Source organism: Carassius auratus, chromosome 30 (genome assembly GCF_003368295.1).
Source record: "Carassius auratus strain Wakin chromosome 30, ASM336829v1, whole genome shotgun sequence".
Classification (NCBI taxonomy): Eukaryota; Metazoa; Chordata; class Actinopteri; order Cypriniformes; family Cyprinidae; genus Carassius; species Carassius auratus.
In genome coordinates, this window is record NC_039272.1 from 18,182,917 (window position 1) to 18,737,364 (window position 554,448).

Here is a 554,448-nt window from a genome sequence, read left to right on the forward strand (position 1 = left end):
ATTCTATTTGTAGATGGCACATCCATTTTCCTGACCAGTTCCTTGTTCTCAGGTCAGGGCCACTAAAAGCCACAGACACTATTTTATCATAGCTCCTGGCCCACTGTTTTTGCCCACTGTGAAGCTGGAGTGAGTGAATCATCCTCTCAGTCTGTCAAGAGAAATAGTGTTAGGAAGGCACAAACTGGCAGAGAAACCATTATTGCTCCAGCGGATCCTACATCGCCCCCATTTTCCCATCGACTGAGGCGTCCCGCCCACAGACCACACTCTCTCTTAGCTGTCTTATTAGACTTGATCTAATCCTCAGCTGTAATGATAGCTTTAAGGCAGGGTCAGGGGGTTGTGCTAGATTTCCGTTGCACTTGAAGTTTGTCTTCATAAGATGATGCTTTTTTATGTAAAGCATTTATGTCATTTCCCCAGAGCAGTGCTTGAGGACTCAACAGGAATAGGGACTCTCCAGATCATAGATCCCCATTCAGTGGATTTGGAGTTACAACCTTATTTTACTAATCAAGATCTTTAGTCACTAAGCTACAAAAAACAATTGAAATAATTGAATTGAAATAAAAAAACACTATGTTTTTTTAAGGATAGTCAAGCTTATAAATAAACAGTCGACTGACCCTTTTAACTGCAGAGCAGGACTACAGCCTACATATTGAGCAATATAATTTCTCTTGAGTAGTACATACTATATCCTATACAGTCTCTGGCTGCCATCATGGCTGGATTGTATAACTATTTATGTGGGTGTAAGGCATCTTTATGTGAATATATATGCACACCAGGAGAAGAGTTTGCTTTTATCCTCATGTTGAATGTGAGTAAGAAAGGCTGTTTAGTGTTAAGCTCCAGAAATACATAAAACCTTCTGAATGTCAGAGAGCTGCAAAATGGCCAGAAATAGTTTGACATAATAATTGAGCTAAAGCAATATAATTCACTAAATAATATTATATATTTCGACCCAAAGCCTTGTCAGCTTCTAGCTGGCTGTGCATGGGCGGCAGCAATTGAAGCCACTCGATGCACACCATTTGGTGAGCGTGTCAAAAAGCTCTCGCCGCCCTGCTCCCATTGCTGCTGCATGAAAGGCACATTGAAAAGGAAATAGAATATTCTAAGACTGAGTTTGTGTATTTCTGATCTTTCAGAGTGGGAGTGAGAGACAGAGAGATGTGATTGTGTCTAGCGTCACAAGGTGTGTGTTCTAAGCGCAGTGGGCCAGATGTTTAAGCAGATTTGGGGATCTGAAAGCCAGTGAGGAGGAAACATTTAACAGCCTTCCCCCTTGCAACTGTACAGCCTCACCCTGTCTTCACTTATCTTTATTCATTTCCTTTGGACGTATGTGTCTGTTTGGATTCATCTCAATATTATTTCAGTAAATAATTTTTTGTCTTCAGATCCACTCATTGTAATCCCATGTGTGTAGAAGCATGTGTCTAAATCTTTGTGTTGATCAGGTGTCTGTTCCCATATCCCAGGTTTCCATTTCTCACTTTCCATTTCCTTCTGCTGCAGTAGATTTCTGTAGCATCATAGATCATTCATCAAGTCGTGGCATGTTTTATTCATCCGGCCCCCTCTTTCCTTCCACTTTCTTTCACTATCAAAACACTCACCAAAGATGGCTAGGCCCAAATTACCCCAGATGAAAAATTAAACTTTTAAGTGGAGAAGGCTGTTAAATCACAGGCTCCTTTTTTTCAATATGATGTCATTTGTAATTTTACCTTCCTCCCACTTAACTTTTATTTTTCATCTTTCAGACGGTTTCTGCCCTCTTTCTCTCATGCTAATCTCTTTTTTCTTGGAAGTTTTCTACTTTCACATATGTTTCACATCTTATTTTACATGACCAAAGGTTTTTTTTTTTTTTTTTTTTACAAACTATGTTGTAAGCTGGATGAGAGGCATTGATATTGTGTTGTTTCTTTCAGGAGTAGGATTGTTTTGATGTCTTTTAAACAATCTGTGTCTGGGTAAATGATTTAAAATAACAGTGTAGGTTTACAGTCTGGTCCATATATATTTGAACACTGACACAATTCTCATAATTTTGGCTCTGTATGCCACCAGTACAGTATTAAAATGAAACAATCAAGAGGAAATTGAAGTGCATTCTTTAAGCTTTAATTTAAGGAACCGAAACTCATGGAAATCACCAAAGATTGTGTTTCCTCCTTTGTAATGCTTCGCAAGGCCTTTGCTGTAGCTGACTTCAGTTGTTGTGTGTTTGTGGGTCTTTCTGCCTTAAGTTTTGTTTTCAGCAAGTGACATTCATGCTCATTCTGGCTGAGATCAGGAGATTGACTTGGCCATTGCTTTTCAAATTAAAGGACTGTTTTTTGCTCATGTAACATGCAATGGGTAACTATGCTTACTCAGGGGTGGCAAATTACTTTCAGGTCAAATCTAGTTTCAACAGCACCATCTTTCAAAACAGCGTCTTGCAAGATTGTTGTTAAGCCTCTTGTTAAGATCTGACTGACATGATCAGGGATCAGTAAGTCTTCCTTATAGATATGCAGCGCTGCATTTGCTACCCAGTGTTTGGTTCAACAGTTTAAAGCAGTTATTTTCCAGATACTTTTTACATAATTTAGTTTTCACTCTCTCTACAACCAACCCACAACAAAATGACTTAGAAGAAATTAATTAAAAAGTCATAATCATTAAACAAGTAAAATTATAATGTAATAATAATGAATATAAAATAATCTAAATTTGTATATATAGATGGAATGGGGAAAAAAGGGGTGTGTTAACATGGTTCAATAAACTATTGTACCAAAATATCAAGGAAAAACTCACATAGCATTATCCCACTGACTGTTTTTAAAGATATTTTGATTTGGTAAAACCACTTGTCTATAGTCTTTGTTCGCCCCACACACACCTGCCTGCACGTACAGCACCTCAGCAGGCCATATTGAGCGATGCGCTCCACATACAGAGCACTGTGATTTGCTCTGGGGTTAACTATGCTGTGGCTCTCTCAGTAAAAACACAAGTAGATCTTGTCCTCCTTTCCAGTGACCCAGAAATCAATAGAATACAGCAGCATGGGATTCTCATTCTGCCAGGTGGCTTAGAAAGTGCGTGTGTGTGCTTTTCATTCTTCTGAGTCCTCTTATGCTGTTACTATCTTTTAAGGTCTTATCTTTCGTATCATTATGGCTGAACCATTGACACTAAAAAAAGTATGAATCTCCATGTATGTGAGCATACGTGCTTCCACTCTAAAACAAATATACTGTTTGGCTGCTCATGGGATGGGGGAGGTACATTATGAATGAGATTTATCTAGCTACTTGATTATCCTCTTAAATTATTAATGGATTCTGCTGCTTCCCTTTGGCTTCCACCCCCCTCGATCTCCCTAGACTCTCTCTCTCTTTGTTCCTCACTGTTATGGCCACAGAGAGGTTTATATGAGCTCTGTGTGTGTGTGTAGAGAAATGGGAGAAGGTCCGAACACTAAGTAGATCATACTGGGTTAGTTATCACCTAGAGATATGCATAAGTACTTGACTTTACTGTTGAAGTGGTTGTGTCACACCATACTACTATATGTTGCCAATGTTAAGCACAAACTCTTGCATTTTACAAAAAACAATTCCCAAGTGTGATCCACAGGCACCCTTATTAATTTGATTTGAGTTTGTTTTGTCTTTGTTTTCCTTCGTTGACTGGTACAGTATATGGGTTTTGGAACAGCACATACCAGGAACTGCCTCTGTTTGGATTCCTCATCATACCTTGTCTGACCACAAGATCAACTTAGACAAATACCTGGATACAGCAGACATTGTCAGTGTTAGTTTGTCTTATCTGATTTAAATACTTGAGGCTGTGGTTTCCGGATCCTAATCAGGGCACAGCTTCTAGTGGCGTTTTTATTTTTTCATGATGGTAGATGTAAAGAGATATTTCCATGGCTTTCATAGTAGGCTATAAAAAATTATGCTTTAATGTTTGTGCTAATGTGTATATATATGTGAGGCAGAGCCAATAGTAATATAGTTGTGATATAAAATGGATCAAACACTGTTCTCTTGAGTCATAGTGGGGCACTTTTTACAACTTTGTAGTACTATGCAAACTCTATGAGCTACAATAGACTCCCATGGCAGTAAAATAATAATACTAGGAGAAAACAAACACTGTATGTGGGCAATTCACCTTCTGTTAGCAACATAATGTTCTTTGTTGGTCATGGGGTGTTTTATTTGGTGATTAGATATGACTTGGGCTCCCCATCACAGTCCCTTGTGTTTTGACGAGAACTGAAGCACTGTGTCCCATTGTATTATTGTCTAGGAAGGTACACTGCTGTATTTTCATAACTTGATAAGTTACCAGCTCTATGTGACCTGAGTTCTCTCTCTAAAAAGGATAGCATGTGGAAATCTTTACTTTGATCCAGGCGTATTGAAGATAGCTCAGAATCTGTTTTCTTTGTAGCACTTCATAATGCTAACAGCACCTTTTGTCTTAAGCAGAAGTATAGTAGAAATTATAGGACTTTCACAAATTGCCTTTTTGGGCAACAATCGTTATTTCCGAGAGCTTTTTTTTTTTTGACTGCAGTGCAAAGAAAAAAATACAGGACAGAAGTTTCTGCGTATCAGTGAATGTAGAGTACAGTCAAAAGACCATTATCTCTATATAGCTATAGCCCTAATTAATATTCATGAGGCCAATAAGGTGTATGATACACTCCCAAAGCACACACAAACACAGTTTTTTATATTGAGTCTGTGTCAAAGTGTACATAACAAAGAATGGTAATGATGATTTGGTTCTGTTATCTGGAGCTTGGTGTCAATGCATCTGTTCTCTTCCAGGAGCTGGCAGATTTGCGGCACGTCCACTCCAAGGTTAAAAAACAGTACCAGGAGAAGATGGCCGAGCTGGCACATGCCAACCGGCGTGTGGAGCAGCACGAGACGGAAGTGAAGAAGCTCCGACTGAGGGTGGAGGAACTAAAGAAAGAGCTGGGCCAGGCTGAAGATGAGGTGAACCGAGGCATTCACTCAAAATGATGTTCATCAATGCTTTGAGTGTGTTCTGTTGTTTGTTGTTGTACTTTTATTCAAATCTAATACAGGCCTCAAAAACTAAAGTTTTTCAATCTAATACAGGGCTCAGTATTTTTTTAACCATAGTTTATTATATTATATTATATTATATTATATTATATTATATTATATTATATTATATTATATTATATTATATTATATTATATAGTTTATTTTAATATTTAATATTTAAAGTGATTCGTTTTTAAAAAATTTAAAATTATATAGATATAGATATAAAATAAGCTTTGCAAATGATAGCACACAGTTATTTGATTTCATAATTTTCAGCCAATTCTTCCTGTCTCTTTGGACAGTCAGAAGTTCACAGTTCACATATGTGATCATCAGCTAGATAAGATTTGGATTAGTGACATAGAATCAGTTAGTGCTGGGTGATATAACGGTTCACAAGGGAAACCGGTTTAAGTTATGCACACGGTATGAATTTGACTAGTGGTTAGAGAACTATTAATAACTAGGCTAATAAACCAACGCTAATGAGGAACGCAAAGAGAAGAAGATAGTGTGAAAGTCAGAGCAAGATTACTGTTCACCGCGTGCAAAATATTAGAAGGTCCTAAATGCTGAATTGGGGTGGGGGTTTTATATTAATTTATATCTGAGGGAAACTGATTTTCTTCAGAAAAGTTAAGATGTTTTTTCCTTTTCATCTTACCTCCATATAATGCCCATCTGCTGTTTCTGTTTCGTGCAGATACGTTTTAATAAGCATATATTCACAAAGTGATGGTCAGACCATTGTTTTTTCTTTTAAGTTTTGAGATTATACAATCTAATTTACATAAAAAACTGCTCATATTATAATGTTGCATGTTTTTTTTGTGTTTTTTTTTGTGATCTGCTTACAGTTTCATGTAATCTGATTCATATAAAGGCACAGTAAGTGACAAACTATGAAACTACCAGAATCCTAAAGAAACCATGATATAGATTTTTGGTCAAACCTCCCAGCACTATGATCAATGAGTGTAAGCTATAGTGAAGACACAGCAGCGTCAAATGGCTCTTTCACACTAGACAAGGTCTGCTTATCATCCTTAATTTTGATCCCCAAAATATGTGTTTGTTTCAGTTGGATGAGGCTCATAATCAGACCAGAAAGCTACAGAGGTCCTTGGATGAGCAGGTGGAGCAGACAGAGAACCTACAAGTTCAGCTAGAGCATCTACAATCCAGGTAACCAGATAAATACATGCGCACCCAAGGACTCGGCAGTCTCTCTTTAAACGGTGCGATATGTTTGAGAATAGTGTTCAGTTCAGATCTCTTTTGATCAGTAATGAATACAGGATAAGCTTTTCTGTTATCATGAATAAGATGGCAGGTTTATAGTGTAAACTGTCAACGATTCTCTCAGCCTTTTTTCTCTTTCAGTCTCGCTCTCTCATTATTCTGCCTGCATTCAGGCTTGTACCTACCCACAGCCAATCCCAGACTGCCTGGCTGTGGGTTACCGTAGTAACAGGGAGACTTGAAGCAGTGTTGTGGGCTCAGCTCCCCCCACAGTGACAGGCATGGAGGTGTTTACAGGGACTTTGATGGAAAGCTTCTAATGATGAAGACATTCACACGGCATAATTCCTCCAGTTCACACATGTGAGGATACATATGATTAAATTATGAGATTGTCGTGAAGACACAAGTCATTTATCTGAAATATGCAGCCTTGCAGATTTTTTGTTCTTCACATTGGATTTGTGCAAAGTTATCTTTCCTTTATGGGTGTAGGAAGAGATGTCAGTTGGATTCTGTCCAGACTGTTGAGTAGAAAATAACTGACTTTGTGAGATACAATGTAATTGTAATGTAGAGGTGCTTGCCTGTGCATGATATTAAGGTGTTTGGGTGGGCCTTTAGATCATTGCTATCTGGTTTACTAGGGCATTATGTGTGGTCACTTACTGGTACGTCTTAAAAGAGCTTACCCCCATGTCTCTGTGATGTTCTTGTCTTTGTATATGAATATGTCCTTTTGTCAGTAAAAGAAATGTACCATTGATTTTATTGTCTGCCAGATGAAATGCTAATCCTGAATTGGGATTTTTTTCTAAACAGTTAAATTATAAATGTACTTGTACTTTTAAGTATGGAGGAATATTCACTGCAATTTTCAAAAGGAACTGCAAATAGTATTTTTCAATTGCGTTTCTGTGTGTTGATGTGTAAATTGCAATCTAATTGCAGTTGCAAATCTCACATTACCGTTTGAATTTTTCTCTTTCTTGTACGCACAATAACTGGCACATTTCAAATGAAAAAGCAAAGTCCATTTGCAACTGTATTTCCCATATCTTACGAGTTATGAGCCTGCCATATTATTAGCAATATTAATTACCACATTAGATTTTTCAATCTCTCTGCGCCATGCATGTAACCTGCCAAAACTCAAATGGAATCGCAATTCCTTTTGCATTTGCATTTCTACACGGAAAGCTGTCAATCAGTGTGAGGGGAGGGACTGTACTATTGGTGTGTTTGAATTAGGATGTGACGTCACTCAAAGAACGACCATGCTGAATGGTTTGGTCATTGGCGGTAATCGTTAAAGTCTCCACTAAAGGTAGCTGCTAATCAGTTCATGCCTGTCAACAAACAGACAACCTTCTTGGCACAATACACAATTTTGTCTTTTTTACCCCAAATGCAGTGATTATCCCCTGCTAACAGTGGGAGCAACAATAGTTCAGTATTACTCAAACACTTTTCACCTGTCTCAACATCTCTCACTGTTTGATGCAAGTGAGTAAACAGACCATGCGATTGACCATATGCACAGAGATCTATTTACAACTTCCGGATAAAGATAAGCCAGCTAGTAATCTTCTGGTGAAGCTCATTTTATATGTGCTATATATAGGTAGAGACTCTCCTCTCCTGCCTCATTCTTATCAGAAGCTCAGAAACCAAATAATTGCAACCCTGTAAATAATGATAGCACAATAAATGTACAGTTTCATGTCATTAAACAACGTATAATTTTATATGCAGTGTCTGGTAATCCCAGGAAAGTACCCAGACACGTAAATGTACATTTAAATGCTGACAAATAAACACTATCGTAACTGTTAAGGCAGTTAGGGGAATCTCTTAAACAAAATCTTAATGGTATTCTCGATAATAAATATCTTACTTTCAGGATTTTCAGGCCTAGGATTTTTCATGTCTTGCTTTTTTGATTTATTATAAAATAAATATTATTTAAAAAAAATTGTACTTTTTCGGACTGAATTATAAAGTATAGCAAGTGCAGGAAGTCACAAAGTCACTTCTCATTTATAAAAAATAAATGAATAAAGCCAGACAGCAGCTTATAATGCTGAATTATTTAAATACCTTAAATAAATAAGCTGGTGTAACAATTAAATAATGCACTCAATTTTTTGAAATGTTCAGATTTCATTTTCATTTTAATATTTCGCATTTGTCATTCCTGAAATTGTATACGTGGACGTTTGGTCCTCTTAGAGAAAACTTTTCTCCAAATTATGATTGGATTATGTAGAAAAACCGAACAAAGGGCTGTAACAGAAATGAGTCGAACCAGACAAATTAAAGAGTCTATCAAAGCGATGTTTGAAACACGAGAGCCGAATTCTTCAAGAAGTCATAAATCAGTTCTAGTGCCACAAGAACCAAGCAAGATGACCAACCAACTTGTTCACACAACAGCTTTCAACATTAACACCACTGGAACAATTATTTACAATTTCAATTCAAAGAAGAGAAATTTGGTGCCAAATGTGTTGTTCGTAATGGAAATGCAACGCTGGACATCACATGTAAACCCATGTTTCCCCCCTAAGGGGGGGAAGGGCTTTAAACCTCTGTCTTCACAGAACATCCCTTTGTCGGAGAATGGCAAAGAAACTTCTTTTGTACAGATATATGGACCAGAATGAACTCAAAAACACTTAAAAATGAATCAGTCCATCGCTTCACTCCATATTCATTTATGTGTAACCCACACATTTGACTATCATGTTATAATCACTTATTGTGTATGTTTTTTTTTATAACTATGGCATAGCTTAACGATTTGTAATTGTGTTTGGTATGTCTGTGATCCAATCTGCTTGCTTGAATTAGTTCAGACAATAATTTATTTGTCCCATGTATCGTATTCGTGTTATAGGAATCATGTCCAAAATTAGACCCTGCCAGAGCAAGAAAATTTGGACCACATGCTTGGTAAGATAAACAAATGATTTATGATACCCCCGAGCCAAGACAATATCTGATTGGTCAAGACAACATTTGAGGTGTGGCCAACAGGCCACTTTAAATACTTTGGACACCATGAAATCTTGGTTTTAGTCGGCTTTTAGTCTGCTTTTTAGTCTCTGCTATTAGTCATGCCTGCTCTTAGCTTTTAGCTTGTAGCTTTGCTACCTAGCTTTAGCTTTTAGCTTCTAGCCATGCTGTGTAGTCGTCATTGTTCTTTGAGCGCGGTTCTGCGTGCTTCAGCCTGCACGCCTGCTGCTACTTAGCCACGATGAGAAGGAACACAACCTAGTCTCGTCAAACTTTATTTCTTTTCTTTTCCGTTTGAGAAACTCATCTTTCCCTAACTTTTGATCTTCCTGCAACTTGTATGAATGTGTGAGTGTATGCGTTTGTGTTAGATTAGTTTATATGTCTTAGATTTATCTAATAAAGCCTTATTCATATTGAAAAGAGAAGTATCTTGTGTTTTGTGCTTACAAGTTAATGTCTTAAACTGCAGATCTTGTTACTGTGCTAATTGATAGTGTTTCACTATAGTTTGGATATTAGTATCCAGCGCAGATTATATGTTAAACGGTTCGTTCACTGAATCGCAGGGCGTCTAAGTGACCAGCCGTGAAACAGTGATTCTGTTCAAATTCCCTTTAAAATCTTAAATGATTCCCTTTGAGCTAAATTGACCTGTTTCCCTTACAGGGCGCTCCCCTTAAGGAGAGTACAGTTGACAGGAAAGGACTGAGCTAGCTTATATCAAACCAGGAAGTAATCGTGCATATGATCAATTCTACAATTATTACAGTACATTTTATTCCTTTCTTTCAATCTGTAATGGTACGGAAGTACCACAGTAGTGGTAACGTTGAACAGTCCCTCCAGGATTTCACGATTATTTTGGTATTTTTTGTTTTTTTTCTCCGATCAAAATTACTAAAATGAAAAAAATTTGTTGCGGGTTTTCTCAAAATTTGCAGTAGTTCTTATTGTTTTGCAGTGAAAATATACCCAAACTAGTAACGCAGATTCATTCAGCTTTCATTTTGTTTATCCAATGTAGATCTTGTAAATCGGTCCTGATGAGAACGCAAGGCCTTTTTTGATTGCATGCGCATTGCGATGACGTCACGGGGTGCTTCTAAGCCCAAATTATGCAGAAATTTTGTGACAATTACGAACATGTGCAATCTTTTGCGAAAATTGAGGAGTTTGCGATAAATTCAGCGATAGACTGGTTGAAGGCGAGCGACTGTAGTGCTTTAGTTCGTTTATAGCCTAAGTTTAGAAAATACTTAAGTCGTCTTTTTAAATTCTTATTTGATGTTTACATAGTCTTTTTACTTTTTAGATGTACTTAAGCTTAGGGATTTGAAAAAAAAAAAAAAAACTACCGTATTTTCCGGACTATAAGTCACACTTTTTTTCATAGTTTGGCTGGTCCTGTGACTTATAGTCAGGTGCGACTTATTTATCAAAATTAATTTATAGTCAGGTGCGACTTATAGTCCGAAAAATACGGTAACCCCAAGTTTGAGCAATAACAATTCTATTCATATTCTGTTTGCTCAAAAACTTGTAGCACTCTGCTGGGAATAAAGGTTGCTCACTATGCTGTCAGCAAGTCCCATACATCACAGTGAAAGTGAAGGAGTTGAAGAAAGGCTGTAAGAACAATCAGACCGCCCCTCTGAGAGTTGGGCCAGGGTTCAGCACTATCGGAACAGGCCATGGGTGGAGAGGGCGACAGATGGAGCTGAGCGCTTGTCCAAGTTGTCATGGAGACAGAGGATGGTCTAGAGGCTGATTTGGAGTAAGGGTTTGTCAAGGTGACAGGAGAAGGCTGGAAATGACAGTATTAAGGAACTGATAGCGCTTCAGTCGCTGAGTTGACTTGGAGTTCATACCCGCCGTATCTGATGCCACAGGAAGTTCTGAGTCGCATCTTTTCCCAGCTGGCTCTGACTCTGCCCAGTTTATGCCCTGGAGCCAGAATACCATGAAGAACAATATCTGCCGTGGACATAGTGGACACGCAGAAGAGGATCAGATCTCATGATTGAGGTTGGCTCCTCTAACAGGGTGAACTCACCCGGCGTCCTGCTCGCAGCAGCTCTGTCTGTCTGTTAGTCTCGCAGCATGAGATGGCAGCTCTGCTCAGCCCACCGGCAGCATCATTTGGCACCCCCACTGTGCCTATTTGCTTCTTTCTTCATTGGAAAACTGTGAACTCACAGTCTCTGATCTGGTTCACTCGTTGTTGTTCTCTCAACTCGTTGTTGTTGTCGCCCTTGTTCTAATTCTCTCTTTTTATTCATGGATCTTTCTCTCTCACTCTCTCTAGATAGTAATTGACTGTATGTCCTTCAGTCTATAATCATAAACGTGGTGCGTAAATCGATGATAGCAGACAATGCTCCGAAGCACTACAGAAAGTGGAGTAGCCTGCCAGGTCTGCATGCACACCCAGTCGTGTCACTTATGCCATATGTGTTAAACTTTTTGTTGCCTGTGTATGTTGTTTGTTACCCTTGTGGTCCGTTTGGAGTTTGAAATACCACAGGTCTCTTCAAGTAGCTTAAACAATGTTCATTACTTAGTGAGAGTTCATTTGTAAATGCTAATTCTGTTATCATTTACTAACCCTAATGTCATTCTAATTAAAAATCCTTTTTTCTGTGGAACACAAAAGATATGTTATTAGCCAAACGGATTCAGTGACCACTGATTTGACCATTTGTATAAGAAAAAACAAAAACAGTGAGAAATTTCTTAGAATATCTTATTTTATGTTCCACAGAAGTCGTACAGGTTTGTAATGACATGAGGGTAAGCAAAATGATGACAGAATTTTCAGTTTTGGGTGACCTGTCGCTTTAACATTGCAGTATGAGGTTGATCTCTTATGGCTTTTCTTATGGCTGGTAGTAAATTTAAACTTTACTGTAGGCCCGGTTTCACAGACAGGGCTTAGACTAAAACAGGATTAGGCCATAGTTCAATTAAGACATTTAAGTAATTTTAATTAACATGCTTTAGGAAAAACCATTACTGGTGTGCATCTTGAGACAAAACAAAGGCATATTTTCAGTTGAAACAGCTCGGATTTACATTTAATCTGGGACTAGGTTTATGTCTTGTCAAGTCAAGTCAAATCACCTTTATTTATATAGCGCTTTAAACAAAAAAGATTGCGTGAAAGCAACTGAACAACATTAATTAGGAAAATATTTTGTCTTTAAAGCAAAATGACAGTTAAAGGCAGTTCATCATTGAATTCAGCGATGTAATCATCTCAGTTCAGTTTAAATAGTATCTGTGAAATTGTTTGCAATCAAGTCAATGATATCGCTATAAATGAAGTGTTTGTCTGTGAAACCAGGGGATAATGTGAAATAAAGCATTCCCCATGAATTTTTTTTTTTACATAAAATTTGTTATGTATATTAAGAAAAAAATTAATATACTTAGATTTATATAGTTACAATACCCTCCTGCCATTAGTCTGTGGATTTCTTTTAATGCATTTTTCTATTGTTTTGGTGATGTAAAACTGACTAAAAGAGAGAGTGTCACTTCTCAGAATAAGTCAACTTTCTGAAATGTGCATGTCCACTTTGATACAATAAAAAGGTACAATAATATATGCCCATTCGGTTTTAATTAGGTCATTAAATTCAACATGAAATGGCCTTTATGAACCATTTTACATCAATAATGTGAAGTATTTTCTGGTGAAATGGGACGTGAAAAAAAAAAAAGGTGCCGCTTAACTGCAATAAAGTGGTATATATTAGGTATTAAGATGGAAACTTTTGAAAGACAAATTGGTTTGATAAAGTTAGTTGCAATTTACAGTGGTAACAAGGAAGTATTTAAAGAAAAGAAATGGGGTCAAATTTAATTTTGTGTAAAATAATGTTTTTCTAAAGTACAATTAATATTTTTGACATGTACAGTGTGTACATGTAGCAGCATGTGAGAGTTAAGCAGGGTTTGTTAACATCACAGAGGTCAGGGGTGGGATACAGATGAAAGCGTGTGTGTGTGATAGTGTTAATTCTCTGTAAAGCACTTTGTAGACCTGATAGCTTGAAAGCTCTGAGGAATGTGCCAGATATGGTTCTCTGTGGAGGAATGAGCTAGACGGAGGCATGGTGATGGGGCTTTGCGTGAGAGCGATCTGATCTAGAGACCTGATGGTATGCTTCTGTGCGGCTTTAATGTAGCTCACCAGTTGTGTTCTTATCGGAGTTTCCAGACATTAAAAGGCAAGCTCTTAAAGCACACCTCCACTGACTGACAGGCAACTCATCAGCTCTGTGAGGGAATGTATTTCTGCATTATTATGTACTAGCATGTGGGGGAGGAGAAGAGGGAGATATATTAATAAATATATCAAACAAAGGATAATGAAAATGTCTTTGGTGTAGAAGGGGATTATCATGCATGTGACATTGGTGTCGTGATTTCACGGTTGGTGTGTCTGATTGACATGTTCTTTATTGGACATGTCTCAGTGCCAGTAACGTCGGGGTAGAACAAGTACATAGCCGCTTAACCATTGGTCACTTTGGGTTTCCTTTGGTTAGGAAGTGCAGAAGTCAACTCCATACTCTAATCATGGTGTAGCATTTTACAGGATAGATAATATCATGCCAGAGGGTCTAAATTTATTCTTTGGTCCATGATAAAATTGAAAAATAATTCACATTTATATATATATATATTAGTCACATGGCATTTCCATCTCTGGCAATGAGCTTTGAAAAAACACAATAATAAAAAAATGACAGAAGAATATGTATATTTCATTTCTAAATTTTAAATAATTATCTCCATGTTGTTTGTCCCTCAGCCAAATGCTAAAATATTCATGGACTGTCAGATGAAGCCTGAAGACATGAGTCAGTGTGTGGGCTCAACAAAAAATCTTTTTTGTTTCGCTGTTTGTGTGTGTGTCTGTATTTATGATCTCTAGTGTAAATTGCAGCCTTGTTAAGCTTTGGACTCAAAAGCTTTAGCCTCTGTGAGTGAGGCCCTGTGGTCAAAACAGTGCAATGTGTAATTTAGCAGTGTTTAGTGTTTCCTGGCAGTAGGTCCCTCTTCTGTGGAGGATCCTGGGCCCTTATATGCACTTATTTGCCCCTGAGAGACAAGAAGCTTTTCATCTGTTCAGTTATGCAAACGCTAATAATATAGTGAGTCATCGGCTGTTCAAAGACAAGAGGAGGGGTTTTTCTCTCCCTTCTTTTCTAGCATCAACCTCTTGTGCTTTTTCTGTAGTTTTTGTTGTTGTGATTGTTTTACCATTCCTATTTAAACTGCCAGCACTTCAATAGCCAGGAAATGTTTTACTGACACAAAAGAATAGAGACACAAAGCAGAATGAGAGAGACTGAAAGAAAAAGGATGGGCATGAAAAAAATCGAAGGAACGGAAAGGGTGTTGTCATTAAGAACGGTGTGTACCGATGACCAGCTGTTTGTGTTCGCCGTTTTAATACCCTCAAATATTCCGATATCTTGTGAATCATTGTGAAAACAAAGATGTATCCTATTCAATTTCCCACTGGTTACTCATTCCTAGGCCTTTAGCATTTGCACAGATAAAGAGAGCAACTCTGTTTTAACATTACATATGAAGATTTTGCCAGTGTTTGTTTTCTCTTGCAGCATTGACTTCAGCAAGCTAAACTGATGCATTGTATTTATCTATTAGCATGTATTAATATTGTTTGTCAGTGGTTGTCATGCCAGCAGTGATGGAGGATGTAGTTACTTTGATTCCCAGAACTCCAGCTGTTTCTGATTTCTTGTTCCTGTTCTAATAGATGTAACCAAGAATCAGCCAAAATCTTTCATTGTTTAGAATTACTTTAAGTTCTTAAGCTGCATTTAAAATGTATGAACTGTATTAAAAGAAATAATCTAATATGAAATCAACAGTGACAAATGATGCTAGACTTTTTCTGCTCTCTGCTATCATTCTTTTTTTGTGTGTGTAACTTTTGTGAAATTGACTTGACATTTAAGTGTGGCTTAGGTCCACAATCCACATATATACTTTTTGATGGTTTCTCATTTTTTATCTCTTTCCTTTTCCCTTTTCCCTTTTTTTCTTTATTTCCATATTATTTATTTGTTTATTTATGTCTATTTTTGGGGTAAGGCTAAGGCGTCAGCAGAATCCGGGCCTCTTTGGCAAGATGAGGACATCAGCTTCATCCCGTTTTGTGCCAGAGGACGCAGACGCCCCCCCTAGCGACCCAGATGAAGATGAGGAAGAAGAACTGCAGCTCCAGATCCCCTAAACTGTTCGCTTCAGACCTGGGAATGTACGAAAGACTCAAAGATCGCACCCAAACATTTCACCTTCCCCTTCATTTCATCTCTCAGCTGAATACATAAGAGGACTCACACTTCACAACCTTCGACAGACAGATAAACACAATGATTTTTCAGTAGTTTGAAGGGCCAATACAGTGCTTTAAACTAAAATCTGCTTGTATCTCCACCACTTTTATTGCTGGTTATAGTCCAAAATGGCACATAGATGATCAATATAAAGATACACATGGTTCATAGACCATTGTTAGACCAAGTTATTGAAAACCTATTACCTTTGAGGGTCATATGAGCACTAAAAAGCCCCTTTGATGCTCCTAGAATGCACATGGTATTATGGTAAGCGTACAGATGCATTTGAACACAGTTCAAGCCTGAAAAAAGCCAATTGTAACTTGTTCAAGTTTTTAAACCATGATATACCCTGGAAATAAATTAACAAGGTCTGGACACATCACATTATCTGATCTGCAAAAGCACCCATGCGTCCACACAGTACCTTTGTGTTTCTGCTTCATGTACTGTTTACATGCGTGTTCCATGCCTCCTCTTTTTTTTAATTGCCTGCATTATAATTTTTTCTTGTCACCCTTTCATTTCAATTGTTCCCTTTTGCTCTTCCCATTCATTTAGATTTCTTATTTAATCTTTTGTCAACCCTCCCACACACCCCCATCCCTTAATGCCAACTCCCATCAATATTCAAAACAACCCATTCAGAACATGATGATTATGTTTCCTGTGTCTGGGGAACATTTCATTTCTGCTGGGTTGTTAATGAAGAGGCAGACAACTGCTTTGTTTTTTGACAGTAGTTCTGTTTTAATTGTCCCAAAGTTTTTTCTTGGTGACCACATAAATGTGTTTCTGTCTTTGCAGTGGAGGTCTTGTTTTATATAGGTAGTGGGGTGGGGTGTGTGTGTGTGTGTGGGGGGGGGGGGTTCATGGGTAGTTTGTGAACGAACAGGTTGGTATCTTATTAAGTATATACAAGAATAATTACTTTCCCTTTTTGCATTTCAACCCGTTGAAAGGGACCAGTGCATTTAAGAAATGTTCTGTTAAACAGATTTTAAAGCAATATTAAACTGTCTACATCTGCAATGGGGACCAATATTGACTCCTCTTCAACTGGGACATGTGTTCTGGTCATATTAAAGTATTTATCAGATGTTTGTTTGTTTTTACTTAAGTGGCCTGTATTACAGTTTTTGTATTTGTATTTTACCTCTATAAATGTTAAGTGTATATACAGTAAATATTGGCTGTGTGACTGTTATTTAGTGTCAAATGTGTGTGATTTAATCAACATTGAGTTTGATTGTGTGTAAAGCAGAACATAAAGGAAGTTTGTCAAAAAAAAAAAAAAAAAACATTCTGCAAATCTCAGAAGATATTTCAAATAAAGGTTTTGTACATATAATCTAAGTCAGTGGTGTTCAAAACATCTTTCAATGTATGGACATAACATCAAGATATTCTTTAAAATATATTTTGTGTTTCACAAATGCATACATGTTTGGAACAACATAGTGAATAAATGACAGTTTTTCCATTTTACTTTAAAGTCACCATTAAATTAAAATAAACTATTACTTTTTATGCAATATTGCTGTGTTTTGTTTTTTCAAAAATGTTTTATGGAATATTGCAATTTATTATGCATCTATGCCCAATTAAAAAAAATATATATATATATGTCCTTGTCGTTAATCAAAAACCCTCACATGAGATTAGAAATTGGCAATCAATCCAACCAACTCCAAATGTACGTATATATATATATTTATATATATTTATATTTGTTTGTTTGTTTGTTTGAAAAGACACCTCATAACACTAAAGAAAAGACAATCATGATTTTGTTTCTAAAATCTCACAGCTGACTGCACCTTTCTAGGGATGCTTGCCTCTTGGTGACATCTTCATAATAACAATCTCTTAAAAGCATTCTCATACACTTCGAGAATGTGTGCCGTGTTCACAATGATAATTAATTACAATGCAGGCAGTGTTATGCTTCAATTGGTCTTCTTTCAGACATGACCCCAGGACAGTTATCTTTCTTTACATGTCTCCGTGTTCTTCGTGGTTTGTAATGTGTTGATTTAGCTTAGCTTAGCTGGTTATTGTTGAGAGGATTCAGATCCTTCAGTCCAACCTCACGCCAGTTTCGTCAGCTTTTTAAGTGGTTTATTCAGGAGAACATGATTTATAATAGCTGAGCAGACTCCAAACAAATTTATTTTTACTTTGCAGAAGACATTTACACACTGCTGTTTGCAGATGCAGTCAGAAGGTCAATGCGCCAGTGCACTGAAGCATAACGTGCCAGAAACCAAAGTCCCTAGAGACCTGTTATTTTGTGTGTTTAAATATATGTTTAAACTGCATCAGGTTGTGTTCTGCTTCAATGGATATTTTGGCTATTACTGAGGCTTTGAGCAACTTCCTGGGCCATTATAATGATGATAGTGCAGAGACCGAGCAACTCTAGCATCCAATGGCCAACATGATGTACCTCTTCATATATTTTATTCCCTATTTTCCCTTTTCTTACCTTGTTTAACTTCTAAAATCTTCACTTAAGCTCATTTCCAGTAACTCTCTGTCTCCTCCACCCATGTATGACGGATGCTGACAGAGTCTTTCCGTGCCACTGAAGGAGAAGAGACGAGGTGTTAACTTTTTTGCTACCTAATGTAGTGTGTCCTCAGTTCTACCTGCACTTATGGTTAATGTAGCAAGTCATAATCTGAAGCAGGCATAGACTAAAATAACATCCTTACTCCTTCCCGGCTCCTTTAACGGCCTCCAATTATCCACATCTCAAACCTGTCGAGGAATAAGCGCTTCTGTGGAAGCACACTTCAATATTGACATCTGGAGACCTTGAGTGTGACAGCTCAGAAGTGTGCATGCGACGAGAACGGTATGGTAATATCTATAGAGATGAACAAGGTTTCCCCACCTAGAGTTTAGAACATACTTATAGTTCTGCTTTACCACATTGACACTTAGTATACACTGTCAGCAGGCTGTGGAGGGAACTGTGCTGAATGTCATGAAATACAGCTTTATAGTACATAAGCTGTCTGTCTAGCTCTGCCCTCCTCCATGTAATGTTTGGTCATACTGCTTACATGTAATTACCAGAATTAAGAAAATGACAATCTTTTTAAATTTATATTTTAATGCATCTTTTCTGAAGAAAATGTGAGTGGTGCTTGGGATACTCACTCCTGCATTGCTGAGGTAGTGGCTAGCGTACTGCTATGTGGTTGCTAAGGTATTCTGAGAGTTTATGCAGTTGCTAGGTGGTTCCTTAATCACACAAGTCCCCACCCCTTATATTATTCTTATGGGATTCTTCTCCTACAATACAAGTCTGTGAGATTTTTTGTTCAGGTGAAAATTGCAAGTCTGAAAAGAAATACCACACCTCTCCTCGACAACTCTGAGGTATCTTTCATGACTATAGTAATGGCTAATTTACTCAACCTCATGTTGTTCAACCCTTTATGACTTTTTGAGAAATGTCTCAGTCAAAACTACCTGAGCAAACTGTGAAAATGACAAGTTAGACCTTAAAAATGTGTTATGCCTTTAAGATGCATGCAGATTTACCACCCACAGAAAGTGTTAAATGTCACCATTTGTCCTTTCCGTGACAGTTCTTATATTAGCTGGTATCATCCCCGGTGAGACGGCACACCTATGGTGAAATCCAGATGTTGTGTCTTGAAGGCAGCATGTTAACTTACACCCATGACTCATTCACAGGATCATTTCAAGAAGGTGTAAGAGTGTTTACATCATAAAGGTCACACATCAGGGCCGTGAATATATTAAAGCCATCTGTGTTTAAAAGCCAGTGGACTCTAGTGCATTTAAAGAGACAGGAACCTAAAAGTATTTGCAGTGTGACTTAATAGTCAACAATTATTAACTTCAGTTAAATTGTCAAGTTAGAAGACAGTATGTTTTAGTAATAAAAATCATTAACATTTATATAACCCAGTAAATGATCATGCCACTATTACAGTATATACTAAACTAAATAGCAACACTGCTGTTTGTCAGTAGCATAGGTTCATCTGATTTCAAGGTAAGTTCTCGCTCACTTCTTAAACACCCCAACTCCAGCCTCTCCCTCACATATTGTACTGGAAAATCATTCAGATGGCCTTTTCTTTCATGTAGCAGTGGAAAGTCTGATTCATTCAGAGCATCAGTTTGGACTTTGCCCTCTGTGTATTGGAAAGTATGATTCATTCAAGCCAGCATCATTCAGACAGTTCAAGAAAATACATATTTAACAAAACTGATCAACCTATTCAAGTCAAGATACTATAAACTGAATTTTGACTTGATTAGGGTGCTTTTATAATTATTTACTATAACTGCACCCGTCCAAATTTGACACTGAGATCATACATTCAAACCCTCTAATTTCTTTTGTACTAAATAATAAATTGTTTAATTTAGAAAAAGTAATTTAATAATCCGTTTGATTTATTTTTTCATTTATAAACACTATATTAAAAAATGAACTTGAGTTTTTCTTCTCAACACTGGTCAACACCGGTTAGTGAAAAAAAAAAAAAAACATGGTGTTGTTCTATATTTAATCTAAGAAGTAATTTAGAATGTGCAAAAGATCGACTAAATTAAACCACTGGACATGGGCACAAAAAGCTGCGATTCCATCAGTTTGATTAAAAAATGGATTAATTTTTCCAATTAAAAGGAACCGCTCTTAATTACTGATGCTATAGGTGAATACAAGCTCAGAGTGCTGCTATTGTTCTAGGATGCTAATGAGAAAAAGCACATTCAGATTGCCGAATTGCTTACAAGCCAAGAAGATTAGAGCTAGTAATTAAACTCTTGTCCTCCATATTAGGCAGTTGAGTCCAAACAGCTTTAAACTGTTTTGTGGAGTCCTTCACGATTGCAATTATGGTTCCATCACTCATTTTATTTTGGGAAAGATAGTCTGTTCCTTTTTTGATGAACAAAAAATATTTCTCTATAATGTCTGCCCCATGTACTGAGAGAGACGAGCTGAAACAAGTGAACATGACAGGCTCATCAGCTGGAATCTCCATCATGACTCTAACGGTGAGTTGTGCTGTCAATTTCAAATGACGCACCTGATGCCAACCTTGACAGGCCGGAGAAATCTAAAATAAACAGTTGTTTCACAGACGTCAGGAATTGTGTCCCCCATCTCTTAGTTAAATTCCCTTCTCTCCCTTAACTATCGCAGAGCTGTCTTTCAGAGCGAAGACATTTGACAACAGAGAGACACTTTGTTAACTTCCACCAGTGCAGACATTATTTCCTCCATATCTCTTCCCAGCACGCCACGAGAGTTAAGAGATAGCATAGCACCAAGTCTGTGGGAGAAAGAGCGAATTAGATAACAGATTCTCAAATATTACTTGCTTGTAAAGCAGAAAGTCTTTTGATATTCATCTCACGGTCAGCTGTCATTTCAGAATACATGTCTCTGGAGGCTGGTTGGTGTGGGCAGAGTATATCTACCGCTTGTTTAGCTTGTTTTATATAATGGCGGTTCTCAGGTATCTGTGGTGTATCTGTCATTCTATTACAGCGGCAGCCACACAAGCAATCATGAGAGATAATGGGCAGGATGCTAATAATCCTTACCTTGTTTGCTGAAGTTGTCTGGCCAAGCCACAGATTTGCCACACATTGTTGCTTTAGGCAAACTATAGGAAATGTTAATGGTTAATGCATGAATTCTGTATTTATCTTACGGTATGCTCCTCAAACGTAAAAGCCTTCAAATATATACTTTATGTAAAAAAAATTTGTAAATTGTATGGATGTTTTAAATTACATTAAATTAATTAAAAGTTAACAAAGATATTTATAGAGTTACAAATATTTATATTTCAAAGAAGCACGGATCTTTTTACCTTTCCGCTTTTCCATTACAAGAATACATTTTTAAACTTTACATTTTCAAGCATTTTGACTTAAAATGAAACATTTTACATTTTCAAAAGTAGATATTCTAATAGGAAAGTTGTTTTTATCTGTGATAATATTTCACAATACTGTTTCACAATGTTCAATTCTTGGTGAACATTAACGACTTTTTCAAAACATTAAATTATCCCCAAATATTAGAAAAGCAATGTGTGTTTTGTTAAGATAAGTAGCATTATTATTTTTATTCCTTGATATAACTGCTTTGCATCTCTCTCTTATTATTTTAACATAACATATTTGCATAAATTCCACACAACAAAATAATAGCAAAAATATTTGCCTAAAAGTTTTAAGTACACGTTTTTGTGAATTTGAGTCCTTCAGTCATCCTGTGCTAAGCTTTGAGACTTTCTTAGATATCATTTTTTTGTAAAAAGAACATTATATCGATGGCATATACTGTATAGACAGAACTAACCTAACCATTCAGATAAATGGGCACCTTTTAATCTTAAAGGGCACCTAATATGCAAAATACACTTTCACATGCAATTTGAACATAAATGTGAATTGGCAGTGTTTGTACACAACCACCCTATAATGATAAAAATCCATCCACTTCTTTTTTTTCATCCCCATAAATCATAAGCAGTGTCTCAGAAAAAGCTGTTTACAGAATCTGTACAAAGTGATGTCACTTTGCACATGCCCCGCCCAATACTGCTAAAACTGTCATATTAGCAGAGACCCCGTCCTGAGTGATTGTTCATCTTCATGCTAGAGCATTTAAATGCAGCATTCAAATAAGAAATGTCTTCTTATTAGAGATACGGCAGTTATTCAGTCAAAATCAGTGAGTGATTTTCTGTTTTTATTTTATTGTTTGACTTACTGTATATTAACAGCATAGACAGCACTGGGTAATGTATATATGCTGCTGACCTAATTGAACATGATTACTTTCCCAGCTGTCTACTTTTACAGACATAATCAACTGTGTTTGTGTGTTTTAGAAATAAAATTGTGTGTATTTGATAGTTTAAGCGCAATAAGACATGAAAGAGAACTTAGTTTAATACTCCCATGCTGTGTGACAGCCAATTTCTGTGTGCATGATTCGGATATGTGTGCTCAGAAAGCCATATATCAAAAGTTTAAACTGATATGGCTTTAAACACATGCAAATAAGACATGATAATCAAAACTAAACAGATGTTTTGTTTTAGCAGAGTATCCGGGGCAGAAGCCTATTCTGGAAAAGGAGGGGGGAACAACAGCTAATTTGGATATAAAGATACATGAATCAAAACACCATGTTTTTGCTTCCAATCAAAATCAGCATTTTCAAAATGTTATATTAATGATCTGTGGGGTATTTTGTGCTGAAACCTCACAGATACATTCTGGGGACACCTGAGACGTATATTATATCTTGTAAAAAGGGGCATAATATGTGCCCTTTAATATTTCCTAATGCTGGTCTTAAATCAAGACACATCAGCATAAATGTACTCTATTCTGTACAAACCAGATCTGACTGCACAGTAGTTGTGCTAGATAAGAACTAGCATAGCAGTATAATCCGTGCCAAAAGGTTTCTTCCGTAACCTATCCACAAGCTAGCTACATTCAGGTGGGACAAAAAAATAAATTAAATAAATTAAATAAACGCTGGTTCTTGTTTCACGTCAAATGCAATTTTTGTCAACAGCAGGAGTTTGTGTTGAAACACTGTTCTAGCTGAGAGGACCTGAAGCCATCTTCTGTGCCTTTAAGCCCTTAAGCTCTCTACAAGTCCTCAGGCATTTGTATGTAGTGCAGGTTTCTTGATGTTTAGAGCCTAGCATAACCTGAGCGATGATGTTTGAAATGATAGGTTCTGTCACTTAGATGTCTGGAGGTTTGGCACCCTCATGGTATGCAGCATGCTCTTTATTAAATATGGCTGACATTTGCATCACACATGCAAGCTGCGTCCAGTACGTTTCAGTCTCCATGATGAGCGGAAGCACTCACTTCCAGTAATGATCATGCATGCTTTCAGCAGCATATCATGTGGAGATACCAGTCAGACTGTAGGGAATTGTAAACAGCTGTAAGAACACAACTCTCTTCAGTGGACCTCATCCACTCACCAAAGCTGCTAATGAGTTAACCATGGCAACCACACTGCTGAGATTATTTCAGAATGACAGTAAAACGAAGACAGCTATTAGGTGTGTTTGTTAATTTTCCCCGTCTGCAAAACCAGTTGTCTGATCTCCATGGTGATAATTGCAGGCCGTGTCACCTGACACCTGGTCATTACAGCCCGTGTGGTGCTTGGCACGGTATCGCATTCAATATTGAAGTGACAGAAGATGAGTGTTACCTCTCCCGCTCCCCACCACGCAGCATTAATGACAGCTTTACTGGTTCATTAGGAATTCTATAACCTGTGCAAGGTAATGGAGTCTAATGGAATACAATCACAGCTCTCTGCAGCTGTAATGAAATCTAACCTCTTGGTGCATGAAGATGCATCGTGACCTTGATACTGTAATTGAAAACAGCTGATACAGATGGAAAAACAGACAGAATTGGAAACAAATGAAGAGTATGTATACAGTTAAAAATTGCTGAGAAAACAATGCAACCTGATGAATTTAGATTTTTTTTTTTTAGATTTACTTTCTGGGGCTTCAAAATCTTGACTCCCTTTCACTGTCTTTATAAGACATTTTTTAATAAAGTTCCTAATATGTTCATCTGAAAGAAGTCATTTACATGGCTTGGGGGTGAGTAACTCTTGGGGTAATTTTCATTTTTGGTTGAACTATCCCTTTGAAAGTATAGTTCAACTCAAAAAATGAAATTTCTGTCATAATTTCTACACCTTCATGTCATTCTAAACTTAAGACTCTGGTTATTCTTTGAAACACAAATTAAAACAGATTTATGAAACCAGAAAGGTTTCTGTCCCTCTATTGAAAGACCAGAAAACTAAAATCTTGAAGATCCGAAAGGATTATAAAAGCATTGTAAAATGAATCCACATGAATTGAGCCGTTTAATCCAAGTCTTGTGAAAAGAGATGTGATGTGTTCACTGTCTTTGTTTGGATTTATTATAAATATAAACCTAAATTATCTAGCTAATCTGTTCATCACAAGCATTCATATCTTTTAACAAGACTTGGACTCTTTATTCATATGGATTCATAATGCATTGCATGCTGGGAACTGTTCACACAACTGCATTATTTTTGTCTTCTTATAGTTGTGGCTCAGAAGGTCTCATGAAATGGAAAATATGCACAGTACAGTAGTTACTTTTAACAGTGTGCAGTGTGAGCATGAGAGAACATCTCTCATATTAAAAGAAATTAAAAAGGTATATGAAGACATGCAGGTTTGCTATTTTTGTATGCATTTTTGCCTTGGCTTAATCATTTCACGCTGCCTTCCATTCTCTCTATTGACTACTCCTGAGGACTGGGTGAAAATGACAAGTGGAGCTGCTGGAAAGTGACTGGTTGTGGAGTGGCTCTGAGTGTCCATTTAGAGACTGTGTTTGAGAAAATACACTGCAGCCCTTAAGAAAGTTTTATGTTTTTTTTTCCTCCCAGGAAAAGCCATGCATTTCATTTCTTAACTTCCCAACACATTTAGGGGAACCAAAATGCAGTTTGCCAATATAAAGAAAGTTCAAAAGAAAAGTTATTGCTCGCAGTAGATGTGATCCTTCAGTGGTTATAAAGGACCCTTTCCATCACTATTGTTTCTGTGAGTGAACTTAAAATTCAATAAGGGAATTTTTAAAATCTCTTTCAGATTTATGATCTGAGATTCATGTCATATTCTGCCTGACAGATAATTAAACTCTATCAGAAGCTAATGAGAGAATCTATTCTGCCTTTCTTGGTTGTCGCTGCCTTGCCATCTGTTATATGAAAATGAATGAAATATTAGATGAAATAAATGCAATTCAAATTGTTTCTTATTGCTGGCTTAGGCTTATCTGGCCCAAAGAAAATGAAGAAAAAAATGCATCTGTTTCTGTGTTTACATCTAATTTGCACATTAAATGGGCAAGCAAATGGGAGGCAATGCTAATGAAGTTGTACAACTGTTTCTAAGCTCTGACTAAGAGGTGGGATTTTGTACTTGTGTATATGTAACTGAGCGATAATTGTGTTTGTGTACAATATGACAACATTCTCTATGCCTCATTCACAGTGACACTGCCAAATAAACTGATAAAATAAACACCAATGTTTTCTTTTTTATAAGTATTTGGTAACAGCAGTGTGATTGCTGTAAAATTAAAATCACTAAACAGAAGTGTTATATTAACAAGCTCGAAATGGCAAAGAATATGATAACCAAAAAACTTTTTAAATACGTTTTTACAGTCCTGCCCTATTATGTAAACAATGTTTTGTTCTATTCACGTGATCTCACCAAAAATAAATGGGTTTAGTCTTAGATGTGGGCTGGCTTTGAGTCAGTAAATAAAAGTGGCAAAAAGCCCAACAATAAAATTTGAAAAAAGCTCATTTGTGAACTTGACCGTCTAATAACAGCTTGCAGGCACACACTCTAATTAAACATTAGAAATTCTGTTTCTCATTACTGTGGTCAGCTTTGACTATTGCATCTAAATTCTGTTCTGTGAGGATCTAGACATGTAACTGCGCTGGCAGAAAATCAGCGTAGAGTCTGATACCATCCGCTGTGTCTCTGTCGTGTTGTTCAACTCAAGCAGTCTCATGAGAATCTGGGTGGATTATAAATAAATACAGGCTCCATATTACTGGGATTTTAGAGCACTTCTAAACCACATATCATTGTGCTTACTCTGAGTAGGCTGTAGCGAGGCCTGCTCCCTGTGTTTTAATGGGTTATGACAGGCCGGTCTGCAGTGGATTACAGGCTGTTTTTATTTTGTGATCATCCCTGTTGTGCTCCAAGCTTTGAAAGCAAATTTTGCATTTTCATTACACTCAGAAATGGATTTTTGCTGCATGCTCAATTTAGTTAATTAAAATGAATTCTTGAACATTTCTGCCACAGCTTAAATTAGAGCATGCAATCAACTAAATTTGTAAAACTGACGTTTAATCAATTTGTATTGCATGGGACTGCGTGAATTATTTTCTTTTTTATTGGCCATAACTGAATATGCAAGATCCAGGCAGACGCAGACATGTTGGAAAACATTTAGTCATTATTTCTTTTATATATTAATAAGCATAGGTAGTCCACATATACAATTTGTGGTAGCGTGTACTGTGCAGGTGAAGTGTTTCGAACCTTTGCATTGCATTTTGCATCTTTATAATAAAAAATGCAAAGTCACATAATTTTTTTTTATCATTATAAAATAACTTCAGAATGAATAATAATAATTAATGCATCATTGAAAAATAATTGACAAAGAACAGGACACTATGGTCGAAAAGGTTTAATTTAATTGCATGGAAAAGTGTTCATTGGGTGTGTTTATTTCTTAAAAATAAGATGCTTCAAAAATTGGCCTATTTTGAATTTCAAGGAGAAAAATATCTCATGAGCCTGACACATTTAAGGAGATATTTTCTTTAGGACTAATTGTGAGCTCACGATTTCTTTGAGCGCCGAACATTTAGGCCTTCAAAAAGTATTGTAAACAATCAACTGGAACATGCAACTGCAGAGAAAAGAGAAGTCATTAAAGCACAGAGATGAGATAGAACCAAGTTTTTAACTGGCAGGGGTCCAAGGGAGTTGCTCATGTCGTGAATCAGAGCTGTCAGAACTGGTCCCTCTAAACCAGCAGTGCTTGAAATCGATGCATAATTAAATATAAAACTCACGTCTTTTGTGAAGCCAAAAAGTCCTGCATATATACCGGGGAATTACAGCAGGGGAAAAAAACAAGTCCTTTTCCCTCTGCTTTTTGTGAGTGAAAAGAACAAACTGGAAATTAAATAGAAATGCAATGAATTGGAATGCACAGAAGGACAGAGTTAGATAGAAAGATAGAAATGGAGAACTTTGCTTTGCGTGGGGTGTTTGAAGTGGACGAAATGATTAAATTATGCAGTCTATTCTCCTGCACACTGACCACGCTGAAAGATGGCAGAAGGCCACGTCAAGAGAACCATTTGCCAGTTGCCACGCAAATAAAAATGGAAGTGCAGCTCTGCATCTCAGATAAAAGCACACTGAAATTGTGCAGAGGGCCCTTAAACATCTGGCACTACCCTGAATGACAGAGAAGAAGGTTGAGTGAAATCCTCTAAGTGAACGTTGAATTTAAAAGTAAATAAAAATACTCACTGGACATGCAAAGGTACAAAGCTAAGCTAGACTTATATCTTCATCTGCATTTTGCATCTATTTGTTCTGCTTTTTAATTCACTGATATTATTTCCTGTCACGTCCTATTGAAATAAGGATATATTATGCACAGGAAAATCTAAGGGGATTCAAAAAAATCCAATTTGTGGTTGGTGAGGTTAGTCACATTACTGATATTTGGTTTCATCTTGTGGTAACAGTCATGGAAACTGACACTCGAATGTAAGCCTGAGTATGTCTCTAGAGCTGCGGCTGTTGAATACTGCCCTCAGTACATGCTTTTGATTTTCCAGAGAGAAAAGCACAAATTCTAGAAATGCATGAGATGAGAGGGTAAGGAAGACCGTGGCTTAATGTTCCACAAAACAATCTAAGAAGGACATATAATATGATTTTTGAGCATGCTCTCGCTTAGCACACACATCTGTTGCCCATTTGATCATAATTGTGTTGGAGAGCACTTTTTCCCCAGTGCTGATGCCAAATGCCAAAATATACACAATGAAGGATGAAGAGAAGATGATGGGACAGAGGCAGCAGGGCTGACGAGCGAAATGAGCGAGTGGGAGTTTATACTGAACCCAGTGAGTTTGCTATCTAAATGGCTCTTTTCATTCCAGTTATTGTGGATTTATTAATGTGGCTGTCTTGTATCTGTGTCGCATGTGTTTAGAGGTGTTGTGAGGTTCTGACAACTGTTTTACTTTCCGCTAAATGTTCTCCTCTCTATCTCTCTTTCTCTCTTTCATGTGAAGTGGTTCATTCTAGTTAGTTGGTTCATCCTCTCTCTCATGTATAGCACTGGAAAGTGAGAAAGAAGACTTAAGACCGTTTATTCACTAGAATGAATCAGTTCAAAAACCATCTTCATTCTGATTAATTCTAGTGAATCGGTAAAAAAAAAAAAAAATTTGATTCACCAATTCAGGCTTCTTTACTTTGTTAAGCCCGATATGATTTTGAACTGTAAAATTTGTTGTATTAAGTATAAATTTTATTAAAAGGTTTTATTAAAATATACTGCCTTCGGAGTAGTTATGTAGTTGTTTTTGAAGGCTGTTTGATTGTGTAGTTTACCTTTAGCTATAGCTTAACAAGCAACACTTTGTATAATGCTGTAAGTCTACACTGCGCACTATTGTAATGTCTAATTTCTATAACTCTGATTTACCCACGTTCATTCTGCTCTCAAACAGACAACGTAGGATTTGTGGAACCAGCTTGTCAGGTTTAATAAATTGTATTGTGTCTTTGGGAGGGATGCTGTCTTTGCCCTTCTGAGATGATTTAGGCTCCAGACCTCAAAGTAAATATTTCTTTCTCCCTCGTGCCTTTGTACCTTTTCAAATATGAAATGACTCTATAAGACTGTCATTAGAGATGGAATCATAACCATGTATTATTAGATGAGGAACATTTCTTATTGTCTAAAGAATTATCACAAAAAACCTTTGTTAACTGAAGAAATATTACTGGTTATATCATGCTGTTTATTTTTCTTTACACTTTTGTTCAGATGAAACAGCATCTTGAATGTTCCAGGTTCAATGAAAGTTGCGATCTATCGACAGTATCTGTGGCATAATGGCAGTTACCACAGAAAACTATTTTGACTTGCCTTTAAGTCATATAAATATGGTAACAGCAACAGTTACAGTAAGGATGAAAGGATTTAATCTGGTCATTGAACACATGAGTCTGGTTTGTCCTAAGGTTTCTTCTCCATTCTGTCACCAATGGAGTTTTGGTTCCTTGCCGCTGTAGCTTCTGGCTTGTTTAGTTGGGGACACTTCATTTCCAGCGATTTGGTTGACTTGATTGCACAGATACTATTTAAACTGAACTGAGCTGGATGATGACATCATTCAATGATGAACTGCCTTTTTGCTTTATTGACACACTATTTTCCTATTTAATGCTGTTCAGTTGCTTTGTTACAATATAATATATTGTTAAAACCGCTATATAAATAGAGGTAACTTGACCTGACATGGAAGTAGTGCAGGATTTACAGTATGTGTCCACTGTAATGAGAGATTTATGCTCAATCTCAATCTGTTTAAAAAAGAAAAAAAAAAGCTGGAAAAAAGCAAGTTTCATTTTCATCTGCCCAAAGCAAAGATATAGTGTCAAGAATTTAATTCACTTCTGTTAAGCCAGTCAATCTAGTCACAACAAAAGCATCCAAACTGCAAATTTGAAATCTGAATGAAATATGGTAGAAAAGTAATATGAACCCACTATTATATACATACACACACACTCACATATATATATATATACTTCCGGGTCTTTCATATAGGAAGTTTAATGGTGATGACATGAAGTCTTGCAACGCAACAGAGGTGTAGTTCATTTATAGCCTACGTTTAGCTTTTTATTTCTGTCGATTGTATTTGAGCCTCAAAATTCATGAAAATTGTATTTATTTGTGAAGATTATCATGATGAATAAAACATTTAAGAATAATTTTGTTGGTCACAGAACATATTGTTCACAATAATACAAAAGCCAATTAAAAAATCCCATTGGGTTTTGTAGAGGAGATCTTGCTAACTCATGCTTTGGGTTACAAAAATACATGATTCCTGCAGTACTCTATTTGGCAGATTTGGAAATGTTCAGGATAGACGTCAGCCAGTATCTCAGAGTGATTGGCTGAGGCATGACAGTTCTCTGACATTTGCATAAAGTTGAGTTTTTCTCGACCTTATATGCCCTCAGTGCGCCTGATCTCCTCAGATCCACTTACTCTTGCAGTTGGAGAAAAATGACACAAAATTGTGAAAAATTTACCAATCAAGTGGCACTTATTAAGTTTGTCTTTGTCTGAAGACTAAAATCTGCATAAAAGTTTCCAATTGCAGTTTTAGTTTTTTTTTGTGAGCGATTTTGACTGATGCCCCTGTTAGTCCACTGACCTTCATCATGACAGCTCTTCTCTGTCTTCTCTCTCAGACTTACTCTCTCTCTGTGGACCTGTTAACCAGGCCCGAACTGCGTATAGGCTGATGCTGGGGAGCCACAGCACACAGGCTTTGTTTCATATTAATCACATGCTGTGCCTGGGGTGCAGTTATTCTATCCACACAACAGCACCCGGCGCTATGCTCTACCCGGCCTGACACAACCCCACAACAAGTTGCCAATCACTGACAGAGATTGAGAGAGCGCGAAAGAGGGAGAGAGAAGGAGTGAGAAGGAGTAGATGACAGGCTGATGCACTCCCTTGGCTCATGTTGCAGAGATATGAAGGCTGTCTGTTTCGAATAATAATAGAAATCAGCAGAAGAAGCGAGAGTGCCGGCACACTGATAGGAGGTACAGGGAGATGAATGAGAGTTGCCTTCAGTGCAGGACATTCTTCAGTGATAGTTTAGCCATTCAGGTGTAAAGAAGAAGTTTTTATCCATCTCGTTTAGGATTTGAGAGTTTTTAAAAGGGTTTTGGCAGGGAAAAGGTGGTTCAGGATAAACATGACGATCTGAAGTCAGAGAAGGGGACAGCTGGTCATTGGTAGACATGCTGTTGGACTGTGTCCATGCAGAAGGGGACAGAGACAGCTGGGGGCTAGTAATAATGATCTGCTGTGGAATCATTATTTTGGACTGTGGAGATGGAGCAAAGGGAACGGCACAGTGGTGACAGAACACATGTAGAGAGGCAATTACATTATTTCCAAAACTTCTCTGCAGAAAACAGATTTGCCATTCTGCACTTACACTCTCTAAGATTAATGAACTATAAAAATGCACCATACAAATGACTTGCCATTATCATATTTAAAGCTGAATATTACTAAAGGACAAATAGACATTGTACTTTGTGTGGAAAAATATGAACTATGAGTTAAAAGTTGCAGTTAAAAATTAAAGTATTTTTTAAAAGTCAGATCAGATACTGCAAATGTGCCCTTTAAAGTGTTTTTAAAAATTCTTCTGAATATAGAAAGCTGGAGATTTCTGCAAATGTGTAATTTTCTCCAGACAGGGCAGCCTGTGGTAAGAGGTGTTAAGAAAACAAATCGTGGCCAGAATCGAATTTTCTGCTGGTAAAATAAAATTGTGCACCCCTCTGCATGCATGTGAAAGTGTGAATTTGAATCTTTGTGTGAATGTTGCTCTCTTTGTGGAGAACAGCAGTTTGCTTTTAATGAGAGAGAAGGACGAGAGAGGAAGAGGAAGATTCAGTGCCAGAATCTTGCATGGCAGCCAAAAGGGCTTTACTCTAATTCATTCAGCTACAGGAGTTGCTTTCTTTTTTTACTACTTCCATCCATCATGCGCACAGATAATAGATGCTCTTATTATCACTGTGAAATGTGCTATCTCGCTACAAGATTACCTCGCTGAGACAATGCCAAGATACAATAAATACATCATAAATATCCAATTTGAGCTCGGTTCTCGAGACAGTTTGCATATCGCTCAGCTGGCTTTAGGTGCACCTCATCCCATCAGTTCTGAACAGCACGCCAACTGATATGGCAACATTAACCATCTGGCGAAAAATGAGGAAAGAATTCTCACCTAATTTATCAAGCAGCGGGGATGTTTTTCTCCCCATTGATCCACTTGTATTCTTCCTTCATTTGCATTGGAGCTGTTTGCAATGTTTTCTCCCTCTACTCCGAATGGTAATTTAGGAGAATTATTCCAGCAATTATTGTTAGCAAAAAACATCCTCAATTCTTTTGAATTATCATGAATATAAATCCAAAAACATCCTATCTCCATGCACAAATACTTAAATTTTGCCAGTGGGAACCTGCTTCCCTGAGCTCAAATTTATTGATTGTTCTGAAAGGTTTATGGATAATGAATCCTGTAAAAAATTTGTTGCTTTGGTTGTGGATGTGGGTGTACTGTCTGTGTGTTGTTTGTTTATCTGTTTCCTCTTTAGAATTCATGCACAGTGAGTGTTCCATAACACACCAGCAGTAAAACATGTTTAGAATGAAATTAACACATTTGCATCACATGCAACTTGCAGTTTTTTTCCCTACTTAATATGTAGCACACTTGCAAATTCATTTTAATTTGATTTCCACTTCTCTCATGTGGAAGCTTTATCTATGCGGTGACATCAGGGGAACTATTGAAACATATATTAATATAAACATATAAAGGATCTCTATTTGAAAGGGGTTTATTGAGTTACTAAATTGAGAATGCCTTTAAAATGAGTTCAGTTCTTGAATTTGAGGCAGCAAACAGGATGCAGGATTGCAATTTTTATGTAAAATAAACTGAAAAGAGATTTATATGACTGTAATTTTAACTAGAATGCATCTTCCTGTCATTCCAATTCTGCATCCTGTGGGTCTGATCGATTCCATTCAAATTCACAATGATGAAACCAAGGGAGCCAGTTCTTACATTTTACCTTTTGCTCAACACTGATTTGAAGACATAAAAACTAATTTCCTGTTTCATTGAAATACTTTTTGTATTTCTTTCTTTCCTTTTTTTCCTCTCTATTCTCCTTCTACAGTAACAGTGCGAAGGCAGAAAAAAACCTAAATGAAGAGACCCTGCTGTTGTTGCAGTTCTCTGAGCTCGACAGCTTATTTTGTTCACAACTATGGATTTAAGAAAATTCCTTGTAAAAATCACTCCCCTGATGTGCCTCTGTTTTTTAATGAGGTCATAAATTGCAAGCCGCTCTGCTTTATGGTGATTATTATTTCAAATTTGTACGCTTGTGTTCAGGTTTTTATTTTCTTCTTGATAATGTCGAGTGCTGAAATCGGAGGCTCCAAGTTGCGAGGCTTGAGAAAGAATTGGGCTTGGACCAGTAAACAGTACATTAGGACTGCTGTGACTGATGGCATAATTAGCAGTGACATGAAAATTTATGACTGACTGCATCTATTGTACTCCTATAAAAGGTTGTAAAAATTATGACATGCTAAAGGCAATGAAAAGAGACATTTGTTGTGGTAAAATATCTATTTTGAGGAGATTACAGAGCCAGAAGAAAGGCTGTGATAAAGATTATGTGGAATTGGTGTCTGAGGCTTCAAGGTATGATGCGAACAAGATATGATTATAGGAAGATCTCCAGAGATCAGGGCATTGATTTTTCTTCTTGAACCCGTCTAGCTTTGGTCAGCCATATCAAAAGAGCACCGGTTCTTCAATCAAAGTCTATTTGTTCAATGTTTATGGAATATGTAGGAGAATTTTATTTTATTATTTTTTTTTTAGAGTGCTCATCTTCCGACAATCTCATCTGCACAATCACTTCAGTCAGCTGTTGAGTTCGATCAATGTATAGAATGCATTTTATTTGACTTTTTTTTTGTGATTTGTCCTCAATAAAATTCATGAAGAAATGTATTCATGTGTCTGAATTCACGTACACATCAGGCACACTGTGATGACAGGTATGAAGCGGATTCAGGAGAACTGGGCTGGCAGAGCTGTGTGAAATGAGGAGTCAGTGATATTTTTTCCAGACATGTGGTTCAGGCTTTCAGAAGCTGCCATATGGCCACGATTACACTCATTTATGAAACGTCTCACACTGGATGCTTTTAGACTGCTGCTGTGTCTCCTAAGTGTTTGTCCTCTGCACTCAATTAAACTAGAGAGGGCTGTGCATGTGAGTTTGTGCAGTACAGAGAGAGAGAAAAACACAGAGGCGTGTGGGGTTATGTAAAAATGCATTATTATGTAAAAATAGTGTATATTTACAGCCAATCTCTGTACTAACTCTGACAATACAAATTTATTGTTTACAGAGTATGATGACATTTACGGTTTTGACTTTAGTTAGACAACATAGTTAATCATTTTAATATCCTTTCATTTGCAACAATCTTACAGAATTTAGCAAGGTTATTTCAAATAATTTCTACTTTTGACATCTGTCAGTATGACATGAAAATTCACCCTAATTTCTAAACACTGGATATGTTATTGAGCAACACAAAACATGCTTATTTAGTTTTTTACTGTTTGGTTCTCAGAATTCTTAATCAAAATGTCATAACTCACTCTTCTGGTGAAATTACAGATTCTTTCTAGTGACCTTTGCAAGACTTCTCCAGTAATTGAATCTGCTGAAACCCTGCTTCTTACATTCGACTGGAGTCTCCCATGCAGTTCTGCCTCCATCCACTCAACAACTGATGGTCTGAACCACCACCACCTTACATTTTTCTTTTTCAGTAGTCTGTTTCACTCAGATGTACGTCACAACTTTGTCACATCTTTTAAGACTTTGCATAAATGCTACAAGTAAAAGCACTTTACACTGCAGCATGAAGCATTATATCGTGGTGACCAGGGCGTCACAAATGGGGACAACATGATTATAAGAAGGCACCATAACAAATGATGTGCAATGGGCCCAGAATCCCCAGCAATTCCACTGATGGTGACCCTTATTTTGTAGTTGTAACCCTACCAAAATAAGCAACATAAACCATTAATACTGTATATTTTTAAAACTTATGCTGCTCATTCTTAATTTCATTAAAAAAAGTCAGCTGTGAGAGTATAAAACTTTAAACCTTAGAACATAAGCATTATGTGGATTTATGATCCAGCGAACTGAGGAAAACATGTCTTCAGACTTTAAATAGTTGCACAAATGGTATCTGCAATTTGTCTCTGTGTGTGTGAATAAATGCAAGTGCATGCGGGCATGAGCCGCTGCTTGTCATCACTTGCCCTCATGTCTGCCTCTTGTCCCCTGCTGTCTCCCTCTGTCAACGTTATCACACACTCTTATCAGTGTGGCGGCACCATTTTTCTGAACAAATTCTGGCCCTCCTGCACCTCCCCCTTTCATGGTCCTGCATTCTCAATCACCTTTCATTTACATGCTCGTCCTTTGAAATAGAATAAGCAATGTATGAGTTTTACATACGTTTTTAAGCTGTTGGATCCAGGTTGAATTCTTATTGCATTTCTGGCCAATATGATAAGCTAATAATTATTTTCATGTTATTTTATGAATAAATTGCCAGTATTTTAATGATCTGTTATTTTGTAAACTACAAATAAAATAAAATAAAAATCAGAAATTACTCATAAAATTATGCAAGTGAATTTATTGTTATAATCTACAGTAATACCTTTAGGTATTCATTCTGAAATTTGTATATATATATATATATATATATATATATATATATATATATATATATATATATATATATATGTTTGTGTGTGTGTGATATTTAGCATTGCATGCACCAGTGAATGAACTGTGGTGTGCAAACATCTGCGGTGTGTAAACAGTTGATAAAAACATCACAATAATACACAAGTAATCCACATGAGTCCAGTCCATCAAATGTCATCTTGTGAAGTTAAAAGCTGTATGTTTGTTGTAAATAAATCCAATACAATATTTTTTACTTGCTTTTGGCAAAAATACCTGCCCATAATCCATTAAAATGCTTCCAGGCAGAAAAAGTACATACCCTGTTGTCCTCTCACATCAAAATCCACTGACATATTTGTTTAGAACTGTTTTGGACTGTTTCTACTTGTAAACTGTGCTTGATTTCTCTCCTTATTCAGACAAGATTACTTCTTCGCTGGACAAAGCAATATTACGAACTTCAGACCTGATTAATGCAAAGTTCAAAGATTTGTCTGATATGTGACTAACATTAATGCTTGTGCAATTTTTTCTTTCTTCAACAACGGTTGTTTGCCAGCGTGACAAGCCAAGAAATGTAACTTGACAACCTGACTCTTTTGCTAGTTGCTATAATAGCGGTTTATGCCACATGCTGGTGCGTAATCCTCCGCTGTCATTCTTCTCTACCGCTTTGCTGTGCATCACTTTTCCTGCCTCTGTTACCATGAGAACCGAAGACAGAGCTGAAATTTTAGCTGTCACCATTCTGAGATAACCCCAAGTGGTCCATATGCATGTCCCACTTCAAACCAGCCGGGGGCAATCAATTTTGACATCAAAACTTAATATGACATGAGATTAGAGTATAAATGTTTAATGCATCTTCTTAATAACTAAGATCTGTTAGCTTCAACATCACCAAAAATCAGTTCAGAAACTGTTTTCTCAAACGTTAACTCTAAAAGCCTCATTTCTAAAAACACTGATCATCTTTCGTTGTGAGTGATGATGATGACGTATCTTGCGTTGAAACTCCGACATCAGCAATAGAAGACTCACTCGAATCCTCCCACCAAAAATCCATCATTTGAAATCCTCTATTGCAACGTGTGAGAATTCACACAGACAACACATACATATTTCAAATTCATATCCAGATAATATTTTGCTACCTAGAATAATTGCACTAATCTTTTGGATACAGATAAAAGCAGTATAATGTCAACATTCACACTGATTGCTTTTACTAGCATTTGAATAGTATATTTGAGATTTTTGTTGACACATCAGTAAATAGCATCCCTCTCAGGCATCAGGTTTTACGTGCATTGCTCAAGGGCACACGGGTGGTAGTCTCGGCCTCAGTCTGACCATTTACTGACCATCTGATGCACATTGCACATAAAACTGGAATACACTTTTTCAGCCTTGTAAACTCTTATCTGATTGTCCTTAGGCAATTTCAAAGAATAAAGGCACACTTATAATCAGTCTACCTGAAAACAAAGTTGTTTAATCTGGCTGATACACTATGCTTTTGATGATACAATAATGTCTGGTTTTGCCTGGCATCAAATATTAAAGTTAATTGCAGTTATTTTTCCACATACATATCTCCCAGGGTTATTAGTTAACTAAAACAAAAATGAAAAGCATAAAAATAAAAATATATAAACATCAAAAGATTACCTTTTTTATTTAGTTTTTTACATTTTTACATTTAAATTTTTTAAACGTATCTGTGATACGAAAATAACGTTAAAAAGGCTTTATAGGGGGGGAAAATCTCTACAATCACAGTTAAGTCACAGCCTGGTCTCTCAACATTTTATGTATCAATAAACTGAATGAACTAGGGCTAATAAATTTGACCGACCAAGAAAGCTTAGAAATAAAGCTCTAAAATTAAGACTAATAAATCATGCAATTATTAAATGATTCTAAGCGAAGACAACTTCCTGACGTCAGATTCCGATAAATAAAACGCGCGTTTTAAATGCACGCTCGTTATTTTGGGGCGCTCTTCTTTGACGCACTACGGTAAAGGGTGGACTTTTGTTGTCTGCTGGAGCTGGAGACAGACAGCTGAGAGTGAAACAGCCGTGTGTGTGAGAGTGTGTGTGTGTTTAGTGCTTGATATTCAGAAGCGCTGCACGGCGTCTCGTCCAGAAACCCAAGACGACAACCAAGAAGCGTCACTTGGATTACTGTCAGCAGGTCCAAAGCCCGAACACATTTGTTTTTTTCCAAGAAAACTGTTAGGGCAAAGACAAAAAAAAAAACATCGCATTTTCACCTTTTAAAAGCAGCAGTCTTCTCGGAAGGGGCCGCACCTTCAGCTGAACATCATCCAGGTAGGTTTATGAAAGTTCATGAGCTGTATCGAGGCCAAGACCATTGCACCAGTCGCCCCAACAAAATGCGAGAGTTAGAAAGGGGTCGTTTAAAATTGTGTTGTTTTAATGTGCGATTATATTGTACATCATTCACTCATTTGATCAACTTTTTGTGCAGCAGCATCCCACACGGTATGGTTATTTAAACAGCTGCATTGTCTGAAGTGAGTGTGTTTGAAGTGAAGGATATAACGTTAGTTTAGTTGAGAAATGCATCTTCAGACTCCGTATTTCTATTAAGCTGTTGTATGCTGGATTGGTTCATTCAGATGCTTATATGACTAGCCCTTGACGTTTACATGTGCTTATGCTCAGGACGTTAAATTAAAATTCTGTGTTTGTTCTATGCATTGCATAGCTTATTATGCATTGTTCCTACTTATTATACTTGGTTTTATTAAAAACAGTATTTTTATTTATTTATTTAGTTTATTTAATTATTTTTACACGGCCATAAAATACTTGATTCTAATTGGTCAATGCGTCATTGAGCAGTCCAATGCTTTTTCTGTATTTATATGCATATTTTATATTCCCTTCCAACAGAGAAGTGTTCTACAGTACTATATATATATATATATATATATATATATATATATATATATATATATATATATATATATATAATATACCAGTATTATAAATATTTTCATTGTTATATTTTTAATAATGTTGGATAATGATTGTGGTAATTTTCTGTTGTACATATTTTTATTATATGTGTTGTATTGTATTGCATTGTAAGACAAATCTCTTCAAAAAGGACAATGAAGTATAATCGACTAACTAATTAACTGATGAACTGGCTATTTCACCATTACCCATGGCAAAATACTGGCCCTAGTTTCCTATCACAATATTAAAACAAAAGTTACAACAGTTAATTTACGCCAAAAACGCTAGCTACTACTATATCCTATAATAATGGCCTCAAATTACTGTTAATATGTTTCTATATAAGCTACATGTAAAGCTTTTCAGTCATAAATAAGATCAGAAGTCCTGAATGAGAAGAACTAGAAGAGAGAAAACATATAATATGTCACCTAGCTAACCAGTCTGTATTAGAAGTAACTTGAAGATTAATGATATGTTTATTAATATTGTTGCAGTGTTGATCTTCTTGCTAGGCTAATTGTTTCCTCTGTTGTGATGGGTCACTTGACAGGCATTCATAAATTATTTTCTAGGGTCATATTCAAGTAGCCCAACTCAACTTACCTTCAATGGCTAAGTCAGTGTCTGAATTTATTCTCTTAATTCAGTTCACTCCTTGCTGAAATTGTGAACTCAACCACAATATACTATATAGAGATCAGTGAATGATTTCAGACACCGTTTATGCCACTCAGTATAGAGAGTTGCATTTTGGATTTCAGAGGCGTTTTCCAGGTTGGCTTAGCTGACTCATCTGAAGCCTAAAAAAAGCTGTCTAGGTAGACAGATCAGTAGATTTTGAGACGTAACCAGAGGCAAAACAAAGACCTCTGTTCCTGGATATGTTCCCACTTACTGTCCTAATTTTCACATGAATGTCTAAGTATGGAAAATAATTGCCTTGCACCTTGTCTTGTGGGCAATTAATTAAATTGAAACAGTGTCTTTTGAATGTGCTGCATGCTGATAAAGGACAGCGTTTAATCTGAGCCTTATCTCTCTGAGCATAAACAGCTTCACTAAAGCTCATAATAAATTAGTCTGCAAATCCTCCACGGCTGTAGAGAACACAGAAAGTAAAAAAAATCATCTTATCGGTCAATGTGATAGCTTATTACTGCGATGGTGTTATCATAGGTAAAATGTTTTCGAGCACAATAAAGATTAAGGTGGATAAACGCCTATTAACCTATAACCCCTTCACACTGAACCCGACTCTGCTGATTTAATGCTTGATTGAGATTGAATGAAGCTCATTAGATAAATGTCAGTCCTGTCACTGGAGTCAACTGAAGAGGTTGCCCTTCTTTTAACCTTTGTTTGCAGTATTTTCAGTCTAGCATTTTCCAACAGAAACATTAATATGCTATAATCGTATTTAGAAATGACATTAGTAAGCAGTCAAACCATGTTTGCATAAGACAGCAAGTATTAGAATTAGCACTTTATTTCAGTATATGAGGTCTGGCAGAACCTCATAATAAATCTGACATGATGAGTTGGACATTCAGTCTGTCAAGCACTCGGTTTTAGCTAAACCGGTTTGCCTTCCATCCTTTTCTTAATTTGTGTCTCCTACACATCCTTAAAGCTGTAACAGTGAATTTTAGCATTGAAGTGGGGGTGGATGTCTCTCTAAGTAAGTCTGTGCTCTTGTCCTGCTGACCTAGGCTTTCTCCAGTATAATCCAACTCATGTAATTAAACACAATATGATTAGTGGGCAGAACAGATACTGTTGCTGTGGAGGTGCACACACACACACACACACTGTATATGTGGTGGAATTTAATACTTGCCTCTTTGGCAGTGTGAGTGTGTTTGCATACGTGTGCATGCATAAGAGCATTTCCACTGGCAGTTCGTTGATGGCTTTCAAAGTATTCAGTCTCTGTGCATAGGCATCAATACACATGCCATGACTAGAGAGATCGGCGCCATCCAAAAGAGAGTATGCTATATGACCTGACCAGAAGCTGCTAAAAAAGACATAACAGGACAAGATTCCAGTCAAGAGAGATGAATAGCCTTGGAAGTACTGGCAGTCAATTTCCAGTGGTTTTGTAATGGGGTCTATTACAATGCTCTTTACATACTAGTAAACTTTTTTTGTGGGTTTTGTAGCATGCATAGTCACCTGAGTCATAGATGTTATCCAAACATCTGTCCTTGTGTGTGTGCGTGTGTGTGCACTTCTGCATTTTGTCTGAAGGTTGCAGTTGACAGCGGAGCAGTGTGGGAGTCGGCTGGTTTTGGTCGGCTGGCTCACAGTCTGAAAGAGAGAAAGAGAGAGAGAGATGAACGCTCTGTAATTAGCACCCGCGGCTGCATGCTGCATTCCACCTCTGTAAATTACAGAGTGGCCTGCCTGCACTGCCAGACCCAGCAAACCTGCCTGTGTGAGTGTATCCAGACCCCCCTCTTCCCCTCCCTCGGCCTCACGCACATGCAAAGCGACGACTTTACCTGCTAGCAACAGACTTTGCCTTCTCTTCCAGTTCACTTCCACTTTGTTTGTTTCTGCGCTGCAGTAATTGGCGGTGGTGGATGCTCTGTCTCTCCGGGGCTCGGCCTGCATTGATTTGTTTGGATTTCTGCACCCCTCCCCAGAGCTTTGGTGTTCATACGCGCCACAGACTCCCTACACTGCTGTCTGTCATGTCTGAGCGGCATATTTAAAGAGTTCGGTGTTTATCCAACTGCATCTACACTGAAATGCACAGTATTTCCATGACACAGTGTTTTTTTTAAATTAAAAATTGAAGCATTGGGATTTGAAAATATGCTTTGTTTTGAGGGGTTTAACAGGGATTGTGTGTGTAAAGGTGTCAAAATGTGCTACAGAGGTTTGAGACTGCAAAGAGGTCTACGCTCTGAGCTTATGAGTGGGTTTAGACTGGGCTATAACCAACACAGACGTTGAGGACAAGCAATAATCAGATATGGTCATATCTTATATTATTTTTATTTTATTTTTTTGTACAGCACACCAGCATAACAAAAAAGTGCAAGCAGCTTATAATGTATTATTTGAACAATGTTTATTACGAATTAACTGTTAAATGGCCAACAGTAATGATGCACAACTTTATTGTGTGTATGTAAAATGTAGCTTTTAATGTTATTCATAATCAAATGAGATAAAAACAAACATTAACAGATGTTTTTGGCATATTTTGCATACAGGTAAGAGTGAATGTGTGCATATTTTAAAATAAATGATTATTTTCATAAAAAAGACATGGTTACAGTGTTGGGTTTAGATGTGAATTTTTGAAGTGTGGACTTGAGTTTTTGGTGTTTGTGAAAATATATCTGAGGGCGAGAGCTGTGTTTTTGAGGGTGGGTGTGTAGGTAACGATCATGTGTCATCTGTGCTGATGGATGGGACAGAGTAAATGGCTGTGACCCTGACAGAGGACCCAGCTGAGGGACCAAATGAGCTTGGTGACATTGTATATGTTTTTTGAGGGTGTGTGTGTTTCTGTGCCTGTCTGAGAACAGCACACCATACAGGACAAGTGGCGTATTTCTTCTGTATTGTGACGCACATCTGTGTGAAACCAATAATTTGTGCTGTATGGACTGTTGATTGGTTAGAGGCAGTCAGGCAGATCTAAATGCGAGCTTGCAGACGATTGTACGAAAGGGGCGGAGTTTAATCAGACAAAATAATTGAAGTCCCCAAACAGTCTGCCGTTTCACTGGAAGATTGATTTTGGACATTTTGATTAAGAATTGCGAGGTCAAAAAGAAGCACATGCAAAGATGAATGAATCACAATAAGATGAATAGCATGCATTTAAAAATAAATTGGGTGAATCATCACTTCATGCCAGAAAAAACTCTTCTTACTATGCAGCTACAGTAACACACTCTGATTTAAGGTAACATGCTGGTTGAAGTGTGGATTTATATATCCAAGAACATATACTGATTCTCTATACATCCAGCTGTACAGTACATTATATAGTGCTTCTGTAGTGGTTGTCTATACTGTTCTGTACGTCCATCTAAATATAGTGCTTCTGTATTGCATGTATATCCAGTTTGAATATTGTGCTTTTATAGTGCATGTCTATATGTTCCATCTGAGTATAGTGCTTCTATAAAGCTTTCATATTGTTATTTCTCTACGGTCTCATCAGCTGACTCTGCTGAAGAGGATTTGCCGAACTGCAGTTTCCTGTTTATGTCAGTTCTTCCTGTGGTATAAGTTCTGTCTTGCTGTCTGGTTAGTTAATGCATAAAGAGACAGCTAATGATAAACAGTGATGTCTGAAGATGTCATCACAGTCTCTTCCCGATTGGATGGATTCTTGAATTGGCTGGATTGCACCTGCCAAGATTCATCAGACAATGGTAAATGTGACCACGCCTTAAGTGTGGGATTTTATTTTATTTTTTGTCTGCCAGGTGAAAATTGTCAGTTTTATTTTAAAGTTAAGCACACTCTACTTAACAAGCCTCATGATTTGAGATGTTCCAAAAGTTTATAACTTTATTCAAACTCTTTTTGCGCAATAGTTATAATGAAGTTTACCTTGGAAAGGATGACTAATCATAATTTTAAGCATGCAAGAAGCATGCAGTGAATAAAGTGAGCCGATCTTAAAGTAATGTGTTTTACCACTGGTGCACAAGTTCATGACCCATGCTTTTGAAAAGCACTCCCTATGCTGGAGCTGACATTGAGAGTGGAAGGCTCTACATTATAAGTTCAGCTCTTCTGCCAGGCCTGCTGCTGAGAAGGCCCCCTGAGAGCCCCACAGCAGTTAGGAGACATCAGACAACATCCATAATTTATGACAGAGATAGAGATGCGGCTTGCGGCTTGTTTTTGTGTCTAAGTTGTGCCCTCGTGCACTCACTCTGTAACAAATGAGTAGTGAACGCATTTCCTCCTGCTGTCTTTCTCTCTATCTTCCTCTCTCTTTCCCCTGGTTCCCCTGTTCTGCTGCATCCCATAAATCAGCTGGGAAGTCATGAGACCAGAATATGAAATTAGGCCATCTTTTTTTTTTCCACAGATTTTTTAACTTTATGTAAGTGAAGTAATGATGGGTCATGGTAAAACTCCAGCAATAGGTCGGGGATTCATTTATGGATTTGCCCCAGTTAACCCATTCTACCTCATTTTTTAATAATCATGATCTCTCTTTAGTCATCTATTTTTTTTTTTTTTTTTCAGTCAAAAAATGTATTTGAGCACAGTAAAATAAGCCTAAAATATGCTTTGCTGTCTAGCATAAATTTAATTTAATCTATTTTTGTGGGCTACCTGGTAAATAGATTCAGATTTAATTGTTTATTTATTTAATAAAATAGATTTTAAAAAGATGATATATTGCATTTTCTTTTTAAAATGGTTAAATATTTTTTGTGTAAATTTTTTATTTATTTATATGCACAAATATAAAAATTAAATTTGAAAAAACAAGAAATATTCCCTCTATTATTTTTTATACAAACATTTTAATATATGTAAATGTTTGAGGGCACACTGAATCATTGAATTCTTCTTGATTCATAACTGTTTGAACTTTTACAGAATTTTGCTACTTAGTTTTATAGAGGGAAGATTTTTTGGAAAATTGATGACCAAATAATAAGTGCATAAAAATAATTTAATTGTGCACAGTGTTTCTTAATAGCACAAATTGCATATATTTTGAGTATTCAGGATATTATAGTCTTATTGGTATGTGACAGCTGCAGGTTCAGATAAAGCTATAGAACTGAGATGTTATCAGCACTCATAGGCTTTACAAACAAAGCTAAATGATGAGCATGTAAATGTCTCCTCCTTGAATCTTTTGACACATTGATTTATAACAAAGTATTGCACATTGTTGTGGTTTTTCTCTGAGGCATGTGTCACATCAGCCTGCCATAAAGAGAGAAAAACTTCAAAGCCAAAAGCTCTAGAATGCTGACGTGACTATTCTTCCAAGTTCTGACATCCTCCCTCAGCCTGTTTCTGTATCTCACGATCTGTCTGTGTCTCATTTCTGCTTCCTTCATCTTCTCCATCTCTTTCTCTGTTCACCCTCAGTCATGCGAGGCTGTCAGGGCACATCTGTATGAGACAGAGAGCGAACAAGAACAAGAGAAAGAAAAACTGTTTGAGCAATATAGAAATTCTTGGAAAACATGACTAATTTGTTGCAAGACTCATCAAATCTACCTGAAAAAAGGAACAAATTGTTACTTTAAGAGAAATCAGCATCCATTTCATACAGCCACTAAACCATTTACAAAAAAATACCATTTGGTTTTCTGGAGATGATAATTCCACTTGGACATTTGGACCAAAGAGTAATGAAAATTCATTCAATATGATTTTTGTAATAACTGATTACGCTTGTTCTTCCTTCAAGTGGCATTATTGGGTAACATTTTAAAAGATATTGCATTTTAGATATAAAAAAATTACTTTTGGCTAATGTAAGCACTTTTAAGCCTATGAAGTGGTGCAATAATATAAATGTCTTATTATATCCCTATTACTTTTTCTGTTTAAGGATGAGAATCACTGATATGCAATGATTCAAATTCTTCATTCATGAAATAAAGTTATCATAAAAAACAAGTTGACATACTTTGGCAGTTTCTAGTTTGGCAGCACTTAAACATGATGCCGTGGTGCCAAGAATGGCAAAAAAAAAAAAGAAAAAAAGTGTTTTCAATTTTGACTGTTGAACTGCACCAAGGAATAAGTTGTTAGATTGAGGTGTTTTTCAGGGTGTTTGGCTGATGCTTTGTGAGAGTGAAACCAGCCGTTGACTCATCAGCGGTGTCTCTGCAGTCTCACAAAGTGCCCTACAAACCTCTGCCTTCACTCTTCCTCCCTGTAGAGCCGACAAATTAGGGTAATTCTTCCTTTAGGCCTAGTTAACTAAAATGTCCCATGGAATTTGCTATCTGAGCTGATCTGCCAGCTGAAAACTGGTAAGTTTTCCATGACTTATTCATAGCTTGATCATAAATACACAACTAGTAGAAGCACTGAATCTAGACTCCATTGTGTCTCAACTGTCAAAGCAAATGCTCACCAGAGATGAGAAAAGGAAGCGACAGAGACTTCAGACAGACTACCTCAGCTCCACAGGAGTTAGATGGCCTAGCCAAGTGCCTGCTTTGTGTGACAACAATGCTGGGGATTTGGATCCATCTGAAATATGCTTTCTCTCTCTCTCCCTGTTTCTCTGTCTGCAAGCCCATCTCATTGTCACTTCTTTGTTCGTTCATCTCATGCTGTTTGTGAGATGACGTGATAAATTCTAGGCTGTTATAACACCTTAATTTGCTCCATCATTAGTCCTTTCCAATAGGAATAGGCTAAACCACAGGAAGTGAAGATGGTTCTTTGTGTCTGAAATGCAGCCATGAGAGTGAGATTAAGAAATGGGGCATAGATAAAAGATTGCCTAACAGCAAATGAGAAAATTGTGAGGTATTGTTCTTTCTTGTTCTTCACGTAAAATGACATTTTATTGACGTAGGTACATTGGAGCTTAATTCAGTTGCTATCAGATTACAGGAGGTTCTGATATTTAATGCCCATGTATAATCAACTCTTCCCACAGTTCCAAAACCTCTAAAAACGTATGCGTAAACCTGAATATGCACCTTCATGTTGGTTTAACTGTAGCACTAGGATTACTTTTACTGTGGTATGGTAGCAATTTGTACAATGAAACAGAAAAATTTATGTTTGGAGGTTGGCGTGAAGCAGAAAAGATTAAAGTCAGGTTAGATGGCCTGGCCAAACAAGATCTGTCATAATGTTTCTTTCTTACAAAACACAGCGGCTGCTTTTACACTTTCTCATCTTTATCTCCAATGTGTATACACTGGAGTTGGAGGGTAGGAAGACCGGGACTGGCCCTCACTTTATTGAAACGTCTCTCTGCTCTGAAGAATTAAAAATGCTTAAATGTGGTTAATGGTTCCCAGACATAAAAAAGCCCCATAAAGTTAAAAACCAATAAATGTCTCTCAGATGATAGCAAACTACGCCTTTTCTTCCTCTCCTTTCATGCCTGAGGCAATTTTATGAATTATAAATGTTTTTATTTGTTGTTGTTCAGCAGCAGCATTAGGGAGATTTGGAAGTGTGTACGTGTAAGGGTGTGTGTGTTTGTCCCATTTATTGGAGGCTGTCTTGGGTAAGAGAGACACTTGAAGTCCGATGGGCTTTGGACTCATAGAGTGGCTCTGCACAGTGTCGGAAACCAGACAGCCACTCAAGATAGACGTGTGAGCCTTTTCTTTTTCACTCAATAAGTGGAATTCGACTGAATGAGATTCAAAAACTTCACTTTATCCCAACCACTCACGCTGAAGGTCGCGCTATTTATTTATATTTTTTTCCTGCCTCTCACGAACTCAAGAAATCCAACTTAAATTGGCATGTTGTGAAACTTTTCAACAATTTATAAAGAAGTTTAACAAAAGTATAATATTTAGAGGCTATGAATAGTTTTATTTTTTTCTGAACTTCTGTTTTAACTATTTAAGTCCTAATAAAATTATTTATTCATTCATTTGTTTTATTTATTTTAAAAGTACATTCCACAGTGCAATGCTAATATTTCTGTCACAATTTCAAGCTAAACTGAACTTTTTGACAGGTTGAAATGTAAGTCACTTTGGATAAAAGCATCTGCCATGTGCATACATGGGAAAAAATCAAATTAAAAACAGCTGATCAAAAAAATTTCAAGAAAATGTTTGAATTGTGGCCAAAGATAATGTGGAAATCATTGATTAGTCATTTTAACATTTGGCCTTAAAAATGCATTCATTTTGATTTATGTCAGTGAAGTCAATCATTAGCCTATAGTCAACGACAATGCATTTTGCAGTTAAATTTGTCAAAAAATGTGTCACCCACAATGTTTTAAGTTAGGTTAAATTTAGTTCAGTATTGAATCATGTATCTCAAGACCCCTGCATTCTGTTCCACATGTTGTTCCAGACCATCTAAATTTGAATCCTTGGTGAACGGTATTTTGTGTGGTGATTGGACTCACAAATACATGAAGGTGATGCTTCAAGCTCCAGTGGCTCCAATGTAGGAAAATTCCTTGTATCAGAACTTGCAAATAAGCCATAAGGCATAAGTAATTAAATTTTATGGCATTATTTTTTTTGTTTAATAGTAATAACACACTATATTAATGCTTTAAATGGACCGCGCTAACTGAAATGAGACAAGGCAATAAAACTGTAACAGAGAGGCTGAGGCTGATCCTCCAAATATAACCGTACTTCTCAATCATGCAAAGTTTGGCAGTGTGCATGCCTGGAAACTCACCAAAGCTTAAAATCCACTTCAGAGTACCTAACCTTTGCATTATTTTCCATATACCGAAGCAAGAGAATCCATTCTTTTTTATTATTCATTTCTTACATCAAATTCTGATTATTATCTTGTCAGAAACAAGTGCATGAACAAGCATAAGTGTCTGTATGTAATAAATCTTCTTTGCTTTAAACGGTGTGTATTTGCATACTTGCGTGTTTTGTTTGCTTTATCTCTGTCAATCTGGTAAAAGGACTGGAGACAAAGTGTCGCGTCAGGCTGTAGGAGGGGTGCTGAAACCAGTTGTCTGTGTTTATAGCTGCTCTGTTATCTGTGATAGATTGAGGCTTGCAGACATCATGTCTCATCTGCCTGCACTTTCTAGTTCTGGGGGTCTGTGTGCATCTGTGTGTTTGCATGTGGAATGGTTCTTAGGACTTTGTGGAGTAAAGCCAAAAATTTTCCACAAGAGGTCAAAATCAGGGCAAAGCCTATAAACTAGAGTGAGGCGTCTTCATTCTGTTCCTCCAGCCGTCTATTCCCTTTTTCCTCTTCTTATTCATTTTTTTTTATTTCAAGCCCATGTTTGTGTATTGTTTGGCCCTTTCCTGCCTCTTCTCAAGAAGAGTGGCTCTACTCCACGTGATTTCAGAAAGGCTGTTTCTTCCATCTCATTTCACTGAATAGTGGTATGTTGATGATGTTTCAACATGAGTGCTTTGACGTCTCTGTGGTTTCTGATGATTGCTTGTTGAAGGAGGCTACTAAATGATAAAAAAAAAAATAATTATGCGGTTGAACAATTTTTTTTTTTCCAGTGGTATGATACAATATTATGAGAGCTGATATAATGCAAATACAAAGTACTTTTTAAAAGCTTGTTTGATGTTTTCACAAAAAAAATTGCATACTAATCTCACTGGGTTATAATGAAGTGTTAATAATAAGATAAGAAAAATAAAATGTTTAAAAAATATGTTTTTTAATCTAACAATGCACAATGTTGTATGTCCATCAAAAAAAACAAGTAAATAAAAAGTATTTAAATTAATTTTTTTTAAAGGGGTCATGATCTACCTCTGTTTTATTTTTGTTATACGATGTCCATTTATGCACAATGTTATAAATATTAGATTTAGAAGTAATAAGGTATTTTCCACATAAACAAAGAGCCAAGTTCTTACTGACACAGTCTGGAATTAAAAAATTAAGTTCATCCAATATTTCCTAACGTTGGGATCAGAAGGAAGGCAATGTGTCAACTTGTCTTCAGGAGCCATGTTTATTGTTTGGTTCTGCATAAATAGGTGGGCGGGGTATACAGACAATACCCGGGTTTCCTTCCAAAGTTGCGAATGTAACTTATGCACAAAACTGGAATATTGCATAAAACATTAGCGAACAAGCACCATTTCCATCCAACGTGTCAAAGAGAATAACATCATCTATTTCTGATAAACTGGTATAAATCACTAAGAAAAGTAGGAGAATATAATAATTTTCATATATAATAGATTACTTGCGCCTCAGAGCAAGCAGACGAAACACAATGAATGGGAATGCAGTCGCGTAACACATTTCTGAGAGGCATTTATACAGATATAGTTTGACAGACTTTACTTGTGCTTTTCCAAAAGACCATAACAACATTTTAGATGCTGTGGAATGAGATCTGTCCGCTGGTTAGTCAGGTTTTGCCATCCCATAGTGCAAAGTCACATGCCTTTTTTTTGATGCGCTTCGAGGAATTTATTTAGAAAATGCACTTCCATCTCCCATCATTCACATCAACCCTTTTTCACACAAGTCAAAAACCACCTCAAGCAACCATACATTTTTTGGCGAAATTAAGGGAATCTCATGCAGTACTTCAAAATGCGCTTTCAAATAGTGTGATGGAAACATAACTAGACTGGACAATTTTGATAATTAGTTTCATGTTCTGGACAATATTAAAAATGCGTACTATTTTTACTGTAAAAAAAAAATATGGGAAACTGCTGATTTTGATAAGAATACTGCAATTGCTGAGAATAATGAAGTGCTTTCAATAAACAGTGCACTTAAAGAAAATCTGCATTTAAAGTCTGTGCTGTAATCTAGTTTGTGTTAGATGAAAGGAAAATTATTTTGAAAATCCCCAAATAACTTAAAATGATTAGATATTAATATCAGCTTAAAAATGTCCAATAAAAAATTACAAATAATTTTTTTAGTTTTTTACTTTTTGTTTTATTCAATTGTGATAATCTTAAACGAACTAATGAAACATATTGGTCTGTCAGTGTGGACCCTGGGAAATCAGTAGACCACCCACTGTCATGTAAATTAATGTTCATGTCAACCTTAATTGCTCTCATTCACTTATGTATGTGGCAGTGTGTATTAACACTTGTGTGTGGGTGGTGTGTTTAGCTTTGTTGGTCCTGATGATGTTGTGCTTTTTTTGGCATTCCTAGAGGAGGAGTAAAACTAAGCAAGAGGTGGAATAAAAAAGAAGAATAGACTTATTTTCAGTTTCAGAATCTGATAGAGCTTTATTGGCCAAGGGAGATCCTAAACTCTGATTTACAGGAGCTCTGCGCACTTAAATATGTATGAGAAAATACATTACAAGACCAAACAGCTAAATAGGGAAAAAAGAATTAGATGTAGAGATGTGGTGTAGTGTTTTTGTTTAGTTGTAAAGTTGTATCCATTTAAGTTTGCCATACCCTCTGCTCTCTCTCTCTCTCTCTCTCTCTCAGTTGCCCACTGATAAATACCTGTGTTCATTCCATTGCTAATAGACACCCTAGTGGATGTAGGGTCAGATAGCCTCTAGTGCAATGTGTAGTGTATTAATTAAAGCTGCCATTTGACCTCGTCTGGACCCAGCGGAGTTGCTTGAGCCTCAAGCATTGATTCAACTTACAGATGATTGGCTATGAACTGAAGCTTTGCAAATCTCACATTGCTTAGCCAAGAATTTCCACGATAGCAAATAAATAATAAATTCGTCAAGAATCTTTTTTTTATTTTTTTTCAGTCCTCCTTAACTGAATAGGTAATTTTGCATGTCATTGTGGCAGAGCCTGAAAGGACACCATGGGCCCATAATTGGATGTGATATGTGAATTGTATGGCGGGTTTTATTTGAGATACGACAGCTGGATTAAGGGGATAAGAAGGACAGAATGATGGCAAGACAGAGGTAGAGGGAGACTGGGACATGTCCTTGCACCCTACTAAAACAGTCAGATGACAGCAAAGCCCTTTAATTCAGTGTGAAATTAGGTTCGAGTATAGATGTATGCGTTGGATTTTATGTCCTTAATTAGAATGTATGTACACACTTTCCGTCACAGTAGGGATTTTCCATTGACTTCTGATGTTCTTATATTGGAGCTAATGATATTATGGATCCATTTTCATTTACATTTTCATTAAGAGATTATTTAGTATATTTATGAAGCCACTTTTCCCATGGGAGCTGTTGGCCGGTCTCCATTATGAAGGTGATTTCAGATTTTGCTTTCCTTGTGGGGACATTTGGCAGACAAAAGCTGACCCACACACCAGGAGAGCCAGGAGAGATCTGTGTGGAGGCGGTTTGCACAGTTGCAGCACCACAGGAGAGGAAATTCAATCGTCCAATCATGAAGCCAGCTGAGCCCCCACTGTGTCTTACTTCAGCCCCATCCCTCCCACCCCTGCTTTCCCCTCTTTTTCCTTTACCTGGTAGTAGGGGTCATGTCACATGCACTGGGTAACCTCAACCGTGCTGACAATGTGAACGAACGAAGAAAAAAGTATATTCAATAGAAATCCACCGTCCTTGAACGATAAATGAATGACAAGCTCCACAAAAGAGCGAGAACTCACTACCTTTCTTAAATTCTTGAATTCAACTCTTTATCTCGCTCAGCCATTTTTCCTCTATACTCGTTATTGCTCTTGGTAAATTCAGTTTGTTGAAATGTATTTCCAACTGTGTTGTTCTCTGGCTCCTGATGCTCTTTTTGCGTGACATGAATAGAAGAGTTCTGTATTCTGTTGGTAAGTCACTTCTTAAAGAGACAGCAGAAGCAATATTAACTTGAATGGAATTAGACAATTTCAACTCTCTCTCCTCTTTCACTTTACCACTCTTAATTTCTTTCTTTATCTTTCATTTGCTGGTGGAGTATTGCAAAGCGGAGTGTTGTAAAACCCAGATCTTTCTTTCCTCTTCTGTAGGAAGGCTCTGATATAAAAAATGTTGTTGATCCCAATAAAGGCAATAATTATTTTAATTTATTGGCTGATTAAAGATAAGTGGACAATTTTACAATTGCGAACCTGTACCATTTCATTTAAATAATTAAAAAAAGCTGAAATCAGACATTTTAAAGGGGACACACTGCAGGCAAAAACACTGTTTTTTCAAGCACCTGTCAATTTTGGGCTTTTTGGCTTTTCATAAAGTGCTCTTTCAAACTAGTGGAAGGAAAACATCCAAAATACACTGTTAAGTGTTTCTTATATAGCACTTTATCTGTTTGTGTCAATAGATTTCAATTACAATACATATTTTTAAAAGCCGTTTTCTCAAAGTGAGTTTTTTCTCCAACACTAAGCCATAAATCTCCACTTCAGTGGCACTCACACACACCAAACTTGACATTTTTATTCCTGTCTATATTCTGAAGGTTTTTACAGAGGGATTTGTTCATATTTATTTTCCTTGATCATATACAACATTTTATCCCCTTCCCCCCCAAATTGTGAAAATGTTGTTTTCTGCCTGTTCAAAGTATTTTCTGAATTATGGAGTGACAAAAGGAGATACCCAGAATTCCCTCTGTAAACAAATTTGACTCTACTATGTCAAAAAAAGTAACACAAATTTTGAAACTGACTTCATCCAGTGTTCAGATTTTTGTAATAGACATTTTTGCAAATTAGCAAACATTTAATTAAATAATGCCTCATTTGCATATTTGAACATACAATTTTAGAAAACTTGTAATACAAATGTTTTTTGCTATAATAAATGTAATCAATCAGCTGGGTAAGTAAGGTGATAACTATTAGTTTTTAAACTATTCACCTGCAGTGTCTTAATTTAAAAGTAAATGAATCCTTCACGACCTTATGTGAAAAATATAATTTATTTTGAGATTTGCCAAAGATTGCAATGTGTGGATAGATTAATGTTTTGAAAGATTAAAATAGAGGAACAGCTATTTGTCACCTTTTGTTGTACTTGGCTTGCATTCACCATTCTACGTTGTTCGATTTTCAAGAGTGTTTTCAATTAATTCCTGATCAATTCTTTTAATTAACAATAGAGAGTGAGGGTCAATGTCAGTAACAATCTTTGCTTTGCTGTGTTATTGCCAATGCAGTCATTAAGTCCTGCCTGACCCTTTTGTACTTGGCTGAATTGATTTCATAATGCTTTTGTTTTCACAGAAAGGGATGCTATGTTCTTATAATGGTTTTGATACTAACAAGCAATGTACTCATTTCTTAATTTTATTTTGGCAATTTGCATTACTAAATAATTTATGATGATGTTTTTTCTAGACCTGCAAAAATACAAAAAAGAGCTGTTTAATGCTGTTGAATATTTGATGATGAAAAAAAAAAAAAAAACACAAGGGAAAGTGTCACTGGCACATTTTCTCATTTCTCTTTTTCTTATTAGTCTTTCCACCATATACATTTTTAATTAGGCTGTAAGGTTCTGCTGTTTTGAAATTATGCTTTTTCAAAATACAATACTCAAGCAAATACAATATGATTTATGGCAGGTATAATTCTGAGGGAATATCATATTAGGGGGTTTATTTCAAGTACGGCTGGGTCTGTTGCCAATAGCTTATCAAGATCCCAAACACAACTGATTATAGACATCTTCATGTATATTCACTTACAGGGAGTGACTGAACAGAACTAGGGGCCTTTCTTGTGCCAGGTTTTCGATGTTATAATGCGTCGTGGTACATTGTGGTTTGCATCCATTTGCATTCTTCTCTATTCATGTTCATAGGGGAAAATATTTATTTGATCCCCTGCTGATTTTGTAAGTTTACCCACCTACAAAAAAAAAAAAAAAAAAAATGAAGGGTCTGTCATTTTTATGGTAGGTTTATTTTAACGTATAGAGACAGAATACCAACCAAAAAATCCTGAAAAATCCTGAAATTTATTTGCATTTCAGTGAGTGAAATAAGTATTTGAACCCCAAGCAAAACATGACTTAGTACTTGGTGCAGAAACCCTTGTTGGCAAGCACAGAGGTAAGATGGTTTTTTGTAGTTGGTCACCAGGTTTGCACACATCTCAGGAGGGATTTTGATCCCCTCCTCTTTACAGATCCTCTCTAAATCCTTAAGGTTTCTTGGCTGTTGTTTGGCAACTGAAGTTTCAGCACCCTCCACAGATTTTCTATAGGATTGAGGTCTGGAGACCGGCTAGGTCCCTCCATGACCTTAATGTTCTGCTTCTTGAGCCACTACTTTGTTGCCTTGGAGGTTTGTTTTGGGTCATTGTAATTCATGAAACTTATCCATGACCCATCTTAAGTGTTCTGGCTGAGGAAAGGAGGTTCTCGTCCAGGATTTTACAGTACATGGCTCCATCCATTTGCCCCTCAATGCAGTGAAGTCGTCCTGTACCCTTAGCTGAAAAACTGCCCCAAAGCATAATGTTTCCGTCTCCGTGCTTGACTGTAGGGATGGTGTTCTTGGGGTCAAAGTTTTCGTTTTCTCTCCCTCCAAACACAGTGAGTTGAATTAATGCCAAAGAGTTCAATTTTGGTCTCATCTGACCACAGCACCTTCTCTGAATCATTATATGTTCTCTGGCAGACTTTAAACGGGAATGGAATGGAAGATACAGATTGTGGACAGGTGTCTTATACATCTAACGAGCTGACATCATCAGTAACTTCTTAAAGTGACAGGACTAATCTGTGTTCACATGGGCACATAACCAATCTGTGGGAGACAGAATTCTTGCTGGCTGGTAGGGAATCAAATACTTATTTCACTCACTGAAATGCAGATCAACCTCTAACCTTTATATAATGTGTTTTTCTTTATTTTTTTGGTTTGTATTTTGTCTAGGGCTGTGCAAAAAATTGAAGGCGATTTTCCTGCGCATCTCATCAGTATAGATGCTCCTGTAATTAGAAGTATATCTCCAGCACGTGCGCTCAGATCAGGGTTGCCAGGTTTCCACAACAAATCATGCCCAGTTGCTTCTTAAAACCAGTCCAAAACTAGCCCAATAGCATTTTCAAGAGGTTCCCCGATAAAAATTGCTTCCCGGGGTTAAAATATAATTTTTTTTGTAAGGGTTGCCTTGGTAAAATTCTTATTTTAGGGGCTAAATATCACGTTATTGGTATTTGGGTTGCTTCAAACCGCGGACATGAAAAACAATCGCAAACTTGGCAACACTAGTTCAGGTGGAGCGGCAGTAACTACACAGAGCCTTAGTCTACCGACAACTAACACAAAATCGTTTTCAAAATCGACAAAGAATCGCCTGCAATTTTAACATCGATTTTGTGAAGATTGTCAGTGAATTACGGCTCGGTGTAGTAAATGCCAACCAGTGTTGCCAAGTCTCTGGTTGTTTTTCATGTCCGCGGGTCGAAGCGACCACAATACAAATAACGTGATATTTAGCCCCTAAAATGCGAATTTTACCAAGGCAGACCTGCTAAAAAAACATATATTTTAACCCCGTGAAGAAATTTTTATCAGGGATCCTCCTGGATGCTCGATTGGGCTAGTTTTGGACTAGCTTTGAGAAGCAACTGGGCAGGATTTGTTGTGAAAACCTGGCAACCCTGATCCGAACGCACGTGCTGGAGATATACTTCTAATTACAGGAGCGTCTTTACTGATGAGATGTGCATGAAAATCGCATTTGATTTTTTTGCACAGCCCTAATTTTGTCTCTATCTATTAAAATAAACTCACCATAAAATTACATACTCTTAATTTATTTGTTAGTGGGCAAACTTACAAAATCAGCAGGAGATCAAATAAGTATTTTCCCCACTGTATTGCATGTCAGCTGCTGGTCACCCTAGGTGTTCTGCACCACTGTCTGCCCTCGGTAAGCTGAAATGGACCAGCGTGTCCTATTGGGCTTTCAGACAACCTTCTCACTGAGTTGATGCTTTTCAGATATTGTGCCTCTTCACTGGAGCCTGATGAGAATACAATGTCTCCCTGTCAGGAAGGGATATTATGTGATCGCATGATAGAATAGGAGGATGAAAGGTTAAAGAATAACAAGGTTTGTTTTAGACCAGTGGCGTGTGGAAGCCCCTGTCTGGTTTTTGTGTGTTTGTGTTTATTTTTTATATATAAGAACTCCGTTCCATTTTACATTTACTTGCAGTTAACAGTGTTTTTTTTATCCGTACTTTGTTGTTGCCCCTTGTCACATTCATGCCACTTTATAGGACCTCTGTGAAACCACAATGATCTTAAGGGAGGCAAAAGAGATGGTGCCTTCCTCTGAAACTTTATCTGCTTATGTGGAGACTAGTAAGTGTTACTTCACAAAAATGACACTTTATACACTTTGCACACATTTTTATGTTTTGTTTTTATGTTAGTACTGCCAGTTGTTACTACTACTATTATTATTATTATTTTGTATTTATCTGTTTATTTAATTGAAAAAACATGCCTGAAAATTTGCAGGCAAAAAAGGACATGCTTTATTGTCAATAGTACACAGTGGTACACATGTCACACAGAAGTCACTTGTCAATTCAATTTCAACAAAATGTTTACTTTATTGTCATTGTACATAAGTACAGCAAAGTTCTGTCTGCTGAGTCTGTTACAAACTAAACAAATGAAGAACAACAACTTAAATTGACCAAATAACAGCCAATAGTTACCACAAAATATAGTGCAAATATGTCATTCAAAAAACTTGTGTACTTTTATGCAATATAGTAAGACATGACAGCATAATTTATAACAAAATAAGAAATAGAAGTGTACTAGTACAAAAAAAAAAATCTTACTATATAATCTTACTATAAATCTTACTATATTGTATAAAAGTCCACAAGTTTTTTGGAGGATGGAGAAAGATTGTGTTCTTCTTTCATCACAATATGTGGTTTTATTAACAAAGTTCGGGAGAAGCACGATCAGATAATCATCCAATTTGGCACAGGTGCATCTCGTTTAGCTAATCATCTTAAATAGCACGCAAGTGTATATATATCCAGTCTTCCTACCTCCTGTCCCACGACAGTTTTTCGGCAACCCTCCTCCACCCCAACTCCTCACTTCTAATCTATTTATCCCAAATTAGGGATAGGGGGAGTTATTTGGGTTCAGGCTATGCTCCGGGCCCGGACCCCTCCCCCAGGACAGCACGCCAAAATATGCCTACTATTTGCCTTCAGATTAGATGTAAGGGTGAACTCGTGAAATTACATTTGGGGGAAAAAAAGAATTTTTGGGGAATTTCTATTAATTTACAATAATCATTTTTGAATGGATGTTAAAGGAGGATGCCAAGTGATATCGAAGACACTGTGAAAAAACTGATTGGCAATTAAAAGAAATCCCCAAAAAATCCACCATAATTTTGTTCAATTGTAATACTGTGATGAAAGAAAAGTAAATTTTATTCCATCCTCTAAAAAAGGTTTGGACTTAATAAAACATAAATGACAAATATAAGTGATGACGAATTAAGAAATAAAAGTGTACTAGTAAAAGTCACCCACACGATGATGAACCAGTAATGCGTCTACATACTGTTTATTTTTGTAACAGTAAAAAGAGATGCATTGTTATTGTATTACAGTCAGTTTTATTTTAGTAAATGTGGCAAATCCACAAATCTGTTGCAATATGTACTTGAACAAATCCTTTGCAAAAAACCTGATAGTTTGGATTAATATATTTTGCCTGACAAAATTCACCAAAAGTGCACCAAACCTTTAGAATGTTCGCCAAGAAAAATGGATTAATGCTTTGTTTGCTTTGTTCTCTGAAAATATGTGCGTGTGTGTGCGCATGTTTTTTTTTTGTTTTGTTTTTTTGTATGCGAGCATGTGCATGCGTGTGAGTGTGTGCGGCGCGCACCATTCTGCTCTTATGTTCAGGCCAATATAGGTGGCCCCTGAAATACACACAATTGCAAACAATGACCTTTCTTTCTGTTGCACCATCTCTCTGTCTCTGTCTTACCCTCAAGCACACTTAGTATTTCACTGTCCACTCTACTGGCCTCCTCGCGGCCTTGCCTGTATGAGTCACTGCAGCACTCTTTCAATTTTCAGTTCACTTTCTCCTCTGATGGGCTCCAGCTGTGAGGGTTCATCAAAACTGACAATCAGTACACCTCTGCGCCTCCTGTTCACTTTCTTTTCTTATTTACTACTCTTCCAGGAGAAGTTTTGCCAACTATGACCACGACCATGAAATCAACCACCCACAATGACTTCTTGTCAAAGCCGTATGTTAGGGGCACCCAAAGTATTAGTCAAGTCAAGTCACCTTTATTATATAGCACTTTTAACAATACAGATTGTGTCAAAGCAAGGGTACAGCATTAAATAGAACAACAGTGTGTCAGTAATGCAAAAAGGCAGTTCATCATTGAACGATAATAAACACCTCTGTTTTTTCTGAATTTAGCAGTAAGAAATTACTCATCATCAAGGTTTTTATATTGACTATGAATAGATACCAATAACAGACAAAATTGACTGTCGTGGCAGGGTAGGACAGAAATTCGATTTACATGGAAGAGATAACTTTTATTGCTTGACGCTTTAACACTTCACGGCTAGTTAGGAGACTGTGTTATGGCAGTATCATAGTACTTCGAAGTGAATGAGCAACTCTCAGCTTGTATTGATAGTCTTGAAAAGATTCATCCCTTGCTAATAGAAATATGACCAGACCAGGACTTTACAATGTAATTTCTCCTAAGTATCTCTCATTATTGTTTCTGTCATTCTCAAGATCGCTGTTTGTATCAAGATTAAAGATAAGTGGACATTTAAAGCATGTACTCCATTTTAACTTTATTTTTTAAGAAATATGACTCATTCCTACTATGTAGTACCTATAAATTCTTTAACTATTAAAAATGAAATATGTTTGTGTGTAATCAGGCACATACATGTATTTATTGCTTCATTATTTACACAATAGCAAGACAATTAACTGGATAGAAAGTAAGTCATTGCTTATATAGGAATGAATGACTAGTAATCTTTTGTTGTTGTTGTTTTGTTTATAACCAAAATATTGTTAATTTGTGACATTGTCATTTAGAAAACGAAATAATTTATTCCAAAATTGTGGACTTATGAAATATAGTAACACACAATGATGAGTAGTTCACAAATTCCATCAGTGCTTTTATGTACTTATTATTTTTTGAAACAATAAAAGAGATTGTATAATTGTGCCATTTGCATTACTGTACAGTTGTCACCCTCACCATTGAAGGCACATTTTGTTTAATTTAATGATTTTTCTCCTGATCTGAGCTTAACAATATTGGATCTGCTGTGTAGGAAGTTTTTGTTGTCATGGTTACAATGAATAACACCGCAGTTTTTATCCCCACTTCGTCAAAAATGTGTTCGGAAAACCTAACTTCATATTTCCAAATGGGACCTAAACCCATAACAATGTGGTGTAACTGGCCAATTCTCAGGGATTAGGAAGACTTGGCGACAAGGCATGGCAAGCCTATCATTAGCCAGGCATTCAACAGAGACGTGTTTGTCTGCCGCTTGCTCTCTGCTCTCTGTCAATACCCGTACTTGACGGTGAAAACAGATGTTCTTCTTCCATTCCTCCTCCCACGTTGAGTGTCACCTGCGTCTTAACAAGCTGTTTGTCGCTGGTGCTGCAGGGGGCTGGGTGGGATATTCTGGTGTCTGTATTCATTAGCTGCCTCTGAGTCTTGTTCACACCTGGATTCTTAGTCACACTGTTTCTCCCTGCGACAAACAAGAGAAGAGAAGAGAAGAGAAGTGAAGCCTCAGCACAGGCAGGGACAGGGCTTCTCGGCTAATTTCGGTCTTGGCAATCTCAAGATAGAAGTGTTTGGCAAAGATTGCCAACACAGAGGAGACCTCAAGTTCATCCAAATCCGATTACTTGGAATTTACATCCTTAACAGTTACAGCTGCCTACTCACTGGCTATGATTGCGTGCATGTGTGTGCTTAAATATTGTGTGTACATATACAAAAAAATATATATATTTGAATAATGTTTTAAAATTAAAAGTAATAGGTTATGTGTGCTTACTGTATATACACCACCATTCAAAGGTTCCAGGATTGTCATGGTTTTGGTTTAGTTTGTTTAATTTTGGTCAAATTAATGAATTACATTCAATTTTTAGTCCGTAAGATTTCTTTATGGTTTTGGGGAGAAAAAAAAGTGTCTTAACTATACTCACCAAGGCTGCATTTATTTTGTTAAATTACTGTAAAAACTAATACTTTAAAATACAGTAAAACAAGAACAATTTCAAATGTAATTACAGTGTAAAATGTTTTCTATTTTTATATATTTTAAAACGTAAATTAATTTATTCCTTTGTAAAAGCTGAATTTTCAGTCTTCAGTGTCACATGACCCTTCGGAAATCATCCTGTTGTGCTGATCTGGTGTTCTAAAAACATGATTATCATTCTGAAAACAGTTGTGCTGTTTGTATAGACCATGATACATTTTTTTCTGTATTTTTTGATGTATAGAAAGTTGAAAAAATGTTCTTTATTTGAAATTGAAATCTTTTGTATTGTTATGAATATCTTTTCTTTATGGCATTTAGACCATGTATCTTTAGGTTCATATATTTAATGTTATTAAATATTTTAAAGAAAATAATTCACAGTTACTTGCCATTTTTATTCTATTTTATGCCTTTTCACTGCAAATGACCTAATCCTTAACAATTCAGCATATGGCTATATACTCAGTTGAATATACCCATTCATCATACAGCAGAAGGCTCTTAGCAGCTCTTATATTAAATTGTTACTTTATAGCACTAACTTTGTGCATGATTTGTGTCTTTTGCCTCCTGCTGAACAGCAGTAATCATGATAGACTACATGCACAAATATACAAGTCACAGTGCTTAGAACATCTGCCGTCAAAATAAATTTGAATGTTAATTCAAAATTAAGCATAATGACCTCTCCAATGTATTCTGGGGCATTAAAGGTGACTGATTCTTACTATCTGTTGTAAATCAGGTAAAAACATTTAAATAAAAAGCATCATGAAGCACTTGATATACATTTAGCTCTGTTTTTAAACTCGCCTTGAATATTTATGACTGCTGACACTTAAAGTCTAGATTTTCAGGCTGTTGTGATTTGTTTTGATCTTTCATTATGAGGTTCTATTGAGGTCCTCTCAAAACTGCTTTTTTCACCGTTCATATCCTCCTTCAACTGTTCTTGTTCTCCCTTTTATCTTTATTTCTCCATTCACTCTTCTGACAAGGGCTTTTGAAGCTGGGTCATGAGAGCACATAATAATGGCATTATGATTCACTGATCTTCTACTGGAGCAAATGGCCCCTCCTTCCCTGAGCGAGCCACTTTTTAAAACCAACAGCGCCGACGACGATTAGCCTGGCTCTGTCCTGGCTAATGAGCTCCTTGTTAAAGTTTAATGTCTGTGTTCCACTGCAGTCAAGAATTTTAAGCACCGGCTCCGGCTCTCTTCTGGGGAAGTGTGCCACTTTGGGGTGTTGTTCCAGAGCATGCTGATGATGCTGTTCATTTTGCGCGTACAACCATGTCCCAGTTCTTTGGCCTGAGGGCCGGAGCTTAGAGGATTATTATGAATGCTTAGAAACTTTTCATCTCAAACTGTGTGTTTAGCACATTATGCCTCTATTACTTATATTGAGTCGGCGGTTCTTTGTTTTTCTTTTAAAGTGAGGTTTTGTAAAGGCTTACAAGATTGGATATGTAGGTAAGATTTCTCGGTCTGATATTTTGGGATGGTTCACTCAAAAATCAAAATCCTGTCATAATTCAGTCTAATATATAAAATTATATTCTGAAGACTCTTTCTGCTGTTTGCTTATACAATTAATGGCATCTAAGCACCATTGCATAGCTTTCATTTAATGGGTGAACTTTCTCTTTAAGGACTGTTCACCTTAACAGTCTGCTACTCTGTTCAATCTCTTTCATTCTCCACAAAACGAGGCTTGAGCTATTTAGTGCGGAAATAATGTTTTCAGTCAGAGTGGATTTTAATGAAGGCCATTATGACATTTGAAGCAGCCGTTGGGTAGAAATATGTCATATGGAACTGTAATGTTTATTTAATTTTCACTAAAAAATGTCTAATAAGAAAAGTATATTCTCATAGAAGGGTGGGTACAGCATTCTTATAAATAAGATATGTTCCTTTTTCTCATCTCTCAGTGATCATGCAGGATTGAGGAGACTGAATCCTGATGGTGAACCTGGTCTCAAGATCTACATGATATTCTGGACGTGAAGGTCCACAAAAGCTGCAGAGCAGACGAGATCAAGGAAGACTGGAAGACAAGCGAAGAAGTGAACGAAGGAAGGAAGGGGTTGGTTGGACTGGGTGAAGGGGGAAACCGAAGGGCTGGATGCAAGCCTTTATTCATTCTAGAAGTTCCCAGGTTCCTCAGAGATGGCCTCCAACTTCAACGACATTGTCAAGCAGGGCTATGTCCGCATGCGGAGCAGGAAACTGGGGGTGAGTACTGCAGTAATGAATTGCTTTTAGTGCACTTGATGGGCAGCTTGGTCTTATGCTGGTTTACATGTATTGTCATTGACACTTCAGTTCCAGGATTGTCATGGTTTTGTTTTTAAATTAATTTTTTAAGTTGGTCAGTTTAAGTTTAATTTTGTTAAATTAATGAATTTAAGTAGTTTTCTACTTTTCTACTAAATTAGTTTTCTAGTTTCGGGTTATTTCATTTTTATATTCCTTTTCCAGTTTAGATTATTAAATTTGTTAGTAATTAATGTAGCATTTGCTAATAACTTTCACAAATAATAATAATTATTATTATTATTTAATTAATTATGGAATTTTGAAGTAGAAACACTGATGTGGTATTTTGTTGTAAAATACTCCAGTACAGGTGCATCTCAAAAAATTAAAATGTTGTGGAAAAGTTAATTTATTTCAGTAAATCAACTCAAATTGTGAAACTCGTGTATTAAATGAATTCATTGCACACAGACTGAAGTAGTTTAAGTCTTTGGTTCTTTTAATTGTGATGATTTTGGCTCACATTTAACAAAAACCCACCAATTTACAACAATCTCAACAAATTAGAATACTTAATAAGACCAATAATAAAAATAAAAAAAAACATTTTTAATGAATTGTTGGCCTTCTGGAAAGCATGTTCATTTACTGTACATGTACTCAATACTTGGTAAGGGCTCCTTTTGCTTTAATCACTGCCTCTATTCAGCGTGGCATGGAGGTAATCAGTTTGTGGCACTGCTGAGGTGGTATGGATCCCAGGTTTCTTTGACATTGGTCTTCAGCTCATCTTCATTGTTTGGTCTCTTGTCTCTCAATTTCCTCTTGACAATAGCCCATAGATTCTCTGAGGTTCCGGTCTGGTGAGTTTGCTGGCCAGTCAAGCGCACCAACACCATGGTCATTTAACCAACTTTTGGTGTTTTTGGCAGTGTGGGCAGGTGCCAAATCCTGCTGGAAAATAAAATAGCATCTTCAAAAAAGCTGGTCAGCAGAAGGAAGCATGAAGTGCTCCAAAATGTCTTGGTAAATGGGTGCAGTGACTTTGGCTTTCAAAAAACACAATTGATCAACACTGGCAGATGACATTGCACCCCAAATCATCACAGACTGTGGAAACTTAACACTTGACATCAAGAAACTTGGGCTATGAGCTTCTTCACCCTTCCTCCAGACTCTAGGAACTTGGTTTTCAAATGAAATGCAAAACTTGCTCTCATCTGAAAAGAGGATTTTGGACCACTCGGCAACCGTTCAAATTCACTCAAATTCTTGAATTGATTTTGCTTGACAATGCTCATAAGGCTGCGGTTCTCTCAGTTGGTTGTGCATCTTTTTCTTCCACAGTTTTTCCTTACACCCAACTTTCTGTTAACATGCTTGGATACAGCACTCTGTGAACCAGCTTCTTTGGCAATGAATGTTTGTGCGGCTTACCCTCCTTGTGAAGGGTCTCAGTAATTGTCTTCTGGAGATCAGATCAGCAGTCTTAAAAGAACCAAAGACTTTAACTACTTCAGTCTGTTTGCACTGATTTTATTTAATACACAAGTTTCACAATTTGAGTTGAATTACTGAAATTTACTTTTCTATGACATTATTATTTATTGAGATGTACCTGCAATCTTTGTTCCATTCTATTACATTTTTTCCCTTTTTTAGTATTTTTATTTAGTGTTATTATAGACAATATATAAAAAAATATTTTAGTTTAGTTTTTCACAGTTATATATTTAATTTATTTTTAATTTCAGTTAATGAAAATATTTTCCTTTTTTTTTTCTTAGTTTCTGTTAATGATAATAATACTGGAGCCAAGCATTATATCAATTTGTGTCAGATAACATTTACTTTAACAGAGTGTGATTGGCAAGACAAATGACAGCATTTATGTATGTAGCATCAAGAACATCCAAGTATTATTCATGTTGTTTAACATTTCATTCAGATCAGACTAGACATTTTAAACAACATATATTGCCTCCATTTTGCTGGATAATTGTATGTTTTTGAAAAGATTGAGCAAATTATTCCCTTGGAAGAGCCTCGTGAAGCAGTAATGGTGCAGGACGTGGGGGGACTACATTCATACTACTAATTTAACCTCATCTCTGGCCCAGAGACCTTATTACAGCTTAACAATCGTCCTCTGACAGGAGATTCAATCTCACAGGCTCTGAGAGCATCTCCTCTGCTGCCCCTGTTAGTTGTACTTAAATATCCCTTTGAAAATAAAATAAAATAAAAATTTCTTTACTTTCTTTTTGTCATTATACTTGTCATTTTTCATTAGCATGTTTGTCTTTGTTTTATTTGCATTACAATCACTTTCCATTACTTGTTTTCCTGCTCCACATATGCTTTTATGATTACAAGCATATGCTTTTAAACTATTTCACTGCTGAAATCAATCTTGATCAGCCAGCTGCATTGATGTTTCGAAATGTCTAAGAAGTTCCAATATTACCATGTCTAGTGACTTTCTGAGTGCCTCTCGAGCTCATGCACAGGTCGATGGCTGAATTATGTAGTCAGCAGGATTGTGGTTACTGTGGCAGCAGCGGGGTTGTGACACATGGTCCCCCTGGGGAACGCAGTGCTAAATAATCTAAGAGGAGTTCATATTTTCCCATTTTCCCTTCCTCTTTATTTCTCCTCTTCCTTAATTTTCTCATTTCTCTCTCTTCTTGTTCCTTTTTCATTAACACATCTGGTGTCTGTATGTGTGCTTGTCTTTGTCTCTCTACTTTGCTCTGCTGTGCTGTGCAAACTCAAAATAGGCACCGTTTCTCTGTCATTGTTTAACAAATGGCTTCCCTAATTGTAAGTCAATTTTCTTCGTCTATTTAATATTATGCTAGTGCACGTAATCCAAGCACAATATCGTAAATCCCCGCTTATGCACAGCTAATACTATTTACATCCATGCTGCTGCCTCTGCTCTGATTTGGCAGAAGCAGTGAGTGCGTGGCGGCATTTGCATTTGTGTCAGAGCTATGACATAGCCCTATCCTTCTCTCTCTTGCTTTTTCTGGATGTAGAGGAACTAGCCTCCACAGATTGGAAGAAAGATTGTGTTCTAACTAATCCATTTTCATTGGCTAAAAGCTCCCACATTACAGCATTTTCATTGTATTATCCATCTGAGAGTTGTATTGACTGCGGGTGGTAAATATTTTGCAAGACTTTGACCACCCAGGTTTATTTAGCAATTGCTGTGTTTATTAAAGAAGGGTTTGGTCAATGAGATCTTAGTCATATTTGACTTTGGTTGTAACTTTCTCTCAGACCTGTAGCTTAGACTGACTACATACATGACGCACATTTGATTAATCGTGCAGCCCTACTTGATACCAAGTTGGTACCACAGGAAAAAAATAGCTACAATACTTAAACATTTCGTCTTTTATTTAACAGTACAAAAACACAACAGTGGCACTTGGCCTTCAAATAATATACACATACAAGGATGTACTCGTGCACACACACCAGTGTTTCCCCTAGGTTTACGGCTTGGCGTTTTGTTTTGTTTTTGACTCCTTTTTAATGGTAAAATTATATTTTATTAATCAAAAAGCATGTCTAAAATAATTTAAATCATGAAATTGAAAGATCAATTTATTAAAAGTTTAACAATATTACATTTATGGCCCTATTAAATGTTTTTTTCCAACCTTATATTTTATTGTTACCAAATTCTGTTTTAGCATGTCTAATTATTTGAAAGCATAAAAACAAGTTTCAGTTATTCTTACAATAGCCTTATGATTATTTTTGCTCAGAAAACTATTAGGGGTTAACTCATGTATCTTTTAGATCCAAGGCCATTACCGATTATTACAGATCTAAGTCCGATAACCGATATTTTGAACCAATGTATGATGTAAAAATGAATGTCAAAATTAAGAATAACAAGGGCTCTGACCAAAAAGTTATTTTGAAGGTGCATTGTGTAATTTTTAATGGCATCTAGCGGTGAGGTTGCGAATTGCAATCAATGGCTCAGTCACCTTTTCACCCCTCCCTTTAGAGAAGCTACAGTGGCCGACACAGGTAAAGATATCGTCGGTAAAAACAGCAGAGAGCAATGAGACTTTCTTTTTCAAAGGTAAATCAAGGAATTATATTTACTTATTCAATAAATCAGTGTTATTGTGAATGTTAATGTACTTGTACAGAATTGTGTCAGTGTTTTATTCTCAAAAACTACAACGTGACTGTACAAACATGGTGGCGACTTCCATGTAAGGTGACCCGCGGTGTATGTAGATAGAAATAGCTCAATCTAAGGTAATAAAAACATATTGCTTAATTGAGAAAGGTCTTTATACACCTCTGAAAACATAGTTATATATGTTATATTGCATTTCTGTAAATAGACTGTTGTAAATATTATACATTGCACCTTTAAATGTTTTTCAATTATTTTATCAGCAAAGCAGTTTAAAAAATGACTATGATAACGTAATAATATAATATCATATAAATGATAACGTAATAATATAATAATGCTTAATATCGGCACCGATAATTGGTCAACCCCTAGAAGCTATCCCTTGAAGTCATATGGTATTTCAATAACAAAAATAAATTTGCAGTATTGGTGGTATGGAATTGTGGAACTTAATAACTACCATGGATAATATTAAAGTTAATGGAACTCTGCTGAAGGGCTGTGAAAATGTATATTTATAAATATTTATAGCTTTTATATAGTTTCCACAGAAATATTAAGCAGCACAGCTGTTTTCAACGCTTGCTAATGTTCAGCTTTGCCTTCACAGCAATAAATAGCATTTTAAAATGTATTGAAATAGTGTTATTTTAAATTCTAACGAAATATTTATTAGTCGCCATAACATGAAATTAATTGTCATATTTAGACGTAGCTCGTAGCTGTCGAACTGTAGAAATGTGGTGCTATCAAGGCCAGGTCATGGGTTCAATTCCCAATTTATAAAATGTATACCTTCACTATGATGCTAGTCACTTACAGAAGCCTACATGTAAATGTAATCATTGGCATGTCGGATAGAATTTAATGTTGTTGCATCAAATTATTATGGTTAATTGTACACTGTGGTGCCACCTGCTTTCTATGCCTTCATACATGTTGCCATCAAGCAGTTGGGCGATTCTCGTAAGAGTCTCTCCTTTCGTCACACCCTTCCTCTTTATGATCTCTTCTTCACCTCCCTCGCCAAGCTCCCTGTGCACCTCTAGGGATGCTAATTAGCCAGACTGTATGCCTCTCTATCTCTCGCTCCCTTTCTCACTGTCTATCTCTGCGGTCCACTTAGGGACCAAGAGCTCCAATCAGACTAATCAGAGTGCTGTTTAGCATTCTGCTCGGGTTCCGGCAGCCCCGTACCGCCGGCCTCGCTGCTATGCTGGAATTACCCTAATTGCTCTTCAGCCACTGCCAGCCCTTTTGAGTGGATTTGCAATCGTAAGCAGCCCAACACCAGGCATCACAATTACGAAACAACCCAAGACATTAGATGGGGAGGGTGTTGGTCGATGCAGACTATAAAGGCCAAAAATCTAATGGACATACATTGCAATACTATTTTTGCTATGCATCTTTGAGGGACAAAGCAAAGATCTAAAGCTACAGTGACGCAGTAGTTCTGTGACATAGACAGAAACTGAATTTTAGAACAGTTTCAGAAAATCCCCAACAGGTTTCAGTGGACACAGTCAGTAAGCTGCCGTTTTAAATTTAGTCTTGCCAGAGAGGAAGTGGTTTAATTTTAGCTTTAAGCATAGCAACTGTTGTTACAATGGTGTCATTATTCCTTTGACCATCCTAGGATGCCAGACTGAGTTCTGTCACATCTCAGGGGAAGAGCAGATGAGAGATGAACAGCTGACAAAAAATTCAGATATGGATTCATACCAGGGCAAACAGACTCATTACAGGCTTATTATCTTGTGTAATGTTGGCACATTCTGCCTCTGTTTTATCTCCCCCTTTTTTTTTTCAATAAGTAAAGCTTTTCAGTGATTCAGTTTAATCTCTGAATATTCCTTGTGCCTTCATAAGCTGTTATTGTTTCCTTCCCTCTCTTCCTCCTTCTTCTTCTCTTATATTAAGCTGCAGTAAGCACTTGAGATAAGTGTTTTTGAGTCCTCCATGCATTATTCCACCAACACATTTGCATTGACTGCTATGATGATTTATTCTCCATGGAGAGGTTTGAGGGTTACAGCATGTTTTCATAGAAACCAAACAATATAATGGTAACTTCCCATTTTCATACAAAGGACCAATATAGTGTGAAAAGTTTGACCCTGAAACTAAATTTGCATGGTTACCATGGTTTCTGTCAAAAAATAACATCATTACTTCAGTTATTGTTAATAATTGAGCAAAATGACATCCAAAATCACACTGTTATTGTAGTCGTGTTAATATTCAGTAATGTGGTATGATTTAGAGAGTTATTTATTGCTTACATACAGCAGCTAAAAGCAATAAATTAATGTCAGTTACCATGGCCATATTTGCTTTGTCAATAATAATAGATCCAAAAGAACCAAAGCAGAATTAGAATTACAACAAACACCATACAAACTGCAGTGCATTTAAACTAAATTTTAGTCTCTTATGCTCACCAAGGCTGCATTTGTTTGATCAACAATACAGTAAAAAAAGCTATATTGTGAAATATTATAAAGTAATTGTTTACTATTTTAATATACTATTAATCAGCATATTTCCAAAGGATCCTGCAGATTCCTACAGAAATCATTCTATAATGCTGATTTACTTCTCAAGAAACATTTTTTTCTTATTATTATAAAAGTTGTGCTGCTTACTATTTTTATGGAAACTGATATTTTTTGTGGGAAAAAGTGACAGTAAACACAGTGACTATTTAAAAAATGCTGCTGTTCCTATAACCTCCATATTCATTATTTTAATGCATCCTTGTTAAATTGAATAATTTATCAAAACATTCTTACTCACCAACTTTGGAACAGTAGTGTAGGAACTCCATCAAACAGTTCACTTGTTTCATTTAAACTACTTTTTGATGACAGTGGTGGCTTATACAAAGTTACATGTTAACAGTTAAATTGCTATCCAAGTTCAGTTTAACTGTATAAACTACACAGTTTCAATGGAAATCATATTTATCACATACTTCTTTAGAAAGGAAGTGATACCACGATGGATCGTATTTGGTTTGTGTATATGCATATGTAGCTGTGTATTAATGTTGCTCTGACAGATATACAAACAGTAAAGCAACAGTGAGAAAGGGCACCTCTCACCCACACACACACACACACACACACACACTCAGTCATTGTTCTCTGCTGATGCTGTTGCACAGTCTGTTTACAGAGGATTAGTTGAACCTCGGGGGACAATATGATGCAAACAAGGGATCAATCTTTTACTTGCTGTGAATGGAAAACCATGCAGCTAACTTTCTCCTTTTCTCCATAATACTGGTCCAAGCATTCGAGTGGCAATGACGTTGAGGTCAGCTTAGATGATAAAAACAAAAGCTCATCAGCTCAGTTCAGCTTTCTATCAGTCATCTCAGCAGGAAACCCGACACGCTGTAAGTTGCATGAAACTTCCAAAGGTATGATTTTTATCTTTGGACTCCTTTTAGTACAAATCAGCTATTGATGTGTTCATTCACAGGCAATGTGGTTAAAAGCGTGTGGACTCACTTGTTAAACCTCTCTGTCGTATTTGAGGTGCAATGCAGGCCTGTCTGATGACTAATGCCATGTTTATGACTTTATTTTAAAACACTGTCGGACCGCCAGGGAATCTGACGAGAATCTAAACACGTTGACTTTAATTCTCTCTAAAGGCACGAAAAGACAAAGGAAGTGGTAAAGCTGAGCTGCCGAACCTATACATGATGCTGTTCTAAAGGGTCATAATGGTTGTTGAATAGATGATGTAGAAATAATGTTGCTCAGAACAATTTCCAGTGATGATAGAGAGCGGGACGGGCCTTGGACTGGCTGGAGCACTTGCCTAAATGGACGGGGGTTACCGTGGCAACTGTAGGATGTGTCGTTGAAGGACATCAGAGGTACAAACAGAAAATAGCTTTTATGGCCGAAGGGTCAATTGAGGGAGAGAGAATGTTTACAAAAGATAAAGACCGATCACAACTGCTGTAGGTTTAATTAGAAGCTTTCCTATTGTGCAAATAGCATATTTATCCAGCAGAATGACTTGTTTTTGCTTTGGAAAGAAATGTTCTTCTAAACCAGTATTTTTCATTTTTACCCTTTTATATATTTGCAGTGAAGCGTAGGTTGCTGTGCCACACACAGCACAATAAAATATTATATCCAGTCTCTCAGTGCAGAACAAGCAGACACAAAAATGTCAAATCAATGACTAAATCAAATGTTTGTTTTGGTTTAACTAGAATAGATATTTAAGAATGTCCTGTCAATTGCTATATTGTACTAGTGTTTTATTTTATTTTTATTTATACTATCATGCAAAAGTTTGTGGTTATTTTATTTAATGATTTTTCCTTTCATTAAATCGATTGTGACAGTAAATGCATTTTTAGTGTAATGTTGCAAAAGATTAAATAAATGCTGCACTTTTGAACTTTCTATTCATCAAAGAATACAAAAATAAATGGTTTCTACAGAAATATTAAGCAGCACAACATAAATGATACGTTACTTGTATCCTGAAAGAGAGGTTTTTTTTTTTTTTTTTTTTTATCAAATATATGCAGCCTTGGGGAATATAATAGACATAATGTATGTATACATACATACATACATACATACATACATACATACATACATACATACATACATACATGCATGCATATAAAGAACTTTTTTTTTTAAACATACAAACCTTTTGAACAGTAGTGTATATGTTTTAGTTGATATTTAATTGTACAAGATAATTTCCCATATTTTTACATTTAGATTATGTTTGCATTTATCTAACCCACTGAAATGTTATATTTAACAACATTAATCATTTAATAACACTGGTCAATGTAATCTTAAGCAAATGGAATATCCATTTTTCATGCAGTTCACTGTTCTGATGCTTAAATCCAACTTTAATTTTCCATGTTTTTTAGTTATTTAGATCAAATAATGTTGATATTAGTAGTGTTAGCATTAATCTTCTGGGGTTTTTTTCTCTCTGCCGTTATAAACTGATAGGCTTATCAGTGCATTCCTATTTTATACCATGTTGTAAAGCCTAAAAGTTACTTAACAGTTATCCAATTGATTTACTCACTAAGACCAATTTCTACTTCTGGTGAGTGTTATTTTTGGAGCCCGTGTGATTATGTGCACATGTGTTTCAGATCTATCGGCGCTGCTGGCTGGTGTTTAAGAAGTCGTCCAGTAAAGGACCTCGCAGACTGGAAAAGTACCCTGATGAGAAGTCGGCCTACATCAGAGCCTGTCCTAAGGTAAACTTCTCAATGAGGTCTAATCTAAGCCCTGAAAATGTCACGGGAGAAATGAAACATTCAAGGAAAACATTCAAGTGTCACTTTAGTTCTCCAATTATACTAACAGCCACGCAGAGCACATTCATACTGCGAGAGCTGGCGGGCGAGATTACGAGACCGGTAGTGTGTAAACAGATCATTTCTTGAATAAAAGTATCCACGCACAGACTCTCACGATTAGCTCTAACTTTGCTGACTCACAGGCCTACGCTTTCTGTGTGTTTATCGCTCTCATTTGCCTTTCTTTACTGCACTCTGCTGCTCCCACAACCCGCTGTAGACCGTGAAAGATAAATTAGATGATTAAGAGAGCACAAGTGCCTTTCCAAATGATGCAAATGAAGCATTTCTGAATAACTAGGCTCTGTCACTACTTCTGAGTTGCATTGGTTTCCTTTTCCACACAGGTGACAGAGATTAGTAATGTGAAGAACATCACAAGATTGCCTCGTGACACAAAACGGCAAGCTGTGGCCATCGTCTTTACAGATGACACCTCTCGAACCTTCACCTGTGACTCAGGTACATCATCTTTCACTAATGCTTGTTGTGCTGCCCCAGCTTTCATTCTTGATATTAGCACTTGGGTCTATGCAGTCTGATGATGTGCTGCTCTTGCGAACCACATGTCCTAGTGTATGTTTTCATTGAAAGAACGTGTATTCATTGACACCATTAAATCTTCCTGTTCTCACAGAGCTGGAGGCTGAAGAATGGTTCAAGACCTTGTCTATCGAGTGCCTGGGGACGCGTCTTAATGACATCAGTCTTGGAGAACCAGACCTCCTGGCCGCTGGAGTTCAGTGTGAACACACAGGTACAGTAAGATACTAAAGCCATCTGTACTAGTGCTTACCTATGAGCTGGATTCCTGGAGCTTGTTTTATATGATGAGTACGGCTTTAGATTTGTTGCATACTTTAGTGACAACACGGATGCAATTAGTTTAATCTAAACTGTAGAATATGTGCGGTTACATTTACATAAAAACAGCTGGGGTTGCCAGAAATGCATTGTGAAAATATTATGACCGTGTTCAGGAATATTGATGCCTGTATATTTTACAATTTACAACTGTATATTTCATTAAGTGATATGATGCACTGATCTACTTGAACATCCAAAATTGCCCTTTTAACTTTAAAACGTTCTGATTACCTTCATAAAAATACAGGGGTTAAACAGAAAGTCACATGATGACATAGTACATTGTAATCAGTCTATCCATAAACATGGATAAACCATGACACTGAATTGGATTATTTGTGATTTGGACCACAAAAACATGGGTATATTTGTAGCAATAGCCAACTATACGTTGTATGGGTCAAAATTATAAATTTTTCTTTTTATGCCAAAAAACATAAAGATGTTAAGTAAAGATCATGTTCAGTTAAGATATTTTGTAAATGTACTACTGTAAATATATCCAATATCTATAATGTATTCGAAGTCCAGGACTCCATTTGGACAACTTCAAAGGCGGTTTTCCTCTGTTTTTTTTTGTTTTTTTTTACCCTCAGATTTCAGATATCTGCCAAATATTGTCCTATCCTAACAAACCATACATCAGTGGAAAGCTTATTTATTCAGCTTTCAGATTGTATAAATCTCAATTTCAAAACCCTTTAAAAATTTACCCTTTATAACCTTAAGGTTTTGTGGCCCAGGGTCACATTTATGTCAGATATAATTATCTGTGATGTCTCACACAGGGACTGTGTGCTTTCACTATTTTTCATCATAAATTATACAGTAAATGTATCATTTAAATTTGCAGAAACAAAGCATTTGTCAGTATTTTACAGTAAAATTTTACAGAAAGTGATGCTAAACCATTTGGTTTTTCACCATATATCTAAACATAACATACACTTAACCTGTTAACAGATTCTTACTGTAGCATTTAGATTTTTTCTACATGTTTTCATAGTGTAGTGACTTAACTGTTAACCAAATACCTGTTTTTCACAATCAGTTTCTTGTGTGTTTTTTATCTTACAGAGCGCTTTAACGTGTTCCTGTTGCCCTGCCCTAATCTTGACATCTACGGGGAGTGTATGATGCAGATCACGCATGAAAACATCTACCTGTGGGACATTCACAACCCACGCACCAAGCTAGTCACCTGGCCGCTTTGCTCGCTTAGACGCTATGGACGGGATGCTACACGCTTCACCTTCGAGGCTGGCAGGTAAAACATGTTTAAGATAGAAGATTGTGACATGTTTATTCAATTCAGTCTGGTCATATGTATGTAAGAGAAACATGGATGCAGAGGGAGGGAGCCATTGACCTGTGGACCTCCTAAAAGGATTTATTGAGTGGATTACAAGGAGATCAGTGGAAGATTATGTGTTCTTATCTCCCTCACTGCTTTGATCAAATAATAAAAGTAGATTCACATCGCCAGCTGGATGCCCTCTGAGAGAGAAGATGAGAGCGACTTAGAGAGAAGTTTGAGTCTGATGTAACACTGCCCCCTAGTGGTTAATGTAACATAACACACAAAGCATGTGGAGCATATGGGATCTTTCTTTGCGGTTCAACATTTATTCATCATATGTTGTTTGGTGTTTTGTTAGGATGTGTGACAGTGGGGAGGGCCTGTACACTTTCCAGACACGAGAAGGAGAGCAGATCTACCAAAGGGTTCATTCTTCCACTCTAGCTATAGCTGAGCAACATAAGAGAGTCCTCATGGAAATGGAAAAAAACAGCAAGGTAACCAAAGCATGCAGTGGGTTCAAAAGCCTGAGGCCAGATTGAAAATCTAATTTAAAACAAGAAAAAGACAAAGTTTTGACACATTTAAAACGAAGACATTTAAAAAAATGGTCTTCTCAATTTCTATCTAGGTCATTAAGGAATTATGTGACACTGGCCTTGTGAAAGTAATTCCTTTGTGCAAAATACTTTTTTTGGAACAGTCTCAAAATGATTCAACTTTTTAATGCATTTTTTATGGTTATGATATACACTACAGTTCATATTTATTCATAGCCTTTATTTGATGACAAATAAAGTAAAGACATAAAATAAGTGTTTTCTATTATAATACATTAAAAAAATGTATTTATTCCTGTCGTGGGAAAGCTGAATTTTCAGCAACAATCAGTGTCGCACGATCCTTTAAATAACATTAAACAGAAAATAGCATTTTATCACAGTTGAAGCCAGTTCATATTTTTATGGAAACAGTGCTATTTTTTTAAACTATTTTATGAATCCAAAATGAAAAAGAATATTGTTTATTTGAGAAAAAAAAATTACATGTCACTATGTAAATCTCCCCTATCATACATTTTTTATTAATTTAATGCATCCTTGATCAATACAAGTTTTTTTTTTTACACGTACTAACCCCATTCTTTTGAATGATAATTTAATTTGTAATGACATTGTTTATGCTAAATAAAAACATCATGACTCAAGGTCTCAGTACATATATGCCCACACACACACACAGTGCTTATTAAAACAAAGCTCGAGAGATTCCAGGGCAAATCAACTGATTTTCTTGTCATACAATTTTCAAAACAAGAACCAAAGCCTTAATTTTGTTTTATTATAACCCTAATTGAAATTCTTTCCCATCTCTCTTCTTCTATCTCTCCCCAGCTTTTATCTAAGGGTTCAGAGGGGACGTCCTACCCCTGCACCCCAACAGCAATCTTACCACGAAGTGCTTTCTGGCACCACATCACCGGATCACAGGCTGGAGTAGACACTGCCAGCGCTGAGACTGAACTGTGTATAGGTGAGCTCTATGTATTTTTAAAAGCCACATTAACTGATTTTTGTTATAGTTGCAAGTAGCACTTCCAGGAAATATGCCGATATCACAATATTAAACTCTTTATCAACAACCTTGTGACATGTAGTCTTCTATGATGCAACATAAAAGAACTGACTAAATTCATTGTTTTAAGAAAAGTGACAAACATACGGACAACACCTATTCATCAAATCCACTCAATGCAGATGATTCAAATGTTTACATAGTTACATTTTAATTAATTGCAGTTTAAAAGCACATAAGCATTCAAAGGCTGTAGTATTGTTGTTTTGGAAACAAGACCTCAGACCTTCCCATTAACACCTCTCGTCCTCATTCAGGTGACATCTACGGTGATACTCAACCAGGAGTGGACACTGACTTCTTCTCGAAACACCTTCCTCCAGAACGACACTCAAACCTTCCTGTGGGCCACAGCTGCCCCCAACCCCCAACACACTACCCCACATACCCCAGCGAGTGAGCGGCATTTAGCAGCGATGAATCCTTCCAGTTTTCGCCTCTTGACCTCCCTCCACACTGCACTCTGCCCTACGTTTTTCCATCAGCTCTTCTTCAGCAAGGGGAAGATCCATGCTGCCATGCTGCCTCAGTTCCCCCTGAGCCTTCCAGCGACGCTGAGGGCACTTTCTGTGGAATGAGGGAATGCACTGTGATAGGAGCAGGGCTCTCAGACCATTAAACAGACATGAGAGATGCTGGAACTGACTCAGTTGCCTTCACAGTGCAATATGGTCACTCTTGCTGGGTTTCTGTGGAAGTAGAGACTGTACACTGTAGGTTCTTCTCAATAGATTCTCTTACTCTAACTCGAATCTCATGCACGCTCTTCAACCCTATGCATGCCCCCCAAGGTAAACGGTTTATCCACAGAGGGGTTTTTTAGACTCCTGTAGAAGCCCCAACACAAGAGTGTGTCCAACAAACCACAGCGGCCCGGAGGAAGGTCTGCCAGAGTTTCATCTTAAACAGTTCTGCTCTTCAGTTTGAGTAATCCAGAGCGTCTGGAAGACTTCACAAGCCCGGAGGACTTTGAGGAACCAGGAGCACTTTCTGAAAGTGGCATTTCGTATGGTTATGCGTGGTTGTTTCTCCTTTTCCCCTTTCTTTAAAGTGACTTAAATGGACAGTTCTGATGTACAAAACTGTCTGTCCAGTCTCTGTGTCATTTAATGAAGAAAGCCATTAGGACAGAGGCGGGGGTTAGACTCGCTCATGTGCTTTGTGCTGTTGTTGATCTTTTCAGAGAGACTGATTCACCGTTTTATCTGGAAGATGTCATGAGGGTCAAGATTATGATTATACCCAGCTGAGATGGTCTAAGGAATTATTTATTTATTTATTAAAGTTTACCAACAAAGCACAAGACAAATTGCAGCGTTTCCTTTAGCAGCTCAGCAAATCTGTATGTAAAAGGGTTTATGCTAGCACTGTAAAAGAGGAGAAAAACATCTTGAATAAGGTGGCAGGCCTCACACGAGACATGTTTCTAGTTTTGCTTGTCAACTATTTCCAGTAATTTCCATGAAATGAAGGGTATCATTATTGCTTTTATTTCTCAGCAGACATTTGTATTATGCGGCTGCATCATGTGTTCAATCTGTTCCTGTGTTTCTCAAGCTGTAACTCTCGATTTAAGCCTCTATACAGTATGTTGGAGCAGTTCATGCACATGTGTATAATGAGCTGGGTTGCTCATTGTAGTTTGATTAATCTGATCGACCGGCAAGGTTAATCTGGTTAACCAGGACAGTCCTGCTGGTTAAACTTTTTCAGCGGGGCCCTAATCGTTTACCCATCACTTCCTGTACTCTCTCTACTATCCATATAAACACAAGTGTCATAAAGGCCAAAAACAAAATAAACACACTGTAATATGTCTGGCATAGAGTTAATTTGGTTGGAATGTCCGATTGAGCTACAATTCTGAAGGTTGACTACTTGTTGCTTTATTCATTTTATACATGCATAGTCATTCAGTGCTGGAATTTATGAACAAACTTCATGTGCATATCTTTCAAAGGGCTTGAGCTCATCTGGTTGTCATGGCTGATAAAAAGAAAGTAGTTTTCTTACAGACAGTTTTAAAGTAGTTTTTAGCAGTATATATTTCAACAGCTCTTTAAAGATAAGCACCTTTTATTTAAACTTTACTTTTTTTTTTAATCTTACTTTAAAAAAAAAAAAAAAATGAATCACTCTGTAGCCAAAATATTCCCACATAAATGAATGTACACTGCCATTTAAAAAAAAAGTATACTTTTAGCTGGGATTTATGAAATTGATCTTATGTGACCGCAAAACTAAAAATTCAGCTTTTCCATCATTAAGTTATATTTTAGAAATTTGAAATAGAAACAGTAGTAATATTTAAACCGTTGTAATATTTCACCATATTACTCTTTTTGATGTATTATTGATCAAATAAATGCATCCTTGGTGAGGATGAGACTTGTTTAAAAAATAGTAACAGTAACAAGTCTTACTGACCCCAAACTTTTGACTTTAGTAGTGTATGAAGTGATCTTTTCCTCTATGTCCTGGTTTTGCAGATTGCACATTTGTTTTTATCAATTGCTTTGAAGTTCTTTTGATTAAAAATATATAGAAAAACTAAGAGTTTGTGTAGGCTGTTGCTAGGTAAAAAACTAATAACGCACACCAGTAATAGATCAAAAAACACATCCTTCCATATAATTTATTTTTCTTCCACCCCTTACTTAGGGGTTTGCAGGAGATTGAAGATCAATAGTAATTCAGCATTCATGTAATCTCCCCGAAACGAGTTCTATATTTGTACATAAACCAGCCTGCAAGTCCATGGAGAGATTCTGCATCTGAAACTATCACTTATTGACATTGTGCTCAACCATACAATCAGTTTAAGTTATCAGTGGATGAGTTCATGAGTGAAGAAGTGCTGAAAAGTTGTTTTACTAAACAAATTTCAGTGCTCTGTATTCCCTGTAAAACATGCTGTGTTGGAGGCTTTGCCAGTTCCTCAGCGGTTCAGTTTCCATGAGTAGGAACCCTTTGCATGAGTTTTAATTGCTAAATGACGTGTGTTCTGTAGTATTTGTGGTAAAATATTTTGCAGTTTTTTTTTTCTCAATAAAACAAAGTTTTTTATAAAATTGCATGTAATAATTATCTTTTTTATTATGATGTACACTGATCTTTTGTTTCTTCATCTTGAATTGTAAATCACAGATGTAATTTATGTAATGAAATATTACGTTTCATACACAGCCAAGTTAACCATTTTACCAGCCACTCACCATTATTCATTCTTGTAATCCAGAGTTATCCTAATTTTATTTCAGGACATTTAGCTGACTTTTACTCTTAGTACTCTCCCACATTAACTAACACGCAGAACCCATGGAGGATGGAGGAAATTAACATTAAGAACTCCTCTCTTTCTTTGTAATGTTGTTTCTTCATCAGTTTCTGCCAACCATAGCAGCCCACAGCCTCCGAGTCAGGTAAAACACTTCCTTTGTTCTTTCTTACCTGCAAGATCATTATTTAGTTCTTAGATGTTTTGTTTTTGTCTGTGTATTCATGCATCTAGAGTTATTTTTTTATTTTTTTGAAAATTATCTAACCTTTTTATAGTTCCAAACAAACAACAATCCAGATTTATAATAACCAGATTCTTTATAAAAGATTTTTATCTAAAAAATAATAATAATAAAATCAAAAAAAATTATACTTTTTATTCTATTCCATTGCAGATTTTGGCAAGTAGATGTTGCATTTTACAATCAGCACTGAGTTTGATTTTTAAAGCAGTATTATTGATTAATTTGATAAAGCTATTGAAGAGACCCATACAGTTTCAAGTATTTTCTACTGCTGGTTAGTAGATTACTGACAGTACAGACGGAAATCTATATAACATACAATTAAGGTATATGTGTCCTAATAAGCATATAATAATACATTTAATAGTGCTATATGCACTGATATATAACTGATGTGCACCCGAGGTGTTGATGTGGCAACGACGTGAATTAGTAGTCAATTATTTTGCTTATACAGTACTATACGGTCAGTTACCACACCTGGAGACACTGTTCAAATGTTGTATTTCAAGACATTTGTCAGCTTTTGTCCATAAAATGCTTTTGTGTGTAGGATTAATTTCCTATGTATCTCATCCCACAACTCCCACACAAATTCAAAAAAGTCATTTTAGACTTGAGCTGTTGATAACAGCCTAATGCAGTTATGAGAAAGAGAGAACAGCATCTGTCTCTCAACAGAGGTGGGGAATGTTATTACATCACTAGTGAGAAATGACAAGTAACTTTTAAGTTGCTAAAATATTTTTTGTTTTTATCTTGTTTTTTACTATATTTATTTGGTTGATCAGGGTATTTTGGGGGTTTGGTCTTTTGGTGTTGTAGGCTGGAAAACTTTTTAAATAACCTACTTTAGCCATGTGTTTCCCTAAAAATAATTTTACACCTTAGAATTTCCATCAGCCATTCAGAGATTCAAGCATTTAACAGATCCATAGTATAATCAAGTGTGCCCAAATAATTTATGTAATTTGTTATATCATGATCTTACAACAGAAAATGTACATTAATAAAGCCAATTACATGGATTTTGAATCAAAATCTGCTTTGTTTTGATTTCAGTTTGAACGTCCCAAGCTCAGTTCACAGAACATGGCCAACCCTGAAACCTCAACCAACGTGACATTCCAGCTGGAAGTAAACTATTTTGCTTTGTTTCTGGAGAAATTAAATTGGACATCTCTAAAGACAGCTCTCTGTGCATCTTCATCTGAAATGGTGGTTATCTGGATTATTTTCTCCATTGATTTTGTTGTCATGTGTCTGGTACTCTATGGCTTGTGTTGTCTGCTTAGATCTAACCAAGCTGTCCCTTTATTCGTCATAAATCTATTTGTTTGTGATATCATCCAGATTTGTGTCAAGCCTGTTTTGAATTTTTGCACATTGATTGAGCAAAAAAAATCAATTTTGTTGGTATTTCATGTTTATATCCTGAGCATACTGGTTAACATTGGCTTCATGGTCTGTATCTCCATGGAAAGATACATAATGATCAAATACCCTGTTTGGTACCGACTTCATCATTCATGTAAGAACTTAGTTCTAATAAGCGTGTTAGTTTGGGCAACAATCTGTGGATTTATGGTGATTGATGTGATTATTGCATTTAAAGTGGATGTGGAACTTGCATTTCTTCTAAATGTAATTATGTTTTTTGTACCTTATCCACTGGTTGTGTTTTGCTTTGTGGGTTCATGGAAGGTACTGTCTCATTCGGTCGCAGTCACCCCTGATGAAAGAAAGAGGATTTTGATGATTCTGGCTCTTGTACTTTTCAATTACACTGTGTTGTTTCTACCAAGCATGGTACAAAACTTAATTTTTGCAATATCATTTAAGCATGGAATAAGTAGTTATTATGATTCTTTACATTCAGTGTCAGGAATCATGATGTATTTGAATCCACTCGCTGACTCTTTGCTGTATGTTTTCATAAGGAAGGATGCTCATAGAATGCTTCGATTTTTGTGTTGTAAGAAGCTACATGAAAATTGGGTGTAGCTCTTCAATTCAGCAGTTCTTATGTTAATTTCAATCCCCCTTAACACAGTGTGTATAATGTTTCATTTGTGTCAAGTATCAAAAGCATTACAGGAAACAATTTACTGCATTTAACCACTGATCATTACTCACATTTGAAATATAACAACATTTCTGTCAATCACTGTGAGCATAATTAAGTTTCAAGAAATGCTAGCCAAATATTAGTCTGATTGCATGATGATATGATACAAATGCAGAGCTCATGCTGGATGGATCTGGTTGAGTGTCAGAGGATCCTCCCTCTCTGTTGTTTCTTCTTCAGTTACTCTCAACCATAATCAACCAGCAGCAGCTGCTCATTGTCAGGTAAACCTGTTTCTTTTGCTTTTTATGTTTGTACAGTCTCTGTGCATTGTCTAGGGAATTATTTATCAGATCCAGAAAATTATTTTTATTATGTACTTAGTGTATGAAGATGTTACAATCAGATTATGCAATGATTTTACTTTCTATATAAATGTAAATAAAGAAATGTGTGTTTTAAATGTATAAACAGGGATGGGTTAAATGGAGAGCACAAATTCCAAGTGTAGCATTACTGTACTTGACCACCTCATGTCACTTGAACAGACTAACCTGCAAGAAATTAAATTTGTTATACTGTCTGTTTTGTGGAATTGAATGATTCTACTATGAGTGTAGCAAAATCTGCATTTCAGCTCAGTAGAAGTGTCACTTTCACAAAAACTTTCACAGAAACTAAGGTATGTTTGAGCATGTAAATGATAAGTTTAATTAGCAGTTTACATTTAATTTTCTTAATCTTGCTCATAAGGTTTGTGTGTGTGTGTGTGTGTGTGTGTTTAAAGAAGCTCCTCTAATCTGTTTCACAACTGGTCTTTTTTTCCTGGGGCCTGGGGCCCATTACAGGAAAGGCAGCATCCAATACATTCAAGTCCTGAGTCTCTGGGGTGTTAACAGATATGACCATGCCCTGAGTCTACAGCTTTTGACCAAACAACAGATAAAGCCATGTTCTGAACCTCCAGTCTGTGAAGAAAGATGTACAAAGTCGTCATCTAATGAGCCAACCACAGATAAAGCATATCCTGGGTCTCCAGATTGTAGACCAGTGTTGCCAGATTAGAAATGTATGTTGCTGGAAGCTCAAACTTATCATATTTGGAAGGTAATTATCTTACAAGAGTCAGACGTACAGAATACAGCTATTTATCTAAACCACAATGATAACTAGGCATACCGTGTCTACATTGGACGCGAGCAGTGCAACAAAATACTAATGAATCGACAGCCTATCTGCTAATCTTCAGTATGTTTTACATTAAACAGTACTTTTGGATTGAACTAATTTTAGAGTTAACCACAAAAATAAAAAAATAAAAAAAATGTTTTATAAGAGAAGTCACTGTACTTTTTGTGACAGGTGTGATTCAGCTTATGGCACTTCTCATTAATTTCTATGGGATCCATATTCAGCAAATGAGTGTCGCACAACTCTAACATCAAGGCTGTAATGTGACTGGTTATTAAGGGATATGTGATCCAAGTTAGCCGTTATGCTTTCTGCAATAGTAAGTAATACAGACCCTCTCATCTCCTATAGTAAGACAATCTCTGGAATACATTACTCACAGATGGACGCTGCTGTGATTTAGGTCAAAACACATAAATACTCAGTACATATCAAACTATCTGTAGGATGAGACAAAGCAATATGACCATGTAGTGAAAACAGTCACTCACAATTGTATTGTGACTTTACTATTGGATCCAATCTAGTTGAACCATGCCTTTTTTGTAAACTAGTCTGTAGTAAAATTAAATATAAAAGGACCAAGTTTTTACTGACAGGGTCTGGAACCTAACCTAATCTTTCCTTATGTTGGGATGAAAAGGAAAGCAACACAAAAACAGTTTTTTTCAGCATCTTGGTGCACAGCGCCCTGTTGACTTCAGAGCCATCTTTATCATTTAGCTTCTGTGTTTGCCTCTGTTGTAAACAGAGTGTGTGAATCGGTGGGTAGGGGCAAAAATCTCCTTCCGTAGAGGCGGTGCTTATCCACACTATTACTTCATTGAGAAGAACATTCCAAAAGCTGTTGTTTTGGAAGACTTCAATAAAAGCTTTGTTTAGATTTTGAGTTCTGAAACTTACAGGATGTTTTTATATATTTTATAATTACCTCTTATGTGTCAAAAGATCAAGGGAATTTTTGATTTCTCAGTTCATGGCCCCTTTAAATTGATCTAATGTGACAGTAAAGCTAAAAATCCAACTTCGCCATCCCACAAATTAATTGCATTTTAAAATATATTAAAATACAAAACAGTTATTTTAAATTGTGTTAATATTTCACAATATTACTCTTTTTACTGCATTTTTTATCAAATAAATCCATCCTTTATTAGGATAGGAGACATCTTTGAAAAACATTAAACAAATCTTATCAACCCCAAATTTTGAGTAGTGTATGGAGTGATATGTACCTCAATGTCCCTGTTTTACAGATTGCACAGGGTTTCTTTTTTAATCATTTGCTTTACAGCACTATCCATTAAAGATATTATAGAAATAATAATATATGCATCAAAAGTACATCATCAGTACCCCCAAAGATGTACACAGATCTTGTTTCTTTATATTAAACTGTCACAGACGTAATTCCATACAAAGCCAAGTTCACCATTTTAACAACCACTCACCATTATCTATTTTTATAATCCAGAGTTATCATAATTTAATTTCAGGACATTTAGCCGACAATTACTCTTAGTACTCTCCCACATTAGCTAAAATGAAAAACCCATGGAGGATGTTAGGCAACTGGAGGCAAATAAGCATTAAGAACCCTTCCCTTCTCTGTAATGCTGTGTATTCATCAGTTCCATTTTAGTCAGTCACTCTCGACGTCATGTCAGTGACCGACAAACTGGGACATATCACTTCGATAGACCAATCTACTTTGAGTGTAAATTGGACAAGCCAATGCACAGTGGCATGCAATTATTGCATTCAGCTGCAGCTGATTACAGCGTGAGTATAAAAAGGCAGCAGGTGCAATACATACCTGTGTGGCGAGTGGGGCGGGGCTGAGAGACGTGGGAACAAGGAGTGAGGCCGGCGGAATGATTGGGAAATAAGCGACACCTGCGCCCCACCGCCGGTCTCGAGTCCCACGTAGGAGATGGAAGGATCTAAAACTGGAGCGACGATAGTGAAGGATGAGAGAGGACCAGGCCTGGGCCTTATTTTATGTTTTGGTTTTTATTTGAGCGCATCAGTCATCCGTGAGGGGCTGGAGCGCTGTTTTTATTGTTTTGTGATTATTAAAGTTTCATTTTGATTGTGCGCCGGTTCCCGCCTCCTTCTTCCCGATGAATATGGAGATTTTATTATTACAACTAGCTTTTCACTTCGGAGCTGAGTGACAACATTCGTTCTGCCCCATCCAGTGTCTTCAAGTGAGCTACGAATTCAAAGCGCACTTGGAAGCTTCTGGTGTTGGTGGCAAGGCACTTCAGTGGCAGTCATTTTGTGTTGAGCGGGTTGTGTACTTCAGGTTGCACTACCCCCCTTTTGTGTTGCAAGCAGATCCCCTGTGCATCTCCACACTTAAAGAGCATTTCCCTGAAAAAGCCATCCATTGCCCTGTGCTGGTTCTCAGTACCCCCCACCCCCGGTGCCTTTCTTCCCGGAAGTGCATGAGGAGCTTACCATGTTGAGCCGGGCATAGGCAGGCCACCCCGCCTGTCCAGGCGCCTGTCAAAACTGACAGCAAGCAGAAGAGCAAGCAGCCCTAAGACAGGTGACCCAGAGATGGACGAACCTGCTCTTCAGGAGATGGCTTTACCAAGATTCTCGACAAAAGAGCAGTTTGTACTATTCCTAGGTCCCAGGAGGGCATGGAGAGTTGCGAACGGCACAACAACGGACCTCACTCATCCTCATCCTTCACCACCTGAAAGCAGCAGGCAGTTTGAGACAAATGCCAAACTCACGCATCTTCTACCAAACTGTGGAACCAGGTAAGCATTTCACCACACACTCATACCCCTCTCCGGTACCCTCACAAGCCGCCTGAGTTGGAACCCTGTGTTCCACCTCGCTGCCCCACTGCAGGTTCGGCGGTGGTTCCACTGGTCCTGCTTCCACAGTATCTGGGTGCCAGGAAGGATGGTGCTTCCGCAGTGTCCATGTTCCAAGTGGAATGGGTATTATCCATATTATCCAGTATTATCCATTCTCACTGAGTGGGTAGTGCTTCAACAATGGTGAATAGAACTACATGTGGCTAGCCCAAGCCTACACTAAAAAGGGGTGTAGGTCCTTGCACAGGAGACTGGGAGGTGCAGCATACATGGCGCTTTGGTAGGGAATTCCAATTCGCCGGTCACTGGCTCAGCTCCTCAACAAAAACCTGGTATGCAGTGCACCTACTGCCTGCTTATACTCATGCTGTGATCAGCAGCAGCTGGATGCAATAATTATATGCCAATGTGCATTGTTTAGTTTACACTCAAAATAGATTGGTCTATCGAAGCAATATACCAATTCATCGGTCACCGACGTGACGTCTCCATTTCCTTCATCAGGGAACGAGGGTTAACATACATGACCAAGACGTTACTGCCAACCATAGCCTACAGCCTCTGTGTCAGGTAAAACCTATTTTTTTTTTTTTGGTTATTTATTCACTGTGAGCTCATTATTCATGTCTTAGATGTTTTGTTTTTGTCTTCATATTCATACATCTTGTGTTAAGGTTTTGCTGTTGTTGAAAATGTATCTAACAAACAACAAACCAGATTTTAATTATATAAATTATTTGTTATATAATTGAATGCATGAAATATTTCATTTTTATTCTATTCCATTGCAGATTTTGGTAAGCAATTAAATTTTGCTTTGAATTTTATTAAACTCTAAACTGTTTATTGAAGAGAACCATACATATTCACATTTTGTGTTGCTTTTCAAGTATTATTTTATACTGCTGGCTAGTGGATTATTTTCTAAAGGCAATTAAACAAATTCTTGTGTTTCAGGTTGAGAAGTATCACAAAAACTGACAGGACAGACAGAAATCTAAATCACAACATACAATTAAGGTTTGCTTAATATGTGTGTTGTAAAGTTTTTTTTTTATATTTAATTTCCAAGTGATTCACTGTTGATTGATTGATTGATTGATTTAGGTTATTCCGTTTTTTGCCTTTTTTGACAAAATATTAAATTAAAATAAATAAATAAAATAAAACCCTCCCTGCAATAATGTGAAAAGGCATAACATATATTTATACGCTCTAAAAACCTGCAAAAAAATTACTGAAAAAATGCAGTGCATGTAGTGCCACATGCCTTAGATTTTTGGCAAAAAGTAAAAATATTATAATAATGAAGCATATCTAATTATTATATCATGAGAGTACAGTACAACATTATATTTACATGAATATAGCCATGTACATGAGTTTTGAATCAAAAACAGATATGTTTCCATTTCAGTTTAAACATCCAGATCCCAGTCCACAGAACATGGCCAACCCTGAAACTTCAACCAATCTGACATTCCAGTTGGAAGTAAGCAATTTAGCTTGGATACCAGAGAAAATAAATTTCACATCTTTGAGAAAAGTTGCCTGTGCATCTTCATCTGAAATGGTGGTTATCTGGATTATTTTCTCCATTGAGTTTGTTGTCATGTGTCTGGTACTCTATGGCTTGTGTTGTCTGCTTAGATCTAACCAAGCTGTCCCTTTATTCGTCATAAATCTATTTGTTTGTGATATCATCCAGATTTGTGTCAAGCCTGTTCTGCATTTGTGTACACTGAATGTACCAAAAAATATACTCTTTTTTGTATTTTATGTGTATTTCTTGAGCATACTAGTTAACATTGGCTTCATGGTCTGTATCTCCATGGAAAGATACATAATGATCAAATACCCTGTTTGGTACCGACTTCATCATTCATGTAAGAACTTAGTTCTAATAAGCGTGTTAGTTTGGGCAACAATCTGTGGATTTATGGTGGTTAATGTGATTATTGCATTTAAAGTGGATGTGGAACTTGCATTTCTTCTAAGTGTAATAATTTTTTTGTTACCTTATCCACTGGTTGTGTTTTGCTTTGTGGGTTCGTGGAAGGTACTGTCTCATTCGGTCGCAGTCACCCCTGATGAAAGAAAGAGGATTTTGATGATTCTGGCTCTTGTACTTTTCAATTACACTGTGTTGTTTCTACCAAGCATTGTACAAAACATCCTTTTTGCAGTATCATTTAAGCTTGGAATAAGTAGTTATTATGATTCTTTACATTCAGTGTCAGGAATCATGATGTATTTGAATCCACTCGCTGACTCTTTGCTGTATGTTTTCATAAGGAAGGATGCTCATAGAATGCTTCGATTTTTGTGTTGTAAGAAGCTACATGAAAATCGGGTGTAGCTCTTCAATTCAGCAGTTCTTATGTTAATTTCAATCCCCCTTAACACAGTGTGTATAATGTTTCATTTCTGTCAATTTATTGCATTTATTGCATTTATTGCATTATTGCATTTAACCACTAATCATTACTCACATTTGAAATATAACAACATTTCTGTCAATCACTGTGAGCATAATTAAGTTTCAAGAAATGCTAGCCAAATATTAGTCTGATTGCATGATGATATGATACAAATGCAGAGCTCATGCTGGATGGATCTGGTTGAGTGTCAGAGGATCCTCCCTCTCTGTTGTTTCTTCTTCAGTTACTCTCAACCATAATCAACCAGCAGCAGCTGCTCATTGTCAGGTAAACCTGTTTCTTTTGCTTTTTATGTTTGTACAGTCTCTGTGCATTGTCTAGGGAATTATTCATCTGATTCATACTACTTTTATTTTGAATTTATTGAAAATGTTATCAGATTATGCTAATAATTTTCTTTGTGTTGTAAATGTGTATATAAATAGCCATCAAGAATTTCCAATTTTTGTGGAAATGATTGATTCTACTATGAGATAAACTACTATAAACTATCATGTATTTCAGCTCAATTTGAAGTGTCACTTTCACAAAAACTCATATGACAAATAATCACCACACAATCCAAGGTATGTTTGGATATATTTCTATTGGGCTATATAAATGTACATTGTATGTTTAATTAGCAATTTACTTTGTGTTTTTTTTTTTTTATTCCTGCTCATAATTGTATGTGTTTTTTTGTGTTTGTCTAATCTTATTTTATCTAATCTATTTCACAAGTATCCATATATTGTATCAGTAAAACTATTATCGAAATTGATTTTTCATCTTAAATACCTACACAAAGCTTCCTTTTGAAATCTGCAGATTCATGGACTAGACATTTCCATCATTATGTCTCTTTCTGCCATTAACAATTAAATGAAATGCTATAGCTGAAGATAATGTTTGTGGACTTCAAATGGCATACATCTGTGGACTGGTGATAAATATTCATCATTCTTTTCGCAACAAAAATTCTAATAGGAACCAGAAATTGTTTGGTTACCAACATTCTTCAAAATATCTTCTTTGTGTTCATCAGAAGAAAGAAATAAACATTTGAAACTATGATAACAGAACAAAAAAAAAATTGCTTATTTAAAAAAAAAATTAGTTTTTGTCATCGTCTGACCATCCAGAGTCCATCCAAGACACAGCGAATGGTTTATACTGGAAGGTCAATCAATAGGACACTCCAGCTGGAAATCTGAAGTGGAAATTTTTGGAAAAAATACTTTGCGGATCCACAGTTCAATCTTTGGTTATATGGATTATTTTCTCCGTTGAGTCTTCTCATGTCTTTGGCATTCTATGGATTGTGCTGTCTGATCAGACCTAACCATACTGTTCCCCTATTTGTCATAAACCTCTTTATTGCTGATTTCATAAAGATTTCATACAGCCTGTTCTGCATTTGTGTACACTGAATGTACCAAAAAAATACTTAGCTCTGATATGCTTATTGGTTTGGGCAATACAAAGTGGAATTATTGTGACTGATGTGATTTTTGCACTTAAAGGGAAAGTGGGACATGCCTTTATCTTAAGTCTATTTGTTTTATTGATGCCTTATCCATTGGTTGTGTTTTCCTTTGTGGGTTCATGGAAGGCACTGTCTAATTCGGTCGCAATAACCCATAATGAACAGAAGAGGATTTTGAGGATTCTGGCCCTAGTTCTTTTCAATTACACTGTTTTGTTCCTGCCAAGCATTTTCCTCTGAGCTTGGTCTAAGACTTCATGGTTATTTAGTCACAGTGTCAGGAATCTTAGTGTATTTAAATCCACTCTCTGCCTCTTTGCTGTGTGTTTTCTTAAGGATGGATGCTAATAGCATGTTCCGATGCATGTGTTGTGAGAAGCTACATGTAAATAAGACACAGACAGAAAACTCATCCAATTGTTTATCTAGGAGGACTGAAGTGCAAATCAGCATCCAAACATAGAGAAACCACTGAGTTACAATATTAGTTTGATTAATCAGTAGTTTTGTTCACTTCTAATAAGGATTTACATTTTTTTCAGTCAAAAATGTATATGTTAAAATTGCATGTAAAAATGTATTTAAATGGTATTCTTACACCGGGGCGGTTCTAGGATTTAGTTAGGGGACTTAGCCCTCAGAGAGACCATTAGATACAAAGCCCACTTAAAAAGGGTTGAGAATTGACCCTGTTAGCCTATACATTGAAAATTATTGAATGATATTGAGTAGAAATAGATAGGCTAATGCACTGGCATATTAAGCCTACTAGCACCCATCATTCATTTAGAGTCGTTTAAATATGACATAATTAATAGTTAATTATTAATTAATATAATAATTAATTAATAATTAATAAGAAGAACAGAATATTTATAAAGAATAGCTTTGTCTTCTGCAAATGTTCGGTTTACACTTTTATATAATGTACACATTGTATCCTTAACCCACAACTCTATTGTTATAAAATCAATTGTGAATTTCTATTCCACTCAATTTATCTTCAAAGCTGATTAAATTTCGGGTTTACAACCTGATATTCGGTTAGTGTTTTCTTTGGAAGCGGGCCTATTTTTTCTGCACTAACAAACTGCAATAAAATTAGCTGTAGTTTATTATAGTACATTGCTGCAAATGCTACATATAGTACAGTAGTTTCCCCAAAATAATTTCCTCGGGTTTCTCTTGTTGTAGACTATTTTAAACCCATAAGTAGGTGTTTCAGCACAGGCGGTCAACGGCTTCTGTAGGATTCGATGACTGCCAGCTGCCAGCAGAAGATCGCCTCTTGAGAAGCGCGCTCACGCGTCCGGTCTCTATGGAAACTAAGCAAACTTCAGACAAGCACTGTTAGCACCCATTGGGCTAAGTTAACTGTTGGTCGGTGGTCCAAAATCATTGCAAAATGCAGACAAAAATAAACGTATCCGCAACACTGAACGCGGAGGAAGGAACAAGGGCTGAATCTGAAGAAAAAGACACGAGTGAAGGTGCTGTGTCTATTAGTCAAGGTAACGTAAAGTCTACATTCAAAGGCCATCAGCAAAATAACAGCCTTAAAACAACTAAAACAGGACCAAAAGGCTTGTCAGGCGTTAACGTTAATCATTTCTGGGATATTATCCTAATTCAGTTTTTTCTTGGTTATATCCTGCTGTTTTATTCAAAATAACAATGACTCGGACTGTAACTACATTTTGGGTGTCGCGACATTAAGTTATTTTGTGACATAGCCTAAAAGTAGCATGTTTGTAACATAGTAATAATAACCATTTACATTTTAAATATTAAAAAAATCTATTATCTCTTTCCAACTGTTTATACAGCCATGTTACTGTGTCATTTGCTGTTCTTTAAAATGTTGAAAACAATAAATATTTCATGAAGGGTAAGTGCCTCCTTATACTGATCATTTTTTTGAAAAAAGGAAAAAAAGCTTACTTAAATTTTTTTTTTTCATGTCTGATTTTGTAACCTTTTTTTGGAAAATGCCCAATAGTATTAAAATGTCTTTCAAAGGCCAGGATTCTCAGAGTGCAGCTGCTGATGGGACAAAGGTTAACGCTGACACAACAGAAACCAAAGCATCAGAGATAAGCACAATGCATTCAGGTCCCAGGTAATAAAATAAGCATTTTTAAAATACCTGTATGAAATTTGCTTGGGAAAACATGTTGTTACATAACATATGTTGATTTTTTTTTTTTTTCTTTTTAAATCTTCTAAGAATTACCAAACAGTTTTTAAGGGAGCACTGCAAGCAAAACAAACTGTATGTGACACCAAGGCTGAATGACACACTTTATCTTCACTATAAAGGTTTGTAATTTCAGATTTTTTTGAAAGACTGTTTTAAAATTGCATCTTTATGTTATTTTCTTTTCAGCTCTTTATGTGAAGTTGTTACTTCTGCATTGTAGGTTTTTCTTGTATTGAGGGTTTAGAGGAATATACTGGCCTGCGCTGCCTATGGCTGGAATGCAATGGCATTCGCAAGATTGAGAATCTGGAGAATCAGACAGAGCTTCGCTGTCTTTTCCTCCATCAGAATCTAATTCATACTCTGGAAAACCTGGAACCACTCAGCAAGCTTTGCACCCTCAATGTCTCAAACAATTATATCAAGGTCATTGAGAACATATGTGAGTACTTGCACACACAAATAAAAATGGCACAGCATAATGTATTGTTAACAACTGTTCCCTGTATTGAATTGTTCCCTGTTCCTCAATATAGCTTAAAGTCATTTATCATTTGTTTTTCAGCCTGCTTGAGTGAGCTGTCAACGCTGCAGATCTCCCATAACTCACTGGAGAATGTGTGTGACATGGAGGAGCTATCAAGCTGTCTATCCATCAGTGTTCTTGATCTGTCTCACAACCGCATCAGAGATCCAGCCCTCATCTGTGTTCTAGAGAGAATGCCTGACTTGGTAAAAACTGTGTATCTTTTTCCTCGTATACATGATCAGTGATACTTACTTCTGGATGTGGACTGAACTGCTAGAAGTTCATTCATGTTTATTTGAATTTGCCAGCGGGTTTTAAATCTAATGGGTAATGAGGTCATCAAAAAAATCCCAAACTACAGGAAGACTTTGATTGTGCATCTCAAGCAGCTGACCTATCTAGATGACCGGCCTGTGTTTCCAAAAGACAGGTTAGCTACATCGTTTTCTGTGCTAAAGTCCCATAACATTAATTGTCTGACGACCCCCATGGTCAGTAAGGGATAGTCTTTGTTTCTAGTTCATCTAGAAGCAGTCTTTTACTGAAGTTTGCATTAATTCACAGAGCATGTGCAGAGGCATGGGCAGCTGGTGGTTTGGAAGGTGAGCGAAAAGAAAGAGAAATGTGGGAAACGAGAGAGAGAAGGAAGGTCCAGGAGAGTTTGGATGCATTGACTGCTATCAAGGAGAACGCACTGAGACAACGGCAGGCTCGAAAGCTTTTGGAGAAAGGCAAACACACAATCTGTTCACATATTAACTATCGTACAAAAGTTTGGGGACACTGAGATTTAAAAAGAATTATTTAAACTTTTATTCAGCAAAGATGCAGTAAATTGATCAAGAATTTTATTTTTAATTTGATTGTTACAAAAGATTTATATCTTAAATAAATGCTTTTAAACTCTATAGTCATCAAAAAATCCTGAAAACAATATGACCAGTTTCTACAAAATATTACGGAGCACAACTGTTTTCAACATTGATAGGAGTAAATCACAGGACTAAATAACATAATAAAAAAATGCATTTAAATTATATAATTTGAACTGCAACAATATTTCACAATATTAATGTTCTTACTGTATTGTTGATCAAATAAATTGTGGGCATAAGAGACGTCTTACAAAAAAATGACCAACCCCAAACCTTTAAACATTAGTGTATACACACACTCGTATTTTCTCACGTCCTTCTGATATATATCATCATGAAAACATTATGGTTTACCCTTATGAATCATAGAGCCTCCAAGTCCTGTTGCTGAGGATCAGAGCCATCAAGACGAAACATCAGAAACTTCAGGGAGTGACTCTTCAAAAACAGAGCAAGAACAAACTGATCCATCAGATTCAGAGATGGATTACACTTCCAAATCTGCATCTGATGAGGAACAGATTATCCAAACAACACTTGATCAAAATCATTCTGACCAGTCAAATCCAGAGAGACAGCAGACAGTTTCAGAACAGATTCTCCATCCATCATTTGACCTGAAACAGACTGGCGAATCAACCTGGGGATTGAAGACTGAAGAGGAGAAGTACCAGAAAATGAGTGTTCCCACAAAACTATCACAGTCACCTCAGAGCGGTTTAGTCTCAGTTACGGGTCCTGGAGCTCTCGTCACTGAACTAATCTCTGAGGATGATATAGAGTCTATCACCCTGTCAGATGAACCAGCGTTAACAATTGATGTGAGTACTTACACCACTGTTCACCTAAATATAACTTCAATTTGCTTTTACAATGGATATAATTTCCCTGCACTGTATACTTGATTTATATAGAAACTTTGTATAATATTTCACTGCAAATAACATTTTTGATGCTCCTGATTTCTCCCTAGGATCTTCCAGACCTTGACGATGAAGACAAAAGCCTTATATTCCCAACAATGTCACAGGTAACTATTTCAATGACCTAAAACTAAAACCATTAAAATATGAATAAATACTATAACAGTATCTCAGTGATACTAAAATAACTCTTGGTGAAAAAGCCAAATATTTAATTATAACATGATGACATTTTCTAAGTTGTGATGGAACACTGTTATAATTTGATGGCAAAGTTGTGGAGATTTACATGTTAAATTTTTCAGAGTGTGATCCGTCCAAAGATTCAGGTCATCTCTGGTGATGACACGGAATCAGAAGCTGTTACAAGTTTGTATCACTGGCCTCAGTCAGATTCTGTGGCCACTGATCAATCTCAGCTGCTTATTAATGTCTCCACTAAGAGAACCTCAGTCAAGCAGCAGAGTCCTGCCTTCTCTAGTCAAGTAGAAGCAGGGGATGACTTCCCAAAGCCAAAGGAAAACAGAAAGACTGTTCTGATTGAAGAACTGGACTGAGTTTTATTGGTTGAACAAATGGATGAAACTTGGATATGCATTTCAAACCTTGGATATGTATTTAAAGGGATAGTTTACCCCAAAATTTAAATTCTGTCATTAATTACTCAGCCTCATGACCTTCCAAACCTGTCAGACCTTCATTCATCTTCGGAACACAAATTAAGATATTTTTGATGAAATCCGAGAGCTCTCTGACCCTGCAAAGACAGCAATGCAACTGAAATGTTTCCAGGCCCAGAAACATAGTAAGGACACAAGTAAACTTGTCCATGTGATGTAAGTGGTTCAACTATAATTTTACAAAGCTACGAGAATACTTTTTGTGCACAAGGAAAACAATAATAACTTTATTCAACAATTCTTCTCCCCCGAGTTACCATCTTCCACCATTATAGAGAGTATCATGACGAGTATCCCGACAGAAGAACTGTTGGATAAAGTCATTATTTTTGTTTTCTTTGCCAACGAAAGGTATTCTTGTATTCTTGTAGCTTTGTAAAATTACAGTTGAACCACCGACATCACATGGACTATTTTACTGATGTCCTTGCTGCGTTTCTGGACCTGGGAACATTTCATTAGTATTTCTGTCTATGGAGGGTCAGAAAGCTCTTGGATTTCATCGGAAATATCTTAATTTGTGTTCCAAAGATGAAGGAAGGTCTTACGGGTTTGGAACAACAATAATAAGAGATAGAATTTTTATTTTGGGGGGAACTATCCCTTTAAATTTGATGTCTACCTGATTTAATAAAAATGTTTTTAACTTTAAATTACCAAATCATATTAATCGTTTAATAAGAAATACAACAACTATGTAATTTTGCTTGGAATTTTATTGCAGATATTATAAATGTATTTTGCAAATACTTCAAGACACTTGTATATCATTTATACATAACATTTATATATAACTTATATATAACAATATATAATTTATTTATATAATTATATATAATTATGATTTGAATCTACAGATGTTAAATCCTGTACCAATCCATTAGATCTGAGTACAGAACATCACTGATTTATTTGTCATAATTGTTAAACAAGCAAATACATGTGTCTTGAATATCTTACCAAAGAGCTTACATATTAAATTAGACATGAAATTAAATCAAATATACCAAGATAAAGAGTCTACGCAGAGACATGTATGTGCTTGTAGCACTGTCACGTGCATCAGTTCAGCTATGTTACATGAATAGGTTACATCCAAAGCAGCAGGAGAAGAGAGAAGCACATCAGCAGCTCTTTACTGACTGAGTGGCTGACAGAACGAGCGAGTCCTTTGAGTGTTTCCTGGTTGCTTTGATCAGCGCTGGGAACCAGAGGTGTGGTTGCAGTCGCAGCTTCAGTACGACTGGCACACATGTCGTAGAGGTTACCAGCAAACGCTGTTTTCCTGGACTCCGCTCTCAAAGATTCCCAAATTTCTGCTGCATCACCTCGGCATCCTGACAAAACACCACTCACGCACACCTGGAAAGCATCCCATGACCTACAGATGTGGGAAGTGCAATGTATTGAGATAAAAAAGTTTTATTCGGTGGAGGGTGTATTTGTGTGTGAACGTGGCTCACTTGCAAATGGAGTTGATGTCCTGTGGGTTATCAGCTTTGGAGCTCACACTGTCACCCAGAGTGACCAGACATTCAGCAAAGCCCCTGTATACAGAACTACATGGAGGTGTTACTGCTGCACTCAGCACAGAAGAACAGAGACCTGAGAGGGGGAAAAAATGAAGCAGAAAGACCTTTATCGCCTGATATGTTTACACACAAGATTTTGCTTTGGTGGCAGGAGCTCCCAGTTCAGAACAAAGAACTGACATGGTGCATTCGGCAATTTGGCAATAAAATCGGATATAACACATTAATAATCCTATTTAAAAAGACAAGAAATACAAATATAGTAACAGTATTAAATATTAGACTCCTGATTGCAAATACACGTTTTAATTTTAATTTGCAAAAAGCATAAACTGACAGAACTGTTAGCTGACATGTCTTCTGGAACTCTGATAAGACCACATACTCTGTATGTGCTGCTAACATTTTATTGTATTGTCTGTGTGTGTCTATTTCACTTCACTGTTAGATGCTGTGGAACATCACATGGATTAATCTAGGGATTAGAGCCAGGGCAAAAATGACATTTAATCTGGCTGCAGAACAGCTCGAAAAGACAAATCTCCGCCATGTCTTTTCCATTTTCCATCTCTAACCACATCTATCTTTATTTAAAAAGAGAAATATAAAGGATATTACTCATACATTAAGTAGTTTAGGAACATTACCTACAGCAACATCAGCCATTTCTGAGCCTCAAAACTTGTCTTTCTTTTTGGACGCTACTTTTATGGTTTGTGTAGCATACTATACCCTATAACCATGGCCACTAATTCACATCTATTCAAGAATTTGAAAAGCACACACAATATGATGAGACAAACTATGATATTACATACACAAACAAAAGTTTGAATATAAAAACCTTTACTCACTGAGGCAGAATAAAATGAACAGCAGCAGATGCATTCCGTTGAACAGCCAGATTTTGAAACTGAAGACCACACGCACTGGAGCACCTTACGTTTACACTTTAACACACAATCATGTACAAATAATCCAAACCTTCTTGAGGTCCAATTCACCTTCCTGTTTCAGAAAAGAACTGCAACTTTGAAGCCAACTGTTGAGGCTGATGGATAAACAGGGGCTGTGACATCTGATTATTAAAAAGGGGGAAAACTGTGGGATTAAAGATTATTTCCGGCTACACTGTTCATCATGTCAGAAAAGAAGTTTATACCTCCTATGACAAGGTTCTATATGGCTTAGAGTATTGGCTGTCTCTCTGTCTCTGTCACTCACTCACCCTCTGTCACACTCACACACAATATACAAACAGATGGAAAAATCCCAGTAAGACTGTCATTTTAATTCCAGCATGCTACTTTCTAATACACACACACATTGGACAAGCCTCTGTCTGATTGACAGGCTTGGATTATGTCATTGCGTAAATCTAAAGGGAGAGGAGAATAAAGGATTACTCTCTCTTATATAAAGCCATTACTATCAAATCCTCTCTCATTTTCCCTGACACTGAATCTGTAATTATTTTCACTATTATCAGTTGACATTTCCAAACATTCATTTTACCATTAATTGTTGTAATCTAGTGAAAGTTTTGTTTGCACAAGGTCTGTGCTGCACACAGAGATCTCATTATTATCAGTCTGTCTGGAGTGACACGAAAAAAGATAACGAACTGAGACAGACTTAATCCAGAAGAACTGTGGCAATGTCTCCAAGATGCTTCAAGAGACCTATCTGCAAAGCTACCTGAGAAATTATGCGCAAGTGCACCGAAGACAAAAGCTGCTTTAAACACAAAGGATGGTCACACCAAAATGTTATTTCATTTAGTTAATAGAGGTTAATTGATAAAGAAAACTGATTTATGACATTATTTTTTGACAGCGTCCTAATTTTGAGTGCCTAAAACTTTTAACAGTACTGTAGCTTTGCAGGTAGGTTTCTTGAAGCATCTTGGAGACATTTCCACAGTTCTCCTGGATTGAATCTGTCTCAGTTTGTTCTGTTTCTTCATGTCATTCCAGATACACTGATGATGATGAGATCAAATCTCTGTGTGCTGCACTGGCTGTTGTCAGACAAAAATCTCACCGGATTATTACAATTAATGCAGTTAATGGCAAAATGAATTTTTGGAAATGTAAACTGATATTTCCTACTGACACTACAGCAAAATATAGAAATAACTTGACTTAGCACCATTTTTACTGGTGAAAAATTCTAGTGTTCTAATCATTTTAGCCACCACTGTAATACAATAATAGTAATTGGGTACATTGCAACAGACAGCCAAGTACCATGATATTAATCTAATTTCATCACTGTACAAAGGTAAAGAAAAGCTATAGTGATTTTTTTTATTCTGTTGTCCTATTAACCTATATAACAACACTGCATACCAAATTTGTATTATAGCCAACTGTAGACCTAAAGATTCCCATAATTAAAATCATGAAATAACAAATGTAACATGAATTATGAATTATGTTAACTGTTTGAAAGGCATTAATCTTTTCACCAACAGAAAAAAAAACTACCATTAGGTGGGAGTAAGAAACAGCGCAAGAGTCAGCGGAAGTGACGCAGTTTGTATGGCTGTGGGCTGTCATGGATGAAGTCAGTTCACGGTTCACCGGCGCGTCGTCGCGGTGGTCCAGCGGGGCTCTCCGCCGTGCAGTCCGACACTATAGAGGGTCTGACAAAGCTGGACGATCTGGAGCGAGTGTATGTGCCGAAGAGGTGAAGATTTATTAGTGGAGACACAGTGTCTCTGTGAGCTGGACTACTAGTAAGGCTAGATAAACGCTTGTCAGCTGTGTTAATTTGTTGATTTTATATATATATATATATATATATATATATATATACACACACACACACACACACACATATATACACACTAGCTTGTGCCTGAACTAAGAGATTGTGTGCATGTTGATTATGCATTGGCATAAACTGTTTCCAGATGCACCCTGACACCTGACAGGCGGAAGTGCAGATGGAGTTGAGCGCTCTTATGGGACAGCAGAATAACATAGAAACAAAGATGCTCACCTTGAAGAGGATGGGGTGAGTGTGTATGTGTTTGACACTTAACATATACCTTTAAACTGAGAAAAATAAAATGAAGTGGGCTAATAAATTGTGTTTTTGTGTGTTCCTCAGACCCAACTTGCAGCTGATCGAGGGAGATGCAGTGCAGCTGTCTGGCATGATCAGCTTCACATGCAGTCTGGCAGAGAACGTGAGCAGCAAAGTCAGACAGCTGGACCTCACTAAGGTGCCCAACCTACACATTGGTACGATACGTACACTCTGTCAGAATGACAGTTTGACAGCTTCCACTCAAGCTTTGCACCTGGGTCTGTTTCAGAAAAGACTGTACCAAGCAATTCAGAGGGCAGATGATATTCTAGATCTGAAGTTCTGCACAGATGGTGTTCAGACAGCCCTGCGTAACCAGGACTATGAGCAGGCTGCGGCCCACATTTATCGCTATCTTTCTCTTGACCAGTCAGTGATTGAGCTAAGCAAGCAGGGTGGAGAGGGTGAGTCCTTTTGTGGTTTTCTAGCAACAAGTATTATCACTGAAGCTATTGAATAGAAATATTTATAATTTTCAAATATTTATGCGTATGACAAGGGTGCTTGGTTTTAGAAATTGAATAAATGATATGGATATTTTTGCTTAACAGTTAAGAGTTTATATTTCAATAACCATGTATTTTTATTTTTATTTGAAATGCAAATATTTATTTGACTGGTGAAATCAGTTGAAAAAGCTTTGGTTTAGTTACTTGGGTTCTAAAATTTTAAAGTTGTGTCTTTTGCTTACTTTTCTTTCAGTTGGCCAGTAAGGCAAAGGAGAACTTACTCCTGGCTTTTGGCTCTGATCTTGGCGAGCGCAGGGCACCGGTCATTTTTGCTGACACACTCACACTGCTTCTTGAAGGTAAGAGCATGACTGTTTAACTTGCCAATATTTATTATGTTTAAACAAATCGAGATCAACCAGCCTTTGTCTGTAACTGTTAGGTATTGCACGCATTGTTGAAACCCATCAGCCCATAGTGGAAACATACTATGGACCAGGCCGACTGCACACACTCCTGGCACACCTTCAAAAAGAGTGTGATAAACAGGCTCAGAAAATAGTGGACAAATTAATCCAACAGAGAGATTATAACAATAAGGTGTGTGTAGTGTCTATACTGTATGTTGCATTAGTGTGTTTATGTACTATACTTAATGTCTGCAACGTGAATAAAGTGTACTTTGATGTCATTATGCACTTGTTTCACTATAGTTTCAGGTTATCCAGAGCAGCATGATGAGGGGCATGGCTACAGAAAAGATTGAACCCAGGTGCGGTTTGTGTTAGAATTGTTTATCTGTGTATCCTGTGAATACATGGGTAGTGCTGTCAAACAATTAATCGCATCCAAAATAAAAGTTTTCGTTTACATAATATGTGTGTGTATATACTGTGTACAGTATATTTATTAGGTATATATAAATACTCATGCATGAATGTATGTATTTAAGAAAAATATGTTAGGTTTATATATAAAATATTTATGTATAATATAAATTATATGAATATAAATATATCCATGTAAATGTTTTCAAAATATATGCTGTATGTGTGTGTATTTATATATACATAATAAATATACACAGTGCACACATATATAATGTAATCACATTCCAATTTTTATTTTGAATGCGATTAATTGTTTGACAGCACTTACGTGGTGTTTTATTTGTTGTCATATGTTTAATCTAGAGACCCGGATCCCGTGTTATGTGAGGTTACCTTAATGAACTCGAGAGCCGAGCTTTACTTTCGATTCTTGAGGCGGCGTATAGTGGCTGACTTTGAGGTTGCAGATGCAATGGCAGATGAAACTATTATACAAGGTAACACCCAGCTTTTTATGGGATATGAAACTACTCTATGAAACAAAATTCTGCTGCGAGTGCATGTCATGAATTTAATTAGCCTCCGTGTATTTTGTTTCTGGTGTTGGTTTGAAGAGTTATTGTAGTGGTGGTTGAAGATTCAGAGAATTTAGTGAAACCGTTGTTGTTAAATATCTAATCATTCGCTATACCCTTTGGATCTCTTTCTTTGTGTGCAGAGAGGCGTTAGTATGTAAGCTCTGAGCTGGATATCCAGTCAGTGCTCTGCAGGACCTGCAGCGTGGGGTCAGCAGTGCCGTCAGTCTGACGCAGAGCAGCCTACAGCATGGCAAGATAACAAATCTGACACAAACGCTTGGGATTGAGAGCCAGGAGCAGGCAAAGAGCGCCTACTTGGTCAGCACCAAGACTTTCTCTCTGACACGAACTTAAACACACAGTTTGAATTTATGATGTCATGTTTTCACTTGTTTTCGTGTACCTAGTTGTCACTAAAGCACACTCCTGTGTGTCATCTGTCATGTTTGTTTCTAAGGTGGCTCTCAATAATGTGGAGGTTTGCAGTGAGAATATCAGCACCCTGAAAAAGAATCTAGAGGTCTGTGTGATCTGACTTTGATTTTGTTTTTCAAGTCAACCACCAAATGCAACTATCCTATATCTCAAAATATAGGACTATTTTCCATGGAACACAAAAAAAGAGGAATTTTAAAATCTTTTCCATGTAGTTAATGCAGATATAATTTTATAAGCCTCATTAACATATCGTAAAAGCAGTCCAAAAAACTAACTTTTTGAGATACGATGAATTGTTTTCTTTCTTTCCATCTTAGAGTGATTGTGTCAAGTTGTTCAGTCAGGGGGCGGGCTCAGATCATGCAAAGGCTAAGATAGACAGCTGTGTATCTGATTTGGTCAACACCTCCGGCAAATTCAAGGACCTCCTCCAGGTCAGTGAAAAACTGTTCAAAAGTTTGGGGCTGCATTTATTTGATCAAAAATGCAGTAAAACTTAAAAACTACTTTCTATTTTTATATGTATAAAGATTTAAATTATTTAATATATTGCTGTTTTATGATATTTTCATTGTCATATAATCCTTCAGAAATCATTCTAAAATTATGATTTGTTGCTCAAGAAACATTTCTTACTATTATCAGTGTTGAAAACTAGGTTGAAAAAAGGTATGCTGCTCAATATTTTTGAAAATTGTAAAACATTTTTATCGATAATGTTTGATGAAAATTAGGTTTAAAAGAGCAGCATAATTTAATAATATTTCAATTCTACGCTCACACACATACATACAGTGAGTAAAATAAGTATTGAACACATTTTTTTTTTGTAGATTAGAGTTAACAGAAGACTGTTTGTGTGGAAGAATGGGCCAAAATCACAACTGAGCAATGTATGCAACTAGTTTCTCCTTACAGGAGGCATCTTATAGATGTCATTTAAAGCAAGGATTTTGTACAAAGTATTAAATAAATTTCAGTAAGCATGTTCAATACTTTTTCCCTGGGTCATTACATTTTATTACACAAAACTTCATTTCTGAACTTATTTGTATTGTTTTCTTTGTATGAATGGATTACTTGGGTTGTTACCAACATCTGGTGAAAATTTCATGTCAACAGCACCTTTATAGATATATTTACTGAGGAAAATGGTGATGGGTTCAATACTTATTTTACTCTCTCTGTGTGTGTGTGTGTGTTAATGTATAAAATTGCACCAAACAGTTGAATGTCTGTGCATGTCATGTTTTGTAGATAGGTAAAATTGTTTGTATTAATGGTTTATGTATGTACAGGAGGGTTTACAGGAGCTTAATAACACCTCTATCAGGCCACAAGTAAAACCCTGGATCAGCAGCTTCCTGTCCGTCTCACACAATATTGAAGAGGTAGGATATGATAACATTGCAATATCTATTACTACTACTGATAAAGTGTAAATAAAACACTTGCACTTGAGTTGACAGTGCTAGAAATACTAAGAACATTTATGATGTTATATTCTGTATATTATGAATCTTTTTGAGGATGTTGTGTTGTTGTTTTTTTAGGAAGAGTTCAGTGAGTATGAAGCCAATGATCCTTGGGTTCAGCAACTCATTGTCCAGTTGGAGCAGCTCATGGATGAGTTTAAGGTATATTCATTTTAATCCACTTGACACATGCTCACACAAACCCATTCTAAAGATGCTTTTCTGTAGGTGGGCCTGTCACCTGTCATTTACGATACTCTAAGTAGCCTGATGACCAGCCTCATAGCCATGGAGATGGAGAAGACGGTGTTCAAATGCACCTTCAGCAGGATGAGATGTAAACCTGTCCTGCACAAGTAAACAGACACACAATTGCTTCAAATTACAGACATCCTAACTGTCCTCTCCATCCTGGTTCGCAGCTTGGTGGATTACAGTTTGATAAGGAGCTGCGCGCTTTGGTTGTCTACTTCTCCTCGGTCACCTCCTGGACCATCCGGGATAAATTTGCTCGACTCACACAGATGGCAACTATTCTCAATTTAGAACGAGTATGTGGCTTTTTGACTGCCAATTAAAATGTTAATCACTGAAAACTGTGTTCAAACTGGTCCATGAGTATAAGACCGGTGTTTTTCTTCCTTTAGGTGTCTGAGATCCTGGATTATTGGGGACCCAACTCTGGGCCTTTGACTTGGCGTCTGACCCCTGCAGAGGTTCGTCAAGTCTTGGCTCTAAGGGTAGATTTCCGCAGCGAGGACATTAAAAGATTACGACTCTAACAGAGATTAACAAAAACACTTTCCACTTGAGGCTTTTATGCATAGAAATTGTGTTGAATGGAGGTGTGTTATGTCTGAACATATGTATGTATATATATATATATATATATATATATATATATATAAAAACAGTATACAAATGTAATAAATGTTCTACCAGCCAACATTGTGAAATCAACTAGTCCTTCAGCGGTTTTGAATTTTAGACTTTTGTAAATACTTTCGCTCTTCATACAATTAAAGGGCAATATCATTTATTTTTTTTGATAAATACTGGAAAGGTGGGTTAATTTTAAAGATGTTTTACTGAAGACAATTAAAATGACATTTCCTAGAATAAATGTGATGCCACAAGGCTTCAAACAGAAAAGAAACATCTTTTATAGTGCACAATATACTCAGAACTTGTGTGGTAAAGAATCTTACAAAAGAGATACCGAACTAAATCGGTTTAAATGCAATACCACCAAAACAGTCCCATAAATTATAATTAATAAGCAGTTTACTTCAAACCAATCATCTTTTCTAACTGAATTAATCTGCATGTAAAGAATCGGTTCATCTGGACCAGAAGCTCCAATCTGATGCACTGAAATATTAAAAACAAAGAAAGAACCCAAATAATAAGCAGTTGTTTACACACTTTTGAAGCAGTCTCTGTCTGCACTTCATGGTTATGAAGTGTGGCAGTATGCAGATACTGGGTCTGCCGCTTTCAACACACATACAGCACAAACGTGTATCATCATTAAATATAAAATGAGAAGGATGCTGAACTCATCTCAGTCCCCGTGCAGCGCTGCGCCGGACAGCTCGAGCATACAAGATGAACTCATGCATCTGCGCTTTATCACACAAACACAGCCTATCTAGCACTTCTGAGTCCTGGAGGAAGCTTAAATGAGAACTACGATGATACTTAATTGTCGATCGCCGACAGTGCTTTGCGTCTTTAGTCCGTCGTTTCTCCGCGTCGTTCGTCAGAGTTTCCTCTTGATGATGCTGTTGGTGGAGATCAGACGGTCCCGCTCCCGGAGCTCCTCCTGCAGCCGTGCCTCGCTGACCCGCAGCTTTTGGATGGTGTTCTTCATCTCCTTCATTTTGACCTCCATCAGCGCGATGATGTCCCGCTGCTCGTTCAGCTTCCGCAGAAGTTCAGCGGACGTTGTGCCGGTGGTGAGCGAGTACGAGTGGTCCACCCCGCACAGCACGAGATCGGCCACGGGGCAAGACGCGCTGCCTCCGGTCAGGTTTCCGCTGGATCCCGGCACCACTGCAGCGAGGCAGGAGCCGTCTCCCGAAGGTGTGAGGTCCACGGGGGTGATGTACTGGCCATTCTGACCTATCTGCACCACGGTGATGTTCTGGGAGTCCCCCTTTTCCTCCACTGGCGCTGACTCGTCGGCGGTGGAAACGACGTTTGTGATGATGGGCACGACCTCGGAGACCTTCCTGCTCCTTCCTCGCCTGCTCTTTCTCTCGTTCACCCCGCGCAGAGGGAAAAGCGTAGGGACGCGAATGGTGTAGGTTTTCCTGCCGCCGGGAAAGTGGACGCTGCAAACTCGGTGTCCGGTGGTGGGCTGGAAAGCGTTGAAGCAGCCGCTCACCCCGGCCCGCGAAATGTTCTTCAGCCATAGCTCTCGCTGAGTGGGGTCCTTCGGAAAGGTGTAGAACCGCAGATCGCGATCCCGGTGCGAGTTGTTGTAGCATCCGGGCACGCAGCACGTGAAGCCGGGCATGATAGTGAAAAAGATCCACCAGTATAACTGCTGTCTATTGGAAGTTTTCTTAATTTTGTTTTGTTTGGTTGCTTTGCGTGCTGTTATCCAGACCAGCGGCCTACAAGCGGAACTACACGTCCCACAATACTTACGACTTCCTGTTTTGGTTTCAAATGCTGGTAGACAGACTCGCGTCTGCGCAGATGTGCATATAAAACAAATATAGGAATACGTATAACATTTACTAAAAAATACACAATACGTAATACGTAAATAAAAGCGTTATTATGACAGACTGTTTCCTTTAACATCTATATCACTGGTTAGAGTGTGTTAATCTTTATAATGTCTAGTTTACTGTTTGGACAATTACAGTGATTATTGAACAAGAATCTGCAATATTTGATTAAAACAAACAAAAATGTTAAAAGAATGCATTGTTTAGGAAAGCTGCAGGCATTACATCACAAGTAGCAGCATGAGCAACTGAGAATAGATAGCTACAAATAAGAATAATAGAATTTCATTTATTAATAGCCCTTCATGACCAATAATAGCTATTTATTATGCAGCCTACTTGCAGCATAGAAAGAGAGAGAGAGAGAGAGAGTCATTGAAAGGAAACGATCAAAGCCACAAAGGGAAATTGTGGATCAAGCTTACAACATGTCCATAAGATCTAGCCGTTCTGTTTTTCCTTAAATTATGGATGCATTTGCCACAAGTCTGTTATTAGTAATTAATAAATGCTTACAAACTGGTACTGTTGGGCAGCACGATAAATCACATGCACTATTGAAGTCTTTCAATCAGGTTTTAAAGATCTACATAGCACTGAATCGGCCCTGTTAAGAGTTTTAAATGACACATTTCTCATAACAGATTCAGGGAAACCCATGGCTCTTTTCCTCTTAGAGTTAATCGCTGCATTTGAATGTTGTCTACCACAACATTCTTCTGTCATGCCTGGAGTCTTGTGACTTATTTGTCAAATAGGTGTTTTACTGTTCAGATGGCATTGTGTTTCTACTGACATTCCCCTTGGTTGTGTGTATAGATTGCCTAAACGAACTTAAGCTATGGCTTTCAAGCAGTTTATTATGCCTAAATGAAAACAAATCAGAAATTATTTTGTTTGGTCCTATATAGGGGAATGTTGCTTTTAGTTTTGATCTTGGCTTCCTCATTCCATATAATAGTGTGTTAGGAACTTGGGCATTTTATTTAAATCCAGTTTAATATTTGATAAACAGATTTCAAGTCATGTTACCAACTTCGCCTTTTCAGTAAAGTTAAGGCCTTTCTATCTAGAAAAAAATCTTGAAACAGCTATCCATGCCTTTATAACATCTCAGCTTGATTATTGTAACTCTTTGTATTTTGTTTTTTCTCAGTGTTCAATTTCTCGTCTTCAGTTCGTCCAGAATGCAGTCGCTACACAGCTCGAAGGGAAGTGAAAATATGATCATATTAATCCTATTTTAAAGTTCCGTTCCGACATGGCTTCCTGTTAAGTATAGGATTGATTATAAAATCTTATTATTTGTTTACAAAGCCCTCAATCACCTGGCTCCTCAATACATTACTGATTTGCTGCTTCTGTATACCCTTTTAGAACCTTTGATCTTGTGAGCTTGGCCTTTCCTCATAATAGGAATAGCCTTCCTCTGTTTATTAGACATGCCTCTTCTATTAGTATTTTTAAATATTATTAAAGATATATTCACCTTCGCTTATAACACTCCTTAGTATGTTTCTTGTTTTATTTTATTTTTACTGTACCCTGATGATCTTATTTGTCTTTTGATTCCCTTTTACTTTTATTTTATTTGTGTTTTATTCTTTGTTAAAGCACTTTGGTCAACCTAGGTTGTGTTTAAATGTGCTCTATAAATAAACGTTGTTGTTGTTGTTGAGAGTCCAAAGCATCTGGTCAATCTAGGTCACTTATCTTCATGATAAGCTCAGAACACTATGTAAATATGTGCCTATGATAAAGAAGTCTTTTCAAGGAATAGTTCACCTAAAAATTCTGTCATCATTTGCTCTCCCTCAACAGAAGTTTCTCTCTTCTGTTGAACAGGACACTCTTGAAAAATACGGTAGATTTTTAATCTCAGTCAGTCTCTTCCTGGCTAAATAAAGGTAACGAACACAAAATAACTAATTTTAAAGAATGTTGGTGGTAACCAAACAGTTGCTGGAAGCCATTGACTTCCATAATGTTTTTTCCTCCTCCATAATATGCAAGTAAATGGCTACAGGCAACTGTTTTGTGTTCTTTATGTCTACATTAACTATTTTATTTTTCTATTTATTTTCACAGGTTTTTTTTTTTTAGCCATATTATATTACCACAATGTTAGGAAGTCTAAATATGGTTTAAATTCTGTTTTTTGTAATTTTCTACACATGGTAGAAATAATGTTTTTTCCCTGGGAGTCACAATTCTGAAGAATATGATGACCTATTTTACCACGACTGAATTCATGGAATGTGCTGCTAAACTGTTTGTTCAATGATATGGGCGTGACAGATAAACCGACGGTTCGCGCATGCGCACATAATCAGACGTCTCGCTTTAGAAATCATCCCACACAGCAATGGAAAGGAAGCACAGCAACAGCAGTATTGTTAAGTTACACAAAAACCGTACCGTGATTTCAAGACGGCCGAAGAATGCCCCGTAAGTCGAGTGGGTGGGAGGCGTGACGGGTTTGTCCTGTTTTTCCTCGTGCTGTTGAGATGACATGAGAGCAGAGCCCTGACTAAAGTCAAGCAGAAAGGGAGGGAGGTGTCCACCATCCTCTGGCCATCATCATTCTCCACAGCAGCCCCGGCGCCATCGCATCCCACGGCTTTGTTTTGTGGTAAGTTAACAGCCCATATGAAACTAACAGAGCCGTTGAAAAATGAACCAATAACCGAGCCAGAAGCCACCGATTTGACACGAGCAAACGAGAGTAACGTTATTTGTGCGGTTGAAATACACCGGTCTCGGCTACGTTAAGCCACAACGTTATGTATCTGCTACGAGGCATGCTAACTATGAAAGAGTTTCAAGTTTGATCATGTGTAATTTTTTTTTTTAATTATATAAAACACATGAAATATATTTAAAAGCTAAACGTTTAAACCGGGTTAACGTTACCCTAACCGCCCTACATCCGCGGGTTAGCGCGAGGAAGTGATGCTAATGTTAGTGCGCCTCTGGGATGGGTCACAAAATTGATATAGTTTACGTTTCTTTATTAAAAACAACATAATTCCTTAAGTTCATTTCTTCTTTTTCAATTATTTAGGAATGTTCGTGATCTAGAAATAGATTTACTACCTGAATACTACTAGAATAGTTTGCAAATTAAGACTAGCCCTACTAGGAACTACCTTGTGTTTAGTACACAGAGGAAATACAAACATGCTTCTCATTTGCCTTGGCTGGGCAGGTGCACAGCTTTTGGGATGTAAATTATTGCAAAACAGCTGGTATTTCAGCAACGCCCTTGCTTGTATCTGACAATCTGACAGCTGTCACTCGAGCCACTGATAACAGTGCTTTATCTCTATTGTGTATTGATCGTGATAGCCTGAAGTGGCCCTGAGGTTAATTTTAACTTGGAGCTTGGTGTCGACATGTTTGCAGCTACATGCACTGTATCTAGAGATTATGTTGCATACATGTGCAAATGTCAGTGTCAGTAAACTTTGATGTATCTTTCTCTTTTCACAGGCAAGCATCTGCGTCAAAAGAGATTACAGCAGTGTGGAATGAGACAGAGTTGATTGTAAGTAAGAATAATGTTGCCGGGCGTGGGTGTATTTGGAACCGGGCAGACGGTACGTGTCTTAGTGCCATTGCTCCAAAAGGAAGGCTTCCCTGTTCAGGCTGTTTGGGGCCGTACACAAGAGGAAGCAGAGTCACTAGCCAGCGAGCTGGACATCCCCTTTTCCACCAACAAGACAGATGATGTGTTGTTACATCCAGAAGTCCATCTTGTCTGCATATTGACACCTCCTCCACACACACGTCAAATTGCAGTAAAAGCACTAGGTGAGACTTATTTTCTTTTGCTTCTTATCTTGATTGTCCATGTCGTCTCAGGGGATTAGGTTGGGTTCCTTCCTGGACTCAACTAGAGTGTTTACTGTGCTACTGTTTACTTAACAACTTGGCACAAGCCGCAGTGGGCTTTTTTTCCCCTGCTGATCAAATGTTGCATTCTTAGATCACTGAACCCCTCAGCACAGTTGAGATTATGTTGATAAAGCACTTGCTTCAAGCAGAAACTTGTCAGGCAAACAACATTTGCAGTTTGATCGTCATTTGTCATTTTCTTCTCTTTTCTCATTCTCTGTAGGTATAGGTAAAAATGTGATCAGCGAGCAGGCAGCTACACTGACAGATGCCTGTAAGATGGTGACAGCGGCAAGATATTATCCACAGCTTATGAGTATCATGGGAAATTCCTTGCGCTTCTTGCCCGCATTTGTCCAAATGAAGCGCCTGCTAGGAGAGGGTTATTGTGGGAACTTGCAGGTATTGGAATTTCACCAAAAAAATTAAAAATAAAAACGTTACATTCAACAGGAATACATTCAATTGAAAACTTGGGGTCAGTAAGATGGTTTTTGAATTAAATTAATACTTTTATTCATCAACGATGCTGTAAATAGTTCTTATATGGTGATTTTTAACAGAATTTATTTGAAAGAAAAATCTTGGGATCGTGTGACACTGAAGACTAAAATACTGCAAAAAATGTCCCGTCTAAGCAATAAAAAACTGATTATTTTTAATTGTAATAATCTTTTACAGTATTACTGTTTTTACTGGTTTTGATCAAATAAATGCAGTCTTGGCAAGCATGAGACTTGTAAAAAGAGTGTAAAAAAAAGTCCCTGGTAGTGTATATAATGATATTTATAATGTTAAGATTAAATATAATCCTACAAACCTAACTCTTTCAAACACTGATAATAATAATAAATGTTTCTAGACCACCAAATCAGCACATTAGAATAATTTCTGAAGGATCATGTAACACTGAAAATTTAACTAACATACAATATTTAAAAAATAGTAGATAAAAACGTCTTGTATCCAGTATTGGCTAAAAGGATTTGCTAAATTATTAAAATATATTACAATGATATTTAATAACAGTTAAAATGGTAAAAATATTTCACAAGGTTACTGTTTTCAAATAAACACAGCTTTGGTAATACTACTTGCAAAACATTAAACAATCTTTTAAAATTTTATATAAGGTCAACTATTTAGATATTTTTGTTGGACTTAGTTTAGTGAATAAATAATAATAATGTGAGCCATTCTTAAAATACTAACCCTCTTAACTTCTCTTTATTAGGGCATATGTTACCTTATTACATAACTTAGACTGCTCAAAATATGAACTCCTTCAGTAAATATTTTTTTTCTCTCCTTTTCAAAGGTATGTGAAGCACGTGTTTATGGAGGCTCGCTGCTCAGCCAGTCATATGGATGGGCATGGGAGGAGCTGATGGGGGGAGGTGGCCTGCACACAGTTGGCTCCTGCATCATTGACCTCCTGAGCCACCTCACGGGACGTCGGGCTGTGCGTGTGCATGGAATGCTCCGGACTTTCGTACATCAAGGTGGCCCAGCGGGAGGGATTCGTTCTGTGACTGCAGATGACTACGCTTGCTTTCAGCTGCTGATGAATGGAGGAGTGGTTTGCAGCGTGACATTAAACTTTAATCTACCAGGCACAGATGTGCATGAGATCATGCTTGTGGGGTCATCAGGACGACTTGTTGCTCGAGGAACAGAGCTCTACGGCCAACGGGCCAGCATGCAAGTAGAGGAGCGTCTTTTGAGCGATGGGGGAGAAGCTGTAGGGCCATCTGTCAGGGGACTGAACAGCATGGTGACTCAACTCAGACTTTCGTTTCAGACACAAGAGGACAGGCGCTCTTGGGTCCGGCATCCTGTTTCCATGGCAGCCTCCTTCGAGGATGGGCTGTATGTACAGACGGTTGTAGATGCTATCAAACGGTCAAATCGCACTGGAGAGTGGGAGTCAGTGGAGGTCAAGATTCAGGATGTTGACTCGAACCACAACCACAGAACCCTGTCAAACTAACAAAACACACAGTTACATTCTATATATGCTAGCCTATTAACACCATTCACTTTCTTTTACAACAAAACAACCATGCTTTAATTTTAAACATATAGATGAGTGGTTACCAACCATGTTCCTGGAGGAACATGCATCTCTCCTTTGTCTGACACTCATTTCAGGTCTTGGAGTCTGTACTAAGCTGATGGTCTGAATTAAGGAGACATGAAAACATTCAGTGTTTGGGGGCCCCCAGGAACATGGTTAAAAACCACTCATATAGATCATTTGACAAAGTTTTCGCATACTATCTGAAAGTTTTAAGATGGGTCACTTGTGCAAAACACTGGAAAATGCATCACTGGATAGGAATTGTGGTTTCAGGGTTGTCTTGTTGGTTTTTTTACTGTAACAAAAAAAGATGTGCAAAGCTTAGCTGTGAAAAAAACATTTCTGTGCTTTTCCTATTTTATGTGATCTTTTGAGTTTAAATTTGAGTCAAGGGATGTTTAAATGTAAGCCTATTAAGTTTTATATTTTATTTGAGTAGTGAAGATAAGCTTGTGATCTGCTGAGGTTTTTTTTCTTCTTCTGTATATATGTGTGAGAGAGAGAGTTTTAAGAGCACTGATAAACTTATGCAGGACACTAGATATCATTTACTGTAATATACCTGTTGTGACTTATTGCCTGATGTCCAGTGCATTGGACATGTTAACGGTTCAACTAAGCTGCACAAGTTTCTTGAATTACATTTTTTATTGCAGAATTTGTGTCTGTGCACTGTTAATGATGGGTTGATGCGTGGATGGTGTTTTTATTATTTGTTATGAGTTTAAAAATACATATTTAAATTTAATTTAATATTTTTAAATCCCTACTGAATAACAACATATTTACCTTGTTTTGTCCTTTTTGCTGGCATTCTAATGGGGCGCTAAAGGCTCGTGTCTAGATGGTAACCCTCGTTTGAAGATTTACATCCCAGTATACCTTCTGTCCATATATATATATATATATATAATCTTTTTTTTGTGTGCAAATTTTAGAAAATCACAAAACTAGGAGGATTCTGGGGATATGTGAAGCTTATGTACACTTTAATTTAATGTTTTGTGCTAAAGATTCAATAAACCTCAAAACAATTTTTTTTTACATTCTACACAAACCAAACACCTTTCCTATGAAATTAGTATTTGTGTGACGTCTAGTTCTATTTTTACTATAAACATTACAGCATGTATTAGTTCAGTCACAGACAATTCAGTAAACAGTAAATTAACATAATTGTTACTATTACAATTAAAATAGGCAACAAAGTTAACAGACACTAGCTAGACTTAAGACAGTAACTCAAAACAGACAGCCTACAATTTAACAATGTTGACGAAAGGGTACACCCTACTAAAAAAAATATATATATATATATATATATATATATATATATATATATATATAATGCTACATATACAAAACAAAACGATATAGTATTGTGTCTCCCTCACATTTTTCCTCAGTGACTGGTAGTGAGCAGAGCATCAGAACCAACGCGCATGCGCGAGAAGTGAACGCAAAGAAGGTTACCCTTACTGCGAGCAGACAGTCAGTATTCAAAGTCGACTACTTCGAAAATGGCGGCACGAAAACGAAGTATAGTCTGGTCATTTTTCCAAGCTGAAGATGACAGAAGAGTGCTGTGTCTTCTCTGTATGAAGACGGTTTTGTATTTTGGTCATACAACAAACATGCTTCGCCACTTACGGACGAAACACCCCTCTGATTTTTCCTCGCTCGACAAAAGGAAGCCTGCGACTGATGCGGTCTCCAAACGCAGCGACAGCGGCTGCGTGGAAGGTATGAATCGTTCAGTTACTGCATTGTAACGTTAGTGTTCACATTCATGTACAGTGTCACGATGTTTAACTACATCGATGCGTCTATTAGACAGCTGTCTGGAAATGACGCCGCACATCTTTGATTGGTGATGTTTCCCTCCATTTTGGCCTATGCACGTGCTTAAACTCAACATATGCGAGTCCAAAGGCAATATAAAAAGGCGCGTTGTCGTTCAAAACAGCGCTTGTTGTGATTGCGAGATTCAGTATCGACTCCTCCGTAAGAACGGGCTCGTTTTTACAGAGTCTTTATTCAGAGGGACAAGGGTTTTGTTTAGGCCAGGGTTTTGGGTGGATGTCGCAACGACGCCATGTTGTTTTCTTGAAACAATTGTCTACTGCGTCGACCGTTTACAAAAGGCTAATTCTGCGTATTGACAGGATCTCAAACGAATTTCCCCGACCTGAGTTGATTCGGTTCGACTCGTTCAGTCAAACGAATGAATCTTTTGAATCGTGTCGCTGATTTGGATCACTAATATACTGCGCTCTGACTGAGGGAGCCTCCCGCCCCCTCCTGTCCGAAATAAACCGGACAGAAGACCTCCAACCGTAACGACCCCGTTCTGTATGTAGCATCAAATCATGTATTATATACGACCGATCTATGATTAGTGAATTGTACATAATGGCTGTGGTTTTATACAATCTGAATTGTATCGAGCTTTATTTGATCCGAAATTGTCACGTGATGCACCGTATGTCACATCCCCGGATGGGCGCGATTTTTCAAAAATTCTAAAACTAGTGGGTGATGTGTTGAAGCTAAGATTATTTGTTGATGTGCCTAGTTTAATATCAACCTAAATTATAAAACGTATAGAAATAGACAGAGGAATAGGAACGGGTATGAAGTGCAGCACCTGATGATCATGTCAGTTGTGCTCCGCTTCCATATCCAATTCTTCCATATTCTTTCGTTGCTTGGCAACATTCTGTTCTGTCGTCATCTAACTTTAGCGCGGAATATATTTTTGTGAACCTCAAAAGACCAGTTTGTATTTTTAAACAAAGCGGTTTACATTTAGCATTATCTATTGCATATGTACTCATTTCTTTTATATTTCTGTTTGACTTTAGCTTGGGATAATAAAATTTTTTACCATTTGATTGTCTTTTAGTAATACAAATTAAATACAGGTTATTACAAGTGTTATTTTATTTGGTTTACTGTCTGTAATTCAGTCTGTCCTTATGCATTCTACAAACACAAGGAACAAGCTTTTAAAGAGAGTGTCACAGGTTCAGTTAAAGTGCCGTTAACCAATATTCCGTGCATTAAAATTTTCCTCCTTGTTTTCTCTATCAAGTTACAGTGTTGATGGATGAGCAGCAGGTAGAGGTGGAGTCCGTGGGTGAAGATGGTGAAATGGATGGAGCCATCAAAGGGATCCTCCGAGCTGCGGCAGGGGAAGGGACAACTGTAGCCGAGGTGGCTGTGGAGGAAGGTGAGGGGCCTGTTGATGAAGGGGATGGGAAAGTGATACAAGAGGATGACAACCCAGCTAATACTCGCAAGTGGAGCTCCGTGTGGGTGCACTATCGAAAGCTTGGCCAGGAGCCTCGAGCCCTGTGCTTGCTCTGCATGGAGAAGATCCAGCACCGGAGTAGCACAAGTAACCTTATCAGACATCTACAACATAAGCATCCCAATGAGTTCGCACAGCTCGAGGATCACCCACAAAAGCGGCCTAACAAACGCAAATCTGAAGATCCAAGCCGCCTTGCCTCCTCTCCCACATTAGCAAGTGGGACTCCAACTAGATCACACATTGTGTCGCCAAAACGCGATGTTCGTACACCTTGCAGTACCAGCCTAGACAGATTTTCAGGTATAGTTTGCTTTTACCTCTTCTCAATGTTCTTGTTTAACGTTTTGTGTGAAAAGGATGTTAAGACACTGCTTTTATAATTTTAAATATATATTATTATAGTTAATTAGAACTTAAACTTTACAAAAAAAAAGAAATATTAATTGTATCAAAACAATATCAACTTAAAATATGTATAAAACTTATTTCAGTTGTTATTGCCCAGGAAAAAATTTAGATTTTTTTGGTTTAACATGATGCACTAAAGCAGGCTAATTAAAATGTATGAAAACTATACAGACATTATACATATATTTATTTAAAAAAAATATATATATAACACAAAAATACCAAAACTTCATAGTTTTCTTCAAAATATTCAAAATATTAATATCACAATGATATTAATTACTAGGGATGCACTGGTACTAAATTTCTCCACCAATACCCAACTGTACAGAATGAATACCAATTACTACCAGTAATTTGGTTTTCTTAAGGGGGAAAAAATCTCTTCTTGCTAATGGTCTAAACTACCGTATACAAGGGACCCTATAATTTGGAACATTATCAGCATTTTATAGGCTAAAACTGTCAACAGAGCCCATTGTATTCAACTGCTTTTTATTTTAAAATATGAATCTCACTCAAATGTTTCTATGCAACTCAATTGCACATAAGGTACATTTATTCAAAGTATATTCAAACATGTATGTATAATTAACAGTAAATAAGCTGCCCATTTTTTTGTAGCTAACAAACTAACCGAACACTAGATAAGTCCTGAGTTAACTGCACCATTAAAGGGATCATCTGATTCCCATTTTCCACAAGTTGATATGAATCTTTAGGGTCTTATTGAACAGTCTATAACATGGTAATGTAAAACAACACCCTTTTTACCCTGTAAAAACCTGATGTACATAATGACATATTGTGTTCCATGTCCCTTTAAATGCTGGCCCGCCCCGCTTCCGTGGGGTAGCGCACTATTCTCATGAGACTGTAAACTTTAGGCGCATTCATCGTGAAACCTGCTAACATTATTATCAAATTATTAGGAAAGGATTCATAAAAAAAAAAAAAAAACTTATACTCCCTACTTCTGTTGGTGGGTGAAGCTGGATCAAGAATGATTTGCGTGAATAGACAAATTTAGGTAGATCAGGGGCACATTCCCTTCAGAAACAAAAGTAATCCTCTAGGTCTTCAGCAGCTCAGATGTCGGGAGCAAATGAAGACGGCAATATTCATTATAACATCCAACAACAAAGCACCTCGTTCACTTAGGAGACATTCTTGTCTACTTCGCTCTGGGATCAAAACAATGGCGGACTGTCTACTGCTCACTCAGGGCGGCTCTAAGGTAAAACACCAGTGTCAATCATCAATGGTGGGAGCTAACAATCGTTGGCTAAACGTCGAATGCATATTGGACACAAAAGTGGAAACACCTCAAGAGTGTCGAAGTAGTCATTGGATTGGTTGAATTCTACAGGATTTCCGTGAGACGTATATGTCGAGTGTTTTAATGTTTCGCCTGGAAATAAAAATGCTGTGGTGCCAAACCCCTCAAGAAAGAAGAAAGCCATAGTGTTTACAGCTGTGATGACGAGGGCTTATCAGGATCAAATAAAGGCTGGATATTCAAAAGCATGTCAAATATTTAAAGTTTGTGGCATAGAATCTTTAAAATGCGTCCGAGAGTTTTACTCATCGATCTGTTATTGTGGTGACATTCCCACGCCTCAAAACGTGACGCTGAATGAGACAAAACGTAATTGGTTGTTTGACATGTTGATCAAACCGCCTATGGGTGGGGCTTGGCCAATGAAAGCTGCCATAGATTCCAGTCTGAAGGACTGTCTATGCGAGACTAGGGTCTCTTTGACCTCACACAGACAAAAATCTGAAATCAGCTTGATTTGAGAAAGGAAAGGGGTTATCATTTATCAAGCACAAAGCTCCTTTTGGTTGTTCTTTGATTATGCTTCCGTGCCAATATTTAAGACTTTAATTTTTTTCGTCCTTTAGGTGCCAAGTGGTCTGAGGGTGTGCGTATATTGGAAAGAGAGCGGGAGCTGACGGAGGCGTTGAGGCGTGTCCAGCAGGAAGAGGGGCGGAGCATACAACTGCAGAAGGAGTTGCTGCAGCAGTTCCGTGAAATGGATGCTGAGCGCCGAGTGCTTCAGAACCAGAAATGTGAACAAGAGCAGGAGCACGCAAGATTGCGGAAGGAAAAAGAAGACCTCCAGAAGGAGAAGGATGAACTCCAGAGTGAAAAAGAGGAGCTGCAGAAGGAGAGAGAGGAGATTCAGAAAGAAAAGGAGGAGCTGGAGAAGCAGAAACAAGAACTGGACTCTTGGAAAACTTCTCATGCGCAGGGACAGACCTCTGGATTTTACAATTGTTGATATACTTCAGTATGTCTGTTTCACAAGGAAACAAGGATTTCCTTTTTATGGAAATAGTTATTTCTTTACCCTTTTTATTTTTAAAAGATTGATTTGGATTGGGGGATTGGGGTTGTGGGAGTGGGGGAAATGCCTGGGTTGTTGTATTTTGTTTAGCTAAATGAAAGTTTACCTTAACCTAATGAGATTTCAAACACGTACATGCATGCAAATTATAGATAACCTGCCATTAAAATAGAGAATCGTAATAAGACCTTTCATGTCAGATATCTAGCTAATCAGTTTCATTGAATCTACTCACGCTGTACATATAATATATATAGTGTTAACACAAAAAAGTTCATGTTCGTTCCATTGTTTCAAAACTGACCAGTGTGTGAATGTCTTTAAGTGATTTTGTACATTTCTGCACTGGGAATAAAAAGAAAACTTTAAGCAAATGAGTCATTTGTGCCATTTGTGTTATTCCTGGCGTAGAGTTGACAACCTATCACATAAATCTCACATTACATTTTTAAAGTCGATAGTATTGGTTAATGTAAGGGCTGGCAAGGTAGTTGCAGCGTTTTATATTTATTGTGATGAGAAATTTAAATTAACTTGATTTTTACTCACATTTGCAGGGCTTGTAACGTTTGGCTGCAGAAAAAATATAACTTTCGAGTACAGGAGTTCGCCTACCAATGGTATGAGAGGAGCACAGCTTTCACTCTTAACTAGACTAACATTACTGGCCAATTATATAAACATGAGAGGCGCATAATAGTATCCGATTACAGAGTCGCAGACCTGATGAATGGAGAAGCGCGACAAAAAGCTGCGAGGCGCAATGGTCAAAGATGTCCATCTAGCCCTTATTTATATGATATGCCATGTATTGTACATCGCGATTTTAAAATAAAAGTTTCTGCATGTGGCCAAATATTACAATTAAAATAAAAACAGATTTAGACATTGTTTAATCATGCTGTGAAACATGGCGCCCTCTGCAGGTATTTGTTTTAATACGTGTACTTAAAGTACATAAAGTTTGTTATGTTCATATTATGTATAGATATATTAAATTATACATTTTATATCTATTTATTTATTTATTTCACAAAAAAGTAACAGTGTACATCAACATTCGTGATTGTGAATGTACCCAAATTAACCCAAAGGCTAGTTCCCTTTGCCAGAAGTTATTAGGCCAAGAAAACTAGAGGGGGAAAAAAATTAAGAAACAATAACACTGAAATTCAACAAAAATGTAAACAACAAAATATACAGTCTGACAAACAAAATGTATTAAAAGAATTAAAACAAAGAGCCTCTTATTAACATATACTGTAGAACTATAGCATGTGTATTAGACCAACTTCTCAGACAATAATTACATTTACATTTAGTCATTTAGCAGATGCTTTTATGCAAAGTGACTTACAAATGAGGACATTGGAAGCAATCAAAAACAAGAAAAGAGCAATGATATATAAGTGCTTTAACAAGTCTCAGTTGGCTTAAACGCAGAACACGTAGCAAGGGCTATTAAATAATATAATAAATAAAAAGAAAACAGATAGAATAGAAAAAGAATAGAGCAAACTAGTGTTAGAGGTCTTTTTTTAATAAGTGTAAGATAAATTAAAAGAAAATGGATAGAATAAAAAAAGTTTAGAAAGGTAGTTCGATTTTTTTTATTTTTATTATTGAATAAGAATAGCAAGTGCTAAAGTTAGAGGTTCAAATAAAGAGGGAAGAGATTCTTGAAGATAGCTAAGGACTCAGCTGCTGGGATTGAGTTGGGCAGGTCATTCCAGCAGGAGGGAACATTTAATTTAAAAGTCCGTAAAAGTGACTTTGTGCTTCTTTGTGAAGGCACAATCAAGCAAAGTTCGCTTGCAGAACGCAAGCTGCTAGAGGGCACATTAGTATGGAATAATTAATTTAGGTAAAGCGGTGCAGAGCCATGGGCCAGGCCCAGTGGTGGTTTTGTATGCAAACATCAATGCCTTGAATTTTATGCGAACAGCTATTGGTAGCCAGTGTAAACTGATAAACAGAGGTGTGACGTGTATTCTTTTCAGCTCATTAAAAATTAATCTTGCTGCCGCGTTCTGGATTAATTGTAAAGGTTTGATTGAACTGGCTGGAAGACCTGCCAAGAGAGCATTGCAATAGTCCAGCCTGGACAGAACAAGAGCTTGAACAAGGAGTTGTGCAGCATGTTCCGAAAGAAAGGGCCTGATATAATGTTGAATAAAGCAAATCTGCAGGACCGGACCATTTTAGCAATGTGGTCTGAGAAAGTTAGCTGATCATCAATCACAACTCCAAGGTTTCTGGCTGTTTTTGAAGGAGTTATGGATGATGTGCCCAACTTGATGCTGAAATTGTGATGAAACGATGGGTTTGCCGGAACCACGAGCAGTTCTGTCTTGGCAAGGTTGAGTTGAATGTGATGCTCCTTCATCCAGTAAGTAAATGTCTGTTAGACAAGCTGAGATGTGAGCAGCTACCGTCGGATCATCAGGATGGAATGAGAGGTAGAGTTGAGTGTCATCAGCATAGCAATGGTATGAAAAGCCATGTTTCTGAATGACTGAATCTAATGATGCCATGTAGACAGAGAAGAGAAGTGGTCCAAGAACTGAGCCCTGAGGCACACCAGTAGTTAGATTTTGCGACTTGGACACCTTCTCCAAGATACTTACCTATCTGATAGGTAAAACTCATACTAAAGCCTGGTTTTCACTTATGTCAGTTTGTTACTAAAAATATCAGATTACTCAATTGTCAAAATAATCAGTAGATTACTTGATTACCAAAAGAATCACTAGTTACAACCCTAGATTAGTTTAAATATTTCTAAATAGAAAATGCATTGTTTTATCTTTTGTAATTAAAATACATATTTTGTCATTGAAAATTTCTTAAAAATAGTATTAAAATATTATCACATTCTAGTGAACCAAACATCTATATTTTGTCTCATCCTATATATATTGTCACACCCCTAGAGCAGTGATATAGCACATACTTTTCCAATATGATACAGCTTTCATTCTTCAGGTCAACCATACATTCATGAAAAAAAACAGTTTGAATAAAGCAAACAATAACTTTGCCATAGTATCCTTTCAAATGTTAAAGCTGTCACAGCCATACTGTCATAACCCTGTTTGTACATTTTACATTTTGGAGAAAAATATGAACCTCCAAAAATAATTGTTTTTTCATTTGAATATTTCTTTGTATTTTTTTCAGTTTTCAGTTTAGCATCAATATGTTATGCATTTTCAAACCAGATTCAATAGTCATAGCTTATGAAGAAACATGAAAGCAATTTGTACACTTGCTCGTCTTGCACATGCTGTCACAGTAAACAACGCATTTTGGGCCTCGTCACCTGCCGTAATACGTCAGCTGCAAATGATCACGTGACTCGCGTCAATTGCAGCGCTTCGGTCGCGACAGTCCGTAAGATATCTGTTGAAGGCTGGTTCCGCAGTCATAACATTTGGAAATATCGTTGGAGGAGCTTTTCCTCCGGTCCTGACCGGTCCTAATCAAAGAAGCTGACAGAGCTTTCATTCGGACCCCCGTTGCCTCTTTTAAAATGCTTATTGACAAAACAGTAATCCAAATTCTTTTTGTAGTCGATTCTGCTGGAGACTCCTCACAATCTGCACTGAATCGCCCTCCTTTGTACTCGACACGGCGAAAGACTTTGAGTAGCACAGCCGAGCAATCTTTAGGTGAGTCTAAGGGTGTGTCTAGTCTTAAAACAAATTATTTTTTAGGAATGCTAGAATTTGTGAAAAAGATGATTGCTAAATTTCAGATTAGAAGGCTTTGGCATCTTCTCGAAAATGAAAAGCTTCCCCTCTGGTTAAAGAAGAGGAAGAAGTGTCCCAGACAACATTGGCTTTAATAACTCAAACCCCAGGCAGACACACTGTACTGTAAAACACTAGACATTATATTTAAAAAATAGCTTGCTTTATTATAGCTGAAGGTAATTAGATGCTCCTGTTGTTTTGAATAGATATCAAGAAAAGTTATTACATATAGAAAAATTCTTCTAAATACAAATCAGCAGTGTTGTGACATTGAATGCTGAAGGATTTTATGTGGAAACCTCTGCTTTGTTTCAGATAAGAAGTCACTGAAATCTCCACGAAAAGGAAAGGCATCCCCCCGCATTAAAGAACAAGAGGAGGTGAAACAAACTTTTCCGGTTACATTTCAAACTCCAGGTAAGATATTGTGTACTGGGAAACTATATTGGTTTCAAATTTAGATGTGGTATCTTTTTTTCAGCTATAGATAATTAAAGCAGATTTTACTGCTCAGTCATATAGTTAATTTGCAAAAAATGACCAAATCATTACAAATGCAATAATTTTTACACCTATTTACAAATAAATACATATTTAGGAGATTTTTAATAATGTGCCCTGAAATGTTTTGAGTGCTGCTTTGTTTCAGATAAGACATCTACGATGTCCCCTCGAAAACACAAAGCTTCCCCCCAGGTTAAAGATGAGGATGCGAAACAAACATCTTCAATTATTCAAAGCCCGAGTAAGGTGCACTTCATAAAGAACAGGCTGCTCAACATATATAGAAAATAATGATTCGTGACATCTAAAAATGATTGCATCACATTTCTTTATTTTGATTCATACTAAATGGCAAAAATAGCTAAATGTTATTTTGTGGGTTTTTAGCCAAATGCAAAGCTAGGAAGCGAGTGTGTGCCGTTGAGCCTGTCCCAGAGGGTACAGTGGTTTGTGACCAGTCCAGCAAAAAGTGGAAGCTGGTTGAACTTCTGTGGCAAACTGAATTAGATCTGACATATGCAGGTGAGGCGCATGTCCACAACCATCATATCTTTGATTAATAAGATGAGTGGATGCATCCATCTGTGCACTTCATCATTTTATTATTTATGTGTCAGACGTTAAGGTAATAATAACAGTATTCCATTAAAGGTGGCTTATGAATCTAAATTTTGTCAACCTAATCTAGTCTGCCAGGCCAATCAGCATGCAGACTCAAATGATTGCAAGTATATGTTGCGACTGGTGAGTGCTGTTTTTACACAATGTATTGTGTCTGTGTACAGGTGTTTGGGAAGAAGGTCTTGATGACTTTGTGTTCTTTTTCTCAGGGGGCTAAAGAGGGACACCTGTTTAATGAGCAGAACTTTCATCTGAGAGCAGCCAAACCTGATGCTGGTCAATTGTTTTAGCACTTGTAATGGGTACATAAAGACCCAGTTTAGTGCAACTACAGGCTTATAACCACAACTTTCTTTTTCTTTGTCAATAGTGGAGAAATGGTTGAAATTGCACAAATTGGACTTCCTTGGGATTCCATCCTGTGTAGGGTTCGGTCTTCATGAAGCATACAGGTATGTGGGTTTATATCCTGATGTTTGGAAACTTTTATAGACTATTAGACACTTCTGCTCAAATGTTTGGGCTAAAAAATATAATTTTTAAAGAAATAATACTTTTATTCAGCAAAGATTCAGAAAAATGTAATTAAAGACATAAATTTCATATGATGTTGCTTTTTATACTTGTTATTCATCAAAGAATCCTGAAAATATGTATGCAAAGTATTTGTTTTTGAAAGTGAAAGTGATTTTGTTCTTTTTTGGTATGGCACAATCAAGCGACATTCACTTGCAGAACGCAAGCTAGTGGGCACATATGTCTGAAGTAATGAATTTAGATAAATAGGTGCAGAGCCATGGGCCAGGGCCAGTGGTGGTTTTGTATGCAAACATTAATGCCTTGAATTTTATGCGAGCAGCTATGGTAGCCAGTGTTAACTGATAAACAGAGGTGTAACCTGTATTCTCCTCCGCTCATTAAAAATGAATCTTGCTGTTGCGTTCTGGATTAATTGTAAAGGTTTGATAGAACTGGCTGAAAGACCTGCCAAGAGAGCATTGCAATAGTCCAGCCTGGACAGAACAAGAGCTTGAACAAGGAGTTGTGCAGCACGTTCCTAAAGAAAGGGCCTGATCTTCTTAATGTTGAATAAATCAAATCTGCAGGATTCTCACAGCTATCTGATCATCAATCATAACTCCATGGTTTCTGGCTAATTTCGAAGGAGTAATGGTGGATGTGCCTAACTGGATACATAGTAGTCTATAGTCAATAAATTGTGAGAAAAGGCTCAAGACATTCAAGATAAGACGTTACTGTCAGATAAGTAAATAATTATACTGACATAAGAAAAATGTCAATATATTGTATATTTATAATAGTCTTATAGCCAACAGTAATACATTTTGCAATTGGGAAATGGTGAAATGTATTTACATACATTTTTTCCCCATCACACCTGTAATAATGTTATGCTTTGTGATTGTGAACACTGATATCTTTGATCATTGATTTGCATTTAACTGATTTTCATAACCATGCATCATGAGCACCACAATCTAATATTAATCATATTCACTTCCCTGCAGGTTTTTAGTTTTTCCTAGCATGGGTCATACTCTACAGACAGTCATGGATGAAGGGAATGATACTCTGTCTGAGAAAGCTGTGCTCCAGCTTGCATTGCGACTAGTGAGTGTACTATTAAAAGATGTTCAGATTTAGCCATGTCGTTCTCTATGAAAGCCCTGTATATAAAGTGTGTGTGTGTGTGTGTGTGTGTTTTGTAGTTGGATGCACTGGAATTCATCCATGAGAAGGAATATGCCCATGCTGACATCCATGCTGGAAATATTTACATCAACGCTGACAGCCACACAGAGGTCAATAATCATGTCCCTTATGAACTGAACACATATACTCTATACATTACTTAAGTTTTAAAGCGTTTGTTTGTTTGTTTGTTTGTTTGGTAGGTTTTCTTGTCAGGCTTTGGCCTTGCATTTAGGTTTTGCCCTGGTGGAAATCATGTGGAGTACAGACAGGGTAGCCGCACCGCACACCAGGGTAACATCAACTTCATCAGCGTGGACTCTCACAAGGGAGCTGGTGAGCATCACTTGATCAATGCATTACTTACTTTATCCATGTAAGAAAGCAAGTCTAATTTGCATGTGTATGAATGTTTTGCAGGTCCCTCTCGTCGTAGTGACCTGCAGTCTCTGGGTTACTGTATGCTGTACTGGATGACAGGCTCACTACCCTGGAGTCAGCTCTCTCATACAAGCTCGGCCATTGCTGCAGAGAAGGAGAGGTCAGTAAAACCACAAAAAACATCTTCATCAGTTGCATAAACTGCTTTAACAAGCCTTATATGTTAGTCATCAAATTCTTTTATAAGACTGGTCACAACTTGAAGTCAGTTACATAAGAAGGTAAATTTGAATCCAGAAATCAAGACTGATTACCCCTTGGCTAAATGCTATGTGGTCGGACTAGTTCTTGTAACACAGTAACATAATATAATAATAACATATACTTACGACCAGGAATAGTGTGGTATAGTTGTTACAGCTTCAAGAAATAAACTTCTGCGGTGGGCAAAATGTTTTGTTTACAGAGTGTTTGATACTAAGGACCCCTAAATATAAAGGACCACCTTGTTAAAATATCAAGTCAAGTTTAGCTTTATTGTCATTCCGCTACATGTGTGGACATACAGAGGAACTAAATGTCGTGTCTCACAGGACCACAGTGCTACATAAATACAGACATACAACAATGAAGTAAAACAGTATGAACCTATACACAACTAACCTACTGACAGATTTTGAATATGAATATACTATATATAAATGTTTACCTATACATTAGGGCTGAAATTATTCCTCGAGTAACTCGATTACAAAAAATGATCGAGGCAAATTCCTCTGCCTTGAAGCCTCTTTTAATTTATTTTAAATCTCACGTCAGGTTATTTGGCAATGTTTTTTTTTTAATGTGACACAACACGTTTACGTCACCCACAAAGCGGAAGGAGACACAAGCGCTGCGTCCGAAGAGTCAGCAGTGTTTTGATTTGAGGGTACGTGCAAACGTAAGGAGAACTTTGTGGTGTGTGTCCATTGCAAGATAGAGCTGGCATACACAAGTAGGACCCTATGATTTCCGCGATCCAGAAAACGCGGAGGGAGCACATGAAAGCACATGAAGCTTGCGGTGAATTCAGCGTCTGCTGTCTCTCTAAATAAGGACGTGAACACATGAACAACATCTCCAGAACTGCTCTGACAGTCACTTCATGAGCATTTGACCGTTTGATTTGAGTAAAACTAGCGTCACATCACATACACAGAACTGTAAAGGTACGCCAATCCGTCAAAATAAAAGTCCGGTTAAAGACTGTTGTTCAGCAGAATATACATAGCCTACTAAGTGACTTTTTTTTTTTTTAATCACACAACATTTCTTCCATGTTTTATTTTTTATAGTAAATACCCTTTGTTTACCAGAAAGTTAATTAAATTTTCAATAATTAAAAGAAATTAAATTAAAAGCATTTTATGTGTTTAATGTGCATCTCAGAAAATGCTTTATTTAAAACCCCAACTGAATGGCACTTAAATGCACTTAATTCATCTGTCAACTTTATTGTCGTTGTTCACAGTGCAAGTACAGACAGATTATCAATGGATAATAATTAAATGTTTATTTTTGATGTATGCATTGCATTCTATGCATTTAAAAAATAAAATAAAATAAAAAATAATAAAAAAGGAAACTTAGTTGTTCATTTTAAGAGACCCAGGAGTCTTATTTTCTATTGCATAATTAATATTGCACTTTAAGCAAAAACACATTTTATCCAATTACTCGATTAATCAAATTTTTGGTAGAATACTCGATTAGTAAAATATTCGATAGCTACAGCCCTACTATACATAGACTGAAAAAGAAAGAAATAGAGACTAAACGAATGCTTCACATAGTATTGTACATGTGCAAAGAGAAACATCGTAAGTCATACAGCTGGCTGGGGAACAGTGCAAGATGATTTGTAGTGCATGAGCATGTAAAAATTATGTACATATAGCAGTGTGTGTGAAAAGTGTCTAGTGTGTGTAGAGGAGAATCGAACAAAATTATTTGAATTGCACAAAAGAAGGAATGTTTCATGTTTTTTTGTGATGTGGACAAGTTGGGGGGGGGGGGGGGGGTTGGGAGGTGGAGAAGTGAGATGGTTCATGTTACAGGAGGTAGTGGGTTTGTGTTGGGTTTCAGAGGCAGGCTGGGTGATTTGAGTTCAGGGCTCTCAAAGCCTAGGGGAAAAAGCTGTTGAGCAGTCTGCTGGAGCGGGCTCTGATGCTCCGGTACCGTCTTACTGATGGCAAGAGCTTGAAGAGACTGTGGGAGGGATTGGTGGGGTCCTTCACGATACTGTTGGCTTTGCTGGAGAATCGTGTAAAGAAAATATTCAGGATGGAGGGGAGAGGGGCACTGATGATATTTGCAGCTGTGTTCACCGTCAGTGTTTGAGGGTCTTGCGGTCTGCTGCACTACAGTTCCTGTACCAGAGAGTGATGCAGCTGGTTAGCATGCTCTCTATGGTGCCCCTGTATAATCTGGTGAGGATAAGTGGAGGGAGAATTTCAACCGGTGGAGAAAGTGTAGGTGCTGTTGTCTTCTTAGAGAGTGACATGTTGTTGGTGGTCCAGGTGAGATCCTTTGTGATGTGCACCCCCAAGAATTTAGTGCTGCTGACTCTCCCCAGTCAAGCTGTTGATGGTCAGTTGGGGTTGGTCAACGGAGTTTCTCCTGAAGACCAATATAAAGGGAACTTTATATTTTAAGGCTTGTTAATACTTTGTGAGAAAAATGTTATTTAAAAAAAAAAAACACCTTGAATAAAATTAGATTTATAAAGTTAAAATGAAAGAATAATATCTGAAAAAAGGTAAAAATTTTAATTGAATACATTAAGACAATAGTTTATAAAACAGATAATTGTAAACATTTTTTGCATCTTTAAAATTTTCTGTGGACCCCTAGTTCCCCCTTTGGGGTCCATCTTGGAGTCCAATTTAACGAGAGCAGAACATAATCTATAAAGGATTTTTTTACAAAAAAATTTTTTGTTTAAAGAAATATCTACTACTTTTTCCTAAAAAAAAAATATTTCATTTCCACCCTAGCTTGTGTACTGCATCTATTGCTTGCTTTTCTAACTTGCTTTTTGCAGTGCTGCAGATATTGTTGGCTCTTGTATGATAAATTGCTTGTGATGTGCCTCATTAATAAGCATCTTATTAATTAAGAAATTAAGGTTGCTAGTACACCATGAGCCATTAGCTTTCACTGGGTTTTGAAAAAGCCCTTTAGTCCTGAAGAATCGTCCCTTTATTGAGTGTACTTTTAATTCGTTTAACAAGTGACTGCTGTCTGACTGCGTGCGTCATCATACCATATGCACTTAGAATCATAAAGGAACATCGCTACTGTATGTACAATTTTCAAGAATTAAAACATACCACTTTCCAAAGGCAAGGCTACACTTATGTGCTTTTATGTTGATATGTTTTCTGCCTGCCTACAGGTATATTTCTGATATCGCTGGACTTTTGAGTGGCCATTACAAACAGAAGAAAGCTTCAGGTGAGCATGCTTCTTTCTATCCTCAATTCATATGCTAGTGAAGATGCGTATGTAATGTTTGTTTTGTTTTTTCAATTTAGGTGCTTTACAAAAATACCTGTCTAATGTGATGAGCCTGCAGTATACTGAGAAACCAGATTACACACTTCTGAAAGCTGGGCTTCATGAGAGCTTACAGAAGATGGGTGGGAGTCTGAATGAATCCCTGCATTTGTAGGGTAACACACATTCAAGTATTTACATGACTACTCCTATATATTGTCTGCATATGATAGGTAACATAGTCCTCCAGTTTCATTCTCATGTACAGTATTGTTCAAAATAATAGCAGTACAATGTGACTAACCAGAATAATCAAGGTTTTTAGTATATTTTTTATTGCTACGTGGCAAACAAGTTACCAGTAGGTTCAGTAGATTCTCAGAAAACAAACAAGACCCAGCATTCATGATATGCACGCTCTTAAGGCTGTGCAATTGGGCAATTAGTTGAAAGGGGTGTGTTCAAAAAAATAGCAGTGTCTACCTTTGACTGTACAAACTCAAAACTATTTTGTACAAACATTTTTTTTTTCTGGGATTTAGCAATCCTGTGAATCACTAAACTAATATTTAGTTGTATGACCACAGTTTTTTAAAACTGCTTGACATCTGTGTGGCATGGAGTCAACCAACTTGTGGCACCTCTCAGCTGTTATTCCACTCCATGATTCTTTAACAACATTCCACAATTCATTCACATTTCTTGGTTTTGCTTCAGAAACAACATTTTTGATATCACCCCACAAGTTCTCAATTAGATTAAGGTCTGGAGATTGGGCTGGCCACTCCATAACATTAATTTTGTTGGTTTGGAACCAAGACTTTGCCCGTTTACTAGTGTGTTTTGGGTCATTGTCTTGTTGAAACAACCATTTCAAGGGCATGTCCTCTTCAGCATAGGGCAACATGACCTCTTCAAGTATTTTAACATATGCAAACTGATCCATGATCCCTGGTATGCGATAAATAGGCCCAACACCATAGTAGGAGAAACATGCCCATATCATGATGCTTGCACCTCCATGCTTCACTGTCTTCACTGTGTACTGTGGCTTGAATTCAGAGTTTGGGGGTCGTCTCACAAACTGCCTGTGGCCCTTGGACCCAAAAAGAACAATTTTACTCTCATCAGTCCACAAAATGTTCCTCCATTTCTCTTTAGGCCAGTTGATGTGTTCTTTGGCAAATTGTAACCTCTTCTGCACATGCCTTTTTTTTAACAGAGGGGCTTTGCGGGGGATTCTTGAAAATAGATTAGCTTCACACAGACGTCTTCTAACTGTCACAGTACTTACAGGTAACTCCAGACTGTCTTTGATCATCCTGGAGGTGATCATTGGCTGAGCCTTTGCCATTCTGGTTATTCTTCTATCCATTTTGATGGTTGTCTTCCGTTTTCTTCCACGTCTCTCTGGTTTTGCTCTCCATTTTAAGGCATTGGAGATCATTTTAGCTGAACAGCCTATCATTTTTTGCACCTCTTTATAGGTTTTCCCCTCTCTAATCAACTTTTTAATCAAAGTACGCTGTTCTTCTGAACAATGTCTTGAACAACCCATTTTCCTCAGCTTTCAAATGCATGTTCAACAAGTGTTGGCTTCATCCTTAAATAGGGGCCACCTGATTCACACCTGTTTCTTCACAAAATTGATGACCTCAGTGATTGAATGCCACACTGCTATTTTTTTGAACACACCCCTTTCAACTAATTCAACTAATTGCCCAATTGCACAGCCTTAAGAGCGTGCATATCATGAATGCTGGGTCTCATTTGTTTTCTGAGAATCTACTGAACCTACTGGTAACTTGTTTGCCACGTAGCAATAAAAAAATATACGAAAAACCTTGATTATTCTGGTTAGTCACATTGTACTGCTATTATTTTGAACAATACTGTATTTAATACAAAAATAACAAGGTAGCTGTAAGAAATAAATTGTTCATGAGCAACTTAAGTCGTCAACTTGTATTCATGATCATGCTGACAATGTCAATATGAATTGAATTGAATACGTGAATTCTCAGTCTCACTTGTTTCTTTTTTTTAATTACAGGTGAAACCATACTGACAAGAGTTGACAGGTGTGGAATGTGGATTTAATGGTCTTATGGAATGTTTCAGAAAGCTTTAATGTTTTACAAGCAACTTTTATTACAGTTTTTACAATGATATTGCTGTGTGCGTGTTTTCTCTCATAGGTCGAGTTTTAATCACTGTGATTTATTAGTAGTAGTTGTTGTTTTTTAAATAAGAAAACAATGTTTATTTGTAAGGATGACTTTTTTTTTAATACAAATCATTTCTCCCCATTACATTTCATGCGATCAGTGAAGGTAAAGGTTTTGTTTTAGGTTTACACTTTTGGCAAGAGCATGTTCATGTTATAAAGGTTATTATTTTTAGTATTTTACGCTTTTAAAAGTTGTATTGTACCTTACTAAAAATAATAAAAAAACAGTACCCAAAAATGTTTTTTGATGATCAATGCTACCGTAAGGGGGCATCAACGATTCACATGTATGTGATTGTAACGGAACTTAAATCGCCAGGTGTTGTCTTCTACACGGAATATATCATAAATGTTCAATACGAAGACTTTGATGAGCTTGTTTATAGTTTTTACACTAGTGGACAGTAACAGCTAAGTTGCACACCATGAATCAACAAAAAATAAAAGCGTCGACGAATGGCTGAGCTGGAGCAGTGGACCGAGAAACTCATCCAAAATAGCGGCCAAAGCCAGTGTGAAACGACTATAAAAGACAGCGTTGTCGGGGTAAGTAGTAGTAGTAAAGGTGTGTGTGATAATAATCTATGTAGAGTAGCGCGGGTGTGTGATATCAGCCTCGCGGTGGATGGAGCACACAGATGTCTGTATGCGGTTCTTGTCCGAGGGGAGCGCTGTCTTCCCCGCGGTGCTGAGCGACGTCGCGCGGGAGCGTCTGCTGGAGTGAGGGACCGATTAAACCTCTGTTATGACACCACTCACTACACACCTGAGCCCCTGTTTATCTAACTCATCTGCGTAATCGAGCCCAGTGAAAATCGTGCTGAAATAAGCACAATCTAGTTGTTACAAGGGCTCTGATCTTCTGCTTTGAAGCAAGTGTTGCCTTGAATTTTGAACTCGCATGAGTGAATTTCAGAGAACACTACTTTCAGTTCTAGTGTAATGACAGTAATTCAATCAAACTCAAAATGACAAGAGTTTTGTCCTTCGTTTCTTCAGCTTGGAGGAGATGGAGTGTTTTACAGCCTTGCACAATGCTAAAGTAAATGTACTGAAGTTAGACATGAACCCTGATTTGGTATGTTATGTTTGCAATTTTTTCATCCCAGCCTCTCAACATTTTTCATTTTAGGGCTGATGCATTACTAATCGAAAAAAAAAAAAGTCATACCATGTAAGTAGACATCGGATAGTCAGAGCAAGGTCACCCTGATAAATTGTGCAGAAGTATGACATAGTGTTTTACTACAGTGGCGTTAAACGTTAATATTGTGCCCTCAAGATGCCAAAATGTTAAAATATTTTTTGTTGATTTTCAGAGTTCTATTTTAATTTAACTTAATTCTTTGTGGGGGAGATTATAAAGCATTTAGCTGAATACTGCTTCATGGCAGTATTTCTGGTTGAAAAGTTTCATATATTTTCGTTTAACAGTTTTTAGGCTTGTCTAGAAAACTCATGTAAATTAATCTTTAAATGTAACTTATTAATCAGTCTTAAATCACAGTTGTGTTTCAGGCTTTTAGGAGTCGTGCCTCATCGTCTCACCTCTTTTTTCCATATAATTCCATGTTCCAAGTTACTTCCTGTCTACTCTGTAGTATAATATTTAAAAGTAAAAAAGTGCACACAAAAAAAAGCGTTGAATATAATTTTTAAAAAAATATATTTTATTGGGTAGAAATTGTGATTTTTAAAATATTTTTTTAAATTCTCCTTTTTAATTCCTCAGCTTGATAGAACTACTGCCTCGGGGAGTTGAAAAACACTGTTAAGGTGAAGTTCTGCAGGTTAAGTGTAGTAATTTTAGTGGAAATATGCCTAGCTGGGAATTCAGTGGTTTCAAACTGGTCACACAGATTCGCCATATTGACCAACAGATACCTTCTTCGTTAAAAAATGACTTCTCTGTGCACTGTGCTTCATCCACCACTACACTATTGACGATAGACCATTTTGCTTGCAGAATTTTGCTTGTTTAAGTACATGTATGTTTTGTTTGCATTTTTTTCCAGGCACCTTGCCAGTTTTATTTGAAAGTCAATCAAATGAACATCATAGCATTGCCTCAAAGCCCCCCCCCCCCCCCACCCCCAGCTGGCAAGTCATTGATCTCTCTACTAAGCATGTAAAGTGATGTTTCCTAATCACACTAAATCAATCAGTAAGATATCAGATCATAAGGTCATGGAGGTGCATTGACCTTATTTGTAGTTTGTGTGAACACGTACATCACACTGAACTTCGTGTTTTTAAGATGATGTGTTGAACAGTTAGTATTAGTTGTATTGCTCTCTGTCAGATCCCGCAGGGAGGGTTCAGTTAGTTCAGCCTCTGGTTAGGGTCACACACACTCTTTCTCTTTGTGTTTATTTGAATAGCTTGCATGTACACACACACCTCTTGCACTGAGTGCTTGTAATTTGAATTCGTAATGTCATTTATAAGGCAAAGACACAGAAATGATGAGGATATGTGTTAAATATGTACCTAATTTCCCAGGGGTCTCACTCTCTGTTGGACGTGTGGCGCAATGACATTATAATAAATATTCTGAATGATGCAACAGAGAAAATAACCATGTCTGCAACATATTGTCCTAGTGTGGCGACACCTACTCACTGAGAGAGGCTTCACTGGAGGGTAAAGCTGCTTCCTTGGAAACTTAAAGGCACCAGCTGTTGACCAGATAAATTATTATTGCGAATGGGTGTGTTTTTTCCAGGGACAGGAGCAGTTCATTGTCCCTGTGCCTTTTCTTCTCATCCCGGAGGAACAGAGGGAGCTGATGACAGCTGATCCCAGTACTGTCTGCTGTCTTAATTAATTGCTTTTTTTCATGACAACCCTTTGGGCATTCAACCAGATTTCAACGTGCATGTGGCGCACTGTGCATATGTGTTTTTGTCTCATGTATGTCAGTGCGTGCAAGTGCAGACAGTGAGAGAGAGACGCCAAATGACTTGGCCCGCCCCCTGAAGAATCACATCCAACCAGCGCGTCAAGTGCAAACCAAACAATGGCCACTCTGGACGCTCTAAGTGGCTCATGTCCAGATGAAGGACATGAAGGTGAGATTTTACAAAAGAAGGTCAGTGCTGTTCCAAGTAGATTATGTGTTATTAAACCCATCCCTCCATCTCCCAGAGGTTTTGTGTGGAATAGGGAGATGTCTGGGGATGGAGAGAGCCCATGGGATATGTTCACAGAAGAGCCGGCTCTATTAGGTAGACATACTACCGCAGACTGAAATGGTTATTTCCTGTTTATGCATATATTTATTACAATAACAGGGCGTAATTGTAATTGTGCACTAAGAATTTCAATAAGATTTGTGCTGATACAGACCCAGAACAAGAAAGTCAATCTCTTTTTTAAAGGAAGTCTCTGAATTGCCTGTAGCAACAAGCACCCAAGCACAGTTCTCAAAGCAGATCTCTGGAGGGGAGTCAGTGGACGACATTACACTCAATCAGAGACCGAAAGTCCATCCCACTCGAGCGAAAAGTCTTTCAGAGACCCCAGTCAGGAGCAAGACAAAGAACGTGCTCTGAGTCGTCCCTCGTGGCTCATCCGTAATACAGCCCCACCCTCTGCCCTTAGCGTCTCCACCCACCGGGCCAAAGCCCTTGGCGTCTCCACCCACTAAAGCCAGGAAAGTGAGTGTAAATGATGTTAATGATATTTTTCTTTGTCCGAGCTGGGCAGTGTGGCTCATTTGCGTAATATATGATTAATGCTTTCTGTGGGATTAACCAAATGAAAACTATATATAGTTCTAATCTATTTGTGTATTGCATCAGAAATGTAGCTACATTGTCCCAGCTTCCCTGTTGCAGGTGCACTCAGATGGAACGCCTTTTTCCTGTTTGTATCATCCACAGCCTCAGGTTGCCACAGCCCTTGGCCATTTCCAGTGAGTATGATGTGTTCCCCACTGACACATGCTGATTAAAACATGCTTGTAATGTGATGGCCAATGATCTAAGAAGTTTCACAGTTTTTTTCTTGTACTTACACAATACCAGTAAAAATATTTGATTATATATATATATATATATATATATATATATATATATATATATATATATTACTGACTCTCAACCTTCCACAAAAATATTAAGCAGCAACTGTTTTCAACTTGGATAATAATGACAATTTGTCCAGAACAGCAAATCAGCATATTAGAATGGTTTCTGAAGGATCATGTGACCCTGAAGAGCGCAAATTCAGCTTTGCATCACAGGAATAAATTACATTTAAATGTATATCAGAATAGAACATAGTTATTTTAAATTGCAATAACATTTCACAATCTGAATGCATAAGAGACTCAAAAACATTTAAAAATCTTACTGACCCTAAAATCTTGAATGGTAGAAAGAATGCGTATTTTACTGTATTTTTTAATAGTAATTTTTTTTAACAAAAAACAAAAACAAAATATTTGGTATGTATATATATATATATATATATATATATATATATATATATATATATATATATATATATATATATATATAATACATAGTATTTATTTGATATATAATTAATATTTATGTGTATAATATATATATATTTTTTTTTTCAGAGTTTAAGCATACACATTCACATCAAAAGTAGTTTAAGATTGAAGATTGTGTGAAACAGATTTGACTACTAGTGTACCTATAATAAAGCTTTCTAGGTTTGAAATCTGAAATACAGATTAGCATCAGAAAAATAAGAGCAGAGTGTTAGCTAGACGGTGGACATAAGTGTGTAACATCAGCGGTCCAGTATGAAGAGTAAAACCAAATCCCCTGGGAATGAAGCCATCATCTTTCAAGCTAACCACAGTAACCTACACCCCTCATATCCAAGATCTATGTATTGCATGTTGCTGGTTTCTACCTATGAGTGTGTGTGTGTGTGTGTGTGTGTGTGCATCTGTCTAGAATCCCAGGGCGTCTGATACAGTGAGAGTGTGGTATCTGGGGATTTTTTGACTGTGCAGATGTCAGCGCTGAAGCTGGTCCATAAACCATTATCTTAAATTACATGATGTTAGTTTTTTTGTTGTTTTTGTACAAAAGTGTGTGTGTGTGTGTGTGTGTGTGTGTGTGTATATATATATATATATATATATATATATATATATATATATATATATATATATATAATATCTTAGCGTTAGATGCTGCTGTCTTAAGTGTAACTTAATTGCACTGTGTAAATTGTAATAAATGTTAATATTCAAATACTATGACCTGTGTCACAATTTGTATAATTTAAACACAATTTTACTTCTGTAACCATATTTATCTCTTTTAAGCCATGGTATTAATGCTTTTTACCAGACAGAAAATTTGATTTATCACAAAGAAATAACTGACAGTAGGCACATTGGCAAAATATCTAGGTGTCAAATTTCTAAATTAAACAGAGTGAAGATGGAAATTTAAAATATATATATAAAAAAAATATTTTATTTAAATTTTAAAAATACTTTTGTTACAAAAGGCTTTTATTTTGAATAAATGCTGTTCCTTTTTAACTTTAAATTTATAAAAAAAACCTTGAAAAAAGTATCCTAGCTTCCAGATCTCTCTCTCTACCACCTATATATACAGCTGCATCTTAATATATTAGAATGTCATGGAAGACAATCATCGACACCCTTCACAAGGAGGGTAGGCCGCACAAATATTAATTGGCAACGAAGCTGGTTCACAGAGTGCTGTATCCAAGCATGTTAACAGAAAGTTGAGTGGAAGGAAAAAGTGTGGAAGAAAAAGATGCACAACCAACTGAGAGAACCGCAGCCTTATGAGGATTGTCAAGCAAAATCAATTCAAGAATTTGAGTGAACTTCAAAAGGAATGGACTGAGACTGGGATCAAGGCATCTATACATTTTTACCAAGAAATCTTTGTCCACTTCATGCTTCCTTCTGCTGACCAGCTTTTTGTAGATGCTGATTTTATTTTCCAGCAGGATTTGGCACCTGCCCACACTGCCAATAGCCCCAAAAGTTGGTTAAATGACCATGGTGTTGGTGTGCTTGATTGGCCAGCAAACGCACCAGACCTGAACCCCAGAGAGAATATATGGTGTATTTTCAAGAGTAAGATGAGAAACAAGAGACCAAAGAATACAGATGAGCTGAAGGCCACTGTCAAAGAAACCTGGGATCCATACCACCTCAGCAGTGCCACAAACTGAACACCTCCATGCCACGCCGAATTGAGGCAGTAATTAAAGCAAAAGGAGCCCCTACTAAATATTGAGTACAGTAAATGAACATACTTTTTCCAGAAGGCCAATGATTCATAATTTTTTTTTTTCATTGATCTTATTAAGTATTCTAATTTGTTGAGATTGTGAATTTGCTGGTTTTTGTTAAATGTGAGCCAAAATCTTCACAATTAAAAGAACCAAAGACTTAAACTACTTCAGTCTGTGTGCAATGAATTCATTTATTTAATAAAATATAAACCATTATTTTATTTTGTAATAACATTTTGCAAGATTACTGTTTTTTCTGTATTTTCTATCAAATAAATTCTGCCTTCATGAGCATCAAAGACTAATCTAAAAAAACATTACAAGTCTAACTGATCCCAAACTTTTGACCGGTAGTGTATATGTTGTTGTTGTTGTTGTTGTTTTGGACAGAGTATTTGATCAGAATACGATTTCAAAACGTTTTCAGAGAAACTATTCCACAGCTGACCTGGAGGGGCAGTCACGATCCAAAAGCGCCTCTGACTGAATCCGCACGAAGAAGATCCCGGAAAGTGAAAACAAAAGTCCCCCAGGGTTTATTCCCTCATGGTCTTGTTATGCCAGCTAAAAAACGACAAAATGCTTCCGAAACGGGTAAAAAGAATAAGAAAGAGAAACGAGATGAACTCGCCGTGATTAATTTGGATTTTATGGATGAATCTGTCCAGAAAGGCATGAGAGACGCATGGCAGAGGAAAGAGAGCTACACTAATGGTATGTTTGTCCACCCACGTGACACAGTGAGTTCAACAGTCTTTTATACAGTAACTGTTGACTTTCTCAGAATCTATTTGCTTTTTAAAAATGAAGCATCCTGGTCTGTGTATTTGTCATGTCTGTGAATCCCTGCTGTCTCTGTGCTCAGGTGATATCCACCTGGACTGTGAGCCCTTCCCTCACTGTCAGATCACTGGTTTCCTGCAGAGTCAGAGCTTTGTGGAAAGTCTGCAAGCAGAGCTCCTGCAGCTGAATTTCAACAGCAAGTCAAATGATCTGTACAAGTTTCAACAGGTATCAGTCTGAATTATTGGTATATATTATGACGAAGTGAAAACCAAGTCCTGAATTCTGTTTCTCCTGCAGTCAGATGATCTAAGAGAGAGAAAAGAACATCATATCTCACAAATAAGGTGCACCAGAGTTTAAATGAGCTTTTGCATGAAAGATTCTGTCATTGTTTTGCTCACGGACGTACTGTTTGTTGGGATCTCAGGTCTGTGATTTTCGGGGAGTTTCGTGTCTGGTTGTCAGAAGTGTTGCAGGTGGATCTAGAGGCAACTGTCGATATATCCTGTGCAAAGTACGAGCATACAGGTAAACCACCTGACCGCTTCTCGACCAGTCACTGGGGAGATGCTCGGCAGCTGGTGTACTCTCAGTGGGTTTCCTGATCTCTCTCGCTGCTCTTTGTGCAGATGTTTTGCTGTGTCACGATGATGAGCTGGAGGGACGAAGAGTTGCGTTCATCCTCTATCTGGTTCCTCCCTGGGAGGTGAAAGATGGAGGGACACTGGATCTGTTCGGCACTGATGGTGTGAGATACAAGAGCATAAATAGTGTCATTTTACCCACAAAACATGTCTTATTAAGTTTAAAATAAGTTAGATCATGCCGTTTACGTCAACATGAAACAGCCGAAACATTATATTCAGAAATCATATTTTTATGTACGATTATACAATATGTATTAAGGAATCATACACAAGGACCATGCATGAATATATTTAATTGTTGGTTTAATTAATAATTGGGTATTTTTCACAGAACACTGTCAGCCTGTGAGTGTTGTCAAGTCTCTGCTTCCTTGCTGGAACTCTCTGGTGTTTTTTGAAGTGTCCCCCGTCTCCTTTCATCAGGTAGTTAGAAAAAGTGTTGTTTTGTATTATTTTTATACTATTATTTCTACAATTTATAGTATTTCTTAATATTTTGAATTAGCTTTTTTTGATTTTCGTTTCCTTTACAGTTTTCATAGTTTTTGTTATGTGCTATTAGCTTTTATATTTTTTTTGTCAATTTAGTGCCTCAGCAAGGTAACGTTTCAGATTTTTGTTCAAGTTTGTGTTTTTCACCTGATTCAGTTAAATATGATTTTGAACTGTTTTAGTTTAGTCCACCCTATAATAACAATTCTATCATAATTTGTATGTCATTAAAAACCTGAATTTCTTCTGTGGAACACAAAAGAAGATATTTTCAAGAATATTGGTACCTAATCAGTTTCGGTTCCCGTTGATCTCCATTGTATGAAAAAAAAAAAAAACATACAGTGGAAGTCAATGGTAACTGAATCTGTTTGGTTATCAACATTGTTCAAAATATTTTTTTAGTTATTGTAGGCCACGTATGTTGGATTTGTTCTACAATAAATAAACACATTCTTTAAAATATCTTCATTTGTGTCTTTTTAACAATCCCAACACTGGTCAGAAGGATTGGTTCTCCATTCATCAGTGATTTTTTTCAGTCTGTTTTAATGAACTAAACTGCAGTCGTGACTCTCTTAGGTGGCAGAGGTTCTTTCTGAGGAGAAGTGCCGTTTATCTCTGAGTGGCTGGTTTCATGGCCCTTCTCTACCAAGACCCTCACGCTACATTGAAGCCCCAGTTCCCCGTCACACTCATATCCCCAGAGATGTAAGTCAAGTTAGCATTATAGAACGTTTTTGCCAAAACTCCGCCTGCATCTTCTCAGTTTGTTACAGGAGAGTTTGCTGTTTGAGTGGGTGAATGAGATGTACCTGGATCCTCGCTATCAGGCTCGGGTACAGCAGGAATTCGAAGAGAGTTCTGAGATTTGCTTGCCTAGTTTCTTACAGGTTGGTCATCGTCATCATTGTTTTTAATCACACAAAAATGTTCAGTCATGTTTAATGTATAGTAATACATATACAAATGTACATCTGGGTTTGGGGATGCACGCTCATGAGCAAAACACATTTGCACATGCTTAAGAATTGTATAAATTACCTGTAAAATAAACTCTGCCAGACGATGCTTTTATAAGGCCCTTTTAGTCTGTGCTGTTGTGGAGGTCCATGTATAATTGATGCAAAGGAGAAATTCCTGTAGATGTGAAATTTAGTGACATGTCCCATGACTACACTAGAGGCATGCAGTCAGAGAGTGAGTTTTAAATAATTAAGTGTCTAAGTTACTTATTTATATTTTTCCACATGTAAGACATTTGCAGACTCTGCATGCAAGAATATGCTTATATTGTGCTATATGTACAATACACAAATAGAGCTAAATTACAGGCAATGAATATGCAAAAACAGTTTTTTTGTGTGTGCATTAGCATAACATTTAACAATTAAGCTCAATTTGTGAACTTTAGAATTTTTCAATCTTAATTCATATTAATTTCTTCAATTATATTTTATTATATATTAAGTCATTATGACATTTAAATTCAGTATTGCATATATTGTCAAAATTCATGCTATTGATCCATGCATCCATTTTATTTATTTTTTACAAATTGTTTTGACCTCATCATTTTTTAGTGAAATGCCTAAACTCCAGAATGGCCGATTTCTCTTCTCCAATCATTTAGTCTAAGTAAATCCCGCCCCTTTATTATGACCATATGCATATGCATTCAGATCTGCCTGTAATTCGACCAGCAACTGGATGTGACCTAACGCGTTAACTGATGTTAAAGAATTTAACCTTGTTGTAAAGTGTATTTGTGTTAATAAATTCCTCCCTTTATCAGCCATATCACCCTGCAGCCCAAGACTGCTTGTCCATTGAAGCTAAACAGGGTTGAGCCTGGTCAGTCCCTGGATGGCAGACCTCCTGGGAACACTAGGTTGCTATTGGAAAAGGTGTTAGTGAGACCAGCAGGGGGTGCTCACCCTGTGGTCTGTGTGGGTGCTAACGCCCCTGTATAGTGACAGGGACACTATACTGTAAAAAGCACCGTCCTTCGAATGAGACGTTAAACCGAGGTCCTGACTGGTCATTAAAAATCCCATGGCACTTCTTGTTAAAGAGTTAGGGGTGTAACTCTTTGGGTGTACAGCAATACATAAAGCGCTATATAAATGCCTCATTCATTCATCAGAAACTATTACATACTGTATTTGTACACACAAGTATCTATAATGCTGATATCCTGAATTCTGCCATTTAACTGTCAGGAAGAGAAACTGAGGCTGGTGCGCAGTGCACTGCAGTCGTCCGAAATCCAGTGGAGGAGGAAGGGGCCACCCAATAAGAGGTGAGAACCAAACCAGCCGTCTCTTGTTTGATAATATTTAAACTATTACTCTCTTCCTGTCTGCATGTTTTGTTTTCTGGTGTGTTTCATGTGATTTGTTTCTCTGCCCGTCACTGTGTTTAGGTGTTATGGCTGTGTAGATATGCAGAGCGTCCCATCTTGTGTACAGGAGTGCTGGGAACTCCTCTCCTCGGAGTCATTCTTTATCCTCTTATCCAACCTGACTGGTCTCCGTCTGCATTATCTGTGCGGCGATGAGGATGAGAGCGAGAACGAAGATGGAAAGAGTGAGACCGAAAACGGAGGTGGAGAGGGAAATACACAAGCATCAGCATCCAATACTGATGCTTCATCAACTGAGAAAAAAGACAAAGGTAATCAGCGTGTATATTTTTTTAATGATTTTTATATCTACAATAATTTTAATTGTGTATTCTTGCAGGACCTCCTACTTGTGTAGGAGAACTGCGTCGCTGGACGCATGGCGACTATACATTGTTACATGATTCTGTCAAAAGAGAGTATGCATTGGATCTACAGCTTCACATGGGCTGTGCAGGTATGATATCTGACATTTACATTGATTTAATTTTGATTGAGGGACAAAGGATTGAAAAAAAAGTGCAAGAGCATATTAAGAGTCAAACATCAGCCTCTTTTTTTTTTTCTCTGTCAGGGTGGAAGTCTGAGTTTGGGGGATTTACATCCTATATTGCACATGATGAAGATGAGGAGGTAGGTGATGGTTTGTTTTCATTTAATGACTTCTTTTATTATAACACATGCACACATGGCAGACTAGTGCACATTATTTATTTTGTTGACACTGTGTTTTTTTCTGTAGCTTCTGACAGTGTATCCTGAAGATAACTCCCTCTCTCTGGTCTACAGAGACAAAGACACCCTCAAGTTCATCAAGCATATCAATAATAGCAGCTCCAGCCAACTTTCTTCCCAGAATACCCCAGCATTCTATGACTTCTCTTTTAATTACTATGAATGATGAGAGAAAATCAAAAGTTTGATAGAATTCCTGACTGTGATTATACCAAAGCAGATGCATTGGCTATACATTTCTTAACATTTTGATCTCAGTATACACAAACAGAAATAAGTTTGAACTTTTTATTTTTGAATTTGCAAGTTTTACTCCCAACTACAAAAATCCAGTGTTAAGTGTGATGCTCGGAATGAAATGTAATCATTTGATTGTTAAAAGCGCATCTGTGCTAGGATGTCAATAAATGTTAATAATTAACACATGAACATTGACATTTGTGTTCATCTGAAGCCCACTGTGTTATACCAGATTTATAACAAGCGTTAAACACCAAATTAAGTCTGAGAACATCAGTGAAAGTGATCATTACTCAACCTCATGTCATTCTGAAACTGTATGCATGCATGCACACATATATATATATATATATAGGGTGTGTGTAACCTGTATGCGTTTCTTTATTCTTTTGAGCAAGAAATATTTGGTGATATTTTGAGAAACATTTCTCTCTCTCTCCATACAGTGGAAGTCCATTCCTGACACTTGCGCTTAAAATTACTTATTTTGTGTTCTGTAAAGACATGAGGCTGAGTAATTATTGAAAAAATAATCTTTTAGATTTAAGTGATTTCAAGTGAGATATATTTGAAGTTTAATGAATATCAGAACATCTTAGTATTTGGTTTGTCTCCCTTTTGCCTTAGTGATATCAGAATTTGAGCTGCATGAACTAAACCTGATGAGCACCTTCTCCAGCATCATTTCAGAATGATCCAAAGAGCATCTTCTGGTTAAATGGAAACAAGAACATCTGACCGTCTGTAAAAGTATTTCGCTTAATCACTCAGTGTCACAAATGTAGTTATTTGATTAGACTTAAAATAGGGCAAGAGCACTTGAGAGCATTACTGCAGTTTATTGGAGGTCCATGGGTGAGGCTCTTTATGTGTCTTGAGTGTGAATCTGCAGAGATTAGGACAGTTTGTTAAGAATGCTGTTATTACTTCCTGCGAGACCACACAATAACAGTGAACCTCTTGGAGCTTGACGCACTGCTTTGCTAAGGCTATCAACTCAGAGTTAAGTTCAGGAGATGGGACAGTCTGCAGCTCCAGAACCTCTAGCGTGTTTGCATAACTCTGCCTGACTATCCGAACCTCATCCAACAGCAAAGTCCAAGTGAGCAGCCGAAGACATCGGACAGGGATGCTGGGCTGCAGAACCCCTGGAACGTGCAATTCAGGGAGGGTGTGGTCCAGCTCAAGTTCCACCCAGAGACGCGGGTGTCTCAGTTTTAACTCTAACCATATCTGGTCACAGAGAGGCACGGTGTATTTGAGCGAACGTTCGCAACGGAGCTCTAGTTTCTTTAGTGCTGCTCGTTCAGGCAACATGAGATCTTTAAAGACGTCTTGTGAGAGACTGGCCTGGAAAACTCCAAGAACGCTGAGCGACTGACAGCTTTTCAGCACTTGGCTCAGAGTTTCAGCGTTGACGCCACACACCAGAGAGTGATTGTTGATGTAAAGCCTTTGCAGAGCAGGGCAAAGCATGGCTACACTCCTGACGAAGGAGTCGCTGAGGGTGAAAGGTACACCCTTTAGGTCAAGCACAGTTAGGGACGACCCGTTCGTCAGTATGTCCACTAAGCCTTGCTGCAGGTCCTGACCAGCATAAAAGAGAGGTGTGTTCCCCTCACAACAGATGGAAAGTCCTTCCAGCCGCCCGTCACCGCTGGCAACTGCCTGCCGCAGCACCCACAGTGCTGTTTTGCGATTGGCTGGATCGGTCAGACACATTCTCAGTTTCAAATTTCTGACCAGTGGCAGAAGAGCAGAATATCTGTCAGGGACACTGGTTTCAGACTCACACCTAAGACGAGAGATAAAATAAACAGTGCTGTTATGTATTAACTAAGGTACAAGTGACAATTTTATGACAATGTAGCAGTTTATGGTTCAAAGTCTTTACTAATGACGTGCTTTTATCAAGGTTCCTAATCAGCATGGAACCTTTGGTCAAATATGGAGCCATGGAGAAGAAAACGAGGAAGAAGAAAATCACACAGGAGAGTCTTTATTAACTAAAATTTTCTCCTAGACAGCAATGAGATTATAACGAGTAATTGAGAGCTAATGGAGACTTTTAAAGTATCTTGCTTCTCCAAGGTTTTTAAACCCCAGAAATCTCACACCTGTTCTAAAATTTTCATAAGATCTCAACAATGTCTCAAACTGAGCTCAGAATGACCAACATATCAGTTTGCTATCAAAAAGATTAAAAAAAAAAAAAACATATTAATGTAATAAATTATTAAACTTTCGTTATAACATAAAAGTCAGTAGATTTATTACTACTGTATCATGTACTCTTATTATTTCTCCTGGGAATTTTTAGGAGAAACATGTGAGACAGAGTTAATATTTGCACGCAGTTTAATTGAGATCTCCATTAAGCCTCCTGAGATGTGAAAGAGCAAGATCTAAGTAACAAAACAATCCTCTGGGAGGGTTTCCTTATATGAGACGGATATAAGACAAACCAACAGCTCTTACCTGACTTCAGTATCTTTCCATGAGCTTGGATGTGTCATGATATTAGACCAAGCCTTACTAACAGCAAATGCATTGCATTTGTCCTGTAAAGGCAGGAAGGAAAAAATATGTGCAAGGATCTCTTCTGGCAGATCCATTCCAAATCAGCCCTTTACCTCCTGTCAGCCGCGGTACATTAAAATTAAAAGATGTTTTAACCGAAAATCTCTTAATCGAGCACAGTTCGTGATGACTCTGCTCTCTGTATTTCTGTCAGACTTCTGATGGGGGAAAAAACATATACGTTCTCAAACTTCAGTACTTCCTCCTGCGTTACGAGTTCCGTTGTTAAACCCAGCGATGAAAACAGATGTGGAGCGTTGAGCCAATCAACATACAATGCGCGAATCTTTCAACCAATCAGATTGTTGAACATATCAGTGGGTGTGTCTTAGTGGCCAAGACGGCGCTTCGACACCTCGAAAGTTTTTTTCGTGTAAGTTTGCAGGCCTGTTTAGACTTCCTTATCATTCAGACAAAGTCCACCAAATCGTTGTGTAAGTAACATGTAATATATATAACAAAGCGCAGGTTTCATGTTCGCTATCGTGTGAATTGAAGGCAAGCAGAGTATAGCGTTATGTCAAACTTTTGTTCACGAGAGAATTAAAATGTGACTTGTGTCACATTTTACATGAGACTTGTGTGAGCGAGCGTGTGTATGTTTCATCCACTGACCTTTTAAAATGTAAAACGTTGTAACTGTAAATGTAACTGTTTTAAACGCGAGGCACCATACTAACTTACCTGTGAACATGTGCATCGCATATTTAACAAGCACTAACGTCTGACCCCATTTCTGTAGCAGTATCGACCAACAAGCTCACAGTCTTACAAGGAAGTGGTTAGATCTTGAAACACACAAAACAATTATGTATTGTTGTGTCAGTCTTAAAAAACCTTAATGAACTCTCATTTGCCTTCACAATGTCTTTGTTTTGTTGTTTTAAAACGTGGTGTAATTTGTTTGTTCACACTCACAGGATTGAGACAGGAATCTTGATCAGAAGATGGACAGTATAGACACAAAGGTACGTTGTGTTTACCTTATTTGTCGATCCAGATGTTGTTGTAAGTGAATTAACATTGTGTGTATGATTTTATCTTCGTCTGCAGAGGTTATGTGACAGCAACGGCCATGATGGTGCATTTTCAGGGTGTGCTGTACTCTTCTTAGGGTGTAGCAGTCCAACACACAACCTTTTATCACTTTACAAAGATGGACAAGGGAAATTTACCCTGTTCAAAGTTATTAAACTCACCCTTATAGGTAAGCGTTGATAGAAGTGTCCACCAAGTAAATATCAAGTGTACAGAAACTAAAAGAGTATGGTGTTTTAGATATACAGTAGATTTATATGTTTTAGTGTTTTGTAATCGATACCGTTTGATCCAGATTCTGTTGGTGGACTGGAAGGGTATGAGATCCTGAAGCTGCATGATGCTGATCCTTTCCTTGGGGTGGAACTTAAATTCATGGCCATGCCTCCCTGTCAGCGATTCCTGGAGAGCTATGCATGTGGTTCGCTTGCTCAGTTTCTGTCCCAGCATGCCTCACGTCTTCTCACTATTCCTGATGGGGCTGTCATGGAAACACAAATCAAAGCCGGGATACATACATTGGACCAAAGCCTTCAAGATGTAGAGATGTGTCTGGAGCACATACGTCAATCGCAGGTATGTGTGTTTGTTTATGCCGATACGACTGCCAGGATAGCGTTGTACTGTTCTGTAGTTTTAGGAGCAGCTGATTGCACAGGACGGAAGTAAATCACAGTTCACTGCTGCTTAACAGAGGCAGTTTTATGATTTTTGTTCTGACCTTAAAGTTTACAATGATTCATATTTAGGCAAAGTTTATATTTAGGCCAAAAGGTAATTGGTGTAAATGGTGCTGGGAATTTCCTGAATCAAGAGAGCCTCAGATATTGCTAGTAAGTAATAAGAAATGTTAATTGAGGATTTTCTTGACACATTTTCATCTCTGAGAAGATAAGGTGATTTGATCACATAAGCATGTCTCAGACTGCTGCCTAAATGTTTTCTATACAAAATGCAAATGCTGTAACATATGTACTAGGGCTGCACAATTAATAAAAAATAAAATCGCCAAGGCAATGAATCACGATTAGGCAGAAGCTGTGATTGTCATTTGTATCTTTCAGTGAAGTACAGTTCTGTGATCATCAGTAAATGTTCATCCGAAAGCCAAAGGGTGCTCTCGCACTGAAAATCCAAATATGCCCCTAAGAAGAAATCCAGGAAATGCCTATTGCTGCAGCTGAATAAGCAGAAAATTTAACTGCTTTCATTGATTCAGCATGACTAATAAACTTACGACTACATCAATATGGTTTATCATATTAATGAGTTCTTATTATTATTATAATTTTCATCATCTATATTCATCTATAATTAAATGCTAATAGACATAGCCATTATCACTGCTTAGAATATAATGAATTATTGTGTGCCTTAATTATTCTGTTTAAGAAGCCATGTCATCTCACATTATGAAGTGAGTTTGGAGTAAAAACATGTTATTAAATGTGGTATTTTCACGTGCTTTCAAATGGAGCAGCATTTACTACACAGAGCAGTAATTCACTGAGAAGATACGCAAAAAGCTGTCATTATCGCGAATGATTTATTCGATTTCATAATCCTAAAATTATATAATCTATGATAATGAATGGGATTTTGCATAGCTTGTCAGATAACTATGGCTCTATGTAGTAAATGCTGCTCTATCTGAAAACAGGTGATGGAGATTTACTGCTGATCACAGAACCGACTTTACTAACAAAATGTGTATGACAATCGCGCTTAATCAAATTCGATTAATCGTGCAGCCCTTATGTGTACTGTTCTGAAACCTTATTATTTTACTTTTCTAGTAGATTATATGTGGTGTCTGCAGAAACTATGAAATGTCTGCAAATTTCAAATTAATGCAACAGTATTATAGTGCCAGGTGTCAATGATGAAAGCAAATAAACACAAGTCATTTTACAAGAAATAATACAGGGTGAATAGAAAATGTAGCTATTAGACTAATATGCTTTCTAAATTGATGGTTTAATGCTCTTGGCGGCCAAAATTCACTGCAGTGTTTTTTTTGAGGATGAGTGGATGTCACACATCTGTCATGCCTGTTGGCATTTGTTGGCAACTTCTTCAAAGCTTTATTTGTGCCGTAGAGTTGGATGCATTGACTTTTTTTTACTTTCCATTTTTCTGCCTTTTAAAAGTCAGTAGGCCTGTTTGGTTTGTATTAGGGATGCACCGAAATGAAAATTCTTGGCCGAAAACCAAGGCCGAAAACCGAAACCGAAACACCGAAAGAAATTATGTCAATTATTAGTACCATTGCATTTATTGCTATGACCGTGTACTAACTTTACTAAAATTAAGACATTGCAATTGCATAAATTAATATTAAAGTTTCAAAGATAATTACAATTACATAACTTATTTAAAAAAAAAAAAAACATAAAAATACATAATTACAAATGATGCAAATATTTATTAAGCACATTGCAACAATGCACAGTATAAAATAAAATTCAAACTAAAAATTTATCCCACTCATGTGTATATTTAATAATAATGTACAGGCCTACTGGCTTGCAGAAAGGTTTTAAAATGAACAGTTCTCTCATAAAAACAAAGTGCATTTAGGTGAAGTGCATTTGAAATTTTTCTATGTAGGACTAGAAAGTGCATCACTTCTCCAGTATAGGCAAGAGGGTTGTCACTTCTGGGGATGGGGACTTCAGACAGTTAACCATCTAGCTGTTGAGCAGTTGAGCTTGTCATCTGCCTGACATTTGAGAAATATTTGAGAGAGTGTATTTAAATAGGGCCAGGGCATAAATAAACATTTTTATCAAATTAAAGCAGAAATCTAGCAGAAATATGGCTACAATCTGATATTATGTATGTATGTTTGTGTGTGTGTGTGTGTATATATAGTAGCCTAAGAACAAAATAGCCAACGTATTATTATTATTTGAGGCACTTTCTTGCAGAATTCCACTGAACATATCAGACAACGATGGTGCATGCCACTCATCTGGTGCAGAGACCAGTCTTTTTTTCTGCGCTCTGATCAGTCTCCTGCGCTTGGCGCTTCTCCGTCTCCACACGGGTTCTCCGCATACAGCGCGGCCTGGATCATTTCTTGTGCGTGCTGCCTTATTTCCGTATCCAAGTAACGTTAATGGTCTTTATAACGCGGATCAAGCACATTCGCGATGAAGTGCAGAGGATCCGAAAAGATCTCAGTGAGACGTGTGCTAACAGACTCTATAAGACTGTATTTAATCTCTTTGTTAGGGGACGCTTTAGTGCTGCGAATAAAGGAATAGGAAGAGAGAGAATGTTCTCACTGGTGTTAAGTGAATGTCGCGTGGAGCTCGTTGTCTGCGCTATGCAGGTGCACGTGCAGGTCGCGGTTTCTGTTTGCGTCATCACAACATTTCGGCCGTGTTGTTTCGGTGATAAAAGTCTATCGGCCGAAAACCAAAAAGGCCATTTTCGGCCGAAAATTTTCGGTGGCCGAAATTTCGGTGCATCCCTAGTTTGTATACTTTCTCTCTATGATTATATGGTCGCAATTTTATAATTTGCATTTAACCCCTTTTTCCCTGCTGTCTGCAGCCTTGTCAAGACAGAACTATGAATCCATATTCATTTTTACGTTTGCAGAGTCAGAGATGTGAAAACCATTCTTTTGCTTTCAGTTCCTTTAGGTGCACTTGTAAGTAAACATTTGGCAAAAATAATAATTCACTAAGGTTTTGTCAAACCTTTTCCTTCCCTATTTTACATTTTTCTGATGTAAAATCAGGAATGCTTGCTGTCGGACTGAGAATTGAGATCTGTCGGGATTCTCATTAAGTTGGTTTGAAAAAGCCATCTTACTGATATTGTATTTAAACGTATTCTTCTTCTTCTGACCATTTGAAAAGTATCTTATCCTTGAGCTTTAAAGCTACTCTGATCAGACCTTCAGACTGTTCTGACTCTGGTTGCTATATCTGTTCTAACTGATCCAACTTATGGTTTTCCTAAAAATGACGATCAAACCTTGGAAAAACCCCATAGACTTTCACTAAACAGTCTTGGGTGATCTAAACATTCCATCAAACTGTAAAAATTCAAATTTAAACACAGACTCAATTAAACTGCCATTCTATGTACTATTTCTAAGCCTTTTAAACTCATTCAAACTCATTTCATATATCTATCTATATACATTGGGTACGGAAAGTAGACTTTTGCTAAACATTGCTAGACATTTGCTAAAATCATTTGTTCATTTTTTTTCCTCATTATTGTACACACAGCACCCCATATTGACAGAAAAACACAGAATGGTTCATATTTTTGCTGATTTATTAATAAAGAAAAAAATGAAATATCACATGGTCCTAAGTATTCAGACCCTTTGCTGTGACACTCATATATATGTAACTCAGGTGCTGTCCATTTCTTCTGATTATCCTTGAGATGGTTCTACAACTTAATTTGAGTCTAGCTGTGTTTGATTACTGTATACTGATTGGACTTGATTAGGGAAGCCACACACCTGTCTGTATAAGACCTTACAGCTCACAGTGAATGTCAGAGCAAATGAGAATCATGAGGTCAGAGGAACTGCCTGAAGAGCTCAGAGACAGAATTGTGGCAAGGCAGGGATCTGGCCAAGGTTACAAAATAATTTCTGTTGCACTTAAGGTTCCTAAGAGAACAGTGGCCTCCATAATCCTTAAATGGAAGATGTTTGGGATGACCAGAACCCTTCCTAGAGCTGGCCGTCTGGCCAAACTGAGCTATCGGGGGAGAAGAGCCTTGGTGAGAGAGGTAAAGAAGAACCCAAAGATCACTGCAAGGAGAAATGGCAGAGGATCCCCAAATCCAGTTGTGAAAAACTTGTTGCATCTTTCCCAAAAAGACTGTGTATCAAAAGGGAACTTCTACTAAATACTTAGCAAAGGGTCTGAATACTTAGGACCATGTGATATTTCAGTTTTTCATTTTTAATAAATCTGCAAAAATGTCAACCATTCTGTGTTTTTCTGTCCATATGGGGTGCTGTATGTACGTTAATGAGAAAAAAAATGAGCAAATGGCTGCAATATAACAAAGGGTAAAAATTTAAGGGGGTCTGAATACTTTCCGTACCTATCTATCTATCTGTCTATATTTAAATATATCTTAAACCGCATAACCACTCTCTAGCAACCATGGGTATCCTAGCAACCGTATAGCAACACCTTAGCAACCACCCCTAAAAACCCCATAGCAACACCTTAGCAACCACCCGGGAACCCTAGCAACACCCTAGTACCTGCCCCAGGTACCCTAGCAACTAGCCAGGGTACCCTAGCAACTGCAAAGCAACACCCTAACAGCCACCCTGAGTATCCTAGCAACACCTTAGCATCTGCCCTAGTAACCACAGCGGGAACCCTAGCAACCCTCATGTTGTTCTTAAATTATAATCTTCCAGGTAAGAAAATGTTTAGTGCTTAAATTGCTGTGCTTAGAATACCTATGCATTGCATCAAATGCACTGTTTAATCATGCAAGCAACATGCTTATTCATGTTATGTCATTTTATTAACATGGTAAGTCATGTTAACAACCTTCTAATGAATGCTACTCTGAGCACCTAAGTCTTTTTCAAGCCAACATAAAGTTTGTCTACAAACTTTACTCATCTAGTTAAACATTTGTAACCTTCTTATGCCAAAACTAGTCAGGTCAGAAGACCTCTGACCTCTTGCATATTCCTGCTATAAAGCCATCCTTCTGTGTCCTGATGTCATTATGAACATTGTGTCTGCAAATGTAGAAGTACAGGTGTCACGTGAAGCAGTCTGATGCATCAGTCTTAATGAAAACAGTGAGAGGATATCTCATTATTGTGAGACTCCCAGTGAAATTAACACCATTTGAGAAAACTGTAAAAGGGATATAGTTCACCCAAAAATGACAATTCTGACATTAATTAGCCTACTCACCCTCATGTCGTTCCAATTCTGTAAGTCTTTCATCCTTGGAACACAAGTTAAGATATTTTTGATGAAATCCGAGAGCTTTCTGACCCTCCATAGACAGCAATGCAACTACCACATTCAAGGCCCAGAAGAATGTAGCCTGTTCATTATCATAAAATATTTTAACATTGTTAAAACAGTCCATGTGACATCAGTGTCACATGAGGGCGAGTAATTTATTTCAGACTCGTAATTTTTGTGTGAACTAGCCCTTTAAATCTCTTTTTTAAATAAACAGCTGCAGGATGTACCTTACCTTCTATGAATGTAACAATATATTTCAGGTGTTTTAAATACACAGCTGTTTATTTAATGAATGGCTGTTTTGTAGCCTGTGCGTTTGCGAGATGATGAAGTCACGCAGTTGGAGCAGCAGCTGCAGAACAGCTTTGGTCCTCCCAGTCAACCGCCGCAGGAGCTGCCCAGGAACTGCTTTCTGTTTCAGAAAAGAGTTTTTGGTAAGTTTTAACTATTTAAATGTATGTGATGATGCCATTTGCATTTGAATTTCTTTTATCACGGACTAGTTTTCGCCTTTGATGTTTGTCTCCTCCTTCCCTGTGCTCTCAGACGATAGGCCTTTGACTTCAGCAGACCAGCAGAGGTTTGCTGCTCATGTGGGACGGGATTGGAAACGAGTGGGACGGGCTTTACAAAAGAACTGCCGTGCCCTAAAAGGCCCTGCTATCGACAATCTCGCCTATGAGTATGAGAGGGAAGGGCTTTATGAACAGGCCTATCAACTGCTTGGACGTTTCATCCAATCAGAGGGCAGGAGTGCCAAACTGAGCCGTCTTATCAGTGCACTTGAGGAGACAAAACTGACAAGCATTGGAGAGATCATGCTGGGCATCCAGCCACGAGATTGAGACTGTACGAGAATGAATGAGTGATGTGTATGTGTTCTTTTTGTACATGTGTGATTGTTTCCAGGATATATAGCTAAACTTGAAGAGTGTGCACTCTCATTTTTGGGAAATGTTTTTTTTCATCATGACCTTATCATTTCTATCTGTCTCTTACTTGAAATTTCACAATCACTTGTCGTCTGCCCAGAATGAAATAAATTTCAAATAAAGAGTTTTTCATGCATATTTCATGCGTAACTCAAGATTTGTCCTCCACATTGTCCTGTCTGCATTTTATCAGGTCAGGAAAAGTTGCATCTCAGAGCCGTTATGCGCATAAGAGCAACAAACTGTAGATGCTAAAAACAGCATCACTTTAACTTCCAGATCTTGAGTGCGTTTTTAAACCGTGAATTGCCCTTCACATGGAAGGGAGCAGTGTTATTGTTGGAAGGCACTTAGTGTAGCAGGACTACTGCTACAGCACAGCTAATATGGACTGACTCTTAATCGGCACATTACATGAAATCACTCAAACTGCTTTCTAGTCCAAAAGCTTAATCTGATTATAAAACCGGTCCACTGAGTATAGGTCACCTATATTGATCTAATTTTTTTAAAAGAAACTAGAAAGGATAAATATGACATGAGGCAGTATTAAAGAATCCTAGTTGAATTCTAGTAATCCTAGTATTGCTTTTAGAAATTAAATCCTGAAATCAATATTTGGATGTTCTATAAATAAGCACCAACCCACGTTACTGTAGCATATTACTATCAAACATTTGGAGAAAAGATTGTGGATTCCCTGTTTATTTATTTATTTTTTCTGATGTTTTTTGATCTGAGAAAAAGGTGTGGTGAAATGACTTGGTAAAATAATAAGTTGAAAAAAAAATTAAAACAGGAAAAAAAAAAAAAAACATCTGGTTCTGATTTTGTTCTAATATGCTATAAGATGCTATTATTCTAAGATATTAATTTTAGCTTAATGGTGTCTATTGAGGGTGGTCAGATTAATGAAATGGATGAGGCCTTTCTCCATTAAAGCATTACTCAGACCTGCCATTAAAGTATTACACGGTTAAGAGATCACATTCATTGAAGTTATGGGTATTTGGAAGCTCCTAGTCATTTTCTAGAGTGAAATGTTAACTGTTTAACTTACACTTTTTATTTATTTATCAAGAAATGTAAAGATATCCTTGATTATAGTTAAAAACGCTACACACATATGATTAGGTAATGATATTTCAACATATTGTGACATTATGAAGGAGGGTCTGTGATTTTGCCTCCACCCTGGTTATAAACATAAAAGCATATTAAGCAGGCAGTGTGGCTCGATATTGCTCTTGATCTTAGTAAAGTAATCCATCAGAGTGACCTGTGTGTGTGTCACTGGTGTGTTCAGAAAGTGTTCAGAGTCCTGTGCAGTTAGGGCTGGGCTTGGCATGAAATCAAAGCTGAAGTTATGCATTAAATTTTCCCCTCCCCTTGGTCACATTTCAAAGAATCAGTTAGATATTTATCTTTACCTAGAAGTATATGCATTTATTTATTTGTATATGCACAATAACCCTTTTGTGTCACAAACATTTACAATATTTTTCTGTGCAAACATTGACATTCGGGCCGACAACAGAAAGCCAGAGGAATAACACTAAGCATAAAATGATGATGTATGCAAATGCATTTATATTAAAATCTTGAGTGATGACATCCTAAGATCTCTAGAGATTTACACTAGATTTATAAACTCACTCAGTGATCTCCTTTTTCAAAGCATCTCACCCATATGACAGTTGCTGAAGCACAAACTCTTAAAGCATTATTATGTGTGGCTATCTAAAATCCAGCAGCAGAACATCTGGCTCATATGCCAGCGGTTAGGCATTAGAGAAATCCACAGGAATCTTTTAGAGCTGTAAGATTGGGAGATTGTAGTGGAGAATATTTCTATTATATATTAGTGTATCTGTGCTCCATTACTGCAGTTTTTTATTTTAAACCCCTACTAATGTTAAAGATGTTCATGTAACTTGGCTGGTAGAGCATGGGACATGGACAGGGTTGTCATTTCCAAGGGTCAAACATATTTAAATGTTTACCTTGAAAGCATTTGAAGTTGTTTCAAAGCATCTTTTAATTGCATAAATATGAATGTAATATTTAAAAGCATCACTGCACAAATGAGACTTGGAGAATAACAGTGAATAAATTGGAGACATTTTTTCATCTCTCCTTCACACACATATAATAAAATACTGATAAAAATCAATAAAATGTATAGCCAAAAGGAGCCAACACAAACAATGAACTATGGATGCTTATTTTTTCAGCTGAATTAAAAAAAGGAATTGTGAGTTTTATCTCAAAATTCTTACTTTATACATTCAAACTTTGTGTGCGCAATTGCAATTTAACTTTTTTCCTTCTTAATTCTGAGTTTACATCAAGACTTTTTTTTTCTTCTTGGAATTACATTTTTCAATTCAGTTTGATATCATTTTATGTCTAAAAAAAAGTGAAATATGTAAACTAGAACTGCAAGAGGAAAAAGTTGTGCCCATTTTGTGAGGAAAAAAATGAATTAATTTATTTTTATTCAATGGTAGACATAGGCTTCCATAATGCACAGGCCAAAAGCTAAAAGTTGGTCTGCAATAGCGTTTGTGAGTGAAAAAAAGAGAGAAACTGCTCTCCTAATCAAATTAGAGGACTGGAACATTTCCAACCTTTGCTGAATATCTGAATTTTAAGAAACAAACGAAAATGCTGCACACTACCAATACTTGCAAAACTATCAAAACTGCTTTTGATACTTCTCCAAGTATTGGTAGAGTGCAGGATTTTCTTTTTTTCCTGCAGGTGTGCGATGATTATTGTTAAATGAAACATTTGAAATTGAAACATTTTGTATGGCTCCACAAAATAGGCCTGCAGTAATACAACAAAACACATATATATAAATAAATTTTAAAAGAGCAGAACATATCCATATGGGACATATCCAATACTTCAGCAAATAAACCAAACAACCTCAGAGATATAGCCTAGCTATATTTCGGCTGCCACAAAAACAGATGTTCGCGAGCCCTGCTCCTCGTGTGACGTCAGCGCGATGAGAGGGGTCGCCCCTCGCGCATTAGGAGGGAACTACAGGCAGAGATGAGCTTGTGCCGCCGCCCAATAGACACCCTCGAAACAGAGCGCGAGCAGGAGCAGCAACCTCCTCCAAATCAAGAGGCCGGAGTGCAAGCCTGTACCTGACCTCAATTTGGCGTGGATGCTTAAGCAACAATCGGCAGACTGAGCCAGCGAGAGAGTGTGGGACAGAGACGGATATTTGGGATACAGCTGTCGCGCGTCCCGACTCTCGGTCTTGCAATGGGATGCACGTTAAGTGCAGAGGAGCGCGCGGCTCTGGATCGGAGCAGAGCGATCGAGAAAAACCTCAAGGAAGACGGAATAAGCGCATCCAAAGATGTCAAATTACTGCTGCTGGGTAAGTCGTCCCAGAGATAAGGATGCTGCGTACGTGTGTGTGTGTGTGTGTGAGAGAGAGACAGCACTGACACAGCCTGTGTCTCCGCAGGCGGAGGGGAGTCGGGGAAGAGCACCATCGTCAAACAGATGAAGTAAGTGCGGGCTTTTAACATACTCCGTGATTGTGTGCCTTTTCTTTTCGGTTCAGTCGTGTTTCTAAACGGTTGGAGATTGGGAAGTGTTTGTGTCGCGCTGTTCAGTGTGTGCTAGTGCTGAAACAAGCACACCCCAAGAGACAGAGCTGAGTGTGTGTGTGTGTGTGTGTTGGTAGCATGTGTGCAGTGTACCTCGCCGCTGTGTCTGCTGGTTTGGGCTCGGAGTTCCTTAATGTTTCACATTTTTGTCATGTGCTGTGCATTTAATCTGATCAGCATTTGTGTGTTGTGCCATGTTATGCATCAAGGACTTGTGTTCATTTTGTCCTCTGACGGTGTGTGCTTGAGAGAGTGTGAGTGTGTGTGTGAGGCATCAGAATCTTTCTCTATATTAATCTTAATGGGTGGCTTTTAGTGCCTGATCCCTGCAGTCTCGTTTAGCCTTATCCACCCATTAAACGGATTTACCAGGACTATGCCACCTAACCTTACATTTTAATAACTATTTGCAACTCTTATGGCAATTTTGACCAGCTGTGTTGTATTATTAAATATAATTGTACAGATCCGCCGGCATCATGGCGGTTTTTGTAATTCAAAGCACACACAACTATATCTCAGACTTAGGATATATTTTAAGCTTTTAAATACACTCTTACTAGTTACACTTTAACTTTTTTATTGCTGTTATACAGTTATTGTATAGTTACAGTTTAACTTTTGGTTTTAAATATTAAGGTGACCAGCAACTTGGGCTATGTAACCTGTAGAAGCACAAGACTGATTGTTGCATAATCTCTAATCAAACTACTTCTGCAACCACATATTCCAGCCATATACATATATGAACACACATAATTTCAGTCCTGTTGTGTTTGAATAGTGCGTGTGTTTCTATAATGGCTATTCTCTGTCGTGTGTATTCGTCAGGATTATCCATGAAGATGGTTTCTCTGGAGACGACGTAAAGCAGTTTAAACCTGTGGTCTATAGCAACACCATTCAGAGTCTTGCCACCATCTTAAAAGCAATGGAAACTCTTGGTATAGAGTATGCAGACAAGGCCAGAACTGTATGTATATCACATGCACACACTCTTCTCAACTGATTATGAGATAATGAAGTCCAAGTGTGAATTTCTTAAATATTCAAAATCAAGTACATTTTTATTGTTTTTTTCCTGGAACATCTGTAAATTATGTTATGGTATATATCATTATATGTATTACTTTTGTTCAAACATCTTAATACTTAATAATATAATAGCATTGATACAACAATACAAGGAGAAGAAAACAACAGGGCAGTGTGCCTACTGTTTAGCTTGTTTTGATTTGCAGTGTTCTTTAATGTTTGCATTAGATTTTCCTGGTGATTGAACTCACCTTCCATTTCCCAAATCCCACTTCCCAGAGGATGCACTGAGCTACACTGACACCTAGTGCATTAGTTAGGGAATATCATTGTGATCGCCCATGCGATGAACATTAAGTGGGTGTCATTCTGTACTTATATGCATTTAATAGAATGTTTGTAACATTTGGCGTGTGATTATAGGCAGATGCTAAGATGGTATTTGATGTGGTCAGTCGTATGGAAGACACAGAGCCATATTCAACAGAACTGCTGACTGCCATGATCCATCTGTGGGCTGATGCTGGAACTCAAGCTTGCTTTAGCCGCTCACGAGAGTATCAGCTCAACGACTCTGCCCAATAGTAAGTCCCACTGTTAAACACACATGAGATGATGCAACGAGCATGTCACTGTCAGGTGTAATGCTACACACCCCACGTATCATAATACATTAAAAAAACACACAGAGTGTTCTTTGTTTCAGTTACCTAGACTGTTTGCAGCGCATTGGATCTCCTGATTACCTCCCCACTGAACAGGATATTCTTCGAACCCGAGTCAAAACCACTGGCATCGTTGAGACCCATTTTTCCTTCAAGAACCTTAACTTTAGGTATCTAGTGAATAGTTATGTTTCGTGAGTTAAATGCATTATTAATTGGGAACTCAAAAGTGAGAATTTTTCCAGGCCTCTAAAAGCGTGTTATTATACCTTATCAAACTCTATATGTTGGCATTATATAAGCAAATATATATAGCTGAATCTAAACCGGGTTCATCTTTTAAATTATCAACACATATGTGACCTTGGGCCACAAAACCAGTTTTTCAAAATCTTAATAAATATGCTTTCCACTGATATATGATATGGTTTGTTAGGATAGGACAATATGTGTTCGAGATACAACTATTTGAAAATCTGGAATCTGAGGCTTCAAAAAAAATAAAAAAAATAAATTATATATATATATATATATATAGAGAGAGAGAGAGAGAGAGAGAGAGGAAATCGCCTTTAAAGTTGTTCTTAGTAATGCATATTACTAATCAAAAATTAAGTTTTGATATATTTACCGTAGGAAATGTACAAAATATATTAATGGAACGTGATCTTTACTTAATATCCTAATGATTTTTGGCATAAAAGAAAAATCAACAATTTTGACCCATAGAATGTATTATTGGCTATTGATACAAATATACCCCAGTGACTGAAGAATGGTTTTGTGGTCCAGGGTCACATATCGTCAAATCACCCAGCTCTAAAGTTGCTCAGTGTAAATTTGAAGAATTATTAGTATGAAGCTCCTTTGAAACCGTGTTTATTGTAAAAAGCACAATATAAATCTGACTTGATTTAATTAGTTTTTTCATAAATTTAGAAGAAAAAAAAATATTACTGGGAATATCTGTTGAATAAAAAGGAACTCGGATGTTAAATAGCAGAAATAAAAACAAAGATCTCTATAATCTGCATGAGTTTTTAAGTAATTGTCATAAGGAATTGGAAAACCATTCCTTTTAATTCACTGTATCCGTGCAAGTCAGATATCTTTGGTCGACCTATTTTGATGACCTAACATGCATTGTGTTTCTTGTGTTTGTGCACACATGCATGTACATGGCTTTGCATGTGTCCTGAAAGTGTGTGATGTTTCGTCCCCAGGCTGTTTGATGTGGGGGGACAGAGATCAGAGAGGAAAAAATGGATTCACTGCTTTGAGGATGTGACAGCCATTATCTTCTGTGTGGCAATGAGTGGATATGACCAAATGCTCCATGAAGACGAAACCACGGTGAACTACTACACCTAGACTTACACCTGGTCATTTAGACCGATTGTACATTCACGACATTACAACACTCTGTGGTAAATCAGTTCAAAAATGCACTGTTGTATATTTCGATCTTTTCATTTGCTATTTTTTTTTCTAAAACAATCCATTGGCGGTCAACCTGAAGTTGATCTGAATCAGCAAAAAGTATATATAAATTTAATATATACATTTTTATACACACATTTATGTAGAGATTTACAATGGTAAATATATGTATATTCTAAATTAGTTGATGTGTTATAAATTATTTTTCAATTAAATTTTACACACACATTTATAAAAAAACATTTGTACATATATGTATATTCTAAATATAATATATAATATTATATAAAGTAATATAGATTTAACAAGCTAGCAGAGTTTAAATGCTCATGGTAATAATGCAGTTTAAAAAAATACAAATGATTGATTTGAATACTTTCTCTCTCTTCTCTGCAGAACCGTATGCATGAGTCTCTGATGCTCTTTGACTCTATATGTAACAATAAGTTCTTTGTTGACACGTCCATCATCCTTTTCCTTAATAAGAAGGACCTTTTTGGAGAAAAGATTGTGAAATCTCCACTGAATATCTGCTTCCCAGAATACACAGGTACAGTAGCTTTGCACACATGTATATAAGAAATTCACAGATATAAAAGGGCTCAAAAAACTCAATTTCTTCATCTTTCCTGTAGGCCCAAATACATTCGAAGCGGCGGCTGCATATATACAGACTCAGTTTGAAAGTAAGAATCGCTCCCCTAACAAAGAGATCTACTGTCACCTGACCTGCGCTACAGACACAGGAAACATCCAAGTGGTCTTTGATGCTGTCACTGACATCATCATCGCCAATAACCTGCGTGGTTGTGGTCTCTACTGAGCTCCGACTCCGACAAATGCTAACAAGTGACTGAACTGACACCCCTGTAACTATAGCCAAGGCACTTCCCTTTTTCATTTCACTCTGTCAGGTTTATGTTCAGAACATTTAGCCCTTATTTTCCTTTGTAGTTGTCAGTACATTTTGCTGGAGTAAATAACATATGGGTGTGCATGTATAGTGTAAAGATGAGCATTTGGCCGGGCATAGATGCTTTAAGCATGAGTGCATGTGTGTGAGTGTAAGTCACAACGAGTGAGAGTGTTTGTCAGGTGATAACTCACAGAGGTTCTCTGCTGTGTAAGAGACTTCCAAGTGCTGGCATGATCCTAATCTAAAATGATCTCAAAAACCTGAGAAGGATCACTGACTCTTACAGGCTTAAAATAAAAAAAAATATTGAAGGACTGAGAGCAAGATATATGATGAATCATTTAGAAGAGCTGATTGTCATTTCAGAAACTAAATGTTGTCCAGGGGCAGCTCTTAAAGCCAAAATTGTTGACGACCTGGCATCGCCCCCCTCTTTGGGACTGCTCATGCACTGGCTTCTGGCTGTGACATAAAATGCCTTTCAGCGAATGAAGCCTCTTACAAAGTGTGATGTTGACAACATTCTCACTCAACATGAGCACAAATAGTTCTAAATCTTTTCAGTTGTTGTTTTTTTTGTATAAATGACTCTGTAGTTTATTTATTTATATAACTATAAGTGCATGTATTTACATATTTTGTATGGCCCCACACTTTGTGCACCCTATCAGTGACGGGCAATAAAATTAAAACGAACTAGCTTACAGACTTTAGATGATTAAAAGCATAAATATTAAGACAGTAATTCAGATTTATATATAACTGAATTACTGAACATATGAACTATTGCTTCTTTTTAACTCACTCTCTTTAACTGATGACATAATGACGTGTGAGAGTGTGTACAGATGCGTGTTTGATGCATGCACATTCTTTATTCAACCATGACCCATTACTTAACTCAGATTTCTTTTCCTCTTTTTCTGCTGTGGATGGATTTTTTTGTTTTGTTTGGTGCACTGAATGTCCTCTTTCCTCCCTTGGGGTAATACTGCACTGTAACTGCTGGGTTTAGTCTTCTGACCGACCAATGATATGTTTACATTAAAAAAGAAAACACTTTAGCACCAACTACTGGCTGTGTACTGATTTATCCCTCTTTTTTAGCATGGTTAGTCTACAGTAGTTTAACCTGCAGTTATCAAGAACTGGGCTGCTTATATGATGGCAGTAGTTATATAAATACATCAAATAAGATCAGGGGGAAAGATAAGAATAATGCAAGGCTTTTTTATTATGTTTGCTTGATGCCCACATAATATGGAAAGCCGTTGTAACATTTAATCTATAAGCCATACTAGTATCTTTTTTCATGTTACTAGTACTTGTTTTTATAGATATTAGTATCTTTTCCATTAAGTACTAGTGCGTATTCTTTAGCTATTAGTGTTTTTTGTAAAGTTACAAGTACTTATTCATTAGATACTAGTACTAAATCATTAGATACTAGTACTTATTCATTAGCACTACTGGGAACGTTACTTTAAAAAAGTAATTATAGTTACTCACTACTTGTTCCAAAAAGTAACTGAGTTAGTAACTGAATTACTCTATAATAAAAGTAACCCGTTACCAGGGAAAGTAACTATTTGCGTTACTGTAAAAAAAAGAAAAAGAAAAAAAAGGTTGCTATATGTCAGAATTTTTTTTTTTTTTTTTTTTTTCACAAGCCAGTTGAAATGAGTAGAACAGACAGGTGTTCGTACATAGCTTTCGATATTTATTGCACGTCAACAGACAGCTAGAGTTTTATCCTGCAATTCAAGTATTATCTTTGTAAGAAGTGTTTTTGGCCACTAGCTTTGTAGATGCGTGTCACACATTACATGTACACATTACATGCACGTTCTTGCCTTTGACCACAATGAATTTGACGTAGTGCTTATATCTCCACCTTGAAAATGCCAACTTTTCATCGGATTGCTCCTGACTCGCCATTTCTGCTGCTGCTGCGAATCTCTGTGTAGCTGTTGCGTGTGTGTGTGTGTGTTTGTCGCTGCTGGCGCTGCCGCGTGTGCCGGCATGTGTGTAAAAACACTGGCTCTGATTGGCTACCATGAAACACATGACTCTGCCTTAGCCAATCATAATCGCTTATCTCGTTATTAACCCACCTGCTAGTGCTCACTCGCTGTGTGAGGCAGGGGTGCATTCGGATTGCATAGTTTATTAAATCAATGCATAGTAACGCACCACATTTAACGTTCAGTAACGTTAACGGCGTTGTAACGACGGGAAAAGTAATTAGTTAGATTACCCCGTTACTGAAAAAATAACGTCGTTACCTAATGCCGTTCTTTTAAACGCTGTTATTCCAAACACTGTTCATTAGATACTAGTACTTATTTATTAGGTACTAGTATTTATCAATTAGTTACTAGTACTTATTTATTAGGTACTAGTATTTATCAATTAGATACTAGTACTTATTTATTAGGTACTAGTATTTATCAATTAGATACTAGTACTTATTTATTAGGTACTAGTATTTATCAATTAGTTACTAGTACTTATTTATTAGGTACTAGTATTTATCAATTAGATACTAGTACTTATTTATTAGGTACTAGTATTTATCAATTAGATACTAGTACTTATTTATTAGGTACTAGTATTTATCAATTAGTTACTAGTACTTATTTATTAGGTACTAGTATTTATCAATTAGATACTAGTACTTATTTATTAGGTACTAGTATTTATCAATTAGTTACTAGTACTTATTTATTAGGTACTAGTATTTATCAATTAGTTATTAGTACTTATTTATTAGGTACTAGTATTTATCAATTAGTTACTAGTACTTATTTATTAGGTACTAGTATTTATCAATTAGTTACTAGTACTTATTTATTAGGTACTAGTATTTATCAATTAGATACTAGTACTTATTTATTAGGTACTAGTATTTATTAATTAGATACTAGTACTTATTGATTAAATACTAGTACTTATTATTAGATACTAGTACTTATTTATTAGGTACTAGTATTTATCAATTAGATACTAGTACTTATTATTAGGTACTAGTATTTATCAATTAGATACTAGTACTTATTGATTAAATACTAGTACTTATTATTAGATACTAGTACTTATTTATTAGATACAAGCGCAATGTTGGGGGTTTGATTCCCCGGGAACACATGATAGATAAAAATTGATAGCCTAAATGCACTGTAAGTCACTTTGGACAAAAGCATTTGCTAAATGCATTAATTTAATTTAATTTAATTTTAGTACCTTATGAATAACTACTAGTATCGATTAATAAGTATTAGTATCTAATGAATACTTACTAGAAATATTTATATAGATACTAGTTACTACTGCAATAATTACTAGTTAGAAATTAAAAGACGATAACAAAAACAGAATAACAACGAGTCCCCGTTCGTTTGGAGATATCTTCAACCTCATATAGAACTAGTGAAAATGCATTTGGAGATATCTTAATTTAAACAGATCATTACATAAATATGAGTACCTCTCCACCGTCCAATCCGAGTCCACATGGTAATACAATACGCAGAATAAATTTGCATGAGGATTGCATTTTAAACTTTATTCTTATAAAATTATGCGAGATGGTTTGAAGATCAGAGATAAAATCATATATTGTCACAATCATTGTTTATTTCCATCATGTAAAATGTCTTTCTGCATGTTATTCAGCTACATCTAAAGCGAAAGCTGAATTTCCTGGAACTTCAACAGTGAGTCTCACTTGTGGAGTTTCTGCCCAAGGGTGCCCTCCGGTGACGTATGAATTAAAAATAAATTCATTGAGTACATATTATTGCTTACAAAACCCTAATTTGAGTTTAAAAAAACTAAAATAATTACAAACTTTGAGGTAAAATTTGCAATTCTTTATGTTCTTCTACAGGGTAAAGAAGTGTGCTTTTTTTTGCAGCTATATTTATCATTAGATTTATTCTTATATACTCTGTTTTGTATATTATAGTGAAACAGTGCTATTACAAAAGTAGCATTCCTTATTTTGTTTAGTGTTTTTATTTAGAAATAAAAACCATAATCATTATTATTTTCACTTATATATATATAAATTGGTCCAAATTATGCTGGTGTTTTATTATTATTTTTTGTGCTTGTGTACAAATAATTGTTTCTTTTCTATTTGGTTTTCTCAAAAAAGTACATCCATCTCCTTGTTTCAGTTTCCTGTTTAATCTCTCTCCTATGTGTTGCTGGCTCATTAATATTCAACATACAATTACCATGCTGGACAGAAATGCAAATTTAAAAAGTACTAGTATATATTAAGTTTAGGATATGTCTGGTCTAAAAAGTTACTAGTACATAATGAGTAAGTACAAGTACTTAATGGAAAAGATACTAGTATCTAAAAAATAAGTTTACTAGTATGGCTTATAGATTAAATGTTACCTTGGCTTGCCATACACATAAAACTCAAATGAGTGAGATCTCAAGTTCATCCATCAGCGCGCTCACACGTATGACGTTCCCACGTGATTGTGACGCACAAACGAGTGATTCCATTTGCTTGTACCAGACAGATTTTTCCACGAAAGCATCATACGTTCGTTGGAATTAAGGTGACAATATGGACCAGTGTGACAGTTCTAAATGTAAGTTTATAAACCAAATATATGCAGTCTGAGTAATTTTAGCAAGAGAATACTGTGACTCGCGGCAAATGTAAGACCATCTGTCTGTGTTGTAGCTGGATCTTGCGACTGCGGGCAAAACTGCAAATGCACCGACTGCAAGTGCGCACATACCAAGAAAAGTGAGTCGAATAATTAACATCACTTCACCCAGAACTCCACAGAATGAAATCATTTCCCTCTTTTCGACCCGTTAGGTAGCGGCAGTTGTCCATCTGTATGCAGTAAGGACAAGAAGGGCTGCGAGAGCGCGTGCAAGGACAAGGAGAAATCGTGCGACACACACTGCTGCAAATGATATGTGCTGTGTTCCTTTAATAATAAAACATACAATTCTGTCGTGTACTCCCGCATTTGTTGTGGTTATTAATTAAATCTAAAGGATATAGTTTTGTTATACTATAAGTATACCAGTCATAATTAGCTCGGGTATATTTGAATCAATATATACACTGGTCAAACATTGGCTACATGGGTTAAAATTGTCGATGTTTCTTTTATGCCACAAATCATTAGGATTTTAAGTAAGATCATGCTCCATTAAGATATTTTGTAAATTTCCAACTGTAAATATATAAAAACTATTTTTTTGATTAGTAGTACGAGTTGCTAAGAACTTAATTTGGACAACTTTAAAGGAGATTTTCTCAGTATTTAGATTTGTATTTATTTTTTGCATCGCCAGATTACAGATTTTCAAATAGTTGTATCTCAGACAAATATTGTCCTATCCTAACAAACCATATATCAATCAATGGAAAGCGTATTTGTTCAGCTTTCATTGTGTATATGGTTGTGTGGTCCAGGGTCACATATGAGTGTATTGGGTATCGAGACATCACAAAGACAACCTGGAAACATTTTTCATATTTAAAGTTATTATCACTTATTATTATTATATCAAAGTAATTTTGTTATATCACATTATCAAACCAAAGTTATATGAGCTAAAAAAATAAATAGCTTCATATAGTTGGTTACAAAAATGTAGCAAACATTGGTTATAAATGTAGCAAACAGCTAATTCTTAAGTGATAACGTTTTACGTAAGATACTGAACAATGATTACAAAAATATTTGCGTTAATATTGAGATCCTTTCCAATCAAGAGCAAGTCTCTGCAAGAAAGTACAGATCAGGTGTTTAGATCATGATACCTGATTGGCTGATGTCATAGTGATGGTAGGTTTAGGGGTGGGGATCAATTTGATTGCATGCTTTAGAAACACCCAGCAGTTTGTAAACACCCACAAGGTCATAAACGCCCACTTTTGCTCTGACGAGCCAATGATATTAGCGCACACACTTGTCATGCAGAAAGAGACGTTGTCAAAAGACCGACGTGTTTATATTTAATTTGTTTACACGATTGTGAATTGTGTAGTGGACGTTTATCAAGCTTGAGTGTGTAGCAATTTCTATATGCCCTTTCTAGCAGGAAACAGCGAACCGCAACAGTATTCTTAATGTTGTTATATCATAGCAGCCATCACCCGTCTTTGTCAGCGGAAGTAGTTTTGTGTTGTTCTCCCATGTCCCAGTTAAGAGAATGACTCATATGAATTAAAAGGTATGAGAAGCTCTTTTATCGTTTTTCTTTTTTAGTTATACCGTGCTATCATGAGAATGAATGTGATATAGTGTAACAGACTGTGCCGGGGTCATTGACCGAGCACATGACGGTCAGTATGTTTGGATTTGGGCGCCTCTCCGCCGAGTTGAAAGTAGCCATCGCATCGGGAGTTGTTTTTTTCTCTATTCTTATATCCAGAACATTACTCTCAGAGCGGGTAAACAAAAACACTCGCGCTTCGTTGTTTCGGGTTCAGTTTCTCCTCTTCATCAACTCCCTGCTGCTCATCGGCTCTCTCTACATTTGGAAACGCGTGGTGCGACGGCTGTGCGGAGCCAGGGGTGCATCTTCTGTCCCGCAGAGATGTTGGCATCTTCTTGTCCTGCTGTTTCTTACTCTGGTGCACGGGAGCTACCTATGCATGTTTTTCCTCGTGGACACTGAACCACACTGGTTATCATTGCTGAGTTTCTCCTGTCTGGGCATTTATGTCATCCTACTGTTCTTCCTGTTTGTTTTTGGCTGCCTTACCCGCCTTCGCAGGCTTCTCTCCCGCAGCCGAGGAGGAGGAGGAGAGGATGCTGTCGCGAGCGGATCAGTCAGTCATATAGTGCTGGCGATGATATTAACCGCAATACTGGCAGTGTATGGGTTGGTAAATGCAGCCCAGCCTCCACGAGTAGTTGAGGTGGAGATCCCAGTAGAGAAGCTCCCCGAGTCTTTGAACGGGCTCAGGTTGGTGCTTCTGTCCGACATACATCTGGGACCTACAGTAGGCCGCTCCAAACTGCAGCGCATTGTTACTATGGTGAATGAGCTGAACCCAGGTAATTACAATTATATGGTGTCTGTGTAATCTTTAAACAGGTAAACAAATATCACACCAATTTTATTTTATATCACAACCTTTTCTCTCCCTCGTGTGTCATTTCAAACCTGTGTGACTGTCTTCTGTTGAACCTAAAATATATTTAAGAGTGTTTATAATCAACTCGATCCATTCCTGTTTACTTCCATTGTATTAAAAAAATATCTAAATATCTTTGTTCGACAGACCAAACTGAGTGTTAAAGGTTTGTAACTACATGCAAATGATGCCAGAATTTTTTTTAACCTGTAATTGTCATTGAATTTTCCTCCTTGTGTATGTTGCTGTAGATGTGGTGGTGATTGTCGGTGATCTGACTGACTCTCAGGTGACTCGACTGAGGAGCGCTGCAGAACCACTGGGTCAGATGAAGGCTCAACTGGGCTCCTATTTTGCTACAGGTCTGTCTTAGAAGCTGTTTGATACATGATGTTTTATTAAAGGGGCCATCGGATGCCCATTTTCCACAAGTTGATATGATTCTTTAAGGTCTTAATGAAAAGTCTATAACACACTTTGGTTAAAATTTCAGTAGTGTTTAACAACACCCTCTGTACTTACAACTATTCCCATCCTAACCTGTGGGAGGTACGCTGTGTTTGTGCAAAAATGCCGAGCTCGGAGCCTTCCCCTCGAACAGCACGCCAATTACACAAAAACTTTACTCTGTTTATAATATGTAAGTGTGAACTAGTGAAAAGGATGTAAATGAACATTTTGTGCACATTCATTATTGTGTGACTTTCAGGCAATCATGACTACTACACTGCTGATGTTGAAGGCTGGTTTGAGCTCTTGCACTCAATGGGGATTCATGCTCTTCATAACAGCCATGCAAAAGTGTTCCGTCCTGAACAAACACAAGACTGGATTTGCCTTGCTGGCATTGATGACCTTGAGGCCCGCATGCTACGGTCAGTCCACAGTGAGGATATTGTCAGGCTCAGTTGAACACGTACAAATCTGATGCATATTATGTGCTGTGTACTAGGCTCATATTCATGGTGTTGCTTTGTTTAAAGATACCCTGGCCATGGTATGGATGTTGAGAAAGCTCTCAGTGGCTGCAGCGCAGAGAGTCCCATTATTCTTCTTGCACATCAGCCTCATGCTGCCAAACAGGCCCTCCAGCAACGGCCAGACATCAGTCTGGTACTCTCAGGTATGTAAATATCAATCTCTTTTAGATTCTTTGGTGGTTTGAAGAGTGAAAATGTAGGAGTATGCTGCTGAAGCTTAATTTCTGTCCTCTCCTGGACTCAAAATGCAATTTCTCATTTGTGTAGGTCACACACACGCTGGTCAGCTGTTCCCCCTCACCATCCTGGCATTCCTGATGAATCCATTTTTCTGTGGACTCTACCGTGTCTCTGAACACACTATGGTCTACGTCACCCCTGGAACCGGTCATTATGGCATTCCAATGAGAATTGCAAGTCGTTCAGAAATTACAAACATTATATTGAAACGTGCTTGAGAGCCTCACACTGTGTAGTGCAGGGATCGAACACCCAATCGCATCCATACATGTTAATTACCTCATTTCCCTGCATGCTGTCTCACAGTTATACATGTATTATATTGTAATGTTTGCATAATTATGCGCGGTATCAGTCAAATATACTAGTTTCCAATACAATTAGCTTGAACAATCTTACAACAGGTCTGTTTTACTATTGAAAATGAGACACATTTTACACTTTTAGTTGTCATCTATTTTCTTAATGTAGTATTGTAAATTGTTTGCCAAAACATGCTAAAAATCCAAGCACTTTAAAATTCACATTTCCAAAAGTGCCATTTTTTTTAATTACTAATGTAGTATGTAAATTTGTGTAAATTTACAATAATGTTACATTGTAAATTAAAAATAATGTAAATTTGTACTGTTTTACTCAGGCCCCTTTCATCAGTTAATTACAATCAAAATTAATTCAGTGCACTGTTTCGACTGTCACATTTGTGTGAGTCAATCAGGGACTTCAAGTTTTGATTAAAAGGTTATTACTATACCAAATTACCAGTCTCAAAATGCATCTTTTCTAAAAATGCCATGTGAGCTGCATGTTGTTTTATAAATTGTGGCTCTGGACCAATTCAATTCAAGTTTATTTGTATAGCGCTTTTTACAATACGAATCGTAAAAAAGCAACTTTACAGAAAATTATGTTTCTACAATATTTAATAGATGCTTATGGTGGTGACTAAAACTAATCATAAGTAGCATGGATATATTTGTAGCAATAGCCAATAATAAATTCTGTGGGCCAAAATGAAATATATATATATATATATATATATATATATATAATGCTCAAAATCATTAGGATATTAAGTAATGTTCCTTGAAGATATTTTGTACATTTCCCAGTGAAAATATATCAAAACTTAATTTCTGATCAGTAATATGAATTACTAAGAACTGAATTCTGACAACTTTAAAGGCGATATTCTAAATTTTTTGCCGCCTCAGATTCCAGATATTCAAATTGTTGTATCTTAGCCAAATATTGTCTTATACTAACAAATCATACATCAATGGAAAGTTAATTTATTCAGCGTTCAGCTGATGCAATAAAACCCTTGACTGGTTTTGTGGTCCAGGGTCACATATTTGCAACCATACCTTCTGCATAAGCAGTAAACAACACTTTTGGAATTAAGAGTAATAGAAAATATATTTGCAACTTCAGATGAGTTTTTTATTAGTGCTACGCTGTTGCACTTTTAAGTGTAGAAAGCATGATAAACAATGCACATAAACAATATTCACTCATATTTTCCTCAAAACAAAACTTGAGGACTGTGGCAAGTAAAAGTATATTTTTCGGGTGGAGGAGCTTTCTTCTTGACAGCCCGCGTCACAGCTTGCTGTAGCACCGGATAGAGTTTGTGACAGCCATCCATGCAGGTTCTCACAGCATCGGCCAGTGTGTCTTCCCGCATCTCTCCGTCCGCGTTCAGACCAGACACTTGATTCAGATTGGGAAGCAGAGCCACGGTGACACATCCCTGGTTCTCCCCGTAACCCTCCTGCCAGCTCCCACACTCCTCTGAGTATGAAGGGTCAACGAGACACGTGTTTCCATTCTGCCGCAGCGTACAACCCAGCACCACATCATACATCTCAATACCGCCATCCGCCAGGGCCATGGAGGCGCATGTCACCGCGTGCGCGAGGATCGAGCCGTCGTTCTCCAGAACCATGACATTAACCTCGATCTGAGAGCGCGGGTATCTGTGTAGGCAAACCCCTGGCTGCAAGCTCTCCAGTAGAGTCTGGGACAGATCTCTTTCCTCACTGCCTTGGATCCAGGCACCCCGCTTCGAACATGAAAACGGCGCGAGCCTAAAGTCGCAAACAAGGCGTCCGGATTTCATGTCTGTTTCGTCCTTGCGTTCAATTTCTCTCGGCCCGTACACCGAGCATATAATCTTGGTGTTTCCAGCCTCGAGGTAAGCGGAGCCCTTAGCCTGGCTAATCAGCCCGCATCGCGCAAACATCGGCCGCACCTCTCCGTTCCCCCGGACGCCTTGCCTGCTGCTGGCCTTGGGAGCTTTGTCTGGAGAAAGAAAGAAAAGCGGGGACTGCGATTCCTCCGGTCCACGGATACGTTTTGTGTCAACAGGCATTTTCTATAAACCCACGTGTTTACGGGAGCATTACTTCTCTGATGCAAAACTGTTCAAGTCTTACTCGAGGAATCAAATGCGACAGGAGACAGCTAGTTACGCTCTAGCGCCATCTGTCGGAGAGGCGTGACGTGACACTCAGCGGGAAATCGAGGTATGTTGGTTCAACCCTCAGTTATACTTTTCTGCGTATTATTCACATTTTTATAAGCTACAAAATATAATGTTTATTCAGACCATATGAATGCATAGCCTATATGCAGAGGTGTATAAAGTACCTGAAAGCCGTACTCAAGTAAAAGTACAAATATCTTTTACCAGAAAATTACTTTGGTAGAAGTTGAAGTCACCATTTAAAATATTACTTGAGTAAAAGTATTAATCTATGTGATTTTTTTTGTGTACTTAAGTACAAAATGTATTTTTTTAATATCTTAAACATTAAACATACTTAAGTATTGAAAGTAAAAGTAAATGCTTAATGGAAAATAAGCAAATAAATTGTCCATGCACAGCTTGAGTAGCAAGATTTTGTTAGGTTTGAATTTTCCATTTCATTTCATTCCATTTTGCATTTTTGGGAATGAATAAGAAGCACTTTATCTGGTTCTTAGTGTCTTTCATTCCAACATAAGAAAACATTTCTGTAATCTGTGTTCATGTGGCTCAGTGGTAGAGCATTGCGTTAGCAGCGCAAATTGTGGGTTCAATTCCCAGGGAACACTTTAGATTAAAAAAATGTTAGCCTGAATGCACTGTAAGTCACTTTGGATAAAAGTGTCTGCTAAATGTATTAATTGTAATTGTAAAACAACTTTTAGGTTTATGTTTATGTATCTCAGAGGGGACATGGATGCATTTAAACTGCATATACAGGTGTATAAATAATGTTTTAACATAAAACCCTGAATACTGATATTTGAAATTGTTTAAAACATGAAAAAATATTCGAAATGTGAAATTAAAACCGCCGGTAGATGGCAACATGTGACTGGAGTGACTGGAGTGAGTCATTGAGAATAAACCAATTAATTCAAACGGCCGATTCATTCAGAAACAAAGCATCGACTGCAAAAAAAAAAAAAAAAAAAAAAAAAAAAAAAAGTCATTGCTTTTCTGAACTATTAAATGATTATTAAATGTGTTCATGCCATTACCGTGTGTACTTGTTAAAAACAGTAGGTACTCTTTGCGTGATATAGATTAAAAACGATGTTAAATTATATAAATATAAAAAGCGTTCAGAGGGATTTTTGCACTCTACAATTTAGAATGCCTGAATTTTTGAGTAAGGGAGAGCGGGGTCGAAAGTAACAAAGCGATTTTCTCCGAGCCCATTACTACATTTGCATGCCAAGCTATGACAGCATGTTCAACACGCAACCCTTCACAGAGCTGAGAAATATCACGTGATTTCGTCATCTTTTTCCGCAGTTACGTCCGTAAAACTGTTTTCGACAACAAAAAGTAAATTATTGAAGCGGTAATATTTTTTAATTAGTTGTTTTGTTTTTCTTGTTTCATGTGTCACATTAATGATCAATCTACAGGTTAGTTAGTGCTTTAACACATCCTAAAGTTTGCATTATCAAAGTTTTTTAGTATAAAAGTAAATCAGGTTTAAATGTCAGGAGTTTCTGGAGGGACGAAGAAACAGTTGTTACTTTTGTCCCACTACAGTGACAAGTATTTATTTTGTTCCGGTACATGCTATTCTGTGAATTTCTGTGTCATGCATCATTTATTAAAATGTTAATGTCATATTACACCAAAAGAATATATTTGAGTCCGAGTGAGGTTCCGAAAGACAAACATAGGTATGGTTTTATCCAGATGTTTATGAGAGGGCGTTTCTGTACCTAGAGGAACATCTGGGCAGCTCCTACCTCACATTTACCTTAGTTATGTTTAGGTTTTAGCCATATCTTACACCTCCACCTATGAATTTGCAGTGTTTCCAGATGTTTTAATGCACATTTTCAATTTATGCATAAAAACAACTGGATGGAAACATGAATAGGCCCACTGTTACATTATGTTTAGAATTTATATTATGCTAATATAATTTAATTATTATATTGTTAATTCAAATGAATTTTTTTTATATAAAAATACACTGAAAAAAAACAAATCAAGTTTTTACAGTGGGGTTTTGAGACATTTGATGAAACTTAAATTTAAAATAAAAATCTAAAAATGTAATCTAATATTTTTTTTGCAAAAATAAATGTCAAAATATGTTTGCAGTTACATATTAACAAGGCCATAGTCGGGTTTACTTAATAAAAATAAGAGTAACAGAAACAAATCTAGCTTATATTGTTGTGTTACTTTTGACCCACCTGTGTGTTACATTCGTCCCAACCGATGGGGTCGAAAGTAACAATGTGCAACTTATGTTCAAAGTGAAATTATACTTAAGTCTTTCTACATTTCTACAAAATACCACCTGGTATTGTTAGACCACACTTATGAGTTACTGACCACAGCAGAAATATATCTCTGTCTACAACGTTATCTTTTAAAATTATGTTTTTCTGAAAAATTGTACTTTCGCCCCTGCTCTCCCCTAGCCTGTTAACTATGGAATAAAATCCCTTTCAAAAATAATCGTACGTAATTCAAAACATTTGTGTGTAATTTTAATATACCCGTGCGTAATTTAAAACTATTGTACGTAATTCTGTTTTTTGTCAGAGTTGGATTCCAAAATCTACGGCCACGACAGTTTACAGATACGCGATTTTGTGTGTTTTTTAGAGTACAACTCTAAAATGTACGACTGTGACAGTTTACAGACACGGCGCTTTTTTTCACAATAGCTCTGTTACACACACGACATGCGAAATTACGACCACGAAATGCAGTGTGCGAAACGGCTGTCAAAAATACGTCATCAAGGTCACAGGCATTACTATCCGAGGGAAGATGAATCGATTCAACGAAGTGCGCTTGCGCCCCACCAAAGTTTTAAACCACTGACGCCGAAATGGCGGATCAGCAGCCAAGCGCTCACACCTCGTCTCAGGTAAGTTAATTATTATGTTGGCTTGGCAACAAGCCAACATACTGTTATGCTATTTAAACTTCTTCTTCTTTTTTTTCTTATTATTATTTTTCTGACAGAAATTCTGAACGCTACTCCTCCTAGGGCTTTAAAGCCACAAGCCCCAAACTCGGCAGACACCTGCGGGATAGAGCGGTGCTGGTTGCTATATCTTTTCAGACTGATCAGACTTAAAGTTTTTTTTTTTATTAATTTTTAAATGTCAAATACATTACCCATAGACTTACATTAACTGAGAAAAAATGCGCCCCTAGTTGCAATACCCAAAATTAAGGGAGGAGTCAGAAAGACGAGAGAAGAATCATTCATTCTTATTTAAGACCTTTTAAAACGTCGATTGCACGCAATTCACACGTTAGAACACACCAAGAGCTAAAATCAGATGTTTCTGAACTGTTTAAAGTAATAACATGATATATTCGCGGCAGCGCGACTGCCCGCGAGCTTGCCATGTATTTCTCTGAACACTTGAAGAGAATTTACAGCCTGTCACATTAAAACACTGCAGCGAAACGGCACAAAACAATTAGAAGAATATATTATACACATGAAAATGAGTGTTTATATGTGATTGTGAGATTTTATCTGTCAGGCTGAACCTCACATCAATTGTTATCCATCGTCACAACATGGTAAAGTCATTTATATATATTTTTTAAGAGCTTCTTAAAATAAATATTCCTGCGAATGCACACAATCCACCAATTAGAACACACTAAGAGAAAAATCCGGGGGTTTTTGAGCCGTGTATGTGCGCAAAATGCAATATTTGACATCGCGAAGGGAAAAAAAATCACATGACAGCCGCGTTTCGGGGCGAGATCGGACAAATAAATAGGCTACACATTTCATTCACACTGACAAGCTAAACCAACATATGTTATTATTACCGGGTCAGATCTCATTTATAAATTATGTCTCTGGCCAAAGAACAGCGAGAAAGACGAGAGAGAAAAGAGCGCTTCATCCGCATTTTTAAGCGCTTCCAAAAATAATATCACAGCGAATTGCACTAATCCACCCATTAGAACACAACAAGAGCAGAATTCAGGTGTTTTTGAACTGTTTATGTGTGCAAAATGAAATATAATTTGACAGCATGATACAGCTTATGAATACTTGATTTCTGGGCAGAGAGCAGTCAGAAAGACTAGAGAATAATCACGGCTGCTCAGCTCAGGCTGTCTCCACGGAGCTCGCAACGAGCGAATTTATTCTTATTTAAGACCTTTTGTAATTAAATTATATCGGCGATTGCACGCAATCCACACATTAGAACACACCAATAGCTGAATTCAGATGTTTCTGAACTGTTTAAAGTAATAACATGATATATTCGCGGCAGCGCGACTGCCCGCGAGCTCGCCATGTATTTCTCTGAACAAGTCTAAATAGATAATTCACAGCCTTTCACATTAAAACCCTGCAGCGAAACGGCACAAAACAATTAGAAGAATATATTATACACATGAAAATGAGTGTTTATATGTGCTTGTGAGATTTTATCTGTCAGGCTGAAGTTCTGAACGTCACATCAATTGCTATCCATCGTCACAACATGATAAAGTCATTTATATATATTTTTAAGAGCTTCTTAAAATATTAATGCACACAATCCACTCATTAGAACAAAACAAGAGCACAATCCAGGTGTTTGTTGAGCCGTGCAAAACGAAATATCATTTGACATCGAGGGGAAAAAAGTAACTGTAACTCCATGAATACTCAACGAAGAGACAGAGATATATCTATAGAAAGCTTGACATGTCTACTTCTAAACCAAACAAGTGCTGCCGAACAAATTTTCTGTGATAAAGTAATCCATATCAAAACAACGCAATGTCCTTTTTTCACGTCTCAAGTGTGGAAGGCCAAGAGGGTCAAATACACGTGAATTTTAACGTGTCTCTGTAAAGGGTCTACTTTTTTTGGATACAAACATAATAACAACAAAACTTTGGGCACTTATAAAATAAAGATAACAAACAAGGTGTGCTGTCTGCAGCCTTGGTCTGCGCTGATCTTCATTTACAAACACGTCATTAAAATGAACTGTAACTCCATGAATACTCAACGAAGAGACATGAGAGATATATCTATAGAAAGCTTGACATGTCTACTTTTCTAAACAAGTGCTCCCGAACAAATATTCTGTGATAAAGTAATCCATATCAAAACAAAGCGATGTCCTTTTTTTCACGTCTCCTTTCATTATATCTAATGTGTATGGAAGGCCAACAGGGTCAAATACACGTGAATTTTAACGTGTCAACAACACGTTAAATACGTGTATTTCATGCGTAGACAACACGTATTTAATATTATTTATTTATCGGCGCTGCACAACATGGTAAAGTAATTTATATATTTTTTAAAGAGCTTCTTAAAATACTATATTACTCCAATGTTATACCCAATATTATTTAACGTGTTAAATAGTGTTGTTTACAAGTGAAAAATCAGCGGGTATTTAAAATGTATTTCACGTGAAATACACTGAAGTACACCTTAAAAATCTGTTTGAAAAGGTCAATGTCATTGGCTGCTGAGGACTTGGGTCAAACCACTTCTGTGAGCTTAGTGGTTGGGGTGTACCATTCATAGACAGGCAACCACCATTTAACATGCTATAGATCAGCTTATTCAGCCTTATTATTTAGTCTTTTTTCTTTTCTGTTTTGTATAGCCTATAGAAATAATATATTTAAGTTTCAGTTTTATGAAATATTTATTTTATAATAAATAGTAATTAAAATGTTGTGGTGATAGTATAAAGTTTATAAAAGTTACAGTATTTTGTAATGAAACATGACTTTTTGTTAAGCTCTTGACTCACCGAAGTATACTATATATAGTGTCCCTTCTTTAATTTTTCAATAATGTATGATAATTTAAAATATGTTGTCAGTACTATTAAAATAAGATTAAATTGAATGGTATTTAGGAGATTATGGTTTTTGCATGACTTATTTCACATTCAACTAGACAACCCTGTCGTAGCTGTTATCATAGCCTAGGCTTTTTATTAAAAAAGAAAAAAGCAAGGGACCATGGAAAAAGACTGTTGCAGGTGTATTTTTTATGGTATTATTATTTTATTTTTTTTGCAGCAGGGCAACTCAAGAATGTTGGGCACACAAGTACTGTGGCTCTTTTGCCCCATGGCCAAGATGGCCAAGCCAACATCAAAGTTAGTTCACTAACTTTTAATTCTAGTTATTATTATTATTTTTTAATCTGACATATTTAAGCAGGGGTCATCAAACTTGTTCCAGGCGGTCATGAGGTCGTAGCTAAACTCTGAAGGACACGGGCCCTCCAGGACCGAACTTGACGACCCCTGTGTTTAAGGGTTAACGTTAGTTATAACTAATAACAGAGAGTATCAATATTACAGAGATAGTAATCGTTTTTAACATGGACAAATGGTGCATAGTCTAATTAAATATGTGCTAATTTGCATAAATACCACAACAGATCTAAACATTGGGTCTAGCCAGGTGAAAATGTCTTGTTAAATTTTGTTGACAAATAACAGTAAAATACTTAATATTAAGATCTGAGTGGAACCCATTTAAGTTAGGCTACCAATGAGCATTAATACAGAGAGGCAGGAAGAAGTACTTTGGTTCCTACTTAGGCTGGATCTTTTATTAATTTTTAAGAGATTATATGTGGGGCTGTTTCTGGGGGACGAGTCTGAGGCAAGAACATGAGACAATAGTAAGGAGAATGCAGAAGACAAAAGGTAGGCAAAATAAAAAGTAAATTTCCAGAAACAGTCCCACGGACCAAACTAATAAAGGCTGGTTTCTAAAGTACTTCTTCCTGCCTCTCTGTATTAATGCTCATGGGTAGCCTAAACTGGTTCCATTCAGACCTTAATATTAAGTATTTTACTGTTATCAACAAGATCGAACAAGACATTTTCACCTGGTTATACCCAATGTTTAGATCTGTTGTGGTATTTATGCAAATTAGCACATAAATACAGAAAGAAATGACTGTGTAAGTTAAATTGATTTTAAACCATTGATTTATCTCTATCAACATAATCACACACAATATTGTAGTAACAAGATGTTGTAATCTTTATCTGCTGGAAAATGACAATCAGTCAAGTTTGTGTTTTAAGCACATCTGACACATCCCTACAACTGAAATGTAAAGCAGAACGTGCTCCACTTGCAGGTTATTGTAGAATATGTAAGCACACTGCCATATGCATAATTTATTTTTGCACTGTTAATCAATTTTACATTTTCACTTAGTGCAGGTTAATGTAAGGAAGATAATGTACTACAGATATTTAAATCCTTTTTGTATGTACTCCACTTCTTCACTGCCTGACCATCATCTTAATGTTTATGCAGTTCAATGTTTTTATTATTTTTTATATCTAAAGCACCTTGTTCAGTAAGTATTTAGATGTTTTTCATATCTGTCACGGTCTAAGCATGATCTGTTTCTGTTGTTCTGATGAAGGAAACTTCTGTTGGGGAGGATTCAATGTCTGTTGAGGCACATGTGAATGTGCTACAAAGTGAAACACATCCAGACACATGGACTGTCAAAGACCACATGACAGGAACATTCTCCTGGAGACGCTGAGAAAGCACGGAAGGAATGTCTGAGGAGGATGTACTCAAAAAATACACATACTTCAGGACACCTACTGGAGTGAGTATATTAAATAAATAAAAAAACTCATCAACTGTAAAATATCTTGTTTCAAATCTTTTCAGGTAATATTCTTCTGTACCTTTTTAGCCCATCTGTTAAAAATGTAAAGCAATAGTTTTAGAAAACAATGTAAGATTTATCAGTCTAGACAAGAACATGAAATGCATCGTATATTGTGAAGCTTATACATTAGCTTCTGATTGTTTCTGCAGTTCTGCAGTGTATGTAGCTCCACTGTCTGAGCCAAAGAGGATGCAACAGAATCTGATGAATCTGAAAAGTGTTTTCTTTTTTTCTCTTTATTTTTGTTATTGTTGTTATTATGTTATTATTCTTTTTATTTATTTTATGAAAGGGGGACCCGTCTACACCTTTCCTACCATACACCTGATGGATACTGACTGTAAAATGGCAATCACAGGAGGAGGGCTCAGTGTGGTGACAGAGACTTGTTATAGCTCTTATATGTCATTGCTCTTTTTGTTTTTTGATTGCTTCAACTCTGTCCTCATTTGTAAGTCGATTTGAACAAAAGCATCTACTAAATGAATAAATGTAAATATTAGTATAACCTGTGGTATAGATGAGTGCCAGTCAACTTATTGCTTATTCAAATCTTTTAGAAACCATGCACAGGAAGCATATGTACTTTTGTTACTCAGTGAATAGTCAGTAGTACAGTTGTATTATAATATAATGGAGAAGGGTCTGGTTGCAGACTCACTCTCAGACACTTGCGCTTCTATTTTTTATTGGATATTTTATTCTACTTATTGGTTACTTCTTGTTTGAATCTCTCAACATTTGTTTTTCTCTTGGATCTATCTATCTATCTATCTATCTATCTATCTATCTTTTTACTTGAATTGGTGACTGAAACTGAAAGCTAAATAAATGGTTTAGTGGATAAAGCTGTGTCTGTTTGCTTAATTGGTTAATGTCACTTAAAACAAGGTTACTAAACTCTTCTGACTAATTTTTAAATTTATTAGTGTTTTTTTTTTTTTTTTACTAATTTTTCTCTATCAGGCAAAACCTAGTTTTCTAGTGTAACACTTTACAATAAAGTTTAATTTGTTGACTGATGTATTAACTAACATTAACTATGAATAAAGCATTTGATACAGTATTTATTAAACTTTGTTAGTTTATAAAAATACAGCTGTACGTTGTTTGTTCTTCTTAGTTCACTAATGTTAACAAATACAGCTGACTTTAAATGACTTTAACTTAAGAACATCAAGTGCGACTAACCATCAAAAATGATTGTAATCTGTTTTTGATTATTGATAAACTAAGACCTAAAAGTGCGGTGGTGATTACGTCAGTAAGCCGTTTTGAAGGTACTTTCGAAAGTAATTTAAAATAATATTATTTACATCATTAACGCTGTTTTTACATTGGATAAATTTAAATTGGTTTTATAGGATTATGTGTTTAATTTATCGCTTTCTATGAATCAATAGCGATTAAGAGTATGACTCTTCGTTGAATCGATTCATCTTCCCTCGGATAGTAATGCCTGTGACCTTGATGACGTATTTTTGACAGCCGTTTCGCACACCGCATTTCGTGGTCGTAATTTCGCATGTCGTGTGTGTAACAGAGCTATTGTGAAAAAAAGCGCCGTGTCTGTAAACTGTCACAGTCGTACATTTTAGAGTTGTACTCTAAAAAACACACAAAATCGCGTATCTGTAAACTGTCGTGGCCGTAGATTTTGGAATCCAACTCTGACAAAAAACTGAATTACGTACAATAGTTTTAAATTACGCACGAGTATATTAAAATTACACACAAATATTTTTAATTACGTACGATTATTTTTGAAAGTGATTTTATTCCATAGTTAACAGACTAATAAATAAATGTGCGTGCACTCTGTGTGTGATTTGGTGATATAGCCTACTTTATAATATCAGATTGCATATCATTACAATTTACATCAACACTTACCATGTTATCGCATTATATGACCCCATGCAGACTCGACTTGATAATGAATCATCCGCTGTTGTGCGCGCGCGCTTGAGCAAAGGTGTTTTTTAGGAGTCTAAATTGCAGACTCCAGACCACTGATTCGTCAAACCTGCTGTCTGGGTTCTTCTGACTATTTTGTAGTAAGTAACGAATATGTATCGGAGTAAAAGTAGGATATACATTTTAATTAGGAAATGTAGTAAAGTAAAAAAAAATACTTAAGTACTGTAACAAAGTATTAGAAAAGTGAGTGAAAGTGACGTGACATACAGCCAAGTATGGTGACCCATACTCAGAATTCGTGCTCTGCATTTAACCCATCTAAAGTGCACACACAAAGAGTGAACACACACACACACACACATACATGTGTCTCAAGTAAGAGCTTCAAATGAATGTTTGTTCAAAGGGGTTGATCAGGGTCGCGAGCCTAGCACTAATTAATTTGCCAAGGTGCTGCACTTTACAAAATAACACCGAATTCCTCCTGTTGTAGACAAAACGAGGGTCTCGGTTGATAAAGAAGCTGAAGTAGACTAGTGGAGATGTGTGAAATCAGCTGCAAATTCCTCCTAACATGCATCTTTAGAAAAACAATCATTTAGACTCGGAACGCACCATTTCAAACGCTAGCAAGTCTATACAATATTTCTCACCTTGGGATGACATTTTTAAAGGGTCTTTCTTACTCGAGACAGCCTCACTCACAGAATACTAAACTGAACCAGTGCGGATGCGTTGGACATATAACGCTCCAGAGGGAAGCTTCCAAATCGTTTTCGTATACAATAGAGCTGGAGAATTGTGATCATTTTCGTCTTTCACACCGAGCATGGAGGAACTGGCCCGAGAGAGTATCCGCAGCATCAGTCTGCTGTCCAGGCCTGCGCGGGGCTCGGACGTCCCGCGACTCGGATCGTTTGGGGCCATTTTCATCATGCTCAAATCAGCCCTAGGCGCGGGACTCCTTAACTTTCCATGGGCTTTTGAGAAGGCTGGTGGCGTGAACACAGCCATTGGTGTGGAGATGGTGCGTTGTCATTCTGATAGGGGTTTAAGTGATCTTTGCTCTAGCCACGCGCACAGGTATAATCCTACTAACAACAAAACTAAAGTGTCACAATCTCCTGGAAGACCAGTTGAGTCACCAAACAAACTTAGGCTGGTTTATTTCTTCTTTTTTTTCTTTTAAATTATTTTATGTTTTTATATTTTTATCACTTTTGTAAATATTCTTAAACCGAAAAATTGTTCATCTTGCTGCACAAACATTTGTGTGATATTTCCAAATCATTCTTTGAGAAATTCAGTAGAATACTGGTCAAAAGTTTTGATTAAGCTTTTTCTTTATTTTTTTTAAAAATGATTTTAAAGATTAATCTAATATATCCGGTAAGGCTACAGTAATACTGTAAAATATTATTAAAAGGAACTGCTCTCTATTTTTAAAATGTAATTTATTCCTGTGATGGCAAAGCTGAATGTTCAGCAGTCATTACTCCAGTCTTCAGTGTCACATGATCCTTCAGAAATCATTATGTATGCTGGTTTGGGGTCTGTAATAGTTCTTCAACAGTTTAATTAATCCTTTAGTAATACGTTTTGTCAGTATTCTCTGAGGAATAGAACGTTTAATGAATTGGATTTATTTAAAATAGAAAACTATTGTAACATTATAAATGTCTTTATTGAAACTTTGATCCATTTATTTATTTATTCTATTTTTAAATCTTGCTTAACCCAAACTTTTGTACGGTAGTGTATCACAAATTCTACAAAAATATTAAGCAGCAAAAACTGTTTTTAATTGAAACGTGTTAGATTATTTTTTTAAAGGAAACTATAATGTGCGAGGAACTTTTAGTAAAAAAAAAAAAGCACTGCATATGAGGATACAGCTAAACAAGAATATGAAGATTGTGAGGTTTAAAGCAATCAAACATTTTTCTCTCTTCCTCAGGTGTCTCTGGTTTTTCTCATAAGTGGGTTGGTCATTCTCGGCTATGCCTCGTCAATCAGTCGGCAGAAGACGTATCATGATGTGGTACGAGAGGTGTGTGGACAGAGGATCGGCCATCTGTGTGGGTTCTGCTTTGTTTTCAACCTCTTCATGATCTCTGTGGCCTTTTTGGTGGTTGTGCAGGATCAGCTGGATAAGTGTAAGTTGTGTGTGCTTTGTGTTGTTCCATATGAGTCATTATCTTTCAGTGTGAGAAACTGTAACAGGTGAATGTGTATATATACACATGACAAAGACACAAAAGGATCTTTTACCCCTTTGAACATAAGTGTCTGTGTGTTTCAGTGTGTCTGTCTCTGTATGAGACCGTGACGGGAAATACAGAAGAAGAGATGCCAAATCATTGGTACACAGATCACCGTTTTGCACTCTTTGTCGTGTGCCTCATTATCATCCTTCCACTCTCTGTACCCAAAGAGATCGGCATCCAGAAATACACCAGGTGTGGTAAAAGCTGACACACACATATCTGCTACTCAATAAATCTTTTTTTATACCACCTTCTGGCCTTTTTTAGGTCTAGGGAAAAGTACTAGATATTTTCCTCAATCTCCCAGCACTGTCCGACTTTAACCTGTTGTAGCCATCATTAACTCTTAATGTTTCTTTGTGTTTAATGCTTTGTGTCCAGTGTATTGGGGACTCTGGCTGCTACATACCTGAGTGTAGCTGTTATCGCAAAATATTATCTAAAAGATGAGCACACAGCAGACCTCACACCAGAGCACAGTCAAGGGTGAGTTATATGTAAACAACATGCTTTCCATAAAGTTAAGTTCATGTATATATTATTCATACGACTTTAATATTAATGGTTTGTTTGGGTTATTTGTAACAGATTGGACTCGTGGGCCTCAATGTTCAGTGTGGTCCCTACTATCTGTTTTGGTTTCCAGGTCAGATTCTCTAAAAATTTTTAAGATAACAATAATTATGCAAATATTATTTTTGTGCAGAGATAAAATTATTATTTCTTTGAATCAGTGGTGCAGTTTTTGCAAATTTCTGAGTTGTATTTTTGACCATTTTGATTGTTGAATGCTCATAAACTGTAATCTTCATTTATATTACAGTGTCATGAAGCTTGTGTTACTATATACAGCAGCATGGAAAACAAAAAGATTACACACTGGGTTTTCATCTCAGTCACTTCTATGATTTTCTGCCTGATTATTTATACTCTCACAGGTGAGTCATATTTGTAAAGCTTAATCTATAGTGTTATTATTATAAATATTTTACTGTAAGTTTTTGAGTTTTAAATAAGAGACTTACCCTTTGTTGCAATATGGCAGGTGTGTTTGGTTTTCTTACATTTGGACGACAAGTAGCCTCAGATATTCTGATGTCATATCCTGGAAATGATGTAGTGATGATTATTGCTAGGCTGCTGTTTGGGGTTTCGATCATCACCATCTATCCTATAATACTGCTGCTGGGAAGGTACCATTGACCACAAATAAAATAAATGTGCATATAGCTCCCTACACACACTCTGTACACACACTCATGTGTCAATGATTGAGTCTTGTTCACAGGTCAGTTGTTCTAACTCAAATATTGCGCTTTTGGGAACGACGGGCCATAATAACATCTGTGTTTGAGAGTCGGTGCCGTCTGATTCTAACAATTCTCTGGATCACTGTGACTCTCCTCATCGCCATCTACATACCAGACATGAGTGAGGTCATCAGCGTTATCGGTGGAATTAGCGCTTTCTTTATATTTATTTTTCCTGGTGAGACACTCAGTTAAACGATTACAATCTCACCAACACACAAGCATGCATACATACTCTACTGTTCAAAAGTTGGTAAGATTTATTAATATTTATGCTCACAAGGCTGCATTTATTTGATTTTAAAAAATACAGTAAAAACTGTAATATTGTGGAATATTAATACAATTTAACTTTTATTCCTGTGATGGCAAAAGCTTTTCAGCATCCTTTACTCTAGTCTTTGGCATCATATGATCTAATATCTAATATGAAATCATTCTGATATGCAAATCTGGTGCTCAAGAAACATTTCTTCTTCTTCTTCTTCTTCTTCTTCTTCTTCTTCTTATTACTGTTGAAAACAGTTGTGCTTCCTAATATTTTTTGTGAAAGCTATGAAACATTTTGTCAGAATTCTACGATGAATAGAAAGTTTAAAGTAATTTAAAAAAAATAAAATAAACATCTTTTGTAACAAATATACAAATGATTAAGTTTTAATTTAATGCTTCCTTGCTAAATAAAAGTATTAATTTCTTTGGGGTAAAAAAATAAGCTTAGTGTACATACATATACATTCAAACAGACTGTGAGTGTAATATTGACCTAATGTTCTGTTGTTGTTTTGTAGGGCTGTGTCTCATTTTTGCCATGCAGACAGAGCCTATAAATCACAGGATGAGGTGTGTAACATCTTATCTATGTTTAAAGAGAGCCAAGTCAAGTCTTTTAATTAATTAAGTAATTTCCTGACTATTTCCTCTGGTCTCTTATTCTAGCCGTTTTCATATATTTATGGTGCATCTAAAAATACAGTTTTAAATTACTTTCTCTCTTTTATACACACTTTCTTTCATTGATTTTGATTGTTCCTTCCAGAGCTCTCTTGACGGGTTGGGGTGTGGTGACCGTCCTTACTGGAGCTTTTATCTTTGGCCAGAGCACATCTATAGCTGTTATGGAGCTGATGCACAAGTTTTAATCTTCGTCATGGTCTTCATCAATTGGAATATCATTGTCTTGACAAAAATATGTTTATTTATTTGATTGATGAATAAGATGTATGATACTTGAAACTGGGGAAGAGTAGCAACTACATGTTTTAAAAGAAAATGTCACACCACAGTGCTTTATGCTTGTATTGCTGTTACTGCTCCGTTTTATATGTTGTGTGTGTGTGTGACTAAGAAAATGTGTTGTAGGAGTTTTACCAAAAATATTTATTATATTGTGTAGGTTTAAACAAGAAGAGTAGACTTATTCAAATGTGTTATGGAAATAATATTGAAGTTTATGAATACAAATATAAAGAATGACTTTAAAACATTTGCAATAACTTGATTATAAATGTATCAACATTTGCCTTAATGTGAGTGTGGAACTGAATAACCTCTATCACTGTTAATGATTTGGTGTTGTAAAGCCAAAGATGAAATTAACCAGGAAAATCTTTTTTTTATTTTTATTTTTTTTATTCATCTTTTTAGAACATCATTTACAACTGCAATACAATTTCGGATGAGATAAAACATTTATGTGTCTAATGTGGATAATTAGGTCTGTTATACTGTCAACAAGAATTCATGCATTAATAGTAGGTTCAAATGTGGGTCAGGTTCGTAGGACAATAGCAGGGTTAAATAATGCTGTAAGAAAAGTAATTCAGCGGATGAGGTAAGAAAATCAGATTCCGAAACACATCGGGTCACATGACAAGGAACCGGAAGTAGGTTAACCCTAGACGTTGTGCTGGACTGGAGCGCAGAGCTGAACCCATTCAACCTATTTCGAAGAATACTGGCACAATAAACGCCTCGTTAACTCTTGGTATATGATACTTTTACGCGTCGATTAAAAGCCGTAGACTCTCATGGCTGAAGTGTGTTGATAGCCTCTGAAGGCACTTATCCGTGTGAAGTGGCAGTCCTTTGAGAGAATTAGCAGGTTAGCCGAGCTCCATCATGACAGTGGCGGTGTTTTTCGGCTGTACGTTCATCGCTTTCGGGCCAGCAGTCGCTTTGTTCGTGTTTACGATCGCCAGGGACCCGCTGCGGGTGATCTTCCTCATAGCAGGGTATGTTTCTGGGCAGATGGGCTTCCCTCATTCCCCGGCGTGAGTGCGGTTCAGTGTGATACAGCACTTCATCTGGACTCATAAGTGTCCTTCACATCTGCTGCTTGATGGTCTGAGGTTTAGAAATATTATTACAAGATACAGCTTTAAACTCTAACAACTTTAAATGCAAAGAGAAGCTGGGAAATCGAAAGATATTTAAACTAATAGTTTGGGGTCTTTAAGATTTCTTTGATAATTGTGTTCAGCAAGAATGCGTTAAACTGATAAAAAGTGAGAGTAAGACTTTTGCATAACCTTATTTTAATAAAAGTTTAAATTCATAAAAAAAATAGTTTCCACCAAAATATGAAATGGCACAATGATTTGCGCAATTAAAATGTATTTCTGAAAATCATGACACTTAAAACTGTAGTATAATGAATGGCTGGTGAACAATCAGCTTGCCGTTGTAAAATGTATTTAGATAAATTATTTGTTTTAAATGATAATAATATTTCTCAATGTTTTTTTTGTTTAAATCAATGCAGCCTTGACAATACTTGTTTAAAAAACATAAAAATCAAACAAAAATATTACTGACCTTAAACGTTTGATCGTAGTGTAGATTTTGAACAAGAGGTTGAAAAATAAGTAAATTTTTTTAATGAGCTTCTCCTTTAAGAGCACTATCAAGTAACAGAATGGGAAGCACGTTTTGGTGACTGAGAATTCTGAGCAGTGACTCATTTTTTGCTTTTTTTTTTCTATGACAGTATTTCTAACATGATTGTGTTTGTTTCAGGGCTTTCTTCTGGCTGGTGTCTTTGTTGCTGTCCTCTCTTGTGTGGTTCATCACAGTTCAGATCAGTAACAAGAACAGTGCGGCTCAGCAGAGAGGGCTGCTCATCTTTGGGGTTGTGCTTTCTGTGCTGCTGCAGGAGGCTTTCAGATATGGTTACTACAGACTGCTGAAGTAAGAATTAACTGTTCATTTTCTGTGTTAGAAAGGAGCCACATAATCAATAAACCTAAATATAATGGCATATCGTGTTCTTGAGCGTTGACTGCATTAATATAAGACTCAGCAGTGGCAAGGCTGTACTTTGTGTGTTAGCTCTGAGGTCATGTGTATACTAGTTTAAACCTGAACATGGTTTTTACTTTTAAATAAACACACTTAAATGTACAGTTTTTCTCCTTTGTGAAATGGAAGCAAAACTATTGATGCATCAGACCTTTTTTTTTTTGTCCAATCAAATGCTCTCTAGAAGGACAATGTCTCTAATTGTGTTTCACCGGCTGTAACTAAAACACATTTTCTATTAAAGAGCGAAACAGAACATACAACATACAAAACATAAGTTTTTTTTTCTGCTCACCCAGGCTGCATTTGTGTAATCAAAATACAGTGATACTGTAAAATATTATTACAATGTAAAATATTTTTTTTTCTATTTGAATTTATTTTAAAACGTCATTTATTCCTGTATTGGCAAAGCTGAATTTTCAGCAGACTCTGGTCTTTAGTGACACATGATTCTTCAGAAATCACTCTGTCATGCTCATTTGGTGCTCAAGAAACATTTGTTATTATCATCAGTGTTGAAAACAGTTGTGCTGCTTAATATTTTTGTGGAAACCGTTATGCTTTTTTTTCAGGATTCTTTGATGATTAGAAATTTCAAAAGAACAGAATTTATTTGAAATAGTCAAGACATTTATAATGACACAAAGCATTTCTGTCACCCAAAAGTTTTAATTTATGTAAAAAAAAAAAAAAAGAAGCATAAACTGTTGTGCTATCTGACCCAGTCTTCCCGTTTCAGTAGGAAACTCTCAACACAAAACAGAAAACATTATTAAACCATCCCTCTTCAGATTCCATGGGGTCTTTAAATAACTAAAATATCATGTTGGTGAATCTCGTTGGTGTTCAGTGTTGGTGTTGTGTAGGAGGGTTGTTGTTAACGTCTGTTATTGTATCTCTCCCAGGAAAGCAAATGAAGGTCTGTTGGCGCTCAGTCAGGAGGACACCATGCCCATCTCCATGCGGCAGCTAGCTTATGGTAAACATCCATCACATGCTGCTTCTAGTAATCCAATAAACAGCCAGTGTTTAAGTGTGTGTCGTTGGATTGCAGTGTCAGGTCTGGGCTTTGGCTTCATGAGCGGAGCCTTCTCTGTGGTTAACATACTCTCTGATTCCTTGGGTCCGGGAACCATCGGCATCCATGGCGACTCTCAACACTACTTCATATCCTCAGGTAATGAGATGCCAGTTAGTTTTTAAACCCTGGAAATCATATCGAGTGACTCAAGCATTCCGCATATGCTTTCTCTCCACAGCTTTTATGACCCTGGCCATTATCTTGCTGCATATGTTCTGGGGGGTTGTTTTCTTCGAGTCATGTGAGCGACAGAGATGGTGGGCTCTTGGAGCGGTGGTCATCAGTCATCTAGTAGTATCATGTCTGGTAGGTAAACACAGCATGAAGTAATGCAACATTTCCCAAACTGTTTACGTATATTTATTAGAGGTTGACTGATATATCGGTTTTGCCGTTTAATCGGGCACCTATAGTTGATTGCTGGAACAATCGGTTATAGGCAAAAAATCTGTGGCGATAGTTTTCCAGATAGCATTTTTTTTTTTCAATATTGATCATACATTGTCTGACAGCACTGACTATATAAAAAAGTAAGATGACATTTTGGTCTGGGGATGGGGCCAGTGGGTTAACTGCATTAAAACATTTGAATCCCATTATTTTTCATAACTAATAAAGTTCCTATGTTAAACTGATAGCCCTTATATATCTATCTATATATATATATATATATATATATATATATATATATATATATATATGTATGTGTGTGTGTGTGTGTGTGTGTGTATTATTGATTATTATTATGTTTACCTCTATTTACAAAAATGAATGTATAAATATATTGCTGTTTTAAATTAGAGTTGTCCTGTAAAGTAAAAAAATCATTACTCAGAGAAGAGCAGCAGACACAAGCAGCTGACTCAGTTGTGAGACAGATTTTACATCTTTATGTTTGTACTTTTTTTCCACACAGACATTTGTGAATCCACACTATCAAGGCAGTCTGGTCCCGACCTACATCATACTGTGTGTCATGGCTGCCTGGGCGTTCTTGTGTGCTGGAGGATCTTTGAGGAACCTCAAACTCTGCCTCACCTGTAAAGATAAAGACTTCTTGCTGGCCAATCACAGGCCAAGATAACCCATCAGATACAAACAGGACTTCCTCCAAAGACCGGCTCATTGAGCCAGGAGGCCGATGACACGGCCAGCAGCCCTGGACTCTGGGAGGCCTATGGTCTGGCTAGTCTGCATAAGAATGGATGCTGTGTAACAGGAATTTAATGTCTGCAGATCTTGCACTTTCTGTAATTACCTCCTCTTTCGTTTTCTGTTCTGTACCTCATGTTCTGTGTGAGAGAGACACTGAAACCATGTCAAAGACATTGGGTGTTTTATACTAAAGAATTGTCTAGAGCTGCTTTCATATGTGATTTTCTTCTTTTTAACAGGTTTTAAATGAGGTCTTGTATAGGTTTGGCCTTGAATTGTTTACTGTCCCTTTGTTGGGCTTTTCCCTCTCTATTTTATGTTTAGATGGCCAGTTAGGCTCAAATGATATGCCACTATCCTGTCATCTGTTTTAGAGCAGATCTTTCATTCTCTGATCATACCCTGGACAGTAACATTGTGTTTTAATTCATGTGTCTGTAAGCTTGTCTTTTAAAAGAAGATCCTCAACTCTCCCTAGGGTGACGGTAAAATTTTCCCAGTGCAATGTATTTAAACAGCTTGGGCTTGAATGATAAATGCAGTGGGCAGTCTTCAATAAAACCACTACTCTCTGAATCTATGCTACAGGAAGCTCTGGATGGTTTTCAACACATAGGTTACCTCTGACTCATTAGATATCACTTTTTTTGGACTCATATGCTTTTAGTTTCCTTTGACTTCTAAGGTGTATGAAATTTTAATTTGTAATAAAGTAGCTTGAGCTCGAATGCATTATAATTGCCTTTTCTAAAATATTTTTTCTTTAAAATTTCTTCTGGGGGAAATTTTGCCATTATAACGATAGGTAAGTATAGAGCAGACAGGAAGCAAAGTGGGGGAGAGGGAGAGGGGGAATTGGGAAGGGTCCTTGAGAGGGGATTTGAAATCTGGATGCCCAAAACTCAATGGCATTACATATTGCCCTAGTTTATTTACGAAATGCATTTACAATATGAAAAAAAAAAAACTTCTATTCTCTCTCTCTATATATAAAGAAGAAATAATATTTTAAATGCATTAATCCTTTGGTAGCAAAGCTGAATTTTCAGCAGTCAGCGTTGCATGATGAGAGAATTATGAAATCTGAATTATTGCTCTAATGCCATTATAAATCTCTCTGGCACATTCTATTTAAAGTGTGTCGACTAAAAGTAATAATTTACTTTTTTTCAGGTCATGTCAAGCTTTTGAATTTGTGACCAAAAATGCAACAAAAATGCTGTTTCAGATTCAAACATTTATTGCATCTGACATATGAAACTTGGTGTAGGCGGTTCAAAAAATTCAAATAAATACAGATACTCATGTAAAACAATTTCCTAATGAAGCATTATACACAATGTACAATTTTTTCTTTTTTTGTCATTCTATACATTTTTTTTTTTAAAATAAAACTTTCATGCAGAATTATCCTGAAAAAGGCAGAGCCAAAGAATGAATAGCAGAGAAAGACACCGCTTCAAAGTAAAGAGAAGGAATATACATCAACACATGTGCGAGTTGGTGTACATGTGTGTGTGGCTCACCCAAGTTTAGCTTAGTTGCTAAGAAACACTTGATTATGTGTTTAAGATGTATCTGAAAACATTGGCAATCATAAAAATCATAAAAGCCTGCACCGAATACTAAAGTGTGTCCTACACAGACTGTGTTTCTGTGTTCACGCAGGGGGTCAGTAATCGGTGTCCGACCCCTCTGCGTTGTCCACATTGCGGGAGAGCATGTAGTTGTCCATGTCAATAGAACGGCAGTTATTAATAGCATAACGCAGCCGCTCTGCCATGACCGTCTGGCTAGAGTACGGTGGGAGGCGGAGCTGGAAGAAGCACGTCTGAGAGGTGGGAAGACTATCGTATGGCTGAAAAACAGAACAGAAACACACGGTAGTATATAAACACACATTAACTGCTTTTCCACCGTTTATAAAAGTCCATTCATAAAAATACATATTCTTACCCGGTCCACCTTCATGATCTGGAACCTTTGGGATATATCAGCAGTGTTAGCTGGCAGACGGGAGCGTCCCGAGACGAAGCGCATGAAGAGGACTCTCTCCTCATTGGAGAACTCCTCCAGCGTCTGCCAGAACCACTGCACCAGCTGTTGCTGCTCGTCCACCTCCCTGTAGCGGACCACCTTCTTCAGAACCTCCACGCTGATCTCCGGCAGCCCGCAGACCATCTGCTCCAGCTGCCGTGCTGTTAACAAGGAGAGCAAGGGAACAGGCACGATCCAGGACATGCCCTCGCGCACCGCCGCCACCTAAAGCACACCAGAAGAGGTGAAGAACAGGATGAGATGAAGTCTTTATCTAGGTGTGGATACACTCTCACATATTCAAAGAACACACCTGGCGATCCATTTCATGCAGGCGATACTCGATGGCGCGCTCTACATACTCCTTTCTGTTGGAAAAGGTCAGCGGTATGCTGTTTCCTCCAGGGATGATGGGAACCATTTTCCCATCAGCACTTTGGCCGACAAATGAGTCGAGTGGAATCATCTACATATAACAATAAATAAATACATAAATTAACAAAGAAATAAATTAAGTGATAAAGTCAAAGAAATTAAACCATTTAAAAAATATCCTATGAGTCCATGTTTTAAAAATTGAATGGAATGGAAATGGCGTTGAAGAATAAAGGTGAAAATAAAAAGGTTTTTTTTTTTTATTTTTTTTTTTTATGAAGCTTGAACCCGTTTCAATGCACAGCATAAACACAATCAAGATTTCGAAAAAAGATTATCAACCACCCCTTTAAAATGTTTTTGCTCAAAATTTGTCACATTTGTCACATCAAATTCTCACATTTTTCTGGTTCTTAAAAATGAACTTTTTTGGTTATTTAAAAGCATATTTTAGGTTATTGTCAACCATCTTGTGGCCCACTGGTGAAGATCTAATTCTTTATATTATATCCCAAAAGAAACGAAAGAGTAAAAGCGAGTATTTTATTATCCACTGCACCTCGTGGAAGTTCTGCTCTGTGATGCCGCTGTCCTCCAGGTGTAAGATGCTGTTGAGAGTCTGTACATAGAGCAGGTCCACCTCCTCCAGATCTTCAAGGGTGAGAGGAATACAGCACAGCTGCTTCCACACCATTGGAGCGAGATGCAGGTCTAGAGGCTTCTTCGTGCGGATGGCCACTCCCATCAGAATACCCAAGAACTTGAACTGCAGCAGGTGCTCTTCCAGACAGGCTGAGGGGTTCAGCAAGAACCTGAAGACACACAAAGATCAAGAAAACCTGATCAGTTTATTCGTTTAGTGGAATAAAATTTTCTGACTCTTGTCTGTCGGTGCTCACCTGTCTCGGTTGTAGCCCACCTCTGCTGCGGCGTTGGGAGAAGGGATGAGAAGATCCACCACTCCTGTCTCCAGCTCCTACACAGAGTGACATGCACCACTTTAACACTCGTCATTTTTTATTAAGTCTTGCCACAATGAGACCGGAGCAATAATGGGGTTTTATACACATCTCCATCAGCATTACCCTACCTGGCACATCTCTGTGATTGTGTCGTCAAACACCCCTCCGGCATCATCAGCCCCCTCTCCCACCAGTTTGACTTTCCAGGCTCGTGACGGCAGCCTCAGATCAGATGCATTTAGTTTCACAACCTGTCTGGCGATCTGCACAAATATGGGCTTACACTTCCTTCCTCTGAGAAAACAGGGGGAAAAAAAGAATTGAAGAAGTTCTTATGTTCTAACTCGAATGAAAAGGATGCAAAGAATGTCTCCAGTGTTCTGGCTGCAATTCTAAACCAGACTGACCGTGTAGAGATTCTTTTGACTGTGATCTGAGGCCCGTAGTTCTTCCCTTGCACCATGGTTTTCCCGATAGAGCGCACCATGGGCAGTGTGTAAACTCTAGGGGCCAGTAAGGGCCTCAGCTGACCTTGGACTATACCCCATGTACCTGCGTTATAGCGTGAGGTGCAGCTCTGAAACAAATGATTCAGGATTAAATCAGACTGTTTTTTTCCCTAACAAACTCAGAGTAGAGCGATAAAATGATGCAAACGCGACATGCTGGTATACCTGGTTGTTGGGGCTGAGGTTTAGCAGTCTCCAGGAGGAGTACATGAGGTCAGAGAAGTGGTAGAGCAGGCGCAGACGGGCTCTCAGAGCCTCCATACTGACCTCTCTTAGGACACTGTACTGAGGAGGCACACACACGGGCAAGCCCAGCTGCAGAGGCACTGATGAACCTGAACACACAAACACTCCATCTCAACAACTCATCACAGCTACACGCTTTTTTACATAAAGGCTGCATTGAAATCACTGAGTACAATTATAAATTATAAAAATAAAACATTTTATTTTGCCCCCCATTTAGAGATTTTTAAGTGAATATACAAATAACAGGTCTGTCAAATTCATGTAAAAGTAACAAAACTTCACATAGGAAGAGATTTTGACAAATTTGTAATGAGGGCATCAAAAAACAAAGGTTTTTATTTATGAAAAAATCAGGGTATCTGCAGGATTTTTTAAATAAAATTTAAGATTTTTAAAGATGTAAACAATTAAAATTAATACCATATGAGCAGAGTAGGGCAATGTCTTTGGCAACATATTAAACTGTTAAATGAGTCTAAAAAGGCAGTTCAGATACAAGTTTTCACAAAAAAAGAATTGTATAAAATTATAAACTTCACATTTCAGCCTCTAAACCATTTATAAGAAAAGGGATTCTAAAGTATCAATTATATAAATTTAAACAATTATTACCAATCAATTTAATAAATATCTAAATTTTTTTAGATTTTTATACATAATTAGCATTAGTTTCCTGTCAATCCACAGCTTCACATTTACATCTCTGTCTTCCTGTTTGCTGCATAAAAATATGGGTGGATTTTCTCTTTGGTCTGAACAAAAACAGCAGACTCTTGACAATGCAGATTCATTCTCTGCCAGCAGGTGGCATTTTGAAACGACGAGAATATTGCGGTTTCCCCAGTACTTTGACCCAGGCAATACTTTGAAACTAATTTCACATCTTTATTCAGTGAAATTACAGCCTTATTAAGCCTTGATTTTGCATAAATGAAAACCTTTACATTTTACTGTGTAGTTTGTTTTGATGTCCTTATTACAGATTTGTGGAAATCTCTTATAATTATTATCCACTATCATTCTTAGTCCTATTATATATTATTATTATTATATTAATTAATTGTTTTTAATAATAAATGTGAGACAGAGTAAATGTGCCAGTGTGTACATGTCTGTACCTGGAGCACGTGGCGGCACAGGCGATGCAGACCATGCTGCGCTGTGGCAGCGACCTGCAGATATCTGCTGGATGTTTTTGCCTTGTAAAGCACTGATGAGGGTTGGCTCTCTGACATGGTTGGTGTGGCCCAAGCCCAGCTAATAAAAATCAACACCACCACCACAAACTGATAAATGTCCATGCTATTATTTAGATAATACATAAAACCAATGGAAAATGAGAAACATAATTAGCTTATTAACTTCCCTAATAATCACACACCTGTCCTTCGGAGTTGCTCCCCCAGGCATAAACATCTCCAGTTGATGAGACAGCAAGCGTGTGTTCGGCCCCCACAGCCACATCCTCTATGAATATGGCCATTAAAGCAGGGACCTGCTGAGGCCGGTTATGATTCCGTGCTCGACCCTCCGGCAGACCAATTAAGCGATCTTTCACATTAAAGCAATAACAATTAAATAACACCACTGGACTTGCTTTGACATTCAGCAAACAGTTTATAGGAGTACGAAGTTTCTCCCTGAGACCAGTATGTCTGCAGCTGGCTTACCTTGCCCAAATGTGTACACATTTCCATCTTTGGTTAGTGCAACAGAGAACTGGGTACCACATGCCACTTTCTTTATTCCAATTCCACACAAAACATCCACTTTCTATAAAATAACAAAGCCACAGACTTGATTTAGTGAAGACAACGGGTTTTGTGTGTGACATGTTGCTTGCGTGCTTGTGATGGTGTTGTCACATTGACATATCAGTATATGTACCTGTGGGGAGGATTTGGCTGTAGAGTTTCCCAGTCCCAGTTTGCCATAGTCTCCATCTCCAAACGCCCAGACGGTCATTCCATCAGCTGATACTGCCAAAGTGTGATTCAGCCCACATGCAACCTGCACAAAACCATATCACAACAAACATCAGAGAAAATTGTGTGTATGTGCAGAGGCTGTTCCAAAGACCACACTGAGACTCTGGGATTTAAACATGGAAATTTACATTTATATGAGCAAAAGGCAATAAAAATTAATGCCTCAATGCAAAGATATTCATGTAGTAATGTCAAATATATAATATAAAATTGCGCTGCCGCTCGCTTTTCTCAATGTAAACTACAAAGTACACTATTCATGTCATCTAAACATACAAGGGATGATCAAAACTTCAGAGACTACGCCCAAGACAAACAACGGAAAACTATCCTCTTCAGGGTAACGTAAGTCTGTTTGTGTAAGACAGCTGTTGTTCTTAAAAGACCCCTAGCACCATTTTCATATCGCTATGCATTACTTACTGGTGACAGCATGACCTAAAACTACAAGTTACAACCCCCGAATTGTCTCTGGACTTAATACATAACCAGAGTAGAACTGGAGAAGAATTGGAGAGCCTGCACGCTGTAATCGGTCATGTTTTGTGAACAGATATTTACACTTAATGTTCAAATGTTTTTTTTAACCACAGTAAAGTGACTTACTAATTTAAAATCTATAAAATTCCATTCCTGAAAATCATAGCTATCAGCCAATTTCAGATATAGCCATAACCTTTGTTACGTTCAAGCTATGGACAAAATAAAAGCCGTTTTGGAAAGGGCTTGAACTTTCATATGGTTTTAAGCTTTCATATTGAATCAATACCTAAAAAAGGTCAAATTTCACCATGTGGTGGGTTTTTTTCTAGATCACATCACGAAGGTAACTAAGAAACATTAATAAACTAAGTACATGCAAGCATGTATATGTAACGTGTAACAAGGACACCGTAAAATAAAGTATTTACAAATATAATAATATACAAAATATATATATAACATTCAATGGGGGAAAAAAAATTATAAGAGGACTTCGAATTAAGAGTTACTTACCTGGCCGACCTGGTGGCCCTCTAATGCACTGACTCTCTCAGGTAATTTTTTGTTAGAGGTGTTTCCAAGTCCCAGTCTGCCATAATCTCCATTACCAAAGGAGAAGAGCTTTCCGTCTGCAGTTACCACTGCTGAGTGTTTAAATCCACATGACATCTGGACACAAACATATATTCTGATGAACTTAAACTTCATATACACCTCAGAAGAAGAGGAGAACTGGAGTGCGTTTAGGAGTGAGGGGGAAATTTGACAAGTGTTTCTGACCTGCACCACTTCTTCTCCCTGCAGCGCCTCTATCTGCCGCGGCCTGCGCTGTCTGTCACTGTTACCGTGCCCCAGTTTTCCGTAATCTCCATCTCCCCAGCTGAAGACCTCACCGCTCTCAGTTAGAGCCATTGAATGGCCATCAGACCCACAGGACGTTACTAGCTGGGTCACCACAAAGCCTTCAAAACACACATCGCTCTTCCTGTTAACACTTTTAGGGAACAACTACATGGAAAGTCATTCAGAGTTTGTGTGTGATTGCAGCATGCCTTGCAGAGCAGATATAACAGTGAGGACGTGCAGATCATCTGAATTTCCTTGTCCGAGGCGACCGTAACTGCCCTCTCCACATGCAGACACTGTTCCGTTAGCCTGGATCACAAATGTGCAGTTCTGCCCACAAACAACCTGATGAGAAAAAATATTAACTAATTAAAAAAAACTCATTTCTATAACTTTTATTTCTACGAAAGCATTTTTTTTTAAACTAAAAAAAGTATAATCTTTAGTTGGGAGGAATATCTCTTTAAGGCAATGTATGTGTGTGTTTGTGAACCCTCATACCTGTTGGGCCTGAGAAAAAGAGGGAGCAAGAGTTGGCACCAAAATGTTTCGCCCGGCCTCGGAGAGCTGCCCATGCCTGCCAGCACCCCATAAAAACACATCGCACTTCCCTCCAAGGTGCCAGTCCTTGAAATACAAAATTTATCTCTCTTTTGAGTTGTACACAATTATATAATATTTTTAAATAAATATATGTGTGTGCGTTTTCTTGTGCATGTATTTGCTGACCTCTGGTCTGGAAGTGGCCCATGACATGATCTGCTCATCTATCCCAGACACCCACTTGCTGTTGTCCTGCGTGTGATTTTTATTAAAAGGCCATCACCATTAAGAGCAGCACAGTTTTTCACCATCAAATCAGCAGGACATTTGTATGTTCTTTCTCTCACCATAAGTAGTGCCAGTTTATCTTTGGCCACGGGCTCCAGGTCCGGGACGATGAAGGACTCGGGGAAGGTGTGTCCACGTGCGAGGGCTTCAGCTGTTTTGACGGTGGTGGAGAAGCAGTGAAGCCATGCCCACTCACCGTTGGCCCAGGAGCCAGATGAGGGGGTGGAGGAAGAGCCAGGCTCAGGGGGGCAGTGGGCCAGGTGAGGCGGGACAGGAGGGTGACACAGCAGAGCGTCCAGCTGCAGACCTACTGCCAGAGACGCCAGACACTGCATGTAAGGACTATGAACGAGCTGCTCTCCACACACCACATGAGGCTGAAACACACAGATAAACAGGACATGACCTCAATGTCCCTTTTCTTTGCATTTTTACATCAACAGCATTTGCTAAAATTATATCATAATTTCGTAGTCGTATGTACCTTCTCATATGCATACTGCTCCTGAAGCATGATGGGAAGTCTCTCCAAAAAGGCTCTCATGCATGGAGCCATGTTCAGTCCCACTACGCCCTGCTTTTTTAGTGCTGTACGGCAAGTTGCTAAAACGTGATTGTTTGCCATGGACTCTGCTGAGCTATTAACAACCAGCACATCCTGCGGAACAAATTATTTTCTTTATTAAGTAACATCTTTTCTGTATACTGTCATCAGAAATGGGAACCAATCGAAATACATATACACAAAGAATATAACTTTGATGTACAGGTGCATCTCAATAAATTAGAATGTCGTGGAAAGTCTTAGTATGGAAGCCCAGGTTTTTGACAGTGGCCTTCAGCTCATCTACATTGTTTAGTCTCTTGTTTCTCATCTTACTCTTGACAATAGCCCATAGATTCTCTTTGAGGTTCAGGTCTGATGAGTTTGCTGGCCAGTCAAGTACACAAACACCATGGTCATTTTAACCAAATTTGGTGTTTTTGGCAGTGTGGGCAGATGAAAATCCTGCTGGAAACTGAAATCAGCATCTTCAAAAAGCTGACACGGACCAACACTGGCAGATGACATTGCACCCCAAATCATCACAGACTGTGGAAACTTAACACTTGACATCAAGAAACTTGGGCTATGAGTTTCTCCACCCTTCCTCCAGACTCTAGGACCTTGCTATCCAAATGAAATACAAAACTTACTCTCATCTGAAAAGAGGACTTTGGACCACTGGGCAACAGTCCATTTCTTCTTCTCCTTAGCCCAGGTTAGATGACTCTGATGTTGTCTGTGGTTCAGGAGTGGCTTAACAAGAGGAATACGACAACTGTAGCCAAATTCCTTGACACGTCTGTATGCCTTGACCCCAACCTCAGTCCATTCCTTGTGTTCACTCTAGTTCACTCAAATTCTTGAATCGATTTTGCTTGACAATCCTCATAAGGCTGCGGCTCTCTTGGTTGGTTGTGCATCTTTTTCTTTCATACTTTTTCCTTCCACTCAACTTTCTGTTAACATGCTTGGATACAGCACTCTGTGAACCAGCTTCTTTGGCAATGGATGTTTGTGGCTTACCCTCCTTGTGAAGGGTGTCAATGATTGTCTTAATGACAACTGTCAGATCAGCAGTCTTCCCCATGATTGTTTAGCCTAGTGAACCAAAGTGAGAGACTATTTTGAAGGCTCAGGAAACCTTTGCAGGTGAGTTGATTAGCTGATTGGCATGTCAACATATTCTTATTTGCGGAGGTTGTGAATTGGTGGGTTTTTGATAAACGTGAGCCAAAATCATCACAATTAAAAGAACTAAAGACTTAAACTACTTCAGTTTGTGTGCACTGAATTTATTTCATACATGAGTTTCACAATTTTAGTTGAATTACTGAAATAAATGAACTGTTCCATGACATTCTAATTTATTGAGATGCACCTGTATGTTAATGTATCCAGCACAAAAAATACAATATAGTGTAACTGCTCCTTAAAATTTGTTTTTACATTTTTTTCCTTACACTGTCTTTACACAGTCATGTTTATTTAATTCAATTTTACTTATCTATATTATTTATATTTTATTATGATATTCAAGTGTTAAGCAACCATAACTTTTGTTTACTAAAAATAAGTTTTAAAAGAGTAAAAAATACATAACATTTTCTAGATATTAAACTCATCAAAATGAATGAAAATTAACTAGAATTTAAACACCCTGGATTCGTTTACCTTTGAGCGATTGGAGCAAACAGCTACACCCACATCAGGGATCCAAACTGTGCTGTGAATCGCTCCAGATCCAGCAACTACCGTCTGCAACACTGATCCATCCTACACATTTAAACGCACACACACACACACACACACACACAAAGCGTATCATCATGAAAACACTTTTGTGATTCCTTTGAAGTTTGTTTGTTAGGATTGTAAGTTAGCCTGTATGCTCTTATGAAGTGTGTGTCCATGGTAGACACTGACCCGCAGTGACCAGATGTTCAAAAGTCCGCCAACCCCTCCAGACACAAGAGCAAGCCCATCTGGACTGAACGCTACTGTCCGCACAGGAGTCATATGACCCTGCAGCTGGAACACACACATTGCTCCTTCACACCGTTGGGGGTCCAGCTGGACAGAGATAACCCACATGAACACAAATACTAACTGATAGGGAAGCACAGATAGCAAAGCATTCAAAGATTTGAATCGCTCATAAGTATGGACACATTACCATCAGTTTGGATTTGGATTCTGATTCCCACCAGGCATCAGGGCAGGCAGTGCTAGACTGTGAGTATGATGAAGGGTCCTGCGGTACCGTCCACACAGATACCAAACCGCTCTGACAACATCTGTGAGACAAAGATTTTTAGTGCACATCCCTGAATGTAAAAAAAAAAACTAAAGCAGTACAGCCGTCGGTGTATGAACGAGTGAGTGAATGGGTGAATGTGAGGCGATTTGTAAAGCGCTTTGAATGGCCATGGGTCTGTTGAAAGCGCTATATAAAAGCAGTCCATTTACCATTTACAACTGTTTTCAACAATGACAGCAAAAAACTGTTTGTTGAGCAGCAAATAAACATTAAGAGTGATGTGGCAATGAAGACTGGAATAACGGCCGCTGATAACTCAGCTTTTGCAACTTATTCCTTTCGTGGCAAAGCTATTAAAATAGAAAATGGTTATTTTAAATGAAAATAAAATTTCACAACATTTTTGTTTTTACGATATCTCTGATCAAATAAATGCAGCTTTGGTAAGCATAAGAAATTTATTTTAAACAGGGGATCCCAGAATTTGCACGCTAGTGTATTTCTGCTGGTTTATCATTTTCCCTAGGAAAATAAAGCACAACTGGAGTCAGTTCTCTCATGCATTAGAGTACTCTCAGTCCAGACGTACGTGGCAAACATGTTGAGGGGTTTAGGTCCCTGGCCAGCCAGGCTGCACCAGGCAACTGCATTAACAACAGCAGGATGGGTGATGCTTTGCAGACATGTCCAGCTTTGAGCCAAACCTGTCCCCGACCCTGCCCATAAACGCACAATCTCCTCTTTAGCACAGCTTAGCAACACTTGTCCACCAGGAGCCCAGCGCAATGAACTGATGCTTTCCTGTAGTCACAAAACACAAAGACAGAACAAAGATTTGACTGTCAGCGAAGCGTCAAAGGCATGTTAAATTACTTCTTAACACATGAAATATTACATACAAGAACGCAAGTACAGCATCTGTATGCTTATGCATGTATGTCTGTGTCAGTTTATGATGAATCATGATGACTCTAACCTTGTGGGCATCAATAACCACCACAGATCCATTCTCTGAAGGTTCCTTAGAGCCAATCAGAAGCCTTCCATCAGCATATCCAACTGCAAAGGGACGATCCTCACTGTACCATGCGATCTGCATCACAGCCACTGCAGAGAAGAGCAACAAACATGAATACACACATGAAACAAAGTCTCCAAAAGTAATCTTGTTCACGGTTTCATAAAAACTGTCAGTACCGTCTTTCCTGAAGCAGTGCTGGAGTTCAGTTCTCTGCATTTCAGAGTCATCAAGGACCTCGAGAAGTCCCAGTGTCCCATCCATGCGACCCACCAACAGGAGCTCTCGAGGCTCCCCGCCCCACAGTGACCCTGCCTCCTCTTCTGGCCAAGCTAAAGATGACACCCAATGAGGCTGCATGTCCAGTGAGACCTTCCCACCTTGTGTGCAAAAACAGGTCAATAATTATTTCAATGTCATGACCGAAAAATGACTGGTATTAAAATGTGAGTATAAAATGTAAAACAAATTAGCAGCACAATTAAATATCCAATATCAACGGATACTGATAAATAATTAAAAAAAAAACTCTAATCTTGGCTGACATAAACACAAACTACTGTTTAAAAGTAGTGTGCAAGTTTTTTTCTGTGGAAACAGATATTTTTATTAGAAAATATTTTATTATTTTATTATTTTACTAGTGACATTTAGCCCAACTTATTTCTCATTTCTCATGTGATAGTGTAAGTGCCATCAAATCGATATTTTATCGATATACTTTCAATGTCTTAAAGTGTTCTTTCAAATGAAAATCTTTCCATTCATCAGAGAATCTTGAAATGTTCATAATGTTTCTTGAGCACCGATTCAACGTATTAGAATGATTTCTGAAGGATCGTCTGACAATTAAGACTAATGTAATGTAGAGTAATGGCTGCCAAACCTCTGAATGCTAGTGTACATCGTGATGGTGAGCGACTCACCATTGACTTGCCAAATGTTCACTATTTTTTCCATGGCAGCAGCCAAGTACTTCCCACTGACACTCCAAGCCACTGAAGCCAAGTTTGGATCGCCTGGAGACCCCAGATTACCCATGCACTCACCCGAAGTGTCATCTCTGAAAACAACGATCAGAAGAATCACATTTCAGAGGGTGAAGAAAAGAACCTAATTAGGAGAAAGAGAGGAACTCACCCTTTATTAAAGACACATGTCTGCTGCAGAGTGTACAGGTTTTTGGTCACGTTCCAAATGCGGACTGTCCCATCATTCCCACTAGTTGCCAGAAGGCCTTTTTTACTACACCACCCACATGTGATCACCTACAAGATGCCAAATGATTCAACATCAGAAAACCATCCAGTGTTGTTTAAAAAGCAGACACACACGATGGGGGAATCATACCCTGCTCTGGTGGGCCTCGAGTCTGAAAGTGGACCACTTCCGCAGGTCTCCTGCCACATCAGCGAAGGTCTGCGGGCGGCTCTGGTTGTCCCGGTCGTGAGCCGCCAGTGTGCGCACCAGCTGCTGTGCGGCCCATTGGCGGTGCTGTGACGAGAGCCGAGACGAGAGGCAGCACGCCGCCAGCGCATTTGCCAGCTCCAATGGGCCTACAGCAAGGGGGGCACAGGAGAGGTGGGCATAGAGAGGCGACATTAACCCTGCAATGACCGAGCAAAACAAAGCCAGGTAGCAAGCAAACACACACAAACACACACACACACACACAACGAGGAAAAAATATGAGAAATTAAAAATGGCAGTGATTGGTGGCAAAAGCTGTGGGTTTCAGGCTGCAACACAACAAAGCTTCATCTAACAACCCTCTGCTGCCAAAAGAAACAAATCAGATCAGATTTATGAGATGTAGCTGAACAAAACAAAATAACAACAAAAAATAAATGAGCAAGTAAACAATGTGGCGGCATTGTCAACGAACCTCTTTTTTCCAGCTCAGCCTTGTCGTAGCTGTGTCGAAGCCTGGCACCTTTATCAGCAAGCAGTGCCACTAGTGCCTGGGTCACCACGAAATTGGGCGACGTCACCAGTTTGTTTTCTTCTGCCACTCCCCTCAGGAAACTGGGCAAGAACTTCCTCTGGATTGGATCATCTACTGTGGTCAGATTCATCCCGGTGGCAGCTGATATCAGATTCTAGAGGAAAAGCGAGCCAAGACAGGGTGAGACAAAAAAGAAAGAAAGAAAGATGTAGTGCTTTTTGCAGGCTCTCCATTTACAAGCTTTTCATGAGTTTCATCTGGATACCTGAGTGCACAGCTGGACCAGGAGTTTGGCAGCGCTGGGGCTGTTCGATGCCAGACAGCCAACGGCAGTACTGAGATACGCCAAACAAGAAATGGGTTTGGTTAGCTTGCTAGTCCCCCGCGGGCGCTCAGAGGATCCAGGGCCTAATGCAAGGCCTGTGGAAAGTCCAGCTCTACCTGCTGCAGCCAAACACATCAGACGCACCAGAGTCCTAATGTCCGTCAAGCCCAGAGACTCCAATCCTGCTGCTAGACTGCAACTAGAGCCACTGTATATAAAAAAAAAAAAAAAACGTAATTGTATAAAATATTAATTGAAACAAAACTGAAAAAGGCCTTAAAATATGGCTTAGTAAAAAGCGCTACTAAACATATTACAGTGCTAATTTTACAGGAGAAATTTAAATTTTTTATTTGGTAATGCTACTCAATAAGGATATTATTATGATTTTTCTAAATCGCATCTATAAATAGCCACATGACCAAACACACTAACCTAACAGACAGGAGGGACAGTGCTCTCATGACCATTGTTCTGGCTAACAGGATTTGTGCAGCTGCAGCGACTCTTTTCAGAGCCACCAGGCAATCAGCAGACGTCTGCAGACCTGCCGCCTGCTCCCCCAAAGACAAGCGACCCGATGAGCTCTTATCCACTGAGCTCTGGCAACCTATAGACGGAGTTACATGGAGATACACACTCATATACAAATCTTAGACAATATCTGTAAAATGACAAGCATTTTAAGCTATGATGCATTCTCTGAAGCACTACAGTGGCAGGGTCACACAATCACATTGGGGTTGATATTGTACCTATCTGCAAGAGAGTCTCCTCCATGCTGTTGGTGGCAGTGACCATGGCTACAGAGGCTCCAAGAGGGTCGGTGTCTGGAAAATGGACGGCCTCCGGGACGGGTCTGCGTTCACTAAGACCAAGCGGAGCCGAGAGCAACTCAAACTCCTCCTCACCCGTCAGACGCTCTGCATCATCTACATCCATCATGTCCCAGTCTTCTGCAGGGCAAACCATGTGTTCAGACACACTGACCAAAAGACGCAGTCTGCAGTTGCTGTTAATCCCAGCAAACGTTACATGCCTTTTTGGTGTTTTTATTACTTGCTGCATTATGTTTTTGGTTTATATGCATGTTTTGCATGAGGACACTTAATACCTTCATACACGCTGTCTTGCTTTCCCAACAGGTCTTGTGCTTGACCTTTATACCTAAAGACAGAGATCAGTGAAAAGATTCATGTGAATTTGGCTTTGTCAACTTCTCATTCTCACTAGGGTTGTGCCGATAGATAATAGTATTGTGTATTAACAACAGTCTGAGACAACGCACGTGGCTGGTGCCTTTGACGAGAGCAAGATGATTCTTATTATTCATAGTATTACTAGCCGGATGATAAGAATAATATCTAATCAATATTGGGGCTTATTTGTTCCATCACATTTCTTTTTACGTGTTTTACAGGGTTAACTAATCATACATGATTCCATTGAGTTTATGAAGTGCAGATGTACGTGTGACGTAAGTATTAAGAGATTTATTCATTTATTCATCGTTTTTTAAAGTGCATAGACTTGCACTAGACTGTCAGTCAGTCATCGATGATGTTCTTCGATAATGAAAATGTTCTTAGCTCGTTTTTCTGTAGATTCTGTGTGAATAACTGAGGAAATGTAAGCATTATAATTAGTAATGTATAATGCTTCTATTAAATTATCATGTTAAAAACTAATTCAATCAGATTTTGTGACATGACATCCATATGCTACTTGACAAAAAATATATAATATTTAGTTAATTGATTACACTAACATTAGGCTGCTTTTAGCCATAGTTGGCTCACTCTCTAGCCAATAACTAAATAAAGCTAGCACGATAATATCGTGTGTCGGTGACCTATCAGGCTGACGATATGGTGATAGGATTAATTCTCACCTCTCAGGCAGTGGTCCTTTGATCTTGCTCTTCATGTTAAGGTATTTCTCTCTGCAGCTGCCACAGAGCAAATAATAGGGATTTCCACTTCCACACTCCCCTCCAAACCAGCCGTCAACATAAGAGCCATTGCTGCGGTAACCCTGGCGATTGGCACTGCGACCACAGCCCGGGTGACTCTTCTTCATGTGCTGGTTGAAGCTGGACACGCTGACCCCACACAGCTCACACACCACCACCTCATCACGGTCCTCCGTCTCACACACATGCTAACACACACGCAAACGAGACAAAACCAGACAACTGCGATCAGTTTGGAGAGTATGTCGTACACGTATGAAGATTTGATAGCCAGTGGAACATGGATCAGGGCTGAAGCATCCCAGAATGCATCTGCTGCTTCCATACTGTGCTGGCAAAACATGCGCCGGTGTTAGTAAAAGTGAGAGAGCCAATGCGTCCAATATGAGGATGTGAGTGAGCAAACTTTATGTAAGAACAATGTGTGTGTCACTGAACAAAAGCATAGGTGTGTGTTTGTGTGTGCAGCCGTGCAGGGGTTAAAGGTGAGTAGTAAAGCAGCGGCAGCCCCAGGCTGCTGTCACACACACCCATGTTGGCCAGTCCAGTACCTCCGGGATCCACATTCCCAGAATGTCGGAATCAGATGCAAGCTCCTGGTTGAACATTGCCTCCATGGCTTCCTGATCCAATTCAAGCTCCAATTCTTCATCCAGATTGAAGTCATACAGCGCCCCGAGCGGCCCAGACTCCTGCTGCAGTCCAGAGCCTTCTCGACGTGCTTGAGTTCGATGTGCCTGCACTGAGCGGTACAGTCCAGCTACACACACACACAAAAAAAAACACACACCGTTACTGTGGAGTATTTACTGTTTTGTCTGTATACAGGTTGTGATGACCAACTAGTTACTGTAGTTGACAAGTTTAGCTATTTTTTTCCTCATTATAAAAAATATATATAAATAATTTAATATAAATAAATGTCCTGCAGACTTTACTAACTAACCTACCAATAAGATTTAATGATGTTTTATGATTTTGAAAAAAAACTGCAATATTGTGAAACATTTTTACAATTTAAAATAAGTTTTTCTATGTGAATATATTTTAAAATTAAATTAATTTCTATTGACACCAAATAATTTCCAGCAGTCATTACTCCAGTCTGACTCTGTAGTGTCACGTTATCCTTCAGAAATAGTTCAAAAATGCATATATTTGATGCTCAAGAAACATTTCTTATTTTTATCAATGTTGAAAACAGTTGTGCTGCTTAACATTTTTTTAGGATTCTTTGATAAACAGATACAGATGTCTGCTCAGGGTCAGATAAACCTAAAACCAGCCTGATTAAACAGAGCTTCATTAAAAGTGATTAACTGACTAGTTGTTCAGATAACCCACTGACTAGTTGACTTAGAAAGCATGTAACTTTAGAGACACCTCTACCTGCACGAGCTAATAATGTGCGTGCAGCCAGGTCAAAGCGATGTTTCCTGTTGGCTGCAGAGCGTCCTCTGGGAGTGGGGCCAGCAGAGGAAGAGCCCAAATCCTGATCAAGACCTTCAGGACTAGAATGAGAAAGTATTAATTAATTACACTCATGAAACAACAGTACAATATGTCATGCCATATATGCATACCTCTCACTGAATCCCTCCTCCATCTCTGCAGCATCAGCATTGGGGATGTCACCCGGTGAGCGCAGATAGCTCCTCTCTGTGCTCTTACCCCCTCCTGCTGCACCGGAGCAGGGGTCTGAAGCCTCATCAGAGTCTGCCGTGCCTGGGTGGTCGATCATCCACATCGCAAGCACAGTGATGTTCTGAGCATCTGCCTCACCACGTGCACCTACAGACCAGCACAGAACATAATCTGAATATCTGATATGATAACATGAGAAAAAAACTGAAATTCAGAATTTAGAAATGAAATTTCTATGTGTATATATGTGTGTTTACCTGTTGCTTCCAAAGCTTTCATGATCTGTCTGAGTGAGAAACCCATTTCCAGCAGTGGAGCGGCGATGGCAGGAGGAGGTGGAGATGTGGAAAGACGACTGCTAGGGTCTGATAATGCTTGGAGCCAATAAACAAACAACATCAGCTGTTTAATACAGGACTATGTATATGTGGATATACAGTCATGTACAAAGATCTGAAAGACAGCCTTTCTTATTGAATATATTTTTTTCCCTTACAAATTATAGAATGATCATAATAATTTGAGTAAAAAGTTGAACTGAAACCTCTTGTTTTATTTTATTTTCCCTTTTAATTTTACTTTATTTCCATATACTATTTATCATTGATTTCTGTACTTGCACAATTTTTACTGATGTGACAAATGTACGATGCAGATGAGGGTTGGGGTGGGTCCAGTGCTATTTTAATTGTGTATTTATTTATTTTCTTTTTTTTCCTCATTCTTGTTAATAGTTATGGTAAAATAATTTATATTTCTGGTATACTTACATATTTGTATATTTCCAATATATTTATCCTAGAGAAGAATACACACATATGTGGAGTCGACTGCTTGAATTAGTTAAGATCACAATCACATGTGGGACTTATAAAGTTTGTGATAGCAGCTAAGGCACAAAGAAACCAGCTGTCCCTATTTTTATCGAGTCATTCTCCTCAACGGTGTAATTCATAAACGATTATTTATTATGCACAGTACAATCAGATCACTGAATTTATACCAAGTTCGTTTTCTGTAAAGATAACAGGCTCTGACTAAAAGTGGAATGTTTATTTGTGTGCTGGAGCTTGAGCTCTTAAAGCTCCGCCCTCTTCTGAAAGGGGGCTTGGAGCACCAGCTCATTTACATTTAAAGGGACACACAAAAAAAAATTACTAAAAGAGACAATTTTAACAAACTATAAAAACTTCACTTAAACGTCACATACACATTCTGGGTCCCCTTTAAGAAACAAACATTGTATGCATTTGTACCTGTCCTGCTGCTGGTCCTGGCAGGCTGGGACTCCGGTGACGTGAGGCTCTGTCTCCGGCCGTGCTCGTCTGATGGTGAAGTGGGCAGCGATGAGACAGGAGGGGTCTGAGCTCTACGTGCTGGCAGAAGGGTAGTTGTTGGGTAGCTGGAGAACATCTGCCTGCTCAGACATGCACTTACCCATTAATCATGACACACAGACTGAAAGATTTAGTTCACACACACACTCAAAGAGACAAAGTGTTTGTGTGTGTGTACCTGAGCAGGCTGAGGGGCATTACTCCAGGTGATTCAGAGGCCGGTGCCGTCTCGGCGTCTGTGACAGGTGTGGTGGCTGTGGTAACAGGTGTGGTGGCTGTGGTGGTGTCCTCCAGCGAGGAGCTCATGAAGGAGGTGCTGCTGGAGGCTGATGGGGAGGTGGTGACTGGAGTTTGAAATCGTTGGTCTCCCTCTAACTCCTCACACTCTGGGTCCACTAAAAACAAACACATTCACATATTTTATGAAGAGAACTATGTGTCTTGTGAATTAGATTGTAAAAAAAATAAAAAAAATAAAAAAAAAAGCTTGCAAAAAATGCACCAAAATTACAATTCCTTGTCAGATAATAAAAATTATAAATTCCATTAATGTTATTCACTCAATCTTCACTGAAATTATGTGACATTACATTACATGAAAAGTCCAATAATAATAAAAAAAAGTTAATAAATTAAATGTTTTTATTTAATAAGATGCTAAAACATATCCACTGAGGTGAGTTTTTTTCTTTTTTTTTTAAGGCAAATTAAAACGTTAGCCTTTGAGTTCTGGCAAGGTCTGATTTAAAAAAAAAAATTATTGGCGTCATATACAATATCAAAATATCAAGCAATATATGTAAAGGATAGCAGCAATTACACTGTACAGTCAAGAATTTATAAACTACCAGTTTGTTTGTTTTTTTTTTTTTTTTTTTTTTTCTTCTTTCTTTTTTTACTTTCAAATCATATTAGAATGATTTCTAAAGGATCATGTGACACAGAAGACTAAAGTAATGGCTGCTGAAAAATCTGATCTTCTAACAGATTACATCGGTGACCCCGAACCCTTGAACAGTAGTGTAGATTAAAGGAACACTCCACTTTTTTTGAAGATAGGCTCATTTTCCAAATCCCCTAGAGTTAAACAGCTGAATTTGACCATTTTCTAATCCATTCAGCTGATCTCAAAGTCTGGTAGCACTTTTAGCTTAGCTTAGCATAGATCATTGAATCTGATTAGACCGTTAGCATCTCGCTCTAAAATGGCCAAAGAGTTTCTATTTTTCCTATTTAAAACTAGACTCTTCTAGATTTACATCATGTACTACAAACGACGGAAAATGAAAAGTTGTGATTTTCTAGGCTGATATGGCAAGGAACTATACTCTCATTCCGGCGCAATAATCAAAGAACTTTGCTGCAGTGCCATGTGTGCAGCAGGCACAGTAATATTACACAGTGCCTGAAAATAGTCCTGCAACTACAAAAACTAGCTGGGAACTATTTTCAGGCACTGGGTAATATCACTGCACTTGCTGCTAAATGGATAAAAAAAAACAGTATAACCAAACCCAATAAGAGGAGTTGGAAAATTAGCCTATTTTCAAAAAAAGTGGAGTGTTCCTTTAAGTCAGTTTATGTGTATCAGGTTTGTTTTATGCTTTCTGATATACCTGGTTTAGAACTGTGCCCATCCTGTTCTTCAAGTAGGCTATTGACCACCAGTTTGTAGATCATGGCTTGCGCCCGCTCTAGGTCTGCCAGCCCAAGTGCCCTTTTAATGGGCGACCTCATCACTGCCCGCTTCACCATGTGTCGCATCAGAAACTGCAGAGCCGATCGCAGCTCCGCCTCCTCCTGACACACGCTCACCCCAGGGCTGGCACAATCCGCATTATGACCGCTGTCAGGTGTGACTTTGGGGATCAGCAGCAGCTCAGCGTATTTACTGCAGCTCAGAAGTACGCTCAGGGTCTTCATCGCTCCCAGATACAGATATGACAGCTGCACCGCATGCACCTCCATCTGCGCAGCCGCCTCCTGCGAGCGTGTCCCCACCATCTCTTGCAGCCTGCGCCGTCCCTCCACTGGAGTCTGCTGTGTGGCATCCTGTGTGTAGGCAGCGAGCTCGCTCTCGGAGCGAGAGTTGGTCGGAGCTCGAGCTCGAACCTCATCTAAACTGTGAGATACACGCAGGTCTCCCGTCCCCTCTTTCGGTTTGGTCTGCGACTCATTCTCCCGTTCTTCCTGGGGTTCGTGGCGATGTCTTCTCTCGTGCCGCCGACCTGAGGCAGATTTGGAGCTGTCGTCCTGCAGGCTTGCGAGGGCGGTGAGGTCCAGCAGCAGAGCCGCAGTGAGTCCGCGGAAACGTGAAACGTCGAAGGGAAGAGGCTCGATTGGCTCCAAGTTGTACAACGGCGTGTCACTGGGCGACCAAAAAGTGGGGAAGCTTCAATGAAAAGGAGTGACAAACCAAACACAGAGAGAGAAAGTGAGGGAGCAGAGAGGAGGGCCAGGGAACATGCAACGTCATGGAGCTAATGAAAAGGTCAATGAAATGATTAGGGAGGAAGAAAAATGGATAGAGACCAAGGAGAGCTCTGGGAGCAGGAGTGAGGCAGAAAGCCTCAATTTCACATTCATATAAATCACTCAAACAGATACCCATCTCTCACCTGATGGTGATCTCCGCCTCATCCCACTGCACCTTAGCTGATGTGCTCCCCTCCTTCACCACACCCAGCAGAGTGGCGTGTCTCCCAGTCTGCTTGTGCACACACCGTCCCCCCATCCTTAACCCACCATCTACTCCCCCCATCACAGCTAACACCGGCCACACCTGGTGGCACAGCGTCCGCAGATGCGCTTCTGACAACTCGGCCGCCGCGTGCCGTCCGCTTCTTCCTCTCTCCTCCTCTCGCTCTTCCTCCTTCTCATCCTGCTCCTCTCTGCTCTGTGCCGAGTGGCTCTTGCGCAGTCTGGTGGCCCCTGCTGGAGGAGCTCCTTCTCGCAGGCAGCCTCTGATCTGTTGGAGGCGCTGGAGGATGCTGCGGTTGATAGTTTGGGTCCAACGCTCTGAACGGTGTAAGATACGGACCAGCTGGGTGGTGGCTTCCGCCAGGACAGTGGCCACAGGGCTGCAGATTGGGTCACCAGGTAACAGGTCACGTGGTGTGCCCCTCATCTGCATGTCACAGATTTTTACCTGCAGGGAAGGGGTGGGTGATATACTGGTTAGAACAATACAGAAAACTATAGGAAATTATCAATTGGTATACATTTTTCTGATATCGCTGCTATGGCAGTCCTTGCATTCTACTAAACTGTTTATTTTTTAAGGAATCCGTAAAAAAATAAATCAAATTCATCAAAATTATCAACAACAAACCACAACTAATAAAAAAAATTTTGTTAATTGAAATACAGTTGAAATTAAATTTAACAAAAGGAAAAAAAAAAAATCAATCAATTTTTAATGAACAACTTTAAACAAAATAAAAAAAGGGAAATGTTACCTTACCTTGGCATAACATAAATGTAAGCTAAGGAAATAAAATGACTCAATAGAAACAAATTAAATTAACTAAAACTGAAATAAGTGAATTAAACCTATATATTAAATTTACCTATTTAAAATGAAAAAAGCTGAACATTTAAAATATTAAGTTTTATTACTTGGATTGAAAAAATATGCACATTCATAAATTTATAGCCATGTATGTGACTTTTTAAATAATAGAAAAAAATGATACATTTTGTTATTGACCTAAAAGATTTACATATGTCATGATATCATTTTTGTGTTTATGTTGCCCACCTCCAAGGTTTAGACTGACTTTATACCAACATGATTATGTAGTCTGAACAGTTCATTGGTGTTATTTTAGATAAACAGAAGACCACAGAGTTTAAATCAACATCAGAACTGTGTCTTACCTTCTCCCCGGGGTTACTGCTGTAGAACATGACACAAGGGTACAGCTCGGTAGCATCGACATCCTCAAAGGCCAGTTTGGGTTCCTGCCACATAGAGCCACGTGGTTAAGAACATAAGCACATGTGACTTAAGATAAGACAGTTAATGTGCATTACAGCTCAGATTGTGATATGCAAGTTGGTAAAATGGTTGAGTATTTGTGTGTTTGTAAGTGGGCTGCATCACACCTCTCCGTTCTTGCCAAAGGACACAGTCCTGGCCTCCATGTCCAGCACACAGGTGATGTAGTCTCCCTGTGTGTAGCTGGACAGCGTGAGGGTCTGCTCTCCGTTATGGTAGAGGTTGCCGCTGTATGCGCGGTAGAGCCACATGTCGGCTGTTGTGCGGTGGTTGAAATCATGCACGGGCCAGCGTGACACACCTACACACGTTCCCTCATTTCCGCGATTCTCCTTCACGATATAGAACTAAAAAACAATTCATACACACTCTTATACTCACACAGCTTGATGCAATGCACATATTGTGCTACTGGCTTACATGAAGTTTGATTCAGAAGTCTGGGGCCAGTAAGACTTTTTAAAAATGAATTTAATCATTTTATTCAACATGGATTCATTAAATTAATCAAAAGTGACAGTAAAGGTTTTTATAATTTAACAAAAGATTTCTATTTTATAAATCTATTGAACTTTCTATTTATCTCAGAATCCTGGAAAAAATGATCACTGTTTCCACAAAATATAAAAAAAACTGCCTTTAACATAAATTCTTCTTGAGGACCAAATAAGCATTTTAGATGTATATTTATATATTTAATATTGAATTTACTGCTTTTACTGTAGTTTTGATCAAATAGTGTAGTTTTGACCCCAAACTTCTAAACTTCAGTATAAAAAATAAATAAATAAAGAGTGTGTGTAAAACCTTCCACTGGTAACAGCCAGAAGAAATGCCAGTGGAGGCCAGGCCGTAACCTTTGCCTCCACTGCCATGTGTCAATCCCTGTCCACTTTCCACCACACAGCACTGTGCCTTCTCAGGGTCAAAGGTTACTTCCTGGATAGGCAAATTTTCTTCTTCCTCCTCTGATTCACCCTAAAACAACAAGATGGCATTTAAAAGGCATTGGGTATGAGTACATTTTAAAGCATTACAACCTCTTACCCTGGACTGGCTGAATCTCCCTCACCTGTAGTTTGAGTTCCTGCTCTCGCTCTTTCAGCTGGATGGTGTGTTTGGCTTGAGCAACAGGTGCCTCCCACATACAATCTGAGAGCAGCGAGAACAACCTCTCCACCACCTACCACACAAAGACAAATGAAACTCTGCAACTTGTATTCCATGATATAAAAAAAAAACAAGAAAAAGAGAGAGAGAGCACAACAGAGGTGTGAGGAATAAGACCTGGGTCATCTGATGGTCCTCCACGCTGCTCTCCCAGGCAGGAAGCACAGCTTCCAAAACATGCAGGGCTAACAGCCGTGTCCTCAAATTACCAACCAGCGGAATGCCTGAAAATACATACATTTAACTAATCGAACAACAATCACACAGACAAGGCGATGTGGTCGGGACACTGATGTACTACCTGAACAGCACTTCTGAGCAGCAATGTTGAGAAGGACTTCAGTCCATTTAGGAGAGGCCATCTTGGACTGAATGGCTTTAGAAGAGACGACTCGCCGCAGAAACACCAAGAAGTCTCCGAGGTGCAGCTCTGCTGTGTGTCTCTTACGTAACAATGCTACACCAAAATAAAAGCAATATATAAAAAACACGAAATAAAGTAACTTACTGAGAATATTGCGGTTGAGCTGCAATTGTCCTACCTCGATAATCTTTTTTCTGAGCATCTGCGCAGTCGTCAGTCTTCTCCTGCAGCTCTGTACTTGCACTGAGTGTGCTTCCAGCAGCCTGAGCCAGCAGAGTCTTCAGCTGACTGCACAGGAGATCCAGCAGAGCCTGGACCACCTTAGGACCCAACCGGTCTGCATATGTGCTGATGAAAAGACAAGAAAGAGCAAAAGTTTATAGATCGGTCTTCTGTGCTCCTGCTAAGATAGATATTTACAATGTGATGTGTTCTGATGAATTACACTACAGAGTTTGAGGTTGGGAAGATGTTTTATGTTTATGCTCATCATGACTGCATTTATTTGATCAAAAATACAGAAACAGTATTATTATAAAACATTATTTGTGTTTTAATATATTGTTAAATGTAATTTATTCCTGTGATGGCAAAGTTGGATCTTCAAAGAAACAATATGCTGATTTTCTGCTCAAGAACCATTTGAAAACACTTGTGCGGTTTCATAGTTTTGTGATATTTCTAAGGATTCTTTGATGAGTAAAACAGCATTTATTTGAACTAGATCTTATGTAACACTGTAAGAGTCTTTTACTGTCACTTCTGATGAATTGAATGTATTAATTTCCGTAAAATATTACATACCCCAAACCTCTGAATGGTAATGTAAACAATATGCCAAAATCTCACAGTGGGTCTAAAGAACATTCATGGAGTAGCATCATAATTTAAAACATACACCATTTGAGTTTCAGATCAGCTATGAAAAATCTGGTTTTAACAATCTGCGAGAGAACCGTGCTGTACCCGGTGCTGATGGCTAGTATCTGTAGCAGTCTGGTGCTGGCCACTTTGAGGGCAGTGCTGAGCTGAGAGCCTGCAGGTTTGTGCAGGAGCTGCAGAGTCTGTCCAAGCAGGGTTTCCGTTCCACAAAGCTGAGAGAGAACATCCAAGAGACCGCTGGAGATAGCCAATGATACATCGACAGGCTGGTATCGCACACTTAGAGCAAAGACCGTCACCAACAGCAGCCTCTGCTGGGCCTCTGTAAACACACACAGCATTGTGAATATACTGTATGTGTTCAGCATAATGTTTGCTGCATAAATGAATATACTGAATGTGTGCTCGAATGCATTACCTATGTGGTGCTTGTTTGCTTGCAGGGCTCTCTCTAATGTAACTGACAGCTGCTGATAAATCTTATGAACAGCTGTCTGAATGTCCATCTGTAAACTTTTCTTGGCTGCTCTGACTCCATCCTACAAAGAATGATAAAAAGAAATGCAGAGCAAAGCATTCAAAATGATTTATCATAACATTTCAGTTCTTCAAACTCAGTTAATTGTTCAATATGTGTTAAAGCAAGACGACTGAATTGCTCGCAGACATTCTGATCAATTGTATGGGTCTTTATAGCTACTTTTTCAGTAAGGCCTCATGCCCATAAATTAGCACCTATTAACTACAAAGATTATCAACGATGTTTAAAAACTCAATTTGAAGCTTGTTATCCACTGATAATGGTCATAAATTAATGTTGAACAGTATGACACGCATTTAATAAAAGATTTTCTCTTCTTCAGTAGCTCTGAAACAAGTCTAAGATTAGATCCATGCAACAATTACCTGGTAATGGTGCAGTTGGACACTCTCCCCTTTTGGCCCCCCATTGCAGACAGCACCAAGGCCAAAACATCCCGACAGGAACTGCAGTCTGACTGATGTTAGCAGAGAGGCAGAGTGAAAACTGAGGCCCGTGCGTCCAGCTCCAGCTCCACCTCCAGCGCCTGCCTGACTGCTTTTCTCCTCCATCCCAGAAATCAACACCACAATCTGGTGAAGGGCCTCCAGACGCAACTATATAAACACACAAAACACAACCATAAAAGCACAAGATAAACAAAGTCTGTGGGTGGAAGTGAAGACAGTTATCTGACAAACATACCTCCGCTCGACTCTGTTGCTGCTCCATGGCTATTATAATGGCCTGTGGGCTGGTGGACACGCTCTCTTCTGGTTCCTTAAACGCAGGGACATTCCCAACATCTCCACTGATGAAGTTCACTATGTTCTCGATGAGTGCATGGAGCCTGAATGAATGGCTCAGATCGAGGTCCGACTCCTCGTAGGATTGTGGAGAGCTGTACAAACCCTCGCGAGCAGAGCGTCCTCCAAACCAGTCAGCAGAAGAGTCTGGAGAACTGTACAGAAAGCCTTGGAGAAGAAAAAAATTATTAAATAATTATATAATTAGAAAACTTTATAATTTATGTCCCATGTACATTTATTACATTTAATTATACAGTATTGTGTTGTTTCTCATGTGGCTTCTATGAAACTACTTTTTTCTGTAAAGAAAAGCTATTTGCATGACATGGGTTTATGAAGTACTCCAAAAAAGATGAACTCGTGTCACTCGAACACAACCTCAGTGCCAACCCGAAGCGGTCACATTTAATTTTTGATTTTCATTCATAGATACAGAGTGTGCTGGAAGTGATGGGAATGCCATATTCTGCTAAGAAGCCAGAATTTCAACAACAGAGTGAATGCTGAAATCTGCGCTAACACATTCCTGTCATTTTTAAGATCTCAAAGACCTTTAGTAGTTGGTTTAGGTGTGTTTTAATGTGGTTTCAAATTCTCAACACATCAATGGATCACATCGATGTTCTTACATTTTCAGTCCTGATTTTAAGGGAAAATCGATGGAATTTGGCTCTATTTATTAGTAGCTGAAAACATTATCAACTTATTTTGTAAAAGAGCCTTCCAGATATAGAGGCTAATGTAGATAAAAAAAAATTTACAATCTCCCACTTGCTGTTTATTGTACTACAAAAAAAAATTTTTTAAATTACAGTTTACAGTACATACAGATAAGAAAATGAAAGCAAAAGCAGCTTAAATGGCATCCTATAATCTACTGCTCAAATCCTTGTCTATATTTATTTTAACACCCCTTTTATAATAAAGGCCATCAGAACTGATGGCAAATTTCCAGTAAAAGAAAACGAAACAAAACTTGTGTATGATTTACAAGTGAAATGTGAAAAGGATCGGCTGAACAGGTCAGACAGGTATTTGAGTTCTGCCATAAACTGTGCTTTTCTCGTGTGCAGGACTGTACATGAATAAGAATAAGGAATAAGTATTATGCGAGTAGTATTTTATAGAATTTTTTTTGCTGTTGCACATTTTGGGCTTTGGGAATAAATCTGGCAACGCATGAAGAGACTATAAAGATGCCAGCCGGAATCCTCAGTCATCTTATTTCATGGACTCATTTAGCCACGTAGAAAAAAAATAGATGGACACACAGAGCTGTCAGAGATACATTACATGTGTACACAGATAAGACTTTTTCACAAATATACAGATTAAGGGAGTAGCAAAGTATGTTAAAGGCGGGGCGTTACCTCTTTTTTTAGGAGTGAAGGCTAAATCCAGATCCACATTCCTCCTCACGTTCTGAAACAGGTCACACAGGCAGGTTACATAACTGCACTTGATATAGTTATATATCAAGCAAAACAGATAAGGCAGTGTGTGCATGTGTCACATCTCACCAGTGAGTATCCCTCCTCATCAGACTCTGGCTGGGACAGATCAGACTCACTCCTGGATTTTGTGAGTCTGTAGCTAGGACTGCTCTGGATGGACCGACTCTCTGCTGAAAGGCTCTCACTCCTACACACAAAATAAAAATGGGAAGTTACATGTCCTGTGAGCGGACATAATCGTGTCCTTCAAATGTAATCTAAATATAAATTAATACCACTAATGAAGAAAGTTTTTTTTTTAATTATGTATCAGAGTAACCGCTAAATATTTTTTGTGTATTATTGCAATTGTGTCAGCTCTTCAGAATTAGGGCAGCACACAAGGTCCCTTGCAACTGCATAATGTGAAATCTAGAAAAGTAGGTCAGGCATTCCTGGGCAGGACTGGTAGAGCCGGAGCAGACTGGAGAGGTGAACGAGTTCAGTGAGACCTTCAGGCTCTAAAGATAAGGGTTATGATTCACAAGACTTAAGTCATGCTTGCACATGTTAAATCAGCTAAATGTACTCACCTCGTCATAAACCCGCCTGCGTCCGGGTTGACCCCACCTGTCAGGGGTTGCTGATTGATGTTCTGAGCGAGCGGTGTGCTGACGGCCAGCAGGAGCATGGCACAGCGGTGGATGACAGCATTGCACGCGGTGGTATAAAGATCCTGTCCCTCCTGAGGGGTCGTGCTGCTCCTGCGCTCCGGACCGGGCTGAGCCGGCTCGTCCTGTACGCTCATGCTTCCGGTTCGATCTCGCTCCCTTCCTCGCGCCGCCTCCCGTACTGATAGGAAACATTGAAAGATTTCTGTGTCCGCCAAGACATAAGACACAGAGCGGCCAGGTTAGGGAAGCAGCCAAGAAGCTTGACGTTAACGAAGTGTTTTATTAGTATATGTATCCTTGGTAAGCAAAGGACAGGAAGAACCTTTTGAATAGTAGTGTACTTTGAGTGGTGTGTTCTCGAACAATGTTCACCCAATTCTTTATTATATCTTTAATGTAATCTAAACTTTAAAATAAAAATTTTGTAAAATAAATTTTAAGTAATAAATTAAAACTGTCATTATTTACTCATCTTCATGTCACTGCAAACCTATAGTATATGCTGTAATTTTCTTATGGATATTGACAGCAGAGTAAAAATTCTATTTTATTCCACTAAATATCTCACATGGTTTTAGAATGATAAGAGGGGAAATAAACAATTAAAGAATACACATTTTTAGGTGTCATTACTAAGATTTCAAAAAAAGGAAAAAGTGTGTAAGAATGTGTGTGACAGCTTAGCTCACTGCCACCCAAAGCATCAGCCAACATCAACACACACACACACACGCACACACACACACACACACACACACACACGCACTACACAAACATCAGAACTCACTTCCTGCGGTCATGACTTCATGCTCTCTTTCCTCCTCATCATCTTCCTGCTCCTGATGACCCTCTTCTCTTTCTCTTTCTCTTTCTCTCTCTCTGTCTCTCTCCTCCAGCTCAGCCTCTTCGTCTATAGTTCGGGTGAAAGAGTGTTCCTGTGGGTCCATCTCCACAGAATCCACATTATCAGAGATCTGCATTCAGGAAGATAAATGGCATTACATATACCGTAATGGGATCCAACATTAAAATTCTATGATTTTTCTAAGATCTTAAAGGAATTAGTTACTTAAAAACATAAAAGGGGGGGGGGGGGTTTAATTGTAATTTCATGTTCTTCAAAGATTCAAGTTTTCAAATCAAACTGTTATATTGATAATATAATAATAATAATAATTTTTTTTTATTTAAAAAGAGTCATACCCTGCGTTCTCGTGATGACGAACGGGTCTGGATGAGCTCCATGTTCTTACAAGCCAAGAGCCGATTCCGCACCTTATACACACAGCGATACACCTCTGCCAAGAGTTTACAAGGCTGATACCTGTAGGAAGACAGAAAACAGGAAAGAAATTCTTTATTATGGTAGTCAAGTCACCTTTATTTATATAGCGCTTTAAGCAACAAAAAAAAAGTGTCCACGGTGTAGTATTGTATTGAAGTTAAGTAGAATTTAATGTCATACCTCCCCTCTCCACACGCCTGTCCCAGCAGCCCTGTGTGTTTCAGCAGGACAGCAAGCACAAAGCGGGACACTGTGTCTAACAGAGCCTCATTCGGCAATGATGCACTGTCCCAATCTACACACACACAAAAGACTAAATTACCATGTGATCTAAGACATTTCTTTGCACAAATGAAAAGTGGATAGTGCTAATTGCAAAATTAGTTTTGCTTTAAACCCATAACTGTCAAGTTCAATTACTGCAAAGTTATGATATTTTGTGCCATAAAGAACTGGTTTATGGACAGCTGTAACATAACAGAATATGAATGTTAACTGCTTTTTTATTGAACTGTAACCTGATTATGGGAATTATGGGAAAATACTCTAAGCTTAATTATATGACAGAACTACTACATTCTGAAACTGCTTTGCTATTGCAGGAGATTTTTATATTCACATAGATAATGCAGAAATCAAAACTACAAAATACATTTGGACCTTTTTAAACACTTTTGAACTGATTCATCATGTACACACTCTAGATTTACTCATCAGTAAAGGTCTAAACATTTCATCCATTGTTATTAAGGATGTAGCACTATCTGATCTCATCTGTATTTTCTTTGATATATTGATCTCTGCAACCACTGAATCTAGATTGGTATCTGTCAGAAATAAGATACATAAAAAAAAAAGAAAAGAAAAAAAAAACTAGTTTTTTTTGTGTAGGCTATATCTCTAACTCCAAGCATTTCTGCAGACTCCGTTGATCTTTTCCTTAATTCCTTTAACTCAAAAGTTAAGAATGTTATTCATGATATTGCTCCTGTAAAACTCAGTAAAAAGTAAAAATCACCTTGGAGAAAAGTCAACAGCAGTTCATTGTCATTGAAAAGACAATGCAGAAAAGAGGCGGAAGACGAAACCTGAAATTCACTATAGCATCTACAAAGACAGTCTTCATGCTTTCAATGTGAAACTAGCCACAGCTAGACAGACGTTCTTCTCAAACCTTATAAACTGTAACTTAAACAAAACTCACACTTAATTTGCTACTGTTGAGGGACTGACAATTCATGTATTGTGAAACTGCAGCTTCATGCTAACGCAAAATAAATATGATCTGTATTCTTCAGACTTCCATTTTTTTTTCTGGTTCTACACAGTCAATCCGTTTTGCAGTTCTTTAAACTGTTGTTTTCACTTGAAAATCACTGTTCACAGACTTGCAGTGCTTTTGACCATATTTCGGCAAAAACAACGTGCCAAAAGTGTAAGCATGGCATGCAAATTTAATTTACACTTATGTACACTTCCACAAACATTACTCTGCGCATGCAAATCTTTATGACATAATTTTACCTTCATACTGTCCAATCTGTCCAAACTGATTGCACTGTTCATTTCCTATTTTTAATGGATTTAAATAAATTTTAAATACATTTTTTAATCATTTTAAAGTGATTTTTTTATGATTATTTTACTTCCTTTTATGTAAAGCACATTGAATTACCATTTTGTATGACATGTGCTATATAAATAAACTTGCCTTGCCAAATCAGCTACAAGACGAAGAAGTTGTGTGTAGTGAAATTTTGAATCAGTGAGATTTCCCTGTGGGTTGGGCTACCCAACACCACAGAAATAGAAACCATTATAAGATTTCCATAGGGCAATGCAAAGCTAATCATCAATTAAATATTTATACTCTTAATACTACTGCCATATTCCTCAATATATGTTCTGTTTTTGTGTCCTACCCTTGCTGATGGCATAGTCCTGCATGTTTGTCCACAAGCTGTGTGTGGGCTCTTTAGTTGATCCAAGGGACAAATCAACCAGCACACTCATGTCAGCATGCAACTGACAGTCGAATGGTCTTTGCTCCTCATTTCCACACAGAGCCACCTCCAGCAAAGAGCTAATACACACATCTGAAACACATATGCCATTTCAGCTTAACCAACACAAAACAGTTTTACTTCCATACATTTCATAATAAAATAAGACCTTTATTAATAATAGAAATTACAGTGCATGTGCATACCAAGCTGGGGTATATCAGTCTGCAAGCCGTTACTAAAAAGCGGTGTTTTTAGCCAATGGGTGGTGTGCCGTTCCTCTGGTGAGGGCGGGGCTCCCTGCAGCATTCCTCCGAGACAACGTCCAACCAGCAGCGCTACTGTACGCTCCAGATCCACCAACCACACCCAGCACTGTGCTGGTACTGACACACATACTGGATCAACCAGATCTGGAGTGCCTACAGGAAGAAGGATAAGAAAAAATAGTCTTAAGTTCAACTTAATGAGAGAAGAGTGGTTCTTGAGTGGCTCTCAAACAGGGGGATGGGCAAATTCCCATGGGGCACACAAGATTGCTTAAAATGATTAAAGGGGGGTGAAATGCTCGTTTTCACTCAATATCCTGTTAATCTTGAGTACCTATAGAGTAGTACTGCATCCTTCATAACTACAAAAAGTCTTTAGTTTTATTATATTCATAAGAGAAAGATAGTCTGTACCGGGCGTGACGTGTGGGCGGAGCTAAAGAATCACGAGCACCAGTAGGCTTTTGCGTTGAGAGCATTTGGAAGCTGTGACATTACCGTGAGGAAAAAACCATCATCCAAAACAAACCATGGCTAACAGTCAGATTCAGCCGTTTATTTATGATCCAGAATCAGATGCTGAAACTGAACGAAAGCAGCAGCAGCAGCGACTCGCTCCGAGCAGGGATCGAACCCGGGTCTCCGATGGGAGGCGGACGCACTAACAAGGAGGCAGAGAAAAAAAATAAATAAAATAAAAAAATAAACTCCATCCACTGGTCCCTTAATGCTGTTTTTTCTTAGGTAATCTGTGCAGGGTTGTCTTGCCCTGGCAACCAAAAACACACTCCTTTTGTGACTTTTCGCGACGCTCTCGCTCTGATCAGTGAATGTCTGTGCTGCTCAGCCTCGCTATACGGGAGCGCGCGCTCTTCCGGCAGAAGTGCGTCAGGACCCATATAAGGAAATTCCGCCCCATCTAACGTCACACAGAGTCGTACTCGAAAAAAACTTTCCGAAACTTGTGACAAACCGGCAGGAGTATTTTGGGAACAAAAATACTCCTTCAAACGTACAACTTAATTTTTGAAACTTTGTCCATGTTTAGCATGGGAATCCAACTCTTTAACAGTGTAAAAAAACTCGGTATGCTTGAAATAGCATTTCACCCCCCCTTTAAAGTTATATATACACATACATATACACATGTGTGAGTGTGGGTATTGTAATATTAATAATTGAAACTTAAATTAGCTATTTATCATATGAATGTGAAAATCTGACCATGTAGTGGCCACTGCAGCTCCTGTTCCTCCAGAGGTGTGGCGGCAGGCAGAAGTCTGTTGAGACGGTCCAGAGGGGGAAGCAGGTCTAAGAGGTAACTGAGTAGCGGCCGCGCCACCCAAACAGGCAACAACAGCAAGGACGTCACAATCTGACACAGCATGCTGCCCGCTGCAGACATGTAGATCACATCTGCCACAAACAAACACAGGCAAAATTAGCTGGCATTTCGATTTAGAGTTTAGCTTCAATGCAAGTGTGTACTGATATACCTCGCAGCTTCTCACGCACGCTGCCATTTCCAGAGCTTTCTTTTAGAAGAGTTGCGGAGCGATTATAGATATCTGTGGCATGAGGCAATAATAACTGCAGGTGTTTGTGGAAGAGGGCCACACTACTGGAGCCCTGAAAAACACAGGAAATCAGCTCACTCAGACCCAATAAACATGATTTTTCCAATAATTAAATTTGTGTGTGGATATGTATATGTAATTGTTTGTACCTCTGTAACACAGTTGATATGGCAATAGGCCAGTAGCTGCTTCTGTAAAGAGCAGAGCAGTTCATGGAGGTGAGCTGGTTGGCTGCTATCAGACGAAGATGTTTCCTGCAAGATCTTATCACTGTTCTTCTCCAGCTCTCCAAAAGCTTGGTCCTGTTAGGTTAATACACATACACACAGGAAAACAGGTTGAGAAGACATTCAGAGGTAGCTTTCACACTGTAAGTGTATTCTTTACAATCAATCTGAAGAATTCTTTACTCTATGAACTGAATAGAATGAAAGCATGAAAGTGCTCACTGAATCAACACATCAAGTCACTTACTAGACTGCACATTATAACTACTTTTAGTGATGACAGTCTCGAAGTGAAGCAAGCACTTTTTGCTGGCAACAGGATAATTTAACATAAGCGTGTAAATCAAGATAAAGATAAAACAAATTTGGCTGTCAGCGCAAACATGGCCTCAAGATCTTTATCAGCAGAACTGACCGTATAAAAGCCCAGGTTCCTGAGTAGTGTTTTCATAAGGATCTCTGCCAAGTGTGTGTCAGGATGTGTATCAGAATGAGTGCCAGGCACATGCGTAGAGTCGGATGGTAGAGCGGGAGGCTCGGAGGCATCTGGAGGACAGCTGTACCCCAGCAGAGATGCCACATGGGTGTGATCCTGCAGACTAGTGAGGATTATGTCCAGCTGCATCCTCTGTGACAAAAAAAAAATGCACATATGACTGACAGATTAACTTAAATTGTCTATTCTTTTCAAGCAGGCACAAATTCATACCTGTCCTTTAGAGAGGTTCTCCCAGCGGTCTGGTCCTTGAGGAAGGAGCGAGTGCAATAGCTCCATTCTCTCTCTCAGAGGAGGCAGCAGCATCGTCGCTCCCACGGACAGAGTCTCGATGACAGCCTACAAAATACAAACATTGATCAGAGAAAAATACAGGCCACAGTAAACCATCACAGCAACAAATATGTGGAAAAACACAAGCAAACACAGACCTCCTGGATTTCATCCGGCACTGACGCATCCATCAGTCTGAAAAGCAGATTGCGAAGTGGCCGCGCTTGCCGTCCCAAGATACTGGTGGCCACACCACCTGCCAGCGCTAGAGCCAGGTGATTGGACAAGAGCCGCAGACATAGTTTCAAGAAGTTATGATGCTCCCTGTTGGCCCAAAAACAAGTTTACTCCCTCTGTGGTGCAAGAAAACACACACTCAATATTTAATAACCCCTTAGGATGGGTTAGAAAATCAATTGAAACTTGATCTCAAATAAACAACATTAGTAGCAGCTTTAATTCTCCAGTGATATTTAATGGACTAAAAAACAAGGCAGGCTTCACTCGTCTATAGACCTTAGTCAGGTTAGACAACATTTTACATTTTTACACAGATGAAAACGAGGCTATAAAGGAGATATTTACTGCAATTACAATGGCACAGATGTTTATAGAGTTTTGTCAACCTTTGTTTTGTTTTTTTAAAGATAGCCAAAAAATCAAACCATTCAATGCACTATACTTCTATTTCACACAGCCTCATTTTCATTAAATATGGTGCCCTCCTGACTAAAGTCAATGGTGGTGGCAGAACACATACTTGGAAGATGGGAAAGGCAGAGGTGGGATTTCGTTGTTGATACCGTCACAGTATCGTTCCAGAAATGAGCGCAGGTGAGAGAACGTGCTTTCTTCTAGGTCCACACAGTATGGCCTATGCCAGGCCACCACCTGCCTGTATACATGCACACAAGATTCCTTACTTAGATATGGAAATATCATAGAAAAAGCAGAACAAGACAAAATAAAAAAAAACTTCTTGCCATAGGAATCAACAAACTTAATGCAACAAATGCCTATTAAATATATTGTGCATTTATTTGCAAAGTAAAGATCATAAAAGGGTTCGACAGACTTGCTAACCTGTCTCTTGGGAGGGCAGTCCATGCCAGGCTGTGGGAGGTGCCGGCAGAGATCTGCTGAATGGCCACTCCATCTAAACCAATCACCTTCTTGGGTTTGGTGATTGGCCCAGTGGAATTCCCTTGACCGCACTGGCCCATGGAGTTATTGCCCCAGGCATACACCTCATTGTCTGTAACAAAAACATCCACACGGAAAAAAAGAAATGAAAGAGCAACTATTCATCATTACTGCATATCATTTTACAAGTCATATTTCAGTTTTATACATTTTGAAAAGCAGATGTGTGAGACTAGCATGACCATTTTACAATGCATGTGAACAACACGTTCAGTTTAAGTACACAGCGTCAAATTGTCTGTGACCTCATGTGTGAGGGCCCCTTGCTTCACCTTATCTGAGTCTGACTCAGCACATACCCTTCTGCTACTAATCTGACGGCCTTCTCTCGCTCTCTCTCCTCTATCAAAAACTACAGCCCCATAAAAAAACAACTCACAAAAAAAGCACCTAATCACCAGCCATTGGTAACAGAGTTTACAATATAATTCTATAATGCTTTATGCAATACACGGAAAGTTAAAATATTAAAGTGAGAATCACAAAACTAACCGCACTGCATAGACCTTAATCAGGTTAGGTGCCATATTGAATATAACACAAATGACAATGAAGCTGTGAGGGAGAGACTTAGTCTTTACAATGGCATGCACTGTGCATAGATCATGTCATTTTCACAACTTTTAAAACAGTTTTATGAAAAGTTTGTTTATTGAAGGTTATTTCTGAAAGCTATTTTGCCAGATGAACAATTGGTATGCTGTTAAATAATAACAATCACTCAATTCAGTGGTGTGCAGTGATCCCTTACCATGTGATAAAGCAAGGCAGTGGCTGTCTCCTATGGAGATGTCTACCACTCTGGTTGTGGCAAGTTCCTCAATCAGTTTTGGCCTAAGCGCAGTGGCCTCAGATGAACCACAGCCAAGACAAGCACCACAGCCCCAAGCATAAACCTGCACAACAAATACATAGATAACAGTGTGTTTATAATGAATATACACACTACACTGAGACATAAGAATCAACCTGAACTCATAACTGCCCTTTATTTTTGTAATCTATCATCAAAACGTATTAAACAGTGGCTTATGTCTCATACCTGACCAGTAGAGGTGAGGGCAAGAGATGACTGGCTGCCAGCACAAACTTTGCGTATGAACATTCCCTGGAGCGCCTCCACCACTTTGGGTTTATACACACGATTGGTATCACCATGACCCAGTTTCCCTGCAGATAAACAACAGTGAAGGTGTAATAGCCTTCCACTAATCTTTATCAACACATATAAACAGCAACTTCACAAACAATAATTACTAGATGCGTACAAAGTAGAGACTCAAGCACATCTTGATGCAGCTGATGGCAAAGTGTGTGGTGTCAGGCACGCACTATAAATACAGTAGGACCCTTTCAAATGTCTCTTCAGAAGAACAAGTGACGAAGGTTAACTCAACTCACCATTGTCTCCACCTCCAAAGGACCAGACCGTACGCCCATCTTTAGACAGCGCAATGGTGTGGGAGCTTCCACAGGACACCTCACCTACATTACTGATGTCTTTCACTAGCGTAGGGATGTTCCGACTGTTACTGTCGCCATGACCTACAAGTGTAGACAAATAAAATCAATGATACACAAATACAAATGTCAACACTAAAAGAAGCAAGATACAATGTTACGTGCATTAGTTTACAAATATATGTATTTTTATCACAACAACTCACAAAAACAAAGTTTTAGCATGTTGATGGATATGACGATAGCTATTTTTCCATCCAAAGATGCAAATTTAACTTGGGCGCAAAACTGTAATATTGCATAAAACATCTGCGAATAAAGCACTGTTTCCATCCAAAGACTCAAAGAGAAGACAACTGTCACTTCTTGACAAACTGGCACAAAATATCTCTAAGAAGCCACTGAGCATAATGATTTTCCTTTGTAATAAATTACTTGCACTTCAGAGAGCAGACATGATACAATAAATGCGCTCATTGCTTTTAGAGGTGCATGCCTGCTGTTTGGGAACGCAGGCATGGAAGGCAGTAATTATACAGAAATACTTTGATGACAGCCTTTGTTCAGGCATTTCAGAATGACCAAAATAACATATAGATCCTGTGAAAAAGATCATTCCGCTGGTTAGTCAAGTCAAGTCATTTCCATTCAGCGTTTTTTTTATGCGATAATCCAAAATGCGCATTACAAATAGGTGGATGGAAACATAGCTACTGTTAATGTATTTGGTCCTGGCACTTTAGGTCTTCTACACTCAGTCTGTTGACATACTGCTGTGAGCATATAAGATGTGCTGCTGCATAAATAGGCATACAAGATCCCTTAGCAGATCTAGACAGGTGGAGCTGGGGGAGGTGGAGGGTTTTTAGAGGAAATCTGACAGCACACTGCAGAACCAGCTTACAGTGAACAATGAACCAGACTATTTCAAGCAAGCTTATTGGCTGCCAGCTTGAGGTCAATCGATTTGTGTCATGTAATAAATGTTGTGATTGCTAAAGATGTATTTAGACATTGAAAAAAAAAAAAATCTGCATTTATTTTAGAAAAAAATGCATTAAAGGGAATAATTTTTTAATATTTTATTACAATTTAAAATAACTGTTTATTATATTAAAATATATTTTTTATTCCTGTGATGGCAAAGCTTCATTTTTAGCAGCCATTAATGTTTTTTATTTTTTATGAATGTGTGCAATAAATATAATATATAGACAATTATATACCTAATCTACCAAAGTCACCCTCTCCCCATGTGTAAAGCTCTCCATCCTCACTGACTGCAGCGCTGTGTCTATACCCTGCTGAAACACAAACCACCACCTACAAGCAAACACACAAGCAGCAGAAGACATTAAACATTTAAAAACACAGGTACATTTTAAGAGCACAAAAAGATTAAGTGATGCATAACTACTGCATGAATGTAGTACCTTTCCTTGAAGAGGGCCCTGTATTAGTTTAGGGTATTTCTGGGTAGAGCTGTTGCCATGACCCAGTTTGCCATAATCTCCATCACCCCAGCTGAACACTTCTCCCTCGCTAGTGAAAGCTAATGTGTGGCCATCTGAGCCTTTGGATGATGAAACTTTCTTAATGGCACGGTGAGGTTCAAAGGTCAGCTTCTTAAGAGTGGACTGGTTGTTTGAGTCACCCAGTCCCAGGCGCCCATAGCTGCCCTTCCCACACGCTCGGACTGAACCATCAGAGGAGATGACAAATGTGCAGTACTGGCCAGCTTCAATCTGAAGACACGAGATGTGGTCAGCAAGCATTCACTGTGAGCATAAAGGAGGATACTAACACTGACACTGTATGAATAATTAATATGAAATTGCTTTCTACCGTTTGTGCATCACTGAAGCTGGGAGCAAGTTTGGGCTGGAGGATTTTCTCTTGAGTGCCCTCCACAAGCTGGTGGCTGCTGTTGCTGCCCCACACATAGACCTCACAGGTCTCAGAAACCATGGCTGCCTCACCCGCCTGGATACTGTCTGGACTCGCACAAGTTCTTGAGTAGTCTGAAGCCATGCGACAGACCTATCAGGATATCAATTTAAAATCAAGTCAAAGTGTCAAACACATGGCCTAATTCTAGCCCACAGGATGATTTAAAAAAATAAAATAAATAAAACAACGATTCTAATGCAAAAAAATGGTATGATACATATTCCTAATTTTCTATTTTAGATACAACAGGACTGATTTGTTGTGCAGCGTGTTATAGCATGCATCTTAAAGCAGCTTCTCTTCTCTTCTAATTTTGGCAGTTAAAACTGGATTTACTGGATAACAAGCATCGGAGGACGCTCGCAGCATTAATGAAAAACAAGAACAAGTACAAGGAAATTATACACTGCAAGCAAATCTCTTAACTGTTTCAAGTCTGTACTGATACACATTCATGCATTACTGAAAAAATAAATAAGAATGAGTTTGACTGAAAAGCAGGTCTATAATCAAAATGATGTTTGGTTGCAAATTGCCATTTACATATAAAGTGGTCCTGCCAAGAGCAGTGACTGGTTTGAAAATTGTATTTATTAAACTGTATGTGCTTACTTTGGTTTTACCCCAATATTGGTTAGTTAAGCATCATAATTTTTATAAAATAATTTTTATAAAAATAATTGTCCTGCTTAAGGTGACATTTAGTCCAGTCTTAAAAAAAAGAGTTCAGTTAGCATTGGGGGGGTATCATAATAAAAATCTGAAAGCTATACCATTTAAGAAAGGGAAAAGTTAGCTGCACAGCATGTCAACATTATCCCACAAACCCCCAACTACATGAAAATGTGGCTAAACTGATTTACATTTATTTTGATCCAGCGTTATATGTATTGTAATGGTAATACATTGAGAATTGGCAGAAGCTGCCTACCGTTAAAAAATAAGAGAATAAACTGAAAATAACAAAGACTCTTTTATGCTGACAAATTACATTTCCAAATATTACAACCATTTCATTTTTATGAGATAATGAATAAATGTATATTGTTAATACTATTTGAAATATGAACAGTTAAAGATAATCCACACCAAATAGAAAATCATCTTAAAATCTATCAAACATAAGGCTTATGCAGAATGTTTATTTGTGCAACTCTCAATCATCGCTCTGCATCATATATTTCAGATAAACCTGACCAACAGCACAAAACTGCATATTTATTGCTCAGTTTGGGCCTCTGAATAAAAGTCTGAGCTCCATATTCTCATATTCTCACACTATAAGAGACTCAAAAGCCACATTTAAATTAAATTAATGCATTTAGCAGACACTTTTATCAAAAGCAACATACAATACATTCATGCTAAAATTTTTTACCTAACATGTATTACCTGGGAATCGAACCCACAACCTTTTGCAATGTTAACACAATGCTCTACCACTGAGCCACAGATCTCAATTTGTAATAAATATTTTTTTAACGATTATTTCTTTTAACAAATGTCTGGTTACATACAGTATCAAATCACCACACAGTTTTTCATTAGGCGATTCATGTGCAAAATGACATGGCCCTCTCTTATCCATACAACAAATTTTCATGAATATATTTATATTTGCATTTTACCTCCTCAAACAGGCAAAGTGCAGCCTCATACAGGGAACAGAGACCATCAGGTGTGCGTGTCGGCTCTCTCCACTGGCTACGATCAGCAGACGAACCCTACAACACCAGACATTCAGTCATTTGACAACATCCAGTGCTATGTAAAACAAAATATGAGTGTTGTAGTGAGCATGCACCAGTGAACGCCTCATTTGCATCAAAATGTTCATGAAGCAGTCGTATCCCATCAGCCCCTCCTGGCTCTGCTCCAGGCTGCTGACACCGGCCGATGCAGCAAGGGCCATCTCAACCCACTCCAGCAGGTAGCGCAGGGACCCTCGTTGCGCTGCCAATCCCAGCAGCAGCTCACACGCCAGCCTCCTCCCCACCACATCGGCCCCCGAGTTGCGCATGGTGACTCCTTTCAGGAACGTGGTGACCTGGGCCAGGCAGTCCAAACCCATCGGTGGAATCTTGCTTTCATTGGCCAAGGAGAGTGGCGGAAGGGAGCCCACCACTTCGATGGCTGTGGTGATGACATCGTTACAGAGGTTGACCCCTGGACCGGCCGGAGGAAGTGTCCAGCTCTGCCTGAGCAAAGCAAAAAGCAAACTAAGACCCGTTCGCACGCCCATCTCAATGAGGGCGTCTGTACTAGAGCGCGGCCGCTCGCTAACTGCTTGCAAGTCTGCAGAACCCAGAGTGTTTTCAGTTGAGTGCTGCTGCTGTTTGACCTTGCCCTTGTCATGGTATTTGTTGGAAAGTGCATAAAAAACCCGCTGCAGCACTAGCAGACGCTTGCGAAGGGCAGTGGCAAAGGGTGAATCAGAGCACACCGTCTTGGCCAGAGCAAGCTGACTAGCCAGCAGCGCATCAAGATAATGCTCCTGTTCATCACTGGACAGACACTCTCGCTCAAAGTCTGGCAGCTGAGGACCCTTCAGACATAGTACCTGCTGTGGGAGAAGAACCACCTCCTTATTGGCCAGCAGTTTGCCATAGAGAAGAGCGACGCCTTCACGGGTGGAGATTGACTCGCTGTCCTCAGCGATCCAGGAGCTGTTGAGGTGCTCCAACCATTTTAGTTTTACTGGTGGTATCATCGCAGCCATGGTGCCACCCTACAACCTCACCGTCACATCTGAGAGATGAAGAGGTACAGTGAATCTAGGGATGCAGCAATATTAATATTTAATAAAGATGGGTCAGTTATGTTTATAAATGGTCAATAGAAACATTCTATACTACATGTAGAGACAAAGGTAATCTAAAAAAGGGGAGAATGGGCACACACAAATAAATGGTTCTTTTTATATGGATCTATATTATTTTATGATATTTCTGACAGGTAATTATAAAACTACTGTTCAAAGGTTTGGGGTCAGTATGTTCTTTTTAAGGAATCAACATTTTTATTCAGCGAGGATGCATTGGATTGATGAAAAAAAATAACAAAAGAGAACTGTACTAATACTTTATTCACAATATGACTTTTTATTGTTTTTTGATCAAATAAATGCAGCATAAGAGACATCCTCTAAAAAAAAACTTTTGAATAGCAGGGTACAAAAAATATGGATTGATACAGATAAATTTTATAAATAAAATCTCTATTATCAGTCGATAACCTATATGGCTCTGATAGGTCATGCATCCCAAAGGGAATCAATTTAAAAATTAACTGTCTCACACACATTAGCAGAGAACCTTTTTTCACTAAGCAACTAAGCATTCTGATGTAACTGCTATGATGACACTCACTTGACATCTTGCCAATCCACTTATCAATGCCTGGAATCCGTTCAGCAAAATGACAACATGCATAAATGTAGGTCTTGAGTCATCCCATTGATTATTAACTTATTTATCTAGTCTAGTCAACTTTCATAAGCATGCCAGGATTAGACTTTTGCAGGTATGATTCTTAAACTATTGTTTGTTGAATCGGATCATAAACCTGACCAAAAGAAATAGACATACAGTATTTAATCTAATGTAATGCATGGTTTACACCTGAATGCACCATTTCAGCTTTGAACACCTTAATCTTGTTCAAATCATTTCATAAGCCTATGATAACATGTAATAAATACTATAATACTTAAGAACATGTTTCCAGTGGCTAAAATATCACTTATATGAGAGAGACAACATATGGTCATAGACAGCATTTTGATTAATGTAAAGGAAACTGGCTGTATATTACAATATGAACTACACATCAGCTTATCAGAATGAATAACAATAGACTATCAAATTCTTATAGCATGATATTATATTACACAATCCAACTTATAAAGTTCCAGGTTGTCAGCTAATACAGTTACAGCAGCAAATTAAGCTATTTAATCCATTGCTCTGCTCTAGACATTGTCATATCTTGCTAACAAGCACTTAAATTGTCTGAAAATTAAGGTGATTTTTCCACCATCTGTTTGCGTTGCAATGATTCACGGTGTTGGTTATTATGAGAATCTTGCGGTCTGCTTAATCATTCAGCTGGCTAACCCATGGCATCTCACTGCTCGCATAAACAGGTTCCCAAGAAACATCTGACTGCCCAAATCGTTATACGAGACCTGCAGCATGTGTGTTAAAGATATTTAAAAGAAATGTCTTACGGCGTTCACGTCTGCAAGGGAAGCGGAACTTACGTTAGCTTGTTAGCATTAGCTAACAGAACAGTATACACCAGCAAGCTAAACTAATGCACTAAACTGAAATTATTCACTAAATTTACGCCATATGCTGTGTGCCTAGACTGAATTATCACATTAAGAGAGCCTCAAGTAAAATACTTAACCGTCTTGGGAGTGTATGACTATATAGCACGGGTAGCTTGTCGCATTAGCCCAGCTGTGAAGCAGCTTGTCTATGGTTGCCAGGCTATGATCAACTCCCCTCCGCCACTTACTTTACATGAGTCAGCTAAGCTGCTGTTATTTCACATTAAAATCATGCACCCAAACATACATCTGCCCAATGTTGGAGGCATGCATTTGACAGAAAGGCTGTTACTATCACTGAAATGCAAGACAGTTCCCGTTTGAAATGGCTGGAACCTGTCGACTGCTGTGGTAATAAAGAACTGAAAAGGTGAGGCTGGAGCTTACCATAAACTGCCAAAGGCCTATTCAATGCATGAACGAAAGTGGCTTTCATGGTGATTAATGGTCCCTCGGCACCAGCATGTGACAGTGCATGACAGAAAAGGCTCGTAATCGCTGGGTTGAGGATCTGGTAAGGCTGAATAATTGAGAGTTGGGTGTGAGGAGAGCAGTGCTGCTCAATCCCTCACTACTCAGCTTCTTTTTAAATAAGCAGCAGGCTCATTGTTCAGTCCCTCCCTATCATTCACCACCCACTGCACAAAACAACAGCGCTCACAGCCCTGAGCGACTATGCATGCAGCCATACATTTACAGGATATTCTGTAATATGACTAGTCCGTTATTTGAAATGATCTGATGTAGATTCAACAGTATTCTCTTTTTCCCTCACACACAGAAACACAGCCAATATTCCCACTGTTATAATGTTTTTATTATTAAATAGGCCTACAATTGTATATTATTTATATACCATTATTGTATTTATTAGTATTTTGATTCATGTTTTTTAATATATTTTTTCAGTTCATGTTTTGTAATTTGTATATATATATATATATATATATATATATATATATATATATATATATATATATATATTAGTGCTGTCAATCGATTAAAAAAAATTAACTAATTAATCGCACAATTTTTTAAAATTAATCGCGATTAATCGCGATTAATCGCAATTAAAAGACTGAAACTTTTTGGATATTTAAATGTAAAATGTAAATAATTGATGTAAACTCAAGACAAAGAAACTATTTAAATTCAAAATATGATTGTTTATTGGAATTTTTGTTTAACTTGTAACACAGATTTTCTCATGTAAACAACATACCTGCAATAAACCATCAATATCCTCCAAATTAACTGTTGGCTTGAAAGCCATATTTATTACAGAAATAAAAACACAGGCATGTAAGTACCATTTGAATTTCAAAACAATCAATGCCAATAAAAAACAAAAATGATTTCCATGTTGAATTCTAAGTGGACTGCAAAAAAATTCCAAAGTATAGTCATTGCCAGTGCTTTAAGTGGGCCGGTATGCACTGGTACTCAGTACCGCCACTTCCAAATATAGCTCTTGAGCATACCGCCACCTCTCTTGCGCCCAGAACGTGCTTGTAGCGTACCGGTACGCTCATTTGGACATCTGTTTTAATAGAGGTTTTAATCTTTTACCTGCACCGCCGATTTTCAGAGCGCCCTTCACAATGCAAGCTTCCTAATTCATCCCACCCAGAGCAGAAACTACATTATCCATTCACCCTTAAGTTATACAAGTGAATAGCGCATGTGTCGCTTTTCCCACTGTTAAGTGTCAACAACTCAACGTGGCCGGAGAAGGTGTGTGAAACTCGTTGTGAGTTATACTAAAGCAAAATCTTGAGTATTTATTGTCTGATAAACATTAAAAACTGTCTGCGGAGGTTGAGTCGTCCTGCAGCCCCCGCTGGCTGTTCATTGGCTGCAGCATGTTTTTTCTAAGTTCTAAACAAATACCGTAGACGGCAAGGCACAAATTTAGATATTAATTTATCGAATTAATCTATAGCCTATGCACAAAGACAATATGATCTTTTTGTCCCCTTTTTGTTTTAAAGCTTGATGAAGAGAGAGAGCGCAAGTTGCTGCAGCTGCGAGGAGGACAGTGATGCACGCGCACAGGAGTGATTGACAGTTCGCGGCAATGTGTTCAAAAAATACTCCGCTACACAATTATTTCGTTATTTTTGTTTAAGCTTATTAACGTTAGCGTTACAGAGAGGTCTGATTTACACACTGTTACAGTCATTGTTTTTTTTTTTATTTTTATTTAAACAATGACATTTGAGTTCATGATTTTAATGTTGCTGTTTCTTGTGGCAGACTAAATGAAGAGTAATGTTTCTTGTGGCAGACTGAAGAGTAATCCGGCAGAGTTTTATACTGAAACTTTCCGTCTAAAAGTCCTTCCTTGGTCTTATCCATATTTCTTTGCACGTTGAACACACATAGGCCACAACTGGAAATAAAAAAACTGCAACCGCGTTAATTGCGTTATTTTTTTTTAACGCGTTAAATATTTCAAATTAATCGAATGCGTTAACGCGCTAATTTTGACAGCACTAATATATATATATATACCCGCTTGATTTGAGAAAGGGGAAATTATTTAATGAATTAAAAAATTTTTTTGGGAGGTTTTGTACATACACTGCCAACACACATTTAAGCTCATACAACTTGAAAGGAAAACTTATTTCAAGTCAGATTTTGGACTGTAATCTTTTATGACAGATGATTATGATTTAGCCTCTAGAAGGCCTATATCGTGACATTCTTTGTGCACTGTTAAATGCTTAATAAACATTCTAAAAAACAATTTCCTTTTCATCTATTTAACACTTCAATATAATCCTATACTGAATTTAATCTTAAAAATATATTTTAATAAGCAATTACATTTTTAGTGGGAAAACTTGTCAACTACAGAGTAAATAAAACAAAAATAATGGTTTAAAGAAGGCCAACTTAATCTGTCCTGCACACATACAGATAAACATTCTCCAGAACTATCTCAGCACACACAGCAGCACACATTCATGCATGACGAGTCTAACAAAAGATGGGATAATGTGGTTGTGAGGCCAGAGAAAGCCATTAAAATAAAATGATTAAGCTTAATCGATAAAAATGAATTACTGTGAGGCTAAAATTGACAGAAGAGTCCATGATTAGCACTTGTGCACAGGCTGCTCAAGACCTGAAAACGGTTTCCTAAATTGCAGTAAAGTATTGGATCATCCCTGACCTGTCCAACCTTTATAATGGACAGTAACCAAACACCAGTGAGTCAGTTACCCAACAACAGTGTACTTATGGACTACATGCCTGTGGGTCCAAGAGCAAATAAGAGGTGAACGCTGCCCCCTGTAGGACTAAAAGAATATTGCAAAAACAAGTTTTCTTCTGGACTGATTTCTGGTATGCTATATTGAAGCGGAAAACAAGCCTTGTCACAGTAGAATGCCTTGTGAAGACTTTTGGAGACACTGTACTTTTTTCTGTTTTACTTGTAATGCATTTCCTTGGAGCGGAAAAATTACAAACTTGCCTCCTAGGGTTCTGCCTTTTCTGCTGAAACCACACACAAATCATCAGTAAGAGGGTTAACAGCTGCAGCACATGAATGAAAAGCTCTGTGTTGCTCAGGAGAGAAAAACAAGTCAAATCGGCATGACAGTGTCGCTAGGGGATCCTTATCCTGGTGGTTTGGGCTTTACAGATGAACTTGTACAACCTGGTTTTGTGTCCTTTTTCTATGACAATATGTGACAATGACAGATACACTGGGGAAAACCAACATAAAATGCTGCAAAAACACTTTCTGTCAAAAGACAGATCATAAGGAAACACTATGTGTAGCCAACAACATGCATGCATTCAAATTTATGAGAGTACAGAACTTAGACCTTAAAAGTTTGCTTTGAAAAAGCAATCTCTCTTAAGCATGAAAGAATGAATGCATTGTAACATCAATACACTAAATAACAATGCATATAAAATTATAAAAAAAAAAATATAGCATGATGATAAAGCTTAAATGTATTACTCACCAGTAATATGCAGTATCTAGCACATAGTTATGGATTAACCTCCTTTATGAGTTCACAGCTTCTCCAACAGTTCACTGAGAATCATCATCCCTTTCCAGCAGTTCCAATAGTGAAGTCAATTGTTTAAAAGAGTCTACACTTTGATAGGTCCATGAGTACATGCTGGAAGGGGCATCATCCTACTAAGCATAGCAACTTATGGCATGCATGACATAAACTCGAACACACATTCCAAATAAACACACATTTCTCTGATGCACCACGGCAATGGAAAAAAAAATATTCTGAAACTGTGGGATATTTAATAAATAAACAGGGTTTAATCAAATAAACTTGGTTCACTTGCCATTTCAACTTAATCTGATCTGGTACACAAATAACCAAAGGTGGACAACATGGTCTGTGTAAACACTGCCAGAACAAATTACAACTGTTCATGTAACATCAATAAAGGAAGCATCATAACTTTAAATACACCTAAAACATGAAAATAAATCAAAACATATCTTGTTTTGTGATTTTACAAATCAGAATGATTATATAGGTTTTATATTGATAGATCAAAGATTAAAGGACTAAACAGAAGAAAAAAGAAACTTTAAAGCACCATTAATTTTTTTTCTTTACCTAACAGAAGTAATCTTAGAGTACAAACACATACATATATAGGGTCAATCTGGCAAATGGAGGTTGCTTGACAATTTAAATTTTCCTAATTTATTTACCTCAATGTACTGCTATTGCAAAATTTGGTTTAACTACAGCGTTGGGTCTTTGTGTCAAGGGTCACAACAAATTAAACAAATGTTTATGGAAGCTTCATCACTTTGGCCCAGGATAGTCCTATAGCTCCTTGCAATAATAATAAAAAATAATGTCCAGTGCACATTTTAAAATAAAAACAAGTAATCACTCCAAAAAAAAAAAAAAAAAAATATATATATATATATATATTTTCATGTATACAGTTCTCTCTGACTGACCATACCTGCTTTTATTCAGGTCTATATTCCTCAGCGTAGTGTCTTCAGCACATTTATCTGGCCTGTGTTTATATATTTCTGTGTAATCAGTGGGAGGGGGGTTATTAATGTGTCATCTCTGCTGGTCCAGATTGTTTCCCGTCAGCGGGTCTCCTTCACAGGATCTATTCAGTAACTCTTTCAGTGCTTCATTGACATCTATATTAAACACGCTGCTAAAGCTACAGTTTGGGAAGGTGACCTGGAAAGAACCCACCACTTCCTGTAGCCACTGCAGCTCAGCACACAGCTCCTTTTGCAAGGCCTCATAATGAGTCTGCCTCTCCTTATATCGCTCGCTCACTCGGCTAACGCTGGCATCCACACTCCTCATGTCTTCGTGAACACTCTGGGCCTCGACTTTACGAAACTCGTAACGGAGCTGGGACAACTCATGTCTGATGCTTTCGCTTTCTTCTTTGTACCACATCTCCTTCTCATTGTAGACAGACACTAGTGCATCAATGTCTTCCTGGAGGGAGTTTTGGGCCGACGCCAGCTGGCAGAAAGAGCCCTCCATGGCCGACACGTCCTCCTCCACCTGTGGCGAAGTGTTCAAAGTTGATGTAGGTGTTGTTAGGAGGCATACTGGAGTGGGACTTGATGGTGTACTCTTTGAGACGCTTTGTCTTCAGCTGCCTACGCTCTCTCTTCCTCTCTGGTGCTTTGCTGCGTTCCTCTTTATGCTCGTTAGACTGCCAACAGACAATGGGGTTAAGACTGAGAATGATGTTTAAGGACAGAGTGAGAGAAAGTCTATAAATGGCTTTCAGGCACACAATCACAAGCTCATAACATACCTTAATCCAGGGGTGGTTCAAGGCATCTGAGTCTCTTTCTGAAACACATGATTAAGATGGTAATTTATGCCATATTACTTGCAACAAGCACCATATTCTGTTTTGCCCCAAACACAAAGCTCACACTCAAACACAAACGGCCTTAGATGATCTCAACCATCTGCACTTACTTGGTGTCCTTTTCTAGCAGTTGTCGTATAAAATTCTTGGCAAGTTCACTGGTGTGGCCAAAGAATTCTTCATCAAACTCATAGTTCATGGCTGAGATGTTTCCCAGAGTGTCTTGCTTCGTTTCTCCTAGGAAAGGAGATGCCCCACTCAGCCTACATTTAGAAAGCATATTAGCAGAATATAAGACGTATTAGAACTTTACTATACTCTCATATGTATTTATAGACTTGAAAAAATTATGATTTTGTGTACTTAAAGGATATATATTATAACACCAACACTCCTATAAAAGTAAAGCATTAAATTTAATATTTAACCATTTAAAAAAAGCTCAAATGATTAAGATATTTACATTTAATTTACATTCAAAAAATAATCCTTACCACATATCTGCTTCCAGTCCCAGTAGCTCATAATTCACAATCTCTGGAGCTGAAACCATAAAAACAATATGAAGTTAAAAAAATATATTATTTTAGCAAAAAATAATAAAAAATTTTGGTAGTGGAATAAATAATTAAAGAATAGTTCACCCTAAAAATTTTAATTTGTGGAAAACATACTCACCCTCCGACCAGAGAGATTTTTTTTATGTAGCTTTAAATCAATGGGTGCCATCAGAATAAGCACTCAAACTGCTGTTAAAAACATCACAATACTCCACAAGTAACCAACATGACTCCAGTCAATCAATCAACAAAAAGCAAAAGCTGCGTGCTTTGTAAGTAACAAATCATCATTAATGTGTAACTTTAAACAAGTCCTATAATCATAATATTGCAACACATAATTTTCCTCACTTCACAAGACGTTAACTGATGGACTGGAATCGCATTGATTACTTGTGGGTTATTGTGATGTTCTTATTTGAACCCATTCACTGCAGACGATTCATTGGTGAGCAAATGAAAAAATGAAGTAAATTCTAAATTTCTCCAAATCTGTTCCAAAGAAGCAACAAACTCATCTTCATCTTGGATGGCCTGAAATTGAGTAAATATTCAGCAAATGTTAATGAACTGTCATTCACACAGAACACATTTTTCTGTTCTGCACTGCTTTTGTGTTATTTTTCTATGTAAACATGCTAGATGAACATGTTTGACTGTTGCACTCATGAGGTCTTGCATTGTTCACAGTGTCTTAAGCATTACACAACAAATGTGGGACTCAAGGGCCTGTTAAGAAACGCGATCTTAGTGTGCATGTTAAAGGCTGTAGGCTTTAGGGTTTAAAACAGAAGATGTATCATACCAACAAACTCTGGTGTTCCAAAGATGTTTTTAAACTCAACATCTTCAGCAATCTTGTGGGCCAAGCCAAAATCTATGAGTTTGATTCGGGGCAGAGGTGCGTTCTTATCCAGAAGCATGATGTTTTCAGGCTGCAAACCGGAAAATAAATTACACACACAGGAGCAAACCCACACTCATACACACACAAAGACACACTGTTCTTCTGACAGAGCATTCTGCAAAAATCCACATCTGTCAGCCCAAATGTGTTGTACTGTAGTGTTCTGGGGCAGTGTTATGAGCCCAGTGGGTGTACTGTACCTTCAGGTCAAAATGAGAAATATTCCTTGTGTGCAAATAGTGCACGCCCTCTAGAATCTGTTTAATAAACTGTGTGGCTTCCTCCTCACTTAGAGACTCTTTCGCTGCCAAAAAGCTCTCCTCCAGACACCCTACAAATATACATAATTTCCTCTCAGTAACAATGATGATCCAAGCCCGAAATTATGTAATAACGAAATCATTTATATGAGCATCAGAAGAAGCTCTACTCACAGCTCTAAAATCAACCCCATGTCTGTCTTGTTCTCAAACACATCATGTAACGTCACGATATTAGGATGGTGTATCTGCTGTAGGATGTTGACCTCTCGCTCAATCTCTTCTCGGAGCACACTTTGCCGGCTAGCAATACTCTGACGCTTCTTTATGAACTTGGCTGCAAAATCCCGGCCTGAACTCTTTTCACAACACAGCTTTACAATTGCAAACTGCCCACTGAAAAACACATGAACAGTTATAGAACACACACTTACACAAGCAACACACCGTAACTTAGTGCTGTAAGTATTTGAATCTTCTAAAGCAAAAAAAAAAACATAATATGTTTGCAGATATTTAAGAAACATGCTTAAGTTAATTAATTTTTTTTCTCTCTGAAAAACAATGCTACAGTCAGTTTTTCCCCTTTGAAAATTTGCGTTCGGAATTCCGGGCCAGAATGTCAGTCTCTATTTTGGTTTGGGAAACCCGCCCAATGCCAGTTTACCCAATTGTATTTCGGTACCCCGGGTTGCCAGTTGGCAGAAAACAGAACTTATTTTATTTCAATCGTAGTCAAGTGCAGTTTATTTGGGCAGGGTGAAAAAAAAACTTCTCCAATATTTTGAATTTGGACTGCAATACCTAGTTCAACTACTCAGGTGAATGACCCCGTACCCCTCTATATAGCAACTATATGAATGCAGTTGTGTAATGTGTATCATATGTATTGCAGCAATCAGCAAGTATATGATAAACCACCAAGTAAAAGGCTATTTTTTTACCTGCCAAGTTCCTCTCCAATCTCATAGCAATTCTCAACCTGCGGCTGCTTGAACACTGCCATTGTGATCTTATTTAAGAAGAGAAAAAGATTGTTAGATTTACTGGACTCATAACAAACAGTATACACAGAAAAATTTACAGGCCTAATTGTTTTATTCAATCTCTAAATAAACTTAAAAATCTCAATTCAATGCACATACAGTACAATAATGTTAATCATACAGTATTATACGGTTTGTTGTGACCTAAATATTTCATTCATGATGGTGGGACAAATTTAGATCTTACTTAAGTGTGCAAGAAAGGCTGAGGCCTCACCTATATTTTAGCCTAAATTTATCCAAGGAAAACTGGTGTCTAGAATATAGAAAAATGAAAAATGCACAATGAAAAAAGTCAATTTTGACAGATATTTTCTAACTGACAAGATATGCTTCTCATCTTGTAACACTTTTAATGTGCAGTCGATGCTTCCATCGAGAAAGCAGCATATTTTTTACCTGACAAACACGACCATTTTAACTACTGTTCATCCTGGAGGTAGCTGTGATCGTCACAACACCGGATAAATAGCAGATCTCCAAAAAGAACTGCGGTCAAAAACATGTTCCCTTCCACTCGGTCCCTTCGTTTGTTTTTAATTATCGAAATTGTAGAAAATTAAAGAAATGAAACGTAACTGCAATAAATACAGCAAACGCATACCCACAGCGGTAACATATAAGGACTAATCTAAAGAGTTCGTGTGACATTTGCATGTGTAATGTTTTTATTAAAAGGAAGTAAAATAACAAGGAATGTACCTACCTGTCATCACCAACAATGTTATGTTTCTGAATCCTATCATGCGCTCACGCGACTTTGACTTTTTTTTCTTTACAGACCGCACGAGTCCCAGCCCCAGCAGCAGTGTGTCGTGTTTCTGAAAGTGGACACGCCACCTGTTGAACTCATGCCTGAGCCCCTTGACTAAAAAATAACACAACGTAAGGGATTTTTCTGAATTATATCTAGGTTGGACGGTTGTTGCTGTGTATCACAGAATGATGTCGTCTGTTGTCTCACTCTTCTGTTTACTGCTGACATTGCCACAATTTATTTTAATGAGAAATTTACTTCGTTAAACTACATAAATATTTTTCACTCTTTGCCCCATCAAAAAGCTTAAATATTTTTTTATTTATTTAATTCATAAATTGAAAACATACTCCTAGTAGAACAGCATAAATTGCTTCAGCATAAAGTTAGGACTAATTCCTTTTTCCCATCATTTAATCTAAAACACTTTAATTAAATGTTACATAAAATGTAGGTACATATATCTAGCTAACATGCAAATCGTGAGGCCTAATATTAAAATGCAAAATCCAGGCTCGCATCACATTGTCTTTTATGCTTTGAGGCTGATAATCAAAATCATCAAAATGTATCGAAACATGGCAAAAATGAGAACTATTTGACACTGGTAGCATAAAAATCTAATATTTGTATTAATAATAAAACTCGAGAAATGTTTCCCCCCACTCAGCTGGGAACATTCATTTGTTACATTCTGATACTTTATAAAAGTGTGCAGTGGTTATAGTTCCTAAACCAAACTGTTTTCCAAATCCAAACCAGGTTTTTAATCTTTAATCTTTATACAATACTGCAATTCAAGCGGAAGAACCTTCCAAAGATAGTGAAACAAAATCACACTGAACCCGTACGTCGTTACTGACTACAGGCAGATAAACTCAAACAATAGAACCTTTTTACATTTGCAGGATCACACATTTACGTAGGAGGAAACTAAGCAAATGAAGTGTGCCATTCTTCCTGTTGCAGTATGTAAGTGATGTTATGAACGTTTGAAGGTGGAAAGTTGGCTAAACTGGATGCGTACAGTGCATTTGTGCAGGGAGGGAGATGCTCACAATGGAGCAAATAGAGGCAGCCTTGTACCAGAAGAAGAGATCTGAGAAATTGAATGAGAAGCAGATGGAAAGAATAGAGGGAATGGGGGAAGACTTCAGCATGGACAGAGGACTACAGAAGGAGCATATCCTCAAGTGGTTTGTGGAGACTCAGGCTGTGCTCATCTTGTGTGATGGAAGTTTTCCACCCTGGTTCCAGGGCTTCATCTCCAGACAGTAAGAACTAATGAGAGATAAGAGGTTTAGGAAATGTTTCATCATGAGCTGTAAAAGCATCTGAACACATTAAATATGCCTACTGTCTGTTTTGAGGTAATGGTAATGAGATGCAAATGTTTATGATTGTGAATTGAGGCAGCTGCTCTGGTGCACTGTGGTAACTGTTGCTGTTTGCAGTGAAGCAGAAGATCAGCTCAGAGACAAGAATGTTGGTTGTTTCCTTATCAGACTCAGCGAAAAAGCCATTGGATATATTCTTTCATACAAGTAAGAATAACCATTTTTCTGTAACACTATCATAATAGCTCATTTGTTATCATAATTAAATGCATTGGCTAACATAACCTAACAGCGATCTATATAAGAATGAATTGTATTAAAATACAATTGTTCATTGTTTGCTCATGTTAGTTCACATCTCAATAAAGAATGTTAATATGATATTTTTAAATATTAAAACTTTTCGAAATGTATTATGTTGAAATGAACACTAAGTAAAATAAATCAATTCCGTAGAAATTATAGTTCATGTTAACTAATATTGACAGATTAGACCTTATTGTAAAGTGTTGTCAAATATAGTCATTTTAAGCAGATCCTACAGTATATTATGTTTAAACCCCTTCAATGTAGAGGGAAAATAAACTTGTTAATGGTTCAAACCTTTAAAAAAAAACAGTGTGAAGCTACAGTGTTTTCGATTGTTTCATTTCTCTAATGCTTTATGCTCACAGAGGACAGGATCGTTGTCGCCATTTTGTCATAAATCAAACCAAGACTGGCCTGTTCGGCGTTTCTGGTGATTCCACCACTCATAACAGTCTGACAGAACTGATCAATCACTTTAAAACCACACCGATCCAGCCTTTTGGAGAGTACCTGACTTCATATAACACAGATATGGACTCTGTGGAAGAGGTATCAATCATACTTTGCATTCTTTTTAAAGGTGCACTCAGTAATTATTCTTCATTAAAACAGTCTTATATATAAAGAAATGAATAGTACTTTTAAAATCATGTTCAATCACAATCTGTTTAATATAAGTACCCTTTATTTGATGACATGACCAGCCAAATTTCAAACACTTTATCTTCGTAATCCAAGAAAAAAAGAAAAGAAAAAAAAAAAAACATGGTTAACTGTGAATAAATCGTTTATGGCATGAGATTTGGAAACTGTTTGAGTGTAGGGCATATTGGCAAGCACAACATACTAATACAAAAATCCACTTAAGTTCACATTTGAATACATGAAAACAAAGAGAATATCAACATTGTAGGAAATGGTTTACAATGCATGTGCTTTTCCATTTTTCTTCTAGGATGACAAAAATGAGCTTTATGATGTGTTTCAAAATAAGCCAAGAGGCAGCGCCGGTGTTAGCGTTAAGGCTCTAAGAAGTTTATGGGAACAAGCTAGCAATATCCCTCAAAACACGCCTCCATGTCTGTATTCTAAAAGTGGCCGGAAGCTGGAGATCTCCACTTCTATTGACAGGAACAGCCTGTCCCAGGTAACCAAGTCAGCTCTAGTAACCATGGCTAATTCTGATGTAAAACCTTTTTACATATCTAGTGTTGAAATTCATTCATGTGTTGTATAAATCATTAGGGAACGAAGGTTCCACCATTGCCAAAGAAGAATTCATCACTCCGGAATTCCTTAAGTGCTGGTTTTTCTGGTACAAATCCATCACAAGAACAACACAGCTTTTCAGAATCAAGGACATCTGGTGGTGATGAGAGAGCAAAAAGCGAAACCTTTGACACAGAAGGCTCTCAATTTAAGTTGCCTATCCAAGACGAAACCTCTAATTCTTGTAACATTATGCCCTCCACCCCTCAACAATCTCCTTTAGCTTCACCCAAAACAGCCTCCTGCTCTTATGCAGTCCTTGATCTTAAAAAACACAATAGTGGAGCTTGGCGAGAGCCCTATACTGACCAAGAAGCCCTGCAGCCCAACCCACTCTACCAGACTGCATCAGCGGTGTGTGCTAGCCAGAAGGACCAGCCCGGGCAAGAATATGACAACCCTATAAAGCTCATCGACAACATCCTTTCAGCAGAAAACCCCTATCAAGACATAACTGAACAACGGGACAGTAACACCTATGAACACATAGCTGAGAGCAACACCTATGAGGACATCCGAGTGACAGACAGCAACACGTATGCAAGCTTGGATGAGATGCAACCACACACACCAAGCATCTCGGGGAAGAAGGTGAGACCTGATATAATTAACAAATATACATCATTTCTGTACTGATGATTTTCTATGAAAATTAAAGAACCGTTTCCATTTACAGAATCATAAGTGGTGGAAACTTCGACTGGAGAATAAGAAGTAATAATCATCTGGTGAATGCAAAAGCTGAGAAAAATACTTCATTTAATATTTCATTTAAAGTCAGCCTTTTTATTTTGGTGTGTACAGTATACATATAACCTCAGTACAGTATGGTTTCTACACTTACAAAATGCTGACAATTTTTAAGCAAATACAATGGTACAATGAAATGGTTATGATAAAACACCTGCTCTGATTATATCTATTGTTATGACTGAATTTCCCAGTATTTCAATGTAGACTAGACTTTGGTATTTAATATTTTGTAATTAGTATAGTGCTCAAAGCCTATCACCGTTTTCTGTAACCCTAATCCAGCAATCCACACTGTTTGTTTGATACAATAGTCTTTCTCTACACATCTGAAACCAAAACACTGCACAGTATAACTGAATAAAGCATGGGGATAACATACAATAAGTGTTAGTATTGAGTAGATTAAATGCATTGTGCTTTGTATCTCCTTTAAAGTTATGTGCTGCCCTATTATATATGTATATCCAATAAACTGTAGAAAAAAAGTTTAGAATGTAGACCTTCTGTCATTTTTCCCACCATAGTACTATGTGATCCATTGCCATTCGGATAATAGCTGATTTAATGGATAGTCATATAATCACATCTCTGAGCCACTGAGGCATTTCTAAATGGTTTGGACTCTAAATATTGATCCACCTACAACCTCATGATGGACTGGACAACTAATGAAGGTTTCTTAACATCCTTATGCTATATAATAATGTGTGCTTGCTTTTTTTACCCATCAATCTTGAAAATTCGGCTAGCAGCTACAAACAGTCTTTCAGAGATTTATGAAAAGCTTATGATTCCTGATAATTATACATGCTTATACAATAAATTGTACAGTAGTCAAATTATGAAATCAAGTGTCTTGAAGATCATGTTCTCAAAGTGAAGAAGTGAGAGCTTTCCATCTCCATTCAAGCCTGCTTACTTTATTACTTTTTTGGCAACCAGTCACTCTTTATCTCTTTAGAAGAAAATGTAGACAGTTCATTCAAAATGAACAAAACAATCCTTCCTCGTGACTGTTAAAGGCAAACAGCCATTTATCAACAGATGAGACAAGGTCCATTTGTGTAAAGGAACCAAAGTTAGGGGCCACTATATGAAACTGACCCTTAATTTAAAAAACAGATTAAATCATATTGTCCTTATTTCACCTGAACTAGAGACTATAAATACTATAGTTATCTCAGCATAAAATATAACTGAAAATGGCAACATGTAATCATTAAATAAAACATTAGGTTCACATTAATCAGTTCTTCTAGTAAAAAAAGCAGAATCCTGTAGATAGAGAATCACTTCAGAAAATAACAAGTGACTTAAATCTGCTCTCTCTCTCTCCCTCTCTAACACACACACACACACACACACACACACACACACACATATACACAAACCAACCTCAGGTCCTTAACCATTGAAACAAACTATGTTTGTCTCCTCGCAGGCCAGATGTTCTAATCTGCTGTACTACTTTACATTTCAACGTAGATTAAATGCAAACACGTTAAATACACTGACGCAATAGGAGATTTACTTATCAGTCCCTTTGTAGTTCCAGAGCAGACATCCTGAGGAGGTGATGAAGTCTCCGTCTCCTCCAGCAGGAGGGGACATTTACAAACTAAATTCATAATTTCCACCACAGTTAAATATTTCTAGATTGCTTAAAAAACAAAAACGGCATATGGAGAAATCAAATAGGCCTTTAATTTAATTTAATATGAAATTTAATATGAACAACAAGTTTTTCCATAAATTGATAATCATATAATGTATAATTCAGAAACCTGACATAGATGTGTGTATTAATGTGACAAGTAAAAATAACACCGCATCATGAATCATTTGGATCCTTATGTCCGGTATTCCCCAGATGTATGTCAAAGTAACAGTGTTTGTCTCAGTACTGTAACAAATTTACGCTGCTTCATTTCATTGCTCCTCGTTTTACAGCCTGTGAACCGGAAACGCATTTAGGTACTGCACATAGACAGTAGGTACTGCACTCACTGCGAGAAGGGAGGAAACTACCAAGAAATTAGGAGAAGCTAGAATTTTTTTTTTGGACGAAACACCTAATGCACGCATGGATTCACCACCACCCTCTTCACATATTCAGACATCTTGCTTGAATATTAAAAATTTACCACTGAACGAATCAGCCAATTTATTGCGATAAAGCAAAATCCCATTAGTAGTACCTTCTGTAGCTTTTCTCATCGACAATCAAAATATATTGAATAAACATGATAATTTACAAAATACATGAAGGCTTTGCTGAACATATACAACATACAGGAAAACATAAAAAATAAAATAAATATGAAAATAGAACAAAACAGCATGATGTCCTAAATAAAGCTTCAAACGTTCGTCTAGCTATTTTTTTAAACCAAGAAGTAAAAGAAAGAATTTCTGCTATATAAGAAACAAATGATTATGACATAAAAAAAATTAAATACTAAGTCATACTTATGAAAGTAAAAATTCTGACAGTAATTATTTTGCGATAGTCAAAACTATTAGATAAAAAGTAATCACAATACAATAAAAACTTTTGACTGTCATAACTTTTTGTCATAAGTGTGACTTTCTTCATAAATTCGACTCTTTATCTTGTCATTTTTTACTTTAATCTAATAAATAATTTATATGATTTCGTACTGTAGTTCATATATCCCCCCGCTTATCCTTTTTTTGACACGCCCAGCCTCCTCGTCACTGCTGTGAGTGGGCAGCAGAAGTCGGAAACACAAGTTCGAGCGCATCGTTTATGAACCGTTAGTCGAACACCGTTACTCTGCTACCGAGCCAAAGCAAGGTAGCCAGACAGGAGAAAAAGAAAACATGGCGAAAACGTACGATTATCTGTTCAAACTGCTGCTCATCGGAGACAGCGGAGTGGGCAAGACGTGTCTGCTGTTTCGGTTCAGTGAGGACGCGTTCAACACCACCTTCATCTCCACTATAGGTCAGTTCAACTCTGTGTAACTTACAGGAATGATTATGAAGTCCTGCGGGAGGAGAAATAAGCCGTTAGAGAGTTAAGTGGAGGTTTACACACATGTGACGGTCTGCTGAAGTGACAGGAAGAGGCCGTGGATGTGACAGCCCGTTCACGGACCTATTCAAAGACATTGGTTTTATTAGCGTTTAAAATGACAAACACCCAATTTTACATAATGAATTGTCAGGATCACTTGGAAAATAGTACTTGAATCTGTAATTTGAACGAGACGTCACTAGCATGCTGTGTTTGTAGAGCTAGCATTGTGATTAGCTGTGCTGTGCTAGCGGTGTGGGCTGGACTGCACTTTCGTTTCTGTGGTTAAAGAGACCTGTAGATTCACATTTATCACATTTCATATTTCCAGTCATATTAACCAATAAACAAGAGTTTACTTGGTCACTTTACTTGGGAAGGAGTAAAAGGTGGGTCTGTGTGCGGTCACAGGTGGCTTATCTTATCAACATCTGATTGCTTACAAGATGGTGATGTTATATTTGTGATGGTACATCAGTTCCTACGTACACTTTAACTTTAAAGTTGATATGAAGATGAAATGTATTTAATGTTAACTTTGTTTTGTACCTTCATGTTAAAGACCCTATTTTGAACAATTAATCTGATTCTGTGCATATGTTTATTATTATTTATTTTTTCATGTTTTGATCTCATCGAAGTGTCACAGTTGACCCTTCTGGTAAAGACGACAGACTTCTCTCTGGTAACATGCAGGACTTTTCCCTTCACTTTGTCCAGCTAACCCTCGCCCCTGCAAGCTCACATTCATCTCCCTTCACTTTTGAGTGTCACACCCACATCTCAAAATCCAGTCAACCACCAATGTATTGAAAGTCCTCACTCTACATTTAGTCTTTTTCGGTAATCAGTTTCAGTTGGATGTACGTCACAATAGGAAGAAAAGGTCTGTAGCTACTTCCTTTTCGTCGTGATTTTAACACTCTTACAGAAGCAGCATGTGTTTCTTAAATCCGCAGACCTATAGTGTAATTGTAGAATATGAAACCCTCAAAATCTGAGTGTACATATCACATGAAATTGTACTAACATACATGGATTTGTTGTGATATTTTTGACAGCTTTAGGTAAGCCTGTCTCTACTGTGGTCCAATACGTCATTTCCTGTGCGAAACCTGTGCTAGAGTTCCTTGACCTTTTGTCATTGTTATGCCACAGACTTCCCCTATTGCCATGGACAATACTGCTGTGTCACTTCCTGTCCCATGTCCTGTGAATGCCTTCATACACACTGCCAAGTTTTCTCGTAATTGCCACAAACTGGGGCCACTTTTTGTTGCTACTCAATGCAACAGGTTTATATGCATGTGCAAAGCCTTTAGCAACACTGAAGCCATTGAGTCGGTCAGACATATGTTACACCCTTCTGACCTCTCTACACATTCTGTCTCCATGGTTATACCATGATAACCTAATGCAGCAGTCTCCTTTAAATAGAAAGATGTGTTCTGAAATGAGTCAGTTTCACATCGTCATGATAGGACTGGTTTCTGTTGTGTGAACACTAGGTTTTGAGATGGACTGTTTCACATCACTTATTTCTAAACATTATTATTGCAGGGATTGACTTTAAAATCAGAACAATCGAGCTGGATGGGAAGAAGATCAAGCTTCAGATCTGGTGAGGAGCACCAGTCTGCATTATCCTTTATAAAATAAAGATGTATTAAACCTGTGAAAAGGTTTGGCTGCTATGCCATATCTCAAATGGTGGAAAAACTTTCAGTTAAAGCATATTTTGATATCTAATTTATATTTTTGTTTTACAGTTTTTTTTTTTTGTATTCCTTTTGTATATCATTGAATTTTATTTAAAATTCTTGGATATGCAATTGTGTATTATGCAGGACTTACATTAGCCCCACAACCCTCAATCAAGTTTGATTTTCCAGCCTTTCTTAGTAAAAAGTTTGGGCAAGCCTGGTATAAATTATAATTGTGTACAAGCTAGTGCTGTCAAACGATTAATTGCATACAAAATAAAAGTTTTGGTTTACATAATAAATGTGTGTTTGTGTACTGTGTATGTTTATTATGTATATATAAATACATACACAACATGCGTGTTTATGTTTAAGAAAATATGTTGTTTATATATTAAATATATTTATAATCTAAATATATACATGCAAATATTTTCTAAATATAAACTGTGTATTTATATACACATAATAAATATACACACTAAATATTATGTGCACAAAACTTTTATTTTGGATGCGATTTAATCGTTTGACAGCACTAGTACAAATAAATGTGTTTTTTAAATTTGCCATAAAGGGATACAGCCGGACAGGAGAGGTTCAGGACCATCACCACAGCGTATTATAGAGGAGCAATGGTAATGGTCTATTCTCTTGAGCAAATAATGCTAGATATGCTTCTGCATCGGTTACGTTGCCTAATCTATGTGTTTCCTTTCTGTCATTTTCACAGGGAATTATGCTGGTGTACGATATCACAAATGAGAAATCGTTTGACAACATCAAGAACTGGATCAGGAACATTGAAGAGGTGCGAAACAGACCTAATGCATGAAGTTTTCACTTAATTTTAAGTGAGATTAATTTTCCTCTGTCTGTTTTATCAGCATGCTTCATCAGATGTGGAACGGATGATATTGGGGAACAAATGTGACATGAATGATAAGAGGCAAGTTTCAAAAGAAAGAGGGGAAAAGGTATGCATCATTAAAAAAATTTTTTCAAATGACTGAAAATCAAAACTGAAAACAAGTCAGAACAAGCTAGTATGTAAAAATGCTGATGTGTTTATTTAAACATTTCCCTTTTTTCCTGCTACAGCTAGCTATTGATTATGGAATCAAGTTCTTGGAAACCAGTGCAAAATCTAGCACAAATGTTGAAGAGGTGGGGAAAATTCTCTTGTTAAATAAGTTATCTAATGTAGATTAATTTATTTGAACAAGATTAGCATTTTTTACTGATCTAATCTAGTGGCATGTTTTTCTTCAATGCTAGGCCTTTGTCACTCTTGCTAGAGACATCATGACCAGATTAAACAGAAAAATGGTGAGAATGAAATATTACAATCATGAAGAAAAATCGTCCTGAATCTTAGAAAATGGTTAAGAAAATGCTTAGTACTGCTCACTGACTCAAATACAGAAATAGAAGATGTTAATATCATTGAAATTTCCTTATTGTGTCCAAAAAAAAAACAAATTTAAAATGTGGTTTTATGTCTTAACACTAATGCTGAATGGATTCTTGTTTGCTTGCATCTTTGTGTTTAGAATGAGAATAACCCTTCGGGAGGAGGAGGAGCAGTGAAAATCACAGAGAGTCGATCCAAGAAGCCGAGCTTCTTCCGTTGCACTCTGCTCTAACCCTGCAACTTCTGCAGCCTCAGTGTGTGAATGATTTTATCTCTCTATGTGTGTTTGGCGTGCGCGCGAGTGTTTGTGTGAGGGTTTACAGTACCACTGGACTTTCAGCTGTTAGCTGCTGCTGAGAGCTCTGGACTTTAGCCTGCCTCATCTATACTTACTGAAGGCCTGAAGAGAGTGTGCTAGATAAAGACTATTGCGCTGTTCCCAAAATGTTCCTTTTAAGCCAAAATATCCACCTACCTACCCCTTAACCCCCTGGATCAGTCCCAATTTAGTGTAGCCTAATTTGAATTGTGAGATCATTTTTTTATCTTTAAAATAATTAATTCCATATAGTGAATTTATAGTCACTTTGATTTGAAATGGTTTATTAAAGCACCATTAAATGAAGGAAATAGTATATCGAGTATATCTAATGCCTGCTATTATGCAGTTTTTTTTGCAATAAAGATTGTGTACCTGAAGTAATGACTGAAGAACCTGAAGGTTTGATAGTTAAATATTGGTCAAACTGAAGGACATGATATTGATATATATATATATATTGATATATATATATATATATATATATATATATATATATATATATATATATATATATATATATATATATATATATATATATATATAAAATGTTTGTTATTGTTGAATGTTATGTTTTGTTATATTTAGTCACCCATTTTATATGTACTTAATTTGTATTTTTAGTTACTGTTCCAAAGCCGCAATAAACTGTGGAATAGATGGCAACGTTCCACAGGTCTTAGTCTTCCCCCTTTCCCTGACTTTATGTCATTAACTGCAACAGAGACCAAAGTAAAAAGTAATCGAAACTGTGATAGATAATATTAAAAATTGTCCTTGTTTTTTTTTTTTTTTTTGGGTCGGGGGGTTGTAATCTCATATATATAAAGAATAAAGAGAGAGGGCTAGGACCTGTTTCCTAATGCTTGTTGAAGCAGCAGCAGCCAGCTAGGCCCTGTATATACAGTATTACATTTACTAATGGTATTATATTTTTATACTCTATTGACGTAAGCATCTTTACTCACCACTTCATATGAAGCAATTAAAGCATGTTAACCTGTGCTTATGTGGGATTGATTTATTTGTTAATACTTGTATTTTTTTTTTTTTTTACTCATTTAAATGTTTTATTCAGTATTCTGTACGCTGTCTTTTGTAATTCCCTCTTTTATAAGATTCTTATGAGTGTGAATTTGTGAATTGTTTACAGCACAACTGCAGCAGTATCTTTTTTTTTTTTTTTTTATGTCATGCACTGTTATTTGTGTGTGTGGGTCTCTTGTAGGACCTCCTCACTTCATAAACCACTTAAAGTCCCGCCTGTGAAATCAGCCACTTCAAAAAACAAGGCCAATGTGGAATTTGCAGACTTTTATAACTGATTCTGTGGGGGGGAAAAGACATGGAGTTTTACATTTAAACATGCTTAACCAGAGCTGAGAGTACTAAACTTTTATTACCTTAGTGTTCAATTTCTGTCTAAATCTGCAGATCTTTTCATGTGCAGATTCCATGTGGGCCTGTTACAAAGTGAGAACACAAACTGAAATGTTGAGAATCAACCTAGATATTTCAGAATTCACCTAATTTACTCAAAATGAATGATTGCTCTATTGTTTATGTTTAAGGGCGAATGATTGCTTGAGTTCTATTGGCATTGTGCATCTGTTTGAAAGAGCCCCTGCTCGTGCTCTTGCGGCGTGCCGTTTCCACTTAAAGTGATAGTTCACCCAGAAATAAAACTTCATTAACTCACCCTCATGTCAGTCCAAACCCTGCTTTCTTTGTTCTGTGGAACACACAAAAAAGTATTTTTGGAACAAGAAAGGTGTGTGTTTTTTGTCCATACAATTGGAAGTCAATGATTTGGTTAAATTTTTTTTTTTAAATATACTGATTTGCGTTCTGTAGAAAGTCATACAGGTTTGAAACAACATGAAGGTGGGCACATGATGACAGAATTATCATTTTCGAGTGAACTATCCCTTTAATGGCCCAGTAGTCATGTTTTGAATATGCATGCAGGCACATTTGCATATTTTTCAATGAAACGGTGACAGCGCTCAGCCTCCCATTTGAGCATAAAGTCTTACTGACCATACAATGCATTCTTTTATGTTCTATTTTATAACATGTCTTCCTTGATTTTCTTGTCTGTACTCTGTGATGTCAGAGTTAACTGATTACGTAAAAAGATTAAAATATCTTTTCTAAGTTATTTACAAGTGCCTGATTTATTCTTCATGAAGGTTTACTTAATGAAATGATATATAATTTATATAAAATTAGGAAATATTTGTAGTAATAAACAGCATAACTAAAGTGTAATTTCCCTTTATTTTGAAAAAATGGGATAGTAAATATCTACAGCACAGAGGTAGTCCCTGATTTCCCTTTTTGCATACTGTGTTTTAGCATTAAAATTGCATACCTCAAATAGAAATGTATGATGTCAAATGCACAAGCATAACTAGTGTTAGAAGAGTGTTCCATACTGCAAAACAATGAAAATCAACCTTTTTTTTAACCTAGCACTACTGCAATGATCTTGTGCTTATGTCTATGTGCCTGTCCTCTCTGTGGAGGGTCTAAAGTCATTGGTGTTGACTTCACAGGCCCCGGCCAGGTCTTTCACACTATTGGCTGCTCGAGGTTTAGCCAGGATGCTCCCTACAGCCTTCGCCTTTCGTGGGTTAGTGTTCAGACTCTTAGATCTGAGTGAGGGGTACATCCTGTCCTCTGCAACATACAAGTGATCCGAGTCAGTCAGCTCCTCTCTTTTCTCTGCTCCTCCCTCTGTTCTGGTGCTTTCGCTATCCGCCTCTGATTGATCCTCGTCTTTATTCTTCTCCTCACTTTCTCCTTGTTGTGTTTTTGTCCACTTGCTCTCCTTAGAAGATCCTTCTTCATCTTGGGCTTCTCTCTGTCTTAATTTCTCTAAAGATGTCTTGGGTGAAAGTCCAAACGGAGAGGGATGAACTTTGTCATCGAAGCGTGGAGGCCAGCGACCTAACGTTGGCGATCTGCTTGCTTGATCCTGTAGGCCGTGGGGCTCTGAAGCCCACGTATTCCCTTGACTGCACAACCTCGACTGTGCCATAGAGACGTACAAAGTACCACTTTGGGATCTGTTCTCATATGAAAGTGAGTTACTTTGAGCTTCAGTTGGGTACTGCCTCAGGGATTGCGCTCTTTCCAGAGGATGTGAAACTGCTATGTCTTTTCCCGTTTCTAGAAGGGCTTGTGGATCTTTAGGGTGTTGAGTGGAGGTTAGTTTTGGGGATTGAGAGGTCTGGACTCTGTCTTGTGACTCGCAAGGAGAGATGAGGATGTCCACACTTGAGCTGGAGCGTGTCCTTTGCCGGAGGGGCACCACGTCCAGCGTGGGTCCGTAGCAAGAACCTTGATGTGGGTTTAGAAGGAGGTCACTGCTGCCAATACTGCCGCGTCTCTCTGCGTGGCTCTTCTTGTCCCCTGACATCTCCTCACCACGGTCTTCAGCATCCAGGTGCCAGCGGTACAAACTGTAGCCATCCGTGCTGTTGATGCTACCGCGACGAAGCAGGCCAGATTGGTCCACGGCCATTGAGCTACCGGATCGAGCACGGACCAGTTCGCAGCGGTCGATCCCAACCAGCCGTTCCAGTGCGTGCATCATGCGGCCAGAGAACTCCTCTAGCTGAGCCAAGCGCAGGTCTACTGTCTGCAGGGAGGCTTTCATGGAGTGCTCTCGTTCATTCACCTCCTCTAGGCGCATGGACATATTCTCAACTCTGCGACAATAAGTGTTTCAAATTGGTGCATTCATTTTAACCTCAGTAATGATTGTAAATGAAGAGCTCAACAATAAGGAGTTATTATTGCAGTTGTGCAATGCCACTAAACCTTTTTATAGTCACTGATCCTGTGCACCATTTCTTAGACCTTTTAAACGTAATTGTTTTTTTTGTGTGTGATGTAGTCTACATTCTGTTTCCAAATTCTGCTAATTTGCCACCAAGACAATGTGATCTAATTGGCTGAAATAGATGAGGATTTGTTGAAAACCTTGAAAGCACAAGGGGCTGTTCACACAGACTGCATTTCTGCATTCCACTGCATTCTTTTGCAGCGTCTCACACATGATGGCATTCTAAAAACAGCACCCTTTAGTTAAAAGTTAAAGTAAAACATTTTTCAACTTGTCGTGTTTTTCAACACCCCAAGTGGAAAACAAAACTTGAGAGGCGACTGTTTTTTTTAAAAGGTCGCCAGACTACAATTTCCATTCCATTCTAGCACAGGGAAATGCAGGACACAGAAAACCAAGCTCGTGCCATTTTTTTTTTTTTGCATTGTTTCAATGTTCAAATTTGGTGAACTTTGACCTACATATTTGTATCACCTGAAGCAAGATGTGTGATCAACAGAAGATTGGTGAGGTTTGTTGGAGTAGACTGCATATTTTTACATTTTGAATGTATTATATGTTGAATTATGCAAAATAAATTGCATTACTGCAATTGCATTAATGCATTACTTCAACACTGCATATTTAGAACACCATCACGATACGCTGCAAAAGAGAGCAGACATGATGCAATGGTCAAAGAAATCCATATTTACCATGTTTACTCCATAGGGAATCAATTTGAAAGCTGTGCAGTGGATAGCAAAAAACACATTCTGTTGAAAACTACATACCAGATACTAATGTTTTACATCACATACAAAAATGATGACAAAATGCATCGCCATCTCTAAAAAATGGTCATTTAGAACCACAAAAGAAAATCCTTATTGTTGAGCCCTGAAATGACATTTGCAAGAGCAGTTGTTATTTTTCATCTAGTACCTCTGGGAAGTAATTCGGATTCGCTCATCATTGGAAGACTGTGCCTCGTCCTCCTTCTCTCTGAAGTATTCCTCCACACATTGTTCCTCAAACTCATGCAGACTCTTCAGTTCCTCCAGACTCAGAGTCAACTCTGAAAAAGGAAAAAAATATGTTTTAAAATAGATTGCTATAAGATTGATTCATTGAAGCAGTAAAAATCAATAATAGGAGTAACTTAATAACTTAGTCCGCAGTCTCTCTCATCCAGCTCTCCTTCCTGTTTCTTCCTGCAGCGGCAGCACAGGCGCTTCAACACAATGTATATGTGGCTGAAGATGATGAGGGGAGGAGGAAGCACAGGTCTGTCGTGAAAAGTCATGATGAGCTGGTAGCGCTGGAACTTCCATACTTGGTTGGAGATGGATTTCACTTCAAAGAACGTGTTACTGTGAAAGGAATGAGTTCTCTCAGTGTTGTACTGGTGATAATGAATCTATGAGAACATAATACTTTGCTCCAGTACTTGGCTCATCATTGCTTGACATTACAGTGCTTACATTTTGTTTATCTTTTGACTCACTTGAATACAGCAATGAGCAGGTTAACCAGTAGGATGTTGGCTACCAGTAAGTAACAGGCCATGATGGCAGGCGTGAGCCAGGCCCCAGGTATACATGGAGGGAGCTTCTTCCCATCTTCATCATACATGTTTTCACCACAGGGTGCTGCCATACATTACAGAGGTTATGATGCAACCGTGACATCATTCTATAGTGTTTGATAATTACATTTAATTGTGGGTCTACAGGAAGAATTTTACACTCACGATTAATCTCCATCGCATAGACTATGAGTTTTTAAAAAGAAAGAGAAAAAGCACAGTTAAAGATTATGGAGAAATAAACAAATATGAATCATTTCACAATCAGCCAGCCATCTAAATAGTGCATTAGGAGGGGAATTAACGATTTTAAAATAATAGTCATTGTGAAAGATTTTTGTACACTTCACATTTTAGGTGAAGAAAGGAAAGATACAATACCATTCAAAGTTCTGGATAAGATACTTTTGTTCACCAAGGATGCATTCAATTGACTAAAACTCAGTTAAGACAAAATCTTCTTTTACAAACATATTTTAAATTAATATTTCACAACAGTACTATTTTAACTGTTTTTTAATCAAATAAATTCCTTGGTGAATATAAGAGACTAACATTAAACTAAAAAAAGAAAGAAAAGAAAAACCCTCTCTAAACTTTTGAATTGCAATGTATGTTTGCACAATAAGTTGTGCTTTCTTTCAGAACTGCATTTTCACATATTTCTGTATAACTACCAGCACTTATTTTCATTTGTTCTATATTATCATTAAATTTTCCAAAAAGAGTAGAAAAACAGTACTTGAAATTAATTTTCAATGTATCCAAAATGGACTGCATACCAAGATACTAGCAATTTTCTTTTTATTACTACAAAGTGCAAAAAAACAAACAAAAAACACCGTTACAAACCAACCAAGTATAAACCAACATCTTTGTTGACCCTGGAACAACATTGTGATTAACCAATCACATTTGAAGAACCAGTTTATAGATTTTGTGAAGTTTACACTTACAATCACTGTTAGGTGCTTGTACATCAGTGTCATTCATCTGTCAATTCCTCTGATTTTAAGGATCACTCATGGTTAAGATTAGGTTTAGGTGTAGGGATATGGTCAAGGCTACATTTTTTTAGTAAAATGTTGTTCCAGGGTCAACAAAATATGTTGACCTAGGAACACATCTAACTCATCAATATCAGGACGTGCTTTTAGTCACACAGGATCTTCCTCAGTGGAGGAACAGATAATGAATTTAAAGTATTAAGTTTTTACTCTTTTTGGAAGAATGTATTATGACTTGAAATCATGTTATATATTACATTTTGACTGTATTACCATTAAATACAGTATTTTTTTTCTTCTTCTAAATTTCCATTTACTTGTTTAGCAGCTTATACATGAGAATTATGCAGGCACAATTTAACCAAACGAGCAGTACAAGGCTAGAGCAGAAGTGTAAAAGTAAAAGAAAAATGCCAACAATCAACAGCTACTAGACATAAAGACCTAAAACTCACAAGCAGGCAGGTAAAGATTGGCACTGTCACACACTCAGTCCATCACACATGATGCAGTAGAGGGCGAATGCCACTGCGGTGCAAATGGTCACATGATCAGGAGATGAGACAACTCTTTCGGTATAGCTCACAGACACAGTGAGGGTGGAATGGAGACGAGACGGATCATCCACACATGAATCAGGAAACAGAATCTTACTATGAATTCTAGTCTTACGGTCTATCGAGTCAGCAAACACTTCTCCGTAGATCATCCAGTAGGGCATGTAGAAGATATTCCTCGCCAGACGCCACGTCGGCTCCTCGTCTGGGTGCAGGATGGCCTGGCGAGCCACGCCGAAACTCATGAGAACCACCAGCATGATCACCACAAAGTACAGCATGTCAATCATCTGTGCACACACACACACACACACACACACACAGATATCATTATTCTTCAGAAAACAGAAGCTATTGAGCCATTAATATAAGTTTATCTGTTAGTTCTCACCATTTTACCAATCATCATGACATATGGTCCCAAATACTTGTTAACTCCAAAAATGTCGAGGACACGAATGTACCAGAAGATGATGTCTACACAGTAGATGACGCGTCCGTAGCCCATGTAAGGCTCATTCTGCAGTCGCAGTAACAGTCCCATGAGGAACATGGTGATGGCAGCCAGGTCAGTGATGTTCCAGTATTCCTCAAGCCATACGTTTATCTTCTGTTTCAGCTTTCCTGGCTCTGACATCAGGATCTACACACAAGCACATGTGTCCAATGTAGAAAAAACAAAACCACATAAACATGATAATATAGCAACACAATTTTTTTTTTTTGCGTACTTCACCTGTCTAACTTTCTCTAGTCCAAGAGTGATGATGTAGGAGATGACGATCCATTCCTGCAGTGATGGCCATCTCTCCATTTTCACCAAGATAATGTAATTATACAGCATCAGGTACACCAGGTAGGCAGTCTTGAGTAGATATATGATCATTATGTTTTTATTTATAACATAATTTTACATAATTTATTTTATTAATGGTGTGTTTTGACTTTGATGTGCTTTTAAATATTCACATACCGTATTGAACCAGAACTTGGTAAATGGTGCATTATAGAAATTGTATATCTTCTTCCCAACAGGCACACGTTTCTGTTTCTTTTTACTATCTTCCTCATCACCTTTCTTAGACACTCCGTCCATGCTCATGGTGCCATCCTGAAAATAAAAACTTTTACTTAGTATCACCTCATAAAGGTCCATAAAAAAATTAAGAAGCCAGTGTTGAATATGTATTCTACCATTCAAAAGTTTAGGGTCAGTACAATTTTTTTTTTTACTGTTGTTGAAAGAAGTCTGTTTTGCTCACCAAGAGTGCATTTATTGAATCAAAAATACAGAAAAAACGTAATATTGTGAAATATTATTACAATAAAAAAAATGTCCCATTGTAATATATCTAGAAATGTAAAGTACATATTTTTACCTTGCCTGATTTGTTATCATCCTCTTTGTCTTTGAGCTCTTCGTTGTCTTTGGAGTTTTGGTAAGACAGGTCATCTCCAGTTCGGAAGTCTAGGAGAAGAATGGTTGGAGGAAAGATGATTCCGAGGATGACCTGTGAATGATATGAAATGATAAAATTTTTTATATACAATAGTTAGAGTCAGTGACTTAGTGTGTTTATTTATTTTTTATTGCAGACCTTGAGTCCATTGCTCTTGCCCACCCGCAGGCAGCCCATCCACATGTCGGTGAGCAGCATCTGGCTGCAGGTGTGGGCTATAAAGTCTCTGTGTTTGGCAGCTACAGCCAGTTTCAGACAGGTGGAGTTACTCCAGTTCTTCAGCTCATATGTCAAAAGCTTCATGGCCACCTGTTCATCATGCTTGTATGACTGATCTAGCAGCTCATACGCTAACTGACCAAATTCCCTGAGTATGAGAGGGAGGAGAGAGAGGCTTTATGAGAAGGGGCACTGTTGTGTTGACAGTTTAATTAAGAAATAAAAACCAAAAACATTTATATTCTATTCTATTGTATTCTGTTTAGCCACATGCAACCAAATCCTGCTTTACCTTTCCTAAGTAAATTAATTACAGAAACACATAAATTGTTAATAAAATACACAATTTAAATCAACTACCCTTCAAAGTTTGGGGTCAGTATGTTTTTTTAAAGAAAGTCATACTCTATTGTAAACACGTCGAGTGTGATCTGTCGCATTACTGTACGTCCCTCTGAAAGATCAACTGCATATCGTTGTGAAAAAAAGTATCTGATCAAAGATAAAAAAATAATTTTTTTGCACCATTCGAGTCGCATTCATCAGCCGGGGAGAAAGTATGATGAGGAATTCTGGGAAATGTGGTTTATTCAGCCGAACCATTTAATTGACAAACGCAGGCGTTGATTGTCGTTAGACTACATTTCCCAGAAGTCCACAGACTCTTTAAATGCTGTTTAAAGTCAAGTGTGATAGTAAAGACAAATAATATATTAATTGCTCACTTGGAATTATTGTCCAGATCCTGCGAGATGTCGTCCACTAGTTCGCTCCGCGAGGATTCGTGCGCCATCGCTTTATAGAGTTTACACGCCACCAGAGCTTTGGCCATGGCTTCTTCTCCCCTCTGCCAGAGAAACAGCGCCATCTTCTGGCGCTTCATGAGAACAGCCCACACCATCAGCTCATGGAAGGGGTACTGGAATCGACTGACCTCTGGGTCATCAACGTCAATATCGATTTCTTCCTCTTTCTTCTTCTTCATCTTCTTTTTACCTTTCGGTCTTGGGTCATCGTCCTGTCGAAAACAAAACGAAGCGAGTGTGTCTGTAAATAGGATAGCCTTCTACAAGTTTTAGCTACCAGTCATATTTCTTTGAGTATGTTTGTGTGTGAGAGTATTATGAATGCATATTAATACTGAACACTTACAAACAATTTGCCTTTTTTATGTTTTAGTGGCTTACCTCCATACCCAGGAGTTTCAAAGCTTTGGGCTAAAAGAGAACAGAAAGAGAGAGAGAATCAGACGTGTTTGAGCATATTTGATTAGCCTATTTAATAACAGATTGGCAAATAACTGGTTTATCAATTTTATGTCTGTTTTAATTTCTCAAAAGTGTGGAAGCTGAGAAGCAAGTTACAATTAATAATTATCTATATTTTTGCTAGACCATAGACTAAGCAAGAACAACTAATTGGCCCATTCATTTTTCAAGTCAGTTATTTTTGTTTGAAATTTTTTCCCTGTAAAATATTTTACTATATTTTTACTCTATTTTCTTTAAAATATTCCTGCTCTAAATGTTGGAGTTTATCATCCCCTGGAAAAGTCTTGGTTGGCCACTATGATATTATTAAGCTTTGTATTTTCAGATATGCTTGAATAAGTGTATATGGTGGTTACTCACTCTTTTCAGTCCATAGAGGTTATTATAGAGTGTGCGGAAACTTTTCCTAGTATAGTGACAGCGATACGCTCCTCCCATGAGGTACTCCAGAACCAGCCCGATGTCAATCAGAGTGATCTGGTAATCTGGCGGTAAGTTTCCCTGGAAACATTCATTTCATAGCACCATAAAGTAACTTATTCTTTAACTGCTAACACTAGAGTGAAATAAAACTATTTATGCAATGCTTACACAAAACACACATACACAAATCCAAACACACAAGTGCGTTCACACACTGCTAAGAAGATTAAAGTCTTATTCTTTGGAACAATAGGCCATAAAATTACTGAAAAAAGCAGGTGTATGTTTAACTCATTTTGATAATCTTGAAGAAAGAAAGACCATAGCACAATTTATTCATAATGAACTTTACCTTTTTAACATCTCTGACCACAAAATGCAATGTGTTGGTTGGCCCCAATTTCTGAAAAAAAAAATAAAAAAAAAATAATAATAATAAAAACCATATACACAATTCAGGGGAAAGCCCATTAGGCTTCATCTTCTGTAAAACACACAGATGTTTGTGGGCTAAGTGCTTTCTCCTCAACAACAGATTACATTGTATGATATGATAATGGATAATACTAAACACACAAATGACATTTTAAACCATATTGCATGGAAAGAGAGAAGTGAACAGCAGTGAAAGCTCTTATAATGGGACATGTGGGTCACACTTGTTTGAAAAAAAACATTAAAACATAAAATGATAAAACATAGTGGCTACGTGACTCTCTAATATTCCATAAATATATGATTGTGTGCTAACTGTGTTATAGAGCTCTTCCAGTCGCGGGATTGTCAGGAAACAGTGGATGTTGACGCCATTTTCAATAAGGAGCTTCACAAAATCCACTCTGTCAAGCACGAGTGCATCCATCATGGCCTGCTCCAGAGAATTAACCTATTTTACACATCAACACACACACACACATACACACAAACAGATGAAATTTAATTGATACTAATACAATATTACTAAAGAATGAACGTTACCCAGTTAAGCAGCTCTAGTTTTCTAGGATCGGTCTCCTCTGGAGGCTCAGGTTTGGATTTGGCACCTTTGCCCTTCTTGGCCCTGGCAGGTTTACCCTTGCTGGGACGGGCAGTTATAGGGCTCTTTGGTTTATCCTGCTGGCTCGTGGATGAGGTGGGCAGGGAACCAGCAGGCTGATGATATAGACACGTAAATATGCATTCAATTACTGTGATTATATGTATGGATGTATGTATGTGTATATTCATATACATATATGAATACTGAGTCTCTGTGGGCTATCTGTGTGTTATGTTTCCATTAACCCTTCACCTACAGGCCAGTGTTGTCCTTGGACGAAGATTTGACTGCGAGCAATATCCACACGGTTCCAGGCCAAAGCTAAACTCAACTGGTCTGGAGCTGAGGCATTTGTGCCTGACGAACCCAAAGATTGTTAACGGAATAAGATATAAAGAGCTGCATTAAAAAGAGTTTTGAAATAAATATTTATATTTTGATACAAATAATGTACTTTTCTGGAATGTTACATTTCCAGTTTCAGAACTGTTCCTGTTGTATACAGTACTGTGTAACATGTGGTCTGAACAAGAGTCACCTTTCAGCAGAGCGGTTAAGATGGCCATCTCAATATCCTGCTGACCCTCTGAGGCTGTGCGGAAAACTGTGATCTGTTACAGCACAAAACATAAAACTGTGTGCAGTGCATGTACTTCATACTACTTTTATACACTACATTATACACTACTGTTCAAAGGTTTGTGGACAGTAAGTTCTTTCTTTCTAAAGGAGTTTCTTATGTTGACCGAGGCTACATTTATTTGATCAAGAATACAGTAAAAACAGTGATACTGTGAAGCACTACAATGTTATATATATATATATATATATATATATATATATATATATATATATACACAGTGGGGCTCGAAAGTTTGGGCACCACTTGCAGAATCTGTGAAAATGCGAGTAATTTTCAAAAAATAAGAGAGATCATACTAAATATATGTTATATTTTATTTAGTACTGTCCTGAGTAAGATATTGTACATAAAAGATAGTAACATTTAGTCCACAAGACAAAAAAAATTTAAATTATTAAAATAACCCCACTCAAAAGTTTGGGAACCCTTGGTTCTTAATACTGTGTTCTGTTACCTGATGATCCTCGACTCTCTTTCTGTTTTGTGATGGTTGTGCATGAGTCCCTTGTTTGTTCTGAACAGTTAAACTGAGCAGCGTTCTTCAGAAAAATCTTTAAGGTGCTGCAGAATCTTCAGTTTTCCAGCATCTTTGCATATTTTAACCCTTCCCAGCAGTGACTTTATGATTTTGAGATGTATCTTATCACACTGAGGACATTTGAGGGACTCAAACACAACTATTTAAAAAAGATTCAAACATTCACTGATGCTCCAGAAGGAAACAAGATGCATTAAGAGCTGGGGGGTGAAAACTTTTGAACACAATTAAGATGGCCAAATTTGTCTTATTTTGTTGAAATATTTTTTTTTTAAATTTAGTTCTGCCCTTCGTAAGCAACAGAAGATACTTGTATGTTTCCCGGTACACAAATTAAGTACAATTTACCTTGATCTTCAAATTCCAAAAGTTTTCACCCTCCAGCTGCTTAATGCATCTTGTTTCCTTCTGGAGCATCAGTGAATGTTTGAATCTTTTTTTAATAGTTGTGTTTGAGTCCCTCAAATGTCCTCAGTGGGATAAGGTGTATCTCAAAATCATACAGTCACTGCTGGAAAGGGTTCAAATATGCAAAGATGCTGGAAAACTGAAGAATCTGCAGGACCTTAAAGATTTTTCTGAAGAACGCTGCTCAGTTTAACTGTTCAGAACAAACAAGGGACTCATGCACAACCATCACAAAACAGAAAGACAGTCGAGGATCATCAGGTGACCACACAGAGTATTAAGAACCAAGGGTTCCCAAACTTTTAAGTGGGGTTATTTTAATAATTTCAGCAATGTTTTTGTCTTGTGGACTAAATGTTAATATATTTTATGTACAATATCTTACTCAGGACAGTACTAAATAAAATATAACATGCATTTAGTATGATCTCTCTTATTTTTTGAAAATTACTCGCATTTTCACAGATTCTGCAAGTGGTGCCCAAATTTTCGAGCCCCACTGTATATATATATATATATATATATATATATATATATATATATATATATATATATATATATATATATATATATATATATAATTTATTTATGTGATGGCAGTGCTGAATTTCTAGCAAGCTTTTACTCCAGTCATAATTGATCCTCCAGAAATCATAGCAATCTCTTATTATCAGTGTTGAAAACAGTTATGCTGCTTAACATTTTTGTGGAAACTGTAATACATTTTAGTTTTTCTGATTTTTTTAAATTTTAAACAGAAATCTTTTGTAAAGTTCTTATTGCTTTTTAGTATTTTAATGCACTGTTGCATTAAAAAAAAAAAAAAATCTTACTGACCCCAAAACACTGAGAAGTAGTGATTCAATAATAGTCACAGTACTTAATGATAAATAAAAATATGAAAAAAAAAACAATTATAGTATTTGTTAATTCACTTTTCCACAGCTGTTTTTAATTATCATGGTTTGACAGAAATGGAATATACATTTGTTTGTATATGAATTGAAAGAGAATGATTGATTAGCTGGTCAGATAATCTGTGAGCAATAGAGAGATCATAATGATTTAATCATGAGAGTGGGCAGTAAGTGCTAATGCATTGTGTTTAAAACATGCATTTATATATTACATAATGCAAACTTTTACAAGACTCCTGAAGATAACATATTTTTTGATGAATTTAATGTCTTAAACTTCAAACAAGTTCTGAGACATCAGAAATTGCTACTCAGGAAAGCTGAGATGCACAAGTATGTTTACTGATTTGTGTTTTCACATTGCTTCTGTTAATCATGTGTTCATCGCATGGTTTTAAGGAACCTGCCTCAGTGTCCCCTGGTTTTGGAAATCATTTTAAACCTCATGAAGGACAAAGCACTCAGTGGGATGACAGGGAAATATGATGAAAATTGTGAGCTGGGTGGTTTGAAATTACAACATAGAAAAAAAATAATAATAATAATAAAATAAAAGGAACAATGTATGATATGAAAAAGGCAAATGAGGCAAAATGAATAACAGTCATGTTTATTATTATTATTATTATATCTGTGAAATATAACACAGTATAAAACAGAATATTGTTCATATATAAACAGTTTGTTTTCTTGAACAAAGTTGTCTTTAATCAGTTTCTTGACATCCCATCCTTTATTTTACTCACCAGCTCTCTTTTCTTCATGCACTCCATCACCATGAGATAAATCTGCTGTGCCTGATTCCGGTTGTAGTTGAATGTCTTCTGTATGGTTACTAAAAGCTGGTCTCTAACACTATCATTAACCAACCTGCACCAGAACAAGGTAATGGAGACCAAGAGAAGGAGCTTTAAGAAACAAAGAGGTTCAAAGCGCTTCAGTGTTCAGGGACCTTTAATGTCACAAATGTGTTTTTTTTTCATCAGCACAATAACCTATCAGTAAAAACGTACTTTTTTCTCCTGTCATGGAGTCAATTTACCTTTGCAGGATTGCACACCTTTAAAATTCATCATCAATATTTTTCTCACCCATCCTCCTCCGAATACTTGTGAGCGAATGAAATGATATCCGATGCTCGGCCGCTGCCGTCGCACACAACCACAGGTACAGGAGGTTCCTCACGCAGACTCTCCAACACAATGGAGATTACATTCGGCCCTCCTTCAAGAATCAGACACACCAAAGGAACCCCATGACCCAGACCTGTTCAAACACAAACAAAAAACACCCTCACGGACAAATATGCACAATATAAGCAGCGATTAGACATGAAAAGATGCTTTTGAGCATGATAAAGATGGTTGTTTTTTACTGCAGTATGGGATGACGTCTGGACCTCCCTTTGCTGTCCCAGCCTCATCAGAAACTCCAGGCATAGGATGACAAAGGGAAAACCAGGAGGTCACAGACTGGACTTTCCATCACTAGACCAACACTCATGGACTCCAACAGTGTTTTAATCCCCTTTTGACTTGATGGTCAAATTGTGTAACTTTCTTCAAAAAGCTGAGTTAACCACTAAAAGTTGACTTACGGGTGTTGATCTTCTGCAGAGAGATGTGTTTCTCCAGCTGCCTGCGCAGTCGGACCTCCGCACCATACTTTCCGTGAGTGCCGTTGTCAGCCAGAATGAAGTGGGAATGGCTGTTGTTAAGCACAGAAAGTTTGCTGAGAGGGTTGGACATGGTTTGGTAGGGCCGTGTCACCTGGTCCAATCAAAAACACAGACACAGTTGTGATACATCGCCCAAAAACCTCACAGAAACCAAACCTCAGACATTCACTTATGCTGATTAAACACAAGTACATGCATTCCTGTGCAATGACACAGATGGCTTACATCTCTTCCAATCAGATCCTCTTTATTTTCCACAATTCCCCATGGTGCAATTCCAATGGCGCACACTTTCCCACGGGACTTGGAAGAGTGGTCTTTTAGCGCATCTCCCACATGCCGAATCACTCCTGTATTATATGACGAAGGAATAAACATGGAATTATTAGTGTGTCATGTGATGGAGTCATGTGCAGTTTCTTGCTCAACACACTCAAAAAAATGGTTTTCCGGCACTGTTCGTTTTACACATATATGTTTTGTTAAAACAACACAAATATATTTAGTTTTCCGACAAAACACAATTGTATTGTGTTTAATCAACTTAAAATGTTTAATTTTACATTTTACTTAATTATCAATCGTTAAAGTAACGTAAAGGGTTTAATTTCGTGATTCAAAAAAAAACCGGAAGTGACGATTTCCAACGCATTTGATGACGGTGTGGAGGGGAGCAAGAGGTATCAGTCAGGTAAGAAAATCTAAAGTTTTTATTGTGTTAAGTCAAAGTCTTTAATTTCTCTTAGAGTTTCTGTTTTGAGGTGCTTTTGTTTTGCAGTCTAGTATTGTGTAATCGGTTTATTGCACCGTTAATAGATGATTTTGAAGCGTTGGGAGATGTGAAAGCGCACGACTCTCTGTAATGTATTTACTTTAGTATATATATATATATACACTAGGGCTGAAACAATTACTCGACATTATCGACAACGTCGACGATAAAAATAAAATTTTCAGCAAATGTTTTTGAGTAACGTTAGTGGTTTGATCTCGTATCTGCCTGATTTGAAAGCCTGCATTAATGCAGTTTGACCAGTGTGGCGCTGTAGCGCAAGATTGTATAATACACTCTCCTGATTCAATTAAAAAGAAGAAGATAGCACTTCAGTTTGAGGCAAACCGACCCGATCCGAACCTTGGATGAATATGTAAATATATACTGCACGCCTTCCTCTCAATAACTGCATAAACACAACAAAAAACTGACCGCGATGTAAAAGCAGCTCTTAAGAACACAGAGATATGGATGTTTGCACGAACTCTGAGGTTCTCCAGGCACTCCAGTAAAGAAAAGTCCAGTCACGTTTATTTATATAACAGTCCTTTATGCAATCGATAGCTTTTCAATATTAAACATGAAAATACAGAGTAAGTGTCGCTAGAATTATAACTTGATTTCCTTTTATAAAGCAGCTCTCCGGTATGGAGCTAGCTAATAATAAAATCATTTTATAAGTGGGGGAAATATTTCATTAAAGTCTTAGTTCTGCGCTAGATCAAACCAAACTGTTTTGATTATCATAACCCAATAAGGTATTTTAAGAGAGATTGTATTTATTAATAAAATGTTTATCCAAAAATAAAACGTCCTATCAATTACCTTTACTTTATATTATACACATATGGCTTACAATAAGAGATGTTAAGAGACAGAATGATTTGTCATTCAGCTACTTCCTCATATAACTAATCAAATGGCGAATAGGAGTTTCTCTCTTATCTCATTTTGTGTGCCAAATATATTTGTATAAATTAATTGTATTAGTAATACATAATGACTTTAAAAAGTGGAAGTAATTACCTTTATTTGTTATAATATGTATATTTTAACTAATTTAAAAAGATAAATAATCAATAAATGTCCAACCATGAGATGTTGACCGAGTTTTGAGAGCCCTGGCTCAGCACAGTGGGATTATTTGAAGCTTTGTTTATGAACATGGCGGTGTGGTCATACAATGACTTTAAACCGGACACTACTCTGAGCTGTTCACATTATACATATGCTCCAGATATGTAATCAGGTCCTCCTTTAGGAATGGTAAACATGACACTATTCATCACTCACACAAATAAATCACTTAATATTTTGATCATTGAATTGGTTTTTGCTGTTCAATTTTTTTTTTTTTTTTTTTGTAACACATTGCACTTCATGTGTACAGGTTTGTGCAGAATTTGAGACATCCAGAATTACCATAGGCCCATTAGAATCAACAATCTTTGCCAAACTTGATTCGGACTGCAAAATTTACGAAGATGTTTTCATACTGAAGAAGAGACCTTGGACAAATACTGAAACCCTCTTGGTGCCCACTACACAGGTAAGAACAACTGCACTCAACACAACCTTGTATTAAAACATTATTCTCTCACTGGTTACTGGAAATTGACAAAAAAAGACAGATAAGATAAGGTTTATTAATACAATAAATACAAAATATGTGGTATATCTATAAACTGATAGATTTATTTTGATGCAAGGCAGGGGTGTCCAGACCTGCTCTAGGAAAGCCAGTGTTCTGTGGGGTTCAGCTCTAACACACCTGCCTGGAACTTCAGGTAAGACTTTTTTGTTTTAAAATTCCCAAGAACCTTGATTAGCTGGTTCAGGTGTGTTTAAATGGCTAGATCACCCAAAAATAAACATGTCATTATTCACCCTCATGTCGTTTCAAACCCGTAAGACCATCATTCATCTTCAGAGCACAAATTATGATATTTTTTAAGGATGCCCTGATCATGATTTTTCATGGCCGATACCGATTTCTTTTACAAGCAAACTGGACGATTTTTTTTTTTTTATCTTTAAGCAACAAACAAGAAGGAAGGACAGTCCACAGTCTACAGTCCAAAATTGAGGGAAAGCTCAATAAAGCCCCTTTCACACTGCGATTCCGGCAAATACAGATCCCGTAACGACACGTGACATCAGGGCGTGACGTGTAATGTACGAGTCGAAAACATTAGGCATGTAATACTTTCACTGAATCTGGCGAACGATCTCGGTGTCACCGTGGAAAGTGAGGAACTAACTGATCTCTGCTTCATACAGTTTGCACTTTTTTTTTTTCAGTGAACGTTGATCTTCCTTCAAAACAGCCAGTAAAAGAGTCACACGATAATGTCATCACTACGACACGGCATTAGATCTGGCTTTTGTTCACACAGCGCTTGTCCCGGGATTGAACCCAGCAATGTTACTACGTCCCCGACCCGAGTTCAATGCTGGAATCAATCCCGGGATGTGTTTGCTTTCACACAGAAGTAATGTAGTCGGAGCATGCGGGCGCACTTCCGGAAAAATCGGCTGAAAAAAATTCCAAAGACCGGCCGATTACCAATTGCGTATTTAAAGCAAAAACCGTCTGGTTTCCAATTTATGGCCGGTCAATTGGTGCATCCCTAATTTTTTTATGAAAATGCGAGAGATTTCTGAACCTCCATAAAGGCTGCAATGCAACTGAAATGTTCCCAGAGTCATAGTAAGGACATCAGTAAAACAGTCCATGTGGCATCAATGCTTCAACCACACTTTTACAAAGGTACAAGAATACATTTTGTGCAAAGAAAACAAAAATAGCGACTTTAATCAACAATTCTTCTCCAAATCACATATTCTGCCATTATGGACAGTAACAAGAGGCATGAACATTGCTTTCCTCTGCGTGTAATCAAGGCTCAGTGCAGGCGTGTTGTAGGTCAGCAGCACCATGTGCATGAATTATTTACGTGCTGTTGATAATGGTGGAAGATGCGATTTGGAGAAGAATTGTTGAATAAAGTCGCTGTTTTAATTTTGTTTGCACAAAAAAGTATTTTTGTTTACTTTGTAAAATTATGGTTGAACCACTGGTGTCACATGGACTGTTTTACTGATGTCCTTACTATGTTTCTGGGTCTGGGAACATTCCAGTTCTGTTGTTAACCATACAGGGTCCAGATGTGTAACATTTTCCACTGTAATGTTTGTTAGAATCCCATCTTGACTGCTTGCCTGGATTTCCCATAAGAAGATGAATGACTGACTTTTTTTCATGTAATTTTAGAAAAAAAAAAACAAAGGCTAAATTTTGTTGTTTTCATCTTCAGACTAATGAAATTGAAGTATCCAAATGAAGACCCTAGCAGTATGGAGTATATGGTGAGTTCAAGGTTAATAAATTATTTGTTAAAGTTAATACACAATAATTTGAGTTCTCCATGCTTTTAAATACTTCTAGGATACAGACGTTGCCAGCAGTCAGGAGGTGATCCAGAAGACTCATGGGAATCTATTTGAAGCTGCATCATTGAAGACAGTCCAGCAGAAGTTGGAGTTTTAAAGGATAAAGTTCTTCAGGACCTATAGCAGTTTACAGTCTGTAAAACCATGTTACTGGGACTGATTTATGGACTGAACTTGAGCAACCCTCCTGAACTCAGGTACACATTTGGAATACTGAAGAAGTTATTTCTGGAGCCACTTCCTGTTCCTGGAATAAGGTTTGATTGGTTGCCCATGAATGCCAATTAGAATTGTATTTGCTATTTTGTGTAATTTTGTAATGTGGTTTAAACTGTATTTTACTGTGTGTAATTATTTATTGCTTGTTTAACAAATACACTTTGATCATTTGTGACATCTTGTCTTTTGTCTCATTACAAGACAAAACATACAAAAAATGCTTTGTTGAAGGGAGTAACTTCAAAAAGAAAATATTGTGTTAAAGTAACTAGAACTAATTGTGTGGAACCACTGTCCATAATTGAAATGAGTAATTTGAAACAAACCTCCTTATGTTGATAGAGTGAAACAAATTTGGCTAGATTGTAATAAACCAAAACATGTTGAGTTAACTTAACCAGTTTAAGTTGAAGCAAAGTCAATAAATTGAGTTGGTTGAACATTACTATTTCACATAGATTCTACCTCATTCAGTTGTGTTGTCACAACACAAGGAGTTTGCATAGATTCAAAAAATTCCATTAATGTTATCAAAACACAATTTGGTTGTGTGGAACCACTGTCCATAATTGACTTAAGTAAGTTTAAAGAGTCATTTTTTTGAGTGCAGGAAAGCAGATGATTCAGTCTCTGAAAGAGGAACAGATGACCATTCAATTGATGTCAGTTAGGTCACACCATGACCTGACCTTATTTTCATGCCACACTTCTGTGTTGTCAAACACTCACCTGTACTAACTCCCCCAGTGAAGATCCAGGCCCCAGTGGTAACTGCTGCTTTTATTAGGCCCTTTCCAAACACTTGCTTGAGTTTGGGCTGCAACTCGAAGTTCTGCAGGCCTCCATGCACAGAGATCAGCAGGGTGGGCAGCTCCAGCTGCCAGTCTTTCACCATCAGATGCAGAAGGTTGTCAGGCTTGGTATCACAGGACACACGGATATACTGATGATAAAAAAGGAAGAAAGGAGAGAAAATGGTATGACTTCAGGGGATCAAATTCACATTTTTGTTCAATGAAAAACAAATGAATCACATGGTTATCTGAAAAATACCATGGCCTTGTTGACATGACCTCCTCCCTGGAATTCAATGATGCCGTATGCGTCAGTGGGCGTGGCTTGTGTGTGCTTAGCAACCGACCATTTCTCTTGTGGAGGCTCGGCCTGCACCCCCTGGCCTTCCTCTGCGCTCTTATTGGTGGAGCCAGGAAGAATAGCCACATGTTGGTTTACCAACTGACCGCAACAACACCTTCAATAGTTATCAAAAATGGAAAAAGTCAATATTAACCGTAAAAACATACCTAATTTATTTGAAGTGAAGTGAAAGTGACATTCAGCCAAGTATGGTGACTCATACTCAGAATTTGTGCTCTGCATTTAACCCATCCGAAATGCACACACACAGAGCAGTGAACACACACACACACTGTGAGCACACACCCGGAGCAGTGGGCAGCCATTTATGCTAAGTCGTGGTATTGAAGGTGGAGAGAGAACTGTACATGCACTCCCCCCACCCACAATTCCGTCCGGCCCAAGACTCGAACTCACAACCCTTCGATTGGGAGTCCGACACTCTAACCATTAGGCCATGACTTTCCCTTTACTTGTATCTATTTCTACAAGTGTATATAACTTCTCTTGAGTGCTGAATGGACAAACATCTTTATGGATTTAGAACTATAATGTTGCACTAAGATGAATTTACTGTATTAATAAGTTAGTCTAAAAGTACTTTGTAAATAAATAAATAATACAGTTTGTATTTTCTCAAATTACAATGAGATTAAAATTACTGACCATGACTGACTTATTTTGTTTCTATAAGCGGCCAGTGCAATATTTCTAATTTGGTTATATATGCAATTTTTCATTTAATGTTTGTATTTTATTTCAGTTAACAAAAAGTTTTTTTAATAGTTTTGGTTTTAGTTAATTATAGAAACACTGTTACTCACTTGTTGGGCTCTCTGCTGGGGAATATGTGAATGCACTCCCTTTTTAGAAATGTCCTTTCAATCCATGCCCTCTGAAACTGCAAGACACAGAAGAGGAGAATTTAGTTCATTCATTCTCTCTCATTTCAGAATGTCAAAACATGTCCCTAATCTCTTTTGTAACGCATAAGGCCACTTTAATTTCTCAGTAGCTACAAAAAAGAACAAGCTGTTCTGCAGCTTATCTGTTTATCAAATTGTTTCTGACGAACAATGTGGAAAACAATGAAAACAGCACAAACTGTAAGAATAATTGTGATTATATAGGTTATCTATACAGTGGACAAGTACAAATGTGTGTGTGTTCAGGGTTTTCACAACAACCGTGAAGCACTCTGGGTAAATTAAATCACTTTAGACATATTAAAATTATGAAAACAACCGAACCTTTCTAGGTCAATGCACAGTCACATTACACACAGTAGCACTTCTCCCACTCACAGTTGTTTACTTTCTATCTATATATCTATTTAAGACAATAATATGTAACAAGCTTAATATTATTTGTGTAACACAAGAGTATTCACAGGAATAGACCTGACCTTCAATTGCTCCAATAGCAACCCAAACACATCACTAGAAAGCAAAACATCCTGCTGTGGAGGATCTATATCACAATATTCCACCAATAAATATCTGAGGTATACCAACCTTAACATTATCTCTTGAGCTTGAACTGACTTGCTAGACAGGCACTTTCACTTAAAAATAAAGTAAAAGACAAAAGACTTGCATTATGGCAGGCTTGTCATAAAGTCTTCCTCCAGTCTGTCTTCAACTGCCTGTGGCCTTCATTTATGGAGCGGAGGTCTGGACCACGTGTGCTGGACCTCAGTCTCAGAGTCCCATGACCACTGAAGATAATCCTGCTGGAACCTCATGACCAATCCACTGGAACACCACAAACTAAAGCCTACTCTGAGACGAGGGGCTCTCTAATCTGCCTCATTGGTCAACATGCTAATCTCTCCCATTAGCCCCTCCACACCTCTTCTTAATGATGTTTGTTGAGGTAAACTGGAAAGAATAGGAATCAAATGAAAGATACAGGTGCCTCAAGTTCTTTCTAAAGTCCTGTCAATAATTTAGCATTTATATTGGAGACAGTAGGCCCATTTTGACCTTTTTCAGGAAGTTTTTGGTGCCTGTTGCTGTAGCAGCGCCATATTAAAAAGCCTCCCACAGAAATCAAATTAAGCACAAGTGCTCTCATTCACAAAGAGCAGTATCGCTGAAACATAATCTGGCTCTGGCCCAAGTACATATGAGATTTGTGTTTAGACATCTGTCGACAGCTTTTGACATCTTTGGATTTGGGCATTTTAGAGCTTCGTTTCCCCTAAATCCTAAAGGGTTTAGTCATAGAAACACATGTGGAATTTGCCGTGTGGAAAGAGAAGCTGCACAGTCACACAAACCCTCCCTGAAACTGCACAAACAGTATTTTTGGAAACTGTATTTTAGACAAAACGTTTTTTTTTTTTTATATATATATTTATATGATATTAGGCAGAAATGTATTATATATTTTAGCTGATGGACTAAAACAAAAGAATGTAAAACAAATACGTTTTTTGGGAATAGAAATGACCTATATCTTTTATTAAAAAGCCTTCATATAACAGCCACATAGCCAATATTGCCCCTAGCTTCCTGATAAAGACTGACGATATTAAACCAAAAGAGTAAACCAGAAAAATCTGCTCCCACTGATCCATAATTACAATTTAGTCCCTCAAAGCTCTTATATTAACACATGTCTACCCCGTGAGCAGCTACATAAAGGAGCTCTGTGAGAAGCTCAACTCAGATAATCCTCATCTAAGCAAATCAACTCTGTCTGCCAATAAGAAATGAAGACTAATGTTTCCACACTGTTTTCAAGAAAGAAAGATAATACAGTAAATATTCTACAGTGCAACAGGATTCAGTTCCAATGGATTTTGTAAAAGGTATTTGGGGTCTTTATTCAAAATTGATAAGTCATTCCCATCAACTCATTATGATTCCCCCAAATCATATGAATCTGTGATTTATTATATTCTAACAGGATTATGGATGATTAAAAGTGCCTTTTTTTGTGAATATTGAATTAACAGACATTGTTACAGAACATGTCATGCTGTTAATGCTGATTAAAAGCATATATGAATTTGATAAAGAAAAATGCTGTTGGTCAGTTTGTACCTAGACAAGGATGGAACAGACAGTTTACAGAGTTGGAAGGTCAAGTGAATCATGACATTGCTGAATTTTTAATGCAACCTTGCATTTTCATGAACTCCAGTACACCACTTTCCATTCCCTTGAAAAAAAAATTGTTGATTTGAAATGATTTCAGGTCCATTGTAAGCACACTAAGTGCGTTTTGTCCACTAGTATTTGAACTCGTTCCACAGAACTCTGCATTAATCACATAAGATTGAGATTTAGAGAGCACAGGGGTTTAAGCTTCCCAGGCCAGTGCTATTTACTGGGCCATTATCAGAGATTAGAGGACAATGCTGAAAACAGGTTTTGTACGTGTGCACATGTGTAAGTGTTCACTCAGAAATCAAGACCATCACTAGAAACAATGCATTCACCAAATAGGTTTACACACATCATGATTAAAATCACTGCCGAGTTAACCAACAGAGACCCCAGTTTTGTTAACATTATATACAACAAGCCTGCAACATGCAACCAAAACATGCAACTGCAAAAATCAGTCAAACCTCAAACATTCCCAATCTTTAAAAAAATTCTGCATGAATTGAGAGTGATAACATCACTTGAGTTAATTAGCCATCCCAAAGCGGTGGCATAGACAGACAGGTGAAAGATGGGAACAAATCTAGGGGCTCACAAACATTTGTGACCCTGGACCACAAAACCAAGTGTCAATTTCCTAAATTGAGATGTATCCATCATATAAAAGATGAATGAATAAGCTTTCGATTGATGTAAGGTATATTATGATCTGACAATATTTGGCCGAGATACAACTATTTTAAAACCTGGAATCTGAGGGTGCAAAAAAATAAATAAATAAAAAAACCCTGAGAAAATCACCTTTGAAGTTGTCCAAATGAATTCTTAACAATGCATATTACAAATCAAAAATTAAGTTTTTATATATTTATGTTAGGACATTTACAAAACATCTTCATGGAACATGATCTCTACTTAATATTCTAATGATTTTTGGCATAAAAGAAAAAAATTCTAAATTTGACCCATAGTTTTTTTTTTTTTTTGCCTATTGCTAAAAATATACCCCAGCGACTTAAGACTGGTTTTGTCCTCCAGGGTCACATTTCGAAACTTCTTAAATAAAGGCCCAGATTTCTTAGCTGGCTCTGACCCCAACCATAATTAGTTTCTTCAACAACTCAAAGTAACCCAGTCAGCTGCTATAGGAAATGGGGGGGGGGGTCTCTTACCTTCTGAGAACCAGAGGGGGTGCGTTTAATAGATGCACGCTTAAAAGAGCCCTCTTTGCCCTTTTTTCCTCCAAAGCCCCTGTTATCCATTTTTATGAGATCCTAAAGTCCAGCCATCACCATCCAGGCCTACAGTGTCTGTGACCAGCACACGAAATGACCAACAGCTGAACAGAGTGATGTCCAACTCCAGCATTCCACAGCGAGATGCAAACAGTATGACGCTGACACAAAGACCCCCTTCCCTGACTACTGTGTGTGTGTGTGTGTGTGTAATCAGGCTTAATGGAGATGCCCTATGAGTGAAGCACTTTAATGCAGGAGATTTATTAAATGGTGATTGAAGGTAAATCTGGGTAAAAATCTAACAAAAATGGCTCTAATGCTAAATAAAATAGGTTAGGTCATGACTTGGGAAGAATTAAGAAATCGAAATGCAGGGCTTAGCTGTGAATAGGAGAGTGCAGAGTAATCACTCATGTACCAATGTTCAGGTGATGGGATCACAAAACAATCTGTTATCAAAACAATTTTTCTCATTTCCATCTCATTTAATGATAAAATATAAAAGTTTGGCTTGAAAATGCAGCCAACACCTATTTGTTCTGCTCCTACAACTGATACACCAGGGTTCCTCAAATCTCGCCCTGAATACGCTGCAGAGTTTAACTCCAATCCCGATCACAGTCACCTGCCTGTGATTTTCTAATGATCTTTTTTTTTTTTTTTTGATTAGGGTTTACCTAAACTTTGCAGGAAAGTGGATCTCAAGGTCCAGATATGAGGATCCCTGTGATAAACAATGTAAGGATTAAGGAAAGGCATACATTTTTCAGATTATGCTTCTGATAGCATTCCTGCCTGATTTAATGTTCAAAAATCACTGAATTGCAGGCAAACTTTACACATTTCATCTTATATTGATGATTTGGACACATTTAGGCCCGTTTTCATAGACGGGGTTTAGTTTAAGCCAGGTCTAGGCCATAGCTCAATTAGGATTTTAAAGTAATTTTCATAAACATGCCTTAGACAAAACAATACTGGTGTGCATCTTAAGACAAAATAAAGGCACTGACATATATCAAGATCAATCAGTGCAAGTTTTCCTTCTAGCTGAAACAGCTCAGATTTACATTTCAGTTGGTGACTAGGATTAAGCTTTGTCTGTGAAACCGGGGTTTAAGGTTATAGGTGAGAGCTAACAAGAATTAAACTCTGCAAAACCATTTAAAGACATGACCAGTCAGCTGATGCACATTCAGCAGTGCGTATAATGTATCATCCTGTTCATGTGAAGGAAAAAAAACTATTCTTCAAAACAAAAGAAGCCATAAACCATTTAAAACAAGTTTATTAGAGAATAAGCTAAACAGCAACAAACTGAAAAGCATTGGCATTTCTATGAAAATTATATACATTTATTTATAAAAAGAAAAGTTTAATGTGATATCCAAGGCTTTGTGTGCTCCATACGTTTGTCAGTCCTCCACTGAGCAGGTTGATGTATGAAGGCTGGAGAATGGTTTCTTGCAATAAATAATATATACACAGTCCCCACCGCTGTGTGCCTCCTCTTCAATTCTTTTCATCCTTCCCATCAGCCAGCAAATTCAGTTCACTTCTCTTCACCTTGGTTTCACTCAGCTGCATTAGGCCCAGTGTCTATAACAGAGATAAAAAGTTTAATGAGGAGGATTGCATCACAACACCAGAAGTATGAAACTAATAGAACATCAGCAAAGTGAACCAATTGTCTTACTTTTGCCATCACAGGCTACAATTTTTACTTTGTCCACCTTGACTAGATCCGTCACCTCCCGGAACTCAACGTCATTTAAAACAAACGTCCAGACGTTATCGCAGAATCTGTATGTGTTCAGAGATCCCTGTGAATAAAACAAAGAGCAGTGGTTTTTAGTGTGTCACAGCTGTGTCTGCATAATCTCTTGCATAAGCGGACAACATTTAAAGCTCTACCTTGAGGCTATTGTAGAGCATTAACTTACCCTAAAATTGACCCTGTTGCGGACCCGGTTGGCCAGCGCTGTGTTGATAGCTTTATCAAACTGTAACAGGACTTGGAGGGCTAACTGTGGTGTGATCTGTTGAGACTGTGGAAAGACAGAAAATACAGATCATTCAGACAATTTCACACACTATTAAGCTTCACTGTATTTTTATTAAACACTAATAATGCTTTCTGGTTTCTTGAGTGGACTGATTCAGGAAGTCCGTCTTAAATCAGAGTTAATATTATTAGACATAAGCATGGTCATCTTCCTCCATGATTGTTATTAGTGATCACAGACGGGCATAATTGTGATGATCCAAATCCGCGGTAATGTGAAAATATAATAATGTAAACATCTAAGAAACACTACAGCAGTTAATTTATCCCTTATTAGGGAAGCTAAGTGGATTCATTAGTTCTTCTGATAAAGAGCAGCTCAAATGCAAACACAGCTGTTGTTGGCTAACACTCATTTAACTTTAATAAACCGATGCATCACTACCCACAATGAAAACAAATAATAGGATTTAGCACTAAAATGTGATATGAAAAGCCACAAGGTAGACGACTAGATGTGCAATAATAGTTTTATTCCGTTATCTGTAACGTTGACGTTATTTATCTATCACATCATTCTGCGCTGGCTAGCAATCACGCTAGACAACTACGCTTTGATTCAACACACTTACCTGAATAAGTTCATCAAGACTCTCCTGTAGACTGTTCCCTAATGTCGTGTTTCTGTAGAGTTGATATGCCATAGTGTATTTTCAGTGCGAACGCCGTACGCTGTTCTGTTTAAAATAACCGTCGGATCTTCGCTGATGCTTTGTGATTTGCCCGCTGGTCGAGCACTTCCTCAAAATCCAAACTGAGCCCGATCGCGCTACGGAAACTCGCGAGGGACATAAGATCTCCGATCATAAAGGTAGGGGATACAAATCACACAGGAGTTCGTACAGTTCCTCTAAAATGAAAAATAAAAATTTAAAAAAAAACATTTCTATAACAATGCGTTGTCTTTAGTTGTTGTTTTTCCTTTTTGCTATAGTTGTTAATTGTTTTTATTAGAAATCCCTCCATAAACTAAGTATGTGGTTCCATTTGTGCCAAAAAATTAACCAACTGCTTTGTGCTTTGTATTTGTTTTTGTCTACAGTCGTTTGCTTGTTCAGATAAAAGCAAATGTGTAAACTTATATTTAAGTACAATGAAGAGATATGTGTGACATTAACATAATTCATCCTTATAACCATTTTCTCAAAATGTCAGTAGATGGCAGCAGATGACAAGTCCAGCCATTATTGTTATTATTATATTAACTTTATTAAAACATATTAGAGTTTTCTAACTTTTAAAAAGTCACAAATAAAGCTCTCTTTTTTTTTCTTTTATTTTATATAATGTCGTTATCTTCATAATATATTTTACCAAAATATCTATCTACTTGTTTACCACGTTAAGTAGATAACAATGCCAATAAAAAGCATGACAGAGGTAAAATATTAGACAATTTATTAAGTAATTTATCAGTTAAAATTAAGATCAAATCGGATCTTGATTTTAAAAATAAGTTTTAATTATTATTTTTTTTTATAAAAATCAAGAAACAAAGATTTTGACAATATAATGTAGCCCTGTTTGTGTGTATTAAGCATACATAAAATGTTAGCTTTATATAAGTTTGTCTAAGCAGCACAAAGAAGTCACCCATTTCATTTATAAAATGTTTAAAGTGTCAAAAGACATCTGAGATGTGATGGAAATTACTTCCTTACTTCATTAATTTTATGAGCAGTCAAATATTCTGAGGTTCATCTGTGGGCAATATACAATTCTTAATGAATTGTAATGACTTCTCAATGAATTTAAATAAGCTCTGAAAATAAACTCAGTACGATGCATGGTTCTTTTATAACTTCATGTCTGCAATATCTGTAACATCTGCATATTTCAGCTTTGTAATTCAAGTTTAAAGTTTTAATAAATCATTTCTAGTTAATTAACTAAATTCACTGAAGACATAGGGTTAGGGGTTTAGGGTTCGATCCAAGCAAAAGCAGAAGCTGGGCCTAAATACAGCTCTTCATTAGTAACACTTTACACAGACAAATGAAGATGCCAGCAGATGCTGGAATAAGCATCTACCCAGAGAAAACCACTGATAAATCATAGTTTGGAAGAAATTTGGTCAAATACTCACTGCGCTTTAGTTTAATAAACTGATGTTGATAATGAATGGAAGTGTTTATAGAGATATTTGAAATGACACATCCTTGTAATGATTTCATTTTTAAGAGAATGCAAATAAGGCACCTGGTAAATAGATGAAAAAATGGTATGCAATTATTTGGATACAACGAGAGAATGTGGGCTCAAACCAAACCATCAACAGTGATCAATGGTTCTGTTCTGTCTGTGTTGGAATAATGGCATTCGTTTAGCTTATTCATCTCCTCTTGAGCGTGTGTTTGTGTGCAGTGGAGGATGGTGGGTTTTAAACGATGATAGATACAGAGAGGCTGGCAGAAATGGGAGCTGCTTCCTTCTTTTAATTACTGTGTCAAACTGAATTACCTTGCAAATCAGAAAACATGACCACTACACCACAGATTTATTCATACTTCATTTATGCCGGACTTTTTGCTTTTTCCCTCAGTTTGATGCATTTGTTTAGTTATTTGTTGCCATGTGGCACATTCCAACATTTATTTAGTATCTCACTTTTGCTGGATGATATTGTTTCAACAACTCCTATTCTGCTGTGTTAAGACTCTCTTTAATGGGACTGCAGCAGCATTGTTAAATAATCAAGATTAAGACAGATTTATCCCTTTCAAAATATTGTTTTCTGTAATTGTATCGGTGGTCAACATTTAAAAATGTTAAAATGTCTTTAGATTTCTTTCAAGAAACAGATGCTTTGTGACATTTTAATTAGGATTTAGATGCAAACACAAACGGTTTAAAAATTAAATCTATACAGATTTAGAATAATTGAATGTAGACTTTACAGGTCAAAACATGACCCAAGTAACCCATGTTATTTACTGGGAACTTTCACCCTGTTTTGACCTCTGACCTCTCTTGGAGCAGAGATGTGGTCAGTGCAACTCATTTATACGAGACACAAGGCAGTGTAGTGTGATACTACATCTCTAGTCACGAGTTAAGCTTTATTTTACAGCACACAGGCTGTTACAGACAGCACAGCTTATCACCAATCATTACACCATTCATCAGCAGGATTTTCAAGAGTATGCAAATGTGATCAGCAAACAAATAATTACACAAGTCAATGAGAACAATTAACACAACAGTGCCCCAGAGACTGGGATAAGCTTAATTAATTTTCCCATTGCCATATAACAGCATGATTAACCACAAACGGGATATTTTCTCATGCAGCTCCAGCCTTATGAATGCAAAACGATTCTGAGGCCATTAATTCTGATTAACAAAAAGATGTCAGGTAATGTAGAGAAAAATGAACTCATACAATCCCAAAGACATCAAATCAAAATATCAAAAACTGTCAAATATTAACCTTGAATAAAAAGATCAAATAAAACGTTCTACTGTACAATCCTTTCATTTTCTGATATTATTTGAAAATGGCATCTTGGGGAAGACCAGGAAAACCTTCCAAAAAGGCCTTTATTTTATTTACACATATCATCTTCAGTTCAAATAGAAACAAAACAATCAATATGGCTCCAGTGACAGCTCATTGTCTTTGATGGACAGCGTTTTCAGTTATATTTCCCGTTTCAGATGACTGCCTTTCAGCCCACCAGACCAAAGCTCATCCTTGCCCTCAACAGCCGCAGCGCTGTGATGCTGGCTGGGTGTTCCCTGGTTAAGCAGTGAAGATAAGTGCAGCGTCCTCCCCCACTACCGGAGCAGCTCAGATTAGCCTCCCCTTATTCTGCTCCTCTGCCTTTATTCAGTGCTGTGGGTTCATTGGAACTCATTCTGCTATTGTGATGCCATGAGGCTAAAAAGAATAGTCTGTTTAGTGACAATGGATCATTTTATTTAGTAGAATTAATTTAATTATGAAAAATGAATTAATTAAATCAAATCCTCCCAATTGACTAATTAGTATAAATAATGGCTGAATAAGTAAATAACCAATCAAACAAACAAATAATAAACAAATACATTACTAAAGAAATATTGTATGGTAATCCACACCAGCTGTTTATTGATTTGAAATGTTCACACTACCGTTCAGTAAATAAAAAAATTTGAAAGAAATTACAGAATAAACAGTAATGTTGTGCAAAGTAATAAACAGTAGTATTGTTTTCAGTACATTTTAAAATGTAATTTATTTCTGTGATTTTATATCAGCTTTTCAGCAGCCATTCCTCGAGTCGTTAGTGTCCCATGATCCTTTAGAAAGAATTCTTATATGCTGATGATTTGGTGCTCAAGAATTGATTCTTAATATCATCAACACTAAAAATAGTTTTACAGCATAATATTACTGTGGAAACTGATAAAACATTTTTTGCATTCTTTGATGGATAGAAGGATCAAAAGAAAAGCATTTGTTTAAAATACAAATCTTTTGTAACATAATTTTCTTTTTTTATTTTGTTAAAATTAATGCACCCTGGTCCAAAAAAAATGAATTATTGAAGTAATGATTAAAAAATAAATTTTATCTTTCTGGACATCCACTGAATTTATTGCATACTTGTTTAACACAATACATAATGACACATATAGTATCTTGATACACATAAAACCTATTTTCTGCATTCTCTTGGTTGCCAATTAATACTGTTCTTCCTATGCAAATAGCAGATTTTGTTTTTAACCAGAACAAAAACTTTATGAAATGCACTATATCATTAAGACATCCAGGTTGCATTGAACACTTAGAACTGATCAACCTGTTAGTGTTTGTATACATGGTACTAGAGCTATGAGGACCCAGCCATCAAAGAAGAAGCCCACCACCCACCAATAAAGCAGCTGTCAACTCATAGAAGCGATGAAATACTGTCTATACACGTTCATTTACGCTTACACACACCCTTAATCTGGGGGGAGGAGCAAAAATAATAATTTCCTGTGGGAATACTGCCCCCCAAATTAATTACTGCGATTCAGCATTTTTAAATGGACCACTTAATAAAGTGCCGGCATAATTAAATTTCCAGCCCTGTGACCTTGAGAGCACTTCCTAGATAATTAATGATGCACGCAGATAATCAATGCAGATAATCCATCTATGCACCATCTACACATATTGTATATACACCACACAATGAAAGACTGACTGTGTATAAAAATAAATATGGAAACTAACACAAACATAAGTTGCATCAAGTACAAATACAGACATTCAAGGTTATGAAAATGCACTGGCTGCTGATGAACAATCATTAAACACGAGAGTTCATTAGGTCACGAGAATAAAACAAAACAAACAAACAAACCAAAAAATTTGTGTACTATGTTTTTTCCCTTTAACCATCATATTCATTTTTTCATTTCTGTATTTGCTGTCCAAAAATGCAAGTGCGAAACGTTACTGATATCCTTTTAATTTACAGTGTGCGGTGAGCAGATCTTATTTTCATAAAGCATTCTGATTATCTCTTGATTCACGACTTGTTCAACCTCTGCTGAACAGAGAACACATTCCATTAGTGTCATATAGATTATCATTCATAAACCCAGAAGAAACTACATTAATGTGCTAATTCACACTGATGATGAGATTAAGCAGAGCATAGACAAATGAAGTCCAATATTTTTACAGAACTACACATCGTATGAAGTTGGAGGTTCAGTTAAATCATGAGAAGTGGTGTTATTTTACTCATGAGAGATTTCAAATGAGGTTTTCACACTTGCGTTAAACCTTGCACTTTCTCTACTTTAGCACATAAAACATTTAAACACTGTACAAATTTGACAATTTTGACATCTTAATGGTCCTACAGTACTGCCCTTTCTGCCATTGTGTAGTAATAACTTGAAAGAGAGCCTGGCCCCTAAACCTTGTATGTGTGTGTGTTTAAGAGGTGCCACTTGATTTATGGTGGGCACAACAACAAACTATCCATTTACTACACATTTATCTGCCTAATCCTCAGCTTAACCAGAATGCCAATACTGTATTGACAAAATGTCAACACATTCACACCAGCTACACTGAATCTGACACAGTCTCATTCATCTCTCCTCAAATGTTCAGGCAAGAACACAGACTCACTCTCACACTCACTCACACACACACACACACACCCACACACACGCTTACATGTGCATGCAGACTATGAGAATACAACAGTTCAGTGCAGAGACACCTGGAGGAGACATGGCTGAGGAAAAATGAGTGCTGTCAGAGTGGCTCATGATTAACCTTATCTGTATACTATAGAAGAGCTACTGATCTCATACTATGAAGATACAAGACAGAACCTACCGAGTCTCTACCACACACCAGCACACGACAAACATTAAAACCTCAAAGGTGACAGCTAACACATACACACATACACACACACTGCAACCTGTATGCTGTGGGAAACAGTACATGTGAATTAAAATATAAGCTTTTTATATACCACTGTAATAACGCTAAAATAAACCACCAAGCTATTATTTTATTGATGAAATATTATTTTTTATAATATCTTTGTATTAGGTTAATGTTGCATCTTTTTACCTACTTATTATTATAAGAAAAACATAATCAGTTAAAACTGATTTTCATATTTGTATTAATTGTTGTATATTTATATGGTTTAGAAAGATACAGTAAAACTGATTCTGATATTTTCAAATATTTTAACTACTTTATTTTAAAATATTTGTGAATATATAAATATATTATGTTAAATATATTGGGCATATAAGGTTAAAGTAAGTGTGATTTTGTAAATAAGTTTCTCACTAAGGCTAAATTTATTCAATCATAAATAAGATCACGAAACCGTTATTTTCATTGTTGAAAACAGTTATGCTGTTTAAAGCTGTGATACTTTTTATTTAGGATTCACTGACAAATGGAGAATTAAAGAGAATATGATTTATTTAAATGACTTTACTGTCACTTCATTGTCAATTTAATGTATAGTTAATGAAAAACAGTTTTAATTTCTTACTGTTTAAATGTTAAAATACCCAACTGTTTCCCCCACATGTTAGACTGAACACCCCTGTGCTATAAGATACAGATGCCTGGATGTCTTTAGGTGGATCCGGTAAGAAAGTGTCCGATAAGCCGCTCTGATTCAGTTGATGATGTCTGGACTCTTCAGCTTCAGATATTCTCCTGAAAGCCTGATGACTCCTCTATCTGGACTGAGCCCTCTGAGACCTTTAGGCCTGAAAATCACTCCACAAAACTACTGTCTGACTACCTCCACTCCATAGGCTACTGACAGCAGTGGAGGTGATAAATGGCTACGATTATTAAAAGAAGGTTACTTTTAAACACTGTTCGCTGGCAATGAGAGAGAATAGCAGCTGCTAAATCACTGTCAGGGGAACTAATGATAAGATATCATAAGACACGCAAGACACAAGACAAGATGGAGTGGAGCTTCTCCCTCCTTTAATCAGCCTTAGCTTCCATCTCTCGCCACTCTCACGTCTTTATCAAGCACACAAACGCACTTATTCCTGTTCACAGTTGTGTATCCATCACCTCGGCTCTGTGCCTCTCTCTCTGTGGCTCGGCTGGGGACTGGTTCTGTTGCTCAAGCAATTTTAATGCAGACAGCATGATTATGATAAAGAATGGACGACGTCTGTTATGTGCTTATATGTGCTTTTGTAGCGGGTGTGATGCGATTACAGATATTTCTGATGAACGTGAAGTTTAAGTTTTTTTTTGCCTCTGCAAACATCAGGTTTGTGATATTTCTTTTCAGACCCTGAAGATTAACCCTTAAAGAGGTCCAGGTTTGGATAATTAATAGGAAGGATATAGAGGTCATGCTGTGCCACTCATGTCAGAGCCTTAGCAAAAGGACAGATATGTTTCTCTGGGGCATGCAGAGTTAATCACACTCTGAGTAAGGGCCTCTAGATTAATCTAATTAATAAAAGTCATGGTCTGTCCCAGCATACCTAATACTTTAAGCTAACGATGTCATAAATTCACCCTGCTAATATGGCAGGTGAAGAAAGGGTGGTATGAGGAGGTGTGTGTGTGTGTGTGTGGTAATGATAAAGAGATAGCACTGTGTATTTATGTTTGACTTATGAAAGCTTGGGTCATCAGTGGAGGTAGGATAAGAATACACAACATCTTGTATTAACCATTCACTGATGCTCGATAACATTAGATGGTTATCATTTCATTTAGATCCAAAAAATGTTTTTTTCTATTTTTAATATGCCTTTTGTAGCAGCTCACTTCCACAATTTAAAGTAAGCATCTTGAGGAGGAGAGTAGCAATTAAAATAATATCCCCCCCCCCCCAAACATAAATCGTTAACCCCATAAAGCAGATGAAATAATGTGAAATAATGACAAATGAAACAATATTCTGAAAAAAAAAGTTTGGAAATGGAACCTTTAATGTATTATGATACATCAGACTTTTAATGGCTCATATAGTATGATACGGGAGAATATGGAGCTCTTATTGATAGAGTAAAAAATACCTCTGTTGTTATTCAGAGGCCCAAATTGAACAAGTTCATCTCAGACAATGACACAAATGCACATCAAGATAAGTGGTCTAGCTGAGACATTGCCATAATTAGAGTGGTCCATTTTACAAGTGTTCTAATAAATCTGGAATCTGATCTGATAAATTTTAATAAATTAACAGGGCATTACCACACTACCACATTCGATTTGCATAATGCATTTACCATAATGAATATGTAAGTGTAAGTGAAAAGGCTGCTCCTCTGAATCTCCTTAATTAGAATAGCTCCTCCCAGCATGTTTTCTGAAAGAGACATCTCATTAGCATATCACTGAGCGAGCTAAAGCCTCACACAGAAGTGCCTCCTGATTAAAGCACTTTGATCAGAGTGGTACTGCTTTAACTCTCCTGACATCACAGAATACGGGAACCACCCAGAACGTTGCTCAACATTTAATTCACAATGCAATTAGACTTGTGATGACTCCTGAGGAAAAATTATGTTGCTAATTATTTATTAAATATTCACAATGCCCTCTGAGTAGTAGGGAGGGTGAAAATTAAAGAACTGCTGTATTGCTGCTTTACTTTATACTGCATTCACAACTGCTTCTAGTCAGCACAATGTATCTCTGTTTCCCAATACAAATATATTATATAAATCACACATACTCAATGTTGTATGAATTCATTTGTTTTTTAAATAAATGTCCAATTGTTAAAACCTTTTAAAGTGTTTTAAACCTAAGAAGATAAACGTCAGAAAAGGGTAATAGGGACAAATATGGACAACCTCATAGTTTTTTCAGTGCCTGAAATACAGAAAGTTTATGTGGCCTCAAAAGAGACCAATATCAGGATTTTAGTTTTTAATTAAATTAAATAATATGCCAAAATATTTGTCCGATTTTTTTCACTATTACTTGGTAGTAATATTTGAATTAGCTTTTATTTTTATTTTCATTTTGCATTTTAATTCATTTTAATTTCTGTCATTTGCTTTTTTCATTTTATTATATATATATATATATATATATATATATATATATATATATATATATATATATATATATATATATATATATATATATATATATATACACTTCTATTTCAATTTCTGATTTAAAAAATGTTAGCAATTAAACTTACTTCAGTTAGTTAAAAAAAAACATTTGGTTAAAGCATTTATTTTTTATTTTATTTCAGCTTCATTTCAGTTAACAAATTAAATTTTTTTATAGTTTTAGTTTAACAAAAACAACAGCAGCATCTGCCAAAAAGCACGACAAATGAAATATCACAATGGAAAAACTCAAGATGAGACTCTTTGTAATGAAAAACCTTTGCACGGTCACGCATTACCACTGCATTTGAGAGGGTACACACAGTGGCGTAATACTTCCTCTCGTCTCATTACCATCTGAGAGAAGATGTTTCTGCACCAGGACCAGAAATGCACAGCCGTCTTAAGAGGAGGAAGAGCTGCATCCTTGCATGAAACATGCTCATCATCAGCCATCACTCTTCAGAACCACTCACACAGGCTCCTATCAGAGAGCGTAACGTATGCGCATAGACACATTCATACATACACACTTGAGCATTACTGACCAAGAGGGCAGAAACAAACACCATGGAGAGTAGGTCCTGTGACTCTTGAGAACAAAATAAGAGACTGAGAGGTCAATAATCCACTTTAAAATCTAATTACAATGGCTCTGGGCTGTACTTGAAGGCAACTGATAACTCAGTGGTTTCCTTTTTATATGACAAAGCATCTATCATCTCACCGACCACACAAATCTTAAATCCAAATATTTAATTAAGAATCCCAGATTTTGGTCTACACAGGGCGATTTAAAAAAAAAAGCTACAATGATAATCTTAAATTCAATAAAGGCCTTTTCATTGTTAATTTCTGTTTGAAATTCAGCTTTGCCATCACAAGAATAAATTACATTTTAAAAAGGAAAACAATTATTTTCAATTCTAATGATATTCCACACTACTGTATTTTTTACTATATTTTTTAACAAAAAAATGCAGCCTACGTGAGCCTTTATTTAAAAATGTACAGACTTCTTTAATCATACAGACTGTAAATATTTGAACAGTAGTTTACTTTTACATATCCTCGGCCACTTATTACAGGAATCTGTCAACCCTTTATCAGAACTGTTGTCATTCTTACACTACAAATTGTTGCCCTGTGCTGTAGGTGAGGCCTGGTTGCTGTAATGCTGACAGCCACAGACAGACAATCCATGGTATCTTCATGAACTCTTGGTGACCTGTCAAAGCTGCCCCATCAAGGTCTTAAATAAAGGCATTAATACTGTAAGTTGTGAAAAGGAATTGGTATTGTAAGTCACTCTTTAATTCTTGTTATATTTTAACAAGTTTTACATTAACTTTCAGATCATGAAATAAAAAAATATATAGCAAAAGACAAGTAAAGAACAGAATACAAACACAAAAGTGAGCACAAAAAGCTATAATAAAGAACAACCGATGCTCTGAGCTGGTTGAGGATGAGACAACATGCTGTCATCAGTGGGCTGTATTTACAGGCCAGTCTCATCTATCAGACACAGATGCATCACATGTTCTCCATTAGACTAAATATCATTCATCACGGCATACAGCAGCAACCTGCTCCCAGTCTTACCCAGTGCTGTAGTGGTCAAGGGTTAACTGCAGCATCTACACACATACATGGGCACTCCATCAGGAGCACTTAGGTCCGAGAATGCTGGGTACATTTTGTATAATTCATAGCTTTCTTCCTCCAGCTGCTTATGCCTATCCAGATGTATTGATGACAACAATAAAAGACAATAGTAGAGATTAAATATTCACTTGTGTATTAAAATCTTTCTCAAATGAAATGTGCCATTATAAAAAGATAAAATAATTATATGATTTCTAAATCCGTCCTCCAATCAAAGGCCCTTGACGTCAACTCTCCTCAAACCAATTATGACAGTCCTTGTGTGCTTATAGGACTCATCTGCACACACACACTTCTCCAAGATACACATTCTGTAATCCCGGACAGTACTCACTAGCCTATATTTATCGATGAAGATTTATAATTATATATACATTTGTATAAAAATTACAAACAACTCTCTCGATTTTATTGATTATCTGAATAAAATGAATTCCTTTAACCTCTAACCTCTGTTAATTCGTACATTAATAGCCTACAATAACATGCATTTCCATCTTTTAGAAGTCATTAAGTAGGCAAATATAATTTATTAATTATAAAAATATAATTTACAATAAATAGTTATGAAATATGTAGCAGTGAAATTATATGAAACTATTGACTATCACACAGTAAAATCAGCAGTGTCAATTTAACACTTAAAGTGTTAATTTTAACACTACTAAAGATCATATATGGTCCCAATCTCTCCAGAGTTAAAAGTACACTGTTTGTAGTGTTGAATTTACAGTGTTAAAATGGCACCTTATAGTGCTGAAAAATAACACTGAGAGTGTAGATTGTTACACTTACTATTGTTATTAAAGTTTTACACTGGGGTCATTTAACACCTTACAATTTTACACTGGGGTCATTTAACACCTTAAAATTTTACACTACGGGTCATTTAACACCTTTTGATGTTGTTGTTATTCCTATGGATTAGTCAAAGTGTTATCAAGAAAGTATTCCTTTTAGTGCAAAATTTATTTTTACTTTGTTCTATGGTGTCAATGTACATTATCAAATCTAAAATCAAGAGTCTTCAGACAGATATAACAACTATTTTTTATTTAAAAACTGGGCAAAGTGGCTACTTTAAAACAACATTCAACAGTTCAGTCAAATTCATGAGGGGTTGCACAGAAATACAAAATGGATAAAACAAACTCATTAACTTCACAGAGACATGAACAAGTGACAGCTAAATTTGAATAAGATTACAGTAGGGTACAACAAAACAAAAGAAATTATCAGACCCATAGGACATCTGCACATCAAAAGGTTTGTAATAAGTGAGTTCACTGACAGTAAACACTTTCAGAGATGCGCTGGGTCTGTGATCAATTCTGTAGGCAAAAAGATGTTCATCAAAACAAACAGTTTTGAGCTGCGATGTAACCAGTAACACGCATTCATTTCTGACAATAATATCCCTGATTTTATAAAACACTGGCAAATCAAGGTCTACCTGACCACAAATAACTAAGGTAGAACGATATTCAGTTCCATTATACTTCACCCATTTCACTGAGAGAACATTTGTTTCTGTAGGAATGTTCAACTTAGATGCAATCTGAACACTTTCATTCAAGTCACTGACACACACATTCTTTCCTGGTCCAAGTACAATTCTGTCATGGTTAAAGGCTTCCCAGTTATATGCCATGAAATTCTGATGTTTTTTGGCAAGCGTCTTAGTTATGTTCTTGAAACATTTTGGTTGAGTCTTGAAGAAATTGTGTTTGGACTCGTATCGCATTGACCACATGTGAACAATAGGCCCAATATTTCGTATACACCGAGGGTAGTGACACATTAAATGATGTTTAGGCAGCAGATTCTTTCCTGGGAATAAGCACTTGAACAGCCTGTGATGCTCAGTAATTAAGTGTTTCAAATAAACAGTAAGTCCTTCAGTTAAAATGGGAGAAAATACAATGTTCACTATTTGTAGTAAAAGTAGTAGTAATTGCCAGTATTTATCGTCTTGGGGCACAATGTCACCAAATATCAGCGGCACATTTCGAAGTAGACACCAACACTGTATTGCATTTATGCCCAAATCATTGCTCTCGTCATCCAGTTTTACAGAAGGAGGCCGATTTCTCCTCTCCATGTACCCATAATTAAATGAATTTAATCTGCCATCCAACTCTTTCGCTGTCAAAAAATTAGCTTGAACATACTTTAAAACAAGTTTTAATTCAAACTGAGCAACTCCCTCTAAAATATCATGCATTATGTCTACAGAAAAGTTGTCTGATATATTAAAGTACTGCAGAGTGTTTAACAAACATGTACGTTTCACACCACAAACATGTTGTAGTGTTGGGTCTGATTGTAGAGCTTCACAGTGTCGTACGTGTGTTTCTTTGGTGCGGAAAGTTACATTTGGCTCATCTTCACAGAACACAGTTTGATAATCTTCCCTTTCAGTGAGACAAAACCTACAGTTATTCCGAGCTCTAAAAGATTCAACAAATCCAAAAAGGCCATGTAAACCAAGATTATCTCCCGTTACTTGGACAATGCTTCCACGCACAAAACCAGCAGGTCCTTGTATACCCTTGTTTTCAAGGACTTTTATGTCATTGACAATAGGTTCCAATATTGCATCAAATCCATATGTTTTGATGTCTTGGGCATGGAAAAGTGCACATAAATGTATGTTTGTTAGAGATGAATTAAATTGTGGTGGGAAATTTCTCAAAGTAAAATATATACCGCCTAATTTGTGAATTCCCTTTTTTGAGCCCAAAGGATTGGCAGTTTCGAATTCATCATAATACAATTGAATCTGAAGTGCATTTTTTTCAGTCGAAAACAGGGGATTACTTTTTATGTACAGTCCATCTTCAATATCAGAGTAAATACCCTTTTTATTAGGTAAACCTGACTTGAACCTGCATGTGGTGTTTGGGTGCTTTAAAATGTTCTGTAATGTTTGGAGTATTGGAACATAGGCAAACTTGTCAGTCACTGCAACTTGCTCATAAGTTCCAGTAGTCCTGTTTTTTCTGCTGTCAAATCTGACCCCAATTACTTTCTCCACAGGCTGGACAATTCCCCATTTTTTTGTAAAATATGATTTTCGTTTAGATATGGAATTAAGCATGGTGAAAGGGTTTTCAATTTCATGAAATGACTGCTCAATTGAACTTTTAATGTCCGTGTTTTCTGAAAATAAGCATTTTATAGCGGTCTCTTTTACTTGATCCTGGATGTCTTGAACTACTTCCTCCATAGACATAACAAAAGTATCAACAGTAGTCTGACTAACACCTGCAGCTTGCAATTGTGCTATTGCTGATGCACACAAATCGGTAGTGTTTTTGCTGGGAACTGGCAAAGAACTGTCCTTTGAACATGTAGCCACATCAGTATTACTTGGTAGCCCAACTGCATTATGAACAACAGCATCATCCTCTACACATAACAAAACTTCACCTGCTTCATGAACTCTTTTTAAATGTTTGCGAAAACCTGAAAAAGTTGCAAATTCTAAACAGCAACCTGCTTCACCACATTTCAGTCTAAGTGATTTGCCAGGCAAGAGCCCATGAATTAACTTTAGATGTCGAACAAGAACATTTGTGTTTTTCAGACAACAAAAACAAACAAAACAAATCATTTTTCCCAGCAATCAAATCTAACGCAGGAATCTAGCTCTGAGTTCAGCAACTCTTGGGCACTCTTTGACTTTCCCAATGTCAATCTGAAAAACTGTTGTTTGTACAAAGGTGTACATGTTGTGCAGGACTTTGCTGTAAGATGCACCAAACACAAAGTGCGCTTTGAAAAGTTCATCAAAGGCACTGAGACCACTCACTGATTTGCACGGTATGGCTTTCTTGTCGAGAATGATGTAGTATACATGAATGCTGTTCTTCTTTGGACCCATGGCAAGCAGGTATGGCTGTGTGCTTTCTTCAATTGAGTCCAGGTGCTCTTGTATGTTAGTACCGGCCTAAAGATAAAAAATAAAAAAAAAATAAAAAAAAATAATTAAATCAGCTCTCCAATTGACTCTCTCTACATTAATTTTTCACAATACAATTAGCCCATCAGACACTGATTTTCGGCAGACTACAGGAAATGACAGTAAAGACCAAATTTACCTTTTTGAAGATGACGAGGTGTTTTTCTGCTTGAGATGCGGACATCTTTCCAGGTCTCTTTCTGCCTTGTGGTGAAGGTGGGATCAAATGAAGTAAAAGAAGAATAGAAGCAATGTCACTGTTCCATCCTGAAAAAATAAAATAAATGACATCAGAAAAAAAAATACATGGAGAAGTCTAAACAATCTTATACTGAACTCTGACAGTCTAACCTGCATCCCCTATTTCATTCTCCTTCACAGTCATTTCGGCACAGTCAATCAAGTCCTGAAGAGCTTGGGAGGAGTTAAGACTTTTGCTTTGCTGAATAACTTTGTGCATGAATGTAGTTGGCCACCTTTCTAAAAGCTTAGAAGTCGTCTTTTCACCAAAGAGCAAAACAAAATCCTGTTCAATCTGCAAAAACATCATAAACATTCATTAATACAAACACAATAAAAATGTTTCAAACAACTTTACAGCTCAAATAACGTGTTTTAACAGAAGAATTCATAAAGCTCAAAAATGTGTGACTATGCACATACATTGTAGTTTTATATTTCTTTGTAAATGGTAATGAACTAAATTCCACAAATGTTGTCAATTGAGCTGAACTTGCATTATACCTATAATATTTGTTTTACCCCAACCCAATGACCGGGTTAAAGAAATTCTCTTATCACCACATAGACATGTTCTCTCACCAGGCCTTGAACATCCAAGAAGCGTGGAAATTCTGTCAACACATCAGTGCTTCTGTTTGGGTCTTGAATCATCTTGCGACGGTACTGAAATGTCTCCTTCATTTTGATCTTGATGGTGTCCACTTCTGAGGTGTGTTTCATTAGAGAAACTGCTTCTCTACACTGTTCTTCAGTGAGAATAACATCTGTGCTGGATGCAGCCTCTCTTTCCGAAGTTGGGCCACCACTGAAAGACTGTGAGGAACGTCTACAGTTCTCTGATGATGCACTGTTCCTCTGAATGTTCTTTATTTTCCAAGTCAGGTAACCTTGTCCACTTTGAGGGTCATAATAATGTTCCTTTAAAAACAAACACATCTTAATAAATACAAAGGTGACCAACTACCCCATAACTAGATTTTAACAAAAATTATTTGCACTTACATATCCATTCTTTGTGTAGGGATCACGAAGATATGGAAACAGGGCAACGATTCCTTGGGCATACATTTCCCTAATATTTCTGGGTGGAGATGTGCTGTCAAAATAAAACAATGACATTTAAGTATGTCTATTAATTAGTTACCCTAGTATTCTGCTGTGGTATTGAGAATTGAGAAATCTTTAAATAAATCAGTCATATAAAGTTTTGGTCAACTGGCCCACTCATAATCGTGTTAAATAATATTGAGATTACAATATTGGCCAAAATAATTGTGATGATTTTTGCCATAATCAAGCCGCCCTAGTTAATGTTCAGTTTCTTACACAGACTGATTTTTTAACTTCATAAGACCTCAGTGTATCATCATGAGCCATGGGTATTAATTTAGTGTAACCTGATATGATTTTTTTGACTCTCAAAGGAATGCTAAGCATTGACTTGCATTATCTAAACCTCCAAGGACCACAGTATCTGCTAAAAATATTCTTTATTGTTTTTCTATAAAAAAAAAAACACCTACATCTTGGCATGAATATAAGGATGTAGGGCTGTTTTTTTTTATTTTTTTTTACTTATCGAATTTAAAAAATCTGCATTTGAATTTTAGGTGTGCGTCAGGCAGCCTTATCAGTGGCGCACGCGTTGCGACGATGAAGTGTCATTGCATTTTAAGCCTATCCAGTTTAACCCACTAGATGCGGTGCTGCTACGTTGTTCATTCAAAATATTGCGGAAAAAGAGAACAATCAATGCTGGGAAGATGTTGTGTATGTCAAAACTGAAGCCGTTCACACAAAACATTTATTGCATTTTCTAGAGGGACATATATCAATGTTGCACTCGCCTCTCACACAAGATAGCCGCATGTAAAGCTATGTCAAATATATGCAAGTTCAACTTTTAAAAAACATGTCTCAAGACTATATAGCAGTTTTCCCCACCCCACTGCATATCAAGTTTTTACACGAAGAAAGTATTCTTTTTGATTGGTTTTTGGTCCTTTGTATTAAACTATACATACATGCATGATGTTGTTTTGTTTCTAATTGTTTAAGCAAGTTTAATAATTATATATGGTTTATAAACATTATTTTAAACATTATGCAATTTTTTCAAAGATAGTCCTTTTATTTTATTATGCTTTGAAGAAATTATATGCATAATATTTTACTCGATGCGCCTTCTTGTGGCCTCAGGAGAGAAGCCAAAAGCTTTTTTTCCCATAACTGAAATTATGCCTTTTAAATTCTAACATAATTAGAATATTGATAATATTTAAGTAAAAATTTTTAATTTAGTTTTTCAGCCATTTTGACAGCTCAATAAGGATGAGTAAATTCACTTTCATTTGGTGTAAACTTTCACTTTAATTGATCAAATGAAGTAATTTGAATTATTGTTTTATTGCTCTAAATGTGACTTGGATTACTCAAGGGTTAGCTCACCCTAAAATGTAAATTCTATCATTAATTACTCACCTTCATGCCATTCCAAACCCGTAAGACCATTGTTCATCTTCGAAACAAAAAGTAAGATATTTTTTATGAATTCCAAGAGCTTTCTGACCCTGCATAGACAACAAGGGTCCTTCCACAGTCAAGGCCCAGAAATGTAGTAAAGATATTGTTAAAATGGTCCATGTAACATCAGTGGTTTAACCATAATTTTATGAAGCTATGGAATATTTGTGTTCACAAAGAAAACAAAAATAATGACTTTATTTATGCTTTAACAATGTCCCTACTAGGTTTCAGTGTCTGGGAAAATTTAAGTTGCATTGCTCTCTATGCAGGGTCAGAAAGCTCTCGGATTTAAATCAAAAATATCTTAATTTGTGTTCCGAAAATGTACAAAGGTCTTACGGGTTTTGAACGACATGAGAGTGAGTAACTAATGACCGAATTAAAATTTTTGGGTGAAATAACCCTTTAAGAAGCTGACAGATCAGGGCCCGTATTCACAAAACATTTAATCCTACCACTAAGAGTTCACCTAAACTGCAGTAAAAGTTTTTAGCTAATAGTTTTCTCTTAAAACCTATTAGGACAAACTTTTAATTAGGAATACAGAGAAGTCTTAAGCTCAGAGAAAGGGCGGGGTTGACCTTGTTGCTGTGGATGTCAGCATGCTTACTAACTATGCACACAGTGATTGGCTGATAGTCTCTGTCAGAGAACGCAATATGATGCCATATTCAAATAAAGATTTAAAAATAAAAATGTTAATTGCCACATTCAAATAAAGATTTTAAAATGCAAGTGTCATATGTTCAGCTAACGGCCTCTTAAACAATTAGTGAATATGCATATAAACAGCCTTTTAATAAACAGAGTAGAATAATCATGGCTGATAGTAATACATGCAAATGTAAAAGAAAACCAAACAGGACACAAGCACAGCTGTTACTTCTTGCCCAGCAGGTTAATGAAAACAAGGATATAATCAGAGAAAAAAATGGATTGGGATAACCTCCAAAACCAAAGGCGATACCTTTTTAAAAGCTCATTATCAAAATTATATGCCAAAAGCCATATTAGGATAGTTTGTGGCTTGGTCTTAGTGACTTAGGAGTCCTCTTCACTGCTCCTAAGATTTCACAGATTTAGGAGCTAGTTTTAATGATAAAATGCTTTGTTAAATACTCTTAGAGCAAAATTTAGGAGTCCTAAATTTAGGACTGACACACCCATTCTTTTTAAGATTTTCTTCTAAATTGGTGAGTTATGAGCTACATTAAGCCTTAAGATGTTTTGTGAATATGTGCCCAGATCTTCTAAAATTGTCATTTGTGTTCTGTGGGAGAATCTTTTGGGACGGCATCAGATTACCTGTGTTTTTCAGTCATATCTGCAGTAAGAATCTTGATCATCTTTCTCCTGGTGCTGTCAGTCAAGCTTTTGGTTTTGTTGTATTCCCTGATGATTGCGTCTCCACCAGGTTTAGTCTGCAGGATTTTTTGGACCAACTGCAAAGTGTTACGTAATACAATTATTGACAAACCATATCCCTCTCAAGAACCATTCTGAAATAATCCATGTGACTCCAGTGGTTCAACCTTAATTTTATGAGGTGACAGGAATGTATTTTGTGTGCAAAAACAAACAAATGACTTTATTAAATTTCTTCACTCCTAAATCAATCCGTAAACAGTGTGCTTCCAGGATAGGGTTCTTCTGTCCTCCAGGTTCTGTCCTGCTTTAGGCTCTTTTAAATAGATGTTAGTTTACCATTTCAACGTGGACTTTTTACAGATTGATGAAGAAATTGTTGAATGAAGTCATTATTTTTGTTTTTTTAGCTCAAAAAAATAAAAATAAAAATCCCATTCCCATAACCATAAATTTAAGGTTGAACCACTGGAGACACATTAATTATTTCAAGGATGTTTTTACTATATTTCTAGGCCTTGAACATTGCAGCTGCATCAGTTGTCAATAGAGGGAAAGATTTCCTTACTAATATATTAATTTGTGTTCCAAAACTGAATGAGAGTCTTACGTGTTAGGAACAACACGAGGGTGAGTAATTTATGACAGAATTTTCATTTTTGGATGAACTAACCCTTTAATACCCTGCAAGTGATGTGTTCTTTAAAGCAGCAAAACATTCACCATGAAATCAAAAGCAGTCACAAAAGACATATATAATTGACAAGATTTAAACAGCAATGTGTCTTGGCTTACTAGTTGTGACTATCATCCAAGTCATGTTGATGCCAGGTGTGAAAAGGGCCAGAGATTGTGTAGTCAGTAGTCACACAGTTACATTTCTTGTTTTTCATAGTCAGGTTTAAAATTTGTACTGTAGAATAATATACAATGCAAAAATCACAGACTCACAATTCTGGCTTCGTCTTCAACCCTCTGTTGCTTTCTTGAAGGACTTCCATCACTTAGAAGACTGGTGTCATCAGATTCATAGTTTGCATTCTGCAATGAGCTTTCTTCACTTGTCACAGAAGGGACCTGGGCCAAATCTATTGAAAAATAATTGTCATCAAATGACTGTTAAAATAAAGCTCTTTCTGATTCTGAAAACAACCACAAAACCTTGTGCAAAATTTAGGCGATAGCCCTGCTGTCTTGCCGCCGTTATGACAAAATTACATACACAATATTAAGTGCGAAGGACATGCAGAGCACAAAGGGCATTATACAATTCACAAGTTAGTATTGGAAGACTGAAAAGTTTTTTTCATATATGCTCTATTTTAAGTTTTTATTTAATTTATTTGGTGACATATGGCAACCCGCCTGCATGGTTATGACAAATTTTTATTCCGTTTAACAAGTCCTCACCTCAATACATCGGCTGCATTTTTTTAATGGTGGAATTAGGAGCCGTTTCTCAATATGCATTCTTGTCTGTACTTGCATTCTTGTGGACTTGTGAAATGTCATCAGTTGTTGCCCAAGTACTGTTCTAATTCAAAGTTCACATCTAGCCAAGTACAGTTCAAATCCCCGGATGTGTTATTGTTCTTGGGATGTTTCCCCTTTTATCAAGGATGCATCAAAATGTGACTTGTGTGAACTTGAGGGAGCAGGTAACCCACAATGCATTTTGCAACAACCAGCGAGCGTTAATGGCAGAGGACAAAACCCGCATAATTTTCAAAATATTACTATTATTGTTTCATGAAATGTACATTTAAGGGTTTTTCAGGCGGGAACGTAGGCTAGTTGTTTAAAACTCAAATCTGCAGTTTATTTATAAAGATGGTGCATATTTGAAAATTTGCTTCGCCTATTTCCAGGTGATCACCGGGCACTCAGTGCTCATATATACCGCCGAGTGCAGTCTCACCTCAGCTTGTCCTTCTGACCTTTGCCACTAGCTTGGATGTGTCTGTAGTAGTTAAACATGAAATATCATTTGTTTTAGCTGTATCTAACAGACAATCTTCATAAATCTATTATTTGTTCCTGGTCATATCGTTTGGGCGGAACACAAATTTTAGTTTATATTAACTTTTATATTACAGCGCTGATGTAGCATACATTTGCCTGAATTGTTTGCTTTTGTCTTTATTTCCTATTATATAAGCCTCTTATATTTCATACTTATACTTTTATACATATTTAATGGCTATTATTTTTTCATTAAAACTAACATAACCAAAAGAGGCAGCGTAGTCATACATTAATACATACAGTAAAGATAATCAGAGTGTATATATATATATATATATATATATATATATATATATATATATATATATATATATATATATATATATATATATATATATATATGCAAATATTGCCTGAACCCCATATTAACGTTTTTTGTATTTGTGTGTGTATTTTATATTTTATATGTGGTTGTGTTTTATATTTCATTTTGTTATAAGTATACATACAGTGAGTGAAGATAATCTAAATATATCTGCCCTACCTGAACTACATTTTTGTGGCTATTATTGTTTAAATGAAAACGAAGAAGCAGTGGTGTTTGATATTATATTTCATCTTATTGTAAATACAGTAAGGATAACCGGAGTAGCTAAGACGAGCTGAGTGACGTTATCAAGTACGCAGCTGTTCCTTTTAAAGACCTTGCGTCCTCCCGTTCTTAGGAGTTTGCACTCCCGAGTCGATCTTGCCAAGTCCGAACTTTGCGTTCTTGGTATTGAGAAACGGCCAGGGTGTGACTCGATAAATGCGTAAACCGTCGCATTAACGCGTTTTCAGTAATGTACATTCATTAGCAAAAGGAGTTTCACACTTATTGGTTTAGCAATAAAAACGGGTTTAAACGTAACTTGTCGTTTGATATTCGCCAATTTAGGGACGTTTCTAAAATTACACACAACGTTTCTAACTTAAATAGCCTTTGAAGATAACGACTTAAACTCATAAAACCAACTTTAAAACTGTTTATATAGGTGTCAAATTTGATGCGCATCTTTTAGATTTTTAATATTTAGAAAAAAATATGGTCAAATCGTGTGTAAAGGGCCATTTGTTTTAATACTGAAAGGGCTCAAACAACATTATTTAAAGCTCAATAGCATTTACAGTCACACACACACACACACAAAGATAAATTACCTTGTGACGAGTTTTCGAATCGAAGAATAAAAACGCCTAAATTTGGCTGCTTTATAACCTCCTCGAAAACATCCTCATCAACTTCTGTGTAAGACGAATCGTAGAGCCTGGTCTCTGCGCGTTTGGAGGCGGGAATTCCGAATTTCACAAAGGCTGTGAACAAACCAAAACGAGTTTCAGTTTAAAATTAAAAATTCTTAAAGTCAATGGCAGCTACAAACACAACTAAAAATTCATTTTACAAGTAAATTAACAAGTTAACGTTACCTTCATCCAGAAAATCAGAGAGTTTCAGGTCGGCGCCAGAAACTTTAACAAACTTTTGTTCATGGTTGAACTTCACTTTAATGAGCATCCTTAATCCTAAAAGAAACATCAGCAGAACAGTTATTTCTAAACGTATTCGAGATAATGTGTATTTTTTATTTAAATAATGTTAACACAAGAAAAGCACAGAAACAGACTTACCTTCTCCGTCGCATGCAGACAAAATGGCGTAATTGCCCCACAAGGCAGTCGTTGAGGGTGGAGTCAAGACAATTTGGCGCGTCTTTTTGCACTTTTAGTGTAAAAATAAAATCACATAATGTTGCACCCTGCAACTACAAAGACAGGGTGTACTCATCAACACTGTAGATTGTTAATTCAACTTTTTGGGAGTTATTAACATTTAACACTGCATTTTTTACACTGGTAATTTTACTGTGCACAAAACCTCACTCTGATAATAAAAGTAAAGGAATTTATGGATTTAATTCAAACTCACTTTGAATTTAAACGCGTTCAGTTATTTAAAAATATAAATATAGAAGCTAAATTCCAACATGTACCGCAATTGCGCTTATATGCAGATTGCTTCCGTTCTTCAGCTGCAGTTTGAATGAGACGCTGTCTGCGTGTGGTCTGTGACTGTCCAGCTACACAGGGCTAGTAAAAGAAGTAGGCTATCAGACCTCCTAAAGAAACCGAGTTATTATGATTAAAGACTACAGAACATTGCACTCTAAATAAACAGCTAATTAAAAGTCAAATATTTAATTGGTGTCTTAAAGTAAAACAAAACGGATGCACTAAACTTGATTAGCCTATGATAAAGAAAATCAAGTTGAAATTTGAATAGAAATGAAAGAAAATAAATGGATGAAAATAAAGATTTTGCAACATAATAGCTTCTGGAAATATGTTGTAATCGTAGGCCTAATTTAGCACAGATTTTAAATAAATAACCATGCATTTTAAAAGTTAATTATGAGGCCTATATGTTAAAAGTTAATTATGAGACTAATTAGGAAAAATATTTTTAAAGTGTAAAAACAAAAGTTATGCTTCAGAACTAATTCGGGAGAATAATGTCGATAAGATTTGAATTATGGTTGCTGCGCGGACAAAAAAGTCACCTCAAAGACACCAGCCTTAGCAGGCTATGGTTTAAAACTAAAGGCTACGTGAGGTATACTAAGAAGACATATAATTATTTTTTGCGTAAATGGCTGGCAGTCCATCGTCTGTGTATGTTTACGAAGTTCACGTGCACAACATCTCCCACCCAGTCGCCTCTTTTCTAAGGCACAGAAGAATATCAGCGGGTCGCGTGAAAGAGGTGTAAACGAAAACTGTTTAGAAGACAGTGCGCGTGCCCCTCCTTTTGAGGAAGACTGTCATGTGACAACACAGAGGGCTCTTGAGGAGACACTGAAAAAGGGGGACAGACGCTCACAGACTTTAGCACACACAGAGAAGTCCTGGTGAGTCTATGAGACAAGACTTTGAGATTTTGATTTTCTGCTGAAGTTATATCGACAGCAATTCACAAACTCCTAAAACAAACGAATGAAAGGCACTGCATAGGCCTAACTTGCTCAAAACTTTTTACAAGAATAGATTTTAACTGAATGTCAACTGAACTATTAAGATGTCCGCCTTTTCACTTCGGATCAGTGTGAGACTTTCAACAAACTCGGAGTGTTCTGAAGATATTTATCACTGAACTTTAGGTAATTCAATCGGGAAAATGCCTCGTCCCGGAAGAAACACGTATAGCGATCAGAAGCCGCCGTATTCGTATATTTCGCTCACCGCTATGGCCATTCAAAGTTGCCCGGAGAAGATGCTCCCGCTCAGCGAAATTTACAAGTTCATCATGGACAGGTTTCCTTATTATCGGGAAAACACACAACGCTGGCAGAACTCTCTTCGCCACAACCTTTCCTTCAACGACTGCTTCATCAAGATCCCGCGGAGACCGGACCAGCCGGGCAAGGGCAGCTTCTGGGCTCTCCATCCCAACTGCGGAGACATGTTTGAAAACGGGAGCTTCCTGAGGCGCCGCAAGAGATTCAAAGTGATGATCACCTCCGAGCACCTGCAAAAACCCTCCGACGCGGCGCAGTACCTCCAGCAACAAGCGAAACTCAGAATGACCGCTTTAGGGACACATCTACCTCAGATGACCAGCTACAACTTAAGTGTGTCTCAACCCTCCACTTTCAAACACCCATTTGCCATTGAAAACATCATTGCTAGAGACTACAAAATGCCAGGAAGCCTTGCTTTCTCCAGCATGCAGTCCATGACTACGGGTTATCAGATACACAATCAGTTGACCACGGCTTGGCCCCACATGTATAGCGGTAATGTGATAGATGCTGAGTATACTACTGCCTATGGAGTACCACTCAAATCCCTGAGTCATGGCGCGCAAAGTTTTCCGGCGATCCCTGTGCCAATCAAACCCGCTCCAGCTTCGGTGGCGTCCATCCCGGCGCTGCACGCGCACCTTCCAGCGTTCCTCTCCGGATCTCCACAGTCCCTCAGCCCGACGTCTCCCGGCCAGAGCAGCCCCGCCACACCGAGCCCGACCTCGCTGCTCCATTCGGTCGCCGTGCGCTGTCAAGAGGTCACTTAAAACTTTCAGAGGCACTTCAAACTTTCCTTACAAATCCACCTTGATTCACTGAGGCAAGACGAAAAAAAGTGCAGTATACAAACCATCTTATCCAAAACCTGTAAAATGATAGAAAGTGACTTTTTAAAATTAAATATTCTGTTAAGTTTGCTTATAGTTCTATTTGTCTATGGCATATCTGTCATTAATTTAGGCTACCTCATATTATCAATGGTCAAGAATCCTATTGAAAAATGCACAACGGACTATGGAATTGAAAACGTGACAACAGGCATACAGAGTTTTGGAAAGTAACGTTCATTAAGAAGAATCACAATACGATTATTCTTCATGTAGATAATTTTACTTGAAACCTGAAATTATTTCGGTCTATTTTTAAACCATAAGTCTCACCGACATTATAAGTATACTAAAGAAACAGGAAAAGACTGAGAATGGCATGTATAAAGCACAGATGCTGCAGCGTTTTCGTGTGGCAGTGACGAAATATAAAAATGGAAATAATGCACTTTTGGTGTGACGTTACAGATATGGAAAGATGTTGTTCTGTGAACAATGCTCAGCCTAATTTATCCGCTTCGTTGAAATAGTCAAAGCTGTTGTATATATGTTTTCTGTACAATGTTGACATGCTCTGATGTAGCTTATACTAGCATGCTGCTTTTCCACGTATACCTGAAATAAATGATAAACTTTGTCATCAAACCTCATTAAAATATCCTTATGTTATTTTAATTTTTTATAAAAGGGTTATTTTGCATTATTAACATTACAGTTTAAGAGATTTGTTTCAATGCACGGTAAAAAACAAAAACAAAAAACAACAACAACAAAAACAGCCACATAATAATAATAAACCTTATAATAATGAACAATTAATAGCCTAATTACATGTTGTAAATTTCAAAACTATCCAAAGCTCAAAATACACTTGTTAGGCCAATGGTTAAGTGTGAAAGCAAGAACTTTGTTTGTCTTATGCATAAATGTAGTAGAATCGCAGGGGAATTGATTAAATAAAAGGAAGCATGTCTGCATAATTTAATTAAAATCAATGAATCCGAATCGAGATTGATTCATATTCAAATTAAGTGACGTGCAATATGAACAAAGCTGCTTTTGCATGTTTGCTTATTTCCTCAATTCCTCAAGTGTGTTCCTTTACTGACTTGTGTCATAAATCTTCAATACATAGTGTAGAGCTATAGCCCCTCAAAAATATTTTAACAGTTAATGCAATTTGCATTAAAGGAAATATATTTTTAAAGATGTGCCTTAAGTAAAATACCACAAGAACACTTCTGGGGAAAATGAAATAAACATTTCACAAAATAGACACTTCAAAATTAAGACAAAGTATTATTCACTTTCTGGTTTGCTAAACTTTACTGGAACATGGCCATTTAAAGTTGACGTGATGAAATACCTGTGATTACTTGCATCTTAAGGAGAACTAACTTCATATATCAATAAAAATCAATTGGCTAAAAACAAAATGATCATAGTAAAATAAAACAGCTTATTTAACTTGAGTTAGTTCTATGATTAAAAAAATAAAAATAAAATAAAATAAATATAAATTTCTATGTGCGGCTCAAGTTTCCAAATAGCCCACATAAATTAAATTCATCTATGATCTATTAACTGTATTAACTATGAAATGACAAGGCTATGAACCAAGAAATGACAAGTGATCTTCACTTACCTGTGCCTTTTTAACTACTTTTTTTCTAGAACAAAAATGCTACTATTTTCTACATTTTTATTTTAATAATATAAATTACTCAGTTATTTTTATAATGATATGGGGAACTGAATAATATAATTTTACAAACGAGGCTGTCTGCTGCATTTCAATAAGCCATCAACTTCAATCCAGATGTTTGTGAAATAACAGAAAACTTGTATTTGCATCAGGTTTTTTTTTTTATACAAAACATTTCAACAGTAAATGTGAACAGTGAATTTACACCGTATGCTATAAACACTATGATCTGATGAAGAGGTAAGCATTTTTTATCTTAATTTCTTAACATTTAAATGGAACTGAAAAAAGTATTCTAGCTTTTACTGACACATGACATGATTTGAGATATAGAAGATTTGAAGTCTCTTTGTTTTGCTAGGTGATCAGAGACATCAGATAACAGGAATATATTGTAGTCATACTAAAGGTTGTTTGTTCACTATATATAACATTTCATACACAACTTTAATTAAAAGAATGTATTCAAATGGGGAAACATCCAAGGTAATTCGCATATGTAATTGATCCATTTCTTAATGCATATGGGAAGTGGCCTGAATAATGAAGCAGCCTTAACTTGGATCACAAGAGATGGAATGGACAGGAACATGTTATTTATAATCACTGTAGAAAAACTCATGTCATCAAACTTGAAATCAACTCACAGAACTTATTTGGAGGGAAATTTTGCCCGCAGTAAGCTAAATAGCCTTATTTATTTCTAACTGTGGCGTTATTAATTTTGGGCGTGCATATTTATGAGCAAAATACCTGAACATGCTCAGGCAGGGGATGGCAGGGATATTTATATGGCCATAAATCAACAAGCTGTGGAGCCTGGAGAGTGAAAATCAAGCACACAAACGGTGTTCATAAGTCTTTAAAGACCTGTTTAACCAAAACAGCGGTTACCACCCTTCAATATCCACCTCATTTATCCAATGTATTTAGATTCAAAGAATCTTTTAAAACACAAATCTTTATAAGAATAAAAATTTAATGAGCATAAAACGTACAGTATGTTGTGTGCCAATTTCTCTCCTGACGCTGACTCTTGTACAGGATTCACAGTGCAAGAGTATTTGAGCTAAGCCGTAATAATCAGCATGGCTGAAACTGAAAGCAGCAGCAGGTGCAGGGGAGACTCTCTGCTTGACCCAGCCAAACGCCTGTGTGTGCATGAAATCACCGTGTGTCAACATTTAATTCATGCTCCTAAGCAGAGACTGTGAGACAAATTACACCACTGGGCGGGACTGGCAATATTAGCGCAAGAAACAACAGCTCCCAGCAGTCCATCCACTGACCACTGGACATAAGATTTTTCTGGACTTTTTATTATAAACTGAAAAGCTAAATACCAAAAGTAAACATTATCAAAGTGATCTAACATATTATATAATCTTTTACAGGTTGTAAGACACTGAATTTTATTATCAATGTTTGTAGAGCTAAATCCCATCTCCCCAGTCTCCATCTGAAAAAATGAGGGATCACAAAATAATTTCAAAGAAAGTATTTTGAAACACTCTCAAGTTTTTGGAGTGGAGCAGGGGCGGAAAGGACTGTTTGGTCAGCCATAAAACATCAGCCAGCAAGCACTGGCCAGAACTATTGTGTCCCATCAATGCACTTCACTCTTTTCAACATGTTGCCAGGCGACTGGATGCGTTGACACAGCAATGCTGGTGTGAGTGATCAATCCCCTGCATGTCTGTGTGTTTGGTGTTGTGAGTGGGCAAATGCATGTGCTTTGTTTCACTAAGAGACCTCCAGTGAGAGGAACAGCACCCTTTTGTGTGTTTAAGTTTTTTTTTGTTTTGTTTACAACACACAATGCAAAAACGGTAGATGTATATCCAGTGCCAAAAACACTTAAAAGTACAATAGTTGTGAGTTTCTGTCTCGTTAAAAGGGACAATCATTAAATGCACTGGGCAAATTAACAATTACCAAAAACTTCTGAATCTTCACTTTTTACATTAAATATATGTATTTAAATCTTTTCATCAGAATGAAAGAATATGTTAACAAAAGGTTTTGGGTCAGTAAGTCTTTTCTTTAAAATAAACTAATACTTTCATTAACCAAGGATTATAAATCACACTGAATTAAATTGATCAAAAGGATAAGACTTTTATACTGTTACAAAATAATATTTTTCAAATAAATCTGTTCATTTAAATTTTCTATAGGCTACTTTCAAAATATTATAACTTTAATCTCATAATTGCTACAACTTAATTCTCATTGCTATGACTTTCTCGTAATTGACTTTTTTTTCTCAAAACATTATGACTTTAATCTAATTGAATCTGATTTTTCTTTTTTATATTACACTAAAACACTGTCAAACAAACTAAATATATCATGTTTTTCACAAAAAGTTTTTTTTTTTTTTTACATTGATGTATGTTTCTTGAGCATTAAATCAGCATATTAGAATGATTTCTGAAGGATCATATGACACTGAAGACTGGAGTAGTGATGCTGAAAATTCAGCATTGCAAACACAGGAATAAATGGCATTTTAATAGATATTAAAATAAAAGAAATAGTTATTTTAAATTATAATATTTCCTAATAATAAACTTTACATACCCCAAACTTTCATGCAAAAAAAAAAAAAAAAGGCTTGTAATAAGAAGAAGCCCTCAAGAAGTTTGGTGTCAGAGCACTCACTAATAATACAAAGTCAGATTCTGATCAGGTAAAGTGGCGCCAAAGACCCTCTACCTTCATAACAGCAGATGATTGACAGCCTGAAGATGACGGGGCCTTCAGCTGCTGCTGCTCTTGTGCAATGCTGACAACATATGCTGAAAGAAAAATGCAACAATATCACTTTTAGGCCTCCAGAAGTGTCAGTATTAGCTGTTGAAGACTTTATTTTACTTTAATCAAGTTAAATCAAGTCCCAGCTGAAAAGCATTATTTTACGTGTGAAACATTACAATCTAATATATAGTGTCAACCTGATTTTCCCCTAACACATTAGGAGAGCAAAGGCAGGCAGGGTTGCCAGGTTTTCACAACAAAACCCACCGAATCGTCACTCAAAACTAGCCCAAAATTCACATTTCCAGGGGTGTCCTCTAGTAAAAATTGCATTCTGGGGGTCACTTAAACCCGCGGACATAAAAAACAACCAGCATCAACAGTGTTGAAGCATCCCCAATTCCACAGAATAACCACAGACTTGGCGGGCAAGCAAATAAACAGATGGCTAAAGATTTGAAATGATAACTATGCTTCAGGACGTCACTTTTCCTAACAACCAGTCCACACAAACAGTCATTTTCACAAAAACAATGCAATGATTAACACCCCACCTTAACTGCAGTTCTTCTCTGAAGCTCTGGGGCGTCTTCAGCTCTCAGGTGTTGTGATCTTTTAAATGTGTGTGTGTAATGACAGACTGAGCTCTGCTGTTTCCCCTGCAGCCGCTGACTGAAAGGCTGATTTAGGCCGAGCAGGAATCTTCCTGGTTTCTCATAAACTAACACCTCTATGACACTTCAAAGGGTTATTCGCACCTGAGGTGACAAAGGGCAGCATGTTTCTGTGCACAGAGCGAGATGGACAGATAGAGGAGATAACTGGGGTTTTAAGTATTAAAGGTCAGTTGCTGCTTCCAGCTTCGAGTCACATTTTTAAGGATTCCCAGAAGGAACACAACATATCTATCAAAAATGATGATTTTATGAGAAGCTAGAAGCTAAACCTACAGCTCTTTAATCTAAATTATTATAATACAACCTTGAAATTAAAATGAACTAAACAAGGCAGCAAACTACTTTTGGCTTTATGACCGTTCCTCCCAGTGTTTCATTAACAGGAAGGATTTTCATTTCATCATTTTCTACTGGCTTATAACAATGACCTGAATTTCTTTGATCTGTGTTAAGTCCTTCCCAATGTCAGGAACTAATAACTGACACTTGTAACTGTAATTGGGATTTACTCCTCTGTGTGAAAAGTCAATGAGAAGATAATTAGTAATGAGCAGTGTACTTTGAACTACCATGAAATTCCTTGCGTAACAAAACCATTGCAAACACAACTATTGCGTCCATTTTCTAACTAACCTGTGCTAATTGTTGGCTTAACACTGTATCATCATGTATCTGTAGATCAGATTTTTCATCCTACAAGAGGTGGTATGAACACAGAACAGAAGCCTAAAAAGTGTATTTAGATATAGTGTCTGACACCTGGATGGGCAGGGACTTGTATCTGTCTTCCACAGGTGCGCGGCCTCAAGAAAGTGGGTGGGCTGATTATAGTGGAAACAGTTAGTCTGTGAGAGTAAATGACTCAAGCCTCCATAAAAGCACTCTTTCTAAATAAGGGTCAATTTGATTGCTCCCTTTTAAACTTCAGCCAATTATCACACAATGGATGAAGGAAACTGACTTGGTTTTCATTCCAACAAGTCCACTTCTCTCAACCAGAGCGGAAAATGATACATACTGTAACTGCGAACTGGTCAATATCACAATATTGATTGCACAGTAAAAAAAAAAATAAAAAATAAAAAATAAAAACTAAATGTGTTAATTTCATTAAGCAGACATGCAATGTTATATTATATTATATTATATTTATTACTGGTTTAACTTTTACATAACTTTTTATGGTTTCAATAAATATTGTTAGCAATTCCTGACAGCAGGATATATACATTTGGAGTCTAGAACTGATTATTTAACTCATACAAAAACCAGGCTTAATTTTTCCTTGAAACTCAGAGAAGTACAGATGGACGCACACAAAGGGCAACTGTACCTCAATGTGAGCTGTACTATTTAGGTCAAAGCAAATCAAACAGAATGAGCTGTAGCTGAATAGAATGATTTATTCAAGCCATGGCAGCTGATTGCTGTGACAACAGATTGCCTCCTGGTAAAGTTCCATTACAACAAACAAAGCTCTCAGGAACTCATAAACCGTCTGATTCATGGCACAGTGTTTGAATAAAGTTCTGACGGTTTAATTATAAGCTCATTATTAAAGTTTACATTTATGATCATCACTGCGAAGCTTGGCCATTGATCAATCCTCAGTTTTCATTTTTTAACAATTGCGATACTATAGTATATGTGGAGCAATTTTCTGCATTTCCTCCTGAATTCTGTTGCATTAGATTACCAGAGAAAAAAAAAAAAGAAAGATATTTTTTCAGAGCTATTTTTATTTTTGTTTATGTATATTTAACCACCTGATCCTAAAGGTATTTTTAATGGATGTTAAAAGTCAGTTTACATTGAGTTGACACAGATAACAGTAACAGAATAAATACAGATGCTTTAAAAGTGCACTTGTGCTATGTATATCTTCATTAAAATAAACACCACTTGACATTTTGTTATCTAATGCACAACATTCACATTTTTAAAAGTGGATATGTTCTGTGGCTATATTTAAAATCATAAAATATTGCCTCTCCAAAAATCCTTTTTATCAATTAAAAACCTAAATAGTTGGACAGTTGAAAATCTGTGCAAAATAACCATCATTTCACCTCTTTGGATTTCAGGCTATCATGTTGAATGTTTCAGTATACACTGTACTGTGGTCATCCTGAAATGTTGGATTTTATTATTCAGGGTCACGGTGCCCACTCCTGACTCATTAAAACACCCAGAAAGACCCCGACTCAGGACAACAAGAGACAGTTACAAGGGTAAGATAAGGCTGGGGTAAAGCCTCTTACTGAGAAAGAGAAAGACTCCCACCCTAGAGCTCCACGGGACTGAAGAGGGGGTGGTGTCAACATCACATTGTGTATTGGAGTGGTAATTCAGAGCTTGGTGGTCTAATGCGCTTCTGAAGCACTTTTAATTTCCCAAGTTTGCGTTTGAAAGGAACAACGGGTAGCTTTTATTCACAGGTAGCTTTGAAGTATACAAGAGGTTCTGACATAGCCAATCCCTCACTAAAAGTCTGACCACTAAGGAGAAGAAACAGAGAACAGAAACCTCCCTGCTTTCCTTGGACTTGCCACCAAGGAGAAATCCTTGGAACTTTCTTTTACCAGTTTTACATTGGAGTTTAAGAGTGGATCAAAAGCAAATTAATAAATTCTTTCCCAGTTTTTAGAGAAATTCATGAAAAAAATGCATGTGCATATATTTATGACATACTTTGTGGATCTCTGCTTTGTGTGCGACTTTACAAACATCATCTTCTCCTCTTTATTTGAGCTTGTTAGCTTGTTATTGGTCATTCACTAATAAACTATGTTTTTCTCTCCCTCTAGTGGTCACAATCACAGCTCTTTCATGGTAATCTGTGCAAAATCGACATTACAGATGTAATGTTACAATGAAGTAGGGTAAACTAACAGAAAAAGTAAAGTGCTTATTGACAGCAGAACCAAAGCTAGCAGACTGCTGATTTTTAAACCACGATTTAAAATTTACTGTATACTACTGATCCAGTTAATATGCAAATAGAAAATAATTTAGCACCAAAGTCATATAAATGCACTGAAAATAATTAATGAAATGAGATGTGTTTTCTTAAATGAGCATTCCTTTAAAATCTGAAAGCATTCAATTCCTCTATTTTTGTTGTTAAGTAAACCCTTTTGCACTTCCGAGAAACCAGCCTCCAATTGAGGAGAAAATAAATGGGGTGTGTTCTTTACATGCCATAATTCTTTAAAGTTAAACAACCATAAAGGCTAAGAACTCTGACCTTCACCATCTAACTAAGCAAGAAAAGCCAATGATGTGTGCAAGGCCCCACTCTCTCGTCATATACTGATTATGATAAAATATGTCTCAGCCTCACGAAAAATAACCGTATGTCATCCATGACAACACGGGGCCAGTATTTCAACAAGAGCCAAATTTCTTCAGCACTGAAATGTTTTACTGTCGGCTGTAAAGCCCAGACTGCTCTGGGACTGCATTCATTGGACAGATTTAGACTCTTAACATTCTACAATGAATACAATATATGATTGATTTTAATTAGCCAAATTAATGATTCTGTGGGTGTATTTAAGTAATTTTTTCATAAAATCAACTTGACTGCAATAGGTTACTAACAACGAATGACTCCTGTTTACATACACTGTAGATTATGCTAAATTGCATTATTAAAAAAAACCCTGAGCATACACACATTGTACTAACATCACATTTCATGTTTAATTTCAATAACTGATTACATACATTTTTTAAGTTAGAAAAAAAAACGTAAATTCAAGCTTAAGATCGTCTCAACACTATTGTATGTATCATTAGCGTTTAAATATGTATCCAACATTTCTATTTTAGCACTTGCTTGGTTAACAAATAACTGTCAGACGGACAAAGCCCATAGGTCTGTGGAGCTTCTCCGAGTGTCTTTGTAGAGGAGCCATGATGCAGAGTGTGCCATGCCTGCCGAGGACTCCCTGAGGCCATGCCTCCCTCTCCATCACTGCCATATGTTTGCATACTTACACAAACATATGAGCTTTGCACCCTGTTTGGCTCTGTTAGCATGTATCATTACCCATTTGGCAGGACAAAATATTAAGCTCACGCTGGCCTAATTTAACTGCTTGGTGGATTCCTTTTTAAATCTTAAGATGTTGCTTTAAAAACAAAAAAAGAGATTGCTTTTTACTGAGCTAACACTGGAGGTGATGGATGTTTTATTTGTCGATATGACTTCCACAAAAATGAAATAAGAAAAAAAAACTTTTGTAATGAGAAGCCAAATCGCAATGAGCCATGCTCGAGCGATAAACCTGACTGTGAAGTGCCTGATGTTTTATTCACTCTTATTGCAGGAAACAAGAGGATCTGCTTTCATTATCAAGGGTCATTTACAATACCATAACGCATTTTGACGCTAGGGAAACCGTCCCATGATAAATTCTTTGCCGTGCCCTTCACAGTTGTCGTAGCAGGACCATAAACAGCATTTATAATAATCTAGCAGGGCGGCGCACCCAGCTCACTGATTAGCATGCAGAAGACGAGAGGATGGGAGAAGAGGCCACAGAGCTCACTGATATATCTTCATTGTTCTTCATCAGAAACACCACGAGCAGCGCAAAAGAGAAAACACACATCAGACAACAACACTTTTGGGGATCACAGAGTCTTTCTGGAATTCTTCTTCGTGCTGTAGCCTGATAATTAAAAGACGTAAGGCTGGAATCTGAACCTACGTTAAATCATTACAAAAAACTTCTCAGGACAGTGTGTGACTGCCTGAAAGAAACAGTTATGCTGTTGATCTGTGAGCGTTTGTGATAAAGAACTGTATTTTGAAGAATAAAATAAATCTTCTTGTGCGTTTCACAAAAGAAAGAAATTCATACAGATCTTCAGGTCAGGTTAAGTAAATGATCGCTTCAGGTTAATCAGATAAGCTTATATGATATATAATGGTTATGGTTATATTACAGTTTTACCTTTAAAAAAACTAGTAGCAATAGAAGTATAAAGGCTACATTAACTTATAATTATATGTCACATGATTTGAATACAATTAAAATTCTATTCAATTAAATCATTATAAATGAACCTCTTCCAAACTTGTTTTGGCTTCTTAATTTTGGTCAGTCATTAGCATTAATAAACATGCTTCATCACATGATAATGGGCTTCAACCTCGTTCTGTTCAGAGGATAATGCTGACTTGCAGAAAAGACTCTGAGCATCTTAAATTAATTATTTAATTCCTTTCATTGACGGTACAATGTTCACCTAAGCATTTTCTGAGACGTTATTCTGTTTGTAGTGGCAAGACTGTTTCGTAAAGAAAACAAAGGACGAAAAAGTAATTAAGTTCAGTAATAAAATCTCAAGCATCATAACACGCAACATTAAATGCCCATCCAACTCCATCAATTACTCCAAGTGCTCACACACACACACACACACACACAATCCATCTCAGATCAGCACACGCTTTTGTGTGGATATGACAGTTCATCTCACCCGCAGATTCAGCACTCTGTTTTAATACACAATAACATTCAATAAAATTCAATTAGCATTACCACCTTCTTTTTTAATATGCACATGGAGAGTCAGAATTGTCTGAATTCAAAATCTTCATACAATTCTGTGACAGCTCCATCTGCCCAATTTTTTTTAAATGAACTTTATGAAGATAGGACAGTTTAGAGTTGACAGGAAGTGAAGTGGGAAAGACGGGGCAGAATCAGGAAAGGTCCTCTAGTTGGGATTCGAATAGCGCAAAGGTGCTGCAAATCGGCATGCTGCTCACAACCTGCCCAATTTCTGAAGGAAGAATAGATGTTTCCATTTTCTATTCATCAAAGAATCCTAAAAAAACTCCTATTATGGTTTTCACAAAAATATAAAGAGCACAACTCTTTTCAGGACTGGAAATAATTCAAACAAATGTTTACAGAGCAGCAAATCAGCATATAAGGATCATGTGACACTGAAGACTGAAGGAATGGTTGCTGAAAAATTTTAAAATAACTTGGCATAGAAAATTATTACTGTAAATTGGAATAATATTTCTCAATATTTATGTTTTTAATGAATGTTTCAAGTAATTAAATAAATGAGTGTTAGATACATCTTTCAGAATCATTAAAATATCTTAAAAAATTCAGACATTAGAACAGCATAACTATTCCCCATTGTTTCGTGTTGCTCTAATAATGGCTTCATCTGAAACAATGGCATTGAAATAGGCAGATCACTGACTGACAGGAATCAGAGGGACACTGCGCATGGCCTCTGCATAAGTTTACTTTGTTTTGGTTTTGGAAGGAAGTAGGGTTGTTCACTGTGGCAGGGCATTTATCTTATATTCATCAAAGGCCGCCCACATAACAAACAGCCGTACTTGTTTGATTTTATAAATAATTGAAGTCCACAGGGATTCACATTGTTTTAGGCCTAAATCTGTTGTTTACTGATAGTGTGTGTGTAACAGTGTGTTTGGATAGAGAGAGCGAATGAGAGAGAGAAAAAGAAGGGAAACTCACCCAGGGCGGAAGCACTTGGCGCGGAAATGAAAGCGTCTCTGTTTGCAGGCTGAGAGAGAGAGAGAGAGAGAGAGAGAGCACGCTGCACCCTCTTCATGGCCACGGGGCAAGCACAAGTCCCCAACGAGCACTCAACACAACGTCTCCTCGTGACACAGAGGCATCAAACAACCCATCTCAAATCAGAGAGTAAATATAGATAGAACCAGAATGTTTTTCTAGACATATTGTATTTATATTGTAAACAATGCTTTAGACAATGCTGTCACATGATCTCAGACTCAAGTAGCAAACTGTTAACAATTTTGTCCTTTTTGATACATAACCACCTCATATTATATATATATCAGCTGTGTGAGTGACAGAGGCCCGAGGTGTTTCCGCCATTTGATGTTCTCTTATTTTTATTCTGTCATCATGCACACCTCCCTCAAAATAGGAAACCAAGATATGACAATAAGTTGTTTCTGTATTCTTTTTGTTCTTTCATATGCAAGCTTTCATAAATCTGTGGGGAAGCAGAGGGGGAAATCATATATTCATCTCCAAGAGTTCTTGGCCAGAACAACCTGTGCAGAAATTTCAGTCTCCAAATCAATTATTAGCACTGAGGGTTTGACACGCTCAAGAGGAATCAACAACTAGCATTAAGAAAAGTACAAAGCTGATATAAACAACACCAAATGAACTCAAGGCACCCCTGTCTATAAATTATACATGCAATCTAGCTGAGGGCCGGGTGTCACCAGAATAGGGTCCATGACAGAATCACAGCATCTATATGTAAAACAGAGGCTGGCTGCATTGCTTTAAAGTGCACATAATGAGATACATCTTCCCCCTGGTCTGACTGCTTTTGTTTAAGCAATTTTTAATAGTCCAATATATATATACGTATATATGCATTTTTCTTTTTAATGTTTGCTGTTTTCTTTTTAGATTACACTAAAATAAGAAGTATTACACTAAATAATTATCTTTGATATTTTTCCTTGGTTCACAAAAAAAAAAAAAAAATAGCTGCCTTATGAACCTGCTGATCTAGAGTCAACTTTCATTAAAAATACTTATAGGTACATTACCATTTACCATTGGGATCTAAGATTTTCGGGTGGCTTTGAAATTACATTTTTTTGGTTCATAAATAGAATAAAACAATAATATTGTGAAATATTATTACATATTCAAATAACTGTTTTCCATTTTAATATATTTGTAAAAGGTAAAATGTCATTTATTTATGTGATGCCAAAGCTGAATTTTCATCAGTAATTGCTCCAATCTTCAGTGTCACATGACCCTTCAGAAATCATTAACTGTGCTGATTTGGTACTTGCTGTCACATTTGTTTTTACTGTCACATTTGATCAAGTTCATGCATCCATGATAAATAAAAAATTATTTCAAAAAGGAATTAATGTCTACTAACCTCAAACTTTTGAATGCTTTCTAACTGAATTCTTAACAATGTAAGTTTTGCAGTTGTGTGGTCCCAGTGACTGCTTTCCTAAGGCAGAGAGGGATGGCATTCACTGGCTGTCTTCATCCTCATTACTCAGCGAAATAATTGAAATTAAAATAGCCACTGCATCCAGCGGTGCAAGGATGAGATCTTTCACCTCCGATAGCACCCGCACATCAATAATCAGATTATCAGTGGGCCATGGATAAACAGAAGTAGCTGGCCTTAGCATATTTAAGAGCTACTTTAGCCAGCTGCTATTAACTCATCTCCCTAGTTATTTATGTCCCCTGCTTCTTAATAAGACTGGCAATATTATTCTAATTATATCAGTCCAATCAGCAGTATTGCATGTCTGGCCTCATTTACATTTGCCAGCACTTTGTCTTTCACAGTGTGATACTAATTCAATGAGACGTCTAACGTTTACATTATATGTGGCTTGCAGAGTTTGGCCTCCTCTACCCTTCCAGTCCATTAGAACCGCTGTGTATGTGTAAGTGTGGTGTCGGTCTGATTGGGTTTGTCTCTGAGCACATAACTGATTGATCAGGGCTGCTCTATGGCACAACTGAGTTCGCTTTGTAATACAAATATGTGTTTAGTTCTGTGAGGGTGTGCTGGCGGGCTATTCTAGATGCCGGCCCATAGCAATAGCCTGTAGCTGTTGTAAACAAGTTTCATTTCATGAAAAATGTTGCCTGTGAACATTTACAAATATCAGATGAACGAGTTAGGAGATTTATGTAGTGTTTAGGTAAAACTAACCAGGTTTAAACCAGTATTCTTACAAGAGCTTATGTTAAACCATCACAAAATAGATAATATATAGGCATATGCACATCAATGTAATTTTATAATAAAGTAATAAGTCTTTTTTTTTTTTTTGGAACTTTGAGAAAAAGGGGGGAAATGAGAGGAGACAAGGAAATGTAAGGAGAGGAGACAACATCATCCACACTGGTCACTTTTTTCTCCTTGCTTCTGAGGAATGACATTAATCTGGAAGATTAAAAACTGTCACATCTGATGATTTACTACCATCCACCTTCAGAAAACACACAGCAGTGCGCACTCTCTATTATTCAAGCTCTTTCAGGCTGTGATCATAGCAATATAGTTGCCCTGGAGGTCTCCATTACAATAACTGAGGGTCAGAGTGTCGACATTGTGTGCAACAATGTCGTGTAGGTCAACACAAGTTCAACAATGCATGATAAAGACATCAAATACCAAATGTTCAAATTACAAATATATATACGCATCACATTTTTGGATCCCTGCCATATTTTTTTCCAGTTCTAGCTGCGATTTTAACTCAATCAGATTAAATATTAATTATAAACTTTGCTTGTTGATATTATATGCTTTTCATGTATATAAGCCATGACAAAACAGTTCCTTTTGTATAAATGCTTTCAAGTTTATTATTATGGTGGTTCATCCCAATAAGGGTTTGGATGTTAAAGTTATTATTATGTCTTTGTTATTAAATTGAATCGCGTCTCTGTAATATCTGTAATAAAGTGACACAAAACAAAATTCTTTTTGTCTTCTAGAGGACGTAAAGCTGTTTGGAACATCTGTTTGGCACTTATAGTTGGAAGGTACAATTCAGTATAGTTTAAACTTTAAATGAATCTACTGCCCTCTTGTGGCAGTTGCCTGCATACAGCCAGCAGTATTCCCAGCAGTTTACTTTACAGGTTTACATGTACAGCAGACAGCTGGGGTTTGTTTTCTATAATCACCAGATGAATATATATATATAATATTTGTAAAATGGTGCTATTTTTGACTAGTAAAAACCTTAAGTTTACTTAAATTACAAATGTAAGTAAACTAAAATATAAATAAATATATAAATAATATATATATATATATATATATATATATATATATATATATATATATATATATATATATATATATATAACATTTGTAAAATGGTGCAGTTTTTTAAAATACACTTTAATAAGTCATTTTAACAGAACTTTCTAACTTGAGAGGTGGTTGTTTTTTCTGTCATTCAGTGTTTCTGACAAAAAAAAAATTGGGAAAAAACTAACAAAACACACTAAGGATTAATGAGCTGCTGGATTCATGAATATTAATCAGTTTTTGTGCGTTCGCTTGAACTGATTTGCTGAAATCCAAACAGGGACGATAGATAATAGGTGAGCGCCAGCCAATGAGATTGCCTTTAGCGCATTAACTCCACCCACTACCAGAAAACCCGGCTGTTCTTAAAAGCTGAAGACTTCCATAGGAACACTGTTATTTTGACAGGAAAATAAAACAAAGAAAATTGTTTAAATGTAGCGAGTCAATTCACTCAAACACTCACTCTTTCTCTCTCTCGGTCTCTGCGTGTGTGTGAGAGAAAGCGATGCCGATTTGTGTGCCTTTACACTAGAGTTTACGGTACATCAAATACAGGTGCGCTGCGTATCCATTGAGATGAACTGAGAAATATCACAGATCGCTTGACGGAGAGTGAAACTCTGAAGCCCTCAGTGAAAGTCAGAGTGTTCGCGAGTGAAAATACATCTGTGCTGAACTTATACTTAGCCTCCAACTCACACACTGGCAATTATTCAACCTGCCAAAATGGCTAGTTGGAGTCACTGTGTTACCCGCCGTGAGCAAAATCCACCTGCATTTGGCGGGTTGTCGGGTGTTAATGTCAAGCCCTGCCTGAGAGGAACTAATCAATTCTCTTTCTGGCTCAAACTACAGTACATTGTCTGAAACAAGTGAACTACTAGACTAATTCCAGTACAGAACCTATAGAATTTTGGGCATGCTCGAGTGAACAAATCACTCCCAGAGAGGACTAGTTCTTCCCAAGTCACATTAAAGATTCATTCAAAATGAACGAATCGTTCAAGAACTATTCATCACTAGCTGCTCGACGCCAGAGTCAAAACGCCATTGCCAAATAAATAACACTGTCAAGGTCCAGGAAGGTATGAAAAGCATTGTCAGAATAGTCCATCTGCCATCAGTGATTCAACTGTAATGTCATGAAGCGACAAGAATACTTTTTGTACACAAAGAAAACAAAAATAACGACTTTGTTCAACAATTCCTCTCCTCTGCATCTCTCCAAATCAGCATAGTGCCATTTTGGTGTGACCGTAAGCCTCTCCTCTGGATACCACCCATAATCCAATGGTCAAACAGAATGGAAAATACAATAAGCAGGTCGCTTCCTCAGGACTTTCTGCCATTGCCACCAGGACTCCTGGAACCGAGTACACCCAGAACTCCCTCTGCCAGCCATCCACAAGCATCCAACGTTCCCACAGTTGATTACTTGGTTCCGGGACAGCGTGAGAGTCTGGGACGAGGCTCACCATCACATCCAACAGGCCGTGCACAGGCAGAAGATGACAGCCGTCCTTCGCCGAGCACCTACTCATGCTTACCGACTAGGGCAAAAGGTCTGGCTGTCCAACCAAGACATATGGCTGTACCTGCCCTGTAGGAAACTTATCACCATGCAGGAACAGATCAATCCCGTCACCTATAGACTCCAACTCCCTCCTCAATATAAGATGGATCCCACATTCCATGTCTCATTAATAAAACCTTTTCACCCTCCTGTCTCCACAGAGCCTGACCGAACAGAGGAGCCCCGTCCCCCTTTGCTTCTGGAAAAAGGGTCAATCTATAAGGTCAAGGAGATTCTGGAATCCCAGCGGCGTGGTGGCAGACTGGAATACGTAGTTGACTTGGAAGGATACGGTCCTGAAGAACGCTCCTTGGTCCAATGAGAAGACATCCTTGATCCCACACTCCTAGAGGAATTCCATACATCACACCCTGATCGTCCAGCTAGAGGGAAACAACCACGTCGTCGGGGTGTTTGGCCCCGAGGAGTGGGCCCTGGAGGAGGGGGTACTGTCACAAATCGGTCAGGCTCATCACCCAGCCAATCACAGCACACCCTTTCACCTGAGTACTGATCACCAGTTCACAAGAATATCCTCTGTAATAGTTTCCTTCTTTAACTACCGTATTTTCCACACTATAAGGCGCACTTAAAAGCCTTTACTTTTCTCAAAAAACGACAGTGCACCTTATAATACGGAGCGCCTTATATATAGATCAAGGTTCTCTTTCATCATCTCGTGTTCGAGATCCACCTATGGGAAGGGCATCCGTACCTGACCTCTGCAGAAGCATCCAATTGCACCAAGTCTGGCTAGACAGACAGAAGCGCGCAGCCAATGCCAGGTAAGGGCCCGCAAGCCTTAAGTAGGGGTATAATAATGGCTGCATCGCTGCTATTCCCCAGTTGACATTCGCTTCTCGCGATCTCTGCATTGACACAGTTCGGTTCGATTAAGATGCTCACATTCGTGTCTTCAGGAGGACATATCAATTGATCAGCCTCTGCCAGACGTGGCTGTCGTCTTATCAGCTTTTTCTGCTGTGTTCTGCATTCAGGGCCGCTGCGCTCTCGTCGTTTCACCTGCTCCCACGGCTGCCCGCCATGGATTTTTCCGATTTCTTCTCCGGTATGTTGCTTTCTATACATAACGCTTCTCCGGGGAATAGCCTATCACGGGCCTGCCCGGCTGCGTGTGGAGCACTCATCACTGCTAAGGACCTTCATCCGTTCTGCGTGGTTTGCTTGGGCCTTAACCATGCTCAAGAAGCCTTGGAGAACGCGGAAAATTGCAGTCATTGCCTTATGCTGCTCGACTCGACCCAGTGCTCCGAGCTCGGTTTTTCTGACTCAGATCTGGGACACGGTGACGACGACGCGCTACCGGGGGACTCCCGGGGCACCTCCTCACTGGTTTGGGCTGACCAGCCCAATCCCGCATTCCCCGAAGAGGAGATCTTCACGGGCAACCTCATGCTCGCCAACGAACCTGGCCGGTTCCGGCGATGAGGATGATGCGGCCCTTCTCTTCCCCGTCCTTTCAGCGTGCGCTAAGCATATGAGGCACAACTGGAGTGAACCGCTCGACTTATAAACACGGCTCGTCTCTCCTCTCTGCTTACCAGGCGGAGATTTTGGACGAATTAGGGCAACAGCTAAAAAAGCGAACTCCTTCTCTACACTCATGGAAGGAGATCCTCACGTTGAACGACCTCGTCCTTCGTAATGCTCGGCAGGCCGTCCAAGCCTGCGGGCGCTCTATGGCGCTTTCTGTGGTGGGAGAGCGCACGCTCTGGCTTAACCTGTCAGGCCTTCATGACAGTGAGAAGCGGCACATCGCGGGCGCGTCAATGGAGCCCGATCGGGCTCTCTTCGGCCCCGCCGTCGCATTGATGCAACAACGGTGTGACGACAAAAAGAAGGAGGACGAGGCCTTCAAGTTATGTCTTCCTAGGGGGAAAAATCGACTCCCGCCATGTCCGCGGCTGGAGGACCATCTAACCCTACCCCCATCGACTCGAAACGTAAGCGGCCTGCCTGATGTTCGATTGATGGGGGCATCGAGTCCGCGTTCATGGGCCACGAGCCCTTCGAACTCTCTCCCTGTCCCAGGACCCCCGTTCAAAAGACGCAGGGTCTCCCGCGGATGGATCGATTCCTCTCCGTTCGAGGCTGCCCAGCCCATGTGTTTAATGAACGTTGTGTGTTCCCCCCTCACGTTCAGGGGGGTCTGTTGTGAGGAAAAGTGCAAAATCTGTCTGAACCCCTGCATGTTGCCCCTGGTGTGTCCACTAGATGGCGCCATTGCATCACAATTCGGGTGGGAACACTTGCGAATCACGAATGGGCTTGGCAAACTGTTTCGGCTCCCGAGTGGGTGATGCGTACTATATTGCAGGGATACAGACTGCAGCTTGCAATGAAACCCCCGCATTTCAACGGCGTTCTCTCTTCACACACGGAAGAGAACGCCTCACACATTCTGAAAGAGGAAATATCCTCCCTCCTAAACAAGGGAGCGATTCAGGTGGTGCCCCCCACTCTGATGAATCAGGGATTTTATTCTCGTTATTTCCTGGTCCCAAAAAAGGACGGTGCTCTCCGCCCTATTCTGGACCTTTGTGTGTTAAACAAACATTTGAGGAAATACAATTTCAGAATGCTGACTCATGGCTCAGGCTGCAGGGTCTTATGGCTTCATCAATCCAGCTTGTAGCCTACCGCTGGGACTCCTGAGAATGAGAGCGTTCATGAAATGGATTTTGTTACTACATTTCAGCCCGACACGCGATCTTTGCCGCTCTGTAATAGTGATGCGCGCCTGCTTGGCAGCCTTGCGCCACTGGAAGAGCGCAGACCTTTACGCTCAGGGAACCCCTCTGGGGACAGTTATGATGCAGAAAGTTGTGACGACAGATGCGGCCTTAACAGGCTGGGGCGCCACCCAGGAGGGCAGAACGGTGAACGGTCTGTGGCCGAGCAGACTACGTTCAGCGCACATAAATTATTTAGAGCTTATGGCCGTATGGAAAGCTCTAAATCATTTTCTGCCTCGCCTGCAGGGACATCATGTGCTCGTACGCTGCGACAATACCACGACAGTGGCTTATATCAACCGTCAGGGCGGCGTGCGCTCGTCGAAACTTCACGCTCTAGCTTACAAGCTTCTAGTGTGGAGCGGACGGGTTTTCCTGACGTTACGCGCGACTCATGTTCCGGGCCTTCTAAACAGAAGCGCGGATCTTCTATCAAGGGGAAACCCAATCTACGGAGATTGGCGCCTTCACCTGCAGATAGTGGATATGTTATGGATGAGATTTGGACAGGCAACCGTAGATCTATTCGCCTCGCGCGGAAACTACCATTGTCCTATGTTCTTCTCGCTAAAGGACATGGATGCACCCCTCGGGGTAGATGCACTGGCCCACCCGTGGCCCAGAGTGCTGCTGTATGCCTTTCCTCCCCTGTGCCTGATAATTCCTACACTGGCCAGGGTGAGAGAGCAGGGCCTGTCTCTCATTCTGATAGCACCCAGGTGGCCCAAAGCACTATGGCTGGCAGAGATAATCCCTCTGTTATATGCCGAGCCGTGGCCGCTCCCCCCCCCCCCCCCGCACAGATCTTTTGTCCCAAGTGAATGGGGAGATTTATCACCCACACCCCTGTGGCTCTTTGGGCGTGGCCCGTGAGAGGACGAACCTAAGCGCACTGGGGCTTTCGCCGCGTGTGATTGCTATTATACAGAATGCCAGGGCCGTTTCTACAAGATTCTTGTATGGCAGTAAGTGGCAAGTGTTCGAAGGGTGGTTTGATGGGCGTGGTCTCACATCTTATCAGTGCTCAGTTCCTGATATTTTGTGTTTCCTCCAAGACCTCTTGGAAAAATGCAGGTCTTTTTCCACAAATTAAGGTCTATTTGGCTGCGATTTCAGCCTTTCATGTGGGCTTTGAGGGCTCAACAGTCGGGCAACATCATCTAATCCGCACATTTATGAAGGTGCCTGAGTGGGACCTCTCCATGGTGTTGGAGGCCCTGTCTCAGTATCCTTTTGAACCTCTTGGAAGTATTTCCCTAAAGCTGCTGTCCTTCAAGACAGCTTTGCTCTTGGCCTTGGCATCAGCCAAACGTGTCAGTGAGCTATATGCACTTTCGGTTCATCCCTCGTGCAATAAATTTTCTCTTAGTGGAGATATGGTTTCCCTTAAGCCTAATCCGGCCTTCATGCCGAAGTGCTTCCCTGCGTTCACTTCAGAGGTGTTGGAGCTGTCCGCTTTTCACCCTCCACCTTTTTCCTCCCCGGAGGATGAGAGGCTAAATGCTCTGTGTCCCGTCCGTGCTTTACGGACATATATGAACAGGACTAGTGCTTTCCGGAAGAGCGACCAGCTCTTTATTTCATGGGCATCCCCTCATGGAGGGAATCCTATTTCTAAGCAACGCCTCTCACATTGGCTTGTGAATGCTATAGCTTTGGCTTATGAATCGAAGGGAATGCAGCCACCAGGGAGCGTCGCTAAAGGACATCTGCTCCGCTGCCATTTGGTCTTCTCCTTATACCTTTGTGCGTTATTACCGGCTGGTTGTCACCAGCATCTCGGTAGCACATTCGGTTTTAGGGGTGGGATCCTCTCAGTCCTTCCCTGCAACCCCGATGGACGAGGTGAAGAAGGAGTGAACGGGCCGGCTGGCCATGCACATCCCTGTCACTAGCATGTTTTTACATTCCTTTTTCTGTGTGTATTCATATGCACATTGGTTATCATTTGTGTGATGCTAACATTTTTTCATGTGCTGCACATGCACAGCAGTCACGACTGTGCATCAGTATTGCAGGTTCATGAGTATGGGACGTGTCAGGCACCACCTTCTCTGGGGCGACCGTCCTTCTCTGGCTTTCAGAACCTCACTGTGAGTGTATTGGGCAATGGGGGAGCTGTCCATGTCTCTCCCATAGGTGGATCTCGAACACGAGATGATGAAAGAGAACAATAAGTTACTGTCGTAACCCCGGTTCTCTGAAACATTGAGTGGAGAGATCCACCAGCTTTGCCCAGCTTGCCACACGAGAAGCGAATATACTTAACTGGGGAATAGCACGCTTCTGTCTGTCTAGCCAGACTTGGTGCAATTGGATGCTTCTGCAGAGGTCAGGTACGGATGCCCTTCCCATAGGTGGATCTCTCCACTCGATGTTTCAGAGAACCGGAGTTACGACAGTAACCTATTGTTTTGCTGACATTACCTTTAGCACAGCTCCATCTAGTGGATGCATAACGCAAACCGAGTCAAACGTTTGCCAGCAGTATCTTCTATTCAATGCGCCTTATAATCCGCCCTATATATGAAAACAGTTCTAAAATAGGCCATTCATTTAAGGTGGGCCTTATAATCTGGTGCGCCTTATAGTGTGGAAAATACGGTAACCCCTTGACTTACCTCTTCTCCAGCAAGAATCTCCTCTCCTCCTAGTGACTCCAGAGTTTCTCCAGTAAACTTATCATCCAAATCTTCCCCTCCAACATCTTCTCTGAGGTGTGTGCAACCATTCAGCCGCCCTGGTCACCCCCATTCATTGTAAGAAGAATACTATCGTCAATCAGTTTCTCCATTACGCAGATCCAACTCACCAAAGGATTTACTCACGTGCATCTCTCCTAGTGTCACAATCTTTAACTGTTTCAAATTCAATAAACTCCTGCACAGAGCCGGATTCTCGATAAGGGCACTTGGGCCAGTGACCAGGGGCACCAACCATTCACAACAACTAGGGGGGCAACAGCTTTAAAAATATTTTTCGTAAATTGTTTTATTAATAACTTGAAATTTTTGAAAGACCATACATAACTCATTTATGAACACTAACTTAACAACAACAATAATAATAATAATTATAATTATAATATAATAGAGATTACATGACCAATATCAGTCCCCCCCTTCCGTCCCCAATCTGTCAGAGTTGAGTTGGTCCACAACAAGTAGCCTACGCAAATGAATAAAAATGGACAGACGTCAATTGAGTGGTTTTGCAAAAAGAAAGTTAAAGAAAGACAAGGACGCTAGAGGTTTAACTACAATTCAAAATGTTCCAGGAATCGAAAGTTTTTTTTAAAAACGAGGGAAGAATGAGCTCAGGACAACAATGACACAGAAACGATTGACTGCACTATCCCTGTATGCATTATGTAGTTAGTGTACAAAAGTTCTCATTGTTGAAATTCAGACAACAGAATGTCTGAAACTGCAGGGTCCAAATAATGTTCAAATTATTTTTAGAGAAAGATGTTTGAGTGAATTCAGGTAAATTTCAATTGCAAAAGTGCCCCAAATTACTTAAATTCACCCTAAATAAGATATTTCCATGTCAAAACACTCAATAGATTACTACCTGACCTTCACAGCATTTTAAATGCACACCTTCCACCCAGTCAGAATTGAGTATTCAGACATTGTATGGATAGAAATATACATATTCAAAATGATAAAAGCAATATCTAAATAAAGTTTTTTTTACTTTTTAACAAATCATTGGTTTTATATACATTTAGTGGATGCTTTTATCCAAAGCGATTTTCAAATGAGGACAATGGAAGCAATCAAAATCAAAAGAGCAATGACATGCAAACATTTGTTTATTATTATTTATTTGAATATGATGTATCTATATCCACTTTTTTAGCTTTAAAATAAACCAATGAACATTAAGAGGATGGGTTATATATGATCTAACAGAAGTTTAATAAATGACTAATCTGATAGGTTGTTCTTTTCGGTCACAATCACCATATACAAAATCATTTGTAGATTACAGATCCAATATAAAGGATGTATATATTTTGTAAAGAGATACATTTGAGCAAATAAATGTGCATGAAACAAGTGTTAATCAACGTGGAATATCTTGGAAAGAAGGGAAGGAAGCTGGCGATTTTAGACTGATCAGGGTGTCAGCGATAAAAGAGCAGCACAGCTGCTTCGGTTATCTCTTTGGAAGCACTCCATCCTGCATTAGTACCATAGCCATCCCAGTCGAAGCCCGCGAAGTCCCCACACTGTCTAGGGGCGCCCTCAGGAAAGTGTCCACCTCCACCAATACAGAACTGCAACAATATGAGTGCATTATTAAAAACAAAACACACCTGTGCGCTTCTACAAATGACACTGGTGCAGTGGATTTATTTTCATGGTAAATGGATTACTATAAATGCATTATGTGGTTAACAGCATGTCAAAAATCCTGTCCATTGACATTGATTTAAAAATAGAATATTCTTTTAACTCACATGTTCAGTGTTACAGCCTGTTGGTTTAACACCCGAACAAAGAGCCAAAGCTGCTCTTTCCGTGTTAAAAACTCTGAATGTGATGAATCCGGGTGTAAACATTGCTGGAAAATGCAGAGAATATATCAGACATGACATGGCTTTCATTCATTACATTAATTGAATCTCAATAATGATGCTTTTTAAATTGGAAACCATCACTAAATAAAGCTGTTTTTTCTTGAAATGTCTTGACTGTCAACTGTTATAGCTACTTTATTAAAAAGATATTAGAAAAATACTGGCTCTTGAGGTATTTCCATACTTCTTGAATTGGGACCATACAGATTTCTGTTTAAATCCACACTTCCAGTATCATACACTATTGGAATTGCAGGTCCATTATCAGTGAGGCATGCCCCTATTCCAAACCTCACAGGGAATTTCTGGGAAAATTAAGATAAAAATTTAGTATTTCTGTAATTACACAGAATTTTTGTTTTTAAAATATTTTTACGAATGTTTCAAACTCAAAACTGGTATCCAAGTTTATCTGACCTTGTATAAATTGAAAAGATTTCCTCCGTAGAGGTTTAAGAAGTGATTTTCAGTGTGGTATCGCAGGAGGGAGGTAGGTAACCACTGCTCCAAATCAGCGTTATTAGGAACATGCCACACAGACATATCTTTTGCTGTGATGTCATAGTATCCAGGATTCTGTGGTAGAATAGAAACAGACTCTTATTTCAGATTTTACATGAACATCTTTTGATTGTCTTTCTAGCATCAATGTGTCCTTCATGTCACTCCTATTTAACTAGGGTTGTAAAACCATAAATGTATTAAAAATACCTTATAGTCATCACTTGTAGAGGCTTCAGCTGTTCCGAATGTGACTGTGTTTGCCCATGTCCCATCACCATCAGGCCGGTTTGGGTCACTGCCCTGCTGACTAGTCCAGCGATCACCAACAGTACACTTTCCACTCATGTAGTTTTCATGAACACTGGCCACCAGCGTCCAGCCACCGCCCGCAGTGGTCATATCACAGAACGTCTGATAAAGGACTCCTCTTGATGAGTTCAGATAGTATAGCCCATCTGCATGAACAAAATAATTCCTGAGTCACTTAAACACAGCTGTTGCTTGAGATAAAACATTAACATTAAATAAGCGTACCATCATAAACCTGATACTTTTCATGCAGTTCCTTGCAGCTTCGAGCAGCATATTTAGTTCTGCCCTGAAGATTATTACATGGTTCTTCTTGTTGATCCACTACAATGTGAGACATTAAGACTTAATTGTAATATTTTTTTTTTTTTCAATCCAAACATAATATTACAATTATTACTTACAGATTATCACACTTGTAGCTTCACAGAGCAATAAATTCAGTGAGAAACTGAAGAGGATCCCTATAATAGTTTTTGTAAGAACCATTGTCTGCAAACAAAAGGAGAAATGTTCTTCACAATTATACTCCACACTGCAAAGCTTTTAAAAATAGCTTACTAAGTGTTGATACACAGTAAGTATGCTTTACAGTAGTAAATAAAAACTAATTTGAATGGTACAGGAACCCTTACGTTCGTTTCTTGTCTTGTGCTTCTGAGTTGGTGATCACTGTTGAGGCTTTTGCCTTCTGGGTGAGTCAGAGAATAAAGCTCATAGCGGGATACTTATACTTACTCGGGAGAGGAACAAGGAAAATTAAAAACCGGCCATACCAGCAAAACCCGAAATGTGGAAAATTTCGGTGTTTTTTATTTTACTCAGGTAGTTTATACTGTAGGCTATTGTCGGTGTTCCGCTAGTCGATTAGATCGTGGAGAAATCCTGCCGGACTGGTCTACATTCATCCATGAATTGAAGTAAATACATTCAAAAATAAAACAGGACAAAGACTAAAAACAATACATGTTACTGCTGTACTGCATGTCACATAGAAATACACATTTAACAATAAAGCACTGATTTTGAGCCAGGATGGTAAACTTACAGCCATGAACCATATATATATATATATATATATATATATATATATATATATATTTATTTTTTATTTTTTTTTAAAGCCAGGGGACCCCCAAGTAAATTTTTTGGGGGGCTTAATGGGGCATCCAGTACCCCATTTCTATGTGACATTTAATAGGCTATTACTATTTGTAACTGCTGTAATATATATTGTTAGTTTCTGTCCTGTTTTATATATTAAAGTTTTATTTTTGTATTTTTTTAATTTATTTTTTTATAATGTGAACTGGACGGACTGGATTTGTCCACGCGCGAAGGAGATTGCGGAAATCAGACACCGAAATCCCCTCAAGTTAACCTATAATTATTTTCCACATTCCTCGTTCCGGCACTGATATAGCAACCCAGATATAGCCAGTTCTACATTTTACTCATTCCTCTCTCGAGCAAGTAAATAGCATATATCCCTGAGCTTTATTCTCTCACTCATCTAGAAGTCAAAAGCCTTTACAGTGATCGTAAACTCAGAAGAGAGAAGACATTAAACAAAAGAGTTCTTGCACCATAGCTACAAAAAAAATTTACATTTTGATAATTTTTTTTATACAGGTGCATCTAAACATTTCTTTATCTTGAACATTTTTTTTCAAAAAGTCAAACTTATTTATATTTTAGATTCATTACATGTAAAGTAAAACATTTCAAAAGCTTTTTATTTTTTATTTTGATGAGCTTAGAGCTCATAAAAGCCAAAATTCCAGTATATGAAAATATTATATTTCCTAAGATCAAAAAAAAAAAAAAGAAAAGAAAAGAAAAGAAAAAAAAAAAAAAAAGGATTTGCAAAACAGAAAATTTCAAGTTCTTTAAAGTATGTTCATTTATGCACTCAATACTTGGTCAGGGCTCCTTTAGCGCAAACTCCGGCATCAGTGAGGTCTGGCATGGAAGTGAATTAGCCTGTGGCACTGCTGAGCCTTCAGCTCGTCTGTATCTTATCCTTCTCTTGAAAATATCTCATACATTCCATTTGAGGTGGCCAATCAAACAGAGTAATATCATGGTCAACAAACCATTTGGAAGTGGTTTTGGAACTGTTTTTCGCCCAGGTAAGATGCTTCTGACGTTGTTTCTGTTTCAGAAGTGGCTTGTTAGTCCTTATTCTGAGGACGTCTGAGCGTGGTGACTCCAGCTTCAGTCCAGTCCTTGTGAAGCTGTTTCTTGTCCACCTTTTTTATATCCAGTTTCTTCCTTCGTCAACTCTACATTTAATATGCTTTGATACAGCACCCTGTGAACAGCCAACTCTTTCAGTAATGACCCTCTGTGACCTACCCTCTTTGTGCATGGTGTCAATGATTGTCTTCTTGACCATTGCCAAGTCAGCAGTCATCCCCATTATTATGGTTTCAGAGAGCAAGAATATTTTCAGAGATTTTATACTGTATGGTCATTTAATGAAACTCAAATTTAAATATTCTAATATTTTGAGATATTGGATTTTTTAATTTCATGAGCTGTAAAGTCTAATTGTAAAAATATAAAATACATAAAATACTTTTGAAATGTTTGAAATTAGTTACAAAAAATCTAACTTTTTCATGATATTCAATTTTTTTGTATTCCACTAAGTCTTGGATAGGTCTCCCAAAAATAAAAATGTAATGTTAATCCATTGCTGTCTGTTATTCATATATTGCAAGTGGATGGGAATCACAGCTAAAACATACACACAAAAAAAGTAAAAAAACATAAAAATACATGCACATACAAAACCTAATTAAACTCTGTGGCTTGTGATGATACATTGGTGTGTAAAGACACAAAATGATCATTCTGTGCAAAAAACTGAACAGTATTTATATTGTTTTTTAACCTCTACATCTATTTTGTAATCAATTCAAGTATAACCATATTAAACCATTTCAATTATTAATTATGTGCAAGGTTAACATTAAAGTGCTATCTACTGCAATACAATAGCAATGCTCTTCCACATGTTTAGCTATACATGGCTTATTTCCATTCAGCAATCCTACAGCCTGAACCACTGAACCCTTACAGTGCAGTAAATGGTAAAACTGCAAAAAAAAAAAAAAAAAAGGTTTAGTTTTTTTAAAAAAAAATATGTACTGATTTTCCATGAAAAAAAGAAATGAAAAAAGTTAGAAATTTCTGTATACTGGCATAATGTATTTAGTGTACAAAAGTTCTCATTGTTGAAATTTAAACAACAGGATGTCTGCAACTGCAGGGTCCAGATAATGTACAAATGATTTTTATCCTAGAGAAAAATGTTTGAGTGAATATAGGTAAATTTCAATTGCAAAAGTTCCCCAAATGACTTAAATTTACCCTAAATTTAAGATATTTCAGTACTATTAGCTAACTATTGATTCATTGTTGGGCAAGTAACTCTGAAAATGTAATCAAATTACTAATTACTGATTATTCCTTTTAAAAGTAATCATGTTACTTTTATGATTACTTTATTTCAAAAGTAATTTGTTACATTACTTGTTATGTTACTTTTTTCTCCATGAAATTGATGAAATCCCAGCATAGGCTACTTGCTCTTAATAAATATCGTAATTACAGCATCAACATTCACAGAACAATTATTTTTAACTAAAGCAAGAGGCTGCTGTGTATGTTACATTCATTGACTTTGAGTTTCCTTATTTGGTCATTTTCTTGTTCTTTTTGTTTGGTTAATTGATTAATCCCCACCTCTCTCCATTCACCTGTTTTCTCCCTTCGGCGTATTTCTTTCTTTTTGTTTATTTTCCTCCCTCTCCCTGAATGGCAATCCCAGCAGTTCTGGAGCAACTGGACCATTTGCTGGAGGACCATAGCAGGAACTTTCTCGATCTGGCGTGCCTTACCCACTTCCCTGACTGCTCGCTCAGTAACTTTTATTAAACCGGCCTGAGCAAGCGGTGTAAGGCACGCCTGCCAGCGAACGGTCCCAGAGAGGATTTTGCCACTGTCGTGGAGTGGCTGCTGGAGAAAAATGGATCTTTGTTTACCATCTGCAATGCTAAGGAGGATATCTCCAGCCCCACTCCCGAACCAGAGACCAGCCAGCCGCCATCCCGCCGCACGGAGATAGAGCCCACCGCAGCTGCAGAGCCCAAGCCTGTCATTATCGGGGAGCAAAGACTCGAGAGCACGACTGACCAGGTGTGTGAACCGGCAACACTGTGCGTCGTGGGAGTATTGGTGGAGATTGAGGGCGTGGAGGAGAGCCCTGCCCACACTCCTGCAACTGGGGGTGAGCTGCACTTGGTTTCTGGGAATTATGGAGGGATTAATGGACATTGTAGACTGGTTTGTGGAGGTAAATCCTGAATCCCCTATTTCTCCACTGGTTCCGTCCAGCCCTGAATTTCCTATTTCTCCGTTGGTTCCGTCCAGCCCTGATTCTCCTGTATTCCCTCCCAGCCACTCCTACCTCCTCCTAGACAAGTCAGTTCCTCTGCTCCTGAATCTCCTGTTTTCTCCGCTGGTTCCGCCCAGCCCTGAATCTCCTGTTTCTCCGCTGGTTCCGTCCAGCCCTGATCCTCCTGTATTGCCTCCCTCTCCAGCCTCCTCCAGTTCCTCTGCTCCACTTCCACTGGTTCAATCCAGCCCCGTATCTCCTGTTTCTTTGCTGCCTCTGTCCAGCCCTTATCCTCCCTCGTCCTTTTGGCTCCACCTTGCTCAGTCGTCGACCATCAGCCGCCTCGGGACTCCACTCCTATGGCGTTGCATATCTTCATCCTGGCTGGTATCTGGAGCACCATCTTGCTCTTCCTCCTCCGGGCTCCTCCCTCCTACTCCATCCTGGGTCCTCTCAATTGCCAGCCCCTTGCCTGCCCCACGCCCACCTCCAGAACCCCCACCCTCTCTCCACTGGTATTCCTCATTCGGTGCGAGGACGCACCGTTCCGGGACGGGGCGAACTGTTACAGTCTTTGACTTTGAGTTTCCTTATTTGGTCATTTTCTTGTTTGGTTAAGTGATTAATCCCCACCTGTCTCCATTCACCTGATGTCTCCCCTCTTGCTTAAATACCCTGTTTTTTTACTTTCTCCTTGTCCGTGATTAAGTTAAGTTGATGTAGAATTGTATCTTATAGTATGGTTATATTGGATGTGAGAACCCATTTACATATCTTCTTCCTCGTGCGCCTTCATTCACATACCAGCAGCCGTAATAGTGGCATGGTTTGGATGGCAGAATGCCAGCAAATAGTGATGCTTTTATGATCTATAAAAGAAATCTCAGTTCTTCGTAATTTCACAAATCTCTTTTCTAACATATGCATAATGAAACTTTTATAATGTCCACAATCCGTGTATTATAATTAGAGGATTTTTGAGCATGCAAATATCAGCACTGCATTGCTCACCGCTGCAAACATGTGTAATAGCTTAAATAGAAACTCAGCATATACCTTTGCAGCAGTTAATTGTTTAAAATTTATATTAGTTCATGTTGCATTTGTGTGATAGATAAATAACTATTTGTTTTAGATATTTTATGTTTAAATATTTTCAGTAGTCCTTTGAATCATTTTGTTCTCCCGCATCCCGCACACAAGAGTGTCTTCCCTCTCGCAACGTCTGTGTCCTGGCCAAATTGCTAACATGGCCCTTGTCTTTTCATGGCCTCCTAATAATCCCTATCCACCTGATTGGCTCTATGTCTCTCTCTCCTCTCCACCTGTCGCTGGTGTGTGGTGATGCCGTTGTCCTGGGTCTGCTGTCATATCATCCAGGTGGATGCTGCACACTGGTGGTGGGGGTAGAGGAGAGTCCCCCCCATGTGATTGTAAAGTGCTTTGGGTGTACAGCAATACAAAATAAAGTGCTATATAAATGCTCCATTCAATTATATTGTTAAATGTAACAGTACCATCTACTGTTTTTAATTTCTGTCTTGTTTACTCCAGTTCACGGTGGAATGTGGACCGGACAGACTAGCTTTGTCTACGGCCAAATAAGACTGCCAAAACACAGACAATAAAGTTTTAATTACCTGAGTAAAAACACAAAAAAATCCCCTTTTCCGTAAACCAAAGCCAAATACAGTTTAGACTTTGGCTCATGTACAATACATTTTCAACATTCCAGGTTCTTATGCTGGTATTGTGGTTCTTCATTTTCCTCGTTCCTTTCACCCAGAAGCCAAAAGTCTCTACAGCGAACGCCAACTCAAAAGAGAGTACAAGACAAGAAACAAACGTAGGAGTTCCTGTACCATTCAAATGAAATTTTTAAATATAAATACTATAGCATATAAAGTAGCTACACTTAGTAAGCCATTTATAACATAAACATGTAGCATCAATTTCAGCTTTGCAGTGTGGAGTATAATTGTAAAGAACATTTTTGTTTGCAGACCATGGTTCTTACAAAAACTATTGTTGGGATCGACTTCAGTCTCTCACTGAATTTATGGCTCTGTGAGGCTGCAACTGTGATTATCTGTAAGTAATAAGTTTAATAATTTGTTTGAATTTAAACTAGTTTATTTAAAACATTTTAAAATCACATTTTTCTAACAATATATTCCAATATATTCCAATATATTATATATATAAGTATTAATCACATTGTAGTGTAGTGGATCCACATTGTAGTGGATCAGCAAGAAGTACCATATCAAAACCGGTGATACCAAGGCCAGTCTTGAGGATGCAATATTTCAGAGCGGAAATAAATATGCTGCTCGAAGCTGCAAGGAACTGCATGAAAAGTAGCTAGAAGCTAATTTAATGTTAATATTTTATCTTAAGCAACAGCTGTGTTTAAGTGACTCAGGAATTCTTTTGTTCATGCAGATGGGCTATACTATCTGAACTCATCAAGAGGAGTCCTTTATCAGACGTTCTGTGATATGACCACTGCAGGCGGTGCTGGAGTTCCCAGACAGGCCTACCTGCTGATTGTAATCATCAATCAGGGAGTGATCCAGTATGTCCCTAGCAGGTACCCAACTCCTCTCCTCCAGACCGTAACCTTCCCAGTCCACCAAGTACTGGAATCCTCGTCCCCTCCGTCTTGAGTCCAGAATCCGATTAACCAAATAAGCCGGCTCCCCATCTACGAGACGCGGCGCAAACTGTCACCGGACTAATGATCTTGGTGACAGGAAATGGGCCAATAAATTTGGGATCTAATTTATTAGAAACGGAATGGAGCGGAATGTTGTTAGTAGAAAGCCACACTTTTTGACCCACGACGTACTGTATACGGGAGGCTTTGACCGGTGGCGATTGGCCTTGGCCTTAGTGCGCTCCCTCATCAGGAGCAGAGTCTCGCGGGCTCTGGTCCAGGTGCGGTGGCACCACTGGACAAACGCATGAGCGGAGGGAACCGGGACTTCAGATTCCAGACTAGGAAAAACAGGTGGCTGGTAACCTATGCTACACTGAAATGGAGAGAGGCCAGTGGCTGACACTGGTAACGAGCAGTGGTGGTAAGTAACAAAGTAAAAATACTTTGCTACATTACTTAAGTATTTTTACTTGAGTTATGTTTTATTTGCATCTACTTTTACTCCACTACTTTATTAAAGACAAAGTTAACTTTTTACTCCGATACATTTCCCCATGCCTGCTTCAAGTATTTATTACACTGATTTTAAAAACCAATGAAAAATTTTGTTTTCTTTTGAAAAAAAGAATGCGCGACTCCACGAGTTCTTTGCCAACATACGCTCACGCAGCAGTTAGTTCGAGGTGGAAGATGATCGCTAAAATACGTGATAGTGCAGCTCTTGCTGCCCGCAATGATGCCCGAGATTCCCGACAGGGATCACCCATGGCCATATCTCAAGGATATTTTTGAATTCACTGAAGTCAAGGGAGATTCTTATTGGCTGAGATGTCTTCTTTGCCTGCCACGGGTGAATGAAATTTCAGTAGGGCTGTGTCGAATGCGATTTTCATGCTCATCTCATCAGTATCGCTCCTGTAATTAGTAGTATATATTTCCAGCATGTGCGTTCAGATCAGGGTTGCCAGGTTTTCACAACAAATCCTGACCAGTTGCTTCTCAAAACTAGTCATAAAACTAGCCAAAAACGCGTTTCCAGGAGGTTCCCCGATAAAAATTGCTTCCCGGGGTTAAAATATACGTTTATTGGAAGGGTTGCCTTTGTAAAAGTCACATTTTAGGCAATAAATATCAAGTTATTGGGATTGGGGTTTCTACAACTGGCGGACATGAAAAACAACCACGGATGTGGCAACACTGGTTCAGGTGGAGCGGCAGTTACTACACAGAGCCGTTGTCCACCGACAACTAATACAAAATTGCTTTCAAAATCGAGAAAAAAATCGATTTTGTGTAGATTGTCAGTGAATTACGGCTCTGTGTAGTATATGCCAACCAGTGTTGCCAAGTCTGTGGTTGTTTTTCATGTCCGCAGGTCGAAGTGACAATACCAATAACGTGATATTTAGCCCCTAAAATGCGAATGACAGAATTTTCATTTTTGGGAGAACTAACTCTTTAAAGAGATGGTTCTTCCTCATTGATATTCTGAAACAGTCTTACCTTGTATCTTGCACATCTTCTGTTTGATGCAGCTATGATGTTATGGAACATGTCTATTGAAAGTTCAATCCCTATACTGTGATAAGGTTCTTCATTGTCTGTTTTGATTGTAAATCTAACAAATTCTAAAGTATCTAATCTCATCATTTGTTCAATTAAAACACTGCATATCACTCCCAAAACAACTGATCTGCTTAATTATTGATAATTACAGTTAATTTGAATATTTACTTTTTACTTCCAGTACTTAAGTATTTTTTAAATCGGATACTTTTGTACTTTTACTCAAGTGATGTTTGAATGGAGGACTTTCTACTTTTACTGAAGTCATTTTTTATTTAGATACATTTACTTTTACTTGAGTATAACTTTTGAGTACTTTTACCACCCCTGGTAACGAGTTATGAGCGTACTCAACCATAGAGAGTTGTTGGCTACAGGAAGAAGGATTCTTGGAGACTAAACATCGCAACGTTCTCTCTAAATCCTGGTTGGCTCACTCAGATTGCCCGTTACTCTGAGGGTGATAACCCGAAGACAAACTAACCGTCGCTCCTAGCAATTTGCAAAATTCCTTCCAAAATTTTTATATATATTGGGATCCCCTGTCAGAAACTACATCTACCGGGAGGCCATGTAACCGAAAGATGTGATCAATGACAGTGACCACTGTCTCCTTGGCTGTAGGTAATATGGGCAAGGGAATGAAATGTGCCGCCTCTACCACTACGGTCCACTACGGTCAAAACGACCATTATGCCATTAGAGGGCGGGAGGGCGGTAACAAAATCTAGAGCAATATGGAGCAAAACCTAACACAGGAACAGAGAGACCAAACTGATCCAAGACTGAGCTTTTTAAAGAGCCCAGCCAGCTGCAGCCACTGATGAGTGAGCGGAGTTCCAAGTCCCATTCAGCCGTTGAACCACCAATCAGCTGCCAGAACAATCACAGAAGTCATCTTACCTGGTAAAAACCCCCCTCAAAATACCAGAACAAAATGACTATAAAACGAACCCAGAACTTCCAGAATTTTTCACCACTAGAGGGCGAATTTTCAAAACAAACAAAAAGGTGTAATTTGATGAAACCGTGAGTTGTCGTCTTCATTCCCACAGAAATCACGGTCATGGATGAGCTAATGATTTATGTAGTAGAGTGAAGCAGGGTGAGCCTGGAAGCCGTCGAAGCAAACAGAACATTACACAAGCATGACACATGTATGGCTCGAAAGCAGCGGAGCTGCTTTTATTATGCCACAGTTGACCGCTTCCGCTCCTTCCAGTTATGCATATGTGGGGAAAAAAAGCTGCACTGTTTTATCATACTAGATACATTTGAATGTTATGTTATGATGCTACTCTGTGCGGTCACTCACAACATATTAAAGCATCTTTGGTGTTTCTAAAAAAAAACAAAAAAAACAAAATCGAGGGGTTATGACATAATTTGTAGGTGATACAATGACACTATGGACACAGTCTGACAGTGACAGTGACAGTGACAGTGACATTCAGCCAAGTATGGAGGCCCAAACTTAGAATCTGTGCTCTGCATTTAACCCATCCGAAGTGCACACACACAAAGCAGTGAACACACACACACTGTGAACACACACCCAGAGCAGTGGGCAGACTTTTATGCTGCTACGGCGCCTGGGGAGCAGTTAGGGGTTCGATGCCTTGCTCAAGGGCACCTAAGTCGTGTTATTGAAAGTGGAGAGAGAACTGTACATGCACTCCCCCCACCTACAATTCCTGCTGGCCGAAGACTCGAACTCACAACCTAGTAGCAGATAAAATGACTTAATTATCTGGATTTAAATGTTCTTCGAAACATTTGGGATAATATACGTACACAAGTCAGCAAAATATATCAAACTGTACTGGTGTTTTTTGGATATTTTAATAAAATAATCATAAGTATTGTGCTTTTAAGTTATTATCAATAACATCTACTATATATTCACTGTTTGAAATAAATGAACCACTCTGGTTGACATACTGTAAGCATCCCTTTTCTCAAAGGCTACTTGTTAAAGGGGGGGGGGGTTCCCATGCTAAACATGGACAATTAAGTTGTACGTTTGTTCCGGTTTGTCACAAGTTTCGGAAAGTTTTTTTCGAATATGGCTCTGTGTGATGTTAGATGGAGCGGAATTTCCTTATATGGGTCCTAAGGGCACTTCCGGAAGAGCGCGCGCTCCCGTATAGCAGAGCACTGAGAGCACAGACATTCACTGATCAGAGCGAGAGCGTCGCGAAATGTCACAAAAGGAGTGTGTTTTTGGTTGCCAGGGCAAGACAACCCTGCACAGATTACCAAAAAAAAAAAAAAAACAGCATTAAGGGACCACTGGATGGAGTTTATTTTTACAGAACATCAACGGAGTTGTGCAAGTGTTTTTGTTTGTCCCTGCATTTCGAAGATGCTTGTTTTACAAACAAGGCCCAGTTTGACGCCGGATTTGCACATTGTTTATTTCTTAAGGATAATGCAGTCCCAACGAAAAAGGGTCACGATCGTGTGTTGGAACCGCAGGCGGTGAGTAAAACTGCTTCAAATATCTCTGTGTTGTTAACTTAGCTATCGGCGCGTAAGCACATCAAGTAAACAACATGCAATGTTGTCATCAAACTGCACTTTCCACATGTACAGCTTAAAAAAAAAAAAAAAAGACGACATAAAGTGGAACTTAGTCATTTTCCAAAACCGCTAAGCAAATATATACAGTTTGAGTACATACCACATAGAGACGACGTTGCTGATGCTGCTCTTGTTAAATTTCAGTCTCTGGATCTGATTCTGGATCATAAATATAGGCTGAATCTGACTGTTAGCCATGGTTTGTTTTGGATGTTTTTTTCCTCACGGTAATGTCACAGCTTCCAAACGCTCTCAACGCAAAAGCCTACTGGCGCTCGTGATTCTTTAGCTCCGCCCACACGTCACGCCTCCAGCCACTCGTGTTTTTCCGGGAAAAATCGGTACAGACTATCTTTCTCTTATGAATATAATAAAACTAAAGACTTTTTGGAGTTATGAAGGATGCAGTACTACTCTATAGGTACTCAAGATTAACAGGATATTGAGTGAAAACGAGCATTTCATCCCCCCTTTAAGGTGCAAAGCATATCCAAGGATGTGCCGCTCTTGGAAGCTTAACTATAGAGCTGACATCTCACACTGTAATGCCACAATTCTCATGAAAGCATGCATTTTAACTCTGTGTTACAAAGATAACCTGCCTTGTGTCACTACAAGATACAAAGTCAAGCTAGTAGATCCCCACCTCTGTTGTTATTTGAGGCTGAAGAATGAGCATATGGAAAACATCAAACTGTTGAATTACACCTAATTAAGTGTATCAGAGGAGGAAATGTGTGTGTGTGTGTGTGTGTGTGTGTGTAAAAATAATATTTTTTTAGAAGGACAGGAATGACTGTAGTGACCTCTGGTGGTGAAGGAGTTCTCAAAATCATTTGTTCTGACAAATCGTACACCCACAGCACATTTTAAAAACCACAAGTACTTAGAAGTGTTTCATTTTAAAAGTATTATTTATTTAGCTATAAAATAATACAAATATTATTTTTCTAATTTTAAAATTCTTCATTCTGTTTTCCTTTGAGTCAAATGTGATCAGTTTAAGTAATAGTACACAACACTCAAACATAAGAAAACACAAAGCATGCTTATAATAATACTGTGTTTTTAACTAATCATTTCAGAAAGTCTTCACTGCTGGACATGAGCAGCAGAAGATTACAGATGTTTAGTCATCTCCTCCACAGAGGTTCAGTAGAGCTCTCTGGTAGTCACCCTTGGTGTGCTCCTGAGGAGAAATAGAAAACGAGAAAAGTTCTGATTAACATGCTTCTTGATTGAAGGCAAACTAAGAGTTAAGAAGAGAAGAGAGAGGTAAATAACAGAACAAGTAAGAAAGAAAAGAGACAAATGGAAACTTACAAAAATTGTCTGGTACAGAGATTTTCCAAAATTCCTCTTAAACTCTGCACGGACCTTCATGAGATCAACTTCACAGCGGGAGACCATGATGCGGGTTATGACTTTCTCTTTAACACTTTTACTCTGCAAACACCAAAATCAAAATGTTCGGTATTGACACACTCTTTCCATAGATTAAACTGTTAAACACAACTCAAAATCAACCAAGGTCACCTCTTTACATGTCAAGTGACACACAGTCAAAATGAGATATTAACCTTCATCGCATCACTGAGTTTGCTGGCAAAATACAGATGCTTGTTCTCCAAGCACTCAACTGTAGAAAGACAGAGATACATTTTAGGACATGGTAACATGTTTTTTTTTTTTTTTCAGACTTTGACTCTTTAGTTCTGCTCTGCCATGCATTTCCACAGGGATTTCCATGAAGTGTTCCTCACCAAACAGCTTGTGATTATGTTAAGATTAAAAGAAGAAGGTATTCCCAAGGAAAATGCAAGAGCGTGAAAGAGTACTTGAGCAGACAGGCATAAGCATCATCAAATCTGCCACATATCTCTAAGTGTTCGGACAGCTTATGTGAAGAATGGACAGCTGATAGATACCTAGTGTGAGGAAGGATTTTTCCAGATCTCCCTTCACCTCCTTTCGAATACTCTCTTTAATGTCATATGGGCTGTATCTCTTGTACCTATCAAACACTGAGAAAAAGAGTTGCTGGTTACGTTGTTGCACAAATAATAATGACAATTGACTTCAAATACAGCTCTTTTCATGTTTCACCTTTCTGCAAGTGTGGGACACTCCTCTCAGAGAAGATTGAAATCCAGGTGGTCACATCAGTTCCTTTTCTCTTCACTCCAGCTTCATAAAGAGCCTAAATATTTTTTTTTTATAATTGACTAAAGATTAAAAAATGCAACTTTTTGTTGTAAACATAATATTATTTGAATCATGCTAAATATCAGTTAAAGGGCTCTACTCACTCTTGCATCATTGTCGATCTTCTCATAGTCCACCACGTTACTCGGCTCATCTCTTTTGGCCTGTGAAAATGAATGATTCAAGTGTGAGTACTGTACAGCAATGCAGAATATGCAGTTTGCAAACTATATTGGTGGTAAGGGAATTACTTGTTGCACATTGTGCAACAAAGCGGAATCTGATCATTATTACCACAAATAACTATTATAGATATCTATTAAGTTACCTGTACAAGGGCAAGGAGAAGCTTAGCGACATCACCAGATGTGTCTCCAGAAACATCTTTTTCCAACTCTTTCTTAAACACTTAAACACAAAAAGAAAGGCACATGGATACTAATGTATGTGTGCTTTTGATGCCTTTTAAGGAACAGCATCACTCACTCTCTCTGTAAACCTTCTTGATTTCCCTGAGCTCTTCATTGTTGCGAGAGCAGATCATTTCAGTAAGACTCTCCTCATCAGTGCCCAGACCCTGCAAAAAAACAATAACTGTCACATGCATACAGTGATATATGAATACATTACTGTCCAGAAGTCTGGGGTCAGTAAGACTTTTGTTTTGTGTTGTTTTGAAAATAATAATAATAATAATAATAATAATAATAATAATAATAATAATAATAATGATTTTATTTAGCAAGCATGAGTTAAATTGATTTTCATTTTTAAATAAATGCTGATCTTTTGTAAATTTCTATGAATTAAAAAGTTACAATGTATCCCTGGCTTCCACACAAATATTAAACAGCACAACTTGAGTAATGAGTAGGCTAAAATAAAATATTTCATAATATTACAATTGTTACTGTATTATGGTCAAATAAATGTAGCATTGGTGAGCATAAGATTTTTTTTTTTTTTTATCAGTAGTGTAGGTTATTTTATTCATGGTTTTCATACATTTTTCAGAAATTATTATTAAATATGGAGTATGAGTTTGATTTTGATACTTCAGCAGAAAAGAGAAGTAAACAAGCAGCGTCCAAAAACAATTACAGATCTATGTAAACATACCTTCATAGATGATTTGAGTTCAGAGGCGTCATATTGTGCTGTACTCTTCATCAAGCCCAGAATCAGATGCTCCAAAGAGCCTGAGAGCGCCCCCTTGAGGGCACTCACCAAATCCTGCAACACACACAGGGACAAGTTGTTAGAGAAGCTACTTATACATATCACTGTACTTTATAAAGGTAAAATAATCCGATTTTTTTATAGATAGTCCACAATTTTGTTTATTAAATTATGGTGTGTACCTTCTTTGCCCGTTTTTCATACTCAAATGCAATTTCGCTCCTTTGTGAGCAACTGCGTCTTGTCAGAATATCAATGATCGTCTGCTCATCCACACCTGAATGAATACATAAAGGCAATCTTGAGAGGGATTGGGATATTACCATTAAGATAAGGACTAATTGCACCTTTTTATTTCCTAGTATAAAATCATTAAATAGTCATCAGCTACTGGAATAAGTGACCATGACATACAGCCAAGTATGGTGACCTATACTCAGAATTCGAGCCCTGTATTTAACTCATCCAAAGTGCACACACACACACACACACACACTCACCGTGAACATACACTTGGAGCAGTGGGCAGCCATTGATGCTGTGGCGCCCGGGGAGCAGTTGGGGGTTTTGTGCCTTGCTCAAGGGCACCTAAGTCATGGTATTGTCAGCCTGAGACTCGAACCCACAACCATTAGGAGTCAAACTCTCTAACCACTAGGCCACAACTTCCCGCATACATATGTGCAATCAAACACATTCACACACTAAACCTTGATATTCATTAAATAGCAGTGTGAGTACTACAGCATCATAGAATGTGCCTATATCTTACCAGGGAGTTTAACACAAACCCATTTTATGTAGCCTCTATTGATTTAAAATCATACATATATTTCAAGATTCTACCAAAATAGGCCTACTTACAAGACACTGACTCATATTTGGCAGTCACCACTAATTATTTACAACTGGTTTTTAAACAGAGGAGGGCTCATCAACCATTCTACCTTGATTAAGAGTCTTAAAGCACCACACAACCTGTTTAAGGTAGTTAAGCAGAAAGCCAAAGCTCAGTTAGACTGCAAATATAACGGCACTGAAACAAATATTTCAGAGAAAGGATTATGAAATGCCACTGGGGACTCTTTTTGTGTTCCACTGTAATCTGTGGTGCAAAATCAAATCTACAGATTCCAATGCAAATGTTAAGTGTTTATGGCATCATCCTTTACCTTTGGTTTTGATGGCTGTCTCGATTTTGGCCGCATCCTCCTCTGGGTTAAAATCATAAGCTGGGACCACTGTAGGGCATTTCGGTTCTCTCTCCTGAAAATATATCAGAAAATGTAGATATAGAAATGTAATCTATAATAATATATAAAATATTATGGATGAAATAAAAAAACAATCAGTCTTAATAGCCACATCAATGTACAAACAAGTATATTTTGTTTGTTAAAATTTGTGATAATACTATATTTTATGTTACAACTGTAATAACTTACCCCTCCATAACTCAATGTAAGTTTCGTCAAAATCTCAGACACTAAAGCCATTTTCCTGCAGAGGACAGAGAACACATGCAATCATTCAAGTTGAACAACGAGTGGATGAAACAGGTGATAAAATCGGTGTTTTAAGCCGCTGTAAAATACAACCTCACCTTTTGTTTCAAAGGTCTAAGTGATTGTTGTCATAGTTACAGTGATTAGTAGGACTGTGTAGATAAAGGCCCAGTTCAGTTTCATCATAAGCAATAATGCAAATCGATAACCATTTTGCCCTTAAAGGTGTCACAGAGAAAGTTATTTCTCATGGTATTAAAAGAAGACTTAAAACAGCTTTTTGTTGTGCTGTTGTCCTTCACCAATGCTACAGCGGTTAAACATCCCCTATAGTGCTAACAGGAAATCATTTCTCTATACTATATATTACGAGGTGAGCTGTGAAGGGATTGTTTGAACTTTGTTCAGGCACACCCAGACACACACCCTGTACACATTCCACAGACAACTGAATCTCTGACCATCACACACACACACACACACAGAGCAAGACCAATACAGCTTTTTCTGCAGATTAAACAGGACTCGAAAAGTGACGCAGTATAATCGGCAATAAAAAGTCTTAGTAAGATTCATACTACAGCAGTCCTGTCAAGAGATGCAGTTCATGTTTCTCTGTCTAATCAATGGCGAATCACCACAGAGGAGCGGAGTCTTACCTGAGATGCTGTGGAGAGTGAAGGTGTAGCGGTGGAGTTCCAGTTGTAGCTCTGTGTATGGGATTACCTTTTAAATGCAGTCAGCCAATGACTCACGTCTCCTCCTATCAACCCACACCTACACCCACTCAAGATAAAGACCCTAAAGTTTCTTATTAGTTATTCATTTACTGGGCTATACATTCCTTACAGAAATTTACTATACTGCTCACAGTTTGTGCTAAAATGTCATCTACAGTTCCGGTTACCACTGTGAAACCGCACATTTTCAAAGGGAACATGTATTAATGACAACTGCCACCATAAATATATTTTTTTATTTCATTAATAAAAAAATGCATCATGTTTCTGTTTGCATTTTGGAAATGCTGTTACCTACAATGAAAATTAACACTGACAAAATGAGAAACTTGTCCACTTGTAAATCTCTTTAGGTAAATTGAGTCATTCATTTTAAAATATGCACATGTAGTCTGTGTCACTATTAATGACTTGAGGGATTGGCAACTGTGATTTCACAAATTTGATACATACATCCAAACATAGTTTTCCTCATCTCTGACATCACGGCTGCAGGCCTGTGCATGAATTTCAGTAATTCAGCATGTACAATAAGTGTTTAAATTACATGAAAAACAGTCAGTTTGGACGCTAAATATCATTATGTTGAATGTTGAGCAATAGTGGTGTGAGGTAACCCTACCCACGACTGTTCCTGACACAGAGGAAATGAATCAGGACACATGTATATGTGGTGTGTAAAATAAAAGCAGCATAGCAAGAAAAGAAAACAAAAATCGATGTTTTTAAACCTAAACTATAATGGGAATAAAAAAGAACATGCATCCTGAAACTAAAGTAGGTTTCTAAAATAAATAATTTAATTAACATTAGCTGTTTGTAATGTTCCATTAGTTAAACATTCCTAATGGTTAGAGAGTTGGACCGAAGGTCATAGGTTCGAGTCTCGGTGTTGGCAGGGGTTGTAGATGGGGGTGGTTGAACAGCGCTCTCTTCCACCCTCCCTCAATACTCATGGCTGAAGTGCCCTTAAGCAAGGCACTGAGCCCCAAGTTGCTCCCCAGGTGCTGGATATATACTTGCCCACTGCTCTGAGTGTGTGTTCACGGTGTGTGCACTTGGATGGGTTAAATGCAAAGCACCAATTCCGAGTATGGGTTAACATACTTGGCAAAATGTCACAACATTTTATTTTACTTTAAACTTATTCACTGAGTAACTACATGACAATAACAGTAATAACAATGCACCATGCAGTTTAATTGATCATACAATCATTTAAAGAGAAAAAGCTTAACGATTAATGCCGTTATTGAGAATTAAGTAGTAAATACATTTGGCTTGCTATTAAAAATGTAGGGGATAAAATCACCATCAAGTCTTTCTCTGATGTAATTATTACAGATTAATTGTCAAACGAGTGGGTTAAACAGCTATTTATACATCTTGAGCAGGCTCAACATGTTCACTTGGATCTAGTATTAAACTGCTTCACAGATGGTTTATGAGCAGTATTGGGAGAACCAGAGTGGTTTAGAGATTCAAAGGAAGTATGTTTGCTAAAGGCGGAGAAGCATTCCTCAATCAGTAGAGTTTCTGCCAATGTTTGACTGTGCTGTCAGTCATAGCAGCAGTTTTATAGTGAGAGAGGACAGCACACTGACATCTACAAACACACACTGCCTTCCATGTTTTATGGGGACATTCCATCAGTGTAATGGTTTTTATACTGTATATTTGGTCCCCTAAACCTACCCTTCTTAAAACTTTCAGCATTTTTAGATTTACATGAAACTTCATTCGGTATGATTTATAAGCTACTTTCCTTATGGGGTGCAAAAAATGCCCCCACAAGGTCAAAATTTACAGGTATTATTGTGGTGATATTTGGTCCCAATAGTGTAGGGAATGCCAGATACACACACAGCTCATACTACTATAATCTGTTCTGATTTAGTTCTTTGTGCCTTACTTAATTATATGCAAATAAAGCTAAGTGAGAGTGACTCTGTTAGAGAAGCTCAGAATACATGTACAATAAAAGCCATCTTGCATGGGTCATGTGTTCCCTTAGCAATCAGTGATCTAGACTTGCATCCATGGCAACGCATGCAACAAGCACTGAGCAATACCTCAATGAGGTGATTCATCCCATATACACATAAATAAGGGTCAGTCCCTTGATAGCAAATACCATCATTACTTAAAAGTGTTACAACACTTACGGATCGGAAGCAGACCTTTTCAGTTGACACAGCTGATTCAGTACAGCTTAAACAGAACAACATTTTTTCTTCTTCTGTGCATATAAGCATTATATTGTTCTAGATTGTGTTAATATAGCTGATTTAAGCGCATCAAAACTGCTGAATGAACTTACTGGTCATAGAACAGACCGCAAGAGAAAAATGACAACTGCAATTTTCATCACAAGCTGTGGGATTTTTTTTTTATTGTCATCAGCACGTTCAACACACTATTTGTCAATGTGTGACATGCGTCTTTAATAAAAGTAATTTAGGGGGTTAAACCTCTAAATACAAAAATCACAACATTAGATGAAAACTGTATTTCAAAGAAACAATACTTTTGCATTTTTGTACAGGTGTATATACAAAACAAAGGCAAAATACCTCAAATCGGACAAAGAGGAAGAAATGGACTATTTCTACAGATCTACTGGAGAACTAGTTGAAGAGTGCTTGTGGATTAAATCAAAAGGAGACCACTGGTTAATCTGTTAAAAATGGAGGATGGAAAAATATACAGAGGAAAAACCCAAGTCTTCAAAACAGAAGGACGTTTTTCTTCAGTACAAACTGTGATCCACTCAAATGATTAGCATTACTCACAAATTAGCATATTATGGTGTGTATATCATACAAAACATTTGGTCATTTGTCAGTGAAAGTATGACAACCTTAAAAGGGACTGTGTTACTATGATACTCGTCTTAACATATACATAGAAAGATTAAGTACTCATGCCCCAAAACCAAAGCAAGAGAAAAATACAATACTGCCTTAGTGATGGACATTTAAAGAATAATTGGCAAATAAAAGAAAGAACATTCCAGGCCTCTGGACTAGCACACAGATAACACAACACGTTACACATGTCATAATAATAAACAGCTATAGATTAGATCAGAAATCAATGCGTTTAATCGATGAGAGTGTAAGAAATTAATTTGCTAACCATTTAAGTGCCATAATACTTCCAAAAAGTTTGACAGAACCAGCACAAACAGTGGGATTGAGGATCGCTAAAAAGATATTCATAGAGAATACACAGGCCAAATCAGGATTTTAAAGAAATGGGAAGAGGGTAAAGACATCAGGACGTGGGAGAGGCCAAACCAAGCCAATTTCAAGCCAAACAAAAACACATGACGAAGTTCTGCATTTAAAGCATTTGCATGCAATTTTCGGTTTCAAAACATGATTATGCCATTATTATTGCTTTCTGCTCAGTATTATTTTGGATAATTCTTCATTTACACACCTGACCCTGATTCTCGAAGAGGACAATTTCTTAATATTATTTCACCACTTTTTAAACCTTGTTTTTCAAACGACTGTACTATAACGCCGTCCCCTTGCAGTTACGAGCACATTCGCTCTCCTCCTCAACTATAAAACAATAGTTTCCCTGAGCAGTCCCAAAATACCCTTTTATGAGGTCAGATATTTGATGGATTGTCTTTCACGGAACAGATACAAACACGAATACTACAGGTAAAGCAGTGCCAGCCCTTACAAAAAACATTAAACAGAGATGTCAGATCAGAACATCTTTACTAAGGTTATTGCTTGTCCTCGTTTGTAGGCTGCGTGCTAAATGCATTCAATTTGGTTCAAATGCGCGTGTTGAAGGGGCACAAAAATATTGACACAAGGATCCAACATCTTTTAAAAAACAAGCCTGTGTACACAGCTGCAAATTAAAAGAAAGAAAAAATAAGTGACTGTTTTTATTCTCTCCTCTTCCCTGATGAGCTGCATTACTAGGTGCAAAAAAACGTCTAGACGCATCTCAAAAAGGGTCAGTTAGGAACAACGCCAACCGCCTCCAATCCCCATGACATTTAATACGAACTGCTAGATCCCCTGGAATGTCAACACATGCCCCGATCGGTCAATCATCGCTCCACTCAGCTCACTTTGACGGAAATCTAATCACAGAAATCACTAATGCACAACAGGGTGTCACACCACCATCTAGACAACGAGTGCTGGCTTTAAAAGACAGAGATTTAACAAAACACAAACAAGTATTTCATATCTTACCGATCTAAAATAACAGCATGTTCCTTCAGGTGTTTTTTTTTTTTTTTTCCACAAATTAAATTGAAATCGTTTATTGCTGGGAAAAACACAAAGTGCTACCTTTCGTTAGGTTCTACACATCATACATTGCATGATTTAACTAACCATATAACAAGATTATATGCACGGTATTTGTGCTCACTGCCTCAGTACATGCCGTTTGATCATAAAAGTTTCAGTACGATAGTGATTCAGGTCTCATAGCTTGAGTCCCATGTCATGCCTCATCCACTGTCTTCTCCTGGGGCTGGGGCAGTGGTTTCGCCAAATGATGTCCCTGCTGAATGTGTATATGCTGGAAGAGGTCAGTAAAGGGCAGTGCTGTGATATTAGCACCAACGTGGGCTGTTCATTGTGGCACCGGAGAAAAAAGACAGGGATTTCAGCTCTAGACGTTCATTTCCTGACTTCGTCTACCCCAGCCAGACACCTCGTTACCGTCTACGGCCAGTAGAGGGCGACGCTGGTGCGGTTAAATGCAGTGGGCGTTTCCGCTGAGATCTTATGCAGTCAGAACAGGAGGCTGAAAGATGAAGCTGTGGCGTGGAGGAATGCTCCGATGCACATTACAAGACATCGCCATTTTTTTTTTCCCCTTGCATCTGAACTTTCCTCTTCTAAAGGTCCGCCAGCCTTCTGGTGCATGGCCGGTGGGGGCAAATTCAATGTGTGGCTGGACTCTGAGAAGTGTTTTGTGAGAATGATGTATACATGAACTGAGGCTGAAGTGAGCTTAGAGTTCTTGTCAGCATGTTAGTATTATCTCTCTCTCTCCATCTCTTTTTTTCTGAATCTGTGCAGTATTAGGATAAGTCTCTATCAGGCCTCCTGAGGCAGAACCTGCTCAAAGTCTGAGCCAAACAGCTCCTTATAGAGTGGAGGGAAGCGTGTGTGGACCGTTTCTGGGTAAAGAGCTCTGAATGTGCTCAGTTTTTCCATATGGCGGCGGCATAACATCCGAACGGTGGACACTTTACAGACAAGCTGAGGGAGGACAAGCAGAACATCAGAATTGGTTGTTCGAAGGCAATTTTACTTGGGAAACTAGTTTCTACAAGGGTAACTGCAAACATGAGTATATATATACCTTTGTGAGAATTCCCTCATCCCTCTGGTTCTTCTGCAGGAGGTTCTGGAGGGCAATCTTGATCTTCTGCTGGAGTTTCTCCACTCTGGTCTTCTCCTGGAGCCAGGAGCGATCTACACACAAGGATCAATTGGATTTAGAGGAAGAAGAATTTAATAAATTACAATTCAAAGAACACAAGTAATGCATTCTTAGAAATTAACTAGGTCCCAGTTTATATTAGGTGGCCTTAACTACTATTACTAATTTATTACTTTTACTACACATATTGTATTACAAAACACTGCTGGTGCTATTGAGGCAGGACACGGGTTCTGTAAGATTAGGGACATGTTTGGTGGTATGGGTTTAAGGTCAAAGTTATAGTTACCGTGTAACTATAAATGTAAGAACACAAATTAATTACAGATGTAATTACTTGGAAGTTTTAAAAAAAGTAGGATCCTGCATGGAAAAAAATGAACAGCATTTTTTTTTTTTACAATTTGAATACAACAACAACCACAAATACGTATATAACATTCAAATTCAAACTGCAATTCTGAATCAAAGTTTGCTACTTCAAATTCAGAAACTGATTTGGAATTTAAAAGGAATTTTGATTTCATTATGGTTTAAATGACAACCCTGATATTCAGAGAATGCACAATTCAAGCTTCTGCAAAATGGATGGGACTCCAACTCCTATCAGTGAATCTCTCCGTCATTGGCCTTGTTTTTCTTCCCTCACCTGCAGACATCAGCACGTATGCTGAAAACAGGCCGATCTCATCTTCACTGAGCTGTAGAGAGTTCAGGCTCTTCGCAAACTCAAACACAGAGCTGATAAGATCATCACAGCCTAGAAAAACATAAAAAACAGCCGTTAATGCTTTGTATTTCCATTTGCTATGTCCTTTTCCTTTAAAAGAGGAATCCAGCTCTTAAGCGCACCCAATGCTTTGAAGACCTCCGGCCCAGCATATTTGCTGTCAAAAAAGACAGTGTTGTTCTGGGAGTTATATGCCCGACACATCCTCACGAACACGACTTCTAAAGAACCTGAGAAGCAGAAAAACACACTCATTATTCAGTGGTTCTGCCACAGTTTGTCACTACTCTGATGCTGTTATGTGAGCTTGGATATGTTTAGAGGTTTATCTGAGGTGTACCTGCTTTGAGCAGCACGATCTGATCGTTCTGACAGAGCTCCATGAATCCATCAATGCGCTTGGCAAACTCAACCACATACTGCACAGCTTCAGTGACTTTAACTGCACACAGCTGCCACATGTCCTCCTGAGACTAGATAGTGCAGAGAGGTCTGTTAGTACACATAGCTTATTATTCCCCTCAGGGATCATTCAAGTGCATCCATCCATCTTTCTGTCCATCCATTTACATACAACGACAACAGAGAAATGTGGGGAAAACAATTGAAGTAATTAGTACAAACTTGTTCTGTTTTGAACTTTTTTGTGCTTTATCAACCCTCACTAGTCATAGTACATAGTATAAAACTCTTTTAGTCACTTCCAGCTGTAAAATCCAGTGGTGGTTAAGAAACTAATTGAGATGATTTGTCTGCATCTGACCACTCAAACTGTTAATAACAGGTGTACACACAGAGCAAAATGGACATAACCAAACACCTTCTTTTGGTACGCATCCAGGTCGGTCTGTAAGACTGTCTGCCAGCTGCTGGGCTGTAGCTCTTCTCGAAGATACTGGCACGTCTCCATGTGAGACTTGCAGATGTTCTCTGACAGATGTTCTGTGTTAGAAACGCACAAATAGAGTCAAACAGCTGGAGCTGACACACATTCCTGGGTTTGTGAAATGCACATCAGGCATACTGAAGTTGTATTTTATTGCCACATATTTTCTCAAACAAAACCATTAAGACTCATTTTATTCAAAAAAAAATAAAAAATAGTCCTGTGCTAGTATTTGACTGGTCTGTGTTAATGAGGCACTTCTTACTAATGACATGTTAAATGGGCTATGGAGGTGAGTTCACAGACCCCTGCTGTTTCAAACCCCACAGCTGTCAATCATGCCCATAATGGCAGCATCCCGTATAATTATGTAGGGCGGCTCTATGTAATTTCATTTGATAATATTTTCTTTCTTTGCAATTACGTGCCAAATGATGCCAAAGTAACTAATAGCTAAAATGATTAAAAAAAAAAAAAATAGTAAAAATATTCTGTCTTTGATATCATCTGTGAGATATTCAATGCAATCTTCCATAATAATGACAAATAGAATAAATTCTAAAATAAAATAAAAAAATATAACAATGAAAAATGTAATAAAATATAACTTTAAACATATTTTTTGTAAGTGATTAGTATTATATAGTTGTTACCTAGGTCATTGTCAGGAGGTGAAGTGTCTCCATTGCTATAGCAACAATATTGATCTAAGCCAGAGTCCGAGCTGAGGTCGCACACAGGTTCTAGTTTAATGTCATCCATGTCTAGACCTGACTGGTCTGGAGAGGGCTGAATGTCAAGGTAAAATCCACCAGTCGCTGAATCCACCTTTCCCTGCTCTGGGGTCTGACCGCTCACGTATCCACTGAGGTCATCGGTGAGCTCTGTGAGACCATTGGTGGACAGGGCGTAAGAGGGCGTGAGTGGCTCCGCCTCTCCTGGAGGTTGAGGTTCCCGCCCCTTCTCTGTGTCATCACCCACTTTCTCCTCCTGCTGCTGTTGACGGTGTTTCTGAACCTCTGCGAACAGACTGTCCCTCTGTTTCTTAGACATCCGGCCGAATTTTACAGCTGTGAGTGAACAGTTTATCATTAATAATGCTAATATCAAACGAAATGTCTGAAAGTACTGGTAACACTTTACAGGACGGCCACATCACACTGTAAAAAAATATTTTTTTCGTAAATAAAAAAATTCAGTTTTTCCACATGCAATTTGGGTGTCCATACTAGACGCATCGCGACAGAATCAATAAAATAATCACAGCCAATCAAAAGCGCTTGTGGGTGGGCTCTCTATGATAGCACACTGCACTCACAATGAAATGGATAAGTTTATACTCTAATTCGTAAATATCAAACCTTTTTAACATCATTAAATGTACACAGTGAGTGACTGATACCATCTTTAGTATGCTTGTTGGTTCGCATTGAATTCACAATTTTAACGCACATGTTTGCTTTATTTTATTTTATTTTAAGATCTGAGGTAAACTATCCATTGTTTTTATCAGTATGGCTATAAATGACACGCAATATGATTTTCAAACTCATATTAGACACGTTCAACTTGGAATAAAGCACATAATCAACTGAGAATTAACTACTGTCATAGATTGTATGTTGTTGTTGTTCCAGCCGTGACGTCGCAGAAATAGAAACCATTTCTAAAATAGAAATTTTGCATGTCACGTCGCAGCTAGTTAGGAAATCTTTTATTGTTATTAAACTGTTTATTGTGAGTTTGTTACCTTAGGTCCATTAATAATATGAACACAAATTCAACTTTGGATTTTATTAATGTACTAGTTAATCATAAATTATTAATACATGTTTCAGTGTGTTGACTAATGTAAGTAATGTTAAGTATTGTTAACAAATGGAACCTTATTCTAAAATTTGAATAAGGTTTGAGATTGTTAACAAGGTTAAAAAGTAATTAGCCAAGATCTGGATTTCTACCAAAAGCACTGTGAAAGATACAACTGGAATAACATTTTCGAATAAATGCAAAAATATTAGCATATGCCTTTGCTTAATAGCATTAAAGCTCATGGTAAGTTTCTGAAAATGAAAGGTATTTTTACATTTAAAACCCTACTGTCACACTCTACACATCTCAGGAGAATTATATACACCAGCAGCCACATGCACATCACTCAGACTGCTGTGAGGGTTGAGAGCCTACCATCTCTTGACATGCCCACTGCTAAGCATTTCTGCAGGCGACAGTGCTGGCAGCGGTTTCTGCTGGTACGGTCGATCAGACAGCTCTTCTGCCGAGGACACGAATATGACACAGTGCCCTGCTGACTCCTCCTGAAGAAACCCTGAAAGAGAGCGAGAGAGAGAGAGCACAACTATAGGTCACCTCTAGCTTGTATCTTTGAAGTTCGCATTGCAGCACATTTCAGAATGATTTATTTACTCTTAAATTATAACTAAATAGGGTTTTTTACACTGCATATTTCCATGCAGTTAAGTGACTTTTAAAGGAATATGTCACAAAATGCGCATTTTTATGCCTCTCTTTCCAGTGCAGCGGTGCGTTATGGGAGCTCCAGATGAACTCATATGCATGAAGAATGCATGAAGTGTAAATGCCTCTAGAGCACTCTAGTGAGCATAAGCACCTTCTGTGGTGGTTCGTGCCACACATTTAGACAAGTATAAATAAGGCATGGATGTGCATTGTGAATGCAAAGCAGTGTGATTTTACTTTATTTCTTATTTTATTTTTCTGTAAATGGAAAACATTTTGGCCATTGCAACATGACTGAAAGTGAAAAATGTGTGATAGAAAAATATTATACTATTTAAGACTGAAAAAATTATAATCTACACCACCACAAAAGTTTAGGGTCGGAGGTTTTAGCATCATTGCTTCAGTCTTCAGTGTCACATGATCCTTCAGAAATCCTTTTAATATGCTGATTTGATGTTCAAGAAATATTATCATCAATGTTTAAAACATTTGTGCAGTTTAATATTTTTGTGGGAACCATTAATTTTTTTTAGGATGTTTTGCTGAACTTAAATTTTAAAGCAACTGCATTTGTTTGAAATAGAAATCTTCTGTAATATTATAAATGTCTTTAATTAGTAAGTAAATATATATTTAAAAAAACACTCAATGACCCCAAACTTTTGAACGGTAGTGCATATTCTAAAAAATTATGATCATGATTATAACAGCATTAATTATATAAAAAAGAAAAAGAAAAAAGGAAATAATCTGATAGATGCATTGGGATCTTGCTGACAAGACGCAACTATGAGATGTGTGCACGTGTTTTGTTTTTTTGGTTGTCTTACCTTGCATCCCTCACATGTGATAACACCATAATGAATCCCTGATGATTTATCTCCACAGATTTTACAGGGAATACTCTCTATCTGGGCTACAAAGAGACAAAAACACACTTTCAGCAAAAAGTGAAAAAAAAAAAAAAAAAATCACATTTGTCTTTGCTACAATATTTTCTCCTGTGTCAGCTTAACACACAAAGACAGCTTTAATTAAAACATTTGTTAGTCATTTTCCTCAGGAACACTGATGCGTTTAACATTTCTCGGTTTGTTTGAACGCTCCAACCAGCCCAACATAGCAACACTGGCTTAACCGAAACAACCAAAATAACCAAAATTAGGCAGCGTGCTTGGGGAAACTTGTTTGGAAAAAGTTGCAATTCTATTTAATGCTGCAGAAAAGACTAAATGCAGGTATTCGAATATAGGAGAACCATTATCAATCTCAAATCAATAGGACGCATTGATAAAACGCGGTTTGACAAAGCACGTCTGTTTTTGCCCTTTGAAAACACTCTTTTCTTCCTTTAAACTGATCAGTAGAGACCATAATCACATCAAGACTTTGAGTTTGCTAATGCAGAGAGAACAAGGCCTGAGGTTTGTTGTGCAGAATGTAACCTCAGGCTTTAGCTAGCTGAACAACGGAGAAGATATTTTAAAAGAATGAATCTAGGCAGCACTACATAAAACACTCCATTTATTCAAGCAGAAAAAATGGCTATGACTGTTGAAATCACCCACGGGACTGACATCATCTGTAAGTCCAATCTGCTCATCTAACATCCAACATTCATTTGGGTAACTACAGCATGACAATGCCATCCTCCCTGAAGCCACGAGCTCGCTTCACGACAGCGCCGTGGTGCATTTTGGTAAATATCAAAGTCAAGATGCACTCCTAGTTGGAGATGGCGTCTGTATGCACTGAATTGTGTGCCATAGTCGTGCGCGAGCCCCTCAGTGGCTCGGCTGCGGTTGGTTGTGGAAAAGCACACAGAGATGGTGTGCGAGGCTGTTGAGAGGAGAGCTGGGGGAATAGAGCAGGAGGAGAAATCCATTTAGAGAAGAGCGATGCAGTTGTTCCGGCAGCCCTGAGGCGCATACAGTACAGGATGAAAAAGTAAAACGCATCTCAGCACCATAAGAGCACTCTCTTTTCTCTCGGTCACATACGCTCAGACTCGTATGTTTTTTTCAAGCTGTGGACTCTATTTGCAAAGGCATCAGAGAAGTTTGAGAATGACTATTTTCTCATGATTACAGAAAGGGCTAATCCCCTTTGGTTCTGCATGCCGTATTCATTAAGGGCATCCTCACTCTCTCTCATTAGATATGTAAAACCAATCGGCAGTAATTAGTTACTCTGAAGCACAAGACGCTAATCTGGTCTGAATTATGGATTTATACATCAAAGGCACATTCTCCCAGAGCTGCCGCTGAAGTCTTGCAACAGTAGGTACCGCTGTTCGGCTCTGATGCAAGAGCATGGCTTACAGAGCTGCTATTTCAGACTACAGAAAAGGAGCGCTCATGAGGGCCATATACAGATGAGGATTGTGAATGCATTAATTCTGCACAACAATACAAGGGTTTGTGTAAAGAGATTCGATTGTGGTGGATATTCTTAAAGACTGATTAGCCTGTAGAGGATTTTTAAGATCACTTCAACCATGAACAGTAGGATGAAATGCCCTTCTACATATCTCAAAAGTCAAAAATCTAAAAATGAATATGCATATTAAAGTGCATTATATAAAATATTATACTGTTAATATTGCATTGCATAAAGCAACTGCACGTAAAGAATATTTTATTCATAATTTGTTTTAAATATATATTCTAATATTATATCATTTGATTTAATAGAATAATTAACTATATTACGTACATATATACACACACACACATATATAAATATTTTGTAAAATACACATTTTTATAATAAGTGCATACACGCACACCCTACCTCATATTGTGGAGAAGAAATAATTCCCACCAAAATTTTGTAAAATATGTTAAACAATATGCACATTATAAAAAAGGTATTTTATAAGCTATTATATTAAATAATACCGAATTATATAATGCAACTACATATACTTGTATAAACAATATTCTATTCATAATTTATCTAAATATACTTTTTTAAACACACACACACACACACACACATATATATATATATATATATATATATATATATATATATATAAATAAATGTATAGCATATATTGTATATATAATAATTGTATAGCGTATATATTTAGTATTATATTTATTTCTATAACATATACACATTACCTCATTTTGTGAAACAGTATATATATATTTTTTACTGTTATATATTATTCTAAAGTATACACACATAGTAGCTCATTATGTGAAATATAGTGTATAGTATAGGTTAGAATGTAGTATAATATTATACTACATTGAATAGTTTATTCTGTCCACAGCTGCAACTTCAGATTTTCAGTCAATATAAGAGACTGAATAACCCCAGTCCAGCACTAGATTTTTTTATCATTTCATCACTTTTACAGACAAGCACCAACATTTTACAGGTGTTTATCATAATCTGCATACACAGACTTTCACACACAGAAGACTTCTGTTTGCAAGTGTCGTTTCCTCCTCATGAGATGTTGTGGTTTAACATGTTTGGTCTCTCTCCCGGTCTGAAAGTGCTGATGTGCTGTCTAAGTAGGAAACATAAAACACAGCACCCAACCAAAGTCAAAGCCTGCAGATACACACGCACAGACACACACACACACACACACACACACACACACACACACACACACACACACATTCCCTCCCCCTTCACTCCCACCCTGTGGGGTTTTTTGTAATCTGTTGACAACACTGACTCACATCAGTGTTGAGATAAACACTCCATCATAACAAAGGAGAAAAGAACATTCTGGCACATATTAGACTTAAACTGCTTCAATAATTAAAGGTTTTTGCAAACACCTAGACATTATATCATTATTTTTATATTTGCTAATACTCATTTATTATCTGTAATTAGGGTGAAAAGAAACACTTAAAAGTGAACCTATTATCTGCTCCAAGAACAAACTGAATGGTGACCAAGCCCTATAAAGTCTACATAATTAACTTTCACGGCTAACCCTAATAAGACACTAAATTAACCTATGTGTGCAATAGTTTCAGTTGTTCACAATCCTGCCAAGTCAACTCAGGGTTAAATCTCATTAACCTTTAGTCATGATGTCAGCAGGTCAGGCAAGATAAAGCAGTACTTTCACAACAATCTCTAGCTTTGTTCTTAGACAAAAAGATGGTTGATAACAGAACACTTTCAGTTGATCTGGAAACAGTGTAGGAGGACACGTCTGAAGTGCCGAAATAATCTTCAATCTCTTTGAAAGAGAAGCAGCGGAGGCTCACACAGATGTTCCGCTGCCCTATACCTTATCACTAATAGATAATGACAGCTGCCAGCAAGACTTTGCATTGCCCGTGTGTGTGTGTGTGTGTGTGTGCACACATGGTGATTCAGAGTTGGGGGTGGGGGGATTAAGTAAGACACAGCCGTTGGTGGAATAAACAGCCAGGCGCTCCTATGGCGGTCCACCCCTGCCTGCCATAAATAGGTCAATGGAACAACATTCCCCAATCATCCAGCATGGCAACATTCCCATGCCGTGCCAAACAGCCAACATGGCCGCCCATGTATGAGCTGTCAGAAAGACGCCATCACAACGCATCACATACTTACTGACTTAACTTGTGCCCACGGTAGTTTCAGACTGACTGAGACGTTCCCTCAAACACACACATGCTTTAATGCATATTACTAAAAGATCTAATATTCACTTTGTAATTCAAAATCATAAAAAAGCATAAACAGAGCAAAACTCTGTCCATGCAACGTTCTGAAAACAACACTGCAACATTATACATGCAAGACATTATAACAGACACTAAGAGCTGGAAACATTACAGAAATATTAACACAAGCTTATGCACTCATTCTCTAATGTGCACGCACACACACACACACACATTTCCACAGCTGCCTCAACATGGAAATCCCTGTCCTACCTTTCATGGCTGTGATCATTAAGTACATCTTGAGGCTCTGTGGCCACGCTGAGGACCGTCAACAGCCTCGTCTCAAGAGCATGTGCAGGCTGGGACGCAAGCGTTGTCCTGCTGACTGACGGGAGCGCTGCTGTGCCTCTCGTCTCTACCGCATGAGAATCCATGTGACCGTGACATAAGGACTAAAACCCTTTCTTCCCGCCCCTTCAACCCTTGAGTGACAGATTTGTCATCCAATGGCTGATTAGATTGAGTTTTAGTTGACTGTGTGGTTTAAAGGGTTAGTGTTGACTCTCACTTTGCACTGCTGTGCAATGTGTTTTCATGATACTATACTGTATGCAGGAAGTTGTCTGCAGGTAAGGCTTCAAAGTGTCAGAGCAAACTAAAACACTTTCTCTTCCTCCATGAGAGTGTTTCACGGTGACACACAAGGCATTGGTTGCCTGCTGCACTTATCACACCATCTGTAATGACTGACTTCTTTGTTGATATGTCTCACCATCATTACTTGGCACATTATATATTACAAACTACAATGCATCTAAATGAACTTAAGACATTTACAGTGTGATAAATAAGTGTTTTGAGATATACTCGAGTAGTTCTTTTACATGCATACACATACATATATTTATATATAGATAGATTAAATAGTTTTTTATCTTTTTGATTTTTTTATCTTGTTTTTATTACATTTTGATATATTTTGTATATTTTATATACATTAAAAATAATACCTTAAATTCACGCAACTAATTTAAAGAGCCACACAGATGGGAAATCAATAATTACCTGTATTACAGTGTATGATGTAGCTGTCCATCAGTGTAAACAATGTGCAAAGTAATTAAACCAAAAAGTACACGATTTATAAAGTTATTGGCTTCTAAAGTAAGAAGTCGACTCTGAATCGCTGAAATGAGTCGTTATAGATTATAGATATAGATATAATAGATTTTGCCCATATCTATGTACATAACGAGAACACTTTGCATAATAATCTCCGCCTACCGTCTTGGGAGAAACAAAACTCATACCTGCCCCACCCCCCAAATAAAGTTAGTAGTTGGTGTGATGGCATCATGTCGAGGAGACAGTGTGTTTTTAATAGTAAAAGCAAGGTGGGCTGTCTGCAGCCTTTGTCTGCGCTGAGCTTCATTTACAAACACGTCATTAAAATGAACTGTAACTCCGTGAATACTCAACGAAGAGACATGAGAGAGAGATATATAGAAAGCTTGACATGTCTACTTTAAAACTAAACAAGAACTAAAACAAAACTAAAAGTGCTGCCGAAAAAAGATATTCTGTGATAAAGTAATCCATATCAAAACAACGCGATGTCCGTTTTTCACGTCTCCCTTCATTATATCTAATGTGACTTGTCCCTGCGCTGAACGCGCTCAGATTCAAACTGAAGCGCGTGGCTTGAATATGCCCACACAGAAAAAAAACGCAGCGAGACTGTTCTTCAAGTATTTTTATTTTACTGTTTGCTTCGCAATGAGAGGAATAAGACATAATTCACCCCAAAAAGATGCTAACGCATTGTTTACCGTGAAGTTGTGTGCGGAACAACCAATCAAAACTGACTATGTTAGTTGACCAATCAGAACACAGTGTGCTTCCGAAAGGTGGGGTTTAAGGAAACTGAATCTTTTGAACAGCTTCGCAGGAACCGTTTGGGGATCTCTGAGAATTGAGGTAATTTTAAAATGATATTTTGACAAAATTACAATGTTTTTTTAACCTTGCATGGATTTAAACTAGGGCTGTCAAATGATTAAAATTTTTAATCAAATTAATCAGAATTTTCAGTGGATTAATCATGATTAATCACTATTTGCAATTACACCTGAATCCTAACCATTTTTTTTTTCTGAAATGCATACCAAAAGATAAATAACAGGACACATATACATAATTTTCATGTATTGATTCATCAATATGTGGTTCTTTTTTCCTGAATTTCAAAAGTTTAACATTTACTCAGATCAAATTTACCTGAGCACTATATCAAACCATGCCATTTAACTACAGATAGTGTAAGAGTTTTAGGTGAACCAGTGGTTAAATATAGCCACATATCTATGAAATTATGCATAGAGAAACTCGAAAGCATGAACTCAGAAACACAAACATGCGCCACCATCACATAAGCAGCACTCTGGGCACTCTTGTTTTTGGGAGGTGTTCATTTGCTATGCCACAATACTTTAGGATCGATATTTTCACGTTCTGAAGGCTTCAAGTGCCAGTAAAACCAAGTAAAAATGCATATGCTTTCCCAAACAGCTGTAATTTTCGCTGCATTGCATGTATGCGTTCTGCGCATGCGCAGTGTGAAACACAGGACGCTATAACAGGAAGAAGCTCCAGCGTATCAACTACCAAAGTCGTTTCTGTTTATCGAGCTTGGCAAGAATGTATTTGAGAGTAAATGGGGTAAAACCTTAAGCTTCTTTTGTGTTTTCGTCGCGGCGCTCGCCGCTGTTTTTTACTATCTTGAGAATTCAGAGATCGACGAGACTTTCCCAACCTGAATAATGTCACACTGCGCATGTGTGAAATGCTTTAAAAAAATTGGCGTAATTAACAACAAACAATTAATTAACCCCGTTAACGCGCTATTTTTGACAGCCCTAATTTAAACCTGTTGTACAGGACTTATAAACAGTGATAGGAAGCTTAGAATTTTCATCTTACTGGCTCTTTAATCTAATTACTGTAATTTACAGGTGCATGTATGTTTAATGCTACAATTATATTGAAAGCATGTACATGCTAAATTAATAACGTTAATTTAACTATGTACATAAGAAAATATATACAATGTAATGTAAAATAGACTAACAATTATAATTTCTTTTTAAATAAAATTTATACATTTTATCTTAAGTAATATATTACGCATATATTCTTATATATATTTATTTTTTCCAATATATTGCAATATATTGAAAGCGGCAATCATTTGTATATTTTGTAATTTATATTATATAATATATGTGTCATCAATATATTATTAAATGTATTCAAATATATAAAATATTAGAAATAAAAAGGAAAATAATATATTACAATATATCACAACATATTTTAAGAAATACATTGATAAACATATTTTCCTTTCGTAAGGGGGACCTTAATTTTTACAAGCAGCATCTGTAAACATATTTTCTCTCTGTTATCTCGGTCAGTGTCATGTACTTGTCGAGGTACGGCCACGGCGACTCACTCCTCGGGATTAACTGTTCTCCGACCTCATCCTATGCCATCATTTCATCAAATAATTTTTTGCGTGACTGGCCAAGGAGTGGTACCATCCGGAGCAGAAGGTGGCGGTAATGCATCATAAAGATGGTTGGTTGCTATCCACCGTAAACACGAACAAGATGAAGTAACGCCGTCCGTCACTACTGATCCAGGATCAGCGATCTTAGCAGTTGTATTTCCCGATTTGAGTTTGAGCTTCAGAAATGCTTGCGAAAATGTAGCTTGTGTGGAAGCTACCGCACTACTTGGTAAAAAAAAAAGAGCTTCGCTACTGAAAAACTATTTGATTCAGAAAGTAGCGAAGCTACGACCAAGCTACTGAGAAATGTAGTTAAACTAGTAGCTTCGCTGCTTGTAGCGACAATACTGCCCAACACTGTGTGTACACATCTTTATTGGTGCAGAATGAGCACATTTCACAAAGATGGCTATAGTTTCACATTCACTTTAATTAAATTGTGTATGCTTGATGTTTAAAAGAAATGTTGTTTAGAGTGAATGCCCCAATAGTTTTCTCTGATATATATTTAAGATTTAGTTGTATTTCATATGATGCATGTGCTAAGGCATGAATATTCAATGTTTAACACTGTATTAAATTACATACATGTACTGTAGTTCTTAGACATCCTTAATCTCTAATGACTCCATTCTGTGATCTCTGGTTCTGTGGACGTTGTTTATTTGTCTTAACACAGCACTGTTAACATGCTGTGTGGTATCACGTTTAGCATCGGGGCATTTTAACGAGTTAAAGAGCACAGTATCGGGCCCGATACCGATACCAGTATTGGTGCATCATATAATAACATAATAATCAAACAGAATATAATGTATATATATATATATATATATATATATATATATATATATATATATATATATATATATATATATATATATATATATATATATATAAATTCTTAAAAAAATTTTTATAAATGTATTTGGATTTTTCTGTATCTCAGAGGATAGATTCACAATGATCTATCATTATACCAGCCATCTGTCATTAGACATAATTATCTGCTTCAGCTAATGAAAAAAAAAACCCTGTTTTAAAATCATTATAGTTTTTTTTTTTTTTTTTAATCCCCCACACAATAGAGCCATATATAGTAAAGTCATCAGCAGCACAGCCGTGATTTGAAATTGCATGTGTTTGCCTACAGGATAACTGGCATATTTGAAATTCTACCCATATGTGTGTGTGGGGTGCAAGCACACACACATGTAGCCTTATACAGGTCTGGCTGAATCTGAGGGGAACGGGGCCATCTGAATGCTAATGATCTGGCCAGCGCCCAGCACAACACACAACACCCTCTCCAATCCACCATGGCCAGAAGGTCTGCTCAAAGAACCAAGCATCGTGAAAAACCATCTCTGCGGTTGTGAAAGTAACGATTTCACAATTCTGAAGCTGTAGGTAAGAACCTGCTGGCTAACCTCATTAGGCAACAAGTTGCGTCAAAGATGTGACCTTATAAGACAGTTCATTTACTCAAACTCCAAACCTACATGCATTCTTCTGCCAACAACAAGCTTGTTGGTTAATTTATTCATCTTAGTTTTATAATCTTTTTGTTCCCCCAACCAATCACCTCACAGAACTGAGAACCGCTGCTCTAAACACAAGCCTCTCAAACCAGTTTCTTCTAGAAACGTCTCCCACATGCTGTCCAACTGAGGACTGAATAGCTGAAATAGAGATGCTGGAGCTGCTTGTGCAGGTCTCATGTTTCACGGGCATGACAGCAGTGTGAGGACGGGGTTCTGTTGTGCGAGACACTCTCTCAGAGAAATGCATCCCTCTGCGATCCTGAACACATCTCTCACTGGGCTGGGTTTAACTTCAGCAGGACAGACATGCTAATACACGCTCCCAGCTGCTGCTTGTTTGCTTGGTGTCTCCAACACAAACATCAAGACTCGCATACAAACACACACAGTGACTGTCACAATTAATTCTCTTAAGAATGAATAAATAAAATTTGAATGTAATATGAAACTACACGCTGGAATAATACAGCGAATATACTCTTTCTAGTTTATATACACTGTCCTTCAAGTGCATTCAAGTACACGAGGGACATCTCATCCAGTAAAGGAGATTTCACAGCATTCAATGCACAAACAGGAAGTCTCTGTTGGTAAACCACAAAAGCATCCCGCTAGTGTGCAGTCATTTTCTTGAGCAGCTCCTCTCACCTTGACCAACATTTTTCTGTCATGTTGGCAAAATCTTTTTGCATGAAACCAGTATACAAGAAACGGCTCTCTTCTGTTTCCAGAAACACCTACATCCATAAAGGGCATGTAGGGCGCATCAATCAACAAACAAAAAATTACATTTGGTGGTAAATGCGTATTCAACCCCATAAATCAAAAATTGTTCAGTGTATTTTTTATTGACCATAAAATATAATAAGTTATATTTATTACAACAGCAATAATAAATAAATTACAAAGAAACGACAAATTGTATGTTATACACACACATATACACACAAGAAAACTGTAATAGTTCATAATTTCTCATTTATTATTGCAGTTTATAGTATGTGTGCGTGCATGTGTGTGTACAAAAATTATGTGAGAGAGTGTGTGTACATGGTAAAAGGAGGTGAGAAATATCAGTTACACTGGTAAACACTACTTTAAAAAAAGTCACACCGATATCTTAACAAATCTTACAGTCCAGTAAGTACTACAACTACAATTATCCTTTTACTGATTAAGAAATGATTTCAACCAGAAAATGAAAGCTGATAGATGTTGGTAGGAGGGCACTTTTAAACCTCTTTAAACCAGCATTTATTATCACAGGCATCTCATCCTCGCACACATTGTCACTCTCTCACATAAGCCCAAAGAATCTGTTTAAAGCAAAAACAATAACAAGTGGATGTCAATGAGGGTGTTAACATTCTCAAATTTCTTGAATTTTCCAGAAGTTCAGTGTCTCCTCTTCTCTTTAATTATTTTTATAACATTCTCCATGATCGTTTGCTTTTATGTTTACAAACGGAGTATGTTACATAAAGATCCGTGGTCACAGGACTGAACTCTTATATGAAGAATGTACTTACATGTGTGTGTTTTCTTTGCTGAGGACACATCTGAAAAAGAGAAGCAATAAAATAAATATTAAACAGGGCTTGCGATAGAGTTCATACTAGACTCTTAAAAAACATTTTGCTTTAAAACTTATGGAAAGAAGTCCATGCTTAAATAGATATTAGATATTAAAAGATATTAAAGATATCAAATTGGACATAACACAAATGATATCTACAAACATTTTGTGTTCTGATAAAGTACATTATATATTTTAGGGATGTTCATTTTAACCAGTTCGCCGTTAACCGACCGTTAAGAATTTTGAGCGATTTAAAAAGTCATTCATTTATTTTCAGTAATTTATCAAAATATTTAAAAAGGTTTGCTGCATGGTTAAAATATGCTACGCTAGGGCTGGGTGATATATCTAACGATATGATCATGCGCATCTAATCAGTAAAGCTGCTTCGGTGATCACTGCTAAAATCACCATCACCTGCTTATAATTGGAGTGGCATTTAATAGACAGAGCAATAGATCGCTGACAAGCTACGCAATATCGCGTTCATTATCGAAGGCGATTCATCTGCGATAATGAGCGCGATACTGCGTAGCTTGTCAGCGATCTACAGCTCTGTCTATTAAATGCCACTCCAATTATAAGCAGGTGATGGCGATTTTAGCAGTGATCAAGGAAGCAGCTTTACTGATTAGATGCGCATGATCATATCGTTAGATATATCGCCCAGCCCTATGCTACGCATATAAAATATTGTGCTTTTTTAGAGAGAGAGAAAAAAAAATTGCGTATTATAAGTCACATATTATTATTTAATTCAGAAATGGGCCTAATGCCTAGGGATGCACCGGTTGACCGGCCATAAATCGGAACCGGCCGGTTTGTGGTCTTTTTTCGGCCGATTTTTCCCGCGTTTACAGAATACATTGTAATCATTCGCTATGCCATTTGTGTGGAAGTATTTCGAAATCTGTGCGCTGGTATTTTAGTTCCCCTAACTCTACAACAAATCATTTCAATTAGCAGTATTTAAAAAAGAATGAACAAGAATTAAAAATAGGCCTTTCAGAAGTTATAGCAATTTAAACGACAAGACAAAACTAATTAATTTAGTCAAACAAAACTGAAACCAGCTTTGGGTCTCTCATTCAACACAAATTAAAATGCTTTCACAATGTATTTGAATGGCAAATTATTATTTATTGTGCTTCACTTGTGTTCCAATATCCAATATGTTTTGCATATCATCATGGCGGTATGGTGATAACACTTAACGGCACTGATTTAACTACATATTTAAACTGAGCAGTGTGTATTTTCCCACATGTTTGACTGACTGTACTTCATTATGATAATGAACAGGATGCATTGTCAAGGTAGCTTCAAAAGGATTTGTCAAAGCTTATCTTTGTGCGCGCTTGTGGTGCCAGTGCAAATCACTAGATTTTTTTCCCTTCTAACAGAGGAAGCAACTTCTCCTTTTAGTCATAAAGATAATCTTTATTTGTGTATATTCACAATAAAAACAAATCTTTGTGTGTAAAATAACCCTAAAGAAAATTAGGATGCCACTTTCTGCCATCTCTTTCCTTTTGTGCAGCACAAAAACAAACTGAAACTTCGCGGTGAGGTTGCGAATTGCAGGTTAAGATGTCATCGGTAAAGACAGCGGAGAGCAATGAGATTTCTTTACAAAGGTAAATCAAGGAATTATATTTACTTAATTGTTCAATAAATCTAATGTTATTGCAAATGTTAATGTACTTGTTCATCATTGTTACGGAAGATCACTTCCGTCACTTACAGTGGTTGCGCAGACTAAGCCAGAACGCGCACACACCTCACACACCAGGAAGCACGAATGCCCCCTCAGATCACTTGGATGCCTTTGAGGTAAGCTAAAACATACCAAAATTTAATTTCAAAGTGAACCATCCCTTTAAGTAAATATATATTTCACATATAGGCCTATTTATTAGTTTTATATTATATTATTAAGCGTTGGTTGTTGGTTAGGGAAAATAACCAAAATAAACATCCCTAAAATATTTATATTACATACACAGAATTTTTTTAAGTATAATTTCTCGCAATTAATTGCGCCTATGATTCTTTTTGTATTTTCTGTTTGAATTGCCAATTCAATTGCCGTTGAAAAAACGGTTTCGGTTGTAGCTCCCCACCCCGTTTTTTAAACTGTAAAATCCAACCTTGTATGACTTTTCATGCCTATGCATCATGGGAAATAAAAAAATAAAAATAAATACCAAAAATCATTTAGCCTTAGAAATCAAAATAATAATGTAAAATGTATACTAAAATAATATTAGATAATTATATGTGTTTGTTATATGCCATCATATTGCTAAACATGAAAATAATAAGAAATACTATGTATATAGTGAACAATGTACACATTCATGTTTTGTTTTTTTAATTGCACAGAAGTGAACTGAAGGCACTCTGTAATCCCAAGCCATCACAGGCCCTGGCTTATGCTTTTACATTCAGGCCAACTCAGGCCAATGCAGTCAATCACCATTAATCCATCCACTCCCTTTAATCAGGGCTATTGTACTACTGCCAGCTCTATTGTGATGTAAAGTGTCCATCTGAGAGAAATACAATCTGTCATGACTAGTGATACTGTTGAAACGAGATACAAGTGGTAAATGGCAACTGCCAATCAACAAAGCATTAACCAGTGATTTGTGTCAAATGAATTTCCATCTGCTTGTAAATTAGACTCAGTTCATGTCCAACTCACAGCAGCAGCATGAGGCAAATGAGACACAACCAATAACTAACTGAACATTTTAGAAATAATAAGGTGCCAAATGTTCATTTCATCATGGATGTGATTGTGCTACTGTTGAAAATCTCAAGCAGCTGTATTAAAATCTGTGTACTATACTTTTTAAATGACTGAAGGATGCTAAAAAGGAGCTTATAATTGCTAGAACCTAAACTGATGAGAAGAGCTTTCTCTTTTTCATATCTTATATCCAGCTGGACCACAACAAACGTTCTGGCTTGAGGCTTTTGAGGAGGCACATTCATTATTCCTCTCCAGCTGAAAAACTGAACGATGAAAAGAAAGGATCTGACTGCAAACCTTTATTTATCCATCTATTTATGAAACGAAACAGGAGAGGCGTAAAAAAGAAATGATCCCGCTTTGTCTCGTTCCCATCATCGCAGTGCAATGTAAGAAGCTGCTTCAGATCTGATGATGCTCAGCAGCAAAATGACAGCGAATCTCCTGTCGCTGTTCTTTCCACCCATTTCTAATCGGTTTAACTCCTCGGTCTCAGTCTCAAATAGCCTCCCCCTGAGTCTCTTTGTTTCTGTCTGTTCACATTGAAATTTCCCTGTAATTCTCCTTCCATGCTCTGAAGAACAGAGAGCATGTAGATGTTCATGGAAAAAATGGCTGAGAGTTGAGAGGATTAGACCACAATAACAATGAAACATTACAGAAAGCAAAGGTCAGACGGATGGTTTGTACCCAGTAAAATGTACTTGCGGCGAAAATATTTGCCGTCCAGATCGTTGGGTAACTGCTGCACATTCAAATTAATCATCTATCTATATATATTAATTAGGGCTGCACGATTATGACCAAAAAATCATAATTGTCAATTATTCCCTTGAAATTGTACTTGTGATTATTAATTACGATTATTACAATTTAAATTGAATGATGTTTATACCACTGTTTGATGCAACTGCATGCTGTATATTTTTATATGAAAATAAGCTGGAAACACTCCAACTAAAAAAAAAAAAAACTTTAGTGCTTTTTTTTTATAGTATTAAGCCTTAAATATCAAATAAACATTGGATTGGTTTCTTCTTTAAAATATATTAAAAAAGTAAAAATATGAAATGGTATTATGTTATACTAAAACAATGGAAAAACCCTTAAGACAACAAACACACACACACACACACATATCTCTCTCTCTATATATATAATCTATATATGTACCGAACCGTGATTTTTGTGTACCGTTATACCCCTTAATATACACACACATACATACATACATACACAATCTCTCTACACGACCCACTGGGTTTCAAAATGTGTGTCAGTTGGCGGGATTCAGGGTGCATACTGTGTTATTAAATATTTTAGGATGGCTTTTAGGGGAGAACATGTGTGCTTTCAATCTTTTCGAGAGATTAGTCAGAGCTGAATGACACAGAAACTGCCTCAGGATTGAGGTAAAACTACTCATTTGGTGAATATTTCAATCCTGTTTAAGCCGGACGCTGAGAGGATCGACATCATCCAATAATGTGCCAAATAAACCTTATTCAACAACGTTAATGGATTTTAAGTTTTACTTTTAACAATTATTAAGTGTTACCGCTGATAATGATTGTTACGAATGTTGTAGTGAAACAAACAGATGGTCTCTTCAGTTCAAACCCTGGGGGTCTGATTACTTAATTCACTGATGTTTTTTCAAAGCCAAACTCAACATGGATGTGTACTTGTGTGGATCTGAGTTATGCAGAGTTGATTGGGTTCATGCAAGGTTGGTTAAGTTCACTCCCACTCACCGAATAGTTTTGAGGCCCTGCTCATACTGGAGGTAATAGGTTGTCAAAGTCATTTGGTGTCAGAAACCTAATGAGAGTTTGACACAGTGACTCTATAAACCAACTGAAGAGCTTCAGACACATGGTTAGAGTTGCACTTTCCTTTGAAATAGATATCATTTTTCAGGTGAGCTGACTGTGTTGGGGGTTAGTTAGGGATGTGAGTGCATAAATATTTGAGGCTTTAACTTGGAAACACTAAGGAATCTGATATGTTTTATTCATTGTTCAGGCTTAATGTTTAATCAGGTTGGGGCAATATTCTAACCATGTTTAAGAACTGATGTCCCCATCAGAAACGCAAAGATTTTTTTAAAAAACAGCCTCTGTTTTTTTTTTTTATAAAGAAAGCCTGATGATGCAAAGTCTTTTGTTTGATATGACTGATGGAAGAATTTACAGCGATCAAAGCACAAAATCCATGAGAAGTAGGATCTTCAAATAAAAAACTTGTTCCAAAAAGATTAATTCCCTGAGCAAATAACACTAATCCCAAAACCTTCACCTTCGTATGCCGAAATTATACATCTCTACAAGCTAAGCTGCTTATCCATGAATAAATGAACTGACAAAATATGCGTATAAAATGCATACATACAAGTCATGTCACCTTTATTTATAAAGCACTTTTAACAATAAAGATTGTGTCAAAGCTGCATTACAGTATTAAATAGGAAAATAGTGTCAATAATGCAAAGGGCCAAGAGTAAACACTCAATTTTCAGTTAAAGGCAGTTCATTAGGGATGTAATTATTAATGACGAGCTGGTTGAAAATAGATTTAAATTGGTAGAGATGCTAAACAAATCACGATTCTGTTAGGGGTAGGAGTTTATATGAACGCATGTCTGAGGGGAACTTACTGTCTTTAGGAAAGTTGAGATGGTTTGCATTTATGAACTTGAATATGCATTATGCAGAGGCAAGATGAAAAGAAAAAAATACCAAGGAAACACTTTAAGCGCCACCTGCTGGCAGAGAGTGAATCTGCGTCTCATTCATCTCGTCTGATGTTTTGGTTTCATGCAGATATTTTTATGTTTAGTTTCACAAAACAGAAGTCAAACCATTCTGTTTTTGCATCAAAATTCCGAAATGTTGCATGCATGCAGCATCGTTGTTTGAATCATGATTAAAATTCAGTGGTTGTCTCATTTCGAAAATTAAAGAGCACAGACAGCGCCTTATTTTGTTTATATGAAGAGATTTATTTTATTTGTGTTATTTATTTGATTTGGGGCTTGTTTTATTTAGTTTTGTTATTTATATTTACATTATATTTAAATTTGGTCATTTAGCGACTTATAAATGAGGACAATAGAAGAAATCAAAACCAACAAAAGAGCAATAATATGCAATGCTATATTAGTATATTATAGTTATATTTAAATTTCACGAAGAAATGTACAGCACTTTGCCCAAGCAATAATAAAAAGACATTTGTCTTTAACATATTTTTGTAAAAAAAAAAAATGAATCGAATCGTAAGTTGAGTGAATCGTTACATCCCTACAGTTCATCTTTGAATTAATTGATGTCATCATCCAGCTCAGTTCAGTTTAAATAATATCTGTGCAATCAAGACGATGATATCACTGGAAATGAAGTGTCCCCAACTAAGCAAGTCAGAGGCGACTACATACACTACCGTTGAGCTTGGTCAGATTTGTTAATGTTTCTGAAAGATGTTTTCATGCTCATCAAGGCTGAATTTATTTGAATAAAATATAGTAAAAACTGTAATATTACTAAATACTATTATTATTATTTTTAATATTTTAAAATGCAAGTTCACATGATCCTCAAGAAACATTTCTTGCTGTTATTATTTGTACTGCTTAAAATATTTGTGAAAATCCCAATACAGTAGTTTGTTTTCAGGAATCTCTGATGAACTGAAAGTTGAAAAGAACAGCATTCTACACTTAATCCAAAACTTTTTTAAACAATATTTGTCTAATTATTCATAATAATGATTCAACATTTATTTTTTATGAGAAATGTTTTTTTTTTGCTAAAATGTCGAAATTCTTATTTAATGGGAAACAAAACGAAGCAGTAAAAATAAAGAAAAACAGGTAAGGAAAACTTTTGACAATTTTATAATTTAATTCTCTGTTTTTGCAGGATGCTTATCTAAAAAAAAAAAAATTTATATATATATATATATATATATATATACAGTATACATACATACACAGTATACATACATACACAGTATACATACATACACACATACACACATACACACACACACACACACATACATACACACACACACACACACATACACACACACACACACACACACACACACACATACATACACACACATACATACACACACATACATACACACACACACACACACACACACACACACACAATTGAGTCCAACACTGTGGACACTCCAGGGGTCAGAAGGTTCAGACGGACGCACATGGTCACAGGACTTGCTTTTCTTACACATGGTTTCTAGTCGATGAGATGAAGCTGGAATGCAGACCTTAAGACCAACATTACTGTTGTTACAACTCCACTCATCTCTCTCTCTCTTGCACTCTGTTTGACTCTGTTTCAGTCCTCTTTAAACTCTTAACTATGTTAATCAGCAAAAATGTCAGTTACACTGATGACAGGTCTTCTCTTCAGTTTGAAGATCACGCTGATATTCATGACAGGCTCTGGCACTGGCCGTACACAGTCACTAGGGCTCAAACATACTGATAACCCCCTGAACTCATTAAAGTTAAGAAAAAAAAAGAAAGAAAAAAAAATGTTCTAAAATGTTTAGTTCAGACTCTGGATTTTGATTGAAAGCCGTTGTTAGATGAAGATAAACCTGTAACTGCTGCACATTCTGTTAATGTGCCAAGTTTCTACTTTGTTTGGCAACTGTAAACAACGGCTAAGCTAATGTAATTTATTACTTGGCAGAACAATGATTTAATTAGCTGTTATTTATTAGTTGTATTCATTATTAAATGATTATTTATATTTAAAATAAGAAAAGTTATGCATGTATCTGTACTACACAATGAACACTTAATTTTAGGGCCTCAGACTGTGAAACTGGTCACAAATGCGACAAAATATTTCATTAATAATTTTAAAAGTTACAACTGGCAATCATCACCTCATTATCCCATTATGTTTTCTGTACGCAATAATGAGGTTTTCAAGAACAATTCATTCACTACATCTATTATGTGACAAATAAACAAAAGACTTGGGATATGAACTAATCATTCACTTTTCTCGATTTATTTTTTGCTGCATTCTAAAGATTTCCTATTTTGGAATATAACGAAAGATCGAGTATGTGAATGTAAGCGGATTTTTTTTCGTTGCTATATTGAAATTCTACAATTTTTACGATATGACCAAAAATTTTTCATTATATGGGGAATTTATCATGGTATGGGGAGCAAAACCAAAATGTGGAATAACAGAATGTATAATTCAACAAATAAACCTCTGGCGTAAAAAAACATTTAGCAGATGTTGTAGTTTTCTTTATATGAACATTCGCTTTAGTAAAGCTACAGAAAATAAGTGCTGAATTAAAGCCATAATGTGACGGTCCAGAGAAAATGGAGAATGGCAAGCATCAGTCAGTGAAATAGCAGGTAGAGTTTCACATCATATTTAATCGACTCTCCAGTCCATTTCTCTCTCTGTCACATCCTTCACACCTTCTTTTGTATTTTTCCATTAGTCTATTTCTGGCTGACAAGCTTACAAGAGATGATGGTCGCATTTACGTAATAGACACACACACACACACACACACACACACACACACACACACACGGACACACACCCACAGAGATCCAGACAGCACTTACACAAACACTCCCACTGTGTATTACAGCACAGCACTGAGATTATGCCAAATTGGGTTAGTAGAGCAGTACTGGGTTACACAGAACAACAAACACACACTGAAGAGGTATGAGAGGGGAGGAGAAGACTAGAAGGAAGATAAAGGGAGGGGAACGAGTGGTCATGAAGTGGACTGCCAACACCAGCTCAATTCATTGCTTATGACCAGCTCTGCATGTTAATCTCTGCGAGTAAAAAGCATGTTGATGTGCCCCTGCCGGGCGTAATGAGGGGGCTATCGGCTCCTACTGTGGAGAGGAAAATAACGGTTATCCACCAAAGGGAGGGAGAGAGCGAGAGATCACATAAAGAGATCATGGAGAGTGTGTGTTAGCAGCAGGATAACAGAGCTTAAACCTCCGAAGGGATTAATAAAATCTGGTTTCCAGGGACTCTGGGATATGTGAATTTAAAAGGTTTAACAGTGCACAACAGCCAGAGAACTGGAAAATATTTTCCAGAGTTTTTTTAGTAGCATATTTGTCAAACAATTCAGAAGATAAAGTGGGGTTCAAAAGTCTAATACCTCTTGCTACTACAATAACCAAAACAAAAGTATCAAAAAATAAAACTGTATTCAATTTATTTAAATTAAATGTAAAAAACTAAAAATTTGCTTTCTTGACAGCAGGGCTCAAGCTGAACTCCACAGGTTTTTAATAAAAATTTGTTTAAAAAAAAAAAAGATAATGTTCTCTAGCATGACTTGAGAATTATCCAAACGCTAAATGTAAGCAAGAAAAACATGATACATGTTACAGCTTTGCCTTATTATTGACTTTCAAATGGCGCAGATTAAGAAAAAAAGTATTTTTCATTTTACGTCATAATGTTTCATAAAGTAAATGTTTACAAATCCTCAAACATCCTGTTTATTTCCGGATTTAAATTAATTTTGAATCCCATATTTCCAGCATGGTCTCAGACTTCTGGCCCCCACCCTTGTGTATGTTAGAACTAGGAGCAAATGCTGTTCTGTTAAAAATCGGTTCATAAAACCATCTGCTAATGTACAGATGCATAGTGAGCAGATGCCAGCATAAACTCTTACATAATGTGTTGCGTTTGAATCACCCACGAGATGTCACTCTCAAAGGCACGAAAAGATTTGATTACATTTCACAGCATGAGAAAAAGGTAATGACGTCGGCTGAATGAAGACTACCGCCCCCTCATGGCACAGAAAATTATGCATGTAATCAAAATCCTACTCGAGCATCATTATAAATAAACGGGTAAATAAAAGGGAAAACATCAGCATTTGTGTGTCAAACCTGCTGTAGTGTTTCTTACTGATAACGTCTCCTGAAGATAAAGTATTTCTTATATACACGCAAAAACAGAGTACAGAAGGAGAAGCGGAAATATAAGAAGCAACTATGAGATAGAGAGAGAGAATAAAATACACTTTGAATGTAGACTTTATATAATCCCAATCACTAAGGATTAGCTTCATCTTACATAAGCCCACGGCTCGGCTCTCTCCTCCCTCCCATCCGGATGCTGCATCTGTCAAATTACTCATTTCAGCCACTGCCAGGTTTCCACTAACAACAAATCCACTAGCATCTCCTCTCCGAATGACCGGCGCTCAGGTTTTCACTTGATAGTCTGGACCAAATTAAACATTTAATCATGCCAAAGGTGGTAACGGTCAGAATCCATTTTATGTCAGGACGTTTGCTAGTTTGCTTAAACATTAATGTGTACTGATGCATATTATAAATAGCTCCCACATCGTGACACTTTTAGCAGGTAAATAATCGGAGTTTGCTGTTTCCCCCACTGAAGGGAAGTGGTGTGACTGAGAGCAGCTAATGCATCTGAATCACCAAATCACACACACACACACACACAGTCAGCCATAACAATACAATTCAAGCAGACACCTAACAGTGACAGACATGACGATGAAGCATCTTTAAGAGCTGTTCTGCTCAATTGCACATGGAAGATGTTTATTTGACAAACTAGTCGTTGAAGGAGGAAGCATATGTGTTTATAAGTGAAGCAAAACTGAGACAGAGCTTGTGGATTCAGTCCTAGCGCTGCTGTGTTTAACAGGATAGCGGATGAGTTTAATGGAAAAATGTAATGGCTTTATTGACGTCATCTCCGCTTTAAAATTCCACATCGCTCTTACTCTGGATGCAGATTTCCCCGGGCCGCAGTCGTGTCTGCCTGCTTCTTACAGCGCCGCTCACTCTCACGATCTCAAATTCATCAAAGATTGCTCATCAGCACAAACCCCTCTGCCTTTCATCTCATCCACAACACTACGGCATCGGCATAGGGGAAAGGCATTTTCTTTCAGATGTTATCTCATGGTGCACTCTCACTTTTTATTTTTCTTAAAAAAAGAGAATTAAAAGCCTGAAAATGCCAAAGACACCAGATTGAAATGAGATTTGCATACACAACGCCTAGTTTTAACCGATGCACTGGTCGGGACAACTGGTTTGCCCTGTTTGGATGTGGCCAGCGTCACGCCTAAAACTTTCCTTGTGTAATGTACACAGACATACCACTCTGCTCTATTTTCACTCGCATCTTTACCTAAGAGCAGATAGAATAAAGAGAGCGAAATGAAAGAGAAGTGAAAAATATTATTCAGCAAGGATGCATTAAATTGATAAAGTGACAACAAAGACTTATCAGAAGGATTACTAGAATTATTAGATGAGATTAGAATGAATATTAGAATGATTTCTAAACCAGAGTAATGGCTGCTGAAAATTCAGCTTTGAAATCACAGGAATAAATGACATTTAAAAATATATTTGAATAGAAATCAGTCATTTTACTTTGTATTAATATTTGCTTAGGTTTCACTGTGTTTTTGGTCAAAATAAGAATTTTTCTGCTAAGACCTGGTGAACAGAAGACACTTCTTTAAAAAAAATATATGAAAAAAAAAATCCATATAGAATCCAAATATTTGAACAATTATTTTTTCTAGAAGCGCTTTTGCAGGTTGATTTCAAACGCGTAGTTTACTCATTAGAATATGAAAATTGTTTTTCTAGCTCTAAATATAAAACGTATAAAATATCATTAAGATGCAACAAAAGAAGTGTAAACTATATTATAGAGGCTGAATTAAATCAAAAAGTTGAATCATATTCGCAAGCCAAGTTAATTTTTTAACTGTCTGGTCATTGCTAAACCATTTTTATAATCACCTATTAAAAATTTATTGTTTCACTATCGAAATTGTGCATTATAATATTCTATTAATTTACAGGTTCCTGTGATCCCTTTATAGTGTGCCAACATGCCCTTTAGATTGTGTTCAAAAAACTGTATCTTTTTTTTCTGGCCAATGACAAAACAAGAACACGAGAACAGAACATACTGAACATTTATCAAAAGCTGAACTGCTACTTCTCTATGGTCATTGTGGTTACAGTATAACTTCAACAAGAAGGTCTGTTATAACAACCCAGAGGATGGGGTAAATAACTTCAGTTCAGCTACCGTATAAAGCACTTAGAGATTAATAAAGTTACATTACTGGCCCACTAAATATTCCTGCCCGACACCGGCCACTTAATTAATCAAGATAAATCGGCCCGTTTTAAAAGGTCTAATTACAAAGTCCTTTAACAACGGATAACAGAGTCAATTACAACACCGATCACAAGAAGAAGAAAATTTACAGCTTTATGAAATAACAGTTGCTCTCTCATTGTACTGTACCTCGGCTATGGCACGTAGCATTCCAGCTTATTTGCAGATGTGCTGTGTCAGGGCAGCTGAACCACCTGCCTTTACCAGTGGGAGAACTGTCACTGAAGACAAATAGCCTGGCCTCAATCCAGTAGCTTAATGAATGAGATGTTTACTCTTACATGGCAGAGGCCAAACATAATGGCCAAATGGCCTATTCAGTATGCTGAAAAAAAAAAAAAAAAAAAAGACACGTTCACTTGAATAAGACTGCATGTGTAATTACTCAAAAAGGTCAGATTATCACCGCTAACAACTGATTGTGTGTGTACGTTTGTTCGGTTATCCTTAACCGAATTTATGCTTACTAAATTATTAATTAAAAACATTTAGTGGACCTGCATGCACAAATTAATTGTGAAATGATAACTACATTTTATATACTAAAACCTTCAGACCATTTGAAATTGAATATGTTAAAATAAAAAAGCTATCTTTAACAATGCATTAATATGGTTTAATGTTTATTCACTATATGATGAAGCATCAGTGTCTATAGCTTTTGATGGTTTTGTCATAAGAAATATTTCTACCTAGAACAGAAAATTCTGATAAAATACAGCTAAACCTGAAACAAAAACAGAAGTCACCTTAAAACGATCAAGTGTTACTATATTTTATAGAACAACGACTTCTCTGGTGAAAATGTACATCCATCAAAATGATGGATCGTCTAACTTTAAAACTGAAATCGTGAAACAGGTTGGATTTGGCCTTTGGGCCAGTGTTAATTTTGACACGAAATTTTAATTTAGTTTTAGTCTTAGTCTTTTGACTATAATTCTTTTTAGTTTTAGTCAAGTTTTAGTCATCTGATTTGTTTTAATTTTAGTCTTATTTTAGTCGACTAAAATTGCTTGGTATTTTAGTCGACTAAAATTGCTTGGTATTTTAGTCGACTAAAATAAGACTAAAATCAATAACAGATTTACTAGACAATTTTTTACAGCTGGTATAGGAAACAAACTTAAACAAAATATATAAAACACAAATTCAACTTTATTTCAACACAACTGTGTCTTTATTTCGATTCAAAAGCTTTTATGCAGCAACAAACACTGTCATGATAATGTAAACAATAACTAGCTGCCAATTGACCATCAATAAAAGAAAAATAAAGTTAGGTCCAGGACCTTAAAGCTTACAGCTGAGCTGAACAATAAGTGCATACATTTAAAGTAAATATTTAATAAGTTGGCAGCTAGGTGGATAAAAAAAGTAACAAGATTTTATAAGGTATTCATTTGTCTAGCAATATTGTATGTTTTAAATACTACAATATTGCTAGATTTGTATGTATAATGATAGGATGTGAACATTCATGTTTCACATGACTAATATAGAAATATTTGTGATATTGTCAACAAGTAGAACATTATAAAATATACTAAACATTAGTATTAATCAAATGTAGGCTATTTATCATGATATTACGTATTAGTATTGTGCTCTCATCTAACTTGAAGAAGGGGCTATTTTACAGTACTTTTCAGTTCGTAATATTTAATGCTACAACATCTACGCACTGCACTATTCCAATTTTGCTTAGCTCAATAAACAAAAGAACATCGTTGTAAAATTACATTTGAGAAAATGTCCGGGTGGCTCGTCTGTAAATGTCTTTTCAAATTGGTTGTGTTCTTGCCACGAATGAGCGCTCTGCGTGCTTTACACTTTGTTTTGTTTTGTTCGTCGTTAAACGTGAAGTGAGCTGTGGACATTTTGTCGCTCTTTTAGACAGTAGGGACTTTAAGCAACAGCTGCGAATGGAACGGCTACGGCGACCGGAAGTTTGCCGTCACACCGCTGTAGCCAAGAACGTAAAAGTCACTAAGCAACGGTAAAACAGAACAGCGCAACGCAGCATTAATTCATTTATTGAGATCCAAAAAAATATATAATTTAAAAAAGCAAGAGAAGGATTGCTTTTGACGTTAAATGACAATCTTTTGTCAGAAGAGGAGTTTTTAATATTGTATGATGTAAATTAGTCTAAAAACATAACATTTATTTACCTAACCTCTCACGTTGTAGCGACTCCGGCAAATCAGCTGTTCTCCCGTAGTAGACCGTTAAATTAGAACGTCACAAAGTAGCAGTTAAATTCGCGCAGGCGCAATACAACGCCAGAATGGCGTTGCCGTTCCACCAGAGGCTGTTGCTTTAAGTCCATATCACCTCTTCGAATGCCGACTTCCCGGGAGCTCATAAAAACTGAAAACCTTCGCTTCACGTCTCAATAAGTCAGGCTCTGATTGGTTCTCTTCTCTCATGCAGTCTGTTCTGTTTTGCCGGTTCTTTTGCTCATTCCTCGCATCTCTGCCGTCTGCTGATTTGATTTTCGTCACAGTCTATTTTCGTCTCGTCCTTTATTCGTTGACGATAATGTCAATCAATTTAGTCATAGTTTTAGTCTCCATCAGTGCCTTCTATTTTAGTTTTCGTTTCGTTTTCGTCGGCAAAAATATATTCGTGACGAAAATAATGACGAAAATATTTAGTCAACGAAATTAACACTGCTTTGGGCAACCATTCCAATAGGCATGCTATATAGAATGTACTGAACTCAAGCACTAAACTAGTATTATATTCTGAACACAGACTATAGGTCTGTTCACACCAAAAACGATAAATATAAAGACAACTTTATTAGCGTCCACACCAGTGAATGATAACGTCTTTTTATTCTCAGCACACACTCGTCTGCCACTTTAAATTCTCGAGCTCATTATAGCAGGATGGATTCTGATTGGATGTCAATGGCTGCATTGCCATTCACTTATTTTTATGCGCATTTTCGAATATAGCATAAAATAATCCTGGAGGGAAACACCAAGATGCACATAGATTCAAAAAATGTGCATAAAAAGTTAAAATAAACGTTATGCGCACATATGAGTAGGATAAACGTTTTATCCGATAAGAAAAAATGTGCATAAAATACAATGGAACCACATTTAACGAATAAATTCCTCCATGCGAATCGAAAAATTCATGTGACGGGATAATTGCTTTCATGTTGTTTTGGTCATTCTGAAATGCCTGAGCAAAGTCTGTCGTCAAGTATTTCTGTATAATTGTCTTACACTACTTCATGTCCAAACAGCAGTTCCACTCGAAAGCAATGACCACATTTATTCTATTAAAACTCTCTCTGAGGTGCAAGTCAATTATGAAAATGATTATATTCAGTGACTTTTCCTATATTCTTAGTGATATTTAGTGCCACAGTTTACCAGGAAGTGACGATTTTGTTCTCTTTGACTTGTTGGATGGAAACGGTGCTTTATTCGCATACGTTTTATGCAATATTCCAGTTTTGGGCACAAGTTTAATTTGAATCTTTGGATGGAAACATAGCTAATGTTTGTATCATTCATCAACTGGAAAAAATTGTTCTGAAAGTGATTCCAACAATATTGTTTCTCTGTGCCTTTATTGTTTATTGTGGTGTGGACTTTGCTATTTTTTTTAATATGACATTTTTTTAGAACTCTGTCTTTATTGTATTCTTTGTTATAGTTGTCCTTGGTGTAAATGGTCCTGTAGCTCAAACATCAAATCTTGGCACTAGCAAGATTTAAGTGGCGGGTTTAATTCTCAGGGATAAATTGTATGTAATGTTTGGACAAAAACATCCGTAAAGCCCATTTTAAGTGCTGCCCTTGGGCAGGTATTACAGGCCACATTAAAGGAAAACCAGACACAACCTGAATGTTTAATTCACTCACGTCTCTGTTCAGAATTAACAATGTGCTGTTTGAGATTATGGTTTGTCTGCCAGCTGTTCTGACATCATTCAACAAAAGTGTAACTTTCTGCCAATGCCACGAATCATCCATCCATCCAGGAATGTGTGTGTGTGTGTGTGTGTGTGTGTTCCTCCAGCTGCACAAGAGAAAGGAAGATGTTTTGTCCAGCCTGCCTGACATGACACTCTGACAAACGATAGAGAGATTATCACACTGTTTAGACTGGAACGCAGCTCACTGGAAAATAAGATTCAACACATAACATCTTCTCTTGGAAGGTCAGTGTGAGTACTGACAATTTATCAAATTGAGAGATTAGATGTTTCAAATAAGCTCAAGCACTAAAGCTTCTGTCGCAAGAATGTGGTGAACGTCATCAGCGATGACGAAATAGTCACTCAGAGAAACGTTCCTGCAGAGAAAGAACTTGCAAAAGCAGCAGGGATGTGCAAAACTGCACATTTTCAAAGCTGACTGGCCAGTTCACCGTATGTCTAGTAGAAAAATCTCTCTTGAGTTATTGGAAAAACTACAACATGTGCAAAACAACCCTGTTTTAACTAGTCTGTGGGTTGCCTGACAAACAAGTTGACTTACAAGTCCATGTTTAATTAGGTTGGTTCTTGGCCATATTTGCAATGCTTCTAGACGGCCGTTTTGGCCATCCAAGCCCACCCAAGCCCACCTACTATCTACTTAAATGGGGAAACATCAAAATTGCAAAAAACGCTTGGCAAACCCACATTTATATAACATAAAATGTTAAATCAGAAGCAAAATCTGACCATAAATGTTGTTTCTATGGTCAAATAGCATGAAAAACTGTATATTTCAAGTTAGTCCACCCAATCAGCGTGTACAGTCCCAATGCGCTTCTCAGGACACTGGTTGTTTCTATGGGAACTGGAGTTTCTAACAGCAGCTGGAGTAATGCGATGACTTTACCAAGTGGTGATTGTTTCTTATTTAGTTTAAGGCAGGGCCTGTTCTGCCATATTGCATGTTGAACTTTCTCCCGTTTGTAGTAATATGCCAAAACAATTTAAACATCTTTATTTTTATAGAGCTTTATTAAACGTAGGTTGTTTCAAAAAGCAGCTTCAAAGTAGTAAACAAGAAAGTAACAGAATCAATGTTGCAAATTTGAATAATGAGGCAAGTCTAAAATTCTGCTGTAAAGCAGCTGCAGCAAGACAATAGTGTCATTATTCAGCTCCAGTTCAGTACAGTTCAATAACTGTGTGATGTTCAATCACTATAATTAGCCCTTGTGAGGGACCCCTTACTAAAATATAAACACCGCTATATTTTTTGATTTACAAAGAAGAGCAACTGATACTGTAAGAAAAAGTGTGCTAGTATAAAAATTTTTTTCACATAAACAGATAACTGGCTTATGTTGTCACGATTGCACTAAGAATAATAACTAAAATATCATCTGAAAAAATATTTTATCCTTATTTTCTATGTATCAACTTTTTTCCTACACACTATTAATGGTATATGAATAAACAGAAATTGAACGGCAATGAATTCAATTAGCAAATTGTATTTATTCTGTTAAAAACAAGGGCTGTCAGTAGAATAATTTTTTTTCAGTTAATTGACCCTTCACCAGGAGTTTGACTAACAGGCGACCTGACCAATCATAATGCCGAACCTGCCATTTAAACCAACAAACAAATCAGACAGGAGAGTGGATTAACATTGGTGGACTTTAATCTTGAAAAATGGTGTGTTGGCATCTATCGGCGGTTGAAATAAGATACCTTCTGATGTTTATTTAATGCTAGACTACTAAAAAGGAAGAGATGATCGTTCACAAGCTGCTTGAACTGAGATGCTACAGCGATCTGTCACGACACATTTAAGAGCTACAAAATGGCATTTATTGTTTGAATTTCTTACAAAATGACAATATTTTAAAGCTGAGACTGAGTATACTCTGGTATACTGAGTTTCATACCTAAAGTATCCTGCTCGGTCTTGTCTGTCAGCGTGTTGTCAGTTTCCTCTTTTCTTCGCAATGTATTTTTTACTATGTGAGAACATGATGTGTGGCGTGAGAGTGCCATGGCTTGTTGGACTTAGCAACTAAGTGGGGCGGGTCTTTGTGTAAGGTCAATTTCATGATTTTCGACTTCACATGGTTTTTTGAAATCAGGACCCCAGAGCTAGTCAGCCTCACTAACCAATTAGCTCCTGTCCTACAGAGCACAAACGTCAATTTTTGACCTCCTAAGAATTGATTCTATTGCACAATATACCAGAATGATTCATGAGGAACCTGTGGGGTGGAGCTGCTCTGAATGTAAACAATCTAGTACCTTTCTGGTACATGCTGCAGGGGAAACATGAGGCCATGTGGCAGGACTCGACCCATGGTTACAGCCCAACAGGGAGTACACAGAGTACAGTGGAGAGTATTCAGATAAACTGAGCCAGAACGCTCGCCCCCCTTTCTTCTGGAATCTCACTGAGCAAGAAGGTAACCCCCCCAAAAAAAACACCATTCCAGCAAATGTCATCTTAACTACATGTCCCCCTCTGACTTAGTATAAGTGGTTTACAAGCCGAGTCATTTTCAGCTCAGGTGGAGATATTTCACTTTGCTGTAAACGGGTAAAGACAGCAAATCTTACATTTTGTATTTGGAATTTCAAACTAAATACAAATCCTTGGACAGAAATGGAGCTTTACATGACAAATGGACAATTTCCTGGAACTACCGACTTTTGGTAACAGAGTGTAAAGTGAGATTCCAAACATCAGCGTGCATCATGTAATCAAATATTCCACCAGATGGACAATGCATTTCTCCTCTACCTAAAAGCAGCAGTTAATGATTTGTATCTACTTGAAAGTGCTTGCCTTCATATCAACAGCTCCTAAACAACAACATTCACAATCCCTTCATTGTTCTGTACTTTTGAACCGTCTAAATCCACAGCAATTCTCAGGTTACCGTGAGGCCTGGCAGCAAAAGTCAATTAGCCCGAAAGTGAGTGATCCTACATAACCCTCTGTTTGATGCAAACACCTCATCTCACCAAACATCATGCTACGGTCATACTGCAACTGCTATGGAGGGTGTGTGAAGTACTTTGCCTGGCAGCATTAGATGGGACACACCTGTAGCCAATTACGACTGTCACCACTGCAATAACACTCCATCGCAATACAAAAAGCCTGGCTAGGGTGTTTACTCTCTTTCTGTGAGTGTTTCCTAGCGTATGTTCATTTTTCTCTGTCTCTCCACAATTCCAGAAAAGTTTACCCAAAAAATCAGTTCTAAAACACTGATTGCATCGACTCTGGAAACTTCACTTATTCCCCTCACTTACATGACCATGCCACTGGAAACACACATTTCCTCATTCAGTCCTATTCAATTTAAAATAGCAAACCTTTTAATAGCAGTCACAAGATGGCAACTTTACAATGGAACGTTATCCATGATCAATACCTAAAGAGAAAGGTGGCCGATATATTCATTTGAAAACTGCTGAAAATATTGTTTGTTGTTTCTGCAATGTCGTAATTATAATCATTAGATTACAACCCGGGACGTCCTACTCAGACTCATAATTAGGAGTTTCTATAGCACCACTATTTAATGCCATAAACGATTATGTTTTTGGTTAATCAAGATAAAACTCCATAACAGCCATTATGCAAAGGCATTAAAAAAAAGACTTCTTAATTATTAAACTGTGCTATTTACATGTAACTGTATTGTTTGTCTTTAGTTTATTTTCATACCATTCTCTCACAATTAAGAAGACACTAGCAAAATTCAACAAGGAAATATTTAATACAAATATTACAAAACAACTGCTGGTACAAATCAGAGCTTTCAGGAATCCTGATATTGTAAATACCAAGTTCTTCGAGTATGTGAACCCTTTTTACAAGTTGAAATCTTAGATCACGGTAATTCGGGAATGGTGTGAACACACTTTAATATTACTCTTACGCTTAATATTACACTGCTAATTCAAGTGGATATGCTTATTAGACAATGTATTGTTCACCATTTTGTCTGCTTGGACATATCTAACATCTCTTTCCTTCTTTTTATTTTTTGCATCTGAGCAGTGAGTCAGGCACAATCTTGCGGCCCACTACACAATAGCCTTAAGTGGACATAAGATGCTCAGTGATGGCCTTGCATATTTTTGACTGAGTGCTAGTGTGTAGCCACTTGTCCTCCCTGAGGCCCACCACCTCCACTGGAGTGAAGAATTCACGGAAACACAGTTATATAACTAACATCAGCTTGGGGAGGTAGTCCCTGGACTTGTGTAAAATATGAAGCTTTTAGAGCCACTGCTGACAGGAAACTGCTGCTACGGCTGAGGAAGACTACTTAAAGAGATAGTTCACCCAAGAATGACAAACACACACAAAAAAGATGTTTTGATAAATGCTGAAGAATGCAAGTCATTCAGGGTGATTATATAATGACAATTTACATTGTTTGTGCCTCGGTGTGAGACAAAGTTGCAACGTAATGGAAGTGGAATGGAAGCTTGAAAAATAATTTACAGATGAAACCGTCATGGATGAATCATTCACGAGAAGTTTGGTCAATATATAGGGTGAGTTTTAATTCCATGATTACTTTATTGGTCTTTATGATGTTCTACATTAAATATTTAACTCACATCAATGCAAGTGAACAATTTACTACGGAGACAGGGTGGTTAAAACATCTTAAGTAATTGTTTGAAAATCCATTCATGTGCATTTTTTTAAATACCATAAATGAATCCTAAGTCATTCCTATTTTTCTATGAAGCAAACCTCAGTCAGTGTAAAAGATGTCAACACGTTTTCCACATTGCGCACAGTGAAATTACTCTTTAATTCTGGGTGAACGTTAGTTGAAGTTGAATCTTTTGGCCAATCCTCAGTGAAAGTTATCTTGACCAAGCATTAGAATTTGAGAATATAGGTTAGCGGGTTAGGAGTGTCAGACCCTTTCTCCGAGTCCAAAATGAAACTCCTTCCGCGGCCGGATGCAGCAACGTACCTGCCTCCGTCCTCCGGTTACGTAACGTTACTAGAGCAACTAGACAGCGTGTCCGTGAAGAGAAAACAGTACAACCGTGTCAACACACAGGGAAAATAACGTCCTACATTAAAAACCGCAGTAGTCATGACATAAAACCCCATTTGTTTACACGAGCAGTAAAGACGTGAAAATATCCCTTCATATCCTCTCCTTCTCTGTTTGTGTGTGTGTGTTTGTGTGACTTAACCTGTTACATAACAGCGCTCCACACACACGCAAGCACCGCGCAACGCCTGCCAGACACAGGGGCGGCGTCTCAATACCAAATAAGCAGCCTATTCAGACAGCATTTGAAGACTACATAATCGCACACAGTGCCCAAAAATGCTGCATAGGCAGTGGGGTTTGAGGCACAGCCGCAGTCATCAAATCTGCTCTGACTAAACTGTCAACTATGATAGTCAACCGAATGACACATTAACCGATATTTCTTTGACTTGCATCCCCAAATCAGAGACACATAAGGGGCGTAGCTATCCCATGTAAAACAGATGGCTTTGTGCTCATTTGCACACTATGAAATCACCACTTTGCTATGCAAATGATTGCGCTTTGTGCACTAACATACGTTGCATTTAAGTTTGTGTATTATTAGCAGTACTGAAACATGGAGACGTTGGTCACAGTTTTGTCTATCGACGTACAAACACAATGAGAGCAGGAGTGGATAAAGCTGTGACAGTCGTGAAAAACGACTTCAATTCTTCATTAACTAAACACAGCATGCGAGCAATATATCAGAAATGACATGTCACGTTAGCCAGTTGCCAGGAATGTTTGGGTTCGCCTACAAATGTGTGTATTATCAGTTATTTTGCACAAACCGTGAGTGTTTCCACCAGGCCTCCATATATGTAAAATAACATGATGTTTAATCCATTGCAAAATTGCAAATTCAGAGCTAATATGAAGCAGGTCACATGCAAGGAATTAAGTTGAAGATTAGGCTAACATTTGATCTACGCGAACTTGATTAAGCTGGAAAATAATTCACAAGCAAGTTTGGGTTCTGCTCAAGCCTTACCCCTGTTGGTACTTGAGCAACTCTGCCGCCGAACTGGGGCTGGTTTGTCGGGCTCAGGCTTGCTGTCCAGTTTCACCGGGCTGTCCTCCACCGAAGCGTCCGCTTCAGAAGCGCTCTTGCTCGGCGACGCGACCGACTCTGGCGGAGACTCCATGTTCATCTGCGAGTTTCAGTTACTAATACAATGGGATCGCTTTGTCGAACAACTCAGATTCGTTTTACATCGTCTTTTGGTGCGGATTGCACTTGAGCGTGTGACAGATCTGTTCGTGTTCATGGGAGCGGGTGTGGTCCTTCTGTCCACAGACAGCGCTGTTGAGCGCGAGACACGGTCACACCAAACATACACCGACATGCTCGAAACATTCCAGCAAAGCCATATGTGGCACATTTTGCACATTTTATTTTTCTAGCATGGGTGTTTATTGTAGTAACTTGCAGTATAATTTAATTGGTTACAGCCATGATCCAGCTATTACAAATGTAATTTGCATCTAAAATAAACTACAATTACATTTATTTTGCATCTCAATTGCTAGTAAAAGTAAAAATGCTAATTGATATTGATTAAAATTAACTCATCGTATTTCAAATTCATAAATATGCATTATTCGTTAACATGTATTGCAATGAATCTTACCTAATATCTTGCCTAATGAGTCAGTGAGTTGTGGACTTTTAAACACTGTGATTCGCGCCTATGCCGAACCGCTTGTAAGTAACAGATTCGGGGAATCATTACACTGACACATACAATCGAACATCAAACATCAATTTTGTAAACCAGATTATTAAAATATCCGACTCAGCAGAACTATTTGTTAATCGGTGAACTTAATATTTGGCAGGTGGACAATTAAGTGGGAAAGGCACATAGTTAATATTTGAGCTATATATATTATCTTTGAGAATAATAATTTAACAATTCATCTGCTTTGTCCAGTCCTTTGTCCCAAGATGCAGGATGTTATTAATAAATGCACGTATTTTCTTAGTAACCCAAAGGTTGTCCACACACACATACAGAGCATGCTTGACATGTGATGAGCTAACATGCTGCTGACCACTACTTCCGCTAAATGCAATTCTAGAGCTTGCAAGTTCATGTTGCCATGTATGTAGTTTATTGTATAGCTAGACCAACAATATAAGACAGACAGATGAACACCTGATTTATGAAGATTTATTTTGCTATGTCCCATGCACTGCTCATTACATTTAAATGATAGTAGAATATTGTCAGTAAAAAAAATTATCCTATTTAATTATCCTATTAATATTTTGTTAAATGAGAGAGTACTTAATTTAAGTGCTTTGATCATTTGGTAATAAAAGTTATATTTTTATTGAATAAAAAAAAAATAAGAGTTTGTCCATGTCCCTCAATGGTTGTCCACCCTGTCATTTTGGGGAATCCGCCCCTTTAAGAAAAGGCCATCCTCTTTACTGACGTCAGGACATCAAATTGTTTGTCTCTTCAATGGCGGGAATTTCAAAGGCTGAATTGAGTAAGTTGGTGACTTTTCAACTGACAAATTTTCTTTGCATAAGATATGTCCACCCTGTCATCTTGATATTTTACACTAATATTTTAAATAATAATTAAATCTTATCTATATTATCCAGTGTGTTCAATAGCTAGGTGTGGGGGCAATGACAAGAAACTGGATCCAAATTTCAGAGCTTTCTCCAAATAAGAAAAGAATACATGTGCGAACGGAGTTTCTTTAAAAACACATGGTTTACATAAAATCTTTTATGTATTTATAATTTGAAAGCAAACAGATAACCCGGTTTAGGAAAGGGACATCATAACTTTCAGAAAGTATATTGCATCTTAATTTTGCAATGAAAATGTATTTAACAATAATATACTGTATATGTCCATGACAGGTTGGACATATTCTATGGTTTATGCTTCGAACAATGGCCCCTAACTATCTAAAAAGTGTGTGGGAGCTCAGCTAATATGTTTCTATAGTAGCCTACTTGAGTGTCTACTTTTTATGACATGACATAAAGTGAATGGGAAATTAAAACCACAATGTTTGAGTATTGTGAGGGTTTAAAGGCACTCTATGGTGATACTGACCCATGTAATAATGTTCATTATGAAAATAAACATTAATGCACAATAGAGCTTCAGTTGGAAAATGATTAAGTAAAAATGTCTTGGCAAAATATATGCAGTTTTCAATGGACTCTCTGTTCTAATGTGTCATTTTAATTGATACTACAAAGGATAGTGATTTGCACAAAAAGAAATCCACTTCTCTACTTTCTTCGTTGTTTTTAATACAATTAGATTTTCTAAAGTTAAATCAAGGTGCATTCAAAGTGCAATACTATAGTTGTAATTACATTGGGATGAACTTAAGATAGCTTTCACAACAGAGTTCAGTCATGAGACTGATCTTAGATTAGATACTGCAGGTTTACTGCTCTGCATTGACGTATGAGGCTGTGATCACAGTTACAGCACACTGAATGTTTCTGAAAACAGCTTTTATCTAGAGAGGCAGATGAGATCGGGACATTCTTATATAACGCATGACATTCCTAGTGTTTGCATTGGATTAGTGGAGATTATTTATGACATTTAGTGTCTTTAGCTGTTACAGCTGTCTACAAAGTGGCATTGACCTGTGGATGTGTGTCTGGTCAACTGATGCATAGGAAATAAGAGGACATGGAAAGACCCACAGCAAAGGGCATGGGATAGCCAACCTCTCCTTTTCCTGCCCACACCAGGCCAATAGGGGCCACTTGCACCCAAATACAGGAAGCCCAGTTACTTAGCAACATGGAGAGGATCCACTGCCAGGTGCTTTGTCATTACATTCACTGTACATCATTGTGGGAAAACTGTGGAATACAGCGCAATCTTTCCTAACCATATAGACAGGCGCTGTTTAATCATGTCTTGGTTACTTCCAAAACAAACATGTAACTATGAGAAGTAAAGCTTAGCACATATCACAGTCTCCACCACAAATAGCAGGTGTGGTCTGCCATTTTAACAAACTGCGGAACAGCAGTGACACATACAGCACTTTTTTAGTACATAGTCATAGTACATTGTGACTTTGAAGGAAGTGCAAGGGGACAAGAGATGCACATGTGTCTGTAAAACAATACAAGAGAGATCAAAACATTATCATTATAACAACATAATTTTTAAGCTAAGAGATATTTTGTGTATTATACATGTCATTGTATACAAAACTTTTTGTAATCAAGGTAAGTGAGCGAAACTGGGCAAGCCTCACATTGCATATTAGATTTGTGTATTGAAGTGATGTATTTTTTTTTTTTTATAGCAAGTGCAAAATAATTAACAAAACAGTCTTTTTTGTTTTCTCCCTTCATCAAGACCTATCTCAAGCAATCATGACAACAAAAGGCAAAGTGCTTAAACATCTAAAAAAATCTAGTTCTTACTCCAAAAATTAAGAGATACATTCAAAACTCCAGTGAGTTGAACTAATACATTTGTCTAAATATATATTTTTCTTTTACACATGATTGATACTTTGAAAGCTAGGCAGTATATTAAACTAAGGAGATGTAGGCATGGCTGACTTCTTTAAACATTGCCCGTTTTGATGAAGCGCTGTGATTTCTGCCGTGCCATCTGATATTGCTTGCGTGCAGACCGGGCACTATCGATTCCTTCTCGCAGTCTCTGTGGAGTGTGAAGCAAAAGAGGTCAATGAGGCCACCATTTGTTCTTGGCAGAAAATAAAAAAGCAGTCATTTTGATAGCTATGTACTTTTACTCAGTGTAAAAGCATGTGAGCAAAAAAAGAGATAAAACTAGTGCAACCTGTGTACCTAACTTAATCACAGCTTGGCATCTGTAAAACAAACTAGAGAAATGCAAAATGCCCGGTATCGTATTCAACAATGGGCACTGATATTTTGTTTGCGTGTGAATACATGTTCAACAAATTTCCAATAATGAACTATTCCTGAAGCTAAATAACAATTTTCAAGCAGCAGTTTAAAGTTACAATCCACACACATCTGTGATGTTTACCTCAGCCGCGTTAGCATGTCTCATGTGTATCACTTTCTCTAGCGTCTGTCCATCCTTCCTCATGAGGTTCAGTTTGTTCTGTTCCTGCACCAACATCCAGATTGATGTCAAGCAATGTTAATTAGTTGATCATGACTTTATCAGCATGCTTTAAATCATACACTTATCACTTTGCTGTTAGGAAGCCTGTTAAAGAAAGCCATTTATGTACCCGGTAATATATCTTCAAATCTCCTCCTTCTGTGCTTGGAGGCCTTTGAAAATTCTCAAACTGACATTCCCATTCTTTGTTGAAATGTCCAATCACATCGATCTCCTTCACACACATCACTCTCCTGCATGATGAATAAACTAAGTAAAAACAGGGAAAACTGGCTAAATGCAAATGTTTCATCATTTTTCTGTTGTTGGAATACCTGTTGGTGATAATGATGTTTGTTTTTCTGTGCCCCGGGTATTCATAGTGTTCTCGGAAGATCTCTCCATCCAACTGTTTTATCTCAGACCTCTGAAAAACATACACACTCATACAGCACAATACACAAAATACAACACACACTGCTGTAGCGACTGCCCCTGAATACTCTTTCAGCAGTAATGATCTTAAAAAAAAAAAAACATAGAAATCATCCAGAATGCAACTGATCATGGCAAAGAGGAGTATTGATTTATTCCAGATTATTTGGGTCAAATCACAGCATTCAAGCAATTAATTCAATTACAACATAGTAAAGCCACATTAAACAATTACATGACAATTATGAACCACACGTGTTATATAAGATATAGCGTATAAGGTATATAGGAAAATACATCAGACCTTAACTCCAACATGCACTGAAAAATGCCCATTTAGTGCATATAAATAAGTTTGCATATATTAATATGCACATTTTAATGTATTCACAATGATTAAGAATAATGTTTACATTACATTTTTAATAAATATATTTTATATAGACTGTAATATTGTGTTATCAGGCTTTAAATTCATGAAAATGTATTTACAGACATCAATTCAAAGAAATTACAATGAATTTTAGAAAAATAGACAAACTTTGGAAGTTACACATCCTATTTCTAACAAATCTAATAATTGTTTAACTATTAATAATGAAAATCTATTATTGTTTGCCAGTGTGGCTCTAAAGTCTTAAAACCACCTTGTTATTTTTTTACATTTCAAATAAAATATTCTGGAAAAATAAGATATTAATGAGATTATGTTTGGATATATTTGGTATTAACCGATACAAAATAAAATAATATAATAATATAAAACTGATATAATAAAAATGTCTGAGGTGTAAAGCTGGAATTATTTTTGGCAAAATTAATAGGGGCAAATAAAAATAAAATAAAATGTTTTCTAGATAAGAAAAGTTCGACAGCCAATAAAAGTGCACAAGACAGACAACTTCAGATGCAGACTTAGGATAATATATATTATTTTCTAAACACAACAATGTAACATTCTATTGTAAGTGGACCAGGCTAGACTGAGTCTAGTGCTGGATATCCAGTTTGGTTCATTTAAGTGCTACAATGTCTCTGTGTTCCCAAATGTTTTCAGTAACATCTTTAAGGTAATAGTCCCAATCCCATCCCCCACTCCCAATTTACATCTCCTCAGGCTGCATTTGGGAAAGGACAGAAAAGAGAGAAAAAGGAAAAATTAAATGAGTAGGCAAACAGGAATTAATTTCTTCACAGCAGGGTAGGAGTCAGTTCAACTTTGGAGTTTAAGGTCAGTTTTAATGAAGAAGACGACTGGAATTTTAACAAAGGGATTTGGAATTTGGTTGTGTTTCACACCACAGGTAAATTCAGATAGATATCCCCATACTTCCCCAGTTGAACTCTTTTGTTTTCCTGAAAAAGGTGAGTTTAAATATGCACTAATTAACATACATTTCCTAAACAGAAAGCCGAGCATTAGATAAAGCCAAGTTCAAATTTATTATTTTATTTTTGCTGTCATATTAGAATTGAACGTTTTTATAGATGGGGATTTGGAATATCTCTGTTTATTATACCATAAATCCATATTTATGGATAAAGTACTTTCAACAGCCTGGGAAAAAAAAACATGTTACATAAATCAGGCTGATATATGAACAAATCCCTTTGTAAAAACCTTCCAAATATAAATAAGCATAAAACTGTAAAGTTTGGTGCATGTAAGTCCTACTGACTCCGTGCATGAGGAAAAAGGGTAAAACTATTTTAAGGTGTCCTTGTTACACACGTTACATATACTAACTTTTTAATAACAATAAATTATGCATAATTACATGCAAGTAACCCTAAACTAAATCCTAACCCTAAGCATATAGTAAGCACATGTAGTTAATTAATATTACTCTGTACTTAAATGTATAATAACATTGTAACAAAGACACCTTAAAATAAAGCGTTACTGGAAAAACTCATTTTGAGGAAATGGCTTTAACAGGTATCTACTATAACTGAAATCTGCAGATGCAAATAGATAAAATATACACCTAAATGTGTATTTGGATGTTTTCTTTCCACTAGTCTGAAATATGACAACGGAATGGAAGAAAAATAGTCCAAAATCTCAAAAATGACCAGTGCATGAAAAAACAACGGTTTTGCCTTAATCTTTTAAACTGACTCCAATCCATCAAAACTATTTGACTGTTAGTAGTTATAAATTAAAACAGAGGGTTAAGCTGATTAAAATCCTTCCCATCAGGGTGTAATAGCATGGTCAGTTGGGTTGACCGGTGACCTCACCTGAAAGAGGTCAAAGCCCTCCGACTCATGGTGGTCGTAGGGCCGTATGATGCCATCCTCTTGTATGAGACGCACTGGCCTTATTTTCGTCACCTCTTCAGTCGATTCTGCCACCCTGCAAATCAAGTCAGCAACAGCACATTAGAAAACACTCACAAAGATGGCATCCTGTGATCCAGTGCCTTTCATCCATGTAAAATGCGTGGGCAATGGATGAGTCATTCTTAACAACAGGTAGTGAACAGAATCTACTCATTTAAAGTTCATCTGAGCATGCCCGAACAGCCTTGAACAAACGCAATGCATCTCAAGAGTCAACCTACAAAGTTTCTTTGTGCTACTGCGTGCAGTGTCTGATTCCTTAAGCCCTCTCTCACCTTTGGTTACTTCTAGAGTGCGAGCATGGAAAAGCAACGTGATTAGTTCATACAGACAGTGCTGATCAGTTCAGGTGTATAAGATGGAAAGCAGAACGAATGGCTGGATGACTGAGCGCATATGCTAGAGAATCACTGGGGGGTGGGGGGGGTCATCACTGTTCCAGCTTGTTGTGAAAGGTTTGGCATGAAAAAGCTAGGGGCGGGAACACCGTAAAACACAACAGATAGGCCAACACAACTCATCTTTCCGGGGCACAGTAAATGGCATGGGTGCATAATGTGATTGGTTAGCCTGGTTATTGACTGCCTTTGAATTCATAATGCTTCTTTTGCTATTGGTTGGAGGGTGCCTGGTCACACCAGGCAGTCCAGTGCATCAGCAGTGCGGTGAGCTCATGCGGTGGACTTGGTCTGACAAGGAGAGCAGTCGGAGAGAGGGACATCATACAAAGTTCACCAAAAATGATACTCACTTACTCATTCTCATGCCGTTCCAAATCTGTACCACATTCTTTCTTCTTTTGGAACAGAAAATATATTTTGCCCATATAATGAAATTCAATAGACCCTCTTCATATTTCAATTTTTTTTTATATCTGTTTGGTCCAATGGCTAATGAAAAATGCATGATAGTGTTTCTCTGACTTTGTAAAAGAGGACAAAAATATGAAGAGACTGATTACATTGGTTAGATTTGTGTGTGTGTGTGTGTGTGTGTTATTTCTGTTTGTTTGTATGTCTTTTGATATGGATTGTGAGCCTGAAAAAGTGAAAAGAAACAAAAAATATATTCTTTGCTAGACTTATGATGTTAAAGGGGTCATATGATGCAAGCACTTGGTGCATAAAGAAGATTGGTAAAGTTGCAAAGACTAAAGTTTCAAATCCAAAGAGATATTCTTTATCAAAGTTAAGACTCTGCCACGCCCCTTGAAATGGCTCATTCAAACACACCCCCAACATGTCTTTGTCACTATGTGGAAATATTTGCGTAATGCCTCCCAAATGTTCAGGCAAAGAAAGAAGGCATGGTTTAAGTGACCACAGTTAGCGTTGGAGCAGCCATGTCAGGGAGATGTTGTGTGTATCGAGGCGAAAGCAGAAGCACTTTATTTGGCCTTCAGAAAGAAGATGCATTTAGGAATATTTTAGATTACTTACAACAAAACAGCAACGCTGTTGCAAATGCTGTGTTTTGCGCGTCCTGTGTGTGTGTTTGTGTGTGTGTGTGTGTGTGTGTGAGAGAGAGATAGAGGGTCACATAGTGGAGTCAGCTGTCAGCGATTATGGAAAGGGGCGTTACATTTCCGATGAGTGTTTGCGGTGTTCGGCCAATCACAATGCACTGGTTCAGTTGGCCAGTCAGAGCAGACTGCACTTGTCGGAAGGAGGGACTTTGTAGAAAATGACACGTGGAGGCGGAGCATAGAGGACCTACACTTATGTACAGTATTTGAAAAATAATGGGTTTTTTTTAAACACTGAAGCATGTCAACATATTATGTTACCACAAATACACAAAATAATGATCTTTAAAAAAAGCATCATATGACCCCTTTAATAACTGTGGAATCAACTCGTTAACTATAAAATGGGTCCACGGACAAAAAATTACTGAAACATTTAAAAAAAACTAAACATTTTATGTTCCACGGAGGAAAGAATATAATACAGGTTTTAAATGACATAAGTGCGTAAATGATTAAATTTTTAATTCGTTCAAACTATCCCTTTAACTATGATTTTAAGGACATTATATACTATTCAAACTGTTGGTTTAAAGAACCATTTCTCTTAAACATAGCTTTCTCTTAAACATGCTCTCCTCTCTATATCATCTCTGCTCCTGTCTGTGCTGCTCTGCTCATCAGACTTTCCGTTGGCCCCAAAATGCACCAGTGAAAGGGGTGTGGAGATCAGAAGCAAATGTTACAATGATGGGAAAATAGGCATATGTTGATTAATCCAGTTATAAGGGGATTCTTGAACTGTAGATTATGGCAGAATTCTCTGCGCTACAGCTCGCATCCTTTGCTTCCCATGATGCAATGCTTACCTTTCAACCATTCATACCCTGTAGATTAAAAATTCATTCATGCTGCAAAATACACTCTTTTTTTGGACCGAGGAAACAAGCAAACCCAACTGAGTGAACGCAGAGGGATCATTCACTGTAATGTCTTTGGGTAACATAGGCATAAATACAAATACATTCACACTCCAGTCACACGTACACACTCATGAGCTTCCAAATACTCACTGAACTAAAAAGAACAAATACATCCAGGAATTAACTTATGAAAAACATGAAAAAAAAGAGTCATAAAATTAGTTAACACACAGGAAAACAAAAACAACACTACAGGAGAAAAGAAATGCAAGACGACAAAGACAAAAGAGACACAAATTAGGACACTGACATTCAGCTGACAGCCAACAGCATATTAGAAAATTGCCACAGGACATTTTTTATTAAATGTAAAGTATTTTTCTTTGTCCTTTCAGAATGCATATCATTAATCTAATAGTATTTTTCAAAATGCATATGTAAAGTGCACATCAGTGCATACTTGTTGAAAGAACAAGATTTCCAAGCTATATTTAGGGTGAGAGGAAATGGCCTCACATCTGCAAAAATGTGTAAATGTGGGCCCCTCTTAAAACATAGAACTACATACAAGCATTTAGGTTTAAAATATCGCTTAAACAAAAATCTTCATTCAACTAAGATTTGGTAAGATATTTTTTTGTTGATAAGAAGTATCTTATGCTCGTCAAGGCAGAATTGATTTGATCAGGAATAGAATAAAAACGGTGATATTGTAAAATGACAATTAAAAGTTGCTCTCTCTCTTTTTTATTATATTTTAAATGTATTAAAAACGTTACTAACCCAAAACGTTTGAGTGGTAGTGTATGTGCATGGTTGTCTGAATGTGAGTCTGTGTTTGCAGGCGTGAATGTAAATATAATATTCATGTGCATGTTGGTCTCACCTCTGAATGCCCTGAAAAGTACTGCTTGCCATGTCTATGATGCCCCCTGTTGGTCTGGCCACCACTCCAACCAGGCCTTTCCCAATGCCCTTGAAGAAGCCTGCAGCCCCCTCTTTCTTCGCCCCTAAACCCATGACAGATTATTATTTGTGCCTTTTCAGTTCCTAATATTATAATAAATACTTGTTATCTCATCACCCAACCAAAAAACTGATCAAATTCATTCAAGTATGTGTTGCGTCAGCAGTAAACCGCCATACCTTCCACCGGTTTGGTCACAATTCCTGTTACTCCACCAACCACTCCCTGAAGGAGAGCAGGGGCATAACAAAAGTCAATTCATGCTAAATACAATAGAATGGTGTTATATACAGTGCATAAAATAGAAAGGGAAATGCTTTGATGTCCTCTTAAATGTTTTTTTTGTACTTGTGTTCAGTACCTTGAGGAAGCCCATTCCTCCTTTAGCCAGACTCTCTCCAAGGTCTTTACTGGGTCTGTTCATCTCCTCCCTCCGTTTCTGCTGATACTCTTTGTCCATAGTGATGGCAGCCAAACCTTTTCCTACACTGCCTGTTATTCGGGACACCATGCCAGCTGCACCCCCTGGGAAGATAATGTCAAAACAAAATAAGCATGTGCATTAAGGATCCTTTGTGAGTGTATGTGGGTTTTAGGGAGTAACGCAGGAAAGCAGGGACTCTTACCCACTGTGTGGCCCAGTAAACTTCGAACACCGATTACAAAACCTTCTGCAAATTCCTCAGGACCTTGAACAGCCCCCTACACACACACAAACAAATGCTAGTAATCGACAAATTATAACTTTACAGCCTTGTAAAACATGACACATGAAAGAATAGTCTTTTTAAATTAAACTGTGGAAGAATGAGAGAAAAAGCTAAAATATATAGATAAAAAGTTTTATAAATAAATCATGCGATTTTAGAGACAATTAAATAATAATACAGCAGGCTGTATATACAAACAAATTCTTCAATTCTATTCAATTCAATTCAAGGATTCAATTATTTGATTGGATTATATCATTACATGCATTATTATAGTGGTGATTGATATTAAATATATCTCAAAAACCTGTGGTATCATATTATTTGATACACTCATTTCTGTGGAGGCTGATCTAGGTTACTCAAACCTGTACTTATATCTGGCATTTAAAAGATAACACACTCATATTTGTAGTGAATTAAATGATGGGGCCTGAATGGAAAGATAAATGAACAGTATGTATCAGACCTGGATGGGCTCATAGAAGAAAGCCTCCACTCCTTCTGATAAGCCTCGGATCAACCCGAATGGGTTTCCAAGCACATCCAGCCCCAAAACCAGCACATACATCTGTGTTAGGAACTAGGAGGAGAGAAACAGACTCTGAACTTGTGAACTCTGAACTTAAAGTGAAAATGTAAGCATATTGTTGAGTGTTCGCTCATGTAATGAACTCTGACATTGCATGAGTGTGTATTTAGATCACCCACTTGTTCAGTGTAGTGTCTGATCACCGCCCACATCAGTTTATCTCGCCGGTAGAACTGATATTTCACCTCAAAGTAAGCCAGTCTGAAACACAACGACGTCAACCGATGTCCGTGTGAATCTTATTTTCAAAGAACCGTGTAAGTCAGTATTAGAGTACTTGCACATCTCAAAGTCTTACTTGAAAATCAGATCATCTACATCAGTGAGTGTGGCACCAATGCTTTTGAGCAGGAGGTTGACGGACTGGACGGCGACCATATCACCCTGCTCAGGTTCATCTCCACTGGAGCCCAGAGACAGACTCAGGTGCAGCTACACAAACACAACACACACAGTTTCTTAGATCAATCATAAACAGTTACAGTACATGTCCTTAAACAGTTTGATGCAGCTATCTGTCAAAGGTATCAGTCTGCAATGAATCTATCATTTGACATTACTGTTATTCATAGCCTGGTAGACAAGCAAGTGTCTTTCATATGTCAGTAAAGCCAAGCATGTCAATGACCCAAATTCACAGCACTATACTATAATATCAAGATATATTTGACCCTCCAAACATATTACTTTTAATATGTTTTAATATATCTTTTTTTTTTTTTTTTACATAAAAAGACATTTAAGACAAAGACATCTTTCTGTCAAGCTAAAGACACAAAAATATCAATAATAACAATGGTTTTCAACACGGACAATAAAAAGAAATTTCCAAAGTATCATGTGACACTGAAGAGTAGAGAAATGGCTGATGAAAAATCAGCTTTGCCTTCACAGGAATAAATGACATTTACACATTTCTGTGACAAGTGACCATGTGCTGTGTTTTGGAGTTGACAGTGGTGTTGGTTCATTACTTTAATAGGGGAGATGTGGAAATGCTCAAAGAAGCTCAGGCCCGAGGCATCTGTCATGGAGGTCTCCATCAGCTGAGCCTGCAGCGCCTCCAGATCCCTCTCTATCAGCTTATTCTGAAGACCAGAGAAACACAACTGACATCTCCAGGCTCGTTTTCAGTCACATTGCATAGAGTCACACAAAAACAAAAGGTTGTAATGACGGAGGAAGTGTTTAACACTGTGCTCATTACAGATTAGGTTTATCGGTAAAAATATGTGACAACGCCTGTCAGAGAAAAGCAGTAGTTACCTTCTCTTTAGTATCCTGGGAGGTGGTAGCTGGGTTAAACAGGGCGAGAATTGCTCCCAAGAAGCCCTGATCGATCTTCACTGCCATCTCCTGCACTAATGCCATAAAGTACCTTCAGAAAATAAACAATACCAGTCAAAGGTTGGATCTACTTTTTCTTTACTACACTATTTTCTAACATTACCATTAAAAGGCTTTGGGATCAATACGATTTTTTATATGTTTCTGAAAGACATCTTTATGCTCACTAAGGTTACAAGGCTGTATTTAAAACAAGTAATACTGTGAAATATTATAACAAATTAAAATCATGAAAATGTTCAGGATTTTTTGATGAACGGGAAGTTCAAAAGAACAGCAAGCACATATTTGTTGTCATTTTGATGGATTTAAAGCATTCTTGTTGAACAAAAGTATTAATTTATAAAGTGTATATTGGTTTTTAAGATCAAGAGAAACACTGGATTAATACCATACATTAGTTTAGATTTAGATTTCACACACTTCATTAAAGAATATGATACAGTTAATTGATTTGCTGAGTGTAACTCAGAATTTAATTTAGTGAGACATGATGAGACAATTTTATTAGATTTGACACAGTGAGCAGATAATGTAGTCTGTGCACCATCACTTACTTAAACTGCATGACTTGGCTGTGCTCATTAAACCTTGTGATGATGCTAACGTCGAAAAACGGCTTCGGTTCTGAAGATAAAAGGTAAGATATATTGTGTTCATGTCCACTCACTCTAAATGTGCATTTAGATGGAGCATTCATTTGCTAACTGGGGCTTGTACCTGAGTCTTGAACAATAGATTTTGGAAGAGGAACAGGATGAAACACAGTAGGAAATATAGCTCCCGGCAGCTGATTATCCACCTGGAACAAATAAATGGTGCACATAGCAACTGAACAAATGCCAAAAATGACGGAAGTGTGATATTCAACAAGTGAATTGTGTGGGGGTGTTACCTGTAGCCAATGGAGCTGCGCACGTAAACTCCTTTGATGAGGCGACTGTTTCAACTCAATACAAATGCCAGGCAGGAAGTTTCTCCTGATAGTGCAGGGAAATGGCTGTCTCATCAACATGGGCAATCTTCCAAAGTTCACCTGTTTCAATAAAGACAAAACAAGAATGTGATAACGCCTAAGCAGCGTATTTATTTTACTAATCAGACTTTATTTCGATAAAATCCTTTATTACCTCCAGGCCAGTTTCTAGTTTAGTCCAGCCTGGTTCACTCTTGCTGTTGACGTAGTCCTGATAGGCCTTTTCCAACAGTCCAATGTTTTTGTGGTTAAAGGACTTCCAGCGGTTCTTTGGTCTCATCTCCCAAACCACTCCAGAACTTAAAAACACAATTCAATCATTCTTAATCAACGACAAACAACTTGCACAAGAGTGACATTTATGTTCCTCTTTAAAAATCGATAATAACTAAAAATGAGTCATCAGTTTACAGCAAGACTCACGGTTGCTGGGTGTGGGTTTAGTTACCTGGTGATACCGACGTATGCTATCTCCTGCCTGATGTCATTGTTGATGAGTGACAGGCCCAGGTTCTGTAATGAGATGTTGACTTCTTGCTGGAATTGCTCCAGCTCCTCTGCCTGTCGGGCTTTTGAGACTATGCCAACATCCTCCGTGAAGATCAGCACCCGCTGTCGGCCGTCCAAGAAAGACACCCAGTGTATCTGAACTAAGCTGCTATAAGCAAACTGCCCACACTCGTCCTAAAGAAATCAACATGGGAATGACATAACCAGTAATATTAGCAGATTATAAGATTCAGTAACCCAGCATCCCTCTCTAACCTTTACAAGGTCCAGTTCTCCGCTGTGGTCTTGACAACTCCAGCTAAGCTTCCTCACCCCTGCTGGATCATCCCATGCAAAACGCTGAGCTTCACCTGGTCTCAGTGCCCAAGACTCCTCACAGCCTCTGCACAAGCACAAGCACAGAGACACAGACACTGATTACAGACAGGAAACATATTCACACACTCCAAAAGAAAACACTCAATCAGCAGATGATCTCCATAAGTGATCTTCTTAATCCTTTAGTGTACAGATGTCAAAAGTACCATTAGTCTGGCACCAGTTGATAAAAAGGAGCATTTGTGCCTTATAATAATGCAGGTGTACATTGAATAGCTTGGTGTCTTGGTGATAAAATGGATATATGAAAACAGCCAGGTTACAAAAGTGTGAAAATACTTTATTGAATCTGTGCATTACACTGTTTAAATTTAGCCAAACTACGACTGCGTTTTAGTGCCACGTTGAAAAAAATAAATATCAAAAATCTAAGATTACGAGAATAAAGTCGAAATACTTCGAGAATAAAGTCAAAATGTTACGAGAATAAAGTCGTAATACTATGATAATAAAGTTGAAATGTTTGGAGAATTTAAATCGTAGAAATTAAAGTTATATTATTTTGAGAGCATGGGGAGAAGTTGCCAGGCCACCTGGATTGATTTGAATATTGTTGCGTCCGAGCGTCCGCATCATTTTACTGGGATGAGGATGAGTCAGTTTTAAGGACTCGAGGAAACATCTTAATATCAAGAATATGATATTTACTAACAGAGTGAACAGGAACAACCTTTTATCTTAACATCAGCTCACAAACAACCAATCAACATTCCTTCAGGGGGCTCTGTAGCTCTCTTATTTAACGCATCTTTTTTTAAGAAAATACACTACAAATATATCTGGGATTATTAGCAGAAATCATACCATGTGTCATTGGTACGATCACCGGCATTGTTATTTTTGTGTCTTGGTTTGTTGTATGAGTGCATGTGTGCAGGTATTGGCTGTTCATCAAGGAATGTGATTGGTGGATCCTGAAGCAGATGACTATAAAAAGGGTGGCGCTACCAACACACGGGGGCTCACTTTGGCGTTTGCTTCTGTGACGTGAGGAGCTCCGGATTCCGTCTCCATCAACAGATCATCAACAGCTTCGTGGTTGCTGTTTGTTGTTCTTACTATGTGATTTATTCTGTTTATCCTAAGACCACTCTGGGAACATAGGAGGGGTCTGCCATTTATTTTGATCTAATTTTGTGATGTGTTTTTGTTTAGGGTGTTAAGGCAGTTCATTTGTATTTTTATTTTCTTTGTAGTCAGGTCAATTACCTCTTACTTTTATTTTATTACTAGTTTTGTTTATTATTTTGGCCTTGGGCCTTTCCGAAGCTAATGCACCTTATATTCATCTCACTTCTCTTTAATAAACTGCTTTAAAAGTGATACGTGCCTTTCTTGATCTGTTGGCTGAGGTCGGAATCCGGTTGCCACTACTCATGTGCCTCGGATCCAATTGAAAAGGGCCGTAACAGTCATAGTCGCAGGGACAGTGTGCTTGGAAATAATATTTCATATCTTCCATTGCATTTGTTATTTGTAGTGCACCATCCACCCAACAGCAATAAGATTTGTGCCTTCTGCAAGATCTTTAATGATCAGATCGCTGTATTTATGTGAAACAATTCAGTTTTCTTTTTGAAAATTCCAAATATGTGAACATTTATTCTCGTAGTATTTCGACTTTATTCTCGAGATTTAAAGTCGTAATATTTCGATAATAAAGTCGTAAGATTTCGAGAGTAAAGTCGAAATATTACGACTTTATTATCGAAATATTACGACTTTAAATCTCGTAACCTTAGATTTTTTTTATTTTTATGTGGCACTAAAACGCTGTCGTACCAAACTAAAACATATTCTATTTAAATATATTTTTTACAAATGTAATTAATTCCTGTGATGCCAAACCTGAATTTTTAAATAAATAAACAAACAAATAGTGTCACATGATCCTTCAGAAATCATATATATATATATATATATATATATATATATATATATATATATATACACTTTGTATATACATATAATGATATATACTTTTTCAGGATTATTTAATGAATAGAAAGTACAAAAAAACATAATTTATTTAAATATTCTGTAACATTTGAAATGTTTTGGAACAATTTTGAAATTTTGAAGGCAATGTGTTTCCTTTGTCTTATTCCTTTTGACTTAATAAATCAATTAAAACAAGGGAATTTAATCTTCAAGTATTTATCTGCACATACTTTCAGAATTAATATTTAACTTTTATATAAAACAATGTTTTTAATAGCAATTAGTTTTTGCTATGGTATCAAAACTGGTAAAGATATTTGTGAAATTGCGGTATTGCTACTATTGAATACTGAAACCTAGCTATTCTGCCAACCCTAGACATCTTCAGACTTTTCATTCTTCTGTTATACGAAGTGAAATCTTGAAGGGGTGCTAACCTCTGCCTGAAGCTGACAATGGCTGCAGCTGTGTGATTGATAACCAAAGCAGGTGCAGATCCATCATAGTAGTCGGTGAAGCTGATGACAGTGGAGTGGTCTGAGAGATTCACATCCACTATCACGCCACCACACTGATGGGAACCAACATTAGAATTAAGTGATCAATATGGTTTAATAAAGTATATTTAGCATCATATTTCCAGGCAGATCATGTTCACCTGTTCCATGCGCAGCAGAGTTCCGTTGTCCTGCTTGTTGAAGAAGAACGATTTGGAGCTAGATTCAGATCCCACAACTCGCACACACAGCTTCCCTGTGCTAGCCTCGGGCCAAAAAGGCAAGCACTGTACACACACAATCATACACTCAACACAAATAATGTGGGAATACTTCTGCCTTTGATAAAAGCCGAATTCTGCGCTGACCTCAGTGGAGGAGATGTAGTGCCACTTGCAGCCGAAACCATTGTTGTTTTGCACCTCTCCGACCTCCAGCTCAAACGAGGATTTATTGACTAGCGTGTAGAAAGGACTCATGGTAACAATCCGTGTCAGATTAAAGCTGCTCATCTTGATGCTGACCCCAACCTGGACATCAAAGAGATTTCCAACAAGTTAATTTTCATTTTAACATTTGGATTTACATTTGCTGGCATCTAATGTTTACTTAAAGTTATTCTTATTTCATTAAATGTCTAAAGCCTTTACTAAGTAGTCGCCGTTTTTGTCTGGACAACGGACACATCCATAGCTGCCAACAGTGTCCAGCGAGAAGCCATCGGACCAAGAGCTGGTGGACACACAGAGCTGCAGCTGAAAGGAAGAGCAGAATGCAAATTTATGAATTACTATCAAAAACTATGGGTAAAACATGGCTTTATGGTCATTACAGACCAAACACACTAAGGTTCATGTCAGCATTCATGATTTGAATATTTATGATATTTGGCTAATATAGCTGTACAGGTGTATCCAGCAACACTGCCAAAGAGTCCTATCCAACCTTATTCTTGCTGAAGAAATTCTTCTTTTTGAAGGAGAACAGAATGACATCCCTGAAGTCGGATGGGTGTTTCACACACGTATCCTCTGCACGATATTGCAGGATGCGGGACGTCTTATTGATGATCCAGTATGGACTGTAAACAGAGAGGACCATTTTGCCGCTTAATCGAGACACATGCACACACAGGTCCACGGTCAGTCCTTCTGGTGAGTCACAGGTGAAGCAGACGGACAAGAACTCAGGCATTTCTCTGCTAATTCTCATACGTCCAGTCCAGTTGCGACCTTGGTACTTGATCAAAACAAGCTCAATTATTTCACCGCCAACATTTGAGTTCAGCACATCCGCCACACTGCCCTCCTGAAGCTCATAGAAGTCAGCAGAACCCTGTGAGAGACAGGATTTGGTTTTAATAAATGACCGCTGGCTAATATTAAACTGATACTGATTATATAATCAATCTGAACGTAAAGCACAAAAGTTTGGGGTCAGTAAGATTTTTTTTTTTTCCCGAAAGAAATTTATATATTTTTTCAATCAAGGTGCATTAAATAGTTTGAAAGGAACAGTAAAGACATTGATGTTACAAAAGACTTCTTAAAAAAAAAAAAAAAAAAAAAAAATGCTGTTCTTTTGAAATTTCTATTAATAAAATAATTGTACAAATTTGAGCACCAACAGCAGCCATTAGAGTGATTTCTGAAGGATCATGTGACACTGAGGACTACAGTTATGGCTGCTGAAAATGTAGCTTTGCCATCAAAGAAAAAAACTTTTTTTTTTAAATATATTAAAAAAAATAGTAAAAATCATACAAGACCCCAACATTTCAGAAAAACTGTATGCCGAATGTGTTCTAGCATTTGTGTACTGAAACTGCAATTTTCTGCACCTCCAGCAAGTAGCGTATTGAGTAAGGCAGCAGGTTTTTGAGAGTGACAGCTGGGTGCAGGTGGATGACATAAGCAGGGTCCCAGTCCCCTTCCCCATGGCTGGCAATATGGCTGAGGTCATCAGGCACGGCCAGTGTGTTCACCACCAGTGGCAGGAAGCTGCTGTCTATGGCGGGGCACTGCAGCACTGCTTTAACCTCTGAGCTCACGTGAACCTGCTCCTTCCATGCGATGCATGTGGTGGATGCACGATACAAATCTTCTAAAGGACCGACAGGCAGCAAGAACAACTGACTCCTAAAGTGATACACAGAGCACGGAAAGTTACAACATAAACCGCAAGAAAGTACAGGTATTTTACAGTATAGTGCAGGGATGTCAAAAACGCTGCCTGCAAATAAGAAAGACAAGCAAAAAAATATATTCATAATAATATAATATATTCATAATAATACGTTTTCAGCTACAGCAGGAGTCACAGAACTTTACAGTTGCTCCTCATGATATATGACTCATTTGAGGGCAAAATTGACTGGAACAGAATATGTAATTACACTTCTCCTGCATCTATACCTGTAAGCTTCAAGGGGAACATGACACTCCTTCTCAGGCTCAGCAACCCCTACATTCACCATCACTCCAAGTTCAGGAGAATACTTCAGAATGGCAAAAGGCACACAGAAATGGTTCTTTATCTGAAAACACATTCAAAAAAAGAAAACAACGTTGCCATGATTTTAACAGGGTCGTTTTCACTAAGGATTTCTTTATCCAGACAGGTGAACAGATGTATGCTCTCTGCAGGTAAAGTAAGCAGACGAACCTGTAGTGGGGACCGTACTGTGATGACCTTGTTGCCCTCACTGGCATCGATCTGGAGCAGTACAGACACAGCCTGCTGTTGCATGGGTCCTCTGATATTATACAGTCTACGGCCAGGCTTACCCAAAGGGATATTTGAAATCTCACTGTAACCTGAGGGAACTGAGGGACATTTATGATCAGGATTAGTGTACTGCATTTACCTGTAATCACATGACCTAAAAATGTAAACTATACAGCATATTAAAAGAAATATTAGGCCATTTAACAAATAGAATAACCAGATATGACTTACTTTATTTTTGTATGGGCATTTAGGCTGTTAAAAACTTAGTGACCTATCAAGAGAGCATTTTTGGAGAGCACAGACATGCTTGAACTTTCTAAGAGCATATTATGCCCAAAAATGCTGTCTAGGTAGGCAGCTCGCTAGTTTTTGAGGCAAAACCCGAAGCATTTGTACAGTTTACGAGGTGTATATTGACCTTGTTACTGACCTACGCTGAGATTGAATAAGCAGCTTTCCTGTCTTTGCAGGGCAGACAGTCGTGATGAACGCTCAAAGGATGCATGTTCTAAATCCACACTCTTATCCATGGCCAACTCGTGCAGTTTACCCGGTGCGGATGAGCCAGTCAAGCGCAGGTTTGCACTGTGCTGAACAATGAGTGGAATGCCTAATGCATTGCGGATGGTGTACGGGGATTTCTCCTTCAGAGAATGGTCAAACGTGGAGGCTGTGCTCTCTGAGAAAGCCTGATAAGAGAGAAATTGGATCTTTATTATGTATAACATGCAATACAAAAGGTTTGGGGTTGGTAAGACTGTTTTTTTTTTTTTTTTTGCTTTGGAAATAAGTCTCTTATGCTCACTAAAACTGCATTTATTTGATCAAAAATACAGTAAACATTGTAAAACATTATTAAAAAGTAAAATAACTGTTGTCTATTTTAATATGTTTTAAATAAAATTAAATTTGAGCATTTAGCAGACACTTTTATTCAAAGCGACTTACAGTGCATTCAGGCTATCAAATTTTACCTATCATTAAATTACATGTTTTAAAATGTAATTTATTCCTGTGATGGCAAAGCTGGTCATAGTTTAGTTTAGGGACCAATTCTCACTAATATCTAGTTATTAACTACAACTTTTGCCTCAATATACTCCTAATTTGCTGTTTATTAATAGTTAGTATGGTAAAGGTAGTTGTTCATTTTAAGGATGGGGTTCAATTAAGAAATCTAAAATATGATCACGCAGAATAAAGCATTAATATGTGCTTTATAAGCACTTATAAACAGTCAGTATGCTAATAATATGAATGCTCATAAGCAAATAGTTAACAGAATTAGACCTTAAAATAAAGTGTTCAAGAAATGTTTTTTATTATTATTAAATATCTTTAAAAAATTATGGATTTTGGGCTAAATAGTTCTAAGGTGAAGCATGATTTGAAATAGAAATCTTTTGAAGCATTTTAAATTAATTTACTGGCATTTTTGATCAATTTAATGTGCCCTTGCAGATTAAAATATTATAAAAAAAAAAAAAAAAATCTTCCTACTGACCCCATCTTTCAAACAGTAGTATACATTTAACACCCTGTGAATATCACACCATTAAAAAGAAAACAACAAATAGCAATACATATTCAATTTCAGGTAAAATAAATCCCGTATTTTGCATGTATGGGAAAAGTGAATAATGATACAATGATATTGAGTGCTCAGAAAATGCATGGTTTTTGTGTGTCAATGCTGTTCTTTGGACTGAATGGTTTACCTTAGCCAGGTTGCTGAAGACACTGAGGCAGCACTTGGACACTGTGATGTTCATGGTGTCTTTGGAGCATATGGTGATGGCTGTGCGAGGGTCTGGCAACATAATGAAATCATCCCCAGGAACTGGACTTTTATCATGAATAGGGTTATTCTTCATCTACACACAGAAACACAAACAAATAATCACTAACAGAACAACCTGTAAAGCAATCTGACAGGCTGGGAATGTGAATTTACATTTGTACGTAAAAGTGAAAAAAGAGAAGCAATTCTGCTTACATCCAGTTTAAGATTCCACCTTCGTCTCCCACTGTCCACTCTCTCAAGAAGTGGCTCCCAAATGGCATGAGCCTCATTGAAGTAATTCACCTCGAGCGTCATATCTGCAGAGACGCTGAGCAACGACGACCAGTTCTGAGCAGTACCAGTAAATGTCGACTCCGCAAGCAGCAGGGGAACAGTCCGATGCCCCAAACCGGACTCCAGCGTGACCTGCACCACCTTCACCTTCATCTCAAAGCTCTCTCCATCCTTACTGCAGTCCACATCCTTGAAGCTCTCAGTGACCTCGGAGGCTGTATCCACACCAAGGAACCAGTAGTTTGCATTAGCCACATTAATCAAAGACCAGAGGCTGTTTAGGTCATCTGATGTCTGCTGTGATGACTCTTCTTTAGGTTTGGGTGCCATGGCCGCCGTGATGGTAATGACAGTGTTTAGAATGATAGGAGAGATCTGAGAGAGCAAGACAGAGAAAAAAAATGTTAGTTCAACACAGATTAGATTTATTTATTCCTGGGATATGTAATGAAAACATGAGATGTTTGAACAGTACTGTATATATTTACACAGAAAATAACTAAGTTCACATGATCTTGAAATACAGTAACAGTGTCTTGGTACACAACAAAACAGGGAGAATACTACAGTTTAAAAGTTTAAGATCAGTAAGATTTTTCAACAGAAATGAATACTTAAGCAAGAATGCAATATGTAAATCAAAAAGTGACAGTAAAGACAGTTACAAAAGCTTTCTATTTTAAATAAATACTTTGACATTACTATTCATCACAGAGTCTTGGTGTCTCAACGAAAAAAATGAACTGAACTGTTTTTAACACTGACAATAATAAGAAATGTTTCTTGAGCACCAAATCAGCAAATCAGCATGATTTCTGATGAATCGTGTGTCACTGAAGACGTAATGGCTTATTAAAAAAGTAATGGCTTATTAAAAAAAATCAGCTTCACCATCAAATAATTAAATAAGAAAAGGAATTAAATGTAAAAATATATTAAATATATATTTATTGCTAAAATATATTAAATATAACATTTCAAATATATATAAATAATATTATATTATATTATATAGAATAGAATAGAATATTAAAATATATATATTTTTAATATTTACTGTATTTTTTATCAAATAAATTAGACTTATTTTAAAAACATCTTACCAACCCCAAACTTTTGAAATGCTATAATACATGTTCCTTTCACAGAAATGTTAATAAGACAAGGAGCTAGCACCCACTTTCACTATGACCTCCTCTACAGTTACTGAACCGGTTAATGGGCCGTTGGTTGGCATTTTGGTCTCAAGTTCAACAGAGCATGGTCTCAGCACCTGCAGTAAAAAAATTATAATAATTTGCAAATCAATGTAGATAATTGCAATTACACACGGCAATAAATCTTTATTCCTGTTGTAACAATAGAGATAAAATAGTAAAACATCAGTAAGCATACGGTGGTCTCGGCTTTGTCACCCTCCATCCTGATAAAGGGGCAGGCGAGCACTTTGAGGTTTCTGACGTTGGCCTTCATGGTCTGTCCAGTGTCTTCAGACAGCAGTCTAACATCACACTGGAATGAGGCCACCAGTGCAGGAGCATCTGCCTTCATCAGGTTAGCCACAAACACAACCTCTGGGTCCACCACAACTGCTTTCAGCTTGGTTCTTGGAGCTGAAGTTGAAGATAGATAACATATCAAATATATACATTTTTCCTGAAATGAAGGGTTCCAACACTTTCTGAACCAATACATTTCCATTCCTTTTTCAGGACAGTTCCAGCCCTTTCTAATGACAGACATTGTACGCACAAGCATTGTTAGCTAAAAATTATTTACAACTGATCAGAAAACATATATACTGCCTATTTCCATAAACTTTTTTAATTTAGGTTGAATTTTCCAGGTTTCGAAATCACATTTTTGACATCCCCTGACATATCCTGGTTTTCCTGCTTGTGAGAAACAACCATTCTTTTAGCAGCAGTATTCATACCTGCTTTAGGTTCACTCTGGATTTTGGGCTCTGAGACATATTTGAGTGGCAGCTGATTGGATTTGTCTCTCGGTGTAGGTGGACTCGTAGGCAGAGCTTGCACAAAAAAGTCAGCCACAGCCAACAGGAACTCCACGCTAGCACACAAATAGAGCTTCTGCAGCACAGCGACTACCGAGCGCTCTTCCGCACTCTGACAGTATGTCACATCAATCATGGGCTCGGATGTCTCCTCATCACGCCTTCCCAGCATTCTGTGAGGAAAAATAATGTGATCAGACTAGAGGGGCGAGGCAATTAGGGGGAAAAAACATGTTAAAAAGTGACATGACAGATGCATTTATTTTACGAAAAACAGTTATAGTAGAAACTGTAATATTGTGAAATATTATTGCAATTAAAAAGCTCCTTTCCATTTTATTATATTTGAAAAAGCACTTTAACTCTGCGATGGAAATACTGAATTTTGTCAGTCAGTGTCACATTTTTTTTTTTTTTTTGTTGGTGAAATCTTAATAAAATTGACATGAAAAATCTTAATCTAAAATATGTGTAAATCACCTGGATGTGACTCTCCGAATACCGCTCCGTCTGTCATCCAGCGTGCATGTGGTGAGGATGGTGGAGACCTCCATGTTACCGTTACTAGACATTTTGCCTGAAGTCTTCATTTTACACAGCATAAATTCACCTAAACACATCGGCTCCTTATGTACAGAGGGCTAAAGAAAGAGGGACACAGATATAACACTCGCTTTCTTTATCAGTGGACTTGAATCCGTAGGCTCCATACACACCTGTGCAGGATCATTACTGTAGAGAGTAAGCCCAAGGGACTCCACATTAAAGCTGAATCTGACACTCTCAAGCAGCTCAGTCTCCCTCAGTTTACTTTCAGACAGCTTCTCCACGAGAATCTCAGTGCCTACACAAAACACGCACAAATCAAGACCATCCACTGAGTTTTTCCTCTAGGAGAAGGATAACTATACAAAACATCTGCGTGTGTCCGTCTTCCCTCACCAGTCACTGTACGAGCTCTGACAAGCACACTCTCTTGTTTAAGGGCTGAGTCGATCGGTGTGTCAGATTGAACACTGCTCGCCTCTCCGATGTTCTCCATCAAAATCCGCAGAAGGACAGTCAGGTCATCTTGACTCAATGCCACCTGGAACGGAGTCAGAAAATTTGACAACCTTCATTAATTTTCCCACCATCACTCCAACTCTATATTATATTGATTATAACCAGATCACAGAAATGAACCAGACAAAACAAAATCCCACAGGCTTCATTTAAAGTCTGCATATAATGTGACGTCCTGACATTATGTGAACAGACCTTCATGGGCTTCAGATCTCCATCCACCTCTATGGCAGCCATCTTCTGGTACCATGATGCCGCCAGGTTACGTTTAACAGACAGAACCAGATTGACTGGCTCCAAGAGTTTTGAACTAGGCTGATTTGAGTCTTGCTCCATGGAAATTCTTTAGGATAACAAACAACCAAGCATTTAAAGGAAGAAACGCACAAAGACTTGTATAATGGTCAACTAGAATGTGGGCTTTGAAAATGTATGGATTAATCAATAATCAGATCTTTAAATGGACACATATTGGATATAATACAAGTCTGAAAATCCGAGATAAGCTTTGTGGCAGTGGGCTACCTGGACAGTTTTAGCTGCGTGAGCTGTATATCCATATTATCTATGACAGCAGGCAGTGGACGACCTTCCACTGGGAGCAGAGAGAAGCTGTTTCCCACAGTAATGAGACCCAGGTCCGCCTCCACAGCATTATGGGATGTGGAGGACTGAGGGATTATGATAAGGGGGGCCTTCAGTCTGACGTCCATGGCAAGTCTGAAGCTCTTCTGCGCGAAATCCCTCACACTGGAAGCTGCTTTCTCTGCGGCCTGAGCCGTGGCGGCACTGAGAGCCTCTTTAGCTGTCTGGAAGTTATTACTGAAATTCTGTGGAGAGAAAAAGCTAAAGTAAGCTAGTGTGCTTGAATCAGCAGAGAAGCCATGTGTGCAATTTAAACTCACCAGTAATGACATGACAAATTTGTGAAGGTAGACCACTTGAATACAGCCCACGTTGAGTTTCACTTTGCCATCAACATTTGAAGTATCTGTATACCCAGCCCCCTCAGTGGCTTTGGGTGTCAGACTCATGCTGAAGCTGAACACCTCATCGCCTACGATGGAGATGGCCTACACAACCAAAAATAACCCAAAATAAACAACAGATATTGCAGTTCTCTTTACTTTACAATGCACTTTTGTTGTACTTTGTTTATAAAAAAGCCAAGTAGGGCTGGGAGGAAAAACAATGATTCTGATTTTCGATTATCGGTAATAATCAATATTATTCCTCAATAAAACATTAAAAGTTTGATCAATGTTCGATATGATGTTTAAAATTCATACAGTTAGAATATTTCATTTTACCATATAAAAATTAGGTTTACAATTTTTACATGTTACTGTTTTTGATAATGAACATAAATTGACATCTACTCAAGCTAGTACTACTGTCAATTGAAGTTACTGTCAAATGTGCATCTTCTAAGAGACAAAAAAAACCTAAAACGTTAATATAATTAATACTGCATCCTGCACTGCAAGCTGAAGATACACGTCATCAAATTCAGGCAATTCAAACCTGCTTCACAACAATATGACTTATTAGAACATGCACAAACTAAGGAATTACATTTTCGAAGATAATTTGTTTTGTTAAGGAAAATTGTGAAAAAAAAATGTTTGTCATGTTTCTGACAAAAAGACAGTCTGTTTTCTACAATTATCACTTAGGAGCAAAAGTCTACCTTTTACACTTGAAAGAAATAAAGATTTTAAATTTACTGTGATAATTATCGATATCGACTGATCTGAAAAATTGTATCGTGATAATTGTTTTGGCCATAAGCCCTAAGCCAAAGTAGATAGAAACTAGATAGAGAATAGAAAATATAGTAAATGCTTAAAATCTGCCGTAGTGGTATAGATAGCTTGCCTTCTTGTGAATTGTTTTAGGATCCACATTCATGACGATGAAGTCACGCAAACGTGTGTACATGTGTGTCCGAGTTCCCTGCATCTTTAGAAAACCGTCCAAACCTAAGGAGAAGATTTATAAAATCAGCTTACCAACAAAACCAGCCTCGGAGTAATCAAGAAACAGATATTGTGTAAGCAGACCAATACACCATAAAATTAAAACATTGCTTTATCACAACTATGTCATAATTATTGATATAATTCTAAATGCTTTAATAAATCTAATTATTTAATCAAACTAAAATATAAATACACAATGATAAAGTATATTTACATCTTAAAGAAGATCCTGCATGATTTTTTTTATTTTAAAACAGTAGCTGTGATGCAGTAACTTTTATATTATAATAATACACAAGTACATTTTCAAAATAAGAATGCAGTCTCACCCTGAATTTTGATGTCGGCCATGTTGCTCTTTTGGTCACAAACCAACACATTAAACGCACCAAGCTGCATGTTCACCATCAGGTCAATGACGTCACCGTCAGAGGGAGAGCTCAGTGCAGCTGAGACAGAAACACTCCTTCATTAATTCATTCCTAAATCATGGCCAAAAAGTCCATGTCAATCAGTTCAGCGATTAAATGTATGTGTGTGTGGGTTTTTACTGGATTTAGCTGAGGTAGTTTTCATATCTTCACTCTTTTTGCTCTCTCTCTCAGGTGAGGGCAGACTGCTGTTGGACAGGGCAGTAGACAGGAAGTCCATGGTAGAGAGGAGAGCCTCAGTGTGCAACATCAAGTCTAGAGAGGAGAACTCCACCTAAAGACACACACAGGCATGTTAAACCCCTTCAATATGAACTTCTTTTTAGATGAGCGCCTCAATTTCCAAAACAGGATTTTATTTAACCTTGTTTACAGATGCTTACATTGATCTTCTGCTCAGTATTCTGGTAAAGGCTTGCAAAGTTGGGCCCATTACGATCAGCCTGCAAAGACAGGAATCAAACAAATTTGAGATCTGCACTCATGAGAAATGGCCCTCAGGAATTAAAAGAAGAGCCAATCCACAAACACTAAAGAGTGCGATGGCTAAAGGCTGGATCAAATTGTCCTGATGCTTTGATCACAATATGAATTCATGTACTGACCTAAATAAATTTTTAAAATGTAAGAGCTGAAGCCTGTCCACACATGACATGTCCTGCCATTAGACAACTTTAGAATGGATCAAAAGGGTGTTACTTGAAACTTAATGTAAGAGGTGTTTAACAATTTTTTTTTGAGTAGGAAGTTTTATAAATAGTTCTCATTTATAAGCCAAATTACATATTAATTCAATTCAAAAAGAAGTAGTTACCTTAAAGTACTTGACTTTAAGAAGATCTGCTCCTGACTCTGCAGAGGAACTGATTATACAGAGCGGTTCTTCATTTGAATCTATAAAGGAAAAGAAATAAATAAAAAGGTCAATAAATGATTTTTTTTCTTTCTTTTTTTTTTAATGAAAAAATCCTACTTTGTACTCTAGGTTTCAAAACTAAGTGCTACAAACCAAGGAACTCTAGGCACTTCATAGAGATGTTTTTGATGTATGTCGTGGCCTCCATGTCATATTTTCGAACTTTGGTGTCAATTCCTAGATGAGCTACATGAAGAACCAAAAAGGGACACTCTTCCCCATTTTTGGACTTTTTCAACCTTAGCATAACCTACAATGAGAAAGACACAGGATTCTCAGTTCACTCCAGATCCACACCAAATCTGGAGTTACTGTATGACTGTAACTGAAAATAAGAATTTAAGAGAGCTTAATCACCTCCTTGATTTCGAAATTGAGCAGCACATTGACAACATTTTCACTGAAAGCACCATTGGTCAATGCTGGTTGACTCCCTGTCCCCGCAGGTAATGTTTCGACCAGTCCTTCATCTACAGCTTCATCTGTGGAGGAAAAGAGGGTAAAATGAAGCCCTTAAAGACAAACTTTAATGGACAAGATTACTGACAGGTTAAACCTTTTCATACTTTTAGCAGAAGCTTTCATTCCCTCCACTGTAGCAGCCCTGCTTCCCTCGCCAATGTTCTCTGCTAAGATACTCATGAGGACCCCAACATCCTCCTGACCAAGAGCCATCTACCGAAGCCAGAAAATAGCAATCTTTAGTTTTCTCTCCTGAAAACTCTGATTGGGCCCCATTTTAGATTTTCGATTCAATACTTCCACATTTAAACTTCATGAGAAACTCACGTTCATTGACATAAGTACTCCATTGACCTCCATTCCAGGAATTTTGTTGTACCAAGTGGCAGCCAAATTGCGCTTGACTAAAAGCTCTAGATTTATTGGCTCCAGAATCTCAACATCTAAACGAGCAGCACTGTGCTTCAGATCAATCCTGTAGAAAGAAAGTCAAAATAATAAATCCGAAAAAGAAGAGCCACCTCTGAATCATTCTATAGCACCAAACAAGTCGAGACTACTATTAAAAATTTTTGTTAATTGAAATAAAGCTGAAATAAAACATAAATATTGAATTGAAAAACTTAAATGAAAATTATATATGTTGCCTAGAAAATAAATTTAATTATATAAATTAACGTAAATCAATTTAGAGAGTTCTGGGAAAGTTCTTCAGCTTTCTTTACTACCTAGAAAGTTTCAGTTGTGTGAGTTTAACGTCCATGGTCTCCAAAACTGCAGGCAACGGAAAGCCCTCAGCTGCCAGCAGTGAGAAGCTGTTTCCCACAGTAATGAGACCCAGGTCAACCATAAATGCATTATGGGATGTGGAAGACTGAGGGATTATGATAAGGGGGGCCTTCAGTCTGATGTCCATGGCTAGTCTGAAGCTCTTTTGAGCGAAATCCCTCACACTGGAAGCTGCTTTCTCTGCGGCCTGAGCCGTGGCAGCACTGAGAGCCTCTTTAGCTGTCTGGAAGTTATCCACAAACATCTATGGAAGACAACCAACAGTTAGTTGCAGTTTTGTGTGACTTGACATTGCAGTTTAGTAGAAGTGAGGGAAGGTCTTAATGTTACAGTCTGGGATCCACAGTGTTGAAATTTCATGCAGGTATGTTCTTGTGTTTTAAAACGCCTGAATGACAAATTTACAACGAAAAGTTGCAAATTCAGTAGTGGTGAAAATAGCAGCACTTTCTTTATGAGAGAAAGTAGGAAAGCTGATGATTACATTGTCTAGGTATGGCTGGTGAGCTGTTTCGATTAAGCATGTAGAGTATGAAAGTTAGAGCCAATAAAAATCAAGGCATCCATATCGTGCGAAATTCCATCTTACATTTCTGTGATTTCGTCTTCAATATGTAGTATGAGTCACGAGCGCACATGCAAATCCACATATTCGCAATCAAGTCATTTAAAAATTCTGTGCCTCATTGCATTCATAAATAATGCTATGGGCTTCATTACCTAAAGTCCACTTCTTAAACAATATCTAACAGTAATATCTCACAGATTAAAAAAAGAAAAATCATACTAATATTCTCAAGATATCCTATTAAGAGAAACCAGCATTAAATGGATACTCCACCCCAAAACGAAAATGTTTTCATTAATCACTGACCCCCCATGTCATTCCAAACTCATAAAAGCTTAGTTTTTCTTCGGAAGGTAATTTAAGATATTTTGGGACAACTGTCCCATTGACTGCCAAGTAAATTACACTGTCAAGGTCCAGAAAAGTATGAAAGGCATTGTCAGAATAGTTAATCTGTACAGTAGGTCAATCTAAATTTTATGTGGTGACGAGAATACTTTTTGTACACAAAGAAAATGAAAATAACAACATTTTTCAACAATTTAGAGCAATTTTGGAGAATATACGCTGAATGCAAACAAAGTATGCTTTTCTGTGTCAGCTGCACTTTTAATTTTGGGGTTGAGTAACCCTTTAAAGCTGCATTATGTTCTTTCTGCAAACAAAACCACAATTACGTAGTTTAGCAAAACTGACTCAAGATTTCGGAACTATTTCTGAAAAATAAAAGATGGCATGATCCATTAAAGACAAGATCAAACATTTAGGTGATACATAATTCTGTTTGATCCCACTATAGCAGTGCAGAAATTCTAAATTACAATGCTGTAGTAGAAAAATATCAGGTATTGCCGTGATCTTTTGAAAGTCTTTCTTATGGTAATTCAAATTACCTAATTTTATAGGAAAAGCATAACTAAAAAAGCATACCCATTTTAAAAGATGTTATTATATATCAGTGGTGCATATGTAATGTAAGCAATGTTGAAATACTACTGACAATATTAGTGATCGTAAACTTTAAGACTGCTTCTGTTTAGCTTGAATCTAATGGATTGTTCTTGAAGGTTTCCTATAACCTTCCACTGGACCAATGGTTCTCAACCCCTTAAGCCACCCCTACCCCATTGTTCAACAATATCTTACAGTAGGTGGACAACCAGAATGGGTAACACTGCCACATGTACCGCCGCCACATTAACTGCAAGTCAGTCGCGTGTTAAACATTACATAATGGGTCTACATATATATATTTTTTCTTTTATTATTGCATCTTTACAGTTTTTTAATTAATTTCTTTTTAAATATGAGAATAAATACTGGAGGTTTGTTGAGGCCCTAGAGGTCCCTTGTTAAGATCCCTTGTTAAGAGCCACTGCACTAGAAATAAAACAAAAGCAGTCATAAACATTGCTGTGAATGGTGTTAACCTGAATTAATGTTTCCATCTTATTTGAAAAGGTTTAACTGTGTGCACAACAAATGCAGTAGTTTAATGGGGAGAGGACATATTTCAGTGTGTGCAGAGGTGCATTTGGAAATAAGCTGCAAAGCAAAAAACTTTAATGCTGCATGCCCAAACCTGTACCTCATCAGCAGAGGGGTATTGATAGCTAAAAGAGTCCTGAAAAGAGGAAGACACAATTAACGAAAACTATGAGGGGGGGGGGGAAAGATGCCAGAGCAAAAAGAAAGGGAGAGACTTAAATATCCAGACAAAATACAAACAAAAAAACAGACACTGAGAAATACAGTTTTTTTTTAAATGCTGTCCCTGTTTGTTTTGCAATTACCAGTCATTGGGTTTTACCAACTGGTATACATTTTCAATAACTAAGTAACACAGACAAAATATGAGTAACAATACAATATGAAAGGTAAGTGGATTTACATGAATTCTCACCAATAAAGACGTAAGGAACTTATGCAGGTAGACGATCTGGATACAGCCAAGTCTCAGGACAACTTTCCCATCCACTTTGGAGGTGTCAGTGTATGCTTCACCTTCAGTGGCCCCAGGATACAATGTCATCTTAAAGCTGAACACCTCTTCTCCAACGATTGACACTGCCTGTAGTATTCACAAAAACAGAACTGGAGCACAGAAACCTGCTTGCAAACAAGCCAGAAATAATATGACTGATATCTCACCTTCTTATGGACAGTCTTAGGGTCCACATCAAGAACCACAATGTCACGCAGACGTGCAAAAACGTCTGTTTCTTTGGCCTGGACTACCACAGATGCGTCAATGCCTGTTTCAACACCATCAACATGTTTGGTTGACTTGCAGAAAATGTATATAAGATATGCGGACTTTTAAGGACAGACACTTTCGTTTTTTTTCTACCTTGAACACGGATGTCGGCAATGTTGCTTCTGTCATCGCAAACAGCCACTCTGAAAGAGCCGAGTACGGCAGACAGCTTAAAGTGCACAACACCAGAGTCCTTCGAACCCTTAGACACTAACAAAACATAGAGTCCATTTAAAACACAAACAACACACAATGTGACAATCTAAAACAGTATTGTCTGCAACATGCATTAACACAAGCAAAACAGACTCTGTTTCAGACCCCTGTTAGTATAAGGCATGTCAAGACCAGTGCAAAGATCAAGAAACATTAGCTACCCAAGAAAAAACCTACAAAGCAGAGACAAAGACAACATGGATGCATGAGCAATATTCAGGGTCTACCCAATAATTTGACATCAAATGAAATACATTTGTTTTCACAGATTTTCAACACAGAAGGCGTATATGTTATTCACACCTGTCTTCCCTGCTGCTGCTCTCTCAGCTCGTCTCTTGGTTTCTCTGTCTTTCAAAGCTGTGAGGTCTTGTGGTATTGCTGAATTCACGTAGTTGATGGTAGACAACAAAGCTTTAGTGTGAAGCAGGAAGTCCAGTGAGGAAAACTCCACCTGTGAATAGAAGTAAATCAATTACTTAATTTTGATTTCTGATAAAACTAATATATATATATATATATATATATATATATATATATATATATATATACACACTAAAATAAGTTTACAAAAATAAATTTTTAACCAAAATATATATTTTTTTACATTTTTAAATGCAAAAATAGTTAAATAATTTAATGAATAAATATATCGGATAAATATATAGAATGATTAAGTAAACAAATCAAGACCTCCAGGACTACAGCCATAACTTTTTTGGAACTGTAAACTTAAACGTACCTTCAGTGCTTGTTCTGTATTATTAAATATGGTGTGGAAGTTGGGTCCATTAACATCAGCCTGAAGGACAGAAAAAAGCCACGCAGAACAGCACAAATTAAACCATTCAGCTAAAACAACTCATTTAAGAGAGTCCTTTATAGAGTGTTTAATAAGCAAAATGCTCATGTTTACTTTGATGTACTCCACTTTCAACAGATCAGAGCCATGCTTGTCTGAAGAGGTAGTTAGATGAAGTGGCTGATTTTGCGCATCTGAAACACATACACAAGAATGAGAGCAACGGCATCCCTGAAACAACATGAAGTACTTCAAACAACAAAAGCTTGATCACACTTTGTGTGTGTGTGTGTGTGTGTGTGCACATGTACCTTTTATCTCGCAGTAGTCCAGGCTGATCTTGCGCAGGTAAGATGTGACGGTGAGATCAAAGGTCCTTATCTTACCCTCTGCACCCAGTTGAGACACATTGAAAGCTAATACGACATCCTCCTGAGCGGCCTGCCTCGTAAGCTCCAACAACACCTACACACACACACATACATGTATATAGACACATATACATCACTTCACACTAAAACACACAATGGTCCACACAAACACGAACAGGAATCATACACAAAATAATTGTCATCAACTGATGGAATGCCGAGTGATTCTTTAATGAAATGTGGGGCTCTTGCGCCCACTGATGACGAATGGTTGTGGCATGGTGTGAGCTATGCAATGAAGAAGAACGTACTGCTTTGACTTCAAACTGAAACTGCACTTCGGTCAGTTCCTCTGAGGATGATCTGAGAGAGTCTTCATCGGCAGCCTTATCACTGGTGTCTTCTTCAGAGTCTGAACACACATGTATAACATAAACTGTGAGATAATCTGTATACGTATATGAATAGTGTCAATTAAAAACAAAAGTGTGGTATTTTTTATTTATTTTTGTCTGAAATTAAGGGTGAGCATCTAGTTGAATTCTGACCTGATTCCACTGTAAAGGGGAGAACTGTGGGGTCTAAACCCAAAACCTTGGGCCTGGCATCAGACCGCGACATCCCCAAAACCTTCAGAAGAATACCACCATTATTATACAAACAACAGGAAATTATATGGTATGTCATTTTTGCACTCCGTTTACTTCCAGTACATATGCAGAAAGAGTTTTTTTTTTTTTTTTTGCATTTTAGTCAATTGGGTAACATTTTTGTAAGAAAGTATTTTTAAGAAAAAAAAACAAAACTTTACTTTTAACTATTTTCTTTCTCATAGTTTTCCAACAAATTTACATTACCGTTCAAAAGATTGGGGTTCGATTTTTTTATGTTTTTGAAAGATGAATGAATACAGTGTAAACAGTAAAGATTTTAAAATATTATAATTTAATTAATTTATTCATAATTTATTCCAGCCATTATTCCAGTTAATTTAATATTCATTCTGATGCAGTGTCAAGAAACATTTCTTATTATCATTCATCAATGATCATATTTCTGTGGGAGCTGTGATATATACATTTTTGAGGATTCTTTGATGAAGAGAAAGTTCAAAAGAACAGCTTTTATTTCAAATAGATATTTTTTGTAACATTATACATGTCGTTACAGTCGTTTTATTAATGTATTGCAGCCTTGCTGAATAAATGTTTTCAGTAAGTACTCAAAAGTAATTTTAAAAACAAAATCTTACTGATCACAAACTTCTGAATGGTAGATATGTATTTATCCTTTAACATTTGCTTGGCAAAGTAAACTAGGAAGGGCTTTTTCTTGCTTGTTGAGGCAGTAAGTTCACTTATAAGACAGCACAGGGCTCGTTGGGTAGAGCGACAGTGATGCTGATTGTTGATAATGTCTTTCCCGAGTGGTGTTATCTGTGGAGACTGAAGCTGCACTGTCACGCTAACAGAGCAACTTCAGGAACGAAATATAAAAGCAAGCAGCACCTCAGACTTAGCACAAAGCGATAAGTACATTGCGATTAGTTTTACGGGCTTGAAATATTCATAGCTTTCAAAAAACAGCCATGACAATAGTATCAAATACCTGTGGCGTCCTACCAGGAAACTACCATTCATGAGTCATGACTTATTAAGTGTGAGAGGAAGCAACACAACAGCCAATACAGAGAGATTGTGTTTCTTTGTGTTTTCTGACCTTTTCTTTGGGGGTGCTAGGGGGGCTTGAGGTAGTCTGAGGGAGAGGAACACTGTCCACCAGCTCCAGAACACCCTGGATCTTCTGATCAGAAATCTTCACATGAAGTAAGGGCAGCTCCCCTGATACTTTGAACCTGGAAATGAACAGACCTTAGTGCATGTATGAGGATTACAGACATGGCAGAGAGTGAGCGCTAACCTGGGCATACGGGAATCTTTGTCCACCATACATTTAGCAAGTTGAAGTGTGATGTCCATCGGCTGCAGGATGTGCTGATGGGTGAAACCTTTAACACGAGCATGTTTCCATTTCTCTCCTTCAAAAAGAGCCACCGTTAAAAACCGTTTGTGCAGACAGTTTAGTCTTTTCCCTGTGTTGCATGGTGTGTACCTGATTTGCTGTAGAGTATCTGGACACTGCGGAGCTCCAAGGAATATCTTTCATAGGCTCTATCCATGATTTCCTCTAGCGATGAGAAACTGGCAGATACCTGCTGATGGCTGGCCTGGTCTACACTGTTCAACTACATGCACACGCATATATTTACAGTCAGGCATTATTGACACATTTTACTTTTACATTTTACTTTCCTCCCTCACCTGAAGGTAACCAAAATCAACGATCATGAGGTCTGATTTGCTGTCGTAGAATCCAGACTTGGGAAGCAGCAGATACGAGGGTTTTAGATCGATCCTCAGGTCCAGCACCTTACGTGTCTCAATAATGTGAGACAAGCCTGGGTTCAGATAAAGACAACGGAGGAGTATTTAAGATGACTACTCGCATACTCTTTCTCAATGTGTCAACATATCTGTGGGGATGATGGGAAATGAGGAGAGGGTTACCACTGGCTGTCTTCTCTTTGATCTCCTCAAGTTTGCTGAGTGTCGCTGAGGTGATGACCTCCAGATCAACTCCCTTTTCCGTCTTAAAGAATTCTGTGATGCTGATGACAGTCAGCTACAGAACAGACAAATGAACAGTAAATATTTGTAAGTAGTTTTTAATCTAAGTGTATAAATATTTATATATTAAAAATGTATATTAAATTCTGAATATTGATATAAAAAACTAATGTATTAAGAACAAAATATTAATTAATAATTATAAGAATAAATGAATTATATTTAGAGTAATTATTCAATAATTTAGTTCTTTATAAATAAATATATATAAATATTATTTTACTACATTAAATTAAGTACTTTATGTGTGTGTGTGTGTTTATATTAGTAATAAATACACACAATAGGGAGATAGATTATTATATTATATTTTGTGTATATAATGATATAATTATATTATTATATGAATTGTCAGTTTGAAGTTGTCTTCAGAAGATGCAATTTGATTGCAATATAAATAAATAAATAAAATAAAATGATGAATGTAAAAAAACTGCACTTAATCAAAAACTCCAATGGCTCTCTCTGGAATCAAGGCATAACTACAGTGTGTTTGTGTGTCTCTTACAGCATCATAGATGATCTCTACAGGCTGTGAGTGGACTCTGAGGAGCTGGTCAGCGGTGCTATCCTCTGGATTGAGCTCAAAGAGCACGCTGAGCAGAGAGGAGTCAGAGTCTCCGACTGATGCTATGAGAGATGGCACTTCCCCCTGCTGCTGTAGACCAGTCACGTACCAGTGCTCCAGCTTAGCCTCCACTCTACACAAAACACACATTTCCCACAACTGAAGCATATACTTTACATATGGCTATATATATATGGCTATATATATATATATATATATATATATATATATATATATATATATATATATATATATATATATATAGGGCTGGGCAAGTAAACGCATTATTATTGCGTTAACGCATTAATTGATTATTTAGGCTAAGCATCAACATTCACAAACCACTGTCCACTGTTATTTTTAACAGAAAAAAACAAGCTAATCATAACTTTATAAGTTGGAAATAGGAAGTTTCCGTTAGCATGTGAAGACAGCAGAGAAGTGCTCTCACTCAACACAGTGGAGCGAATCATTTTGTTATCTTTGTGGTTTATTATTTTGAGTCGTATGGGTCGCGGTAACACATGTCCCTCTCACAATATAGGCTATTGCTTTACAGATCTATTGCTTTGCTGCTCAGAAATATTCACGCAATCATGCAGCACCCATCAGAAGATCTGCACTCCGGTGCAGTTAGTGCTCACATGCACTGATCTATAACTGAACTCTTCAAAAAAAGCCTGGGACTGCTCAATGGAACGATCACACTATTCAAACGAACTAGGCTTTGGGGGTCAAATGTGCTCCAAGACGGTTAAGATTGCTGCAATTAATTGCGGAAAGTAATCGTTGCCCAGCACTAATATTATTTATATATATATATATATATATATATATATATATATATATATATATATATATATATATTTGTTGGCCAATTCTAAGGGTTTCCCTGTATATCTGTATATGTAATTCTGAACATACCTGATGGCCTGTGCTCCTGGTCTCTGTGAGATGGACGTACTGAGGTCAATCATTTGCACTTTGAGGATCTCTGGAACACCAGGTTCCTCTCTGATGGTAACTGAGGTGCTCAACAGTTTAAAATTGACAATCACAGCTACATACTGCACATAAGAACAAATATACAGAAACATTTGAGTATATGTCCAGGATAAACAGGATATGCAGTTTTTTTTTTTTGTTAATGTGAAACATGTTTTGTTAAGGTGTAGTCACATTAATTTCACAGAACAACAGTAATGTGACTCTAACGATACAAGGTAGTACAGAGTATTTTCCACTCACGTGTTTTGGTAAGGCAAGGTTATGAGAGCTACCGCTGTAGCCAATGGCTGTGTAGAGTTTTGTTTTCTCTTCAGGAGTCATGATGGAATCAATATCTGTACAAAGAGTACGTGAACATAAATATGGATGTACATTTAAAATGTGCATTTACTTATAGTTTAGCAATTATTTTAGCGATTAACACTCACTCTCAGGCCCTTTATCTTCCTCTTCCTCTTTCTTCTTCCCTTCTTTCTTGCCAAAAAAGCCGCCGAAGAAGCCTCCTCCACTTTGTTTCTGAGTGGCAGTCTTTTTAGCAACCAGCTTCTGTCCCGACCGAACAACCTGTGAAGAAACAAAGTCCGCTTACTTAGACCAGATGAAAAACATAACACAAGTACAGTATGGTTTCTGTTTTGACACATGTTGTCAAACCTCCATCTGAATCTGCTGTCTGGCCAATAAAATGTTGAACACATCCAGAACTTTCTCCAGCTCCTGAAAGAAAACACAATTAATAAATGTAAAATAGTAAAACATATTTAAGAATGATTAAATAATAAAACTAATTTAATTTCAAAATAGTATATGTTAAAGGTGCAGTAGGAGATCTTGGAAAATGCTAACTTTAGCCTGATAGCAACATAATGGCATTGATGACGTATCCTGTCTGCGCGAACCAGGTGTACAGAGGTATGCAAATAAACATGTTGACAGGCAGGTAGGAAAATCAATCACAATGCTTGGAATTAGCGTTTTGATTGGACGAACATTTCTTGGTCCTATGCCTTCCACAGAATATATAAATACATTTAGACCAATTAACTTAATGATTGCTATCGGGATGTGAAGAGACTTGAGAAAAAAAAAAGAAAAAAAAAATCACCTATTGCACCTTTAATACATTTTTTAAAAATCATTATAAATTATTTCATCTTAAAAATGTAAAGGGATAGTTCACCCCAAAAATTAATATTCTGTCAAACTACTCATCCTTATGTCCTTACTAGATTTTTGAGAACTGGATGTGTCAGTTGCGATGCTGTCTATGGAGGGTCAAAAAGCTCTCAGATTTCATCAAAAATATCTTCATTTGTATTTTGAAGATGAATGAAGGTCTTAAAACTAATGGGTTTGAAACAAGTGATATATGAGAGGAATTGTCATTTTTGGGTAACCTATCCCTTTAACAAATTGAATGAACTGGAACTCAGACTTTCTTAGCATTTTGTTTCTTTGTTTAGCAAAGTTGTGCAAAACCTGATAGCCCAATGTATTTAAATGCATTGACGTTATCTGGATAAACTATTAATCTATAGTTCATACCTGGATTTGTTTCTCCGTGTCTTCTCGGACTTTTCCCTGTGTGAGTTTGATTTTGTATGCAGCTTTGTAAGCCTTAAGTGTGTTCCTGTGCTTCTTGATGTTGTTCCAGTTCCACATCTGGTTAAAGTGTCTGATATGCACTTCCAGTATACTGTTGATGCTGTATTTCCACCTGACCGATCAAAGGGGAATTGTTAGAAACACCATGCTCCAATCAATCAGCCATATGAAACATTATCATATGAACACATAATGCACTTACCATTGCCTGGCATTTCTGTGGACTGGAACATCAGGCCTAAACTTTCTATAGGGGGCATTCTTCACCATGCAGTCTATAGATTCCAACAGATCCACCATAGACAGGTACTAGAAACACCCAAAATAAATTACTAATCCCAAACTTTTGAATGGTAGTTTGTGCTTAAGACACATGATGGTGGCCATAATGTTATACCTGTGGCTTGGTCATCTCAATTGCAATGTTCTGAACCTCAAGGTGCAGGTTTGCTTTGGGTGATTTTAGCTCAACTTCAGCACTAGGGTTGATGCACATCCTTGCAGAAGCAAATATGGGTTTGAAAACTGTAAGAAACAAATCAGTTCATCATGATGGATGCAATTATTTAGAACGATAACCCTAAGTTTTTCATAAATCCTTTAACCACCAAAATAATTTAATTATATCTCACTGACAAAAGCTTGTTATATCATATGCATATTAAATGTAGCTGTAGTGGCACTCTTACTGACATTTGTGGTTTAACTAGTACATGTAAATATGAGGCTGTTGTAGAAATAGTACACACTGTGATTACTGGAGTTTGTGTGCTATAAGGAGGTGTGTCATGTGTACCGATTGAGATCACATAGCATGTTTAAATAGCACTTGAAATTGAAGCTGTGCCAGGTAAAACACACACACCCAACTAAAGTATGAAACAATAGGGTTTGCAACAGCAAAGGATGATACATCATTATTACTGTTTTTTCTATTTATAATTTAATATGTATTTCTCCTAAGGCTTTCAACATCCATGTTGTTCTTTTTTGTCATTGTGTCTATTCTTTCTATTCAGTTAAGCACGACACCAAAACATACTAACAAAGCTATACTAAACAGCTCCAGGCCAGATAATAATAAAGATACTGTAGCCATCATCTTTCTGTGGATAAGAAAATACAGAATAAGTAATTATACAAAAAATACATACTGTACTGATAGCCTTGCAGCTCCTCATTTTTTGTGCTTACTCCCACTTTCAGCTTGTCCTGCAAAAACCAAAAAAATTATTTTGAGATATATTTTAAAATGTACATACATTTAAAATGTACATACACAGTGAGACTGTAATAGTCTGAGAGTTTTTTCTTTTTAATTTCCTTTATTTTCAATATTAATTCAGTATGTACTTAAGCCTCTTACAAAAGTGTATTATATCAAACTAGATACAATCTGCAAGGTAATGAAACCCATTTCGAGCTCATTTTAAGATATTTCTACATATTGCTCAACCAGAAATAAACCTATTTAATTACTGACTCGTTAAGATATACAGTAAAAGATGGACCGATCACAGTTTTGATGATAATTAATAGAGTAGGGGTTTTAATATTATTTGGGCAGCACATTCAGGCCTGGACAGATATACAGTAGTAGATCAATAGCATGTACAGAACATTGTTGGTTATGTCTGTTATCTTCATGAGGCAGTCCATGTTGAGCTGAGTGCAAAAACCACTGAGAGCAATTTTCTTTTGCTTCTTTCAAAGTCGAAGAAAGATTAACGTATATAGTGAGAGATTAAAAGATAAAAAAAAGTGCTAGACGCTAAGCAAGCTCAACCATTGCTGCTGTACTTGGTTGTCACAAGCCTCGATGAGAGATAAGTCAAAAGTGTACCCAGAGTCCTCAGACTGACAGTTTAATGATACAGCTTTCAGCAGCAGCCGATTTTACATCAACAAGATCAAAGATTTTTAGTATAGCTGTTTACAAACATAAATGAATAGAAATCAAGCTATAAAATATTAAATACACGTGAACTTTTGTGTTCTATTAAATGGTACGGTCCCGGTAATATAATGGCAGGGTTTTGTTTATTAAGGGAGTTTTTGGGAAAGGGATCCCAACTGTTAACATCTGAGCCCTGGAGCTCCAATTTTCCTTTCGTTTATTTGTGCAGTTTTCTTTATTTTCTCTATGTATGGCCAAGTGTACGTTTAAAAAAAATTTAAATCTATAAAGAATTGAACTTTTGCAAATCATGCTTCCTGCATTTATTGGACGAATCCTGACACTTATCAACAATTATTTTCAACTTTTATTATGTATTATCATACATCTTCACTGACTAAAAACATTTTGTACTGCTTGTCGGTAAGCACCTTCAGATCTTCCCACACTTTGTCTGTATGTTCACACACAAACAGAAGCAGATGAGTTGTTTCCTTGCATCTTCAGAGCATAACAGGATAAAAAAAAAATTCGTGTTTTCATCCAAAATGAGTTCATCCAAAAATTATACATCTGTTATGAATTTCTCACCCTCATGTTGCTCCATTACAAAAAAATTGTCATTCATATTCAAAACACAACTGAAAATATTTGAATGAAAACTTTTTTTCTGTCACATATAAACACTGATCAGCACTCATTCATTGAGCACATCAAAAATGGCAAATGGAAGCTCAATCTTACTTACCTGACGTACCTCATTGATTATTGTGCATCAAGCAAATGTGGGTGACCACTGTCACTCACGTTTTTGAAGATAGACATGAATGTGCATGATACAAACCTACATTTTTATAATTCATGACTGAAAACATTTTGTAACATGATTTTGATGTGCAATTTACATGGTAATGCAATGTCTGGTTTTAAAATGGGTTTTAAAAGATGACTTTTGAGATTTTATGTTTTCAAGTGATATATAACTTCTGATGATTTCTAAAATGTGATAGAGAAAAAGGCAACAAGGAAGTCTTTTTTTTTTAAACAAAGGTCAAAACTTCTTTTGTAATGTAGATTTCTGAGGGTGCACTCTTGTCATAAATTAATCTATTACTTTTCCTACATAATTTTTAACAAAACATATTGGTAAAATATATATTTGGGAGTCTTAGACCTTTCCAACGATATATAGTTTGTCAAGATTAGATTAAATTTGATTGTAATATAGTATAGTCAACGTAGGCATCCCGTATTCAGGACGGGGTGACAGTTAACAGGTTAAAATAATTGTGTCTCTTCTAAACCACTTTATTCCTATAGATTACTTTTACCAACGGTTTTATGAAGCAACTTATTTTTGGTGTAATGGACCTCAGAGGCACAGGAATCTATCACTAAAAATCACTTCATTTGTGTTGAAGATAAACAGAAGTCTTATTGGTTTGAATCAACATGAAGGAGAGTAAATGATGACAGATTTGAAACCTTTTTAATATGGTGCACCATTTACAATGCCTGAGGACAACATAGTAGTCTTAAATACTATGAAAAATCTCAATTAAACAACACTTTAGAGCTCGGCTGTTAGAGAAAAAAAAAGGCACATTACCACTATTTCCCCCCATGAGCCTCTGTAGAAGATTGGGCTGTTCACGTTCCAGTAGGCACAAAAACACTCCAGGCGGCCCAGCTTATGTAGAAGATACATACAGACACGTGTTAGACACACAACCACAGCTGTACTATGAGGTCTTGTTATTATTACGAAAAATAAGATATATTCTCTGGTTGTTTACCTTGTAGATGATCTTGGCTGCTTCGTTCAGAATGCAAGGCTTCCAGTTCTCATCTGCTGTCTATAAGAGAGAAAAACAGAAGACGTGCTGAAAGACCAGAGCATGCAAATACAATTATTTTTACATTTGTTTTGAGAGAGCACCTGCAGGCTGAGTTCTGAAAGAGTCATGCCAATAGCAAAAGGTCTTTGAGGATCTGACACCTGAAGCACAGATGGAAAATGAAGACATATAATCTAATTTCACAAGTCTTTATTAATAAGCAACACATAGGTTCAAAAATACACATAACTCAAGAGCTGCACTGTATGGAGAGTCAACACTTACATCATCCTCATATCTGACATGAATGCTGGTGATTTTGACCTGGAGGTTTTTGATAACTTGTGTAGCTAGTTTCTCAGCAAACGTGTCCTTCTTTTCTTCCTGGTGCTTCTCTGAAATTAAAAATAATTTAGTAAACACAAAGATTTTATCATAACTCTATCCGATTTGTCATTCTAATACCTTATAAAATCTAATACTTAAGCAAACATATTTAGTCCAATAAACAGAATAAAGCTATTGAAAATATTGCTCATATTTGCCACGATCACAGTCGTTCACAGCCGCCCCGGGCCACCCACCTGCTTTATGTTCATACTTTTTAGATCTCCTAAAGGGTTTTTTACGCTTTTTAAGCTTATGTCCTTTGTCTTACCAAGCGCAGCATTGGGAGAGAGAGAAAAGTTGTTGAGGTAGAAAAGAACTAGTGCAGCAATAAACACACACACTTGGATTAAACAAACATAGAACTGCACCAAAGCACACCAATTAGTGGGGAAGAATAACATTTCTACACATATAGACCCTCACTGCACACTTTCAAATTAAAAAGTCTACTTGAGATGGGCGTGTGAAAAGCCTGCTATAGGAATGGGTCTGTACATACCCAGTGGTGGATTCTTACACACATAACTCTCCAGATTAAACACAAACTCTCCAGTCTGAGAGCCTGCCGTCCAGCAGATGCAGCACAAAGCAAACACACATTGCTGTTAGGCAGAGAGATCTGAATGGATGGATGGATGGGTGGGTGGGTTGATTAATGTAGGGATGCACTTTGTTTAAACTGATGTTCTGAAATAATTTTTATACTGAGGCCATTGACAGATAAATGGGTGATATAATAAATCTATAAAAAAAAAAATTTTTAAATTATGAAAAAAAAACGCATTATTGTGAAATATATCTCAATTTAGAACGGTTTTCTATTTTCATATATTTATAAATGTAATTCATTCCTGATGGCAAAGCTGATGACATCACTCCAGTCTTAAGTGTCACATTATCCTTCGATAACATGCTAATATGCTGATTTGGGATTATAGAAAAAAATTATTTATTATGAAATTATGAATTATTCATTGAACTGAAAGAACAGCATTTATTAAAAAATAAATAAAAAATTCAAATGTCCTTACTGTCACTTTAGATCAATTAAATGTATCCTTGCTGATGAATAAAAGTATTAATTTCTTTCTAAAAAAAACAAAAAAGAAAAAGAAAAAAAAAGACCCCAAACTTTTGAACAGTACTATAATAGTTTTATTTGAATATCATAACAATATAATGTTAAGTATAAAAGGTTGATTATTTATTACGGAATCTGCTTACTGGGAAGAAGGAGTGCTCCTAATAATAGGGACTTCTGGGATGCTGGTTAGACAGTCCTGACAAACTACAAGGGAGTTTTATGTGATCTGAAACAAGGTTTCTTTGGTTTTGTGTTTTTTCACAGAGCTTTAATACTGTTTAATACTTTAATACTCACTTCAAATGCCCTGTTAAAGAGAAAGTGTTCTTAAAAGTTTAACATGTTTGCCATATTATATTGTTATCCTTTTAAGTTAGTGCTAGAAGACGATCTTAAAACAGGCAAAAACAGCATAGGCTGAGGCAATAAACTGATACAATGCAGATTTAATGTGCAAACTCAAATAAATGGAGGAATGTGTGATGAATGAAGTAGAAACAGACTGATTGTGATATGATGTGATTGGATGGGATTAAATGAAATGATGAACACCCTTTAATAGTTATACTTTCAATAACTCCGTATCGTACAGAGAGCATAAAAATAAAACGGACAAATTTGAATGCAAATGTTGACTATGTACTAGGTTATGAAAGCATCACACCCTTCGCATACAAACACACAAAGGGTTTCTCACCTCTGCGTGCAACCAGCTGCAGGGTTTCCTCAATGCGCTGAAGCTCCTTCTGTTTGGCTTCCTGCTGGTAATGCTCTTCTTTAACTGGATCATATTTCATCGCTTTAAACACACAATACACACGCAGTTACTGTAGAGGTAAACAAACATCAAAGATACCATTTATATCATTAACACCTCAGAAGTCTTTAATTGATTACGAATCTGTTTTCACTGCTGCCACCTAAAATTGTGTTTGTCAAACCAAACAGTGGGAGCTCAGTCAACCATGTAATAACAGAAAAGTTATTTACAATGACCATCTCCCACGGTTTGCACTGTGGCTTATAAGTAGCTACAGTCTAATGCTGCTCGTTCAGGCAGACTTAATATTTTCACTGAGGCTTTGTCCTCTGATTTGGAATCCAGTAGTGAAGCTCTATCAGGAAAGACCAGTTCAGACCAATCCATGTGAGAAACAAAAACCTTAATGCCTGCTATTGTATATGCAGCCACTGTTTATCTTTATTCACCAGAGTAATACAAGAGACAGTAATGAAGATTTTAAAAAAACTTGTTATTTCTGATCTATAGAGACCAAAAAGGTCTTTGGAGTTCCTGAGGCAATTCAATCCATTAAGATACATAGTCTATTCCTCACAACCAGAAAGAGCTTTATGGGCAAGTGTGCCAGAACACAGAAGGAGTTTTTCTTGGTATTGAAGCTTTGAGTGCACACATATAAATACAACAAGAGACATAATAATAATAATAATAATAATAATAATAATAATAATAATAAAGAATAAAAACATGAAAAAGACTTGTGTTACGTCAGAATATAAATATTTTCAAGATTATGCACCTATTTATAGTGTTATAACAATAGTGAATTTACAGGACATTGCACTACAATGGGCATATTAAATAATTCTGAGACAATCCATCTTTACAGAACATCTTTCAGCATTGTTGAATGATAAATGCTTGTGTATATCTCAAAACAGCAACAACTTTTCATTGGCAGGTAGAAGTTAAATGTCTTCATTGCAAGAGACAAACACAAAGAAAAATCATTTTGCCTCATTTTACTTACAGAACATGCATTATACAGAATTGATCAGACTACAAGATAAAGCAGATCCCAAAAGAATGGAAAAAAGTTATTAAGATCAATACCAAATTTGAACAAACACTCTCAAAACTCTTGATTGATACACTGTCAATACAAATAAACACTTGTATGATTAAACATTGTAACCAAAGGTACATATAAAGTGTGCCATAATAATCAAGGATTCAGATACACACAAGAGCAATTTAACGTCCGGGTCCCAAGCCACCACCCTGCAACACACCTTCTACACCTGGCTTACCATTGTAAGGTGAGGAAAATAACTTAGACTCAGCTGCAACATGTAAAAGACAATGTCAGTTGAAGCAGCCCGAGTGATACTGAAAATAGATACTGGATCAAAGAAATTTAGATATTCAATATATTTGTAATTACTGAAAAAAAAAATAAACATCCTCACATAGCTTTCAAATTGTTCTAAGATAATGCAAGTGTCACTGACTGCTTTTTATTACAGTAATTACTAAAAGCATTATTTATTACAGATGATTAAAATCATATATGTATTATAATAAGTATACAGTATTTGTGACTGATAATTACATTTTCTTTGTTTAATGAAATGTTGCATAATGCAAGACAATACACAATCCTCAGTTAAGAGGCAGGAATACATCTAGCCTATTAGTAAATCATGCAATTAATTTCTAAGAGGACATGTTATAACAATAAATGAAAGCATTTTGCAGACAAATTACTGTAGTAAAGTGCCATGAAATAAATAGCATGGTGATTCCAGCTAGATGTAAAAACAACTTCTACATTAAGAAACATGTCACATTGAGGAAACATAATAAGTAAATAAAAAATACTATAAGCACTCACTTGCACCTGGAACCACCAGAAGGTATAATCCATCTAATGTAGCCACCACTGCCTCATTGTACAGGTTTTTCCAAGGGATCTTCAGAGTCAGTTTACCTTAAAGCAGACATTTTCAAATCACTGTGACCATAAGAAATATAAAAGTACTTGAATTACATAAATACAGAAATATATAGAAACATAGAAAACTTGAAAACCTTAAAAAAAATTGTATCTGTTGCATTACAGGTCAAGGTTCATTGGGTAACTTTTGACTAAATATATTTTGATCAAGAACATTTAATAAAGCAAAACAAGCAGATCTTTTCTAAAGGGGTCCTATTATGCTTTCTCACTTCATTAAAAAAACCTTACACTCACTTCCTCTGTGGGTGAAGCTGGATCTTGAATGATAAACGTGAACATAGACGCATTTAAGTAGATCAGGGACAAATTCCCTACATCCAACAGAACAACTCAAACACTTAGGAGACATTCTTGTCTACATCTGCTCCGGCGATGAAACAACGGTGGACTGATGAGAGTCACTCAGAGCGGGTCTAGACTGTGCTGAAACGCTACTGTCAATCAAACTATCGTGGGAGGGGCCTGTTTTTTTTTTCTGACGTCACACAGACACGCATCTGAGACCGGCTTAATTTGAGAAAGGGGTAAGGATTTGAGCAAATAAAAAAATGAATAAAAATAAAAAATACACTGGGTGGATTTTTATTATTTTAGGGTGGTTGTTTTACACACACACAGCCAACACACATTTCAAGTTCAAACAACTTGTAAAAGTGCATGTAGCAACATATGACCCCTTTAACCAATTACTTTTTACTGCTTGACATCTTGGCACACTGTCTAGCAGAAGTTTTAAGTCATCTGACTGGATCATGTGATAGCATGAACTGATTTCAACAAGCTCCCATTTACTGGCAAATCATCTGTGCTGTGATGTATGCTGAATTACTGAGACAGTACAACTTCACTGAAATCGATTATTCTTACAATAATCTTCTCAATTTAACTAGTCCAAGAGGCCTAAAAGTTTCAGAACAGAGTCATATTGCTTCCACACCCTGCCTAATCTTAAGGTATCTTTTGTGATTATTCACGAACAGAAGTATTTGTTGAAAACTAACTTAAACAAAACCTCAAATCCATTGAGGAAAAACTATGAACTGTGAAAATAGACCACAGACTTAAATTTACTATTTTAAAATTCATATTACAACAAGCTCTACTACTGCTCAGCTGTCTTTATTACTTTTGGAGTTTGGAGTGTGATCTCTCCAAATCACTTCAAAAATCACTTTTATTTGACTGTTACTGCAAAGTAGAATCAGTCAGCATAATTTCTGTAGAGCCGCACAAAACAGGAAGTCTACTTCAGTCTCCTTGGTTACAAGCTCCCAACACACAAGCCAAAATATTAGAAAACTACACATTTCACACTTTTTTATTGACCGTACACATGCTACAGCTCCCTGCAGCATAACTTTACTGATAAAGTGAAAATTGGGTACTTACCAATCTGACCAGCCTTCACTTTGAAAGGCACATCAAACTCGCTCTAAACAATAAAAATAAATTGGTAAAATGGCTTTGAAATGCAGATTTCAAGAATTCAATATTAGAAATCCCATTTTGTGGACATATACATAGTTAAACTCTGTTTATTACAATTTAGTTGTGGTAACATCAGCAAATCTCATTATTTTAGCACACTCTTGTTTCAGCATATGCTTTAGTGTCTACCACTAACCACAGTGTTACATACACAGCCTTTCCCTTAGCAAGATAAATATAGTTCTGTCTTTTATTGTTTGTGATTTTTTTATTATTGGATTTTTTATTTTAGTATATTCTACATTTTGTGGCATGAAATCATGTTAATAACGAATTCAAATCTATATTAAAATAATAGATCAAATGCAATTAAACTTAATATTTTTCCGAAACAAACTTACCAAAGCATTTTCTTTCACCCTCAGATTTTCCAACACCACATTTCCTAAAAAAAAAAAAAGAATGAAAAGATAAAAGATAAAAACAACTGTATTGTAAATTTTATTTCATCCATGCTACATAATATATATTGCAGATAGTACATGTATTATGTAGTTTCTCTCTCAAAGCCATCCATATAAACATCTGAAACTTTGAAAGCATCACAGATAAGAAATGCTACTATGAAAGGCTTAAACAATTGCATCCTGATATGGCTGGCCACTTTTGACACTGACGATAATTGGATTGGCATCACAGAAAAGAAATAAATGTCAACCAGAGCAGCCTATCTGATGCTGGGATAAAGACGTCACCTTATCAAACTGCATGCTGGCAGAATAATAGGGCACCCATGCTGATCTGGCCAAGGACTGTATAAACCCCTATGGAGTCTGTCACACCTATGAAAGCTGAATGTTCATTATACAAAACACTTTACTCCTCTCCTTCTCTCATGTTAAACAACAGTTGACCATTTCTGCAAATAAATGAAAGTGGTGACAGATCTGTATTATGGCGTAAATCCAAGTGTAACAGATTATCAAAAACGAAAATTGAAGCCAGGGACTTGGTTCTATGCACGGGCTGTTGGTTGAATTTTGAGATGTGGACTTAAAAACTGAAGCAGATGAATGTGCGCTTGCAGAGGCGTGGATTAAGCAGTCCGGCATACATAAAAAAAAAAAGTGACGTGACATTCAGCCAAGTATGGTGACCTATACTCAGAATTTGTGCTCTTCATTTAACCCATCCAAAGTCCACACACACACCGTGAACTCACGCAAATGGGGTTCGGTGCCTTGCACAAGGGCACCTCAGTCGTGATATAGCCGGCCCGAGACTCAAACCCACAACCTTAGGGTTAGGAGTCAAACTCTCAAACCACTAAGCCATGACTTCTATTAGTAGAGAAAAGCCTGCAATTTTCACTGTAAGATCAACTGACAAATGTCAAGTTAAGACATTCTGATTATGATAATTTTGAGGTGGAAAAAAAATGAAACATATCAATTGATGATTTGTTCACAGTAGGAGCTATGACATGAATTTAAAATTAGGTAATGAGGTACAGATTAGGTAACTTTTTGTTTCATGCCGTATGTTTCTTATAATTCTAATGAACTTGGTTTCAAACTATGCTTGGAATTTAGTTGTTCCCGCCTTGACACTTACTCTAAAGTGATTAAAACAACACCACAGAATGACAGCAATCTGATATGACTCCTTTTCAAAGGACTCCTTTCAAAGACTATGCTTATGCTAACATTAACTGAGCGAACACACATATTTGTATTTAAACCTGCAAACAATAAAAATACACCACACGATCACAAAGAGAATGAAAGGGTCGTGTTCCCAGCAGTGTTTGTGTATGACCAATGATTTTGTAAACAGTTTATACAATGTAAAACAGTTTACATACTTTAACTCTAAAAAGAAGTCATTAGTGATGACAGGAGTAATAGGGGGATATGGGCCAAAGGGGGTGTTCTGTCCATTTGTCCTACGCTGTCAGATTTTCCTACCTCCCACTAAAACAGTGGGTAGCATAATTCCACAACGAAAAATGCTACTGTAAAGTTATGGTTTATTAACGTCTACACCAACCACAACCCTAATCATGCCCTTACAGTACTGCAAATACAGTAATTATGTGTTATATTCGCGGTTGTAGCTAGAAGGCATACAGCGTCAGGAAACCAACAATAAATATTGTTTTCTACCAATTAGATTGCGTTTTTATTAAAGTCTACACCTACCCCAACCCTAAACCTACCCTTACAGTAATCCAGATACATAAAAAATATCGTTATTTAGCATGAGACAACGGACACGATATTGATGTGCGCGTGCGCAGTAGACCCAGGTAGGAAAATCTGACAGGGTAGGATAAAATGTCAGGACAGGGGCGTCAAGATAAATCTGTAGTTACGTAGTGTCCCAGGTTTTTCCAAACATATATGTGAAGTTTAACTTGAACTAAGAATAAACAATAGCCTACTTCTACAGCATTTATTATTCTCAGTTAAAATTAATTTACTAATGCACTATTAAAATCAAAAGATGTTTGTTAACATTAGTTTAGCACTGTGAACTAACAACAATGAACAGTATGTTTATTTGTAATGTTAACTGTTTGTTAATTGTTAGTTAACATATTAAATGAAACCTTATTGTAAAATTTTTCCAATTTTTTTTTTTATTTGTGAACTGATGTTCTTTTTAACGGTCAACTTAATTCGGGGTCATCGTCATAAAAGCTCTGTAAACACTGTCATAGACACAAAGATATATGCTCACTAAAAACTGATGCATTCATCACGTTTTCAGACCATTTCAAGTTTTATTTTGAGATGACACAATACAGTGGTATCTACAGAAGCCCCTCATAGCAGAACACAATATTCAGGGGTCGTGGTTGGATCCATATCTAAGGGAAGGAGATGGGTGGGTTTAGAGATCAGGGGTAAAGATGGATAGACGGATAGAGGTTTAGAGGTATGTAAAGTGGGAGGAGTTGGAACTGGATACAACCTCGCCCCCTGGATTTTGTGTTCTGCAGTTAGGACCATCTTGGCATCTAAGCAGGAGAGTTGTTTGTTTACTTTATAATTAGGCAATAACACCATCATTTTCTTCATTCAGGCCAAGAGCTTGCACGAAAACAAGAGGCGGGATTTATCACATGAACCAATCACATTCAATCATAACTGATCATATCCAATTATAGCGCGATGGAGGCATTGCCTCCTCTCATGTGACTTTCCCCCATTCATTCTTAATTACCCCCCACTAGGACCACAGCATGCAAAGGGGTCTCTGTTGTAAGTCCATGGACTGAAGGGAGGCAAGCCTCCGCTGTAACTGTACCTGCAGATGTCGCTGTTGGACAGCGTTACTTTATAAAAACTAGTGACTTTTATACTCTTAATGCCATATTTACTAATACTTGCTATTTATGTTTTTGATATCGATTAATTTGTCATCCAATTTTTTGAGGAGACACTGCCTTCCTTGCCTCTTTGGAGGGAACTCCCCTGATGTAAGTGTGCTTCACTTCACCTTGAGCTTTACTTGAGCACAAAATCAACAAAGCAGAACAAACAGCAGTGTTTGCAATACTGACTGTCCCATCTGCTCAGCTAATTATTGAGAACCATTTTCTGTGTCTTATCTATATTAGACAAATGTCTCATGTAATACTCATGTAAACGAAAATGTAATGATGATGACTGAAATCCTTTTACACAATAAAAGCGGAAACCCTAAAAATAATACAAATGAACAGTAAAAATAATGGGTGTTTTCATCGCCTCTGAACGGGTCCTTGGGACAAACAACTTGACAGACTGCCGCCAGTCTACAGAAACAGAAACCAATCCAGCACGAGAGACATTAATGGAGACTGCAGTAAATCCACATCTAGCTCGCACTGCACATCGATACAGAACGTTTTGCAGCAGACAACAACCCAGAGCAGAAAACAAGCGTTTCTTTGCACTAATGTAGACGGACAGTTTTGACGAATAAACGCTTACCTCCCCATATGCCAATCTTGAGCTGAGACTTATCCAAGTTTTCCACATAATCTCCTATAAACCTGTTCAACAGATCACTGACTAAAGACTCGAACACCATGGTTAGTCGAGAACGACAGCAACGCTGTCGAAGATAACGCGCTAAAATGCCACAATACGCATTTGATAAGGTTACTTCCCTCCGTAGGTGACAGGCGTATACAGCGAGATCGACTCGATCGGTGATCCACTCACACTGTCTAGATCAGGGGTCGCGGCGATTATTGTATTATAAACAGGCTGGCTAGTTAAACACCGAATTCATGATTAAGGTGGGGAAAAAATTACAACAGGAGGCCAGTTTAATACCTCATCTGCTACAGTTTTTTTACAATACTTTTTGCGCAAACAACAGAACCTTTTTACAAAACTCTAGACACAAAACTCAAAACAGTCATTATTTGTAACACAGGCAGGCTGCCCAATGTTCAAAACTTTGCATATTGCATTCATATCTTTAAAGAAGCCTTGCGTTTGCAGAAATAAAATATGATAGGAACGTTACTTTAGATCACCCACACAAGATACCAAGTAGATCATTGTAATAAACTAGAGAGAAAAGTACAGACACTGGAATCATTAAAAGAAATTTAAAATTATTGAATAATGAACTCACAACAGGTTTAAAAATAGATAAGAAAAAAAATGATGAGAAAAAATTTGATTAGAAAAAAAAATAAGAAAAAAACTACAGTAAAATACATCTTGTGGATTTGGCCACAGGTTTTCATCACTGATGTTTTCATTAGCTAAACATCTTGGAAAAAATCTTCTGGCATGGCAAAAACTGGCCTGACATTGGTCTCCTGTGATGTCATTGCACGATGTCATCTGTGGCCTGGAGAAGCATGACTTGTTTGTGAGGGTGCCTATTGTGAATCTTCCACCTCCATGTGGAGAAAAAATCTTCAGTTGGGTTACAGTAAGGAAAGGGGAGTATGGGGTAAATACAAGGTGATAAACTGTGGATGGGCGTGAAACCATGTTTGCACTTGCTGCCTTTGCTAGGATTTCTGGGCCCAATGCATTGATTTTGCTATGGGGTCCTATCAGAATCACACAGTGGGGGGTGGTCAGGCTGCCCAGCGAACACTGTTCTGGGCCTCTCTCAACCGCTGGGGCTCTCAACCTCTCCTCCGTGTCATGGCCAGGTTAAAGCCTGCCTCATCCAAAAATATGACTGGACTTCATCAGCTTCAAAACTCTAATATCCTCTAAAAATACATTTATTTTAGGAAAAACACATACTGATAACAATGATAAAGAATTTTGGGGGATTTTTTTCTCCCAACAACAAGCATCTTGAAACTGATCATCCCTGAATATCCTCTGTCCTCAGTTGCTTCACTTTCAAAATCTAAATATTTAATATTGTTCATCATTTCCATAAAATCTATGCTTCAAGAGTAATGCAACAGTTATGTATCATTTGTACATAACTGTACAAATTACCTTGTGAGGAACCAGATTCGGGCTACTACATGCAACAGCTGCATTTGAACTCTCTGCCTTGATAAAGCTGTTCTAATAGAGGGGAAGTGCATCCTGACAAGCTCGGCCATCAGGATGCACTACCATCTTAAACAATGAGGTCAAATTCATGATTAAAGTGGGCAACTAATGACAACAGAATGTCAGGATGCCAGTTTAATACCTCATCTGAACGACTCTCCACTTTACAAGGGCCGGTTTGACGTTTCATCAAAAAGTTGCTTCTTTCTCCAGTCTAAAGTCTGCAATGTTATACTATAACTAGGATTAGAATTAAATAAAAATGTTAATGGCCAACTGGCGACTGACACAGTTCTACATACTCTGCAATACCACATTTGGTGCAAGGCAAGTGTTAATTTTAGACCCTATGTCTTTAAAATTGTTCAAAGGGTGAAGAATGGCATAAAGAAGTGATTAAATATATTAAAGTGCCCCTATTATAGGTAATGAAAGGTTCACATTCGGGTTTTGGGAGTCCCCAACAACAGGCTGACATGCATGGAAAGTCAAAGAAAACTTTCATTTTTAATATGCATTCCTCCTTTGTGTGACACTAATCTGCAGTGATTGGTTCGATTGGTCTCATTTTCATTTCACCATGCCTGTAATGCCTGATGAAGCATATCAAGATACAGGTGTTGGATTTAAAAACACCCCACAAATGAGTGCCACAGAATCCCATCCAGTTAATGATACAAAAAACACTATTATCACAGTCTAACTGTTTGCACTAACCATGTGATTAAAACAATACATTAAAATAATATAAGAAACACCCGTTTCCAATTTCAATCAACAAAACAAGTGGTTCTGTACAGCTACAAACAGCTGGAAGCCAGACACAATCAAACAGCTGTGCCTGCTTTTACAGGAAAAATCATAGAAAAATAAGGTGTATAATACAAATGATGAACAGAAGACGTGATCACTGATGTGGTAATCCGTATCTTTATTTTTCAATTTTCAGCACTTCATGAATAGTCCAACATGGCCAGATAACAAAGCTCCAAGTGAGTCCAACAAAACTTTAGATCAAAAAAAGGAGAACAGTTCAGCTTCAGATGCTGTTCCATCCAAGGGTGCTAAGCATGGCTAGAAATATTAAACAGAACAAAGAGGACAATATTATATTACAAAAACATAATAATATGGTCAGATACATAATACATAATAATACAGAGGGATGACTATACAGTCAGAGACAGAAAAAGGGATAACAGGTACAGTTAAATAAAGATAGAAAATAATAAATGGAAAAAATAAATATTGGTGTGTATGTGTACACTTCTTACATTTTAGAAATTCCACAGAAAATCCTTCACTTTGTAAAGAAGAGTGGAACATAAAGGTTCACTTCAACTTGTTTTTCTGTACCATTTTCCCTTTTGATTTCGATGACACTTTTCCTTCCAACTTCTTTGTCCCTCTTTCCGGATTGATACCTACAAAATGCCTAAATGGTCAGACAGACAATAGTAAATATCATTCACACAGGTTTCAGATTTCTGGCACACAATAGTGTTTTTGAAATCTGACCATTTGTTGGAGCATTTCACAACTCAGGTCTGTAGACCCACCTTTTAGATGTCCCACCAGGGGTGCACTGGGACAAAAATTCAGCCCTGGCACTATAGCCACACATCCCCACCCACAGACAAGTGCATTACATTTGTGTACAGATGGTGAAATAATATGAGTAGTATCGTATATGTAACTGATATTTAAACATTTCATGTAAGCATCCTTCCTCATAGCACTGGTATTGGAAGACCAGGGGTCTCTGGCTGTACTGCTTCCAGCAATATCCCAGTTAATGAACATAGTAAAGGATGCAAAGATTACAGCAAAATATTTTTTCTCACAGACTGCTCTTAACATTGGAATACATATGAATAGAATAACAGCACAAGACGGAATATAATATATAGCAAAAACTATAAATAGTAGCAACAGTAAATCCTTTCTGATATATAATTATTTGTGAATTGATGTATGCTGGAGTGTTTCTAGTATGGGGGGGGTGCTTAAACCAGACTGCACACATGGGGACTCGTGTCATGGTGGGGATCTAAATTGAGGTCCCCATGGGTAAAAAAGATTATAAATCATACAGAATTCGTTTTTTTTTTTTTTTTTTTTTTTTTGAGATTGTAAAAATACAGAAAGTTTTCTGTAAGGGGTAGGTTTAGGTGTAGGGTTATAGAAAATACAGATTGTACAGTGTAAAAACCATTATGTCTATGGAGAGTCCCGTAAACCACCAATGCAAGTGTGTTTGTATGTGTGTGTGTGTGTGTATGTGTGCGTGCTCTTGTTTTTGTGACATATCAGGACAAAACTCTGTATAATGACATGGGTATGACACAGGTATTATAAGGAGAGGGTGACTTATGAGGACATAACCCATGTCCCCATTTTTAAAAATGCTTATAAATCATACAGAATGAGTTTTTTTTTTTTTTTTGAGAAAGTAAAAATGCACAAAGTTTCCTGTGAGGGTTAGGTTTAGGTGTAGGGTTGGTGAAGGGCGATAGAATACAGTTTCTACAGTATAAAAACCATTACGCCTATGGGATGTCCCCACTTTTCAATCAATCAATCAATCAATCACCTTTATTTATATAGTGCTTTAAACAAAATACATTGCGTCAAAGCACTGAACAACATTCATTTGGAAAACAGTGTCTCAATAATGCAAAATGATAGTTAAAGGCAGTTCATCATTGAATTCAGTGATGTCATCTCTGTTCAGTTTAAATAGTGTCTGTGCATTTATTTGCAATCAAGTCAATGATATCGCTGTAGATGAAGTGACCCCAACTAAGCAAGCCAGAGGCGACAGCGGCAAGGAACCGAAACTCCATCGGTGACAGAATGGAGAAAAAAACCTTGGGAGAAACCATGCTCAGTTGGGGGGCCAGTTCTCCTCTGACCAGACGAAACCAGTAGTTCAATTCCAGGCTGTAGCAAAGTCAAATTGTGCAGAAGAATCATCTGTTTCCTGTGGTCTTGTGTGGTCCTCTGAGACAAGGTCTTTACAGGGGATCTGTATCTGGGGCTTCAGTTGTCCTGGTCTCCACTGTCTTTCAGGGCAGTAGAGGTCCTTTCTAGGTGCTGATCCACCATCTGGTCTGGATACGTACTGGATCCGAGCGACTGCAGTGACCCTCTGATCTGGAAAAAGACTGGATCTGGTGGCCACGGTGACCTCGGAACAAGAGAGAAACAGACAAATATTAGCGTAGATGCCATTCTTCTAATGATGTAGAAAGTATGGTGTTGTGTGAAGTGTTTCCGGTTCCGGTTTACCTAATTAATGCAGCCTAAAAATCCTTTAACGGATTTGGATATTAAAAGCATATTAGTATGTTATGTGTATGCCAGGTTAAAGAGATGGGTCTTTAATCTAGATTTAAACTGCAAGAGTCTGTCTGCCTCCCAAACAATGTTAGGTAGGTTATTCCAGAGTTTAGGCGCCAAATAGGAAAAGGATCTGCCGCCCGCAGTTGATTTTGATATTCTAGGTATTATCAAATTGCCTGAGTTTTGAGAACGTAGCGGACGTAGAGGAGTATAATGTAAAAGGAGCTCATTCAAATACTGAGGTGCTAAACCATTCAGGGCTTTATAAGTAATAAGCAATATTTTAAAATCTATACGATGTTTGATAGGGAGCCAGTGCAGTGTGGACAGGACCGGGCTAATATGGTCATACTTCCTGGTTCTAGTAAGAACTCTTGCTGCTGCAATTTGGACTAGCTGTAGTTTGTTTACCAAGCGTGCAGAACAACCTCCCAATAAAGCATTACAATAGTCTAACCTTGAGGTCATAAATGCATGGATTAACATTTCTGCATTTGACATTGAGAGCATAGGCCGTAATTTAGATATATTTTTGAGATGGAAAAATGCAGTTTTACAAATGCTAGAAACGTGGCTTTCTAAGGAAAGATTGCGATCAAGTAGCACACCTAGGTTCCTAACTGATGACGAAGAATTGACAGAGCAACCATCAAGTCTTAGACAGTGTTCTAGGTTATTACAAGCAAGGTTATTACAAGCAGAGTTTTTAGGCCCTATGATTAACACCTCTGTTTTTTCTGAATTTAGCAGTAAGAAATTACTCGTCATCCAATTTTTTATATCGACTATGCATTCCATTAGTTTTTCAAATTGGTGTGTTTCACCGGGCTGCGAGGAAATATAGAGCTGAGTATCATCAGCATAACAGTGAAAGCTAACTCCATGTTTCCTGATGATATCTCCCAAGGGTAACATATAAAGCGTGAAGAGTAGCGGCCCTAGTACTGAGTCTTGAGGTACTCCATACTGCACTTGTGATCGATATGATATATCTTCATTCACTGCTACGAACTGATGGCGGTCATATAAGTACGATTTAAACCATGCTAAAGCACTTCCACGGATGCCAACAAAGTGATCAAGTCTATGCAAAAGAATGTTGTGGTCAATTGTGTCAAACGCAGCACTAAGATCCAATAAAACTAATAGAGAGATACACCCACGATCAGATGATAAGAGCAGATCATTTGTAACTCTAAGGAGAGCAGTCTCAGTACTATGATACGGTCTAAACCCTGACTGGAAATCCTCACATATACCATTTTTCTCTAAGAAGGAATATAATTGTGAGGATACCGCCTTTTCTAGTATCTTGGACAGAAAAGGGAGATTCGAGATTGGTCTATAATTAACAAGTTCTCTGGGGTCAAGTTGTGGTTTTTTGATGAGAGGCTTAATAACAGCCAGTTTGAAGGTTTTGGGGACATATCCTAATGACAATGAGGAATTAATAATAGTCAGAAGAGGACCTATGACTTCTGGAAGCACCTCTTTTAGGAGCTTAGATGGTATAGGGTCTAACATACATGTTGTTGGTTTAGATGATTTAACAAGTTTATACAATTCTTCCTCTCCTATAGTAGAGAATGAGTGGAACTGTTCCTCAGGGGGTCTATAGTGCACTGTCTGATGTGATACTGTAGCTGACGGCTGAATGGTTGCAATTTTATCTCTAATAGTATCGATTTTAGAAGTAAAGTAGTTCATAAAGTCATTACTGTTGTGGTGTTGGGAAATGTCAACACTTGTTGAGGCTTTATTTTTCGTTAATTTAGCCACTGTATTGAATAAATACCTGGGGTTATGTTTGTTTTCTTCTAAAAGAGAAGAAAAGTAATCAGATCTTGCAGTTTTTAATGCTTTTCTATAGCATATGCTACTTTCCCGCCAAGCAATACGAAATACTTCTAGTTTTGTTTTCCTCCAGCTGCGCTCCATTTTTCGGGCTGCTCTCTTTAGGGTGCGAGTATGCTCATTATACCATGGTGTCAAACTGTTTTCCTTAATCTTCCTTAAGCGTAAAGGAGCAACTGTATTTAAAGTACTAGAAAAGAGAGAGTCCATAGTTTCTGTTACATCATCAAGTTGTTCTGAGGTTTTGGATATGCTAAGGAATTTGGATACATCAGGAAGATAACTTAAAAAGCAGTCTTTTGTGGTAGAAGTGATGGTTCTTCGATACTTGAAACAAGAAGTAGAATTTACAATTTTGGCTATATGAAGTTTACACAGAACTAAATAATGATCTGAGATATCATCACTTGGCTGAATAATTTCAACACTATCAACATCAATTCCATGTGACAGTATTAAATCTAGAGTATGATTTCGGCAATGAGTAGGTCCTGAAACATGTTGTCTAACACCAATAGAGTTCAGAATGTCTATAAATGCTGATCCCAATGCATCTTTTTCATTATCGACATGGATATTAAAATCACCAACTATTAAAACTTTATCTGCAGCCAGAACTAACTCGGATGTAAAATCACCAAACTCTTTAATAAAGTCTGTATGGTGCCCTGGTGGCCTGTATACAGTAGCCAGTACAAACATAACAGGGGATTTATCATTAACATTGGTTTCTCTGGATAAAGTTATATGAAGCACCATTACTTCAAACGAGTTATACTTGAAGCCTGCTCTCTGGGAAATCCTGAAAACATTGTTATAAATTGAAGCAACTCCTCCCCCTTTGCCTTTTAGACGCGGCTCATGTTTATAACAGTAATCTTTTCACAAAAACAAATGTGTGTGTGTGTGTCTGTGTGTGTCTGTGTGTGAGTGACATAATTGCCCAGGTTCCTACTATCTTAAGGGTTAATGAATAGTAGAGCCACATTATTAAGAAACTGGCAGCACCTCTATCAGGCTGTGTCTCTCTCATTGCTGTCTTCCTACCTCCATGACATTTGACTCTGCTGCAGCAGCTGAGCTGTCTGCACTGGGACCGGCAGCATTCTAGTTTTGAATAGATGAACACACGATTCAGATAAGGGAGAACATAAGTAAGCCAATGGCTTATAATACCTTATCTAACTATAGCATATGAGTGCCTGTAACAGAAGACTATGTTCCACCCTATCTAAGGATTCACTGCATACTGTAAACTTATGTACTGTATGCATGTGTTCAATGTTTTATTTTAATATATGAATATTATAATATATTGAATATCTACATATTCAAAGTACAGTTCACTACAAATGTCTATAGTACTATGGCTGGGTTTTTGATGTGTTAGTCTATATTGCAAGTAGCCTACACCAGTGTTTACCCTAAATCCCACTTTATCTGCAGATATTTTAGTGAAATTCAGTAACAAGCAAGCTAACACTTGCAATGAAAGCAATGACATTTTCTAAATATACTGGAGTTCTATGCTAATCTTACAGCTGTTTAATACAATTTAGGCTACTGTCTTTTCAGCATCATTAATCCAGTCTTCAGTATCACGTGATCCTTCAGAAATAATTCTAATTCATTTGTGGCTCAAGAAACATTTTTATTATTTCTGCTTCATATTTGTGTGGAAACCGTGATGTATATTTATGAATTTAAAGAAAAGATTAGAGCACAAAGGGAAGAGATATTGATGTATATTATATGTCTGTGTGATAGTTTATTTTTAAATTTCAGTTAGTGTGTGCATGAAGAACAATTCACATTGCTCTCTACTCCAGTGTAGTGATCTAACAGACACCCATGTATATGTGGCCATATGTGTCTTGTGTCTGTTCACTTGTGCATCACCCAATAAGCATACTAATGCCAAGTATGAACAGAGCCACTGTGTGACTACACTATCTACTTAGCAGAATGGTTCCAGTGAAAGATATTGTTGTCATTAATTGTGTTTTTCTCAAGAAGCCAAGTTTCTGGTTTCTCCCAAGACCTTCAAGGACCTGATAGACCTCAGAATCAGCTGTAAAGGAGGATGAAACTGATGTTCAAGGTTAAATTATATTTCAGAATACGATTATCTATATTCATGCATTATCTATATTCTGTATTCATGCATTTTTTGCTGAAGTTGTCATATCTGTTGTTTAGAATGGGACAGCGATATTGCATCAATTTGTTTCCTACTTCATTTGATTCCACAGTCATCACAAGGCTGCAAGGGACTTGGAAAAATGTCCTCCTATCAAGCTGAAAAACATGGGCTGTATATGAAAGACTAATAGAAAAAAGATCAGTTGGACAGCTGAAAAATAATACCTTGAGTGTTATTTTTGTCTTTGATCTTCAGGCACTAACAATAAGAACACCACTTTTATTTTATAGAAGAGACCACACAGCCTTATAACTGATCGCTGATGGGACAATGTTTGATGGGATGTGTTTATGTGTTTTATTAACTATTATACGTTTTTGTGCAACAGTAAATGAATGTTGGAAGCTGTGGTCTAGTGGTTATAGAGTTTGACTTCTAACCCTAGGGTTGTTGGTTTAAGTCTTGGGCTGGCAATACCATGACTGAGATGCCCTTGAGCAAGGCACCAAACCCCCAACTCCTCTCCAGGCGCTGCAGCATAAATGGCTGCCCACTGCTCTTGGTGTGTGTTCACGGTGTGTGTGTTCACTGCTGTTTGTGTGCATTTTGGATGGGTCCATACTTGGCTGAATGTCACGTCACTCACTCATGCGACTGACTAATTAACCTCTACACATCTGGTATATGCTTTAAAGTTGCCCATTTGTTAAATAAACGCAACTTATACATCTACAGTGGGCAAAATATTTATTTGATCCCCTTTTCTTTGTAGGTGTGTCCACTTACAAAAAAAAGGGTCTCTAATTTTTATGGTAGGTTAATTGTAATGTATAGAGACACTCTATCAACCACAAAATCCAGAAAAAAAAACATCATATAAAGGTTAGAAATTGATTTGCATTGCAGTGAGTGATATACTCTAAGTATTTGATCCCCTACCAACCAGCAAGAATTCTGTCTCCCACAGATTGGTTATGTGCCCATGTGAACACAGATTAGTCCTGTCACTTTAAGAAGTTACTCCTAATGTTCAGCTCATTAGGTGTATATGACACCTGTCCACACAATCTGTATCTTCCATTCCAACCTCTCCCACCACCATGATCAAGACCTGAGAGCTGTCAAAGGATGTCAGAGAAGAGATTGTAGATCTGCAGGCTTGAATGGGCTACAAGACCATCAGCAAGAAGCTTGGTGAGAAGGAGACAACTGTTTGGTGCGTTTATGTGATAATGCAAGAAATACAAAATAACCATCAATTGGCCTCAGTCTGGAGCTTTTTGCAAGATCTTGCCTCATGGGGTAATGATTATAATGAGAAAGGTGAGATCAGCCCCAAACTACACACGAGGAGCTTGTTAATGATTTTAAGGCAGTGAGGACCACAGTCGACAAGCAAAATTTGGTTACACACTACGCCGCAACGGACTGAAATCCTTCAGCGCCTGCAAGGTCCCCCTGCTCAAGAAGGCACATGTACAGACCCGTTTAAAGTTTGCTAAAGAACACCTAAATGATTGAGAGAAGGCTTGGTCAGAAGTGCTGTGATCAGATCAGAGAAAGATTGTGCTCTTTGGCATTAACTCGACTCGTGTTTGGAGGACGAGAAATGCTGACTATGACCTCAAGAACACCATCCCTACTTAGAGTACTTAAAGTGCTCTATTGTCCCGCTCTTATTTCATTTTTTTTTTTTGTTGGTTCGTAAAAGAGCCACTGAGTTGCAGAGAGCTGAAATAGAAGGACTAAGTATCCTAATTTTGCAAGACAGAAAAGAAGGAACTTTTAGTATATGTAAGTTGTCGGTTCTTACATAATGGTGAAATTTCCTTTCAGTTAAGAGTGTTGCATAATTAAAATGCATTTATGTAATAAGTTTTCTGAGATGTGGGTATTTCCATTATAAAAGTAGGTATTTAATAGCAAGCTATATTCGTATGAATTCATAAAAAAAAAATCAGCTGTGCAACTGATTGGATTATGACAAATAATCAGATATGTGATATGTCATGTGACAAGTCTAACTAGAAAGCTTGCACACAAATGTATATTATGATGTGCGGAGACACATTTACTGAATTACTAATTTCATGAAATAGAAAGACTACAGGAGTTGAGGCAATGGCCAAAGACAGTGGTTGGAGTAAAAGCAGAAGGCAGATTTTATACGAGTACACTTGTTGACTATCTTAAGATTTTGACAGCTTGTTAAATCTTTGGAATTATTAAGAGACTAATTTAATTTAATTAGACTAAATGTCCTCATTAGTAAGTCGCTTTAGATAAGAGTAAATGTAAATGTGAGACACTATGGTCCCGTTTCACAGACAGGGTTTAGCTTAAGCCAGTACTAGACTTTAGTTAAATTAAGATATTTAAGCTGCTTTTATAAAAATGCCTTAAAAGAAAATGTTACAGGTGTGCATCTTGAGACAGAACAATTGCACTGACATATTTTAAGATATGTAAGAGCAAAATATTTTCAGAATGCATTTTAGCCTGCGACCTTAAGCCTTGTCTGTGAAAGTGGTGGTTTCTGTCTTCTCTGTTTTTGCATAGGTCCTCCAAATTAATGCCTCCCCACAAAGAAGAAGTCTGAAAGGCATTTTTGATATATATATATATATATATATATATATATATATATATATATATATATATATATATATACATACAGTATATATGTCACACTTAAACATGGATCACTCACAAAAGAAATTGTGAATTCAAGGACTTTATGTGGATGTAAAAAAGTAACAAATCCTTCCCTTGTAGGTCCCCATGGGAATGAATGGAATGTTGAAAAACAATTTTATTTGGTTTTTAAAAAAAAATACAAAATCTGACACAATCCAGACAAAATGTATATCCAAACAAAGAGCTGAGACTACACAAGACAAAACACACACACATACACATGCACACAAACACATACAAGGTACACGGATAGCACGCATACAGAGACACATTTTAACAAGAATGATTAATACAAGAACATGAAAGTGTACTGAGGTGGCTGATATTCATTTGTTCACCAAATGAGAGATGCCTTGACAAGATTTGTTCATTTATTCATGTGCAAGGTATAAAATTACTGTTTACTCTAATTTGTTGCTTTAGGATAAACCACATTCTTACATTTTAACCTATCAAAATGTAAATATACTTTCTGGAAAAACCTTTTTATTAATCATTAACTTTTTTCATTTGCTGATACATGTTGAATTAACAGGCCATATTTGGACATAGTTAATTTGTTATCTGAAGTTGGACGGGCCTGACTGTGACTGCAAATGCATTTTCCCACCTCAGATGCATCCATAATTCTCCTTTGTCCCGTGGTTGTGGTTTTCCTTCCAGGGACAAGTTTCAAAGCTCATCAGAGAGACTGGTCTGTGGTCCCCAGGGACTCTGGTTGCAAGTTGATCTTGTGATGTTTGACTACATGGCTTTTTGTTTTAAACCCAAACATGTTGTCTAGAATCTCAAGCCTGTAAGATACTGAAAAATATAAGCCATGCTGTCTGTAGACGGACTTCCAGACTTGGTATCCAAATTTCAAGCACAGATGTTTAATGACAAAATATAATCTAGCCACATACTAATAATAGATTGTTGTAATAGATTTAAATAATTAATCATCAAAATTAATAAACAATTTAATGACTCTTCCTATTTTTAGAAAAAAATAATAATATGTGGGATGCAGTAAGCAGTGCATGAAACTAATCTATGTTATAATTAAACATATTCTTATGCTTACAAGTATTGTTTATGTGCATTTTCTGTTCTGCTCCATTGTTTTGTTTGAGTGTTGTTATTTTTAGCAACGTGTATATTAGAAAGAAAAGAATCTGGGTGAGGCATTAATGCCTCACACAGGGGCGCCCCCAAGGGGTGGCCACGGCCACCACTGAATAAACTACTAGGATTATTTGCAGTGGGTAGTATAAATTTAAATGCTGAGGGTAAATTCACAGTTTAAGAACTGCGGAAAAAATAAAAATAAAATTGCACGTCACGTGATGCTCTAGACTAGTTCGCATACTCATTTATAGGAAGAAAAAAAAAACAATACTCATTTGTAGTGCGTTCTTATCAGACGAAGAGTTACGTTTTTCTCTAAAAGTCAGCATAATTACAAGTATGATATTGCTTTTATAAAACATTTCAATAAACAAGACGTTAATATCAAGAGACTTACATTTTAGACAACATATTCACCGTGTTTGCTCTATTTCTAAAAACAAAAATCATTCTAAACACAGCCACTGTTTTGCGTCTCTGAGCAACGTGATTGTGTTTAGTTCCTGAATGAATCAACCGTTTAAATGATTCGGTTCAATCGTACTGACTCACTTATTAACAGTGACTCGCTGCCACCTACTGGCGGTTTTAATTTCACATTTAAGGTACCTTTTCATTTTTTAAATAATTTCAAACATCAGTTTTCAATGTTTTATGTTTAAAATATCAAAACATTATTTATTCATTTGTAACTTTAGGATAAAGTATTCCATGTCCCACAGAGCTGCTTTAAACCATGTGTAAACATATTTAAATGGCACTTCAGATGCAGTTTCTGTTTTCGCATTGCAAAGATCAATTTTGTTGATACTGATTGCATTTGCTTGGTAACAGCCCAAATGCAAATATTTGACCTAAAAGATGGTGCACACTAGAGAAAATAGTGTAAAGGTAAAAAGAAAAAAAATCAGGAATCATCTGTCAGCACAATTAGAATTAAGTTATCTGCACTATTAAAGTGACATTATTGTCTGTTTATCGTTATCAATAAAATCCTAGAAATACCAGGGATATCCTTTTTTGTCAATATTGGAAAAATTATTGGATATTTAATGTGCCACCCCAAGATTTACTGTGGCCTCATCTGTCCACCCCTATTAAAATTTTCTGGTGGAGCCACTGGGCTTTAAATGACAAATTCTCCCCCACCATTATGCTCATTGTTATGGAAATGACAGCTGGCGTTTAACTATTAGATGAGAACAACAGCCCCATCTAAGGCTTAAGAGCTTTTACTGTCAATATCTACATCAAGAAAATAAATGGTTGATTAGCTTCAACAGTTTTGGAAATTGGTTTGGGACAATTTTTGACAGACACATAATACATTAAACAAAGTCAAGTACAAGAAGTTGAAGAGCTAATTTCTTACAAATCAGTGTCCAGGATCGAATGGAATATAGGCTTACTCTATTGCCCTATATGAGGAAAATTGGTTTGGGTTTGTTTATCATTTTTTCTTCTCCAGTTAAGTCATAATCATACAAAATTAAGTCATTATCAAAGTATGACAAATGGGGCCATAGACCTGTTATATTTCAGACCTTTTGCCCTCGTAATGGTGAAGAATAACAGCGTATAGGAGCCACATCTTAAACCACATACAATAAACAAACAAAAACCCTGACCATGCTGTAATACCACACTTGAATCTATAGAGAGCAGCATTTAGGCGCTTACAGACAAAAGCTAAAGTGGTTTATTGGTCTGAAAATCAAAGTACAGTTTGTAGCAATGAATGACGAGGTTACGAGGCTTATGGTAATACATTGTCAAAATACAACGTGAAAGACACATATTTCATGAGGCTGATAGGGAAGAGTTTTTAAGACAGGGGAGGTGTTCTCATTAGAATCTGTGGAATGCTGTTGTGGACTCACCCCTGTTTGAGCTTTGTCGGGTCAACACATCTATAATACATTCCAGGTGCTTGACCACACAATCCATGACTTCAGTCAAGCTTGAGACTAGATCCCCTGAAACTGGGAAGGTGATTTCAAAAACAGAGAACTATAGTCAAGATAGTCTTGTCCTTTCTCCCTCTGTCGTTCTTATTTTTCTCTGTGATGCTGGAAGTGTGTTATTAAAATTGTACTTGTATTTGTACTTGTAATTTAACTAAGTAATTATTCAGAAATAAAATGATGAGCAGACTGATTTTTAAGTTGTGTGTTCAAGTGTTGTGTTTGTGGTGCAGGCAGCCTATTCCTTTCACTCTCAGAAAAGAAAATTAGGCCAGATTACCGAATCTGTCACTGGGGCGGTGTCCTTTGGAAAATGAATTGTACTCTTTAGGTACTGTATATACCTTTAAAGTATTTGTATGCTTATAACCTATGCATATAAGGTTAAATAACATAATGATAATAGGTTAGAAAACCTTTTTAGAAACATTTTATAAATCATTGGTAAATTATAATAAATAAATATTGAATTATATAATCAAATATTTTACTGTACTACAAATTTACCATTTAAAAAACTGACTAATAAACAGCAGATGCGTACTACTCACCAGCACTACATTCCCCAGGATTCCTGTATGCATGACGCATTTCCTCTAGTCCCACCTTTAGTGATCGGCCGGGCTCGGTAAATTCCGTAAATCGAGAAGGGATTTACTCCAAAGAGGCAGGACAAGATCGTAGTGATGGGATTTATGGCTCTTTGAGGGGATCCGGATCTTGGCGATCCGTTCCTTTCAAAGAGCCGTTCAAAAGAATGGCTCTTTTGGCTCTTTTTAAATATTTAGTCAGTTTTAAGAAGCCAGCTTGGGAGCATCTCAGTTTATCCTGGAAATAATCACTGGGAGGTATTATGAGGTGAGATTTGTAGTCAAATAATTAAAGCTCAGATATCACACACCAATATCTGAGTTTGAATTATTCTGAAATATTGATTATTACCTCATTTCTCATGTGTCGACTATATTCCATAGGGTTGTACAAATCCCTCTGCTTAGACAGTGACATTATTATTTTGATTTACCTTTAGTACAAAGTGTGTGTGTGTGTGTGTGTGTGTAAAACTACGTTGACTTATGTTATTCATACAATACCTACTCACAAATAAACATAAAAAACAAAGCCGGCTGCAATGAATTTCTGTGCAAAACAGCTTTTACTACAAACACTTCCACACAAGAACATTGTTATCACACAAGAACATTTTGATAGAAAACTATTTTTTTTTTTAAGTAGATAAAATTAGAATAAATAAAATGGAAATGTCTACATACTACATACTATTACTACTGTAAACTTTGCAAATAGGACATCAGCCCCTTCAAGTCAATGAACAATAACAAAGTGGGCTGCAATGAATGTCTGTGGAAAACAGCTTTTAGTGAAACATTTCTATACAAGTACAGTATCACAAAAGAACATTTTTAATGATTTTAAAATAAGTTTTAAATGAACACAAAGTGCAATGTAAATGCATGCCCAACTAATAACTAATATCATCACGCTATAAAGGGTTGGCCTGCGCTGGGTGCGCCCCTCCCCCTATAACTGTTCTGTCTCCTGGAGGAGCTCATTTGTATGAACACGCATAGGAAAAAAGAACGATAGAAAGAACGGCTCCTCTCCAGTCGCGACTCGGCTCCCATCGTTCATGTTTATGAGCCGTTCAAAAGAATCGGTTCGTTCGCGAACGTCACAACTCTACAAGATCGTAGTTTACTGTGCATCGAGCGGCTGCGAGCTCGCAATGAAACTGCGGTAAACAAACTCACCGGTAAGAACCAGTGTGCTCTGATTTCCTTGTTCGGCGAATTGTGCACAGAAATATCCGCGATCGCTGGGTGTTTTAATGTGTTATGAATTAACAGGGCAAACCCGATCTTGCATGCAGTGTTTGAATGGATTGGGATTTAGAGGTGCGTGGAAATAAGCAGTGTGTGCTGTACAGAGACGTGCACAGAGTCCTTATGTCGCATTTGACATGATACACATGCTTCACCAGTTGCAGGAGAATTAATTCAAGCGCACAGTTAATCGATGGGAACACTGCGGGTTTCTGTTTTGTAATTGCTAAGTTTAACTACTTAAATGTTCGTCTCTGAAATGCAGAAAGACGGATGAGGATATTTGCATTAAGGCAAATGTTCGTGTTTGATTGTGTTCGCTCTCGTTTTTCTCGCAACACAGGGGCTATGGATGAAATAAAAATGGTTACTTAAAAAAAATTATATATATATAGGCTAATATATATTATATATATATATTTTTTTTGAGATTTCAAACTTGGCCAGGCTTGCATTGCTGATCTGAACATGCGATGCTTAACTTTTGTGGATTGCAGCTAGAAACCGCTATATTCATCGCATTTTGTGTTTGATAAAACTTTGGCATTAATCAATTAATTTCAAAATGAAAAATAGAGGACACTTTAAAAACAGTACGGTATTTAATATTTTACAAACATGTTTTTTATATATATATATGTAGCATAAGTGATCTTCTTTATAAGAATTCGTTTGCAGTGTTTTTAATTCGCTACAATAATCATAGGCTAGAGGACTGAATCTTAACGTATCATTTCCAGGCATTTCTCTCTCAATCCGTATTACCACCACCTTTCCATTCTTGCACAGTCCATACTCTGATATTGTTTAAACCTTTAAGTCACTTCCCACATTCATCTGCAACAGTGGGGTAAAATGCTTTTGTGACGGTCCAGACACATGGAGCCCAGGCTGACGCCACACCCCTCTGTGTCATCACATTTAAACATCCCCTCAGAGCTTTGGAAATTTATACTTGTGGATTCTTCATTGTTCTTCGGATGTTTTGTTTGTCTTTGATCACATTACTCACCCTTTTACTTAATTTACTTGCTTCCCATTCATTTGCTAAATTGTATATATCCTATTTCAAGTTTCTCAAACATAAGCCTGTGTTTGCTGATTTTGAAAACAAAGTCAAGCAGTAGGGGAGTTACCTTAGGTTTGGAGTAAAGGTTTTGATTACACAAATGCATTCGTTTTGTTTGTTGGCTATAAACAATACTTGTTCAATGCAGTCATTTCATACCATGTAGTGACTACAGTTTCATACTGAGCAAAACATCTATATTTTATAATGACTATAAGGTTGTGTATTACTTATTTCATGACATGCGTTTTACTGCTTAAAATTAGCTGAAAATCCAAATATTATTTAGTTTTTAGTTTTTTTGGATGATTTCCATTGTGAAGGCCTACCCCATATAGTGTTACCACATGTCTCAACATTATGCTACCTTTGTTTTTTTTATGCTTTGTTATTCTTTTGCCGATTTAAAAACCTATGACAAGGAGCTTTCATTAATTTCCATTATCATAGTGGATAAAATTGTTTTTTCGGATTTTTCGGAGAGCTTCTTTGTGTAGATTAACCATCTGTTTTGTAACTTTTTCTGAAAATAGGCTACTGTTCATTGAAATGCATTGGCATTTATCAGCTTCATCTTTTTTATTGAAATGCTTTTTTAATTTTTTTGTTTTAGTGAGATTCAGGTAAAGAAGTGTTCTCTTACTTTAACGCTCATGTACGCAGCACATTCTTAAGGTTTTTAAGCACTTTTATGAGTCTGTATAACTCATCCTCGTTGCTAAGTGCTTGTAATCTCTCATTGCAAATGGACTGTGCATTTTATTTTTGTACTTTTACCTTTTATTAGCAGTGTAGACCTGCTTTGCTTTTAAAGTCTTAAGTTCGTCTCACAGCATTTAGTGACCTGAAGGAGACAGACAGGTCTGCTTACTGTTTTATGGGCTGATGGACTGCTGATGCTGATGAATCCAGTAGCTTAGGAAAAGGCATCAAGTAGAGTAATTCTGCTGTCCTTTTGACAAACTGCAGCTGCTTTTTTTTTTTTTTTTAATCACAGCTGTCACTTTTATTGGTAGCTTGCCCATGGGTCATACCTTACTGGCAAGGTTCCTGATTCTCAGCATGTTTACACTGTAAAGGTGAACAAGCTCATTGACTTGCTGCTAGCCACTCATCACTTGGCGCTGTCTTTACTCCAACAAAGTTCCACTTATTCTTTATTAAAATACCATTTAATTTTGCAAGGCCAGAACCAGGCGAGTGTAAATGTGAACTGTAAATGTTCTCCACACCAAACGTGACTGTAAATAAAGAAATGGGTTCCCTTAATGCTATGGATCAGTTGGTTTCTATAGGCAGAATTAGACATATGTCATATGAGACCAGTGAGGAAAGCGTGCTCTTTTATAATGGAACCTCAAACAGTCTATTTATTCGTTCTCTTTTCTTTAAATTATGAATAGTCCCTTATCATCAAAAGTCCTTTTTGTTTATTTTGCCAGGCACTTGGGATTCAGATAAGCCTGCTGCCCTTTGAACAATATTGCATGAGAAATGAGGTCTGTCTGCTAATCGGACACTTCATTATATATATCGATGTTGACCGAGTAATATGTCAGCCAACAAAGCTTATGAATGTGCATGTTTGCTTTGATTTGACAAGAATGTTTTTCATGGATAATTTCCACTAATAACAACTATACTGTTCAAAATTAATACTGTGAAAAATTATTAACATTTAAAATAACTGTTTTCTTTTGTAATATATTTAATATATATTTTTCCTGTGACAACAAAGATGAATTTTCAGCAGCCATTACTCCAATCTTCAGTTTCACAATCATTTAGAAATCATTCACATGATGCTCAAGAAACATTTCGTTTTATTACAAATGTTGAAACCAGTTGTGCTGCTTAATTTTTGTGGGAACTGTTATTTTTTTAGGATTTTCACTATACATTTTCTTTTTTTTTTTTTTTGGGATTCTTTGGTGAATAGTTCAAAAGAATAGAACTTACTTGAAACAGAAATCTTCTATAACATTATAAATGTCTTTACGGTCACATTTAATCATAGTAATGCATCCATTTTGAATAAAAGTTACAAAAAAAATCTTACTTGCCCTAAACTTTTGGACTGTGGTGTATGTATTAGGCATGTTTCAAGTGGATATACTGTATGCCTTAGTAAATTTAGACCACCAGCAGGGTTAGTATTTTGAAAGGCTTTTTTGTTTGTTTGTTTATTGCTGATCATGAATGATAGTAAATTTACAGATGTAGGTGAGTGCATACTTGTGCATTCAAATAAATATTAGCACACGTGCATGTTCGTGCAGAAGTTTCAATTCTACATTTCAGAGAATTACTAAAAACTTTTTTGAGTCAATGTAAAGATTTGAAATTCTTAGCATATTGTGTGCCACATTGTTACAAAAATGTAAAATTTTGCACTTTTACAAACCCTCATATCAAATGTCATATTAAACCTGTTTGGTTTTCTGTCTTACACTGTAGACACACACGCACACACACACACACACAAAGCTTTAGTATTTATTTGTCTATGTGACAAGTGCTCTGAACAGAGTGCCGTTAATCTACTGAAAGTTCTGATAAAATTTGAACATTCTGCTAAACTCAGTGTTGAATGGAAGCAATAAAGTCATCCTGGTTTGGAACAACACGAGAGTGAGTAATTGATGACAGATTTGTAATTTTGAGTGAATATTACTTGAAAACTTAATTTTCACAAATTGTTGAGGTGGAAGTTTGACTTGCAACTCCTCTTCAAATGTGGTGGTGGTTATAATTAGCAGGGGTGTCGTTGGGTATGCGGGTGTCACATCCTTTAGCTCCAGTGAGTTCTGAGCAAGACTGCCAACAGCAACTGATAAAACACTACACCTGCCATCATCCTCTCTTTTTGAACTTTCCTTGTTTTGCCACTCACTCCCATCTGCACCTTCATCTTGACTGAAAATGCCTAATTGTTTAATTTGGCTTCATAAGTTTTAGTAAAGCTGTAGGTTTGGTTGAGCTGTGACCTCACCAAAACCCTCTACATTTAGAACCTTGGTTACCTCTGTGATAACTTGATAAGAACCAATTATTACAATAGACATTTTTGCCTGTAACTCAAATTTGTGTCTGTATCGGCAGTAATTCACCCAAAAATGAAATTTCTGTCGTTTACTCACCCTAACATCATTCCAAACCTTTATAACTTTGTTTCCTCTGTGAAGCATGAAATATTGTGTAAAATGCAACTTAGCAGCCCAATGACTTCTATTGTATATAGATAATTTTTTTAATGAAATGAATACTGAAATAAAACAATACTGTTCCACAGAAGAAATTATGACATACTTTAAAATTTTGGTTGGATCAACGCTTTAATTATTGACCGGTTGCTTAACCAATGCATCTCTCATTTCACATATTTCATCCTTTAATAAATCTTAACAGAACCAGTTGACAAACTTGTTAGGCTTTGCAGCTAACTATTTTATCCGTTTCTCGTATTAGCAATCATAAATTATTTTAGTTCTTCACTTTTTACTTTGGTTGATAAATCGATAAATTGATTGAATCATTCAGACATTTGGTGTCAGTAAGTTCTTTTTTTTTTTTGTTTAGCAAGAATAAAAAGTTATTTTATTCGGCATGCATGCAAATGATCAAAACTGACAGTAAAGACTAAATAATTTCTACAAATTTATTCAAAGTAAATGTTTTTTATTTGACCTTTCTAATCAACAACAAATCATGAAAAACTCACATATTCCAAAAAAACATTTGGGGGGGGGGGGGGTGAAATGCTATTTCATGCATACTGAGTTTTTTACACTGTTAAAGAGTTGGATTCCCAGGCTAAACATGGACAAAGTTTCAAAAATTAAGTTGTACGTTTGAAGGAGTATTTTTGTTCCAAAATACTCCTTCCGGTTTGTCACAAGTTTCGGAAAGTTTTTTTCGAGTATGGGTCTGTGTGACGTTAAATGGAGCGGAATTTCCTTATATGGGTCCTGAGGCACTTCTGCCGGAAGAGCGCATGCTCACGTATAGCAGTGCACAGAGAGCACAGACATTCACTGATCAGAGCGAGAGCGTCGCGAAATGTCACAAAAGAAGTGTGTTTTTGGTTGCGAAGGCAAGACAACCCTGCACAGATTACCATTAAGGGACCAGTGGATGGAGTTTATTTTTTACAGAGCATCAACGGAGTTGTGCAAGTGTTTGTGTTTGTTCCCTGCATTTCGAAGATGCTTGTTTTACAAACAAGGCCCAGTTTGACGCCGGATTTGCACATCGTTTATTTCTTAAGGATAATGCAGTCCCAACGAAAAAGGGTCACGATCATGTGTTGGAACCGCAGGCAGTGAGTAAAACTGCTTCAAATATCTCTGTGTTGTTAACTTAGCTATCAGCGCGTAAGCACATCAAGTAAACAACATGCGATGTTGGCATCAAACTGCACTTTCCACATGTACAGCTTAAAAAAAAAAAAAGACGACATAAAGTGGAACTTAGTCATTTTCCAAAACCGCTAAGCAAATATATACAGTTTCAGTACATACCACATAGAGACGTCCTGCTGTAATCGTTGCTGATGCTGCTCTTGTTAAATTTCAGCCTCTGGATCTGAAGAGAAATGTCTCTTGATGGAGTAATGGCTGTTAAAAATTCAGCTTTGCCAGCACTGTAATAAATTAAATTTTAAAATATATTACATAGTAATACTATGAAAAATTTGTTTTTCATATAATGCACAATATTATTTATTTTATTATTTTTTCTGTATTTTTGATCAAATAAATGCAGCCTTGGTGAGCAGAAGGTTTCTTTGAAAAATATTAAAAGAATCTTAGATGCCAAACTTTTAAACAGTACTGTAGCCGGTAAATCACAGCTATCTTTCAGTTGCATTCAAATGTGTTTACTCCTCAAAATGACCCCCTATAAAAAATGTTTAGCTGTGAAGTGGGTGAAGCAGAGCGTTTGGATCCATATACTGTCAAACACAGAACACCTATTAGAGCCTTGCAGTTTGAGTTTGACTCTGGAGGCCTGAGGCTGTTTCTACCCCCACATTCTCTGTGCTGAAAAAGGATCCAGGTCAGTCTGTTATATCGGGAGCTTCTGCTATTGCTGCCTCCCCTTCGGCAGAATGGCTATCAGGCTCGTTGTGATCTCTTGTGCTCACTGTGAGTCAGTTGCCAGAAAGGGCAGGTACAAATCCTATCCAAACTGCTATGAGGGTTCATGCAGGCTTCTTTCACATGAGCACATTCCACTGGAGCCGTAGATGAGTGATCAAAGAAAGGTGCTGAAAGAGAAATACAGTGGTCTGATGGATTGTTGGGCAAGGTTTTAGGTAGAGAATGAGTATCAGGTGCTCATCTGAACAAATAGTTCTGAAGATAAAACCTTCTATGTGTCCTGTCACTTTGAATAGAGTGCTTTCTCTGTCAGGGTATTTTTGGGAATCCAGAATATTTTTTGCCCTCTGACATGAGGCTCAATATGGTTACATGAAATCAGAGAGTGGAGAGGGGCTTTTCTAAGCCAGTCTGCAGCTGGCTGGGTGGCGTATGCTGCATAGATCTGGCATTCCCAGATTCCCTGTATTGTAACTGGAACAGACTTGACTGTGGTACTGCCATTTCTCCACCTTTACAATGTAAATTGGTTAGACTAAAAGCTTGACTTAGACTTAAAAAAAAAACATTGCAATGAAAGTCAAAGGGGTCCCATATTGTTTGGACCTCGTTAACTTTCAGAGTATCTTGTTTTGTATTCCACAGACAAAACAGATGTAATAATTATAGACTTCTCGTATCAGCAAGAGTTTAAATGTCAATGCATTCCTAGTTGGAACTGAACTTTTAAACGGTTAAAAATCTAATGTGGAGGAAGGGCTGCATCATTCTATTTACTAAAGACTAAACAGTTTATGGGACCTAAAACATATACTATATGGACAAATGTATTGGGGCATCTGACTGTTACACTAGCCAGGACTTTAATGACATTGCATTCTAAATACAAAAACATATGTATTTAGAAATGTAGTTACCCCCACCCTTTGCAATTATAACAGCTTCGACTCTCCTGGGAAGGTTTTCACAAATTTTAGGAGTATTTGTGTGGGAATCCTTGCCCACAAATCTAGTATCTAGTAGAGCATTTGTGAGGTCAGGCACTTGTGCTTGACGAGAAGTCCTGGCTCGAAATCTCTGTTCCAGTTCACTCCAAAGGTGTTCGGGCTCTGTCTAGGCCAATCAAATTCTTCCATATCTAACTCACTTGCTTTGTGCGCTGGGGCACAGTCATGCTGGACCTTCCCCAAACTATTCCCAAAAAGTTGAAAGCATTGCATTGTCCAAAATGTATGCTGAAGCATTAAGATTTGACTTTACTTGAAGTAAGTGGTCTAGAACAACTCCTGAAAAACAGTCCCATTCGGTAATGTCTTCACCACCAAACTTTACAGTTGGTGCAATGCTGTCAAGCAGGTAATATTCTCCTGGCATCCACCAAACCCAAACTCACCCATCAGACAGTCAAACAGAGAAGGATGATTCGTAACTCAACAGAACACATTTCCAGTTCTCCAGAGTCAAGTGGCTTTGTGCTGTATGACGCTTGGCATTGTACTTGGTGATGAGAGGCTTGTATGCAGCTGCTCGGTCATGGAAACCCATTCCATGAAGCTCTAGCCACAGTTTTTGTGCTGATATTAATGCTGGTGAAAGATAGGCATTCTTCAGGTATGGAATCAGCAGAGTGTTGGCGACTCATGCGCCTCAGCACTTTACATGGTCTTATGTAGCTAAGTTGCTTCCACCTTCCAATAATGCCACTTTATTGGATTGGAATATCTAACAAGGATGAGCCATTTCTTCTCACAAATGTTTGTAAATACTAACACCATGGCTGTGTAGTTGATTTTATACACTTGTGTTAATGGGTCTGATTGAAATACCTGAATGCAATGATTAAGAGATGTTTCCCAATTCCTTTGTCCATATAATGTACATGTAACATGCACAGACTTTAGGAAACTTGTAAAGAATCAAGAGATAGAACTCTAGATTATTTTGGTACACTATCAACTCATCTTAAGTATTATAAACATGCAAGTTATGTTACATTTGTATATCTGTAAATGTGTATATATAGCTTGGCGACAGTTCTTTAAATGGACCTTACTAGTCCATAATGACAGACGGATCCATAGAGTAAACATAGCATGGATAGTGCTTCATCTCAAGACCATTTAATTCACATCCATTAGTGTTATTATAAAAAAATTTTTTGAAATCATATTTACCCCATATGTGATTTTACCCACAATGTGTTTTGGGAAAGCATGTAATCTGTTTGACATCTATTTGTCCATTAACATTTGTCAGGTTTCAACATAATTATTTGCCTTAAAAAGCATTGAAGTTTCAGGCTTTAAAGCACTTATAATAAATGCTGGTAGTGTTTTGCTGCATGAAGATGAGTAGGGGCGGGGGTTTAGCATGTGTCCAATTTTATCTGTCTCTCTGTCTGTCTCTCACTCTCAGTTTACTACCTTCTTGGCCCCCCTCTGTCCTTCTAAAGTTGGAATTTGCCTTGACGTAGAGATGCTAATATTTGTCGACCATCCGTTTAGCCTTCACAGAGCTCGGTGTTGACAGGACATCTGAGTTATAGAGTATGTATGAATGTATTCTTTTATCAAAGGTCAAGGATTGGTAAATCATAAAAGAAGAGTTATTACTTTAAATATTCCATTTACTTTTGTCCTCCATGATAAATGAGCGAATGGTGCATTAACACACTTGATAAACACACTTGATGACAGATAAACTCTTTGTGTTAATACAAGGCCAAATGGAATGTCATCAATAAAAAGAAGTGGAGGATGTGACACGTCTGCTGTTCTTAAACTCGCGATCCTAAAATAGACTTTGTTTACACAAATCCCCACTGCCCATTAGGACAAGATCATGTTGAAGACTATGAGGAGTTTGGAGCCAGATTTGACCTCCTACATGTCCCGTAGCTCTATATAAGGTGATTTGTTGTGTGTTTATTGGTGAGTGCAACACCAGTGGGATCTAGCGTTGTGTAGCCACACGGAAATGGAGAAGCAGACCTGGGTGTCCTGCTCCATGAGGGTTACTCCCCCACAAACGTTCTCCCGCTCTCAATGTGAAGCATTTTTTTTTTAAGTGTCTTGAGAGCTCCAGCTGGATTTGATTACACGTGGACAGCTCTGCATTAATGAAATGATTGGAAATAGCCTTTTATTTGCGTAGCATTTTCTTGGAGTTCTCTAATCCTGAACTAACTGGATACAACAGACTAGAGCAGATTATCCAGGCATGTAACTCCGGACTGGCATGTTTACTGGAAGGCTATGTGGTGTAATCCTCTGAGGTGCATCTCGTAGTACGGGACATAACGTCCATAACCAGAGCTATGTGATCTGTTACAGCTGTGCGCTCTGAGGTCATAGTTGTGGCTCAGGAAATCATATGATCCATACCTTAGATGTGGGAGACATTATGACTGTGTTTCTTCCTGGCAGTGCATAAGTCATTTGTTAAAGTTTGCAGATGCTGCTCTAGTACTTGTGCCCTGTTTTAGAATGGAGCACTGCTGGGTCTGCTATTCATACTTTATGAGTAATAGCCTCATTAGCTGGCATTGATTTTAGTTGCTAATCCCCACAATTTCAGTGACAGTTCAGATTAAGCTGTCTAGCGGTGCTCATTTTTCTTTGGGATAGCTGCTTTATGAAAGTGTACAGCATGTTAAGTGTTGCCCCAGTCTTGTTAAACGAGCTGGATTGTCATGAAAATACAGTCATTAAACCAGCTAATGACTAGCAGGAGGCTGCTGATTGGCTGCTTGGCTGCAGCAGGAGATGCTTTTGCAGATGTTATTGCTGTTGACTGAAGTCTATTTCCGTTTGCTAACTCTTCACTGTTTGCAAAATATGTTTAAGAGGCATTACTTTTGTGCCATAACTGATCTGACTTGCTTTGGAATGCTTTGGAACTAACAATTAATATTGGCATGGTTATTATAAGATTTTCATATAGGCCTACACAAGTGTTCGAGGGTCAGTACAAATTTTTTGCTACTTTTTTGATGAATTGACGTACTTTTATTAAGCACCAAACAAGTGAGTAACTGTTTTCAATATGTGGTCACTATTACTTTGTCTGTTATTACAGATCGTTTCATATATACTGTGTATTAATGTGTTTTTTTGAACCTAAATCATAGCAGCATTCATCTGTGAAGGTGTAGGCTGTCAAACATACACAACTATTGGCAATTATAGTTGTGGGCATTTACTTCCGAGTCTACAGTCTGCCAAGCCTATTCAAACCCAGCAATCTGATGACCGGGGTTTAAACAAGGACAGAAAGTAGCCTATTACTTCTGAATAGTTTTTTTGATGTAAGAAAATCTTGATAACATTATAAGGGGACCTCAGAGTGAGAGAACAGTACAAAATAATAAAATGACCCCTGTAAGTGACAGTAAATATTTTTATATTGTTGCAAAGGAACTGCATTTAAAAAAAAAAAAAAAAAAAAACACCACTGGCTCTGCACCCCTTTATCTAAATTCATTACTTCAGACTTATGTGCCCTCTAGAAGCTTGCGTTCTGCAAGTGAACGTCACTTGATTGTGCAACCCTCTAACGTTACATTGCGAGTAAATCACTCGCATATGCGACTAAATCTTCACTCTGGGCGACTAAATGATGTCTAAATACTAGCCAATGGCTAATAAATTCTCAGATTTTACTCGCCAGTGTGTGAGTTGGAGGCTAAGTATAAGTTTAGCACATATATTTTCACTCGCCGGCCACTTCATAGTGCTTCATAGTTTCTCTCTCTGTCTAGCGATCTTTACTATTTTTCAGTTCATCTCAATGGATGTGCAGCATACCTGCATTTGATGTACTGTAGTGCATCGGCGCACGACTCCCCATCGTTTTGGTGTGAGGAGAGAGCGAGAGAGACTTGCTACATGTAAACGATATTCTTTGTTGTATTTTCCAAATTTTTTTCAGTTGTTCAGAACTGCCGGGTTTTCCAGTAGTTGGCAAAACGAACGCGCAAATGGCAATTTCATTGGCTGGTGCTCATCTATTATTGTTCCTGTTTTGATTTCAGCGAATCAGTTCTGAACGAACACACACAACCTGAATAATATTCATGAATTCAGAAGCTTGGTTATCCTACGAGCTATACTGTTCTTATTAGCGGAATTCGTATTATTATTATTATTATCAGTCTGGCGAGTAAACAAAACCAATTACTAGTCAATTAAATTTGCATGGTGTCCGTAGAGTGTTGTTTTGCCATCCCAAAAAAGCACTAAATTAAATGTTCCCTCCTGGTGGAATGACCTCCCGAACTCAATCCCAGCAGCTGAGTCCTTAGCCATCTTCAAGAATCGGCTAAAAACACATCTCTTCCATCTTTATTTAACCCTCTAACTTTAGCACTCACTATTGTAGTTCTATTCTTAAAAAAAGAAATCCAACTAGCTTTCTAATCTTTTTGTGTTCTATCTGTTTTCTTTTCGTTTATTTAACAATTACCAAAAGCAACAACAAAAAGACCTCTAACATTAGCTTTCTATATTCTTTTTCTATTTTATGTTATCTTTTTATTTATTATATTATTTAAAAACCCTTGCTATGTGTACTGCGTTTAAGCTAACTGAGACTTGTTGTTGCACTTGTATATCATTGCTCTTTGGTTGATTTTGATTGCTTCCATTGTCCTCATTTGTAAGTTGCTTTGGATAAAAGCGTCTGCTAAATGAATAAATGTAAATAAATGCTTTTGCTATCTATTCAGAGAACATTTCACCAAAATATTATGCACAACTGCTTTGAACATTTTTAATGAGAATAAATAATTATTGAGCACCAAATCAGCATATAAAGTATGAATTCTGAATGATCATGTGATACTGAGGATTCAGCTTTGTCATCACAAAAATACATTTCCAGTTAAAATATATTAATATTGAAAACGATTTCACAATATAATTCTTTTTGATCAAATGAATGTAGCCTTGTTGAGCATAAGAGACTCAAAACCTAAAAAACATAGCGACCTGTAACTTTTGAAATGTAATGTAGGAAGAAGATATTTCAGATACTATAGAAATGTTTTTAGGCTTTCCATACTTAGAAATGTAACATGCTTTGTCATATAAAATGTATTTTATGTAGGGTCCTGATCTACTATACGTAGGTTTTAATCATTGTCTCTTGAGATTGAATCAAATGTAAAGGATTATAATTCAGGTTGTGAGTGCTGTGCTGGTCTCTACTAGGGTTTTATGTGCATTGAAATGGCTCTGAACCAAGAACATTGACTCTGCAAGTTGATGGCATGTATCATTTTAATGATGAAATACTTTCTCCTGCATCCCATTTTAATGTGGAGCAGACTGTATGTACACTATTTGTAGGCTGATTTCCTCAACGTGTATATTTTAGTTGCTGTACAAAGTGACAAATTAGCTCTGTTTGAGCATCCTGTCCCCAGGCTGAATGATGGAAGACCGGGAAAGTGCTCAGGAAGTAAAGTGAGTGTGTGCCTGTGCAGGTTTATTCAATCAAATCCATTTACATGTGTTAAATAGATGCCACACCATGTAGCTGTGTATAACCATGTCAGTCCCCATCATCCACAATGTTAGCGGAACTGGCTGTAAAATAGAAATTTCTCCATTTGTCTGCCCATTTCTTGGAAGGATTATTATTTGAGAATGATGGTTTAATGTGCCCTCCTTCTTTTGAAACCATTCATACACCTCTTTTGTCTAGACTAGACTCTGTATTCATGCTGCGAGTTGATCTAGCCTGGAAGCTTATTGAGTTTTGCTGATCCAGCAGGAATGTTGCTTGTCTTTCAAGAGCCAGGCTTGCTAACTGGCCTGTGACAAAACGGATTTGATTTTTCTTTCTGAAACCCAAGAATTTTAGAATGAGATAATTTTGTGGCTCCGTTTCCTTGAATCATTTTTTGGACTAAGGTTTAGCTCAGCTTCAAATGAAAATTGCCATCATTTAGTCACCCTCATGTCATTTCATACTTAATGCTTCAAAACACAAATATATTTTTAAAGAAACTGATTTCTGTCCCTTTATTGAAAGTCCATTATACCAAAACTTTGATGCTTGAAAACATACATAAAGACACTATAAATGTAATTTATATCAATCAAGCCATTTAATTCAAGTCTTCTGAAGAGAGACAGTATGATGCACAGATTTAAGATTTTACTCGCATACCTAGAGCACATTCAAATGCTTAACAGAAGCTCATAGTAGAACCAGTGATATTTGTTCTTGGACATATAGAAGTTTGTATTTCTGAAAGTTACAGTATGTTTTGAGTCTTATCCCAAAAAAATCAAGGACAATTTGATTTCTCTTGATTCATTAATGAGCGATTGCTGTATTGTTGAATACATTATGTACTGTAAGTAGGTTGAATATGGACTGAATGTTGCTCTGAGTTAACGTCATCCTGCTTGAACATGCTGCATGTACAGGGGGTTGTTCATTTTGTCTTTCAGTGTTGGTGAGTCATTGTAAAGCTGTCTGACGCACTGATGTGTTGCCAGCACGGTCATGTGAACTTCACCGCCTACACATGCAAGTCAGTTCAGTGACAGCCATGTCTGCTGTTCAACACAGGCCTTTACGAGCATCACACAGTCGCTCATTTTTTTTCCCTCTGTCCATCTCTCCTCCAACTTGTTCATTACTTTCCAAAGTGCTCTTGGCAGAAAAAGGGTGTCTGAATATTTGTAATTGTGATTTAGTTAAAATGGCTGTTCTGCTACTTTTCATTATTTATAACCCTGCTTTGAGTATTATGGTGATTTGTGATCTTCCTTTTGTGATTTAAGGTTTAGTTTGAAAGCTTTTAGATTTCCACCTTTGGATAGATGATGAAGGGCTAATTTCCTGTATCGATTTAAAGGAATCGTACGCCAAAATTTTTTTTAATGGGGTCACTCAGCCTTGATTTAATCTTTTGTTAGTTTCTTCCATGAAACACAAAGGGAGAATGTTTTGGCAGTCCATATGAAAAACACATAATTTAACTTACAATATTCCATTTCAAATGCTGCTTCTTAAGTCACATGCTGGCAGAGAAGATGCTACATTTGATGAAGAACTTACTTTGTGAGAGCTTAAAGGGATAGTTCACCCAAAAATGTCTGTCATTAATTACTCATCCACATGTCATTCAAAACCAGTAAGACCTTCGTCCATCTTTGAAACACAAATTAAGATATTTTTGATGAAATCCAAGAGCTCTCTGATCCTGCATAGATAGCAATGCAACTGACCCGTTCAAAGTCCAGAAACATAGTAAGGACATAATTAAAATAGTCCATGTGACATCAATGGTTCAGTCTTAATTTTATGATACTTTTTGTGCACAAAGAAAACAAAAATAACATCATTAAAAAAAAAAATCTCTTTTGTGTCAGACTTCGACGCACGTCCACAACAGTACCACAACACATGCGTTTGGTGCAGTGCCTCTAGGTTCTACATCATAACGCCGCCTCCTGCATCAGTAGGAACACACTTATGCATCGTGGTATTTTTGTGAATGCCAGGCGGAGATTAACATGACAGAGAAGAATTGTTGAACCAAGTCATTGTCTTTGTTTTCTTTGTGCACAAAAAGTATTCTCGTAGCCTCATAAAATTTACATTTGAACCACTGATGTCACATAGACTATTTTACAGAGGTCCTTACTACATTTCTGGGCCTTGAACTTAGAAAATGCATTGCTGTCTATTAGGGCTGCACAATTAATCAAATTGCTAATTGGGATTACAATTATTGATGCTACAATTACATAATATCATTCAAAGTGGCAAATTAATCATTCAAAGTCCACTTATGTTATTCTGTACGTTTAAGATATGTTTTTCTTTTCTTTCTGCATGTTATCTTAAGGGGTTTTTCCATTGTTTTGGTTTTAGTTTTGATATAACATTATAATAACATTCATATTTTTTGCTTTTTAAAAAAAATATAATTAAAGAAGAAACCAATACGATGTTTAGTTGATATTTGAGGCTTAATACTATAGAAAAGCACTAAGGTTTTTCAGTTGGAGTGTTTTCAGCTTACAGTATATATAATACTTATATATAAAATACTGCATGCAGTTGCATTAAAAAATGTTATAAACATCGTTCAGTGTAAATTGTGATAATTGTAATTAATAATTGCAATTACAGTTTCAATGGAATAATCGACAATTATGATTTTTGTCATAATCGTGCAGCCCTGTCTATACAGGATCAGTAAGTTCTCAGATTTCATCAAATATATCTTAATTGGCGTTACGAAGATAAACTAAAAGTCTTATGGGTTTGAAACGACGTGAGGGTGATTGATTAATGACAGGATTTTCTTTTTTGGGGGCGAACTATCTCTTTAAACATTATATTCTGAATAGCATGATGAATGAATGCAATCTTAAGTGCATTGTCATGTTTCATGACTCTGCTCTTGTGACCTAATGGGATATTAATGTGCCTGTCAGTTGTCCATTTCAGAATCTCGGTGGAAGTAGTAGGCCACCCGGGTACTTTTCATCTTCTGATTCTTGAATGCTGTGCATTCTTACATACGACTCCTCTGGTGTGTGTTTTTTTTGTTGCTTACTATATACTAGGGAAGTACAGTAGGCATATTTGGACGTGATGAAAATGTAACGCTGTTGTTGTTTGCATAAGATTTGTGAGTGTGAGGTTGACGTGATTAATCAGTGTGGAGTAAATGGTCTGTACTGGACTCCTGTTGACCTCTGTAGTGGTTGAATGGCAGCAGCTGCTGCACAGATGTTCCTACCACTCACTGAGGTCATTTACCACACACACAACGCAGCTATATGACCCCCCCACCCACCCACCCACTATCTGGGATAGTCTCATAGTGTGAAGTGTGTTTAGTGGTTAACTAGACAGTGTTCAGGAAAAAGTCATGACATTCTTTTGTTGTTTTCAGATTTACAAAATAGCTTGGCTCATCTCTTCTGATTCTTGATATTTAATCCCTCAAGCTGCTATTTTTGTAAGATGCTGTGTATGTGTTAAAAAACTGTCTTAAGCTCCAACTTGATTTACTTTCACCTTTAATTTCACCTTTTATTTAATAAGCGCATTTGGTAATTTAGGAGATTTAGTGTAAGCTCTTGACTTTTAAGAGTGTTTAGTGGCCTCTGGCTTTGAGTCAGCTCTGCAATTCTGAGATCATTAGCAGATAGACCTGGGTTAATTACTGCGGCTTTAACTCATTCCTCATGAGGCTCAAACGCACGCACACACACACACACACACACACACACACACACACACACACACATCACCGGTAGGATTTCCATTTTATATTAGCTGGGTTTCTTTTTTCTTCTTTTATATCTTCCACCTAACATGGTTAATGGGAATAACATTTAGGATGAATAATAATTCATTTCTATATTGATAATGTAGACTTTTCCTTTGGCAGTTGTGATGGAGGAAGAACTTTTAAAGCTATTATGTGTATAAATCTTGTCAGGCCCAATTCAATATCCATTACTGTGGTTCCATTTGAATTGTCTTTTTAATAGCATTTGTAAAGGTTTTGCTTTCTATTTGCTTGTCTGATCATCGCTCTTTCTCACTGTCTCCACAGCTGTGAAGATCTGCAGTGATTCAGAGTTGCATACATCTCATTTACGGTAAGCCAAGCCTTCTGTACCTCTTACAAATGATTTTTCCCTGAGCTACACACAGTTGTGTCATTCTTAGGTGTATCTGTCATTGCTGTGGAAAAAATTTCTTTCTCCACCATTTTTGTCTTAAAACTTTTTTTGTACCAAAACAGTCCTATCCATAGGACTCTGGTAACCCTTTATTTACACTAAACTGAAAATGTCGTTTATTTAGTATTTGCATTATTAATGTGATCATTTTTACAATAACTCACTTTTTTTGTATGATTTATTACATTTTCATACAAGCAAAAAATCAGACCAATGGAAAAAAATTAATAAATAAAATAAGAAGAATATCATATTTATAATCTCACCCAACCCACAGGTTGAGAGTAGTGTCCAATATTGTACAGAAAAACTATATGTAACAATACAAACATAAGTTGAAACAAAGTAGACATTAATTAGTCCAGGAAGTTGGGGGGGGGTAACCTAAATAACAGGTAAGGAGAAAAGGAAGGAGGAAAAAACATGTATTTTTATTTACAGCAAATATTTTGTCAATCAATCAGTGGAGGCTACATCTATCCGCAGAGACCTAAGATACCCCAAAAAGGGTTACAAAATTCTCGAAAATGTAACTATGGAAACTTGAATACTGTTTAGTTCTTTCCAACTGAACAAAGGAAAAGGTGTATTTTATCCACTAAATATGGATAAGTAAGTAAGACTTTTCCAATGCATTAAAATAGAGCACTTTGCTAGTAGGGAGAGAAAGAGTACTATCAAAATAAAATGGCAACTTACAGTCAGGAGGAACAACTTCAAAAAAAGGCCAAATAACGGAGAAGTATGAATGTTAAAACAATGATTCACCTTTAAACTAAAAACAATCAATACTATATGACTTAACTGTTTTTTTTCGTCTTTTTTTTTTAAACTGAAGCACTTTGTCGTTTTATAATTGAATGTAATTTAATGCAAGTTCGATTGGCCTAAACATTTCTTGCCAAGAAAATAAGAAAGCATGTATTGTTGTGAAGCAGTGTTTTTATTGCTTACTAAAACTTGAGAAACTCTAATTACTAGTATCATAAAACATAAGGAAATAAATTAAAGCTGAAGTAATGAAATGACTAAAACTAAAATAAACATTAATTAATGATGTAGAAATAAACTGATATCAGTATAATAAATAATAATGAACTCTAGTATATAAATAATACTAAAATAACATTTGTGAAGAGGTATATAAAGAGTATTAATAATTTCTGTTTTACAGGTTCAGCCAAGCTAAATTAAATATTTTAAGTTTTTTAAATATGGATTGGACTATTTGAGGAGTTCAGGTTAACTTGAAACTTTGTGGAGGGTGGAGTTTAACGGCGTAATCATATTTCAGTAGCCCACAGTTACTATAGTAACACTGGTGACAGACATGAGTCACGTCTACATGAGTGTGTGACTGAATATAGTCTCGCTGATATGAGGCAGTGGAAATAAAAGGTTGTGTTAATTGCATTACTGGCTGCATGTGTGCCTTTCATTACTGTAAGACCTTGAGTGAATAATCAGACTTTAGTCAGACTGCTAACTTGAATGCAGAATGAGATCCTGTTGGAGGTCTATAAATGGAAGGACATTCTCTGGAGTGTTATGATTTTCAGGCTCACTAGAGACACCGGTGGGCTGGTCGAGTTAGTTCTTGTGGACTTATATACTCGGACACATTAAATCCAGAAGTCTGTGCTGTGCATATGCATAAAGTGTGATTGTGATAATATACAGGACAAGTTACAGCTGATCAGGAACTTTGTGTTGTTACAGTAGCACTCAGCATCAAGGGCCGATATATATTGGGTGTTACTGAATTGAGGTGTTGTATTTAAAGGTAAAGTGTGTCATTTCTGCAGCACCAGAAGGAATTGCGGCAATGTTTCCAAACTTCTTTTCTTAGAATTGCCCCTCCACATAAACACCCTATCTTCTGTATTTTGGACATATAGTTTGTCCCAAACTGGTGGGTAACACACCAAATAAATGGTGTTTTAGTATAAAGTTCTAAGAATAATTTCTGTAATGCATATGTCAGTGTTTTCTTCAGTGCTTTTCTGCTGCTGAATCTCCAGCATAGTGGAAAGCATGGTTTTGAATATGAGGTGGAAATCTAAATTGAATGTGGTTTGACCAAAAGGTTTCTTACTGAAAAATGATTTCCATTTTGAAAAAAAGCTTTCTATTTTATTGTCTCCTAGGGCTGCACACAAAAATGTAAACAGCGTGACCAAAGTAGTCTGATTCATATGAAGAATCACCCTAGTGAAATGTATTTAATGAATCTTTGATTCAATGAACTCCCAAGTTATTACTTCAGTGATGTCTGTCTTATAATTAATATGTATATCAGACATTGTTTCATGACTATTGCATTTCCAACAATACATTTCCCGAACTATGTATGTCTGTCTTTGATGGCTCGGAGCTCTACAGCTCGTCCCTGACATACTGGGTCAGATCACACTGCCAGTGTTCAGCGTGCCAACTGTGCACAAGGGCATCCTCAGTCCCCACAGACACACACAGACTAAAGATTAGATGCTGAGAGAAACTCAGACTTTAAGGTAATAATTCTGGCTCTTTATTAATTTTGAGGTTAAATCATGTTGTAATTATCTTTCTGTTCCAGCCAGGGCTATTTGAACCACGAAGTCTATCCTCTGTCTCATATTATGTTGTGTCTTTCATGTGTGAAAAACATGAATGAAACTAGTCAGTGTTTCATTAATGTGCAGTTTGGATGGTGCTGAAAGAGTAAAGACAGCTGACTGGGAGTTCAGGTGTTAACAGTGAAATGTGTGTGTGTGTGTGAGAGAGAGAGAGAGAGAAAGAAATGGACAGAATCCAGATCCCTTTCTTATAACACATAATGTCAAACAGGAAAATGTGAAAAAGGGACCGATTTGAATGTATGTGTATTAGAGGTCAAAACTCTGTGATTGAGTTTGTCCTGATTTAATAAATAATTTCACTCATGAGTATTTGTATTGGGTGTATAATAAACTGTATGGAGCCAGACAGTAATTTTGCTTTCTACGTAAAACATGATTAAATAAAGATTTAAAAAATAAAATATTTATATTAATTTTTTTGGTTACATTTTATTTTGAGGTCGAGTTATCACTATTAACAAACCTTTAACTATAACCTTTGCCTCAATAAACTGCTAATTGCAATAAACTGCTAAGTAAATGGTGAATTGGTACCTATACCAGTGTTATTTTATTTTATTTTTTTAAGAATTTACTACTTATTTAGCAAAGATGCATTAAATTAAAATTTTACATTGTTGCAGAAAATATTTGTGGTACAAAATTTCAAATATTCTGTTTCAAATTTCAAATATTCACAGTAAAACAGTAAAACCTTACTGACCCCAAACTATTTTTGTATTATTTAGTTGATTAGTTCCTCAGCAGCATCTAAACGCGCACACGTTCTCCTGTTTGCTGTCTTCAGTTCTCCATCTTCCTCATTTCCCTCCTTCTCTCCACAGGTGCAGAATCTGTAATCCATAAGCTGACAGGATGGTGGCGCTGTCTCTGAAGATCTGTGTGAGACAGTGTAATGTGGTGAAGACGATGCAGTTTGAGCCATCAACGGCTGTGTACGATGCATGTCGGGTCATCAGAGAGAGGGTTCCAGAAGCCCAGACAGGACAAGGTGGGATACCTTTCTTTCTATGTTCTTTGTAGTTTATTTATGGAAGTCACAATTTCGACTTTATATCTCACAATTCCAACTTTTTTTCTCAGAATTGTGAGATTTTAAACTATTTTTCTATATATATATATATATATATATATATATATATATATATATATATTTGTTTTGTTTTGAAAAGCTTGTTATTGTTGCTGTTTAACTCACGTCATGCTATGAAGGATTTCTTTATTATTATTATTATTTTTTTTTTAAATAATTTGATTCCTTAGTGTTTGCTAAACATTCTGTAATTTATTAGTCTGTATATAATACAGCATGTGGTGCATGTATGCCATGCCTCATCTTATTAATTTTTGTCAATAAACATTTTGTAAGCTGTGGCCTACTGTTTTATTGTTGTTGTGCTTTTTAACAATTATCTTTTCTTCTCAAAGGCGACACCAAGTTCGCAAATTTGAAAGTGAAAGCGCACTATATCGTTATAACGCAGCACAAGAGAAATTCCTGTTCACAAAATTTGAATAACAAACAATGATGATGAAAAAGAACGAGTTGAAACACTTTGGTTACCATATAACTATGAACTATGATAAAAGTTTGTCAGCATCCATTGATTAATCCCGTGTTGTAGCAAAAAAAAAATTGTACCTAATTATGTGCTCCTGCGGTCAGCTGTGAGAAAGTTGGACCACAAAAGAGTGACCAGTGGGAAGAACGATCCTAGAGCCATGTATATATCAGTGTTTACAGTGATTGCAAATCTAGTTGCTGAAATTATATCATTTTGCCAAGTGCAAGTTCTTAAACAGTGTCTGTTGTTTCTCAGCTTCAGAATATGGGCTGTTTCTGTCAGATGAAGACCCCAGGAAAGGCATCTGGCTGGAAGGAGGCCGGACGCTGGACTATTACATGCTGAGAAATGGGGTAAGGCCTTTGATCTTCTGTCTCTCTATTTTACAAGCTCCTGTCAAATGTTCTGTGACATGTCTTGGCACTCTTGTCTTGTTTTTGTGATGGGTCTTTGCACATTTATTTGTGCTGAAAGATGAGAAGAGGCCTTAACTCTGCTCTTGGTTATTTTTATAGTCTCGGAGTATGTGTGAGTGAGGGGAAAGGCTCCCCTTAGCGTCTACGCTTACTAAGACAAGCTACAGCAATGTGATTAAAGACATTTGTCACTGCAGCATGTGGTTTTTGTTTATGTTTGTTTATGCTTGTGAGTCTCTGTGCTTGTGTAAAGGAGTGTTGTATATAAAGACAAAGCCGGATGCTTGTTCCCAGGAAGAAATAAAGATGTGTGTGTGCAGTGTATATTAGGATGTTAAAGGAGGATTTCATTAGTGGTGTTTCATCTTTTGTTGATCAAAAGACCTCTTCGTCTTCCTCATACATGCACACAGATGTACAGCTCTCATAGTCTTACTTGTCTAATTTGTTGTATTTTGCATGCAAAGAACACTTCATATATAATTTCTTCTTGTTTTTTGTCTCAAACATATTTACATTTATTATAGTGTTTGCTAGGCAGCACCCAATTTATATCCTTCACTCATTATGATTAGGGTTTGTTATTTTTTTCAATCTTTTAAATAATTCAGCACAAACTGCTTCACATACAGATTCCATTTGAACTTTGTTTCGTAGATAATTTCAGCCTTAGGTTTATCTATTTCTGTACGCTTTGTGCTTTATAAACTGATTTGCTATTGGTCTTGCTTCTCAACTAATTTGCATACTAATTTTTATTGTCTTGCTCAACCATTTATAATAATTTTTGCCTTTGCACGGATTACATTTTTTTTGACAGCTGGGAGAAAACAAGACGTGCTTGTCAGCAAAATGGCTATAATGCAGAATTTCATTCAGAACTATAGCATAAAGCCTAACATTTCTCTTAAACTTGAACACTATTCATTTGCTGTGGTCAGGAAATGCAAATCTAATCAAATCCAATTCCTCTGTCTCTGTCTCTTAGGACATTCTGGAGTATAAGAAAAAACAGAGACCTCAGAAGGTAAAAATGCTGGATGGAGCAGTGAAGACCATCATGGTGGATGATTCCAAAACTGTGGGAGAGCTGCTGGTCACCATCTGCAGTAGAATAGGTCAGTGAAGCTCTTATACTCTATATATCTGATAGAACTATATCATGTACAATTACTCACTCAGATTCTTTTGAGAGGGCATCTGTGCAGGTCCTGACTCTCTTGGTTGCCATAGACATGATCATAGGAGAAAAAATATGTGATCTTTTTTATAATATCTTGTGGTATAGTTTTTATTTAAAGTGCAAGGTGACCTGAATTCAAATCCCAATGGTTTGTGCATACCTGCAGATGCATTTTCATTAGACTGACCAAATATAGACGATGTTTCTTCCACCGCTTTAAAGAGATTTTTCCCAAATACACTACTGTTCAAATGTTTGAGGGCCTTTCTTTAAAAGAAAGAAATACAAATTTGTTTGAACCCAGCAAGGATGAATCAAACTGATCTTTAAAGACATTTATAATGATACAATTTTTTTTTTATTTTTCAAACAAATGCTATTCTTCTGAATTTCCAAAATCACAAAATCAGCATATTTAATTGATTTCTGAATGATCATGTGACACTGAAGACTGGAGCAATGGCTGATCAGATGGCATGAGAGTTTTCTTTCAAAAAACACACACACAAAAAAAATCCTACTAACCACACAGGCCAAGTCTGTAACTATGTCTCATTGCTTCTCTTTCCAGGAATCACAAACTATGAAGAGTACTCTCTCATTCAGGAGGTGGTGGAGGAGAAGAAAGATGAAGGGACGGGCACACTGAAGAAAGACAGAACTCTACTGAGGGAGGAGAGGAAGATGGAGAAGCTCAAAGCCAAACTGCACACAGATGATGACTGTAGGTAACACCTCAGCCATCCCGTCCAGATAGATCTGTTAAATTATTATTCAACTGTAGAACTGCTAAATGAGCCAAAATAAGTTCAGGTTTTAGAATTGTTTCAGGGTTTACCTTTGCTACCTGTCCCTCTTATTGTATTATATTTTATTTTCATATTATTTTTGTGTCTAAGTACTTTTGTATTTGATTGTTTTGTGTAGGTTTATCTTGTTATATCTCTTTCTGTTTGGTGATTGTTTGGTGTCAGCAAAATTTGATTTTTTTTGGCGGGGATCAAAATCAACTTTTTATTCAGAAAAGACATTTAAAATGATTAAAAAAAGATTTCTATTTCAAATAAATGCAATCTTTCGAACTTTCTATTCTTGAGAATTCTGAAAAAAAAGGTATCCTGGTTTCAACAAAACAATAATAATAATAATAAATGTTACTTGAGCATTTCAGCATAAGAATGATTTCTGAAGTACCATGTGACACTGATGATGAATAACGGCTGAACCTTTGCCATAACAGGAATAAATCTCATTTTAAAATACACATTTACATTTAAACTTCAGCTGTTTTGCTGCATGTTTGATCAAATAAATGCAGCCTCGGTGAGTGGAAGTCGTCTTTCAAAATCACTAGAACCCTCTGACTGACCCCAGACATTTCAAGGGTTGTATATCTTTAGTACAGAAGTTTGTAAACTGTTGTACTATATAAATCGTTTCTGTCTTTCTCACAGTAAATTGGTTGGATCATGGACGTACATTCAGAGAACAGGGAGTCGAGGAGAGTGAAACTCTACTGTTGAGACGGAAGTTTTTCTACTCTGATCAAAATGTGGACTCGCGAGATCCTGTTCAGCTCAATCTGCTCTATGTGCAGGTTTGGCTCACCTCTTGTCACTTATTATAGTCTACAATGATGTGAGGTGAACCCCGGTTTGGCTTCACATCCCTCATGCAGTGATGTTGCTCTAAATAATGTGTTTCCATGGTTCTTTACTGGCAGGTTTAATATAATGTATAAAAATTAAAATGCTTTAAATCTCTTATTGACATATGGCCCTAAAGGCCACTTTGAGTGGTGCACTGCATGCTTTTACACACATCGTATTGATCCACAAATTAGTGTAGTCCCTGTTACCTTTTTGTAAGTTCTTCTCCTGTCAGGGGCTTGTTTGCTAATCTGGATCATTTCAGTTGTGTGATTTCCAAAGTATTTGATAACAAATGTGTCTTCCTGCGTGTGTTTCTTCAGGCGCGTGATGACATTCTGAATGGTTCTCATCCTGTGTCATTTGACAAGGCGTGTGAATTTGCTGGAATTCAAGCACAGATCCAGTTTGGGCCTCATATAGAACATAAACACAAATCTGGATTTCTGGAGTAAGACCACGTCCTAATTCCTTCAGTTATAGTACACTGTTTACAGCCCCTATGCTTCATATCGATGAGAAATGATGTGTAAAATCTGATGTTGTAATGACCATATGCTCCATTTAGTTAATGAGCTTAATTTACTCGAATGAAAAGAGCTCAGATGCATTTTAATATTTTATGTGCATCGTATAACTGTAATGCCTGTTTGCATTTCAGTGTATTGTTGCTAATTTGCACACTTTGTGCATTTAATTTTGTTCAGCTTGAAGGAATTTCTGCCTAAGGAATACATAAAACAGAGAGGAGCAGAGAAGAAGATTTTTCAGGTGGGTGTCAGTTTATCCTGCACTTGGTTTATAAATGGATATCATCTTATACATGGTTGTCTGTTACTTAAACTTCTCTATTTGTAAGCAAAGATGTATGAGATAAATTAATTGGTTGGATGAGTAAACGCTTTATGAATTTTACAGGAACATAAGGCTTGTGGTGAAATGACTGAGATTGAAGCCAAAGTGAAGTATGTGAAGCTTGCAAGATCCCTCAGAACATATGGAGTGTCTTTCTTCTTGGTGAAGGTAAAGCATATGTGTGTTTTATTTGGATATATAATCTGTTATTTAGAGATCCCATACTTAACAGAATAGGTTGAATAAAAATATTAGCCTAAACTCTTTTTTTAATATATATATAAATGCTACCTCTGTGCAATCTTTTCACTTGTTTTTGTTTTGGTTATCTTGTGTTGAGTTGTTTAGTTTTGGTTATGCTGTGTGTTTGTTTTTGAGTTTTGTTTTGTTTTGTTTAGGCTATGTTGTGGTGTTTTGTTTTGGTTATGTTGGGTTTTGTTTATGTTTTTTTTTTTTTGTGTGTATTGTTTTTTTTCTGTTTTATTACAATTAAAAAAACCCTGAGGTGGTCATTCAGATTTCTTTACTAGGGATACCCATTTTTTTTTTTAAAGTCATATTTCTGAATTAGCCTACATATTGTAAAGGTGTTTTTGAGGTTAGCAGTCCTGAGTCACAAGGTCACAGACAGTTTTCTTTCATACCCAAGTCCAGAAATCTTCTTCAGTGTACATGTTGCCAATCAATGTTCTCATGAGAGCTTTCATCATCCGAGAGGAATTCCACCTCCAGAATTATTCCGTCTATTCAATGCAAACCCCCCCCCTACACCCCTGTTCCTGGCCGGTGTTGGTCTGCATGACTCATGGACTGATTACAGTTCAGCTCTGCTTGAGTTGTAAAGTTAAGGTAGAGCAGATGTTCTTTTGCCTAAAATAAAGATCATAAGTTACTGGTTTTAGTTTTGTTCTGGCTTTTATTCATCTCATATAACAGATATAATGATTCTCTGTATTGATTAACTCAAACTATTTCCAGGTTGTTGTTTTCTTTTCTGGAAATAAGTGGTAAACACATTTGTGCAAAAAGCTAATATGAGAAAAATTGGCAGAGATTGGCAAAGATTGACTGTACAACTCTAAACTCAGACAGGACAGCAAAGCTCATTTTATCCATCTGCTGACAGCTCTGAGAGAAAAATGTGGAAGAGAATCTGAGAGGATACAGGAAGAATGTTAAGTGGAATAGATGTAAAAGCATCTATTCAATAGATTAAAAGATGCTGTGCTTGTTTTTGTGGTAACACTACTTAAAGCCTTTATGTATAATACATTATAAAGGTATTCATAATGTATGTTGTAATGAATTTCACCTTTCCATAAATAATTGTAAGTTAAAATGCATTAATGGGGCTGCCCTCAATACTCAACTAATCATTATTTGACCAGAAGAGTTCGACCAAACTTTTAATAGGCGCTTAGTCGCAGAAAAAATAAATAAATCCACAGACGAAGTCACGCAGTCCAGAACTAACAGATCATTAATGGCTAGTCTATGTAGTAATGCACTACATCAGACAGGACATTAAGGCCCATCCCAATTCTATTTTATAACCCTTCCCCTTCCCCTACCCCCTAAATATTCCCCTAAGGATTGGGACACCACTACTATGCCATTACATGTCATCATTCGTCGTCTAGCTCATATATACTGGTGTGCTGTTGTACATTACAGCCTTTAATTATCGTTCTGTATTAATGCGCTGCATACTGACACACACACACACACACACACACACGCGCATATCAGAAATCGTGCAGCTCACACATCCAGGAGAAAAACTTGTCAACGCTGCCCCATGACTTTTATCAAATCAGTTTAAATACTGTATCGCTACATTATATTTTCCAGCAGCGAGAGGATAAAATCGCTGTTTTTAAACGTAAACTCACTCCAAAAAGAGAAACGCGCATACACGCAACTTCCATTCTCTCTCTCTCTCTCTCTCTCTCTCTCTCTCTCTCTCTCTCTCTCTCTCTCTCTCGGTCTCTCAATTTTCAACATTTCTTTGAGTAACATGAACGTTAATATGAATTTACAATTGAATGTAACATAAAACAAATGATTACTTTTCGTAAAAATCTTTATTTATGCCCAAAATGCTTACATTTATGTGTCTTTTTGTTCGCTCAGGCAGCCGTGGAAAGCAAATATTAGATTATCCGTATGAAACATGGTGCATCACTACTGCAGAGATGACGAGTCAGTGTCGCCGAGTTCATCTCTTAAACTGAAAACAAAGAAAGCACTTTAGTTTATCAAATTATTCAAATGTTAATGCAGTCTCCTTACTGATTTTTTCCTGACACATTCATTACTTTTGCTGGTATGCTATGGAAATGTTAAGCTTGTGCTTGAGTGTTTATTAGGCTGTGAAGGCAATTAAAGGTACATTATAATAATTTAAATGGTTTATTAAGAATCATGTGATCAGTCAACTAATGCTTAAAATTAATAGCTACTAATTGACCAGAAAAATCCTTAGTAAAGGGCAGCCCTACATTATAATGTGTAAAGGTTTGTTTTTAATTCACTATACTTACTGAAACAATGAATAGGTAAGTATTATAATGTATTACAGTATGCATAAAATGTATTACATTATATGCATTAACAGTCATAATCAATGCATTAAAACTACATTTATAAGTTTTTATTTTTAAGGGATTTACGTGTTACTGACTTTGTTTCAGGAAAAGATGAAAAGTAAAAATAAACTGGTCCCAAGGCTGCTGGGTATTACCAAAGAATCAGTGATGAGAGTGGATGAGAAAACCAAAGATGTGGTTCAGGAGTGGCCACTTACTACAGTGAAAAGATGGGCCGCCTCACCTAAGAGCTTTACACTGGTACTTGCATAACACACACATTCTTACAGACTAGCATTTGATTTTCAGATGGTTCAAATAGCTCCGGTGTATGTTTGTTTGTAAATGCATACATGTAAACTATGTGCCCATATACAGGATTTTGGGGAGTATCAAGAGAGCTACTACTCTGTTCAGACCACTGAGGGGGAGCAGATATCTCAGCTTATAGCTGGTTACATTGATATAATTCTCAAGAAGGCCAGTATTAACTCCTTTAATTGTTTTTCCCTCATTAATTCATAAACATTTTGTTGTTTCATGTGCTTTCCTTAATGAGATCCTCCTGGCTTATGAATGATTTTCATATTAAACGTTTTCAGATAACAGTGTGCACAGTGTAACCAGATTAAACGTTATGTGGAAGTTTGTATAAAGAGTTTATTCACTTCTGTTTGGCCCTACAGAAACAAAGCAAAGACCGCTTTGGCTTAGAGGGAGATGAGGAGGCCACCATGTTAGAGGAATCCGTTTCTCCGAAAAAGTAAGACTTGAAGAAATTTTGTGTCGGCAGTGATAAGAACCGTATTTCCTTTCAAGGTTTTGTCATTTTATGCAAGTTATCTTTGGAAATACTTCTGCAATCAGAGCAGCACAGCATTACAGGAAGATTGTGCAACCTTATCTCAGACTCTAGATTTATCTAGATTGAACTGAGGTTACCTGTTCCAGACAATGTTTTAGTACTCAGCCTGTTTTAATAAATACAGGCATCTTCTCTTCTTGGATAATCCCTGAATGTTGTAGTACGAACATAAAAACCTCTGTACTTCAGCCTTTCGGTGTCATTCCCTCTGTCTTTATTTGTTGTTTCCTCTCAGATCTACCATATTGCAGCAGCAGTTTAACCGTGTCGGACAGGCAGAGCATGGCTCTGTGGCACTGCCTGGGATCTTGAGGTCAGGTTCTGTCGGCCCAGAAACACTGAACATGGGCACCGTCCCCTCTCCACAACAACAGATCACCACTGGACAGATGCATCTTGGGCATATGCCTCCACTGGTGAGTCTACATTTACAAATGCTCATGTTCATGGACCACTTAAACAGCAGTTCATTTTTTGTTCAGTATTTGACCTCATATTGGCCACTGACCACCTTGCTGTCTTGCAGCATATCAGCATTAGCCAATACATAACATATAGAGGTTGATCAGTGGTTTAAGCTGTCACAGTTTAGATCTCTTGGTGGATTCATGTGTCATTTGTGCCCCAATCGATCAGAGTGCAGCCCAGCAGGCTCTCGTGGGAACCATTAACACCAGTATGCAAGCAGTGCAGCAGGCACACACAGACCTACAGGAGGTGGAAGAGCTGCCTCCACTTGGAGATGATATGGTAAGAAAATGCATGCATGACATTTTGAAACTCACTTGTACCTATCACCCATGTTTTGTTTTGTTTTATTTGAGATGATATGATGAGAAAATGCATACAGGCAACTTCACATTTGCTTTCCTGTATCCATTACCAATATTTAATTTAATTTTTAATTTTAAAGTGAATTTTCTGAGGATATAGTAAGGAAGTGCATACATCTTGCACACAATTTGATTGACTCTCAAATTGACTCTCATGTACCATTACTATTTTATTTGTTCTTTTACTTTTTGATTTGTATTACTTTTTATGTGTATTATTTTTTTTTCAGGCTTCTAAAATGTGGATTCAGAACAAAATGGATGAGTCCAAGCATGATATTCACTCTCAGGTGGACGCTATAACTGCTGGAACTGCCTCTGTGGTTAATCTTACCGCTGGTAAACGCTTGACTCTATTAAAGTGTATTAAATTATTAAGCTGTTTCACAACACTTACTGTAAATTTTTTACTGTTTATACAAGAGAACTTTTAAAATTAAGAGCTTTAAGGTTTTGCTATTCTGTCTTCCAGGGGACCCGACAGACACGGATTATACAGCAGTAGGCTGTGCGATCACCACCATCTCCTCTAATCTGACGGAGATGTCAAAAGGGGTGAAGCTGCTGGCGGCTCTGATGGAAGATGAGGTGGGCAGTGGACAGGACCTCATGAGGGCTGCCAGGACCCTCACCGGAGCTGTATCTGACCTTCTTAAAGCTGTGGAGCCTGAATCAGGAGAGGTGCGAGCAAAGAATGTGCTATGATTAATCATTATCTGTCACTTTGATGGACTGTGTTGAACATTTTCTATAATTCTTTTCATTTTCCCTAATGATATACAGCTCATCTTTATTTATATAGCACTTTATGCATTACTGATTGTTTCAAAGCAGCTTCACAGGAAGATAACAATCAGTGATTGTGGTTGTGTTTTCTCATGAAGCCACGACAGACGGTTCTGACCGCAGCCGGCAGCATTGGTCAAGCCAGTGGAGATTTGCTTAAACAGATTGGAGAGAATGAAACGGACGAGCGCTTCCAGGTACACAGGAGTCTTTTAAGGAACACAATGTACATTTGTGTTTTTATCGCCCTGAGTGTATGTGTTTGTGTGTTTCAGGATGTGCTAATGAACCTTGCTAAAGCTGTGGCTAATGCAGCAGCCATGATGGTTCTGAAAGCCAAGAACGTGGCACAGGTTTCTGAAGACAGTGTTTTGCAGAACAGGGTTATTGCAGCTGCGACCCAGTGCGCCCTCTCCACTTCCCAACTAGTGGCCTGTGCCAAGGTGGAGTTCACATGCACATGTTTCTATTCCAGATTGATTCAAAGTTTGTTTAAAAAAACTGTGGATAACCTTTTTTTGTGTGTGTTGTGTGTGTCAGGTTGTGAGCCCCACGATCAGCTCCCCTGTGTGTCAGGAGCAGCTGATTGAAGCAGGGAAGCTGGTGGACCGTTCAGTGGAAGGTTGTGTGAAGGCCTGTCTGTCAGCTACCAGTGACGGAGAGCTTCTCAAGGCCGTCAGCGCAGCAGCTGGTATCGTCACACAGGCTCTAAGTGACCTACTCACACACGTGAGGAACTACGCCACACGCGGGGAACCCATTGGACGCTACGACCAGGCCACGGACACCATCATGACAGTCACAGAGAGTATTTTCAGCAGCATGGGCGATGCTGGTAAGATGACTGCATCATATACATATACAGGGTTTTAAAAAAAAAAAAATTCATTTATTTTAAAATGTAATTAATTAATGTGATGGCAAAGCTGAATTTTCAGCAGCCTTTTCTCCAGTCTTCGATGTCATATGATCCTTCAGAAATTATTTTAATATGCTGATCTGGTGTTCAGGAAACATTTCTTACTGTAAATGTTAAACTGAAACTAAGATTTTTTTTTTAAATGCATCTTTTTTATCATTATAAATGTCTTTACTTTCACTTTTAAAAAGTGTAATGCAGAGAAGAAAAAAAAAAAACTACTGACTCCATTGTCAGTACAAACTTATTTTATTTGCTTGGCTCCTCTGTGCTGTGTAATAGTAGAGATTTACTATTCTTCTCCAAAGGTGAGATGGTACGACAGGCTCGGGTTCTTGCCCAGGCGACCTCTGACCTGGTGAATGCCATGAGATCAGATGCTGAGGTGGAGGTGGATGTGAACAACTCCAAGAAGCTTCTTGCAGCTGCTAAACTGCTTGCAGATGCCACTGCTCGAATGGTCGAGGCTGCAAAGGTGGGTTACCAAAAAATCGACAATTCTGCTGTAATTATGAAAAAATTCTTGCTTTCTACATTTTTTTTAATTAGCAAAAACTAAAAATAATACAGTTAAATACTAATAAACAGCCAGCATGCTAGTAATATACAAGCTAATAGTTTATAGTGAATAGTATTCCCTAATCTAAAGTGTAAAAACTTAGAAGTGTAAAAATAAAAGGCTGTTCTTTTAATCAAAAGATTCTTATACTTGCTGTTGTTTCAAAAATCACTAGGAAGTTATTTTGAGGATCTCTCTGTTTAATAATCTGGGATCTAATAGATGAGCAGTAGACTTGTAACATGTGTGTGTGTGTGTGTGTGTGTGTTTAGGGAGCTGCTGCATACCCTGAAAATGAAGACCAGCAGCACAAACTCCGGGAGGCTGCGGAGGGGCTGCGTGTGGCCACAAATGCAGCTGCACAAAACGCCATTAAGAAGAAACTCATAACAAGACTGGAGGTCAGTGAATTGCTTATGATTTTGATTACGGGGACAAATAATTGAATTTAGGCAGGACTTGTGTAGTCTATGCAAGGAATACGCTACATTGAGTCTCTGTTTGTTTTTCCAGAATGCTGCTAAACAAGCTGCGGCCGCTGCAACTCAAACCATTGCGGCATCCCAGAACGCAGCAGCCTCCAACAAGAACACTGCGGCCCACCAACAACTTGTTCAAAGCTGCAGGGTTTGTATAAAATGTTTTTTTTTTTTTTGAATTTCCAAACAAGTGGTGGTAATGATCGTCCTCCTGTTGTGTTGATATTCTCGGTTCATGTGTGTTAGGCTGTAGCTGACCATATTCCTCAGCTGGTGCAGGGAGTGAGGGGCAGTCAGGGTCAGCCAGAGGATGGTAGTGCCCAACTTGCCCTCATCATTGCCAGTCAGAACTTCCTCCAGGTAACCATCAGTCCTTTCACTGATGCTAATCACCTGTCACTCATCTGATAACATCACTCTTCTTTAAAAGTGCTCCTTGACTGCTAAAATGTCTAATTCCATGTTCCAGCCTGGAAGTAAGATGGTGTCTTCAGCGAAGTCATCTGTGCCGACCGTGACGGATCAGGCGGCAGCCATGCAGCTTGGGCAGTGTGCAAAGAACCTGGCCACCTGCCTGGCTGAACTCCGCACTGCTGCACAGACGGTACTGAATCTGTCTTCTCCACACATGTATTTAATGAGTAGAAGATCCAAATTTGAGATTGTCATTTACTCACCCTAGTGGCATTCCAAACCATGATGCCTTTCTTTTGTGGAACAAAAAGAAGATATTTTGAGGGATGTTGGTAAACAAGCAGTTTTAGTTCTCCTTGAAAAGTACAATTGAAGTCAACATGAACCGAAACCATTTGGTTACCAACATTGCAAAAAATTTACTCCGCAGAAAGAAAGTAATGCAGGGTTTGGATTGACATGAGTGTGAGTAAATGACAAAATGTTCATTTTTGGCTGGACTATCCCTTTATCAAATCCTGTCATGTGATCTCTAGGCTCATGAGGCGTGCGGCCCCATGGAGATCGACTCTGCCCTTGTTGCTGTGCAGACGCTTAAGAATGAACTCCACGATGCAAAAATGGCAGCTTCCGAGGGACAGCTGAAACCTTTACCTGGGGAATCAGTGAGTTTAGACCCATTTAATATCAGTGATACTATTATTATTTTATAATTGAAAAAAATATATATATTTTCAACATAGACACACTGATATTGTGAATTATGCATTCATTTGATGTGGTTTAATTTTTGTGGTTCAGTTGGAAAAATGCACTCAGGATCTGGGTGGCACATCTAAGGCTGTTGGTTCCTCAATGGCTCAACTGCTTACCTGTGCAGCACAGGGAAATGAGCATTACACAGGTAATACACCCACTCTTACATGCAAAACGTTTATTTGGCTAAATGGGAGCATATCTTGAAGCTCTGTTCTTTAATGTAAAGCTAATTATAATTAATAACCCTAGCTCTAAATGTTAACATTTTTGGAATAATAAAATCAATAAAATTATTCATTATATTTATATTTGAGGATGTTTCTAGAGGTTTTGTCAAATTAAGTTAACCTCCAGAGACAATTCAGTTACCTACAATATAGCTAAATAAACAAACGTACATGGTTCACACACACTCTGGTGAATTGTTTGTGTTTGCAGGTGTAGCTGCCAGTGAAACTGCCCAGGCTCTTAAGACGTTAGCACAGGCTGCGAGGGGTGTTGCTGCCACCTCATCAGACCCTGCTGGAGCTGCAGCCATGTTGGATTCTGCTCGCGAGGTTATGGAAGGATCAGCTAAATTAATTTCTGAAGCCAAGGAGGCGCTGGTTGCTCCTGGTGACGCAGAGATACAAAAGAGGCTAGCTCAGGTGAGGGGGGAAGAGAAGATGTCTTATTTGTCCTTCTTTTATTATTCACAACATTAACTTAGAAATGAGGAAGTCCACATACAATTCCTCATTGAGGAGCCAACAACATTAGCAGTGAATAAAAAAAAAATAAAAATAAACTATGTTTGATCAATTACTGAAGTATTCATTTTCTTTAAAAAAAACACATATATACATATATTTCTAAATCTATTTATATATGTGTGTGTGTCTCGGTTTTGTGTGTTAGGTCGCAAAGGCTGTGTCCCACTCACTGAATGCATGTGTGAACTGTCTACCTGGACAAAAGGACGTTGATATGGCTCTGAAAAGCATCGGAGAAGCCAGCAAAAAACTGCTTGTAGAGACGGTGAGCTACAAACAAGGACATCATTTAAAAAAAAAAAAATTTGTCATTACCTAATGTGCTTGATGCTAATGCTAATTAATGAAAATGCTTCACAAATATTATAACTTGAAAATTTGTTCTATCCCTTAATGTACTTTCACTGTCCCCAGTATAGTGCATGCCATTATTATATGTTCTAATGTGTGTTTAGTAGCTGAATGTTTTACTTTATTTGTTTGTTTGGCAGCTCCCTCCCTGCAGTAAGTCCTTCCAGGAGGCTCAGAGTGACCTGAACCAGACTGCAGCCGATCTGAACCAGTCTGCAGGTGATGTGGTCCATGCCTCTAGAGGAACCACTAGCCAGCTTGCAGATGCTTCTGGAAAGTTCAGTGAGGACTTCGATGAGTTTCTGGATGCTGGCATTGAGATGGCAGGCCACACCCAGGTATGATGTGTGGAGCATGAACATGAGAATGTGGATAAGTCTTCCTTTTCCTGAAATAAGTCATATTTGGTGATTTTAGAGTAAGGATGATCAAATGCAAGTGGTTGGGAATTTGAAGAACATCTCAATGGCCTCCAGTAAGCTGCTGTTGGCTGCTAAGTCTTTATCTGTGGACCCTGCAGCAGGCAATGCAAAGAACCTTCTCGCTGCTGCTGCCAGGTACTTCATGCCATGTTTATTTGTGCATGTTTTATATATGCTGCTGTTTCTGTATTTTTACCTTCACTCTCCTGCGTGTTTATTCAGAATGGTGACTGACAGCATCAATCAGCTGATTACACTGTGTACCCAGAATGCCCCAGGACAGAGGGAATGTGACAATGCTCTAAGAGAGCTTGAGGTATTATATACAAACATTGCATACACTGCACACTATTAAGTAATTTGTTTTATATTTGAAAACAAAAAGGGGATATCGTCTCTTTTTGTGGGTTACAGGCTGTTAGGGGACTTCTAGATAACCCAAACGAGCCAGTCAATGATCTCTCCTACTTTGACTGCATTGAAAGTGTCATGGAGAACTCTAAGGTAACAGAAACTATTATTGGAGGTTTTACTTGGAATACTATCAGGATTTTTATTGCAAACGTTTATTCAGTATTGTTACAAGCATAGAAACATTTTGCATGTTATCTGAGCACTAGTCAGCCCACAGGAATAAATTACATTTCAGACTATGATAAAATAAAAAATGGTTGTTTTAAATTGCAAAAATGTTTCTCAGTATTACTGTTTTACTCTATTTATGATCAAATAAATGCAGCTTTGGTGAGCATAATCATTTCAAGTATGTATCTCAAATAATAAACGGGTAAAACTGCTGTTATGATGCTGAACTGCATTATTCATTTAGCCTGTTGATACAGTTAAATGTTGATGCATATCATTAGGTGATAACCAATCTGTTAACCACCTCTTTCTGATATATAGATTCTCGGTGAGTCTATGGCCGGGATCTCTCATAACTGCAAGACAGGAGATGTTCCAGCATTTGGAGACTGTGTGGGTGGAGCCTCTAAAGCTCTGTGTGGTCTGACCGAAGCAGCTGGACAGGTAAGACGCTACCCACTCTGCCCTTTAATATCATAATATGTTCACAACAGGTATACATTTGTTACCTCTGAACACTTTATGTATGTATCAATCATACTTGTTTTTTTATGTGTCTCTAGGCTGCTTACCTAGTGGGTGTGTCTGACCCCAACAGCCAAGCTGGACATCCAGGCTTAGTGGATCCTATCCAGTTCGCTCGAGCTAATCAGGCAATCCAGATGGCTTGCCAAAATCTTGTTGACCCAGACAGTAGTCCTTCCCAGGTAACATCCGATATTAGGCATGTAGGGTTTGGACATAAGCCCAAAACTTGTCTTCTTCAACATCTTCGTCTGCACTTTTAAGGCCAAAATATTAATATATGCATATTGCAGGTGCTCTCAGCTGCCACCATAGTTGCTAAGCACACCTCTGCGCTGTGTAATGCTTGCCGATTGGCCTCGTCTAAGACCGCAAACCCTGTGGCTAAAAGACACTTCGTGCAGTCAGCCAAAGAAGTGGCCAACAGCACAGCCAACCTGGTCAAAACAATCAAGGTTAAACCACTCGTCTTTATACATGAATCCAACTTTTATCCACTCCACTGACATCAAATGATTGTTCTCTTGCATCATATTCTAGCATTTCATTCTTCTCTCCCACCATAGGCTTTGGATGGAGATTTCTCTGAGGAAAACCGTGGGAAATGCCGTGTTTCCACAGCGCCGCTCATCGAAGCTGTTGACAATCTGACCACGTTTGCTTCCAATCCAGAGTTTGCTAGTGTTCCTGCGCAGATTAGTAGAGAAGTGCGAGGTTCTTCTTCTTTGGATTGTTGTTCATGATTATATCCTCCTTGTTGTTCATATTTATGTTTTTCTACTCACAATTTAGGGTTCTGCTGCACAGGAGCCAATCATCCAGTCGGCACGTGCCATGCTTGATAGCTCCACCCACCTTTTGAAGATAGCTAGGTCATTGGTTATGAACCCTAAAGATCCACCCACATGGTCATTACTAGCGAGCCATTCGCGCACTGTATCAGACTCCATCAAGAGCCTCATTACTGCGATCAGGTAACGCACAAATACTCACAGTTTGTATGAGACTCGCAGAATAGAAATTAGCTACTATAAATGTGTGGGGGGGGGGGGGGGGTTTCTCACTAACTTATGTTCATATGGTTTATATTACAGGGATAAAGCCCCTGGCCAGAAGGAATGTGACTCAGCCATTGATAATATCAATAAATTCATTCGAGATATTGAGCAGGCCTCTCTTGCAGCTGTCAGCCAAAATCTTTCTCGTAGAGACGAAGTTTCATCTGAGGTAAATGTTTGTTTATACTGCAGCTACATATTTTTGTTAATGTTTTTTCTGGAAAATCAACAAATTAAAGGTGCTGTATGTAGGATTGACACTGAGAGGTTGAACTAGATATTGCAGTCCAAATTCAAAAAATTGAAGAGGGTTTTTTTCACCTTACCCCTAGTCCTCAGACTTGATGCATATGTAGTTTGCCAGATTGATGACACAAACGGGAACGATCGCACTTGACGATGAATGCAATGAAATACACTTTGTGTTCAGCCAACTGGCAACCCGGGGTGCTGAAATACAATTGGGTAAACTGGTGGTGGGCAGGTTTCCCAAACCAAAACAGAGACTGACATTCCGGCCCGGAACGCACATTTTCAAAGGGGAATAACTGACTGTAGCATTGTTTTTCAGATAAACAATTATGTTAACTTAGCATGTTTCTTAAATATCTGCAAACATGTTATGGTAGTTTTTATGCTTTAGTAGAGTCAAAATCTTACATACAGCACCTTTAATGTAGAAAAAACATAAATATGGTACATTTTAAAATTATTTGTTTCTTTTTGTTTCTTTTAGTGGCATCTTTGTACTAAGTATTTTGGATGAAGTCAAGTATCGCTGATACTGATGCCTCTATTGCATGGATATTTACCTATTTCTGATAATAAAATGAGTATTTATAGCCATAACATTACAGTAACATTTTTAACACTTAGTTGTCATAACATAAAAACTTTTCATTTTAAGTGTTGTTAATTGATCTCTATGTATGTCCATTTATAATAAATGTCACATTTATCTGTGAATTTAATATGGTGTGTATTTAGTAATTCTATAGTTATATGGTGATATTTCTGTCTCCGTCAGTGTCAGCTCTCTCTGTTTGAAAAAACTGTTCTGCATTTGTTTTCACAACAAATAAGAAAATTGCAAGTTAAATTATCTGTAACAATATTTTTATGTGAGGATCAGGAAATTACAGTGGGTTTTCGAACCAGGAGTCCTTAACCATTATTGTACATTTCAGGCTTTGCAGGAGCAGTTAACATCATCTGTTCAGGAGGTGGGTCACCTGATTGAGCCCATTTCCACAGCAGCAAAAGGAGAAGCAGCCCAGCTGGGTCATAAGGTGACTAAAATTGCCTTTACAGTCTAAAATTAATTGTCATATATTTTTCAACCCTAATGCATGCCTGTCTGTCCCTCAGGTCTCTCAGTTGGTCAGTTACTTCACTCCTCTGGTTTCCGCTTCTATGGGCATGGCTTCCAAAATCTTGGATCATCAGCAGCAGATGAACCTTCTGGATCAGACCAAGACTCTTGCCGAGTCTGCTCTACAAATGCTGTACGCTGCCAAAGAAGGTGGTGGAAACCCAAAGGTACTTCTCATTCAATCATTCATTCTTCATAGAAAATGTCAATCTTTTAGCAAATTCATTATCTCATTCGTCTTCAGGCTGTTCATACCCATGATGCCATAGCAGAAGCTGCACAGTTGATGAGGGAAGCTGTTGATGACCTCTTGCTGACCCTGAATGAAGCTGCTAGTGAGGTTGGCATGGTCAGTGGCATGGTGGATTTGATTGCTGATGCCATGGGCAAGGTAATAACTTGTATACTTTTGGATTAAAAGAATATGCATTGTAATTACATTCAGTTGAAAATAATTGACATTTTAAATGTGTTTTAAATGATAAACAGCCATGTAACACATTTTAATGTTCTTGTCATTCTGTAGTTAGGTGAAGGTACCCCACCAGAACCAGAAGGTTCATTTGTAGAATATCAGACCACCATGGTGAGATACTCCAAAGCTATTGCTGTCAGTGCACAGGAGATGGTAAGCAATCATAATCTTCTACACTTAATATGTTTATTTGCATCATAAAGATTTATACATGGACTTTGGTGTCTAATATCACCGTATGCCTTCATTCTCTCTCTCAGATCACTAAATCAGTGAGTGCTCCGGAGGATCTGGGCAGTTTGGCCTCTCAGGTCACTGCAGACTACAGTCAGCTTGCAGTTCAGGGACGTCTGGCTGCTGCTACTGCTGAACCAGAGGAGGTGACCGACGTACACATGCGTAGTCATACTCTCTGTATTTCTCTCACACACGCGCATGCTGACCCTTGTGTTTGTTGGTGATTGTAGATCAGTTTCCAGATAAAGACACGAGTGCAGGAACTGGGGCACGGCTGTATTGTGCTTGTTCAGAAGGCTGGAGCGCTGCAGATCAGTCCATCTGACTCGTTCACAAAGAGAGAACTTATTGAGTGCGCACGTGCTGTCACAGAGAAGGTGTTAAAATGCAGAACACAAAACCAAATCATATGCTTTTCGCACAGCTTCATGCCTAAGAGTTCATTGAGTTGAACTGTTGATATCTGTATATAGTAGCAGTGATTTTTGTTTTTTTTAATGCAAGTTTGTTTTCTGTAGGTGTCTATGGTGCTTTCGGCATTGCAAGCTGGTAATAAGGGCACTCAAGCCTGTATCACTGCTGCCAGTGCTGTTTCAGGCATCATCGCTGACCTGGACACCACCGTCATGTTTGCTTCTGCTGGCACACTCAATGCTGAGAACGATTCAGACTCCTTCACTGATCACAGGTACAGTGGGGTTCAGTATGTAGTGCAATGGGGTTAATTTGTAGTTTGCAGTAAATGGTGAAGACCTGAAATAAAAATGATTGGCAAAAATCTAATATTTGGGATACATTGGGACAAAAAAAATCTGAATTTTTATTTTATTTATTTTATTTTGTGTTTTTAGCTTTTTTTCCATTTTAGAATTTCCTTAGTTTTTCATCTTAAAATCTTAGATGGCTGAAATTTTCGGTACATCTTTATCAGTCATTGCAAAAAAGGGATGTGCCAATAGTTCCTTTGGGACAGGGGCTTAAATGTAAAAAAGGGGAACTTATAAGGAGTCATTCAAATTTAAAAAATTACTGTTGTAAAATTATGGTCACATTTTATTTTAAGACCCAATTCTTCCATTAACTATGACTTTTGCCTCAAACTCCTAATTTGCTGCTTATTATTAATGGTTACTAAGGTAGTTAATGTTTAGGTATTGGGTAGGATTAGGAATGTACATAGAATAAGATCCTGCAGAATATGTGCTTTATAACTACTAATAAGCCAATATATTAATAATAGGCATGCTAACTAAGTTAATAGTGAGAATTGGGCCCTATAAATAATTACCAAAATTGTGTATGCATAATTATAAAAATAAAACCCTTTACATGTTCTTGAACTTGAACTGCTTACACTTCACAACAATAGGCCTGATGGTGGCACTTGAGCTTCATTTAATCAACAATGGTAGTTTAATCAAATGGTTAACAATATATCAATATGCAGTATGTGTCAGACTCTGGTTTGTGTGCATTTTGTTTCGTGTGCCTTCCTGTGTTTCCTTATTTGGTCATGTTCCTTTTCTCGTTTAGTTTAATTATAATTACTTTCACCTGTGTTTATTAATTATCCCTAGTATACAAGTCTGTGCTTTTGTGTTTCTACTTGTCGTCACGTTGATGTGGTCCCTGCTGTTTCCAGTGTTAATGTTCTCTGTGATCCGTGAATTAAAGACTGTTTGTATATTCCTCTTTCCTCAGTTTCTGTTATTCTCATGTGTGTACCATGACAGTATGTAAATAGGAGTAAATTAAACACTACTTCCAGTTAATGAGACCACTTCTACTTTAGCAATTTCAGGTTTGTTAAAAACAACAAAACGGTTACGTACATGCTACATAGTTTTCAACTGATTTATAAATAAAATAACACCAGTGGAAAATACTGTCCCACGTTACATTGTCCAATGAAATTTGAGCTTGGTGATACAAGAAACATAGAACAGCACAGGAGATTGGTTACCAAAGAAAGCTGTCAAATATACAATTTAACAGTAAAAAAAAAAAAAAAAATATATATATATATATATAACACCAGAATGCTACAATTGACTTTAATTGTATATTAATATTATTTTAATTTAGGGAGAATATTCTGAAGACAGCCAAAGCACTGGTGGAGGACACTAAGAACCTTGTTTCAGGTGCAGCATCAAGTCAAGAGAAGCTGGCCCAGGCCGCCCAGTCTTCTGCCAAGACCATCACACAGCTTACAGATGTGGTGAAATTGGGAGCAGCCAGCATAGGCCCGGATGACCCAGAAACACAGGTGAGAGCCGTGGAGAAAGTGATGAGGACAGATGAGAAGTCAAACACAGCGATTTCCCAGTAGTCACATGGAAGTCATCTCTCTGGAATGCACATGTGTTATTGTCATTCATCTCCTCGTAGGTGGTGCTGATCAACGCAGTGAAGGATGTTGCTAAAGCTTTAGCTGAGCTCATTAGTGCCACCAAGTGTGCAGCAGGAAAAGCAGCAGATGACCCCTCCATGTTCCAGCTCAAGAGTGCGGCCAAGGTACGACTGTCAAAAACACTTCTGCATAACATAAATATTATTCTCCCTTTTCCACATTTTCTGTCATACCTCAAGAGCACAGAACTTGGTAAGAAACACTCCATCTAGACAGTTAGCTGTTGTAAATGTCTCTGAAACTGTAATCTCCCAGTTGTCCTTCAGAAATCTGGCTGCACGGATGGAAATGTCTCCTAACTCAGATATGAGTAAAAGTGTTCTGGTGAGAAGCTCATTCCAGTGTGTGCCATTAATCAGATTAATTATTAATAAGAAAATGAATGTTTTCTTCTCCATCACCTACTTTGATTCCCATTGCACACTCAGTCCCAAATATTGTGCAATAAAATGAACTACATGCTCTATTAATGGTATAGTTCTGCATGAGTTTGCATTCACTCATTTTTAGTATTCAAAAGAAGGTGGTATTACCAGTTTGACCTTAGATCATTATTATTTTAGTATTGTTTATGTGCTGTATTAAATATTTATTGATATTTTGGCTTTTATTTTTGCATTTGCATTTTTTTTTTTTTTTTTTTAGTTTTAAGTTGTAGTCATTTTGTTTATATAGATATCTAGATGGAGAGAGAGAGAGAGAGAGAGAGAGAGAGAGAGAGAGAGAGAGAGAGGATACTGGTGCATATATACAATTTTGTAGATTTAATAATTTAGTTTGCCAATAAAACATTTCTAACATTTCTCTTCCTTTAATATTTGAATGATTTAATTTCAGGTTTATTTCAGTTTATTTCAGTCAGTGAAAACAACATATGTCTTTATAAATTGAGAAGATAGGAGAAAATAAGTTGTTGTCTATAAATTGCTGGTTTCTGAAGGGAGGCATCTTTGCACTAGTGAACGTCGCCATCAAATGTTCTTCTGTAAAAGTTAAACTAATGATGGAGCTGGCAGTGGTATCCTCAGATGTGAAATGAAAATGTGTTCTTCCTGTCTGTGTGTTCAGGTTATGGTAACTAATGTAACATCCTTACTGAAAACGGTGAAGGCAGTGGAGGATGAGGCTTCAAGAGGAACCAGAGCTCTGGAAGCCACTATCGAGTGCATCAAACAGGAACTCACAGTAAGTTGAAAACACAAGAAAAGAGTGTAAGCGCATAATTTTTTTTATCATGTCATCAATTCCCTAAACTGACCTTAATTTGATCATTTAAATGAACGATTGTGTCGTCATCAGGTGTTTCAGTCTAAAGAAGCCCCTGAGAAATCAACCACTCCAGAGGAGTTCATTCGCATGACGAAGGGCATCACCACAGCCACTGCCAAAGCTGTTGCAGCAGGAAACTCTGCCAGACAGGAAGATGTCATCTCCACAGCAAACCTCAGCCGCAAGGTCATAGCCGATATGCTGACCACGTGCAAGGTGTTTGCATATACTTGTTTTCTGCCCATGTGTCCCTCTATGCTTCATCATCACTGGATTATCAAATGTGTTTTTGGTGCAAATAACAGACTCTAATATCTGCCCCTCAGCAAGCTGCGTATCATGAGGAAGTGAGTGAAGAGGTCAGGAGCAGAGCTCTGTTATATGGCACTGAATGTACCAATGGATATATAGAGCTCCTAGAACATGTCCTACAGGTACAAACACAGTCCTTTACACACACAATGAATCTGCATGTTGCTTTCATTCAGGATTGGTCTTAACCAGAACTGTTTCTGGCTTCTGATTATTTCAGGTCTTACAGAAGCCAACAGGTGACCAGAAACCGAAATTGGCGACGTTCTCTAAAAAGGTTGCTGCAGCCGTCACTGAACTGATTCAAACAGCGGAGGCAATGAAAGGTAAGAGATATAGTGTAAGACACACGTTCCTTAAGACACAAACATGTTCACTCTGTGTACTTTGGGGATACTTTGGACTTACTGTGCTGAGTAAAGTTTCCTATTTTTTCCTGTGTCGCTTAAGATGAGGGTGAGTACCTTACAAGTCCCTTTAAGGCAAGTCATGTCACTCGGCGGCCATCTTTGAAATGCCTCTCGGGCATGCAAATGCAGCTCCTATCTCTTTGAATGGGGAAACAACAGATTCTCCAAAACTGTTCGCCAAGCTTACGAATAAATTTCATATTTGAAATCGCCAATGAAATCTGACAAACTGTATCATGAAGTTGTTTATTTTGCTCAAATAGCGTTATAGAAAGCTTATTTTTCAGGCTAGGTCAGCCAGTGTGCATGCACAGTCTCAGAGCCCTGACTGTTTCTATAGCAACCGGGGTCTGACTTACCGATTAGCGATTGGTTCTTTTGCTGAGAAGGCGGGGCTTCAGTCGATAGAGCGGCCAAATTGAGTGTTGCATTTTCCCCCATTCAAAACTATACGAGTGACACGTCTTGGGAATTTTATAGTCATTGGTACCGTAAGATGCCAGTATGAAATTATTCCATCTTTCCGGCCTTCATTTTGAACTTTTTCTTATTTAACCACATTTGTGTCTCGTTTATTTGTTTTGTGGGATTTCATTTGTGTCCAGCACTGTGACTGAATTAATTGCTCTCTGGCTTTCTTTGTTTAAAAAAAAAAACACCATTCATTTTTTATTCACCTGCTGACACCCATTCAGTTATTGCAGCATGCCACACTGAATTGATCCCAGGCCTTGCCAAACATTAGTTAAATGTGTGTATTGTGTATTTAGGCACTGAGTGGGTCGACCCTGAGGATCCTACGGTGATCGCCGAAACAGAGTTATTGGGAGCTGCGGCCTCAATCGAAGCAGCAGCCAAGAAACTTGAGCAGCTCAAACCAAGAGCCAAACCAAGGGTAGTGTACATGATTAATATACTCTTTAAAGACTACACTAATGGATTGTAAGGGATTGCAGTGCTCTGTAATATTTGAAATTATGTGTATATATGCGCTAGTGGCCAAAGTTTTAGAATTGTTCAGATTTTTCCAATGATTTTGAAAAAAAGTATCTTATGCTCACCAAAGCTGCATTTTAATACGTACAATTTATTCCTGTGTTGGAGAAGCTGAATTTTCAGCATTACTTCAGTCTTCAGTGTCACTTGGAGCTTCAGAATTCATTAAGAATTTATTTAGATTTTAATTAAAATTTTAATGAAATGGAACTCAATAGAAAACAGTTCACACTATGTCTGTTTTTACTGTCTTTTTTTTTTGTCTTATCAGCCCTAGTAAGCATAAGATACTTTCAAAAACATAAAAATGTATACATTGTTACCAGTAGTGTATTAATGTTTATTAATATTATATATATGATATATATCATGTGCATTTGTAATTTATAATAAATATAAAACGTTTATATGTTTGCATGTGTTTATAGTATCAAGGAATTCCAAATGCCACAATAAATTTGTTGTGTGTATGCATTAGCCAACAAAACATTCAAAATTAAACACAGCTGTGATTAGATGTAGTGTGTAGTACAGGCCCAAAGACTGCACTAAGCAACTCAATAAGAACTGTAAAACTGAGACACATGCACTGAACTTATTATTTTTGCTGTGTAAGACAAACACATACAGTGACAATACAATAGTAACACATTTAATGACAAAAAATTGCTGCCATCAGTTCTTGATAAAAAAAAATCCATTATTTTTCCCTTTTTTTTTGTATTTTGCCCTTTTTTAACCACAACTACAGTATATACAGTCTAACACAGTGAGACAATTTCTTATAACCTCCTCAAGATGTTACAAATGCATTTTCCATTATATATATATATTTTTTTTTTTTTTTGTTTGCAGCAAGCTAATGAGAATTTAGACTTTGAAGAGCAGATTCTTGAGGCAGCCAAATCTATCGCCGCTGCCACCAGCGCTCTTGTAAAATCAGCTTCAGCTGCTCAGCGAGAACTCGTAGCCCAGGGCAAGGTAAGAAGACATGGCATGTTTATTAATCAGTCCATAAAATGATTATTTATAGCAACCGTTTTTTGAGTTTTTCCATTTACTCTGTTTTTATAGAATAATAACATACTTTTTTCCCTTTCTGAAGGTGGGAGCCATCCCTGCTAATGCTGTGGATGATGGACAATGGTCCCAAGGGCTAATATCTGCTGTAAGTCCTTAAGGATTCAAAGTGCAGATAAAATGTCATCATGTTATATTCCTTTATGACTTCTCTGTTTTTTTTTCATGCATTACAGGCACGCATGGTTGCCGCAGCCACCAGTAGCCTCTGTGAGGCAGCGAATGCATCGGTCCAAGGTCATGCCAGTGAAGAAAAGCTCATCTCTTCTGCCAAACAAGTGGCTGCTTCCACTGCACAGCTGCTGGTGGCGTGCAAGGTTAAAGCTGAGCAGGATTCAGAGGCTATGAGGAGGCTACAGGTATATATAGTTAATCAAAGAAAAATACTAAATTCATTCTGATATTTAAATGGTTACTGCACTGTACATGTTCACATATAAACCTAGGCTTACATTACTGCCTTCACTGAACATGAACTTCATAGGCACATTTCATGAACTTCTTATGTGTTATCTGCAGGCTGCAGGCAATGCTGTGAAACGGGCCTCTGACTGTCTGGTTCGAGCGGCCCAGAAAGCTGCTTTCAACAAGGCAGATGATGATAATGTGGTGGTCAAGACCAGGTTTGTAGGAGGAATTGCTCAGGTAAGATTTTAGGCTGAATTCTGTCTATGGTTGATTCAATAATAATTAGTTAATAATAAATACATAATTCTATTGCTTATTAAAATAATATTATTATTTAAGTAATAATATAATATTTTTGTTTGTTGTGGTTGTTGTTAATAATAGTAATAAATATATTTGCGACCCTGGACCACAAAACCTTTAAAGTCTTAAGTGTAAATGATTCGAAATTGAAATGTGTATATATAATCTGAAAGCTGAATAAATAAACTTTCCATTGGTGTGTGGTTTGTTAGGATTGTTAAGACAATATATGGCCGAGTAACAATTATTTGAAAATCTGGAATCTGAGGGTGCAGAAAAATTTAAATATTGAGAAAATTGTCTTAAAGCTGTCCAAATGAAGTTCTTAGCAATGCATATTACTAATCTAAAATTTAGTTAAAAAATATTTACGGTAGGAAATTCACAAAATATCTTCATGGAACATGATCTTTACTTAATATCCTAATGATTTTTGTCATGAAAGAAAAATCGATCATTTTGACCCATACAATGTATTTTTAGCTATAGCTACAAATATACCCAGCGACTTAAGGTTTTGTGCTCCAGGGTCACATTTATATAGACAATGAACTATGCGTAAATATCCAATGTAATACAAAAATACTGCATCTTTAGGTTATTTTTATTGCTGCTAATAATAATAATAATAATAATGGCAATAATAATACTTATTTCTTCTTCTTCTTATTATTTTTCTCCTTCTTATTAGCAGATCAATAGATAGATAGATAATAAAAAATAAATGTCATTTAATATATGTAGACAACAAAATGTTTGCTATATAATAAAAATAATAAACAAATAATAATAATACTGTATTTTGAATGCGTATTCTTAATTTTATCTTTCTGACTTCTCATACATTTTTTTATTTATTAATTACTATTGTTTTAACTGGAACTAATAATTATAATATCATTTAGTATTTTAAGGTTATACTCTCCCATATTGGCTTTGTTCAGTTCATATTTCATATGTGTTGTCCTTTGTCTGTTTGGCCCAGATTATTGCTGCTCAGGAGGAGATGTTGAGGAAGGAGAGGGAGCTGGAAGAGGCCCGTAAGAAGCTAGCGCAGATCAGACAACAGCAGTACAAGTTCCTGCCAAGTGAACTCCGAGAGGATGAGGACTAAACAGAAATACTGACTTCCCTTTGATCAAATTATCCACCATTTAATTTTTGCCTTCAGGACACATGAATTTCAAAAGTGCAGTCCATACGACAAATACTGAACTGATGAAGGGTTATTGATTCAGTTGACTGGATTGTGAATTTTTAAATATTTAACCTCTTGAACATTTCAAACCGTCTCGTCTCTTTAACCGTAAATGTGTTCATCACCCTCATGAAGAAGCTTCAAATTTCTGGCATGAATCTGAATTTGTGAATGTGTGCATGAAGATTTTGGAAGCACATTACCATGTGCTCAGAACAGCCAGGTTTACACTTTTGGGATCGGAGTGTTGAGGAAGAAATAAATGAACTCCGTTCGATTTCAGTCGTTTAAAATAAAGCATTTATTGGGTTTCAAACAAGGTGGAGACTTTGCTTACGTCATTTAAAGTCAAGAAGAAAAGAAACCTGATTTTAAGAGACTCCAGTTGAATGTTTAACATTTGTACATTTTGTAATGGTGAGATACATTTTTATGCTTCACTTTCATTGCTTCACTAAGTATACAAATAAAGATATTTATGTAGACAAGCAAATGTGCGAAAATGTGCAATGTAAAACAAAACCACTCAGCATAAGTGTCTAAAATGCATCATCTCCAATGAATTCTTCTTGCTGCCCATACGCTTTGAGAATGGAATGAGCGGATCTAGTGATTGGTGGATTAAATCAAGAGAATCAGAAAGCCATACTAACCTCAGAGGATCTGTGGAAATTCCATCTCTAACCCCATAGAACTGATGTTATACCACAGCAAAATATTTCTTACAAGAATGAAATCCAAATACTGAATGTATATTCAATTATAATGGAATCGCTCCTATTGTTGTTTTGGGCACAAGGATGTATGTTCAAAAGGACATGTTGTTCTTCACTTTATGTAGAGCCAGACATACTTTGAGCGACTTTTCTTCTTTTGCTGAAATGACTGGCCACTGCAGTATTTACAGTGCTGTTTGTTGCTGCTTTTATTTTCTCTTCATTGTCTTCTTTTTCTAACTATTTTTCAGATTTTTGACCTTATGCTCTAGTGTGTCTCTTTTATGCTTGTATTTGGTCATATGCAACTCTGGAAATCTGTTAGTGCTTTATTGCTTTGCCACAGCAACTCTTCAGTCTCTGGCTTTATGTACATTTAGTTTCAGTGCCTTAGTTTATCACTGTCAAATGAACGTATCAGTTCTCTGACTCTGACAGTTCTCTGACTGAGATCAGGTGTTTATACAGTATTCTGGCTTGCATTCACCATAGTGTGTGTGTGTGTGTGTGTCTCTCGAAGCTGAGATGCTGCTAATCTGTTCCTAAATTTTGTGCTCTGATGCTCAGAGTTGGAATGGTTCGAGTTGGTAATTTCTACAGAAAGTCATTGTCATAAAGTGGCCTGTGAAACTCACTTTAAGCAGTTCCCCCTTTAGATCTGCCTAGAAAGTGTCTTGTCTACTTTATGTTGCTGTAATTGTGTATGGCTTACATACAAATGTATGACTGTATGTTAAGACAGCACACTTTTGTACCGCATTTCTTGTGCATGCTCCATTACATTTAATGGCAGAGTTGAAGAATGGGCTAAATGTTGCCAGCTCATGCATTGTCTAGACGACTAAAATATTAAGAAAGTCCTGAATGTGACTCCACATTTAGTGAAAACCAATTGATTTAGTTTTATTTGTGGGTGTCTTTGAATGACTGCCTGTAAGAGCACTGCAGTAAATCAAGTTATACATGTAAAACTTCTGCATATATGGAAGAACATTTTAACTGAAAATAAAGGGTTTCAATTTAGTTCTCTTCACATGATGTTCGTATGGAATGGATTTTTTTTTTTTTTTTTTTTACTTTTGACCTGAACGTGAAAGTGACAATGAAACTGAATGGTTTAATACTGCTCATGCACTGAACAGTTTTTAATTTAAAACATTTATTTAAAAAAAATATTTTTAATGTTTCCCCGACCGTGGTATATTAGAGAATGAACTCTCACAAAAACATTTTAATTCATTAATTAAAGTTGTATATTACAAAAAACAATTCGGCCTTGCGTCCCTGTCACTTTTTTTTATTCTCTTTAATCATTTTGAATGTGAGGTTAATGTGTACAATAATAATAATAATCTATTAATACTGTGTTAATTGCGTTATTATTATTATTTGTGTTGATACTTTTTTAATTCATACAGTTTTATTTTATAAACCCATTTCAGCATGTAAATAGATCTAGGGAAGCATACTGGAAAATGTAGTATAATTAAAATTAGTAGTGTGGTTGTAAAAAGTGTTATTATAAAATAGTTTGTTACTATAGCTGCCTGCCATTAAAAAATAATTAAAAAAAATTGTTAGTAAATAGGTTCACTTAAAGGAAAATAAAATATGCATGTTCGGTATTAGTTCTTCTGAGGCAAGGAGTAATACGCTTGCAAGCTTGAGTTTTGGAATAATGTTCTACGTTGTCATCTGTAAGTTTATGCAGTCTCAATTTAGAAGGTCATAGATCTCTATGAGGCCAAATAAAATCAACATTGCCTTTTATGTACCATCTCCCCTTCTTCCACATATGCTTTGTGATATGTACATACATCTAAAAGAAGTACATCTCAGTGATTTGTTAAAGTGACTGACACAAACATGGTCTCTCTCATTTAGAGCATTTACTCAGTCTTCTTTTTCTGTCTGCAGTTTTGCTGTTATTCTGAGCTATGCATTACGGTGGTGAACTGAGATGAGTAATCTGCCACTACAGATCAACTCAGTATGACAGTACTGCCTTAAGTTCGGGCTGACTGCTCCTTCAAGACACTGGCATGGGGGCAGGGCAGAGCTGGTATGTCTTAGTCAGCATGAGGGTATGGGGCTATATTGGGTGGGATCACATACTCGAGAAGGTGCTAATTTTAGTCCCCTGTGGGGAGATGGTCATAGCAGATATGCATGTTTAAAGATTTACAGTTGGTACAATTAGAATTGCAATTGGATTGGCAAGTAAAACTGTCAAATTTCCTCAAACGGTAGATGTTTTCAAACATAAGTTTCAAGCATTAGTCTGTATAACTTCTTTGGGAGAGGAGAGGATGGTGAGAAGTACACGCATTGTGTATGGTTTTATGTTATATGTGTAATACTTACTCTGCCAACATAATGGAGTTTATGGCTGTTTAATTCCCTTGCAGCATAACAGCAGCTCTTCTCTCTCCAGCACACATACTTTTATCTTGGATCTCAGGAAACGGAATATAACTCTGTGTACCAATTTTACCAGTTTCCATTTTAACTACATTTTCATTTTGCAGGTTTCTGTAAACGAATTCAAATTATATTGCTTCAAATTGTATTCAGATGATACAGAATAGTCCAATCAAAGCTATAGCTTATTCAGCAGCATTCAGAAAATCTTGAAGTTGAATCAAAGGCATTTAACAGGTTGAGGTGCCAGGCGTAAGTGCGTTGTTGAAAGGTTTCCGCCAAGAGGAAGCTTTGCACGTCTGCATGAATGTCTCTGGATATAACATGCTAATCTGATCATTCTTAAAGCCTAACTGCAGAAAGCAGTGAGTAAAAGAATGAAACTAGAATTCACTTTTAGAAATCAAAGTTGTTTATTGGTATATGGTTCCAAGAACCTCTAACATTGATGAAAACTAGGTTCTCTAGTGGGAAAAGTTTCTTGATATTAATAATATGTTCTACACAATAAGAAAAGTGTTCTTTTAAGAACCGTTCACAGAAAAAATGGTTCTATAGTGTTGCTGCAAAAAAATATTTATTTTTTATTAAAAAACTGTAGGTGATCATAATCAGTCTCATGAAAGTATGCATAATAAATAATTAGTCATAGAGATACAATTCAATGTGCATATATTTTTCCCCTAATGCTAATGTTACACCATATATTCCAAAAAAGTCACATATATTCCATATAATGAATTACTATAGTAAAAATGCACCTACATAACATTTTTAATAGACAATGATCAAAACACAGCTGTGTGACTCAAGATTAAGGGTAGCTGTGTGTGTAGAAAAGCTCGTCTTAAACAGCTAAGAAGAGACTGTGGCAGGTGCTTCCTTCAGGAGGGGAAGGGTAAAAATAACCTGGAGTTGAGTTCATGGTGTGGGAATGTGAGAGTATAAGAAATTAATATTGAGGGCAAACACCTCAGCTTTGAAAAAGGCTGTGTCTGGTGACCTTCTTATCCAAAACCCCGTTATAAACTGTGGAACAAATAGCAAACAAAAGCAAACCATTATCTCTTCTAACTTGCAAGAATAAGAAATCGGAAACGAAGTCACCTCACTGCTAAGTGAAAATGTATTAAATGATGTATCAAAGCTCAAATAGAGGCGTTACGTGTGGCTTGTATCCTCGCGGCATGGCTGGCAGCTGTAGCTTTGCCACACGACACGTCGTTGTGATTCCAAGAGATTTGGGGGGGTTTTACCGTGGCCAGTTTAAACCAGCACGGTGCTTGGCAATGAATGCAAGCGTGCTGAGAGATTGCTGTTCTACAGCCACCGTATCTAAAGCTCTTCAGATTATGAACAATGCCTGAGGGACTCGTTGACATGTCTCTCTGACCCAGAGATAGTAATGCCTTCCCTTAAGATAATCACTTTCATGAGCCCCTCCTGTCGTGTGCTGTATAAAATCAATCGATTTTTTTTCTCTGTAAAGACTTTTAGGTTTCATTGTAAAGAGTTATTGATGTGGGGGGAAATCTTTTTATTTAACCAGCCCAAAAAAATGATGTTGGGGTTCGCATAATCAGCGTTTTGCATCAATTGGACAACGTGTAGCCTAAATTGCTTCCCGGACAGTTTTGCTCCTCTTCCCCCATTTTCTTTCCAGGTTCAGGGTGTTAGAAATAGGAACACGGCCCCCTTGTAAGACGTCTTGGCCCTGAGATCCCATATATAGGCATTTCAATGGTCAAATGTCTGAGGGCAGCGAATCGCCGTCCAGAACCTTAAAAAAAGACGCGACGCAGGAGGAACCGCTGAGGGCCGTTCCCAAAAAAGTATTGGGTGTCTAGCGGAACTTCTCAGGCTTCTGTGAAGGCACATATTTGACAGGCTACAGCGAGACCAGCTCGCACTCCAGCTCAGCGTTCAGTTCAGCACAGACGCTCATCGCCTCTCTCAGTCCAGTGTTTGGTGCGACCACCCATACACAAACGCAGCCATGGATGCCATTAAGAAGAAGATGCAGATGCTCAAGCTCGACAAGGAGAATGCCTTGGACAGAGCAGAGCAGGCTGAGGGCGACAAGAAGGGAGCAGAGGACAGAAGCAAGCAGGTTGGACATGAATCGGGCGCTCGTGCATTTGGGTGTCTCTTTTGCACCTTTATGAAACAGACTTTACATTTTGTTTTTACAGCTAATATGGCATAATTACATATTTAATAAGCTTTTCGGTTTCTATCCTATCTTGTATTTTATTTTTAATTCTACTTTAACTTTTTCATGTCAGATGTCTCACTGCTACAGTAGACTAGTCTATATCTGTTTTATAGGCCTGTAGGCTATTGTTAACTTATGTTAATTGCACATGTAATGCATAAACGCAGCTGGCAGCTGTTCTTGTCTCTTATATTGACACACGTGTTTCTCCTGTAGCTCGAGGACGACCTGGTCGCCCTGCAGAAGAAGCTAAAGGGAACTGAGGATGAGTTGGACAAATACTCTGAAGCCCTGAAGGATGCTCAGGAGAAACTTGAGCTGGCTGAGAAGAAAGCTACCGATGTAAGCATTCAGGGAAACTTAGGGTCTCCCGTCTGATGTCACGCAACCTGCACCTAGGCTATCCCTGCTAGACAGACAGTCTTCAACTTACTATACAGCTTCACCCCATTTCATTTTTACCATCACGTAGTACTTCGGACATTGTTTTTACCGACTAAACTTTATCGATAGTAAAAAGATGATAGGTAAAAATTGATTGCCTGAATGCACTGTAAGTCGCTTTGGATGAAAGCATCTGCTAAATGCATACATTTATTTATTTAATTCATTTATTATCGGGAACTTCATTAAAAGAAAAAAGAAAAGAAAAAAGAAAAGAAAAAAGAAAAGAAAAAAGAAAAGAAAAAAGAAAAGAAAAAAAAGTATTTTAAAATGACGCCGGCCATTCTTAAATGTAGCCTATTTGCACCACCTGGTAAACGAATAGCCTACCAAGACCCAGATGGTAAAGCAGTCTGCCATATGTACAGTTGCAGGATAGTGTATGCAAACGGCGGGTTAAATTTAGTAGAGCGCTTTATAAGGAAAGCATCTGGGGGTTCGTTTGCACACCTACAAGCGTCTCAGGGGTCCGTGTAGAATTTCACCTCACCCTTGCTGGATACCTAAGACCAGCGATCACCCATGAGAAGCTAGTTTGATAAACGATCAAAATAATTATATTATCTAATAAAACATATATAAGTGAATACCTAGGATTATAAATAATAATAAAAACACCCATTTGTATACATGATACAAGGTGATAAAATATTAACAGTCTATTATGTAGATTTTTGGCACGATTTTATTTTAATAATCAGCGTATATACTGATAATTATTCCCTGACTTTCGGGGAGGCAACTTCTGAAGGAATTTCTGTCAGTAATTCTGTGGCCGCAGTTCCAAAAGAATCGCCTTGGCTCCCCAAAGTTTGGCGCCCCAAGCGAAGTTTGCTAACCTTCAACTATCAGAGCCTTCTAAACAAATGTAATAAAGGTTTTACTGAATAAACATTCATTTAGCGCACCTTTGTAACAAACTTTATAAAATTTTAAAACGCATTAGAAGCTGCAAGCTTTTAGCTATGTTAAAATACTTTTTGCAGTTTCTTGGAAATTCAGGCTTCTCGACAGAGGGTGTCATTCAAAATAAAACCCCAAAATACCCTGTTCACTCTGAAACAATTATTCACCTCGATGGATTTCCAGTGGATTGTGGTCGACCTGTATTGCAGCAACATTTTCACAAGATGGCGCTGTACGCCGCACAGTTAACATGTCAGTGCAAAATCTGTAAAGGCAACAAAGTACAACAAACAAAATAGGCAGAGAGATAAAAATGCATTTAACAACAATGCAGTTTTGATCACCTAATTTATTACATTGATTTTTTTATATATATATTTATGGCAGTATCCATCTTAGCACAATATTTATGGCATTATCCATCTTAGTGATAACACAGGAAACTGTTGACATTTTTGACATTTCTCATTTAATTTAGGCAATACGCAGGTCATGTGGTTAAAAACGATAATACAGCCTAGATCCTCTGACTTCCGGTGTTTGGTAAAGCGTTACCAGTCGCTGGCTGGGAATCAGGGTGGGCTGTTTGCGTTACTGGAGCGCCGTTAACACTCCGTGATACCCCGTCCAAACAAACCGCAGGCTTCGTGATGGCTGCTGGTACGGCGTATCTCGACGCTGTGAAAAAGAAAATCAGGTCACTGCAAGAACAAGCAGACGATGCTGAGAGCCGAACACAGAGACTACAAGAGGAGCTCGAGACCGAGCGCGCTGCCAGGCAATCTGTGAGCTTACCATAATGATTTAAGTGCATTAGCAGGCCAACTGCAGCACGGTTTCGCATAAGGTTACATTAAGAGGCGGAAAAAGACTAGGCAATCATTCTAAAATTATGTTTAAACAACGTTTTTGTCGTTAGAAAGTTCTAAATAATTGATTGCGCACTGGCGCTTAATGGATGGAGAGGGCGGTGCTGCTTTTTGACAGGTGACGTCCTCCCATCTTTAAACAATGTTTTAATGTTTCCCGGAAAATTAGTAGACGCTAGCATTTGAATGTTGTCAGGTATTCGTCAAGATATCGTATAGCACTTTTAAAACCATAGTACGTAAAAACGATAGTGTTGTAAGTTCTAGACTTTTTTCTCACGAAGGCGCTGTGCAAACCTGTTGTTAATGTAGACTAGACTAGATTAGTGCACTGTTGGCTCATTACTCGTTGTGTGTGCGCAGGCTGAGGCCGACGTCGCTTCCCTGAACAGACGCATCCAGCTGGTTGAGGAGGAGTTGGATCGCGCCCAGGAGCGTCTGGCCACTGCTCTGCAGAAGCTGGAGGAGGCTGAGAAGGCTGCTGATGAGAGTGAGAGGTGTGTTGGAAAACTCATAGGCCACTTATTATGACTAGGGCACAAAACAAGCTCTGGGATTCTAAGAAAAAACTTTGAAAATCTGGAATCTGAGGGTGCAAAAAATCAAAATATTGAGAAATCTGTCTTTAAAGTTGTCCAAATTAAGTCCTTAGCCATGCATATTACTTATCACAAATTAAGTTTTTATATATTTAAGGTAGAAAATGTAAAACATATATTCATGGAACATGATCTTTAACTTTAACCACTATATGACATTTTTACATTATATACATTTTTGGAGTTACAATTATTATTTTTTTTTAAATATTATAGTTTTTATTGCAGTTAATTGAATATCAATATATTAGATTTTGTCAGAAAAGTCAAATGGCAATGCATGAATTTAATTAGGTATGGGCCAAGACCTCTGACGTTGGATAAATCAAAATTACATTTTAAAGGGAGGATATGGACTCTATTACTTTGATGCTTAGCCTAATTCAAATTGATAGTTTATTTTAAACATATGCATTAGGTCTCATGATTATAATAACACCCAAACCCTGTCTCTCTCAGAGGCATGAAGGTCATTGAGAACAGGGCCCTGAAGGATGAGGAGAAGATGGAGCTGCAGGAGATCCAGTTGAAGGAGGCCAAGCACATTGCTGAGGAGGCCGACCGCAAATATGAGGAGGTCAGTTTTCTCTCTCTTTCTTACTCTTATCATTTATTTTAAATAAATGCTCCAGAAATGCAATAAACAATCTCTTAATCTTGGGCAATGTAACACATGTCCACTTCTTTGTGATTGCACACAGGTGGCCCGTAAGCTGGTGATTGTTGAGGGTGAGCTGGAGCGTACTGAGGAGCGTGCTGAGCTCAATGAGAGGTAAAAACAAACAAATGTAACACTTTTTAAAAACATATTCTGTGTGTCATTTTTTTATCTCAACTTTTCTGTCACTCTCACTTATAGCAAGTGCTCTGAGCTGGAGGAGGAGTTGAAAACTGTGACCAACACCATGAAGTCTCTGGAAGCCCAGGCTGAGAAGGTAAGCGTGTAAATGTTATGTGTACGTGTGAATTAGTTAATGATCATCTTTGCATATTTGTTTTACATGTGTACATCTCTCCTATCTCTTTCCTGTCTACAGTACTCCTCTAAAGAGGACAAATATGAGGAGGAGATCAAGGTCTTGACTGACAAGCTGAAGGAGGTGAGTTCATTTAGCCATCATCTTGTGTGTGTGTGTGTGTGCGTGTGTGTGTGCGCTTACATATAAGAGGGCCTGACATCTCTCTGTGTTCCAGGCTGAGACTCGTGCTGAGTTCGCTGAGAGATCAGTCGCCAAGCTTGAGAAGACCATTGATGATCTGGAGGGTATGTCAACTTGTACCTCACTGTTGCTATTAGACAAGGGTTAAATCCTTAGTTACATTATAATATCCTTTGAATATAAGATTTAGGTTTGTTTTGAATTTATCTGCTACAATTAACAGTTCACATTGATTTAAAAGGATATGCCTTTAAATTAGCAGCGGTACATATCACCACTGCTAGAAATTACTAGAATTTAGGTATTTGAGAGATTTTATTTTTTCTTATGATAAAGGAAGGTCATTTCACTTCATTTCATTTCTGTTGAATTACTGTTTTCCTAGTCTTTTCTTTTATCTGTCTCTCTCTGACCATTTGTCATTGTTCAGTCTGCCTTGGCACTGCTTCCTTTCCCTTATTTTCTTGTTTCTCCATTCTTTTCCATTCCTCCCCACTCAACACCCCTCGACCATTCTGGCCTTTAATTGGCTACTTTAGATGAATTGTATGCTCAGAAACTCAAGTACAAAGCCATCAGCGAGGAGCTGGACCACGCTCTCAACGACATGACATCCATGTAACTATCACCACATGTTACTCGTGTTCATGTATGAGAGTGTGCACACCTGTTTGGTTTAATAGCATTTCCAGTTTCTCTGTCTGCTAGTATAATCACATTTTCAGGTTTGATGGCAGATGTTTGACTGAACCCAAGTATTAAGTTTAAAGCCTGCTTGACAAACCTGTCTATTGATTTACTTGGTTTAAAGATGAAATGAGATTACACACACTGTATTTCATCTGGAATGCATGATGACTCTCTTTTTTTATCTCTGGCATGCCCCTTGTTGTTTGAGATCACCATCTCTCATTTGTTTCAACTGTTTTTTGTTTCTTTCTTTCTTTTTTCTCATTTATTTCAACTAATTTTTAAATGTAAACATTGTTTACATTTGAAACAACTTGCTAAATGATTTTTATGAGAATAAAAAAAAAATAACCTCAGAATGCCTGATGTAATCATTTTCTCACATGCATTAACATACTTGTTGTGTGATGTATATTTATGTGACACTGACAGTCTTTTTATATTTCTTGCATGTCCTTTTATTGTCATCACATCACCATCTTTCATTTGTTTCATCTCGTTTATTTTTCTCCCCCTGCACAGTTAAATTTTTTACATCTCATCTCTGGCTCCGGGCACCGTCTGAGCGGCAGGTCTTTCACTTCCTCTGTATTTCTCTATTTTTCTCTGTTGTCGCTTTTCTCCATCGCACTATTCTCAGTGGGGATGGAGCTCTCAGTTCTATAGTCCCATCACTTGTACAGAAATTTGTAGCTTTCTGTAAAATAAAAGTTCCTCCCATCTCTGTAAGCTCCCCACTCCTTTCTCTCAAGTATGTCTTAACTCTTTTGATTTCATATGTCTTTAATTTATTGTCAGGAAGCTTGAATAAAATCCAAACAAAGCTCCTTCTCATCACCTTATGTTGCTTCTCTCTTCGATAGTACTGTTTCTGTGCCATTGTAAATACTGGATTAAAAGAAAGATCTTATCATTAACTTTAACAAACCATTCTGGGTAAATGCTTTTGGAACTAACAACTCTCCTTTAATCTCTTCTCTTCTCTCTTCTCTTCTCTTCTCTTCTCTTCTCTTCTCTTCTCTTCTCTTCTCTTCTCTTCTCTTCTCTTCTCTTACCTTTTCTTCTCTTCTCTTCTCTTACCTTTTCTTATCTTCTCACCAGACTCCCTTTATCAACAGCTCCGGAAAAACCGAGCCCTTTCACATGAGCTCAGTTTAGCACTCAGTGAATTCTAACCTCACAACAGAATGAGAGAACACCAGGGCATACACTGAATATGAACATGAATATGAACACAGTCTATTGTTTGTGTTGCACACAGAGTAACCAATAATCTGTGATGACAGATAATCCATAATTTCATTATTCTATTATTGTTAGTACTGTGGGTCTTAAACTTTTTCATGTCAAGGTTAAATATATATTGTAAAATGTGAGGATTTATGGTTTATGGGTTGCATCTGGAAGAGTGACAAAACCTAAAGCTTAAATTTTAAATGTGAAAAAACATGGCAACCTGTTTCCTTTAAATGGTGAAACGCCTCAACCTTTTCTATGTATTTTACGTAAAGGGAAAAGTTTACATAGAGAGAGGAAAGTGCCTTCTGCATCATATAACACACCTTTGATCATTACCAAAGGTGAGTTGTGTTGTAGGAGTAGACTGAATTTACTAGTGTTAAGTAGTTCTTCCAAAATCAGAAAAATATTTCTAGATTAATTATCGGAATTATACAGTTATAAAACTATCAGTCCATGTTTATCACATTTAAAAATGTGCCATTTCTAATCAACATGCAATGTACAACCCTCAGGTACACAAATATAAATGTTTACTTTTTTTGCAACTTGCTAAATTATTCTATATTATTTAATTTTAAAGTGCCAAATGCAGTGCAAAAAAAATTGTTGCGTCTTTATTTATTTATTTGTTTGACACTGACATATAAACTTTTCTTTTAGCTCTTAATAAAATCGTAGTAAACGTTGTAGTCAGGGGTCTGTACCATAGACTGTATACAAGTGCTCGTTTTTTGAGACTTTTAAACAACTTCCGGTTCCGCCTCCGTGTGGAGGGTCAAAAGTGATAAGAGAATCCGTGTGAAAATGGAAGGGGATGCAGCTTCTCCAAACATCTTGAGGGAAAGTAAAGCTGGATATATCCTGAGTAATGTTGCCGAGGTCGTGGAGAAGATTTTGACATTTGTGCCGACTAAAAATCTCCTCCGGATAGCAAGGTAATTATTCTGGCTAAGTGTTGATGTTTTTAGCTTGTTAGCTTTGAGCTAATCAGCTGGGTGTCAAAACGGAATGCAGATAAATTAGTCTAGATGGTTTAACTTTGATGTGTTGACTTATTTGGGCTTTCTCTTAACAGCTCTGTCAGCTGATCTGTTTATCTTAAAAGCGTAAAATGCAAACACCAGAGCAAAACTGCAGTTGAAAAACATTCTTTCTTTTTTTTTAATGAAAAACTTAAATTACATTTTTACTTGTTACATTTTAGAATCGATCGGCGATTCAATTCATCAAGTGCGTATTATTGTACCTTTAAGCAATCATTTCTGTCATTATCATATATATATATTTTGTCTGCAACTGGTTGTTCATATGTAAATGCGTAAATGAAGATATTCATAGTGTTTTTTTTTTATTTTTTATAAATACCATGGATACCGTTATGTAAACTTTTTACTCATGCAAAAAGTTTGGTAACCACTGGCTTCTCAAACACTCAATATTTAATTTAATTCACACAGGCCTACCTGTACATTTACATTTGCACATATATATATATATATATATATATATATATAGCAGTGACTGTGTTTATGTTGATATTGGTGTTTCTTCTTCTGTAGTGTGTGTAGGCTATGGATGAATTGTGCACGCAGAGTCTTGAAGACACAGCAGAGACTGACCTGGCTCTCTGCCTCTGGCACATCCATATACGAGGAACATGTTTTGCTCAGAACTATGGCAGAAGACTTGGAGGTCTGATAGGATTTTTTTTTTTTTTTGGTAACAAAGGCAAAGTTAAATTTTTTATAAACTCTAGAAATGACAAGCATAATTTTTTTTAAAGATTTAAAAAATGTTTTTCTTTCCCCTGACTCCCTGCAGAAGGTCTATCTGCTGCCCCAGACAGCTCTCCTAATGGTGGATGGAGAAAACTTTAATTGGCCTTTTAGTTACAGACAGAAAAAGGGTAAATTACATGACTATTTGTATTAAAAACTTGTTAGTCATGATGAGGAGATTCATCTGTTCACTTCCATCCTTCCTTGTTACAGCCAGGAAGTGTGAGAATGAAGTGGTGTCTGATCCTGTCGAGAAGCTGAGACACTTACTGCCTAGAACTTGTGATCTAGTAGGAATTGTTGCATCAGGAATTGTTGGTAAGACTAATTGTCCCTCTTTCCCTGCATTCTGCCATTACTGTGTTTGATGTTAAGGTCAGTGCAGCGGTAACTGTAACTGTAATTTCTTATGCTTTGTGCTATAGTGACCCCCAGTGGTTCACCCAGCAGCCCCCCAGAAGAGCATGAAGTGGGTGAAGCTGGCTTCAGTCTGCTTTTCCCAGCCATGGATGGGGTCACCATCAGGCCTTTTCACTTCTGCAAAACGAGCCTCAGTGAATCAGCAATGGAGGAAGCAGGTGAGTTTGGGGTTGGTTTAAATGGCATGGTTTTGGGTTAAGGTTTTTTTTTTTTTTTATTATAAGGGTTTCTATGCTCACCAAGGTTGTGTTTATGTGATCAAAAATACAGTAAAAATAAGACTGTAGAATATTATTGTAATTTAAAATAACTGCTTCCTAAATTAATATATTTTAAAATGTAGTTTATTCAGGGCTTAATGGTTTCAATTGGAAAAATGAAGGGAAAAGAAACTTGTAGCACATTGTTGTTGTTCTCCCGCCACGTATGCAGCTTCTCATTGACAATGTAATGATGCCGCTCGCATCATTTGTGGGATTGCGTCTATAATAATTCTACTCATTCCTGCATGTTCCATGCTTATAACGCGATGACAGATGACAGAGTGTATAATTAGCACATGCTTTTGAGTCTTACTTATTTAAAGGGGTCATATTATGTTGTTAAAAAGAACACTATTTTGTGTATTTGGTGTAATGAGTTTGTGGTTTAAGGAAAAAAACAAACAAAAAACCCCACATTATTTCCTACATAATTTACATAATTTTTTCTCCTCTATGCCCTGCCCGGTTATGCCACTCAACACTGTGATGCCGTGTGCAAGACTTTTGTTTCAGGTTTCTTAAATTAAAAAGTTCAAATGCACATTTTGATTATGAAATATAGAATTTCTTTATGATCCATTTGAAGAGACATTTATTCAACCTCATGCCATTCCATCTTACTAACCCCAAACTTTTGAATGGGAGTTCATGTCAGAATACTCTGTATGTGATTTTCAGGGTTGATTAATAACCCTGATCTAAAGGTGGTGCTGATGTTTGACTATGAGACCTGGAAAGCTGGAGGGGGGCACTTTCTTAACAAGCTACTGGAACCTCTTTCTCAAAATAATGTGCTTATTATTGGAGGACAAGTTGAGAGGGCCTTTTCCAACAACACAACCTGGTAAGTAAAGAAAGTTCTTGATTTTAGATGAGTCAAGTTAGTTCCTGTTTTCTTTTTTCATGTTATGTTTTTAAGGTCAAGACTTTATATGTCCTCTTCTCTCTATTTTTGTCCCGTTTTTCCCCTCATCTTCCCACTATGTGAACAAGCATGTTCACACACTCGGCATGATTTCACACTGTGTTTTTCTTCATCATGATCATTTGTAATGTAACATTTTCTCAGTGTCACATCCAGGAAGCTACCTTTCTTACTTTGTTTCCTCCATTGTCTCAGACATTATTACAAATCTAATCTTCATTAGTGAGGTTGGAATGTGTTCTGTCTGTTTGCAGCTGTTCTCCTGGCTCTTTTGGTGCAGTAGGACTGACCTTCAGTGGCCCAAAGATCCAGGGTGCCTCAGTGCTGGTGGACCAGGATGTAAGCAGCCCAAAAGCAGCAGAGGCCACTATCCAGCGGCTGAAGGCTGCTAATATCCCAGAGAGAAACACCATGGGCTTCATGTTTGCCTGTGTGGGCCGCGGCCACAACAGCTACAATAACCAGCACAACGTGGAGGCCACCGCTTTCCGCAAGATCTTCTCCAACATTCCTCTCTTGGGATTCTTTGGTAACGGGGAGATCGGCTGCGACCGTATTGTCAAAGAGAACTACACATTGAGCGAGACAGATGCTGATGGACTACAGCACTCTTTTACCACAGTCATGAGTCTGGTGCATTTTGGTTAACACAAACTCCAAACCGAGACTGCAAATGTTTAGGAATCCCTCTTATTAACTTGATCTTTGAAGACAGACAGCAGCTGCTTAAGTTAACTGAGCAGGTCTGATGGTGATCAGGTATAAATCTCCTGGCTTCTTTCCTTTTGACTTTTTTCCTTAAAACAGGATGTCAAAAAACAGTTAGGGACTTCAACTCCGCCTACAGGTACAATTTTGAGAGCAAGCTAATTCTGATGTCTTACACCTTGTTTGGAAAAGTCATTACTCATTGAACAATTCTGAAGAACGATAAGGATTGAGTTTGAATGGCATGGTGCTAAACCTTGACCTTTGACTTCAGTTTTAAATGTAAAACTTTTTTATGTGTAGAGCAGAACTGAAATCTGTCAACCGATCTGGCCTTATATACAAATGGTTTGGAAAATTCAGGCACTTTTTAGCTAATTGTGATGGAAAGGCTAATGATGTAGCTGTTCATCAACGTTGGTACGGCTTCTAGGCCTCTTGCAGGAATTCCTCTATCTTCACTTCTGATTTTACACACAGATTTGTGCTCCAGATTGATCGCGTACCTAGATTGACTGTCCAAATTTTCATGGCCAGTAGCAGGTGCTACAAAACTGCAGGAAGAGTATTCACAATGAATGAAAAGCAGTTAGCTATTTAGCACAACAATCAACTTGCTAGCAGTTCTTAGTGCCTGTAAAGGACAGAAGTGGAAAAAGTAGGATTTCTTTGTAATATTTCTGTGAATTTACACTGTCATTCCCAATCAAAATCCTGTAAAAAAATCCAGTTTCATTCCAGCAGGGTAATCCTTCATTTCTGTGCTATCAGTTCAGTTGAGTTCTTAAAAGTTAATAATTTATTCTGTGCACTTCACTTAGTTGTCAACAGATAAGTGAAGTCTCAAAGGGCTATCTGTCTGTGTTGTGGAGATATACAGTATATTTGCTGCAGTATTCGGAAGGTTGATTTAAACTGTTGTTGCCAAATCTTTTTTTCCCAACTTCATTAAGATCAAATATAGATAATACTTGGCTTTGCATTAAGGAAAGTAAGTTTTACTACTGTCATGTTTTTTATGATGGTGTATTGTTTTTTTCTTCTTCATATGCCCCTGCTGCTGGGTCGTGCAGTTATTGGCCCATTATGTCTGTATGTATATAATTATGTATATAATAAAATCAGTGATGTCACTAACTGTTGGTAGTGTGATGCAGTCCATACCCCTTTTTTCACGTTTCTAAGTGTACATGCACAGAAGTAAACTAAGTAGACATGGACAGTATTGTTCCTATTTATTCCAACAGCAAAATAAAAAAAAAAACAAGGCCTACTGCCTTTCTATAACTTTCTAAAAGAGGAAACAAATACTGAGAAATGAATTACGACAAATGAAAGAGAGAAAGATGTCAAACTTGGTCACCCCATCCCTATAGTGTTTACAAAATATTGTACTTTAATGTCAGGACAATAAAACTCACAGTATAGTTTTACAATTCATTAGATAGATTGACGGTATTATTTATTGCAGTCTGTGAAAAGGATCCGAGAATTCCTAGATGCGTTCAGACTTATTTCTTCAGTAGATGGCGCTCTCGTGCAACAGCAGTGTTTCATTAAATCGACCAGTGGATTTATTTGGTAATTCCAGTCAAAATGGTCCATAAATAATATCTAAATAACAATTAAATTAATAACTTACTTAAATCTTAAAATTATAAAGTCTAAATAAATCGATTATTTGCAGTTAAATTAGTGATGAATATGATATTTGATATTAGTCACAGGGTGATGAGCTCCAGTTTTCTTTGTTGTTGTGTGTGTATTAGATGTCAATGCCGAGACGGGCTGTTTCCTGTTCCTGCGGTTAGGTAGCTTAGGGCAGTGGTCAGATAGCGAACAGCCTCAGGACTAAAGCAAAATGAAAGCCATTTAGGGTAGCAGTACAATACCCTTGGTCCCACATTAATTCAGAACAGGTAAAAACCTCTTTCAGGTGAAGAGTGGGTTATTTTAGGTCCCTTCACCACAAAAAGAGTGAAAACATCTCTTTACTTCCTCACAATCTCTTTGGTCACATTCCATACACGCTGCCACTCAAAAAGGCCATGGGGGAATTGTGGTAAATCTGGCTTTCAGGAACAAACACAACGTTTTGGAGAAACATGGCATCACGACTTGCACTAAAAGTGTGGATCTGTTGGGAGGCAGGTGTTTTTAAACCTGTACATTGTCGCCTCAGGGCTCTTGGAGTAAAGACATTTAGCTGCAAGACTCTTTCCCTGTTGAGAGCAGACTCTGAAACGAGACAGACAGACCTGAGCTTTGGGACCATTGTCATAAAGAGCTATGTTTTGTAGGTCACACACTGGGGGTGGGCCACTTTGCTCGGAGTTAGACATCCCAAGTGTGCAAAATGTAGTCGGGCATTTACAGAGGAAAAACTAAAAATTAGGGTAGAATGTCACAGACTATAGAATGAAGCAGACACCTGCAATATAATATTAATCTTATATCTGCTCTGAAAAAAAAAAAAACTTTCTTTATGGATAAATATGACAAATATTGAGATAAAATCTCATTATGTTATCACTATTTAGGTAAGCTTAAAGTAGTTTGGTGATTTTGTAGTGAGACACTGATAAAAACAGTATTAATGCAATAGAATGGGGAAACGTTTTTATGTTGGTAGAAAATATTCACAGAGATTTGAGATTGTAAAAGTGCACGTGTTTATAACTGTCTAATGCAAGTGTTCAGCTTGTTGATGCTGATGTTGCTGTTGCATGGTGTAGTGACTGTCACACACCAGCCAATGTATCAGAAACATGAAAGAATAATGACACATAAATAATAAAACCTCTACCGTGTAATAACTTTAATTTCTTAATACTTCTAAATGAAATCGTAATGTTAATGATGTGTTTGTTCTGTAGTATCACATCCACCTCACTGATTTTTAAAAAGCTCAGTTCCATTATCATTCAAGGAACTGTCACAACATAAGCATGACACCCCACTGAGTCTGGATGTTCTTTAATGAGCATCACGCTAATTAGCTATAATTAATTCAACACAATTTTGTTGTGAATTAAATGTACTCAAATATTTACACAAGGCTGTTAATTGAATGCAAGTCAGACGTACAACGACAAGCTAAAAGCATGCCATGCTAATGTGACCGACTGTTGCTAATTGTGCAAAGAGCCGGTAAATGAGAGCTGATGCTATTTTGTTCCCTAGCCAAACCATATATTTACAACTGAAAAGTCAGTCATACATATTCATTCTACATACTATCAACATAATAAAATAATTGCAATAAACTGTTACTTGGTTCTCGTTAAAAATAAGACAATGAAAGAAACAATTACAATTTAAATAATTGTAATATCTAAATTTGTATAATTAAATATCATCAAACCCACATATATGGACACGCTTATATCCTGAAGTTGGCTCTCAAATAAAAGCAAAGCCTCAATAATTCAGCAGAGCTCTGTTACCATTGGGTGGAATAATGGACAGTTGAGAATTCACAGGGGAGACAATCTACATGTTTCGTCTGACTACCTCTGTCTCTGGGTCATTCATGTGTTTGTGGTTTCTCACCAAACTTGTCTTTAGGTGGCCTCGTGCTTTTGTAGTGTCCTCAACAAAGTGCAGCTTAACCACTTCTGCCTTAAACCACATCAGTGTTCATAACATGACTAATATAACCACAGGCAGTTATTGTCACAACTTCATTTTCATGTTTGTCTCAAAAATAGTAGACAAGACTCCTCTGTCTGCAACTATAAACACAAATTCATCTGTCCTTACAAAAGCCCTTTATAGCACACAGGAAATTTGTAGTACTCAGTAGGTATGGTATTATAAATCCTCATATCATATCAGCTCTCATTTGTGTTTGATGGAATGTAGTTAAGTGAAGAAAAGCAGACCTGAAACTACCTCTGAGATACTTTTGACACTGATGGAGGGAGACAGTAAGTTGGGGTAACAATGAAAGGGCTGAGTGCAGATATGTGACAAGCAGTTCCTGCTCTGACCATTAGACACAGAGCTCTATTATTCAGATCTTTCATAACCCATGCACTTGAACTGTGACTTTAATCCCATTAAAACTGCATGGCCACAATCCAAAAAATATATAAATTATTTTGCACAGACACTTAGATATTCCTAACAATTGATCATTTATAATAGAGGGATTAGGCATCATTAATTTGAAACATAATTCCATTAAAGCTGCGGTTGGGAACTTTTGACGCTCTAGCGGTTAATAAACAGAACTGCTTGCGTCTTGATTTTTTTTCACAGATTATCTGTCTCATATTCTACTGTCAGGACATAATGACAGGTTTAATAAATATGTAAAAAATATTTTTTTACAAAAGTTCCCTACAGCACCTTTAATGGGATAGTTCACCCAGTAAATAAATAATAATAAAAAAAATTCTGTGATTAATTACTCTCCCTCATGTTCATCTTTGGAAAACAAATTTAGATATTTTTGATGAAATCCGAAATCCCTGCATAGAGTGCATTGCACCTGACATTGGCCCCAAAAGGTAGTAAGGACATCATTAAAATAGTCCATGTGACATCAGTGGTGGGAGACAGGGAAGAGAAGAATTGTTGAATAAATCGTTATTTTTGTTTTCTTTGGGCATAAAAAGTATTCTCATAGCATCCTTAAATTACGGTTGAACCACTGATGTCACATGCACTATATTAACAATGTCCTCACTACCTTTCTATGCACTGAACATGGTAGGCTATAGTCTAAGAAAATCACTCTGGATCTTTATTATTTGCTATTATATACAGAAATGTAGTATGTTTTCAGATAATAACTAGAGATGAGCAGAAAACAACAGTTCATAAAGCCAGTCATGATCAAATAGTTTGACGTGTGTTCCTTTAGATTTCTGTATCTCCAAACAGTTTCTGGCTTTAAATCAGTGCCAAAAGGAGCATTTTTGGCATCTGAAAAGCTTCCATGTTTGCAGAGAACAAATACTGTAATTAAAAATGCTGATAACATTCATTCCTTTGCAGTCAATGAATTTCTGAATTCTTCTTTATATTATTGAATGTCTGGATTCATAGCAAAAATCAGTACACAAGTAACCCAAACAAGAATATTGCTGGATGTTAGTATTGCACACAGTAGTCAAATGGCCACTACATCCAATCCTAAACCATCTTTCAAAGAGATATGAGCCAGGCGGAAAAAAAATGCAAATAAATTATACATCATATTTTAAAAAGCTTCTCAGGTTTCTTTTTGAAAACATTCTTCTTAAGTGCATGGCACCCCAGTGAAGTGAAATTGCTCGGCTGAAGACATCTACTCCAGAGACTGTTACCATGGCTACAGAGTTTTCTACACTTCACATTTACATAAAAGTTTTCCGCTGAATGGATTTTAGCCTCTACTTTCTGTAGAATAACTGGGTCAGACACACAGAGCAAAGCTGGGAAACTAGGAAAGCTGGATTTGGTCAGAGGGATGGGAGAAGTCTGACACTGTGGGAAAACAATTAGGGGTACAACAACCCATAAAATGTAGTACTTTATTTTTGTAATATATACTCTTAATGTACTATATGAACCTTTTAACATTGAAAAAGATGTATCTTTGAGTGTACTTCCCCAATGACAAGCTGTCGTATCCCTAAAAGTGACATTTTTGCACATTTACTTTTCTATGTGATTGACAAAACGACAAAAAACAAAAATAAAAAAAATAAAAAAATTGACATTTGGAAAATTTTATATAAACATATTTTTGATTGCCATTATTTTAATGATTCATTTATTAAATTAAACCAATTTAATACCCATGATCTAAAAATTACATGAAATGTATATTTTATTGTATATTTGTATATTTTATCTATATTTATTATAGTTAAGGCAGACAGATAGACAGACAGATAGATAGATATATTAATAGATAGAATAAAAATAAATAAATTAAGTGTATAAATACATTTATTTGGGGGGTTTTCAAAACCACATTTTTATTTTGTTTACATTTGTCGAACAGAAAAGGACAAATGAGCCTGCAGACAAAGTATAAAACTATAAAACAAATATATAAAGCTCTCTACTAAACTTCTTTAGTTTAATAACCTGTTGTTTTCAAGAATAATTATTTTATGCCGCTAAATGTTATCAGATAAAGATTTTATTCGTTATATTAACCCTGTGATCATTGTGTGGCCCCACAATAAACCATCTGGGAATACATGCAAATGAAGGGTCTCACAACTAGACCAACTTTAAAAGAGTTGAACTTCACCAATCATGCTGGATGCTTTCTTAGAGGGCTCTGACAAAACAGGGCATGAGGGTCTACGGGTGGATGGGGGTAAGGGATCGGAGCCCAGCAGCACTTCCCTGTAGCCCCTCTTGGGAGCTGCCCATCAGTTGCGCTCAGCTAAATGCACTCACAAATGAATATTTCAGTGCCATTTAATGCTCCTGCTGCAGCCCCTGAGGAGCCCGGCATCAATTTGTGAACATGCCGTTAAAAGCCAGGACGTATAATCCAGAGTGAGAGCTGCTCTCCTCCCCACCAGGCCTCAAGTCCCCAGCTACAGCTTTGGCAACTCTCTTCTGCCAAACTCTGCTGACTTCCCCCACCTCAGTTTAAAAATATAAGTATATCTGAGTGAAGCAGCAGACAGATGGTCTGCTCGTTTGCCCCCGGTTGGTCAGTGTTCCCAGAGCGCTTGTTGCTGTGCAGTCTACTGGCTGTTAGGCAGTGGAGAGGGCAGTGATAGTCTGTTCATCTTCTGGCCCCATGGTCCTGCTAAAATGCTCACATGGAGAAGGACAGCGAGGATAAAATAGCCACCTGCCTGCCCACTACAGTCCCATGGGCACCTGAAGCAGAGATCACCATATTTAGCTACTGTATATACATGCCATTGTTCGCTCATCAGGTGGGAAAACATGAAATATATACTACCTATATATATATATATATCAGATTTCAGATAAATACTGTTCTTCTGAACTTCATCAAATAACCTGAAAAAAATCTAGTCAACAACATGAAAGCTATTTTCAACATAATAGTAATCAAAACAAATGTTTTTTGAGCAGCAAATCTGAATATTACAATGATTTCTGAAGGATGTTACTGGAGTTATGATGTTAAAAGTTCAGCTTTGAAATAAATAATAATTTTAAAATATATTCAAATAGAAAACATTTATTTTAAATAGTAAAAATATTTCAAAATGTTACTGTTTTTGTTGTAGTTTGGATCAAATAAATGTAGGCTTGGTGAGCAGAAGAGACTTCTTTAAAAAAAAAAAAAATCTTACTGTTCAAAAACCTTTGGTAGTGTATACACACACAAACACAATCATATATATATATATATATGTGCGAACTGTAGCCTCCGTTTCCTGTTCTTAGCTGACAGGAGCGGCACCCAGTGTGGTCTTCTGCTGCTGTAGCCCACCCGCTTCAAGGTTCGTGTTGTGTGTTCAGAGATGCATACTTTGGTTGTAACGAGTGGTTATTTGAGTTACTGTTGTCTTTTTATCATCTCTAACTAGTCTGCCCATTCTCCTCTGACATCAACAAGGCATTTTCGTCACACAACTGCCCCTCACTGGATATTTTCTCTTTTTCTGACCACTCTCTGTAAACCCTAGAGATGGTTGTGCATGAAAATCCCATTAGATCAGCAGTTTTTGAAATACTCAGACCAGTCCGTCTGGCATCGACAACCATTCCACGTTCAGAGTCACTTAAATCCCCTTTCTTCCCCATTCTGATGCTCGGTTTGAACTTCAGCAAGTTGTATTCACCACATCCAGATGCCTAAATGCATTGAGTTGCTGCCATGTGATTGGCTGATTAGCAGTTTGTGTTACCAAGCAATTGAACGGGTGTACCTAACAAAGTGGCCGATGAGTGTGTGTGTGTGTGTGTGTGTGTGTGTGTGTGTGTATATATATATATATATATTATATATATACATACATACACACACACGCACAATAATAATAATAATAAATTATATATATATATATATATATATATATATATATATATATATATATATATATATATATATATATATATATATATATATATATATATATATATATATATTATATTACACAGCTGGACTGACAATAGCTTTTAAAAGATAAATGGTGCAAAATTCCTACTGACAGTTGTGCAGGTCTGATCTGCAGTGCAGGTTTTCTGCCAAAAGAGGGTTAAACAGTCATTAGGTCTATGGTTTTACAAACTTTCCCTGTCCTGCATTGTGAATGTTCACATTGTGTTCCATAGAATTGTTTATGTGTATTTTTCTACTACAGACAGATAAGACCATGACCAAAATCATGACCACTTTATGCAGAAATGCAGACAAATCCAAATGGTTCAGAAATATATTCCTGCAAATATATCCAAAAGGAGTTTGGTTAAAATACTTGAAAAATAAAGTACTTAAAAAAACAAGTGGACAACTAAATAATGAACTATGAAGGAGTGAATGCACAGTTTCTCGTGTTGCTCTATGGAGGAGCTGACACATATATAATGACACATGGTGGTAATGGCTCTTAATGAATATTCAAGAGCTGTTCTGTGTTGGCAGAGGCAGAGATACAAGCTCAGAATTTGTAAAATAAAAAGGCCAGACTGACAGGAACACTGTTATAATAATAATGGGACTGCTTCCTCTCCCAACTATGCAGAAATGCCCTAAGGCAGCAATCAAAAATTAATACTAATTATTATGTGAATGCTGCATTCAATCAGACGTATGTTAAATTATATATAAGCAACATGGTTCTACTTTCAGAGGCACATGCATGAGGCCTTTTTTTTTCACCACTGTTATTCTGAGCTGGTGCAAAATTTGTCCATAAGCATTTATATGAGTCTTATCATAGAAAACCAGGATAAACTCTATGCACATTAAAATAAAAAAAATGAACAGGAATGACCGTTAATAATAATCACTGCTGTTTATGGTTATGGCATGATTTATTTATTGGCATTTGAAATTGTGGGCATTGAATTCTGACTGTGGTTTTGGCACATATAGCGGTTTGGGGGCTGGCTGGACACACAGCACTTTAAGTCTCATTTCTGATGAGAGCAGTAAATAATTTAGGGCTTAAAGCTGCCATTAGCCACACTTAAACTCTGCTAATGCAAACCCCTGACAGCTGGCCTATCCCCATTGGATGGGAACATGGATCAAACAGTTCTGAACGAAATAATGGGCCACGTTGAAGCACAAAAAAATCTGTCAATAGGCATGTGCTGTTTTTGCTTCTGCATGTTTGTTGGTTACGCTGTGGTATTCCCATTACACAGAAGGTTACATGGCTTATGACTTTAAATCCATTTAATGTTTACATGAATGTTCACTGCACATTAAGAATTGAGTAGAGGTAGCTACAGGATATTACAATGAGAAACAGTGACCCTGTGGCAGCCTTAGATAATATTACATTATTTCTTGACCATAGTGTTTCAGTTATAAGTGATAAATCTAATGATTCTGAATGTTTATTTTCAATCATGCTTTTTCCTTACTGTGATAATTAGGAGCCACAATAAATATAGGCTACTGAGCTGTGTTGAGGTGAAAAAGGACATTTCACTTGCTATATAATGATAGCTATTACCATTAACATCGCTGCACTGCACGGGTTTTATGTATGTTTTTATGAGAATTTTGGGACATTTAGGATAAATTAAAAAAACAACCTTTTTCGCAGGAAAAAAAAATCACTTGATCTAGCTAGCTAAAAAAAAATTCATCAAAAACGATAGAAACATAGGCTGACGGAATACAATTATAGACGTGCATAAAAGTCATATGACTTTGTCATGTGACTGAATAATATTTTACACTTAACAAGAGTCACCATGGCTCAGTGGTTTATGTCCAGGGGCAAATTCAAGCTCAAACTCAAGGCAATGTTTGTTTCCGGTTTAATCAACATGCTTCCTGGAAACGGGATTTGAGCAGGGTTTGAGATAGTTTTCTCATGTTTGGTGGGTGTGTTAAATCTCAGCCCAATCAGCCCAATCAAAATGTCAGCCTAATCAGCAGCAACAAATATTTAAACCAAGCTTTATTAAAGAGACAGCTAGCACAATGTAATTAACATCAAAATAAATTCACAAGAGCAATTAGCTATATTGTTTGCACACATTTATTTATATTAAGGGCAAATTAACTGAAATAATAAGAGAACAGGTAGATCTGGAACTTTTTTAAGTCTGTCTAAATATCATTTAGTAGCCTAATTGCAATGTCTTCTGGTCCATATCCTTTCCATAGGAAGGTGTGCTAGACACCGATTAATGTAACATAAAAATGCTATAAAAATGTATATATTTTGCTATCGTATGTATTGTGGAGTGATTGTTTCACAAACCTTTCTATAGTCCTCTGGTTATATAATGGTAAATACAGGTGCATCTCAATAAATTAGAATGTCATGGAAAAGTTCATTTATTTCAGTAATTCAACTCAAATTGTGAAACTCATGTATTAAATAAATACACGAGTTTGTGCACTGAATTTATTTAATACACAAGTTTCACAATATGAGTTGAATTACTGAAATGAACTTTTCCACGACATTCTAATTTAGTGAGATGCACTTTGTATTACAATAACATAGCACAACAAAAGCAATCAGCAATAATGATAAGCCTAATACTCACAATAAAAATAATAAGGTCATAGAGATCATAACACAGTCTAGGCGATAAGAAGTGGGTTATTCTTTATCTGAAGTGTTCGTCTTTTCATCCTGAAATGCGAGGCAAATGTTGGATCACAATAATTAGGAACCACAGTTTCCACAGTTCCCTTTACTTGATTGGAATGTTCTCTTTTATTCTGGACAGCAAGGGAAGTTTATTAATATTAAACACATATTTATACTGATTTCATCAAGCTTTGTGCCCACAAATAAACAAAGTAATTACTTCCCAATGTATAATGCCAAAAGAAAAAAAAAAGAAAGAAAGAAAGAAAGAAAGATTTGTTTAGAGCATTTTTAATATAAATAAGCACAAGCTAAGCTCTGATACCAAACAGGACCACAGGGAGACGCCAAAAGACCACTAAACCTGCTGCCTTAACCTGACTGTACATGCTACTGTACGGATCCATTCAGAATCACTAAACCACTGACCAGCATAATCTAAAACACCTTCAGACAGCATTCATTATAAAACAGTTGTGCACTGAAATCATAATTTACTGCCATCTGGACGCGAGTCACTATTCTCTCCGACATCTCTGATGAAATTGTCCATGTTTTCTCTGCATTTGTGCTGTTTTGAACTTATTACTAATGCATTCCCTTACTGGATCACTGAACTTTCCAGAAGTTTACCTGTTTCAAATTACCTCCTGCATAGTGTACTTTTTTGTATTTCTAATCACCCAGACACTGACACTTTGACTCAGAACTGGCGTACTGATGAAACAAGCTACCTATCAGATTGTGCTACCAAAAATATATTTGCATGGTTTTAAGGGTAAGTTTAGGGCAAGGGTAGGTATGGGTATGGACATAAAAAAGCCTCAAACTACAGGTGCATCTAAAAAATTGTATTTAATGGAAAAGGTTTTTATTTTTTGTCATTTCATTCAAAAAAGCAAAGTTTCTTATATTCTAGATTCACTGAACACAAACTGAAATATTTCAATTTTTCTTTTTTTCTTTTTTTATTCTGATGGCTACGACTTACAGCTTTGGAAAATAAAAAAATCAGTATATCAAAAAAATTAGAACATCCCATTTTGAGCTTGAGTTGTTTGATTAATTTTGAGTATAAATACTGGGTTCCACTTGAACTAGAACATGCAACCACAATTATGGGGAAGACTACTGACTTGACAGTTGTCCAGAAGACAATCATCAACACTCTCCACAAGGAGGGTAAGACATAGAAGGTCATTGCTGAAAGGGCTGGGCTCTTCACAGATTGCTGTATCCAAATATATTCATAGAAAGTTGTCTGGAAGGAAAAAGTGTGGTAGGAAAAGGTGCACAAGCAACAGGGATGACCACAGCCTTTGGAAGATTGTCAGGTAAAGCTGATTCAAGAACTTGGGAGGGCTTCACAAGGACTGGACTGAAGCCGGAGTCAGCACATCAAGAGTCACTAAGACGTCTTCAGGAAAAGGGCTAACAGCTTTCACATTCCTAGAAAAACATCAGGAGCATTTCATCTGGGGTAAAGAGAAAAATCACTGGATTGTTGCTCTGTGGCCCACAGTCCTCTTTTCAGATGAAATTTAGCATTTATATATATATATAAGTGGTTTGATGACCATGATATTACTGTGCTTGATTGACCAGCCAACTCAACTGACCTGAACCTCAAAGAGAATTTATGGGCCACTGTGAAGATGAAGATAAGTAAGATCTTACAAACAATACAGAGGAGATTAAGGCCGCAACCTGGGCTTCAATAACGCCTCAGCAGTGCCACAGGCTGATTGCCTTCATGCTATGCGAAACTGAAGCAGTCATTTGTGCAAAAGGAGCCCTGTACATGAGCACAATGATGGTAAACACAATCTGATGTGTAGCATTTTTTTTTTTTTTCGATTTGTGCTACCGTACAAACGAAAGAGTGCCAGTAAGATATAAGACTAAAATATAGAAGTGTGTACCGGCCCGTGCAGTTCAAGCACTGATTTAAAATCTATAATAGTCTTGCTATGTTTCTTATTTTTTTTCCGCATAGGCCTATATTAAGCTCCCAAATTAATGGAAGCATCACAGCTGGCAAGTGTGAAGACTGTCTCGTGTAAGTCAGAAAGTTACTGAAATGAGAAGGGAGTTACCTGTGGCACTATAGGGCACAATTCATTTTCAATGAGAGGTCTCGATCCCTTAAAACTGCCGCAAACCCTTACTGTTTTCATCATGTGTTTATAGTGATAGCAATGACACATTGCAAAATACAGTTCTTTTCTGATCGTTTAAAAATGACGGAACATGCTTGGTCTCTGTAGCGCACCAAGTCACCCTTCAGTTCGAGCGCTGGGAGTCAGTAGAGCTGCTACTGTAGGCTACTGTACATCGCGGCTATTCCCTTGGGTTTTAGAGATTCAAGTTGCTGTACAAATGGAGGAAGATGGCACGAAAGTTCGTCTTGGTGAGCTAAGGCATGTGCAGTAGTAGTCTATATCCCGTTTTTAATGCAGGGCAGAAATAGCCCTTTTTCTCCCTTATATTTATCTCCCTCATATCAGAATTCAAAGCACATTCGACCGATACATTTTAAACAGTTTCATACAACCATATATGGAAGTATATAGCAGTGACGATTTTTTTCAACCCATTCTCACTCCAAAGGCGTCAAAAACCGAAGCATGGTCAAGCGCCCCTAGCGTCACTTTTATGACGCCAAATGTGCCTCTCGGCGTCGACTATCGAAGCACTACGACCTTCATTGCTTTCAGTGGGAAACTTTTGGCGTCAGAATTCGACACGAGGACATGAGATGTTTATCGCTATGAAATCACGTTCAAGAAGTCTCATTCAGCACACATCGCGCGATACTTGCTATCAGTTCCACAGTTTGGGTGAGTAGTCGTATATACGCTCTTTTAATGCCTTTTATCAAATGTATTCTGTCTTCTTTATTAATCAGATTAGTGCCATATGTTTAATCGCTGTATTATATCGGTCATCCGCGGCTGTCTTTGAGTTTCATTGCGTTTAAATAAATGAACACAGCTGCTAATTAGTCTGATAACTCTATCTGTCACGTGACGTGCCATAGACCTTCGATCCGTTTTATATTATTATTAATTTCAGGATCAATGATGTAAGTTGTATTTGTAGTAAAATCATGGTAATCACGACACAATAGTAATAAATGAAATGTGAAGTTAAAACACAGTAAATGGGACATTAGTAACTGTAACTGTAGTTTTACTATGATATATTAATAATCAATACAACAATACAATAATCACCAAACCAGCTATGTTTGTATCACTGTAATGTTAGTGTTTTTATGTGCTTTTATATGACAGATATCACAGTAATCATGTGTTCTGTACCATGCTTTTAATACCTTTTAATGTGAATCCAAAAAAAAAAAATCAAATTAAAAATAAATAATAAAACATGTATTTTTCCATCTTGCAGTTCATTCATATCAGTTTATATATATATATATATATATATATATATATATATATATATATATATATTTTGCTCACAGATCATTATTAACATTCCGTATATAATTCAATTTTATTTTCTCTCCCCTTTTTTATTATTTATATTTTTAGCTGAAAAGACGTAAAGGCAGTCAGCCCAGTGGTGTTTCTGGAGAGGGATTCCTTCAGAAATGGAGAAGACAGAAAGCTGCGGAGGCAGATATTTGCAGCAGTTAGTCTGTGATAGTTTGTCTCTTTTATCAAAAATTCCTGCTGTTATAATTTGTACAGCATTTGTTGTTTCTTAAACTGTTGCACTGTCCAAATACCCACACTTGCCATCTTTTCACTTGACCACTTGATTACTTATTTGAAGTCTTTCCTGTATTTGGCCTAGTGTTCGAGTGAGCATGATGACCACAAGTGTGTGTCGAACTTTTCATCACCTGATGACTGTGTTTCCCAATCCTGATCCTGGAGAACCCCAGCACTGCACGGTTTTGGTGTCTCTCTTATCTGCCTTGGAGTCTTCACTGATGAGCTGATGAGTTGAATCAGGTGTGTTTGATCAGGGAGACATCTCAAATGTGCAGTGTTGGGCTTCTCCAGGACCAGGATTGGGAGCCACTGCCTTATGGGACACTTATGTGTTTAAAGAGATTTTTAATATCTAATTATCAATATTTCACATACTGTACTAAACACATCACAGTCTTAATAATCCAGTTTAACACTTGTATGATATTGTACAAGCCCTAGGACGGTCTCATCTGACACTATCAAAAGAATTCATATGACTATAGCTTGTTATTAATTACTTGCTTTCAATAATGGATTCATTTAACATTTAATTTTACAGCATCTTTACAGAGGCTGCTTTTATGGTCTAAACAAAACACAGTGTAATGTATAAGTTGAATGTAATGTAATATTTCTGTTTTACAGGATTGTTTGAGGATAACGCTGTAGCTCCATCATGCACAAGGACTCACCTCGTTAACTCTTTATCCCCCACACACACAGATATGGTCCCTGGATCAGTGATTAGACTTTGCAGTGGTTTGATTTTTGCAGAAGATGTAACTTTGTTTTATTTATAAGCTCATAATGAATACATTACAGAACCAGTGATGAAAACAATAGTTAAAAATAGTATTTTTCGTATTGATAAAGCATTTTGTTCTCTTTTTCAAGCTTCATACAGTGAACTTTTTAGACTTTAATTAAGAGTTTTAGTAAAGGAGATATTCATACACAGTCATCCTCTAGCTCCAGTCATGAAGTGAATTCATGATGTTATTGTCAAAGCTAGCAGGTGTTTGTTTTCCTGAACACTTTCTCTGTCTTCCATTGTTCAGACAATCAGTGTTTATTTGATGCTGTGCTGATAGAGTTTTAAAGATGATATTGCACACTTGACATGCATGTCTTCATGGTGTTTTTTTGTGAGTTTGAAACATTTACATTGTGTTGTATAACATTTTGGTCAATTTAATTTTTTTAATAAAATTGATCTTTTTCCAGTGTTCTCTGAAAGACATACTGTATTTACTGTTTTGTTTTTTAATAAAAGCATTTTCATTTGCATACTGAAAATAGTTAATGTTTACAACATAACTGCCTTTTTATTCTTTATGGTGGCAAAAACGAGCTTGGTGACAGAGGATGCAGTGTAGTAATTTGGGCATGTTGACTTTAAATGAGTTTGACATATCAATAAATAATGGAAGATCCTTACAAAAATATGCATGTTTATTATGCTTTATGTATTTATTTGTTCATTCATTCATTCATTCATTTATAATTTCTGTTTTTATTCCTAGAGTTCAAATGGTAGAGAATGGTAAATCACAGAAACACAAATGTGAACAATTTTAACTTTAAAACACAATGTAATATACAATGTAAATTTTAGAAGCACGTCATTTGATTAGTAAATATATTTGTCTTTGGTCAAAAAAAAAAAATACAAATCTTAAAAATGTGTCTTATATTTAATGAGAGGAATCTATCTGTTGGATACAACTGCGACTGCTGGGCATGTGCACATCAATATTGCCCAATGTTTGTCAAGCTGAACAACGGAGGAAGGTGAAGACGTTAATAAAACAGAATCTAATAAGTAGCAAGCTTAATCTATTGTTAACCGAATCTATCCCTTCAGCCGAAAAACGAAAGACATCTGTCATACATGGATAAGGAAGTGTGACACCGCTGCTCAGCTTAGATGTCATTGGCTATGACTTTTCAGGACAGTCTGTGGTTGGACTATCTTTTAACCCATATTAAACAGCGCATCATGTTAAAAAGTATGTTTTGCTCCTATCATCACATTAGTAATATATTAAGTCAACAATGAAGTGTTGCTATCTTGAGAAAAATGACATCTTTAGCGAGATCCTAATCCTAACCCTAAGCATAACTTCAATGAACTACAAAAACAGCCCCCTAGTGTTGCCTTTGCATAGATAGAACGACGGAGGCTTGTGGGTAATGTAGTTTAAAAGTTTTTATTAACGAAACTAAATAAATTATTTATTTTAAGGTAAACTGGATATCTAAATATGTTTATTGTGCAAACCTCTATGATATATTTGAGAGGCAGGCTGAAATGTGGTATTTTACAGTGAGCAATATTTAAAATGCTTTTATGCCAGCTTTCCACTTATTTCTGAAAACTGAGCTCAACATTATTTTATCAGCATAGCATAAGTAGTAATCCTGCCCATTTTCTCTTTGATATGTTAATTGCACTCTGATTTACAGCCATTTGAAATGTACAGTTTTGGGCTCTTCCGGGGGGTGCTACTGGGCCCCTGGGGGTAGCAGGGCAGTAAAACCTACATATATGTATTCTCCTCATCATGAACAACAAACTGAGCTGAGTCACATTTATATCTGACAGTTTTCACAGTCCTCTGTTTTCTAATTCTATTCATCATGGCTATTATACCTTTTGACAGGACATTGTGAGGCCATCTGATGAAACATGGAAAAATTATAAAGAAATGATTTAATAATGAAAATAATAGATTATTTCTTTGATTTTTGAAGTAAATGGCAAGAAATATAATGGATGAACCTGCAACAACTTGCCATTATCTATTCCCCACTGTAAAGCAGTAATCAAGGACAATGTATACACATTGTGATACTTCACTATTACACAAGGACAAATTCATGCAGTGCTAAGAATATTAATTTATATATATATATATATATATATTAGCATTATATATAACTAATTAGCCGAAATCAGTGTAAAAATGTCCTCCTCACCCCCGTATCTTGCTCCTCATGTGCTGGACATCAGTAATGTGCGTGCTCTTGGTTTTAATGCAGTACAAGATCCACGTTGATCATTCCTGCTACATTCTCAGTTATCCCTCAAGTGTTTGTAACAATAAAGCCCATGGCACCATCTTGTAATGCAGAATAATTAATCTTGTAACTCCCTGTATTTCACAAAAAATGTGCATATTTGTTACTAAAATATAAAAAAATTACTTTCTGGTGTACTGATGTCCCAGATGTTATTAATCCGATCAAAAATGTTCATGTCTTAAATAAAAAAATAATCCCAATAATTAATATGTCGTTTTTCCAAGTCTAAAATAAACACATATGAGCCTACCTAGTAAAATGATGTATTTACCAAGAATCTTCAGAACACAATATTCACCATTTTCATTTTATTGAAGCATAGACTATAAACTTGATAAAGTAGCATCAAGACAAATAAGATTCAATGAAAATAATTATCATCAAAGATACATTAACCTCATATATAAATCAGTTCACACAGATGAGTGATGAAATGTCCTTAAAAGTCACACAGTCCCATCCAGTCAACTGTCATACAGATCATGTGATACATATTAGACATGTGATACTGTTTCAGAAAATAATGATTCCATATCAACACATCTAAACTGGTTTCATCTCCCCATCGTGATCTTCTTCTCTCGTGTCTGGAAACAGTTTGTGGTTGATGTCCAGCACTGATGAGGTGTAGCTTGTTCTCAGCCAGAGGTTCTCTCAGTACTAACATCCCAGACCTGGTCAAAGTGAAACAAACAATGCAGAAGTTGTTGTTTAATGGACAGAGAGCGCAGCTTATGTTCTGTGTGGTTTTAGCAGGGTGAGCAACTATGACCCTTGTAGTACTGTACACTTACCATTCTTCAAGCTGTTTTGAGATCTTTTGAGAAGCTTTTTCTCTGAAGAGAATTTACCACATCCTCTTCTTTCTCTCCTTTCAAGAGCATCACTTGGTCAAAACCCCTCGTTTGGCTGAAGAGATCATCTGTACCAATAAAAATACTGCAATAAATATGTCATTCTGCAAGAATTAAGAAAAAGTTACAGAGGCAAAGGTCTTGCTCATGAGACTGCATTAGCATGTGTAGTTCTCAGAGACTCTAGAATTCATCTGTTGTTGCAGTAAATGTGTTTTCTTCCTCTAGAATCTTTCTCCAAAGTTCCTGACTTCTCTCACAAATGTGTTTTAGTCTGTGCAGTGTAAGGCCTGGCTTCAAACCAATCAACTATCAATTCACAATTCATAACATAACATTTAGAAAACAATGAAATAATGTACATTGGTGTTTATATCAACTAAACCAATTTCATGATACTTGTCTGCTAATAAAACAGGTGGTGTGTTTTTAAAAACATAATATTAAAAATGTCCAGTCACACTTTGCTAACATGCTGTAATTGTAATAGTATAAAACGAAATCAAGGCTGACATGACCAGTCCTGTGAGAGATCATCATAAAATGTTGTATAACACAGCATTGCTTCAACACACACATACCAGAGGACTTCTGTTTGCTTGAGCACAAGATGGCCATCTTCATTTCTCATCCTGAGCAAATCATTTCCTTGGTCTTCCTTCTCTTCTGTGAAACAAGATAATCTCTACTTACTCTCTGTGCAATTAATATTGCTCATTAAACATAATTAAGTTAATTTAAAGTAAGATTCAGACCAGAGCATTTTTGGAGTAAACAAATGTACCTGGGAAGAGCTGATCATGGCAAGATTCGCTGAGACTCAGTAATAGCTCTTTTAGGTTTTAGGAAGGTTTGTGAGGGTTGGCTCTTAAAATAGCTGTTGAGCTCGATATTTTAGACCTGAAAAAGAAGAACAGCATTATCTGGAAAAAATCCTGTAAGACAGAAGGAAGGACATATTATTAATTACGTGCAGCTTGTACATTACACCTCTGTAAAGATGCTGTATAATTAAATGTTAAATGAATCCATTATTGAAAGCAAGTAATTAATAGCAAGCTATAGTCATATGAATTCTTTGATAGTGTCAGATGAGACAGTCCTGGGGCTTGTACAATATCATACAAGTGTTAAACTGGATTATTAAGACTGTGATGTGTTTAGGGATCATTTTTAAGACTTTGACCCTGTCCAGATACCCACACTTGCAGTCTTGGCCACTTGAGAGTGTGTGTACGTGACAGTGTGTGCACAAGACTGTCCCCGGTCTTAATAATGCCAAAGCACAGCGTCCTTAACACACACTAAACCTCTCCAATACTGCTCTGGAGCGCTATACAAAGCTTAGTGTATCCCATCATGCATCATGTTTTGGAATAAATCGTCAGACTTTTTGCCGAGATCTCACAAGAGGTCATGGAAAGCTGTCCAATGTACAGTATGTGAAATATTGATAATTAGATATTAAAAATCTCTTTAAACACATAAGTGTCCCATAAGGCAGTGGCTCCCAATCCTGGTCCTGGAGAAGCCCAACACTGCACATTTGAGATGTCTCCCTGATCAAACACACCTGATTCAACTCATCAGCTCATCAGTGAAGACTCCAAGGCAGATAAGAGAGACACCAAAACCATGCAGTGCTGGGCTTCTCCAGGATCAGGATTGGGAAACACAGTCATCAGGTGATGAAAAGTTCGACACACACTTGTGGTCATCATGCTCACTCGAACACTAGGCCAAATACAGGAAAGACTTCAAATAAGTAATCAAGTGGTCAAGTGAAAAGATGGCAAGTGTGGGTATTTGGACAGTGCAACAGTTTAAGAAACAACAAATGCTGTACAAATTATAACAGCAGGAATGTTTGATAAAAGAGACAAACTATCACAGACTTACTGCTGCAAATATCTGCCTCCGCAGCTTTCTGTCTTCTCCATTTCTGAAGGAATCCCTCTCCAGAAACACCACTGGGCTGACTGCCTTTACGTCTTTTCAGCTAAAAATATAAATAATAAAAAAGGGGAGAGAAAATAAAATTGAATTATATACAGAATGTTAATAATGATCTGTGAGCAAAATATTTATATATATATATATATATATATATATATATATATATATATATATATATATATAAAAATATATATATATATATATATATATATATATATATATATATATATATATATATATATATATATAAACTGATATGAATGAACTGCAAGATGGAAAAATACATGTTTTATTATTTATTTTTAATTTGATTTTTTTTTTTTTGGATTCACATTAAAAGGTATTAAAAGCATGGTACAGAACACATGATTACTGTGATATCTGTCATATAAAAGCACATAAAAACACTAACATTACAGTGATACAAACATAGCTGGTTTGGTGATTATTGTATTGTTGTATTGATTATTAATATATCATAGTAAAACTACAGTTACAGTTACTAATGTCCCATTTACTGTGTTTTAACTTCACATTTCATTTATTACTATTGTGTCGTGATTACCATGATTTTACTACAAATACAACTTACATCATTGATCCTGAAATTAATAATAATATAAAACGGATCGAAGGTCTATGGCACGTCACGTGACAGATAGAGTTTAATCAGACTAATTAGCAGCTGTGTTCATTTATTTAAACGCAATGAAACTCAAAGACAGCCGCGGATGACCGATATAATACATATGGCACTAATCTGATTAATAAAGAAGACAGAATACATTTGATAAAAGGCATTAAAAGAGCGTATATACGACTACTCACCCAAACTGTGGAACTGATAGCAAGTATCGCGCGATGTGTGCTGAATGAGACTTCTTGAACGTGATTTCATAGCGATAAACATCTCATGTCCTCGTGTCGAATTCTGACGCCAAAAGTTTCCCACTGAAAGCAATGAAGGTCGTAGTGCTTCGATAGTCGACGCCGAGAGGCACATTTGGCGTCATAAAAGTGACGCTAGGGGCGCTTGACCATGCTTCGGTTTTTGACGCCTTTGGAGTGAGAATGGGTTGTTTTTTTTTGTGATAGATGGGAGTCAGGGTTCATTATTAAGCAGATATGTTAAAGTATATAGGCCTATTACAATTTTTAATTCTTCTTATGAATAACAAAACAATTATGTAGTTCATCCCTTATTTGGCAGAACTGAATTATCACTGTATTGTTATATGTCTTTTTCTCATTTTCTCCTTTTAAAGTGTGAAAAACTAAAATAGTTTTGAATGACACAGTTTGAAATGTCAACACTGCTTAAGGTTACAATAATTTTAAAATATAAAAATGTTCTAAAGTGTTTTATTTCTTCCTCCAGTTAGCTCTAGCCTATTTGTAGGCTTCTGATGGCTATGTACTGCAATCTAATCCAATTGGCCATAATATGAACTCTTTTATCACTGTGCTAGTGACTGAACTAGGTGTCTAATCAAAGTATGGCTGAGAGATTCCTTTTCCCATATTTAAGCATACAATTATTTCTTAAATTTAACTTTTCATTTAGGCTACTGTGGCAAATGAAATGAGTAATAAGATAGCCTATAAGTCCATCTCATTTTAAGAATTTAGTCAAAATTAAATGAACATTTTTAATTCAAAACAACAAATAATAATATAAATAAATATATAAATAGGCCTCTGGGATATTGGATTTCAGAATTCAGTAGGCATAATTTCGTCAAGAGTAAGCCTTCCACAATATAGGCACAGTCCAGTTTGCTGAACACGATTTATATAGCCTATTTAGACATTAAAATATCATTGTCATTCATAGGCTACTTATATCTGTTTAAAAATAGGCACACTACAGTCTTGTTTTCAGATTTTTATTCTTAAATGAATAGCCTTTTAAGATTTTTGGGGGGTTGGGGGTTTAGCTTTTTAACCAGTGTCACCCTGAAAGTAGACTACTTCGATACTTTGATAACAAGACAAATCTCATATTTCCTAAAGGTGTGAATTCAAGAACCATAGGCTACACCGAAACACCCTGCATGAATATATATATATATATATATATATATATATATATATATATATATATATATATATATATATATATATATATATATATATATTCACGTATACTAATTTCCTGCAGCAAATAAAGATTTTTTTTTTATTATTATTTTTTTCTGAAGCTAACTGATAATTTCTAGGGAGTGAAACGAGTCAAGATTTGGTGCACTGTGACTTGTTGCCCCCTACTGACGCGTCTTAGTTCGGATTTGCGCCTGATGTCACGTCTCGTGCGGCAGACAGCAATCTCTCTCTCTCTCTCTCTCTCTCTCTCTCTCAGTCCCTGTTCCTGTTTACCACCTCTCCATCTCTCCTCACTCTGGACTGAGTTTGCGGGACAGCCGGGAGCGGACACTCTCTTCCTGTTTCTACAAGCAATCTTCTCTTCAGGAAACTTGTATGGTGGATATAATATTCAGCTCTTCTTTTTTGGATGATATGGGGGATCATTCCAAAAGTATGTATTTCTGTGATAAAATCTATAGGCCCTACTAAAAGTAACTTTATGTTTCAAATTTCTAAATTTGGTTCAATGTTGTTGCATTTGAAAAAAGATTATGTTAATGATTAGGCCGTTTTTTTTTTCTGAACTAGCCTACTGCTTCTGCAGTAAAATGTCTTTTCACTAGCTCAGTGTTAGTTAGCCTACAAACCTCGATGATTTCGATTTTTATTAAATACTTATAGGCTAAATTGTCGACTCTCAAACTCCTGTATGAAAGCTCAAACAATGTTTTTTTCTTGCTCAGAGAAGTCCGGACTTGCGATGTGTGTAGGCTGCGGCAGTCAGATCCATGACCAGTATATTCTGCGGGTCTCCCCTGACCTGGAGTGGCACGCATCCTGTTTGAAATGCGTGGAGTGCAACCAATACCTGGACGAGACGTGCACTTGCTTCGTACGGGACGGGAAAACATACTGCAAGAGAGATTATGTAAGGTAGGTTCTTTTTTTCTTCTTTCGGAAAAAGTGTGAATTATTTAATAAATCTGGTCACATATGTAGGCTATTTCATATTTATAATGATCAAAATATCTGACAAAAGACAGTAAATTTTACTAATTAAAGTGGAATTTAAAAGGCATGCTTGGACTTGCTTGGTTTTGTCATTGCACAAATAATAATAAATAAAAATAAAAAATCTACATCCAACAGATTGTTTGGTATAAAATGCGCAAAATGCACTTTGGGCTTCAGCAGCAGTGATTTGGTCATGAGAGCTCGGGACAGTGTGTATCACATCGAGTGTTTCCGTTGCTCGGTGTGTAGCCGGCAGCTTTTGCCCGGGGACGAGTTCTCCGTCCGGGACGAGGAACTGCTGTGTCGAGCAGATCATAGCCTGGCCCTGGAGCGCGGACCAGGCAGCAGCCCTCTCAGTCCGGGACACATCCACAGCAGAGGACTGCATATGGCAGGTCAGTAGCTATAGCACATAACAACCGACTTACGCCTATGTGCGACACTGGACCACAAAACCAGTCTTAAGTAGCACGGATAGGCCTGTATTTGTAGCAATAGCCAACAATCCATTGCATGGGACAAAATGATAGTTTTTAATTAATTATTTTATTTTTTTATGGCAAAACGCATTTGGATATTAATCATGTTCCATGAAGATTTGTAAATTTTCTACCACAAATATATCAAAACAAAATTTTTCATGAGTAGACTATAGGCATTGCTAAAGACTGAATTTAGACAGGCGAGTTTCTCAATGTTTTGATTATTTGCACCCTCAGATTCCAGATATTTAAATAGTTGCATCTCGGCCAAAAATTGTCCTACCATAGCCTATGCACCGCTTATTTATTCAGCTGTCAGATTAAAAAAAAACTCTATGACTGGTTTTGTGGTCACATATTATAACACGGACGTATAGAAATTATAGTAGGCCTAGTAAACAAAAATTAATTATTTGGAACGGTCAGCGCTATTTATTCGGAACGACTAGGACTTATTTAGCCTAAGGTCAGTTTTGGAACTGAGCACATGGACTAAACTGAAAGGTAGGCCTAATTATATAGGCTACTGTGGGAGGACTCGTGTAATGTTGTTACATAATAGCTAATTACAGGCTGATCCGCTTGATAACTTTGTTTAGTCAACCACTGATAAGCCTGAGCGGCAGGGCCTTAAACACCGAGAGCAACAAGACTCAACATGCTCTTTAATTTCCGAATTTACAAATGCATATTTGCAAAAAAAAAAAAAAAAAAAATAGCTATAATGCAATAGGTATATTATTGATCAACATAGCCTATATATTAAATTATATAGCCTATAGGCTGTATAGTAGGCTATTATATCTATCATAAAACTATCTATCCAGTTAAATTTCCACATTTATTAGGCTATACGAGTTTATATTCTTATTCGATATGCCAGTTAATTATTTTCAACGGCATTATTAGGCTATATTTTATGTTATTTTCAAACGCATTATTTTAATTTTAAATCGTTATTATTATTTTTCTTTTTTTACATTTTTGTTCAGCTGATCCTGTGTCGGTCCGGCAAACTCCTCATCGGAACCACGTGCACAAGCAATCGGAGAAGACCACTCGGGTGAGGACGGTGTTAAACGAAAAGCAGCTACACACTTTACGGACGTGCTACAACGCAAACCCGAGACCAGATGCGCTGATGAAGGAGCAGCTGGTGGAGATGACAGGCCTGAGCCCACGGGTCATTCGAGTCTGGTTCCAAAACAAGCGCTGCAAGGACAAGAAGAGATCTATCCTCATGAAACAGTTACAACAGCAACACGGCGATAAGACGGTAAGTGTCTTGCCAATGCACTTTCATTGTGAGAAATTTAGCTTACCATGTGCGGGGGAAAAAAGACTTTAACCAGAAAGGCTCTGAGTGATGCCTGACACTTGATATGAGCTGAGATGATTTTAATTGGGTCTGTAATTCGACTGCAGTTTGGGCTTGAAGCAACTTTGCTACAGACTCCACCTACTGTGGGTGTTTTGGGGAATATTTCGTCTGGAACTGCCCTTATATATTTTAGTTTTCCTTTATTTATAAAAAAAATGAATAAAACGATTTAACTCTGTTTTATGATGCATTGTCCCTCATTAAAATGCCGATATGAAACGCTCTGGACTTTTTGCTCCAGAATCTGCAGGGCATGACGGGCACTGCGCTGGTTGCAGGCAGCCCAGTACGACACAACCCCTCAGTGCCAGGACACCCGGTGGAAGTGCAGACCTACCAGCCACCCTGGAAAGCTCTCAGCGAATTTGCACTTCAGAGTGACTTAGAACAACCTGCCTTTCAACAGTTGGTGAGTGTTAAAATAAAAATAATAATAATAATAAAGTTGCTTTACTATTTTACTACTTTACTGTAGGCCTACCGTTATCATAATAATATTTGCCTATTATTAGCCGATTATTGTTGTTGTTGTTGTTGTTATTATTGTTACTATTAGCCCACTATTACTATTATTATGCCTTTATATATAACTAATTTTGCCTTTCACTTTTAGGTTTCTTTTTCGGAATCCGGTTCTTTAGGAAACTCATCTGGCAGCGACGTGACCTCTCTTTCTTCACAGTTACCGGACACACCGAACAGCATGGTACCGAGCCCGGTGGAGACGTGAGAGCGACTGCTCTTCTGTTCCCCGGGAAATCATGAGAACATCTCGTATCACGGACGCGGGAAATTCCCTTACACCACCGGACAGCGCCATCAGACGTGTAGCAAAAACCTGCACTGGGAACAGAGGAACCGTTTTTCCTAAAATCGGTCAACAAGTTGGTGGTGACATTGGGATCCAGTGAAATGATGAAAGCGAAACTCTGCATAGTAGACCTAGATGAGAGACCATGTTCACTCAAAATGGATATTCGTTGTTCATTATGATGGCTGTTGTATCTGTGGTTTTTGGACATATTTTGAAAAAATATTTTCAAAAGACTCGATTTCAGAAGATGGGATTTTTTTTCGTTGTAAAATTTATTGCCGGACAATTTCTGTCTCTGAACAAAATTAAGTTATTGTTATTTATTGTCACTTCAATTCGCAAAAAATAAATCGGCACAGAAAATGTTTATTTATATTTGTGAATGTAACATGCTTGAATAGGCTATGAAATTGTTTAATTTGTACATACATTTTTTGTACAGAAAAGAGGTGTAGTTTATCTAATTAAATATTATTATTAGTAGGCTAGTAGGCCCACTCATTAAAATAGCCTATATATATATATATATATATATATATATATATGTGTGTGTGTGTGTGTGTGTGTGTGTGTGTGTGTGTGTGTGTGTGTGTGTGTGTGTGTTTGTGTGTGTGTGTGTGTGTGTGTGTATAAATAATAAGAATAAATAATAATAGTCGGAGAAAACATTTCTTAGGCTACATTAATAGGCTAACGCCATTTCATTCAGCGGAAAAATATAGCTATGTCTAGCTACATAAATGGCTACACATTGATTTGTTTAAAATCAAGTATGCCTTAATAAAGTTAGGCTCTAAATTATAAATTAAATAAATGAGATATTTTGCCGAATAGAAAACATTTTCCCGATGCCAAACTATTAAGCTAAAACGTACATCATTATTTTGTAAAAATTAATAGACTAAATTATGTCTTTTTTTCGTTGTCAGATTAGATCTTTAAAATGATCAGTTCCCTTTTCCTTGTCAAAGTTACGTGTCAAGGCAAATGTTTCAGGATCGCTTGAGCTTTTATTTACTTGTGCCATTACACCAACAAACAATACATTCAACAGAAACGGAGCGTGATTTGAAGATAGGTCTGCAGATTCACCAAGGCACAAAGGAAAAGCTCAAGCACAACTAATGCACAGGACATTCAGCTTAATTATAGCCTACTGCTTATTAAATTGCTATAAAAATAGGCTATCATTATTCGTTAACAAGTCGATATCTTAAAACATATTCACGAGTTAAATTTACGTAAAAACGCTGTTAGCTTTTTGTCATTTCGTAGGCCTATGTGAGCGCTTACCGTTTTCAAAATACTGCAAATTTCAAGGTCAGCGAGACTTATTCCTCAATCCGATTTTCTCTAAGAACACGGACTCGAACAGTTTTGATTCTGTTTTTAATTCTATACAGTCCAAAACTAAAAAAAAAATGTTTTACCTATTTCTTGCAATTGAACAATAAATCAAGCAACCCTTCCCATCTGAGACATGCTAAAAATCACGAATTCCCATTAGGAGAATAAACATACACAAGGACACTGCTAGCAGGCCAATATGGACATGTATTCACACTCACACTCACACAAACTCACGCACACACACACACACACACACACACACACACACACCCATTAAAGGCGTGGAGGGAGGTCAAAGCCACCCACTCTACAATAACAGACTATAAAACAGAGTTCACGATGGCTTCAGCATTCACTCTGCAAGAAGACTCTGTCACTCAGTCTTAAGGAAATACATGCGTCTGGCATTTGGGGGAAACGGATGCCTCAGCATAATCCAAGATACAGAAATAGCTGCACAGTCACCAAAGGTTTGGAAGCTTCCTTCATATGTGGGCTGGATCAGATCAGACAGTGCTGGGATTTTGGTCACACACAGGTACGGGTACAGATCTCAGGCTAAATTAAAGTAGATGGTGGGGGTGAAGCCCTGTGACCAAGGCTCCATAAATAACCAGGATTTATTAGATCTTAAAAACACTTTTAACAATACCGACCCTAATGCATTCTATGTTTGATAATGCACTCAGGGCTTTAAGAGCGGGATAAACAGACCTATAACTCTTGTTTTTATCATTCCAGCATGGGGAGAACACAGAATGTGTCCTACAGCAGCGTTCAAAGGGTCACCACAATATTGCTTTCAAATTTATGGCTACCGTCACAGCAAACAAGCCCTCTTCAAACTGGAGCACCCCTGCCCCTCCTTCCAATTATTCATAATTTTATGTAAATGTTTGTAATAGATATTCACTTTGTGGAGTCATATCACATTATAACAGTCTGAGGATATTAAATGTAGGATATAACAGTGAAGTCTTCTGCCAAAGATTTTTACCTGAAATACAAAATCTAAACTTGAAAGGAAATTAAATGTCATTTCAATTTGGATGAACCATATTCTCTTGACTAATTACTCCTATAGAGATGTAGTTTATCAAACACAACACATCCGTTTTTTTTAAACAGCGTAATAATGAACAGCAATCCATTATTGTACAGTTGTCACTGGGTGTAGCCCGAGTGACTGAGCATTTCATGCGAGTGTTAAAAGAATAGCCTCCGTCGTTGAATCATCTCAATCTGATGAGGTTCCTGGCTGTCTTTAGTTCACATATTTGTTTTGGGAATGAATCAACAGTTCTGTTCTGTGCCAAAGTGCTCTCAAAGTATATAGTGTGAGGTGGAATAAATCATAAAAACAGCATGTACATCAGGAAATTAATGTCTTTTTAGAATATTAAAAACTAACATTGATGATGTACAAGGTAATGATTCTTAGGGTATTTTGAGGACATTATAATTATAGGGATAGAATATGTTAGATGAATGGTTCATCAAAGAAGGGCCAAATTTCTTCTGTGTAACACAAAAGAAGACATTCTGAAGAACGTTTCAAAAGCTTGTAGAATGAAAATCAGTGAGGTTGTATAATGACATGGGTATGACACAGGTATTACAAGGAGAGGGTGACTTATGAGGACACAACCCATGTCCCCATTTTTCAAAATGCTTATAAATCATACAGAATGAGTTTTTTTGAGAAAGTAAAAATGCACAAAGTTTCCTGTGAGGGTTAGGGTTAGGGGTAGGGTTGGTGTAGGGCCATAGAATATACAGTTTGTCCAATATAAAAACCATTACGCCTATGGGATATCCCCACTTTTCACAAAAATAAACGTGTGTGTGTGTGTGTTCAAAAGAAAAAAAATAAAGTCAGTTTTGGACTGACACGAGGATGAGCAAATGAATACAGGATTATCAGGGTACAAGATGTCCCTTGCTACAGATCACATGGTCTATCATCTTTGTCCCATGGTCCTAACATTATACTACACACAACACACAAAGAGAAAGGGGTAGGCAGTGAATGAATGGGTTGTGTCAGAGGCTGGCCTTGGGGTCACTGTTGCTTTCTTGTGCCAAAACTGTTTATGTTATCCTGGAGGGGAAGAAAGAGGCCGAACATGTTCCCTGCCAGACATTTATCCTGTCTCAAGCCTGCACCCAACACATACCAGGAGCCTACATCGACTGAAGCTGCCCTTAACATCAAACACCAGAGATGGGCACTCACTCGTAAAAGCCCGAATAAAAGAAAACAGAATAGCAGTAAGTCAATGCTCTGAAATGAAAATGGCACAATAATCTGAATCCTTGTTAAAGAATCATTTGTTAAAAGCACACTGTCTTCTGCAGTTGCCGTCAGGTAAGATTTCAATGTGGCCAACATGATGAACGTGTTTTAGGTGCTCAGATTAATTAGATATTTCTTAATGAACACAGTCTGAAGTTTTTTTAAAGATATAATATTTAAACAATATTTTTTATTAGTTAAATTCTTCTAAACCTTTAAATGCTTCAGGTTGC

General features: G+C 37.3%; 32 protein-coding genes, 2 long non-coding RNA genes and 2 pseudogenes across 65 annotated transcripts in view; 23 read left to right on the forward strand and 13 right to left on the reverse strand.

Annotated features, from left to right (window-relative positions):
- Positions 1-16,315, forward strand: part of ccdc102a (coiled-coil domain containing 102A) — a 56,638-nt gene extending 40,323 nt beyond the window's left edge. For both annotated transcript variants that reach the window (XM_026211873.1, XM_026211872.1), the window contains 3 exons: positions 4,860-5,030; positions 6,190-6,293; positions 15,504-16,315. In XM_026211873.1, the coding sequence (XP_026067658.1) occupies positions 4,860-5,030; positions 6,190-6,293; positions 15,504-15,645 (417 nt within the window). In that variant the 3' untranslated portion in view covers positions 15,646-16,315. The remainder of the gene's footprint in view (positions 1-4,859; positions 5,031-6,189; positions 6,294-15,503) is intronic.
- A 21,809-nt stretch (positions 16,316-38,124) lies between these two features.
- Positions 38,125-78,373, forward strand: LOC113049485 (docking protein 4). Its single transcript, XM_026211874.1, has 9 exons — positions 38,125-38,420; positions 62,870-63,173; positions 72,530-72,637; positions 73,087-73,201; positions 73,377-73,496; positions 74,684-74,873; positions 75,265-75,403; positions 76,301-76,439; positions 76,799-78,373. The coding sequence occupies exons 2-9, from the start codon at positions 63,108-63,110 to the stop codon at positions 76,939-76,941; spliced, it is 1,020 nt and encodes a 339-aa protein (XP_026067659.1). The 5' UTR covers positions 38,125-38,420; positions 62,870-63,107; the 3' UTR covers positions 76,942-78,373.
- Positions 78,374-91,376: 13,003 nt separating this feature from the next.
- Positions 91,377-95,236, forward strand: dnaaf1 (dynein axonemal assembly factor 1). Its single transcript, XM_026211875.1, has 10 exons — positions 91,377-91,578; positions 92,087-92,186; positions 92,295-92,386; positions 92,488-92,709; positions 92,833-92,999; positions 93,105-93,226; positions 93,361-93,527; positions 94,041-94,492; positions 94,645-94,701; positions 94,900-95,236. The coding sequence occupies exons 1-10, from the start codon at positions 91,473-91,475 to the stop codon at positions 95,149-95,151; spliced, it is 1,737 nt and encodes a 578-aa protein (XP_026067660.1). The 5' UTR covers positions 91,377-91,472; the 3' UTR covers positions 95,152-95,236.
- Positions 95,237-96,186: 950 nt separating this feature from the next.
- Positions 96,187-97,963, reverse strand: LOC113050037 (neuritin-like protein). Its single transcript, XM_026212750.1, has 3 exons — positions 97,661-97,963; positions 96,738-96,879; positions 96,187-96,655 (listed from the first exon to the last, which is right to left on the reverse strand). The coding sequence occupies exons 1-3, from the start codon at positions 97,692-97,694 to the stop codon at positions 96,364-96,366; spliced, it is 468 nt and encodes a 155-aa protein (XP_026068535.1). The 5' UTR covers positions 97,695-97,963; the 3' UTR covers positions 96,187-96,363.
- A 1,402-nt stretch (positions 97,964-99,365) lies between these two features.
- Positions 99,366-104,557, forward strand: LOC113049966 (conserved oligomeric Golgi complex subunit 4-like; annotated as a pseudogene).
- A 183-nt stretch (positions 104,558-104,740) lies between these two features.
- Positions 104,741-107,979, reverse strand: LOC113049488 (THAP domain-containing protein 11-like). Its single transcript, XM_026211877.1, has one exon. It carries the CDS (start codon positions 106,191-106,193, stop codon positions 105,435-105,437), a length of 759 nt encoding a protein of 252 aa, XP_026067662.1. The 5' UTR covers positions 106,194-107,979; the 3' UTR covers positions 104,741-105,434.
- A 584-nt stretch (positions 107,980-108,563) lies between these two features.
- LOC113049487 (glucose-fructose oxidoreductase domain-containing protein 2-like) lies at positions 108,564-113,048 on the forward strand. Its single transcript, XM_026211876.1, has 4 exons — positions 108,564-109,045; positions 109,906-110,226; positions 110,534-110,712; positions 111,629-113,048. The coding sequence occupies exons 2-4, from the start codon at positions 109,974-109,976 to the stop codon at positions 112,298-112,300; spliced, it is 1,104 nt and encodes a 367-aa protein (XP_026067661.1). The 5' UTR covers positions 108,564-109,045; positions 109,906-109,973; the 3' UTR covers positions 112,301-113,048.
- Positions 113,049-113,822: 774 nt separating this feature from the next.
- On the forward strand, positions 113,823-118,842 carry LOC113049489 (golgin subfamily A member 6C-like). Of its 2 annotated transcripts, none has more exons than XM_026211880.1 (3): positions 113,823-114,133; positions 115,485-115,622; positions 118,020-118,842. In XM_026211880.1, exons 1-3 carry the CDS (start codon positions 113,911-113,913, stop codon positions 118,397-118,399), a joined length of 741 nt encoding a protein of 246 aa, XP_026067665.1. In that variant the 5' UTR covers positions 113,823-113,910; the 3' UTR covers positions 118,400-118,842. The 2 variants fall into 2 exon arrangements, with proteins under 2 accessions (XP_026067665.1, XP_026067663.1); XM_026211878.1 differs by having other exon boundaries at positions 113,827-114,133; positions 115,485-116,006.
- A 2,943-nt stretch (positions 118,843-121,785) lies between these two features.
- LOC113049490 (inactive serine/threonine-protein kinase VRK3-like) lies at positions 121,786-131,447 on the forward strand. 2 transcript variants are annotated; one of them, XM_026211882.1, is made up of 14 exons: positions 121,786-122,136; positions 122,536-122,637; positions 122,870-122,965; positions 123,112-123,246; positions 123,413-123,468; positions 123,555-123,621; positions 123,716-123,797; positions 124,875-124,977; positions 125,076-125,168; positions 125,262-125,394; positions 125,479-125,599; positions 128,879-128,937; positions 129,018-129,150; positions 131,033-131,447. In XM_026211882.1, exons 1-14 carry the CDS (start codon positions 121,998-122,000, stop codon positions 131,034-131,036), a joined length of 1,323 nt encoding a protein of 440 aa, XP_026067667.1. In that variant the 5' UTR covers positions 121,786-121,997; the 3' UTR covers positions 131,037-131,447. The 2 variants fall into 2 exon arrangements, with proteins under 2 accessions (XP_026067667.1, XP_026067666.1); XM_026211881.1 differs by having other exon boundaries at positions 121,787-122,136; positions 129,018-129,155; positions 131,034-131,447.
- A 6,506-nt stretch (positions 131,448-137,953) lies between these two features.
- Positions 137,954-142,969, forward strand: ogfod1 (2-oxoglutarate and iron-dependent oxygenase domain containing 1). Its single transcript, XM_026211883.1, has 13 exons — positions 137,954-138,190; positions 138,342-138,487; positions 138,560-138,606; positions 138,690-138,790; positions 138,892-139,008; positions 139,241-139,332; positions 139,984-140,112; positions 140,181-140,294; positions 141,624-141,703; positions 141,827-142,077; positions 142,146-142,262; positions 142,380-142,438; positions 142,548-142,969. Exons 1-13 carry the CDS (start codon positions 138,034-138,036, stop codon positions 142,704-142,706), a joined length of 1,569 nt encoding a protein of 522 aa, XP_026067668.1. The 5' UTR covers positions 137,954-138,033; the 3' UTR covers positions 142,707-142,969.
- On the reverse strand, positions 142,815-145,546 carry fbxl8 (F-box and leucine-rich repeat protein 8). The gene is made up of 2 exons (XM_026211884.1): positions 145,259-145,546; positions 142,815-144,575 (listed from the first exon to the last, which is right to left on the reverse strand). The coding sequence occupies exons 1-2, from the start codon at positions 145,393-145,395 to the stop codon at positions 143,609-143,611; spliced, it is 1,104 nt and encodes a 367-aa protein (XP_026067669.1). The 5' UTR covers positions 145,396-145,546; the 3' UTR covers positions 142,815-143,608.
- A 139-nt stretch (positions 145,547-145,685) lies between these two features.
- tradd (tnfrsf1a-associated via death domain) lies at positions 145,686-153,458 on the forward strand. 2 transcript variants are annotated; one of them, XM_026211885.1, is made up of 6 exons: positions 145,686-145,794; positions 146,281-146,328; positions 146,414-146,567; positions 146,694-146,974; positions 152,696-152,822; positions 152,935-153,458. In XM_026211885.1, exons 2-6 carry the CDS (start codon positions 146,308-146,310, stop codon positions 153,231-153,233), a joined length of 882 nt encoding a protein of 293 aa, XP_026067670.1. In that variant the 5' UTR covers positions 145,686-145,794; positions 146,281-146,307; the 3' UTR covers positions 153,234-153,458. The 2 variants fall into 2 exon arrangements, with proteins under 2 accessions (XP_026067670.1, XP_026067671.1); XM_026211886.1 differs by having other exon boundaries at positions 145,697-145,733.
- A 2,785-nt stretch (positions 153,459-156,243) lies between these two features.
- On the forward strand, positions 156,244-162,101 carry gnao1b (guanine nucleotide binding protein (G protein), alpha activating activity polypeptide O, b). Its single transcript, XM_026211887.1, has 8 exons — positions 156,244-156,720; positions 156,811-156,853; positions 157,787-157,928; positions 158,414-158,574; positions 158,697-158,825; positions 159,879-160,008; positions 160,492-160,645; positions 160,731-162,101. Exons 1-8 carry the CDS (start codon positions 156,603-156,605, stop codon positions 160,916-160,918), a joined length of 1,065 nt encoding a protein of 354 aa, XP_026067672.1. The 5' UTR covers positions 156,244-156,602; the 3' UTR covers positions 160,919-162,101.
- A 3,366-nt stretch (positions 162,102-165,467) lies between these two features.
- On the forward strand, positions 165,468-166,008 carry LOC113050038 (metallothionein-like). Its single transcript, XM_026212751.1, has 3 exons — positions 165,468-165,624; positions 165,720-165,785; positions 165,861-166,008. Exons 1-3 carry the CDS (start codon positions 165,600-165,602, stop codon positions 165,959-165,961), a joined length of 192 nt encoding a protein of 63 aa, XP_026068536.1. The 5' UTR covers positions 165,468-165,599; the 3' UTR covers positions 165,962-166,008.
- Positions 166,009-166,934: 926 nt separating this feature from the next.
- tmppe (transmembrane protein with metallophosphoesterase domain) lies at positions 166,935-170,135 on the forward strand. 2 transcript variants are annotated; one of them, XM_026211893.1, is made up of 6 exons: positions 166,944-167,233; positions 167,780-168,063; positions 168,395-168,505; positions 168,853-169,018; positions 169,127-169,266; positions 169,391-170,134. In XM_026211893.1, exons 2-6 carry the CDS (start codon positions 167,856-167,858, stop codon positions 169,579-169,581), a joined length of 816 nt encoding a protein of 271 aa, XP_026067678.1. In that variant the 5' UTR covers positions 166,944-167,233; positions 167,780-167,855; the 3' UTR covers positions 169,582-170,134. The 2 variants fall into 2 exon arrangements, with proteins under 2 accessions (XP_026067676.1, XP_026067678.1); XM_026211891.1 differs by having other exon boundaries at positions 166,935-168,063; positions 169,391-170,135.
- Positions 170,136-170,780: 645 nt separating this feature from the next.
- On the reverse strand, positions 170,781-171,873 carry exosc6 (exosome component 6). Its single transcript, XM_026211894.1, has one exon. The coding sequence runs from the start codon at positions 171,735-171,737 to the stop codon at positions 170,889-170,891; it is 849 nt and encodes a 282-aa protein (XP_026067679.1). The 5' UTR covers positions 171,738-171,873; the 3' UTR covers positions 170,781-170,888.
- Positions 171,874-174,675: 2,802 nt separating this feature from the next.
- LOC113049500 (uncharacterized) lies at positions 174,676-180,263 on the forward strand. Its single transcript, XR_003276612.1, has 3 exons — positions 174,676-174,765; positions 179,290-179,484; positions 179,843-180,263. It is a non-coding gene; the product is annotated as an uncharacterized LOC113049500 (long non-coding RNA).
- A 1,918-nt stretch (positions 180,264-182,181) lies between these two features.
- On the forward strand, positions 182,182-186,543 carry LOC113049496 (putative sodium-coupled neutral amino acid transporter 8). Of its 3 annotated transcripts, none has more exons than XM_026211888.1 (10): positions 182,182-182,497; positions 183,428-183,626; positions 183,773-183,929; positions 184,119-184,223; positions 184,326-184,383; positions 184,561-184,675; positions 184,783-184,930; positions 185,026-185,225; positions 185,839-185,890; positions 186,087-186,543. In XM_026211888.1, exons 1-10 carry the CDS (start codon positions 182,300-182,302, stop codon positions 186,187-186,189), a joined length of 1,335 nt encoding a protein of 444 aa, XP_026067673.1. In that variant the 5' UTR covers positions 182,182-182,299; the 3' UTR covers positions 186,190-186,543. The 3 variants fall into 3 exon arrangements, with proteins under 3 accessions (XP_026067673.1, XP_026067674.1, XP_026067675.1); XM_026211889.1 differs by having other exon boundaries at positions 185,026-185,168; XM_026211890.1 differs by lacking the exon at positions 185,026-185,225.
- A 130-nt stretch (positions 186,544-186,673) lies between these two features.
- LOC113049499 (gamma-secretase subunit Aph-1b) lies at positions 186,674-191,318 on the forward strand. Its single transcript, XM_026211895.1, has 6 exons — positions 186,674-187,281; positions 188,066-188,236; positions 189,256-189,329; positions 189,405-189,527; positions 189,610-189,737; positions 190,348-191,318. Exons 1-6 carry the CDS (start codon positions 187,169-187,171, stop codon positions 190,513-190,515), a joined length of 777 nt encoding a protein of 258 aa, XP_026067680.1. The 5' UTR covers positions 186,674-187,168; the 3' UTR covers positions 190,516-191,318.
- Positions 191,319-191,805: 487 nt separating this feature from the next.
- Positions 191,806-238,944, reverse strand: LOC113049501 (probable E3 ubiquitin-protein ligase HERC1). 8 transcript variants are annotated; one of them, XM_026211896.1, is made up of 78 exons: positions 235,228-235,453; positions 232,312-233,255; positions 232,136-232,231; positions 230,403-230,597; positions 229,991-230,302; positions 229,784-229,880; positions 228,498-228,641; positions 228,139-228,266; positions 227,848-227,992; positions 226,977-227,148; positions 226,654-226,788; positions 226,052-226,217; positions 225,834-225,959; positions 225,540-225,752; positions 225,047-225,199; positions 224,817-224,949; positions 224,545-224,736; positions 223,258-223,473; positions 222,971-223,144; positions 221,229-221,343; positions 220,967-221,087; positions 220,551-220,737; positions 219,683-219,965; positions 219,177-219,297; positions 219,027-219,078; positions 217,553-217,821; positions 217,234-217,464; positions 216,746-216,866; positions 216,412-216,649; positions 215,624-215,793; positions 215,383-215,538; positions 215,199-215,305; positions 214,984-215,094; positions 214,719-214,889; positions 214,019-214,258; positions 213,791-213,874; positions 212,530-213,059; positions 211,528-212,303; positions 210,090-210,306; positions 209,831-209,991; positions 208,832-208,948; positions 208,514-208,721; positions 208,320-208,441; positions 207,461-207,690; positions 206,850-207,118; positions 206,073-206,125; positions 205,714-205,914; positions 205,394-205,568; positions 204,899-205,166; positions 204,574-204,787; positions 204,039-204,295; positions 203,829-203,956; positions 203,615-203,751; positions 202,868-203,068; positions 202,647-202,777; positions 202,260-202,471; positions 201,587-201,707; positions 201,337-201,483; positions 201,085-201,186; positions 199,351-199,524; positions 198,926-199,243; positions 198,765-198,830; positions 198,537-198,662; positions 198,242-198,380; positions 197,970-198,151; positions 197,703-197,858; positions 196,606-196,728; positions 196,389-196,491; positions 196,100-196,269; positions 195,837-195,975; positions 194,635-194,804; positions 194,368-194,537; positions 194,089-194,254; positions 193,898-193,974; positions 193,558-193,810; positions 192,937-193,089; positions 192,543-192,848; positions 191,806-192,444 (listed from the first exon to the last, which is right to left on the reverse strand). In XM_026211896.1, the coding sequence occupies exons 2-78, from the start codon at positions 233,224-233,226 to the stop codon at positions 192,259-192,261; spliced, it is 14,643 nt and encodes a 4,880-aa protein (XP_026067681.1). In that variant the 5' UTR covers positions 233,227-233,255; positions 235,228-235,453; the 3' UTR covers positions 191,806-192,258. The 8 variants fall into 8 exon arrangements, with proteins under 8 accessions (XP_026067681.1, XP_026067684.1, XP_026067687.1 ...); XM_026211899.1 differs by lacking the exon at positions 235,228-235,453 and adding an exon at positions 238,827-238,944 and having other exon boundaries at positions 192,259-192,444; XM_026211902.1 differs by having other exon boundaries at positions 192,259-192,444; positions 219,683-219,941; positions 235,228-235,454.
- A 201-nt stretch (positions 238,945-239,145) lies between these two features.
- Positions 239,146-244,333, reverse strand: LOC113049503 (death-associated protein kinase 3-like; annotated as a pseudogene).
- Positions 244,334-244,991: 658 nt separating this feature from the next.
- On the forward strand, positions 244,992-248,439 carry sh2d7 (SH2 domain containing 7). Of its 2 annotated transcripts, none has more exons than XM_026211905.1 (6): positions 244,992-245,512; positions 245,651-245,782; positions 246,250-246,433; positions 246,840-247,031; positions 247,130-247,744; positions 247,830-248,439. In XM_026211905.1, exons 1-6 carry the CDS (start codon positions 245,289-245,291, stop codon positions 247,869-247,871), a joined length of 1,389 nt encoding a protein of 462 aa, XP_026067690.1. In that variant the 5' UTR covers positions 244,992-245,288; the 3' UTR covers positions 247,872-248,439. The 2 variants fall into 2 exon arrangements, with proteins under 2 accessions (XP_026067690.1, XP_026067691.1); XM_026211906.1 differs by having other exon boundaries at positions 244,995-245,512; positions 245,693-245,782; positions 247,830-248,432.
- Positions 248,440-250,612: 2,173 nt separating this feature from the next.
- On the forward strand, positions 250,613-254,762 carry LOC113049506 (ras-related protein Rab-8B). Its single transcript, XM_026211912.1, has 8 exons — positions 250,613-250,874; positions 252,507-252,567; positions 253,227-253,287; positions 253,383-253,460; positions 253,537-253,626; positions 253,751-253,816; positions 253,928-253,978; positions 254,203-254,762. The coding sequence occupies exons 1-8, from the start codon at positions 250,751-250,753 to the stop codon at positions 254,293-254,295; spliced, it is 624 nt and encodes a 207-aa protein (XP_026067697.1). The 5' UTR covers positions 250,613-250,750; the 3' UTR covers positions 254,296-254,762.
- A 1,000-nt stretch (positions 254,763-255,762) lies between these two features.
- trpm1a (transient receptor potential cation channel, subfamily M, member 1a) lies at positions 255,763-279,969 on the reverse strand. Of its 4 annotated transcripts, none has more exons than XM_026211907.1 (27): positions 279,835-279,924; positions 276,371-276,447; positions 275,463-275,661; positions 275,139-275,352; positions 270,188-270,312; positions 269,882-270,053; positions 269,376-269,550; positions 269,031-269,154; positions 266,317-266,389; positions 266,035-266,135; positions 265,718-265,891; positions 265,491-265,625; positions 265,092-265,142; positions 264,677-264,817; positions 264,233-264,262; positions 263,771-264,063; positions 262,965-263,193; positions 262,746-262,877; positions 262,340-262,477; positions 262,103-262,231; positions 261,758-262,009; positions 261,464-261,656; positions 259,968-259,988; positions 259,722-259,866; positions 259,385-259,587; positions 259,160-259,292; positions 255,763-258,098 (listed from the first exon to the last, which is right to left on the reverse strand). In XM_026211907.1, the coding sequence occupies exons 1-27, from the start codon at positions 279,922-279,924 to the stop codon at positions 256,886-256,888; spliced, it is 4,962 nt and encodes a 1,653-aa protein (XP_026067692.1). In that variant the 3' UTR covers positions 255,763-256,885. The 4 variants fall into 4 exon arrangements, with proteins under 4 accessions (XP_026067692.1, XP_026067696.1, XP_026067695.1 ...); XM_026211908.1 differs by having other exon boundaries at positions 256,886-258,098; positions 261,482-261,656; positions 279,835-279,969; XM_026211911.1 differs by lacking the exon at positions 259,968-259,988 and having other exon boundaries at positions 261,482-261,656; positions 279,835-279,967.
- LOC113049507 (uncharacterized) lies at positions 270,516-274,584 on the forward strand. Its single transcript, XR_003276613.1, has 5 exons — positions 270,516-270,653; positions 272,128-272,286; positions 272,447-272,524; positions 274,055-274,106; positions 274,186-274,584. It is a non-coding gene; the product is annotated as an uncharacterized LOC113049507 (long non-coding RNA).
- A 1,201-nt stretch (positions 279,970-281,170) lies between the features above and the next one.
- On the reverse strand, positions 281,171-282,744 carry LOC113049509 (transcription initiation factor IIA subunit 2). The gene is made up of 4 exons (XM_026211913.1): positions 282,538-282,744; positions 281,844-281,948; positions 281,597-281,723; positions 281,171-281,499 (listed from the first exon to the last, which is right to left on the reverse strand). The coding sequence occupies exons 1-4, from the start codon at positions 282,607-282,609 to the stop codon at positions 281,474-281,476; spliced, it is 330 nt and encodes a 109-aa protein (XP_026067698.1). The 5' UTR covers positions 282,610-282,744; the 3' UTR covers positions 281,171-281,473.
- An 11,505-nt stretch (positions 282,745-294,249) lies between these two features.
- Positions 294,250-305,169, reverse strand: LOC113049510 (uncharacterized). 2 transcript variants are annotated; one of them, XM_026211915.1, is made up of 10 exons: positions 304,941-305,169; positions 304,740-304,835; positions 304,473-304,625; positions 302,259-302,395; positions 301,248-301,384; positions 298,419-298,512; positions 297,996-298,334; positions 297,525-297,708; positions 297,313-297,440; positions 294,250-297,161 (listed from the first exon to the last, which is right to left on the reverse strand). In XM_026211915.1, exons 2-10 carry the CDS (start codon positions 304,825-304,827, stop codon positions 296,844-296,846), a joined length of 1,578 nt encoding a protein of 525 aa, XP_026067700.1. In that variant the 5' UTR covers positions 304,828-304,835; positions 304,941-305,169; the 3' UTR covers positions 294,250-296,843. The 2 variants fall into 2 exon arrangements, with proteins under 2 accessions (XP_026067700.1, XP_026067699.1); XM_026211914.1 differs by having other exon boundaries at positions 304,740-305,169.
- Positions 305,170-306,060: 891 nt separating this feature from the next.
- On the forward strand, positions 306,061-308,077 carry foxb1b (forkhead box B1b). The gene has a single exon (XM_026211916.1). The coding sequence runs from the start codon at positions 306,484-306,486 to the stop codon at positions 307,375-307,377; it is 894 nt and encodes a 297-aa protein (XP_026067701.1). The 5' UTR covers positions 306,061-306,483; the 3' UTR covers positions 307,378-308,077.
- A 22,497-nt stretch (positions 308,078-330,574) lies between these two features.
- On the reverse strand, positions 330,575-332,832 carry LOC113050039 (intelectin-like). The gene is made up of 8 exons (XM_026212752.1): positions 332,812-332,832; positions 332,581-332,668; positions 332,402-332,500; positions 332,075-332,322; positions 331,781-331,939; positions 331,548-331,668; positions 331,244-331,347; positions 330,575-331,060 (listed from the first exon to the last, which is right to left on the reverse strand). The coding sequence occupies exons 2-8, from the start codon at positions 332,663-332,665 to the stop codon at positions 330,908-330,910; spliced, it is 969 nt and encodes a 322-aa protein (XP_026068537.1). The 5' UTR covers positions 332,666-332,668; positions 332,812-332,832; the 3' UTR covers positions 330,575-330,907.
- Positions 332,833-344,287: 11,455 nt separating this feature from the next.
- anxa2b (annexin A2b) lies at positions 344,288-349,037 on the reverse strand. Its single transcript, XM_026212753.1, has 13 exons — positions 348,941-349,037; positions 348,222-348,276; positions 347,949-348,042; positions 346,959-347,053; positions 346,717-346,830; positions 346,084-346,174; positions 345,926-346,005; positions 345,702-345,761; positions 345,499-345,592; positions 345,321-345,416; positions 344,973-345,031; positions 344,716-344,838; positions 344,288-344,581 (listed from the first exon to the last, which is right to left on the reverse strand). The coding sequence occupies exons 2-13, from the start codon at positions 348,270-348,272 to the stop codon at positions 344,522-344,524; spliced, it is 1,017 nt and encodes a 338-aa protein (XP_026068538.1). The 5' UTR covers positions 348,273-348,276; positions 348,941-349,037; the 3' UTR covers positions 344,288-344,521.
- Positions 349,038-351,395: 2,358 nt separating this feature from the next.
- On the reverse strand, positions 351,396-392,241 carry LOC113049512 (nuclear receptor ROR-alpha-like). Of its 2 annotated transcripts, XM_026211917.1 has the most exons (11): positions 391,901-392,241; positions 369,833-369,862; positions 359,388-359,473; positions 358,261-358,402; positions 356,727-357,143; positions 356,008-356,129; positions 355,528-355,660; positions 355,310-355,417; positions 355,107-355,217; positions 354,377-354,489; positions 351,396-354,273 (listed from the first exon to the last, which is right to left on the reverse strand). In XM_026211917.1, exons 1-11 carry the CDS (start codon positions 392,058-392,060, stop codon positions 354,109-354,111), a joined length of 1,587 nt encoding a protein of 528 aa, XP_026067702.1. In that variant the 5' UTR covers positions 392,061-392,241; the 3' UTR covers positions 351,396-354,108. The 2 variants fall into 2 exon arrangements, with proteins under 2 accessions (XP_026067702.1, XP_026067703.1); XM_026211918.1 differs by lacking the exons at positions 369,833-369,862; positions 391,901-392,241 and adding an exon at positions 363,462-364,009.
- A 1,934-nt stretch (positions 392,242-394,175) lies between these two features.
- Positions 394,176-445,266, reverse strand: LOC113049513 (vacuolar protein sorting-associated protein 13C-like). Of its 7 annotated transcripts, XM_026211919.1 has the most exons (85): positions 445,038-445,266; positions 441,459-441,502; positions 441,019-441,061; positions 439,504-439,599; positions 437,565-437,666; positions 436,283-436,345; positions 435,978-436,046; positions 435,679-435,788; positions 435,495-435,554; positions 435,352-435,411; positions 435,165-435,245; positions 432,813-432,870; positions 432,056-432,183; positions 431,861-431,967; positions 431,599-431,770; positions 430,708-430,770; positions 430,482-430,617; positions 430,294-430,388; positions 429,970-430,112; positions 428,986-429,178; positions 428,358-428,472; positions 428,112-428,248; positions 427,903-428,035; positions 427,711-427,828; positions 427,510-427,645; positions 426,339-426,420; positions 426,102-426,202; positions 425,731-425,884; positions 425,534-425,613; positions 425,360-425,419; positions 424,921-425,071; positions 424,495-424,611; positions 424,296-424,399; positions 424,048-424,215; positions 423,733-423,768; positions 421,516-421,820; positions 421,115-421,262; positions 420,892-421,000; positions 420,683-420,807; positions 420,419-420,575; positions 420,224-420,303; positions 419,793-419,852; positions 419,530-419,683; positions 419,308-419,427; positions 418,875-418,978; positions 417,902-418,069; positions 417,522-417,826; positions 417,192-417,339; positions 416,874-417,018; positions 416,648-416,775; positions 416,412-416,572; positions 415,851-416,104; positions 415,310-415,527; positions 415,095-415,187; positions 413,834-414,289; positions 413,556-413,711; positions 412,268-412,526; positions 411,772-411,932; positions 411,522-411,643; positions 410,948-411,245; positions 410,053-410,442; positions 409,758-409,862; positions 409,476-409,637; positions 409,269-409,394; positions 409,048-409,181; positions 406,547-406,673; positions 406,230-406,465; positions 405,936-406,080; positions 405,701-405,841; positions 405,526-405,607; positions 405,363-405,432; positions 404,725-404,836; positions 404,433-404,546; positions 403,757-403,890; positions 403,578-403,659; positions 403,336-403,449; positions 402,783-402,858; positions 402,518-402,681; positions 402,336-402,381; positions 402,076-402,199; positions 398,700-398,814; positions 396,356-396,447; positions 396,151-396,274; positions 395,940-396,023; positions 394,176-395,585 (listed from the first exon to the last, which is right to left on the reverse strand). In XM_026211919.1, the coding sequence occupies exons 1-85, from the start codon at positions 445,135-445,137 to the stop codon at positions 395,487-395,489; spliced, it is 11,247 nt and encodes a 3,748-aa protein (XP_026067704.1). In that variant the 5' UTR covers positions 445,138-445,266; the 3' UTR covers positions 394,176-395,486. The 7 variants fall into 7 exon arrangements, with proteins under 7 accessions (XP_026067704.1, XP_026067705.1, XP_026067706.1 ...); XM_026211920.1 differs by lacking the exon at positions 423,733-423,768; XM_026211921.1 differs by lacking the exons at positions 435,978-436,046; positions 436,283-436,345.
- A 16,069-nt stretch (positions 445,267-461,335) lies between these two features.
- On the forward strand, positions 461,336-510,851 carry LOC113049515 (talin-2-like). 4 transcript variants are annotated; one of them, XM_026211926.1, is made up of 57 exons: positions 461,336-461,475; positions 478,311-478,356; positions 481,886-482,052; positions 482,882-482,979; positions 484,031-484,160; positions 484,797-484,949; positions 485,680-485,822; positions 486,198-486,325; positions 486,582-486,645; positions 486,793-486,897; positions 489,423-489,578; positions 489,696-489,797; positions 490,004-490,080; positions 490,418-490,598; positions 490,819-490,932; positions 491,246-491,354; positions 491,488-491,696; positions 491,900-492,244; positions 492,342-492,636; positions 493,029-493,195; positions 493,552-493,680; positions 493,793-493,906; positions 494,005-494,118; positions 494,228-494,362; positions 494,709-494,837; positions 494,974-495,076; positions 495,370-495,578; positions 495,829-495,948; positions 496,175-496,372; positions 496,452-496,591; positions 496,679-496,772; positions 496,871-496,960; positions 497,363-497,485; positions 497,605-497,748; positions 497,860-498,021; positions 498,133-498,273; positions 498,359-498,540; positions 498,661-498,793; positions 499,812-499,913; positions 499,993-500,163; positions 500,241-500,387; positions 500,523-500,624; positions 500,732-500,851; positions 500,939-501,085; positions 501,227-501,396; positions 502,794-502,977; positions 503,100-503,225; positions 504,190-504,306; positions 504,421-504,606; positions 504,717-504,824; positions 504,923-505,028; positions 505,883-506,007; positions 506,964-507,089; positions 507,214-507,276; positions 507,365-507,547; positions 507,708-507,833; positions 508,885-510,851. In XM_026211926.1, the coding sequence occupies exons 3-57, from the start codon at positions 481,917-481,919 to the stop codon at positions 509,011-509,013; spliced, it is 7,710 nt and encodes a 2,569-aa protein (XP_026067711.1). In that variant the 5' UTR covers positions 461,336-461,475; positions 478,311-478,356; positions 481,886-481,916; the 3' UTR covers positions 509,014-510,851. The 4 variants fall into 4 exon arrangements, with proteins under 4 accessions (XP_026067711.1, XP_026067712.1, XP_026067713.1 ...); XM_026211927.1 differs by lacking the exon at positions 461,336-461,475 and adding an exon at positions 470,651-470,933; XM_026211928.1 differs by lacking the exons at positions 461,336-461,475; positions 478,311-478,356 and adding an exon at positions 505,153-505,158 and having other exon boundaries at positions 481,917-482,052; positions 491,900-491,998; positions 492,077-492,244.
- Positions 510,852-514,089: 3,238 nt separating this feature from the next.
- Positions 514,090-519,936, forward strand: LOC113049517 (tropomyosin alpha-1 chain-like). Its single transcript, XM_026211931.1, has 10 exons — positions 514,090-514,344; positions 514,666-514,791; positions 517,032-517,165; positions 517,727-517,844; positions 517,969-518,039; positions 518,127-518,202; positions 518,305-518,367; positions 518,462-518,531; positions 518,967-519,045; positions 519,640-519,936. Exons 1-10 carry the CDS (start codon positions 514,231-514,233, stop codon positions 519,641-519,643), a joined length of 855 nt encoding a protein of 284 aa, XP_026067716.1. The 5' UTR covers positions 514,090-514,230; the 3' UTR covers positions 519,644-519,936.
- Positions 519,937-520,163: 227 nt separating this feature from the next.
- On the forward strand, positions 520,164-525,590 carry LOC113049516 (F-box only protein 22-like). Its single transcript, XM_026211930.1, has 7 exons — positions 520,164-521,294; positions 521,919-522,051; positions 522,181-522,265; positions 522,351-522,455; positions 522,563-522,715; positions 523,499-523,664; positions 524,000-525,590. Exons 1-7 carry the CDS (start codon positions 521,164-521,166, stop codon positions 524,391-524,393), a joined length of 1,167 nt encoding a protein of 388 aa, XP_026067715.1. The 5' UTR covers positions 520,164-521,163; the 3' UTR covers positions 524,394-525,590.
- A 21,564-nt stretch (positions 525,591-547,154) lies between these two features.
- LOC113049518 (insulin gene enhancer protein isl-2b) lies at positions 547,155-550,938 on the forward strand. 3 transcript variants are annotated; one of them, XM_026211934.1, is made up of 6 exons: positions 547,155-547,269; positions 547,622-547,811; positions 548,028-548,287; positions 549,367-549,650; positions 549,997-550,164; positions 550,369-550,938. In XM_026211934.1, exons 2-6 carry the CDS (start codon positions 547,639-547,641, stop codon positions 550,483-550,485), a joined length of 1,002 nt encoding a protein of 333 aa, XP_026067719.1. In that variant the 5' UTR covers positions 547,155-547,269; positions 547,622-547,638; the 3' UTR covers positions 550,486-550,938. The 3 variants fall into 3 exon arrangements, with proteins under 3 accessions (XP_026067719.1, XP_026067718.1, XP_026067717.1); XM_026211933.1 differs by having other exon boundaries at positions 547,166-547,329; positions 548,070-548,287; XM_026211932.1 differs by having other exon boundaries at positions 547,169-547,329.
- The last annotated feature ends 3,510 nt before the right edge of the window (positions 550,939-554,448 follow it).

What these genes read in the sequence shown, in the direction of transcription:
- LOC113049485 (XM_026211874.1), top strand. Translation starts at nt 63,108, where the DNA reads ATGGCCTCCAACTTCAACGACATTGTCAAGCAGGGCTATGTCCGCATG. An exon ending in TGCGGAGCAGGAAACTGGGG is followed by an intron (nt 63,174 to 72,529) that starts GTGAGTACTGCA and finishes CATGTGTTTCAG; the next exon opens with ATCTATCGGCGCTGCTGGCT. An exon ending in AACCTTCACCTGTGACTCAG is followed by an intron (nt 73,202 to 73,376) that starts GTACATCATCTT and finishes CTGTTCTCACAG; the next exon opens with AGCTGGAGGCTGAAGAATGG.
- dnaaf1 (XM_026211875.1), top strand. Translation starts at nt 91,473, where the DNA reads ATGCAGACAAAAATAAACGTATCCGCAACACTGAACGCGGAGGAAGGA. An exon ending in TGCTGTGTCTATTAGTCAAG is followed by an intron (nt 91,579 to 92,086) that starts GTAACGTAAAGT and finishes TGTCTTTCAAAG; the next exon opens with GCCAGGATTCTCAGAGTGCA. An exon ending in ACTTTATCTTCACTATAAAG is followed by an intron (nt 92,387 to 92,487) that starts GTTTGTAATTTC and finishes TCTGCATTGTAG; the next exon opens with GTTTTTCTTGTATTGAGGGT.
- LOC113050037 (XM_026212750.1), bottom strand. Translation starts at nt 97,694, where the DNA reads ATGCATCTGCTGCTGTTCATTTTATTCTGCCTCA. An exon ending in GTTCATTTTATTCTGCCTCA is followed by an intron (nt 96,880 to 97,660) that starts GTGAGTAAAGGT and finishes TCCCCCTCTCAG; the next exon opens with GTCTCTGTTCTTCTGTGCTG. An exon ending in GACATCAACTCCATTTGCAA is followed by an intron (nt 96,656 to 96,737) that starts GTGAGCCACGTT and finishes CCACATCTGTAG; the next exon opens with GTCATGGGATGCTTTCCAGG.
- LOC113049488 (XM_026211877.1), bottom strand. Translation starts at nt 106,193, where the DNA reads ATGCCCGGCTTCACGTGCTGCGTGCCCGGATGCTACAACAACTCGCAC.
- LOC113049487 (XM_026211876.1), top strand. Translation starts at nt 109,974, where the DNA reads ATGTTGCCGGGCGTGGGTGTATTTGGAACCGGGCAGACGGTACGTGTC. An exon ending in AATTGCAGTAAAAGCACTAG is followed by an intron (nt 110,227 to 110,533) that starts GTGAGACTTATT and finishes CATTCTCTGTAG; the next exon opens with GTATAGGTAAAAATGTGATC. An exon ending in GTTATTGTGGGAACTTGCAG is followed by an intron (nt 110,713 to 111,628) that starts GTATTGGAATTT and finishes TCCTTTTCAAAG; the next exon opens with GTATGTGAAGCACGTGTTTA.
- LOC113049489 (XM_026211878.1), top strand. Translation starts at nt 113,911, where the DNA reads ATGGCGGCACGAAAACGAAGTATAGTCTGGTCATTTTTCCAAGCTGAA. An exon ending in CGACAGCGGCTGCGTGGAAG is followed by an intron (nt 114,134 to 115,484) that starts GTATGAATCGTT and finishes TTCTCTATCAAG; the next exon opens with TTACAGTGTTGATGGATGAG. An exon ending in CAGCCTAGACAGATTTTCAG is followed by an intron (nt 116,007 to 118,019) that starts GTATAGTTTGCT and finishes TTCGTCCTTTAG; the next exon opens with GTGCCAAGTGGTCTGAGGGT.
- LOC113049490 (XM_026211882.1), top strand. Translation starts at nt 121,998, where the DNA reads ATGCTTATTGACAAAACAGTAATCCAAATTCTTTTTGTAGTCGATTCT. An exon ending in ATTAGATCTGACATATGCAG is followed by an intron (nt 123,247 to 123,412) that starts GTGAGGCGCATG and finishes AACCTAATCTAG; the next exon opens with TCTGCCAGGCCAATCAGCAT. An exon ending in CAAACAGAAGAAAGCTTCAG is followed by an intron (nt 128,938 to 129,017) that starts GTGAGCATGCTT and finishes TTTTCAATTTAG; the next exon opens with GTGCTTTACAAAAATACCTG.
- ogfod1 (XM_026211883.1), top strand. Translation starts at nt 138,034, where the DNA reads ATGCCAGCTAAAAAACGACAAAATGCTTCCGAAACGGGTAAAAAGAAT. An exon ending in TGCAAAGTACGAGCATACAG is followed by an intron (nt 138,791 to 138,891) that starts GTAAACCACCTG and finishes CTCTTTGTGCAG; the next exon opens with ATGTTTTGCTGTGTCACGAT. An exon ending in GGATCTGTTCGGCACTGATG is followed by an intron (nt 139,009 to 139,240) that starts GTGTGAGATACA and finishes TATTTTTCACAG; the next exon opens with AACACTGTCAGCCTGTGAGT.
- fbxl8 (XM_026211884.1), bottom strand. Translation starts at nt 145,395, where the DNA reads ATGGATCTGCCAGAAGAGATCCTTGCACATATTTTTTCCTTCCTGCCT. An exon ending in TGGAAAGATACTGAAGTCAG is followed by an intron (nt 144,576 to 145,258) that starts GTAAGAGCTGTT and finishes CTCTCGTCTTAG; the next exon opens with GTGTGAGTCTGAAACCAGTG.
- tradd (XM_026211885.1), top strand. Translation starts at nt 146,308, where the DNA reads ATGGACAGTATAGACACAAAG. An exon ending in TGGACAGTATAGACACAAAG is followed by an intron (nt 146,329 to 146,413) that starts GTACGTTGTGTT and finishes CTTCGTCTGCAG; the next exon opens with AGGTTATGTGACAGCAACGG. An exon ending in TATTAAACTCACCCTTATAG is followed by an intron (nt 146,568 to 146,693) that starts GTAAGCGTTGAT and finishes CGTTTGATCCAG; the next exon opens with ATTCTGTTGGTGGACTGGAA.
- gnao1b (XM_026211887.1), top strand. Translation starts at nt 156,603, where the DNA reads ATGGGATGCACGTTAAGTGCAGAGGAGCGCGCGGCTCTGGATCGGAGC. An exon ending in ACCATCGTCAAACAGATGAA is followed by an intron (nt 156,854 to 157,786) that starts GTAAGTGCGGGC and finishes TGTATTCGTCAG; the next exon opens with GATTATCCATGAAGATGGTT. An exon ending in TTCAAGAACCTTAACTTTAG is followed by an intron (nt 158,826 to 159,878) that starts GTATCTAGTGAA and finishes TTTCGTCCCCAG; the next exon opens with GCTGTTTGATGTGGGGGGAC.
- LOC113050038 (XM_026212751.1), top strand. Translation starts at nt 165,600, where the DNA reads ATGGACCAGTGTGACAGTTCTAAAT. An exon ending in CCAGTGTGACAGTTCTAAAT is followed by an intron (nt 165,625 to 165,719) that starts GTAAGTTTATAA and finishes TCTGTGTTGTAG; the next exon opens with CTGGATCTTGCGACTGCGGG. An exon ending in GTGCGCACATACCAAGAAAA is followed by an intron (nt 165,786 to 165,860) that starts GTGAGTCGAATA and finishes TCGACCCGTTAG; the next exon opens with GTAGCGGCAGTTGTCCATCT.
- tmppe (XM_026211891.1), top strand. Translation starts at nt 167,340, where the DNA reads ATGACGGTCAGTATGTTTGGATTTGGGCGCCTCTCCGCCGAGTTGAAA. An exon ending in GGGCTCCTATTTTGCTACAG is followed by an intron (nt 168,506 to 168,852) that starts GTCTGTCTTAGA and finishes TGTGACTTTCAG; the next exon opens with GCAATCATGACTACTACACT. An exon ending in CATCAGTCTGGTACTCTCAG is followed by an intron (nt 169,267 to 169,390) that starts GTATGTAAATAT and finishes TCATTTGTGTAG; the next exon opens with GTCACACACACGCTGGTCAG.
- exosc6 (XM_026211894.1), bottom strand. Translation starts at nt 171,737, where the DNA reads ATGCCTGTTGACACAAAACGTATCCGTGGACCGGAGGAATCGCAGTCC.
- LOC113049496 (XM_026211888.1), top strand. Translation starts at nt 182,300, where the DNA reads ATGGAGGAACTGGCCCGAGAGAGTATCCGCAGCATCAGTCTGCTGTCC. An exon ending in CTTTATATTTATTTTTCCTG is followed by an intron (nt 185,226 to 185,838) that starts GTGAGACACTCA and finishes GTTGTTTTGTAG; the next exon opens with GGCTGTGTCTCATTTTTGCC. An exon ending in CCTATAAATCACAGGATGAG is followed by an intron (nt 185,891 to 186,086) that starts GTGTGTAACATC and finishes TGTTCCTTCCAG; the next exon opens with AGCTCTCTTGACGGGTTGGG.
- LOC113049499 (XM_026211895.1), top strand. Translation starts at nt 187,169, where the DNA reads ATGACAGTGGCGGTGTTTTTCGGCTGTACGTTCATCGCTTTCGGGCCA. An exon ending in ACACTACTTCATATCCTCAG is followed by an intron (nt 189,528 to 189,609) that starts GTAATGAGATGC and finishes TTCTCTCCACAG; the next exon opens with CTTTTATGACCCTGGCCATT. An exon ending in ATCTAGTAGTATCATGTCTG is followed by an intron (nt 189,738 to 190,347) that starts GTAGGTAAACAC and finishes TTTTCCACACAG; the next exon opens with ACATTTGTGAATCCACACTA.
- LOC113049501 (XM_026211896.1), bottom strand. Translation starts at nt 233,226, where the DNA reads ATGGCTGCGATGATACCACCAGTAAAACTAAAATGGTTGGAGCACCTC. An exon ending in TGTGTACACATTTGGGCAAG is followed by an intron (nt 196,270 to 196,388) that starts GTAAGCCAGCTG and finishes TTAATGTGAAAG; the next exon opens with ATCGCTTAATTGGTCTGCCG. An exon ending in GGAGCAACTCCGAAGGACAG is followed by an intron (nt 195,976 to 196,099) that starts GTGTGTGATTAT and finishes GATTTTTATTAG; the next exon opens with CTGGGCTTGGGCCACACCAA.
- sh2d7 (XM_026211905.1), top strand. Translation starts at nt 245,289, where the DNA reads ATGCTCACAATGGAGCAAATAGAGGCAGCCTTGTACCAGAAGAAGAGA. An exon ending in GGATATATTCTTTCATACAA is followed by an intron (nt 245,783 to 246,249) that starts GTAAGAATAACC and finishes TTATGCTCACAG; the next exon opens with AGGACAGGATCGTTGTCGCC. An exon ending in ACAGGAACAGCCTGTCCCAG is followed by an intron (nt 247,032 to 247,129) that starts GTAACCAAGTCA and finishes ATAAATCATTAG; the next exon opens with GGAACGAAGGTTCCACCATT.
- LOC113049506 (XM_026211912.1), top strand. Translation starts at nt 250,751, where the DNA reads ATGGCGAAAACGTACGATTATCTGTTCAAACTGCTGCTCATCGGAGAC. An exon ending in CGTATTATAGAGGAGCAATG is followed by an intron (nt 253,288 to 253,382) that starts GTAATGGTCTAT and finishes TCATTTTCACAG; the next exon opens with GGAATTATGCTGGTGTACGA. An exon ending in CCAGATTAAACAGAAAAATG is followed by an intron (nt 253,979 to 254,202) that starts GTGAGAATGAAA and finishes CTTTGTGTTTAG; the next exon opens with AATGAGAATAACCCTTCGGG.
- trpm1a (XM_026211907.1), bottom strand. Translation starts at nt 279,924, where the DNA reads ATGGATAACAGGGGCTTTGGAGGAAAAAAGGGCAAAGAGGGCTCTTTT. An exon ending in TCCAAGGACAACACTGGCCT is followed by an intron (nt 265,892 to 266,034) that starts GTAGGTGAAGGG and finishes CTATATCATCAG; the next exon opens with CCTGCTGGTTCCCTGCCCAC. An exon ending in ACCTCTATGGACTGAAAAGA is followed by an intron (nt 264,263 to 264,676) that starts GTGAGTAACCAC and finishes GTTCTCTTTTAG; the next exon opens with CCCAAAGCTTTGAAACTCCT.
- LOC113049509 (XM_026211913.1), bottom strand. Translation starts at nt 282,609, where the DNA reads ATGGCATATCAACTCTACAGAAACACGACATTAGGGAACAGTCTACAG. An exon ending in GTCTTGATGAACTTATTCAG is followed by an intron (nt 281,949 to 282,537) that starts GTAAGTGTGTTG and finishes GTCTTTCCACAG; the next exon opens with TCTCAACAGATCACACCACA. An exon ending in TGTAGCCTGTGATGGCAAAA is followed by an intron (nt 281,500 to 281,596) that starts GTAAGACAATTG and finishes TCTCTGTTATAG; the next exon opens with ACACTGGGCCTAATGCAGCT.
- LOC113049510 (XM_026211914.1), bottom strand. Translation starts at nt 304,848, where the DNA reads ATGTTTCTTTTAGGATTAAGGATGCTCATTAAAGTGAAGTTCAACCAT. An exon ending in TCTTGGATGTTCAAGGCCTG is followed by an intron (nt 297,709 to 297,995) that starts GTGAGAGAACAT and finishes ATGTTTTTGCAG; the next exon opens with ATTGAACAGGATTTTGTTTT. An exon ending in ACCTCGTCATCTTCAAAAAG is followed by an intron (nt 297,162 to 297,312) that starts GTAAATTTGGTC and finishes TTTTATCTTTAG; the next exon opens with GCCGGTACTAACATACAAGA.
- foxb1b (XM_026211916.1), top strand. Translation starts at nt 306,484, where the DNA reads ATGCCTCGTCCCGGAAGAAACACGTATAGCGATCAGAAGCCGCCGTAT.
- LOC113050039 (XM_026212752.1), bottom strand. Translation starts at nt 332,665, where the DNA reads ATGGTTCTTACAAAAACTATTATAGGGATCCTCTTCAGTTTCTCACTG. An exon ending in AGCTACAAGTGTGATAATCT is followed by an intron (nt 332,501 to 332,580) that starts GTAAGTAATAAT and finishes CTCACATTGTAG; the next exon opens with TGGATCAACAAGAAGAACCA. An exon ending in AAAGTATCAGGTTTATGATG is followed by an intron (nt 332,323 to 332,401) that starts GTACGCTTATTT and finishes TTGTTCATGCAG; the next exon opens with ATGGGCTATACTATCTGAAC.
- anxa2b (XM_026212753.1), bottom strand. Translation starts at nt 348,272, where the DNA reads ATGGCTTTAGTGTCTGAGATTTTGACGAAACTTACATTGAGTTATGGA. An exon ending in TTACATTGAGTTATGGAGGG is followed by an intron (nt 348,043 to 348,221) that starts GTAAGTTATTAC and finishes ATATATTTTCAG; the next exon opens with GAGAGAGAACCGAAATGCCC. An exon ending in AAAATCCTTCCTCACACTAG is followed by an intron (nt 345,032 to 345,320) that starts GTATCTATCAGC and finishes GTCTTTCTACAG; the next exon opens with TTGAGTGCTTGGAGAACAAG.
- LOC113049512 (XM_026211917.1), bottom strand. Translation starts at nt 392,060, where the DNA reads ATGAACATGGAGTCTCCGCCAGAGTCGGTCGCGTCGCCGAGCAAGAGC. An exon ending in TCACATGTGAGGGATGCAAG is followed by an intron (nt 358,403 to 359,387) that starts GTAAGACAACCA and finishes GCTCTCTTTCAG; the next exon opens with GGTTTCTTCAGGAGGAGTCA. An exon ending in GGAGGTCTTCAAAGCATTGG is followed by an intron (nt 355,218 to 355,309) that starts GTGCGCTTAAGA and finishes ATGTTTTTCTAG; the next exon opens with GCTGTGATGATCTTATCAGC.
- LOC113049513 (XM_026211919.1), bottom strand. Translation starts at nt 445,137, where the DNA reads ATGGTGTTCGAGTCTTTAGTCAGTGATCTGTTGAACAGGTTTATAGGA. An exon ending in GGACTACTGCGAGATAAAAG is followed by an intron (nt 425,614 to 425,730) that starts GTACATGTGCAC and finishes TATGTGTTTCAG; the next exon opens with ATGCGCAAAATCAGCCACTT. An exon ending in GAAGTGCCTAGAGTTCCTTG is followed by an intron (nt 420,304 to 420,418) that starts GTTTGTAGCACT and finishes TTTCCTTTATAG; the next exon opens with ATTCAAATGAAGAACCGCTC.
- LOC113049515 (XM_026211926.1), top strand. Translation starts at nt 481,917, where the DNA reads ATGGTGGCGCTGTCTCTGAAGATCTGTGTGAGACAGTGTAATGTGGTG. An exon ending in CAGCAGCATGGGCGATGCTG is followed by an intron (nt 492,637 to 493,028) that starts GTAAGATGACTG and finishes TCTTCTCCAAAG; the next exon opens with GTGAGATGGTACGACAGGCT. An exon ending in TACAAAAGAGGCTAGCTCAG is followed by an intron (nt 495,579 to 495,828) that starts GTGAGGGGGGAA and finishes TTTGTGTGTTAG; the next exon opens with GTCGCAAAGGCTGTGTCCCA.
- LOC113049517 (XM_026211931.1), top strand. Translation starts at nt 514,231, where the DNA reads ATGGATGCCATTAAGAAGAAGATGCAGATGCTCAAGCTCGACAAGGAG. An exon ending in CAGAGGACAGAAGCAAGCAG is followed by an intron (nt 514,345 to 514,665) that starts GTTGGACATGAA and finishes TTTCTCCTGTAG; the next exon opens with CTCGAGGACGACCTGGTCGC. An exon ending in CTGAGAAGAAAGCTACCGAT is followed by an intron (nt 514,792 to 517,031) that starts GTAAGCATTCAG and finishes GTGTGTGCGCAG; the next exon opens with GCTGAGGCCGACGTCGCTTC.
- LOC113049516 (XM_026211930.1), top strand. Translation starts at nt 521,164, where the DNA reads ATGGAAGGGGATGCAGCTTCTCCAAACATCTTGAGGGAAAGTAAAGCT. An exon ending in AATCTCCTCCGGATAGCAAG is followed by an intron (nt 521,295 to 521,918) that starts GTAATTATTCTG and finishes CTTCTTCTGTAG; the next exon opens with TGTGTGTAGGCTATGGATGA. An exon ending in TTTTCCAACAACACAACCTG is followed by an intron (nt 523,665 to 523,999) that starts GTAAGTAAAGAA and finishes GTCTGTTTGCAG; the next exon opens with CTGTTCTCCTGGCTCTTTTG.
- LOC113049518 (XM_026211932.1), top strand. Translation starts at nt 547,272, where the DNA reads ATGGTGGATATAATATTCAGCTCTTCTTTTTTGGATGATATGGGGGAT. An exon ending in TGCAAGAGAGATTATGTAAG is followed by an intron (nt 547,812 to 548,027) that starts GTAGGTTCTTTT and finishes TACATCCAACAG; the next exon opens with ATTGTTTGGTATAAAATGCG. An exon ending in CAGAGGACTGCATATGGCAG is followed by an intron (nt 548,288 to 549,366) that starts GTCAGTAGCTAT and finishes ATTTTTGTTCAG; the next exon opens with CTGATCCTGTGTCGGTCCGG.